General features: G+C 52.5%; 14 protein-coding genes and 7 long non-coding RNA genes across 42 annotated transcripts; 13 read left to right on the top strand and 8 right to left on the bottom strand.

The window, feature by feature from the left end:
• Positions 5,385-14,397, top strand: SNU13 (small nuclear ribonucleoprotein 13). Of its 2 annotated transcripts, none has more exon segments than NM_001190226.1 (3): positions 5,385-5,506; positions 12,403-12,523; positions 13,185-14,397. In NM_001190226.1, coding segments are annotated over 3 exon segments (387 nt in total). In that variant the 5' UTR covers positions 5,385-5,503; the 3' UTR covers positions 13,448-14,397.
• XRCC6 (X-ray repair cross complementing 6) lies at positions 17,867-43,533 on the bottom strand. 4 transcript variants are annotated; one of them, XM_021090942.1, is made up of 13 exons: positions 43,430-43,533; positions 42,719-42,806; positions 40,467-40,576; positions 37,622-37,760; positions 37,122-37,376; positions 36,278-36,461; positions 33,117-33,303; positions 31,144-31,312; positions 29,101-29,262; positions 27,413-27,542; positions 25,950-26,050; positions 20,206-20,319; positions 17,867-18,276 (listed from the first exon to the last, which is right to left on the bottom strand). In XM_021090942.1, the coding sequence occupies exons 2-13, from the start codon at positions 42,789-42,791 to the stop codon at positions 18,083-18,085; spliced, it is 1,818 nt and encodes a 605-aa protein (XP_020946601.1). In that variant the 5' UTR covers positions 42,792-42,806; positions 43,430-43,533; the 3' UTR covers positions 17,867-18,082.
• On the top strand, positions 43,673-68,411 carry DESI1 (desumoylating isopeptidase 1). 2 transcript variants are annotated; one of them, XM_005652508.3, is made up of 6 exons: positions 43,673-44,018; positions 57,489-57,510; positions 59,511-59,580; positions 62,043-62,152; positions 63,812-63,934; positions 64,091-68,411. In XM_005652508.3, the coding sequence occupies exons 1-6, from the start codon at positions 43,931-43,933 to the stop codon at positions 64,233-64,235; spliced, it is 558 nt and encodes a 185-aa protein (XP_005652565.1). In that variant the 5' UTR covers positions 43,673-43,930; the 3' UTR covers positions 64,236-68,411.
• Positions 66,196-73,986, bottom strand: LOC110260626. Its single transcript, XR_002343874.1, has 2 exons — positions 72,816-73,986; positions 66,196-71,331 (listed from the first exon to the last, which is right to left on the bottom strand). It is a non-coding gene; the product is annotated as an uncharacterized LOC110260626 (long non-coding RNA).
• On the top strand, positions 79,370-90,275 carry PMM1 (phosphomannomutase 1). Of its 2 annotated transcripts, none has more exon segments than NM_001184895.1 (8): positions 79,370-79,788; positions 82,150-82,267; positions 84,336-84,412; positions 84,535-84,626; positions 84,797-84,896; positions 88,553-88,628; positions 89,246-89,361; positions 89,742-90,275. In NM_001184895.1, coding segments are annotated over 8 exon segments (789 nt in total). In that variant the 5' UTR covers positions 79,370-79,701; the 3' UTR covers positions 89,865-90,275.
• Positions 90,492-102,975, bottom strand: CSDC2 (cold shock domain containing C2). Of its 3 annotated transcripts, none has more exons than XM_021090925.1 (4): positions 102,601-102,975; positions 94,222-94,520; positions 92,858-92,980; positions 90,492-92,305 (listed from the first exon to the last, which is right to left on the bottom strand). In XM_021090925.1, the coding sequence occupies exons 2-4, from the start codon at positions 94,395-94,397 to the stop codon at positions 92,143-92,145; spliced, it is 462 nt and encodes a 153-aa protein (XP_020946584.1). In that variant the 5' UTR covers positions 94,398-94,520; positions 102,601-102,975; the 3' UTR covers positions 90,492-92,142.
• LOC110260630 lies at positions 98,141-107,461 on the top strand. The gene is made up of 3 exons (XR_002343882.1): positions 98,141-98,642; positions 106,543-106,690; positions 107,143-107,461. It is a non-coding gene; the product is annotated as an uncharacterized LOC110260630 (long non-coding RNA).
• Positions 114,061-128,842, top strand: POLR3H (RNA polymerase III subunit H). 2 transcript variants are annotated; one of them, XM_001929133.5, is made up of 6 exons: positions 114,061-115,261; positions 118,365-118,461; positions 124,650-124,736; positions 125,141-125,204; positions 126,534-126,735; positions 127,493-128,842. In XM_001929133.5, exons 1-6 carry the CDS (start codon positions 115,151-115,153, stop codon positions 127,544-127,546), a joined length of 615 nt encoding a protein of 204 aa, XP_001929168.1. In that variant the 5' UTR covers positions 114,061-115,150; the 3' UTR covers positions 127,547-128,842. The 2 variants fall into 2 exon arrangements, with proteins under 2 accessions (XP_001929168.1, XP_013837476.1); XM_013982022.2 differs by lacking the exon at positions 114,061-115,261 and adding an exon at positions 116,467-116,916.
• Positions 128,754-185,394, bottom strand: ACO2 (aconitase 2). Its single transcript, NM_213954.1, is given in 19 exon segments — positions 128,754-129,183; positions 129,631-129,752; positions 130,216-130,348; positions 130,754-130,945; positions 132,041-132,157; positions 132,160-132,195; positions 132,328-132,450; positions 132,956-133,067; positions 133,717-133,790; positions 133,970-134,127; positions 135,658-135,763; positions 137,167-137,258; positions 138,064-138,168; positions 139,639-139,789; positions 140,016-140,174; positions 144,278-144,370; positions 148,746-149,004; positions 155,018-155,154; positions 185,330-185,394. Coding segments are annotated over 19 exon segments (2,343 nt in total). The 5' UTR covers positions 185,366-185,394; the 3' UTR covers positions 128,754-129,045.
• On the top strand, positions 185,516-194,417 carry PHF5A (PHD finger protein 5A). Of its 2 annotated transcripts, none has more exons than XM_021091456.1 (4): positions 185,516-185,933; positions 186,351-186,374; positions 186,870-187,036; positions 193,759-194,417. In XM_021091456.1, exons 1-4 carry the CDS (start codon positions 185,882-185,884, stop codon positions 193,846-193,848), a joined length of 333 nt encoding a protein of 110 aa, XP_020947115.1. In that variant the 5' UTR covers positions 185,516-185,881; the 3' UTR covers positions 193,849-194,417. The 2 variants fall into 2 exon arrangements, with proteins under 2 accessions (XP_020947115.1, XP_020947116.1); XM_021091457.1 differs by lacking the exon at positions 193,759-194,417 and adding an exon at positions 188,244-188,441 and having other exon boundaries at positions 185,647-185,933.
• On the bottom strand, positions 199,072-224,049 carry LOC110260629. Of its 7 annotated transcripts, none has more exons than XR_002343880.1 (7): positions 223,916-224,049; positions 214,770-214,873; positions 213,938-214,066; positions 208,067-208,162; positions 205,091-205,228; positions 203,913-204,198; positions 199,072-200,300 (listed from the first exon to the last, which is right to left on the bottom strand). It is a non-coding gene; the product is annotated as an uncharacterized LOC110260629 (long non-coding RNA). The 7 variants fall into 7 exon arrangements; XR_002343879.1 differs by lacking the exon at positions 223,916-224,049 and adding an exon at positions 223,600-223,909; XR_002343878.1 differs by lacking the exon at positions 223,916-224,049 and adding an exon at positions 222,947-223,563 and having other exon boundaries at positions 205,107-205,228.
• On the top strand, positions 200,768-213,014 carry TOB2 (transducer of ERBB2, 2). Of its 2 annotated transcripts, none has more exons than XM_021091455.1 (2): positions 200,768-202,099; positions 209,139-213,014. In XM_021091455.1, exon 2 carries the CDS (start codon positions 209,235-209,237, stop codon positions 210,294-210,296), a length of 1,062 nt encoding a protein of 353 aa, XP_020947114.1. In that variant the 5' UTR covers positions 200,768-202,099; positions 209,139-209,234; the 3' UTR covers positions 210,297-213,014. The 2 variants fall into 2 exon arrangements, with proteins under 2 accessions (XP_020947114.1, XP_020947113.1); XM_021091454.1 differs by having other exon boundaries at positions 200,769-202,095.
• On the top strand, positions 224,191-232,216 carry LOC110260631. The gene is made up of 3 exons (XR_002343883.1): positions 224,191-225,015; positions 226,139-226,212; positions 231,429-232,216. It is a non-coding gene; the product is annotated as an uncharacterized LOC110260631 (long non-coding RNA).
• On the bottom strand, positions 233,725-249,542 carry TEF (TEF, PAR bZIP transcription factor). The gene is given in 5 exon segments (XM_021091460.1): positions 233,725-237,195; positions 238,603-238,823; positions 244,025-244,084; positions 244,087-244,341; positions 248,785-249,542. Coding segments are annotated over 5 exon segments (909 nt in total). The 5' UTR covers positions 248,942-249,542; the 3' UTR covers positions 233,725-236,979.
• LOC110260634 lies at positions 251,550-263,967 on the top strand. Its single transcript, XR_002343884.1, has 2 exons — positions 251,550-257,632; positions 261,984-263,967. It is a non-coding gene; the product is annotated as an uncharacterized LOC110260634 (long non-coding RNA).
• On the bottom strand, positions 262,995-315,800 carry ZC3H7B (zinc finger CCCH-type containing 7B). 2 transcript variants are annotated; one of them, XM_021091458.1, is made up of 23 exons: positions 315,208-315,800; positions 292,857-292,915; positions 289,275-289,308; positions 288,976-289,173; positions 287,738-287,896; positions 284,723-284,803; positions 283,824-283,880; positions 281,440-281,482; positions 280,639-280,832; positions 279,985-280,306; positions 279,087-279,145; positions 278,196-278,295; positions 276,602-276,763; positions 274,296-274,501; positions 273,295-273,395; positions 272,195-272,376; positions 271,212-271,297; positions 267,259-267,392; positions 267,013-267,118; positions 266,767-266,875; positions 266,480-266,613; positions 266,183-266,346; positions 262,995-265,853 (listed from the first exon to the last, which is right to left on the bottom strand). In XM_021091458.1, exons 2-23 carry the CDS (start codon positions 292,907-292,909, stop codon positions 265,607-265,609), a joined length of 2,931 nt encoding a protein of 976 aa, XP_020947117.1. In that variant the 5' UTR covers positions 292,910-292,915; positions 315,208-315,800; the 3' UTR covers positions 262,995-265,606. The 2 variants fall into 2 exon arrangements, with proteins under 2 accessions (XP_020947117.1, XP_020947118.1); XM_021091459.1 differs by lacking the exon at positions 315,208-315,800 and having other exon boundaries at positions 292,857-292,920.
• Positions 315,934-323,407, top strand: LOC110260635. Its single transcript, XR_002343885.1, has 2 exons — positions 315,934-316,058; positions 322,359-323,407. It is a non-coding gene; the product is annotated as an uncharacterized LOC110260635 (long non-coding RNA).
• Positions 325,345-355,336, top strand: RANGAP1 (Ran GTPase activating protein 1). Its single transcript, XM_021091461.1, is given in 17 exon segments — positions 325,345-325,593; positions 328,105-328,254; positions 332,804-332,931; positions 335,146-335,205; positions 338,004-338,183; positions 340,330-340,464; positions 343,660-343,759; positions 343,762-343,817; positions 344,816-344,929; positions 345,271-345,370; positions 345,455-345,539; positions 346,798-346,981; positions 348,480-348,599; positions 350,999-351,101; positions 352,056-352,144; positions 352,420-352,541; positions 354,329-355,336. Coding segments are annotated over 16 exon segments (1,758 nt in total). The 5' UTR covers positions 325,345-325,593; positions 328,105-328,142; the 3' UTR covers positions 354,399-355,336.
• Positions 361,263-373,333, top strand: CHADL (chondroadherin like). The gene is given in 9 exon segments (XM_005653107.3): positions 361,263-361,374; positions 362,829-362,997; positions 363,744-364,473; positions 364,476-364,625; positions 364,628-364,678; positions 364,681-365,444; positions 365,946-366,112; positions 367,076-367,274; positions 373,121-373,333. Coding segments are annotated over 9 exon segments (2,265 nt in total). The 5' UTR covers positions 361,263-361,366; the 3' UTR covers positions 373,148-373,333.
• L3MBTL2 (L3MBTL2 polycomb repressive complex 1 subunit) lies at positions 372,177-392,004 on the bottom strand. Of its 3 annotated transcripts, none has more exons than XM_021091462.1 (17): positions 391,859-392,004; positions 388,263-388,503; positions 386,408-386,541; positions 384,098-384,221; positions 383,237-383,316; positions 381,767-381,884; positions 380,796-380,930; positions 380,418-380,506; positions 377,483-377,681; positions 377,040-377,116; positions 376,757-376,861; positions 375,961-376,108; positions 375,519-375,601; positions 375,069-375,303; positions 374,527-374,595; positions 373,193-373,309; positions 372,177-372,866 (listed from the first exon to the last, which is right to left on the bottom strand). In XM_021091462.1, exons 1-17 carry the CDS (start codon positions 391,880-391,882, stop codon positions 372,754-372,756), a joined length of 2,091 nt encoding a protein of 696 aa, XP_020947121.1. In that variant the 5' UTR covers positions 391,883-392,004; the 3' UTR covers positions 372,177-372,753. The 3 variants fall into 3 exon arrangements, with proteins under 3 accessions (XP_020947121.1, XP_001929220.1, XP_005653167.1); XM_001929185.4 differs by having other exon boundaries at positions 374,527-374,592; positions 377,483-377,714; XM_005653110.3 differs by having other exon boundaries at positions 377,483-377,714.
• Positions 393,925-397,978, top strand: LOC110260636. 2 transcript variants are annotated; one of them, XR_002343887.1, is made up of 3 exons: positions 393,925-394,138; positions 396,564-396,660; positions 397,257-397,978. It is a non-coding gene; the product is annotated as an uncharacterized LOC110260636 (long non-coding RNA). The 2 variants fall into 2 exon arrangements; XR_002343886.1 differs by lacking the exon at positions 393,925-394,138 and adding an exon at positions 395,854-395,984.

Below are 423,931 nucleotides of genomic sequence, written 5' to 3' on the forward strand. Positions count from 1 at the left end.
TCCCCTCATGTATGACAGAGGGATGTAACCTGCAGTCTGCTTGATTTCTTTCTTCCTATTAGATACTTTCATCCATTTGTCCATCAGGCTCTCCAACAGCAGCCAAACATTCCACAAACACTGTATTGAACATGAGTATTCTTTTTTTTTTTTAGGGCCACACCCACAGCATATGGAAGTTCCCAGGCTAAGGGACGAATCAGAGCAGTAGCTGCCGGCCTACGCCACAGCCACAGCAACACAGGATCCTTAACCCAGTGAGTGAGGCCAGGGATCAAACCTGCGTGTTCATGGATGCTAATCAGATTCGGTAACCACTGAGCCATGACGGGAACTCCGAACATGTGTGTTCTTGTTTAAGCACCCAGCATATGCTGATTTTTGTTGTTGTTGAAGGATTACTTTCCCATCTCAGGATCAGTGTTGGCAGGATTGTAAGTCATACCCTGAAGACGATCACCCACAGGTTAGATTCAAAACACTGAATAACACAGCAGGCGGAGTCATCAGCCCATGAAAATGATCTAGGACTTAACCCTTCAATAGCTGGGTTAAGTGGTCCCTGATGTCCCTGTAGAAGGGCATCACCTATTTATCAACCAGCTAGAAACTGTTTCTTTCTTTTAAGAGCTCAATACACCACACGATGTATCTTGGCTAAATGTTGCCCCAGCTTATACCAGATACTCTTTCACAGACTCGGGACAGCCAAGGAATAGTGTGTGACCTAAGTTTAGCCAGTTGGGATCTCTCTAGCAAGAATAGAGATCCACAGTAGGAACAGGAAGGTGGTAAGAAAAAGAAAACCAGGAGTTCTCGTCGTGGCTCAGTGGTTAACGAATCCAACTAGGAACCGTGAGGTTGCGGGTTCGATCCCTGGCCTTGCTCAGTGGGTTAAGGATCCGGCATTGCCGTGAGCTGTGGTGAAAGTTGCAGATGTGGCTCAGATCCTGCGTTGCTGTGGCTCTGGCATAGGCCAGTGGTTACAGCTCCGATTCGACCCCTGGCCTGGGAACCTCCATATGCCACAGGAGTGGCCCAAGCAGTGGCAAAAAGACAAAATAAAAAGAAAAAGAAAGAAAGAAAGAAAAAGAAAATCAGTACATGACAGCCTGAAACTGGCCCAGGTCTATCAGTTAAGGCCTTGATGTTGCCAGGAGCTGGCCTGACACTCATAGCTGAGCCATGGTGTTCTGTTGAACGTAAAAACTTCATAGAACATCAGCATCAGACAAAGCCACTCTGACTGATAATGGAGACAAAAGAAAGACCATTCTTTAATCATATCTGAACAGAGACAAACACATGAACACTGTCAACCCAAATGTCCATGACAGATGACTGGATTAGGAAAATGTGGTGTATATATACACAATGGAATACTACTCAGCCATAAAAAAGAATAAAATAATGCCATTTGCAGCAACATGGATGGAACTAGAGGCTCTCATACCAAGTGAAGTAAGTCAGAAAGAGAAAGACAAATGCCATATGATATCAGTTATTCTGGTATCTAATACATAGCACAAATGAACCTTTCCACAGAAAAGAAAATCATGAACTTGGAGATTAGACTTGTGGTTGCCTGGGGGGAGGGGGAGGGAGGGGGATGGAGCGGGAGCTTGGGGTTACCAGATGCAAACTATTGCTTTTGAAATGGATTAACAATGAGATCCTGCTGTGTAGCACCAAGAACTATGTCTAGATACTTATGACAGAGCATGATAATGGGAAAAAAAATATGTATACATGTATGTGTAACTGGGTCCCCATGCTGTACAGTGGGGAAAAAAAATTGTGTTGGGGTAGCAAATAAATACAAATCAATACCAAAAAAAAAAAAGTGAACATTGTTGAAACCACAAAAAAGTCCAATTATGTCCTTATCTTGGCTAATATGAGTGACTGCTATTTTGTTACTTACTATTTAAAGCTTTCGCCTCACTTCATTCCTTCCACCTTTAGATGAAATTTATTCAGAAGTCCAATCATAGAATTACTTAGACTTTCCAAGAGCTGTCTAATCCATTTCCTTGAACCCTCACCAAATCACTTACAAAGCCCAAATCCTATAGTAAATCCAAACATCCTCTTATTTGAAAGCCCCGAAGTTCCCCGTGGTGTGTGTTATCCCTTGTTGCAATGAGTAATAATAACACTAGATGTGTGTTCCTTGTGGTCTTTGGCTAAAGGACAGTGAAGTAAGAGTTCATGGCTGGCCCTGCTCTCACAACCAGCTCCCCTTAACCCACTGGGCTCCACTACTCTTTTCCCAAATTCCTTTTTGCTTGCTTTCTATCAAAGACCTTTAAGTGAAAGAAGAACTTCCTTTGGATCAGGCACAGTGCCAAAAGAGAGGTATCCAAAGTGTCCAAGGCAGCTACAAGCCCCGAACTCATAAAGCTCTCGGTGTGTTTAGAAAGGCAACCATTGAATAAAGTCAAGGCTGACAAGTGCTGCAAAGGGCAAGTACAGAGGGCTTGTGGGTCCATCCAGCAGGGGCAATTACCTGGTCTGGTGACCAGGGAGGCTTCGCTGAAGAGGTGATGAACAGGAGTCAGCTAAGCGTAAGAATGGAGCACATCACTCCCGACAGAGGGTGATGGATGGGGTTGGGGAGATTGGGGTGTGTTTGGGGTAGAAAAAGGAGGTGAGCGGGGCTGTAACATGGGGATGAGGAGGGGAATACTGGTGGAGAGGGGCCTAGTAAGCCATGGCAAGGATTTAGGATTTTAAACACAGAACTGTGGTAAAACACATTTCTAAGACAAATTGATTCTGAGCATATGTTGACATTGATTAATTTACTAGCAAGGGACAGAGCAAGATACAAAAGGGTGGCTGGTTCTGTGAGAACATGGAAACTGAGTTATTATATAGTTGGGGAAAAGAATTATGGAGTTCCCATGGTGGTTCAGCAGTAATGAACCCGACTAATATCTATGAGGACATGGATTTGATCCCTGGCCTCAAACAGTGGGTTAAGGATCCGGCCTTGCTGTGAGCTGTGGTGTAGGTTGCAGACGAGCCTCAGATCCCATGTGGCTGTGGCTGTGGTGTAGGCCGGCAGCTGTAGCACTGATTGGACCCCTAGCCTGGAAACTTCCATATGCCATAGGTGTAGCCCTAAAAAGCCAAAAAAAAAAAAAATCAAAAAATCATATGATGACAACACATCTATGACTGTAAATTGGAATAAGGTTCATTCTCCAACAGCGATAGGTCCAATTAACACGTAAATGGATCCAAGCAAGCTGAGGAACAGGGACAGGGTCTGAATCCCAGGTTCTGCTCTTAAACAGGAGCTGTCAGTGAGAATCTCTTAATTGAAGACAAATTTAATTCTTTGACAAGTCATAGATTTGCATGGATAAAGTGTGCAGGGGAGATTTTTTTGTGTAATAAATGTTCAGTCCTGGAGCTGATTTTTTTATTTTTTATTTTTTGTGTGTCTTTTGTCTTTTTAGGGCCACACCCATGGCACATGAAGGTCCCCAGGCTAGGGGTCAAATCGGAGCTACAGCTGCTGGCCTACACCACAGCCACAGTAATGTCAGCTCCTAGCCGCATCTGCAACCTATACCACAGCTCACGGCAATGCCAGATCCTTAATCCTCTGAGCGAGGCCAGGGATCGAACCTGCAACCTCATGGTTCCTAATTAGATTCGTTTCCGCTGCGCCACTATGGGAACTCCCTGGAGCTGATTTAAACCTATCCTGGTGGGTTTTCAAGCAGAGCAACCAGATGTGGTGGAAGTAACCCAACCCAATAGCCAACAATTCCAGGGTTCAGTTCTGGCTCTGCCCCTTCTTCATCCTGTGACTGTGGACAAGCAGTTTCCCCTCTCTGAGCCTTAGTATCTGTAAAATGAAGGGGTTGATCTGCAAGATTCCTAAGGGTCCTGACAGGTCCCTACCTCTAGGTTTCCAAAGGAATAAGCTGGAACTGGTCCATTATAATGCTCTAGTTTTGGCTGGATCCAAATGGTCCCAAGATATGCCTGGCATCAGGTGAAGAGAGAGGAGTAAGGGCCATAAGTATGGGGAAGGACCTCTTGGAGGTGGTGAGGCATGAGCCTAGCCTTTAAAACATGGAGATCTGGAGCAGCATAACGAAAAGAGCAGCGTGCTAGGCCAGAAGAAAATGGGCGTCCGAGACATTATCAAATTCAACCCGACAGAAATGCAAGCCCATCCTCAAATCTGCTTTTCTTCCTGAATTCCCTACTCAATAGACTCCATTTCTGATGGACTCCACTCTTCATCTGCGGCATGTGGAAGTTTCCAGGCTAGGGGTTGAATCAGAGTTGGAGCTGTGGGCCTTGGCCACAGCCATGCCAGATCCAAGATGCTTATGCGACCTGCACCACAGCTCACCACACTGCCAGATCCTTAATCCACTGAGCAAGGCCAGGGATCAAACCCGAGTCCTCATGGATATTATTCGGGTTCATTACCACTGACCCACAAGGGGAACTCTTTTTTTTTTTTTGGCTGCACCCAGGGCATGTGGGAATTCCTGGGCCAGAGATGGAACCTGTGCCACAGCATTGAACCAAGCCGCAGCAGGGACAATGCCAGATCCTAATTAACTCGCTGAGCCATCAAGGAAGTCCCCAACCAGAAATTTCAACAAGGACATCTGAATATGAAGAAAAACATTTAGGGGAGTTCCCTTGTGGCTCAGCAGGCTAAGAGGCAGCATTAACACTGCAAAGGCTCAGGCCACTGCTGTGGTACATGTTCCATCCCCGGCCCAGGAACTTGTACGTGCTGCAGTGCGGCCAAAAAGAAAGAAAGATAAAAAGAAAAACATTTAGGATTATCCATCATTATCTCCATAAATTTCCTTTACCGGTATAGGGTCAAAAATATGATTTTAAAAGCACAAGAGGAATTCCCGTAGTGGCACAGTGGAAAGGAATCCGAGGTTGCCAGTTCAGTCCCTGGCCTCGCTCAGTTGGTTAAGGATCCCCACGTTGCCTTGAGCTGTGGTGTAGGTCACAGACGCGGCTCGGGTCTGATGTGGCTATGACTGTGGCGTAGTCCAGCAGCTATAGCTCCCATTGGACCCCTAGCCCCGGAACCTCCATATGCCGCGGGTGCGGCCCTAAAAAGCAAAAAAAAACAAAAAACAAAAAACAAAAGAATGTGCTCAAAAATAAACTAGCAATGGAACGACGACTCCATTGAAACTCTTTGATTTTTTTTAGAAATGTTCAATTCACTGTTTCTGCCAAGTATGTATAGTAGAATGACAACTTTTTCTTTTTTAGAACATGATTTTTTAAAAGCAAAATGTGATCCCTCGGCCAGAACTCAACTCTTTCCCCGCCGGGGCCCCTTAAGGAGCGTGACCCCGCCTCTTGGTGACGTCACTTCCGCTTCCTGCCGCGCGCGAGGCCATTTCCACTCCTCTACAATTTTCCGCGGTGGTGAACGTTCGCGCTCTGACGTCTCCTGTGCTCCTAGAGGAGTGACGGACACATCGGCACCGCAGCCATGGTAAGAGCGTGCGCTTGGCCTAAGGGCCGGGAAGTGGGAGACTCGGGTTCGGTTCTTTCACTAGTTGTCCGGGGCTGAGAACGTGCGCGGTCTCGCCCAACCCGCCCCGGCTTAGAGCTCCGGCGGCCGCGCAGTCCCAAGCTCTGCCTTTTCTTCTGGTCCGAGGTTAGAACTCTGGAAGCCTCAGGTTCCCAACTGCTGTGAAAGGGGTGCTTTGTAGCAGTCTGTGCTCCCGGCCAGAGGCGTGCGGTGAGCTCAGGGGCAGAACCCGACCTGGGAGAAAGACCAAGAGCAACCCACGTGGGAAAGAGTAGAAAGTTAGGTGAGAAAACTTGGCTCCATGTGCTTTATTTTCCTTTTGTGGGGGTCGCTAGTGGAACGCTGGATTTGGATCATCCTCCCCTACCCCACTTCCCTACTGATGATGTTCAGGAGAAGGAGGTCTCCAGGCGTCCATGCCTGGTACCCGCCGCGAGTTACATGTGCCACAGATTAAAGGACCTTTTGGTGTTTGGAGGCTGTGGGAAATGCGGAATGACCCTGAACCCAGACTGGAATGCAGGAAAGACTCCTGCGAGGCGCTAGCCTCAGAATCAGAAGTCCTAGTAGCACCACGTGCGGTTTCCCCAGAACTCTCGTTGTTCAACTTTTTAATCGGATTGTGTGGCCTGGTAGCTAGTTTGGGTTGGCACTTAGTAAGGAGAGAAGAGTTGGTAAAGCACTTTCACTTCTATAATGAGGTTTAATCCTTTCAACGGATCTTGGATCCCAGCAGGTATCTTCCCAAAAGGCTTCCCCCCACCCACCTCATCCCCATTTTGAAGCTAAGTGTCTGAGCCTAGAACTTGAAGCTTCTGAACCACTACTCATCTTCCGCCGTTCCGTGGACAGTTTTGTAAAGTTTTGGAATTGAGTGACCTCGGGTCGAAGTTAAGAATAATTTACTTCAACTGTAAAATGGGATAACAATGTAAGGGGATTAAATTATGTGATGTAATGCATGTTACACACCTAGTCCTAATGCTTGGTATGGAGAGAATGAGCACTTGCTATTTGTTGCTAAATCAAAACCTTTCAGATTTCATATTTTTTTATTTTTTGGCTGCACTATTTTTTGGCATGCAGAAGTTCCTGGGCTAGGAATTGAACCTGCACTACAGCCCAAGCCAGATCCTTAACCCACTGTGCCCCAAGCAGACTCCAAAACCTTGCAAATTTTGGCTGTCTGGTGTACAGGAAGATAAAAGCTATCAAGTTAGGGATTAAAGCTGCAGTAGGATTTTATTCATTCACTCATTTAATTAAAATTTGAGAAAGTTAAAAGGTGAGGGAGTTCCCATTGTGGCACAGCAGAAGCGAATCTGACTAGTATCCATGAGGATGCGGTTTCATCCCTGGCCTTGCTCAGTGGGTTAAGGATCTGGTGTTGCCATGAATTGTGGTGTAGGTTGCAGACCTGGCTCAGAGCTGGCGTTGCTGTGGCTATGGTGTATGCCAGCAGCTGTAGCTCCGACTGGAACCCTAGCCTGGGAACTTCCATATGCCATGGTGTTTGGCCCTAAAAAGCAAAAAAAAAAAAAAAAAAAGGTTGAAAGGTGAATGAATACACAGTAAGCAAATTTCAGTTGCTATTTATAAGCTGGATAGTTTGGCTTTATAGTTGAGCAAACTTTTTATTGTTGTTGACTGGCTTCTCTTTGATCATTGTTGGGGGTCCAGAAGCCTCTCTCCCTTTCTTGTGTGTTTGATGTTTATAGAGAGTTGAGAATGCTAATTTCCAGATATGGGGTATTAGAAAACAGCAGTAAACATACCCGACATTTATAAAAGTACATTTATGAGGAGTGGCTGGAGTTAAAGTTTTGCTGGATTTCCCTTGTGGCACAGCTGGGTGAGGATTGGTGTTGTCACTGCAGCAGCTCAGGTCCCTGCTGTGGCTCGGGTTTGATCCCTAGCCAGAGAACTTTCACATGCCACAGGTACAGCCTGTGTTTAAGAAGGTGGCAGGGAGTTCCCGTCGTGGCACAGTGGTTAACGAATCCGACTAGGAACTATGAGGTTGCCGGTTCGGTCTCTGCCCTTGCTCAGTGGGTTAAAGATCCAGCGTTGCCGTGAGCTGTGGTGTAGGTCGCAGACGAGGCTCGGATCCCGCGTTGCTGTGGCTCTGGCGTAGGCTGGTGGCTACAGCTCCAATTAGACCCCTAGCCTGGGAACCTCCATATGCCGCAGCAGTGGCCCAAGAAATAGCAAAAAGACAAAAAAAGAAGAAGAAGGTGGCAGTATTGACAAGCATTAAATTTTGAAAAGTTAGGTATACAAGTTGTCTCATAGGTAGCCACCAAAAGAATAAAGATGATTAACTCCAAACTATTAGAGGGGAAAATGGGAGGAAAAAAACTTAAAGGGAGGAAAGAGAAAAAAAGAAACAGGTAGGACAAATAGAAGGCACAAAAAAGGGGAGATCTGGACAATGCTGCAGTTAAGAGACAGGTTAGGGTTCTCTTGTGGTGCAATGGGTTAAGGAGCCGATGTTGTCTCTGCGGCAGCTCGGGTTGATGCTGAGGCAGGGGTTTGATCCCCAGCCCAGAGCAGTGGGTTAAGGATCTGATGTTGTTGCAGCTGTTGCTCATACTCATTCCTGGCCAACGAGCTTCCATATGCCAAGGGTGTGGCCCCAAAAGCGTGGGGGTGGGGGTGGGGGGGGTTGCAGGTTAAGGTGAAAAAAAATAAAGACATGAGTAAAGATAGTAGCTAAAAAATAAGGCACAAGTAAAATGAAAATGATGCAATTACAAGAAGAAATAGATATATATGCAGTTCCGTAGCATTTGATTGATAGATTGTGAAGCTGAAACATCAGCGTGGAAATAGAAGGTTTGAACACTATGAATAAACTTGACCTAGTGGTAATAGTGAAACCAATAAATACTGCACCCATCAATTATATAGAATACACTTAAAGCAAGAAAACATTTGTGAAATTGGCCACCTACTGTGTCATAAAGCAAGTTAAACAAATTTTAAAAGACTGATAAAAATATGGACCATGTTCTCCCAACCAAAATGCAGGTGACTTAGTAATCAGAAACAAAGTGTTTGGAAAGAAGATATAAAGAGCTCTTGGGTCAAATTGGAAAATATATGAGGAAAATTGAAAACAGAGCTAAAGGAATTCCCATTGTGACTCAGCAGGTTAAGAACCTGATGTAGTGTCTGTGAGGACCTGGGTTCAGTCCCTGGCCTTATTCACTGGGTTAAGGATCTGGTGTTGCTGCAAGCTGCAGGCACAGATGCATGGCTCTAGTGTGGCTGTGGCTGTGGCATAGGCCTGGCAGCTGCAGCTCCAATTCTGAGGGCCTGGGAACTTCCATATGCCGCTGGTGCAGCCTAAAAAGAAAGAACAAAACAAAACTGAATAATAATGAAAACACCAGATACCAGATCATGTAGAGTACAACTAAAGTATTGGAAGCTAAACGCTGGGGCGGGGAGGGGGGGGGAGGTAGACACTAAAAAGCTAGGGAAAGAACAAAAGGACAGAATAACATGAAAGAAAGGAGAGAAAAGGGAGAACAAATAAAAGCAGAAATTACTGAACTGGAAAATAGATCCTGTTATTGGGTGGACAAAATCAGAAGAATCTTTTGAAAAGCCTTTTCCACTGAGATTAATCAAAAGAAATAAATAAGGAGTGATAAACCTGAGACATAATCTGCAGATATTACAAAGAAAAGCTATATGAATAACATGATACCTATAAATATGGAAACTTATATGAAATGAACAAATACCTGAAAAAATACTCAAAAGCAGTTCAAGTAGAAATAGGAAAGCTGGATAATAGTAAAGAAACTAATATTGTGTGTTAATTATAACTTAGTAAGAAACAAATTTTTTTGACATAAAAAACTTCACACCTACTTTTGTTTTTATTTATTTTACACCTACTTTAAAAAATGTATTGAGATAATTTTGCACACCATAAAGTTCTGCTATTTAAATTGATAATGTATCAAATAATAGTGTGCTTTGGAAACTAACTTAATGTTGTAAGTCAATCCTATGTCAGTTTTTGTGTGTGTTTATTTGTGTCAGTTTAAAAAAAAAAAGATGAGTTCCCGTCGTCGTGGCGCAGTGGTTAACGAATCTGACTAGGAACCATGAGGTTGCGGGTTCAATCTCTGGCCTTGCTCAGTGGGTTAATGATCCGGTGTTGCCGTGAGCAGTGGTGTAGTTTGCAGACGCCGCTCGGATCCCGCGTTGCTGTGGCTCTGCCGTAGGCGGGTGGCTACAGCTCCAATTAGACCCCTAGCCTGGGAACCTCCATATGCCGCGGAAGCGGCCCAAGAAATTGCCAAAAAAAAAAAAAAAAAGGTGGTAATAGGAAAAAGTAAAGTGTTTAACAGCGGGGTTTTTGTATATTTACAGAATTGTGCAACCATCATTTATTAAATTTTAGGGTATTTTATCTCAAAAAGAAAACATGTCCATTATAGAATAAAAACAGAAAAATCTTAAAGTTGGCTTTATCTCTAGAGTGCAGAAATGGTGTAACATCAGAAAAAATTTAAAAGTCTTGTTCATCCAACTCTACAAAAAATCTGGTCGAGTTCAACACCAATTCATATATAAAAGAAATTCTTAGTACACCAGGGAATAAAATAAAATAAATTTTCTTAATCCAAAATATCTAGAAGTAAGCCTAAAAGATATTAAAATTTTTCTAGAAATAACACTTTAGTTAAGAGCACTAAAGGGTTAAGTAAATATGTTTAAATGCATTGACGGATTCTGTATCCTAAAGAGGTTTTTACCTAAATTGGGATTATTTCAATCTACAAATCAGACTTCCCAGCAGGTGTTTTTTGTGGACCTTGAAAAACGGATTCTAGAAAATATGAAGAACAGATAATAAGAGGTCTCCCCCCTCTTCTTCATGAAACTCCTCCAGTCCTCACCAGGCTGAGACCGTGACAGTCACTCTGTTGGTGTTAGGGACTGGGTGCCTTGGTGCCGCAGGTTCCTGGCGTCACTTCCGCTGACGTCACTCTGACGTCACTTCCCGCTGCTCTGCGGGTGGTAGTTTTTCTGTTCTTGAGGTATCGGGTATCGGGCATCGGGCCGGAGACCAGCCAGAGACCAGGCAGGCGACACCGAGGCAGACCAAATGGTAAATATTCCTACCCGGCCATCACCCGCGGGTTACCGCCTGGAACCGCGGAGCCGCGTGCCGCGTGCCGCGGTTACCTCCTCCAAACCCGTCGTTAGACCGCATCACTGCGGGCGAACTGATCGGTGCTCAGGGGTAGTAACCGGGGCTGCAGTTGGAAATAGAAATAAATATTTGTAAAAGGAATTACAGGGAAAGCAAATGAGAAATTAATAAAAATGGTTGAAGTCGGAGGTGAAAATGTAGTTGGGAAGGAATGGAAAAGGCTGGGCGCCACTCTTTTTTTACCATACGCATATTATTTTGAAAGAGATCCAATGAGGTAGCATTTTATCCATAGGTATTACAGTATATGTCTACAAAATAAGGATTTTTGTTCCCATGCAATAGCCCCAAATTTAATAATTCCCTAATATCAAATATCTAGTGTTAGAATCAAAGGCTAGATCAGATTTTTTTTCTTAGCTACTGCCCCCACCCCACTGCTTGATCATGGATGTTTTGTTCTTTAGGAGGGGCCGTGGTCACATGGTATCTTTTGTGACGTTGGTAGTAATATCAATGTCTGAATCTATTTATCTGGTTTAATTAACTAGTTAGTGTGGGTTGCAAGATGATGATGTTTAATTGAATCATTCTTTTAAGCACTGTTAGCTTGATTTTAGAACCACGTAGACTTTTTAATTTTTAAGAATTTTTTAAAGCAATCTGAATACAAAGGAACCCTAATTGTATATCACATTGATAACCACAAGGAAAAAATTATTTGAATAACTTTTGAATATAATACTCTGACTGGATGGCTTTAGTCAGATATATTCTAAAAATAAAGAGAAATTTTCACCCTGGTGGGTTGGTAGTTGGTGGAGGTAGTATTGGTATAGCAATTTCTGAAATCATTTTATATGTATTATAGTGTAAAATAAATGAGAAAATTTTTGATGTTTTGGAAACCAGGATTCTTTTTTTTTTTTTCTCTCTTTCTCTTTTAGGGCTGCACCCATGGCATATGGAGAGTCCCAGGTTAGGAGTCAAATCCAAGCTAAAGCTGCCAGCCTATACCAGAGCCACACCACCAGATCTGAGCCATGTCTGTAACCTACACCACAGCCACAGCAAGGCTGGATCCTTAACCCACTGAGCAAGGCTAGGGATCAAACCTGCATCCTCATGGATACTAGTTAGATTCGTATCTGCTGAGCTACAACGGGAACTCCAGAAATCAGGATTCTTAATGAATACAGAAGATTCAAATATGGAAGGAAGTAGAATTTTGTGCTAGGTTTCTATAAATGATACATTAATTTAGGTTTAGTAAATTCGGGGTGAAACATGCAAACCCAAATTTCAAGATTGGCCCCGCGTGACTGAAAGGGGTTCTGAGCCATGGAAGCATGTTATAATCCATTTGCTATAATATTACCTCGCATTAGGCTAAAGAGGCAAAGGTACATAAGCTTCAGAATATATTATTAGACTATGTAAATGCTAAAAAAATTAGCATAATATTTTAGTTTTTCTCAGTTGAGAATGTGTCAGTTATTAAATGTGTTTGGGAATGAGGGAACAGGGAAGATGACCATTATCTCAATTTGTCAAAAATTACTATTAAAGTATAGTTGATTTACAGTGTCGTGCCATCTCAATTGTTGATTAAAGTATTTGTGACTTGTCTAGAACAACTTCTGGTTCAGTTTGACTCATGCTTTGATTCCCCTCCCCATAGACTGAGGCTGATGTAAATCCGAAGGCCTACCCTCTTGCAGATGCCCACCTCACCAAGAAACTATTGGACCTTGTTCAGCAGTCATGTAACTACAAGCAGCTTCGAAAAGGAGCCAATGAGGGTAAGGCAAGCAGAGGGTGCTCCAGGAAGCGTGTTAAGCGCACCCACTGTTCCTGTCGGGGGTCTCTGGACTAGATTTCCAACATGGAAAGAAGGCTGGATGGTCTTCATGGGGACCAGTGCGAGAACTTAAGAGCAGCAAGTGGTAATCCTTGGGCTGGCACTGGGTCACAGAGATAAGCAATCAGGCGTAAGCAGGTGAACAGTGCTGTAGGGTGTTGAATTTGCTTGGTGAGTTGCATGTGGTATAAGCTTTCCAGATTTATTGATCTTGGCAGATGGGGCTGGTAAAGCCCCTGATCTTTAAGAGTTTCAGATGTGCTCTATCACACTGCTTCATGCTGGCGGGGCTTGTGTGAACGCTGTTCCCGTCAACCAGGCAAGAGACGGTGGTGACTTGGATACGTGTGGTAGCAGAGGATGGGAAAGGGGTCTGATTCAGGATGTGTTTTGACAGAATTGATGGGTTTGGTGTTGGGTTTGAGAAAGGCGTTGGGGATGACTAAATTGGTGCTTGAATCCCTGTCACTTCCCAAGGCCACACAGGACACAGAGAAGTGCTTAGTCCTGGAAATTTTGCCCCGTTTTCTTATTTCTTTTCCTCGGAAATTCCCTGCCCCAACCCCACATCACCTGTGAGCCTAATGTCCTTCTCTCCACAGCCACCAAAACCCTCAACAGAGGCATCTCTGAGTTCATTGTGATGGCTGCAGACGCGGAGCCCCTGGAGATTATCCTGCACCTCCCACTGCTGTGTGAGGACAAGAACGTGCCCTATGTGTTCGTGCGCTCCAAGCAGGCCCTGGGGCGAGCCTGTGGGGTCTCCAGGCCTGTCATCGCCTGTTCTGTCACCATCAAAGAAGGCTCACAGCTGAAGCAGCAGATCCAGTCCATCCAGCAGTCCATCGAACGGCTCTTAGTCTAAACAGGTGGCCTCTGCCACACTCCCTCCTGGCTCCTCCCCCAGGGCTTGTGTATCATATTGTCTGTTAGCATGTAGTATTTCCAGCTGCCTTCTGTTGTTATAAAATATTGTAGTGCTAAATCTAGTTTTTGATTTGTTTTTGTCTTGTTTTATAGGTTGTCATCCCTTCCCCACCCCTTTTCCTTATCTCCCCTCCCCTCTCTGTCATCTCATCCTCCCTTTTGGATGGTGAGCTAATGCCCAGAACAGCTGGAAGCAGGGTGGTGACACCATTCAAAGGCAGGGAAGAGCCCAGATAAGAGGTTTGGTTCCAGCTTTCAGGCACCAACTTCCTACTGTGCAGAGTTGATCCCACTTTGTATCCTTTGTGCCTGGTATACAGAATCACTGCAGACATGTTTGAACGATTGAGGGGTTTCCTCTGCTCTCTAGGGCATTATGTATCATTTGGGGAGGAAGCATGTATTCTGTGTGATTGTTGGGTATATGTCCTAAGTGTTATTTGCTAATGTACCCCTACTGTTTGCTTTTGGTAACGTGATGTTATATTTCACCCCACCTCCCACCTGTGCCCCTGAGGGTGGCAGGGCAGCAGCATACCAAAGAGATGCGCTGCAGAATTCCAGAGGCAGCCTGGGTGGGTGGGACCTGGGATAATTGACCTTGGTCTTGAAGGCATGGCAAGAGATTCTGGAATGAAGGATTCTGGGCCAGTCAGGGAGAACTGAATGGAAGCTACAGCAGAGATGATAAAATCCGAGAAAACATCCTTTCTTTGGTGAAGAGATTTCTTCAGTGGACACTAGGTACCAGGTCTGAGGGCCCTTATGCCGATTTCCCGCCACAATGTGGGTCAGATGTATGTATTTTCTATCACATCAGAAGAACCGTGCTAATGTGTCATTCCTGTGAGCATCCTAATAAATACATATATAGATACCCAAGTGAAAGAAAGAGTGTGATTCTTCCTAGGTACCCAGCTAATACTTGAATGAAGCATCATTAGAGTGGTTAATAGTTTTTCGAACTTTTCACAAGGAAGCCGTGGAAAAGCCATCACCTCCACTAGGTGATTTCTGGTAGTTCAGAATGTCTTGTGCAGACCAAATCATTGAGGTGTTACTAGAACAGGATTTCTCAACCTCAGCACTCTTGACATTGTGGGCTGGATAATTCTTTGCTGTGGGGGCTGCTCTGTATATTGTAGAATGTTTGGCAGCATCCCTGGCCCTTGCCCACTAGATGTCACTAGTAATCTTCCACTCCCACAGACATTGCCACGTATTCCCTGGTGACAGTCACCCGTGCTTGAGAATGTGTAGCCCTCTGCACATTCTAGAGAGTGGGAGCAACTGGTATTAAAAGCCACTGCCATCTCACCTACCTTTTTATCTCAGGCCATAAGAGTTTAATACCTCCTCTGCCAGAGTACACATAGCTAGGTACCGAAAGGTCAAGCTAATGAGAACAGATGATGTGTAGCTTCCTCTTGGCCAGCTTGGGCCAATGTGACTACTCTACAAGGAGGTTCCTAGGGCATCTAAAGGCCTGTTCTGTACCCACTGGGCTAGTCATCTCCCTCCACTCACGCCAGTGTTTATATACCCTCCACCCCACCTCCCACCCAAGCAGTTTTATACTGTCGATGGTGGAAAAAAGACTGAAATAATTTCGGGGTGGAAGGAGATGAAAAAATCCAACCTCAGAGTTCCCTGGTGGCTCCCTGGGTTAAGGGTCCAGCATTGTGACTGCCATGTGGGTTCAATCCCTGACCCTGGAACTTAGGCATACCGTGGGTGTAGCCAAAAATAAGTCCAGCCATGTCTGCAGTGGGCATGTGCAGGCCATCTCTCCTGCTCAGGGGCAGCAGGTCACCACCACCTGGTGGACTGAAACATGTCTGCAGCCAGAGCATTTAAAAGGCCAAGAGCTAGTGCCTACTGAGCTGGGTGTCCATCTACGTTTTCTCATTGAATTTCCCCTATTCTGCGTCATTATTGTTATAAGGAAACTGAGGCTTGAAAATGCCAGGTAAACTGTCTATAGTCATTTGTTATTTATGTGATGGAATCATGTGTGTTGTGTATGTTTGCAGCATGGGAAGTTCCCAGGCTAGGGGTCGAATCGGAGCTGTAGCCACTGGCCTACACCACAGCCACAGCAACGCGGGATCCGAGCCGCATCTGCAACCTACACCACAGCTCATGGCAACGCCGGATCGTTAACCCACTGAACAAGGGCAGGGACCGAACCCGCAACCTCATGGTTCCTAGTCGGATTCGTTAACCACTGCGCCATGACGGGAACTCTGGCAATGCCGGATTCTTAAAGCACTGAGCAAGGCTAAGGATCAAACCCACATCCTCACAGACACTATGTCGGATTCTTAACCCACCGAACCACAACAGGAACTCCCAGAAGTTTGCATCGTAATGTGGCATGAAGAAGTTCCGTGGCCAGGGATGGAACCTGCACCACAGCAGTGGCCAGAGCCACTGCAGTGACTGCCAGATCCTGAAGTCACTGCACCACAAGGAAACTCCACAACCGAATTATGTTTGAAGATGATGTTTCTCTCCTGGGGAATTCAAGCAGAGAAGGCAAGCATTATTTATTAATTTACAGAGAAACTGAGATCACACAATTGCCGTTTATCACAGACCTCGGTGGTTGTCTTTCTAACTCATTCACACTGAAAGGTGTTTTGTTTGACCCCTGAGCTCTTTCATTCTCTCCATTTTGTAAATAGAACACAGGAAAAGGAGCCTAGACTTGGGTAAGGTCCATGCATAGGTTTCCTCCTCAACAGCTAAGAAATCCAGGGTTAAAAACAAAGGCCCAGTGTGGTACTTATTCTTACCCTCCTGCTTGTGGAGATTAGCCTGATTCTAATCCCCCTTTGTGGTATTAGTACCCACCTCTGGAACCCAGAATTTCCAAGCACTTAAGGGGGATGGTCTAATTTCTCAACAACTGAAATGAACTTACTATATCAAATGGTTTTGCATTATTCTGCTGTATCCTCAAAGGCATCCCTTCTAATTGGAGAATTATCTTCCCTCTCCTCCAGGTAAGGAAAGAAATCTAAACAGGAATAGAACATCTCAGAGTTCTTGGCACAGTGGGTTAATGATCCAGCTTGACCCTGGAGGCACTGGTTCTATTTCTGGCCTGGCACAGTGGCTTAAGGATCTGGCATGCTGCAGCTGTGGCGTAGGTTGCAATTCCAGCTTGGATTCATTCCCCAGCCCTGGGAAATTCCATATGCTGTGATTGCAGCCAAAAAGAAAGAAATATATATATATATATATATATATCCTGGGAGTTCCTGTTGTGGTGCAGTAGAAACGAATCTGACTAGCATCCACAAGGATGCAAGTTCGATCCTGGGCCTTGCTTAGTGGACCAGTGATCTGGTGTTGCCGTGAGCTATGGTGCAGGTTGCAGACACATGCTCAGATCCCAAGTTGCTGTGACTGTGGCATAAGCCAGCAGCTGCAGCTCTGACTGGACCCTTAGCCTGGGAACTTCCATATGCTACAGGTGAGGCCCTAAAAAAGCAAAACAAAAAAACAAAATGTACCTTTTCCACACAAAAACAAGTTTAAAAAAAAAACTTACATGCCCAGAATAAAGAATCCAAAACTGATAATCTCTTATAAAAATCATCTGACCCCTCCTACACTCACCTCATGAGGTGTCCATTCTAGTCCTGGACACGGGATCTACAAGCTATCCTCAGGATAAAAACCCTTCCAGGGAGCTCCAGCTGGGGTGCAGTGGTGTCACTTCAGCACCAGGATGCAGGTTCCATCCCCCGCCTCGAACAGTGAGTTAAAGGAGACAGAGGGTTAAAGGATCTGGCGTTGTGGCAGCTGTGGCCTAGGTCACAATTGTGGCTCAGATCCCATCCCTGACCCAGGAACTCCAGATGCTTCGAAACAGCCAAAAAAAAAAAAAAAATGCAACCCAAACCAAACCCAAAAAACCCCTTCCCAATGCTTCCTCCCCTCCTTGTCTCAGGCTAATTCTTCAAAAGTAATAGCTGCAGAAAGAGCAGGAAAGGGACAGAGAAGTTAGAGGAAGGATGGGGGTGGGGGAGGCACAAAGAGAAAGACATTCCCCTGTCTCCTCTCCCTTCTCCTAGAGCCTCTCCTTATCTTGAGCTTCCACTTGCCGTGGGCTCGGCATAAACAAACGGGGAGAAGATAATCTTACTAGGGCGTATCATTCCCAAAGTGTGTTCTCCTGTCCCTAATTGTCACACTTCCCTGCCCTCACTGATATTTACTTTGTTTTCATTGTAATGACGTGCGCTCCCAGCAGGAGAGAAAATTAGGCTAACAGTCCACAGAAAGTGATCTCTGGATGCAAGGCAGACACACCTGCCTCTTTTACTCTAAGGAACACTAGACAGCACAAAGTTAGGATTCTTTATTCAGACAGCAGAGTAAGGCACAGCAAAGGGGGAGGGCTACGCTGTCTCCATGGCAACAGGAAGTCTCATAAAGTAACAGTCCTTGGCTTCTGCCAGGTACTCTTCCTGGCTCAGGAGAAACATGATTTAACTTGAGAAAAACGAAAGCGGGCAGGCTGGCTACAGCGTGGACGGGTGACTGGCTGTAGGGTCTCCGGTCAGTCCTGGAAGTGCTTGGTGAGAGCATCCAGCAGCTCCTGCTTCTTCATCCCGCCCTTCACCCCATGTACCCTGCAGGCTTCCTTCAGGGTGGGCACAGTGAGCTTCCCTAGAGTGCCCTCGCTGATGTGGGCCTTCAGCTCCTCTTCAGATAACTCCACCTTGGGCCTTTTGCTTCCACAGCTTTCATTGTCTGGGGAAACAGGTGAGGTGGGAGTGACTGGAAATGCTACCAGTGGGATTCCCAGCTATACTGCCTGGGGGCCCTCATATAATAATAAGGGCTGCAGTTAACTGTTTTCCATAAAGCTGATTTGCCTACCTAGGACACCACAGGGAAGATAAGCGCCTTGGTAAGGCAGCTTCATTTAAGCACGAAGTTAAAAATATATCACATCTGCAGGGAATTAAAAGTAGTGAGTACTGGGAGCGCCTGTCATGGCTCAGTGGTTAACGAATCCGACTAGGAACCAGGAGGTTTCGGGTTCAATCCCTGGTCTTGCTTAGTGGGTTAAGGATCCAGCATTACCATGAGCTGTGGTGTAGGTCACAGACGTGGCTCGGATCCCACATTGCTGTGGCCCTGGCTTAGGCTGGTGGCTACAGATCCGACTGAACCCCCTAGCCTGGGAACTTCCATATGCCGCAAGTGCGGTCCTAAAAAGACAGAAAAACAAAAAACGAAAAAAAAGAAAAAAAAAAAAAAAAAGTACAGTCCAGTAGGAAAAATGGTTAAGGCCCCAAACTGGAAGTTCACAGAAAAAAAGTCCAATAAAATACATTGCACTTATAACTAGAGAACTACAAGTCAAAACAGGATATATTTTCCCTTTTTTTTTTTTTTCTTTTTTTCTTTTTAGGACTGAACCTGCGGCATAGTTAGTTCCCAGGCTAGGGGCCGAATCGGAGCTGCAGCTGCCGGCCTGCACCACAGCCTCTGCAATGCCAGATCCCAGCCAATTATGAGACCTACACCACGGCTCACGGCAACGCCGGATCCTTAACCTACTGAGCAAGGCCAGTGATCAAACCTGCTTCCTCACTGATACTAGTCGGGTTCATTACTGCTGAGCCATAAAGGGAGCTCCTGCATTTTTTTAAGTATACAAAGTCCAGGGTTGGTGAAAGTGTAGGGAAACACACCCATCCCTTCTTAGATAGAATATAAATTGCGTTACTTTTTCAGAGGCAAACCGGCAAATTCTTTTTTTGGCTGCATGTGGAACTTCCTGGGCCAGGGATCAAACCCGCACCATATCAATGACCAAAGCCACTGCAGTGACGACGCCGGATCCTTAACCTGCTGCACCACAAGAGAACTCCCACGCTGGCAATTCTTATCAGAATTTTAAATGCCTACACCTTGACCCAGCAATTGCACTGCTAAGAATTTACCCTTTGTATCTGCTCACACAAGTATGCGATGGTGGTTCACGTTCACTGCAGCATATCCACCAACAAAGGTCTGGCTGAGTCACTGTGGACATCTACCCAATGAAGCTTTACTTTTAAAACAAGGTAGATACATGCGTGTGGCTATAAAAGCCCATCCATGAGGTCCTTTCGTGGAGCAGCGGAAACAAATTGGACTAGTATTCATGAGGATGCAGGTTCGATCCCCGGCCTTGCTCAGTGGATCAGCAATTTGGTGTTGCCGTGAGCAGTGGTGTAGGTCGGAGATGAGCCTCAGATCCTGCGTAGCTGTGGCTGTGGTGAAGGATGGCAGCAGTAGCTCCGATTCAACCCCTAGCCTGGGAACTTCCAGATGCCACAGGAGCAGCCCTAAAAGGCAAAAAATAAATAAATAAATGCCCACCCAATATGTATAGCTGAGAAACAAAATAAACTAGAAACAATGTGAATACTATTCCATCTGTACTGAACTATGTTAGGTTCGTATATATAAATATGTAGGGATAGAAATTTCAGAAGGGACATTATCAGATCTCTAGGACATTCTATAGGACACAACAGTCCTCTGTGAGAGGACCACAAAGGCAACTTTTAAGAACAACCCACTGGATAAAACATAAAATAAAATAAAATAAAAATAACACGCTGGGGGAGGGGAAAAAAAAAAAAAAAAACCCAACCCGCTGAATGTCCACCCCCAGCTCCTTACCTTGTTTTCGCTTAGGAGCCTTTCCCTCGGGATTGTAATCTGGTGGGTAGACCAGTTCCTTAAACTCATCCACCAGGGAGCCCAGCCTTTTAGCCATTGCCTCAGCCTTGGGCACTAGAAAAGAGAAACACAGCGATGGTCTGGCGCCTCACGAGCCCTGGCTTCCTGTCTGGTTCCAGCTCTACAGCGGCTGGACGAGGAAACACCTGCTTGCGGAGACAGGACAGGTTGGTGACGGGTCCACGAGGCAGCGGACCTGGCCACGGAAACAGTCAATACCGTCTAACCAGGGCGCCCCAAACAGCTGCACGGAGCGAGCACATACTACAACCAGGCGTGCTTCGAAATGCTCTCAACTTACTGTTATTTTTATTTAATTCTCCTGTATACCTCTGGGGTAGGCAAATTTGTCTCCCCATTTTACAGAGGTGGTAATCAGAGAGGTTAATGACTTTCCTGAGGTCACACAACTGGGAAGTGGCCGAGCCGAGAACTGGGCTGGATTCAGGGGAGCCACCCAAGAGGCCGTGCCCTCAGTGCTTGCCGTCCATAGGGGCAGGGAGGTGGGAGAGACATGAGTGTGATACAGCCGGGAAGTGCCATTAAGGGAGGGCCCGTGCAGGGCACGCCCGAACACGGAGGGGTCGGCAAGAGTGTGCGGCGGGGTCTGGGGAGCCGAGGCTTCTCTTTGGGCAGACACTGGGCGAAGCAGGAGGCACGGGGCGAGAGGAGGCGGGTACCAGACAGCTAGCGAGTAGGGTGTGCCGAGGGCAGGACCCGCAAGGGTGTTGGACAGGCTGGCGCAGCGAACGCCTGCCCAGGAATTGGGCCTCATCCTGAGGGCCATAAGCGGGGAGCAACGTGGTCAGATTTAGATTTTAGAAGATCAGCCTGCCTGCTGCGTGGAGTATGAACGGAAGGAGAGGGAGAAGGAAGGCTGAAGATGCGGGCTGGCGATGCAACTAGGAGAAATGACAGAACTGGGCAGGACTTACTGACAGACCAAGAGGCGGGGGTGGGTTGGGGGGAGGAGATGAGTGGCTGGGATGGCAGGGACATTTCCCCAAGACAAACACAATAGTGAAAGGAAGTTCTGGGGAAAAGATAATCTTTTTCTTTCTTTTCTTGCTACATTACAACTATACAGCTTGTAGAGCTTTTGCTGAGAGCTGTGTCACATCAGGGGCAAGAGTGCTGAGATGACTGTCTCATCATCTCCTCATGTGACCACTTCTGCAAAGCACCCAGGGGACCTCCAGCCCTGTGCTGTACCTACAGGTGGCACAACCTCACAGTCATACTGTGCTCCTATGTCTCTGAAGCCGCATGTTCCAGGTTACAGGAACCTCTGCTAGAGCTTTCCTTCTCAACCTGGGGAGTTCTGTTTTTGCTTTTTTTTTTTTTTCCTTTTGGCCATTCCTGGGGCATATGGAAGGTCTCAGGCCAGGGACTGAACTCCTGCCACAAAAGTGACCTGAGCCACAGAAATGACAACACTGCATTTTTAACCCACCGAGCCACCAGGGAATTCCAACCTGGGGACTTTTAAAAAGTGCTGAAGTTCCAGTCATGGCTCAGTGGTAACAAACCCAACCATAGAATCCATGAGGATGCAGGTTCGATCCCTGGCCTCGCTTAGTGGGTTAAAGGATCTGGCATTGCCGCGAGCAGTTGTGTAGGTTGCAGATGTGGCTTGGATCTGGCGTTGTTGTGGCCATGGCTGTGGGCAGCAGCTGCAGCTCTGATTCAACCCCTAGCCTGGGAACTTCCATATTCCACAAGTGCGGCCATAAAAAGCAAAAAAAACAAAAAACAAAAGTGCTGATGCCCATGGAGTTCTACAACCCTGACTGATACCCATGAGGACGTGAGTTCTATCCCTGGCCCCACTCAGTGGGTGCAGTGTAGGCCTGAGGCAGCTCAGATCTGGAGTTGCTGTGGTGTAGGCCAGCAGCTACAGCTCCGATTTGACCCATAGCCTAGGAACTTCCATATGCTGCAGGCGTGGCCCTAAAAAACAAACAAAAAAAAGCAAAAAGTGCTAAGGTCCAAATCATATCCCGGTGACTGATCTAACTGGTCTGGAGTGAGGCCTAAAGAGCCAGATTTTTTAAAGTCCCCCAGATGAATCTGCTGTGTAGCCAAAGTTGAGAACCCATATGCTAGTGGTAGTGGCATGTCTCAGAGTCCCCTGGAAGGCTTGTGCTTTTTGTTTTTGTCTTTTTGCCTTTTCTAGGGCCGCTCCCGCGGCATATGGAGGTTCCCAGGGTAGGGGTCTAATCGGAGCTGTAGCCATCGGCCTATGCCAGAGCCACAGCAACACCAGATCCAAGCCACATCTGCGACCTACACCACAGCTCATGGCAACGCTGTATCCTTAACCCACTGAGCAAGGCCAGGGATCGAAGCCGAAACTTCCTGGTTCCTAGTTGGATTCGTTAACCACTGAGCCACAATGGGAACTCCTGGAAGGCTTGTTAAAACAGAGGTTGCTGGGCCCCCATCTGAGTTTCAGACTCAGTCGGCTGGGGGTCACGCTCCAAATGTGCATTTCTGACAAGGTCCCAGGAGACGCCAGTGCTGCTGGTCAAGGGACCACACTTAGAACCAGTGATGTAGCCTGATGGGGCCACCCAGGGAGAAGTGGGGGGACAAAGAAAGATGGGGCCCAACATTGCCTAGTGCACTCCCCTGGGGAGAAGGGAAGAAGGGGAAGCAGGTCCAACAAAGAAGTGTTAGGAGCTCCATAAGCACTGGAGACAAACCAAGACAGTATGGGGTCACAAAGCCACAAGAAGACAGTGAGAAAACCATCTTGAATCTTCAATAAAGCAACTTATGAAAAGAAAGTCTTATCACTGTGTCAGAGAGAAGAAGACACATTTGATTAGAAGGGAACAAGGGGGAGTTCCTGTGGTGGCTCCATGAGTTATGAACCCAACTAGTAACCATGAGGATGTGGGTTCCACCCCTGGCCTCGCTCATGAGTTAAGGATCTGGCATTGCCATGAGCTGTGGTGTGGGCCATTGATGTGGCTTGGATCCCGAGTTGCTGTGGCTGTGGTATAGGCCGGCAGCTGCAGCTCCGATTCAACCCCTAGCCCAGGAACTTCCATAACTTCCATATGCTGCACGTTCAGCCCTAAAAAGCCAAAAAAAAAAAAAAAAAAAAAAAAGGTGAGCGAGTGAGGGACGTGAAAGAACAAAGAGCCGAAGGGTCAGCTGTCTGAGCAGTAGGACATCCAGGGCCTTCAGCAGATGTCCCCCGGGCTGCTGGAAGCTCCAGCAGAGCCTGGAGGAAATGCTGGGGCCTGAGATGACGGAGGTCTGGGAGTTGAGCACCAGGTGATAGTTGAGGCCGTAGGAGTGGCGAACACAACGGAGGGAACGAACCTGAGTCCCATCGGTTATAGGAAACACCAGCACAACAAAAATTGTTTTGAAAATAGAAACAGAAAAAGAAAACAAGCCTCCCCCTGAAAAAGCCTCGGGCTGGAAGAGAATGTGAGGCTGCGGCCCTGGCAGGAACTAAGAGCTCGAAGCTGTGCAATAAAGCAGAACAATTGTGTTCTGAGCCCCTCCCAGGTGTATCAGGGCCTACACTTTGCCAGCCTTGGCAGAACGGTGTCATCAACCCCATTCTCCCAATAAGGAAGCCGAGCTTGGGAGAGATGATTATTCCAAGGTCACTCCATTTAGCAAGTGACAGAGCTGGGATTCGAATCTACCTACCCTATTGTTTCCAGAGTCTGTGTCCTTCACCACTGTGCTAGAAACTAGACACTTCTCTTCCTGATTTGCCCAAAGGCCGTAAAGGGAGAGGCAGGCTGCCTCATTCAAGGGGTCCTCTGCCAGGCTCAGCTGACAGTCACCACGGCAACACAGTTCCCCCGACTCTTATGCTTTTAATGCCAGGGCTTTTGGTCTAGTGTGAAAGAGATCATTCATAACTGGGAAGCTTGGAGTTCCCACCGTGGCACAGCGGAAATGAATCTGACTGACTAGGAACCATGAAGTTGTGAGTTTGATCCCTGGCCTCGCTCAACGGGTTAAGGATCTGGTGTTGCCGTGAGCTGTGGAGTAGGTCACAGACGAGGCTCGGATCTAGGGTTGCTGCGGCTGTGGCGTACGCCAGCAGCTGTAGCTCCGATTAGACCCCTAGCCTGGGAACCTCCATATGCCACAAGTACGGCCCTAAAAATCAAAAAAACAAAAAAACAAAAAAGCCAAAAAAAAAAAAAAAAAAAAACCTGGGAAGCTTGGAGTTCCCACTGTGGAAACTGGCTGCAGTGGCTAAAAACCTGACTGCAGCAGCTCAGGTCACTGTGGAGGTGGGGGTTCCATCCCCAGCCCAGCACGGTGGGTTAAGGTGTTGTCACAGCTGCGGCTCAAATTTAATCCCTGGCCTAGGAACTTCCATGTGCCACAGGTATGGCCATAAAATTAGAAAATCAACAACAAGGAGTTCCCATTGTGGCTCAGTGGGTTATGAACCCGACGTTGTCTCTGTGAGTATATGGGTTCGATACCTGGCCTCACTCAGTGGATTAAGGATCCGGTGTTGCCGCAATGTGCAGCGTAGGTCGAGGATGCAACATTTGGATCTGGTGTTGCCATGGCTGTGGCATAGGCTGGCAGCTGTAGCTCCAATTCGACTCCCAGCCCAGGAACTTCCATATGCCATGTGTGCAGCTATGAAAAGAAAAACACACACACAACAACAACAAAAACTGGGAAGCTAAGCAGATCAAATCAACCGATCTTTTCAGCCCATCATGAGTCTTCATTAACTCCCAACTGTGCTCCAGTGGGTGTCCACTTACATGACTAAGGGACACGCATCCTCTTAGCAAAGACCTGAGAGAATTATAATCAGTAAAGGGGCCAGCAGGGGGCGCAGAGCACCTCAACCTCCAGGCCGGGCAAATTTCCTGGATGCTGAGTAACGAGGCGCATTTTCTCAGGACAGAAGCGCGCCTTTTTGGTGGAGCAGCAGTAAGCACAATGGTTCAGAGCAAGGACTCTGGATTCTGAACTTGGATCCATCGCTTACTGCACAGCACCCTGCACGAAGCTCTCCCTTCTCAGTAAGATAAAGGCAGTGACAGCACCTAGCTCAGAGTCAGGAGGAATAAATGAGTCAACGCATGGGGCAACAGTGCCGGGCACACAGCAGGCACTCAATCAATATTACAGACCATTGTTTTTTCGTTTCTTTTTTTGTCTTTTTGCCATTTCTTGGGCTGCTCCCACGGCATATGGAGGGTCCCAGGCTAGGGGTCTAATCAGAGCTGTAGCCGCCAGCCTACAACGCAGGATCTGAGCTGCATCTGCAACCTACACCACAGCTCATGGCAACACTGGATCCTTAACCCACTGAGCAAGGTCAGGGATTGAACCCGCAACCTCATGGTTCCTAGTCGGATTCATTAACCACTGCGCCACGACGGGAACTCCTGCAGACCATTGTTTTTAACTTTTATCAAGACGTGGTCATGTGGGGCCCACTTCAGAGGCAGGTCTCAGAAGCAGACACGTTCTCCCCCTCTCACTGCAGAACCGGCCAAATCCATCCCCAGGTAATCTAAGCTGGTCTAGACAATCTCTCAAGCAGAGATGACCTGGACAACAGACTTAACTGTTTAGACGGTGCTAGGAAATGACTCCATACCACTGGTTCAGAGTAAAAGTGCTAAGAAAGACTCCCATGAAAGAACTTCTCAACTCCGTCACAGCCTCCTTACATGTCAGATCCACTGCTTGTTCAGGCTCCATCAAATCCAAAGCCAAGGCCTCCATGTTCCTGAAGTGTTGCTGCAGCACTGGGTTCTCAAAGCTGTCACTTCTGTTAAAACAATAACAGTAAAAAATGAAAATTTAAACTTTTTTTGGGGGGATGTGCCTACAGCATGTGGCCAGGGATTGAACCTGCGCCACAGCAGCGACCCAGTTCCCAGGCCAGGGATGGAAGCCAAGTCAGAGTTGCAACCTATGCCATAGCTACAGCAATGCCAGATCCTTAATCCACTGCGTAGGCCCGGGGAAGGAACCAGCAACACCACAGAGACAGCTGGCTCATTAACCCACTGTGCCATAGGAACAGGAACCCCCAAATTTACTTTTTTTTCTGCTTTTTTTTTTTGCTTTTTAGGGCTGCACCTGCATCATATGGAGGTTCCCAGGCTACGAGTGGAATTGGAGTTGTAGCCGCCGGCCTAAGCCATGGCCACAGCAACGCCAGATCAAGCTGTGTCTGCAACCTACACCACAGCTAATGGCCACAATGGATCCTTAACCCACTAAGTGAGGCCAGGGATCGAACCTGTATCCTCATAGATACTAGTCAGGTTTTTTAACCACTGAGCCACAATAGGAACTCCTTAAATTTCCTTCCTTTTACTCACTATGTGACAACAATCAAAGAGAAGCCCAGCTAAGAATCTTCTCCCTGAAGTTCCCCCTGTGGCACAGTGGGTTAAGGAACTGGTGTTATCTCTATGGTGCTGCAAGTTCGATTCTCCAGCCGAGCACAGTAAGTAAAGATCGGGCATTGCCCCAACTGTGGCATAGGTCACAGCTGAGGTTCAAATTCCATCCCTAGCCCAGGAACTTCCATGTGTTCTGGGTGCAGAAAAAAAAAAAAAAAAAAAAGAATCTTCTCCTTACTGCTGCTCTTTGAGCTTGCTCATCTAACGAACCTGGCTTTCTAGGCGCAAGAAACAGGTCAAGCAGCTGTAAACACTTAGCACAATTCCCAAGTCTTCACTATTAGACTTTTTTTTTTTTGTCTTTTTGCCTTTTCTAGGGCTGATCTCTAGGCATATGGAGGTTCCCAGGCTAGGGGCCCAATTGGAGCTATAGCTGCTGGCCTACACCAGAGCCACAGCAACACGGGATCCGAGCCTCGTCTGCGACCTACACCACAGCTCACAACAACGCTGGATCCTTAATTCCAGGGATTGAGCAAGGCCAGGGATTGAACCCGCAACCTCACGGTTCCTGGTCGGATTCGTTAACCACTGAGCCACAACAGTAATTCCTCAATATTAGACTTTTCATCCTCTGTATAGCTTGTAAAAACTAATAATCAGTTAATGGAAAAGAGTAAAATCACATTCTCTTGGTCTATGTTTAACTTGAATTTCCAATAAAGCTTTCAATTCAGGGGCAGTTCCAGAAGCAAGCCTGTGAGTGACCCATCACTCACCTGTACTTAAAGCGGAGCTTCTGAACAATGGCCTTCATCTTGTCCACCTGCTCTGGGTTTGCCATGATTTTTTCAGTAAAGGGCACCTTCCGTTTGTCATCAGCATAGGGCAAGAAGACGAGCTGGAAGCCTGAAGGAGGAGGACACATTTTCGGAGATGTGACTTAACAAAAGCTTTCAGTCACTGAGTTGTCATTTGTCCCTCAGCTCCAATTCACCCTTCTGTATCCTGTGATGCTGGGGCTGGGGTCCTGCAAACCCCACTTCTCCTTTATCAGCTAAGTCCTGTTAGCATCTGCCTAGCAGATTCCCTTTAGAGTCTGCAGAGGGAAGCTTCAAAGTAGCAGTGTTCCTTCTCAGATACCTCCTGTTCCAGTCGGTATTGCCGGAGCCGGCTTGCAGCCTCCAGCTTTTTTAATACACCCAGAACTAAGTGGACCGTGTGGCTCCCTGGAGGACTCTGCCCCAGCTCTCTTGGACACTCCTCTGGGCTTCAACCTCTCCCCTTCATGCCCTCACCCCCCACCACATGCTAAAAGTAAGGGTTATCAGGCTGAGCTTATTCCAGTTACTGACTGGTTCTAGAAAGACTGTAAAATCGAGAGATTGGAACTCATGGCTGCTGCCAGGTGAAGAACCCTTGCTGTCAATGCCAAGAGCACTGAGCCAAAGGAACTTAAGAACTGACATACAAAGCTGTTACTGAGCAGTCTGATGAACAGAAACAGAAATATTATCTACACTCAGAGTTCCCATTCGTGGCTCTTACTAGCACCCATGAGGACGCAGGTTTGATCCCTGGCCTCGCTCAGTGAGTTAAGGATCTGGGGTTGCCATGAGCTGTGGTGTAGGTCAGACATAGCTTGGATCTGGTATTGTTGTGGCTGTGGCATAGGCCAGGGGCTACAGCTCAATTTCACCCCTAGCCTTGGAACCTCCATATGCTGTGGGCACGGCCCTAAAAAGACAAAAAAAAAAAGAAGAAGAAGAAGAAATATAATACACTCAAAGACTTACTCTATAATTTTTATTAGCATGGCTAAAGAAGAAAGCAGACTACCTACTTTGTGCTAGGCACTTATACATTTATTAACTTATTTCAAATGTGATGCAACCTTGAGAGAAAGGTATTCTAGAGTTCTCTTCTTTGCAGATAAGGAATATAAACAAAAAGGTTAAATTATCTGCCCAAGTTGGTCTGCAAACAAGTGGCAGAGAAAGGCCTGAAACAAAAGAAAGGGAGCCTTCAGACACATAAGCATAAGATAAAATCAAGTCTGACTTCAAAAACATGGTCATTCCACTCCGCCTCACTGCTGTGGTGTGTACAGGAGATAAACCAAACACTAAATGTTACAAGAGTGTCAAATAATGGCGTTTAGTAAAGAATGGGTAAGCAGGAAGACCCCAGGAATTTAGGTCAGTAACCTGCAGACAGCCCCTATGCAGTCTATTCTCAACCCTGGCTACAGAGGTGCCTTGTACAGCTGTATGTGCTATGCACTGTACAATCATATTTGCCAGCCTTACCTACCTGTTCATCACATTTGCCTGTGAAACCTTAAAAATACACATTTTCCAGCCCTGTTCCTGGAGACTCTGGTTCAGTAGGTCTGAGCTGGAATCCCATGAGTGGTTCCAAAACCTGAGCGCAAATTAGAAGCACTGAAAATATCTCTTCCACATACCTGGGGGAGTCACCTGAACTTTCTGGTCATCCAGCTCCTCTTCCTGTGGCATCAGGGCCACAAAATACGGGGGGAGGTTCTTGCGGGGCGTATATCTGCACACTGCCATGACCTCCTTCTCCAGACACTTGGTGAGCAGAGCAGTGAACAGGGTTGAGCTCCCTGGAAAAGAAACATCCTTTCTTCCCTCCTGGCCCATGTTATAAATCAAACATGAGGCTGGAAATAAATTCCTCTTCCATTGTCTTAAAAAGATTTATGATAATAGTAGGTAAGGGGTGATGGACCCAGAGCTGAGGGAAAAATAGGAGCAGCAGAGGCACAGAAAAGAGGAGAAAGGAAAGGAATAAGAAACTGGGCACAGCAGGCTAAGGATCTGACATCATCACTGCAGCAGCTTGGGTTGCTGCTGTGGCATAGGTTCAATCCCTGGCCTGGGAATTTCCACATGCCACAGACGTAGCCAAAAAAAAAAAAAAAAAAATTAATTAATTGAAAAGAAAAGAAATTGAACACTCCAAATCCTTCATTTAGGAGTGTGAATTATTGGGAGTTCCCGTTGTGGAGCAGCAGAAACGAATATGACTAGGATCCATGAGAATGCAGGCTTGATCCTTGGCCTGTCAGTGGGTCAGGGATCCAGCATTGCCATTTGCTGTGGTGTAGGTCACAGACGCAGCCTGATCCTGCGTTGCTGTGGCTGTGGGATAGGCCAGCAGCTACAGCTCTGATTTAACCCCTAGCCTGGGAATTTCCATATGCCTTGGGTTCAGCCCTAAATGGCAAAAAAAAAAAAAAAAAACTATTGGTGTCAGTTCACTTTTACAATCATTAGGCTAATGACATAAGCTCCAGTTGCTAATAAAAACCAATCAGGTCATATCTAGGGGGTTACAGCGCAGAGGAATCCAGGTCTGGGCAGCACGAATAAACACAATGGCCAAGTTCATATCATCTTTACTTGCCAAAACTAGGGAAGAAGCTGGGGGTTATTTTGGTTTGTTTTCTGTTTTTCCGGCCACACCCTTATCATAAGGAAGTTCCCAGGCCAGGGACTGAATCCATGCCACAGATGCAGCCTATGCTGCAGCTGCAGCAACACCGATCCTTAACCCAATGTGCCAGGCCAGGGATCGAACTGGCACCACAGCAGAGAGAAGCCTGATTATTAACCCACTGTGCCACAGTGGGAACACCCTGGGTTTGTTTTTTGTTTTTCCCAAACTCTCTACCTGATGCCTCAAAGAATTCCCTAAGTTTTAAAAATGTTAATTCCAGAGTTCCCACTGTGGCTCAGCAGAAATGAACCTGACTAGTATCCATAAGGATGTGGGTTCAATCCCTGACCTCGCTCAGTGGGTTAAGGATCCGGTGCTGCCACAAGCTGTGGTGTAGGTCATGGACATGGATGGGATCCCGAATTGTGGCTGTGGCGTAGGCTGGCAGCTGCAGCTCAGATTCGACCCCTTGCCTGGAAACTTCCATGGGCCGCAGGTGCAGCCCTTTAAAAAAAAAAAAGGAGTTCCCATCGTGGCTCAGTGGTTAACGAATCTGACTAGGAACCATGAGGTTGCAGGTTCGACCCCTGGCCTTGCTTAGTGGGCTAAGGATCCGGCGTTGCCGTGAGCTCTGGTGTAGGTCACAGATGTGGCTCAGATCACGCATTGCTGTGGCTGTGGCGTAGGCCGGTGGCTACAGCTCCAATTAGACCCCTAGCCTGGGAACCTCCATATGCCTTGGGAGCGGCCCAAAAAATGGCAAAAAGACAAAAATATATATATATATAAATAAATAATAAAATAAAAAATTAATTCCATATTCCCTCCTCGATATTCACAATGTCTATTAGTGTATCAGATGTTTCTCAAGAAACGTCTTTAACTTTGCTTAGTGCCACATTTCCAAAATTTCTTTGAGCACGAAACACTTTCAAAATATCCCATTAACACAACCTATAGTTCCAAGCAGCAGCCATCAGGAAATGCTGCTCAATAAAGTGCCTTCTGCGTTACTCATCCACTCAGCCTCGCCCGCGCCACTCACCATTCACCAGGGACTCCTCGGGGTACACGAACAGCGAGGGCCTCACGTAATGATGCCTCTTCAGCATTCCCAAGGGCTTGAAACCGATGAGAATCAAACCCGGTTCATCGAACCGTTTCAGCATTTCTGTTTCTTCTTTCTCTAATACAATCTGACGATTCCCATAGGTCTGCAGAAGGGGAACAATAAGGGCCACAGATCGAGGGCTACATGGAGCAGCAGGATGGTTGACACATGACACTCGTAAGCTACAATCAGCTTTCTTCCAGGGGCATCTTCCTCCTATCGCCAGCAATGAACTGAGCGGTGTCCGGGCACTTTACATCTGTCACCCGATTTATCAATATAACAATCCTAGGTGGTAGATGTTAAAAGCTCTGTTTTGCAGACGAATGAGCTGAGACTCAATAGTCAGTCATTTGCTCCAGGTCACACGAGTGAACTGAGATTTGAACTAAACCACACCTGTCTGGTTCTAAAGGCGAAGCTCCCCCAGCATTTATTCCTTCTCTCATTGAACATGTACTGACACCTCAGCATCATCCGCCACACATAAGGATGCTCAGTCTTTACCTATTTACTGAGATGACCTGTATCAGATACTGGGGTGGGTCACAGTGTGGGAGGCAGATAAACACACACACCTTACTTCTAAACTTTAACATTTGCTTTTGTTCCTAAATACACGATTAGTAACAGAACTTAGTAACAGTGAAATAGGAGTTTTATCAACAAAAAAACAGAGCCCTTAAGACTTTTTGGAGGCACAATGATGAAGAAAGAAACTTAGTAACCAAAAGAGCTACTGCCTACAAATAAAGCAACATGAAAAACCAGTTACTTCTTCGAAAATGGAAGGGGAAATTTCTTGTCCTCTTCTCCTTCCTGAAATTTGTGCTCCCAAAAAACATTGCACAGGTTGAATCAAAATGACATACAATTTGGAGTTGCTCCTGTGGTGCAATGGAATCACCGGCATCTTGGGAGCAGTGGGGTGCAGGTTCGATCCCCAGCCCAGCACAGTGGGTTAAGGATCTGGCATTGCCAAGGCTGCAACTTAGGTCGCAATTGTGGCTCAGATCTGATCCCTAGCCTGGGATCTTCATATGTTTCGGGGCAGCCAAAAGAAAACAAACAAACATATAATTTTAGTCACTTAGCTCCTTTTTGTGTAAGGTCTTGAACTTAAAATCTCAGACTCTCATAATTAAACAGGAAGGATGATTCATTTGATTTTAATTTTGGATATCAAGTTCTTCTATAGACTGAACAAAGGTGAGATGATATGGAAGGATAATGATCTGCCTTTTTTTTTTTTTTTTTTTTTTTTTTTTGCTTTTTAGGGCTGCACCCGAGGCCTACGGAAGTTTCCAGGCTAGGGGATGAATCAGAGCTACAGCTGCCGACCTACATCATAGCTCACAGCAACGCCAGATCCTTAACCCACTGATCAAGACCAGGGATTGAACCCGCAACCTCATGGTTCCTAGTCTCCCCGTGTTTTGTTTTTTATGTTCTGCATTCTTAGTCATTCAGATTAAGAAAGGCATTTTGCATCATTTTGAAGAACAGGAAAAATTCTGGTTAGTTGGCAAAAAAAAACTGTCCCTGAAAAGAAAAAAAAAAAAAAAAAAAAAGAGTGCACTTCATACCTAACACACTTACCCCGGCTCCCCTCCCTAGTTAACTGGAAAACATTTTGTGCTATTGTACTGAGCAAAGAATTAAGACTGATGAGACTCAGAGCGGCATGTGCTGAGTGATGAAGGGCTGAACTTTCCACTGACAAGTCTCTCTCAAATCCTGACTCTAACTTTCCACTCTCAAGATGTTACCAATCTAGATGTCATATTCCAAAGAGTGATGACAATAGCTTGGCTAGACACGCAAGTTATTTAACGGCTTAGGCTGACATGTCTCACCTCCCTGTTACCTCGTCAATAGGACGAAATTCAGTACGAAGGGAGACCCACCTGAGACCTCTTGGTGTCGCTAGGCAAAAGCAAACTGCCTGTGTTTACATTAAACGTCCGGGTCTTGGTTTTCACCGGTTCATTTGTTTCCCGACAAAGCCTCACCGGGAAAGGTTTGTAAGCCTTCTGGACCAAATTGTAAATGCCGACAGTGAGCGCTACATCTTTGCTGAGCTTAAGTTTCAACCTGAAGGAGAGAAAAAATTTTAAATTTGGATTGCAAGATTATACTTTGCTTTCTGAAATTTCTTCCTGGCTCTCAAGCCCTAATTTGTTTTATTCTCTTCAATAATCCAAGTGCTTCAAATACAAATATAAAGCCTTTTAATAATGCAGTGGAGTTTGCTACAATGCATCTCAGGGTCTACCCCACAAAAATTAGTTTCAGAACTAGTATTGCTGGAGTTCTTGCTGTGGCACAACGGGATCGGTGGCGTCTCTGCAGTGCCAGCACACAGGTTCAATCCCTGGTCGAGCACAGTGGGTTCAAGAATCAGGCATTGCTGTAGCTACAGCGTAAGTCGCAACTGTGGCTTGGATCTGATTCCTGGCCTGGGAACTCGGTATGCCGTGGGGCGGCCAAAAAAACCAAAAACTGAAAAAAAAACAACCAAATAAGCATTAATATTGTTAATTACTTAATGATACTGAATATTATTATAATAAAAATGATGTTTTTATTGAGCCTAGCAATATAGCAAATTCCTTTATAGCTATTCTCATTTAATTGTCATAATAACCCTGTTAAGTACAATAGTATTGTCTTCTGTTTAGCTTGTCTAGTATGCCTTCCCTCTTCTTTTAACAATGAAACCCCCATTTTCCTTTGGAAACCACCCTTCTCCCACTGCAGTTTTGGGGAAATATGTATCAAAGTGCTGTACCCTCCCTTGGCCAGGAGGTGGCCACATCTGGCCCTGGCTCAAGCCATCAGACTTATTCTCTTAAGAATCTGGGTCTCAAAGAGTGACCAAGGGAGGACATGGTTGGAGAGGATGCCTGTTGATAGTGGTATCCCAAAGACACTGCCAATAGTTCTTGGCATCTAGATTCCTGGTGCCACCCTGGTTCCTACACTACTCAAAGTATTCAGGATTTTGTTTAAATATGCTAAAATTAGTCAAGCAGTTCCCATTGTGGTGTGGCAGAAACAAATCTGATTAGTAACCATGAGGTTTCAGGTTCAATCCCCGGCCTTGCTCGGTGGGTCAGGGATCCGGTGTTGCTGTGCACTGTGGTGTAGGTGGCAGACGAGGCTTGGATCTGTTATTGCTGTGGCTGTGGTGTAGGCCAGCAGCGGCAGCTCTGATTCGACCCCTAGCCTGGGAACCTCCATATGCCGCAGGTGTGGTCCTAAAAAGCAAAATAAATAAATAATAAAATAAAATAAAATTAGTCAAGAGTTGGTTTCTATTACTTGCCACCCAATAACCTTATTATTGTCATTTTTATAGATGAAAGCACTGAGGCTCAGAGTTTACAATTCATGAAAAATGGATGCAAATTCAGGCATGTGTGATTCAAACCTCATATACTTTTCCATTATAACACATTGCTCCAGACTGTTGATTCAACATCTTGAACAGCAACAGGACCTCTTGAATATATGTTCCACAGTAATGACAATGAGCAAAAATATTTACAATATGATACTGTGACAAAAAGCAGGAAAAAAAAAAACAAAAAAAAAAAACCACCCATGGAGTTCCTGTCGTGGCTCAGCAGAAACCAACCTGACTAGCACCCATGAGGAAGCAGGTTCAATCCCTGGCCTCGCACAGTGGGTTGGGATCTGGTGTTGCCGTGAGCTGTGATGTAGGTTGCAGACACAGCTCAGATCCCGATTTGCTATATCTGTGGTGTAGGCTGGCGGCTACAGCTCCGATTCAACTCCCAGCCGGGAACCTCCATATGTGCTACGGGAGAGGTCCCACAAAGACAAAAAACAAAACAAAACAAAAAAAAAAAAAACTGTGCTACATGTTCTTCTCAAGCACATGTGGAATAATCTCCAGGATAAGACCATATGCTAGACCATGAAGCAAGTCTAAGCACATCTAAAAAGACTGAAATCACACCAAGTACATTCCTTAATTTTAACTGAAATGGAACTAAGTTGCAGATCCACAACAAAGAAATCCAGGAAAACTCTTTTTTTTTTGTCTCTTTAGGGTCCCACCTGCAGCATTTGGAGATTCCCAGGCTAGGGGTCGAATCGGAGCTGTAGCTGCCAGCCACAGCCGCAGCCACAGCAACTTAGGATCAGAGCTGTGTCTGCAACCTATACCACAGCTCATGATCACGCTGGATCCCGACCCACTGAGTGAGGCCAGGGATTGAACCTGCTTCCTCATGGGTACCCAGTCAGATTTGTTTCTGCTGTGCCACAAAAGGAACTTCACAATATACTTTCTAAATTAGCCAGGAGTTCAAAGAAGAAATCAAAAGGGGAATTTAAAATGACTCTGGGAATTCCCATTGTGGCTCAGTGGTAACAAACCCAACTAGTATCCATGAGGATGTGGGTTCGATCCCTGGCTTCACTCAAGGGGTTAAGGATCCAGCATTGCTCTGACCCTGCGTCATTGCTGTGGCGGTGGCGTAGGCTGGCAGTTGCCACTGCGATTTGACCCCTAGCCTGGGAACGTCCATATGCCAAACCTGCAGCCCTAAAAAGCAAAAAAATTAAAAAAACAAAGTGACTTTGAACTGAATGAAAGTGAAAACCACAAAATATCAAAAAAGTATTCGTATAGGATGCAGCAGAATCAATGCTCGGAGGGAAATTTATAGCTTTATTTGTTTATTTATTTATTTACGTTATGGACGCAGTTGCAGCATATGGAAGTTCCTGGGCCAGAGATGGAATCCGAGCCACAGCTGCACCTTACACGGCAGCTGTGGCAATGCCACATCCTTTAACCCACTGTGTCAGGCTGGGGATTGAACCCACACCCCCACACACAGTGGCCTGAGCCACTGCACATGGATACTTAACCCACTGCACCACAGCAGGAATCCCATCTTGTCCTAAGTCTTTTAGAGGAACTCACCGAGGGAGTGGTACAGCCCAGATTTAAGCTGCCAGGGGGGGTCAAAGCCAGCCATGGCTTTGCTCAGTCGGGGGCCCTGCGGGCCGCTGACCCAGGCTCAGCGCCTACCTGTGGAGCACACGCTTCCTGGTCTCCTTGGCACGGACCTTCCTCAACAGGTCCTCGAGCTTGTGCGACTCCTCAAAGTGAACCCCTATGTCCTCATCCTCTGCCACACTGATGATATCTCTGTAGAACAAGGATATGTCAAAGCCCCCAGGCTTCTTCAGGTGCATCAAGTCCAGGAAGATACCTGGGACAAGGACAGACAAAAGTGAGAGGAAAAACACAATTTTCAGCCTGGGAGAATTTCTTCAGTTAAGTTCACAGACGCTTTTAAACGTTCCCAAAGAACTAGATGGATTAGTAACATGTTCAGGACTTAGAGGAAATAGTTAAGGGGGTTGGCTGCTCTAATGACTTCCGAAAACTTATTCAAACAACCTCCATTCGTGGAGGCATTCGAGTCAAGCAAAGCTCGCTCTGGTACCGTCCTTTAGAGGGCGAATGGCTGGGGCCTTCTCAGTGGGAATGTTACACAGGGGTCTCCCCCGGCTTCACCCTCTTCTTTCCTTTAACTCTGAAGAGTGAAAAGCACACATCTGACATCAGCTACAAAGAAGCCATAAAATGAAGCGCCAATTTTTTTTTTTTTTTGTCTTTTTTTTGCTATTTCTTGGGCCACTCCCACGGCATATGGAGGTTCCCAGGCTAGGGGTCTAATCGGAGCTGTAGCCACCGGCCTACGCCAGAGCCACAGCAACGCGGGATCCGAGCCGCGTGTGCAACCTACACCACAGCTCACGGCAACGCCGGATCGTTAACCCACTGAGCAAGGGCAGGGACCAAACCCGCAACCTCATGGTTCCTAGTCGTGAAGCGCCAATTTTAAAAGCACAAGGGAAAATGCCACCTGTGTCACGGAGGTCCCCAGCTTTGGTCCTGGCCCGGCTGGCTTTGGCACTGTCGTTGCCATGGGGGTCGTCGTCATTGGTGAAAAGCATGATCCTCTTATGGCTCATCTTGACCTGAACGTCACTGAAGAGGTTGGCGCAGACCCACAGCACCTCACTTAGTGAGTAGTCAGATCCATGGCCAAGCAGGTCTTGGAAATACTTCGTCCCCTCCTGCCCCTTAAACCGATCCAGCTCTTGCACTCGTTTAGCACCTGACCAGAGACAGAGAGTCAAATGGGCAGAAACGTCAGAACGCCGTCAGTGGCCACTTTTATAAGACCCACAGGAGGGCCAAGGGTCTACGTTTCACCCAGAGCTGTTTAATCCATGTGACAAAATCCGCACGCCTTGGGCCGAAAAGCAAACTCCCAGCCAAGAAGGCGTCCACTGCCTTCTCCACATCCCCGCTTTTTCCTTTCTCATGCACGGGAACAGCTGATCTCAGACAACGACTGACCTGGACTATCCAATTCCTGTAGGACGTAGATATTTTTGAAATTCACTGAGTTTTTGTCCTTCTTGGTACCATAGAACACCACTGCCAAGAGATCGCGATCACTGCTTATGATCTTATTGGTGTACACGCTCTGGATACACTGAAAAAACAAAACGAAAATTCGATTAATATTTAACTACTTACCATAAGCACCGGACACATTGTAGGTGCTCAATATATATTTGCTGAATTTGTACATGGCCTTAGAGTAAGGCATGACCCCTACTTTCAGGAAACCCACAAACCACTAAGCGTGATGGTCATTTACAACAAAAAGCAGAGTGTGGCAAGTATACAACAGAAGCATAAGCAGTCCCTACTGTATGAAATCAAAGAATTAAATAGATTTTTGGGCCATGCATGTGGAAGTTCCTGGGACTGGGGATCAAATCCAAGCCATAGCAGCAACCCAAGCCACAGCAGTGACAACACTGGATCCTTAAGCTGCTAAACTGTAAGAGAACTCCAGAAATAGTCATTTTTTTTAATTGAGGTGAAATTCACATAACAAAGGTAACCATTTTAAAGGGAACAATTCAGCAGCATTTAGTATATTCATGATGTTGGGCAACCACCTCCTCTATCTAGTTCCCATTTTCATCATCCCCAAAGCAAACCCTATTTCATCAAGCAGCCACTCACTCTTCCTCCCCCTGCCCCACCTGCCGTGGCCCCTGGGAACCACCAACCTGCATTCTCCATGGATTATCTATTCTACATTTCATATAAGTGTAATCATACAAACATGCAAATTTTTGCCTGGCTTCTTTCACTTAATGTGATGTCTTCAAGGTTCATTCACTTTGTCGCATGTATCAGTACTTCATTCTTTTCTATGGCTGAGTAATATTCCTCTGTATATATAAACATTTTGTTTATCCATTCAAAATGTTTGGGAATGAGGAATTCCCATTGTGGCTCAGCAGGTTGAGAATCTGACTAGTATCCATGAGCATGTAGGTTCCATCCTGGCCTTGCTCAGTGGGTTAAGGAACCAGTGTTGCCATGAGCTGTGGTGTAGCTCACAGATGGGGCTCAGATTCAGTGTTGCTGTGGCTGTGGTGTAGGCCAGCTGCAGCTCCGATTAGACCCCTAGCCTTGGAACTTCTATACGCCATGGGTGTGGCCCTAAAAAGAAAAAAAAGTTTTGGAATGAAATAGAGGTGGGAGTTACAAAACATTGTGAATGACTAAACACCTTTAAACTATACACCTTAAAATGATTAATTTTATGCTTTGTGAATTACAGCTCAATTTAAAAAATAAAAATACTGGAGTTCCTGTCATGGCTCAGTGGAAATGAATCTGAGTATCCATGAGGACACAGATTCGATCCCTGGCCTTGCTCAGCATTGCCGTGAGCTGTGGTGTAGGCTGCAGACATGGCTCGGATCTGGCGTTGCTGTGGCTGTGGCTTAGGCCAACAGCTACAGCTCCAATTCAACCCCTAGCCTGGGAACCTCCATATGCCACCAGTGTGGCCCTAAAAAAACCAAAAAAAAAACAAGAAAAAGAAAAATATTTAGTCCTCACAGCTTGATGAAGTAGGTACTATTAGTTTTCCATTTTACAGATAAGAAAACATACCAAAAGCTTCAGTAACTTTTCCAATATCAGTTTTTAAGTGGAAGAATCTGGATTTGAGTAGCTGGGTTTTTTTTTTTTTTTAATTCAATTGGATATATTCCCAGAAGGGGTGCTGGGTCATATAATAATTCTGCTTACCTCTCTGAGGAACTGCCAAACTGTTTTCCATAGCAGCCTGTCCCTTCCCCATTCCCACCAGCGGTGTATAAGGGTTCGGATTTCTCCACATCTTTGTCAATACCTCCTTTTTTTAAAAAAAATTATAGCCTTCCTAGTGGGTGTGACACCTCATTGTGGTTCTGATTTGCACTTTGCTAATAACTGAAGATGATGAGCAGCTTTTCATGTGCTTTTTGGCCATGTGTGCATCTTTAAAGAAAGGTATATTCAAGTCCTGTGCCTGTTTTTTTGTGTGTATCTTTTTATAGCCACTCCCACGGTGCATATGGAGGTTCCCAGCCTAGGGGTCAAATCAAATTCGTTTATGCTGAGCCACAACAGGAACTCTGTGTGCCCATTTTAAAACTAGGTTGTTCTTCAGGGCTCCCATCAGGGCTCAGTGGTTAATGAACCTGACTAGTATCCATGAGAACAAGGGTTCGATCCCTGGCCTCATTCAGTGGGTTAAGGATCCAGTGTTGCCATGAGCTGTGGTGTAAGTCACAGACATGGCTGGGATCTGGCGGGGCTGTGGCTGTGGCGTAGGCCAGCGGCTACAGCTCTAATTTGACCCCTAGCCTGGGAACCTCCATATGTTGTAAGTGCAACCTTCAAAAGTTTGGCCTTCAAAAGACCAAAAAAAAAAACCAAACCCAACCTAGGTTGTTGGTCTTTTTGTTGTAATAATCTTTTTCAATGTCTAAATGTATCACTTACAAAAGGACTCATTTCCACAACATAATTGCTGGAATTTCCTTTCTTCCTTTACAGTCCCATCTCTACAGAGAGAGGAGCCTACTTCTACTCCAGAGACTAATGCAGAAGAAGGTGGGAGCAATAAATTCCTTGGGTCACAAGTTTGAACCCACAATAAAATGGAGCTGTTTCCCAATACTGCTCCTCTTTTTTCAACTACAAGTATAGGTAGCCATCCTGGAAAGCTAACCAAAATTTGTCATTCCAAACAAGCTTTTCCAAGGCTGCGTATCTTTTTAAGCAGTGTTAATATTTTTTGGGGGGGTGGGGGGGGAATTTTAACTAAATGAAAAAGTAGTCTTACCTGGATGCTCATGTCAAAAGGAGTCAATTCATCTTCATCCTGAGATTCAAACATGGCTCTAGAAGCATCAACCAAAAAAATCAAACTGTCTCTTCCTGAACATCTATAATCTTCTATGGGGAAGAAAATGGAAGAAAATGGTGACCTTGTGTTCCTATTTATCATGTTTACTATTCACATAAAACAAAGAAAAGTCCATTAGACAAAACTACAACCTGATGAATTATTTCAAGGTGGACACTCTTAAAACCACCACCTGCATCAGGAAATTGATTCATGCCAGTCACCCCAGGAACTCTCTCCATGTTCCCTCCCAATTATAACACCCACCCTCATCCTAAGAGTAACCACTACCCTGACTTTTGATAGTCACTTCCTTACTCTTCTCCGAACTTGAATCATCCAAGCAAACATTCCAAACACTGGTTTCAACTTTAAAAAAGAAAGTTTTTAAAGCCTATGAATCTATTGATACCTTCTCCATCTTTTTTCTCATAACTTATTTGTTGAAAAAGTGGGATATTGTGTCAGGTAGTTTTCCACCTTCTAGATTTTGCTGATTGCACTCTTTTGGTGTAAATTAACATACCCCTGTGTCTTTTCTACTAAGGATCTAGAAAGGCTTCATTGGATTTGGGTTTTCTTTTTTCTGGCATGATTACATCATAGGTGATGCTGAGTTTTTCATAAAAAGTCAAACAACATCTGGTTGTCTCTTTTCTTGACAGTGCTGCTTCTTAATGTAATAATTACCCACATTTTCATATATATACATATATACATATACATATATATATACACACACATATACATATACATATATACATATACATACATATATATATACATATACATGTGGATATATATATATATATATATAGTTTGTTTTTGTTTTTGAGGTCCTCAACCATAACATATGGAAGTTCCTAGGCTAAAGGGTTGAATCGGAGCCTACGCCACAGCCACAGCCACAGCCATGCCAGAGGAACGCAAGTCCTCATGTATACTAGTTGGGTTCGTTACCGCTGAGCCACAACAGGAACTCCCTACCCATCTTTTCTAAAGCAATATAACAATATGTGTCAAGAGCCTTAAACAAAAATTTTAACTTGAGTCAGTGAATTCTTCTTAGGAATCTATCTTAGGAAAATATGATATGGAAAATATATTTTTTTCTTTTTCTTTTTACAGCCTCACCTGCAGCATATGGAAGTTCCCGAGCTATGTGCTGAATAGGAGCTACAGCTGCTGACCTATGCCACAGCCACAGCCACAATGGATCTGAACCTCATCTGTGACCTACACCTCAGCTTGCAGCAAGGCCTGATCCTTAACCCACTGAGTGAGGCCAGGGATCAAACCTGCATCCTCAAAGCCTCTATATCGGGTTCTTAACCTGCTGAGCCACAATAGGCACTCCTCAGATATGGAAAAATTCTTATGCAAAAACTTCCAGGGAGTTCTCTTTGAGGCTCAGCAGGTTACAAACCCAACTAGTATCCATGAGGATGTGGGTTTGATCCGTGGCCTCATTCAGTGGGTTAAAGGATCCAGTTTTTGCCGTGAAATGTGGTGTACATCACAGACACAGTTCGGATCCCACATTGCTGTGGTGTAGGCTGGCAGCTGTAGCTCCGATTGGACCCCGAGCCTGGGAACCTCCATATGCCTCAGGTGCAGCCCTAAAAAAAAAACAAGAAAGATACAATAAGAAAGGAAATGTGTATATATTTGTGTATATATATGTGACTGGGTCACTTTGCTGTATGGCAGAAACTGTCACAACATTGTACATCAACTATATTTTAATTTAAAAAGAAAGTCTGGAGCTCCCATCGTGGCGCAGTGGTTAACGAATCTGACTAGGAACTGTGAGGTTTCAGGTTCGATCCCTGGCCTCGCTCAGTGGTTTAAGGACCCGGCGTTGCCATGAGCTATGGTGTAGGTCGCAGATGCAGCTTGGATCTGCGTTGCTGTGGCGTAGGCCAGCAGCTGTAGCTCCAATTGGACCCCTAGCCTGGGAACCTCCATATGGCACGGGTGCGGCCCTAAAAATCAAAAATAAAAATAAAGTTTAAGGTTATAATGTCGTGAAGACTAAGAGTAGCTCTGCAAAGTTCAAAGAGAGAAAAGTATTTGAGATTCTCTTGGGAGAAAAGGGTGGGCCATGAGACAGCAAAGGTCACCCAACAGAGAGAGGCAGGGAAAGTCTTTCACACACGGATCCGTACATGTTAGTGAAAGTCACTCACCACCCGTTTCACGGCCCTCCTCCTCTTCTTCTTCATCGCCCTGGTTTTTGTAATAAGACTCCCACCCTGACATGTTGGTTACTGCTCACTAGGTGAAGGAAAGTTAAGGTCAGTAACAAGCAAATTTAAACCTAAAAGCTATCAACTCCTAGGCTCCTCTGAGATCTGTCCTAAAGGCTGGAGGTTACTCGAGAGGTATGCGGATGCTGGATCCTGCTACCTGAAGAGCTTGGTAATTGAGGTGCAGAGATAAATGGGCATGGGGATCATTCCAGAAGCAGCTTCACCTTAGCTATTCCTTAAGGACACTTCAGGGCCAGCGGCCTGGGCTGACCACTCTGAAGGTTGTGCCAGGGCAGTCTGACCTGGAGGTCCAGTCATCTGGACTTCAGAGATCCCTAGTTCAGGGTACTCGGTCCTTAAGCAGATCCACCTGTCTTCATCCCGCCCCCACATCTGCCCCAATTCTTCAGCTTTGCCTAGTGAGGTTTCTCAAACGCAAGTGGACCTCCAACACCGGGTGCTGTCTCCCCCCGGGAGGAAGGAAAGGGAATCAGAGAAGCTGTCTCCACGCCTCGAGTCCCCACACTTCTGGCTGACACTGTCCCGCGGAGAGGCTACTGGGATGCGCAAGGCTGAGTGGGCAAAGCAGGACGAAGCCAGCCCCAACCAGCGAGCAACAAACACAGAACACAACTCCCTCCCGCCTACCTTGGGCGCAAAGAAAAGATCAATTACCGGGAGAAGGCGGGGCGCCACACACGTCCAGTTCTCGCTCCCAATCAAAGCCCCTTACGTCACCACGCAGAGTGCGTCCTTTCCCCGTCCCGCTGACACGCCCACTCCCACAAGGCCCTTTCCACAGGAGTCCCGCTCTAACCCCACCCCGTCCGCAGAGCCCCGCCCTCCGTCGAAACCCCGCCCCCCGCCGGCCGTCAGGGCTGCGCGCACATGCGCGAGAATGCGTCCCCGCCCCCGCCCGGTCTTCCGCGAGGACCCTGCCCGTCCGCGCTCTGTCACCTCATAGTAGTCGTTGCCGGTGGCGGGTGCGGGGGCGCGAGCAGCGCTGGGCGGCCTCTCCCCCGCCCCTCAGGCCGGGCCCGGGCTCGGTCTCCCCCCTCCCTCCGCTCCCCGCCCCCGTCGGGTACGGGAAGGTCCTAGCCGCTGCCGGGTGCCTGAGGGACTTCGTGGCCCCAGCCGCCACGGGTCCCGATGGAGCCGCCGAATCTCTATCCGGTGAAGCTCTACGTGTACGACCTGTCCAAGGGCCTGGCCCGGCGGCTCAGCCCCATCATGCTGGGTGAGGGGAATGGGGCGGGCGGCAGGGGGGGCGGGAGCCGGGCGCGAGGGTGCCGGGACGGCGGGCCGAGGTGGGGAGGCCTGGGCCACGGCTGAGGGGGAGGCGCGGGGCCCACGGGATGGAGAACAGCCCGAGTGGAGAAGGAGTGAGTCTGAGGTTGGGCCCCTTCAGCCCCACTGGCCCATCTTCACGTTTGAATTCAGGGAGAAAGGATGGCGGAGTCACACCCTCCCGTAGCCCTTCAGAGCCCCTTCAGCCGGGAGGTGGGGGAAGCCGGCTCTGGGTCCCGGTGGGCGCCTTGACTCGTCGCCTGAGGAGCCGTCTACGCTCCTTCTTCCTCGGCGCTGTGTGGAGATGGTGCAGATGCCTGGCGCGCGGTTCCCCTCGCGGTGAAAGGGACACTGCGGAGGAGAGCCCTCCCTCCGTGCCAAAAGGGAACTCCTGCAGTCCCTGGGGTAGGTGGGAAGGGAGAGCTAGAGCTGCACAGGCGCCCAGCTAAGTCGGGTCGGCTGGAGCCCGAACTCAAGAAATCAACAAGTTCGGTCTGACCCTGACGTCTTCTCAGCAGTTTCTGAGTTCACCGTTTCTGCCCAGATGGTAAGAAAGCAATTCTGGGGGAGAATAGGATGCTGTTGTGCGCGTAAGGATTAGTAAGGGAAGGGTTTCCGTAGTGCTCCATTAAACTACTTACCCCCAGGAGAGGAAGTCAGCCCTAGTTCAGTGTAGATCAAACCTCTCTATAACCCAAATACCAAAATGTCTTGTGTAATGCAGGAGTTGTCAGGTGTGTGATTTCAGATGGTACTAGGCAGGAAAGGATTCTGGGAATTGAAAACTGAACAGCTTTGGCAACATCCATTTGAATGGCTAGTTTTTCCTGGCTTCTGGGGAGACATTAGAGAATGTTTATGTTCCTGAGACAAGATGGCAGAGGTCAAGTAAGCCAGGCTACTTTGGAGTTTTAATGTCCTTGAGTTTCTAATGTGTCTCAGGGGGTTGACCCTGGGCCAGTGAATGAGTCCTGTATTCGGCTTCACATCAGAATCACCTAGGATGCTTGTTAAAAATATAGAAATATACGTTCATTTCCAACATACCCTGTTAAGTGGGAATAGGGAAAATGAAGTTGGAACAGTTCTTTAGATACGCAAGTATGTTTAAAGCAACAGTTATGGAGTTCCCGTCGTGGCGCAGTGGTTAACGAATCCGACTGGGAACCATGAGGTTGCGGGTTCGGTCCCTGCCCTTGCTCAGTGGGTTAAGGATCTGGCGTTGCCTTGAGCTGTGGTGTAGGTTGCAGACGCAGCTCGGATCCCGCGTTGCTGTGGCTCTGGCGTAGGCCGGTGGCTACAGCTCCGATTGGACCCCTAGCCTGGGAACCTCCATATGCTGCGGGAGCGGCCCAAAGAAATAGCAAAAAGACCAAAAAATTAAAAAAATAAAGCAACAGTTATGTACATGCTTTCTTAGGCAAATAATTATACATAAGAAAATTGCTAACAGTAGTAGCTTATGGAAAGAGGAACTTAACCCTGGGGGACAGAAGTGGAAGACCTTGCTGTAGACTTTTTTATATCTTTTGACTTGTGTCCTACATACATGTATTCTCTGTTCAAAGTAAGCAAAGTTTTAAATATATGGATTCTAGAGCCTTATTACACAAGTACTAAATAAGAACCATCTGAAGTTTTGATCCATAAATGTGTGTTTTTGATAAACTCCTCAGATAATTCTTATGTGATCCATTATTAGAAGTTTGGGCCTAGATTACCAGTTGTTAAAATGAGTAAGGCAAATTTGAAAGCAAAATTTACAAAGTCACTGTTTGAGGAAGATGCTAGTCACTAATAGATTACATCAGTCAATTTCGAACTCAGCTTCTTGGAACGGAGCCATTTTGTTAGTTTGGTCATGGTGAGGTGTTAGATATTTCCTAGAACCATACATAAAGCTTCTCCCTTTACACTGGATGTTTTTGGTTCTTTTATTGCATAGTTATTGATTTTAGCAGAAAAGGCCTCAGAGTCATTGGTTCATGATTCATGTAACAGATATTTATTGAGTGCCTACTATGTGCTAGTGCCAGTGTTAAGCTTAACTGATGATGTGATAAACAAAGATGTTCTATGTCAAGATGTTCTATGTTTAGTGGAGGGGACATTTAAAAAAATTATCAAATAAAATAATTACAAATTTTGATAAGTACGAGGCTGTATAGGAAGCCAGCTAGATGCTGAGACAGAAAACAAGAGAGGAGTTCCCTGGTGGCCTAGTGGTTAAGGACCTGGCATTGTCACTGCTGTGGCTCAGGTCACTGTTGTGACAGGTTCAATTCCTGGTCTCGGAACTTTCGCATGCTGTGAGTGTAGCCAAAAAAATAAAGAAAGAAAGAAAAGAAAAAATAACAAGAGAGACCTCCGATTGGACCCCTAGCCTGGGAACCTCCATATGCCACAGGAGCAGCCCTAGAAAAGGCAAAAAGACAAAAGAAAAAAGAAATCTATTTGTTTCCTGATTTTTGTGATGAATTTTAGAAGGATATTAATAGAATTTATTGAGAGCTTACTCCATGCTAGACCCCTTTTTTCTGAGTACTTTAGTGGGTTATATTCCTCACCACAATTTGGTAAGATAGGTCCTATTATTACCTCCATTTTTCAGTTGAGGAACCTGAGATATATAGCATTAAGAAATGTGACCCCGAGTCCCACAGCTGGTATGTAGCAGAGGTGGGTTATGAACACGGGCCGTCTAACTTCCAGGGTTCATGTTCTCAGTTATTTTGCCATACTACCTCTCCTGCATAATGCGTTCCCTTGTCATTGATGTAAAGTAGGCACTTAGTTCAAGTTTATAAATGCCCCTTTGGCCAAGTGTTTCAAATTTGGATGAGAAAAAAATCTGGCTTCAATGTGTATGTGCCTTTCATAATCATATATTGATTGATTGATTTTATTTTTGCTTTTTAGGCCACACCTGTGGCATATGGAAGTTCCCAGGCTAGGTTTCAAATCAGAGCTGCAGCTGGTGGCCTACGCCACAGCCACAGCAATACAGGATCTGAGCCATGTCTGACCTATGGCAATGACTGAGTGGGGCCAGGGATCCAACCACCATCCTCGTGGATACTAGTCAGTTTGGTAACCCGCTGAGCCACCACAGAAACTCCATATAATCACAGATTTATGATCATCCCTCCTAACCTTCATTGTCTCAGACTGATTAGTGTGACCTCATCAGCATTGCCCATTTAGTCTTTTTTTTTTTTTGAGGAGGAACTTCATGGTAGGATAGCCTGGGTTCTCTATCTAGTTGTAGTACCCTCTTATTATGACAGTTTCTCGTTATAGGGCCCCATCTAGTCTATTATAGTAATGATGGAACTAGATAAAGCCCAATGTAATTCCATTCTCCCCTCAAACAATGTAGACTCCACAGTTTTACCTTGTCCAGTTTTCAGTCTTCTGGAATTGCTTCCCATGAAGGTATTCCTGCTCCACAGTCCTTCACTCTTCATGAAAACAGTCCAAGAATTGTCCTTTTCATTCTAATCTAGCAGACAGCCTGATTGTACTTTTTTTTTCATAGTCTCTATTTGCCTAAGATAATTAGCTATTATAATAATCCTTCAGTTCCTCCTCTTAATAATTTTGGCTGCTGTTTAAATTTCTTGACCTCTTTCTGTGCTAAAGTACATAGAGATAAATGTAGAGGTTTGTTTATTTTTTAATTGTGGTAAGAGGTATTTTCTATTTGCTGATTGTTTTCTGATCTGAAGTTTTGTGTGCATGTACATATTCCAAGACCACATTTATTTTTCTTTACAAGCCTGTCTCAGATTTAAAGACTTAGGCATATACAGAGTTCCCTGGTGGCTCAGCAGGTTACAGATCCGGCATTGTCACTACAGCAACTCGAGTTGCTGATGTGGCACAGGTTGGATCTTTGGCCTAGGAACTTCCAAATGCCATGGATGCAGCCCAAAAAATAAATAAAAATCTGTGGTACAAATGGTGATGAAGTAACAGACATGAACTCTGTCCTCAAGGAGTTTATTTAGTTAAAAATATATAATGTTGTGCCTGGGCAACATTAAATAACAGCACAAAAGAGATTATGATTAGATGCCAAAAAATGAGTGAGTGGTGGAACAATTATTTTAGGCCTTGAAAGAAAGGACAGGCCATGGTGGGCTGGATGTGTCAGAAAGATTTCAGTAAGTTGAGCTCCTAGAGGACAGGGACTGTCTGCCCTGTGTCCCCAGTAGCCAGTCGGAGGTAATGGTCAATATATATTGATTACAGTAATGATTGAGATTTGTACTCAAGCTTAATGATTAAGTAAAATTTATTTGAGTCTGAAGGGATTTTTTTAATGTTTTAATGCCACCTATTGTGCTTTGTTTTATTCATTGTGTGTACTGTTGTATATCAGTCTAATGAATTAATTTAGTAATCATGCACTTTCTTTATGACAAAATGACAACTACTGTGGCTTTACCAGGCCCTCAATGATCCTTCTGCTTTTCTCTCCACTCTCACCTGTCTCCGCATGCTGAATGTACTCTACGTGAGCCTTTCTCAGCCCCGTTCCACAAGAGAATTAAGCCCTAGGGAAAATGATCTGAGTGACTCTTTTCTCATTTTCCCAATAGATACCTCAGGGCATTCAAATTAATTAGGGCATTCTCTTGCAGAACCCCAGTGGAGAAGGGCTGTTATACACCCTCTCAGGACCAAACCCTTTCAGTTCTTTTTTACCTCCAGGCCTTTTAAAGGCTGTGCCCTCTGCTAGGGATGCTTTCTCTCCTCATCTCTTAGCTTGGACCACTTCTGCTCACCCTTGAGGTCTAATCTTTCCTGGGAAACTTTCCCTGACCCCCACCCCGCAAATCTTGGTCATGTGTCTCTATCATATGCTGATAACACCCTACAAACTCTCTTTTTTTTGTAATCTCTTTTAATAACACTTATCGTTCTATTTTAGAATTGCATGTTTTCTCACCTAGGTCCATTTCCACAGCCCCAGCTGAAACTGGAAGCTCCACTGGGGCAAGAACTCTTGATTGTACCCCCTGAGTTTAGCATAGTTCTTGGCATTCGGTCAGTAGAAGCTGAGAAAGTGGAAGGATATTACAGACCTACCTCAAAGCATTGCTCTAAGGCCTGATTAATAACAGCAAGCAGTGATTAAGAGGGAATCCTCTCAGTACTGAGAAAAACAACTCACAAGTCACTTATTTTTATGCTGAGCAAGAATCTTGTACTGGGAGTTACCGCTATAGCACGGTGGGTTAAGGATCAGCATTGTCTCTGCCAGGACACAGGTTCAGTCCCTGGCCCAGCACAGTGGGTTAAGGATCCAGTGTTGCTGCAGCTGCAGTTGTTGCTCAGATTCTATCTCTGGCCCAGGAACTTCCATATGCCACAGGTGTGGCCAAAATTAAAAAAAAAAAAAGAATCCTATACTGTCTCCAGGGAATCCTAATGCTAGAGTATTATGTAGTTTTAAACCTGCCCATTTTGAGAGTTAAATTACCCTCTTAGTTTTTATCAAAATGTATTGCATTTTGATTTTGTGATAACTTTGTCTACCTTAAAGGAAGGGCAGGCCCCCTTGCCAATAGGCTTTTTTTTTTTTTTTTTTTTTTTTTTAGCAATATAGGCACGGAGGCCCACTTACATTATTCATATGTTTGCTTTTACCTTTTCCCACATAGATTCAGCATTTATCCAGTGGTTCCAGAGAAGAATAAGCTTATTTTTTGAGCTAACCTCTTCACATTGCTGATAGTCTGGCAAACCAGATTAAAACACTGCCAATTAAGAACACTTTGGGAGTTCCCATTGTAGCACAGCAGAAACGAATCCTACTAGTATCCCTGAGGATTCGGGTTTCAATCCCTGGCCTCATTCTGTGGGTTAAGAATCCAGAATTGCCGTGAGCTGTGGTGTAGGCCGGGATCCCGGCTTGGATCCCGGGTTGCTGTGGCTGCGGTACAGGCCTGCAGCTGTAGCTCTAATTTGATCCCTAGCCTGTGAACTTCCATATGCCACAGGTGTGGCCCTAGGGAAAAAAAAAAACACTGTCATTGTGGGAAGGAATCTAGGAGGTGACCTGGGGCTACTTTTGCTGAGCTAATGCTGTCTGCCCCTGCAGTTCCATCATCATCATCCACTTTATGCTTATTTTTTAATTTTTTTTCACTTTATGCTTATTAATAGACATTTATTTAGCACCAGTCATCTGCCTGCCAGTGCTGATCTTGAGCATGTTGTCTCAAGATTGTCTGTCCATAATCAGCTTGTTGACTCTATGCACACGTTCCATTATTGTAGTTGATGAGGAGGTAGATGGAATATTTTCTCCTTGGCTTTTATATTACTGACTTTACTCTTAAAATCAGTGGGAGGCTGACTAGTGTGGTCCTCACTCTACATTCTTTGTCATTTGAAATGAAAAACAGGGCTAATAACCATGACTTCCGTTGTTTTCATGTGCCTACCTCATAGGCTTCAAGATCAGTGTATCATATGTGCCAGCAAGCTAAGAGACCTTGAGTGCAGCCTTCTGACCCAGCTCCAACTTGCCGAGGACCTAGTGGGAAAACAGTCTGCTTCTACACTGTGCTAATAGCCACTGAGCCCAATTCACATGCCAAAATGGCCTTGTGCCCTAATTCAGTCTCAAGCCCCTGCCACCTACTCAACTACTGCTGCCTCAGTCTGACCAAAAAAAATTTTTTAAATCAGGCATTCTCTTATGGCACTACGGGTTAAGGATCTGGTGTTGTCACTGCAGCGGCTCAGGTCACTGCTGTGGTGCAGGTTCAATCCCTGGCCCAGGAACTCCACATGCAAGGGCCCAGCCAAAAAAAATTTTTTTTAATTAATTCAGTCCCACTTAACAATGCCTGTCACCCTGTGGAGGAGGCCATGGCCCTCGTGCTTATCTTCATGAGAGCAGGCCACTGAGCTCATGACATTTCTACCTGAGCTGCTCTAACGAGTACTTTGTCATACCCTATTTTTTCTTGTTTTTGCACTGGACAAACTGTGCATATGTTTATTTACCTGTTTATAAATGTTGCTAATATTTGCCCCAACTCTACTAAAGGATAACTATGAGGCACTTTCAATTTAAGGATTATAAATCAACTATAATAATTTTTTTTTAAATAAAGGATGTAAATCCACTCAGTCCATTTTAAGTGTTGTTGGCCCCAAGTGTTTGGCAGATGGATTAATAAATAAAAGAATGAATAAAAGGATCTTTTTTCTATAGTTTCTGTATCATTCTATGGATGGATGAGACCTTAAATGTGCCTTGATGTTGTTGAATAAGGAGGAAATATAATATCCAGCTTACAGACAAATTTAGTGATCAATACAGAGAATATCAAGGAGAATAAAGTAGGGTTTGTATCTCACAACTTTTTTTGTCTTTTTTGTCTTTAGAGCTGTACCCACAGCATGTGAAGGTTCCCAGGCTAGTAGTCTAATTGGAGCTACAGCTGCCAGCCATAGCCACAGCCACAGCCACAGCCATAGCCACTGCCACTGCCACTCCAGATCCGAGCCACATCTGTGACCTACACCACAGCTCACGGCATCGCCGGATCCTTAACCCCACTAAGCGAGGCCAGGAATGGTCTCTGAGGCCTCTCTCCAAAAATTCATTATTTTAGTAGGGCTGGGTTTGAACTGATGCATCTACACCTGGCAGCTGTCTCCTGAGTTATAAAACATGGGCATCAGAGAGGGCAGTAGCAGATTTAGAGTGCGGTGTGCCAGGGTGGCAAAGTCATTTGAATAAGAAGCCAGAGCAGCCAAGACTGGAGTTAAGAACATTGGTCTCATTAGCACTGTGTGTCAGCCAGCAGAGGTAATGAAACGGAATGTGCGTGTAGCATCTCTGTCCTCTGTTCCAGAATCTCTGCTTGGTGCTGGAATTACAAAGATGCATGAGAAACTACCTTTGTCTTTGTGACAATTGTAGTCTAGTAGGGGGAAGGACATGTAAATAGGTCGTTTCTATACGAAGGTACCATGAGAACAGCCATTAAACTTTCAAATTATAAAGCCTAAAAGAAATAAGAGTCTTTTGGGGGGTACTTATTATGTGCTAGGCGCTGTGCTGGGCTTGTTTCATATGTCATCTTTTTTAATCTTGGAAATGTTAAGAAGTAGACACTATTATTCTTTTTTTTTTCCCTAAGGAAGCTAAGGTTTAAATAGTGCCATCCCAGGGAGTTCCCGTCGTGGCGCAGTGGTTAACGAATCCAACTAGGAACCATGAGGTTGCAGGTTGGGTCCCTGGCCTTGCTCAGTGGGTTAAGGATCCGGCGTTGCCGTGAGCTGTGGTGTAGGTTGCAGACGCGGCTCCGATCCTGCGTTGCTGTGGCTCTGGCGTAGGCCAGTGGCTACAGCTCCAATTCGACCCCTAGCCTGGGAACCTCCATATGCCGCGGGAGCAGCCCAAGAAATGGCAAAAAAAAACAAAAAAAATAAATAAATAAATAAATAGTGCCATCCCGTAGAACTTCCTGCAGTAATGGAAGTGCTGCAGATCTGCACTGTCCCATCCCTTACTACAGCCACATGTGACTGTTGGGTACTTGAAACACAGTCGTCAACTGAGGAACTGAACTTGTTCTTTTAATAGCCACATGTGGTCACTACCATACTGGACAGCTCAGGCCTAGGAAAGTTCTCAACTTCTATAAGCTGATCTCTGTGATCTGGTCCTCCGTTACATCTGCATATGTCCTACTTTTCTCATCATCATTTGCCTGCTCTAGCCACACTGGCCTCCTTCAGATCCCTTAGATACACCTGGCATGCCCTTCTTGGGATGGCTCCCTCCCTTGCCTCCTTTCAGGCCTTTGTTTACATGTTACCTTCTCAAAGAGGCCTACCTGCCATCCCTGAAATGACCAATAACCCTTACCCTGCTCTTATTTTGTTAATTTACCACTCATTACTGCTAACCTACTATGATTTATTGTATTTATTATTATTATTATTTATTGATTGACATATCCCCCCACCCTTTAAGTACCATAAAGGAGATTGGGGGGGGGGGGTCTCTGTTGTTTACCAATATATCCCTAGTGCCAAGAATAGCACCTGGGAGTTCCTGTTGCAGCTCAGCGGAAACAAACCCAACTAGTATCCATGAGGATGCAAGTTCCATCCCTGGCTTTGCACAATGGGCTAAAGATCTGGCATTGCCGCAAGCGTGGTGTAGATTGCAGGCATGGCTTGGGTCCTGCATTGCTATGGCTGTGGCGTAAGCCAGCAGCTGCAACTCTGATTTAACCCCTAGCCTGGGCACTTCCATATGCCTCAGTGGGGCCCCAAAAAGAAAATAACAACAACAACAACAACAAAAAATTAATTCACTGACTGAACTGATAGGATATGGATCTGGCCTGTCTACACCAGAACCTATATTCTTTTTTTTTTTTTGGTCTTTTCTAGGGCCACACCTGAGGCATATGGAGGTTCCCAGGCTAGGGGTCTAATCAGAGTTGTAGCCACCAGCCTACACCAGAGCCACAGCAACAGCAACGCGGGATCCGAGCCTGGACCTACACCACAGCTCACGGCAACGCCGGATCCTTAACCCACTGAGCGAGGCCAGGGATCCAACCCACAACCTCATGGTTCCTAGTCAGGTTTGTTAACCACTGCACCACGATGGGAACTCCGAGAACCTATATTCTTATTCACAATACTGTACTTCCTCTCTTTCGAATGTGATGTTCTTCCCAGAGTAAATGAGCAGGAGCAGGAACACACATGAGAGAGTAATACCCCTTACCTGTTCAGTTCCCTGCATCATTGCATATCTCCAAGGAAGTAACAAATCCCTGCCATTTATACAATGTGCTCTTTTAGAAGTGGCAGTCCAGAAGAGCATATCAGCTCTATTTAGAATGCAGTGTTAGTCTCCCCATCTTATACATAGTAAAAGGAGGGGTATGGCCTTTTAGAGTCTTCTGGAGTCAACTGGAAGGTGAGAATCCAACCCAGTTTATCTTTTTTTTGGCTGGGCCTATGGCCTGTGGAAGTTCCTGGGCCAGGGACTGAATCAGCACTGCAGTGACCCAAGCTGCCAGTGCCAGATCCTTAACCCGCTGCACCACAAGGGAACCCAAAACCCAGTTTATCTTAGAGCCCAGTGAACCCAACATTGCAAATGCTTGTCCTAAATGGGTTACCACTCCCCTTTGGTCCATTCTGTTTCTGATCCACCTGTGTGGAATTTCAGCTCAGTTTGGATAAAGGCAGAGCCTGCCACATAGTCTCTAGGACACTACTGCAGAAATCCCAGGCCAGAGTCCTCTGTGCACTTGTGATCTTGTAGGCCAGAGCAGCAGGTCTTGTAGTGAAAAACAGACTGGTCTCTGGAACTGGAAGAGAGGCAGAAGAACTGTGCTACATTTTATTTTCCTTTCTTATTTCATTTAGCTTTGCAGCACTAACAGCAAAGGATGAAATGTTTACAAGTAAAATAGATTCAGCATTTCATACCAATTTGCTGGATACTAAAATCTGTTCTTAGATCTTACCTATCGACTCTGAGGTGGAATTTCTTTGATCATTTTAAGGTCTTTACCCTTTTCCCCAAGGAGGCCATTATATGTAACATTACCACTTAACAAACTTCTGTGTACCACACACCATGTTGTTATTATATTATTACAGCTTACAACTTTGTATTGAAGAAACTGTGGCTCAGGTTGAGTAAACTTGCCCAAGATCCACTGCTAGCAAAGGGAAATGCTTGGATCTGAACCCATGCCATGTTCTTAACTGCCTCTGATGACACTATGCTGAGCCATCAATGAGTTGTCATGGAGGAGCCATGGTTACTTTTATCTCTTTGAAAAAAAGAAAATTAGGCTAATGTTATCTCATGTTAAAGAGGCAAAGTATTACCACTTTAAGAAATAGTGTAACAAAGGGAGAAGCAGGAGTTCCCGTCGTGGCGCAGTGGTTAACGAATCCGACTAGGAACCATGAGGTTGCGGGTTCACTCCCTGCCCTTGCTCAGTGGGTTAATGATCCGGCGTTGCCGTGAGCTGTGGTGTAGATTGCAGACGTGGCTCGGACCCTGCATTGCTGTGGCTCAGTGGGTTAAGGATCCGGCGTTGCCGTGAGCTGTGGTGTAGGTCACAGATGCGGCTCGGATCCCACGTTGCTGTGGCTCTGGTGTAGGCCGGTGGCTACAGCTCCGATTGGACCCCTAGCCTGGGAACCTCCATATGCCGCTGGAGCAGCCCAAGAAATAGCAAAAAGACAAAAAAAAAAAAAGAAAAGAAACAAAGGGAGAAGCATAAGCTTATCACCCTTAAGCTTAGTGCTTAGAGTTTTATCCTTTAGAAAGTCACAGGGCAAACACGGAAGCATGGAAAGTAATTTAGCAAATCAATAAATGGTTACCATGAAATCACAACCAAAGGTGAGTGAGTGATGTTTGATTATGTTCTGGTGTCTTTTGCTGCCCTTCCTCTTCAACCTGTTGTGTCTCCCATAGACCAAAGCCCTCACTCCCCTCTCTTCCCTCCAGTTTATCTTCTGTTCTTATGTTATCTTTTAGAACCATTTAAAAACATGGATCTGGAGTTCCCGTCGTGGTGCAGTGGTTAACGAATCTGACTAGAAACCATGAGGTTGCAGGTTGGATCCCTGGCCTTGCTCAGTGGGTTAAGGATTCGGCGTTGCCGTGAGCTGTGGTGTAGGTCACAGACTCGGCTCGGACCCTGCATTGCTGTGGCTCTGGCGTAGGCCAGTGGCTACAGCTCCTATTAGACCCCTAGCCTGGGAATCGCCATATGCCGCGGAAGCAGCCCTAGAAAAAGCAAAAAGACTAAATAAATAAATAAATAAAATAAAAACATGGATCTGATCAAGGCACTCTACTGCCTAACAACCTTCAACACCCCACATTACAGGACAGCCTCCAGTCCAGGTTTCCTTTGCTTTGCTCATACCCTGCCTGCCACTTGCCCTCTTATTGTTACTGCACCCTTTGCTTTACCCTGCAAGACCTTAGACTTTTTCACAACTGGGCTTTTGTACATACTATTCCCTCTGGCAGAAATGTCCATCCATGCTTCTGTTTTTTTGTTCACTGGTTGAATTACAGCTCCTGAAGATAGTTCTCTCCCTCCACCCCTGTGGAAGTTCCCAGGCCAGGGATCAAACCCATGCCACAGCAGTGACCTGGCCCACTGCAGTGACAACACCAGATCCCTATCGCTGAGCCACAAGAGAATTCCATGAAGGTAGTTCTGTATTATTTTTACCATTATTGTAGAGCCTATCAACATTGTGTTTTAGTTAGTTATGTGTGTGTGTTTCTTTTTCCACTTGACTTTGGATTCCTTAAAAGCAAGGCAGTAATCTGTTCGTATCTGCATTTCCATACCTCACGTCATTTCCAACATGTCGAGGTATAGTATACATATGCATTGACTATTCAGATGGATGGCTTTTGCAAAGTTTGCTCTCTTATTTCTAAAGAATTTCATTTCACGTATGCTTAATGAAGAAGTGGATAATTGGAATTCCCGCTATGAGTCAACGGATTAAGAACCCAACTAGTATCCGTAAAGATTCGGGTTTATTCCCTGGCCCTGCTCAGTGGGCTAAGGATCTGGTGTTGCCATGAGCTGCCGCATAGGTTGCAGATGTGACTCGGATCTGGTGTTGCTGTGGAAGTGGCATAAGCCAGCAGCTGCAGCTCTGATTCAACCCCTAGCCCGGGAATGTCCATGTGCCTCAGGTGCAGCCCTAAAAACAAACAAAAAGAAGTGGATAATAGCTTTTCCGTAGTGTTGTTTTACTTGGTCTCTATAGATGAGACAAAGAAATTAAAAAGGCAAAGTTGAATTGACCCTAAAGGGGAAAGAAAAGCAGACATAAATTGGTTACATCTATATTAGTGTTTCCATCTTGCATTCTGCCTAAGGATTCTGATTTTTTTGTTTGTGTTGTTGTTTTTTTTTTTTTTTTTTTGTCTTTTTGCTATTTCTTGGGCCGCTCCCGCGGCATATGGAGGTTCCCAGGCTAGGGGTCTAATCGGAGCTGCAGCCACCGGCCTACACCAGAGCCACAGCAACACGGGATCCGAGCCGCGTCTGCAACCTACACCACAGCTCTCGGCAACGCCGGATCGTTAACCCACTGAGCAAGGGCAGGGAGTGAACCCGCAACCTCATGGTTCCTAGTCGGATTCGTTAACCACTGCGCCATGACGGGAACTCCCAGGATTCTGATTATTTTTAAACTTACTTAATACAACACAACCTAAGGATCTTATTGGAGAATTGCATTCCTAGAAAGAACCCCAGGAGGTTTATAGTGTGTTACCATGAATTTGATTGGGGTTCTAAATTACTCTGGCTGGGAAGCCATTTAGTCTAGTCCCAAGTGACTAAATCTCTTTTTTTCTCCACAGGGAAACAACTGGAAGGCATCTGGTAAGTTGGGTGGGGCTCCCTACATTGACTGGTTTATAAAACCAAACAACATGCATTTCAGGTTCCAATCTGTGGCTTCCGGTTTGAAGCCACAAATCTTCAAGTTCTAAAGCAGTGGCTCTTAACCAGGAGTTATGAGTGTCTAGAGTCATTTGGGCTGGATGGGTGGAGGTCATGGATGCTGCTATAAACATCCTACAATAGACAGGACATCCCTTCACAACAAAGAGTTACCCAGCCAAAAATGTTAGTGGTGCTGAGGCTGAGAAACCCTGTCCTAAAGAAAAGCAGAATGGTGTCCTGCCCCCTCCTGATCAAGCTTTCTAACTGCAAGTCCTGAGGACCTCACCTGTGTCTCCAAACATGCCTGCTCTGGTCTCCAGACCCATCCCTGTCAAACACGTGACGGTGGCTGGGCTCTCAGCTCCATTTTGGAGGGAACTGTAGGTCAGTGTTCTGTCTGGACTCCCAGAGCCTGCGACGTTTTGGTTTACCAGAATGACCCTTTGCTTTGTTTGACTTGAAGCAAGAAGTACCATGAGCACCTTCACCTGAAATAGGTCCACACTTAACATCATCTGGTTCTTCTCTCAACATGGTCCAGGTTAACTGCTCCTGTTAGTTTAAAAAGCCTGCAAAAAAAAAAAAAAAAAAAATGGAGTTCCCGTCGTGGTGCAGTGGTTAACGAATCCAACTAGGAACCATGAGGTTGCGGGTTCGGGCCCTGCCCTTGCTCAGTGGGTTAACGATCCGGCGTTGCCGTGAGCTGTGGTGTAGATTGCAGACGCGGCTCGGATCCCGCGTTGCTGTGGCTCTGGCGTAGGCTGGTGGCTACAGCTCCGATTCAACCCCTGGCCTGGGAACCTCCATATGCCGCGGGAGCAGCCCAAGAAATAGCAACAACAACAACAAAAAAGACAAAAAGACAAAAAAAAAAAAAAAAAAAAGCCTGCAGAATTTTATTTCGGTAATTGATAATTAGTATTGGTGTGAATGTCTAAGGACTTCCTTCTGCTCACGTGATCTGCCCCAGTGGTTCTCCACAGGGGACAATTCTGCCCACAGAAGACCTTTGTCTAGCCACGTGTTTGGTTGTCACAGCTGGCAGGGAGGAAGGGGACGGGGATATGGTAGTGCCATCTAGTGGCTAAAGGCCACGTTGCTGCTGAACACCCTAGAAGGCACAGGACGGCCCCCACAACAAGGATTATCCAGCCCCAAATGTCAGTGGTGCCAAAGTTACTCTTAGGGTTTTTTTCCTTTTTACAGCTGTGCCTGGGGCTTATGGAGGTTCTGAGGTTGGGGGTAGAATTAGAGCTGTGGCTGAGGCCTACGGCACAGCAACAGCAACACTGGATCCAAGCCACGTTGCAGAAACACCAGATACTTAACCCACTGAGCAAGGCCAGGGACTGAACCTGCATCCTCATGGAGACTATGTTAGTCCCACTGAGCCACAATGGGAACTCCTACACTCAGTATTTCTTAATAACCTATAAGGGGAAAGAACCTGAAAAAGAATATGTAGATGGATAATGTAACTAACAAGTGCCAAAGTTGAGAAACCCCGATCTATGGTATTTATCTTACCTTTGTTTGGTTAGTTTTACTTTTTTTTTTTTTTTGTCTTTTTTTAGGGCTGCACCTGAGGCACATGGAGGTTCCCAAGGCTAGGGGTCAAATCAGAGCTGTATGTGCCAGCCTGCAGCACAGCCACAGCAGCATGGGGTCCGAGCCTCATCTGTGACCTACACCACAGCTCATGGCAACACTGGATCCTTAATCCACTGAGCAAGGCCAGGGATCGAACCCGTGTCCTCGTGGATACTAGTTGGGTTCGTTAATCACTGAGCCAGGATGGGAACTCCAGTTGGGTTAGTGTTACGAAGCTGTTGACTTTGTAAGTTGTATCCCTTAAGCAGAGATTACTCTCATTGCAGTGTCCTGTTTGCTGTCTCTCAGACCGGTTTTCATCTCTCCGCCTCTTCTCTGCGTTTTAGGCACACCTCCATAGTTGTACACAAGGATGAGTTCTTCTTCGGCAGTGGTGGTATCTCCAGCTGTCCACCGGTGAGTGCCTTCCCCACCCTGTCCCGCAGTCTCTGGGTCCCGGGGGTTCCCACAGACCAGGAACTTTGCTGCTGCTCTGTAGCTCTGGCTTCTAGCACAGTGTATATAGTTCCTCATGATGACCATAAGCTCAGTAGCCTTCCCAGATCTCCTAGCCAGTTGCCCTCCTCTCTGCTTCCACAGCACTGTGGTCCCTCTGTGTCACACTGACCATGTTACTGGTGAAATGAGCTGTCACTGAGTCCCCACAGGGAGCCATGTATAAGCTCCTTCTAAGCTGAGACTGTCCCACTCCCCTCCACCGTCATCAGCTCAGTGCCCCATTCGTAGTACAAACTCAGTGTGAAGCTGAACGATGAGGGCTGAGAGGTAAAGTGAGTTGCCCAGGGCTGTGCAGCCAGTTACAGCACCAGTTCTAAACCCAGGTCTCCCTGACTCTAAAGCCCGTGCCCTTTTCCGGAAAATTTCTGTCCGAGCTGTCTAAGGGGTGTCACAGGAGGTACTCAAGCAAAAGCGAGGCAGCCATTCACTCTTACACTCATAAATGGGAAGCCACTTTGTATGTCTTCCTCCCACTGGCACCCACCTCTTACGAGAAGGCCTTCAGTACACCCAGTCGGTTCTTCCTTGTAAGTGTATCTTAAACCAGTCTGTCTCTCTTCATCTCTTCCCATTTCTCCAGAGCTTTCACCTTAATCCAGGCCACCCTCATTTCTAGCCTGGACTACAGCAGTGCAGCCTTTCTTCTTCCTTCTTAGCCCGTTCTCCATACGGAAGGCAAAATGACCTTTTCAAGATAAACATCTGATCATGGTATTCCCCTGCCTAAGTCGCAACTCTCCCCATTGCTCTTGGAGTAAAACCCAGAAAGCTCAGCATAGCCGTCAAGGCCCCATCTGATCAGGGCTCAGTCTCTGGATGGCCTCTGTGCAGGTTGCACCTTTCCCCACCCCCTCTCTTCTCTTTCCTTGAACACACTTTGGACATTTAAACCTGTCCTCTGACTTCAGCCTCCCTGATCCTTCACCTGGTTATGCCACTCCATCCTTCAGATGAGCTCACTGTCCCTTTCTCAGGCAAGTCTTCTCTGACCTTCGCACTGGGAAGGTCCCCTGACTTATGTACTCTTCTTTTTCCAGCAAGACTCTTATTGCAGGTCATGGTTGTACATTGGTTGATGGGATTGTTTGTTTGTTTGTTTGCCTTCCCTGCTAGACTATAAGCTCTATGAGGGCAAGAATCTTGTCTTTTTGTCCACATCAAACCCCCAGTGCCTAGCATAAGGCCTGGCACAAAGCAAGTTATCAATACGTGTTTGCTATATGAGTGAATAATAGAGTGTCAGATTGTAACCCTTTAGTCGCTTTTAGCCCTGAGATTATTGTTCTCTGACTACAATCGTCATCCTGCTCACCATGCCTCTCCCAGTGCCTAGAACAATGGCAGGCACTGGGCAGGTGCTCAGTAGCTATTGGTGAATGTATGATCTTTTGGGGGAGCTCTGTTCTGCAGTGCTGTCCTTTACTCCCCAGCCCATCCCAGCTCTCCTCCCCAGTGATCCTGTTGCTTTCCCCTTGGCCAGTTTCCCCCACGGCCTGTCTCTCCTCTAGTCTGCTGTGGCAGCTGTTAACCCATGGCTGAGGGTATTCTGTATTGAGGGGCCATTAACTCCCTATCACCACATTAGATTAGCCTCACAGATCCAAAGGGAACTGAACGGTGGAAATATTTGCCGATCTGCCAGCTTTCTCACAGTTCTTCACATTTTCCCAGTGTTACAGGGATGTCAGGTGTGCCACAAGAAAAATTGGCTGCATATACTGTGACCATAGGCATGGAAAGACAGCCTGTCAGATGTGAGCCACTTTTGGTTGTCCTATTCTGAGCAGGCATGCTGGGGACAAAGGGAGACTTCAGATTCTAGGTTTCATTCTTTTTATCAACTGAATGAGTCCCTGACAACAATAGTGTCAGGGGTCTTACCTGCAAGAGACTCAGGACCCACCTGAAACAAGAAGCCTGATTTCTTAGCACGTCGCCAACACATAGCAGTGGAGAATTGTCAGGAAGCTCTAAGCCAGTGTAGCCTTGACACAAATGGGAAATAACTCTTCATCTGCCCTGGATGTTCTGAGTGTTGAAAGTCGTTGAAATAGAACATTTGTGGTCTTCCATGGGAAGCCACATTAAAAATTCAGTGGAGGGAGTTGCCATTATGGTTCAGCAGTAACAAACCCAACTAGTATCCATGAGGACACGGGTTTGATCCCTGACCTCGCTCAGTAGGTTAAGGATCAGGAGTTTGCTGTGAGCTGTGGCGTAGGCCAGTGGCTACAGCTCCGACTCGACCCCTAGCCTGGGAGCTTCCATATGCCACAGGTGCAGCCCTAAAAAGACAAAAAATAAATAAAAATTCAGTGGAGTGAGTGATTTAATGACTTTCTTTGGGTTGGCTTTTTTAGGGAGGGACATTGCTTGGGCCCCCAGACTCTGTGGTTGATGTGGGGAGCACAGAAGTCACAGAAGAAATCTTTCTGGAGTACCTATCCTCCCTGGGGGAGTCTCTGTTCCGGTGAGTGGAGACGGGTGGTGGTCAGCTGGGTCCCCCACGAGATAATCAGCCCCTGAGGGCAGCCACCAGGTCCTTTCCCCCAGAGCATGCAGCACAAGGAATAGCCCAGTATTTGCTGAATACAGATGAAGGGAGAGCACTTACCATGCCACAAAAAAAAGCTCAGCATTGTCCAAGGCTGCCGTTCCATCCCAGTGTACCTACCGCTGAAACTTTGAGGACAGGAAGAGCTCTTTATTCCTTCCAATTAAAATCCAGCTGCTGCTGGAGTTCCCGTCGTGGCTCAGTGGTTAGCGAATCCAACTAGGAACCATGAGGTTGCGGGTTCACTCCCTGCCCTTGCTCACTGGGTTAAGGATCCAGCGTTGCCGTGAGCTGTGGTGTAGTTTGCAGACGAGGCTTGGATCCTGCGTTGCTGTGGTTCTGTTGTAGACTGGCAGCTACAGCTCTGATTCGACCCCTAGCCTGGAAACCTCCATATGCCACGGGAGCAACCCTAGAAATGGCAAAAAGACAAAAAATAATAATAATGATAAAATAAAAATTAAAAAAATAAAATCACCTGCTGCTGTTTCAGGGCAGGCTGCTCTCAACCAGGTATTTTGTCCTGAAAATCAAAAACAGGGTTTGTAGAGAGGTTGGGATGAAATATACACTTGAGCAGGTTTTCTCTTAAATGACGAAACTTTATCCTGCAGTATAGCACTGGGAACTACATCTAGTCACTTACAGTGGAGCGTGATAATTGAGAAAAAGAATGTGTATATGTATGTGTGACTGGGTCACTTTGCTGTACAGTAGAAAATTGACAGAAAACTGTAAACCAGCTATAATCGAAGAAATAAAAATCCTTAATTTTTTTTTTTTTTTTTTTTTTTTTTGTCTTTTTGTCATTTCTTGGGCCGCTCCACGGTATATGGAGGTTCCCAGGCTAGAGGCCTAATAGGAGTCGAAGCCACTGGCCTACCCCACAGCCACAGTGACGCAGGATCCAAGCCACGTCTGCGACCTACATCACAGCTCATGGCCACGCTGGATCCTTAACCCACTGAGCAAGGCCAGGGATCGAACCCGCAACCTCATGGTTCCTAGTCAGATTCATTAACCACTGAGCCACGACGGGAACTCCCAAAAATCCTTTAAAATTTTTTTAAAAATTTTTAAATAAATAAAAATAAGGAAGGTTTAGTCAATTTCAAATGTAAAACTCTAACCCTGGGGCTCTGCTTTTGTAAATGTAGAGATTCTCCTGAAACTTGTAGGATCCATATGTTTTTATTTCATCCTTCCCTTAAAAATTGGTTTTTAGGAAGTTCCCCTTGTAGCTCAGTGGTAACGAGCCCGACTAATATCCATGAGGCTTTGGTTCGATCCCTGGCCTCGCTCAGTGGGTGAAGGATCTAGCATTGCTGTGAGCTGTAGTGCAGGTCCCACATGGCTGTGCTGTGGCTGTGGCTGTAGAGTAGGCCGGCAGCTGTAGCTCTGGTTCGACCCAGAGTGGCAAACCAAGCCGTCCTTTTGGAGTGTTGAGAGAGAAGGGAAACCACAGTCCTCGGGCTCCCCTATGCTCACCGCGCCCTCTGTACCTGGTTTGACTTGCTTCACGTACATGCTTGCTGACCCTCATATGTACTTCCCACACCCTCTCACCATGTACAGAGGTGAGGCCTACAACCTCTTCGAACACAATTGTAACACCTTCAGCAATGAAGTGGCACAGTTCCTGACCGGGCGGAAGATCCCTTCGTACATCACTGACCTTCCCTCTGAAGTTCTCTCCACGTAAGTGGCCTCTGCCTCGAAAGCGCTATTCCCAGCCAGGGACTCTCCTCAGGCCCACATCTGCCCCCCTGACCTCAGCAGAATCCTCCCAGGCCAGGTGGGACCCTGTCCTGATGCAGCTCTAACATGGAAAGCCACCTTGCTTTCTACTCGCAGGTGCTCACCTGTGTTACCCTCACCCTCCCTGGAGCTGGACCAACTCTACCCTGGCCTGAGTACAACTGCAGAACAAAGAAACCACTCGATGCTGGCCCCAGCGTTTGTACAGAATCCTGGCATGTGCCTTTCCCATTGCACATGAAGCATGCCGCTCCCCAAAGTGCCCACTTACAAGGAGTCTTTGAGAGACAGCAGAGAGAAGGCTGAATCAGTAGGGTGGCTTGTTTTAAAACTGTTGTTAATCTTTCTTCCCTGCACCTTGACTCTTTGACCCCTTAAAGACAACTTCCTACTCGCTTCATACCTTGTGGCACACAGTCAGCCCTCAGTAGATGTCCTCTTCAAAAACAGAGGTAGCCCCTCCCTCTGATATGGCCCAAGCTTTGTGTGCCGTCATGCAGGCAGTGTCCCCTGAAAGAACACCCACCCGTGCCATCACACTCCTCCTTCCTTTTGCTGTTGATTGCATTCAGGCAACTTCCACCCACTCTAGGACCAGGTCCATTTACTAACTGACTCAGTTTCTCCTGAACTAGGGCCCTGTCCAACAGGGATCCTGGCAGGTTCAGCAGGCTCAGCAAGGTGAGCTGTTCTTCACACCTGGTAGGAACCCCTCAGGAAAAGAAGGCTGTTGTCATTGTCAGGCCACATCTCCCAATCCTGGCCCTTCCTTCTTATTCCCTGGTGGGTGTGTTAAACCTCACAGCATTACTGAAAGATCTAGACGGGGCCTTGAGCAAGCACAAGTATCTGGAATAGGATGGGTGGGGTTCCTGGACTTGTCTGAATATGGGTTAATAGTTCTTGGTTTCCTCTGTTTATGCTTTTAGAATATTTCATTTCCTTTGTTTGAACTTGGGGATGGGTCTCAAAAATGGCAGCATCCACCCAAAAGAAAAGCCAGTAACTGTGAGATGTGTTCTAGGCAACCAATTTAGGTTGAAGTGATCTTGGAGAGTCTCTATGACTGCCATATTTGCAGTCTTCTTTCCAGCTAAGCCACTCTGACAGCAAACTGGGAGTCCTTTATAAAGTGGCATTAACACCTTCTGACAACCTGCACTTGTCATTTGTTGGTTTGTTTTGCTTTTTAGGGTGGCGCCTGCAGCATATGGAAGTTCCCAGGCTAGGGGTTGAATCAGAGCTACAGCTGCCACAGCAACAAGGGCTTCAAGCCGTATCTGTGCCTTATATCACAGCTCGTGGCAATGCCAGATCCTTCGAAACCAGGGATCAAACCCGCATCCTCATGGATCCTATTCAGGTTTGTAACCCACTGAGCCATGACGGGAACTACTGCACCTGAATATTCCCTGTGCCCCCGAGAAGACCTCAGTTCCCTGAGGAGTCCAATCGTGTGCTGTCTTCACTGCTGACTTCTTTTTCATATCCTTTTTCTTCTTACCTCGGCTTCCTAATTTAAACTTTATCTTCTTGTACCATGAGAATTAAAGATACAAGCATGGAAAGTACAGAAAGCTCTGGTTCCCGGTATGTACCCAACCTGTTCAAACCACAGCTAACCGGGACCTAGAGGGGAAGGTAGCAGGACGGTAGCGTTTACTGAGGAGAGAGCGCTAGGAGTGAACACAGAGCAGACTAACGCAGAGATGCCTCTGAGAAAAAGGCTGTGTGAGTCAGGTGAGAGAATTAAATGAGGTGAGAGAACTTTCTCCTGGTGTGGCCGTGCTGCTGAGCGTGTGGGCAGAGCTGGGCATGCTGGCCAGCCACCCATCCCAGCCCCCCGTCTGCTCTCTCTGCAGGCCCTTCGGACAGGCCCTGCGGCCCCTCCTGGACTCCATCCAGATCCAGCCTCCCGGAGGGAGCACGGTGGGCCGACCCAACGGCCAGAGCTAACAGGACTCCATGGGACCGCCCTGCCTCACCGGGGCTTTTCCTTTTTAAACAAAACAAACCCTACCAGATTTCTATTTTATAATTTTACATCAGAGCTAACAACCAGGGGACGGCTTTTTAAATTTCCCAGGGAAGGAGATCATCAGGCTGCACATAGGACATTGCTGCTAAGAAACAGAACAAAATGCCATCCCTTCTAATAGTATTATACTAATTTATTAAGGCTGTCTTGTTTGTGAGTTCACTTTTGACGCTGCTTCCTGAGCGTCCTCCACACTGGAGAAAGGGAGGGGGTTTGTTTAAGCAGAAAGCAAGCGGCACAGTGTGGGGAACCCCAACCTAGGACCTCTTTCCGGAGAATGCCCACGCTCTACCCAGGTTGCCACCACCTGTGGGAGCCAGGTGGGTTTTACGTTTTCCATGACCTGGAAGTGGTTACTCTCTAGCATTAAATGAACCAAAGGATATGGTGCACGTGGGACCACTTTCAAGATGACTCAGCCAACCTAAAGGAACTCTTTTAGCCACAGTCTCTCCCACCTTTCCTCTCCTCCCTCAGTCAAGGCCACGGGGCCCGGGCTGGAGCAACCCAAAGCCTCAGGATCGAGGGAGAGCAACAGCAAGTGTCAGGCCAGAAGAAACAGGATAAAGCCATTCTTCCTTCCACCCAGACTGTCTGCCAATCCTCTGACGTGGATTTTGGAGGACCTGCCTAGCTGTCTGCTGACTGTTCTTCCTCAGCATAGCTGCCCTGTCACAGCTAGTGAAGGTCGGGAGCAGCAGAAACCCAGCCCTGTTGTCTGCGAGTGATAACGTAGGTTATTGTAGTCACTGTACCCACCCCACCCAGGCCAGTGTGCAGTGTTCAGCTGGGGACCAAGGGGCAATGTCCCCGATGTAGAAAGAATAGTAAGGCCAAATCAAGGTGGCAAGGAAATTTAGGGTTGTTTCTGGTAGGGATTTTTACGTGATCCTAAGTGTGTTTCAAAGGCACGTGTTATTTCCGGTGTCATTCTGACTGTAAGGAAGCGAGGTTGAGGGTGTAAGTGGGCATTTTCCTAAAGAGCTGCTGCTAGGAGCTTATAGGCAGGAAACAATCTGGAAGCTTCTCACCTGGAGAGGCTCTCCGATTCTTTCTTCAAGTGAGCCTCCTTTAAGTTGAGAAAGTGAATGTGGAGGAGGGCTCAGATCTTCTCGGTACCTGAGCCCAGCCTTGGCACTTGGGCCCTCCTGCCACGGCTCCTGCCACTTCTCAGACTTGAATTATGTTCTCTTTCCTGGGGTCTGGCCTGCAGCAGGTGCCTTTCCTCTCCAAAAAGCTGTTGCTCACGTCCGGCCTCATCTCCTCCCATCTCTGCTGTTAGCCATGGCAGTTGGCATCACCAGGGTCTTAGCTAGAGATGTTATTCTGCGTTAGTGTTTGCCTGTCACCTGACTGGGCACATCTGCGATGACTAGCTGTGATGTCAAGGGACACTTTGGAACTTTCAAGGTTGGAAGACAAACCATTAAGCACTTTAATTTTTCCGAAGACCCACTGACTTGCCAGTGTGCATGGTAATGAGACATTAGAGTAGAAACTAGCACCGGCTCTTATTTAATGTTGACCCTCTGGCAGAATTGGGCCACAGCGAGTGGGTTTCGGGCGGGCTTCCTCCTGGGAGGGCAGCGCATTGGTTGAGGACGTTGCTCTGCTTCCCAGCTGGGTTTCTGCCCTTTTCCAGCTTGCCTCGCCAGCCCTCGCTCTTTCCAGGCCCCTGCTCCAGACCTCTCTGCCCAGGGCACTCAGCTCTAGCCAGAGGGTGATGGGCATCAAGGCTCCTTCTTTCCCCTCCCCCATATCCAGGCTCAGCTGATTTCTTTCCCTCCCCCAGTGCTCACCTCCAGACCCAGGGCTGTACCAAGAAGTTAGCCCACGTGGCTCCCCTGAGAGACTTTGAGTCACTTGCTCATTGAAAGCCACCCTTCATGCCCAACAGCTATTTGTGCCAATGCCTGTGCCTTAGGGTTTGTGGGGAGAGAAGGAGGGGTCAGTCAGCCGTCTTCTCAGAGCTTTGCAGGAAGGCGAGCTCTCCCTCCCCCACCTAAGGCCCACGGTCACTAACTGGAACCCCGGGCCCGGCGAGGACCCCCCCACCCCATCCTCACATTTCTCTGTCTACCCCAGAACCTCAGGAGCCTGCTCATCGTACGAGCTGGCTCCGCACGGGTGTGCGCAGGCGAGCAGGGTGAGAGCAAGCCGTGTGTGTGATTGTATCACCTCCATCGAGGCCCATTGGTTTAAAGGGACAGGGAAGGAGGAGGAGGGATGAGACCGTCACCCCTCTCAGAAATGAAGTTTGTACCTTTGCGATCCCTTTTCACCCTTGAAATCAAACTAATAATTGTATCTAGTATGGAGGTGTTTGCTGTTTTCCTTTGGTATTTTTTCTAATGCAATAAATTCACTTCTGCCTGCTTGCATTTGTGTCATGCATGAAGCAACCGCAGGCTGTGCTTCGTCTGTCTCCTCTGAGCTGAACTGCGCTGAGCCTGGATAGGCCGCCTTTGCTTGGTTGTACGCCTTGTGGATGAGAAGTGGCAAGAGCAGTAAAGAACAGATGACTCTCACCACTGGATTATAAAGATGGTCAGAGGGTTCCGAGAGAATTCAGCTAGCCCATGGTCACCTCGTGGCCAGTGGCGGAGTCAGGCTCCTAAGCCTGGTCTGCTGGCCCCAACTTCTAAGATCTTGGAGGACATCTGACTGCACCCAGCAGTGTTCACTTCTGGGTTCATTGTGGCATAGCCTGTGTCTGCAGCCCCGGGGCTCTCTCCCCACCTTGTTCCCATGATCTCACAAGTGCTGGGATGGGTGGTCAGCTCTCTGAACACCCCCAGTACTGCAAGACACACCGGCGTGGCTGCAGGTGTCTGCAGGTTCAGTTGGGCCACTTTGAGCACCTTCCGCTCAGCTTTCGCACGCAGTGGATGTGAGGTGTAACCATTGGTCCCGTTTTACAGGTGGGGAAACAGGTACAGTAAGTTATCCAGGTGCAAGTGGCTGAGCCCTTGAAATCACCACATAGCTAAGACCTCATCATTGAGGCATTTTTCCAGTGTAAATAAGAGGACGTTCCTGCAGCGTTTTGGGAGAACTGGGAAGCAAGTTTGATCCCTGTCCCAGCACAGCAGGTTAAGGATCCAGCATTGCCACAGCTGCAGCTTAGGTTGCAGCTGTGGCTGGGATCTGATCCCTGGCCCGGGAACTCCGTATGCCAAGGGCAACCAAAGAAATAAAGCAAGAAGTTCTGACTTTCCAGAGGACACAGAAGGCAGGTGGCCTTGGCTGACATATTTGCTTGCCAAGAGCTGGCAGTTTCAGAGGCAGGAGTCCTCTAAGAGCACCTAGTCTAAGATCACACAGCCTGTGCTTAAGTCCTAACTTTGCCACTTGTGAGCCAGTCTTTGTCTCTTTTTTTCCTTTTTTTGGGGCCACTGCAGCATATGGAGTTCCCGAACCAGAGATCAGTCTGAGCCACAGTTTCAGCCTACACTGCAGCTGCGACAATGCCAGATCCTTTAACCCGTGCCAGGCCAGGGATTGCGTCCTGGCACTGAAAATGCCACCAATCCCATTGCCCACACCAGGAACGCCCTCTTCTCTTTATCTGTAAAATAGGGGAAACGATACCTACCTCACAGGGTGGTTTTGAAGAGAGTAAATGGAAAACTCTTTGCCCAGCACTTGGTGCAGATTAGATGATCAATGAATGTTGTCGGGCTGAGAGCAGCACCCATTCAACAGCCACGGACGGAGGACTCCTGCATCCTGCAGGCCAGCCCTGTGCAGAGGCCCCAGCTCCTTCTCGCTCCTGAAGACAGTTGACAAGATAAGGTACTTCAGCCACACATTGTTGCCTTCTGGGGAGAATGGTAGAAGAACAGGTATTTTACCCTTAGACATTGTGACTTAACGACAAGTCGATCTGGAGTGAGTTCATTCAACCCCACAAACTTCCCTGGAGCCTGCCATGTGTCAAGCGGCACTGGGCCTCTGTGCTAGGGGTACAGCGGTGAGCAGGACTGGCAAGGCCCCTGCCTGGGTGGGGATTAAATTCTGGGGAGGCAGAGTAGACAAAGTTGTAGTCTCAGGTGACAGTTGTGCTAGGGAAGAAATAAAACCAGGAGTTCCCGCGTGGCTTAGGGGGTGAAGAACCCAACTAGCATCCATGAGGACGTGGGTTCGATCCCTGGCCTCGCTCAGTGTGAAGGATCTAGCGTTGCTGTGAGCTGTGGTGTGGGTCACAGATGTGGCTCAGATCTGGCGTTGCTGTGGCTGTGGTGCAGGCTGGTGACTACAGTTCCAGGATTCAATCCCTAGTCCGGGAACTTCCATACGCCGTGGATGCGGCCCTAAAAAGGAAAATAAAATAAAATGAAACCAGGTGGCAGCATATTTGTGCGTATGTGGGGGGAAGGGAAGAAGGAGGTTGGGGAAATCTTGTGTGACAAGATGTTTAATCTGAGACCTAAGTGACAAAGCACAAATCTGAGGGGAGAGCATTTGGGCAGAAGGAGCAGCAAGTCAAAGGACTGGAGGGGCCACACTGTGCTTCAGCTGAGCACAGATAAGGTGGTGAAAGGCGGTCTACACTGGAGGGGCCAGTGTGCCAGACAGCGCAGGGCCTGTGGGTCAAAGAGGGATGTAGTTGATTTGCACTGTTGAGAACAGACGGGGGGCCAGGGTAGGGGGTGGCGATGGGGTGGGTGGGTGGCAAGAGAAAACCAGGGAGGAGGACAATGCAGTTGTTTGGCGAGAGGTGAGGTGTACTGTGCACCTGCCATGTGCCCAGAGCTGTGAAGAAGCCCCAGAAGTCGGGGTGGTCCCAGCCTCCCAAGGAGCCTAGAGCACCAGGAGGAACGGAACAGTCCCTGTGACACATGCAGAGGCAAGAAATAGGGGACTGCAGAGCCACCGTCAGCCACTTGCCCTGCTTCTAAGAACTTCACACCAGCTTTATCCGTGCTGTGCTTAGATTTCTTCGTTTTTTCCGAAATGAAACATTTTAGGTTATAGGAATGCAAAGATAATATATGTTTAGAAAAGTAAGTAACCGATAAAATACAAAGATGAGAGAAAAAAAAGTCACCTAAAAGTCCATCATCCGAAGAAACGTTAAGATTTAGTGAACATCCTTGCAGAGGCTTCTGTGGGTTCACACATGCTAGACACGCTGTGTTGTCCCTGGCTTTGTTCTCTTGATGAGGCGTGAAGACTTTGGGGTCCCAGCAGGGTGGAAGGAGAACCATGGAGGAGGCTGTGTGGTGGTGGTGGTGGGAGGGACAGAGGAAATTCCAAGGAAGAGCATTCCAGCAAAGTTCCCCAGAGCCTGAAGGAGCTGTTAGGTAAGAGTAAGATGCTTATCACAGATGTGTGTCTGGAGGTGGGGCCTGCTCTGGAGTGGAACGATGGCATGGAAGGATTCCTGCCCGGGCTGGCAGGTTGGACCAGGAGACCCAAGTCTCCTCACTCTCAGGTAGGGACCCTGGCCTGAGGGCAGGCAAAGAACCGAGTAGGCGTCTGGCACATCACTGAATGTGAGCTCTTGACCACGAAGCCTGGCTGCTTTGGAAGGGACAGAGCTTCTGGGACTGGCCCTGGTCCACGGGTTTGCCCAGGAGCCCAGAGTCCCCTGCAGAGATCTCTCGGTTCCACCTTTTCCCCAGCTAGAGAAAGCCCAGTGAGGTCAAGCTGCAGGGAGAGAGGTGGACACCAGATGGCGCTGTGGACTCACACAGCCAAACTGAGCATGTCTTGGGTACCCCTGGTCACTTGAGCTGTGTCCTGGTCCCGACACATCTCAACTTCTCCGTGACCCCCTGGAGCCTGCAAGGCAGCAGCCAAGCTCCTTGCGCCCACTGATCAAGGCTCTTCTCAAACTTGTCCCAGGACCTCTCCAGCCTCACCTCCATCCTCCCCACCCTGAACCCATGTGCCTGTATGTGCGGGTCCCTATCACTCCAATTCCCACTTCCAGCCTTGGTTTACCATTTGCTGGACCTGGACCCTTCTCACCCATCCTCAGAGCAACCCTTACTCAGTGCTAAAGGCCCGGTACCAGCATTTCTCCTACAGAGCCTTCCTGACCTCTCCCTAACCAGGCAGAACCCTCCCACCAGCTAGGGCTCTCCAAGGGCAGGGCCTGGCTCTGATTACCTGAGTACCCAGCACAGGGCCTGGCACAGAGCCGGCATCTCTGAGTGAATCAATCTCTGAACCATTTCAGTCCTGGTAGGGCTGACATTTCAGGGGAGGGCAGGTGATAAAAATCCTGAACTTGGACATAGACCAACCTCTATGCCTCAGAGACCTTGATCAAGGCCTTCCCCTCTCTGGGCCTCAGTTTCTGCATCTGAAAGTTTCTAGATCAGATAGCCTCCTCCCAGGGGACAACCCCCCCCGCCCCCACCTCATCCCCCGAGTGAAGTTCAAAAGGTGAGGAGTAACTTGCCCAAGTTCTTACAATCCTGAGGCTGAGTTCTGATCTGCCGAGAACATCACTAACACCACGGGCAGAGGTGCTGCTGACCCTGCCCCCCAGCCCCAGGGCGGCAGTGCCATCCCTGTCCCCACTGGCTTTGGCTAAGGGAGCCCCAAGGGGGTGTATGAAAACCCAGCAACAGCCTCCACCCCCTCCACGAACACCATCTCAGCATGCGCCCTTCAGCCACTTTAAACTCAATGGACTTATTGTGAAAACAACATAATAAGCACTGCAGGCATTTTGGAAAATGGAGAAAAGCACAGCCAACATCCGCATTCTCTCCAGGCTTCCCCTGCCCCTGAACTGAAATGGCATGCAACCCAGCAACCAGCCCTGACCTGTTCTTCGCAGATCCTCTTTAATCACCTCTCCTTCCCTGCACCCCTCATCCTCCCGACAGCCCAGAGAAGCTGGCAGCTGTGGCCCTGGTTATAGCAGTGGAAGAGGCTCAGAGTGGGAGGGGCCTGTCCAAGGTCACCTGGCTGGGGAAGGGCAGCCCTGGGAACTTTCAGTCCTGACTGCACACTGTCTACACTGAGGCGGCCCCCGGGGCTAGGACTGTCCACCCTCAGAAGGTAACACTCCAGGTAGGAAAAAGAGTGTCAACATCCCCTAGAGTCACTCAACAACATGTGGACACCTGGCCTTCTAACAACAGCTAGGGGTCAGGGGAAAGTGTGGGGGACAGAACTGAATGAGAATCCCGACTGCTGTGACTCTGGGAGAACCTTAACATCTCTGGTGTAGGTACCTACTCCGGAAATTGAGCATGTAAGGTACTCGCCTCACGTTGTTCTTACAAAGCAAGTGAACACACAAGGTAAGAGCTATGCTGCCCAAAGCAAACAATCCCTAACCTCCAAACCTCAGCCGCTGTCCAGCCCAGAAGCGCTGAGGGTCTTCCTTTCTGAGCAGGATCCTGCCAGGCTGGGTCTCAGGCCCCCCGCTTTCGGGCCTGGCTTTCTTTGGTGCTCTGGGAACCTCCTCCTGGCCAGACCTCCCAGTCCTGCTCCTCACTCCCCTGGGGCCTCCCCTGGGCCCCATCTGAGCACCAGTTGCCAGGGATGAGCCTCCTTCTTAAAGGGACACCTTGATGGCCATAGGGCTACTCCATCGGTCCTCTTGCATCTGTGTCTCAGGGCAGTTCACTCTCCCTCTCTGAGTTTCAGTCAAATGGGTTGTGGTGAAAATACAAGGAGAGACTGTGAGAGGTACTTATTAGGAAACTGGTTCACTACAGATCCAAGGCACTGGTGCGCTTTTGTCAGGAGGCTTATGTTTGTCTTTGGAAAGGTGGATCCAAACCCAGGAGAAAAACACCTGCCCTGTGGACCCTACCCTACAGCCTCCAGATCCTGGAATGAGGGTGGAGCCCAAGTAACTGCATTTAACCAGTTCCCTAGGAATCCTTTTTGTTGTTGTTGTTGTTGTTGTTGTTGCTATTTCTTGGGCCGCTCCCACGGCGTATGGAGATTCCCAGGCTAGGGGTTGAATTGGAGCTATAGCCACCGGCCTACGCCAGAGCCACAGCAATGCGGGATCCGAGCCGCGTCTGCAACCTACACCACAGCTCACGGCAACGCCGGATCGTTTAACCCACTGAGCAAGGGCAGGGATCGAACCCGCAACCTCATGGTTCCTAGTCGGATTCGTTAACCACTGCGCCACAACGGGAACTCCGGAATCCTTTTAATTTAATTTAATTTTGTCTTTTTAGCGCTGCACCCAAGGCATATGGAAGTTCCCAGACTAGGGGTCGAATTGGAGCTACAGCTGCTGGCTTACACCACAGCCACATCAATGCCAGGTACTGAGCCTCGTCTGTGACCTACACCACAGCTCATGGCAACACCGGATCCTTGACCCACTGAGCAAGGCCAGGGATTGAACCCGCTTCCTCATGGATACCGACTGGGTTTGTTACTGCTGAGCCACAATGGGAACCCCAGATTAGGGATCTAATCAGAGCTGTAGCCACCAGCCCATGCCACAGCCACAGCAACAGCAACTTGGGATCCGAGCCGCGTCTGCGACCTACACCACAGCTCATGGCAACACCGGATCCTTAACCCACTGATCGAGGCCAGGGATCAAACCCACAACCTCATCGTTCCTAGTCGGATTTGTTAACTACTGAGCCATGACAGGAACTCCAGCCCTGTCCAGTTTTTAACCTGCTGAGCCACAATGGGAACTCCCTAAAATTTTTTTGGATACTTTGTCCATAGATTTTTTTTTCACTAATTTTGATCTTTAAAAAATATATTTTGGAGGAGTTTCCATTGGGACCCAGCGGAAATGAATCTGACTCTCATCCATGACATTCAGGTTTGATCCCTGGCCTCGCTCATTGGTTAAGGATCTGGCGTTGCCTTGAGCTGCGGTGTAGGTTACAGACACTGCTTGGATCCCATGTTGCTGTGACTGTGGTGCAGGTCAGCAGCTGCAGCTCCGATTGGACCCCTAGACAGGGAACTTCCATATGCCGTGGGTATGGCCCTAAAATAAAATATATATATATATATTTTATTGGATTTCCCTGGCAATTGAGTGGGTTAAGGATCCTGTGTTGTCACTGCAGTGGCTCAGGTCGCTGCTATGGCTCAGGTTAGATCCCAGGCCAGGGAACTTCCACATGCTATGGAAAACACTAAAATTCTATTTGTTGTTACCGAGGTTTTAGGGGCCCTCTTAAAATTTGTGCCTACAGCAAGTAACTGAGTCCCCCTGATCTCAGCCCTGCTGGCCTGTCAGGTGCTCCGTGCAGCCTTAAGCACATCTCTTTCCTTTTTCTTCACCGTGAAGAGACAAGAACACCTCCTAGAGATGCTGCCAGAGTGGATGAAGGTATGTGGTCAGGTGTCCAGTGTGGTGGCCGGCACGTGGTAAGGGATCAACAAATACCAGGTATGACAATGTCAAGTGAAAAAAAAATGCCCAACCTAAAAACGGAAAGTTCAGTTTTATTTGAGGATCTTTCTGAGGACTCTAGCTGGGTAAACAATATCTCAAATAGCTCTGAGAAACTGCTCTGAAGAGGTGAGGGAGAAACCAGCATATGAAAGGTTTTTTGCTGGAAAAAAACAGCAAAAGATTATTGTTGATGAAACCAAGAAGAACCCCATGGGGCTCCTGGACACAGATCCACATAACAATATTTCTTTCTTTTTTTTTTTTTTTTTTTGTCTTTTTGCTATTTCTTGGGCCGCTCCCGCGGCATATGGAGGTTCCCAGGCTAGGGGTTGAATCGGAGCTGTAGCTGCCAGCCTGCGCCAGAGCCACAACAACGTGGGATCCGAGCCGAGTCTGCAACCTACACCACAGCTCAGGGCAACGCCGGATCCTTAACCCACTGAGCAAGGGCAGGGATCAAACCCCCAACCTCATAGGTCCCAGTCAGATTCGTTAACCTCTGTGCCACGACGGGAACTCCCACATAACAATATTTCTAAGCTCTTCTGCAGAGCTAAAACCCCCAACAAATCAGAAGACTTTAACTACTTGATGAAGCATTCTTCCTTCCAGAGAGACGGTTTACAGTTTGATAACTTTTAGGCCAGATTAAAGGATACCTGATCCTTATCAGCAATGCTGCCCTTGACCCCTTGCTATAAAACTCCTCACAAATCCTCTCAGGTTGGGACACACCGATTTTGAAGGCATGAACCTGCTGTGCCTGCTTTGCCTGGCAAAGCAATAAAGCTCTTCTTTCCTACTTCACCCAAAAGCCTGTCTCCAAGATCCAGTTTTGCATCAGTGCATGAAGGCTGGGTTTCAACAACATGAGTCACACAAAAACAGATATCTCGAGTTAATTATTTTAGTGCTTTTCTGTATATGGGAAGATGCAAGAGTCTGGGCTCATTGAAATTGTTCCTTAAAAATGCATCTTAGGAGTTCCTGTTGTGGCGCTGCAAAACGAATCCGTCTAGGAACCCTGAGGTTGCAGGTTCAATCCCTGGCCTTGCTCGTGGGCTATGGATCCCATATTGTTGTAAGCTGTGGTGTAGGTCACAGACGCAGCTTGGATCCTGCGTTGCTGTGGCTGTGGTACAGGTTGGCAGCTGTAGCTCTGATTCAACCCCTAGCCTGGGAACCTCCATATGCCGCCAATGCGGCCCTGAAAAGCAAAAAACAAACAAACAAACAAAAACTCTGCCAATCTCCAATGCATAGAATATTTCCTGTTTTTCTCTATCCTGAATTTCCCTCAGGGCCCACCATGGGGGTGGGCTGCAGGGGTAGATGGTGCCATTCTTCTAGAACTGGAATGCCAGGCAACATTCACGTTCCACAATGATCTCATAGTCTTACTAGATAGGGATTCAATCTTTTATATAAATGAAGATGCAAAGGAAGGCAACCTGTCCAAGTCCGTAGTTATCAGGGACATAACTGTCCTCCATTCTGCCTCCAGTGATCTCCCAGGGTACCATGGCAACTGAGATGGAAAAACAAACAAGCCAACCAAAAAGCATGATGCACAACATTGCCACTCACTCATAGGTACGTGGATGTATGTGTCTCTGTAGGATCAGAACGGCCAGAGTTGATCAGAGGCATCAGGGTAAGGATGGTGGATGTGGCAAAAATGCCTGCTTACCCAGGCACACTGGCAAACTGGAGGGCAACCCCTGGGAGTAGAGAGGGAAGTAGAGGTGGGCCTTTGTCTCTGGCTTCTGGTAGAAGAAACAGACAATCTTTGAGGGGAGAAAGCTATAGCAAATGCAGCATAATACCAACATCCAGGGAGAGCCTGCTATTTTTTCCATTAGAAAAGTAGGATTGGAGTTCCCATCATGGCGCAGTGGTTAATGAATCCAACTAGGAACCATGAGGTTGCGGGTTCAATTCCTGGCCTTGCTCAGTGGGTCGAGGATCCGGTGTTGCCATGAGCTGTGGTGTAGGTCGCAGACGCGGCTCGGATCCTGCGTTGCTGTGGCTGTGGTGCAGGTTGGCAGCTGTAGTTCCGATTCAACCCCTAGCCTGGGAACCTCCTTATGCCGTGGGAGCAGCCCTAGAAGAGGCAAAAAAAAAAAAAAAAAGAAAGAAAGAAAGAAAAGAAAAAAAAAGAAAAGTAGGATTATGATCTTTTTTTTTTTAAGTAAAAAAATTTTTTTGTTGTTGTTGCTTTTTAGGGACACTCCAGGATTATGCTTTTTCCATGTTAAATATTCTACAACATAGGTGTTTTTTTTTTTGCTTTCCTTTTTTCTGCTTTTTAGAGCCGCACCTGTGGCATATGGAAATTCCCAGGTCAGGGGTCAAATTGGAGCTGTAGCCGCTGGCCTATGCCACAGCCACAGCAATGCCAGATCCTAGCCAAATCTGTGAACTACACCAAAGTTCGTGGCAATGCTGGATCCTTAACCCACTGAACAAGGCCAGGAATTGAACCTGTGTCTTCATGGATACTAGTTGGGTTTGTTACCTATGAGCCGCAACGGGAACTCCTAACAACACAGATTTCCAAGTCCTCACAGCAATTCATCTTACTGATGGATCATAATTTAACTGATCCCCAATTTTTTTTCTTTTTTTCTTTTTCTTTTTTTTTTTGGCCTTGCATGCTGAAGCTCCCAGGCCAGTGACCAGAGCCACAGCAGTGACAACACCGAATCCTTAACCTACTGAGCCACCAGGGGACTCCATCCTTTTCTTATTTTCTAAAAGCTGAATTGCTGGCTCAAAGGGTCTGCACATTTTTTGTTTGTTTGTTTGTTTTTTAGGGCCGCACCCACTGGCATATGGAGGTTCCCAGGCTAGGGGTCAAATCAGAGCTACAGCTGCTGACCTAGACCACAGCCACAGCTCCGCGGGATATGAGCTGCATCTGCGACCTATGCCACAGCTCAAGGCAATGCCGGATCCTTAACCCAGTGAGCGAGGTCAGCGGTCAAACCTGAGTCCTCACGGATACTAGTCGGGTTTGTTAACCTCTGAACCACGACAGGAACTCCAGGGTCTGCACATTTTTAAGAGTGGACATGCAATAGCTGTTTAATCAGTAACAGTATCAAGCACATTTATACACATTCTTTGGAGAGGGCCTGCTCTGTGGGATCTTTTCTTTCTTTTCTTTTTCTTTTTTTTCTTTTTAGCACCACATCTGTGGCAAATGGAAGTTCCTAGACTGGGGATTGAATAGGAGCTGCAACTGCCGGACTAGGCCACAGCCACAGCAACTTGGGATCCAAGTCGCCTCTGCGACCTACACCACAGCTCATGGCAACCGCCAGATCCTTAATCCATGGAGCGAGGCCAAGGGTGGAACCCGCCTGCTTTTGGATACTGGTCTCTTTGAAACCAGCTGAGCCACAATGGGAACTTCTATTACTTCTTTTGAAGTGCAAAGCAACCCTACAAAGTAGGTGGTGTTTTTCCCATTTTACAGAGGGAAACAGGTAAAGAAGTCTTAGAGAGGTGAAGGGACTTGTCCAAACTCACGTGGTTGGTGAAGCTGGGAAGACTATTTAGAACTGACTCCAAAGTCAAGGTGATGGTTAAATAGTTGTGAATAGAGAGGAGTCCAGGTAAACCATTAGCTGTGCTTTATGGAGTGGACAGAATGACAGCAGGAGTAAGGGTCGGAGAAGGTCATCTGGCAAACCCCAGAGGCTGAGCAAAGGCCATCAGCGGATTTCTTTAAGCTCATGATTTGTAGGTCAAAGGCATTAGTGACCGGGCGAGTCCTAGATTGACTGGCAGCGGGGAGAGTTGTGGGAGGGTGGCCCCCCCCTACACACACACACTCCCCCGGATCTCCCCACTCCCACCCCGGACTCTGCACTGCCGCTCGAGGCTCCGCCCTAGTCCAGCCCCTCCTCGGCCAGTTGCAATCAGAATCACCCCGCCAAGGGCCAGCCCTGGCCCCGCCCCTCCCTTCCGGGTTCTTTCCCTCACTTCCCGCCGGACCCAAGTCAGACCCGGGCCCAGGCCCAGCCTCCATCTGGTTTGCAAAAATCCGAAGGACCCTGCCGGGCTTTGCTCCGCCCTATGCTACGCCCCTTCTCCGCCTGGTACCATCAGAATTAACCTCCCGAGTGAGCTCAGGCCCCACCCCTGCCCGGTACCCCGGGAGAACGTGCCCTGGCCCCTCCCCCTCTTCTCTGGGCGCCGTCCGGATGGCCCCGCCCCTCCCAGGCCCCGCCCTGTCTAGCGTCTTCCCCACGCGGCTCCGGCGGCCGCATCCTTCGACTCAGCTCCGTGAGCTGAGCTGCAACCATGGCGGTCACCGCTGAGGGCGCCCGTAGGAAGGAGCGCGTCCTCTGCCTGTTTGACGTGGACGGTACCCTCACGCCGGCTCGCCAGGTAGGGCCTCGACGTTCAGAAGCTCCTGTTGGGAGTGTCACGCGGACACCTGGAGGCCGAATGTGTGGCCTCCAGCAGCGTGACCCCAGATCCCCCGGGACTGTGTGTGAGATGCCGGAACACACCCGGCCCCTGACACCCCAGGGCCGCCCTCTGGGAGTGATGGGAACCCGGTTCCCCACGTCACAGGCCCCGAGCGTCCGTGCCCTCGTTCTGCCTGAGAGCGAGGGGGGGTGGGTCGGATTCTGGAGGGAGGAAGTGAGCGGGGACCTGGTCCCTCCGCCGCCAGGCCTGGCTCCACGCTCCCACCTCCCCAGCAGTGACTCCCACCCCAGTTCCAGCCCAAAGAGGCACCAGTAGCCCGATGCTGGCTTCTGAACCTAGGGTTCCATACAGGGGCTCAGTGCTCCCAAGCGTTGGAGTCCCAATCGGGCGGGGGCCGGGGGTGGGGGAGTGTCTCCGAGCCAGCCCACCGACCTTTGCAGACTTGGGCCGCGTCTGGTTTCTCAAGCCCCTCCTCTACTTTCCCTCCCTCCCAGGCCCATCCCCCTCCTCTTGGAGGGAAGGAGGGCTTCTGTACCATTTAGGCAGAGTTTTGGGGCTTCGCCCACTTGGAGGGAGGGGCTCGTCTGGTCACCATGGGAATCTTGTGGTACCGGGTGGGCGGGAGTGCAGTTTCCCTTCTAAAAGCATCTCACCAGGTTGATGCTCCAACCTCTGCTCCACACTCAGTTTTTCTCCCTTCGGGTCTCACCCAGGATGAGCCCCCAGACCCGCCCTCACCAGGTGGGTTCATGGATGAGCAGGCTCTTTCTTGCCCTCCAATCTGGGTCCATCAGGACCTCCTGAGGAGTCTCCTAGAGCAGGGAGCCAGTAGAGGTGGGTTGCCTGGCAGAGGCTGATGGGCAGCCAGGTCTTAGTCTCCCCTCCCCTTTGTGAGGGCCCTGGGCCAGCAAGAGGAATCAGGCCACCTCACCTTCCAGCAGCTCCCTGAGTCCTCAGGGATGCAAGGAAGAAGACAGTGGAGCGAGGGTAGCAGGGCTGAGGAACAGTGTCCACCCCTCCCTCTGACCCTTAGCTCCACTAACCTGACAGCCTGAACAAGAACAGTGGCACTGCTGGATCTGGCCTTAGCACTTTTTAAAAGTTAATTTTTAATTGTACACGTACTCGTGAACACGTTCTCTTGTAAAGAATGAAAACAGAACAGAGAAGGCTGAAGTCCCCTGATTAGTCAGGATCCCAAGCCCAGCCTCATCCCCAAAGTTGTGAGGTTTTCAAAGTGCGTTTGATTGTTTTTAATAAGTGGTATCATACTGTGTGTGTCTTTCTGCAGCTTGCTTTTGACAATAAACAGCGTGTCTTGGGGCTCTTCCGTGTTGGAAGCACAGTCCTGCCTTATTCTGTTGTGGCTGCAGTATAGAATTTCAGTGCAAGTGTGTGCCATTCTCTAACTGACTAGCTTATTTGTCTGCAGTTTTCTTCCTGTTATAAACCCTACCCAGTGAACATCCATAATGCACCTGCACAATTCCATAGACGGGGTACTTGCATTTTAAGTTTTAATAGATCCTGCCAAATTACCCTCCAAAGTAGCTGTACCAGTTTACCATCTCACCAGCAACTTGAGAGTGTTTGTGCTCTGTCCGCTCTAGATGTTGTCAGCTTTGAATAACTGAATGTTTGGAAACACGGCTTACAACTCATTAGTTTACACATTTCCTTGACAGGGAATCTTTTCAAGTGATGAGTCACTAGTCAATTGCTTATTCATTTCCAAACACCACCTCATTTAAGCCTTCACAGTGACCACCTCCAGGCAGTTGCTACTATGATCCCCATTTTAGAGGTGGGACAACTAAGGCAAAAAAAAGGCAAAGCCGGAGTTTCCATCGTGGCTCAGCGGAAACGAATCTGACTGGTATCCATGAGGATGTAGGTTCGATCCCTGGCCTCACTCAGTGGGTTAAGGATCCGGTGTTGCCGAGAGCTGTGGTGTAGGTCACAGAGGCAACTTGGATCTGGTGTTGCTGTGGCTGCGGTGTAGTCTGGCAGCTGCAGCTCCCCAGTTAGACCCCTAGCCTGGGAACTGCCATATGCTATGGGTGCAGCCCTAAAAAGACAGACAGACAGACAGGAAGAAAGGCAAAGCCATTTGCTTAAGACATCCTGCTCCTAAAGGACTTGAGCCTGCTTTTGAACCCAAGTGCATCTAGTTTTGAGATCTGGGTTCTAAACCTTGAACTGCCTCAGATGTAGGTGGAATGTGGGCTCCCAGGATTCTGAACCCTGAGTGAGATCTAAGTGGAGGGCCCAGACAGGCTGACAGTCAGAATCTCGTGCTTTCCTGTCCCCCTGCAGAAAATTGACCCTGAGGTGGCTGCCTTCCTGCAGAAGCTGCGCAGTAGGGTGCAGATCGGCGTGGTGGGCGGCTCCGACTACTCTAAGATTGCCGAGCAGCTGGGAGAGGGGGATGAAGGTAGGAGGGGTGGGCCAGAGCCAGCTTCAGGTGGAGGGAGTGGGACTTTGGGAGATTCCCTGGAGCTGTGTGCCTTCAGGGACCCCACCCTGCTTCAGGGAAAAGGAAGTAGAGTAGCAGCCAGATAGTTCCCTCGGTGAGTCAGCTATTATGTGGTGAGCACCTACTGTGTGCCAGGCACCCTGAGGGGCTTTGGAGAAACAAGGAACAAAGCGGACAGAATCCTGCCCTTCCATTGTTTATGCTCTCAGTTCTCCCTGAGCCTTGATTTCCTCATCTTTAAAATGGGCTTGGAGTTCATGTCCTCGATCAGCGGTAACAGACACAACTGGGATCCGTGAGAACGCAGGTTTGATCCCTGGCCTTGCTGAGTGGGGTAAAGGATCCAGTGTTGCTGTGAGCTGTAGTGTAGGTTGCAGACATGGCTCAGATGTGGCGTTGCTATGACTGCGGTGTAGGCCAGCAGCTACAGTTCTGATTTGACCCCTTGCCTGGGAGCCTCCATGTGCCGAGGGTGCAGCCTTAAAAAGCAATCAATGAAATAATTAATAACTAATTAATTAAATAACATGGGCCTAATCAGGGAGTTTCTGTTGTGGCTCAGTGAGTGAAGAACTTGACATAGTGTCTATGAGGATGCAGGTTCGATCCCCAGCCTTCCTCAGTGGTTAAGGCATTGTCCTAAGTTGTGGCATAGGCCAGCAGCTGCAGCTCTGATTCAACCCCTAGCCTGGGAACCTCCATATGCCACAGGCATGGCCCTAAAAAGACCAAAAAAAAAAAAGAAGCACATAATTAATAATGGCTACCATTTGTTGAGAATGACCATGTGTTAACTTCTTTCATTTAATATTCATAATTTAGGGTTGATATGATTATCCCTTTTATTTTCTTTTTTTAAAATCCTATTTAACAGAGGAGAAATCTTTTTTTTTTTTTTTTTCCCCTAGGGCTGCACCCGCGGCATATGCAGGTTCCCAGGCTAGGGGTCTAATTGGAGCTGTAGCTGCGGCCTACTCCAGGGCCACAGCAAATGGGGATCCAAGCTGCATCTGTGACCTACACCACAGCTCACGGCAATGCTGGATCCTTAACCCACTGAGTGAGGCCAGGGATCGAACCTGCAACCTCATGGTTCCTAGTCAAATTCCTTAACCACTACGCCATGAGGGAACTCTAACAGAGGAGAATTCTGAAGACAGCCAGGACCCAGAGCCCCTTTTCTCAGCTGAGTTCCCAGGTTCAGCTCATTTAGGCAAAGGCCTCCAGGTCCTCAAACCAGAGACTACCTTGACTTTTCCCTCCCCTCTTCTTTGTTTTGTTTTCTTTTTTTTCATTTTTGGCCACCCCACGGCATACAGAGCATCCCTGGCCTGAGCCGCAGTCTCCACGCAAGCCGACGCTATGGCAATGCCAGATCTTTAACCCACTGTGCTGGGCTGGGGGGATCAAACCCGCGTCCCAGCGTTCCCAAGACGCTGCTGATCCCGTTGTACCACAGCGGGAGCTCCCACCCCTTGTTTATTCTTCAGCAAGTCCAAAACTTTCTCCCTGTGTCTCCATCTCCACTGCCCCATCATAGTCCAGGCGGGCACCTGACTCTGCATCAGCCTCCTGGCTGAGTTCCCGGCACCTCCCCGCCCCGCCCCCTCCAGCCACTTCTTGTGTTGGTCAGAGCTGGTTGGTCCCATGCAGCCAGTCTTGAGAACACAGTGATGGAAGTTGTAAAAGAAAAGGGAAGCCCCTGTGCAGAGGGGCTGCAGGAACGCAGAGCAGACGTGGCATCCTCTCCCAGGAGGCCCGGGGGGGCTTCCAGAGGAGGCGCTGGATCCTAGGGAAGGAGTGGAGGAGGACGTCCCAGCTGGGGGAGCTGCGTGAGCAGGGCCCAGAGGTGTGTCTGGCTTGAGTGCTCGTTTGGAAAAAACCAAGCTGCAGAAGGCAAGGAGGCTGGAAAGCAGGCTGGGGATGGAATGGCAGCCCAGGGAATGGGGCTTCTTCCCTCTCCTTGGCGCTGGGCACCTGGTCTCACACTCTTTCTTTCTCCCCTGGCCTCTGCGTGGCCCTGAAGTCGTCGAGAAGTTTGATTATGTGTTTGCTGAGAACGGAACCGTGCAGTATAAGCACGGACGACTACTGTCCAAGCAGGTCAGTGTCCCCCAGGGCCTTAGGACACTTTTCCACAGTGGGATTGTCCTGGGGGCTTCTGACCGGGGCGGGCGGCGGGGTTCCGTGCCCACCTCCCTCAGAGCCCTGTGTTCCTTGCCCAGACCATCCAGAACCACCTGGGCGAGGAACTCCTGCAGGACTTGATCAATTTCTGCCTCCACTACATGGCCCTGCTCAGGCTGCCCAAGAAGCGGTGAGACCCCCGCCCCGCCCTGTGTCCCACCCCTCCTGGGCCTGGGCGGGGAAGGGTGGGACTCAGAGGGGCCCTGATTGCCGGTGGGTGAATTCCTGTCTCCTGGATTCCAAGTCAGGCCCGTCTCCTCCCTCCGGCTCCCTGCCCTCCCCCCTCCCCGCCCCCACCAGGGGAACCTTCATCGAGTTCCGGAACGGCATGCTGAACATCTCGCCCATCGGCCGCAGCTGCACCCTGGAGGAGCGCATCGAGTTCTCCGAGCTGGACAAGGTGCCACCCGCTGTGCAGAGCTTGGGCGATAGGCCCTCAGTCACGCAACCCTCTAAGCCTTTACTTTCTCATCCGTGGAGAGGATGGGGGCGGGGAATGCGGGTTCTGATTCGACCGGTGCCCTGATGCACGCCTGCCCTGCGCTGTGGTGCCAGGCACTTCTGCGTCTTCCCCGCACCACTGGTTCCTTCCCTTGGTGACGAGCATCACCAGCCACCTACCAACCTAAGCCAAGACCTTGGGCAGCATTTCCTCCTGCCAGCCCATCAGGTCCAACAGTGATTCCTGGCGTTTCAGCCTCCAGAGTTGGTCTTAGATCCCTTCGTGTGTGTGTGTGTGTGTGTGTGTGTGTGTGTCCCCGACATGAATGAAACCCTGCCAGTCTGTGCTCCAGCAGTGCCACGGAGAACCTTCTGAAGCACATCTCTCTGGCCCTGTCCCCTCCCGGCTTACAATCCTTCCATGGGGCCACTTACCAACTGGACAAGGTCCCGGTCCCCTCCCGTGGGTCCCTGAGCCCTGAGGGGTCTGCCTGGCCCAAGCCCACCTCTTGAGCTTTCTCCCATGCATCTCTTGGTCCCTGGGACACACCAAGGTCCCTGTCACCTTTGTGCTGCCCCCACTAAACCTTGACTTGCCTTTTTTTTTTTTTTTTTGCTTTTGATTTTTAGGGCTGCACCCGTGGCATAGAGAGGTTCTCAGGCTAGGAGTCTAACTGGAGCTGTAGCCGCTGGCCTATGCCACAGCCACAGCAACATGGGATCCAAGCCGCATCTGCGACCTACACCGCAGCTTACAGCAATGCCGGATCCTTAACCCACTGAGCAACGCCAGGGATCAAACCCACAACCTCATGGTTCCCAGTCGGGTTCGTTTCCCCTGCGCCATGACGGGAACTCCCCTTGACTTGCCTCTTGCTTGTCCCCACCGCACACTGCTCCCTTTCGGGGATGGAGCCAGTCCGGCAGGCCTTGGCATACCCGCCCCTGTCTGTCCAGCTCACCGGCCCACCCCAACAATCTGCTCTTCTCCTGATTCCAGAGATAGCAGCCATTTCCTACTTCAGGGCCGTGCCTTCTGCCCTGACACCCTGTGCTCAGATATGGCTCATTCTCTCACCTCCTCACCTCTGCTCAGACGTCACCTTCTCAGTGTCACCTTCCTTAAGTGTTGCACGTAACTTTGCACCTGCATGTACCTCCTGCTCTTCTATTTTATTTCTTCCCAAGCAGCCATCACCATCCTATGATACACTGTGTCACCTACTTTTCAAATCTTGGTTTTTGTCTGTCCCCCCAATGAAGTCGAGAGCTCCCTAAAGGCTGGGGTTTCTGTGTCTGTTCCCTGCTGGATCCACTGGGTCCAGCACAGGCCTGACACAAGTGCTTGAGAAATACCTTTTGAATGAGTGAAATAGCTGATTTTATTTCCATTTCATGACTGAGGAAACTGAGGCTCAGAGAGGGCAGTGACTTGCCCAAAGTCACAGGGAGTTCATTTCAGCCCAAAGATTTATGGGGTTTTTGTTGTTTTTTTTTGTGGGGTGTGTGTGTGTCTTTTTGGGGCTGTACCTGTGGCATAGGGAGGTTCCCAGGCTAGGGGTCAAATTGGAGCTACAGCTGCCAGCCTACACCATAGCCACAGCCACACCGGATCCCTAACTCACTGAGCACGCCAGGGATTGAACCCACATCTTCATCAATACTAGTCACGTTCGCTAACTGCTGAGCCACAACAGGAACTCCAGCCCAAAGATTTGAATTTGGGCCTCTATCTGCTGCCCTCCGGTGTTTCCCTGAGGGTGGGGCAGTCGGACGGCGGGTGGGGGTGTTGTAATGATGTCGCCCAGCTCATTCCCCTGCCCACCCTGTGCCCCAAGGCTCAGGGCGTGCACGCAGGGAGAATAGTTAGGATTGACCTTGGCCAAGAACTTCCTCCCACACACGTCGAGAGGTGGCCCTTTCTCAGGCCACCAGGTTTCCAATCCCAGCTCTACCTCCTTTTGCCCAGTAGCCTGGGAAGGTGGCTTCAGTACTGTGTGCCTCTGTTTTCTCATCTGTAAAGTGGGGATAATCAGTCCCCCTCTCATGGGCTCTTATGAGAGCTGGACAAGGTGAAGTCTGGCACATGCAACCCCCAGCGTCTTCTCTTGTCTTCTTGGCTCTCGTTTGCCCCCTCTGGAAAGGAGCACGAACCTCTGGCTGCCTGTGTGCCCTCCACCAGCACAGCTCTAATATACGTGCTTTACTGTCCTCCTGCAGCCCCTCAGATGCTGAGGACGGGAGGTTCCCTTCCTTAGATGAGGACCCTGAGTAAGGGGACCCACTTGAGGTTCCACTACTGGTCTCCGCTAAGGCTGGACTTGGCACATGCTGTCCAGTGACTAGCCTGGCTCCTGGAGACAGGAGGTGCAGCCATCCTGAGCCGTGAAGGAACATTTATTCAGAGCATAGGGTACCCTTAGCTCTAACCCTGGGCCCTCAGAGTGGCCTCTGATAGGGACTCTGGCCTCCCTGGGGGCCCACCTGCCTGCAGGGAAGACAAGGCCAAGGCTGGCAGGGAGGGCCCCATCTCTCATCTCTGTTTTCTGTGAGAGAGGCAGGCAGGGTTCCTTCATTACCTTTCCATCCTTTAGCCCAGGACACAGGCTTGGAGAAGGCAGGCGAATTACCCTGGTCACAGCCAGGAAGCATGGCAGTCTGCCTTCATCCGCCTCTCATGTGCTCCCTGGACCACTTCTCCAGGCTCCAGACTGCTGGCCACCTCCTGCCTCTCCCCCCCTTCTAGCCCTACCCAGCCCAGACTGACTGAAGCACTGGGCGAGGCACTTCCCTCCCACGCTCCAATCCCCAGGGGCTCTTGGTCCCCCAGGATGTTTGCAAGCTCCCCAGCCTGGCCTCCAGGCCCTCCGGGAACTGATCTTCCTGCTGAGCTCTCACTGCTGTTTCAGCCAAATGGGGACTTCCCTCCTCAGCACCCTGGCACCCACCGGCCCAGCAGCCAGGACAGCTGCACCTCCAGGCCCAGCAGGGCTGCTCCCTCTGTGTCCCCAGAGCCAGGCTGGGGATCCTTGGGCTACTGAGTGCTTTGCAGACAGGCTGCAGACTTCCAAGAGGGGTGGAGGCGGGGGACTCGTGTCCCCCAGCCCTGAGCACAGGGAGGAGCTGGTGCGTGCACATTGTTGCCTGGTTGGTGCTCTGCCGGGCGTCTGCTGCCCTCTGCCCACTGCCACTTGGTCACAGGTCTTTGCCTGCTCCTGGCTACTCACCCTGTTTCTGGTATCTGAGCAATGGTTTGCTTCACTGGGCTGGGTGGAGCTGATAGGGCTGTTCTCTGCCCTGAGGCGGGGGACCTGGGACCTGGGACTCAGACTGTCCCATCCATTCAGCCTTCTTCTGGAGCCTCTTCTCCAAGGCCACCTCCCAAATACCCCGTCCACCCCCACTGGTAGGACCTGGCACTGAGCATAGTTACAGGCCCTCTGGATTCAGGCCCAGGCTCTGTCCCTGAGGCTGGGTGGCCTTGAACAAAGCACAGCCCCTCTCTGAGCCTCAGTGTCCTCCTCTGTAAATTGGGGGCGGGGGTCTTAATATCCAGCCCAGGGCCTGGCACACAGCAGCCCTCTTAACCTCAGTCTGCTCCCTCCTTGTCTGCAGAAGGAGAAGATCCGGGAGAAGTTTGTGGAAGCCCTGAAAACAGAGTTTGCCGGCAAAGGGCTGAGGTTCTCCCGAGGTACGTCTCCTCCACGGAGGGCCTGTGGTCTGGAGTGGGGGCCCCGCCCGGGCCTCACTCCCCGGGCTGGACTGTACTCCCCAGGTCTTCAGAAACCCCTCTCAACCCTGAGAGCACAGCCAGGACAGCTGAGCCAAATAGGCAGGGGACTCCAGTCCCCGAGGCTTCCCCACCTTCCCACCCAGGTGCTGAGGTCAAAAGCCAGAGCGTCTCCCAATGTCACTCACCCTGCCGTCCATCCCCTACGGTGACCAGCGGGATCCTTACAGAATAACCGACCTGGTCACCCCTCTGCCTAGAGCCTTCAGAGGCTCCTTCTCAGGCCTAATGAAAGCCAGGCCCCTCCCTGCACCCCAGGGCCCGTGTGCCCTTGCACCTGCCCTTCCCCAGCCTTCTCTGTCGCTGGGACACTCCACGCCCTCCCCAGCCACTCTGGCTCAGGTCGCAGCTCAGTGTCACTCTCTTGGAGAGATCTCCTGAGTCGTTCCATGCCCAGCGCCTGGTGCGCAGTAGGCACTGGGGATGTTGAATGAATGCCTGAACGGAGGGCCTTGCCCAGGGCCCCTGGGAGCCACCCCTCTGCTGGTCTCGTCTGCCACCCCACTCTACCCCCGCAGGAGGCATGATCAGCTTTGACGTCTTCCCTGAGGGCTGGGACAAGCGCTACTGCCTGGACTGCCTGGACCAGGACTGCTTCGACACCATCCACTTCTTTGGGAATGAGACCAGCCCTGTAAGTGTGGCTCAGACTCAGCCCAGGTCCCCCCACCTCAGGTCGCCCCCAGATCAAGGTCAGGACACAGTTGGGACAGAACAGACCTCCTGAGCAACTCCCAGAGAACAGCCACTGCTCGCCAGCCCCAGTACCCAGATTGGAAGGCGGGGGCCCAGAGCTGGCTGGACACTTGCCCCACGTCCCAGAGCAAGTCAGGGCAGATCTGATGAAGAAGGTGAGCTTCCTGGTGGTTTGGAGGGGGTGGGAGGAGGGGCAGCTCTGTAGGAGCCAATGTGGGGAGGGGCCCCATGCCAGGGGGCTTGTTGGGCCCCCACCCTGGGGACTCCCTCCAGGCACCACAGGCAGTTAGGCCTTCACGGCCCCTCCTCTGTGTGCAGGGCGGGAACGACTTTGAAATCTACACCGACCCCCGGACCGTTGGCCACAGCGTGGTGTCCCCGCAGGACACCGTGCAGCGATGCCGTGAGATCTTTTTCCCAGAGACGGCTCACGAGGCGTGACCAGGGGCCCTCGGGACTTCCAGAAAGCTCTGCCTAGGCCTGAAGAGAGCCCCTGGCCCTGGTGTGTCGGGGAAAGGCAGGGGGCACCGGAACCCCTCCTGTTACCTGCTGAAGGCCCACCTCCGTGGGCCCAGGGTCTAGGGGGACAGCCACCCCCAGCCCGTCTGCCCCTGTGGGACTGGCCCCCGTCCTCCACCCCAGGGCCCTGGCTACAGCTGCTGCCCGCACTTCTGAACAGAGCAGGTTTCTGTCTACGCGGGAAGCGTGTGCGGGTGTTGGTACGCGGCAGAGCCCGCCCTGCCTGCCTGCCTGCCCTGGGTGGTGTGGGCAGCGAGGAAGGTACATACTTGCGAGAACTTTATCTCATGGATATTAAATGTCAGGAACCAGACATGGAATCCGTTCTGTCTGAATGGCTGTTGGTCCCAGTCGCGAAGCTGTTACAGGCCCCTCTTTGCAGAGAAGGCAACGGAAGCCGGATGGCAGGGACTTGCCCCAGGTCGTGCGGAATCTCTGATGGAGTTGAGGAGGGTGGGCCATTAAAGCCCCAAACAAGCCAGCCATATGAGGTGTCTGCTCCCGGCCCTTCCCCTGGGACCCAGACAGACAGGCAGCTCTGGGCCAGGCTGAGTCACAGTTGAGGGTTTATTGCCAGTGTTAGGAAGGATGGGGGAGTCCAGGTGGCCGGGGGTCCCAGGAGGTCTGACACTATGGGGCCATGCGTGGGGTGGCCCTGGGGGCTGATGTTACGAAAGCCTGCTTCCTGGTTGGTGCCTCAAAGGAGGAGGCACCTGGAATTAACCTGCACTGATAAACCTTCCACCAAGGAAGCCAGGGGGCCTTGTTCCTCAGGGGAGAGGCCTCGGGCCTTGCTGGAGTAGCCTGGCTCTAAGTGGGGTGGCAGACAGGCTGGGCCATTCTGAGTGTTAGGGGCTGGCCAGCCCAGCTAAGCAGCTCTGGCCTTCCTGCCTCTGGTGGGGACAGGGGTGGGGTTACATACCTCAGCTGCTCCCCACCCTGGGCCTCTGGGGCACCCACAGGGCCGGGGATCCTCCCGGACGGTCACTGACCTCCCCATCTGGTGCCTTTGCACCCCTGTTTTCCTCAGACTGGGTCTCATAAGGGTCACTCCCTGGCAGGACCTCCCTTGAGGCTCATTTCTCCCCCATCAGGATGGAAGGTGAGGCATGGAGGCAGGGCCCCCCCTCCTGGCCCCCCAGGCCAGGCCAGGCCAGCCCTCTGGCCAAGAGTGAATGCACGCGTCACATCCTGGCCCAAAGGGAGGACACCACGCAGCTTAAGGGATGGACAAGACAGGGACCACACCTCAGCCACTGGCCCATTAGGGGCCAGCAGGAGCCTCTGTCCTGTGGCTTTGGGAAGAGGGACCTGGTCTCCCAGGCTGGGGGCCCCTGCCCGGGGGGATGTGTGTCCACCCATCGCTGGTCCTCAGCCGTCATGGCTGGGCACAGGCAGAACGTCAGTGGAGGCTGTGAGTCAGGGCAAAGGGGAGGGCTCCAGCCAAGCTGGGGGAGACGGCCCCCCCCATCCCACAGAGCCTGGCCTCCTTGGGAGAATGGAGGCAGCAAGGCCCAGCTCAGCCCAGGGTAGTGGACACAGCATCAGTTTGGGGGTCACAGAGCCATTGCCAGGCTGAGGAGGGGCCGGCCTGCCAAACAGGAGCCCCCCAGCTGCCTTCTGCTCTCAGGCCCTTCCCTCCTGCACCTCCAGGGCGCTGCTGAGGAAGAGCAGGAAGGAAGGCTGGGCCTTGGCAGCGGGGCCAGGGGGCCCCGAAAGAGGCTGGGGGGCTCCCCCAAAGCACTCACTGGCTTGGCTTCTGAGGGGAAGGATCCAGGTCGCAGGAGACCCCAGCCCGGGGTGGAGGTGTGAGTAGCACAAGCAGAGTCTGGCCCCCGAGCCAGGCCTGGGGCAGGGGCAGCGGGAGCGGCTTGTCTGGGCAATCCCAGCCCCTGGCCTGGCACAGCCCCTCAGGCTCCGTGGACACGTGGACAGGCGTTGGGGGGGGACAGGGGAGGGGAGACAGTGGATAAGCAGAGAAGGCAGGTCTGGTGGCCTCCCCCTCGGTCCAGCTCACACGACAGTCACAGGGTGCGGGGGGAGGCACACATGTCCACAAGCACAGATGGACAGACAGACACCGAGGCCGCCCGGGGACTGGTCAGCCAGGGCGGTGGGGCATGGCGCTGGCCGCTGCCTGGCTACCCTGTGTGGCTCCCCCGACCCCCACCCGCACCGGCCGCCCCGTGAGCCACCCGGCCTAGGAGCCCACGACCTGGCCGGACCACGTCTCGTGGGGAGTGTGTGGGGCCAGCTGGGTGAGCACCACCTCCACGGCTTGGAACTTCTGGTTCTTGGGCGGGATGGGGCACATCTTGTAGGTCACCTCATCGCCTTCCACTGGCACGTACTCCCCCTCGATGCTGGCGGATGGAGGAGGATGGGAGAGCGGTGTCAGCCCTGGGCTGTGGTCTGGCCCGGGGCTGCCCAGCCCTGCACCGAGTCAGGCCAGGGAGCCTGAGCCAGCTTCCCTTCTCAGAGCCTCGGTTCTCTAATCCACACAATGGGAATCACATGCAGCCCCCTCTATGCTATAAAGCGAGCAAGAGAAGGCGGTCCCGGGGCTTAGAGCTCAGACTTCACGGGTCAGGCCTAGCCCTGGGGCTGGGGCCCGGGCCGAGACCCCTCCTCCCACCTCCTAGCCTGCCCCCCCCCCGGGCCCAAAGGCCCAGCCCCGTGATGCTGGAACAGGACCCCAGGACTCAGGCTGCGGTTCCCAGGGCTTCTAGGGCCCGAGTGTCCCCTCTCCACCTGGCCCCAGCCCTCCCCCACCGCAGCACCCGGAGGCCCTGTGAGAGGAGGAAGATGCCAGGAGCACAGGCTGCAGCGGTGGGGGGAGAGGTCTGGGGGGCGTGCTTGAGGCAATGCCAGAGTGCCAGCAGGGGCCGGCCCGGAGAGGGAGCGGGGGGACTCACTCAGAAACGTGCACGAAGATGTCCTCCGACCCGTTCTCGGGCGTGATGAAGCCATGGCCCTGTGAGCGTGAGAACTGCTTACAGACGCCCTTGAACACGGGGCCAGCCGAGGCTCGGGCTGTCCTGAAGATACGGGAGGGGGCTTGGAGCCGCGGCCTGGGGACCCCACTCCCACCGCCCTCCTGGGCCCTGCCTGCGGAGCCTTCCTCCGGGTTATGGAAAATGCTCCCTGGGCCAGAGACCACCCATAGTTAGACTAGTTCAGTCCTCTCATCATCCCTTTGGGCAGTAAGGAGACGGAGGCCCAGAGAGGGGAACTGGCTGTCCCGGGGTGCCTGGCAAAACGATCTCCTGACTCCCAGCCAGTGCCTCTCTCTCCATCCCTCCCCTCCTGAGGTGGTTCTGGCTTACATGGATTTCTGCTGTGAGAGTTCAGGGTGAAGAATGTGCAGCCTAGGCTTTAATACCTCCCAGGACGGGGAACTCACTATCTCCTGAAGCAGCAGTACCCATCCTGTTCACGGCTTTTTTCTTTTTTTCTTTTTCTTTTTTTGCTTTTTAGAGCCGCTCCCGCAGCGTTGGAGGTTCCCGGGCTAGGGGTCGAATTGGAGCTACAGCTGCTGGCCTACACCACAGCCACAGCAACATAGGATCTGAGCCACACCTGCGACCCACGCCACAGCTCATGGTGACGCTGGATCCTTAACCCACTGAGCGAGGCCAGGGCTCAAACCTGCATCCTTATGGATCCTAGTATCCTCATGGATACTAATCGGGTTTGTTTCCGCTGAGCCATGACGGGAACTCCCTTCCCTTATTTTTCATTCATCCATTCATTCCTCATTTGTTGAGCCTCTGTGCTTGGCCTTGGGTTGGTCAGCACTTGCCATCAAAAACTCCTCCTTTGGCCAAGCCAAGTCGTCTCTCCCTGTGGCTCCCACAAACCCCCTCCCCAGTTTGACCCCACCTGGTGACCTACCCCACTGGCCCAGGGCTGGTCCCCGTGAGCCTGTCCAACTCACCCACCCAAAGCACCCAGCTTCCTTCTCCACCTGACACACCTTCCAGACCCAGCGAGGACGTCTTCCCTGATGCCCGACACTGGGTCCTCCCCCCGAACCCTGCCCAGTGTGGTGACTAGTGGGCAAATTCCCTCTGGACCGTAAGCAGCCTATGGGCTGAGACTGTCTGATTCATCACCGGGTCCCTCAGGCAGGACTCAGTAAATCTTGGTGGAGTGAGTGAATGCTAGCAGTCACTGGAAGGTCCATACACAGCTCCCCTGTCCTTGGGTGGAGGAGGATGGGGCTGGGCCCCGACCTGGGGAGAGGTCACTGGAGGCTGGGCGAGGGGCAGGTACTCACGCTGAGTATGTCCTGGTCCGTTTGGTGGGCAGGGGACTGGGCAGGTCGCGAGATGAGACACCGCCTCGCTCCCAGACCCTGCTGCCCTCCCGGTGGAAGGGGAAGGTGGGCCAGACAGGGGACTTGGGAGAGTGGAGTGGGGGCACGACCGGGGGCGGCGTGGGCTCCGAAGTCATGGTGGGGCCGGCCGGAGAGCCTGGTGGGCTCCCGGGCGCAGGGGCCGGCGAAGGGCTTGGGCGTCCTTGCGGGCAGGGCCCGGCCTGGCCCTGCTCGGCAGCCTCACCAGCCACAGGCTCCGTCTGGAAGGGGCAGAGAGAGAGGTACAGGTGAGTGTGGTCCAGGGTGGGCCACTTCTGGACGCAAGTCTGGAGGGCTGGGCCTGCCTGCTGCTCCTTACAGGGGGAGTTCCGGCCACTGGCAGCCGCTCCTGACTCTGTGTCCTCACCAGAAAGGCAGAATAGTCACGTGGCCTTGCTGCAGGCTGAACTGTGTGCCCGAAAATTCACATGTTGGACCCTAACCCCCAATGTGACAGTATTTGGAGATGGGGCCTCTGAGAGGTAACTAGGTTCAGATGTGGTTCGGAGGGCGGGGCCTGCGTGATGGGATTAGCATCCTTAGAAGGAGAAGCACCTGGAGAGCCTGGCTCCTCTCTCCCTGCCCCGTGAGGACCCAGCCAAAAGGGGGGCTGTCTACGAGTTAGGAAGAGAGCTCTCGCCACAACCAGACCGTGCAGGCGCACGGAACTTGGGCTTCGAGTCTCCAGAACGGTAAGAAGTACGTCTCGCTTAAGTCCCCACGTAACTGTGGTATTTGGTTACGGTGGTCCAGGCTCACCGATTCTCACCGCAGACTCCTTCCAGCTTAAAGTTCACTTGGTTAACTTGGGGGCCAGGAGGAGGATGGGCAAAGCAGCCAATGATTTGGAACACAGTTTGGCACAACTGCTAGCACTTTCAAATCCGCCGACCTGGGTTCGTGTCTCAGCCTTGTGGCCTGTAATGTGGTGACCTCAAGCAAGCCACTCAACTCTTCCAACCACTATGGCAGGTGGCAGTGAGGTCTCCGGACCCCAGTGGCCTGGGTTTGAATCCGGGTTTGCAGCCTTGGTCAACACTCATAGCTTTTGACTCAGTTTCCTACTCTGTAACATGGGGACAGTGTTGGTCTTATTTCACGGAGAGGTTGCTGTGAGGATTGAATGCCTTTCTGAAGGCTTAGAACAGGACCCGGCACGGTAAGCTCTTGGGAACGTTGGCGATTTTTCCTCAGCCCCCATTTCCTCCTCTCTAAAACGAGGTTGAGGATACTTACCACGCAGTGCTGCTGAGTGTTCAATGATTTTGTGTGTGTGACAGCACCTGGCACCTTGGAGCGACCCAATAAGTTGCTATTGTCAATGCTAATCAATAGGAATTCTGGAGCCAAGAGCTCAGTGCTTGGAAAAATTCATCCTGTGTTTTCCTCTGCAGAGGAGGAGAATGTAGTTCCCCCCACCTGTGCTCTCAACACCCCCCTCCCCGGGGTTGGGAAGTCTTGGATGTGAAAAGACACTCAGCTGTTGTCTGAGCCTGGGGCAGGCGGCTGCGTGGTAGCTGCTGACTCCCACTGACCTCTGCTTCCTCATCTGTGTGACGGAGCTGATAAGCCCTGCCTCACTTGCTCCCAGGCTCTGGCGAGGCCTGGCTAAGAGGGGACGTAAAGAAGCTCCGGTTGTCCACGGTCAAATAGGAGGGGGGTTGATGGGCTCGCCACTTCCTCACCCCCCACTCCTTCCCTCCCTGACCCCCTCACCCAAAGGCCCTGGGGCCAGAGGTGAATCGCTGAGCTGAGTCTATTTCTGGCTTCCACTCCCCTCCCTCAAGCCTACAGTTTCCAGGGAAGAATGTAAGACTCCTTAGGACTCCTGAGCCCTGCGTGGACCCCGTTCAACCCCATCCCTGGAGCAGGACTGCTGTTACTGTTTGAGATCCCAGCAAGTGGGACTTTTCTGGGTCAAGGTGATGAGCTGGCTCTGCCCCCTCTGGGGATGGAGATGCAGGCTCCCTCCTCCCCAGCAGGCCCCCAGCACATCCCCTCCAGGGGGAGGGCTCTGAGGGGTGAGAATGGCCCCTCCTGGTGGTCCCTTCTGCAGATGTGAAGTTTTTCTCTCTGGGCCACTTGAGAAGGCGGGGAAGGGCCAGGTTTGGCGTTTTTATCCCCATTTTATTTTATTTTTTGGCTGTGCCGTACAGTGGCTTGATGTGGAATCTCAGTTCCCAGACCTGGGACTGAACCCAGGCCCTAGCAGTGTAAGCACTGGATCCTAACCATTAGACCACCAGGGAACTCCCTACCCCCTTTTTTTTTGTTTTGTTTTTGGCCACACCCATGGCATGAGGAAGTTTTCAGGCCAGGGATCAAAGGCCAGCCAGAGCAGTGACAACCCTGGACCCTTAACTGCTAGGCCACAAGGGAACTCCCCTACTCCCAGTTTAGAAAAGAAAACTCGAAGCTTAGAACTTGCCCCGGAATGTCCACCGCCACACAAATAATAGCTCCAAAGTGGAAACAACTCCAAGATCCATCAACTGACAAATGGAAGAACAAAATATGCTGAACCACAAAATAGAATATCATTCAGCCATAAAAAGGAGTGAAGTACTGACACATGCTGCAATTCAGCTGGACCTTGAAATCATGATGCTAAGCAGCAGAGGCCAGCCACAAAAGACCACGTACAGCATGGTTCCACGTGTGTGAAATGTCCAGAACAGGCAAACCCATAGAGACCGAAAGGAAATGAATAGTTCCAGGGGCTGGGGAGGGAGAAAGAAAATGAAGAGTGACTGCTCATGGGTACAGGGTTTCTTTTGCGGGTAATGAACATGTCCTAAAATTGACGGCAGTGATGTGGCACGACTCTGAATAGACTAAAAAATCACTGACTTGTCCATCTTGAGCAGGTGCATGACATGGTGTGGGAATATCCCAGGAAAGCTGTTACTGAAAAGGAAGACAGGCAGCAAAACTCCCCAAGATGACAGAGCCAGGAAAGCAGGAGACGCGGGCCCTGCAGCTCCCTCCTGGGTGCCCCCTACCCAACCTGGGCCAGGGTGGCAGGGGGTGAGGATGGAAGCTCCGCCTCCTTTCCCCAGGGAGCAGGGCGGTCCCGCCTGCCCACTGCAGTTTTCCCAGGCCTGGTATTGTGCTTGGCGGTGACAGCTGGTGCTGGGAGGTCGCGGGGAGGGGGAGGGGCAGCGGCCACGGTGGTTACCAAGGAGATGCAGCGGAGCTGGGCCTCGCTCTGGCCAGCCAGACCTCCAGGCCTGAGCTTGGCTCCCAGGCCTTGCAAAGCGGGCGGCGGGGAAGGGGAAAGCGGCCCTGAGTACCAGGGTTGAGGGCAGACCCCTTCTGTCCCCTCCCCAAGTGGGCCAGGCAGCAGAGGGGAGGGGACAAATAACAGCCGTAGGCTCCAGCTCCCGGCCACCACCTGCCACCCTGGGGGAGGAGGCGGGGAGCTGGCTTTCAGGCAGGAACTGGGGCTGGAGGGGCAGAGGTAGTGGCCCTCGCGGTGCCACGAGTGCTGCTCCGGGATCTCCCGCTCTCACTCCTCTTCTGAAGATGGGGATTACAGGAACCCCTCCTCCACGGCTCCAGTGAGGATGAAGGAGGATGAAGGAGGGTGGAACGGCCAGTGCTGAGCAGGTGCCGGGTGAAGGGGGCAGGACTGCTGAGTTGGGCCTGGGGGGACGAGGGAGTGGGCAGGAGGAGAGGCCCGAGGGGCAAATGCACACTTTACTCTCATCTTCCCTGTTTCCCCCAGGACTCACCTTCCCACTAGGTCCCCGCCCTGCCCCTCACAGCTTCTCTGCTCATTTAATTCCTGCAACAGCCCTTTAAGGCCGGTGCTATTATGACCCCATTGTGCAGATGTGGAAACTGAGGTTCAGGGAGGCTGTCACTGGCTCAAGGCCACACAGCAATTCACGTCTGAGCCAGGACTTGAACCAGGGCAATCTGACTCTGGAGCCCTGGAGTGGGAAGTCTGGAGTCCTAGGGTCAGGCCTTGCATTGCTGCTGACTTGCTGTGTGACCTTGGAAAGAGTATCCCCCTCTCTGGTCCCTGCCAGAACCTTGGACTTGAGGGAGCTGCGCAGTGCAGGGCAGCCTGGGAGACCAGGGAGAGGGAACAGGGGATCCAGGTCCAACCCTAGCTCCAGAACATTGCTGCAGAAGCGGGCAAGAGCAGACAGCTTTTGTCGCCTGAATCCCATACACGGTCTTTACAAAAAGTCTTCATGGAAATTATCTTCCATTTTTATTTCCCAGTTGCCCTGAAAGGTTGAAATTACAGTCGTTTCCATTTTACAAATGAGGAAGCTGAAGCTCAGAGAGGTTAAGTGACTTGCTCAAGGTCACAGAGCCGAGCAGTGACAGAGGTGAGATTTGCCTGCAGCAAACAGTGCTTTTCTTGTGAGGATAAATCCTGTTCTGTGTTCAGCCACGGTGAGGCTAAAGTTTTCCCAAAATAATTTTTCTTGAGAAAGTAAAGGGGAAATAAATTCCAAGAGCAGAGAAATAGAAGTGTTTGTAGAACATTTGTTTCAGCGCAAACAGAGCTAAAGCCCAGCCCCCAAGGGATCCCACGTGCCTGTCTGGGGGCCTCGCTGGCCTGGAATAAAGTCCTTCAAAACTAGTAGTTGGAGGATAAGAGGACAGCTCAGGACACAGATGGCCCAGGTTTGAGTCCTGGCTCTACAGTGTCCTAGCTGAGTGACCCTCTCTTTTTGAGCCTCAGTTTCCCCCAGTCAAATAGGGTGAATCTAGGAGTTCCTGTTGTGGCCCATGGTTAACGAATCTGACTAGGAACCATGAGGTTTCAGGTTCGATCCCTGGCCTCGCTCAGTGGGTTAAGGATCCGGCGTTGCCATGAGCTGTGGTGTAGGTCAAAGATGTGGCTCGGATCCCGTGTTGCTGTGGCTGTGGCTACAGCTCCTATTAGACCCCTAGCCTGGGAACCTCCGTATGCCACGGGAGTGGCCCTAGAAAAGGCAAAAAGACAAAAAAAAAAAAAAAAAAAAAATAGGGTGAATCTAGCACCCTGTCCAGGTCATGGGAGCAGCCAGGGAGCTCTGTCAGTGGTCTAACTGGGAGTGTTTTGGTTCTGACCTTCCCAGCCAAGTTCATCTTCATTTCCCTACATGAAGACCAGACCCCGGCAATTCCACAGACAAAAGGACAAGGCAGCTGAAAACAAAACATCAGGGCTGTTCGGAGAGAACCCTAGGCAAGGTCGTGATACAGAGTCCCAGGGCTGTGAATGGTGATTCAGCCCCATCAGCAGGGGGCCTGGTGTTGGGACCCCGCCACTTATCAGCTCCCCAGAAAAGAACTGGGCAGAAGACGGGCATCCGAGTCCTCTGGTGCCCGTGCAAATCCCTCACCTTCCGGGCAGGTCAGAGAAAGCAAACAGTTTCCACCACCCGGTGCTGTGTGACTGGGGCAAGCACCTGTCCCTCTCTGGGCCTCATTTTTCTCCTCAGCCACAGGAATCATCACTGGTTCAGATGACTCATGAGGGTCACTCTGGCTGTCTCCAGACGGATGAGCAGAGCACGGAATGGTCAGGCCTGAGGCGACAAGATCACGGCCACCATCTATTGATTATTAACCACGTGCCAAGGCCTTTGCCCCACTTCCACCTTGGTTGCTCACAACAACAGGGCATGGTCGTGACCATGTGTAACGTCATGCTCCTGAAAAGCAAACTGAGGCCCAGAGAGGCGAAGGGTCTTGCTGGGGTCACGAGGCCAGTCAGGGGCAGCTTCTCTGCGCCCTGGGGATGTCTTGGGGGGCGGTGCAGAAAGGCCTCGGGCAGAGGTGGGAGGAGGACCAGCAGGCCCAGAAAGCTCCTGCCTCCCCCTGGAGAAGGAAGAGGAGGGCTTGGGGCGCTATTTCTGGCTTTGTGCTGACTCAGACCATGACCTTGGGTGAGTCACTTGCCAACTATGGCAAACTTGACAACAACTCCCACAATAAAAACATCCCAGCCCAAGGCCCCACTGTGGGGGAGCCGAGAGGCAGAGGAAGGGGTACGGTGGCTTAGAAGGGGGAAGGACAGGGACCACAGGATGATGGTGGAAGGGCTTTCTGAACTTTGGGGTCTTGTCCATGATGGGCTCAAGGAGGTTGGGGAACAGCCTCGGGACCACCAGACAGAAGCTGGCACGTCCCCGGCCCCTCCCTCTCCCCGAGCCTCCCAGACGCTCCTTAAAATACATCAGTGCCAAAGTTGCTCTAGCAGCTGGAGGTGACCTAATTAAACCTGATTCTTTCCCCCTCCCACTGTGTGTGTGTGTGTGTGTGTGTGTGTGTGTGTGTACGCATGGGGGGCCTGCTCCAGCCAGTACTTGAGCTTAATTGAGATGCTTTAACTCTTCTCTTTGTCATGTGCCCAGCTCTCCTGGTGGGGCTGCTATGATTAAGGCCTTTGGGCATTACGGGAGTGGGGATGCCAGGATGGGCACCGCCAGAGCCATGCTCACACCCCAGCTCTGCTGGCTGTGACCCTGGGCAAAGCGCTTACCCACTCTGAGTCTCCCTAGAAAGAGGAATGGACGAGTCAAAGTCACATTTAGAGTAGCTGAGCTTGGACTTAAAGCAGCGTGACCCCAAAGCCCCTGAGCTTCCCAGCATGCCACTCATGGCACTCATGCCATTCCACTGCCCTTTGGGGCAGGGGCAGAGACCCCACTGCTGTTTGCCTCCCATTTTAATACTCTGCATGGACAAAGGTCTGAATGGCCCCAAGCCCTCTTCCCACCAGGTGCTGGGGCCTGGCCATGCCAGTAGTGCCCCGTGGACGTGACCAGCTCAGCCAAGCCCTGAGCGCCCTCTGCTGGTGCCACTGTCAGGGACTTGCCTCCAGACCAGCTTGCAAGTGTCCCCTCCCTACCAGCCAGCTATGTGGGGACCCACCCCGGTGCCCCCTAGGGAGCCCCCTCCAGAGCCAGTGGACTCCGTGAACAGTGCCCATTTCTGCAGAGCTGGGAGAAACTGTGGCCAAGACGGTCCTCCGGCCTCTCCCAGGGCTCTGAGCTGCTTCCTGCTTACACCTGCCTTGTCTGTTTGTGGATTTTTTAGAGGAGGGTCAGACAGATCCAGAGGGGTGGGGAGATATGGGAGATAGATGTTTTTTGGAAAAGACTTCAGAGAATAGGAGGGGAGGATGGGAGAAGGAAACATCCAGAATTTGGAGGACCCAGAGGCCTCTGGGATGGAGTCAGCTTTGGGGAACTGGCTCCCCATCTCCCAGGGGGCTGGAGACAGCCCCTTCCCAGGGAGAGGCCTCCCCTGGAGCACGTCCAGACAGGCACAGTGCCAAGCTCTCAGAGAGGTTGCCCACCCCCCACCCGGGCGCACGTCCTCCTCCCCTCCCCCAGCCCCAGCGGATGCAGCGGTTCACACTCTGTATTTATTATTGTTCTTGCTCTGCACCCCCTCCCCTCTCCCTGGGAAGAGTCTGCGGGCACCCGCTGTCTCCCTTGTGGCTTCCAGCATCGCCCCTTATCTTCTCCGCCTGGACTCCCTGTGCCAGGGTCAGGCCACTCAGGGACTTGGCACTAGCCAAGGCTGTCCCGAGTCCTGGCATCCCACAGCGGGGCACCCAGCAGCCCCCGGCCCAACTCCCCTGCCCTCTGGGGGCTGCGCCCTGGCAAAGGTGGAGGTCAGAGCAAGACCAGCAGGCAGGGGAGAGGAGTGGCCTTGGGAGAGGCAAGAGCTCCTGTGGGGGTGGCTCCAGGCAAAGGGGAAAATAATAACATGGAGCCACCTCTCCAAGCCAATTGGCACAATTACCCCCATCACATCGGGGAAGAAACAGAGTCAGGATGAGACAGCTGCTCCAGGTCCCACTGCCCGCCTGCCCCAGACAGTCCCTCCCCGGCCCCAGCCCAGTTTCCAGGGCAAAGACCCATTTGGCTCCCCGCTGCTCCGTCCTTTCAGCATCTGGTAGGAGCACAATTATTTCTCCAGTCATTTCTCTCCCCCTGGTTCCCAGACAGGAGGCTGCGGCTTGGCAGGTGTCTGCTGTTCTCCGCTTCTTGAGCCAGACACAAGTCCCAGACACACACACACACACACACACACACACACACACACACACGCTCTCAACCACACAACCTCAGCTTCCCTTGGGGGCCAGGGAGAGGGCGGGAGGGCTGGCGGGCTCACCCACAAGCTCCTACCTCTCCTCTGTAGACTGAACTGGGCTGGGCCAGCCCCAGGGGAGGTGCCCACCTTCCTGGTGCCCCCGCCTTGCCCCTCCCTCCTTTGCCCCCACCAAAGCCCATTTCCAGAGCCGCTGTGCCCTCCTCGGCCACCAGCATCAGCCCTTACCTCTCCCTGGCAGCAGAAGTCCTGGCACTGCCTCCTGCAGCCGCGTCAGCCCTCTGCCTCTTTGGTGCTTGGAGCTGATGAGCAGGGGATGGGTCTGAGAGATGCGCTGTGTGTGTGTGTGTGTGTGTGTGTGTGTGAGTGAGAGAGAGAGAGACAGAGAGAGAGCATGCGGCACCTCAGGCCCCTCACTCACACACGCCTTCCTCCTGACGTCAGGACAAGCAGGAGGGAGGGACGGGGATGGGCATTTGTACTCCCTGCTTAAAGGGACGCGGGCCCCGGCTCCTCTGCCCCCCTCCCCCCAGCACCTCCTGAGTCAGGCACGGGCGGAGCGAGAGTTAGCTGCGTCTCTCAGGGCCCTAAAGCTTCTTTTTCTGGAAAGTGGCTTTTATTGCCAGGCCAGGGTATAATTTGCCCTGCCAGGTGGGAGCAGCTGCTGAGGAATGCAGGGGAGGACGAGCGGGGACCGCCTGCATTCCAGGCAGGCAGAGAGCAAGTGGGGCGGCGGGGTGAGTGTGTGTGTTGGGGGTGGGGGTGTGGGGGGGGCTTGGAGGCCACAGCAGGGTCCCAGGGACTCTCAGAGTGTCCCCTGGCCTCCGCTGGCCTGTCCCTCCCTCAGCTGAGATCCTTGTGAATGGACCGGGGGGGCCAAGACACAGGAACTGTCTGTCTGGCTCACAGCAGGCCTGGAGCTATGTCTATTGAACTGAACTGAACTGAAGGGGATCCTGAGAGGGCAGGTTGCTTCACGTGCACACACACACACACACACACACATGCACACATGCACGCACACGCATGCACCCACATGCATGTCCATGGCCCAGGAGACTCTGCAGGCTGAACAGCCGCCCCTCCTGGAGGGAGCCCCGCCTTCCACACCAGAGACGCCCTGGGTGAGAATCTCAGCCCCAGCGCTTCCGAGCTGTGAGCTTGGCCAAGTCTGGTCCCCCACAGCCTCTCAAAGTGGGGAAGGAAGCCCTTTCCGGGGCTGAGGAGGTTCCCGTGGACCACCCCCACCTGGCTGGAGGAGGCCCCCCACACACCCCATCTTCTTCCCTCTTCCCGCCCCTTCTCCTCAGCCTCAGCTTGGAGAGAAGGAAGTCTGGCCGTCACTTATCTGTCGAACTGCTGACTGGCGCGGCCTGGCGTTGTCCAAAGAAGTCTTATTACAATAAAAAGGAGGGAGGAGTTTTAAGGGAAACGATCAAGCACAAATGCAAATACCTAATAAAAATAGCTGGTAAGTGGCATTGACGCGTCCACCTGTCAGGTAACCTGCTTCGCCTTCATTCAAAGTTGAGACAGGAGTTCCCTTGTGGCTCAGCTGGTTAAGGATCCCGTGCTGGGGCTCGGGTTGCTGCTGGGGCACAGGTTTGATCCCTGGCCCGGGGAACTTCCAAATGCTGTGGGTGTGGCCAAAACCCAAAAACCAACCCACCAAAAAAGAGAGAGGGTCACACCTGTTAGCTGCGGTCATCAGAGGCCCAGGGTTCTGATTATATTCCACCAGGTCTGAAGACCCTGCCTAGAGGACTCTATCCCCTTTTTTATTTTTTTTTTTTTTCTTTTGTCTTTGTTGTTGTTGTTATTGTTGCTATTTCTTGGCGCTCCCGGCATATGGAGGTTCCAGGCTAGGGTGATCGGAGCTGTAGCCACCGCCTACGCCAGAGCCACAGCAACGCGGGATCCGAGCCGCGTCTGCAACCTATACCACAGCTCACAGCATGCGATCGTTAACCACTGAGCAAGGCAGGACGAACCCGCACCTCATGGTCCTAGTCGGATTCGCTAACCACTGCGCCACGACGGAACTCCTTTTTTTTTTTTTTTTTTTTTTTGTCTTTGTCTTTGTTGTTTTGTTGTTATTGTTGCTATTTCTTGTCTATCCCCCCTTTAAATCCTCCTCTTCCTTCTCTTCCATAGACAATAACCATTTTCTAGGTATCCACACAGGCATCAGTTTACCTGTTTCTCGTAACTCCGTGAGGTTTACCTGGGTGAGGAAACAGGCTGGAGAGAGGGTGGGGCTTGGCTCAGAGCTGGCAGAGTGATGGGTCAGGGGTCTGAGTCACCCACCTGCTCCTCTGGAGAAGGGCTGGGGCCAGGATGGACACCTGCGATTCTCCCTGCCCACCACCCACCATCTGGGGGGAATCCCCCTCCCCTGCCTTTTTAGGGCTGCACCCGCGGCTTATGAAAGTTCCCAGGCTAGGGACTGAATTGGAGCTACAGCTGCCAGCCTACACCACAGCTCACGGCAACACCGGATCCTTAACCCACTGAGCAAGACCAGGGATCGAACCCGCAACCTCATGGATACTGGTCGGGTTCATTACCACTGAGCCACAACAGGAACTCCCCTCGGCCTTTTTATTTATTTATTTTTTTTGGCTGTGCCTGTGGCATGTGGAAGTTCCTGGGCCAGGGATTGAACCGGAGCCACAATAGCCGCTGCAGTGACAACACCGGATTGAGGTGATGATGTTTAGGCTGAGCCCCAAGTGCCAAAAGTCGGCTTTGCCACCGTCTAGAGAGAATTGCAGAATTGAAGATGGTGGACAGTCAGAAGGCCCCCCAGAGGGCACAAGCTAGGGCTACAGGGAGGAGGCAGGGAGGCCGGAGGTGGGGAGGGAGGGAGAGCTAGGATAGGGGTCTGGAGGCCGGGAGGCAGGGCCAGGTCTGAGGAGGCTGAGGCTTGGGCTTCTGTGGACAAGGTCAAGACCATGGCCAAGGGCCTGACCCCTCCCTTCAGGTCCAGCCTCCATCTCTGAGGCCCCCCCATCCCGCCGCCTGGCGAACATGTGCCAGGGCTGCCAGGCAGCAGAGAGCCAAGCTGTGAATGAAGGAGGCTGGGCTGAGGTTGAAGGAGTGTTATGATCATTCTCGACAAAGACGAGAGGGCACAGCTGTTCATTCAGGAAATGAGCAGCGTGGCACCACCCACCCACCCACCAGCAGCTGAGTAGCAAGGATTGTCAGCTTGGAACCAGGGGCTCCGCCAGGGAGGCTATTTCTGTGAAAACGAGGAATTCAAAACCTCATCTCCCAAGCCTCCCCTGCCTTCCAGAAGCTGAAGAGGTGGGTCCGAGCAAAGGAGCCCCTTTGTCCTAGTGATTCCGACCAAAGGATGATTCCTGCTTTGCTGTTGGTTATCAGCTCCCCCAGTGGGGGCCGGTCCTCGGCTTATGTGGCCTTGAACCCACATAACGCTTTAAGCTGCTCACCTCCCTAAGGTGCTGATGCCACTTCACGGACACTGAAACTTAAGCACAGAGAGGTTAAGAAACGTACCCAGCACCAAACAGCTGGTAATGGAGCTGGGATTAAAATGCAGGACTTCTGGCTTCATTACACGCTTATTCTTTCTGTGATACCACACTGCTGCCTTTGAAATGTCTTCCATTCCCGCAGTTCCCGTCGTGGCGCAGTGGTTAACGAATCCGACTAGGAACCATGAAGTTGGGGGTTCAATCCCTGGCCTTGCTCAGTGGGTTAGGGATCCGGCACTGCCGTGAGCTGTGGTGTAGGTCACAGACTCGGCTCGGATCCAGCGTTGCTGTGGCTCTGGCGTAAGCTGGCAGCTACAGCTCTGATTAGACCCCTAGCCTGGGAACCTCCATATGCCGCAGGAGCAGCCCTAGAAAAGGCAAAAAGACAAAAACAAAAAAAAACAAAAAATAAAAAATAAATGAAATGTCTTCCATTCCTTGGATGCCTGCCTCCTCCACTATGGGACTCATTTCCAGCCCCACTGATGATGTTGCCTAGTAAATCCGAGTTGTCCTTCCCTCCTCTCTGGCTATGCCCCAGTCATTTTTCAAATTCAGCTACTGCCCTTCTGCCAGAGAAGATATTTTTCTGCAGCTCCGGCCACATCATTTGTTCATTCATTCATTCATACCGTCGACAAATATTTACTGACGACTTACTCTGTGCCAGGTGGTCCAGGCTGGAAGACGGCAATGACGGAGACAGATACCTGCCTGGAGTTTAAGCAGCTCACGTCTCATCTAGGAAGAGGCATAATACAGAGCACACCATCGAATAAATACATCGTCGCACAAAATGAAAACAACGCACAAGCAGGGTGAGACGAAGGCGAATAATAGGGCCAAGTCCACCAGTGGAGACAGAGGGCTGAGAGGGAAGCGCGCCGAGAAGGGGCCCTGTAAGCTGAGTCCAAGGCGTGAGAAGGAGCCAGCCTTGCAAAAAGCAGGGAAGAGTGTGTCCCAAAGAGAGAGCAGCGTAGTTGAACTCCCAGAGGCAGGAAAGAGTGCTGCCTGTTCAAGGAACTGAAGGTCTCCCCTGTGGCTGGAGCAGAGAATAGAATGGCAGAGGCCACATGACAGAGGGTGTGGGGGGCCTGGCAAGAGGCCTGCTCCTCATCTGGAATGAGATAGTGTCGCTGGCATCCGTGAGGCCTCTCCAGGCTAATGGTCAGGCAGGCAGGGGGATGCGGGGTGGGGGTGTGGCGGGGGGAGGTTCTCCTGGGCTTCCCTGGGCCTGGAGCCTACCCTTTGGATCCTCTCAACTCACTAGGAGGCGCTCTCTGTCGGGACGAGGGGTCCCTGGCCTGCAGTGGGTCTCCCCTTCCCTGAGGACCTGGGGCTGGCGTGGCCAGGCTGACCCCTCGGCTGAACTAGGGCTGAGCGGGGCCTCATCAGCTGTCTGTCCACAGACGCCCCATTCTGAACACCCTGAGCTGAGGGCCCCCCACCTCTTCAACCCTTCATGCTCACTTCCACCCTCACCTCCTGAGCCAAGTCCTCCCTGACCGCCTTGGCCAGAGGCCCATCCTCACTCTCTCACCATCACTGTGTATGACCTTTCTCAGCAGCGGTGGAAGAAAGGGTCTCCTGTCTGTCTGTTTCCCCGTTTCCTGCTGGTCCCTGTCCCTGGAGCACAGACCCCAGGGCCGGGCCTCACGCACAGCAGCCCAACAAATACCCTTGGACTTGTTATACTTTGCTTTTGGCTCAAACCAGAGCAGAGAGCAATGTCCTTGGATGCCTTGTTTAGGTCCCCTCCAGAATCGCTGTTCCAGGAGCTGCTGTTGTCGCTCAGAGGGTTACAAACTCGACTAGTGTCCATGTCGATGCAGGGTCCATCCCTGGCCTCGCTCAGTGGGTTAAGGATCTGGTGTTACTGTGAGCTGTGGTGTAGAATCACCGTTTCCAGTGTATTTCAGCTGTGCATTTGCCTCCACGGGGTGTGTTTTAAAAGTGCCCAAATGAGAATCCTTTGGAGGCCTGTCCAGATACTGTCAAAGGCGTCATTCTGCCCCTCAGAGCTTCTGTCATTTCTTTCTTTTTTTGGGGGGGGGCTGCACCCGCAGCACATGGAGTTCCCAGGCTAGGTAATCAGACCTGCAGCCTCTGGCCTATGCCACAGCCACAGCAACACCAGATCCAAGCTATGTCTGCAACCTACACCACAGCTCACGGCAACGCCGGATCCTTAACCCCCTGAGCAAGGCCAGGGATCAAACCTGCAACCTTATGGTTCCTAGTCGGATTTGTTTCCGCTGCACCACAACGGGAACTCCTGATTCCCAATTTAAAATAGGGGAGTGGTGGGTGTTCCCCTGGTGGTGCAGTGGAAACAAATCAGACTGGTATCCATGAGGATTCGGGTTCAATCTCTGGCCTCACTCTGTGGGTTGGGGATCAGGCATTGCTGTGAGCTGTGGTGTAGGTTTGGATCCCGCATTGCTGTGGCTGTGGTGTAGGCTGGCAGCTGTAGCTCTGATTCAACCCCTAGCCTGGGAACTTCCACATACCATGAGTGTGGTCCTAAAAAGCAAAAAAAAAAAAGAGGTGTCCCTTTGGCTTCTATGTTGAGTAGTGAGGGCAGGAATGGGGCACCCAGCCTGCAGCCAGTGGAGGCAATGGGGAGGGGCTGGATTTTGGATGCATTTTGGGGGTAGAAATAAGAGTGTTTGTTCAAGCGTTCACACAGGGTGTCAGAGACAAGGAGGAGTCAAGGCTGATTCCCAGGCTCCGGTCTGAGCGATCAGAAGGAAGAAGTCCTTTTCAAGGCGTCCTGTGGTGGTGCCACAGGTTAAGGATCCGGCATTGTCCCTGCTGTGGCTTAGGTCGCAGCTGTGTTGCTGTTTCCATCCCTGGCCTGGAAACGTCCTAACGCCTCAAGTGCAGCAAAAAAAAAAAAAAAAAAAAAAAGAAAGAAATCCTTTTGGAGAAACCTGTGATAGGAGCAGGTTTGCAGAGGAGTGGCGACCAGGAGTTCCATTTTGGCCCAGGTTGGAGTTCCCGTCTTGGCTCAGCAGAGACAAATCCGACTAAGTAACCATGGGGTTGCGGGTTTGATCCCTGGCAGGGCTCAGTGGGTTAAAGATCCGGTGTTGCTGTGAGCTGTGATGTAGGTCGCAGATGTGGCTCAGATCTGGCTCTGCTGTGGCTGTGGTGTAGGCCAGCAGCTGTAGCTCCGATTCCACTCCTAGCCTGAGAACCTCCATGTTTAGGGTGCGGCCCTAGAAAGACAAAAGAAAAAAGAAGAAAAAATTTGGGCCCAGGTTACGGTTGAGTTGCCAAATGCAGAAGTGGAGCAGACAGGTGGACAGAGGATGCAGGCGCCTCCAGCCGAGGATGCTCTACGTGCCCTGAAGCCACAGGCAGGACTGTGGACCCAGCGGCCACCGGGAGGCCCACCCACATGCAGAGGTGGGGGCGGAGCCTCGGAGGAAGGCGGGCCGACTGAGCCTGGGCTCCCGGAAGCCCTGTAGAAAGTGTGTGAAGAAGGAGGGGGTGATCAGCTAAGATCAACGCTGCCCTTGAGGACGGAGGAGAATTGTCACCGGTTTGGCAACGTGAAGATGGGCGACCTTGAGAAAGCAGCGTGGGTTGAGAGGTGGGGCCAAAAACCTGACCAGAGCAGGTGGAAGACAAAAAGAAAGGATTTGGAGATAGCAATCATGGATGACTCCTTCAAGCAGTTTTGGTGGTAAAGGGAGCAGAAAATGGGGCAGTAGCTGGAAGGAAAAGGGGGTTGAGAGGGTTTTTGGTTTTTTTTTTAAGATGTGAAAAAAATGTTAATTGCTTTTTTTTTTTTTTTTTGCCACACTTGCAGCATGTGGACCCAGATCTTTAATCCAGGCCACAGCTGTGACCTATGTGGCAGCTGCAGCAATGCCAGATCCTTAACCCATTGTTCCCGGCCAGTGATTGAACCCGAATTGCAGCACTGCAGAGACACCTCTGATCCCGTTGGGCCACAGTGGGAACACCCCTTAATTGCTTTTTTAATTTAAATTTTATTCAGTTTTGAATTTGAATGTAATATGTAACCATAATCCCAAACATCAAAGATTCTTTTCTTTTTCTTTTTGTCTTTTTTTTAGGGCTGCACCCGCGGCATATGCAGGTTCCCAGCCTAGGAGTCTAATCACAGCGGCAGCTGCCAGCCTGTGCCACAGCCACAGCAACACCAGATCCAAGCCGTGTCTGAGAACTGCACTGCAGCTCATGGTAACGTTGAATCCTAAACCCACTGAGCAAGGCTGGGGATTGAACCCTCGTCTGCATGGATACTAGTTGATTTCGTTTCTGCTCCAGCACCACAATGGGAAGTCTGCGCTTTGCTTTTTTTTTTTTTTGTCTTTTTTTTGCCATTTCTTGGGCCGTTCCCTCGGCATATGGAGGTTCCCAGGCTAGGGGTCCAATCGGAGCTACAGCTGCTGGCCTACACCACAGCCACAGCAACTCTGGATCTGAGCCACATCTGTAACTTACACCACAGCTTACAGCAACGCCGGATCCTTAACCCACTGAGCAAGGCCAGGGATCGAACCTGCAACCCCATGGTTCCTAGTCGGATTCGCTAAACGCTGAGCCACGATGGGAACGTCACGCGCCTTGCATTTTTATGCTTAGCAATGTATCCTGAATCTCATTCTATGTCATTACGCAGTGAGCATTCTCATCCTTTTTGATGTCTTCATACTGTTTCACTTCATGATACACCATGTATATTTTTCATCCAGTCCTCCACTGATGGACAGTCATTTGAGATGGGTTCCAATATTATCTCCACTTTACAGAGAGGCTCTGGTGTGCCAAGGGGTTCTCGGGCTCGGCCGTGGTTGCTCAGCTAGGGCGCTGTGGCCTGGGAATTCCATGGCCTCAACCACCCACTGGGCTCTCCTCCTCCTGGATTAGTTTCCAGCCCTATTTCTCCCTCCCTCCTACACTCCTAGCAATTATTTTGCCATCCTTTTGTTCATTCAAATAACGCATATTTAGCAGCCCTGATCTTGTGCCAGGCACCGGCCTAGGCCCTGAGGACGTGGGGGAACAGGATGGAAACGTCCTCTGCCGTTGAGGAGCTTGCAGACCAAGTCTTTGTGCGGTTTTGTGAGCCACCTCAAAGCGTCCGTGGAATGGCACAGAGAATTAATAAGGACGCCTGGTCCCTGTTTTTCCTAATGAGGAAACCAGCCGTGCCAACAAATGACTGTTGCGATCCTGTGAGCTGAATACCATAAAAGAAGCCTGGGAACCCAAAACATTGAGCTCAGCAATGCTGGCCTCGCCCCCCAGCCTGGCCCTCCTCCAGTTTCCCATCTCAGTGAAAGGCCTCAGGCGCTGGCTCCTCCCACTTCCGTTCCCAGGTCCTGCACCCTGATGCTGACACCATCCCCTGACAACCTCTGGACGGGGCCCAGCTTTGCTTTCTGTGGGCTCTCAGCGGCCCAGCCTTGCTCCCGCCTTCTCTTACCAGGGCTACTCAGGAATTTCCTTCCTGGCATTCCTGTCTCCACATCAGCCCCTTCCCATCCACTGTTCCCTCCAGCCCATGTGTCACTGTGTCATTTCCTAATTCTAACCTGTTTTGTGTTGTCTTTTTAGGGCCGCATTGCAGCATATGGAGGTTCCCAGGCTTGGGATCAAATCAGAGCTGTAGCTGCCGGCCTACCCCACAGCCACAGCAACACGGGATCCTGGTGTTTGCATCCTTGGGGCTGGAAGCTACCAGTGCCTAGAGGACAGAAGGGAGGTGAGGCTGGAGAGGAAGCCTGGGTTTAATCCAGAACTCTCTGTGTGGGCACAAGAGATTCCTGAAGGGAAGGCTTTTGTGACAGTGTGGAGGTCGCTTGCAGGAAAGATCCAGTCCAGGAGCTGGGATGTGTGGTGTCTAAACGCCACGGTGGCAGGGAAAAGAATTTCAGGGCGGTAGCAGTGGGAATGGAATGAAAAAGGGGAATTTGAGATTTGAGAGAAAGAATTAATATAATCTCCTAAACACACTGGTACTGAGTGCATCTTAGGAATGATGTTAGCGGATTGTGGGAATACAGAGCTGAAGTAGCATTTCCCCCTGTCTTCAAGTAGCTCAAATCCTAGGAGAGGCAAACAGGCCTATAAATAAAAATATAGATGCTGGGAAGGCCAAATTCGGTCCCTGCAGCCAAACTCATGGAAAGATCCCTATTGGTGTGAAATCAGCAAGGTGAAGCACCATGCATTTCTTTTTTCGCTGTTGTTCTTTTTTTTTCATTTATAACGATTTTTATTTTTTCCATTACAGCTGGTTTACAGTGACCATGCATTTCTGAGTGCCTCTATCATATACTCCAAGTCTCTTTTTATTTGTTTAAATTTTTATTTGACTAAAACATGGCAGTGAGGAGCTCCCGCTGTGGTGCAGTGGGTTAATGATGGGACTTGTCTCTGTGGTGTTGCTGATTTGATCCTCGGGCCACCACAATGGGTTAAAGATCTGGCGCCTGTGGTGTAAGGCTGTGGCATGGATCCAATCCCTGGCCCAGGAACATCCATATGCCATGAATGTAGCCTAAAAAGGAAAACAAAAAACCAAAAAACCACAATGCGGTGTATGCAACTAGAGATTATCATATGATGTGAAGTCAGAAAGAGAAAGACAAATACCGTATGATATCACTTATATGCAAAATCGAAAATATGACAAATGGGAGTTCCCTTGTGGCTCATTAGGTTAAGGATCTGGTGTTTTCACTGCAGTGGCCTGGGTTGCTGCTGTGGCTCGGGTTCAATCCCTGGCCCAGGAACTTCCACATGCCACGGTGGGCATGGCCAAAGATAAAATAAACTAAACTATGGCGAATGAATGAAACTATCTGCAAAACAGAAAGAGGCTCACAGACACAGAGAACAGACTTGAGGTCGCCAAGGGGAAGGGGGCTGGGAAAGAGACGGAGCAGGAGGTTGGGGTTAGCAAATGTAAGCTATTATACATAGAATGGATAAACAACAGGGAGCTATATTCAATATCCTATGATAAACCATAGGAAAAGTATATTTTAAAAAGAATGTGTGTTTATAACTGAATCACTTTGCTGTGCAGCAGAAATTAACACAATATGGAAAATCAACTACACTGCAATGGGAGTTCCTGTTGTGGCACAGCGGAAACAAATCTAACTGGTAACCATGAGGTTGCCGGTTCGATCCCTGACCTCACTCAGTGGTTAAGGATCTGGCGTTGCCGTGAGCTGTGGTGTAGGCTGCAGACACGGCTCAGATTCTGCATTGTTGTGGTTGTGGCATAGGCCGGCAACTGTAGCTCCAATTAGATGCCTAGAATGGGTACTTCTATATGCCAGGGTTGTGGCCGTAAAAAGCAAACAAACAAACAAAAACTATACTGCAGTAAGAAATGACAAAACAGGAGTTCCCGTCGTGGTGCAGTGGTTAACGAATCCGACTAGGAACCATGAGGTTGCGGGTTCGGTCCCTGCCCTTGCTCAGTGGGTTAAGGGTCTGGCGTTGCCGTGAGCTGTGGTGTAGGTCGAAGACGTGGCTCGGATCCCGCGTTGCTGTGGCTCTGGTGTAGGCCGGTGGCTACAGCTCCGATTCAACCCCTAGCCTGGGAACCTCCATATGCCGCGGGCGCGGCCCAAGAAATAGCAAAAAGACAAAAAAAAAAAAAAAAAAGAAAGAAAAGAAATGACAAAACAAGACACTGCAGTGTAGAGTTCACTTGTAGGGCAGTGGGTTAAGGATCTGGCATTGTCACTGCAGTGGCTGGGATAGCTGCTGTGGCTTGGGTTCCATCTCTGACCCAGGGAACTTTCACATGCCACAGGCATGGCCAAAACCAAACAGACAAGGAACACCCCCCCCCCGCAGTGTATTTCCACGAAGGCTGTGTACTGTACAGATTTGTATGGGGCCCACTTCTACCACTTAGCAGCCCATGGCCTTAGACAAGGTATGGAATTCTTTTTTTTTTTTTTTTGTCTTTTTGCCATTTCTTGGGCCGCTCTCGCAGCATATGGAGGTTCCCAGGCTAGGGGTCTAATTGGAGCTGTAGCCGCCATCCTACACCACAGCCACAGCAACGCTGGATCCGAGCCGCATCTGCAACCTACACCACAGCTCACGGCAACGCCAGATCCTAAACCCACTGAGCAAGGCCAAGGATCGAACCCGCAATCTCATGGTTCCTAGTCGGATTCGTTAACCACTGCGCCACAACGGGAACTCCAAGGTATGAAATTCTTTTAGTCCAAGCCCATGTTAGCTATCACATGAAGATGAGTGAGACTGGAATGTGGTGAGACAGAACAAACCAGGGCTGGAGGAGTGGACAATGACAAGACCACGCAGGGCCTTGTGAGCTATGATAAAGATTTTGGACCTTATTGCTAATTCAAAAGTAAATCAGTAAGGGTTTTTTGGTTTTTGGTTGTTTTTTTTTTGTCCCAATTTATTATCCCTTTTCAATTGAGATGTAATCTGAATTACAAGTAAATGCAAAGATCTTAAGTCTTGAGGTCGACGAGTTTTGACAACTGTCTACACCTGTGTAACCACCGGCAAAAAGAAGATACAGAACATTTCTATCATCCTATAAAGGTCTCGCCTGCTCCTTTCCAGCCCAGTGTCCCCGATTCCAGAGTATTGAAGGGTCTAGGCATACTGTGTTTGCATTTGGAAGGGCCGGCTGCAGCGTCGAGGTAGGCCTGAGCCAGGAGAGTACTGCACAGGTCAAGCAGAGATGGCCCGGTGGCACAGAGGTCGCCTAGCAACCTGAAAGCGTTGCCTGGGATTGACGATTCCACGCAGGCGGAAGGGGTGGCCCCGTCCCGAGCAGACCGGTACGTAGCCCCGCCTCGCGACGGGGCGGACCGAAGCTTCTTATTGGTCGGTCTCCCGGAAGCTACCGGATTTGGACTATCGTCCGTAGTAGTGCTGCTGGCGTGGGTCCGCGGTGCGTGGCGGAGGCACGTGGTGCGTAGTGCGTGGTGTGTGTGGCTTGACTGGGCTGCGCGCCCCTCCCGCGCGACCAGGAGGTCCTCCCCGTGGAGCCTCAGCTTCCTCTGCTTGCAGTAGAGGAGCACGCCCCTTACGGAGATACCCTAGGCCCCGGCTTCCAGCTCCGTTGCCGACCTGGGGGGCTCCGGGACTGGGACCGACAGAGCGGGCTCCGGCATCCCCGCCGCCCCGTCAGCGACTGGGACCGACAGAGCGGGCCCCGGCATCCCCGCCGCCCCAGGTGTCTGTGCGTGACTGACACTCGCGTTCCCAGAGTCCCCCGCGCAGGCGGGATGTTTGTCCTGGTGGAGATGGTTGACACCGTGCGGATACCCCCGTGGCAGTTTGAGAGGAAGCTCAACGACTCTATTGCCGAGGAGCTGAACAAGAAATTGGCCAACAAGGTACTGACTGGGTCCATGGGGTCGCTGGCCGGCCTTGGCCGGAGAGGGCCCAGCGCTGCTTACTTGCCCGCTTTCGGCCTGTCGGTGCCAAGCCTCGGCCTTGGGCAAGTAGCCTAACGTCTCAGAGCTCGGTTTCTTCACCTGTGCATGGGATAGGGGTAATCCTTACCCCACAAGAATGTTGGAGGGAATCAAAAGAAAAACTGGGCTTGAAAAAAAGGCCGTCGTGGAGTTGCCGTCATGGCTTAGCGGAAACGAACCTGACTAGTATCCTTGAGGACACAAGTTCGATCCCTGGCCGCAGTGGGTTAAGGATCCAGCGTTGCTGTGAGCTGTGGTGTAGGTCGGAGACGCGGCTTGAATCTGACGTTGCTGTGGCTGTGGTGTAGGCTCCGATTTGACCCCTAGCCTGGGAACTTCCATATGCCGCGGGTGCAAAATAACCAAAAAGGGGGGGGGGGAAGGGGGAAGGCCGCTGCAAGTGGGACCCTTCCGAATTATTTTGCTTTTTTTTTTTTTGCTTTTTTAGGGCCTCATTCGCGGCATATGGAGGTTCCCAGCCTAGGCGTTGAATCAGCTACAGCTGCCGGATCTACGCCACAACCACAGCAACCAGATCCCAGCCGCCGTCTGCAACCTACACCACAACTGCAACGGTGTATTCTTAACCTGCTGAGCAAGGCCAGGGATCACACCTGCAACCTCATGGTTCCTAGTTGGATTCATTTCCGCTGCGCCACGATGGGAACTCCTTACTTTGCAGTTTGGGGCAGGTCATTTACCCCATTTGGGCTTCAGTTTCCATATGTAAAGTGGAAATAATAATTGCTGTCCAACCATCCATTGTTTCTGGGAAGGTGGATGGTAGTTTAAAGTTGGCTGTCACGTTTATTTCTGCAAAAGAACGCTTGTGCACCTTTTATGTGCCAGGCCTGCATGCCTTAGTGCCAAGTCGTCAGAGGCCTTCCCACTGCCTTTTCTTTTCTTTTTTTGCATTTTAGGGCCACACCCATGGCATATGGAAGTTCCCAGGCTAGGGGTTGAATCAGAGCTGCAGCTGCCAGCCTACACAGCCACAGCAACAAGGGATCCGAGCCATGTCTGGGACCTACACCACAGCTCACAGCAACACCGGATCCTTAACCCTCTGAGTGAGGCCAGGGATCAAACCCAAGTCCTCATGGTTACTAGTCGGGTTCGTCAGCACTGAGCCGCAGCAGTAACTCCCTCTCATTTTTTTTTTTGCTGGCCCGGCCCTCGGCGTGCTGAAGTTGGCAGGCCAGGGATTGAACCTGTGCCACAGTAGTGACAATTCCAGGTCCTTAGCCCCTGAGGTAGTAGGGAATTCCTGTTTAGTTGATTTCTGTTTTTCTCTTTCCCTCTCCATGAGAGCATGAACTCTTGTCTTCTTCCCCTCTGTCCCCCATATTTACGTAAGTGTTTATTGAACGAATAAAAGACAAGCTTTTGCTCTGTAGTCTCGTGGGAAAAGCAGATGTGAGCAAGCGATTCCCACAGTTGAGTGTCTTTAGACAAATTGAGCTAAATGCTATGAAAACAGGTGTTCGCGAACCCATGGAATGACAGAATTTCACCTGCAGTGAGGGAGACAAGAGGCTTTATTAGGAAGGTGATGCTTGAGCTGGGATCTGATGGTGAGAAAGAACTAATTTAGCAGATTTGTCTTGGAGGACACTTCAGGGCAAAGCGTAGAGCTGGGCAAAGACACTTCTGGAAGCAGAAACAGCGTGTGCAAAGGCCCTGTGGCAGGAGGGAGTCTCGCACCTAACATGGCATGGAGGAGGCTGGTGTGGCCTGAGCAGAGGAGGGGGAGCCAGGCTGGAACTGGGCCCGTGGGCCTTGATCAAGTAATGACCTTCATCTGTAGAACAGCAGGAGGTAATAGGCTGAGGAGGAGCCAGCGGGAGGAAGATTGGCTGGTTTGAAACAGGAGGCAAGTCTCTTCCATAGAGGCTTAAGTCGCAGAAGATGGGGGGTACAGACCTGGGGGGAGTTGTTGGTGGAGAGAACACAGGGAGTCCTTAGTGGATGGTGTCTGGTTACTTTGTGAGGTAGGAGAGGGGGCCGCTAAGGGGACAAAGAAAAGATGTGAAATGACCAAGAAGGGAGTGTAGTCCCTTTGTGCCACACGTCCTTCAGTGACCTGTTGGGACAAGTATTTCCGTATTTAATCATTTGAGAGGAGGCTGTCCAGCCAAGGTCCCGTTGTGCTTCCAAAACCAGCCATTCTCTGTGCCTCATGGTGGTGAGGTCTGGCCAGGACTTTGAGTCCTCTGAGCTTCTTGCTGAGCCTTGAACAGTCTGGCGTGGTCTCTAATTCGGGGATGGTGACGCTGGTGTCAGATAGGCAGACACCAGTGGCCCGTCCTTTGGAGTAGCACGAGGTGGACATGGGGCATGGGACGTCCTCTGCCTGTTTTCTGCACCGTCTCAGGGCCTCCCGTGTGTCACTCTGCCGGCCCCAGTCCCTGTTTTTTTTTTTTTTTTTTTTTTTTGATAGGCAAGAAATAGATTTATTAGGATAGGACACTTGTGAGAGATGCAAGCGGGCAGGCACGGAAGCTCTGCTCCCCAGCCCCAGTCCCTGTTGCCACATTTCTGTGTCTGAGACTTTGTGAGCTGAGCGGCGATAGCTGTGGCTCTGACACTGAACCGTCTGCTCTAGAATGGACTCGGGACCTTAGAAAGTGTAGGTGGAACTGATTCTTCTTGGTAATGATCCTGAGCCTTGATTGAGGGTGGTTCTTTCTAGCAGGTGAGCTGGGTGCAGGCGAGGGCGTCACATCTGTTCTCTCTTGATTTAACAAGCCCACCGCCTGGTGTGTCCATTTTTGCAGATAGGGAAACTGAAGCCCAGCAAGTGACCTTGGCGGTCACACAGGGAGTCGTGGAGCTGCCATCGCAACCTGCGTCTCCCTTGTCACCCAGGCCCTGTGCATTGCAGAGCTCAGCATCCTACTGGGGTTGGGTTAACCAGCTGTAACACAGGGATGCCCTGGGCTGGGGGGAGGCCCCGAGTCAGGAGGGACTGTCCGGGGAGCTGGGCCCGAGCGTCACTGGGTGGGAACTTGGACACACACAGGTTGTATACAACGTGGGACTCTGCATCTGTCTGTTTGACATCACCAAGCTGGAGGATGCCTACGTGTTCCCTGGGGACGGCGCGTCACACACCAAAGGTAAGTACCCGCTCCTCCCGGGCGTTGGGTTTCTCGGGGCTGTTTTCAGTCGGGGGAGGGGGTCCTGGTCTGGGGGTTGGGAGACCTGGGGCCTAGTCCTGACTCTGCCAGGAACTTCCTGGGTGATCCTAGGCGGAATCTTCCCCTCTCTGGGCCTCGGTTTCCCACCTGTAAGAAAGGGGACGTAGACCAGGTGGTTCTCAAGGCCTCTGCAGCTCTGAGACTGTGGTTCTGTGTCCCCTGTGGTCTCATGTGTGATTGAGCCCTGCTCTGTCTGGCTCTTAGGCTGCTCAGGTAGGGGTGTGTGGCCAGACAACGGGAGACACTTGGAGTTGTCACTGCCAGGTTAAAAGTGGGGAGAGCAGAGTTCCCGTGGTGGCTCAGTGGTAATGAACTGACTAGTATCCATGAGGACGTGGGTTCAGTCCCTGGCCTCCATCAGTGGGTTAAGGATCCGGCGTTGCTGTGAGCTGTGGTGTAGGTCACAAGTGCGGTTTGGATCCCACGTTGCTGTGGCTGTGGTGTAGGCTGGAGGGTACAGCTCTGATGGGACCCCTAGCCTGGGAACCTCCATATGCTGCACCTGTGGCCCTAAAGAGCAAAAAAAAATTAAATTTAAAAATTAAACACAAATCGGGAGAGCAGAGGGGAGCCCAGTTACCCCTCTTGGAGGGGGTGGGAGACTTTGAGGGGCCCCAGGACATAATGGTTAAAAGTATGCCCTCCAGGGAGTGACCATTGTGGCTCAGCAGGTTAAGAACCCAACTGGTTTCCACGAGGATGTGAGTTTGACCCCCGTTCACTGGGTTAGGGATCCAGTGTTGCTGTGAGCTGTGGTGTAGGTCGCAGGCAAGGCTTGGTTCCCCAGTTGCTGTGGCTGTGGTGTAGGCTGACAGTTGCAGCTCTGAGTCAAACCCTAGCCTGGGGACTTCCATTTGCTGCAGATGCAGCCCTGAAAAACCAAAACAACACAAAAAAGTATGGCCTTTGGGTTTAAATCCCAGCTCTGCTACTTACTTGCTGTGTGTCCTGAGCAGAACATGTAACCTCTCTGTGCCTCTTTTTGTCTTTGGTAAAATGCAGTTAACAGTAGGCCTTCTCTTATAGGACTGTGGTGAAGATTACTACGGAAATACATGCAAAGCTCTTAGGCCAGGACCCTGGCACTGTGCGCGTGCTCAATGGCTCATGTACTTGAATCGTTGCTCCCGATTCTGTGGTTCTCTGGGCCGGCTTGGCTTGTGCTGGAGGGTGTGGGGTGTCTGGTGGTTGGCAGACTGGTTGGGTGGGGGGCCGGGGCTGGACTGCCCATCTCTGCTGCTGAGTATCTCTGGTCTCATCCTTCAGGAGGCCTACTCGCACCAAAGCACAGCCGGAGCCCCAGGGCACAAAGGCTGTTCAGGCCTCTGCTTATGTCCCATTGGCCAAAGCGGGTCATGTGGCCGAGGCCAGCGCCCAGGGATGGAGGAGCAGGCTCCCTCTGGATGGGAGGCTGCAGTCACACGGCCAAGGGGTGTGCACCCTGGGTCGAGGGGTGGTCACGAGACCTGGAGGGAGGGAGGGGTGGAGGGAGGGTCACCTCGAGGCGAGCGCTGGGGAGGAAGTGGGGCCTTCTCTCTCCTGCCTGCACCAAACCAAATCAGAGCAGAGGGCAGGGGCGCCTTCGGGGTGGTTCGGGGCCTCAGGGTGGAGGCCCGCTCTCGCCGTCAGCTCACCCGCCTGTCCTGCACCCGCTGAGTCAGAGGCTCTGGCCTGGGGAGCCCGGTGGTGGGCACGCGAGGCCACGTCCAGGGAGCCCTGCCCTCGCCTGTCCTGGGGGGTCAGCCTCGGCACAGAGCTGTCCGAGCTTTCCAGAACGTGCCGCGCGGCTGCCTGGTGTGCGGCTGCAGGGGCGCAGTCCACGCGGGCGGCTGCGCGGGGCGAGGGCGGCTCCGTCAGCCGCAGAGGGAGACTCGAGAGCCTCGTTTGCGGAGAAGGACGCCTTCGAGCTGAGCCGGCTCTGGCGTTGGACGGGCCCGGCTGTCCAGGAGGCAAGTGGTGAGGGGCTCAGAACGTGAAGAAAAACCCAGAAAAAAGTTCCGTCTCAGGAAGTGGCGTCCACTCATTTGGTGGTTTCTGCTCCTGGCAGGACTTCTGGCAGGTGCTCTCCCCCCTCACGCCCCTTGGCCCTGGTCCCCCGTGTTCTTGGGGACGAGGTACCGAGTAAGTGGAGCGCTGGGTTAGGCCTGGCACACGGATCCGGATTTGAATTCTGGCTCTCCCCCCTCCCCGGCTCCATGGGGACCTTGGGCAGGTAACTGCCTTCCTCAGCCTCAGTGTCTTCATCTGTAAAATGGGATTAACACGCGCGCCTCTAAGGCTCCTCATGGTCCCTCAAGTGTGGAGCAGGGTGAGGTGTGTTGTGTGGTAGGGATCAGTTGTCAGGCTTCGGGGCCCACCCCGAGCCCAGGCCCCGCTCCCACCACTGCCCACCAGGCCTGTGGCCGAGGGGGAGTGGGGTGGGTGGGTGGGTGTGTGCGTGTGCACGCGCGCATGTGCTTCACCCGGCCTCTGCCTTCGCTTAGAGGGTTGTTCATTTACCAGTCGACCTCTAGTTCGTTCTAGGACTGCTTGTACCTGGGGCACATGCCCTCTCTCGGGTCTGGAGAAATGGTACAGCAGTAGGAGTCCCTGCCTCACACAGCGATTGCGAGTGAACCAGAACAACCGTGGGAAGCCTTTGGTTGCTGCCTGGCACACGGCAAGTGTCATGAGATGCCAGCCTCTGATCTGTGCCCCTGGCCCTGATCGGCCAGCCTTACCCCACTTAGGGCACCTTGACATGGCACCAGCCCCATGTTCTCTGTGCCCTCAGGTCAGCTAGACCCGGTGCCCGCCTGCTGCCCTCGCCTGTGGCCAGCTTAGGGCCGCCCTGGACTCTGGAGCGGCCTGTCTGTGCTCACCGTTTGCTTTGTTCTTTTTCCTTTTTTCAGAAGTTATGATAAAACATAGGTAACGTAGAATTTGTCACTTTAACGACTTTTAGTGTCTAGTTCAGTGGCATTCAGGACATTTCCTTCATTGTGCGCCATCACCACCATCCACCTCCAGAACTTTCTTCTCTTCTAAGACTGAATCTCTCTCACACTAAAGAGCAGCCCCCCGCCCAGCCCTGGCCACCGGCGATCTGCTTTCCGTCGGTGAATTCGGCTGCTCCAGGCACCTCATGTGGGGGATCGTGCTGTTGGTCCTTTGAAGAAACTCTCTACGTCCTAAAGCAACTTGCTATCCTGGGACAAAGGTTGTTCGAGCCCACACCTAAGGACGGGTCTTTGTCTTCTTACTGGTCCTTCAGACCCATCCTTTTTGACTTTCCAGGCTTCCTACCTGCAGGTGAAACATCCCTAGAGCATCAGGTGGGGCCCTCGGGAGGTGGCCCCCAGCACAGCACTATCCACCTGGCCCTCCAGCTGGTCTCTGGCCTCCTTTATAATTTTTAATTAAGATATAATTCATATACCATAAAATTCACCCCCCCCTTTTGTTGGCCGTGCTCAGGTCAGATTGATCCCCAGCCACAGCAGTGACAACACCTGATCCTTAACCTGCTGACCACCAGGGAACTCCAGAATTGACCCTTTTAAAGCATAGAACGCAGTGGCTGGTATAGTCACAGAATTGTACGGCTGTCACCGTTGTCTCATTCCAGAACAGTTTTTCGTTCGTTCGTTCGTTCTTTCGGTCTTTTTAGGGCTACCCCCACGGCTCATGGAGGTTCCCAGGCTAGGGGTCAAATTGGAGCTGCAGCTGCCAGCCTACACCACAGCCACAGCAATGCCAGGTCTGAGCTGCGTCTGCAACCTACACCACAGCTCATGGCAATGCCGGATCCTTAACCTACTGAGCGAGGCCAGGGATTGAACCTACATCCTCATGGACACTAGTTGGGTTCGCTTCCACTGAGCCGTGGTGGGAACTGCCTCAGAACAGCTTCATCACCCCAAAAAGAAACCCCGGGGAGAGAGACGGACCGGGTGTTTGGGATTGGCACCTGCGTGGTGTACTTCTTTACGGAACGATGGTCTGCTGGATGGCGCAGCTGGTTTTGCTCAGTGCTTGTGACAACCTTTATGGGAGAAGAATCTGAAAAGAATGGAAACGTGCATGTATAACTGAATCACTTGGTTGCACAGCAGAAATTAACATTGTAGATCAACTGTACTTCAGCAAAACATTGCAAAATGAAAAAAAACTGTAGTAAACCATTAAAAAAAAAAATGGAGTTCCCTGATAGTCTAGTTGGTTAAGGATCTGGCCTGGTATTTGTCAGTGTTGTGGCTCAGGTCACTGCTACGGGGTGGGCTCGATCCCTGGCCCGGAAACTTCGCATGCCACGAGTGTGGGCAAGAAAAGAACTAAAAAAATATATATGTGTGTATGTGTGTGTATATGTGTGTGTACATATGTATATGTGTATATATATGTGTGTGTGTATATGTGTGTGTGTGTGTATAAAGAAACCCCATATCCATCAGCAGTTATCCCCCTCCCCGCTTGGCTGGTCCCTGGCAGCCATCAGTATATGCTTTCTGTGTCTGGATTTGCCTATTCTGGACGTTTCATATGAACAGAATCCTATAAGATGTGACCTTTTTAAAAAATTTTTATTATAGTTGGTTTACATTGTTCTGTCAATTTCTGCTGTCCAGCAAAGTGCCCCAGACACGCACACACACACGTATACATTCTTTCTCTCATGTTAAGATGCGGCCTTTTGTGACTGGCTGATTTTGTGCAGCACAGTGTCTGCAAGGTTCATCCATGTTGTTGCCTGTGTCGGTACTTTATTCCTTTTTGAGGCCATCGTATGGACGTGTCACATTTTGCTTATCCTGTCACCTGTCGAATGGGCATGTGGGTTGCTCGCCGTTTGCTTTTGGATGTGCTTGTTCCCGACTCGAGTCCCTGAGCACAGGATCATGTAGTGTCCTGCACCCGTAAGCCCAGTGCCCAAACTAGGCCTGGCACAGATCTGGCAGAAGCTCTGTGGGGCCTTTCTTAAGCTGAATGGATGTTGGGATGGACAGGGGACAGAGTTTTTCTATACTGTGTGTGGTGACATCTGCCCTCGGCTGCTCCATCGGGGTCAGCCTGAGCCTCTCCCCTCTGGGTGATGCCCAGGCTTGCGTGTGTCTCCCCACAGGGACGGAGGGGGCACCAGCTGCCCCTCTCCTTTCCCGCCTGGTGGAGCCCTGTGGAAGCAGCCTGGCAGGGATCTAGGGTCAGGTGGTCCCTGCTGTCCCCAGGGTGAGGCTGGCAGACCAGGCAACTGAGGGTGCTGGTAGCAGAAGCTGTCTGAGGAAGGTAGGTTCAACTCCGAGGCCCTGTCTGGTGGTTTAGAGACCTGAAGTCCTCTGCTGGCGGAACAGCTGAGTGGCTGGGAGCAGGTTCTCAGCCTCTCTGAGCCACTTCCTCACGCACAGAGGTGGGTTGTGATGGGCACTGGGCGACTGACAGGGGGAGCCTCATGGTCGTTCTCTAGCCCTGGCCGTGTTCAGGCCCCAGACGCTGCCTCCGGGGCTCTCGGCCGGGGCGGGAGTGATGCAGAGATGGCCTTGGCCAGGCCACGGAGTCGGTGTGTGATGTGGGCATAGACCTCACCTGTGTTTTCCTTGGAGTCAGGTGAGTGGGGACAGCAGGACCTGAGAACCCGCAGAGGCATTTTTGCTGCATTATTGGCCCCAGTTTCAGGGCATTTTTAGCATTTTGTGCCAGGTCAGAGTTGCGCCTGGGGCAGACTTGGCCAATCAGCAGGACGGGGAGCTTGTTTCCAAACCTGGTTCTCTTTGCCGTTGCTTCTGCCCTCGTTAGAATTTAAAGGAGAGCCTGGAGGACGGTTGGGATTGACTTTGGAGTCATCGCTGGCCCAGAATCTGGGCTCAGGCGTGACTCATCTCATGGATTTGGCAGCCAGGCCTCAGTTCCAAGGCCAGTGCTGCTGGCCTCTTATGAGGGTCAGGCTGTGGCCTTGCAGGAGGTGGGGGTGAGCCGACAGGTCCAGGCCCACAGGGGCGCCTGGCCTGGGCTCTGGGGGGACACTGGGCCGCGTACTGTGAGTAAACGTGGCCACCAGAAAGTGCGGGCTGCCAGAGGCAAAGCCGCTGATCCTGGTGGCCCGCATGTCACCAACCCGCTGTCTTGGCTTCCAGTTCACTTTCGCTACGTGGTGTTTCACCCGTTCCTGGACGAGATCCTGATTGGGAAGATCAAGGGCTGCAGCCCGGAGGGCGTGCACGGTAACGCGGGCCCCGAGTCCTCAGAGGGGCCCTGGGAGCACAGCGGGGACAGGTGGCCTGGCCAGCCCGCCTCCCGTTAGCTTCTGTGCTGGGCTGCGTGGTCCGGGGAGGGGTCAGACACTGAAGCGGAACCTTCCCAAGTGGTCTGAGTAGCTGTGAGCGAGGGGGACACGCAGTCCCCTCGTGTGACAGGGAGGACCTCGGCCAGCTGGGGGCCCTCACCAGGTGGCACAAGTCAGGACCCCGGGGCGGGCGTTGGAGCTGGCAGAGGCGACTCAGTCCTCGGGTCTGCTGCTCCCCGCGCCCGGCAGGGGAGGGGCTAGAGCTCCTTGGGCAGCACACGTGACAGGGACTTGCCTGTCGCCGCGAGCCCTGTCCCAGGCTGTCCCCTGTGTGTCTTCCAGTCTCTCTAGGGTTCTTTGATGACATTCTCATCCCTCCGGAGTCGCTGCAGCAGCCGGCCAAGTTGTATCCTCCCAAGGTTAGAGTGGGTCACAGAGGAGCCCTGGGTGGCCCTCAAGCTGGCCCTGGGTCTGGTGGCCTGATGCCGCTGGCCTCTGCCTCCTCCTCCGGGCTGCATTTTGCTCTGGGGGCGCCGGCCGGCCTGTGCGTCCCCCACGGACCGTGGTGTTTCCACACCTGCGCCTCCGTCTGGGCCGTCAGGCCTGGTTCCAGCTCCTTCGCTTAGGTCGTCGCCTCAGGAATCCTCTCCAAGGTCACCTCCCTCTAGAGGTCCGCCCGGCTGGCCCACCTCCCCTCCTCTGCTCGAGGGCTTGGCTCTGCGGGTCCTGGGCTGGTTTAAGATCCCCTTGCTGGCTTCTCCCGTTGTCCCTGTCCCAGCACCCTGTGCACGGGGTTGCTGTTTCTGTGGGTGTCACTGAGCCTGCCCACTGGGAGGGACCCCACCTGTCCCGCTGCACCCACAGTGCCCACATGGGACTGAGGAGAGGCAGGACCCACCTGCGGGGCTGCTGCTGGAGGGCAGCCTGGCCCTTCAGTGTGGACTCTGTGGATGCGGGCACCCGGGCTGTGTAGGGATCCCGGTGTGCCTGTGTGTGTGCAGGTGTGTGCTCACGCGTGTCTAGCTGGTTGGGCCGGGGCAGAGTTTCCAGGGTTTTTGACTCTGGAACTTGTCAGGAAACCTGGCCCAGGCTGGCTGGTCCCTTGGGCTGGTGACCTCCCCTCCCGTGTGTCCTCCGGAAGCTGGCAAAGCCCTGCACTGCCTGCTGGTCAGAGCGCGCAAGGCCCGGAGATGGGCCTGGCGCTGGGCACAAGGTGTGGCCAGCTCAGCTGTGCTCGGGCCACCACGGGTCCCTGGAAAGCACTTTCCTCGTGTGCTGTTTGACTGCCTCCCCGCTGAGCCCTGGAGGGTAGGCCGTGCTGCAGGTGCTGCTTTCGCCAAGGGGACCCGAGGCCTCGGGAGCTTGGGCCTGGGCCCTGGTGGGTGGCGGAGCTGAGAGGCCTCGCGGGCCCCAAGGGGCTGGGGTCATTCCACATTGAGAGGCCAGCTGGGCTCTGCTCTGGCGCCTCCTTCCTGCTGTGTTGCGTGGTGCCAGCCGCACGTGGGCCCAGCCTGGGTCCCTGCGCTGCGGACCTCTGGCTGCTCCCTGTGGGCCCGGGGCTGGCCCGACCCGGCCTGGCCTCCTGCACCTGGGCCGGGCCTGTTTCTGTGACTTTGCAGACACAGCAAGCTCGGCCTGGGATTGGGTTTCCTGGGGGTGGGCGCCTTGGGAGGAACCCCCAGCCGCAGGGCTCCCCTGCGCCCTGGTTGTTGCCTTGACCCTGCGCCCTGCCCAGCGACGAAGCAGAGCAGGTGTGGGTGTGGGAGTACGAGACGGAGGAGGGGGCGCACGACCTGTACATGGACACTGGCGAGGAGCTCCGCTTCCGGGTGGTGGACGAGAGCTTCGTGGACACGTCCCCCACGGGGCCCAGCTCGGCCGAGGCCGCCTCGTCCAGCGAGGAGCTGCCAAGGAAGGAGGCTCCATACACGCTTGTGGTGAGCTGTGCGACGCCCCCGTTCGAACCGCGGGAGGACCCGCCAGACCCCATCCCCCCATGGCGGTCACCTCTCCCTGGGTGACCTGCGGGCCCGGCAGGGACCCACGCAGCAGGGTCAGGGCTGCCGTGGCTCTTGGGAAGGGGGGTGAGTCTGACCCCTGCCCACGAGAGAGGGACGAGGCTGCTGATCAAGGGGCTGAGGCAGAAACCAAGAGAAAGACTTCAGGGTGGGGTGACCCTCGGAGCTGGTGGCAGGGACAGCCATTTCTGACCGGGTCCCTTTTGTCTTTTACCCTCATGGAGCCAGTGACACATGACAAAAGGGGGACCTCAGGGGCCTGCTGGTAGGGTTTTCTGGTATTCATATGGGTGGCCCCGGGCATGCCCCCTCCATGTGTTTGGAGGCAGGGGCTCGGGGTCACACGGCCTCTCTGGCAGGACTAGACCCCAGGTGGCTTGGAAGGGCAGGCCAAGGACTGGTCTGCTGGTGCCTGTGTGTGTCACCAGGTCTGGGGGCCGTGGCCCCAGTAAACCAGCATTTTCTGGACAGGCCTCAGGAGAGGCTGGAGGACAGGTGTCTGGACCAGTGGGGGTGCTGGTGTGGCTCCCAGATGTCCCCAGAGCCTCCTGATTGATTGGCACCAGCCCCACCCTCGCTTTAGCCTGTGCTGGGCTTGCTGGGTCCCTGGAGGGAGGGGCCCCTCTGCTGGAGGTGGCTCCAGCCCTGAAGGTGCCTGTTCCTCTACCCCCGGCAGGGATCCATTTGTGAGCCGGGCCTCGGCCTTCTCTCCTGGTGGACTAGCAGCTAGCCCTGCGCCTGGACAGTGGCCTGCGGCCGGCCCTGGAGACCACAGCGCTTCTGCGGATGCCGAGGAGTGGAGACCGTCCCTCACCAGGTTGTGGCCGCCCCCGACCTCCCAGAGCCGACGTCTCAGCCCGGTGGACCGCTGCCTCTCCGCAACAGCAAAGACATGTAATAAATGATGGACGAGCCACCCTGTCTCAATGATGTGAGGTCACCGGGTTGCCACAGCTGGCACAGCATGTCCTGCCTCACCCCAAATCACTTCTGGAGATGCTCCAGCCCCCGCAAGCAGGACTTGGGGGTTGAGAGGTCCAGGCGCCCTCAGGCCAGGCTCTGGACTGGCAGAGCTTGGCATAGCTGCCAGGTGCTGAGCCGGGTCTGACCTTGTAGGGCCAACCACCTTCCTTCCCACCAGCATGTGGACTCAGGAAAATGGAGGCGGTGGGCTTGGCTGGCCTAAGGGGGCGAGGGCTGGTGACCTGCTCTTGTGCCCCCACCAGCAGTACAGCAGGAAGCCTTGGGCCAGCTGTCACTCTCGGACTTCGGCCACACCAGGAACACCCTGTGGGTCTGTCTGCTGGTGATGCGGGATCCTGGCACCAGCAGGCGCCTCCTCGTTTATTCAGCAGAGTGGCTTTGCCAGACTCACTCCTGGCAGGACTGGGACATGGTCGGTCTGGTAGCACCACCAGATGTCTGTCAGGCCAGCCTTGTCCTGATGAAGGGGTCTCCCGGCTCAGGTTCAGGCGGACACGGGCCTGGAGGTGCTCCAGCGAGAGGAGCAGTTGCAGAACGGTGCCTGCTGCCACTTTGTGCTGGGGGGGGACAGTGCACAGAGGAATGGACGAGTTGTGACCTTGGACGTGGTGGCCTGTCTGTAAAATAGACACTCTGGGGCAACTCAATGCCCAGGGGAAGGGGGAGGCTCTATCTTGGGCCCACTCCCCAGCGCAGCTGGGAAGCTACTGTAATATTCGGGGGTAGGGAGGCGGCCTGGTAGGGCTGAAAGAAAAGTCCCAAGTGTGGTGACGGGTCCAGCTGTGGCGGGGCTGCCGGGCAGCCGTGGTAATGGAGTTGGTAATAGCACAGAGAAACCACCACTCACAGAGCAAGAGTCACTGGATTTAGATTCTTATTTTCTTTGCAAGAGCAAAAGGTTTCTTTAAAAATCCTTCAGCTACCAGTGAAATGATCAGGCAGGAGAAAAATTTAGATGGAAGTCTTATCATCAAAAATAAATACAGTTGCATGAAGCTGCTTAAGATCTGAATCAAACTAAAAACAGGAAGGCAAGGAGTTGAAACATTACGAACCTCGCCCCTGTCCCCAACTGGCGGCCACTCCGTGGGCCAAGGGAAGAGAGGGCCTGGCCGCACCCTCTCGGAGTGAAGCCGTGGCGGGATCAGCTCAGGTCCGGCTCTGATGACATGGACTGCACTTGGGACAGCGGAGCTGGGTCTGAAGAGCAGGACGGACGGTGGGCAGTGGTGGCAGAGCAGGGCCTTATTTCTGCTGCAGCTCCTTCATTCTGTTGAGGGCACTGCCGGCGCGGAACCACTCGATCTGGGTCTCGTTGAAAGTGTGGTTCAGCAGGATGGTCTCCTGGGTCCCGTTGGGGTGCTTGATGATGCACTTCAGGGGCTGTGAGGGAGGGGCAGGTGTGGGTGGGCTGCGGCTTGGGAACGTGGCCCCAGGTCGGCCAGGCCGTGGGAGGGCTGGGCCAGCAAGGCGGCCAAGTCCCAGGCTCGCTCTGGGCCTGGGGGGACCAAGGTTAAGACCTGGGCGGTTTAATGCCCAGAGTCCTGCTGGGCACGAGCTGGCGGCCTCTTAAGTGCTGAGCCTGGGCCAGCGAGCGGCCTGTAGGCGGGCCTGAGCTGGCTGCGCCCGCATCGCCAGGAAGGCGCAGCTCTCTGAACGGTGACTTGAACTGAAGGCCCCTTCTAGCGGGAACAAAGGCTCGTGGGAGGAGGTGCAGGTGGGGCCGGGTATAGAAGGAAGGGAACCAAAGTGGCTGCCGCCCCTCCCCCTTATCAGCAGGGCCCTGGGGAAAGGGGCTGCCTGACCCTCCCGCCTTCCCTGGCCCCTGACCTTGCCAGGGGCAAAGTCCTTCAGGCCCTGGATGGTCAGCTTGTCCACGGGGTGGATCTTGTTGTAGTCCGCTGGGTCGGCGAAGGTCAGGGGCAGCAGGCCCTGCTTCTTCAGGTTGGTTTCTAGAAGGCAGAAGACACTTAGTCCACAGGGACAGGTCCCGCACCGCCCAGATCTGCAAGGAGCCTCGCCATCCAAGCCAGATAGGGCTCTGGGAGAGACAGCCCTGGTCCTGCCGTGGTGGGACACACTGGGGCAGTGACCGTGAGAACCAGGGTGGCTGCCCTCCCAGTGACGTGGGGCCCCGTGTTGGGTCCCCGTCATGTGTACTCTGTGCCGTGTTTCACAATCGGAACATCCTTTGACCACGTGCCCCAGACTTCACTTGCTTTGGTCGGCAGGTTTGGAAGGAGACCAGCACATGCTGCAGATGGAGGCTGAGGCGGCCACACAGCCTGTGCGCGGCGGTGGACAATGGGAGCTGTGTGGACGCAGCCTGGAAACCAGACACCGGGCTCTAGGCCCGCTGGGGCCTTGGGCTGCCAGTGAGGGAGTGGATGGGGCTGGGCCCCGGCCCCAGCTCACCGTGGATCCTGGCGAAGCTCTTGGTGATGATGGCCCGGCCCCCGAGGTGGCGCGGCTCCAGGGCCGCATGCTCCCGGCTCGAGCCCTCGCCGTAGTTCTCATCTCCGATCACCACCCACCGGATGCCGTGTTGCTGTCAGAAAGGGGAGGAGTGAGTCTGAGGGAAGGGGGCTCACCTCCTGCTTAGCTCTGGGGCTCTCAAGGCTCACAGGTCAAGAACAAGTGAAGCTGGAGGTGGCTCAGGCCCAAACCAGGCACTGGGAAGATGGTGACAGACAGGGGCCCTGACTGCAGGGGGCCTGGGAAGGTGTTCAGACGGGAGGCAGGTGGGGGGTGGAGGGCACAGCGTGGGAGCAGAGCCAGGCAGAGGGAATGCAGCGGGGGTGACAGACGTGGGACTGCCTCCACGGCACTGGGACACAGTTCAACTGCTGAGCTGCCGGTGTGGACTCGGGGGTGGAGAGCACCCACCCTGCCCCACCAGCCACCAGGAGGTGCCAGAGGACCCCCACCCCTGTCCCCACCACCTCTGATCCACCTTGTAGTAGCGGGCAGTGTCAGGGACAGGACCAAACTCCTGGGTGACAGCATTGCGCACGGAGTTGGCCTTGCCGTTTTCAATGTTGATGGCACCGATGAGCAAGTTATTGGAGATGTTGTCCAGGTGCCCACGGAACTTGAGCCAGGGGCCAGCAGCCGAGATGTGGTCAGTGGTACACTTGCCTTTGACCTTGAGTGGGTGAGCAGAGAAAACAGGTCAGGGCATGGCGTCTGAGTGGTGGGTGAAGGGTGAGGCCTCTAGAAACAGGCAGTGGACCCCAGTGGCTGCAACCCAGGAATGGTGACAAGAAAAGCATGTCAGTGGGAGTTCCCGTCGTGGCTCCGTGGTATTGAACCTGACTAGGATCTATGACGATGTGGGTTCGAGCCCTGGCCTCACTCAGCAGGTTAAGGATCTGGCGTTGCCGTGAGCTGTGGTGTAGGTCGCAGACACGGCTCGGATCCCGCATGGCTGTGGTGTAGGCCAGCAGTTATAGCTCTGATTCGACCCCTAGCCTGGGAACCTCCATATGCCACGAGTAAGGCCCTAAAAGGGACAAAAAATAAAAAAAAAAGAGAAGCACGTCAGGCTTTCACATATGGTCTGCAGTCTTGGCATCACCACACTCAGGCCAAGAGGGCTCAGGCCAGACTGTCGCCCACCCCCCAACAAAGGGGCAGAGACCGGACATGGAGGACAGGTATGAGATGCCCAGGCCAGAAGACCAGCTACAGACCTTGTGTCAGACACACAGAGGAGCCAAGGGATGTGTCTGGGTTTTGGCTGGTGACTGATCAGTTTCATCTACCTCGTGGGCTTAACAGCGGCTGTGTCACCGCCTGGAGACCCCTTAGTAAAGAGGGTAAGTGCATGCCTGACACGCGCCTGAGGCCTCTGGCCACACCACAAAGGCCAGTCTGCTCCACTCCCAAACACAGGCCGTACCCACTGACACCAGTGGTGGGAACAAAGGAATCAGTGGCTTTGGAGACCTGCTATGCAGGGTCACACCTAGCCCCGGCCCTCCCTGTGCCGCATTCACACCACCAGAGGTGGCCCTCACTAGCTGCAGCTGGACTGCTGAGCCAGACAGCAGCTGGCCAGACCCGCTCTGCTCGGTCCTGGGCAGTGGGAAAGGGGACCGTGGGTGACAGATGGCCTCGGCGCCCTGCCGCCAGGCCTCCCTTCCTGCCCCACCCTGATCTGGCCTGTCTCCTCCACCAGGGCCCGGAGGCGGGCGAGCTGGCGGGCAGGGCTGCGCTCCCCAGCCCCTACGCCACCGACCTTGATGAGAATCTGCAGGTCCTCCAGGTCTTTGCCGTCCCACTTGTCGAAAGGCTCCAGGAGCTGCAGGCGCTGGCTGGTGGGGCTCACGTCCACCCGCTGCCCGCTGCTGTCCTTGGGGGGTGCTGGTACGTGTCCTGTCCAGGGTCGAACTCCTGCAGCAGGGGACAGGGCGTGATGGCACCACACGCTCAGTCCCCACATGGACAGGCTCTGGCCCCTCCCTCCTAGCGACAGTGGCTGCCTGGGGTCCCCGGGTCGAGGCGGCAGTGGCAGCGCCTGCTCACCGCTCGGGGAAGCTCGTCTGCGTCCGGAGCCTCCAGCTTGAACTTCTTGCCATCCTTGCCTGTCAGGAAGTCAGTCTCTGGGTTGAACTTGAGGGTGCCAGCGATGGCCAGGGCGGTGACAATCTGAAATGGAGGTGGCCCGCCTGTTGGTGAGCACCCAACACGAATCCCGTCCTCCCACCTCAGCAGAAGCCCAGACCAAAACCGAGACGGAGCCCAGGAAGTTTCCAGATCCTGCACAGCCCACTCTTCCCGAGAGGGGACCTGCACAATCTCTGGGACCAGGGCCCTTGGGCCTGCGGGTGCCTCGCGAACCCTCCTCTGGGGCCTGGACCTCAGAGCCCCTCAGAGGCAGGGCCATCTGTCCTGGGTGGCGACTCTGAAGCTCCTGTTCACGATGACAACTGTACTAAACAAGACAGACGCCTGGCACCGAGGGAGCCCGCCAGGGGCGCCAGGGAGCCCACCGCCTGGGGCTGGCCAGGCTGTAGCGCTTGGCTTCTGCTCCAACGAGCCCTCGTCCTGGGTGCCGACCCTGCCTCAGCTGCCCTGCTGGGTCAGACGGCCTGGCCCGGTGTCCCCACCTCCCCGAGGCCACCCCAGGACGGGCCGGGCCCGGCAGGCTCACCTCCGGGGACGTGACGAAGGCATGGGTCTCGGGGTTGGCGTCGTTGCGGCCTGTGAAGTTGCGGTTGTAGGAGGTGACAATTGTGTTCTTCTCCCCCTTCTTGATGTCCTTTCTGCCAGGCCAGAGGGGACAGACTTAGGGAGGTCTGGCCTTGTCAGCTGGCCCGCCTGCCTAGCTCATGGCAGAGGAGGGGGGTGGAAAGACCCCGAGACGGTCACCTCCTCCGGGCACGCTCGGCACAGGGGACCCTCGGGCACCCGCAGTCTGCTTGAGGCCACCCGGGGGAGAGGCCAGACCGAGGTCAGGGCTGCCTCCTGTTGAGAGGCTCCGGCAGAGCCGCCCACTGTGCACTGTGTGCCTTAGGATGAGGCCTCCCTGGCTCCTTCTCGCCAGGCCAGTGCTGCTGGGGGCTCTTCTCTACCCCTGTGCCCAGCTTTCCAGTTCCACCTGGGAAAGTCTTTTTTTGCTTTTTAGGGCCACAGCTACGGCACATGGAAGTTCCTGGGCTAGGGGTCGAATTGGAGCTGCACTTGCCATAACCAAGGCAACGCCAGATCCCTGACTCACTAAGCAAGGCCAGGGGTCGAACCCGCATCCTCCCGGACACTAGCTGGGTTCATAACCTGCTGAGCCACAACACGAACTCCCTGGAAAAGTGCAACAGCCCCTGAAGCTGGGTTGAGTGTCTTCTCTCCACCTCAGTAACATCTCCCCTCAACCTCCCGGGCTCTGTACCCAGGACGCAAATCTCCACTTCTCACCTGTCCCACTGGCCAATGCAGGGGCCGCAGGCATTGGCCAGGACGATGCCGCCCACATCCCTCAGGACCTGTGCCTGCAACGGGAGAGGGAAGGGAATCACAGGGCAGGCCGGTGGCAGCTTGAGGGGTCAGGAGCTGCGTGGGGACCCGGGGCTGCTCCTGGGACCTGTACCAGCCCCTGCCTCCAAGGCTGTGGCCCATCCTGCCCTGAGGCCACACTGCTGAGCAGCGGGGTGGGGGTGGGGGCACTCACGTAACCATCCCGCTCAATGGTGGCTCGGATCTGCTCAGAGCCCGGTGTGATGGTAAACTGGGACTTGCACTTGAGTCCGTGAGCCAGTGCCTGCTTGGCCACGGCTGCTGAGCGCCCCATGTCCTCATAGCTGGAGTTGGTACAGCTGCCGATCAGACCTGGCGCATCATGGTGGGGGCGGAGGGGGGGCAGGAGTCAGGAGGAGAGTGACCAGAGCTCTCCGCCCGACCTCCCCCTACCAGACCTGATCGAGAGTTCACCAGCTGTGCTGGGCCAGGGCTGTTCTTACTGGACGCAGCCTACCTCCCTGTCTAAGAGTAAAGGACCGGCTCCTCTTGACCCTGCCGCTGAAGGGAAGACGAGGGGCCGGGGAACAGGACACGGACCACCTGGGACAGCCACTCCTGCAGGAGTGCAACCCGCATGTGTGTGCACAGCCACGCACCCACACGAGAACCCACAGGGACCACCGCTGGGTGAGGGCTTACGGGAGGTGCCGGTGTCCCTCGTTTGTACTGTCGCATTCTCTGGCTTTCTAATCAGAGGAAGGAGAGGGGTTTTTTGTTTTCTTTTTTGCTTTTTAGGGCCGTACCTGAGGCCCATGGAAGTTCCCAGGCTAGGTGTCAAATTGGAGCCGCAGCTGCCCGGCCTACTGCTCATGGCAATGCCAGATCCTTAACCCACTGAGCAAGGCCAGGGATCAAACCCACATCCTCATGGATCCTAGTTGGGTTCGTTTCTGCTGCGCCGCAACGGAAACTCCCAGGAGTTCTTTTTAAAACATCACCGTCATTCAAAAGTCAGTAAAGACTGTCTGTCACTGCAGACAGTCTCTCTCACCAATGCAACAATTTCTTTTTTTTTCCTTCGCTGGCTGCACTCGAGACAGGTGGAAGTTCCCAGGCCAGGGCAGAACCTGAGCTACAGTTGCAGCCTGCACCACAGCTGCGCAACACCAGATCCTTAATCTGCTATGCTATCCGGGGACTTAACAGCCATTTATTTTCTAGTTACTAAGATACCAAAGATTTCTTTTTGGTTCTTTCAACTAACAGGGCGGAACACATGCTACGCACTCCCTGTCAGCACCAGGGAATGTGAGAACTTGCCCCTCTTCCCGGCAATTTTTAATGGGTAGGTACAGTGTCACTGCCACTTTACAGATGGGGAGGGAACTGGGGCACAGGAGGTGAAGGACTCTGCTCACGGTCGCCCAGCTATGAAGTGGCAGAGTCAGATTCAAATCTAGGCCACCTGGGTCCACGTGCTTCAAAGCCACACTAGACGGTGACAACGGCAGGCGCTAGTGACACAAACATGCCAGCGTGTCCATGTATGTAAATCATGTGAAGTAAAATCAGGCATCGTGGTTGGTATAAGGAGATGCTTGTAAAACAGAAAAATACCCCCAGTGTGCCGAGTACACAGAAACATGGGCAAAGAGCTCCGAGAGCTGGTTCTGCCTGAGGGTTGAAATCCAGGGTATTTTAAAATTCTTCTTTGTCAATATTTCTCTACACGGGTATACATATGTTTTATACCAAGAAAAACAGTTTCTTCAAAAAGCCTTAAAGAAAAAAAAACCAACTATTTCTGAAAGTGCCCGGCACATTCAGGAAGGACCCTGTGGTCAGCACAGGCGACTGGGCGCTGCCCTGGGTTGGCCCTGGGCAGGGGGAGGTGCTCACCTACTCGGATGTCCAGCGGCCACCCCTCCTTCTCTGCCACGCTGCCCACTTCCGCCACGGGGTGAGCCAGGTCAGGGGTGAAGGGCCCGTTGATGTGTGGCTTCAGCTAAAGGACAAAAGGCAAGAGGAGAGAGCAGGTCTTGGTGTGTGGACCGCCTCTCTCTTCAGGGCTCACCAAGTCATGCGGGGCCTGGGAGGCAGGCCAACCCCTGCTCGCCTGGCTCAGACCTCAACCCAGGAAACGCCTGAGCAACAGGCACCATCCATGCACCAGCCCCTGGGATTCCTCCAACCCCACAGGCTGTTATCCCCAGTCTGCAGGTGACAGAGCTGCCATGCTTTGCTCAAGGTCACACAGCTGGGAGATAGCAGAGGATGGAATGAATCAAGGCTGCCAGCTTCCTAAGCCCATTTTCTCCCATACTGTGGTGCTTCTGGAATCTTAGGAAAACACAGACTTAAGGGCCAGATACTTCTTAGGGCCACGCCCACAGTATATGGAAGTTCCCAGGCTAGCAGTTAAATTCACCAGTTTAGCTGCCCACCTACACCACAGCCATAGCTATGCAGGATCTGAGCCAGGTCTGTGACCTACACCACAGCTCACGGCAAACGCTGGATTCTTCACCCACTGAACGAGGCCAGGGATCAAACCTGCAACCTCATAGATGCTAGTCAGATGCGTTTCTGCTGAGCTATGACGGGAACTCCCCAGATACTTTATATGTGATACCTTTTTTTTTTTTTTTTTCTTTTTAGGGCCACAGCTGCAGTGTATGGAAGTTCTCAGGCTAAGGGTCAAATTGGAGCTGCAGCTGCTGGCCTACACCACAGCCATAGCAAGAGCCAAGCTGCATCTGGGACCTATGCTGCACTTTGTGGCAATGCAAGATACTTAACCCAAAGAGCAAGGACAGGGATCGAACTCATATCCTCAGGGACACTATGTCAGGTTTTTAACCCGTTAAGCCACAATGGGAATTCCTATATTTGATAATACTTATTAATCAATGTGAAGCATTTAGCAAAGCACCTGATACACAGTCAGCGTTCAATAAACGTTAGCAATTATTACCCTTGGCCACTCCGCTGCTTCTGCTCCTCTGACCCACCCTTCCTCTGGCCTTCCAAAGCCGCCCTGTCTACAGGTCTCAGGGTGCCAGGCTCAGGCCTGGGAATTTGGGGCCTTGTCCTCTGAACTCTAACAAAGCAAGCTCAAGTGAAATCTTGGCTTCTGCTAAAGCTGAAGAGGGGGCAAATGTTTCTGAATCACTAGCCACCGCCACCCCTACTCTCCCCTAGGCTACCTAGCCTTCCTGCTGCCCTACCACTCCACTGTGCCTGACTCAGGCAGCGGTTTGCAGACACACTAGGGAACCAAAAGCTTAGGAGCTGTGCTGGGTGTACAGGCAGGGACCTGCCCTGGCTCTCCCCAGCGCCCACCAGAAGTCCCCAGACGGGGTCTGATCGCCCATCCTCAAGCTCCTTGGAACCAATTCCCTTCCTCACCTCGCTGAGGTTAATTTCAATCACTTGGTCATAATGGCAGCCAGGGTCAGGTACCAAGTGGTCCTTGAATTCGTCAGCGAGGTTGGCAATATCTGAAATTAACAAGGGGGAGAAAGAGGCATGTAAAGCAAACTGGTCATAAGCCTCCATCCGTCCATCCACATGAGCCACAGGTACCTGGCACCTGCCCAACCCTGAGCCCTGGGCACTGGCTGGGAAAACAAAGAACAAAGCAAACACCACAGGACACTGTTCCTGGCCTTGAGGGGATCGCAATCTAGAAAGGAAGCTATCGGCCAGAAGTTTCAACATAGTATGACAGAGGCACCCAGGAACAGAGGGACACGGAGAAGCACTGAGTTTTAAAGGAAAAGAAGTCACATGATATAAACACAAGGGAAGGGCCTTCTAGGTAGGACTCCATGTGCCAGAGCTTAGAAACAGACACACTCTCCCCAGGGCCCCCTGGCCTCGGGCTCCCCCAATTCCCCCTCATCTCTCTTCAGAGGCTCCAGCAATCTCTCCTGCAGGCCTTATTTCCAACTCTGGGCTTCAAAGAAGCCAAGCTAGAGCCTCAGGGAAGTTGGGGAAGGCTGAGAAAGTGTTCTTGTTCCTAACGTTTCCGCTAGGGCAGGAATTACAAACAGAAGCAAATCCATGTCATTTCCAGAGCTTCCTGTAGAGGGCACTGGGGACCAGGCCAAGGAGAACCGGTGTTCAGACACCTTTCAGGTGAAACTTCAATTCCAATCCTGAGGCACGGCCGCCTCACACCCTGAGAAGCTGAGAGCTACAGACATCCCGCTCAGGAGCAGTAGGGCACACATGCCTCAGCGACCGCGAGGGACGTCTCGGAGCCAGTCTGGGGGCCCCTGGTTTAGACCCCCACTGGCTCACCTGCCCGGCCTGTCTTGCTCAGGTACTTCTTCATCCTGTGGTTGTAAGGAAACACGGAGGTGGTGGCCCCGATCTCTGCGCCCATGTTGCAGATTGTCGCCATGCCTGCGGAGAAGCAGAGCCCACGGGCAGGGCTGGCTGAGCAGCTGGTGAGGGTCCCACACCCTGGTTAGGTCTGCACACATGCCTTCACACCAGGGAGCTGGCATCATTCTTTCCCTCGCTCGCACTGTCCTTGTGGCCCATGGTTAACACAAGAGCCAGTAAAGAGAGGCCACGGGCCAGAGCTCAGTGTCCCAGCTCCGAGTGGCCACTGGGTGGGTGGAGTGAGGAGGACACAAGATTCAGCCCCTACAAGCCGCGCTCCAGTTCTGGGTCTGGCTGACCTGTCGCCATGTAATGAAAGCTGACCTGGCCAGACTGCCCAGTCGTTACTGTGTCTATCTGCAGGTGAGCGAACCGGCTCAGGTCCAAGGCCGGGCCATACAGCAAATGCAAGCGTGGCGTGCAGGCCTAGGTCTCTGCGTGGTGTGCAGGCCTGCACTCTTTCCAGCAATACTACCGGAATGATGTGCACTGCCTGGACAACGAGCCGCCCACAGAGCTGAAGGGTTACAGATGTCCTGACTGCTCTCAGGACTCCAGCCTCACGGGTTGTGGGGACATGGGTCTTGGCTTCTTACCAACTTCCTTTTTTTGGCTTCTTAGGACCACACCCACAGAATATGGAGGTTCCCAGGCTAGAGGTCTAATCTGAGCTACGGCTGCCTAGCCTATACCACAGCAATGCCGGACCTGACCTGCATCTGTGACCTACACCACAGCTCACGGCAACACCAGATCCTTATCCTACTCAGTGTGGCCAGGGATCAAACCCACAACCTCATGGTTCCTAGTCGATTCGTTTCCGCTGCGCCATGACGGGAACTCCACCAACTTTCTAACTGAGCTGTCCAGTGGCAGTAAGGACCACCTAAAGAGTGACCCCATTTCACTGGAGGGAACAAGGGCCAGCTGAGCTGAGGCAGGTGCCTGGGGAAGTCTGGACCAAATCCTCTCTCAGGCTCGTGCCCGGTCTACCTGGATTTCCAAGGGCCCAGGCACTGAGACCAGGGCACCCGGAGTGGTGAGTAGGAAGGGGCTGGCTTCTCCCGGGTCTGGACACTAACAAGTGATGGCCTCTCCTTCAAAGGAAGAGAGCGGGCTCCACCTTCAGCCAAGACAAGATGTAAGAATGGAGCGACTTCGTGACCCAAGCCCTGGCGCTGATTCCCTGTTCCCACCACCACCCTCTGTGGATTTTTCTCCTGGATCACCCAAGGCAGCCCAGGGCCATGGCCAAGCTGGTTCAGGGCCTAACTCCGTGCGGCCACAGCTACCCGCCATCCTTGAAGGGCCCCGACTCAGACAGTCTTGGACTAGACCGTCTCCCCTCTACCTCAAAGTGTCCACCCGAAGTCTCTAAACTGCCTGGGCGGCTTCTCAGGAGGCCATCCACTGCTTCTATGGCTCGACTGCAGGCCCCATGAGGCCCAGTGCAGCCTGAGAGCCATGTCCCGTGGCCGCCTTCCTCACCAGTGCAGGAGATGGAGTCCACGCCAGGCCCATGGTACTCCACGATGGCACCCGTGCCACCTTTCACGGTGAGGATGCCCGCCACCTTCAGGATCACATCTTTGGGTGAGGTCCAGCCAGAGAGCGAGCCCGTCAGCTTCACACCAATCACCTGAACAGTAGGGCAAGAAAGCAGTCACAGGCCCTGCCTGCCACGCGCCACGTCCCAACCAGGAATCCGCCTGCTGGCATGCCCATTTCAGCGTATTCAGCCCTGCCTCCTCCCCAGAGGTCTGAGCCTGAGCTTTCCTCCCACCCCCTTTGGGCCCCACACCTCCCACTCCTCCCCACCAGCCACCCCTCTGCTGCCGCCTCAACAGCCTTTGCCCACCCCTCACCTTGGGGCACTTCAGCTCCCAGGGGATCCCGGCCATGACATCCACGGCATCAGCACCCCCGACTCCAATGCAGATGCCCCCCAGGCCACCGCCATTGGGGGTGTGGGAATCAGTGCCGATCAGAAGAACCCCAGGGTACGCGTAGTTTTCCAGAATGATCTGAAAAAGAATCCAAGACCTTGGAGTTCCCATTGTGGCTCAGCCGAAATGAACTCAACTAGTATCCATGAGGATGCAGATTTGATCCCTAGCCCTGCTTCATGGGTCAAGGATCCAGCGTTGCTGTGAGCTGTGGAGTAGGTCGCAGATGCGGCTTGGGTCTCGCGTTGCTGTGGCTGTGGTGTAGGCTGGCAACTGCAGCTCTGATTTGACCCCTAGCCTGGGAACTTCCATGTGCTGCAGGTGCGGTTCTAAAAAGGGGAAAAAAAAAAAAGAAGAATCCAAGATCTTAAGCTTAAAAGCCCTCAGCAGAGAATGGAAGTAGGGCTCCCGAGGGTTCTGCAAATTCCCAGGCATTCCTCCAGGATGGAGCCTCTCCAGTGAGGCCTGGACCTGGGAGAGCTGGGTGGCGTGGCTCACGGACAGCTTGGACAGTTCCTGACTGTGAGACCTGGGCTTTGTAAGTGCCTCCCCGAATCTCCATTTCCTCATCTGTTAGCACGGTTATAAAGGCCGCCCCATCTTGACCCCGGATTGTGATGAGAACCAGATGACCTGGGATGCAAGAATATGTCCTGTGACAAGCCCGGGGACATGTGCTGACCACACTTCCTGCCTCACATGGTGGACACGTGGAGTGTGCTTATCTAGCTTCTCAACAGGGCAGACCGTCTTTCATGGCCTGACTCCAGCACCCGCAAGGGAGCACTGGGGACCCGGTGGAGCTCAGGCCAGGAGTTCTTCCACTGCTGAACTGAAACAAAGTACAGACAACGCCTCTCCGGCCTCGGCAGCCTGGAAGCGGCTCGGAGCCCAGAGCAACTTGCTTAAGGAAGATGATGACTTGGCTCATGACCTTTCCTGGTTCAGGGTCCCTGCTTCCTCGAGGCCCCTCTCCTAGCTGGGAAGGAGCTGGCCAGGGGCACAGTCCCCAAATACCTGACGAAGCTACAGGGGCAGCTTCCCAGTAAGATCTGCCCGCCACCCAGACACCTGAGATGCTGGCCACTGGGGGCTACACGACTGCTCTAGGAAAGCCGTGGCCAAAACGAACCACGCCTGGGTCTGGGTTCTGGCCCCACCACCTTCTAGTAGTCACTTCCTCTCCAAGCCTAGGCTTCCCATCTAAAAAAGTTGCTGGAATTCCCGTCGTGGCTCAGTGGCAATGAACCCGACTAGCATCCTTGAGGACGCAGATTCCATCCCTGGCCTCGCTCAGTGGGTTAAGGATCCAGCGTTGCCATGAGCTGTGGAGTAGCCTGGTGGCTACAGCTCTGATTTGACCCCTAGCCTGGGAACTTCCGTATGCCACGGGTGCAGCCCTAAAAAGACACACACCCCCCAAAAAGAAAAATGTTGCTAACGACAGTGTTCGCCTCATCGGGTCACAGCAATCACTCAATGGAACAGGCACATCAAGCTGTAGCAGTGCCTGGGAGAGGCATTGTTTGTATTTATTATTTTGCAGCAGGCTTCTTCATCTGAGGCTCTGCTGACCTGTCAGATGGAATTACACCCCGACACACACCTAAGGATGTTGGGGAGGACATACGAGATCGAGGACGTGAAAGGCTCTGTGAACTGTCAGAACCGACTGAATGGGGGCAGGCTCCCCGGAATATCACAGAACCCCAGGACCTCTGCCTCGGGCGAGGCATCTTGCCCAGTAGACTCAGCAAGGTTCGAGGGGGCTCGGCTCCTTGGAAACGCATCGAGTTAGAAGACCCGGTTTCTTCCCCAGGAACGAGGCAGCCGGCTGGGAGAACAGGCCAGCACAGAAGAAATCCCTGACAGAGAACAGCTGTTGGAGAGGACACCGTTTAACTGTTTCAGTTCTCTGGCCCACCTTGCCTCGGCCATGTGCAAAGATTTAAAACTAGTTAACCTCTCAAGTTCCTCAAGGTTGGAAAAGGCTGATCCGTGAAGACCAGACACAGAGAATTCAGTTTGGTCGCACAGCAGAGACCGACTGTGGTCCATGTCAGAGGGGAGTGATCAGTGCAGACCCGAGGACCGCAGGAAGCAACACAAAGCACTGGCTGTGGCGGTGACCTCAGCGGTCGGATGGGGGTGTGGCGGGGAGAAGGGTATTTAGTCCAGAAGGCTGGACTACCATCCAGAAGGTAAAACTGGAAAGTGAGCCATCCGTCTGCACGACACACGTACACTGAGGACCTATTCTCTACTGACTGGCACCGGCCCGAGCTAGCGAAGAGAGTGAGCCCCCATTCCTGTGCCTGCAGCGCACGAAAGGCCGAAGGCAAGGCACCTGGCACACACCGTGCTCGTGATGAGACGGGCCCCCCAGAGGATCACACACGGAGCCGAGCGCTGGGCCCAGAGGGCCTGGGACTTCACGGCGGGAAGGGGAGAGCGTGCAGAGGAGGAAGGCTCACCAGGGCCTGCGAGGCGGAGGGAGAGGGACGAAGGCTTGACTTGGACACGGTGGATTAAAGCCGCCTGACACCAAGGGCAAAGAAGGGTAGAGCTGCACAGAGATCACGGGATCCCCGGCAAGTTCCCTTTTAAAGGAGCAAATGCATCAGGCTGTTCGCCTCGTTGGTGGCCAGTGGCAGGTGTGAGCTGCCAGCACTCACAGCTCCAAACTTTGACCCCGAAGCTGCCAAAAAGGCCTGGGCGTTTGTACTGAGGTGGAACGGGGACACTTGGATCGAGGTCAACCTGACAACAAAAGGCCAAGCCTGGGTCCCTGACTCCCAAGCCCTGCTGCTGAGAGGCTCTCTGGTGCCTGCAGACCATGTGACCTGCCCTTCCCAGGGCGCCCCTTCCTGGCCAGGGCCATGGTCTGAAAGGGCAGAGTGGGGATCTGCGGGCTCTGGTTTCAGAGTGCGGCAGTGCTGAGAGCCCTCAGGGTCGGATTACAGCCTGACTCAGCTTGTCCTGAAGGAAGGCCGGGAAGTGAGGCCGGGAAGTGAGGCCTGGGGAGGGTCACCTTGGGAAGGTACGATGGAGGCAGGTTTCACAATCAGGATGGATGCAAACGGACTCTAACCAGTACACACCCCACAAGCCAGTCAGCGAGCCTGAGCAGGCATGAAAGCTAAGCACCCATCTCCCCAGAAACACACACAAACACACACACTTGAACTTACAGACAGAACTGCCTAGCAAGACATAACCCATCTTTGGGGAGACCCCAGGAGAACGCCTGCCCTAGGCAGCCACGCGGCCTGTGGTCCCTCCATCCTCTGGAACACCAGCAAGGGGCTGAGGTCACCAAGCAGCACAGGGGGGTGGAACTCTGACGCCAGGGCCAGGCTGCCTGGATGCGAAGCCTGGCTCCACGATCGGCCAGCTGGGTGGCCCTGGGCGAGGAGATGAACTGCATTGCGCCCCAGTGTCCCCATCTGTGAGGTGTGGACGATAAAACCACCAGCCTCATAGCATCAAGGCGAGGCCAGGGTTACCATCTGCAGATAGTGGTGGCTGGCACACAGTGTGCACTCATCAAATTAGCTAACCACTCAACAAGGCAGAACACTCGTGGAAGAAAGCAAAACAGAAGACAAATGGTACCACAATGCTTGGAAGAAGATGTGGCAGGAAACATGTCACCTTAAAATGATGGTTACCAAGCGGGTCAGAGGGGACTATTTTATTTATTTAATTTTTTCCCCCTTTTATTATTATTTTTAATTAACATAGTTGATTTACAATGTACCAATTTCTGCTGTACAGCAAAGTGACCCAGCCATATACATATACATATATGAAACATACATATACATATATATATATATGAAACATACATATACATATAAGATACATATATAAGAAAGTTACATATATATATCACCGGGTCACTCGGTTGTGTGTGTGTGTGTGGTATAGAAGGGACTCTTCTCTTTCTTATGTTGGAAGGGACTACTTCAATTTCTCACACAGAGAGTGAGAATGTATAACCTGACATACAAAAATTAATTTTAAAATGAAAGAAGAGGAGCCTAAGGGCTCGGAGAGGTCATCCAATTCCTCCTCGGCCCCGTGAACCCCCTGCTCCCGCAGGCCCGCAGGTGCTCTCTGTTCCTGAAGGGCAGCCTGTTCCCCTGCCCACACCCAAAGGCGGCCAGGCCCTGCTTTACCTGGTGAATGATTCCGGAGCCAGGCCTCCAGAAGCCCACGCCGTACTTGGCACCTGCAGTTGCCAGGAAGTTATACACTTCCTGGTTTATGTCCTGTTGAGACAAATCAATAACCAGGGCATCAGCAACAGTGTGCTCGTGCCTCCTCCCTTCACCCCACCCCGACTCCGAAATGCTGGCACCGTGAAGACAGGCCCTCTGCCGGAGACTTCGACAAACAGTTTCCAAAAGGCTTGGACGGTGGCCCACAGTCCGCCGGCAGGCCCAGGAGAACGGCAAAGGTACAGAGACACAGCTCCTTCGGTGACACCTGGCCAGGGAGTGGGTCCACATAAACCCTTCCCCGCACCGGGTCTCAGGTTCCTTACTTGCGGAAGGAACTGGGCTACATCGTCTCCAAGGGTCCCTCTGGCACTTGAGTCCTCTGTGAATGGGGGAGGGGGGTGGAGCCACCACAGGATCAACTGGGACCCTGTCGGGAAGGGGAGCTGTCAATGGGAAGCGGTGGATGGAGTGGACAGCCGGTCCCACTGCACCTCACGGTGGGTGGTTCTCTCTCCGTGGGCGCCCCATGGGTAAACCTGGCTGACGCATACGGAATGCCCACAACGGAAACAGCACCGCGCTCAACGTCCTCACTGCCCATCCACAAGCAGGGAAGGAACCGCCACCCGTCCCATTTTATAGATGCAAAAACAGAAATGTGGGAGTTCCCGTCCTGGCGCAGTGGTTAACGAATCTGACTAGGAACCATGAGGTCACAGGTTCGATCCCTGGCCTTGCTCAGTGGGTTAAGGATCCAGCATTGCCATGAGCTGTGGTGTAGGTTGCAGACGCGGCTCGGATCCTGCGTTGCTGTGGCTCTGGCGTAGGCCGGCGGCTACAGCTCCAATTAGACCCCTAGCCTGGGAATCTCCACGTGCCGCAGAAGCAGCCATAGAAAAGGCAAAAAAGGCAAAAAAAAAAAAACCCAGAAATGCGGAGGTGAAATAACCTGCTGGAGATCCCAGGGTTAAACAGAGAAGCCAGTGTTTGAACCTAGGCCTATCCAGCTACAAAGTGCTCCATTATAATAAAAATAAAGCCACCTCCCTTAAAGGAGACTGCATCTCAGAACACCGAGGCCGCTGTCTGGCATGTCATAGGTGCTCAACACTTGGTATATGGTTGACGGGCCCCAAATACTGTCAAATGGATCACGTCCTGAAACTTGAGTTTCAACAAAACAAACAACAGGATGGGTCCCATCCTGCCTGTAATTCGAAGGCTATTTCCTCACGGGGAGGAGAAGGCTTCCCAGCACACGGATGTGAGGCCAGGGTCTATGTGGAAGACAAGGCACTTCCCTGGATGGGGGAACCCCGGGGACAAAGGGCTAGAAGCACAGCAGATAGCACAGAGATGCAAAGAACTCAGAAATGAGAGCTGCTAGCCTCTGGGCATGGGTGGTGCTCCAAGGCAGAGGAGGCCTCACGGTGGGCTCTGCTGGACCCTCCATAAAACACCCTCCAGGAAGTTCCTACTGTGGCTCAGCAGGTTAAGAATCTGACTAGTATCAATGAGGATGCGGGTTTGGTCCCTGGCCTTGCTCAGTGGGTTAAGGATCCGGAGCTGCTACAACCTGTAGTGTAGGTCACAGATGCAGCTCATATCTGGCGTTGCTGTGCCAGCTCTGATTCGACCCCTGGCCTGGGAACTTTCATATGCTGCAGGTGCAGCCCTTTAAAAAGATAAAAAAAAAAAAGTCTCCAGGAGTTCCCGTCATGGCGCAGTGGTTAACGAATCCGACTAGGAACCATGAGGTTGCGGGTTCGGTCCCTGCCCTTGCTCAGTGGGTTAACGATCCGGCGTTGCCGTGAGCTGTGGTGTAGGTTGCAGACGCGGCTCGGATCCCGCGTTGCTGTGGCTCTGGCGTAGGCCGGTGGCTACAGCTCCGATTCAACCCCTAGCCTGGGAACCTCCATATGCCGCGGGAGCGGCCCAAGAGATAGCAACAACAACAACAACAACAACAAGACAAAAGACAAAAAAAAAAAAAAAAAAGTCTCCAAACCATGCAACCCTTTACTTAAATCCCAGACCAACCACTCGCTCTCTTCGGAGGGCCCCCGTGTGGCTCCCCCAGGTCAAAGAATGGCAGACAAAGAATTTGGGTCCCCACAGCAATCTCTTTCTGATTCATAATAAATACATTGTTTTTTCATTCACAAATCAGTCATTTATAAAATTGGTCCCGAGGGTAGGAGGCAGCTGGTTGTGTAGATGGATTTGCTCGTGTGTCTTCAAGGGGGCGGCCTGAGGCAGAGGGGTGGCCAGAGTGGTGTAGCAGAGTCTCCACCTGACCTCAGCCTCCATACCTCTCTGGCTGTCTGTGTGACCCTGGACAGGTCACCGTGTTTCTGTGAGCTCCAAACAGAGGAACCCTTTATAAATACATGTAAATGTGACCATATCCCACTCCTCCTTAACCTTTCCACGACTCCCAGGATGGTGCCCACAGCCCTCAAGGCCCTGCCTGCACCTGTGCCCACCCACATCACAGCTCCAATCCCACAGGCCCCCTTCCAACTCCACCAACACACCAGGCTGCTTCCTGCCTCTAGGTCCTTGTATACTCTGTTCCATCCAGAATGTTCTTCCTTATCTGCTCAGGTGTCAGCTTACATGTTACACCCTAAAAAGTCTATCCTGGGAGTTCCCATCATAGCTCAGTGGTTAACGAATCTGACTAGGAACCATGAGGTCGCAGGTTCGATCCCTGGCCTTGCTCAGTGGGTTAAGGATCCGGCATTGCCACGAGCTGTGGTGTAGATTGCAGATGTGGCTCGGATCCCGTGTTGCTGTGCTTCTGGCGTAGACCGGCGGCTACAGATCCGATTAGACCCCTAGCCTGGGAACCTCCATATGCCGCAGGAGCGGCCCAAGAAATGGGGAAAAAAAAAAAAAAAAAAAAAAAGGCTATCCTTTCCCCCTCCAAGTCTAAATCAGACACCTTTCTTACACTTTCACAGAATCCTACACTCTCCCTTCATATCACACATGCAAACTGGCAGTTACCAATCTGCGTGAATGCTTAGCTTTTCTCCCTGCTAGACGCTAAAGCCAGAAGGCAGAGGGCAGAGCCCTTGTGTGTCAGGCTCACACTGAGTCCCAATACCTAGCAGTGCCTGGCACATAATAAATGTTCAGTAAGCATTTGTTAAATAAATGAGGGAAGGAGTTCTGAAATCCTGTGATTCTGTGACTCTCATCTCCAGAAGGTAGATTAAATCCCTAGAGCAAGGTGAGGGCCGAGCCCTGGAGGTGGGGGACCTGCTGTGGGGTCTCCATCCCTGGGGCTGAAGAGGGAGAACCCAGCACCCAGCACTGCAGGGTCCTCTGTACTCTTACCAGTTACCACCTCCACTGCTGCTAACATGAAAACCACCAGCCAGAAGGCTGGGCTCTTTAGCTGAGCGGAGCTGCTGTGCCACCAGGACAGAAACGAGTGGGCCTGGGAAGGGGCTTGAATGAGAAAGCTGCCCCAAGCGTTTCCCATGGGCCTGAGAGGCAATCTGAGCTGTGCTGACCCTGGGAGCCAAAGCACTTTCAATTGCATGCCCTGCTCTGTGCCCAGCGGGCTGCAGCCCTGCCAGCATTCAGCTCCTGCCAATACCCCTCAAGAGCAGTGCTCGTTCCCACTCAGGGGGTTGCGGAGGGTGTTGGCCCAGAGCTGGGAGAGACCTGCTGTTGCCAAGAGTAGACACACTCAGGGGTACCCCAACCTGAGCTTGCAGGGAGGAGCTAGACTGTGGTTCATGGAAGGGTGAGGGGAATCCAAAGAAAAAACTCTTTGGCATGGCACCCACCCCCCTCCACCCTGTCACGCACAACTCCCCGGGGAAGAAAGGCTGCAAAAGGGGCAAATCAGAAGAGAGGACACTGAGTGGGGGCTGGGATAAGGGGCTGGCCCTAACCTCGCACCCAAGCAGTTGTGGGACTTGGCCGCACAATGCCTCCGCCACCTCTAATTTGCCAACAGTGACGATATGTGCCTACCTCCCTGCCATGGTCCTGAGCGGTCAGGTGACAGCACGAGTGACCACATGTGATGATGGCAGCAAGGTGACTTTATGAAGTCCCCTCTCCAGAGCAACTGGCAATATGTGTCAGAACCTGCTACTTCCATCATTTTTCTTACAAAATATTCTGTTATATTACAGCAAAGGGACCAGAAAAGAATACCTTTAGTGTAGTGAGAATGAGAATGATTTTTGTTTTCTTTAGGCTTTACCAGTATTTTCTAACATCTTCATTGCAGCAAATGGTATTTTTAGAATTAGAGAAAAGCAAAAACAATTCAAAAACAAAAGACTACACCAAAGAGCCCATTAGAATTTGGGGGTGATGCCCTAGTTCAAGGGCTCTGCCTCTTATCCCATGTCACACCCACTGCCCCCTCCACCCTCCCATGCCATCTGCAGCTCACCTTGGCCCGACGCAGGTCTTTCTCGCCCCCGAGCTGGGCCTCGATCAGATGGTCACAGTGGATGGTGGAGGGCACGGCCACCTTGGGCAGTCCACTGCTGATGAACTGCAGCATGGCCATCTGGGCCGTGGCATCCTGCATGGCCACGCGGTCGGGCCGCAGACGGAGGTATGTCTTGCCCCGCTCGATCTCCTGGTTGGCCGGGTCATCCAGGTGTCCATACACAATCTTCTCTGAGAGGGTCAGAGGCCGGTTCAGTCTGGAGGGAGAGGGGAGGGGCTGTCTGGTACTGGCAGCACAACCCCCGTCCGCCCACAGCCTTTCCCTCTCCGTGCCCACAGCCATCCTGACGGTGGGCAAGGAGGGGGCCCTGTGCTCTGTGGGGGTGGGGCCAAATTGGTCCTGCTTGCTGTGGTACCTCCAGCACACCGTGCAGCGCCTGGCACGCCCTAGGTCAAAATCACTTGATGAACGACCTCACAAGAGGTGGCAGGGTTTTCTTCTCAAGGATATTTGCTTCTCTGGCATATTAATCACTATTATCTGATGAGCACTTATTACATGTATATCTCATCATTTAATCCTTATTGTATCCCTGTCATTTAATAAGATGACCAAGTAGAAACAGCGAGTCAGCAGAGTTCAAAGCTCATGTTCACGGCCAGTCTCACTGGGGATCCTCTACTTCTCTGGCCACGGCCATCTCCCCTCTGTACAGTCAGCCCCGCCAAGACACAGAGAACCCGCACCTGCACCCCCAACCCATCCTCCACCCACAACCCGCCCCTTCACAGCAGGAGGCCTCCCTACCCTATTACGATTTCCCATCAGCCCCAGTGGCTCTCACCCCATTAAGACAAGGGTGGCTAGCAGCTCTCAAGAAGAGACAGTGCTTCCGGCCTCTCATGAGACCCTCTTCCTAGACCTGTTTCACTGTGGAACACACCCCTCCCTTCCTTGTCAGGGCCAAGACGCCAGTACAAGCCCAGGCCCTGGGGAGGCACAGTACCTGCCAGGACTCAACCGCCTCCTGGACACACAGACGGAGCTGGGTGAAGCCAACTCTCACCCGCTCACCTAGGGGCTCCCTGCTGACTCCCTGCTGCCACCCACTCGGCACAGCCACCACCCCTCCCTCTGCCTTCCAGCATCCTCAAAGCTTAGGCCAAACCTGAGGCCTCCTGGGAAGGAGCAGAGTTCCACTCACACCCAATAATCGGACGAAGAGCCAGCGGCTCTGGGTTTAGATCTGACCCTATTATTAAACCCACTGATAACCAGATAAGCCACTGCCCTTCTCTGGAGCTCACCTGTCCACCACTAAAGTCCAGAGCTTGGACTGGAATGTGATAACAAACAGCACTTGTATGGCACATACCTGTTTTTAAATAGCTTTACTGAGGTACAATTGGCATGTAATAAACCACACATAGTTAAAGCATTCGATCTGTTAAGTTCTGACACATGAATATATCTGTGAAATCACGGCCACAGTGAAGTTAATGAACCTAAAAATTTCCATGCTCCGCCCTTTAATCCCTCCTCCTGCCCTCATTCCCGAGCAACCACTGATGCACTTTCTGTCTCCACCGTCTGATCACACTGTCTACCTTCAGCCCAGCACTGCCCTAAGCACTATGCTGTACAGAACTCATTTCACCTCGCAACACACATGAGCAAACTGAAGCACAGTGAGGTCAAGTACTTTGACCCTGGTCATGAGCTAGCAAGGGACAGAGCTAGAATGCAAGAAACCAAGCGGTGTGACCCACGGGCCAGGCTCTTTACGAGGCCTTACATGGTCTCTCAATAAGATCTGGAAACTCAGAGCACAGCCTGCAGTGTTCAATTATTATTATTACTGTTTTTTTTGGGAGGGGGTGCACCTGTGGCATATGGAGGTCCCCAGGCTAGGGGTTGAATCAGAGCTACAGCTGCTGGCCTACCCCACTGCCACAGAAACACAAGGATCCTTGAGCCACTGAGCGAGGCCAGGGATCGAACCCACAACCTCATGGTTACTAGTCGGATTCGTTTCCGCTGCACCACGACGGGAACTCCTATTATCATTATTGTTATTGCTATTACCAATGTGACCCGGCAGGGAAACTTCCTTCTGCTAGCCTGCCTTTCGGCCCCCGACCCTTGGAAGCAAGAGTTCCCTGGAGTGCTGGCTCTGTGGGCAGCAGCAGCAGAGCCACTGGAAATTCTGATCATCTCTACAGTTCTGCTGTCATGAGAACCTTGAATAAAAATAGCACTGGCCCAAAGTAGAGCCTGCCCCTTTTGTGGCAGCATCGCCAAGGCTGGTGTACAGCAATGACTCACTGCTCAGAGCACAGCCCCTCTTCCTGGATCCCAGGGGAGGTGAAAAATAGCACATGGGCTTTAAAACCAAAGACCTTGACAGCAAATGCCTGAAGCTGGATAAAAAAGCCTGACAATGACAAAAGCCCAAGGATGAGTTAGTTCATCACCTTATTTCCTTGGGGATTAACTGAGGATGGCAAAATGGGTCCTCTATGTCCATCTGTCCTGGCCCCCCACCGGATGACAGAGACCCAGTTCTCAGGAACAGAGTCAGGCCCCTCTGTCATGGTTAGGGGCTAGTTTCCCTGCAAGTCCCCTGGCCGCCTAAAATACTCATATCTATTTTAATGCAATGGCATCTTCTAATTTTATTTTTTATTTTTTGCCACATTTTCAGCATGTGGAAGTTCCTGGGCCAGGGATCAAACCTGTGCCACAACAGTGACCCAAGCCACTGCAGTGACAGTGCTGGAGCCCTAACCCACCCTGCCACAGTGGGAGCTCCCTCACTAGCATCTTCTTATTTATGTATTTATTTTTCTCTTTTCAGGGCCGCTCCCGCGGCCTATGGAGGTTCCCAGGACAGGGGTCCAATCAGAGCTGTAACCACCGGCCTACGCCAGAGCCACAGCAACCCGGGATCTGAGCCACATCTGCAACCCACACCACAGCCCACGGCAACACTGGATCCTTAACCCACTGAGTGAGGCCAGGGATCGAACCCGAAACCTCACAGTTCCAGTTGGATTCGTCGACCACCGAGCCACGAAGGAAACTCCACCAGCATCTTTTTAGAACAGCCTCACTCCCCTCTTCTTTCTCTTTGGAAGGGTTTCTCAACTATGGCACCACCAACGGTTTGGGCCAAATGACTCTGCATTGTGGGGGCTGTCTTCTGCATTGCAGGATGTCTGACAGTATTCTTGGCCTCTACCCAGGTAGAAAACAGTAAAACACCACCCCAACCTGGGTTATGACCACCATCAGTCTCCAGACATCGCTAAATTCCCCTGAGGGCAAAATTAACCCTTCGCCCTTACCCCTAGTGAGACCCACTCCTCAATGAAAATGGAACATCCTTTGTCTGTGCTAATCTGGAAAATGCTGAAAGGTGCTGCTAGAGCTTTTCTGGTTAACACAGGGTTGGAACAAAAAGGCAAAGAAAAAATTTTAGGGGGAGGGTGAATTTTGTTGATAAAAAAATTAACCCCCCCCCCAAACAGGAGTTCTCGTCACGTCTTAATGGTCAACGAATCTGACTAGCATTCATGAGGATGCAGGTTTTTTTTTTTTTTTTTTTGTCTTTTGTCTTTTGGTTGTTGTTGTTTGTTGTTGTTGTTGCTATTTCTTGGGCCGCTCCCGCGGCATATGGAGGTTCCCAGGCTAGGAGTCGAATCGGAGCTGTAGCCACCGGCCTACGCCAGAGCCACAGCAACGCGGGATCCGAGCCTCGGCTGCAACCTACACCACAGCTCACGGCAACGCCGGATCGTTAACCCACTGAGCAAGGGCAGGGACCGAACCCGCAACCTCATGGTTCCTAGTCGGATTCGTTAACCACTGCGCCACGACGGGAACTCCGAGGATGCAGGTTTGATCCGTGGCCTCTCTCAGTGGGTTAAGGATCCAGCGTTGCCATGAGCCGTGGTGTAGGTTGCAGACGTGGCTTGGATCCCTCGTTGCTGTGACTGTGGTGTAAGCCAGCAGCTGTAGCTCCAATTAGATCCCTAACTGGGAACCTCCATATGCCGTGGGTGCGGCCCTAAAAAGACAAAAAGATGAAAAAATTAAAAAAAAAATAATAAAAACCCCCAAAACAATTCCCAGTACCTTAAAGGGCAGCTTTTTAATTAAATTTTTGGCCACACCTGTGGCACATGGAAGTTCCCAGGCCAGGGATCAAATCCAAGCCGCAGCTTTGACCTATGCCACAGCTATGACAACACTGGATCCTTAACCCAATGCACCAGGCAGGGGATTGAACCTGCACAGCAGCAGGAACAATACCAGACCCTTATCCCACTGAGCCACAGTGGGAACTCCTGGTTAATTTTTTAAAGCAAAGACAAAATGGTGAATAATGCTCTTTTGTCAAGTTATCTCAAAGCAAGCGTCTATGTTAACTCTCCTTCTAAGCATGACGAAGAGCAAGGGGGAAGTGTTTCTGCACACTACAAGAAAATCCATTATTTTTCCACTTAGCTGTGACCCGAAAGCCCTAAGAATAAATAAAACAGTGTTTTCTGGGGGGAAAGTGCAAAAGGTCTCACAGTGATGGGGACAGGGGTTTCAAGGCTGACTGCACGTTAGAACCGGCTGGCAAACTGGCCAGGGCTTCTAACACTTTGATAGGCACTCCAGCCACCTGGGGCTCCTGATAAAACTGCAGATTCTGACTCAGTGGGTCTGCAGTGGGGCCTAAGGTTCTGCATTTCTTTTTTTAGGGCTGTACCTGTGGCACATGGAAGTTCCCAGACTAGGGATCAAATCGGAGCTGTAGCTGCCGGCCTATACCAGTCTCAGCAACTCGGGATCTGAACTATGCATGCGACCTACACCACAGCTGACGGCAACACTGGATCCTTTAACCCACTGAGCGAAGCCAAGGACTGAAACCATATCCTCGTGGATACTAGTCAGATTCTTAACCGGCTGTGCCAGGTTCTGCATTTCTCATAAGCTTCTGATGCTGCTTGTTGATGCTGATGCCACTGATACATGGACCACATTTTTAGCAGTAAGGCCCGCAGCACCTGAGCCACATTAGGAGGTCCTTGCTATAATTAGGGATGCCCCGCTGGAGGTCCTTGGAGATGAAGACTCAGATAATCCCTTAACCCTTAAAACTGAACTGGGGGTATCAGTAAACAGGAAGCAAAGTGGCAAAAGACAGCAAGGGTTGGATGGTGGCGCGGGCGCTGGACAAGCGCCTGGAGACAAGGTCCCCTCACTCGATCGCTGTGCGGCCTTGGGCAAGCTGCTTGTCCACCTGAGCCCCGTCCTCAGCTGTAAATGGGTGTACGGTGTACTCGCATGTGATCTCTCCTCTGCCCAGGGTCAGGTCGCCACACAGGGAAGCGCGCAGCGCTGTCTGTAGCAAGTCGAGTCCCGGGCACAGTGCTGGCTGCTATGCACTACCAGTCCCCGCTCCCCACCCCCCTGTGCCAGCTTCTAGCCCAGGACCTGGCACACAGGGGAGGAGTGCTAAGATGGCTGCCATTTCACCAAATGAGCTAAGACAGGCCCAGAAAAAAGGTATGCTCAAGATTCCACCTGTGCTGCCTTCTAAGTCTCAAGCCTGGGCTCTCCCCTGGGCTCATGCACCAAAGAGGAAATACATGCGTTTTTTTTTGCTTTTTAGGGCCACACCTGCAGCATATGTAAGATCCCAGACTAGGGGTCAAATTGGAGCTACACCTGCGGGCCTACGCCACGGCCATAGCAACGTGGGCTCCAAGCCGTGTCTGCAATCTGCACCACAGCTCACAGCAATGCCAGACCCTTAACTCACTGAGTGAAGCCAGGGATCAAAGCAGCATCCTCATGGATCCCAGTCTGGTTCGTTCACCTCTGAGCCATGAAGGGAACTCCATGCATGTATTTCTGAACCCACCAGGCCTGCCAGATCCCCAGAGAACTTGCTGAGGCTTAGTCATCTGTCCTGGAAAGGGTGGCTGGGAGGTTCAGGCCACAGCACCAAAGAAGGCCTGGGACCTTCCCTATGGGCCACATCTCCAGGCTTCTTGAGAACACCTGCCCTTTGCAGAGAGGGCAGAATGTCCACCACTGACCTGGAGCACCCTTCCTCGGCAGGGACCTGTGTACCCTAAATGACTCGATCCTGCCACTGTCATCCACCATCCTTCGTCGTCAAACATCTCCTACGCGGCCCCGGAGGGGCGGGCAGCACCAGAAGCCCCCACACCCTTTGGTGCTCTCCGCTGCCCCCGCCGTAGCCTTACCGCTTGCGAACGATGTCGATGTTCTTCTCGAGCAGGTCATAGCGGATGTACTCATGGGGCTCGAAGTGGCTCATGGCCACCTTGGCCCGCTGGCACAGGACTGAGGCCACATGGTACTGCCGCACACCCAGGGCTTTCTGAAAGAGGAAAGACATCAGCAGCTGTCAGGGGAGTGTTTAGAGCGGGCCACCCCCTACGGGCGCAGTGTGGGGAAAACAGCCAGGCATTAGAGTGTCAAGAGCTCTCAGCGCCAGTCAGTTCCCTCACCTGAGGCACAGGAATGACACAGCAGCCACTAAGGACACAGCATGTGGAAGAAGAAAGCACAAGGGACTTGGATAGTCAGAATTTCTGGGACCAAAGTCGAGTTCTATATCCATTTAAGAAAATCCTGGAGTTCCTGTTGTGGCTCAGTGATTAGCGAACCTGACTACCATCCATGAAGACATGGGTTCGATCCCTGGCCTCGCTCAGTGGGTTAAGGATCTGGCATTGCCATGAGCTGTGGTGTAGGTTGCAGATGCAGCTCGGATCCTGCGTTGCTGTGGCTGTGGCGTAGGCTGGTGGCTACAGCTCCGATTGGACCCCTAGCCTGGGAACTTCCATATGCCGTGGGTGCGGCCCTAAAAAGGAAAAAAAAAAAGAAAGAAAGAAAGAAAGAAAAGAAAATGCTCCATCATCTGAGAGCCAAAAAGGATAGGCAATGAGGATACAAGCTGCAGCGACCATACAGTCTGTGGGGAGGTCAAATGAGAACATCTGTGGACGTCCTCAGGCTGGTCAGTCGAAAGCACTGCCCACACGGTACCTGCTATTCTGCCGCACTGCAGCATCCTTGAGGCTTGGGATTAAGCTTAATTTGTCTTATTTATCTGTATCTGGACTACCTGGCACATATTAGAGATTTACTTCTAGTGGATAAGCTGTGGCAGAGTGAAGCTATGGGACCTCTGAGACTAGGTCATAAAAATGACCGCTTCTGCCTGGTTTTCTCCTTCTTTGAATGCTGGGGCGGGCGGTGGGGGGTGGGGGAGACAGTCTCTCCTGCTGTGAAAACATTTAAGCAGTCCTGAGCGAGGCCCACCTAGAGACAAAGTGAAGCCTCCTGCCAAAAACCAGCACCACCTTGCTAGGCATGTAAGCTCGCCCTCTCACAAGCAAGTGCTCCTGCCACAGCTCAAGCCTTCGGGTCACCACAGCCCTGGCCAACAACCTGGGCTGCAATTTCTCTGAGCCAGAAACACAGTCAGGCCGCCCCCAAATTCCTGGCCCACCGGAACTGTGTGCAAGAAATAAATGATTGTTACAATGGGGTCTGTAGTCATTAACTTTAAACTACGGCTGACAACCTTCACAAGATATGCAGTGACCAAGGAAGACTATGGGAACCCAAAGATGCGACAAAGATAAGAACAGTGACATTCCCTGTCTAGGAGGTCATACCCTTGGGCAAGGAAGGAGGCAAAGCTTAAGCCACTGTCCCAGGCTCCCTTCCATATGTCAACTGGACGTTTAAATCCAAGCCCTGCCAACTTTAGCGTCTGGACCAATACAAATACTCCCTGTTTAGGTCATCACCCAGCAATGAGTACAGAACGCCTCAAGCAGCACCCACCTACCCACCACTGCAGTAGTGACCTCCCAATGCCGACTTCATTTTATTTTTTTTTGTCTTTTTGTCTTTTTTTGTTGTTGTTGTTGTTGCTATTTCTTGGGCCGCTCCCACGGCATATGGAGGTTCCCAGGCTAGGGTCCAATCGGAGCTGTAGCCACCGGCCTACGCCAGAGCCACAGCAACACGGGATCCAAGCTGCGTCTGCAACCTACACTACAGCTCACGGCAACGCCGGATCGTTAACCCACTGAGCAAGGGCAGGGACCTAACCTGCAACCTCATGGTTCCTAGTTGGATTCGTTAACCACTGCGCCATGACGGGAACTCCCCAATGCCGACTTCAGATCCACTTGTCCTCCAGCTCAAAATCCACCAAGGGACCCTCTCTATCTGCCTTACTGGGTAGGGGTGAAGAACCCACCAAAAGACTTTCAACAGCTTGTGCAGAGGAGGAGCGTGGGGCACGTGCAGCTGCAGGCACGTCTGCTGCTGCTGCTGCTTCCAGGTGGGGGCGGGGGGCACTGACAGCGGGAGAGTGGGGAGACCTGGGCTTAAATCCCAGGTGCCATTTACCACCTGAGTCACCTAGAACAATCAACCCTCTCCAAGTACTCATTTCCGCACAGAGCTGTTGTGAAAGTTAGGAGATAACGAAGTACTTGGCAGTTTCTATCACTACCGCTGTGCATTTATAAGCATACGCTCAGCCTCCTCTGTGTTTTTCACACAAATGAGAAGCTATACAAGCTGTTCTGCAACTTGCTTTTTTTCATTTATCAACTTCTGACATCTTTCCAATGTTTATGCATAAGTCTATTGCCTTAACTACCCAAACTTCAGTTTTCCTTAGAAATAAAAATGAGTACCTAGTGTCTGGCCCAATAGGCAAAACGAGTAACTGTCATAATTACACTGTAGAGAAAGCTAAAGGACCAAATTCCTAACAATCAGAACAACTAAGAAATCTATGGACACATATCGATACTTTAAAATGGATTTAAGTAATAATGCTGATATGTGAAGTTCCTGTCGTGACAAAGCAGTAACGAACCGAATTTGACTAGTATCCATGAGGACCTGGGTTTGATTCTTGGCCTTGCTCAGTGGGTTAAGGATCCAGTGCTGCCGTGAGCTATGGTGTAGGTCACAGACGTGGCTCAGATCCCATAGCATTGCTGTGGCTGTGCTGTGGCCAGCAGCTGCAGCTCCGACTGCACCCCTACTCTTGGAACTTCCATATGCCATGGGTGTGGCCCTAAAAAGAAAGAAAAAAAAAAAAAGTAATAATGCTGATTGGAGAAAAAAGGGACAAAACAATATGTTCATACAGAGTACAACTTTTGGATTAAAAAAAGAGACTATTTATTAGTGCCTGGTATGAGACAAGCACCATGCTAAATAAATAAGCACTTTGTGTACGTCACACCCATGGAATCCTCACGGCCACCCAGTGAAGTGGCTTCTTTGATTAGCATATTTTCCAAGGGGGGAAACAGAGGAGTCTCCAGGACCACAGAATAGCAAGTAAAACCCAAATCCAGCCTGACTGGCCCACCTTCTGCTGGTGCCCCAGGCTCTACCTGCTAAGCTTTGCCCCCCAAATGAAGATAAACTCCATACGTTAATAACAAATGAACCATCGAACAAATCATCATCCTTAATCCTGGTCCTTCTCTGCTTACCAACTATGTGAAGATATCTGTTCATGGTACAACTACTATGGAAAACAGTATGGAGGTTCCTCAGAAAAATAAATATAGAACTGCCACATGACCCAGCAATCTCACTCCTGGGCATATACCGGGACAAAACTTTCATTGAAAAGATACAGGTACCCCTGTGTTCACTGAAGCGCTATTCACAACAGCCAAGACACGGAAACAACCTAAATGTCCATCGACAGATGACTGGATTAAGAAGATGTGGTACATATACACAATGGAATACTACTCAGCCACAAAAAAGAACAAAATGATGCCATTTGCAGAAACATGGATGGAACTAGAGGTTCTCATTCTCTAAGTAAGTCAGAAAGACAAATACCATATCATATCACTTAATCTAATATACGGCACAAATGAACCTTCTACAGAAAAGAAACAAACTCATGGACTTGGAGGACAGACTTGTGGTTGAGTTTGGAGTTAGGAGATGCAAATTATTGCATTTGAAGTAGATAAGCAATGAGATCGTGCTGTATAGCACAGGGAACTATATACAGTCACTTGTGATGGAACATGATAAGAGGTAATGTGAGAAAAAAATATTTATGTATGACTAGGGTCACTCGGCTGTACAGCAGAAACTGACAGAACATTATAAATCAACTATAGTGGAAAAAATAAAAATCCTATTTAACAAAGAAAGACACCTGTTCACAATAGCCAGACTATCCAAGAGAACCTCCTGCCATAACGGACACGCTCTAGATCCTTGCCATCCACATGTGGCCATGGGGCACTTGAAGTCTGCTGAGTGTGACTAGGGAGTGGAATGTTTAACGTTATTCAGGTTTTTTACTTGGCTGCACCCAGGCCAGGGATCAAACCTGTGACCCGAGCCATTGCAGTAACACTACCAGATCTTTTTTTTTTTTTTTTTGTCTTTTTAGGGCCATACCCATGGCATATGGAGGTTCCCAGGCTAGGGGTCGAATAGGAGCTGTAGCTGCCAGCCAACGCCACAGCCGCAGCAATGCTAGATCCGAGGTGTGTCTGTGACCTACACCACAGCTCACGGCAACGTTGAATCCTTAACCCACTGAGTGAGGCCAGGGATTGAACCTGCAACCTTCCGGTTCCTAGTCAGATTCGTTTTTCATTGCGCCACTATGGGAACTCCAACACCACCAGATCTTTAACTTGCTGAGCCACATGGGAAGTCCTCAATTTTAATTAAAGTTGCCACATGTGACAGTTCAGGTTTATATATTACTAAGAATGGAAAGAGTTTTTAGGAAGGCTAGAACAAGCTGAAATGTTCAGTAATTCATTTTTTTCTAAAAAACATTTTAAAATTCAGATCCCCTCCTCATCCCACATGACTACCAATCCATTTCTGAAAAATTTTAAAATATTCTCCCACATTCAGCCAAACTGTGTTTCCTTGCAGTCTGCTTTTTAGTCTGGGGTCTGCCCTCTGGACCATATGAAATAAACCCAAGCTCTTCCTCAGGACATTGGTTCCTAGACCTCGGATGCAACAGAATCTTCTGAGTTTGTTAAGAATACATAGTCCTGGAGTTCCCACTGTGGCGCAATGGAAACGAATCCGACTAGTAGTCATGACGTTGTGGGTTCGATCCCTGGCCTTGCTCACGGATGGAGTGAGTTGGACCCCTAGCCTGGGAACCTCCATGTGCCACGGGTATGGCCCTAAAAAAAGGAAAAAAAAACAAAAAAGAGTACATGATCCTAAACGCTACACAGGTCAGCGGCTCAGTGGCGGATGAGGGTCCCTCAACCATGTGGAGACAGCTATACCATGTCGTCCTCTTGAAATCTCCTCTTCTCTAGGCCAAGGGCAGTGCCGAGTTTTCCAGCACTCCCTTTACATGGCACATTTCTAACTTCTGTAACAGGCTGACCACGCCCTGAGCTGGAGGCTCAGGGGTGGCCATCTCCTCTGTGAAGCCCGCGACAGCCCACCTCATTGCAGACAGGCACGTTACTTCCAGGTCTCCCGACACCCCAGCAGCCGTCTTCCTCTCCGACTGCTCAAACCCCACTGTACCTGCGCACTTGGCTTTCAGTGCAGAGGAGCCCTACCTTAATCTCGATTTAGTTCCAGCATCAGTGTCTGTCCACCTCCAGCCCCTTGTGGTCTGCAAGAGTCCTGGTCAGTCACCTCAGGTCCTGACAGGGTGGCTCTTCCAGGGTGTGCGAGCAGCAGGTGCAACAAGCACAAGCCCAGGTTCTTCAGCCAAGTCTCGGTACAAAGTGAAACATCCCAGGCCAGGCTCCGCAAGGTGGACGTGTGCTCAGGCCAACAGTGATCTATTTAGTGACACTTCCCAGGACCAGGTCTTCAGCCCACAACATAACCACCTGACTGAGGTGTCACTAAGCCATGGCGTCTGTCTCGTGGTTAGGGATACCTGACCTGTCAAATGCCCTACAGAATTCAATACTCACTCTCACTGATCTCACTCTACTAATCCCAACAAAAAAGTAAAAAGATGTTCGCTTGGCTCTGAGACCTTAAGCAATTCATTTTGTTCCTCCAGGCCTCAGTTTGCAAACTTGTAAAGGGTGAAATCTCAGCCTTGCTCCCTGCTTCACTGCAGGGCTGTGACAAGTGTATGAAATGTCACCTGTAGCTCTGAAGAGGTGGACCATGCTAATATGCTTGCTCCAGGACTGACTTCAAGGGCAAGGACACCACATATCATTCCCTCACGGACCACACATACGTAAAATGAAGACTGGACTCTGGGTGTCTCCCCCCACCCTCAGGATAAAAACAAAAACAGCCATTACCTATTAACTACCTGCTCTATGCCAAGCATTTCCTATGCCTATTTTTTCTTTCTTTTTATAGCTGCATCCACGGCGTATGGAAGTTCCCAGGCGAGGGATCAAATCACAGCTGTAGCTTGCCAGCCTACACCACAGCCACAGCCATGCAGGATCCCAGCTGTGTCTGAGACCTACACCACAGCTCATGACAGAAATAGATCCATAACCCACTGAGCGAGGCCAGGGATCGAACCTGAATCCTCATGGATACTAGTCAGATTTGTTTCTGCTGCGCCACAAAGGGAACTCCACTGTGCCTAATTTTGAACTCCAGCAACAGTGCAAGGTAATTGTTATTCCCATATTACAGATGTGGAAACTGAAGATCAGAGAGGTTAAGTCAGAGGTCTTACGTGTAATAAGCAGTGAATCCAAGACGCAAGCACAGGCCTCTTTCTAAGATGAGCAAATCCCCCTGGATTCTAGTACCCTCTTACCCCACACAGCCTATTTTTTCCTATTTGAAGGTACCATGGTGTGATGGGTCAGATTAAAGACCTGTAGTCAGACAGTCCAACTCGGTGAAATTTTATCCTGCTGTGGCCCTAGATAAGTTAATTGGCCCACCACAAGCTTTAGCTTCCCCATAGAGGAAAATGGAGATAAATGCCAGTGCTCATATTAAATGCAGTAATCTACTTCAAGTGCTTGGCACAAAGCCTGTTCAGATAATATACGTTAAATATGTCCGCCTGGGTTTTTTGGCCATACTGTGGCACGCAGAAGTTTCCAGGCCAGGGACCGATGCTACGCCATAGCAGTGACAATACTGAATCATTAACTGCTAGGTCACCAGGGATTCCCAACATATGTTAGACTGTATTATTTTCCTTCATGGAGGAGACAGACATAGAATTCAATGTTTTCTGGAGTCTGGCAGAAGGGGCATGTCTCTTCCTATCTTGCTTACTGCAAACCCAGCTTTTGGTTGATCAGCATTTTTCAGAAGCCTTGGTTCATCTGGGCCTGTGACATTCCTAACCCCTTCCTGATGTAGTCCAGCTGCCAGGGTATTTCTCCTTAGTTACTTGCCCTCCTTCCAGCTTTGGCCAAGACATTCTAAAAATCTAAGCTGTATGTGCACCTCTTCTGCCTCTCCTTCAGTCAACTTGCAGTTTGTGAGAATTTGCCTTGGAAAGCCTTCTATCCCTCTGAAAGCCCTTCTGCTTATGGGGTCCTGGCAGTGGGACCTCATCTATTTGGTCTCTTCTGAATAATTCAGAATTTGCTTTCCTCCAGGGCACCAAACATGTTGAATTTCCTTAGCCAGTACAAATCTTTTTTTTTTTTTTTTTTTTTTTTTGGCCATGCCTGAGGCATGTGGAAGTTCCCAGGCCATGGATCAAACCTGAGCCACAGCAGCGACCCAACACCAGATCCTTAACCTGCTGTGCTACAAGAGAACTCCTTAGCCAGTACAAATACCAAAAAGTTCTGCCACTGGGCCTTTGCACATGCTGTTTCTTTTGCTTACAATGTTCTCCACCCACTCCCTTCCCAATCCACCCTTTCTCCAGGTAATTCCCATCGATCCTTCAAGTTACAAATTTCACTTTCTTTGAGAATCCTTCTTGACCTCCTAGCCCAAGCAAAGCCTCCTGTTACATATGCCCACTTACTACTTCCTGACATTCATTTATGAGATGGTATCTGTCTCCACTAGCTTGTAAGATCTACGCAGGGAGGGATTGTGTGTTTATCCATAATAAAACTGCACCTGCCTGAACACCAGGTCTGACACACAGAAGGTACTACATAAATATCAGTTAATTAAACCAACGAATGTTGCTTTTACTTTACTAATTCTTTCTCATTGAGCAAGATTAAATACAGAACAAGTTCAGTAAACCTTGTGGGAACCAACAGTAAGACAAAGCAAGCTCAGATGCTTTTGGTTAGAATGTAAACAGGTTGAAACATTTTGAAACAATTAGGCAAAACCTATTAAAATGTAAAATGTTTGTACCTTCTGCCTAGCTTCCCCTCTTCCAGTAAACTATCTTATAAAAATACTCACTTAAGGGAGTTCCTATAGTTGATTAGCAGAAATGAGTCCAACTAGTATCCATGTGGTTTCAGATTTGATCCCTGGCCCCACTGAGTGAGTTAAGGATCCAGCATCACTCAGAGTTGTGGTGGAGGTCAAAAACACAGCTCGGATCTGGCAATGCTGTGGCGTAGGCGTAGGCAGCAGCTATAGCTCCAATTTGACTCCCAGCCTGGAACTTCCATACACTGCAGGTGCAGCCCTAAAAAGCAACAACAACCAAAAAAACCCCAAAGCCCCAAAACACAAAAGTAACTCGCTTAAACGAGCACTGCAGGTGGAAGGGATGTTCTCTGCAGCACTGGTTTTAAAAGAACAACCCAAGTGTCCAGAAACATGACACTGATTTTAATAAATTCTGGTTCACCCACAAAGGAATGCCATTCTACAGCTGTTTTAAAAGAATAAGAAAATGGTGGCGGGCATTCCTGCTGTGACACAGTGGGTTAATGACCTGGTGGTGTCTCTCTGGCAGCGTGGGTTCAATTCCCAGCCTGGCACAGTGGGTTACGGATCCGGTATTGGTGTAGGTCACAGTTCTGGCTTGGATTCAATCCCTGGCCCAGGAACTTTCCTATGCCATGGGTGCAACCGAAAAAGAAAAAAAAAAAAAAAAAAAAAAAAAAAGATAATGGTGGTGATCTCACAACAATGTGAATGTAATTAATGCCACTGCAGTGAAGAGTTAAACACGGTTAAAACGTCAAATTTTAGGTTGCAACAAGACAAATCAGTGCAGAAAAGCATGCTGACCATCGTGTAGCATACGCAGTATGGTAGGATCAGCTAGTAGCATGTGAGCCACCAAAAGTGTTCTGGTTTTCAGAAACATGCAAAACCTTTGTTCCATCAAGTTAACTTACAAAAGTGTATCGCTACTAAGGAAAAGGAAAAAAAAAAAAAAAGTACCTTCACACTACAGGGGTCTGGTTCAAACCAGCTCAACCTAGAGCTCAAACTTAGCATCAGCAACAGCTTGACTATCCTACATTCGTGCCTTCTGATGAGACAGCATCACCTATGAGGACTTCTTGACAAAAAAAAAAAAAAAATTTAACCTGAATTTAAGAAAGCTCTGGGACCTTACTTTCAGTTTAAGGGAAATGCAGGGAATAAAAGAATAATCAATTACTTCCAGAAAGCGAACAGTCTATAAGACACTGGACTAGTCGCTTTGAAAGGTCAATGTAGGAGTTCCCATCATGGCTCAGTGATTAACGAACCCAACTAGCCTCCATGAGGATGCAGGTTCGATCCCTGGCCTCGCTCAGTGGGTTAAGGATCCGGCGTTGCCGTGAGCTGTACTATAGATCGCAGACACAGCTCGGATTCTGCATTGCTATGGCTGTGGTGTAGGCTGGCAACCACAGCTCTGACTAGACCCCTAGCCTGGGAACCCCTACATGCCCCAGGTGCGGCCCCAAAAAGACAAAAAAAAAAAGGTCAATGCATGGGGAGAAAAGTGTATGTGGGGAAGGTAGGAATGGTGAGGTATTGCTCTAGAGACTAAAAAAGTAAAATCAATGCAGTGTGCGAATCTTTTATCAGATCTTGATTTGGAAAGAGATAGCTACTAAAGACATTTTTGGGAGAAGTGAGGAAATTAAGACTGTGGTCAGAGACGTAAGCAAAGTGCTATTAGTCTTCTAAGGTCAGGTAATGATACTGTAGTTATATGACTAATTCACTTATTTTTAAGAGATGAGGAGTTCCCGTCGTGGTGCAGTGGTTAACGAATCCGACTAGGAACCATGAGGTTGTGGGTTCGGTCCCTGCCCTTGCTCAGTGGGTTAACGATCCGGCGTTGCCGTGAGCTGTGGTGTAGGTTGCAGACGCGGCTCGGATCCCACGTTGCTGTGGCTCTGGCGTAGGCCGGTGGCTACAGCTCCGATTCAACCCCTAGCCTGGGAACCTCCATATGCCGCGGGAGCGGCCCAAGAAACAGCAACAACAAAAGACAAAAAAAAAAAAAAAAAAAAAAAAAGAGATGAATGTTTTTAGGAATGAGGTATCACAATACCTTTAATTTCTTCTGAAATGGTCCAGAAAAAAATAATTTAAAATAGACAGATGAAGCAGATACAGCAAAACGTTAACTGATGACCCTATATGGTTAAGTACATGGGTGTTCTTTGCACTGCTGCCAATTTTCCCTTATGTGTAAAAATGCATAACACTTTAGGGCATCAAGTGTGGTTAAAACTATGTGTGGGAGCTCCCGTCATGGCACAGCGGAAACGAACCCAACTAGGAACCATGAGGTTAAGGGTTCGATCCCTGGCCTCACTCAGTGGGTTAAGGATCTGGCGTTGCCGTGAGCTGTGGTGTAGGTTGCAGACTCGGCTCCGATCTGGCGTTCCTGTGTCTGTGGCGTAGGCCGGCGGCTACAGCTCCAATTAGACCCCTAGCCTGGGAACCTCCCTATGCTGCAGGAGCAGCCCTAGAAAAGGCAAAAAAAAAAGAAAATGAAAATGAAATAGTTGTTTTCCAAAAAACAACAACAAAAAACCCCCAAAAAACAAAACAAAAACCAAACCAAAAAAAAAAAAAAAAAAAAAGAACCCCAGAAAATGTGCTAATGTGTAAGAGGGACTACTGAATGCTTTAGGTACAGAGGTCAGTGAAGGAAGAAATATATATGAGTGGTCAGATTTTTCAGGCTAAGATCTTCTCAGGGCTCAAATAAAATCATGTTTGAGTTCAAAGCCACAGATGCAAAAGCCAAAGAGACAAAATGAGCTGACTTACTCAAAATCACATGGCATCTGTGGAGCGTCATCAGGGAAGGAGGAAGTCGTTCAAAGTCCATTGTATCCCAGTGAAGCCATATCGGAGAAAGAGCCCTAGCAACATCCAAGTACTGACCAAAGTTGTTCCGAGCTAAAAGGAGTCTTAGAGAGAGGACTTTCAAATTTTGACTGAAAACACACACATACAAAATCCATTTTAGGTTGTGACCCAGCAGCAGGTAGAGAATAATGTAAGAAACAGAAGTTTCACTAAACCATACTCGACCCCTGCAATGCACACCGATACTTTTCATTCTCTCTTATTACTTCCATTGTGGTAAAATATGCAGACACAGAACTCCCCATGGTAACTATTAAGTGCACAATTCAGTACACTCACACTGTTGTGCAATCATCACCACTTTTCCATCACCAGAAGCCAGCCCTAAACAGTTGTTTCTTTTTCTCTTCACTTCCCTGTCCTAGCCACTGGCAATCACGAACGTGCTTTCTGTTTCTATGGATTTGTCTATTCTAGGGATTTCACATAAAAAAGTCTAGGTGACTTTTGTGTCTGGTTTTTTTCTTTTTCTTTTCTTCATGCACCTGCAGCACATGGAAGTTCCCAGGTTAGGGGCTGAATCAGAGCTGCAGTTGCTAGCCTATGCCACAGCCATAGCAGTGCTGGATCTGAGCTGCATCTGCGACCTACATGCAGCTTGTGATGACACCATATCCGTTACCCACTTAGCGAGGCCAGGGATCAAGCCTGCATCTTCACAGAGACAACACTGGGTCTTTAGCCTGCTGAGAAACAGGGAACAACGGGAATTCCCTACTTGTTTCATTTAGCATTCTATACTATCTTTTTTCAAAGGCAACTTGCACCCCATTAATTTCATGATCCCAAAACAGGCCAACAGGAGTTCCCGTTATGGCTCAGTGGTAACAAATCCAACTAGTATCCAAGAGAACACAGGTTCCACCCACGGCCCCGATCAGTGGGTTAAGAATCCAGCATTGCCATAAGCTGTGGTGTAGGTCACAGATGTGGCTCAGACCCCGAGTTGCTGTGGCTGTGGTGTAGACCGGCAGCTGCAACTCTGACTGACACTTAGCCTGGGAACTTCCATGTGCCATGGGTGCCCTAAAGAAAAAAATTAAAAAAACAGGTCAACATAGACAGTTTGAAAACACTACCTAAGAGAACTTCCAATTAAAAAAATTAGTGACAGACTTCCCACTGTGGCTCAGCAGGCTAAGACCCAAAATAGTGTCCATGAACATGCAGGTTTGATACCTGGCCTCATTCAGTGGGTCAGGTATCCGGCATTGCCACAAGCTGCAGCATAGGTCGCAGATGCAGCTCAGAGCCAGCATTGCTGTGGATGTGGCATAGGCCTGCAGCTGCAGCTCCAACTGGACCCCTAGCCTGGGAACTTCCATACGCTGCATGTGTGTCTGTTTAAAAAAAAAAAAAAAAGAATGATGGTGATGGTGGAGGTGGTGAGAGGGGGTTAGAATCTGGATACAGTCTGAAAGGACTAACAATAAAGTCTGCTGACAAACTGGCCAAGGAGTAAGAGAAAAGTCAAGAATATCACTGGGAAAAAAAAAAAAAAAAAAGAGTATCACTGAGGTTTGGGCCTAAGTAGCTGGAAGAATGGAGCTGCTATACACTGAAACAGGGAAAGCAACAGGAAAGCAGTTTTGGGGGTGAGATCGGGAGTCTACTTGTCTGACACCCAAGTGGAGATGTCAAGCAGATAGCTGGATTCTCATCCTAAGTCCCATCCCTCCAGAACGCTGCTAATTTTTTTGTCTTTTTAGGGCCACACCCGCAATATATGGAAGTTTCCAGGCTAGGAGTCAAATCAGAGCTGCAGCTGCCGGCTTACACCAGAGCCACAGCAACATAGGATATGAGCCGCATCTGTGACCTAACACCAATAGCTCATGGCAGTGCTGGATCCTTAACCTGCTAAGCGAGGCCAGGGATTGAACCCACATCCTCATGGATACTATTTGGGTTCGTTACCACTGAGCCACGACGGGAACTCCCAAGAACTCTGCTAATTTTTCTCTCTCTCTCTTTTTTTTTTTGGCCAAACCCATGGCATATGGAAGTTCTTGAGCCAGGGATCTAATCCAAGCCACAGCTTTGGCAACGCCAAATCCTTAACCCACTGTGCTGGGCTGGGAATCAAATCCATGCTGTCAGAGAGGCAATGCCAGATCCCTTACCTGCTGTACCACAGCAGGAATTCCTAGAACTCTTGCTAATTACATGGTTCATCTAGAATCTTAGATTATCAGAACCCAAAGCGACCCCAGATCATCAAATTTCCTTTCTTTTTTTTTTGTCTTTTGTCTTTTTTTTTGTCTTTTTAGGGCTGTACCACAGCATATGGAGGTTCCCAGGCTAGGGGTCAAATTGGAGCCACAGCTGCCAGCCTACTCCACAGCCACAGCCACACATACCCAAGCCGGGTGTTCGACCTACACCACAGCTCACGGCAACATCAGATCCTTAACCCACTGAGCGAGGCCAGGGATCAAACCTGCAACTTCATAGATGCTAACTGGGTTCAACAACCGCTGAGCCATGACAGGAACACCCAAATTTCTTTTCTTGACAGATGAGGAGTATCCTAGGTCCCACGTACCTCGTTAATAGCAGTTTGGAGCAGAATCCAAGTCACTCAATGCTCAAGTCATTGCTTTTTTGACCACACCACCTCCCTAATTAAAACTGAAGTATTAAAAGGAATTCTCATTGTGGCTCGGCAGTAATGAACCTGACTGGTATCCATGGGAATGAGGGTTCGATCCCTGGCCTCACTCAGTGGGTTGGGGATCCAGCGTTGCCGTGAGCTGTGAGGCAGGTCGTAGATGCAGCTTGGATCCTGCATTGCTGTGGCTATGGTGTAGGATGGCAGCTGCGGCTCCAATTAAACCCCTAGCCTGGGAACCTCCAGATGCTGCGGGTGTGACCCCAAAAACAAAAAACCAAAAACCCCACAAGACTAAAGGATTACTGATTCATTAAATAGATGTTTATCTAGCCCCCAACTTTGTGCTGTGGTGCCTGACTTAGTGAGATAAACAAGACCGACACAGTTCTTGCCCTTGCTGAGCTTACAAGTTGGTGAAGACAAATACCAAGTAATCACCCCAGAAACTACGGAAGCAACTATGTAAGTGCTACGAAAGAGTGGCTAAGCAGCTGTAATGCTCTAACTATATAAAGCTGGAGAAACGAATCTAGACTATCCAAGAAAGTGATTATTTGAGAACCAAAACATGATGAGGAGTTAGCCAGGAAAATAAAATGGGGTTTAGGGGAAAGAAACCAGGGAGCCTGGCAGGTAGAGTGAACATGTGCAAATGCCCCATAGCAGGAAAGCATTTTTAACTGCAATAAGAAAGAGAAAACTAGCTTGGCTGGAGCAAAGCATGTAGAGGGCAGTGGAAGTGGCAGAAAATAAGCCTAGGGGTAAAACGCAGCCAGGTATTGCGAGGGACCTTGCAGGTGTATGAGAAAAGCACCCGAGCAGCCTTGAACTGCAGCTTATCTGAGTCTTGGCCCAGTATCTAGGAACACCAGATGATAGGAGGCCTCTAAAGGAGCTATGAGGCCATCTCTCCTTTGCCTCCTTACCTCCCTGGGAGGCCGTTATGGGAAAGTTTCTCCCAGACTCCCAGTATCTGATAAGGTATGACGCTTTCAGTCCCGGACTCTTCAGACTAGAGCTGCAAAATATAAACCCACTTGGTGACACTGGCGCTGCCACAACTTGAGTGCAGTCATCAGCTCCTTTTGTCCTGGTACCACCCTTTTCAGTGTGTGGGACTAGAACCCAGGAAGCTGGCACCTTCAGCTTTTGTTTCTTCTCATTCTGTATCTGAGCAAAGAACTGCCTGAATATGAAGTGGTTCACTATACCTTTAAGAGTCAGTCCGGCCTTGACCTTTCTCTAAGTGTGTGAGCTTTACAGCAGGACATGTTAAATGTTTAACTCGATGCTAAGAGCAATGAGAAGCCACTGAAGTTAAGCAGCATCCTATCTGCATTAAAAAAAAAAACAAAAAAAAAACCCAGAACATTGTAAATCAACTGTAATAAAAAAAAAACTTTAAAAAATCACAGTGGCTGCCTTGTAGACAATACATTCAAGAGGAGCAAAAGTGCAACAGGTTGACGGTGGCTTATCATGTAACCCCTTTCCTACACTTACACCACTTCAGTCTGTCCACGATCAGCACGTAAACACAAACCACTGTCACCTACACCAAGAAGGAAACACACAAGGGGCAGGAATAGAGCAGAGGGAATAATTAACTCAGCCTGGAATGCCCAGGCAAGACTTCACTGAGCAGGACTGTGGAGCAGAGACAGGGGTCTGCCAGGCGCTCAGAGGACAGAGAGTAACACAGAAAGTAGACAATCGGGTGACGTGTGCAGGAGCTAGAAATCACGAACGTACGAAGTGGTGGAAGGTAAACGGCAAAGCAAGACAGGGCGGAAGGTCAGGCGAAAAGCCCAGCAGGGCCGAGAAGGCTGAATTATAATCTGCAGTTTACAAGGGGCAGTGTGGCCCAGAGAAGAGAACTTGGATACAGCTCTTCGAACTTGGATACAGCTCTTCGGCTAGCCCTGTCATTTACTAGCAGTGTGGTGCCAGCAGATTTCACCTTTGGACCCAGTTTCTTCTTTTGGAAAAAGGGAATAAATACGACAGTATTGTGTGAGGTCTAAAATGACACGAATGGACCCCCAAATAACAGCACCTATGATGCAAAATGCTACAAGCAGGTTTTTGTTTGTTTTTAAGACAGCATTTACTATTTTCTTTTTTCTTTTTGGCCACCATGCAGGGTTGGTGGCCAAACCAACTGGAGTTTCCGGGCCAAGGATCAGAACTGAGCCAGGAGCGACCTACACCGCACTGCGGCAGTGCTGGATCCTTTAACCTACTGTGCCTGGCTGGGGACTGAACCTACGTCCCAGCACTCCAGAGACACTGCAGGTCCCATTACGCCACAGCGGGAACTCCAATTTACTATTTTAAAAAGCAGCACAGGAGTTTCCGTCGTGGCTCATCGGAAACAAATCTGACTAGGAACCATGAGGTTGCGAGTTCGATTCCTGGTCTTGCTCAGTGGGTTAAGGATCCCGCATTGTCGTGAGCTGTGGTGTCGCAGATGTGGCTCGGATCCCGAGTTGCTGTGGCTGGCATAGGCTGGCAGCTATAGCTCCAATTAGACCCTAGCCTGGGACCCTCCATATGCCGCTGCTGGGGCCCTAGAAAGACAAAAGACCAAAACAAAAAAACAAAAAAACAAAAAAACCAGCATATATGTCATGGAAAAAATTTAGAAAACACATGAAACATACAATTTTACAACCCCCTGAACTTATCCAGGAATACCTACCACCACCGCCCCTCCACCAGACTCCCTGGCCTAATGCCAGGTACCGTGTGGTATTTAATGCTCAGTGACTCCAAGAGAGGCTCCAAACATCAGTCCCCGCTGAAACTACCCCTCCCCACAGTCCCTGGCACCAGGGTACCCACTGTACCCAAATGCCAGGTGTTAGGGCTGAGGTTTCTGAGCAAAGACAGTAACAGTAATCACTGGTAGCAGTAGCGATGGTAGTATGTAGTACTTTCTACTGAGTGTCACATTGTAAATACTTCACGTGGACGAAATGCCCTTCTGCACATGAGGAAACTGAGGGCTGCAGAAGAGCAGTAGCTCACCCAAGGTCACAGATACATCAGGATTCAAAGACAGCCTGACTCTAAGCCCAAACACTGAGCCCTCCAAGTGTCTCCTGGCAATTCTTTTTCTTTTAAAATCTTTTAGGGCCGCACCTGTGGCAAATGGAAGTTCTCAGGCTAGGGGCTGAATTGGAGCTGCAGCTGCTGGCCTACACCACAGCCACGTAGGATCCCAGCCATATCTGCAGCCGACACCACAGCTCACGGCAACACCAGATCCTTAATCCAATAAGCAAGGCCAGGGATCAAACCCATGTCCTCGTGGACACTAGTCGGGATCTTTACTGCTGAGCCACGACCAGAACTCCTCTCCAGCAATTCTAAGTACTGATTTGGACATGAACGAATTAAAGGAATCAAACAAAGTCAAAATGGAACAGATGTTAACAGTAGCTATCCCTGGAGGGTAAAATTAAAGAACTTAAAAAATTTTTATATTTACGTTAATCTGAACCTTTAATACTATAAATACATTAATTTTAGAATCAGAAAAAAATTTAAAGACATATAAATGATAAATTCATATATTATTAAACATTTTAAATTTGGATTATAAAATTTTAAAACATTAGAAAGAAATATAGGAATTCCCATCATGGCTCAGTGGTTAATGAATCTGACTAGGAACCATGAGGATGCGGGTTCGATCCCTGGCCTTGCTCAGTGGGTTAAGGATCCGGCGTTGCCGAGAGCTGTGGTGTGGGTTGCAGACACGGCTCAGATCCTGCATTACTGTGGCTCTGGCGTAGGTCAGTGGCTACCGCTCCAATTCGACCCCTAGCCTGGAAACCTCCATATGCCAAAGGAGCGGCCTAAGAAATGGCAAAAAGACAAAACAAACAAACAAACAAGGAAATATACCAAAATGTTAATTGCAGTTATCTCCAGGTTAGGATGGGTTACCTCTGGGTATTACAAATAATTACAGGTAATTTTTTTGGGCCATGCCTGTGGCATGAGGGAGTTCCCAGGCCAGGGATCAAACCTGCACCACAGCAGTGATGCCAGATCCTCAACCCACTGAACCATCAGGGAACTCCTATAGGTAATTTTTTGGTATTCTTTATACTTCTGTATTTTTCCAAGTTTCCTACAGTGGGTATCTTTATAAATAAGAAAAAAAGGTAAGAAATTAATTTTATCTTAAAAATAGATATTACTGGAGTTTCCATTGTGGCGCAGCAGTAACAAACCAGACTAGTATGCATGAGGACTCAGGTTTGATCCCCGGCCTCGCTCAGTGGGTTAAGGATCCAGCCTTGCCGTGAGCTGTGGTGTAGGTCACAGATGTGATTCAGATCTGGTGTTGCTGTGGCTGCAGTGTAGGCCGCCAGCTGCTGCTCTGATTCAATTTTTAGCTGGAACCTCCATATGCCACGAGTGTGGGCCTAAAAAGATTTAAAAAAAAAAAAAGAAGAAGACATTACTGAGCCTTATATCTGACCAATGTGGCTGAAGTATGAATGGCCAGAATACTATTTTAAAAAGGGTGGAGTTCCCGTCGTGGTGCAGTGGTTAACGAATCCGACTAGGAACCATGAGGTTGCGGGTTCGATCCCTGCCCTTGCTCAGTGGGTTAAGGATCCAGCGTTGCCGTGAGCTGTGGTGTAGGTTGCAGACGTGGCTCGGATCCCGAGTTGCTGTGGCTCTGGTGTAGGCTGGCAGCTACAGCTCCGATTGGACCCCTAGCCTGGGAACCTCCATATGCCACAGCAGCGGCCCAAGAAATGGCAAAAAGACAAAAAAAAAAAAAAAAAAAAAACCATCTTAGAAAAAAATAAATAAATAAAAAAAATAAAAAGGGTGATGACTGCAGTTTATTTTTAAAAAAATAACTTACTGGGGTTTTGTTTTTATTTCCTAAGTCCAAAAGTAAAAAATACTCAAAGGTTGGTTCAACCCAGCCTCAGGGCCCAAAGACATTCCAGAGATTACCCAAAGGCCATCCACCAGATGTCACAATTAATCCCCCCATACTTGGAGCTCAAGTCTCAGGCCTTGTAAAATACTCATGAGTAAATACCAGGCCCTTATCTAAAACAGGTACTTCCACTAAGCCCTCACCCTCCAAGTTCTCAGGAAGTGGGGAGCTGAAGGCAGCCTTAAGGCAGGAAACCTCTCTAAGTCTCTGATTCAATATGATTAGTCCGAGAAGCTCATTTCTTCCAGGAAGCCTGTTCTACTAGACAGTTCTAACACTTTACAACAACAACCTGCTGAACTGAAACATGCCTCCATTCCATCAGGCAGATTCTAGCCATGGAAACTTGGGCTCAAATCCCAGCTCTGCCCCCACGAACTGTGCAATTAACCTGTGTGGTTTTATTTAACCCCTCTACACATGGCCTTTTTTCGTCTGTGAGTGGGGATAACACCTTCGCAGGCTGCAGTGAGGATGAAAGGAGAGTACCTGTGAGAAAGTACCCAGCCTAGCAGCTGACACACTTCCTAGCCCTGTCCTTTGGAACCAGATCAGATGAGCTCAGTCACTCCTCCACATTTCAGGCCTTCAAATCAATGAAAACCCTAATTACGTCTTCTCCATTCTCAGCACTCCTCAAGCACTTCCTTGCTCCAAAACTCCCTCCACTTGGGTAGGAGTCTCTCAACAGGGGGGCCAGCGGCTAGATGCTCTCAGATGTTTTGGAGTCAACAGCAGCAGCTGATACACTGCTCCATGCCAGCTACCCTTATAAACTTGCTGGACAAATCTCAGCCTCCGTAACTGCCCTGAAGATGATGACCCTCGGAGACAGGAAGTGGCCTGGCCAAGGTCACACAGCTGGGAACCTGCTGAGCCCTTGCCCTTCTCACTAAGCTACAGTGTCCCTAACCTCCGCTCAGTCCTCCACTGGGGCTCAGAACCTCTGGTGGAATGTGGCTCCTTGATCCGATTGTGTTCCCACACCCCCTCCCTTGCTGCATGGGATACAAATCTCCAGGGCTCCCAAGGACTAAGGGAGGCTCTGCTGATGCTGCATTTAGTGACACAGAACACACTCTGAAGGAGCCAGGTAAGAAATGAAATGAAACAAAAAAAACTGTGCCAAGCAAGATCACAAAGGTTATCTTATGTCATCTTTCCAACAAATGTGCCAAGTGGGATTGCTATAGGTCATTCTGTCTTCTGTTTTAATGAGAAATGGAGACTGAGACAGATAAGAAGCTGAATTCCACTAAAATATAAGCTCTATGAGGGCAGAAAACTCATCTGTTCTGGTCACCACTATATACTCAGAACCTAGGATGATGTCTGCCACACAGAACCAGTTCAACACTTGGTGATGAAATGGATGAAGACAGAGCCATGATCTGCGCACAAGTCTCTCCATCAAGCTTTCATATTCAAGTTGTGAGTGCCTCTGGCAGAGGCTGTGCTGAGCCATCGGTGCCTAGTCACAAAGTCAAGCATATGGGAGCCTGGCTGGGGCCAGTCTGACCTTCTGTCCATCCTGTAAAGCATGGCATATGCCAGCGCTGCCTTAGGGAACCATGTGTTGGTGGGTTCTGGTGCTCAGAGCGAACAGAGGAGGTGGCTGAGCTGTCCAAATAGGCTGGGCTCCTGGAGGAGGCATGGTCTCTTGAGGCAAGAGACACAGCAGTCACCAGCCCCATTCTGACCTGTTGAGCGCCACTGCAGAAACACTTCAACCCCAGGGCCAAGTCACAGGAAGGGCCTCCACTCTAGAGCCGGATGGATCTGGCTTAGAATCTCAGCTCCCCTAACTATAGGACATCAGACAAGATTCTTCACTCTCTGAGCCTCATTTCCTCTTCTGTAAAATGGGGATAAAAGAGCAGAGGTTTTATGAGGGTTAGAAACAACGTACTGCTTGTAAATGCAGAGGAAAAAAGCATGGAATGAAAAATACAAAACCCCTATAGGTGGTTGCCTCTGGGAACTGGAACAGAGAGAAGGAAAGAGAGCTTTCATGAATACACTGCATTCTTTAAGGGAAAAAAAAAAAATCTGAAAATCACCGACCTTGGTAGCCAGGCTCCCAGCAGGCATTTAATATATATGTCAGTTCTCCTGGGAGAAGGAGATGCTGCCACTAACGTGCTACCTGCCCAAGTTTTGGAGAAAGAACCACGGGCTACTGTTTCCCATTGCGCCCTTTCTCCCTTCCCAGCCGTCAAACAAAACAAAGACCAGGTCCCAAGTACCAGGATAGATTATCTCAGAATTGAAAAGGTCGCATCTACCCACTCATTCTGCCTGCAGATGCTTAACAGACCGTGTCCAGCAGTGGGGAATGAACTACCATATGGGGCCACCCATTTGCAGCAAGATCACTCAAGGTCTCGGGAAGGTTAAGATTCCTGGGTCCTGACTATTATCCTCAACTGCCTGCAGTCTCCCAGGTCTTAGCAACTGGCTGCCTAGTCCTTCCCAGCACAGAAGCCTCAGGTGAGGCTCTTTCTGGGTGAGCAACACAGGAAAGCATGTCAGTCAACACCCTCCTTAAGAAGCATCATCTTCCCACACCTCCACTGCTTCTAACAACTTCTCCCTCTCCTGGAAGGCGAATGACTGGCACCTCTCCTAAGACTCCAAAGCTAAACAATTTCCTCCTGCCAGGAGGCGATCAGCTAGCTTGGTTGCTATGCAACTGGAAGGCAAAGAAATGATTGCAGTCCTTTTCAGAGGCTTGGAAAGGGGGCAGGGAGCCGAGTCTGTCCAAGACAAAGCCTCTAAGCAGGCTCCAAGGTGGTGGGGGGGAGGGGTCCTTTAAGGAATGGGTTAACAGATTCGCTCATCTGCCTAATTCTTTGCTGCTGCTGCCTGGAGCAGAAACTCCAGGCATATGGTGAACTAGATACAAATCCCAAGCCCTGCTCCACCCACACCAGGGCAGCACTCTACACTAACACGCTTCTAAAGGGCATTCTCTGCAAGCTCAACAGGCAGCCTGGGAGGCTGACCCACAGCTCTAGCCTCTCCTTCTCAAGCTTTGCTGGTATTTGGGGCTGGATGCAATCATGGTCCCAAATAGAAACATATCCAAACAGGGCATGGAGCCACCTGAACTGTGTCTGCTCTCTCTAGCCTACGCTACAGGGATCTAGTTTCTACTTTCTATGCCCAGGGGAGTTCTCTGGGCAGACAGCTTGATTGGATGGTAAAAAACCTGAGTTCTGCAGTCAAACAAACCCTGCATTCAAAATCTGGCTCAGCTGCATGCTGGTTGTGACCCTGGACAAGCCATTTCACCTATCGGGATCTGTTTCATCATCTTGAAAACAGGCTAATGACACCTACATCTTAGGGTTGTTGTGAAGGTCAAGTGAGGCAGTATTTGCCCATCAAGACCTAGTTCAATGACTGGCACGGCAGGGGTGACTGCTCAATCTCAGTATCTCTAATACCAGTGGTGCCATGGAGCAGACCAAACATGCCACCACACATCCAAGTTCCAAGATGGTCTGGTCTGGATTTAGTGCCACCCAGCACACCTCCTCCCCTCTTTGCTTCAGCCCCAGTATACATAGTTACCAAGACATGACTTCTTCTCACCAGTACAGAAGCTCCTTTACAGGCTGGGCCCTTGTCCTAAATCGGCTCTGTAGTGTTTCAGTGACAACAATAACACAATGTCCAGCAGAAGGAGTCTACCTACACAACACTCAAGTGTGGGGCAATAAAGAAACTCCTGAGACCTCTTTGGTACCACCCACGACTAGCCACAGAATTAAAGCTCCCACTCAGAAACTGTCTCAACCTCTGCAGGGTAAAAAAGCAGAAACACTCCTAACTGGGCCTAAATGCCCCAAGGAACGTCACGTGTAATGTTGAAAACACTGCAAATGTAATTCTCAAGCTCATCTTCTCAATGTTGCCCTTCAACTTAGAGAATTAAAAAACAGGGGGTTCTTGCTGTGGCACAGTGGCTTAAAGGTCACAGCTGCAGCTGGGGTTCAATCCCTGGACCAGGAACTTCCGTATGCTGTGAGAGAGGCTGAAAAAGAACAAAACAAACACCTACCAAAACAGGAAGCCAGTGGATTCCTTTCTACCTCTTCTCTCAAATCGCTCAAATCAGTACCCAAAAGGTTCTCCTGCACAACTGCTATAGGATACCCAATATCCATGGAGAGCATGAGGCGCAAGCAACTTCCCAAGGGCTGGTCTCTTTTAAAGATAGGGGCTGGAGTTCCCGTCGTGGCACAGTGGTTAACGAATCCGACTAGGAACCATGAGCTTGCGGGTTCGATCCCTGCCCTTGCTCAGTGGGTTAACGATCCGGCATTGTCGTGAACTGTGGTGTAGGTTGCAGATGCGGCTCGGATCCCGCGTTGCTGTGGCTCTGGTTTAGGCCAGTGGCAACAGCTCTGATTGGACCCCTAGCCTGGAAACCTCCATATGCTGCGGGAGCGGCGCTAGAAAAGGCAAAAAAAAAAAAAAAAAAAAAAAAAGATATGAGCTGAGAATAAACGCTGGGGCAAATGGAGGCTGTACCGATCTCCAGGGCTGGAGACACAGACTAACTTCCACTACGTGTTTATACGCTGCTGCCAGATTTGCCCCATGTACTTTATACACAAGATACTGTGTCCATTTTACAGAGAAAACTGCGGCTCTGGAACATAACAATTTTGCCCAGGGCCACACAGCAAAGTTGGTGCCCTTTCCTATGGCCCAAGTTTTACAGAATGAACCCATCACTTTCCACACCATTTCACGTCCCCCAAATAAAGAGCTCCTACAGCTCCGAGGAAACAATCTAAGGAAAAGTCTGTCCCTTGTCTCCAAGTTAGAAAGGGCCTATCCCTAAAATCTTAGAAGCCAGGCACAAATTTTCATAGTGCATTAGTTCACAGCCACAAGAACACAGGATCCAAGCCATGTCTGTGTCCTCACAGCTCACGGCAACGCCGGATCCTTAGCCCACTGAGCAAGGGCAGGGATCAAACCTGTGTCCTGGAGTTCCCGTCGTGGCGCAGTGGTTAATGAATCCGACTAGGAACCATAAGGTTGCGGGTTCGGTCCCTGCCCTTGCTCAGTGGGTTAACGATCCAGTGTTGCCGTGAGCTGTGGTGTAGGTTGCAGACACGGCTCGGATCCCGTGTTGCTGTGGCTCTGGTGTAGGCCGGTGGCTACAGCTCCGACTGGACCCCTAGCCTGGGAATCTCCATATGCCGCAGGAGTGGCCCAAGAAATAGCAAAAAAAGACAAAAAAAAAAAAACAAAAAAAACCTGTGTCCTCATGGATACTAGTCAGGTTCATTACCGCTGAGCCACAATGTGAATTCCTCCTGATATTCTACATGGTGGTTTTTTCCTTTTGGTTTATTTTTATTTTAAAAAATGTTTTTAATGGATGTGTGTACATGTATAACTGAATCACTCTGCTGTACAGCAAAAATTATCACAACATTGTAGATCAACTATACTTCAATAAAACTTTTAAAAATTTAATTAAAAATTGTTTTCAGTTTTATTGCAATATAACTGACATGTAGCTGCTTAAGTTTTAAGGTACACAGCATAATGGTTTTACTTACACCATGAAATAATTACCACAGTAAGTTTAGTGAACACCCATCATCTCATAAAGATACGAAATTAAATAAACAGAAAAATATTTTTTTCCTTGTGATGAAACCCTTAGGATTTACTCTAACAACTTTCATATATAACACACAGCAGCATTAGCACTTATCATGCTATACATTCCATACCTATAACTGGAAGTCTGTACCTTTTGACAGACTTCATCCAATTCTTGCCCCCACCCCTCAACCTCTGCACGCAGCCGCCCTGCAGTCCGTCCCCCCCTTTACGCTGAGAAGCCCAGAGCCCACTCACCACTGCTTCCAAACCAGGAGCTGGGAAAACAAGGTGTGTCCAAGAACACTGGAGCCAATGAAGACAGACCGCTCAGGCACCAACACTCATTTTATTCTTTCTTCTTTTTTTGACCACCCCTTGGCATATGGAGTTCCTGGGCCAGGGTTCAGATTCAAGCAGCAGCTGCAACCTACACCATAGCTGTGGCAATGCCAGTCCCTTTAAACCACTGCGCCAGGCTGGGGATCAAATCTGTGTTCTGGCACTGCAGAGATGGCACCAATCCCACTGCACCACAGAGAGAACGCCCAAATATTCATTTTATTTATTTATTTATTTTTTTGTCTTTTGTCTTTTTTTGTTGTTGTTGTTGTTGCTATTTCTTGGGCCGCTCCCACGGCATATGGAGGTTCCCAGGCTAGGGGTTGAATCGGAGCTGTAGCCACTGGCCTACGCCAGAGCCACAGCAACGCGGGATCCGAGCCGTGTCTGCAACCTACACCACAGCTCACGGCAACACTGGATCGTTAACCCACTGAGCAAGGGCAGGGACTGAACCCGCAACCTCATGGTTCCTAGTCGGATTCGTTAACCACTGCGCCACGACGGGAACTCCCCCAAATATTCATTTTAAATACTTCCCAGAGAACCCTCTTAGAGATACCAGGTACCAGAATAAAGCCTAAGATGAATAGGGCTCACTTCAGACACGATGCTTGGGGCAAGACACTTGACCCAATCCAGCCTCCTCACCTATGAAATATAGATACTTGTAGAAAGCTGATGAAAGGGTCAAGAATTTATAAAGAAACTTTGATCCAGAAGTTCCTGTTGTGGTTCAGTGGTAATGAGCCCAACTAGTATCATGAGGATGCAGGTTCGATCCCTGGCCTCACTCAGTGAGTTAGGGATCTGGCGTTGCCATGAGCTGTGGTGTAGGTTGAGACACAGCTTGGATCTGGTGTTGCTGTGGCTGTGTAGGCCTGCAGCTGCAGCTCTGATTCAACCCCTGGGAACTTCCATACACCTTGGGTGCAGCCTTGAAAGCAAAAAAAGACCCTCTGACCCTTGACCAAATTTTACAAGTATCATGCAAACACATGACTACTGAACTCAAGTTCAACAATTGTTTAATTGCTCAGGCCCCAAACCTAAAAGTCATCCTTAATTCCCTGCTCCTCACACTCCACATCCAACCCATCTACCTCCAAAATATCTCCACTGCCAACCCTAGCCACAGAAACCTTCACCACTCCTTGGATAATTCCAACAGCCCCCCTGCTGGGCTCCCCGCCGCTTTTGTTCCCCCGTGGTTCATCATCCACACAGCTGACTGAATGATTCTTCTCAATCATAAATCAGATCCTGTCACTTCATGGCTTAAAACCTTCCCATGGATTTTCGCTACCCCTGGAGTAAAACCCAATTTCCTACAAGCCCACCGGACTCTGGCTCCTACCTCTTGCTCAGACCTTCCTCTCATCACCTCAGCCACACCGGCCTTATTTCTTATCCTCAGATCTGTTTCAGGTGCTTTGCACACACTGCCCCTTCTACTGGAAGTCTCCTCTCCCAAAATGCAGAACAGCTGCCTTCTTAACATTTAAGTATCAGCTCCAGTGTCACATCTTCCGAGAGGCTTTTCTCGACCACTCCAGCTCAAGCCAGGCCACCTCCTCACCCCTGCTCTCTACAGCACTACCACGTTTTACCTTCCTTGCAGCACTTTAGAGCTACGACTTTCTTATTTGTCTCCTTGTTTATCTCCCCAGAACTACAACACAAGCATCACTATTCTCGTTCATTAGTACACTCTCAGGGTTAAGAACAGTGCTAGGCACATAGCGAGCTTTCAAAAAACATTTCAGGAACAGCTGGTTCAAAAGGCAACGGTATGCTTCCCAGGTCCTCAGGACGGTGATTCTACGTCCTCTGCCCAAATTTGAGATTGGACGTTTATTTACTCGTCCATTCACTCACTCACTTATTCACTCAGTTCAACTCAGCAGCTAACTATACAGGACACCTGAGAAGGTACCAGTGAACATGCAACCAGAATGAATCTGTTTTGCAATTTAAAGCAATACTTTTTTTGAACATGGAACTTTACAGAGGCACTTTTAACTTCTGCCAAATGTCACTTCTTTGTAGTCAACTGCCATTTGATTTGCATGCAGGAGGTTATGCGACTCCCCCAAGGTCACATGATGTGAACTCAGCATCCTAGTACCTCAAGGTAAAACCAAAGACCTAAGAAATGTGTCTGGAAGTGACCAACTCCTTTCATTTACCATCCAGAGCCATTTACACAAAAATTAATTTGAAAAAACAGTTCCCACTGTGGCACAGTGAGTTAAGAATCCAAATGCACTCTCAGGGCACTGCATAGGCTCGGTTTGATCCCTGGCCTGGTGCAGTGAGTTAAAGGATTCAGCAATGCTACAGTGCTTACAGCTGTGGCTCCAATTCAATCCCAGGCCTGGGAACTTCCATATGCCATGAGTGTGGCCATAAAAATAAAAATATAACAAGAGTAAAAAACTAGAGAATAAAGGTGACTTTTTAAAAACTTCACCTCCATCTTCTTTACTTTGTTTCTAATCTTCCTACCTGGTAGCAGGTACTGTCAAACAACAGAGTATTTTCAACTTAAAGAGCCCTGTTCTCTGGTCACGGACCAGTAACGGTATCCTGGTTGACGGGCTGAGTCCTGATGCCAAAAGGAAGCAGTACTATTGTGTAGCTGCTAGGACCTCAGGCTTGGGGGTCAGAAACGTGCAAATTCAAATCACATCTACTACTAACTAGTAATAAAGCCCTAGACAAGTTTACTTTATTTTAATTAACAATCACATAGCACTTACTAGGTTCCAGCCAGGTTCTGAATACTTTGTCACTAAGATTATTAGGTAAGTCAGATGTACTACTGCCTTACAGGTGAGGTAACACACAGAGAGGTGAAGTAATTTGCCCAAAGTCACAGAGAATGAGTATCAGAGTCAGCATTCAAATAAAGAAGTGGGATGCCAGAACCCATGCTCTTAGCCATTACACTATGCCTCTGCTCTAATTCTGTTTAAGACAAAGCCAATAAACCTGCCATGTCTCACAGGTCACACGAGACTACTGACACACAAGTAAATGTGAGCGACTCTTGGTGGTAGTAGTAATCACCACCATTCTATTATCCACCTTATCTGTCCAGCCAAGGTCCAACTAAGAAGACCTTTGGTCTTCTCCAAGGGCGGAAGAAAAATACTTTAGCTGAGAAAGATGTCCAAGGTTCTCTGCAGCAGAATACCTGAGGACATAGCGGAAGCTCCATGAGAACAGGCGTTGTCTGCTTTTTTTTTGCTTCTCACTGTATCCTGAGCAAGCAGTGGGAACTCAGTAAACATGTGGTGAATGAAGTAGTAACATTAAATGCACAGACAGGGTTCTGACAGCGAAGGCATTACCTTCTATTACTCTGTAGCTAAATATAAAAGAGGTAAATTTATGAGGTTTTCAGAGGACAGTTGCAGCTGTAGCTGGTCATCATTTAAGACAAACTGGCTATCAGGAGGCAGTGTGGTATAACGCCCTTTATTCATCTTCGCTACATGAACAAAGAGACACACACGCAAGGTCTTTGGATTGTCTACCCCTAAAAGAGCAGGGTGGACAACAAGATGGTCATAAACAAGCACATTCTACTTTTTCACCGCTTTGTAACAATCATCCCAGCAATCTGAATGGGAGTTCCCATTGTGGTTCAGTGGTAACGAATCCAGCCAGTATCCATGAGGATGCAGGTTCGATCCCTGGCCTCACTCAGTGGGTTGTGGATCTGGTGTTATGAGCTGTGATGTGGGTCACAGACAAGGCTTGTTGCATGTACTGCTGTGGCCAACAGCTGCAGCTCCGATTTGACCCCTAGCCTGGGAACTTCCATATGCCACACATGTGGCCCATAAAGCAAAAAAGAAACCTGAATGGAAACCAATCACCAAGTACTTCACATAAATGTTTGTCAAAGGAGAAAATCCCCAACTGACAGAAGGGGAAACTGAGATTCAGTTCCCAAGTTCAAGATCACTTGGTCAGGGTAGAATATGAACTATGGGAGTTCTCCTGTGGAGCAGCTGGTTAAAGATCCAGTGTTGCTATTGCAGTGGCGTGGGTTGCTGCTGCGGCATGGGTTCAATCCCTGGCCCAGGAAATTCTGCAGGTGTGGCCAAAAAAAAGAATACAACCTGTGGTACTGGTATGGTCCAGATCTCTTTCTGTAGGGGTCTAATGGTCATGCTTTCCAAAATCCTGTGTCAGTTCAAAAATACTGTGATATCAGTCCTCTCTTCCAGGCTCAACAGATCTGTAATAATTTATCTTTTCAAACAATCTTGCCCAGATTCACTACAGATGGGACAGCAAGATCAGCAAGAAACAACTACTTCCACATTGTTAACTTGGAGAAACAAAAAAATCTAAGAGAAAATTTGGACAAATCCTTGTCTTTGCCCAGAATTGAGAGACCCTAAGTATTTTAAGATAAATGATTTCCCTTTAAACCATATGGTTTAAATTTTAGCAATGTAACTTTAAAAAAAAAAAAAAAAACTTCTGACAACACAATACTTTCTGAGAGTACAGTACACTACTTCTTTTTAAATTCTGCAATAATAGTTGTGCTACTTGATCCAATGTAGATTCACAAATTTAAATGTAAAAGGTTGTCGGAGAATGCTTGCTTGATTTTTTATTAACGAAATACGTTCTTGACATTGAACCTTTGAGTGTAACATCTTCCTAGGGTTGTCAAGTCAGGAGTGAAAAAAAAAGAAATGGCAGTCAGTCAATCTTCTAGATGGTTCAAAAGAGGACAGTCAAGGTCAAACTGTTGAGTCTCTTTTACCCTCCCCATCTAGTAACTGAAAAGCAACTGATTGTGAGCTCAAAATACGCCATTCTGGAACTCCCACAAATACAAATGTCAGCTCCAGGACCACACTCTGGCTCAAAAAGTTCTGTGAGGGCAGGCTGAAAGGGACAAGGAGAATGGGGAGTAGTAGGGCAGATGCTCAGGCCACAGCACTTTGGTAAGACTCAGAGAGCAGAACTTTTACCTGTTTTCTAACAGCGTCATCACCTATCAAATAAAAATAATCATCTCCAGAAATGATGATATGAATCAAACGATGTGGTGAGGAATTAAGTCTTGCAATCTTGTGCAAAGCTGAGAGACTACTGTCATCATTACTATTTGCTACATCTGGGCACGGAACCCACCCCCTCGAATTCTTGGGTACATGTTCCGCAGGATCCCCACAAGATGGAATAGGTCATAGTTTTTTTTTTTTCCCCCCCTACAGACTCCATGTTTGGCAACCGTAGATGCACCTGGCTAGCAACTCTGTGCTACTGAGATGAAAAGTGAGGCCTTCAGGCTCTGGGCCTAGCGCGCTTACCAACCACCGCGCCCCCCAGTCACCTTGTCCTCACCTTGAGGAACGGGGGAGGAAAAAAAAAAAAAAAAAAAAAAGCCTTACGGGGGAAGAAACTGCGGTCCTCAAAAATGAGAAAGACGTGCCTCCACTCTTCACCCGGCCGCCGCTTCTTAGGCCCTTGCTTCCAGCGGGGCGGGGACAGGGCTGAGAGCTGACTGAGCCGGGGACGCCCTGACCTCGGGCGCCAGAGGAGCGGGTATTTGCGCTGGGCCCGCGCAAGGGACAGGTACGCGAAAAGTCGGCCGGAGGTCAGGCCCGCCTCGCCTTGCCTTGCCCATAGCCGCAAGCGCAAAAGAGGTACCCCGCCCCCGTAAACCTAGAGGGCTCTCGGTTCGCTCACCTGCAGCCGGGTCACCAGTAGGCTGTAAGGCGCCATTTTGTGCACTGACAAAGATGAGGTCGCTTGAAAGTGACGTGACACGCGGCTTATTTAAGGCCTTCGGTGAGGGGCGTGACCTGAGGAGAAACGCGTCACGCTGAAGGCGTTCCCGCGAGCGACGTGGGCGGAGCTCCAGAGTCAACCTGGGAATTGGGAGAGAGCTGCCTAAAAAGTTGGGGTAGTAAATACCCGGCACAAAGATATCAAAGTGCAAATTTCGTCTTTGCGCTCTGCAACTTGTCCCTCCCATTCAAATCTGGGAAAGTTTTTTTTTTTTTTTTTCCCTAAATGACCCGCACACCCCTACCAAGACCTGACTCCCCCACTGCCAACGGGAATTCGTCTTCGGAATTTAAGTGCTTTGATCACGCGAGAATGAGCGGGGCTTGGTGCAAAGATTGCAAACGCTGATGGACGCCTAGAGAACCAATCAGGGCGACGAGGAGGCAGGAACAATCAGGGTTAAAGGTCTGGCGGAAGCTCCCTAAGCTTCCGGTGGTTTGAGCGCGAGCGATGGCTAAGCATCACCCGGACTTGATTTTTTGCCGCAAGCAGGCTGGTGTTGGTGAGACGGTCTTCTGCCCCCGGCTGTTTGGGTGGGGATGGTATTAGGACCTTAAGAGTCCGGGGTTCCCATTACTCCTTTAGGGTGTTGCTTCGGAGGCGCCCCGTTTCCCGCCTCGCCGCCGGTAGTGTAGGAGCGCGTGGGTTTGTGGGCTCAGATGAAAGGGGGGCGGGGGCGCGCGTGCTGAGAGCTGGAGAGGGGCTGCGGAGATAGAGAAATTCTCAGTTTTCCCAGGACCTGGGAGGTCTTACGAGGGTGCGGATTTGGTTCGGATTGAAGTTTATGAGAATACGATGGTTAAGACCTCTCAGGGCTCACTGCAGACCCTGTACCTGTCCCCAACTCAAGCTCGAGGCTTTTGTCCCCTCTTCTAAACCTTAATCCTAATTGTACTCTTTATCACCTTTGATCTTGCAGCCATTGGAAGACTGTGTGAAAAATGTGAGTGGAACACGCTTCTCCAAACAGCCCACCCCTCCCACTCAGCTTCTATAGTGGCAGCAACGGACATTTTCAGCGGTGCCACGAAGAGGGCTTTGGATAGACATGATTGGAAGCATGTTAATACAAAGCCAGACTGCAACTAAAGGCCACCTTCCCGCTCCAACTTGTACATTTTAGGCACTGTATTTAGGTTTTGACAAAACCTCTAGCTTTGGACCAGAAGTAGCATGACCCTGCCCCCAACACACACAGCATTCTGCCAGTCAATTATATAGACTTATCTACCGACTGCTATTCTAAGCCCTTTATATTAATTGATTAGCTTTCCTATGTGTTGGGGAGATTGAGAAATGGACGCTAGGTAAACCAATTTTATAATGCCAAAATAGAGGGCTAAAGTCACTGTCAGAAGGACATAGTGTTTTTACCCATAGCAGGAAGAGGACCTGAGGTACTTGCAAGTGGGCGTAATTCAACCTCTTTTCCTTACAGGTGATGGCAAGTGTGTGATCTGTGACTCCTACGTGCGTCCCTGCACCCTGGTGCGCATATGTGACGAGTGTAACTATGGCTCTTACCAGGGGCGCTGTGTGATCTGCGGAGGCCCGGGAGTTTCAGATGCCTATTATTGTAAGGAGTGCACCATCCAGGAGAAGGATGTGAGTGTATACTAAGCTTTTCCTCTGATCTTTCCTTTCGTTTAGGAACACTTGGCCATCCACAGCAGACTCCTATGGTCAGGAGATGGCTGTTCAGCCAGTCACCTAGGTTATAATTTTCAAGTTCTGTAAACCAAACTGGGTGTACTCCAACAAAAGGTAGTTATTTTGCATCAAGTACACAAAGGCGAGAAAAGCAAATTTTTGTCAACACTGGCAATTTGATGTCTTTCTCTCTCTCTTTTTTTTTTTTTTTGGCTGTGTCCACATGTGGACGCTCCCAGGCCAGGGATGAACCATGCTGCTGTTGTGGCCTGTGCCACAGCTACGGCAATGCCAGATCCTTAACCTACTGCACCACAAAGGAACTTTCTCTCTCTTTTTTTTTTTCCCCCCAGAAACTATGCTGCATTTTTAAATCATACCACAGTGCATGATGTGCAGAAGTCACTAATTTGTGCTACCATTAAGGAACGTTAGGGTGGATGTGATGACTTTTGAATTTGGGACAGTTCAAGTTCATTTCAGCTCTGAGTGGCTAGAGAGTGCCTTTGGTTGATTTTGCAGAATTGATTGTAATTCTTGCTCATGGCATTTTTGCCCCTTGACATTTTTTTGGTGCCAGTGGCTTTTTTTTTTTTTTTTTTTTGCTATTTCTTTGTGCCGCTCCCGTGGCATATGGAAGTTCCCAGGCTAGGGGTCAAATCGGAGCTGTAGCCACTGGCCTACGCCAGAGCCACAGCAACGCAGGATCCGAGCCGCCTCTGCAACCTACACCACAGCTCGTGGCAACGCCGGATCCTTAACCCACTGAGCAAGGGCAGGGATCGAACCCGCATCCTCATGGTTCCTAGTCAGATTCGTTAACCACTGCACCACGACGGGAACTCCGGTGCCAGTGGCTATTTATTCAACTCTTTGAGCCAGGATAGAGGGCTTGTAGATCTATTCCAAAAGCAGGCTTGGGGTAGGGGAGGTTAATCAGCTTTTATTCATATGACACAATAAATAAAAGGAAATGTGATATAGTACCAGTAGACTATTTATTATAAGGTATCTGGTTACCTAATCTAGGATAAGGCATGAGATAAAATATTTCTTAATTTTTCCTTGTGCAAAGAATAGGTAGTTTCTATGTGGGTATTATCTTCCATATTCTTCACAGTAACTTTGTTAAATAGGGATTATTACTATCCCCCTTTTACAGTCTGTCCTGCAGCTAATAAGGGGCAAGCCCCGGCTGTCTGTCTAAACCTGGTGATAGCTGCAATACACCTTATGGTCCTTTTGGTGGGATGTGCCTGGTTGACGAGAAGCAACTCAGCAATCTTTACATTTGGATCCTGTCTACCTTTAATAAGTGGGACATGTCACACCAAATAAAACTTTTTTTTTACACCATTAAGTCTTCTCTTATTTAGGGAGATGAGAAAGATCATAAAGTACCAAAGACAAATTTTCCCTTGGTGATGTGAACATTCTCCTGTCCTAAACTCTGATTTGTGTTTACTTTTGATTGTCATATCATACCTGTTTGATCTGATCCACCAGGTAGATTACACTCCCTTTACAGAAAGAAGCTTGGTTTTTGTGTTTGTCTCCCCTTTTCCTCAGTTCAAAGTATAATCCCTGCGTGTATTGTAGTATGGTCCACATTTTTGTCGCTACCCCTGTAAGTCATCCGTAAGCGTTCCCCCTACAGGGTGTCTGGTACATAGTAGGTGTTTGGTACTTATTTAAAGTCTCTATATATTCTATGGTGAGACAAGAGCACTGGAGAGAAAATAAAAACTGTCCTTAAACTAGCTAAAACTAGTGGAAGAGTCCATTAAGGACAACATTCTCTGGAACTTCTGCATGGTTGTAGCTAGAGTGTTTTGTTGTTATAGGTGTTTGTTTGTTTAGGGCCACACCCACAGCACATGGAAGTTCTCAGGCTAGGGGTCAAATCGGAGCTGCATCTGCGACCTGCGCCACAACTCATTGGCAACACTGGCTCCTTAACCCACTGAGCGAGGCCAGGGATCAAACCCACGTCTTCATGGATACTAATTGGGTTCATTAACCAACGAGCCACGATGGGAACTCTGTTTTGTTAGGGTTTTTTGGTCCACATCCCCGGCATTTCGAAGTTCCTGGGCCAGGGATCAAACCTGCACTATAGCAGTGACAACATTGGATCTTTAACCCACTGAGCCACCAAGGAACTCTTGTGACTAGAGTTCTCATCAGGCATGTGCTTGCAACCAGAAAGTGCTTAATAAATGTTAATTGCTGTCTGACTCGTCCGCAAGTAGTGTGTGACCTGATATCTTTAGTTCCTTATGCCTCATTCTGTCGCTGAGAATTATTCTAGATTCACCACTTTTCCTACTTCACATTATACAGGAATGTTCTGAGGACATTTGATATGGCATCTACCTCACATTTACTCAGCAGTAGTTTCCAAAGAACACAAAACAGTCCAGGGACATGCTCCAGCCTCTCAGCCTTACAGATCTTCATGTAGATTAAGTGCCTAACACTTTGCTGTGCAGAAATCTTCCTACGGCCAAAGCACCCCCCATGATTGTTCTCTTCCTGCAGTTTCCATAATTTACAGGGGAATTAGACCAGTAAACTAAGCTGGGTGTTCTCTGTAGCTTCTCAAAGCCTCAAGAATACTCAGGAGTCAGGGACAATATGTGTGGGCATTGCTGCCAGAGAACCAATTTGTAGCTTAGATTGTGGCATCGTAGTGATCTCCTTTCACGCCTGACTCTTTTACCTAACCATTTTCCTCAACTCTCCCAGCCAGAAAACACATATTTTTAGAGCTCTTGCTATGGCTCCAGGTACTGTGCTGGACATTCTTTTTTGTTTGTTTTTTGTTTTTAGGGCCAGCCTGCAGCTTGTGGAAGCTCCCTGGCTAGGTGTCAAATTACAGCTACAACTCCAGGCCTACACCACAGCCACAGCAACATAGGATCTGAGCCACATCTGTGAACTATACCACACCTCACAGCAATGCCAAATACTTAACCCACTGAGCAAGGCCAGGGATCGAACCTCAGTCCTGATGGATCCTAGTTGGGTTGTCACCACTGAGCCATGACAGGAACTCCTGTGCTGGACATTCTTCCCCAGAAGTTCTGTATCATACAGATGAAGAAATGAATGGCTTAGAGATATTAAGCAGCTTAGTCCAAGGTCACGTGATTAGTAAGTGGCAGATAAAGGATTAGAATCCTGATCTAACTCACTGATTCTCAACTTTTTTCCACTATCCCGCCCTCCTAAGGAGAAAAGTTAAAATCTAATTTAAATTAAAATTTCTCCCGGGAGTTCCCGTCAGGAGTTCCCGTCGTGGTGCAGTGGTTAACGAATCCAACTAGGAACCATGAGGTCGCGGGTTCGATCCCTGCCCTTGCTCAGTGGGTTAACGATCCGGCGTTGCCGTGAGCTGTGGTGAAGGTTGCAGACTCGGCTCGGATCCCTCGTTGCTGTGGCTCTGGCGTAGGCCGGTGGCTACAGCTCCGATTCAACCCCTAGCCTGGGAACCTCCATATGCCGCGGGATCGGCCCAAGAAATAGCAACAACAACAACAAGAGACAAAAAGACAAAAGACAAAAAAAAAAAAAATTTCTCCCTAACAAGGGGAATTAAACACTAAGGATTAAGATTTTGCCGGGTAGGGCTGAGCTTTAGATCACAAACCACTATAATGTCAGAGATGTTGTCATCCACATGGAAGTTAAATGGTTAACTCAGTGCTTACTCTAACCCCTCCCTCACTGTAGTGCTCTTCTCAGGGTGGGTGGTTAAGGAGTCCTTCTCCCCATTTAAGTGAACAGCAAAGCCTTTAGACAGATGCAAAAAATATTTGATACTTTTCAAAATTAATTCACACGTTTACTCTTCAACTTCCTAAACCATAGGGAAGTTTTGGTTCTTGCCCATGGGATGCCCTTTTTTTTTTTTTTTTTTTTTTTGTCTTTTTGCTATTTTTTGGGCTGCTCCTGCGGCATATGGAGGTTCCCAGGCTAGGGGTCCAGTCGGAGCTGTAACCACCGGCCTACGCCAGAGCCACAGCAACGCGGGATCCAAGCCGTGTCTGCAACCTACACCACAGCTCACGGCAACACTGGATCATTAACCCACTGAGCAAGGCCAGGGATCGAACCCGAAACTTCCTGGTTCCTAGTTGGATTCGTTAACCACTGCGCCACGACGGGAACTCCTCTGGGGCTTTATAAACACTGACCTGACACTCTACAGTTGGGGGATACAAATCCAGACTGAATGGCTCGCCCACAGTCACGCAAGTTACTAAGGCATAGTAAGCCTACAGAGGCTGTCATCATACCATAGGACTTCATAGCAACCCTAAAGGGCTCAGAGCATTGTCATGTTTAATAGCCAGCACCTTGGGCTGAGAGAGGCAGCTGTTCCTGCGTCTGTACCTGACTCTCAGTACAGATTACATCACCTAGCAAGCAATTGATGGGGCTGGCCCATAGCCTGGCTCCCTCAGCTTACTGAGCTCTGCAGATAGTAGTTCTCAACACAATACATGATACTTGTTTTCTAGAAAATAATGAAATTTAGTGTTGGCTTTGTGTGTTTTCAGAGAATTTTGTAAGGTGTTGATATCAGTCCCCAAAAAGAGAAATCAACTGAATTAGAAATGAGATGTCTAAGGACTTGATTCATTGGTTCTTTCTATAGCCCAGTGTCACAGGAAGCAACCACCTTTCACTTTGTTTTTTTAAGATTTTTATTTTTTCCATTGTAGTTGATTACAATCTTCTGTCAATTTCTACTGTACAGCAAAGTGACCCAGTTGTACATATATATTCTTTTTCTCACATTATCTTCCATCATGTTCCATCACAAGTAACCAGATAAAGTTGCCTGTACTAAACAGCAGGATAACATTGTTTATCCACTCCAAATGCAGTAGTTTGCATCTATTAACCCAGACTCCCAGGCCATCCCACTCCCACTCCCTCCCCCTCCCCCTTGGCAACCACAAGTCTTTTCTCCATGTCCATGAGTTTCTTTTCTGTGGAAAGATTCATTTGTGGTGTATATTAGATTCCAGATATAAGTGATATCATATGGTATTTGTCTTTCTCTTTCTGACATACTTCACTTAGTATGAGAGTCTCTAATTCCATCCATGTTGCTGCTACAAATGGCATTAATTTGTTCTTTATGGCTGAGTAGTATTCCATTGTGTATATGTACCACATCTTCTTAATCCAATCGTCTGTCGATGGACATTTGGGTTGTTTCCCTATCTTGGCTATTGTGAATAGTGCTGCAGTTAACATAGGGGTTCATGTATCTTTTTCAATGAAAGTTTTGTCCAGATATATGCCCAAGAGTGGGATTGCTGAGTCATATGGTAGTTCTATATTCAGTTTTTTGTGGTACCTCCATACTTTTTTCCATAGTGGTTGTACTAGTTTACATTCCCGCCAACAGTGAAGGAGGGTTCCCTTTTCTTCACATCCTTTCCAGCATTTGTTGTTTGTTGACTTGTTAATGATGGCTACTCTTGACTGGTGTGAGGTGGTACCTCATTGTTTTGATTTGCATTTCTCTGATAATTAGGTGATGTTGAGCATTTTTTCATGTACTTATTGGCCATCTGTATATCCTCTTCGGAGAAATGTCTATTCAGGTCTTTTGCCCATTTTTCATTTGGATTGTTGGGGTTTTTTTTTTTTTTTTTTTTTTTTTTTGCTGTTGTTTGTATATTTTAGAGGTTAAGCCCTTGTCAGTTGCGTCATTTGAAACTTTTCTTCCATTCCTTAGATTGTCTTTTTGGTTTTTTTATGGTTTCCTTTGCTGTACAAAACCACCTCACTTTCGATGTTTAATAAAAGTCATCAGATCTAGGAAGATTTCTTCCAGTAGCAACTCTCCCAGTTTTCCTCCCTCATCCAAAATCAACTAAAGCAGTCATCATTTCCTGCAGAACACAGCTTCCCAGGTGCTTCACTGAAACTTACACCTGCGAAGTGGCCAGGGGAGCATGTCATTACAGGTCAGGATGTGGACTCTCAACAGCCATGTCTAGCACAGGAGCACTTTTCCCCCAAGACCATGTGTCAAATTAAGTGAATTAATAAGGACACATCAAACTCAGTATTCTGTGATATGTAAAATGCAAGGTACTCTTTCCTTAAGTCTAGTTTTCTCTCCTTGGTGTTCTGTCCTTTCTTAGGACAGTGAAAGGGAGCTAGAGAGCTTGGTCTTTTTTTTTTTCTCTTTTTCTTTTTCTTTTTTGGCTTCCCCATGGCACATGGAGTTTCTGGGCCAGGGATCAGATCCAAGCCACAGTTGTGGCCTACACTGTGGCCGTGGCAACCCCAGATCATTTAACCCACTGTGCCCGGCTGGGGATCAAACCTGCATCCTGGCACTGCAGAGATGCCTCTGATCCTGTTGAGTCACAGCAGGAACTCCTTGATCTTTAGATGGTCATGACCATATTGTCCCTCTCACTTGGAGAAAATCCTTTGGACACCTTACAGATTTTTAGCTTCTACTTCAACTGTATCAAATTAGCAACAAAAGAGTCAACATTCTAGGTGCTTGGTAAATACTTGATCGAATAGGATAACTGAACTAGTAAGATCAATGGCTAAACTGTTAATCCAAAAGTTTTTTATCTTAAATTCCTTCAAATTCAAGCTCAGAGACTTAACGTCTTCTCTCTTCTGTTTTCCAGCGAGATGGCTGCCCAAAGATTGTCAATTTGGGGAGCTCTAAGACAGATCTCTTCTATGAACGCAAAAAATACGGCTTCAAGAAAAGGTGATTGGTGGGTTGCCTCTTTCTCCCCCCCCCCCCAAGCTGCTGCAGCTGCCAGAAGAAATACCTACTACTGCCAGCAGAAAGGGAGTGGCGCCCAGCGCATCACCTGAATTGCCTGTGAAGACCTTGGCACCTTTCCACCTCTTCCTCTTCTCACCCAGACGTGGCAGGAATGGAAAACAGATTCTTCACAGGACACTCTGGCAGACTGTACCCGAAAAATTGGATAGATTAGTTCATGGTGTCCCTTGAATTCATGAAGCAAGGCTGTGTTACCCATATCGAAAAGTCCTCTGCACCAAAAGCTCTAACACGGAGTGGTATTTCCGTCTTCTGTTGGAGGCCTTGACCATAGTGCCCTCTGCAGTGAGAAGCCTGTCTCTGCAGCAGCTCTGACAGTGGTCGTCCTCGGTGAACAAGAGCAGCGCACGGGGAGTCTCAGAACAGCACATGTGGGCATTTCACCTTGTAACATTTACCATGCGCTTCCGGCTCATGTTATTTTTCTTCTAAGAAATTGGAAACCCTTTCTTTTGCTATTGTATCAATAAAGTAGCTGTTTATTTTCTGGAAGTCATTCCCTTCCCAATTTTAACTCTAGGAATTAATTTTAGTCACCCAGGAATCTGTGATTCAAAATAGAGGGACCCGGATTCATTAAGCAGCTTGTTCTCTTAGTACCACTGGCAGCAATGCAAAACTACCCATGCCTTTTATCATAAGGTAAACTAAAGTTGTTTTTAGAAACTTGCTATTTTTACTTGTCAAACTTTAATTGATGAAATGGATTCCACTAATGGTCAAGGGAATGAGACAAATATATTCAAATCAGTGAGTTAGGGGAACTAAACTTGATTTGCTTTATAAAGTACATACATACTCACATTAAGGATATGGGGGGTTAGGGGAATTTTTTTTTTGGTCATGGTTTTAAGAAAATTCAAATTGAGGTGTACCTGCATGTCTACAAGGGGCAATAAGCACATTATTCTGAGGAAGCACATTCATAATTTGAGACTTCCAGCCAATTAAGTCTTTGACACTTTGGATTTGGAAAAGGTTGAGTCCTGCAGATTGCAGGGGCCTGGCCCAAGGTTACACTGCAACTTAGTGGCAGAGCCAGGGAACGAGATGAGAATCTTCTTGGGGTTTTGTCTTGAATCAACAAAACTTATTTATGATGTACTGAGTATCCAGAATAGAATTAAGATAATCTCTGCCTTCAAGGAATTTAGTAAGCTTGCCAGAAACAACTCAGTGTAACCCAGGGGACGCATAAGGAAGGGTTCTGGGCGGTGCCCGGTGCACCTCAGGAAGGCTAGGGAAAGTCCATAGCCAGAGGGTGCCCCGTGGGCTCCTTTCAGTTCCTCAAACTGCCTTTTGCCTTCCTGCCTCGGTGCTTTTTACCTTTTACATCTAAAGCTCTGCTTCCCTTCTGCTCAGCTAACTCCTACTCTTGCTTCAGACTGCAGCTAAGTAGCTCCTTAAAGATGCCTCTCCTGACCCCCAATCTGTGTTCCCCCTGTTACACTCCCACGTAGCACCGTGAGCATTTTGCTTATAGCATTTGGTAATTATTGACTCGCATCCACTAGACTGTTCCATGACAGTAGGAAGCAAGTCTCTTCTGCCCAGCAGGTAGCAGGTGTTCAGTATTGAGTGAATAATTGAAATCATAGAAACCAGGTAATAAAGTGGGTTTTGAAGGCTGTGTTAGGACCTACAGGCAAAGGTGGTGGGGAAGACAGGGCCATTGTATGAGAGAAAAACAATTCGAACAGGGTGATGTGTCTGGAGAGTCTGAGCAGTTCTAAAGCTTCAGGTGAATTATGGCAGATCAAGAGCTGCTAGATTGTTTTCAGAATATAACTAGAATCTGTCACTGATTCTGCAGTAACTTTAATGTGTAATATAAGTTAAAATGTTTTGCTTTGCTAAACGAGTCAATTTAAAATTTTTGTTTTATACATTGCTGGGGCTGTGGTGTAGGCCAGCAGCTGCAGCTCTGATTAGACCCCTAGCCTGGGAACCTCTATATGCTACAGTACGGCCCTAAAAAATGGGGGGGGGGAGTTTTTTTGTTTATTAACCAGTTGGTCCACAACTTGCATCTACAAATGTTTGAAAAGCTACTACTTAGTTTCAGCAAAGCACCACCTTAATTGTGCCCCATGGACCTCCGTGTGTACACCTCTAGAGGGTCTTGTAAAGGAGCTTAAAATTAATACCCGATAGGATTTCCACACTGATCAGCCACAGGGCAAGTTCATCCTCAGCCCAGCGAATTCCACTCAACTCTGTCCCTCTATCACCTAACTTTATAATCCCATTCTCAATTCCTTCACTTTCAGAGGCCAAGAGAATGATACAATGAATAAGAATAACTTAGATAAAATACATGGCAAGTTCAAATCCTTAGTGTCTGGTCTAGACTTTAGAATAAACTCTTTTCATTTTAAAAACTAGAATAATGGGAAGTTCCTATTGTGGCTTAGTAGTTAACAAACCCAACTAGTATCCACGAAGATGCGTGTTCAATCCCTGGCTTCACTCAGTAGGTTAAGGATCCTGCATTGCTGTGGCCTTGGTGCAGGTCACACCAGCTGTAGCTCCGACCTGATCCTTAGCCTGGAAACTTCCATATGCCATGGGTGCAACCCTAAAAAGACAAAAAAAAAAAAAAAATTGGAATAATGATAGTACCAGAGTTCCTTGGTGACTCAGTAGGTTACGGATCCAGTGATATAACTGCTGTGGCTCAGAACACTGCTGTGGCGGGGTTCAGTCCTTGACCTGGGAACTTCTGCATGCTGAAAGCACAGCCAGAAAACCCCAGTAATGACAGTACCAAATTCTCTGTTGGGGAAAATATCACTTTGAGTCCCCATTGTGGCTCATCTATAACAAACCTAACTAGTATCCATGAGGATGCAGGTTCTGTACCTGGCCTCACTCAGTGGGTTAAGGATCTGGCGTTGCCCAAAGCTGTAGTATAGGTCTCATACTCAGCTCAGATCCCATGTTGCTGTGGTTGGGTGTAGGCCAGCAACTGCAGCTCCCATTCAACCCCTAGCCAGGGAACTTCCTTAGGTGCCACCCTAAGAAAAAAAAAAAAAAATTATTGAGTCCTTTTACCTCTCCCTCCACTGCAGCCACTCAAAACACTTACTATAGGAGTTCCCGTGTGGCTTCGTGAGTTAAGGATCTGGTGCTATCACTGCACTGGCCCAGGTCGCTGCTATGGTATGGGTTCAATCCCTAACCCAGGAACTTCTGCCTGGCACAAGCATGGCCAAAAACAAACACACCCACACTACACTGAAGAGAAAAGGGGGCTGCAAATTCAAGAGTCTGGGTAATTAATGTAAGTGATTAAAAGGGAGAGGTGTAAGAATAGCCCAAACATGATGATAATTCGTATGTGGCCCTCGACCTCAGCGTCTGGGGGACCATACAGAGTGGTAGGGACCAGGGAAACAGAATGCAAAGGTAACCAGCTGCTATTCAACTCCAGATAATTGCCAGCTTGAATGCCCAGTGTTAGCAGATTTTTTTGAGGGGGGAGGGTCTTTTTAGGGCCATACCTGCAGCATATGGAAGTTCCCTGGCCAAGGGAGGGGTCCAAAAAGAGCTGTAGCCACTGGCTCTACACCACAGCCCCATGAATACCAGATTCCAGATCCAAGCCTTGTCTGCAACCTACACCACAGCTCACCACAACACCTGATCCTTAACCCACTGAGCAGGGCCAGGGATTGAACCCACATCCTCATGGATAGTAGTCAGGTTCATTACCGCAGAGCCATAGTGGAATTCCACCAGATCTTTTAAATTTAGGACAAGTGGCAAATTAAGATATTTTTGCACAATCTTCCAATTTTTATTTTTTATCTTTTTGTCTTTTTAGGGCCACACCTGCCTTAAAAATGGAGATTCCTAGGCCAGGGGTCTAATTGGAGCTATAGCTGCCAGCCTACACCAGAGCCACAGCAACGCCAGATCCAAGCCACATCTACAACCTACACCACAGCTCACCGAAATGAATCACCAGATCCCTAACCCACTGAGCGAGGCCAGGGATCAAACCCCGCAACCTCATGATTCCTAGTTGGATTCGTTTCCACTGCGCCATGATGGGAACTCCACACAATCTCCCAATTTTTAAATGTCAATTCCTTCTTTAAATTTTAATGTGTTGGTGTTCCCTCGTGGTTCACTAGGTTAAGGATCCAGCATTGTCACGGTGTGGCCCTGGTTACAGCTATGGTGTCGGTTTGATCCCTGCATGCCTTGAGTGTGGCCAAAAAAAATTTTTTGACAGTGTCAGTATATGCCACCAGATATGGACCTTGGCCTGCCATTCAGCAGCTTCTAAATTAGGAAAATTAACTTCCCAGGAAGTCAAGTTGAAATGAGTAAATTTCCAAGAGATTCTATGTCACTATATTCTGACCTGTAACTTTTTAACAGTTTGAACAAAGGACATAAAGGTGAAAGATTCTTTGCCTTGGTTGGAATTTTCCTGCCTAAAAAAAAAAGAAAAAGACTCCAGTTCCCATCTTTTCCCAGTTAATCAATTCCTTATCAACAAGTGGCCTGTCTGCCACCATCAAGGCTAAACCAATGCTTTCTTTGCACACTGTAGTTTCAGTGCTTTAGCTAAAGACAGGTTTGTTCACTTGTCTCTTTTATAAGAGTTCACCCATATCAGGTCAATAAATAGCAAATTATTTGCCCTCAGCATCCCTCCAATCACTTTTCTCCAAAGCCAATTTCTGTTGTGGCTGTCTTTGCTCCTGCCCAGTTGGAGCAGTGGATCTGAAGAATCAAACTGAGTATTTTCTCGGATAACTGAAAAGAAACTACAAAATCTCTCACACTATGTGTGTATGAAGGAGTGACTCACCCCCCTGAGAGTTAATTGGGGCTAATTATGACCAGCCTGACTTGTCACAACAAAACATCTGGCATAACTTGCTTACTCTCAGACAGGGGAGTTGCCTCCACCCTCTCCATGCACATGCTTCCTTTTGAAGCTCACCGTTTTGAAAACAAGGTGTGTGCTTTTCAACGTATGATTATTCAAAGTGGGAGAGGACCCGGGAATGCCTGAGTAGGAATTCAGCTCACAATTAAGCCCTGGCAAGATGAACTCATACGACGGGGGAGAGAAAAATGTCCTTCTTACCACATGGTAAATGGAGACAGCAGCAATTAAGAATGGTGATTGTCTTCTTCCCCTCTACTTTATTTTTTTCCTACTTATATACTAACCCTTTACCCAGAGCTCTTCTTTGCCAAAAAGGCTGGATTTCTCAGTTTGGGTTTCTTTGCTCAACGTTGGTGTGTTTCCAGCACTGCAGGGGAGATAAATGCAGGAACGGGCAAAAATTCAACGCCTTCCTTCCAGGGATTCAGTCTGCCTTCCCTCAGCCTGCACTTGATGGAAGGAGACTCTACACTTTTATCTGCTTATATGGACTCCATCCCTCCTTCCCGTGTGATACACCCTCAACTTTCTCATGCTGTCTTGTAAGGTTTCCTTTTGGGGTATACACACTGAAGAGCACAGTACGGGAAGGATGCAAGCTGGCCAGAACGGTGACCTTTAAATTAAGAACAGCAACTATTTGAGCCAAGCTTTACATACAGTATCATATCTAATCCCCACAGGATCTCGATCTCCATTTTAAGGACGAGAGGACAGGTCTGACGGTATAAAGAGAATTTGTGCCTTTCAATCAAGATAACCCGGTTGGTGGCAGAATTGGGATTCAAACCCACCTACTTCTAAGGCTGCCTCTAGTAAATAACTACAAATACCAGTATCCCTTGCAGCGCCCCAATGCGCAAACGCACTCCCCCCCAAGACCTCCATGGCTCCACGCCCCCGCCTCCCAGTCCTAAAAGGTTGGATCGAACATCCAATCAGATGTCGCCGCTCCCTGTTTCCGACCAATGGGAAGGCTGTTGCTAACATACTGGTTATATTTTTAGCGCTTCAGCACCAGGGAGCGGCGAGCCAGATCTCGCTGGGTTGCGACTCGCGAGGAGAGGAGAGGGGAAGGGAGGAGAGGGAGGTGGGGGAGGAGGAAAAAAAGGGGAGGGATGGAGTCGGGCAAGGCGGTGGGGGCGTGTAAGTGACGCTCTGCCACTTGCTGACGCACAAGCAAGTAGTCCCTGGAGGTGCCCCAGGGGATAAAGCGCTCGGGGTGTGGGGGATGGGGACGCTCCGGCCCAGGCTCCCTCCCCCTTCTTGTCCCCTTGGAGTTTGCCCTCCAGTCCAGCGTTTCTCCGCTGCAGTCAGGAGAAGCGCATTAAACCCCTACGCTACCATTGCCGCCTGTCCTTGCCAAAAAAAGTGATCAAGGAAAAAAAAACTGCAAACCGTGTCTGGAAACTTTTGGATCTCGCCACCCCACGTGGGTTCGGCGACTGCCGTTGGGCCGGAACCATCTAGAATGAGAATAAAGTGTGAGAGAGAGTTAGGGAATGGGCGATTAAAGAAGGGATGGGAATAAGACTTAAGGCGAAAGCTCCCAGTGGCCCTGGGCTTCACCTGGCAGTCTACCGTGCCTGTGACCTCACTCGGCACAGGCCTCCCCACCCCCAACTCCGCGCCCCTCACAGTGACAAAGTAGCCGAGTGACCCCCTTGGCCATAGCAGGGGCAAGGGATGTAAGTGCGAGTCTGAATCAAGGGACCGTCTGGTGCGCAAGCCTGGGGCATCTGGCATAAACAGGCGCCCTAGGATGCCGGCGAAGGCTGTTGCTGAAGGATGAGGCTCCAGTAACCCCTTTTTTGGGGGGGGTTCGACGACTGGGAAGAACCAAAAGGGGCGTCCTCTGACGCCGGAGCTCCGCCTGCAGCAGGCGGAGGACGCGCTCGCGCGTCTGCGCAGAGAGCGCTGGCCGGGTCCCTGCGGTGAGGTTAACCCGCGCCAGAGGCCGCGAGTGGAAGGTTAATGTATCGCTTGGCTCTTTTTCCTGCGCCCCCATCCTCCTCGCCCCTTCTTACTCCCGTTTTGCGTGCCCAAGCCCCGGTTTCTCCCTCGCACTCCCCTCGACGTTAGGCGTCGTCCCCAAATGAGGCACGAGGCTCTTGGAAGATTCGGGACAACTGGAGTTGATAAAGGTCCAAAATCTGTCCAGAACTCCAGTAGTCCCCTGAGCTCCCCACCCGCGAAGAGATTTTACTGGTGTGGTGCGAGTGCTGCGGGAAAAGTCGGACTGTCAGATGCGCCGAGCTGAAGGGATTCGCCGAGGTGGCCTGCGCGATGGTTCGGGAAAGCATACGAACCCTCGGCGCCAGGGCAGGTGCAGGGCTGAAGACACAGCGGGGACGTCCCCTTCTTTTGGACACCCATTCATCCAGCACACCTAAAGTGAGCAGCTGGGTCCCAAACCGGGACCCTACCCTCGCAAGCTTGCTGTCTGCATAGGGAAACACTTTACACGATGAGGACAATTTGAGCAGTTTGGGCATGAAGAAAATAACTACGATGCCGGCGTCGTGATGGGAAGGGGAGGCGGCCCGCGTTACACAGGGCGGTCAGAGGCAGCCTTGCTGATATTTGAGCCAGGATCTGAGTGAGGAGGGTGACCGGCCACCCACGCGTAGGACTAGGGCGGTGGCCAAGGGCCCCCGGGTTCCACGCGGAGCAGGGAGCCGCGCGCCTCCAGGGGTTAAGCTGCCTGCTGGCTGGGAAGTAGTCCCGGCCCAGCGCCCGGCCCCGCCCCTGCAGGGCGGAGGGACGCATCACGCAGGGGTGGGGAAGGCGGATCCGTGCGCAGGGTTGCTAAGGGTGAAACTTTTCATTGACTTTGCTCACTTCGGGCCGGGGCGCGGGAAGGAGCGGGTTCTTGGTGGGGGGGAGCGAGTGGCTTGGGAAACGCGAGGCCAGAAGGGCAAGACCAATTCGCCGGCCACAGCCCAGACCGTACTCCGCCCCGCGACACGAACCACCCTCGAGTCCGCCATCCGCGGTTCGTCGCCGCCGGCCGGCCCGCCCGCCCTCCGTCCCTAGCCGCCGAGCCCGACCTCCAAAAAGCAGAAAGAATTATTGAGAATCATAACCCATAAGCCCCCTCAATCGTCCCCCAACCCTCAACGAAGAAAAAGACACCTTGGCCCCCGGCCGGGCGGCGCCCGGGAGAGAAGGGAGAGTGACCTCCGCCCCGCGCTCAGGACCACCCTGGAGGGAGAAGCCGCCCCGCGGCCGGCACACCGCCCCGCCACCGCGGAGACCCGAGTGAGTGAGTAGGAACCTTGCGGGCGGGGGGGGCCCCAGACCCAATAGGCCGGATGCCTTTCCCCACCCTCGCCCCACTCCAGCTCTTTTTGCTGGACACTCCACGTTGCGGTCGCACCCCCCCTTACACCTGATCAACATTTTCCTTTCTCTTCCCACCTCCCTCTGGAACCCCCCCTTGCCCTGTGCTACTCTTTCCTTTCACGTCGCTCTCATCCTGGGGTATCCCAGAGTCCCTGTCTCCCCCTGTTCCAAGTGCGGCCACCTCCTGGGTGGGGTGCATTCCCTCCCTCCTCCGCCTCCCTCCGTTCTTCATAGCCTAGGGAGTCGCTAGATTTTCCTTGTTCCCCCTGAAAAATAACTCCCACCACTATTAAATAAATCAGAGGAAGGAAGAGGATCCAGGCCTTGTTTTTCTCCTTCTTTTCTCCGGTGCGAGGAATGGGGTGGTAATAATTAATAGGGTTTATTTTTGGCCCTGTGGAGCCTGAGGAATGGAGGGTGAACACCCCCCTTTTGAACCGGTCAGGACTGTCCTCTGGCTGCCCAGCCTGAATTGACCATTTCGTCTTGAGCTTTTTATCCTCGTTAATGTTTTCAAGGAAAACTGGGCAGAAAAAAAAGTACCCTTAAGCAGTATCAACGAGTGGATTCTGGTTGATCCTGGTGAGGTGCCTAGGAGAAAGCTCCCTATTCCTACGCTCCTTCCCCTCTTGTCCAGAAGATGGACTGTGCCCTTGACCAGAAAGGGAGAGGAAGGAGGGAGCACAGAGAGGAGGGGCAGCTGGCAGACCTTTCCCACCCCCTAGAGGAACCAGAACCCCACACAGCGGGCGTCAACTCAGGGGCTAGCCCAACGGGGTTCCAGGCGGCGTCTGCTCAGTATCTTAACCATTTTTTATCTTTCCTACCCACACTACGCTGGGAGTGGGTCCCTCATCTTTGATTTAACAGCAGGAAAACACCCCTATTGCTTTCTTGGGTGCCTGCCCCCATCCCCCTCTTGAGCAGAGGTGGAAAGAAGCTAGTGTGGGAGGAAGGATTAGGGAGGTTTAACACCCAGCAGGGGAGCTTTGCGAGGATCTGGTAAGTCTGGTCATAGAGAAGGCCTTGCAATAGGAGTCTGACAAACAATTTTAAGTATTAGAAGATGTAGTTCAGGTATCAGATGTACAATTTTTCCTTCCCTGCCCGGGAACCTTTTCCCATTACCTTGCCAGGTCTGGTTACTCGGACTTGGATTAGAAGGGGGGTAAGACTTCGGCCCTGCTGGCATCAGGGCCTGATTTTCGGCCCAGTGCCTCCCCGTAGCTTAAAACTGGGAGTTTCTTCGGCTGAGAGGATGGGAGAACTGGGTTTAATTCCTGCCTTTCCTGGCTGTGAGGGTGCAGCAGCCGAGCCTGCTGGGCAGTGAATGAAAAGGCTCTTTTTTCTTTGAATACACCGTCCCTGCAGCAACTCCAAAAGGAGACCACTCAGCCCAAAGAATACAGATGAAGCGGCGGGGTTTGGGGCTGGGGAGGGGGAGGAATGTGAGGCTATCTATCCCAGTTTACCGCCTTCACCCAGGAAAAACTCACTAGAAGCAGATCTTAAATCAGCAGCCATGAAGAAAGAGGAGGAAAGGAAAGTTGAGTTTCTCAAGAAGCCGAGACAGGGATATTGGTGGGGCGATACCGTAAGGGGAGTAGGCCTGATGAGTAGAATTTATATAAAATGTATTAGGAGGTGGGTGGGGGAGGGGCGCCCTCTGCCACAGCGCGCATGTGCATCGGAAACTTTTCCTGGTTCTCCGACCCTCCGCCAGCTCCCCTTACCGGGCATGCGTAGCTCCCGGCTGAGTCTTCGCAAAGTACGCTGGGAAGTGTAGTGTGCCCACAAAGTAGGTCATATGCTTCAACCTGAGTGTTAAGTGTCTGAAGACTGCAATTCCCAGAGCGCAGAGCGCGCCTTTGCCGCCGCCCTCTCCTACGTTGGGGCTCAGTCTGGTCTTCCTGGCTTTAGAGGAACCGAAGTGCCTTGGAGAGGGCCCTTTTTGTAGCAAGAAGCCTTGTAGCCATACTTGGGCTTTCGCAGTCCATGTTTCAGGGAGATGGTGTGAGACTGTGGGCGGGGTGGTGTAGTCAGCACAAATCCTGGAAGCCTTTCAACTTTACCCCGCCCGTCTGAGCCTCCGCCTCCAACGGGCCACCGCCTTGCCTTTGGGACCCGTGTGGTGGGATGAGGCCATTCCCGGTCTCTTGCTCCCCAGAACCGGTCTTGTCAAAATTGAGGACCTTAACTCCTCCCCCCGCTTTTTAGGCCTCACCCTCAGCATTTGGAAGTTGCCAGGCTAGGGGTCAAATCGGCCGGCTTACGCCACGGCGTAATCCTTAACCCACTAATTGAGGCCAGGGATCAAACCTGCAACCTTATGGTTACTAGTTGGATTCGTTTCCGCTGCTCCACATCGGAAACCCCTTGACTCCTTTTTTCCACACTCACTGGTGGTAGTGCTTGATTGTAGGGTAATCGGGTGTTAAAACTTGAGGTGCTTGATTATTTTACAGGTACTCAGACTCTGGGAGCCCAGAGGACTCCCTCACCATTATCCCTCCTTTCTCTATTTTTGTTTCTGTTTTTGTCTTTTTAGGGCCGAACTCCCAGCATAGGGAAGATCCCAGGCTAGGGGTGAATGGGAGCTACAGCTGCCGGCCCAGGCCCCACCTCACAGCAACACCAGATCCTTAACTCACTGAGCGAGGCCAGGGAACGAACCGCATCCTCATGGATACTAGTCCGGTTGGTTACCACTGAGCCATACTGGGAACTCCTCCATTTTTGTTTTTGGCTGCTCTCCCAGTGTGCAGAAGTTCCTGGGCCAGAGGTCAGACCTGTGCCACAGCAGCACAACCAGGTCCTTAACCTGCTGAGAAACACGGGAACTCCTTTTCCCCCTTTAAAACATAACATTCTCATGTTAAAGACTTTCCTTCCTATTTTTCTCAGAAGTTACCTGGAATCTCCATTACCATGTCATTGACATGCAGCACCTTCCAGCTTCTTTCTTCCTCTCTTTTTGACAGTCTCTTAAGCACTTACTCTCCAACACACAGGTCAACACAAGAATCTGAATCCAGGATTAACTTTGTTGCTGGAAATAAAACAAGTAAAGGAGGATAAGATTCTAAATAAAAGCAGATAAAGGAGTTTCCATTGTGGCTCTGCAGAAACAAACCTAAGTAATATCCATGAGCATGCAGGTTTGATCCCTGGCTTCGCTCAGTGGGTTAAGGATCCTGTGTTGCTGTGAACTATGGTGTAGGTCACAGACGCAGCTCAGCTGTGGCTGTGGCTGCAGGTCTGATTTGACCCCTAGCCTGGGAACTTCCATATGTCGCAGGTGCAGCAGCCCTGAGAAGCCCCTCCCCGCCCCCAAAAAAAGGTAGATATAATTTTATTCTCATTTGCAACTTTTTAATATGTTTACATATATTTAACATAATAATACCTTGACAACATTCTGCTGTTGTTGAGCACTTAGCCTTTTGTTCTGTTTTATTTTTTCCTTTTTCTTTTTGCCAACTTCCTGGCCTTTTGTGCCTGGGTCGGGGCTGGAAAAGGTCTTAGAATCCTCTCCTGTGTCCTAACTCAAATCTGCTTGTTCCTTGGAGTTCCCATCGTGGTTCAGTGGAAACAAATACGACTAGTATCCATGAGGACACAGGTTTGATACCTGGCCTCGCTCAGTGGGTTAAGGACCCAGCGTTGCCATGACCTGTGGTGTCGGTCCCAGACTCGGCTTGGATCTGGTGTTGCTGTAGCTGGTGGCTACAGCTCCAATTCAACCCCTTGCCTGGGAACCTTCATATGCCACAGGTGCAGCCCTAAAAAGACAAAAAAAAAAACCCTACTTTTTCTTTTTATTGAAGCTTTCTGTTTCACCACGTTCCATGAATATTTAATATATAAGCTCTAGAATTTGTCCATAGCCTTAAAAAAAGTGAAGAAACTGATCTGAATGGTCATTCCCACCTTTAGTTAAAGACAAGCCAGCACCAGTGCTTTAATCCTCTGTTCCATAAGCTTCTTGAAGTCAAAATTAGAGCCTGAGCTGACAGAGCAGAAAATCTCATTCTAGTTGTCCGGCCTTTTTGTAAGGTTCCACCCCACAGCCATCTGGCCTGGCCTGTTCCCCAGTTAAAGAAGCGAAGGTGGCATTCATTATATACTTCCTCATTTGTGCAGCAGCATCACTGAGGTATAAACTGGTGTGCAGCTTTAGTTGCTTAGGCTGCAGAAAATGGTTAGCTGGGCAGGGCTGATGACAGTGATTCTATTGTATTTTGTGCTGGGAGGCTTATTTCCTAATGACTTTGTCCTGCGTTTAACATGCTTCCATTTTGAGGCTGAACTCTTCAGGGGAGGTGAACTTGGAAGGCAGTTATGCAGCAAAGTTTGAGAAGGCACAGCAAGGCCTAGGAGCCCTTTGGACTGCGTGGAACGACCAAGAGGCCATGAGGTGCCTTGAGACGTTTCATGTTGTGTTCAAGTGTCACTTGAAGTCCAGGCCCATTCTTGGGAACCAGTGCCAACTTTCTTCACAACTTTTTGGTCTCCTCTGTGTAGGACACCTGTAGTGGGCCACTGTGGCCCCTACAGACCTCCATTCTGAGAGGAGGCTCATAGTCCTGCTGGCTGATTTGCATCTGTCCATGAACCCAGCACTCATGAACAGAAAGCCCCTGGGAGTTCCCCGATGGCCTAGCAGTTAAAGGAGCAGTATTATCATTGCCTTGGCTTGAGTTCAGTCCCTAGCCTGGGAACTTTCACGTGCCGTGAGTGCTGCCAAAAAAAAACCCTAGAAAGCTCCTTACCTTTACCATTCTGCTTCTCTTCGAACCTAGAAGGACCCTGGAATTGCTCTGTGGAGTCCATGACTAGACATTTGTATACATGTGGAGATTAAGTCTCTGTTGGAGGCTGAGATGGAGGGAGACAAAGGTCTCCAGAATCCTGAGCCTCCCTGTAGAGAGGCTTTTGAGAGGCCATGCTCATGGCACTTCTTTTGACACCCCATGTGACCCTCTGTCTACTCAGACCTGAGATGAGGGTGGGACTGGACCTAGCCAGTATCAGATTCCCCAGACTGACCCAGTGCGTTTTCTCTGATACTCATTCTACAGAGCTTTGCCTGAAGATTCAGCCCTAAAAATGCCCCTGGCAGCCCTGGCGCATGGCCTGAGAATTACAGCACAGTGAGTTGGGGCAGGTATTCAGAAAGCTCAAAATCTGCAAGCCTAGGTGTTCCCGCTGTGGTGCAACGGAATCAGTGGCATCTCTGGAACACTGGGATGTATGATTGATCCCTGGCCCAGCACAGTGGGTTAAGGATCTGGTGTTGCTGTAGCGTAGGTTGTAACTGCAGCTTGGATCTGACCCCTGGCCTGGAAACTCCATATGCTGCAGCATAGCCAAAAAAAAAAAAAAAAAAAAAAAATCTTCAAGCCTAGATTAGCACCTGGATATGGATACTCTGTGCTGGACCCAGAGGGGTGGTGTTTTTTTGGTTTTGGTTTTGGTTTTGGTTTTGGTTTTTTTTTTTTTTTTTGCTTTTTTAGGGCTGCTCCCGCAGCATATGGAGGTTCCCAGGCTAGGGGGTTAATCGGAGCTACAGCTGCTGTCCCACATACGACACAGCCACAGCAACACTGGATCCGAGCCGTGTCTGCGACCCACACCACAACTCACAGCAACGCCGGATCCTTAACCCACTGAGCGAGGCCAGGGATTGAACCTGCAACCTCATGGTTTGTATTTGGATTCGTTTCTGCTGTGCCACGACGGGAACTTTTTTTTTTTTTCCTTTTTTGTGGACCCAGAGAGGATTTTAATCAAAATCCAGTTCCAGGTCTATCACAAGACAGAAGATGCCTGTGACAGATCCGGGGTCAGTCTCCTCCCTGTGCTGAGTGCGGCAGCGTAGACTCACCCAGAGTTCCGGTTAGAAACATGTTCCGGTTCCCTTGGTCCTTGAAGGTGGCCCTTTTCAGTTTAGTTCTCCCACAGCATGAGCCTGGATCCTGCCCTTTTGGAGAAAGTAGGATTAGGATCACTGGCTCTCAGGACCTCACAGATCATCTTCCTGAGACATGAGGCTGGCCCAGACCTTGGGAATAAACCTTTTTGACCTCTGTGGGATCTGGCTGTGCGAGAATCCCAAAATAACAATCTGACTGTTTATCTTGGGCTGCCTTCTCTCCAGGGATCTCCAAACACTTGATAAATCTGGTCCGCAGCCAAGGACAGGTGGTCAGACAGTCCCTGGGAGCCTGAGTGATGATGGGTCCGGAGCTGGAGGCTCTAGGGTGATGGAAAATTTCTTCTCTCTGCCCCCCGCATCACCCACACCAGCCAGAAACCACAGAGATTCCCTCAGGCCATGCCAGGGCTCCTCTTACCGCCCTGTTGGCCGACAGGGACCACGTCCCTCTCTTTTCCTCTGCTCTCCCCTGAAGCAGCCCCTCCACCCCACCCCTGTCAGCAGTCCCATCCCTCTGGTTGTGACACGTCTTGACTTTTTCCTGGGGATCATGCTCCAGTCTCCATTCTTGGAGGCTGGCTGGCTGGCTGGCAATGCATGCCTGGTCACTGTTCTGCATACACGCCCTGTGAGCCCAGGATAACAAATTGGATGTGACCAGAGTCCCAGCCTCCGTGCAAGGTGCAAGGTTGGCACTGCTACTTCCTGTTCAGTGACCTGTATCCCTTTTCTCAAGTGCCTACTGAAATTCCAGGTACAGCGTGAGGTGGTTCACATCCCTGAACTAACTTCATCTTCCTCACGGTCTCCTGACATTGATGAAACCAAGGCTCAGAGAAAAAAGTGACTTGCCCACAGTCACACACATGAGCCTGGCACTGGTGGAGCAGAAATGAGCCGCTGGGTCTCTGTGACCCAGCGCTGGTCCTTTTCTGTCTGTCCTGGGCCACCGATTCTGCACCCCCCACCCCCAGCTATCTCGCTCTTTCTACTCACGAAGCCTTTCTTTCTCATTTCTCAGAGGCGTCTGAACCCCGAGGCTGCCCGCCTGACATTCTCCGCCATCGCCCTTGGCTTGTGCACGTGCCTGCGCTGATTCTCTGCCGAAGACAGGACCATGCAGCTGGAGATCAAAGTGGCCCTGAATTTCATCATCTCCTACCTGTACAACAAGCTGCCCCGGCGCCGGGCAGACCTGTTTGGTGAGGAGCTAGAGCGGCTCTTGAAAAAGAAATATGAAGGCCACTGGTACCCTGACAAGCCACTGAAGGGCTCTGGCTTCCGCTGTGTCCACATTGGGGAGATAGTGGACCCCGTGGTGGAGCTGGCCGCCAAGCGGAGTGGCCTGGCGGTGGAGGACGTGCGGGCCAACGTGCCCGAGGAGCTGAGCGTCTGGATCGACCCTTTCGAGGTGTCCTACCAGATTGGTGAGAAAGGGGCTGTGAAAGTGCTGTACCTGGATGACAGCGAGGGCTGTGTGGCCCCAGAGCTGGACAAGGAGATCAAGAGCAGCTTCAACCCTGACGCCCAGGTGTTCGTGCCCATCGGCAGCCAGGACAGCTCCCTGTCCAACTCGCCGTCCCCATCCTTTGGCCAGTCCCCCAGCCCCACCTTCATCCCCCGCTCCGCCCAGCCCATCACTTTCACCACTGCCTCCTTCGCCGCCACCAAGTTTGGCTCCACGAAAATGAAGAAGGGGGGCGGGGCGGCAGGGGGCGGGGGGGTGGCCAGTGGGGGGGCAGGCGGCCCGCAGCCCCCGCAGCCCCCACAGCAGCAGCAGCAGCAGCAGCAGCAGCAGCCTCGCCTGGCCCGCTCCCCCACCCACAACCTGCTGAAGCAGAAGAGCCTCTCTCTGTCTCTCCAGTCCCTGAGCTTCCTTGCTACCAAGCCAGCCCCTCAGTCCCAGCTCTCGCCCAATGCCAAGGAGTTCGTGTACAACGGCTCTCCTGGCCTCTTCTTTGATGGGGCAGAGGGCCAGGGCAGTGGCACCGCAGCCCCGTTTGGGGGCAGTGGGGCTGGCCCCTGCAACAGCAGCAGCTTCGACATGGCCCAGGTCTTTGGAGGTGGTGCCAACAGCCTCTTCCTGGAGAAGACGCCCTTCGTGGAAGGCCTCAGCTACAACCTTAACACCATGCAGTATCCCAGCCAGCCATTCCAGCCCGTCGTGCTGGCCAACTGACCGCCCGCCTGCGCTCAGGGCCAGGAGCACCCAAGACCACAGAAAAGAGAAAGGAAAGGAAAGGCCAAAAAAAGAGGAAAAGAAAAATTTTCAAAAAGATTTCCACTCTTACTCTAACTTCTAGAAACAAGATCCAGCCCAGGCATGGAGTGGGCGGGGGCTCCTGAAGCACCGACCACCGTGTCTAACCCAGCCCCCTGCTGTTTTCCTGCCTGCCTTTGATTTATTTGGTTGGTTTGGGTTTTTTTGTTTGTTGGTTTTGTTTTCTTTTTTACATGTAGTTTTCTATATAACATCTTTAATTAGTGGCTTCCTGTGCTAAGAATGGTCCAGATGTGAATTGCTGCTCCCTCCCTCCCTCCCTCCTTCCCACGCCTGCTGTACGGTTGGTGTGTCCAAGCTCACAGGGAAGGAAGACCTGCAGCTGGGGCCTGGCCCTCCTCAGAACAGGGAGAGGCCGCCCGTGTCACTGCCTCCACGACCCCGCCATCCTCTCTGCGCCATCCAACCTCAGCAGGCCTCCTCCGGCCCTGCCACCCAAATGGGCCTGACTCCAGCCCCCGCTTCCTCTCAGGCCTGGGCCCTAGGGATCTGTCAGCTGGCCACCTGACACCCTCCCCTAGAGCTGATTCTGTGCTCTGGCTGGTGTAATCCCTTGCATCTCTGTCCCCTGGCCCCACGCCACCATCCCCACCTGGCCCAGAGCATCACCGGGGCCCCGGAGTCCCAGCCGTTTGCACACACAGCTTCTCTGTGCAGCCCCTTCTTTCCTGGGCCTGAGTAGGGAGGGAGAGTAAGTGCGGGCGTGGCTTGCTGTCGTGTGTTAAAGGATTCCAAGCCATGTGGATCCTCTCTGGATGTGATTCCGCGTTGCAGCAGGTGCTGTTTATGTATGAGGTTGGGGGATGGGCTGGGGGTGGGTTGTCCCTCCTTTTGTAGGGTCCTTCACACGGTAGGGGGAGCCTGGCTGAGCCTAAGACACTCCCAGGGGAAGGCACTGCAGAAGGAACTGGTTTCCACACTGCCAAGGGATCTGCACTTTTGTTTGTATTTGACCAAAAAAAAAAAAAGTTGTCGTGCGGGGCTGCGGGATACCCAGCCTCTGATACCTAAGAGAAGCCCCTGGACCTGGACCCTCCCATTGTGGGAGCTTAGCCCAGGGCAGGGGGTGGGAACTTTGGGTCAGTGCCTGTGGTTGGCAGTTCTAAGCCTTGACTTGAGACTTTGGTCTTTCAGCTGTAGATGTTCTTTTAGTACATTTCTTCCCCTGCCTGCTTAAGAACCTTCTGGTACCTCTTGCCACCCCATCACTGCCCAGCCCAGCCCCACTAGGCCCTGATGCTGTAAGGAGTGGTCTCCTGAGCAGGCTGGGCTGGACGGGTGCTTGGCCGGCACAGGTGGTGTGTTTGGATTGTTGAAGAGCCTCGCTCCTCATCTCTGCTGGAGAGAAGCTGTTTCTCCGACCCGACCCTAGTGGGCCAGCTTCAATGCTATGATGCTTTGGCAGGTGGGGCCCAGTGCATCAGGGCCCCCATAACCAGGAAGTACCAAAGCACTTGGCACCCCACTTTCTCCTCCCCAGTGACCCCAAGTGGGCAACTGCTATGGCAGTGGGTCCAGCCCAGACAGACACTGCCAGCCTCTTCTCCTTGCAGTGGGCACCAGCTCTACCTCCCTGAGCAGGGCAATAACCCGGCTCCCCGGCCCAGCACCATCTGTCCCCCTAGACTTCTCAGGGGCCAGCCCAGCCTGGGCCACCCTCTCCCTAGCCCTCAGCCCGCGCACAGGTGACAGGCCCAGGCTGCTCTCTGGGAAGGTTGGATGTTGCCTTATGCCCCCTTCCAGCCCCTCCTCCCACACTCAAACACACAGGCACCCGCCACGCCCTGGTCGGCTTGTTTCTCACCACATACAGGGAGGGGGAGACCGACCCCTTAGTGTCTTTTGAAATACAAAGAAAAATGTGTGTTCAGGAGCATGACTCCTGTGCTGGGACCTTGGGCCCACTTCAGTCTGTCTCAAACTTAGGTGTTTTTGCTTCAATTTTATTTTTTTTAAGAAAAACAAAAATCTGCACTAATTTACCTGGTTTCGTAGGAAAACTTTTTTTTTATTTTTTACATTTTTTGGTGTCCGTTTGTATTGAATAATTTGCTACATTTGTAAAATGTAAGAGGTATATATAATATATGTATATTTCTAACGTAAAAAACGTAATTTTTTTCTTTTCAAGATTTTTTCTTAAAAAGAGGAGAGAAACAAAGATATTTTTTCAGGAAAAACAAACTTTAAAATAAAAAAAGCGGAGAATAAAGCCTACGTCTCCCCTTTCCCCATCCTTTCTGTCTACCCTTCTTTCCCAGGAACAAACCACAAGGTGGATCGTCTTGTAAAGAATGTAAACTTTTAGTCCAGAATGATGCATTTTTCTCAATGCGGTGAGCTGTGGATTCTCTGTCTAGTTTGACCCCTAGGGATGGGCAGGGGGGCATTGAGGCAACGTGACGAGGAGCTTGGGGGAGCAGGGTAATGAACTCGTTTTCTTTAGTGAAGGAGGAATACAATCAAGCATTTTGTATTCAGAATGTTGTGCAATATTTTGGAATGAAGCATTGGTGTGTTTAGAGATTTAGTTTAAAAACAAAAAGATCAAATCTGTACAGTTTATATTGTTCCAGATTTTTTTAAGTTTGTATTAAAAGCATGATATATAATAACCTTCTGTGCTCGATGCTTGTTCTCTTCCTGGGACCCCATGGGGGAGGGAGAGGGAGTGACCCAGCCCCTTGGGCTTCAGGCGGCAATTGGTCACCCTCAGCTGACCCATGCATGGGCAGAGCAGCACGGGCCCCTTTTTACATCTCAGGGTGCCTGCTCCGTCAGGTCCTTCTCCACCTTGGGAACAGGTTCCACAAGACTGGGAACTGCCCCAGCTCCCTTCAGGCCAAGGGAGGGGTTGGCCTCCATCCAGCCTGCTCTCCAGCTGGGATGTGGCCACCATAAACCACCAAACCCTTATGAGTGGGCAGCGATGAGAGGAGCTGGCCTAGGTTCTGTCCAAAACCCTAGCGCTTAGATTCTCAGCCCTTCTCTTGCCCGGGCAGTTGCTCGGAGCTGCTTTGGGGGCGAGGGGCCCTGCCCGAGTGGGCAGGGGAGGAGCTGGTCCCTGCGTGGCCATCTGCTGCTTCCTCCTTCTTCCCCGGACCCAGCCCCTCGGCCCCATTACTGCATATCAGGCCCATAAGACCCATGGCTAAAGAGGGCGATCAAGCATTTGTTGATCCCTAGTCGACGCTCATGACACCCTGGTGACACTGGTATTATCTCCACAGTACAACTGAGAAATGGGCTTCAGGTTAGATTACCTGCTACATTCATAAAACTAGGAAGTGGGAAGCTGAGATTTTGACCCATGCGTGAATTTTTGTGTACTTAACTCTGGTAACTGGTATGGGAGAGTGACACTGGGGGTGGTGGGGAGGACTGGTCTTGCCACCTCCATCCAGGCTGGGGCAGGGGGCAGGCAACCCTTCTGGGCCATCAGTGGGGTGGGTTTCCTCAGGCCCCTCACCCTCCACACAGGCCAACACCATCCCTCTCCACCCAAGTGTGTGAATTGGGCCTCAGGCCAGATATCTCACCTCTGCACAAGGTCCCAGAAGCCCTTGATGTTGTGTGAATTGGGCCTCAGGCCAGATATCTCACCTCTGCACAAGGTCCCAGAAGCCCTTGATGTTGTGCCCTCCATGGACCACCTCCCACCACAGAGCCTGTTGGGGAGAGAGAGGCCCCAGTCATGGATGCCCAAGCCATAATGCCACTCCCAGAGGTCTCCCTTTCTTCTGCCCTCAGGAGAAGCCCAGCCTGTCTCAGTGTCCCTGTGCAGAGGCTGCCCAGTGGCCTGTGGACCCCAGGGCCCCTCACACACTCATTCCTATTTATGTTAGGGAGTTCCCCAATGGCTCGGGGGTTAAGGCCTGGCACTGTCAGTGCCGTGGAGCGAGTTCGATCCCTGGCCTGGGAACTACCACATGCCATGCATGAGACCAAAATAAAAATAATAATGCAGGAGTTCCCGCTGTGACTCAATGGAATTGGCGGCATCTCTGCAGCAACAGGACATAGGTTAGATCTCTGGCGTAGCAGAGGGTTAAAGGATCTGGCAGTGCCACCGCTACAGCGTAGGTCACAACTGCAACTCAGATCTGATCCCTGGCTTGGGAACTCCACATCCTGGGGGCAGCCAAAAAAAGAAAAACAACAGCAAAAATAATGCAGCCCATATTTATGTTAATATAAATAAAACACTTAGCACAGGTCTTGCCACAGTAGGGGCTCCAGTCACTCATTCCCACTCCCTGTGCACGTGGCAGGGAGCTGACGGGCCTGGGGGAGGCCCAGCTCAGGTGCCAAGATGGCTTTCCCTGCCAGCCCCTCCGGCTGAAAGAATGGAGACTCCAGATTTGAACAAACCTCCAAATCTTCATGGCTCCGGCATAGAAATGATTCGTTCCTATGTTCGTGCCTCCATTTATTCACCAAAAACTCGCTGGCTCTGAAGCGGTGCAGTGGGGGACCTGGAAAGAGCATTCTAGTAAACTCAGAGTTCTTTGGATAACAGGTTCATTTATTCACAAACCCTCCATGAGCACCCACTGCCTGCCCTGGGAGCACAGGTGGGACAGAGTCACAGGAAAGGTGCACACAGGCGGCCTGGGAGCCAGGTCTGGGGGCGAAGAAGAGCCAGGGATAGAGAAAAGCAAGGCCAGACTCCTCCTGGGGACACATCAGGAGGGTGCCCGTCAGGGAAGTCTGGACTCTGCTCCTTGAGAAAACAAGGAGTCCAGTCCCACCCCCGCCACTCCCGAGCTGGGTGACCTCAAGCAGGCACCCCGCCTACTCAGGCACCTCAATTCCCTCACTCTAAAATGGGAATGATAATTACACCTGCTCGTGAAAATTAAATGAAATAGTGAGTGGAAAGTGCTGAGCACGGTGGCTGGCCCAGATATCATTTCAAGTATCATTTCATCATCAGGGCCATTATCATCCATCCTCAGACACCACCAGCCAACCCAGTCCAGCACGCTTCTCTGCATCAGCAAACAGGCCGAAACCCAACCCTGCCGCCAAGAGCGGGGCCGGGCTGGGGCGGAAAAGGAAGCTCCATTCTTGAGCAGACACTCTGCTGGCCCCGGGTCTGCCCTCTGCCAGGGCGGGAGGCAGCGTGCTGTGAAATACACGGATCCCCCTCGATGTGTCTGGAAACCTCCTGGGCGTTGCTCCCTGGAGAGCAGATGCACGGGGGTGGCGCGGGGGTGAGTCATGGCAGCGGGAGAGCCCTGCTCTGCTCCTCCCTGTCGGCCCGAGTCAGCGCCCAGCCTTGGGCCAAAGGGATGCCAGGGTCTGATCCCTTCTCCGCCACTCCCCCAGAGTGAGTCACGGGGCGGAGGGGCATGCGCTTCCCCTCCCCCTCCTTTCCTGGGTCTGGCCGGTTTGGCCAAGTCCTGACTGGGCAGGGCCTAAGGAGAAGGACGTCTTCAGGCCCCTGGGCAGCAGGAATCCGCTGATTTGCTGGGTTTTAATTTGGGGGATTTCACTGCCAGCGATGGAATTGGGGCCTCACTGCTGCAGACTCTGTGTAACCTCAAATGTCTTTCACCCATCTTGTTTTTAAAATGTTTTAATTATAGTTGATTCACAATGTTATCAGGAGTTCCCATCATGGTGCAGTGGAAACGAAACCGGCTGGTATCCATGAGGATGCAGGTTCCATCCCCGGACTTGCTCAGTGGGTTAAGGTGTTGCTGTTGCTGTGGCTGTGGTGTAGGCCAGCAGCTGTAGCTCTGATTCAACCCCTAGCCTGGGAACTTCCATATGCCATTCGCGCAGCCCTGAAAAGAAAAAAAAAAAAAAAATTAAAACTGGGAACTATATTTAGTCACTTATGACAGAGCATGATAATGTAAGAAAAAAGAATGTATATATGTATGTGTGACCGGGTCACCTTGCTGTATAGTAGAAAATTGACAGAACACTGTAAACCAGCCATAATGAAAAAAAATTAAAATCATTATAAAATTTTTTTTAAATTACAATGTTCTGTCAAGTTCTGCTGTACTTGTTACACATATATACATGCTTTTTCTCATATTATCTTCTATCATGTTCTATCACAAGTAATTGGATAGAGTTCCCAGTGCTATGCAGCAGGATCTCATTGCTTATCCATTTTTTTTTTTTTTTTTTTGGGCTGTTTAGGGTCGCACCCGCAGTATATGGAGGTTCCCAGGCTGGGGGTCAAATTGGTGCTGTAGCCGCTGGCCTACACCACAGCCACAGCAATGCTGGATCCTTAACCCACTGAGTGAGGCCAGGGATCGAATCTGCATCCTCATGGATACTAGTCAGATTCGTTTCCACTGAGCCAGGACAGGAACTCCTGCTTATCCATTCTAAATGTATCTACGTCACAGCCACAGCAACACGGGATCCAAGCTGCGTCTGCAACCTACACTGCAGCTCAGAGCAACGCCAGATCCTTAAACCACTGAGCGAGGCCAGGGATCGAACTTGCATCCTATGGATACTAGTGGGGTTGGTTATCGCTGAGCCACGACAGGAACTCCCACCAAGTGGCCCCTTTAGATTTCGTGGTTGGTGGGGAGGGGAAGCTTCCCAAGGAGCAGGCTTTCAACCTGGGATCTGAATTACAACAGAATTAGCGGAGAGAGCAGCAGAGGGGTCAGCCACTCCAGGGCAAGACAGGAACAAGCACGGTGGGCTCAGGGAATGGAAAGGCCAGCAGTAAACAAGAGGCCAGTGGCACAAGATGAGGTGGGCGAGGCCCTCTGTTGCCAGGAGCAGCGAGCAAGCGATCTCTCATACCTCAATTGACAGACCTTCCCAGGGCCCCTCCTCTGTGCCAGGTCCTGAGCCTGCTGGAGGACTGGGGGTACTTCTAGTGGTAGAAGAGTGGAGGGGCAGACAGAGCCAGGTCGTTACTTCAACAGCCGGATCAGATCCACGGCAGAAGGAGGCTCAGGGAGAAAAGGCTCCTTCCCAACCCGGAAAGGCTCCTCGGGAGGGCCAACAGAGCCAGTGGGTGAGGAGTTAAGGCCCAGCACACATATCAAGTACCCCTGGGTGGGCTGGTGCAAGGACACCTGGACTCAGCATAGAGGGGCTCCCTGAGGGCGGTGGGGAGGTGGGACGGAGTGAGGGGGTAAAGCCATGGGCACAGCAAGTGCACATGACCCCTTCAAAAAGCCACAGAGCTATCCAGAGGGCAGCAATGTAAAATGAAACCTATAACATATTTAAAAGAGGAGGATGTCTTTGTGATCTTAAGTTATGCAAAGATTTCTTTCCTTTTTTTCTTTTTGGACTAGCCTGTGGCATGTTGAAGTTGCCAGGCCTGGAGTCAAATCCATGCCACAGCAGTGACTCAAGCCACAGCAGTGACAAGTCCAGATCCTTAACCCATGGAGCCACCAGAAAACGCCAAGATTTCTTAGATCTAACTCCAAAAGAATGATCCATAAAAGACAAGACTGACTGGAGTCGCCTGGTGGCTCCATGGATTAAGGACCTGGCATTGTCACCACTGGGTTGGGTCACTGCTGTGGCACAGTTTCAATCCTTGGCCCAGGAACCTCTACATGCTGTGGACATAGCCAAAAAAAAAAAAAAAAAAAAAGACTGATAAATTGGACTTTATAAAAATAAAAAACTCCCCTTAGACACTGTTAAGAGAATAAGAAGCAAGCTACAAACTGGGAGAAAATGTTAGCAAAATACAGTTTTTGTAAAAAGAGATTTTATACAGAATCTATGAAGAACTTTAAAACTCTGGAGTTCTCTTGTGGTGCAGTGGGTTAAGGATCCAGCATTGTCACTGCAGCGGCTTGAGTCACTGCTATAGCTCAGGTTTGATCCCTCGCCTGGGAATTTCTATATGCCAGGGGTGCAGCCAAAAAAACCCCACCCTCCATTGTACCATTTCATAGTATATACAAATATCAAATCATTATGTTTTATACCCGAAACTAATGCAATGTTAAAAGTCAGTTAGGGAGTTCCCACTGCAGCACAGTAATAAATGATCTGGCTTATTTCTATGGTGTGGCAGGTTCAGTCCTTGGCCCAGGAACTTCCACATGCAGTGGGCATGTCAAAAAAAGGAAAGAAAAAAAAAGTCAGTTATATCTCAATTTTAAAAACCCTTAGGAGAGTTCCTGTCATGGCGCAGTGGTTAACGAATCCAACTAGGAACCATGAGGTTGCAGGTTCGATCCCTGGCCTTGCTCAGTGGGTTAAGGATCTGGCGAGCTGTGGTGTAGGTTGCAGACTCAGCTTGGATCCTGCATTGCTGTGGCTGTGGCGTAGGCCGGTGGCTACAGCTCCGATTAGACCCCTAGCCTGGGAACCTCCATATGCCAAAGGAGCGGCTCAAGAAAGGCAAAAAAAAAAAAAAAAAAAAAAAAAAAAAGACAAAAAGCAAACAAACAAAAAAAACCTTAGGAATTCTCATGTGGTGCAGCGTATAAGGATCCAGCATTGTCACTGCAGCAGCTTGGGTTGCTGCTGTGGTACAAGTTCAGTCCCCGGCCTGGGAACTTCCACATACTGCAGGTACAGCCAAAAAGAAAAAAGGGAAAAAAACACCCTCAATTATAAGAAAGCAATCCAGTACAAAACTGGGCAAAAGATCTGAATAGACACTTCTCAAAGAAGATATACTGATGGTAAATAAGCACATTAAAAAAAAAAAAAAAAGCAGGAGTTCCCATAGCGGCTCAGTGGAAACCAATCTGACTAGTGTCCATGAGGATGCAGGTTCAATCCCTGGCCTTGCTCAGTGGGTTAAGGATCCAGCACTACTGTGAGCTGTGATGTAGGTCACAGATGCGGCTGGGATCTGGTGGTGCTGTGGCTATGGTGGAGGCTGACAGCTGTAGCTTCGATTCAACCCCTAGCCTGGAAACTTCCATATGCCACAGGCTTAGCCAAAAAAAAAAAGACTGACAATACCAAGTGTTACTGAAGATGTGGAAGAATGAGTAACTTTTATACGCTGCTAGTGGGATCTAAAATAGTACAACCACTTTGGAGGAACTTCCACGTGCCACGGGTGTAGCCATTAAAAAAAAAAAAAAAAAGAAAGGGAGTTTCCACTGTGGCTCAGTGGAAATCATTCCAACCAGTATCCATGAGGATGTGGGCTCCATCCCTGGCCTCACTTAGAACCTCGAGCTTCAGGGTAGGTTACAGACGCAGCCTGGATCCAGTGTTACTGTGGCTGGGGTGTAGGCTGACAGCAGTAGCTCCAATTCGATCCCTAGCCTGGGAATTTCCATATGCCACAGGCACAACCCTAAAAAGAAAAAAAAAATTGTACACAACTGGTCATAGCAGCTTTACTAATTAGTCCTAAACTGTAAACAAATGAAATGTCCTTCAAGGGGTGAATGGTTAAAAAAATTCGAGTACATCCACACTATGGAATACTACTCAGCAATAAAAAATGAACTACTGATATATGAATGAATCTCTCTCTATATATATATTTACTTATTTTATTTTGGCCATACCGAGGCATGTGGAAGTTCCATCGAACCCAAGTCACAGCAGCAACCAGAATTACAGCAGTGACAATGCTGGATCCTTGTAACCCATCAAGCCACCAGGGAACTCCTGAATCTCAAAATATTAATGCTGAGTGGAAGACAGAGAAAAATAAAAAACAAAAACACACCACACTGTTTGAATCCATTTAAAGAAAATTCTAGAAAATGCCAACTAATCGTGTAGCAACAGAAAGCAGATTAGTGGTTGCTTGGGGACAGGAGAGGGGGAGGGGAAGAGACAGGAGGGAAGGATTAGAGAGAGGAGCAAGGAAATTTTAGGGGGTGATGGTTTCATATAAAACATCAAAACATATCAAATTATAATCTTTAAGTATGTGCAGCTTATCAACTATCAATTATTCCTCAGTAAAGCTATTGGACAAGACAAAGTCCCTGCCCTCACCAGGCTCAAATCCTAGTGGTCAGGATAAACAGTAAGCCTGATAAACACTGAGAAAAATACCCCCTGGGGAAACAAAACAGGGCAACACAGTGAGCACAGGACAGAAGGTGGGTGAAGGGGGACACTTCTCAGCAGGTGGCAGCTCCTCCGGTCTCTGAGCACCCCCAGCCCCCAGGCAGCCCCCTTCCTTCTCTGAAGGATCTCAGAGGCTGAGTGGCTTTGCACAAATCCCAGCCTCTCTGTAGCTCAGCTTTCTCAGCCATATGGTAGGGAGACAGAGCTGTGCCCAGCTCATTCCATAAGGGGTCCCACGTGGTCAGTTCTCTGCCCAAGGGGGCCTCTCACCTTGGCCTGGCTGGATTTGGGGACAAGCAGAGGACCTGGGGTTGTCTTCTGGGGAGGGGGCGTGGTTTGGAGCAGCGGGCACCCCTTTGCAGCACAGCTTGCAGAGGCAGGATGAGCTGAGGTGTGCCAGGGCAGGGGACAGGCCAGGTTGGCCTGAGGCCCAGAGAGGCGGGGCAGGAGGTCATTGGCCATGGGCAAGGAGCCCATTTGGCCCTCTCTCTGGACACAATGTCCTGGACTGCTTCACAGCTTGGCTGGCCGACAGGGAACAGTGGCTGGCAGAGGATTCAGGCAGCCGGCCAACTGAGGGGGAGCAGCCCAGCTTGAGCAAAGGGCTGGTTCTTACACCCAGACCTGCCACCTTGGGCAAGAAGAGGACCAGCTTGTCCAGAAGGCAGGTAGAGGGCGGACCTCAGCAATCCCTTCCTACCCTGTGCCTTAGTTGCCTCATACCACCTGTGGCTGCCATCCCTTGAGCTAAGCCCTCCAAGAATTAGAACCCTGCCCCTAGTCCTGGATTCTAAACTCTGGTCCGGCCCCTCGCTGCTGTGGCCTTAGGCAGTTCACAGCCTTCCTGAGACACAGAACTCCACCTGAAAAATGGTATCTACTTCTTTGGGTTTCAATCCTTGGAAAGCATTTAGGATAGTTACCCTCATAGAGGAAGCCCTTGATGGAACAGTCTGCTATAATTACTCCATTAGAGCAACAATAATAATGTTTATACACTGAGGGCCTCCTGGGTGCCAGGAGCTTTACCTACACTGCCCTGAAGCCCCAGCAGCTACCCAAAGACAGGTTTTATCACCCTCATTTTGTAGGTAAGGAAACTGAGCTCCAAAGCAAAGTGGCCAGCTGATATCAGGGCGCAGTGGCTCTCCCCGTGGGAACCTACCGTGGGCAAAAGGATAAGCGCCTATTGGGCAGACACCCCCGGCAGAGCGGAACCAGGGAGGGGCTGAGGGGGTACTAGACACTCAGCAGTGGAACCCAGAGACCTTGCTTGCTTCCCACAGAACTCTACTGGTGGAGAACAGACAAGACCCTGATACACGAGCCAGGGTGCTCAGCAAGGGTTAGGGGCAGCTGGGGGAGCGAAGCATTCATTTATTCATTCAGCAAACACCGATGGAGGGAAATAGAGTCGGTGCTACTGTGCATGGTCTCTGGAACCCAACTGCTAAATTCTGGACTCAAGGCATTGTCACTTGGGAGGTGAGCAGCCTAGGGACTCCCAGTTCCCCCATTGAAAGTGCCTTTGTCCCCGAGCAAACCAGGACAGTCCATCACCCTTCCTGGAGGAGATACTCCACCTCTTAGTTTTCTTAACTGTAAAAGGACACCAAATCTACCTCAAATTGCTGTTTTAAAGGCAAAATGAACATAAAGCCCTGGGCTAACACTCCAGGCCCGATAAAGGGGAGCAGGGATAGAGGTATTTCATTTCATCCCTGCAGAGGGAGCCAAGTGTGATCACCCTCACTTTGCAGATGAAGAGACTGAGGCGCCCATCATGTCTCAGCAGCACAGGGGTCTGGGCAGCTACTGCTCTCATCCCAAAGCCTGCTCTTTAAGTTGCTCTTAAACAGGTGTTAGTGAGGCACCCCCAGGGGCTCCCAGGGGGTCTTGTGTGAGGCCAGCTGGGCAGGGCCTGCTGTGCTGCAGCAGCAGGCCCCCGGCAGCTGTGGGCTGGTCCACAGGGCTGACCTGGACCACGTGTTCCCTGGGCAAAGCCAAAGGTCCACTGGAGCTGACTGGCCCAGTAGGGCACCACCTATCAGCCCAGGGCCAGGCCCAGGTTCTGAACTGTGCCAGGTCCTAGGAGGGGTGAGCGGAGTTTAAGGATATTTCAGTTACCTTGCTAAGTACTCAGCATGCGCTGACATGTGGGGTTCTTCCCTAGACATTAGGAGGGTCCATGATCAGTCCCATTTTATAGGTGGGGACAAAGAGGCTCAGAGAGGAAGTTTACCCAAGGTCATCCAGGGGGTAGAGGGCGGAACCAGTCACCACTGGGCTTCACTGTCAGACTTAAGAACTCACAATACTGGGGGCCCTGACGCACTGGGATGGGAGAGGCAGCTGTGGAAGTCACCTTAGCCAGACGTCAGGGCCAGGCAGGGAACCTTTGTTCGGGGGAAGAAGCCATGGCCCCAGGCAGAGCCTGGGCTCTCGCTGCAGTCTGGGCTCCCCTGGCGGCCCAAGGATCCCAGAAAGGCGGTCACCCCCGCCCCGGCGGACACCCGCCTCCCTGTGCCCCGTCGGACAGCTACCTCAGTTTCCTCTGGGGCGCCAAGCATCAGAGAAGGATGCTGGGCCACACAAAGCCGCCCAGACGGACGACGCCCGGGCCGCGCCAGTCCCAGGCGCCCGACGCCGGCGGAGCGCTAGGGGGAGGGAGGGGTTACGTAACGGGCGGCGCGGGCGTCAACGTCAGCGGGGCGCCGGGGGGGGGGCGCTGGCCGCGTCCTCTCCCGGGAAGAGCCAGGCTCTTCCGTCCTCCTGACGCCAGGGCAGCCCCCTCCGCGCCCGCCCGGCCCGCGAGTGCTGTGGGCCCCCGCCAGCCGGCATCTGGGAGCGCCGCGGCCGGGAGCCGGCGTGACGATCTGCCGAGGCCGGAGCGGGCGGGCGGAGGAGGGGCTGAGGCCTCTCACCGCGGGGACTCTCCCGCTCCGCGCCCCTCCCTGGCTCCCCAGCTCCCGGTCTAGGCGCCCCGCAGCCTCCTCTGCAGCCCGTTGTCGCACCTCCCGCTTCGGGCCCGGAAGCGCCCCCGCTTCCCCTGCCAAGGTCACCGGGACCCGAGGGAGCTCCCCGGCCCGCCTGCGTCCGCCGCTTGCCGCCCGGTGCCCGCCGGGCGCCTCTGCCCACCCCTCCCCACCCCCACCCCCCGTCCCCGGCGGCGGTTCCTGCCTCTGCTGGCACTTACTTCCTCCCGCCCGGCCTCGCTGTTATTTATATCCGCGTCTGTCTCCCCGGCACAGAGGGGAGGCGGCAGCAGGGCCGGCCATGCGGCCCGCACGCGCACCCGGTGCAGCGAGTGCCGCTCGCTCCTGGGCCCGCCTTTGCGGGGTAGTCTGAGGAGGCTCCGTGTCTAGGCCTGGCTTGCCTGATCCTTAGGAAAGGGGAAGGATTCGGGCAACTGTCACCTGAGGTCATCCCCAGCCCTAGATCCCACCTTGATGGCAAAGACGCTCCCTCCCTGCCCCTCGTCATGGCGTTTTGAGCTTCCATGCAGTACCCACCAAGCTCCTAAAGTAGATCATCAGGGCGTAGGGAGACTGCTTAACAATGCTGATTCCCGGAGTTACCGTTGTGGCTTAGCGGAAACGAATCCGACTAGTATCCAAGAGGATGTGGGTTGGATCCCTGGCCTTGCTCAGTGGGTTAAGGATGGGGCGCTGCTGCAAGCTGTGGTGTAGGTGGTAGAGGTGGCTCATATCGTGAATTGTTGTGGCTGTGGTGTAGGCCTGCAACTGCAGCTTTGGTTCCATCCCAGCGTGATGCAAGTGCAGCCCTAAAAAAACAAACAAACAAACAAACAAAAAAAACTGCTTCCAGGGTTCCCCACCAGTTCCATCTGAGTAGTTTCCTGGGAGTGAGGCCTGGGACTCTGCATTTGAAATAGGCTCCCTGGGAAAATCCTGAGCTTTCTAAGGTTTGGGAGTTCTCTGTCCTGTGCTTGCTTTGGGGCAAGGGAGAAAGACGCCGGAGGGTGACATGTTGAAACAGCCCTTGCTTTGATTGGATGGAGCGGGATGGAAAGACAGGGAGAGGGGAGAAGTTAGGGAAGAGCGGCTGAGGGCCTGGGTGCAGGGAGGGTAGGCTGGGAGACTTGGCCTGAGAATGAATTGTGGCTTCAGAGCAACACCTCCACCCACCGACCAGTAAAGCCAACAAAGGTGTACAGGAGGTGCCACCATTCTCCTGCAAAGTGGGCTTGGCCCCACATTACAAGGCTCCATTTAATTCCTTCATCCAAGCACTAGCTAGACATTGAGCTAAGAGAGCAGAGTATAATACAATTGCTGCCCTGAAAGACTTGCCCGTCCAGAAAGAGAGACAGGTAGCAAACATAGCAATTACAGTCAAAATCGCGGCTGGAATCCAATGGAGCAGTGATGGCTCAGAGCTGAATTGTGAAGGGTGAATAGGAGCCCCCAGCAAGATACAAGAGGGGGCATTCCAGGCGGCAGGAACATCTTGTTCAACCGCTTAGAGGCCTGAAATAGCAATCTCTGGAGGAATCTATGAGCAGTTTGGTGAGACTGAGACTTAGAGTGCGTCAGGAACGTGGTGAGAGAGGAGGCTGGATGAGCAGGCAGCGTCTTGGCTAGCCGAGGAGGTCAGTCTTGGTCCTGAGTGCATGGGGGCTTGGGCCAGTGGAGAGGGACGGGAAGGAGGCCAAACCCAGGACACCCCAACAGCACAGGTGGTAGGGCTTCCGTCCCACCCTTTCCTGTGTCCCGTGGCCTCCTGTCTCCCCCACCCCGTGTACCCAGCCTGGCTCCAGAAGCTCAAGCTGGGGACTGCCAGGGGAGGCTAGATCCCATGTGCCTTGAGGCCCGGAGTAGGTGATTTTGTCCCTCTGTTTCTCAGTTTCCTCATCTGTAAAATGGGGGTAGCAAAATAAAACAAAAAAGGAGTCCTCTGGCAGTGCCTTGGGTTAAGGATCTTGCATTGTCACTGCTGTGGTGTGGATTTGATCCCTGGCCCCAGAAACTCCACATGCCACGGGTGTGTCCACCCCCGCGCCCAAAAAACCAACCAAAATGGGGGCAGTGCTAATCCCTGCCTGTCCCTTCTCGGGATCAGAGCGAGGAGCAGAGGAAATTCGTGGGCAGGAGGAGCTTGCTAGTTCTGAGCAGTGTTGTGCCCAGTCCTAGGTATTTGCTCATCTGGTGCCCCAGCCCCATGTCCACGTGAGCCTTCCCTAAAGGGCCCCCCACCCACCCCATGCCCACCAGGCTTCAAGAATCACGGCTTGAGAAGCCAGCACTCCTGGCTTCCAGGTCTGGAGCTGTCAAATCTTTCAAAGTAGGGGTCTCGGGAAAGTCCCCATCGCCCTGGCCTCAGTTTCCTCACACGCAGAAGGAAATGCTCCCAGATACTGGGGGCAGGGGACTCCTGGCAGCCCCTCCAGCCCGCGAGAACCCAAGCCGGCTCCCCCAAACCCCAGCGGCTCCCAGGCGCAGAAAGGGCAGATGAGCACCCCCTCCCTCCTGCCATGTCCCCTCTGCCACCTCCAGCCCCTGCCAGGGACATCTTGTGCCCTGATGATGTCACCAGGCCCTGGACGCTGTGGCTGGCTGTAGCTGACAGCACTCAGACAGGGTTTATTTTTAAACTCTCGGGGCTTAGTCAGCTCCGTGCCCCTTCCCCATCTCGCCCCGCCTCAACCTGCCTGTCTTGTCTCCTGCAGCCCAGCTGAGCCCCCAGGTTCCTCCTTGAACATTCTCTCCCCACAGGCTCTGCTGCTGAGGCCATGGGCAGCCAGGCCATTGGCCACATGCGTCTGATCACCAAATCCAGACCTGCCCAGGTAAACCGATGGGTCCCTGGAGGTGGACCCCAGCCTCCTCTGCCTCCTGAAGCCCAGAGAGGATAAAGGGACCTGCTAGGGCCCCACAGCCAGGGCTGGCAGTCATCAGATGGGCTCTGGCTGGGCCTTGGGGCTGTCACCAAGACTTGATTTGAATTCATTCTCAAACAACAGCTTTTTGCCTGCAGGCTTCGAGCTTTTCTTGATGCCATGAAGCTCAGACAAGCAGAAATAGACTGGGTGCTGGGGCAGCTTCCAGAGGCACCATGGCCTCACTGACACCCTGGGTAGGGTGTGTGTCCATCACAGTTGTCACACGCTTACCCTCTCAAGTGACTTTAGACTAAGGACCTGCTGGCACCCTGAGCTTAGAAATGATGCTGATGAAACACCCCTTTTTATCAGTTTCATGTATTGGCCTCCTGGACATGTGGCTGAAAATAAGGTTCTATTTGAAAATGGCAGCCTTGGAGTTCCCCTTGTGGCTCAGCACGTTAAGGACCTGACAACATCGTCTCTGTGAGGATGCAGGTTTGATCCCTGGCCTCACGCAGTGGGTTAAGGATCTGGCATTGCCCCAACCTGTGGCTCAGATCTAGTGTTGCCCTGGCTGTGGCCCAGGCTGCTCCTGCAGCTCTGATTCGACCCCTAGCCTGGGAACTTCCATATGCCCCAGGTAGGGCTATAAAAGGAAAAAAGAAAGAAAATAGCAGCCTTGACTCTTCCTGGGAGGCTGGGCAAGAGCTGACCGCCTCTTCTGGGCTTGTCCAAGGCAGAGACAGCACAGGAGGAGGAGGGAGGCAGACCCGGGCTCCACTGACAGACTCCAAGTCCAGGCCTCCCCAGAACTCTTCATCCAGGATACTCTGCTCTGGCTGCTCTCCCACCAAACCCTCTCCCTCCTCAGAGGGAGCCTAGATGCGCAGGCCCTGGGAGGCAGCCAGCCCTCCCTTCCTTTCAGGCTCCTTGGAAACCCCTAGATCGTGTTCTCCAGTAGCCACGGGAGGGCAGGCGGGGCCAAGGCAGTCTGTGCCCCAAAGCACCGCCTGGCACCGGAGGCCATGTGAGGCTCTGCTGAGAGGACAAATCTGGAGGCTGGACCGAGGTCGCCGCCAGGGATGTGTCTGCAGTGCCACCCGGTGGTGACATAGCACCCCTGCCACACTGGCCCTGGTCTCATCATCGCAATCCTGTGGATGCTGCCGACATTTAGGGAGCAGCTACCGTGCGCCAAGCACCGGGGCAGCCAGGCACTGAGGATGGAGCTGGGCCGAGAAGATCTGGGGGCAGCACTGCAGGCAGAGGGAACAGCAAGTGCAAAGGCTCTGAGATGGGAAGGGATTGGGTGTGACCCGGGACGAGCAAAACAGTCAAAGAGTCAGGGAGGGAACAGGAGGGGAAGTGGACGGGTTAGGCGGCCACATCTCCAAGGGCTTTTTAGGCTGTAGGGAGAAGCTTGGATTTGTTTCTGAGTGTGTTGGCAGGACATATGGTATCTCAGACACCACGGCTGGCCTTGGGGGGTGGGAAGAAGTGGCTGGATTCTAGAACCGACAGGAATTGTGGACAGATTGGATGGGGCTGTGAGATAAACCAGGGGATCAAGGGTGACCCCAAGGCTTTGTTCTGAGCACTTTTGCTTTGAAGGGAACACTGGGAGGAACAGGTTTGGGGAGACCAGGAGACTTTGGCAGGTCCGGGCAGAGCTGGCTGGGGAGCAGGGGCAGGTGAAGAATCTGGAGCCCAGGGAAGAAGGTGGGGCTGGAGACACATGTGAAAGTTGCTGAGGTACAGATGGCACCTGGGGCCTTGAGCTGAATGAATGACCTGGGAGCAGGGCACCGGGACCGAGCCTGGGGCCTCTGGTGTTTTGAGTCTGGGGAGAGGGAGAAGCCACAGGGGAGACCCAGCTGGAGCCCGGGGAAGAGGGTTTCAAGAAAGCAGGCATGATGGGAGTTATGGATCCAGCGTTGCCTCTGAAGCAGTGTGGGTTCAATCTCCCACCTGGCGCGGTGGGTTAAGGATCTGGCATTGCCACAGCTGTGGCGTAGGTCACAGCTGCAGTTCGGATTCAATCCGTGGCCCAGGAACTCTATATGCTGCAGGTGTGGCGGGGGAAAAAAAAAAAGCAGGAGTGAGCCACTGGGCCAAACATTGCTCAGAAGTGGAGAAAAATGAGCTTGAGATGGAGCCGAATGATGGGTTAACTCCACGATGGTGGGCAGGAAGGCTGAGGGGAGATGCAGAGGCAGGCCTCCCTCCTGAGGCGCCTCACCGTAAAGGGAGCAGAAGCATGGTGTCGCCTGAGGGCCGTGGGGGCTCAGGTTGTTTCATTTTCAGGACGGAAAAGTTCAGAGCATGCATTGGGCTGACAGGATGATCTCGTGGGGAAGGAGGGACTGATGACACGGGAGAGAGAGAATCCCAGGGGCAGAGTCCCGGCCCAGTGGAGAGAGGATGGGTGCCCGCGGGAAGGGACCGGGTCCCTGGGGGCAGGGATGCATCATCTCTAGTCATGGGAGGGAGGGAAGGCTGAGAGGCAGGGCCCCGGAGCTGGGCTGCCTGGTCCACATCCTGGTTCTCCCACAGAGAAGCTGCGGGGTTAGAAAAGTCATTCCTGGAGTTCCCGTCGTGGCAGCAGAAACGAATCCGACTAGGAACCATGAGGTTGTGGGTTCAATCCCTGGCCTCGCTCAGTGGGTTAAGGATCTGGTGTTGCCATGAGCAGATGTGGCTTGGATGCTGCGTTGCTGTGGCTGTGGCATAGGCTGGCAGCTGTAGCTCAGATTCGACCCCTAACCTGGGAACCTCCATATGCCAGGGGTACAGCCTTAAAAAGCAACAAAAGCATAAAAAGAAAAGAAAAGACAACTCATTCCTCCTTTCAGAGCCTCAGCTTCCTCACCTGTAAGATACAGGGGGTAAGGAAAGTAATGGCCAGCGCCCACGGCTGCTGGGCCATTCTAAGCATTTTACAAGTTTCAACTCATTGTGTCTTCACCTCAAGTGTGAGGGAGGGGGTGGAACTGGCTGGGGGGCCTGCAGAAGAAGGTGTGGGACCTTGCCGGAGGAGCAGCTTGTCCCCAGGAGTGTTGATGGAACCTTCCTCGCAGAGGGGACAGCTGACTGAGGCCTGGAGGGATGACTAGGAGTTTGGGAGGCAGAGAAAGAGGGAAGGGAAGGCGGGGCTTGACTGGACAGTAGTGGAGCCTGGGGGTGGTCCTGAGTCTGAATGTCAGTACTGAGACCCCAAGGGGAAGCCAAGGCCCAGAGCAAGGAGGAGCCTAGCAAGTCCTGGGGGGCTGAACACTGGCTCCTGGCTCAGGACTCTGGCCCCAGCTTTGGGCACTTGCTCTGGCCACAGCCCTGAGGTCTCAGCAAGGCTCTAGGATAGGATTTCTGGGTAATTGAAGCATCATCTAGCATCTTCTTAGAGTCCTGGGGTCAGGGACGTTGCCCAGCCTTGCCACAGACCTAGATCAAAGCAGTTCTGTACTCAGACCTCAGAAAAGAGCCATGCACTTCAGCCCTGAGTGACCTGGCCCTGCTGACTTGGAGACACCTGCAGCCCAGGAGCCAAAGGAGGCTGAGTATGTAGCCCCTGCTCCTGCTGACGACGGAGAAGCAGCTCACAAAAAGGGCTCTCGCTCTCCTGGGTCCAGGCGTCGGCCTGCACGGTTGGGAATGTTTGCTGAACTGAGAACATGTTGAGGGCTGGTGAGGGCTGGTGAGGGGCTGGGGGCACCCATCTTCAACCCAGTCTCTGATTTCCTCTGCTGCTCAGCCCTGTCTCTGGCTGGCAGCTTTCCCAGCTTAGGTGCTGGAGTCGGGAGTGCCAGCCAGGCTGGCGTAGCACAGTGCAGAGGCATGTGAGGGCTGTCTGGCAGTTTGGTACAGTCAGGGGAGGGGGCATGTGTCCAGCTGTGGAGGTTTGTCCTCCAGGCAGGTGGGTGGCAGAAGTGCAGCATGTCAGGCACCTGTATGTTATCTGTGTGGCACAGCCTGATGGTACAGAGAGAGAAACAGCTTAGGGAGGTAGAGCCACTTGCTGGGGCCACAGAGCTGCTCTCTGGCTGCCTCCCATACCCTCTGATGGGCCCCCTCCCCATGGCTGTCAGTTGCCAGGCCCTGAGGGGCTCACCTCCAAGTAGGCACCTCAGTGGCAGCTGCCAGGTGTCTGTGAGGCTGGTGTCCCATTCTATGGATAAAATTCAGAGGCCCAGACAGGGAAGTGACTTGCCCAAGATCACATCCCAAATTGGTGATGGAGGCAGATTTGAACCCAGGACTAACTCCAAACCTGTGTTTTTTGCTTTTGGCTGCACCCATGGCAGGCGGAAGTTCCAAGCCAGGGATAAGACCCATGCCACAGCTGTAACTATAGCCACAGCAGTGACAACACCAGATCTTTAAGCTGCTGAGCCACCAGGGAGCTCCCTCTTAGTCTGTATTCTTATCTGCCACATGCTGGCCAGAGATCTCCCAGCTTTGACATATTCCAAGCCCACAGTTCCTGTGGCAGCACAAATCTGTGTTTGTAAGAGTATTTGTATACAAAGTAGAAAACACAGTGGGTTACAACAGGTCGTCTCCAGAAACAGATCTCAGGTTCACAAATTTCAGGGAAGGTCTTCATAGACCCAGTTGGGGCACGTGTTCCATCATTGACCAATCAACTGTGCCTACAACGGATTGGGTCACATGTTCACTCCTTGACCAATCACCTGTGCCCAGGGCTGACCCTGTAGCAGCCCCTGGACACCACAAGGTAGCTCGGGGGGTGGGGCAGCTTTGACCCTGGAAACTAGATTCTGTTTGAGTTACATTTGCCTCCCTGGGCTTCTTCTTTTTTTTTTTTTTTTTGTATTTTTAGGGCTGCGCCTGCAGCATATGGAGGTTCCCAGGCTAGGGGTCTAATTGGAGCTGTAGTCGCCGGCCTACGCCAGAGCCACAGCAACAAGGGATCCGAGCTACGTCTGCCACCTACACCACAGCTCACAGCAACGCTGGATCCTTAACCCACTGAGTGAGGCCAGGGATTGAACCCAAGTCCTCATGGATGCTAGTCAGGTTCGTTTCCACCGAGCCATGACGGGAACTTCTCCCGGGCTTTCTTGACCTCTTATTCCCAACCTCAGGGACAGGAGACTAGGGTGACAGGGTTCTAAGCACCTAAGGTCCTCTTGTAACTGCTTTCCTTGTGCCTTACCCCTTAGACCAGCTAGTCAGGCTGCATCTGCCTGCGAACTGAGGTGTATGGATGGGGGTCAGAAGCTGCCCGAAGGACTCGGTTCTGTGCCCAATTCGTATGGGAGCCGTGGGGGTAAGTCACCTCCACTCACCCTTCTGGTCTTGGCTTAAATGTCACCCACACAGAGGTCGTCCCTGTCCTCTCCCAGATCCCCTATCTTCTCAGCCACACCACTTACCACAACCCATCATTCTATTATTTTTTGTCCTTGTAATGTTTGTCTTTCCAAGCAGACTGTGAAGGCTGGCAGCAAGGTTGACACCAAATAGACATTTAGTAAATATTTGCTGAATGAGGTTTCTCTAAACTTTGATTTCCCTGTCTGTACAAAGGAGTGACAACACCCCCCACTGTGAAATAAGATAGAGCCTCAGAGCACCCAGCCCAGGCCTAGGACGCAGCAGGTGTTCAGGATCCTGGGAGCTGGGACGAGGGGAGGCTGGGCTGGAAGGCTCTGGAAGCTCTCAGGAGCAGCAAGCTCCAAGAGCACAAGTGGTGAAAAGCTGGAACCCGAGGATAAGGAGAGTCTGGGAATTTGAATTTGAAACCCACTCTGGGTTTGAATTTTAGCCTTGCTGTTTAGTTTGGGGGCATATCACTTTGCTTTTCTGAGCTTCAATGTTTATTGGTAAAATAGCCACTTAAAGCCCACCGTGGGGAGTTCCCATGAACTGGTGAAGTAGTGAACCTGACTAGTATCCCTGAGATCAGAGGTTCAATCCCTGGCCTTGCTCAGTAGGTTGAGAATTTGGTGGTGCCATGGGCTGTGGAGTAGGCTGTAGAAATGGCTCAGATCCCGCTTTGCTGTGGCTGTGGCCAGCAGCTGCAGCTCCGATTCGAACCCTAGCCTGGGAAATTTCATATGCTGTGGGTGCGGCCCTAAAAGGAAAAAAAAAAGTCCACCTTGAGGTTCCTGCTGTGGCACGGTGGGTTAGGAATCTGACTGCAGTGGCTTGGGTTGCTGTGGAGGCGTGGGTTTGATCTCTGGCCCAGCGCAGTGGGTTAAAGGATGTAGCATGGCTGCAGCTGCAGCACAGGTCTCAGCTGCAGCTCGGATTCAATCCCTGGCCTGGGAACTTCCATATGCCAAGGGTGTGGCCATAAAAAAAAAAGTCCACCTTGCCAGTCCATCTCCAAACTCCAAATGCATGTTTTTCTCTAGAAACAAAACAGTTCCTGGTTCCTTCCAACCTCAGGAGCCCTGAATGTTAACAACATGAAGCATGGGAATGGGAAGCAGGGGAGAACGGCCTCGTTGTGTAAAGTCAGCTCCAGGGCTCACTGAGGAGGCGGCAGCGCCAGCTCTGCACACGGAGGGAGCAGAAGCAGCGTGACGAGGGCCTGGAACTGCAGGGAGGGGGGTGAATTTGCAGTGGGCACTGCCAAGGATGAGGCCACCAATTCTGTGCCCACCCCACGAGTCTGGGCCCATCCTGAGCAGGGGACCTGGGGACATCAATGCTGAGCAAATCAGCATGACAGTTCTGGTGCTCAGCAAATGGCTTTACCCTTGGGTATAAAATTGTCTTTTAATTGTGACTGTCTCATGGCAGTAGACAGAAAATGTGGCAGAAGCAGAAAAGGAAAACCTCTAGAATCCCACCACCAGCCCCCAACTCTTCCAGACTTTTTTTTTTTTTTTTTTTTTGGCTGCCCCCATGGCGTGCAGAAGCTTCCAGGCCAGGGATCAAACCCATGCCACAGCAGTGACAACATGGGATCCTTTTTTTTTTTTTTTTTTTGCTTTTTAGGGCTGCACCTGTGATGTACGGAAGTTCCCAGGCTAGGGGTCCACCACAGCCACAGCAACGCCAGATCCAAGCCACGTCTGCGACCTACACCACAGCTCACAGCAATGCTGGGTCCTTAACCCCCTGAGCGAGGCCAGGGATCAAACTCGCATCCTCGTGGAGACTAGTCAGATTCGTTTCCACTGAGCCATGACGGGAACTCCAACACCGGATCCTTAACCCACTGAGCCACAAGGGAACTCCAAGTCTTTTTACTTTTTTTACACTTTGCCATTGAGTGTTCTCTGTTTGGGGCCACTTTTCAAGAGCAGTTCCCTGTCCTTCTACCAGTGGTAGAGCACTTTTCTTTGTTTCAACTGTCCTGGGCCTGATATGTGTCCTTTCTCAATAAATCATGAAGGAAGCAGGCAGAAATGACTTCCATCTGGACAGATGAGGAAACGGAGGCCCAGAGTGGTTAGGTGACTTGGCCTTGAAGTGGGGAGGGGGACAGAAAAGACAGCCCCACAATTCTCATCTCAAAATATTTAATTTTGTTTGAAAAGGATACATTCCCAGCTTCCCTCCCGCCACGTCACTCCGGCCCACCAATGGTGGCCCACGCACGCACACAAGCACATAAGGCCCATGGGCTATGGCCTCTTCCGCCCTCTCCGGCTGGGAAGAAGGGGTTTGCTCCTTGCCTTCTTCCCCAGGGAAGGTAAAGGGGAGAGGGGCCCACTGGAATGCCAGCTCCCAGGGGAGGAGGCGGAGCCCCGCACACTCTATCACGTCACATGCACTTAGAAAAATAAAACCAAGTGGTGTTCTGGCGACCCCGACGCTGTAAGATGCAAGAGCCACCTGGAAGTCATCTTCGCCGTTTCTAGAAAAATTTATTGCACTTAATTAACAGATGTGAAAGGAGCTCTGGGGTGGGGCTCTGCCAAAAAACCAGGGGCTCACAGCCCTTTGCTCCCAGGGCCCCGGATGGAGAGCAGACCAGCACGAAGGGGCACTTTCCTGCTGGCTCCCTCGCCTGCCACCCCACCTCAGGCTGGAGGACCGCAGGAGCTGCCTGCCAGGGCCCCGCAGCAGGTCCCCACACCAGGGTGATGCCGACCCAGAGTAAAGGTTCACTGCCAAGTGCCTTTCCCAACCTCAGGACTCGGACAGGCAAACCCTTTCCTTTGGCCACGGGTAAGAGTTACCCAAGTCGTCCCCACGGCTGCTGGCCATGGTGAAAGCTCTCTCTCTAAATATATATATTTCTATATTTAGATATACATTTATTATGTGCATATTCTTGCAGCATTCTAGCTCATTCATGATTTGTCTGTTCTGAGATTGCAGTGAGGCTGGAGACAGAGCGTTCAGGAAGGAATGGTGCTTTTCCCAGCCCGCTGCAAGCCACTTATGCTGGCAGTTCTGGCTTCCAGTGCTTTTAGGAGGATGCCAAACATCTGAGCACAGGAGCCCCAGTCTTTGGCTGTCAGCCCCAAGATGGAGGGGGTCCAGCAAGGAGTTCAACTCCACGATGGAAACTGAGCAGAAGACACCCCCCACCCCCACCACCCGCCCCAAGGCCTTGATCCTTAGGCCTAGGAAGAAGACACGCTTCCCTGAGCCCCCCTTTCCCCCAAATGTCAACCTCCCCGGACATCTCCCTTCTGTCCCTGCCAGGCTCCTGGCTCAAAGGGGCTCTTCTAAAAGAGGCCGAGAGCCGTGCTCTTTCCAAGTAAGCACTTGGGGGAGGAACTGGACACCCACTGCCTGGGGGCAGAAGCGGAGGGCACTGGGCAGGCAGAAGGGGGGACAAAGAGGAGAGACGTCAGGCCATCATCCCACCCGCCGGGGTCGGAAAGTGAACGCCATCCAGAGATTAAATGTCCATCCCTTTAAAAAAAAACCCAACTGAGAAAACAAACCATACACTCCCTGGCCAAAGAAAATGAAGAGCTTTTAAGCTGGCAGCTCTTCTACCAATAATAAAATGAGAAGTGCCCTTTTGGTGGGTGGCCAGACCAGAGGGAGAGTGCCCGGGCGGGCAAGCTGCCCAGGGCAGGACACAGACATGCCGGATGCAACGGCCCTGTTGTGGTTACAATAGAGTGAAAAGTGTGACCATGGTTTTCATAGAACCACAAAGTCAAAGTCAGGGGCCCGCAGGGAAGGGACTGACCTCTCTTGGCCTCAGGAACCCTTGTCGAGTCCCCGGAGAGGCGGGGGTGTAGGTCCCTGGAACGCCATGGTGTCCCCCTGGGGTGTGGTCCACGGCCAGCGGATGGCTTCCCCTGCTCTAAACATCTGTTATGAAAAGTCTTTAGGGGTCGAGGCCCAGGACTCAGAGCCACCACTATAAATAAAGCCAGTGGTGAACATGACAAAGAGCCCCTGTCGCCCCTGACCCCTCTTTACCACAGGCTGCCCCTGCTGAGCAAATAAATACCTCCAACTCCAGCTGACCACAGGGAGCAGAGGGTTCCACGGAGTTCCTTAATTACTCTTCCCGGCAGAGCCAAAGGATGAGTCCGGCCGGACACAAGACAAAGGAGCAGCTGCGAGGTGTCCCCCTCCACACCATACCACGGCCGGGCTCGCGTGGCCCACGTCTCCAGGGACCCAGATGGAGGGGACTCTAGCCCGTGGACATGTCCCAAGAGTCTGCTATTCCATAAGAGTGGTGCTGCGACCAGGTGACCAGGTGTCCTGCTGGGTGACACCCTTCAGGCCGCAGGCACGGGGCTGGATCCTGAAGCAAGACCTGGAAAGCCCTCTTCTGCTTTTTGGGGAGAGCGGCCCGGGCCAGGCCTGCACGGGAGAGCAGAGCAAGAAAGAACGGGCGCTTCTGGAGAAACATGCCCCGGCTCTCCACCGGCGCGTGAGAGGCTGCGGAGGCCGGTTTTCTGAACGCCGTGTGGAAGGTGGATCCCGGCTCCGGGAAGTTAGGCTTCTGAGACGAGGGACTCTTCCTTTAAAACCCAAGCGAGCCTGGGCACTGCGTGAAAAGAAAGAGCAGCCCCAGAGGCCCAGTCTGGTGGGACAAAGGAGACTCAGACGGCCTCCACAAGTGACCTGGAGAAGAGCAGATGTGTACAGGGCCCAGGGCTCAGAGACCACCGCCCTGGGATGGAGCCCCTCTCCCTCCAGGCCTCAGAGCCACAGAGGAAAGGGGTGAAGGAGCCAAGGACGGCAGGTGCGCTTCTACTGCCGGCCCAGAGCCAGAGCCCGTCCCCGGCTAGCTGCGCAGAGACCCCGCTGCTGTGGCCTGGCACCCCCACGGACACAACAGGGGACCTGGCCGGTCTGTCTGCCTCTGAGGCAGATGGGAGCGGATGTTTCTAAGACTTTCCGGGGAGGGTGAGGCGGGCGACAGACACGCCCTGCCTGGAAACGCGCGCTGCTTCCTGAGCCGATGTGAGGGCGACAGCGTCACGACTCATTCTGCAGAGAGAGGCCTGGACGGCCCAGGCCGGAGATGGAGGGCCAGGCAGGGAAGCCCGGGCTTCCTGGCAAACAAGAGCCTGTGCTCCCGCGGTCCCCTTCCGGGGCCGCCGAGAACAGAGACTAAGGCTGACTCCCGGCTCCGCAGGTTCTCTCGCGTCCCGCCAGGGAGGAGGCGGGTCCCCAGGGAAGTCGCCGTGCTGGCCGTGGGTGATGAAGCGTGAACGTGAAGGCTCCCAGGGCAGGTGCACCGCCACGCGCCCATGACGCGTCCTAAGTCTCCACGCGCAGGTGGGATCCGGGGCCCCGGGCAGAGGTCTGAGGTGCGGGCGGAGGCGCGGATTACAAGGGTCCGTACTTGGTCTCGTACTTGGACACGATGGTCTTGCACTTGCCCACCTCCTTGCGCAGCTCGGCCACCTCCGTCCGCAGGGCCGTGTTCTCCTTCTCCAGGAAGGCCGCCCGGATGGTGATCTGGTTCTCCTTCAGGCGCCGCGCGTCCCGGGACCGCTTGGCTGCCACGTTGTTCTTCTTGCGTCTCGTCCAGTACTTTTCGTCCTGTGGGGAGGGGTCAGTCCTCCGTGGGTCTGTCCTCTTCCCCGCGAGGGAGCCCACCCTCCCCTCCTCTCAGCATGCCACCCCCAGGTCCCTCTTGGAACCCATGTGGTGCAGCTGGCACGAAGGCCGGGCCTCCAGGGAAAGGGGCCGCGAGCGCGGGGGGCCGGTTGCCCTGCCTGCTCCCGTTCCCGGGGAGGCAGGAAGAGACACCAAATCTGCGGGGGCACCTGCGGTGGCAGGAAGGCAGCCCCACTCGCGGGTGGCCTGCTCGGCACTGCTCCAGCGTAAAGCACTGTCTGTCTTCCTGTCTACGCTCCGGCTGTGGCTAAGGGCCTGCACCCTGGGTCCCATCCTGAGTTCAGCCCCGGTCCTGTTAACCTCTCAATGTCCCCGGCCCCTCATCTTTACAATGGGGATGAGAGCTGGAACTGGCTCCCGGGTGGCATGAGATTAAATGAGTTAGGATGTACAAGGTGCTTATACCAGCACTGGCCTGACTTACAGCAAGGACCACGTAAAGTTCACCATTTTCACTGTGGTTTATTTATTTATTTATTTTGCTTTTTTTTTGTCTTTTTAGGGCTGCATCTGTGGCATGTGGAGGTTCCCAGGCTAGGGGTTCAATCAGAGCTGCAGCTGCTGGCCCACGCCACAGCCACAGCAATGCCAGATCTGGGCCACGTCTGTGACCTAAACCACAGCTCATGGCAATGCCAGATCCTTCACCCAGAGAGCAAGACGTGGGATCAAACCCGAATCCTCATGGATACCAGTCGGGTTTGTTACCACTGAGCCACAATGGGAACTCCCATTGTTACTATTTTAAAGCCTCAGAAACCTTTCAAGAGGCAGGTATGGTTATTGCCACCTTACAGACGAGGAACCTGAGGCCCAGCTAGGTCTGGTGGCAAAGTGGATCTGAACCCAGGTCTCCCTGATTCTAAAGCTTAGGCGAAAAGTCCTTCTGAAGAGCGTTTCATAGGATGGAATGGAAAAACTGCCAAATCCTCCTCTCCTTCCTCCCTCCCAGTTCCTACAAAACCATCTGCTTGCAGGCTGCTTGCCCGTCCCTGGGGATGGCAATACACAGCTCTCTCTGTCCCTCAGAGCAAGGGCTTCTTCACCCCAGTTGCCGTGGCCCAGGAAGCAGGAGCATCGACACAGCCGGCTGCCGGGAAGAAAAGAGAAGCTGCGGGGAGTCACGCTGGGGCCAGACAGCACCTGGCTCCCTTTCTGTCTGTCAACTGCTGCAGGACAGGGCTCTAAGCTCTAAGCTCTGAGCTCATGACTTTCTAAACATGTCCACAAGGAGGGTGGGTCCTTGAGATGAAGTCAAACATGAGGAAGCACAGCCCGTGGCTCCTGAACCAACACTGTACCTTGGCGACAGCAGATATACCAGCTTACCTTCTGCTCATCGGGGACAAAGACCTTCTTGGCCTTCTTGATCATGGGCTGGGGCTTCAGGTCCTCCTCTGCAAACTTGTGCTTCCGAGGGTTGAACAGCTCCCCGCCTGGCACACTGGACAGAACCAGGTCGGCGGGGTCGGGGTTGAAGTTCACATCCACCTCCACGCAGTTGGGGTCGATGGGACTGGGTGTCTCCCTCTCCTTTTCCAGGGAGGATTCTGAAAGACACAGAGGCAGGTGGTCCTGAAACAGTCTAGGCTCAGTGGATAGTAAAAACTCACATCCCACGCCCAGGCACCTGCTTGAATCTTAAGGTTGCGCGAACCACTGCCGTTCGGAGGGAAGAAAAACCACAACAGCATCAGCCCCTGGCCAGACTGGCGTGTGTGATTCCACTCAACAATGCACGTGTGGAAAGAATTTTTCCCTTTAGGAACAAAATGCTCAAAAGGAAACAGAGGCCCTCGAAAAAGACCGGATTTTCCAATTGTTTTTTTCCTCCCGGAAATGTTAGGCAAAATATTCAATCATTATGCCCCCATAGCTTCCCGTGGGTTCAAGTTTTCAAATAATGAGGAACAGCTGATTACGGTGAACTACAGACTGAATAATGAAATGGTTTCCAAGTCCAAATCCCTTGAGGCAAGTCAATCCTTTGTGCTCATTTAGTCTAACGATGACTCTGAAAGGGAGATGGGTGTTAATCTCATCTTACAGGTGAGGAAACTCAGGTTCAAAGAAATGACATGGTTTCCCCCTGCTCCCAGGGATGGCACCCTGGGTCTGGTTGCCTCTGAATCCTTGCTCTTCTCTGCCCTGTCGGGCTGTGGCTTTACGGTGGACACTGGGTTAAAGAATTCAAAGGTTATGTGTTACTAGACATTATTACAAAACAATATCTTTAGCCTGCTCGTTCAGTGCTACTGCCAGGAGTACAGAAAATAATTATTCAGTTAACAGATACTTACTGGACACCTGGTACATACCAGGGACCGTCCTGGCAAAGACAAAGCAGTGAACAAAACCAGCAAAAGTCCTTCCCTGCATGGAATGTTATTCTAGCAAAGAAGGCTGACGTTACAGAAGCTAAACTACAAATAACTATGTAAAAGCAGTAGATGCCTTGTGGATATCTGGGAAAAGAACATTTCAGAAAGAGTGAACACCAAGCGCATGGTCTATTCCGACAAGCACGGGGATCCTCAAGGAAGAATAAAGGAGGCTGATGCGGCTGGAGTGAATGACTGAGCGGGGAGATAACAGGACAGGCCCAGAGCAGAAAACATAGGGCCTCTGGAGTTCCCTGGTGGCTCAGTAAGCTAAGGACCTGGCATTATCACTGCTGTGGCTCAGGTTGCTGTTTGGCACAGGTTCAGTCTCTGGACCAGGAACTTCGGTTTATGGTGGGTACCCCCGCACCACCAAACCAAACACAGGGCCTTTAATCACAATAAAGCAGTGATTCTCATAAGGGGACAGTTTGGTTCTGCAGCAAATAGGTGACCACGTTAGGCTGGAGCGGTGTGTTCTATTGGCATCTAGTGAGTGGAAGCCAAGGATGCTGCTACACATCCCATGATGCCCAGCACAGTCCTGCCCCCCCCCAACCAAAAAATTATCTGGTCTGAATGCCAACAGTGCCAAATGTCAACAGCTGACCTTCACCCTGAGATGCAAGAAGTTACTGGAGAGTTCTCAGCAGAGGCTGACATGGTCAGACTTAGGTTTTAACTGGATCAAGCACATAAACTAATCATATCCGATTAGAAGGGGTTAATTACAAACAGGGATGCGCGTCAGAGTGCTGAAGGGCCAGGAACCAAGGCAGTAACTGTGGGAATAAACCACAAACAGCCACGGTTCCACAGGCCGACAACGAGAACGCCCCTGCCCTGCTGGAGGGAGTCTAAATGGCTACTGCCACTCTGCACAACATTTGGCAGCGTCTACAAAAGCTGCCTGTGTGCAGGGCTGATGACCCAGCCACTCTAGTCCTCAGGAAACACCCAACAGAAATGCGTACAGGTGTTCGCCAAAGACACGGACACAAACATTTGCGGCAGTGCTACACGTAAGCCCAAACTAGAAACACTTTGTGTGTCCTTAGCTGTAGGGAGCACAACTGCGGTGTGGTCGTACAGCACACGGCCTGCCGTCCAGCAACGAAATGAACAGGGTCCGGCTACAGGCAACACCACGGATGATTTTTATAAACAGCTGAGGAAAGACGCGAGACCCAAAAGAATACATACGACTTCTGTCTTTTCTACAGAAAATTTTTCTACTGAAAAATTCAGAGGGGGAGCTCTCCTTTCACGTCTACCATGTGTGCAGTTCTTCCATACAGATCTTCCTGCATCTGTATGGTGATTTTGTCTGTGTCCCGGGAGTATTCTGTAAGTTATGTTGGTAGTTACTGACACCCATATAATGTGTACGTTACTATAAAGCTAGCTACAGGAAGCCATAAACGTGAACGTATAAACGTAATGAGCTTATAATTGTGAAAAACAAAAAAAAAGAGTAGAGTTCCCACTGTGGCACAGCAGGTTGGGGATCTGGCATTGTCTCTGTGGGGGCACAGGTTTGATCCCTGGGCTGGAGCAGGGGCATTGCCACAGCTGTGGTGTGGGTCAGAGCCACCGCTCAGATTTGATCCCTGGCCTGGGAACGGCCAAAAAAAATAAAATAAAATAAATAACACATAATATACAGTTCCATTTAAAGGACATGGTGACGAACGAATCTCTGGTAGTGGAAATAAGGAGCGTGATGACCCCTGGGGAGTAATGACTGACTCCCCAGGGGAGAGAACGGGATTGGAAGGTACCTCTGGAACACCAAGAGCATCCTCTAGCCTGATGTGGGTGATAGTTACACGGGTGGGTTTGCTCTGTGATGATTCAGCAAGTGGTATACCTGTGACATGGGCACTTCTGGGTTCCCTACTTCATCAAGAACGTGTACTTAAAATCAAAGGCGAATGTCACCCAGGTGGTCTAAGATATAAGAGGAGGCAAGAAAAAAAAAAAAAAAAAAACACAGGAAAAAATGGATGTTTCCTTGTGGTGAAGTGGGTTAAGGATCTGGTGTTGCCACAGCTCTGGCCCAGGTCACAACTGTGGCATGGTTCAATCCCTGGCCCAGGAACTTCCACATGCCCTGGGTATGGCCCCTCCACCCCCCAAAATAGGGCTCATTTCTAGCTCTGTCTCCTACCCACACATGGAACCAGCTTTGCAGGACAACCTGACCAACACAAAAGTGAAATGGCTTCGGGAGTTCCTGCTGTGGTGCAAGCGGAAATGAATCCAACTAGTATCCATGAGGATGCAGGTTCAGTCCCTGGCCTCACCCAATGGGTTAAGGATCCAGTGTTGCCATGAGCTGTGGTGTAGGTCACAAACTCAGCTTGGATCCAGCGTTGCTGTAGCTTCAGTGTAGGCCAGCAGCTGCAGCTCCAATTAGACCCCTAGCCTGGGAACTTCCATATGCTGCACCTGAGGCCCTAAAAAGAAAAAAAGAAAAAAAAAAAAAAGGCAGGGGGGGAAACTGGCTTCAAAGAAGAATTTGGCTGGGATTAGCTAAAGCCTCTAAATCTGAGCAGTTTACAGGAAAGAAACGAGGGGCACAGGAACATGCTAAAAAGCCGTATATGGATAGAGTCAGAAAAAATCCAGCACGTGCAAAACACTACAGGATGAAAAAATTCAGCTTATTCAACAAATAAATCACAGAGAAATAAAAAGGAGAAGGGACCCCATAGATTATAAGCGATTTAAGAGACATAACTGGACTTCTTGTCGCGGCTCAGTGGGTTAAGAACATGAATAGTATCCATGAGGATGTGGGTTCGATTCCTGGCCCCCCTCAGTGGGTTAAAGATCCGGCATTGCCCTAAGCTGTGGTGTAGGTCACAGATGCAACTCAGATCTGGCGTTGCTGTGGCCCTGGCGTAGGCTGGCGGCTGTAGTTCTGATTAGACCCCTAGGCTGGGAACTTCCATATGCGATGCATATGGCCCTAAAAAGAAAAGAAAAAGAAAAAAAAAAAAAAGAAAAGAGACATTACTAACTGAAATGGGTGGGTCTTGCTTGGCTCCCAATTCAAGTGAACTGTAAAACAGTAACATTTATGAGAAGACTTTTTGGAAATTTGAATGCTGATGAGTTTATTATCAATTTCAGATATAAAATTGGTGTTTTTATTGCTTTTTTTAACATATATATATTGAAATATTTAGGGATGAAATGATATAATACCTAGGATTTGACTGAAAATAATCAGGAGAGGATAACTGAGTTGGTTAGAGAAAACAAGATTGGTTATGAGTTAAAACTTATGGAAGCTGAGGAGTTCCCCTGTGGTGCAGTGGGTTCAGGACCCAGAGCTGTCACTGCTGCGACTTGGGTCGCTGCTGTGGTGTGGGTTTGATCCCTGCTGGCCCTCATGCTGCAGGTACAGCCAAAAGGAAAAGGAAAAGATTATGGAAGCTGCAGGATGGCTACTGGAGGTTCATTACAGCCGCCCTTTATTTCTGCATTTGAACATTTTTCCATAATAAAAAGAAAAAACACAGAGCATTAGGATTCCCTGGGTGCAGGTTCCCTGAGTTTCACACCAGCTCCTGGGGTCTTTCCCGGGAGACACCAGCCGATACGCCTCTAAGCGAGCCTGCAGAGAGCTTACGGAGCCCCTGGAACAGGGCTGTGCCTGCTCTGGCAAGTTCGCGCCCCGGGAGCATGGAAACCAACCTACCGACCTCCAGAGCTAAAACAGAAGAAGGACAAGAGGATGAAGGAGGAATCCCAGGGACAGCGGAAATCAGCCTCCTTCGTGCCAGGGCCTGGGTGGTTTCTGCCAGTCAGACATCCTGGGTCCAAGGGCAGCCTCCACTACCTGCCAGCTGTGTGACCTCGCAAGTTACCGATACTATGATTCAGTCTCCTCAATCATAGTATTCCTCAGATAACAGGATCAATCTCACACGGTTCTTGTGAGCATGGTGTGTTAATGCCTGGCAGAGAGTAAATGCTCAATAAATGTTAGCTGGTATTATTATTATTATCATTGCTTGAGCTTCCCAATAACCTGTGGCAGAGTGCACACAGGGGTGAAGAGCAGCGCTGAGGAAATGCAGAACGGATTTCTACCCCGCAAAGCCTCCGCCTGGGCGGGCTCACTCCACCACGCTGAGCACCGGCAGCAACCAGCAGAAAGGCTCCGACTGCCGAGGATGTGACTGCTATTTTTACCCCAGCCTTGGGGGGGCTGTGCTGAAGGGCGGGGAGCAGGGGGCTTCTCCACTCCGCAGGCCCACTGGGACCGCCCCTGGGGTGGGTGGACACAAGCAGCCCTGCGCGGGAAGTGGATTTCCCTGGACGGGGAGGGTGGCCCTCCCCAAAGGCCCGTCACCCACCTGTGCTGGACACGGTTTCCGAGGGCGGAAAGACGGCGGTGGAAGAGGATGGTGGGGAGCCGTGGACGAGCTGGCCGACTCCTTGCCTTCCAGCTCGGCCACGGGCAGCAGCAGGTTCTGGGCCAGGTGGGTGGGGCTGGCCGGGATACCGTTCTCCAGCAGGAACTCGTCCAGGTCCATGTACTCCAGGTGGAAGGACTCGCCGTCGTAGGGGATGGTCTTGTCCCAGATGGGCGGCATGAGGGAGGCCGAGACGGCCATGGTGCTGGCTGCTGCGGCCTCGTCTTCCTCCAGCTTCTCCTTCCCCTTTTCCTTATCTGCAGACACAAAAGCTGTGATGAGACACCTCTCAAGAGGGTAACTCAAGCCCAGGAGGCGAGCGGTAAGCCTCACAAGGCAGACCCACCCTCCGGAGTTCTGATCCATCCACGCACTTTAAGAGCTCATGCTACTCTCTGGTTACAACCTGGTGCTTGAACCAGGACCACTGGTCTCCTTTAGCAACGGCAGCACGTCCTCACCCTTGCCTGGGCTTCCCAGGCTGCGCACCCCGGCTCTGAGGGCTGCCGTGGCCCCAGGGTTAGTGCAGAATGGGCTGTGGGATCAGCATCTGCCGGAGAGAGGCTGCAGGGAGGAAACGAAGTTTCCAACCCTTCCTCTTATCTTAGGCAAGGGCTGATTCCTCAGACCAAGAGCGTGCGTGTTCTCCCGTTCATGTTGCTTCTCCACAGCAACCCAGCCTGGGGCTTGAACTCCAGGCAGGGCTCTGCCTCCCACGGCAGTGATGTGTGCCTTTAGCAATGTTCCTCAGCCTCTGCCAGCCTCAGTGTCCTCAAGGTAACTCAGGATACAGCTGGCTCTTGGGGAAGACTAGAGGTAACAGTTGACAGTGTCTTGTAGACCTCCGGGCACACAGCAGGCACTCGTTGCTACTTTACTGTGCCTGATTCATTCCTCGATCCTGGGGACCAACACAGGAGCAGGCAGATGTGTATACTGAAGGCAGAAGGCTGGGTTTTGTTTTGTTTTGTCTTCCTAGGGCTGCACCCTAGGGAGGCATAGGGAGGTTCCCATGCTAGGAGTTGGATTGGAGCTGTAGCTGCCGGCCTATGCCACAGCCACGCAGGATCCGATCCGTGTCTGAGACCTACACCACAGTTCATGGCAACACCAGATCCTTAACCCACTGAGCAAGGCCAGGGATTAAAACTTCGTCCTCATGGATGCTAGTCTATGGATGCTAGATTCACTTCCGCTGAGCCACGACAGGGCTCCCAAAAGCTGGGTTTGTAAATGGATTCCCTTCAGGTTTATTCAACAGAGAGGGCCTGGAGCTGTCTTTTCAGGACCTTTTTCAGACCAACCATTTCAAAAGACTTCTATCTCTGAATAAGCAGAGAAGACTTAAGGTAAGTTTTCTGGGAAGGAGAACAGGGAGCTGTAGAAGAAAGCCTGCTCCCAGTCAAAACAAAACTAATCAATCAGTGGGGACTGGATCCCACCTAATTGTCCCCGTCAAAAAGTTATGCACGTGGAGGAGTCCCCATTGTGGCTCAGTGGTAATGAACTCGACTAGGATCCATGAGGGCGTGGGTTTGATCCCTGGCCCTGCTCTGTGAGTTAAGGATCCGGCATTGCCATGAGCTGCAGTGTAGGTTGTAGACGCATCTCAGATCCGGCACTGCTGTGGCTGTGGTGTAGGCCGGCAGCTGCAGCTCTGATTTGACCCCTAGCCTGGGAACTTCCATAGGCTGTTGGTGCAGTCCCCCTACCCCCAAGAAAAAGAGAAAAAAAGAAGAAGAAAGTTATGCCCGCAGATATCCAAGAAAGGGCAAATTAAGAAAAAAACACAAGAGAAAAATGTGACAAGGTTAGAAGGAACTCAAAGTGACGGAGAAGCTAATCAGGGAAGTGGGAGAGAAAATCATGACAAGCTCATAATGGGTTTTCAAATTGAGGGAGACAACTTTGAACTCTGGATTCTGAAATGAAAAAGAGAAATCAAATAGGATTATGTTGGAAATAAACCAGTCATGCATGGACTCCTACATCACATACAGCCAGGAAGCAGCCCATCGGTCCAATAAAAATGGACACACCCAGTGAATTAAGAAGGCAGAGGTTTTGACTAACAGAATTTGGTCATGGCTTTTAATACCAATTATCTTGAATTCCTGCAACTGCCTTCTGTACCAGGCTTTGGTTTAAAACCAAATGGGAAGTTAGAAAGCAAAGCTTTGGTGGGCTGGGAGGGCCAGATGGCCTCCCTATTCTTCCCTGAGATCTTGACTCTACATGCTGTTCAGCAAGGACTGTGATCCATGTTGGGCGGGTCATGGGGTTCAAAGGAGGTGTTTGTTTTTTGTTTGTTATTTTTTTTTAAGGCTGCACCCGAGGCATATAGAAGTTCCCAGGCTAGGGCTCGAATCAGAGCTGCAGAAAAACAGCCAGACTGAAGGAAGAGTAACAGTACATTCCAGGTTTTGTCTGGCCTAAGCCATTAAGGATAGTGTTTTTATTTTTAATTAATTAATTATTTATTTTTATTTTTTTAAGGCCACACCCAAGGCATATGGAGATTCCCAGGCTAGGGGTCAAATCAGAGCTGCAGCCGCTGGCCTACACTACAGCTGAAACAACGCCACATACAGTCCGGGTCTGCGACCGACACCACAGCTCACGGCAACACCCAGTCCTTAACCCACTGAGCGAGAAGGACAGTGCTTTAATTTTTTTTTTTTTTTTTTTTTGGATTGCACTTGCAGCATGTAAAAGTTCCCGGGCCAGAGAGCAAACCTGCACCACAGCAGTGACAATGCTGGATCATCAACACACTGTGCCACAAGAGAATTTCCAAATCAGTGTTTTTATAAGATGAGTAGTTTTTTGTGTTTGTTTTTTGTTTGTTATTTTTTTTTAAGGCTGCACCCGAGGCATATAGAAGTTCCCAGGCTAGGGGTCGAATCAGAGCTGCAGCTGCTGGCCTACACCACGGCCACAGCAATGCCAGATCCGGGCCTCATCTGTGACCTACACCACAGCTCACAGCAACGCCCGATCCTTACTCCACTGAGCAGGGCCAGGGATCAAACCCGAGTGATTCCAGTCAGGTTCACTACCACTGAGCCACAACAAGAACTCCCCATAAGATGGAGTTTTCATCGTAAAGGATGATAAAGGACTAGGCCCATCACTCGGGTCACAAGGACAGTGGCTGCCAGTGACAGAGTAAAGAGCACATAAGGCCTAGCTATGTGACCTTAAGGAAATAGCCTCACCTCTTTGAGCCTCAGCTTTCCTCATCTGAGAAGTGGGGTAATACCCTATAAGATGGCTGTGGAAGACTAAATAAGACTATATCAAAGTGCTCTGTGAGTATTCTGCAAATGTGAGGTAGAATTATTGTTATAGATGGTTATTATTTGGTAATCTCAAACAAGAACCCCGACGGATGTGTACACCTGTCCTGGTAGCTTGTCTCAGCCTCAGATCCTGGAACAAAATTTTGCCTTAAAAACAAACAAAAGGGTCTGTGCATATGAGGTCTGAAGCAGGAGGAGAGAGCCTGGCCTCACCTGATGTGCTGAAGCTATATATAACCCAACAGTGACAGCCATAGGGATGGGAGCCTCAGAACACAGCCAGGAAAGGAAGAGAAATGGCATGTTTAAAAAGACAATTAATTCCCCAAGGCTGGTATTCACAGAAGGCCCATTCCTTCCCACATCCATGAACTACACCAATGGTTCTCGGAAATTCAAATCTTTGAGACTGAAAGCATCCCTCAGTGCATCTAAAACTCCACTATAGGTGGCACTCCTGCCACTCCCTGAACCTCATGTTCCCAGGCCAAAAAACAAGGCCAAACCTGCTTTCCAGGTAGGCCCCAGGGACCTCTGTGGCCTAGGAACCAAGACAAAGCCCAGCCCTGCCACTGTGGCCCCAAAGGCTAGGGTCAGCCCCAAACAACCAGGTGAAGGGCCTCAGTAGCTTCAGTCTGACCCTCATCCCTCTACCTGACTCATGTCAATCCCCCCTCAGAAGGCCCTCCCATCCCTTCTCCTGACACTCCTCCCCCACCTCAGCAGCAGCCCTGAAATTCATTTCCAGAAAACCTCCAGCGAGTACCTACCTAGTAACTGGGAATACTCACTGGAGGGGAAGAAGACAGGTCCTCATCCCCAGAGAGAAAGCCCATATATAAAGACAATTCGCTACTGTCTATCAGGGTATCTCAAACTTCAGTGGACTTTGGAATCACAGAGGTGGGGTGGGGTGTTCCTAAAAATGCAGATTCCTGTCCCAGGAGCCGCAGATTCAGTGGGTGAAAGGTGAGGCCCAGGAATCGGCATTCTAAACAAGCATCCCAAGTGATCCTGATTCAGGCGTTCCAGAGAAGGCGCCCTCGAGCGTCATTTAAGTGGCTGCTGCGACCCCCATCAGCCTCCTCAGTAACCCCTACGCGTTGCATACACTCGAGGCCGCCCAAAGGAACCTCCTCACCCCGACTCCCACCCTACCCTCTCCCTCCTGACCCCTCCCCGCCAACCCCTATCTGACCCAGCCTCGCTCAACTCGCCCCTGACCTTCTCTTCCCAATCCCTCTGTCTCGCCCTCCAGGGCCCTTGTCATCCCTGGTCCCATCCCCCTCTGCTGGACCACTTCACCCTGACCTCCGACCTCCCCGGCCCCGCCCTCACATAGCCCCGCCCTTGCAGAAACCCCGCCCCCAGGCGCGCGCGGACCCTCCCCCCCCTCACCGAGGCGCGCCCCGCGCGGGGGGTTCTCCATCAGCTTCTTCAGGACCAGCGGGAAGGAGCCTGGCAGGCCCCTTTCCCCAGCTGCGCGCCCCGGCCCCGGGCCCGGCCCCGCCTGCGGCTCTACAGGCGGCTTCTTTCCGCCGCCCGCGTCGGACATCGTGCCCCGCGCTCTGCTCGCGCGCCTCGCCTCCCCCGCCCGCCCCCCGAGATGGGACGGAGCCGTGCGACCCGCCGCAGCTGCCGACACGGGCGGCTACTGCGCAGGCTCCCGGGGGCACCCCCGCCTCCCTCCATCCCTACCCCGCCTGCGGACTGGCTCTGGCATATTAATTATTTATGAGTCCAGGCCAGCTTCCCCGGATGGCGGCCTTGGATTGGTCCGCCTTGAGAGGGGGGCAGGCACAGCCGTCCCGGCCGTGATTGGTTAGGCCGCCCGGATAAACGAGACACGTGCGGGGCCAGGTGAGGAGAAGGGCCGAAGGCCCCGCCCCATCTGCCTCTGTGTCACCTGATTGGCGCCTGGTAGAGTCAGGGTCTTAGGCCCTTTTCGGCTACAGCCCCTTCCCCTCTACCCAAGGTTTCACCTTCGCCTCCCTGCTCATAATACCCCTCCTCCTCTCGGACCACCGTTACCGCTCTCCCCTCGCACCCCAACCTCTCCACTTTCCGGACGCGCCACTGAAGGGAGGCGGAGCTGGGAGCGGCCATGCCGGCGGGGGGAGCCTATCAGAGAGCCCCCCGGGGCCACGCGGCCGTCCCCAACTCCGCGGGTCACGTGGAGCCACAGCCGAGTCCAGTTGCAGGGGGAGGGGAAAGAGGTGGAGGGCGCGAAACAGCCAATGGAGGGCGGGGGCGGGACCCGGGGCGGTGCACGAGGCACAGCACGTGCGGGGTTGCGGCGGGGAGGGGAGGGCCGGTTCTTTTGGTTGCGGGGACTCTGTCCAGGGTCGTGGGACCTGGACGCAGAGCCCAGCCCTTACCCCGCCGACCCGGAGGTTGGCTGAGGGCAGGGCCGGGGACGGCGGCCTGCCCATCGTAGGGACAGCCGGAACAGGCTTGGCTGCCGCTGAAGCGGGTGTCAGGTTCCCCGCGGATCCCGGGTTTCTGGCGCGGGCGTGGCGGCCAAATAAACACGAGCGTGGAGGAGCATTCTTGAGGTCGGGGCGGGGTGGTGGAGAGGAAGGGCGCGGCCCTGAGCCGGAGCCGGAGTGCACGCTTCTGTCCTCCCAACTTACTAGCTTGTGACCTTGGGAAAGTCCAGTTGCTTCCCGGAGCCTCTTTTCTCGCCCATAAAATTTCGGGGTTGGGCTAGATAATCTCTAAAGTCCTAAACGGCTCTGAAAGCCTGTTTCTCTTGAGGACCTTGGCTTTTTCTACAGGGAAAAAAATAAAACTCCTTCACTCAATCTACAGAGTACACACCTCGTGGGAGAACCACCGCCTCTCAAAATATAAATACTTCCTGGGAGTTCCTCAGGAAACCGGGAAAATGGAGAACGTGAGCGGGGTCCACAGATGTGGGGACCTTTCAGGAAGCTGCTCCTAGCGGCACCAGGACTTTGTACCTCTTGATAGCACAATTCATACTCTGCCTTGAACTCAGTGTAGACTCTCCGTGCCTGACAGGGCAGGGACTTTGGCTTGTTTATCCTGTATCCTGCCTGTGACTCGCGCCTTCCAGTAGCCGGGCTGGGGAATGGCAGAGCCCAGTCCTTGGTTCACGGGGTAGGTGCTGACAGCAACACCCAGCTAGCTGAAAGTGGTCAGGCTGGTATAATGAGAACTTTGCTGGGCACTGAGGAGGAAAAAAGCGCTTGGGCCCCTGAGCAGGCCTGGAAAGCAAGAGGTTTGAAGAAACTCTGGGTGATGGTCAAGCCAGGGTGGTGGCATCTGACTCCAGAAATCAAGGTCTCCCGGCCATGCTCATTAGATGTCAGTTATTTTCTGAATCTGATACCTCCCACCAATTGCTTCATCTCTCCAGGCCTCCTTGGTTTATGTCAGATGGAGATAGGGCAGGATTTACCTTCCCAGGCTTCCGTTAGCCAGTTAGTGTAAATGCAACAAATGGTAATGACCATAGCTTTACTAACACCCATGGGTACAAGTTCATGGCTTGGTGTATCCGTTATCCTACAGGCAGGTTGGTGCCCATGTCACTCCCTGTTGAGCGAAAGTACTAAATTGTGCACAGAACTCAGTTGTTGTTAGCGGGAATTCTGTATGTGGCTAAACTAAGACATCTCTAGAATAAACTGACCTAGAGGTTTTTAGAAATAAATTTCAGAGGGCAGTCCAAGGAAACTGATTAAAACAATGTTGGAAGCTTTAAAAATAACTAGTTTGGTTGTGGAGAGACTTGCTGGATTAGGGCTAAACGTACATTTTCATGGCTAATGTGACATTATTTTATTATTTTTTGCCTTTTAGGGCCGCACCCGTGGCTTATGGAGGTTCCCAAGCTAGGGTCGAATCAGAGCTACAGCAGCAACATCAGATTCGAACCGCAGCTGCGACCTACACCACAGCTCACGGCAACACTGGATCCTTAACACACTGAGCGAGGCCAAGGATTGAACAGGCAACCTTATGGTTCCTAGTTGGATTCTTTCCCCTGAGCCACCATGGGAATTCCCAATGTGACATTGAAGGGAAAAAATTTCTCAAGGTATGAGAAGAGGATTTATAGCAACATAACAGTGGAAAGTTACATTTGTTTGTGACAGGTGGTATGTAATGAGATGTAGTAAAAGTTTAGATTTTTTTTTTTTTTTTTTAAGCTGCAGTTATCCAGTGCTACCCGACTTAAAACCTAGCCTGGAGCAACTAATCTAAGAGGCAAGTAGCACAGGGGAGGAGCTCGGTGAGCTGGTTAGGGCTTTAAAAATTAGTTTCGATTCGGTTCTCTGTTCATGTACTACATTCCCGAAAGAGGTTTTTTTTTTTTTTCCCCTTGGATAACCACGGTAAAAGGCGTGTCACAAACACCGCGGGAACTTTATAAACATGTTCTCTCTCGTGCTTACTTGCAAGCTGGGAGGCGCGCTACCCTGCCGCCTGGCAGCTTTCAACAGCACCATCCTGGGGGCGGGAGCCATTATGTTTTTTTCTCATTCTCCAGCCGCAGCATCCTCTCCCTGGCTCTCCCTGGCTCTGCCGCCTCTCCGTAAAAGTGGGACTAACAGCGTGGCCTTGCCCCTTCTCTTAGTGGAGGAATGCATGTTGTGAGAATTAGCTAAGGTCTGTAGTGTTTGTGAGCCCAACAAAGAATTAAAGTCTATAGGAAGAACATGTTATTACATGGTGAAGACTAGAGCTGTGAAATGGCACCTTGGAATTCTGTAGAAATAGGGTTTCAATCAGTGCAGCAGCTTCTTGAGGGAGGCGTGGTCCTGGGGCAGCGGCGCCTGGGTGGGCATGGGTAGAGTCTCCCCTCGGCGGCTGACCAGCCACCTGGCCTTGGGCAAGTGACTTCTGCTGCCTACACCTCAGTTGTTTTTCTCTTGGAAACAGAAATGGATATGCTTCCCTCACAGAGTGGTGATGAGCTGATGTGTGGGGAGCAGTGTCAAGTGCCAGCCTGAACAGTCTATGGAGTGGAGAGGGTGGACCTCCACCTTTCTTATTTATTTTTATTTTTTGGTCTTTTTAGGGCCGCACCTGTGGCATATGGAGGGGTCACATCGGAGCTACAGCTGCCAGCCTACAACACAGCCATAGCAACACCAGATCCAAGCTGCGACTGCGACCTACACCACAGCTCAAGCTCAGAGCAACACCAGATCCTTAACCCACTGAGCGAGGCCAGTGATCGAACCTGCGTCCTCGTGGATCCTAGTCAGATTCGTTTCCACTGAGCCACGGCGGGACCTCCAGACCTCCACCTTTCCTCTGCTCTTAGGTTGTGCCAGGTCAGGAGGAGAATTATTTGGGGATAGGGAACAAGGCTGGGAGTGGGTTCCAGAGTCTAAGCTACAGAGAGAAGGGATGTGAAATGTCCATTTTCCAGAGCTGGACCTGCTTTTTTTTTTTTAATTTCATTTTATTTTTTGCTATTTTAGGGCCACACCTGCAGCATATGGAGATTCCCAGGCTAGGGGTTGGATCGGAGCTACTGTTGCTGGCCTACACCACAGCCACAGCAACACAGGATCCGAGCCATATCTGCGACCTACACCACAGCTCACAGCAATGCTGGATACTTAACCCACTGAGCGAGGCCAGGGATCGAACCCACATCCTCGTGGATCCTAGTCGGGTTCATGAACTGCTGAGCCATGACGGGAACTCCTGGACCTGCTTTAAATTCTACTCTTGTGTTTCAGAAAGTTGCTAACCAACCCAAATAAATAATTTAATTTGACTGAGCATATGCAAAACAAGGGCCTTTCATTAAACCATTATACCAACTTGGATTATTTAAGCTTGAAGTTCAGAGGTGCTAAAACTCCAGCTTTTTTTTTTTTTTTTTTAAATGGCCATATCCACAGCATATGGAAGTTCCCAAGCCAGGGACCTACCAGTGCTGTAGCTGCAGCAACACCAGATCCTTTAGCCCACTGTGCTGGGCCAGGGATTCAACCCACGCCTCTACAGTGACCTGAGCTGCTACAGCCTGATTCTTAACCCACTGTGCTGCAGTGGGAACTCCTAAAGTTCCAGTTTTTGACCCAATGCCCCATGATGATCTCTTTGGCCACATAGCATCTAGCAGGACAGCACCACTCCGTCTTCTGACTCACTGCAGAATGTGACATGAACCTGGGGTCTGTAAGAGCAGGCCGATGGGAAGCCTTCCCTTGAACCCTAGCAAAGCCCAGTTATTTGTATGCTTTGCCACACCAAATGCAGGAGAGCACAAAGCTTTGTCAAGAGTAGTAACTCAGTAAATACTTGTCGGCTCACTTTGTTGGTGTTGCTGGTAGGAGGGTTCACAAAACCATTCAAAGCCGAGTTGTATATATTTGGAACAGTATCAACATTAAATCACAGTCATTGTGTCTGATTCACGATCAAACCTGGAATAACAAACATCAGCCATCCTTATGGCAAATCTTCCACCACGGGCCTTGCCAACAACTGCCGCCTTCTGAGCCCACATACCGGTGGCTGCATAGCTCTGGGCTGTGGTTTGTACCTCGGTCTCAGTGTGTTCTAGGGGAGAAGTGGTGGGTGGAGGCTCTAGACCAACTCTTGCCCGTCTCCCCATGAGTACTCATTTCCTATTTGGCTTGCATTTTGTCCACTGCCCAGGTTCAGATCATAGAAGGAGAGCTGCCCCAGCAGTGCCATTTCCAGAGAGAACCCTCACCTCCAGACTCGGCCACATCTCAACAGCTACTTCCTGACAGCCACAGGTTCTCCAGTGGAAGTCGTGTTGGTGCAGTGGTAAGGTGTGGGCTCTGGGGCTGGACCATCGACATCTGATTCCTGCTTTGACTACTTCCTGTGTGACCTTGGGCAAGTTACTTAACCTCTCTGAGCCTGAGAAGCAGAGTCAATGCAGGCACACGGCTGAGGACACACAGTACTTGGAGCATAGCAAGAGCTCGCCTGAAGTTCTCTCTTACTACAATTCTATGTTGGGTTGTTCTGGAAACACCCCATTCCCCCCGACCAGCCACATGTCCAGGAATAGTCAGGGTGGGGGGAAGCTTGCAGGCAGGGAGTCGACAGCCTCACTCTTCTTTATGACCTTCAAGGCCTTGCAGGCTCCCCCCCCCCAGGGTGGGTCTCTCCATCCTCACCTCTTCCTTCTCTCCCCCTTATTCACCTCCTACATCCACATCGGCCTTTTATTCCTCAGACACATGTGTCTCTTGTGCCCCAGGACAGGGCTTTTGCAGGTGCCATTCCCTCAGCCCGGAAGTTCTGGTGTAGCTGGCCCCTCCTCACCCCGCAGGCCTTGGCTCAAACGTCACCCCCTCAGAGAGACTGGCGCCGACCCTCTGGACTGTGGATTGTCTGTCGAGCCCCGGGGGACGCACACAGCAGGCAAGCTGGGGCGGTTTTTCTCCCTCGCCCCTGTGCCACGAGGGCAGCCAGCACTCAACATGATGCATGTGTGCCCGACTGGAGAAGTACGGCCCCGGGACGTGGTTCCAGAGGCCCCAGGGAATCCCGTGGGCAGGGAGGAGCCTGGAAGCGGACTGAGCCGGGTGGGAGCCCCAGACCCTTCCCATCTCTGAGCGCCAGCCTCCTCATCTGTAGACCGGCTCATCACGCCTCCCTTGCAAAGCCCTTTCACGGAGGGTGATGTGCGAGCACTTAGCACGGTTCCTGGCACACACCCGGGCGACAGGGGCCTTTAGGACCAGGATCCATTCCTTTAGCAGCCTGGCCTTGGGACAGACCCCTTAAGATGCAAAAGCCATCTGGAAGGGGCCCTGCTGCACGTGGCTGTCAGTGTTGGGTACTCGGTGACAATGAGTTTCTCACGTTTCTCTGACTGGTGTTGGTGGGGGGAGGTGACAGAGGAGGAGGCTGAGTCCCTGAGGCAGGCGTGAAGAAGAGGCTGGCCCTGAGGAGGTGGGGGTGAGGGTTTGAGCTAAGGCATCCTTCCCCCGAGACGCACTTCATGACATCTCAGGCGGGCTCTGGTTCCCCCAGGCCGGGGGGTGGAGGGGACCACATGGACCTTTCCTGAGGCCAAGCCCAGGACAGCCCAGGGTGCAGTGGGTCCACCCTCTCCCCTGCTCACCTCAGTCCCCCAAGAGCAGGCTACCTGGACCCCTGCCTCTGCCCCAGCAAGTCTCAGTGGGATCTGGCCGCTTATCATTCCGCCCTTCCTCTGGCCAGCTCCTCTGGGCCGATGGCACCGTGCCCCTGGGAGCCCGGCGTGCATTTCCAAGGAGACAGCCCTGTGTATGCGCCCGCAAACATGCACCATTCGCTTTTCCCGCAGGAGGAGGTGGGAAGGAGGACGCGGGGGCAGATTGCAAATGCGATGCCCTTCACAGTTTGCAGACCCTCTGGCATGGGCCAGCTCATTCCATCCTGGCCACAAGCCTGTGAGGCAGGTATTCGTTTTCCCTTTTCACAGACGGGGGATGGAGAGAATGTCAAGGACCCCCTGCCAGGTGGCCCACTTTGATTCTAGTTAGGCGCCCCTGCCTGCCCAGCTTAAAGTGAAAGCCTTGTTCAACCCCTGGTGTCCCTTCCTGCTAGACGGTGCCTTGAAAAGCAGGCCTGAGTGACCACTGTTGGCAGAAAGATGGGGAGGCAGCCCCTGAGCACAGCCAAGGAGTAAGGGAAGGGCAGGTGTGACGAGGGAACAGCTCGCTTTAGGGAAGCGGGGGCAGAGAGTGAGAGCGCGGGCAGGATGGCCTCTTGGGAGAGGATCCCCGGGACAAACAGGAAGAACAGTCCTTAGGGATCAGGGTTTGGAGACAGAGGGGACCCTGGGTCAGAGCTTGGGGCACAGACCCACTCTCTTGCTGGGCATAGATTTCTTCGCCCGCAAGAAAGTTGATGGAACGGGTGGCCCAGAACGAGGGGCAGCCCGGTGGCTGTTGTAGCCGAGGCCAAGGAGTCTCAAGCCTGGTTGGCACTGTTAGAGAAAATCTGCTGGGGACCGGAGAGGTGGGGGGGTCTACGCGGGCCACGGGGAGAGGCCCCGGGGCAGCGCGAGCCCTCCCGGGTCGGATCTCAGGGAGCAGCTTTGAACTAGCAAACGGAGAGGCTGCAGGGAGAGCGGAGTCTGGGGACAGCAGCGTGCCCTCTGCACGGCTCCCCTTCCTCGGTCTCATGCAGGGCTGTGCTCGCCAAAGCCAAGAGTGAGCAGTCTGGAGGGGCAACCAGCCCCCCTGGTGTTCTCCTCCTGGGAGGTGCGAAGCCAGAGTGGGGGATGCACACGGGGACAGGAGCTGCTTCATCAAGGACTTTTAAAGCACAGTTGACCCTTGAACGACGTGAGTTTGAACTGCACAGGGCCACTTACATACGTGTGGATTTTTCACCAAATTAAAACAGTGCTACCCCTTCTGCGGTTGGTTGAATCTGAGGATGTGGAACCATGGATGCAAAGGCAGCAGCTGTAAAGTTATAGGCAGATTTTCACGGGGGTCAGCGCCTCTAAGCCCAGTTTTGTTCAAGGGTCAACGGACTTGCCATGCACCTGCTGAAATCCTAGTTCTGATGGTGTGTACCCTCTTCAGCAGGGTATAATGCTTTTCAGGTGGCTGCTTTTATTTTTATGAAAGGTTTGGAGAGGCTGGGAGCTTTGAAAGGGGTGATTGCAGTGTGGGGGCAGTGATGACAGCAAAGTCTTTGTGGGGCGCACCGGCCCCCTTGGCTCTTCAACCTTTGTCCCCTCATTTTATCCACCCACTGGCATCTGTCAGTCTCTCCGGTCTCGTGCTTCTGCCCCTCAATGGGACACCACATAGAGAAGCAGTAGGGGTGGGCTGAGACTCTGGTCCCGCCCCCAGACCAACCCAGCCATCTGGGACCACTGTTGTCATTCAGTGTGCCAGCTCTTGCCAGCGCTGTGCCTGAGACCCTGGGCGAGTCCCCTCTGTGCTGGGCCCTGACTTCATTATCCACTGTGAGCAATGGGGACTTTCCAGCTGTCACAGGGCTCTGGGGACCAGCTGGGAGCCAGCGACCAGCAGCTGCTACCACATTTTGTAGGCCTTGTTGTCCTGGTCTGAGGAGCGCCGCCCTGAGTTTTCTGCCCAGCTGGGAGCTCTCCCTGCAGAGCCACCCACAGCCCAGTGGCTCCCTACGTGGCACTGGGCCCCTAGGACTCCCGCCCTTCCATGGGTGCCTGGACCAAGAAGGGAACCCCCTGCTTCCAGCTTTTGGAAGGACCACCAGCCTTGCTCACCCACACAGGATGTTCAGAGAGGTAAGAAAAAGCCAGCTGTGGCTCGTTGGCCAGGCTGAGCTGCGAGCTTCCTGAGGAGGTGGGCTTCTCCTGCTGAGCAGCTGGGGTCCTGAGTGCCACCTTCTTCCCTTGGGCAGCATCTCCTGCCCCTCCTTCCCTGAGCCTGGCTCCCCGAGGGGCGTGTTAGGGCAGGGGCTGCTGTGTCTGGGCTTCTGAGTGTGGGGGCGGGCTAAGGGTCCGGCGGAAGGGAGTCCTGAGGGGACAGCCGGTGCTACCTGGTGCCAGCACAGCAGGGTGCGGGAGGGGCCTGAGAAAGGTCCCTTGAGGGGACACCTGGGCCGGCTAAGTCAGATTCTGGCAGCAGAGGACAGCTGAGCTTCTCTAAAGGCGCCTGTGGAGTCTGAGCCATGAAGACCTGGGCGTGAGTCCCTGACATCTTAGAACAGAAAAGAGCTGGAGGAATATTTGGCAGGAGGGAGGGCCCTGGGCCGGCTGGTCCCCCGAGGCTGCCGTGGCCGTGGGTTTCTCAGGCAGGACTTGGGAGACACCTGGTGCTGGCTGCCGGCGCTGCCCTTCGGTCCACACCCTCCGCCGCCGGCTCCCTGGGCCCGTGTTTGCTGTGGTATCCTAGGAACCAGGGCTTCGAGCCTGTGGTCCTGTTACATAACAGCCTCCGTCCCATCCATGGGTTCAGCCCTCCAGCGAGCGGGAGCTGAAGCCGGCGCACAGGGGAGAGCCTGGTCTCCAGACACAGGCGGCTGCCCAAGTCCACAGTCTCTGCCAGCCCCCTGCCCCCCAACACGCAGAGGGAGGGAACCTAATAAGCAGTCAGCATCCAGTGCATCCTCTCAGCAGGGCCCTCTGGTCCTGTCCTTGTCCCACGTGAGCACAGCACCTGTCAGTGCCACACTCAGGCCAGGCTTCCCAAAGCTTGCAAGCTGGGGGACAGTGTCTGAGTTGCAATGGCACTCCCCACCGTGTCCCTCTCTGCACCCCAGCCCTTCCTCCTGCTCAGGAAGAAGCCAAGGGCAGACCCCTGCTGGGGAACCTCTCTGGCCCGGAGATGCCTGTCCTGCCACCGAGCCTGTGGCCGCCCCCACCCCTTGGGCACCTGGGCAGCTGGCCCATGCAGGCCACCTCCGCTCCTACCTGTCCTCTTCTCTGGCCAAGGCAAAGAGTGCTCCAGCAGGGACTTGAGGACCTCAGGCATGTCCATGGCAGGGGCCACTCCGATCCGGTCGCAGCTCGACATGGCCCGGCAGGAGGTGCTTGCTGGGGGAGTTTAGAAGCAGCTGGAGAGGCAAGAGCTGGCCCGGGAGCCGCAGGCTCTGGAGGCAGGCGGGGCGGGAGCCCGAGGCAGCCAATGGGCAGCACGGGCCCCGGCCCGCCCGTCCACCCCCGGCTCGGCCACCTGCCAGCTCCGACTGCAGCCAGGCCTTCCCTTCCCGCTGCCTGGCAGGGCGGGCCTGGCCCTCCGCCAGCTGCAGCACGTGGCGCCACCGCGCCAATCCTCTAACAGAGAGCCCGGTGTTATCTAACTTTGCAAAGGGAAGTTCTCCCCCAGGCTGGGAGCCATAACCGGGCCTGCCAGGTGAGAACAGTGAGCTGGCTCCACGCCCACAGCCAGCGTGCACCGCGCACTCAGGCCCACTCGGCAGAGGAGCCCTGGGGGCCAGGCGCCGTGGAAACCAGCCTGGGCTAAGGGCTGGGACCCGAAACCCAGCACCAGGCAGCTCTGCACAGTGTACTGTGTGGCACAGGCAGGCAGCTCTGCATAGTGTACCGTGTGGCACAGGCAGGCACACAAGTGGGCGTCACACACTCTCCTGCGAGCTTGTAAGTCTCCAGCGGTGGTGACATGCTTTGATGCTGAGGTCTATGTGCTGTGCACACGTGCCCGGCAAGGCGCGTGGTGTGCATGTGGCATGCACGCTTAGGGCTTTACACCCTCTGCAGAGCCTGAAGCCTGCTTTTCTAAGGGAAGGGACAAGCCTGCAGCCTGGGGTTCCTGTGGTCTTCTGGGAAGGGGACGAGAGGCAGGTGCCCAGCAGATGGGTGCTGGAGAGCAGGCACCCCTGAAAGGGGGCAGCTCTGCAAACCCAGCTCAGGCTTGTCCTGGACAACGTCCTGCTTCCCAGCCAGTGCCCCAGCTGAGGGACCTTGGCAGCAATTGGCTGTTTGCTGTCGTCCCCGCCCTGGCTCTCTCACCAGGACACTGGCTTCTGTGGCCCTCAGGCCACTTACTTGAAGCCAAGGTTCTCTATGTTGCCCTCCACAAAGACCACACCAGACTTGGTGGTGGTGTGTGTGTGTGTGGCTCTGCCTCTCCATACGTGATGTAGCATGCTGAGCAAGGTGCGCTGCCCTTCTGGGTCTCACTTCCAAAACTGTGGTGTGTTGTCACCTCTAAGATTCCTTGCGGTTCTGGTTCTGTCTCTGATGCTCCAGGCTGGATGCAGTAAGCCTTTGGTCCTTGCATCATCCTCCCCCCTGCTGCCTCCCGAAATGCCGCTTTGCACAAACGCCAAATACTTCCGGATGCCTTCTGGCCTCTCCTCTTCCCAACAGCCCTCAGCTCATCCTCCACTTACCCCCCTCTTCCTCCCTAATAGCCCTCCCCAAACCATGTTCTTTTTCCAAGTTAATTAAAAGTTATTTTCAATTTTTGAATACAAAAAACAGTATATGGACCAAAGTTCAAACATTTGATAAAGGTGTATTTTAGAAATATCATCTTCATCCATGTCCCTCCTCCCACTCCCCTTCCCACACCAAATCGAATTCCCTATTTATCCTTCCAGCGCCTTTTGCTTCTGTGACCCCGCTGGAGAAGGATGCAGAGGACCTGGTGTGCAGGCTGCCTGGGTTGACCCAGGACTCGCAGGCTGGGGCTGACTGAGGCTGGGCTGGTGCATTAACCATTCCTTGGGCCAAGAAGACTTGTGTGTGAGATCGGCTCACCACAAAGGGGGTGTGGGGAGGTGCCCACAGAGCAACAGGAAGCCCCCATGTCTCAAATATACCCACCTGCAGCATGACACTTCATTCTCGGGAATTCGTCCCTGTCCGACCCTTCCCGTGTGCCAAGCCTCTTAGACTGGGAATGAGTGCCTGCTGGATCCCTGGCACCAGCCTAGACCACTCCTAGGGTGAGGAATTCAAAGCTAAATAACACACCCAGGCAGGCAAGCCCCTACCCTGAGGGAATTCTCATGCCATGGAAAGTCAGTCCACGTGGCACCCCCACTCTGTAGCCATGGTGTCCCACCGGCGCCTCACTGTGGTTCCCACAGGGGTTACATCAGCAGGATGCTGGGTTAGGCGGCTGGGGAGGGCAGAGGTCGGGAGAGGGCCACGTACGAGCCTCGCGCCATCTGGAGGGGCCTGGTGTGGCAGGCATGCTGGAACTGTCTGTCCCCCCTGGGTTTCTGGGCTCAGGGGTCTGAGGCCTGCTGTAGATGGCTCCCCTAGTGGGGGCCGTTTGTGGCTGCCGGTTCTGACAGAGCCCTCTGGAGCCCTCTCTAGAGATGCACAGCTGCCCCCACCTCCACCTCTGCCTGCAGGTCCCTGAGTCAATCCACCTGCCCAGGCAGCCTCTCAGAAGCAGCTTCCCCAGAGGTGGGCAGGAGGAGCTGGGGCACCACGGTGGCGGTGGCGGTGCTCACAGTAGCCCCTACTCACAGGTGCAAAGAAGCGGGCCTATGTTCAGTAACTGGGGGCGGCTCTGGCCCTTGGATGAATCAAGTGTCAGCCACTGACTGTAAATAGGAAAGTTGCATGGGGGCGTGGAGAGGCACGTGTGAAATACAATTGAGAGAAAAGGCAAGATGCAAAACAGTGAGTGCACATTGATGGCAACGATGCCACAATCTTTTTAAGCCTCAAATCCGGTTTCACCTCCTCCAGGAAGCCCTCCTTGGCTCCCCAGCCTGGATGAAGTATCTTCTGGGCACTTGGTGTCTCCTCCCACCATGCCTTTCCCATCATCCTACCCTCCTCCGTGGGGACTGTCTCCCCTGGCAGACTGTGGATCAAGGAAAGCAGGGGATGGGGTAGGCGCTCAGTTCGTGCTTATCCACCTGAGCTGAGAAGGGGCTAGAAGAGAATGTGGGGGAATTTAGGAGACCTTAAGAAGGTAGTCCACTAGGTTCATGGAAGTCCTGCTTATTTATTCTTGGATCTTCTGAGTTCAAGGGAGGTGCTGATGCAGGCTCATGACCTCTTCAGACCGAGGATGGGGCTGCCTTTTCTGTTGGGAGCTGGACCTTGCCATTGCCCGTTTTGCCAAGAACCCTGGAACGTCAGCGCTGAAGGGACCTTGCCGACTGCCCAGTGCCCAGGGATTCTCCATCTTTTCTGTCTCCTTTCTCAGGGTCTTTGGAAGCTTCCCAGTACCTCTCTTCGTCCTAAGATGAGGACACCAAAGGTGCGGGTTGCTGTGGAGACAGGCGTTCAATCAAGTCGGCTGCCCATGTTATGCATCCGGCCATTTATCAAGCATGTTGAGCGCCTACTGCATCCCTGGCCCTCATGATTCCCTGTGCTCAGAGAATTCACAGGCCTTGGAGCCCTGCCTCCTGTGGTGCGTAGCTGCCTGGTGAGAGCTGCTCCTGAACACGGGCAGCCCCTCCCACCAGGACCCCCTTCATCACCTGTGACCACACACAACCCAAGAGATTTGAAAAAGCACCTCCAGCAGACACGGGTGTGCTGGACTGAGGCTCCCTAATCTAGTTTACTCTCTTCTCTTGTTTTGGCCGTGCCCACGGCATGTGGAAGTGCCCAGGCCAGGGACAGAACTCGCACCACAGCAGTGACAACACCAGGCCCTTAACCCATGTCCCCACCTGGGAACTCCTAATACACTCTTTTCTTTTAAAGGTGGGGATACTGGGCCCACGTGACTGGGATCTCCCTCAGGCCCAAAGGAATCCACACTGCAGTTGGGGTCACATTCCAGAGCATGTCAGAGCCCCTCACCTTTCTGGAAAAGCTGCACCCAGAAAGGGCACAGAGACAGCCCCCGGGACCCTAGAGGGGGCACCCAGTAAAAGCAGGGAGATGTGGCTTATGCCGGAGAGCCCCACATGGAGGGCTGCGAGCAGACAGGCCGCCCAGAGCCCGCGCAGAGTGCCCACTGGGGCCACTCTGCCTGAGCCAGGGTCAGCTGGGCTGCCCTATTTACACAAGGACACAGACCTTCTGCCCCTTGCCCCTCAGAATGCCTGCCCTGAGGCGGTCCCCATGCCAGCCAGCTCTGCCCCACAGGTAAAGAGCAGCCAGGCCCCCAGGCACGAGGGCTGAGCAGGGAGAAAGCGGAGCAACACCTCGGGGACAGAGGTCAAGTGCACACATTTATTTTCTAGAACAGAGGCTAAACGAAGCAAGTTTCTTTACGTTTTATTTTAAGAAGGACAAAAATTGTTATTAAAACATCTACATTATTATCAAGATACTAGACCTTATGAATATTTAATATTAAAGTGTGGTATTCTTAAATTTTTAATACACAGACATTTTTAAAGGACCATTAAATTGATTACTGCCCATCTGAGAAATGCAGCATCCCTCTCCACACCAGCCCAAAGGGACAATCACATCAGGGGCGCTGTCCCCCGATCCCCCACAGTCGCCATGTTGTCTTGTCCCTGCCTGCTGGGTCCGATTCACCTCCCTGAGCCTCTCGGTCAGGGTCACAACCGAAATCATCCCACGTCATTCCAAGTGTCCTCCTGGTTCCCACCCTACTCCCATTGGCTGCCTGCCTCTGGCTCTCTTCCAGCCCTGTGGGGGACCAGCTCTGGCCAGGCCAGGGGGCCCCCAGATCCCAAGGGCCCCCTGCATGGAAGACAGGCTGGAGAACACCAGTCTGGATTCTAATCCTGTTCCTTTGGTTGGGAGACAAACCCCAGTGCTGTTCTTTCCCTGAGCCCTCGTGCTCCCTCCCTGTAGGCTGGGGCTGCCTAGAAGCTCTCAGGCAGAGCTGGGCCCCTGGCAGGGGCCGCTTCTCCCCTGCTGCCCGAATCACCTCTGAGCCCTGGCTCCAGTCCCTCAGTCCTTGCAAGTGGCCTGATGACCCCGAAAATCTGCCCTTCCATTATGCCAGGATGGCTGCATTTTCTGGCCAAATTCTCTATCTTTAAACCCTCATCAGAAGTGACTCCTTGGATACCACACACATATATAATATTATATAGAGCGATATATTTAATACCTGTGTATATATGCATCACGGGGGCGACATATATACACACTAAAAACAAGGCTGGTGACGACAGACTGCAACAGCACAGACCAGGGAAAACAAGTGTCATCAACATTCACGGCCACGGCCCCCCCTTGGGTCTCTCCTCCCCTCCGGCCACGCCACCAGCACCTGAGCTCCCGCAGTGCTGGCCTGCTGGGGGGAGGGGGGAGGAAAGGATGCATGCCACGATTATCAGGAAAGGGGTGGGCAGTGGCGGCGAGAGGAACAGGGGTCTCTTGGCCCCGGGCGCCCGTCCTCATGGCCTCAAACACTCGAAATTCTTGCTTGAGAAGAAGTAAAGCATATTCCGTTCTCTCTGTCTCACCCCCTCCTCCCCACTGACTCCAGCCTTGGTCCTTGGCTCCTTCTGGGGGGCCCCACCCCTTGTGCCAATGGTGTGGGGTGTTCTGGAATGTCTAGGGAACCAGGGGAGGCTGGGTCTGCCCACGGGGGTGGGATGGAGAGGAGGGGGTGCACGCAGACACGGCAGACGAGAGGGATGGGAGAGGGCTTGGTGGGTGGGGTGGGGGCTGGTGGTCGGCTGGGGTCCCAAGCAGCTGGCAGGGCCAGGGATCAGGGCGGGGCTGGAGCAGACGGTCATAATTGCATTCTGGTTCTGGCGAGAAGGGAAGAGGACTGCCGAGTCCCCCTTGACAGACAGAAGGGGGCGATGTCCCGTCCTGGAGTGGCCCATGGTGTCCAGAAGCGAGTCTCCCTTCTCTCCACGTGCCCCTCCCCCGGACCTCTCGCAGAACCTGAGCCCATGGGTGCCCCGCCCATTATGCCCCCTCCCTGAGCAGCCCTGGGGAAGCCACCTTTGCTACCACATCCCTTATGACCATCCTTAGAGGGGACTGTCCCCCTACAGGGTGCTGACATGACCAAGCCCTGGGCGGTGCTGCTTGGGACCCCAGCTGCACGCTGATTCAGGGACTGTCACTGCCCAGAGCCTGGAGGCTCCAGCCGATAACTGGCCCTGAGTCTTCAGACCACAGTTTGCATCCCAGCTCAAGCGTGCTGTGGGCTGGAGACACTGGGAAGATCACTCCTCCTTTCTAGGCCTCAGTATTTCTATCTGCAAGGTGGGGCTTTGGGCTGGGTTGTCTCTGAAGGCTCTGACGACCTTCTGTCTACTACATTCAGTGCCCATCGGAGAGCCTGGCTCCTCCATCGGGCTGCCCCACGCCCCCCACTCCTCCAACCAGCGGGGAAACTGAGGCCCAGAGGGTAAGTGACCTGAACAGTGTCCCCAGTCCTATTCTGGGGCTGCATTTTAAAGCTAGTTGGGGCCTTCTGCCCTCTGTTGTGTCCTGATCTGCCCCCAGGGAGGTGGGGGTGGGATGCGGGTGGGGCAGGGAGAAGGACCCTCCTGCTGCAGATTCACATGGGGACCCCCAGGCTCCCCAGTCCTGAGCATTGGGCCCCCTTAGGAGCAGACAGAAGTTAAAGCTGTAGGCTGAAGCTGGAGGGGTCAGCCAGGCCCCTCCCTCCGCAACCAGGAGAGCCGCTGGGGGATGGGGGTGGGGGAGGGGAGGACCTGCCCAGGGTTTCAGGGATGAGGCCCCTGGGACCAAGTGGGGCTGCAGCTCGTGCACCTGGGGATGCACTGGGGTGGGGGGGGCGCAGAGAGGGAGCCTGATGAGGGAGCCCCCCACCCCCAGCCCTGGCCTGCCCTGGCCCTTCTATCAGGCCCTCTGTCCCCACCCCTGCCCCTGATCCTAGGAGTTCACCCACGGCCAAGGCCTGGCCTACTCCCCGGGGATGGTGGCAGCAGCAGGGGCTTCTGGGGTGGCACCAGCGGTGTTCCCATCCTCTTGCAGCAGGAAGTTGTATTTGCCGAAGTCGTCGTCCCGGGGACACAGAAGCATGTCCTTGCGGGCCTTGGCCAGCTTCTGCTTCAGCACCTCGCGCCGGTCCAGCCACTCGTTGAGCTCCTCCTGCCCGTGAGCGCAGCGGCACTTGTCCCCGTCCGGGCAGGCCTTGCCCTTCTGGAGCCTGCGGGCAGCAGGAGGCTCACTGCCCAAGCCCTGCACGCTTTCCACCAGGGGCTGCGGGACCCTGGGCTGGCTGCTCCACCTCCCCTGGGCCAAGCTTCCCTCGTGCAGCTTGTCCTCGTGACAGCGGGCGTGGCCGGGCCTCCGGGAGGATCTGACCCGGGGCTGGAGAGCAGGGCTCACCACTTCCGATCCAATCCCACCCCCACATCCAGGAGCAGCTGATTCTGGCCATCCCACCCCTTGTGCGACACGCCAGGCCCAGCGGAGCCAGAGCAAGCCGGCCTCCAGCTTCGCAGCCCCGCCCATGGCCCTGTCCTCCCCCAGCACCTGTCGCAGAGCCGGAACTCGCCCATGGGGAAGCGGTAGGCCCAGCCGCTGGCGTCGCTGTCCGACGTGAAGACCTTCTCCTTGTGCTTCTCGGACTGGATGTGCTGCTGCCACTGCTTCTTGCTGTTGCTGTTCTTGCCGCAGAGCCAGCAGTGGTAGCCCATCTGGGGAACACAGCCACCATGGGTGCTCGCCCTCACGCCTCTGCCCAGAGAGGCTGAGGGCCCCCCCCACGGCCTCTGGATCAGGCTGGAACCAGGGCCCGGGAGGCGGTGGGGGGTGGGGGTGGGGCGTCACCATGATGTCGGCGTAGTCCGTGGGCATCTGGATCTGCTTCTCCCCTTCCCGAGAGCCGATGGGCGTCCCTTCCCCCGGCTTCCCTGGGTTGTGTTTCTTCAGCCACATGTCATAGGTCTGCTGCATGTCCAGGACTGGAGGGCAAAGGGGCACGGAGCCCAGGTGAGAGGGGATCCTCCATCCGCTGGGTCCCAGGACGCCGGCCACGCCCCTGAGGCAGGGGGGCGGGGGATGGGGAGCCGGCGGCCCCGCCCCCGCCACGCCCCAGCCCCGTCACGCGCACTCACTCTTGTTCTCTTTCATGAACGTCCACATGTCCCGCTCCTCCGGGCTGTGCGCGAACGAGCAGTTCCCCACATACTGGCACTTGCGGCCGTTCTGCGCGTGGATGCAGAGCTGTGGGCCGGGCGTGAAGGGAGCCTGCTGAGTCCCGCTGGACGGTGTCGCTGCCCCAGCCAGCGATCAAGCCCTCCTGGGGCCCCACGCCCCCAATCCGAGGTCCCGCTGCCCCCCGGCACCCACCCGGCACTCACATCGTATTGCTGTGGGAAGTTGCGAATGGACGGCAGGGGCCTCACCGACACCCACTTCCTCTTGGCCTTGGACATCACCAGGAGGACCCGCCGCTCCTTGGTCCAGCTGCAGGACAGAGCGGAGGCTGGTTGGGGAGGGCTCAGGGCAGAGCAGGGGCTGCGTCCTTCGTGGGGAGCCCCGCTCCCTCCTCCGTGGCGCTGGGCGGGGGGCGGGAGGCTCATGCCGCCGCCTGGCGCCAGGCTTACCAGTGCCGGGCCTTGGCGCTGCAGTACTTGAGGTCCTTGTCAGGCTCCACCACCTGCCCGTTCCTCCAGCACTGGCCACACACAAACTTCATCTGCAGGTCAAAGGTGCCAGGCCCGTGGGTCCTCGGGGCGCCCTGCAGGGAAGAGGGGCTGGTGAAGCCACAGGCCCAGGCTGTCTGTCGCACAGGCAGCTGCTGGGACCATTAGGGCCACCCAGAGCCTTGGGATGGGCAGCCCATTACCACCTACTGGTGGCAAGTGACCCCCTAATGCCAGGCCTCATGGTCTCTCAGTGTGGGAGCCAGGCCTTGGAAGGGGCTCCGACTCCTGATGGCATGCTCTCTGCTTTATCTGGCTACTGGCATGTCCCTAGGCACAGCATGCAACCTCATGCCTCCCTGCTTTTGCATGTGCTGTTCCCTCTGCCTGGAACACCCTTTTTTTCTTTTTGCATTTTAGGGCTGCACCTGCAGGATATGGAGGTTCCCAGGCTGGGGGTCAAATCAGACCTACAGCCGCCGGCCTACACCACAGCCACAGCAACATGGGATCCAAGCCACGTCTACGACCTACACCACAGCTCACAGCAATGCCAGATCCCCGACCCACTGAACGAGGCCAGGGATTGAACCCGCGTACACATGAATCCTAGTTGGGTTCATTACCACTGAGCCACAATGGGAACGCCCCCTACTTCATTCTTCCTCAGGCTTGTCATAGAAACTTTTAAAACTCAGCTCAAGCATCACCTCCTCCAGGAAGCCTCCCTGAAGCTCTCCTAAGTGGCAACTATGAGCCCCAGAGTACCTGATCTACCTCTTGTTGACCGACTCATCTCGTTATGAGGGCCTGGAAGGTGGGAATGGAGGAGCCCGCCTCAGGGGGTGGACACACTTCTGGACAGCCCTGGACTCTGGAAGGGCCCATCGTGTTCATTCCGTCCCCTGCCTCAGCCTTTCCTTTGCAGGCAGGAGGGCCTCCTCTTCCGCACCCCTGCCTGGGACAGGGTGGGAGGTGAGAAGTGGAAAAAGTGCCCCCAGCCATGGCTCCTGCCGCCTGCAGCCCCTCACCCAGCCTGCTGACCAACCTCTGTCCCTCCCATCAGCTGGAGCCTCCAATGTGGGCTCACCCTGCCCCTCGTCCTCCCCTGCGTCCCTGGCACTATCTTGCCAGGGCCTGTCCGGAGCAGGAAGGGCTCCCTGGCGTGGCCCTGGTAGACTCACAGGCTGGCTCGGCCCCAGGATAACACATGTCCCAACAGCAAGGAAAAATCATGCCTTCGTAACTGGGACACGGTCCCTGCTAGAGCAGGCAGGAGGTTCATCTGCATCACTATCGATTTCTAGAAGTTCCACTGGATTCTCACGGAAGCGTGACAGGGCACATGTCACGGGTGAGGTAAGTGGGGTCTGGAGGGGAGCCGTGGCTTAGCCACTGCCCTGAGGGACAGCCACACCAGTCACTGAGCTTCCTGTGCACAACCGCACAGTGTCAACAGCGTCCTGCCGCAGCCTCGGCGGGAGGGGGTCGTACCCATCTGACAGAAGCAGAGGCTCAGAGGGGTTAGCAGCCCACCCACGGGCATGTGGCCTGAGGACAGGGACCCATCGGGAGGCAGGTGCTCATGCTTCTCTGTAGGATGGCACTGCTGCGCCACGGGCACCAGCCCCAAGCAGCTTCTACCCTGGCAGCCCGTCCGCAGCCTCACACTGCCACTGCCCCACCCTCTGATGGAAAACAAGCAAGATGCCTCATGCCCGGGCCACAGCCAGGCCTGGCACTGAAGCCCCGTGGCTGAGCCAGGCCCGAGAGTGGCATCTTGAGTTGGCGAGGTGGGGCCCCGAGCAGTGAGAGGCTTCAGCCCATGAGGGCACCCGGGGCAGCTAGGCCTGCACTGTCCCTGGGGACCCTGGCCACAGCCCAGGGCAGGGTACGAGGGGACAGGGGGGTAGGAGATGGCGAAGGCTCAGTGTCTCTCTTAGAAGATGACGCTGCAGGTCCAGCCTGAGCCCCACTGTTTCCCAGCTGGGCTCCACATGGCGGGTGGGGAAGAGGACCCAATAGGACGAACAGAGGGCGGGAGCAGCTAGGCAGAGGGGAGAGAAAGAGAAAGGACAAGGGCCGCGGAGATGGAGGGAAGCCCAAGGGGGCTGGGCAGCCTTGTCAGACCGCCTGGCCCAGAGCCACCCCACCAGCCAGCCCGCCCTGCTCCCTGGCTCCCTGCCACACCCAGGCTGGCTGCGAGAGGGGCCAGGGGCCCAGGCATCCCCCCGGGTGATCAGTGGGTGCGCCTGGCATGTCATGAGGACGTCATCCCTCGTGTGTCATCCCTTGGGGATGGAGGCCCAGGCCTCCCCTCACCCGCGCCGTCTCCCGGGCCCTGAGCCCACCCCTCCGTCCCCCCTGTCATCTGCCTTTACGATGATCCCTAACCCTGGGGAGGCTGTGAGGACCAGGAGGGAAGGGGGCCCAGTGTGCGCGGCAGCTTAGCCAGCTTCTGGGAGCCCCTCACCTGCCCAGGAGAAGGCAGGCAGGCCTAGGGTCCCCTTTTTAAGGATAAGGAACCCACAGGGGGACAGGGATGGTGCATACAAGTCGTCGTCAGAAAACCCAGGACCTACTGGGCTCCGTGCACCCCATGCAAGCCTCTAGCATCTGCTGAGCCTCAGTCTCCCCACCTCCAAGCACCCCGGCACCCCAGCTTTGTGTCCTCAGGACCAGGGTGTGGGTCAAGAGGGCTGTGAGGGGACAGGGCAGTGGGTGAAGAGGCTGGGGGGTACCGGGACGTTCACATGCTCTCAAAGGACCTCGCCTTCCAAAGGGGGAAAATCGCACTTCCCTGCAGGGGAAGCTTTACAGCTGAGGCACCTTTGCTCGCCACCACGTTATCACCGGTAAAGGGATGATGTGCCACCTGATCAGACAACCCCAGAAGGATGGACCTTTAACCAAACAACTGGCTCTAGAGTTCCCATCGTGGCGCAGAGGAAGTAGACCCAACTGGGAACCATGAGGTTGGAGGTTCGATCCCTGGCCTCGCTGAGTGGGTTAAGGACCCAGCGTTGCCATGAGCCGTGGTGTAGGTCACAGACGGGCTCGGATCTAGCCTTGCCGTGGCTGTGGTGTAGGCCGGCAGCTGTAGATTAGACCCCTGGCCTGGGAACCTCCATATGCTGCGGGAGTGCCCTAAAAAGCAAAAAAACAACTGGCTCTTCAAAAACGTCAGTGTCATCAAAGACAAAGACAGGCTGAGGGCCTGCTCTGGATTGGCTGAAAGAAAGTAAAGACACAAAGAATGCAGTGTGTGCCTGGGATCTGGGGAGCAGTCACCAAATGTGAATAATGTACCCCTCCCTGCAATCTGGACACCAACAAGAATCTCCTGATGTTGACCGTGCTGTGGTTACCACGGAAGAGCACCCACGGCATATGGAGGTTCTCAGGCTGGGGGTTGAATCGGAGCTGTAGCCGCCGGCCTCCGCCAGAGCCACAGCAACTCGGGATCCGAGCTGCGTCTGCAACCTACACCACAGCTCACAGCAACGCCAGATCCTTAACCCACTGAGCGAGGCCACGGATCGAACCTGCATCCTCATGGATACTAGTCAGATTCATTAACCGCTGAGCCACAACAGGAACTCCTAAGTGTGTCCTTATTTATGGGAAATCACACGACATATTTAGGGGTAAAGGGGCATCCTGTTTACCACTTACACTGTAATGGTTCAGAAAAGTGTGTATTTCTGTAAATAAATGTACACACACACACAGGACAAAGTGAGTGTGGCAAGTAGTAAAATAGTAACATGGGGGAATCCAGAAAAGGGTGTCCACAAATCCTTTGTCCTATTCTCCCGATCTTCTGATAAGTGAATTGTGTCCAAGTGAAGCAATGGGGGTGCTCACGTGGGCTGACTCCACCCCAGCGGCCGCCCCCCGCCCCTGGCCCTTACCAGGCTGCTGCTGGCCTTCCCTGCGTGGGCCTCCATCTGCTGCCAGTACTTCTTGGATTCCTGGACGATGTCTTCGTGGGTCATGCCTGGGGAGCAGGGAGCAGTTATGGGCATCTCTGGAACTCAGCGAGGAGGAAGGCAGGGGACCCGCGAGGGACTGGTGCCACCCTGGGCCCAGGCCGAGGAGCCCCACTCCCCTGTTAGGCCACAGAGAGATGGGGGCAGCAGGGAAACCACTGGGTCCCCTGGCTGTTCACCAGGGGACGGAGCCCTGCTCCAGGCTCGCACAGGGAGCCTCAAGCCTAACCCTGCTTGGCAGCCCCGCTGGCTCACTGAGGGGCCAGGGGTCTTCACTGCCCTTTAGAAAAGGGCAAATACCTGAGCCTGGTGGCCCCGACCCTCCCAGCCTGACTGCTGACCCTGGACCCTCCTTCCCGTGCAGGTCACAGCCTCTTCCAGGAGGTCTGTCCTGCTCCCAGCCCACTCTGGGCTTCTAATTCCTTTTTTGGAACTGATTTCACGTCCACCCTGGTCCTCTGGCTACTGCTCCACCTCGGCCACATCGGCGCTGGACATCCTTTTTCTTACGGACGATTCCCAAATACACCTCTCTAGCCCAAACCTCTCCCGAAAACTTCCAGACCCACCTGGCCACCAGCTCGACATCCCACACAAGTCTGATGGGCAGCTCAGACTCCCCATGTCCCACACAAGCCCCAAGGGGATCCCCAAACCTGCCCCTCCTGCAGCCTCCCCTTCTCAGAACACGCCGACCCCACGGGAGTGGACGTGTCACTGTCCTGGGTCTCGTTTCCTGTCTGGTCCATCAGCAGCTCCTGTTGGCTCCACCATCAGCACACACCCAGAATCCAATCACTTCCACCACCTCCACCGCCGCCACCCTGGCCTGAGCCACATCCTCCCGGGGCTCTCTCCATCGGCCCTGGGCGTCCTCTGAACCCCGCCCTCGGCAGCCCCCTCACCTGAGTACTGCTGCAGCAGCCAGACTTTGAGCTCGATGAAGCTGTGGGCGAAGTGGCAGCTGTCCTCCCGCAGGCAGCCGTAGCGCACCTCGTGGCGGCACACGTCGAACTGGAAGTGCTCCTGGAACTGGCGGACCTTGCAGTACTTGAGGGACGTGGAGCGGACAATGTGCACCAGGCACCTGGCGGGGCACGGGCACGATGCAGTCCGCAGCCCCCATTCCGGGCGGGCCCTCATTCTGGCATCAGGGACACGTGCAGCCAAGGGAGGGGCTCCTCCCTGGGGGGCTCCCATCATCTTAACCATTAGCAACAAGGAAGAGAGGGGGTCCCAGCTGCGTGCCCCTCCCCTGGCTTCAACCTGGGGACAGCTCAAAGATGGAGCTGCCAGCAGCAGGAGGGCACTGGACCCCCGCTGCCATGAGGCTGGGAGAGGGGGCGTCTCCCTCAGCTCCCCGGCTTGAGGCTCCAGAGCGGGTCCTACACCCGGAGGAGAAGTAGTGGAGCGCCTCCTCTGGGCTGGGAGCTTTCGTTACCTTCGCAGCACCCCTGGGACACTGGGTTCATCATCACCTTTACAGATGAGGAAACCCGAGGGTCACAGCGGCCAGAGGACACGACAGACCATGGGTCAGGCTGGGATTTGGACCCAACGCTGTCTGACGCCAGGGCCTGGGCTCTGTCACCAAGAGGAGTCAGAGGGAGCCCGGGGGTGGGGTTGGGGGGGGATGCCAGACCCAGCCAGCCCGCCCACTCACTGCCCGTGCCCTTGTCCGGACAGTGAGGGGCACTAGATGGCGGTCAGGGATGTGGCTCCTTCCAACCTCAGCTTTCCCAGCTGTGCATCAGAACAGTAACCCCTCCCTTCCAGACCGCAGGGATCATTAAAACACCCAAGGGGGGATAGAGCAGACGCTCAGGAAGTGTGGTTTTGTCCTTTCCAAGCGCATGCTGGATGTGAGTCCGGAACCCTGCCCCTTGCCTCACCGGCTGAGGCGCGCCTTCTGGCCGTAGCTGCTCCCCAGGCATCTACGCTGCCCTGGGGGGACTCCTCACCCACCCGCACCCTGGCTGTGCGTTTGGCTGTGAGTCCCACTCACTTGTTGTTGTAGAAGCTGTGCTTGGCAGCCAGGTTGGAGCAGACAGCTGGAGAGTCCTTGGTGCCTTTGCTGATGATCCTGGGTTTACTGTCAAAGCAGATCTGCCGGGGGAAGGCGGTGGGCTGGGACCTGGCATGGCCACCCAGGAGGGACAGACTGGGTCCCTGCAAGCCCTGCCCTGAGTCAGGGGAGTGAAGACGGGAACCCCGGGCCTGTGGCCTCTGCCGCTGACCCACTACTTCAAATGCCCGGGGCAGGGCTTGTTCCATTTCACGGAGACTCAGTTTCCTCAACTGTAACCCGGGAAAACCACACCTGCTCTGTCCCAAGGGTTCCCTGTGAAGCTCAGAAAGGATATCATAGAACTGCAGGTGCTCAGTCTATGCAGCCACCAGGCTGTGAGCTGTGAGTCCCCACAGGGAGCAGGCAGTCCACCTGCTCTAAGAGTCGGGGTAGCGGGAGGGCTGGCACGCAATGGATGCACCAAACCCCGCCAGCCACACCCTGCATGCTCACTTCGTGGAGACAGACCTGACACTGTCCCTGCTTTTGTCACGCTATGCCTGGGGAGGTGTTGGGGCGGGGGGGGGGCAGCAGAGTCTTCGGTGACAGCTCTGGGGAGAGAACGAACAGTTTCGTGGAGCTGCTGAGATCCAAGTGGAGCCTCAGAGGGGCCAAGACGCAGAAGCACGGGGAGGGCACCGGGGGACTGGATGAGAACCTCAAGCACCTGAGCCTGGCCTAGGATGGCCAGAAGCACAGGGCAGGTGCGGCTACTTCTCTTTCTGGCCTCGGTTTCCACCTCCGCAAAATGAGGGGGCTGGATGGGATCCAGGCTGCGGTGGGGTGGGATCCCGTGGGCCTATCTTTCTGACAGCGCAGGGACTTACCGATTCTAAAGCTGGGCCCCCAAACCCTGGGGCCCAGGGCTGACACACAGGGGGGTGCCGGGAGCCCCTCCCCAGCCCTGTCTGTGCAGCGATGGCGGGGGGGGGCGGTACCTCACAGAGGAAAGTGAAGATGCCCTGGTGCTCCTTGAGGAGCTTGGCGATGGTGAGGCTGCCCCGCTTGACACCCCCCAGCGGGTCAAAGAGCAGGTCTCGGTTGAGGGTGCCCTTCCGCTCCTCCGTCCACACGTCGATCTCCTCCTGATGGTAGGCGAAGGTGCAGTTATCCCCGTACTTACAGTCCTGCTTGTTAATCATGTCTGCAAAGAGGCAACAGGACACACGTTCCGCCAGGCGGGATGGCAGTCGGCCGCGCCCCCAGAACCACCGCCGTGGCTGGTGGCGCCGGGGTGGAGTGTGTGGTGGGCCTTGCTGACCACCAGGACTCAGGGCTGGGGTGGAGCAGCAAATCTCCAGGAAGGCCCTTCCCGGGCCAGGCCCTTCTCTGCTCTATGCCCGTGTGTGTGTTGGGGGGACCCACATGTTCATGGGCAGAGCGAGGCGTGATCCCGGCTCCACAACCCCACAAGGCTGCCTTGTATGGGTCAGGCAAGATGACAGGTATCAGAGGGGCTTTGCTGGAGGTCCCGTCATGGCGCAGCAGAAACGCATCGACTAGGAACCGTGAGGTTGCAGGTTGGATCCCTGGCCTCGCTCAGTGGGCTAAGGATCTGGCGTCGCCACAAGCTATGGTGTAGGTCGCAGAAATGGCTCAGATCTGGGGTTGCTGTGGCTCTGGTGTAGGCCGGTGGCTCTAGCTCTGATTGGACCCCTAGCCTGGGAACCTCCATATGCCGGGGGTACAGCCTAAAAAGCCAAAACAAAAAAAAGAGGGGCTTTGTAGATGTATATAAGCCTCTAAATAAACACGAAGGATTTTATTATTACTATTATTATTATTCATCAAGAAAACGCCACAGGTTAAGGGAGGCATGGGCCTTGGAGTGTGGCAGACTTGGGCTGGGATTCCCTGCTGCTCCCGAACTTCAGCTCTCTGTCCACAAATGGGGCATGTTGGTTGTTACGAGGATGAAGTGAAATAATAAAACTTCTGGGGGCCAGGGAACTAGGAAGGCAGCAGATTTGTAGCTCAGGGACCTGCTGTTTTCTGGGGTGGGAACTGTTTCTGTTCCCCTCTCGTTCGCTTGCCCTCTAAGTCAGCCCCATCCCACCCCTGCCAGGCTCGCAGGCACACAGTGGCCGGGCGATCCCACAGCCTGCTCTGCCCTGTAACCAGCTCTGCACCCGAGGGGTGTGGGGGGCCTGCAAGGAAGGGCTTCCAAGGGTCCAGGTGCTGTTTGTGGGAGGAGCAGAGGACGACCAAGGTCAGACGGCACAGTGGGTGCCAAGGAATCAGGGGTCAGTGTGTCTGGGGAATGGTTTGGGCAGATGGGGGACTTGGAGGCCTCATCCACACTGGCAGAGGCCCCAGAGCTCAGAAATGACAAGTTGCTACGATCCAGCTGGGAAGATAATGAGCTGGTCCAGAAAGCTGGGCCTGGGGACAAAGGCAGAGCCTGGGGTGGGCCCCCACAGCCTCCGTTTCCTCCCCCAGAGTTGTGTGCATGTGTGACGGTGGGTATGAAATGGTGACCCTATAAAGCCCTTAACAACACCGAGACTGTTCTCGCCACGCAGGCTGCACCAAGATGCTTGGCTGGGGAAACAGGAGCAAGCAAATGAGGCACCTGACAAAGGTCCATCACATGCCAACCGAATGACATGAGCCAGAAGCGAGGACATGACAGCATTACATGAATTTTTTTGTTGTCTTTCTAGGCCCGCACCTGCAGCATATGGGGGTTCCCAGGCTAGGGGTCCAGTCAGAGCTACAGCTGCTGGCCTCCTCCACAGCCACAGCAAGGCGGGATCCGAGCCGTGTCTGTGACCTGCACCACAGCTCACAGCAATGCCGGATCCTTAACCCACTGAGCGAGGCCAGGGATCGAACCCTCCTCCTCATGGATATTAGTAGCATTCATTAATCGCTGAGCCATGACAGGAACTCCTAACATATTAATTTTGAAAGCTAATATTTATCCAGCACTTACTGCCTGCCAGCCCCTTGCCTTACAAGGATTCTCTCCACATCCTTCCAACAGCCTAAGAGAAGCCAGCCCTCTGTAAACTGTCTACCCTCCCAGCTGGGGCACAGACCGCCAATGGGGCGTCAGGGCCATCGGAGTGACAGCTCCTGCCTGTCTCTGGAGCGGATGCGGGCCGGAGGTGGCTCTGATGTGAGCGCCATCCTCCACGGACTACACCTGCTGTCTCCCTGCCTGTGATGAGGAGCAGAGCAGCAGCTGGTCACAACGAGCTGGGCCCTGGCCGTGCCGCCACCCCTGCCGCAGCCAACCCACCTTTGCACAGGTAGTAGGAGCCCACGAAGCTGGTCTTGGTGGGCCGGGGCCGGATCCGCTTCCAGGTCTGGTCCTCGGAGCTGCGGAGGCGGCCGAGCAGGATGTCCCGCTTGCACTTGTGCTCCAGGCCCTCGCGGTAGGTGTAGTCCCCGGCCCTGGGGCCTGTGAGGGAGGGGAGCACAGGGACTGTGGTTCCAGAAGCAGAACTGAAGGGTGATGGAACTGGCCCCCCTGCTGCCTAAAAACCCACCTTCTTCCCCTGGGCCTCCCGCCAGATCCTGCCACCCCTTCCCTGCCATATGCTCCTTGGAGACGGGGGGCCTGGGCCGAGGGGCCACCCCTCCAGGGAGTCCCTTCTCAGCCCCCAGCCCCTCTCCACCACCACCCTGACTCCAGGGACCCTGAGTGCTTCAGCGTTTTCTTAGAAAGCATCAGGAAGACAGGGCCTGGCGGGCAGCAGGCCCCGACAGGCCGTCCCTCTCTCTTCCTGCTCCGGCCCAGCCAGAGTCGTCCTCCCTCCTCTGCTCGCTTCCTCTCCCTGGTCCTCTCAACTCTGACCAAGGGCCTCCTCTCCAGCAGTGGGGCCGGGGGTCTCCTCAAAGAGACCAAATGGCCCCAGGGCCCTTGTGGGGACCCCACCTGATCTAGCCTGCCAGCATCAGGTGTGCACCAGCTCGAGGGGTGTCAGGCTGCTTCCCCAGCCCAGGGGGTGGCGAGCAGTGGGCGAGCAGATGGGGGAGGCCAGCTGAGGTCTGTGCCAGGGAGACCCTCCTCGCGGGCACAGCCGTCCAGCAAAACGGGCTCTGCTCCCCAGCCCCGCGGCACCACGGGCTTTGGCAGGAAGACTCTGTCGGGGGTGACAGGCATGCGGGGGGGTGGCAACCGTAACTAGATGACTCTGAGGTCCTGTCAACTCCAGCGCCTCTGGAGAATTCCAGACTGGTAAGATTTTTAACCCTGAGATACCAAGAGAATGTTCTCCTAAAATGTCAGGCCTGTGGGACTCGGCAATGAGTCTTAGGCCTAGAACTCCGAAATTCTACGTGTGCTGAAACTTGTCTCCCAACACTGAGCATCTATTGTGAATCGCTTCACAGTTTCCCTTGGATTGGAGGCTGGGACGCTAGGAACTACACTTCCCAGACCCCTGTGCCCCTGGGTCCTAGGCAGGGTTTGCATTCACCCAGGGAGAGGTGACAGAGGGATGGAGTGTGGACAGAGGTGGAGGCCACATTTCCTCCAGCAGGTGTGGTTTTTGCGGCAACCAACAGACTCCTCATTCCACAGCCAGGCACCCACCTCGGGCAGTGGGGCGGCTGCAATCCTGGTCGGCCTCTCCGCAGCCCCTGACCATGTGGGAGCTGCACAGCCCGACTCCTGGCCTCGCTTGTGGAGAAGGAGCCTAATGGCCCATGGGACCCCGGGGCTTCCGCTCCTCCAGCCTTCTCAGCAGTTCTGAAAGTCCCCGCCCCCCCACATCACACCCTTGTCTGTTGGAATAGCCCAGGGGCTCTGTGTATCCCGACTTGATCTATGCTCCTGAGAGTCCTGGCATCTCTGGGCAGAGGCATGGAGTACAAAGCCGTGACCGTACCTGTTTTGGGGTAGCAGAGCTGGCAGGCCTGCTTGAACTCGTGGGTGGCAGCCAAGGGGTTCTTGATGAGCAAGGCGGTATTGGGCATGGAAGGCTCTGGCTGTGACAGAAGGAGGTTGGCCATTTGGGGCACTGGATGATGGCTGGAGCCACTGGGGCCAGCCTGGCACCAGCCTTGGGGGGCATTGTGACACCCTCCCCAATCCCACCCAAGAGCGGAACTGCAGGTCAGGACCCTCCCTCTTCCTCTAGCCTCCCAGCCGGGGGGCCCCTTATAATGTGACCCAAGATTTCAGCAGGCCTGGACCAGTCTCGTGGGGATGCACAGGTGACAGTGGTCTTGGCCTGGCACACTGCCTTGAGTGAAAGCCACCATGAAAGCAGAGAGGCAGGAGTGGGCCTGACTAGGGCTGAAACACAGGCCCTCCCCAACCCCTAGCCTCTCTCCCACACCCCCAAGCCATCAGCAGATGGAGAAGAAGCAAAAACTCAGAGAGGTTGGGTGACTTCCCCAGAGCCACACAGCTTGTGTTTAGGCTGAGGCCAGAGTGCAGGCCACCCACGTCCTGGTGAAAGGCTCTCCTAAACTCAGGCCTGGCTGCGTCCTGAGACCTGGGGTGTCACTGAGCCTGGAGAATGGTTTAACCCCTCGGAGTCTCGATGGCCTCGGGTGAGACAAGGGTGATGGTGCCCTCTGCTCACCCTCGCAGCACACGGCTGGGCTGGGAGGGGTTTGGAGGGGCTTGGGGGAGGCCCTCCCAGCCTGTCCACTCCTGGCGTCCTTATCCCACGCTGAGGGCTCACTCCTCACACTGCGGGACGGCCCACAACCAACCCCCATCCCGGGACGGCATGAGGTACCTGGGCACCAGTCCTCGCCAAGTCACTCACCGAGGACGCTGGTTTCTGAGAGCTGTTTGGGGGACGATGGTCCTGGGAATTGGTTTCCTCTGGGCAAGAAGACACAGAGGTCACCTGCCCTGCTCTCAAGGTGGCCCTCCATGGGCGGCTTCTTACCTATTTCTAACTTGGAGAAGCCACCCACCCTCTCCTATTTGAGCCACTGCCCAGGGCAGAGAAGGATCCGAGCCAGAGCGGGTCTGCCCTGTGCTTGCCCCTCCCGCACCCCCATGGCCCCGGGACAGAGCCTGAGCGCCTCAGCTTGGCTCACGGGTCCTCCGAGCCTGCACTCAGGCCTTCAGGGCCCCCAGCCTGCCCTCCCCGCTGGCCAACTACTCTGCTTATCTGCCAGACCCTCCATCACCAGTCCTGAGTCTCACTGCTCCCGCTGCCAGCGGTGACCCTGCTCAGTGGCCACCTCTTCCAGGAAGTCTCTGTGAAGCCGGGGGAACCCCCTGAAGCCCCGTGAAGCCCTTGGCAGTGAGCGCCCTGCGCTAGGCCTGACTGTTGGAAAGCCAGTCCTGCAAAGGCCCAGATGGTCTGTTTCCTAACTGGGGACCAAGCTCAGAGTGGGGCCCAAGGAACCCGGGGCCTTGCTCCCTTTCCCTGGGATCCCACCAGTCTGGCCACCCCAGGGCCCCGGGAGGCTGGGCAGAGAGCATCAGATTGCAAGTCTGGAGTCCTGGACTAGCCCAGCTCTGCTGTTGGAGCTTGAACAGGACACCCAGCCCCTCAGGCCTCAGCCCTGCACTCTGCTGAGCGCTGCAGGAGACACAAACGCAGAAAACATGGCCCTAGACCATGAAGCAAAACGGAGCTGGAATCCCAACTCCACTCTCCAAAGACTCGCAACCTGTTAACTGTCCGTGGGTGCCCACCCAGGCCTCACCCATGAAGGAGCTGGGCTTGTCTAGGGAGCCACGGGTTGACCCAAAGCTGTCGAGGGCATCCAGTCGGGTCTCCGAGTACGGCAGCAGGTCCAGGGAGTCCAGCGCCGAGCCCGGGGGGTCGAGGGCATCCAGCACAGAGGCAGCCAGCTTCTTGGAGGGGTCCATGACGAGGCCAAAGGAGGCAGGGGGCAGCGGGCTGGAGACGGGGATGGAGCCACCCACCACAGGTGGCAGCAGTGGGGTCCCGCCGGGGAACACGGGGATGAGCTGGGGCAACTCGCTGGGCACACCGCTGCCAGGCAGGCCACCCTGCACCAGAGACTGTGAGGCGGGGACAGAGGGAGGGGTCGAAGGAGAATGTGACACCCAGACTTGGGCAGAGTGGGCCCGGGCAAGCCGACGCCTCTGTGCCTCAGCCCAGACCTGTCCCACCGGGTGGAGCCGGAGTCTTTCTGTCCAGTCCCCTCTGGGCACACGGTCTCACCTCCGTGTTTCTACCCACAGCAAATCCCTGCCGGGGCCTCAGTTTCCCTACCTGTGACATGGAGACGGGGCCTTCCCTCCACCCCACGTGGGCCCTGAGGATGAGGGTGACCATGGGGTCCCACGGGGAAGCAGGGCTCAGGGGGACAGGAAGGGGCAGCACGGCTCACCAGTGAGTCTAGGAGGGTGTCCAGCTCCGGACCAAAGAGGTCCCCGTCGGAGAAGTCGTCCAGGCTCTCGGTGCTGGGGACGGCCCTGCTGCTGCTGTCCAGGGGGGCCAGCAGGTCCAGAACGTGAGGGAAGAAGGACATCGTGGGGGTAGAGGGGAGGGGGGCCGGGGAGCCTCGCAGGTCCACGTAGCAGTCTGCGGATGGGGGTGGGCTCAGTAGCGGCAGGGGTCCTGCCTGGTGGGAGTGGGAGAGCTGTCCCCAGGCCTGGGATTCTCCTCCGACAACCCCCCCCACCCCCACTCCTGCCAGAAGCCCTGCTGGCCCTGCCGGCCAGAGCCCCCGGGAGGCTCAGCCACAGGGAAGGAGGTGGGCACAGAGCCGGAGCGGGCCCTTCAGTCCCATGGCGTCTCCCTGGCGGGCCTGGCTCGGTGCCTGGACATCCTAGCTCCGGGGCCAGCAATGTCCTCTCTGAAGGACACTTAAAATGTGACCCTTCCTGGAGGACTTTGAAAAAGCTGGACTCCCAGGTGGGGAGAGGCCGGGGCCACCCCTGTAGGGACCCCCCACCCTCCCAGGCTGGAGGGGTGCTCCCTGCAGGGGTAGGGGGGGCTTGTCCTGAAGCCACTATTTTAGGCTTCAGGCAGTGCCTGGGGCAGGGCGGGGGGGGGGGCCCGCAGGACCCCCGACCACAGGCAGGGGGATGGGAGGGGCTTGACCCATCTGACCTCTGGAGCCTGGGGGAGGGGCTGAGCTCTCCCCAGGGCCCATCTCCACCCTGTCCCCTCACATCAGGGACATTACCTGTTTCGATGTCATCTATGGACCCCAATCCATTGGAAATTCCCTGTGGAGAGGCAGGACAGGGGGGTCAGACAGACAAGGGCCGGGAAGGCCGTGGTGGCTGGGGCCTCCCTGAGCGACTGCTGCTGATGGTTATCGAGGGGCTGCGGGGCTGGGGACAGATGCAGAGCAGGGGCAGACAAGCCCCAATCTGCCCCTCGCCAGGGAGCCCTGGAGGAAGGGAGGTGACCCCTGAGCCCCATTTGCTCAGCCGCCGTGGCACAGGGTCCACACCTTGGGAGGTATTTTACTGGGGCCTCCACACACGTGCCAGGCGTGAATAGTGTGCAGCTCAAAGACAAAGGGGCCAGCCCTGAATCACCATGTCATCCCCCCCCGCCACGCCGCTAATCACAGCCCTAGGCCGACTCAGCCCAGGTGGGACCCACTACCACCTGCAGACCTGTTAGAGGGAAAGCCGGACCCGAGCCCGCCCTGCGGCCCGTCCAAGTCCCTCACCCTCTCTGGACCCGTCTCCTTATCTGAAAAGTGAGCTGACAGTCACCCAGCTCCTCCGACTGTTAAAAGGATGAAATCGTTTGATCTTGGACAGAGCTCAGAACAGTGCCTGACACACAGGAAGTGCTGTGTGTGTCTGTTAAATGCCGTTTAACACCGGATTTTAAGTCCAAACCATCAGCAGGTTGGCCTGGGTGAACTGGTGTCCTCGGTCACCAGCCCCCACGCGCACGTCCAGCTCCCACTGTGCTGCAGGTTTCCCCACAGGCCTCTAGGCCTTCACTCCAGCTGCTCCCCTGGCCTTGAGAGCTGCGCCCTCCTCCCCACCTGCCTGAATCCTGCCACCCTGGCTCTGGGAAGTCCTCTCCAGCCAAGGCGGCCTCGGGCTCTGACTGTTCCTAGAACTCACAGCCCTCCTTGCCTCTTGCTCCCCATGCTGCCCAGAGGCTGCTCTGGCACAGACGCTGTGTCTGCTGGGCCGCGCCATCCTGCCTGGATCACTCCCTGCCTCCCCATCACTGCTGGCAGGAGAGAAGAGGAGCCCTGCAGAGTCCTCTCCAGGCTCCCTGGCTGTTCTTCACATACACCTGCCTCAGGGCCTTTGCACACACTCTGCCACCCCCGCCACCCCCAGTCTGGCATTGTCTTTTTTTTTTCTAGGGCTGCACCTGTAGCATATGGAGGTTCCCAGGCTAGGGGTTGAAACAGCTAAAGCCGCCAGCCTACACCACAGCCACAGCAAAGCCAGATCCAAGCCACAGCTGCAACCTACACCACAGCTCACGGCAACACCGGATCTTTAACCCACCGAGCAAGGCTAGGCATCAAACCCATCTCCTCCTGGATACTAGTTGGATTCATTACCACTGAGCCACATGGGAACTCCTGTCTGGCATTGTCTTAGCCGCACGCCCTACCCCCGCCTACTCTTCAGCCTTTGGGTCTCATCTTACAGGTTGCTGATGCTCAGTCTAAACCAGGCCTCCCAGGCCCCATGGTCCACGGCTCCCCACACTCTGCCTTTACGGCTCCCTCAGAAACGGTCAGGTTAGTGTCCATCTGCCCTGGATGTGAGCCTTTTGAGGGCAGGGTCCATGTTTGTTTCATTCACACATACGTACCCAGACCCCGGCTCAGTGTCCCGCACATCCCAGATGTACCCAGACAAGTCACCTAACTTCTCTGTGCCTTGTTTTCTCTTTGGCACTAGGGGGTAAATAGGACCGCCCCCCAGGCATGTGATCCTACTTGGATTACGCATTCATTCACTCACAGCTACCGTCTGAATGTTTGTCTCCCCCAAATTCAGAAGTCTTAACCATGAAGATTATGGTATCATGGAGTTCCTATTGTGGCTCAGTGGTTAGCGAACCTGTCTAGCATCCATGAGGACGCAGGTTTGATCCCTGGCCTCACTCAGCAGGTTAAGGATCCAGTGTTGCTGTGAGCTGTGGTGTGGGTCGCAGACGCGGCTTAGATTGTGTGTTGCTGTGGCTCTGGTGTAGGTCGGCAGCTACAGCTCCGATTCAACCCCTAGCCTGGGAACCTCCATATGCTGTGGGTGCAGCCCTAAAGAGACTAAAAAGACAAAAAAAAAAAAAAAAAAAAGATTGTAGTATTAGGAGGTGTGGCCTTGGGAGTGATTAGCCCAAGCTGTTAGTCAACCCTCTTCCCCAGGCAGGTGCCTGGCCTCAGCAGTGGGGATAAGGATAGACTGAGCCCAGCCCTTCAGTGTGATGCCTCTGGCCCCGCTGATCGAGGTCATTTAGATCCCAGAGAATGAATCCAAACCTCTCATGATGGATGAACCAAGATAGGTTGGTCCTGGGACAGGGGGCAGGGAGGAGGGCTTGGGAGGGAGGCTCAGGGTCCGGGTCCCCTCCTACCTGATCTGCCACACCCGCCGCAGTGCCGTTACTGAGCAGAGAAAAGGTTTCCAATTCCTGCCAGACATTGGAGAGAGAGGCAGAAAGAGATGACGATGCTGCAAAGATGCTCAGAGTCCCACCATCCAGGGCCGCAGAGGAGCCCCCCACCCCCAGGCGAGTGGGATCTGTGGTGCCCTCCGAGGTGCCTGGCCTCAGGCCTGCAGGGAGTCAGCTGCCCTATCTCTCTGGGTCAGGTTCGGGGGGTTGCTTCCTGCAGCCATGACTGGGGCAGGGGACTTCCAGGTACACGCTCCTGGAGTGTGCCAGACACTGTGCCAGGCACTGGCCCAAACACTCTCTCATTTTGATGGTCCCTTGAACCCTCCGAGGCGGGCACAACCGTCTCCGCATCCCAGATGCGGAAAAGAAGGGGAAGGAAGAGAAGGCCCGATTTGCTCAAGGTCACAGCGGAGTCTAGAGCACGCCCTTTCCCGTGAGCGGCTCCATGGCCCACAGTAGCAGCCAACTGCATATCCGTGGATCTGAACGAGCCAAGCAGACACCAACATTTCACCTATGCGCCACACGGGGTTATTTGAGAACATGAGGCTGAATGACACCCGTGTCACCTGAGGTCATCTCCAAGGTGTTGAAGTTGGCGAGGGCCGGGGAACGGAGCAGGCTTTAACAGCTGGTGCCTAAGGTGAGCTGCAAGCATTGGCTGTTCTTTCCTTTCCCAAAATGTTCTGGAAGTCGTTCCAGGGCTTTCAGCCAACAGACAGGGAAGATCACCTGCCATCAGTGCCGTCTGTCCTGGCCTGGCCCCGGCCACCTCATGCACTTCTCCCAAAGGCGCCTGGTCCCCCTTGCCGGGTCTCCCATCCCTACCCCGGCCCCAGCACCCAGAGCCCACCTACCTGGGGCCTCTTATATGCCTTCCGAACTCGCAGCCCGAGCTTCTGAGCCAGCTCCTGGCCAAGCTGAGTGACACTCTCATCCTGGGAAGGCAAGACACAGGGGAGAGGGGGGCAGACTGCTCTGCCTCACGAAGCCGTGCTCGCGACCCCTGTGCAGCCCTGCAAGGGGGTCCCTGTTACCCCACCACCCAGCTAGTGTACCCAGGCACCCACGCTTGTTTTTCCTTTTATTGTGGGGAGTAGAAAGGAATAATCTTTGGTTTTAATTGCAATATTATCTTTTCTTTTTTTCTGGTTGCACCCATGGCATGCGGAAGTTCTAGGTCCAGGGATGCAACCTGCGCCACAGCAGTGACCCAAGCCACAGCAGTGACAACGCTGGCTCCTTAACCTGCTGAGCCACAGTAGCAAGTGACAGCATCACTGCAAAGGCTGAAATGTTGCATCAGCCCACCTCACCCTAGACAGAGCACGGCTGACAAGGCTGCTGTTTTCCAACAGGGCTCATCTAGGAATTTACACGCATGCAGATTAGTTTCTCTTTGCGGGGATCACATTATACCGTTTGTTTGTTTATAACTTGCTTCCTTCTAGAACGAGGCTGGCCCACGGCTGGTGCTCAGTAACAGCGCCCCGCTTTCCTTCCTCCCTCCAGGTCTGTACCACTGTCTGTGTACCCGTGTGCCAGGCACCAGCTAGGGGCCGGGACACGACAGTCACAGGGCAGATGGGGCCCGGGCTTCACGGACGCTGCACCAGCAGGGAGACCAATCAAGAAACAGAATCGGTGACTGCAGGCCGGGCTGCAACAGGGCAACAGGGGTGCTGAGACAGCCCGTGTTCTTGTCCACCTCTCCACCTCACTGATGACTCCTGGAGCCCAGGGTCTGAGTCACCTCTGGTCACCGTGCTGGGCCCAGTCAGTGTTTGCCCACAAAGACTGGAAAACAGGGGAATTTGACTCAAAGGCAGAAGTCCTTGTCTGGGTACTTTCCTCAGGGGAGTTACCAGCCCTCACTGGGCCTGTACAGGGGGCTGAAAGCCATCTCGCCCTCCCATGAGTGGTGGCCATGAGTCCTGGATGGGCACCTGCTGTGGATGCTGAGGATGTGGTACAGGTCAGAGACCACTGTCACGAGACAGGCTCTTAATTGTCAAGTGACCTGAATTGGAGAAGCAAGACTAAGAAACACAAAGTATAATATCAGTGAATGTTCGAACACTTACTGGGTCCAGCCATTGTGCCACCTGCCCTGTATGATTTTCTGATTCCATCCTCAGCACAGCCCTATCATGCCTGGTATGTTGTCACCCTGGCTTTACAGTGCTGCCAATCAGGACGCAGAGGGGCTCAACCGTGCGTCCAAGGTCGCAGAGCTAGCAGGTGGCAGATACAAGATTAGAACCCAAACCCAGGCCAGTACTTTGGCACTGGCATCCTGGGTCACTGTGGATACAGCCTCCTCTCTGCAAAGCCCACCAAATCCTTGCTTCTTCCAGCCGCACTCAAGCCCTGCCTCCTCCAGGGAGCCCTCCAGGATCCTGACCTCCTGAGCTCTCTCAGCCCTTCCTGGGCAGCATTTACCCCTCTCCAAGCCCTTTTACACCCATCATTTCAGAGAAAAAGTAGGAAGGGCACTTTTTTTTTTTTTTTGTCTTTTTAGGACCACACCAGCAGCACATGGAGGTTCCCAGGTTAGGGGTCCAAGCAGAGCTGTAGCTGCCAGCCTACACCAGAGCCACAGCAACGTGGGATCCAAGCCACATCTGTGATCTACACTACAGCTCATGGCAACGCCGGATCCTTAACCCACTGAGCAAGGCCAGGGATTGAACCCTCATCTTCATGGATATTAGTCAGGTTCGTTAACCGCTGAGCCACAAAGGGAACTCCAGGAAGGGCACTTTAAAGATGTGGAACTGATGCACAGAGAGGGGAGGTGCTTTGTCCATGATGGTGCCAGGGGGCTCAGTGGTGGAGTCAGGCCTGGGCCCCAGGGCTGGTTCCATTTGTCTCCTAGTAGACTGCGGGTCCCTGACAGGCACCGATCTGGGCACTCGGTAAACATTTGTTAAGCTGATGAACAAACAGGGAGGGGACACGTGCCCAGCCGTGCAAGGGCTGGGACAAGCAAGATCCTCCACTGGTTATTTCCCATTGCCTCTTCCCCACCTCGTGGCAGCCTGCACATCAGGATCCCACACATATGGCACCCCGTTTGGCCTTCCCACGTTCTCTTAGAGTGTGGAGATTAACACCACCTGGGTTCAAGTCTTAGCTCTGCCACCACCCCTGGCTAGGATTTGGGGTTAGGTGCCTTTCTCTATGCCTCTGTCTCCTCATCTTTATTTTTTGATTTAAAAAAAAAACTTTTTGGCCATGCCTGTGGCATGTGGGAGTTCCTAGGCCAGGGATCAAACCCTTGCCACAGCAGCAACCTGGGCCACAGCAGTGACAATGCCAGGTCCTTAACACACTGAGCCACCAGGGAACTCCTGTCTCCTTATCTTCAAAATGGGGATAATAACAGTATCTACCTCAAAGGATGTCACAAGGGTTAAATAAGTTATTACAGGAGTTACCGTCATGGCTCAGGGGTTAATGAACCCACTAGCATCCACAAGGATATGCATTCGATCCCTGGCCTGCTCAGTGGGTTAAGGATCTGGCGTTGCCATGAGCTGTGGTGCAGGTCACAGACACGGCTCGGATCCCGCGTTGCTGTGGCCGTGGTGTAGGCCAGCGGCTATAGCTCCGATGGGACCCGAAGCCTGAGAACCTCCATAGGCCGCGGGTACGGCCCTAAAAAGACAAAAAGAACAAAAAATTTTTAAAAAATAAGTCACAGCGCAAATGTACTTTGAGCAATGCATGGTGTTCACACCAGCACCTGCAGCTATGTTTCAGAGACGGAAAGTAAGGCTCAGGGAGGGGTGGTGCTTGGCCCAAGCGAGGGCCGGGGCAGAGGGCTGGGGGCCTGGACGCCGCCGGCGTGGCCGTGGGGACGCACTCACGTGGGGCAGGGCCAGGGAGCAGCGGCTGCTGCACGCGTAGGCCTCCTTGTGGCGTCCCAGCTCGGTGAGGGCCCGCGCCTTGCGGAACAGCGCCCGGATGTTCTCGCCGTCCAGGCCCAGCGCCTTCTCGCTGTCCTCCAGCGCTTTCTCGTACAGGCCCTGCCAGGGAGGAGCGGGGGCGCCAGTCAGCACGTGGTCCCCCGCGCCCCCGCCCCAGGCCTCCTGCCCCCAGCTGGACTGAGGACCAGCCTCCCTTCCCCCGCAGAGGAGGATGCTGGAGGCCTGGAGGCAGGGAGGGAGCGCAAAAGCTCCAGGAAGCAGCTCCAGTGTTCGGACTCGGTCAAGAGCATCTGTGTGTCCAGCGGAAGGGGTGGCCAATGGGCACTGACAGGACATGGCGGGGAGGGGGCTTCCAATTCGACCGTGAGGAGCCCGGAGAGTAACACAGGCACCTCCAGAGGAAGTGAAATCACGAAGGCAGAACACAACGTGGAGGCACCCGTTTGTCCAGAACGGTCCAGTCTGGATGGAGAGGTGTCACTGCCTCCTCTGCAGAGCCTCCCACAGGATCTGGGGAATGACTGAGTCAGTGAGTGGGGACAGGGACGAGGAGGAGCCTGGAGCTTCACAGAGAAGAGAGGAGAGCAGAAGGGAACCAGGAGGGAGGTGCAGGAGTGCCCGAGGTTTGCAGAAAGGGCAGCGGGCCATGAGGGAGGCGGCTCCCTGCCCTGACTGCCCACAGACTCCCGCCAGCGCCCAGGCCCCCCTGAGATTCTGACTTCATTCACCTGGGGTATGGGGCACCAGCGTCATTTCTAAAAATATTTCATTCTGTATCAGTCCTTTAAAAGCTGTCCAGTGAGTCTGCTGGGCACTGGGGTTGAGAGCCGGGGAGCAGAAGGCGAGAGACTGGGGAGTTCCTGTCGTGGTGCAGCAGAAATGAATCCGACTGGGAATGATGAGGTTGCAGGTTCGATCCCTGGCCCGCTCAGTGGGTTAAGGATCGGCGTTGCCATGAGGTGTGGTGTGGGTGGCAGACGTGGCTCAGATCTGGTGTGGCTGTGGCTATGGTACAGGCTGACTGCAAGAGCTCAGATTCAACCCCTAGCCTGGGAGCTTCCATATGCCGTGGGTGTGGCCCTAAAAAGCAAAAAAATAAGGGGAGAGTCTGCCGGGAGGAGGTGTGGGCCTGGCTGGAGGGGCGTGGGGGGGGCAGTGGAGGGAGGGCGCCGGCTCACCATGGTGAAGTAGCAGGCGGCCCTGTTGACATGCAGCTTGCACAGCAGCTCCCGGGGCAGGGCCACCTGGTCGGATGCGGCGTAGTCAGCCACGTTCAGCCCCTCCATGTACTGCACCAGGGCCTGCTTGTAGTCCTTCTCCCGGAACAGGTCGTTGCCCTCAGCAAACAGGTTCTGCACCAGCTTGAGCAGAAAGGCCTGCCGGGAGCGGGGTGCAGGGAAGCTCAGGGGCCTTCAACAGCCCCGCCCCCACGGCCACCCTGCCCTTCACCTGCCCCAGCCCCGCCCCTGACGCTCACCTCATATTCTTCTTGCTTTAGGGGTAGTGTCGACCTATGGGAAAAGGAGAAGGATACAGGTCTGCTGGGCCCAGGGTCCCCAGGCTCACGGAGGCCCAGGAGCCAGAGCCACAGGTGAGAGACCAGGCCGGAACGGGCTCCTCCAGCTCAAACCCCAGATGACGCCTTGTGGACTGGGGTGAGGGGACAGCAGCTTTCTTCTCCCTAAATCAGCACCATGCTGGCCAGCCCTTGGCTGCAGGCAGAGGGCTGGAGGAAGGTCTTGCATTTGCCCCAGGCCCAGCAGCCGGGCTTTCCCAGGTGCAGATGCGAGAAAAGCAGACCAGCTCCAGCTCCAGCCGGCTGTCCTCTGCCCCAGTCCCCTGGGGATGACCACGTCCCCAAACAAACCTGCAAGTACAGGCCCACCAGCGGCACCCCCAGCCCACCTCGGGGCCCCTTAGCTTGGGAGTCTCTGCCTTCCTCCTAGCCCTGCATGCAACACACACCCCCCAGCTGAGACCGGTACTCAGAACCGAACCTCTCACGCCAGACCTAACAAATAGATGGGGCTTGGGCACCCTTCTGCCTCTGGCCAAAAAATGCCAGCTCAGCACAAAGGGTCAGCGCAGGAGCACTGGGGTATGTCTGTGAGGCCACGTGGCAGAGCTGGAAGGGAAGCTGGCATTTGTCTCCTGGTCTCTCATGCTACAGAGGGGGACATGGACACTCAGAGACGTGCTGTGACCTAGGTCACACAGCAGGTCGGAGCCAGGGCGGAGTGCGTGGCTGGGGCTCTTTCTGTTGCCCAGAGCCACCGTGAACACCTGGGCAAAAAAGAGCAGCCGAAGCTAGTGACAAGTAGTGAGAGAGGAGACACCGGAGGTCCCCTGTGTTGGGGAGGGTGTATCCCTGATTGTGACAGCGGGGCCTGCCACCCACTTTCTCACTTGCCTCTGCACCGTCAGAGACCAGGACCCGTCCCTCCTTCTGCAGCCCAGCCCCCACTGCTCTCCTCCCAACTGGTCTTCCACCTCGAGCCTCGCCCTTCCAGCATCACCTTCATCTTCATCAGGTCACGCCCTGTCCTCAGGGTCACCTCATCCTGGTGTTTAAGGCACAAACCAGCCCCCCACCTGTCCAGATCACTTTCTGGATCCTACGATGCTCTGTGCCCAGAGGTCCCTAATAAATGTTTGCTAAGCACACGACACGAAGTCTGTATGGGAGGAAACGGTCATTTTAAAAGGAGCAGGTCCCACCGTGGATCCTGCAAAGCAGCCCCTTAGGAGACCTGCACATGAGCTCCCAGGAGGCCGTCCTGTCGCTAAACTTTTGAGAAGGGGAAGGAGGACACAGAGCTAACATGTACCCCAAGCACAATGACCCTGGGGGGGGGAAAGTGGCATTACCTCCATTTCACAGGCACTGAGACCACCGGGAAGCAGGGACAACCGGATGTGGATCTAGGGCTCAGAGGTCCAGCTCCACAGAAATCAGTGACTTTTTTTTTTTTTTTTTTAATGCTTTTTAGGGCCACACCCAAAGCACATGGAAGTTCCCAGGCTAGGGGTCGAATCAGAGCTACAGCTGATAGCCTACGCTACAGCCACAGCAACACGCAATCCCAGCCATGTCTGTGACCTGCACCACAGCTCATGGCAACACCGGATCCTTAACCCACTGGGAGAGGCCAGGGATCAAACCTGCATCCTAATGGATGCTAGTCAGATTCGTTTCCACTGAGCCAACACAGGAACTCCAGAAATCAGTGACTTAAAGACAGAATTCTTATGAAAGAGAGCAGCTTGCCTTGTTGACCAAACTAAAACTGGGGCACTTCCCCCAAATGGAAGACAAGCCCCCAGGGAAGGGGTGGGTCACAGCTCCTGGAGCCAGGAAAAGTGACCACATTGAAAGTTGGGGAAGGAGAGTGTGTTGTGTGAACATACACCAGAGCAGATTGTGTGTGTGTGTGCGCGCGCGTGCGCGCGTGTGTGGGTGTGTGTGTGTGAAAAAGGACCCAGCTTGTGTGAAAAGGCAGGTCTGTGTGAGAGAACAAAACCGGGCCGCGTGTGAGGGAGTGCAGATGCAACTCGCAGTTTTGTGGGGAGTTGTGTTTAAGAAAAAGAATACAGCACTAGAAACAAAGAATTCCTGGGAATCCATTCAGGGCTTCGAAAGGACCCAAAGCGAGGGGCTGGGAGCTTACGGTTCATTAGCATCATGATAAACTTGCCTCGGAGGATCCATTTAAGAGAGAGAAAAGAGCTAGTAAAAATATTTCGTGTGTAAAGAAAAGGATGAAAGAACATGGCATATGGGTGGAGGGGGCAAATAATAGAAAAAAATGTAGGCTTTAGAGTCAGAGAGACTCAAATTCCATCACTTAATAGCTGTGTGACTGTAAACAAATTCCTTTTTCTTTCTTTCTTTCCTTCCTTCTTTCTTTCTTTCTTCCTTCCTTCCTTCCTCCTTCCTCTCTTTCTTCCTTTCTTTCTTGTCTTTTTAGGCCCACACTCCTATTGCATAAGGATGTTCCCAGGCTAGGGGTCAAATCAGAGCTATGGCTGCCAGACACAGACACAGCCACAGCCACAGCCACCCCGGATCCAAGCCATGTGTGCAACCTACACCACAGCTGATGGCAACGCCGGATCCCTATCCCACTGAGTGGATCCTTAGCCCACTGAGCAAGGCCAGGGATCGAACACACATCCTCATGGATAACAGGTTCGTTACTGCTGAGCCACAACTGGAACTCTTTTTTTTTTTTCCCCTGTCTTTTTAGGGCCATATCCTAGAGTGTGGAAGTTCCCAGGCTAGGAGTTGAATCGGAGCTGCAGCTGCTGGCCTACACCACAGCCACAGCAATGCTGGATCTTTAACCCACTGAGTGAGGCCAGGGTTTGAACCAGAGTCCTGAAGGATATCAGCCGGGTTCCTTATAGTTACCACTGAGGCCCACGGGAACTCCTGTAAACAAGTTTCTTAACCTCTCTGAGCCTCAGCTGTCTCATCTGCAAAATGGAGATAATACCACCTGCTTTACTGGGCTGTTGTGAAGATTAGAGAGATGACGGCTGGAGTTCCCCGGTAGCCTGGTAGTTAAAGGATTCAGCATTGTCACTGCTGTGGTGTGGGTTTGATCTCTAGCTGGGGAACTACCCCATGCTGCAAGTTCCGCCGAAAGAAAGATAAACAGCAGAGAAGTGATGGATGCGAGAGGCCCAGCACAGAGCCTGAGAGACGCGCTCAGTGATCAGGGGCTCTCGATTTATTGTAACATGTGCACAGACAAGCAGGAGAATTAACAGGGAGTGTAGGAGCCAACGTAGAGGGTGAGAGCAAAATGACATATGGGACAAGACCAAAGGGAAACCAGGAGCTGGGAGTCCCTGGGCGTGTGGGTTCATGGCTCAGGGTTAGCGGCACCGCTGGCTCTGCCACTCCAACCCCCTTCTAGCGTGTCCCACCTGGTCGCTCCCCAACACTCCCGGGAGCCTGGAGAGCAGGAGAGCGCATGCGCGGGGCGGGGCGGGGTGGGGAGTGGAGTTTGCCCGCCTCAGAGGACCCGCCCGGCCCGCCCCACCGCACACTCACTGAATGAACTGCAGCCCCTTCTCGATGTCCGCCTTCCGTCTCTGCCTCTCCATCAGTCTCTGGGGAGAGAACACAGTCCATCAGGCAGTCGCGGGTGGGTCGCCGTGCGCTCCGCCTCCCCCCACTCCCGGCTCACCCCCTCTCACAGGTGCGGGGTGTCCCTGAGGGGCCACATTGACCGCCCCAACCAGCCACACAGCGCTGCCCTCCACACCCTTGACCCATGGGCTCTGGGTTTGCACGGCGCCTTGGAGGCCACCTGCCCTTTGCCACACGTGGCTTGGGCTGCAGCTGCACAGGATACCGGTGAGTTCAAGGGGCAAACCTTGTTTTACTGAGCAGCTTGGGGAGAAGAGACGCAGAAAATGCACCCTGATGCCATGATTATGGCTACAATGTAGCACCACCATGGGCCAGCCGCTCTGTATGAGGATCCCGCTGAATCTGCATGAGGGGGACAGAAATCCGCATTTTGTCCCCTGAAACTTAGGGAGCCCTTGTCACGAGCTGGCGAGCAGCTGAGGCAGGGTTTGAACCCAGGCCACGTTCCTTTCATGCCCCCAGCCGCTGCTCCGTGCAGCCCAGGCACACACCCAGAGCTGGCCTCCTCTGTACGAGGCGGGGGTGACCCAAGCTCTCATCATCCTCACACCTACGCCCCATGCCAGGCTTCCAGCCGATAGGCTCCGGTGCCTCTGAAATTCCTTCAGCCTAGGCGGTCCTGCTCCCTCCACCCTGTGAATGGAGTCTATCCATCCCTCAAAGCCAGCTCCGCCATGGAGTTGCCCTGCTCCTTTCTTTTCTTCTTCTTCTTCTTTTTTTTTTTTTTGTCTTTTTAGGGCCACACCCATGGCATTTGGAGGTTCCCAGGCTAGGGGTCAAATTGGAGCTGCCGCTGCAGGTCTACGCCACAGCCACACCAGATCCGAGCCACATCTGTGACCTACACCACAGCTCACGGCAACACCAGATCCTTAACCCACTGAGTGAGGCCGGGGATCGAACCTGTGTCCTCATGGATACTAGTCAGATTTGTTTCCACTGAGCCACAACTCGAATTCCGCCCTGATCCTTTCAACAGGACCATCACACACTCATTCATCCTATGTCCTGGGAGCCTGGGGTCAGACCCCATCCTTGCCCTGGAAGAGACGCTCTTCTTGGGAAAGAACACCCCGCGTGGCCCAGCACTGGCAGGGGAGCTGGCGGAGGGGAAAGGGCCCACAGGCCTGGACAACGAGCAGGACAGGGCCCAGCCACGTCTGCCACGCCTGCCACACCTGGCCTGCCACTTTGACCATCCAGGCCCTCCCTCCCTACCCCCTGGGGTGTTGCCTCATCAGACAGGGGACCACCCTCCTCACTGCCCCCACCTCCTCAAGGCCATCACGGGGGTCCTTCAAACCCCAGACCCTGTCCTCCGGGGCCCAGAGCTTCTGTCCACCTTCACTGGTCCCCACGCTAGCCTATGCCTTGTAGGTGCACCTATTGCCCTCCTGGGACCGTTCAGCCCGCAGTCCTCTCAGAAAACCTCCACAGTCAGAGACGAGGCTCCAAGTCAGTTTCTCAGCCCTGAGGTCCGAGCAGACTTAACTGGAACAAGAGCTGCTGGTACTGGGTCCCAGTGGTAGTTCCTAATAAGTCTGAGTCCCACGCCAGGGAATAAACCTTCTCGGCCCCTGGCGGTATAAAGAAGGCACCTCACCCGCCGGGCATGCGTCCACGTCTCTGACCACAAAATCTTGAAGCAGCAGCGTGGCCGTGCACATGGGCTCTGGAGAGAGGTTCAGATACCCTCTGAGCAGCAGCTTCCTGCTGCAGAAAATGGAGATTACAAACAGCCCCCAGCCACAGCATCACTACAGAGAAGGCACTCATATCAGCCTGGCACGTAGTAAACACTTAGGTGGCTATTAGATCAGAATTCCTATGCTAGGAGTTCCCACCGTGGCTCAGTGGTTAATGAATCCGACTAGGAACCATGAGGTTATGGGTCTGACCCCTGGCCTTGCTCAGTGGGTTAAGGATCCGGTGTTACCGTGAGCTGTGGTGTAGGTCACAGATGCGGCTCGGATCTGGCGTTGCTGTGGCTCTGGCAAAGGCTGGCAGCTACAGCTCTGATTAGACCCCTAGCCTGGGAACCTCCATATGCCATGGGTGCGGCCCTAGAAAATACAAAAAGACCAAAAAAAAAAAAGAATTCCTGTGCTAGACATTCAAGTCAATATTTTCTATATGCCCATGATATGCAAATGAGAAGGCCAGGCGCCTTCCCTACCCAGGCCTTACACCCTAGTCAGAGACATGCAGAGATACCCCAGTAGCTCCACCCTAATCCAGACTTTTGTGGTAAACAGGCTGGGATGAGACACAAAGAAAATGGAAGTTTCTCAAAGGGGGAGCCAATGTTTGAATTGGGCTTTGGCGGTTGAGTAGGAGTTGGCTCAATGGTGTCAGGGAGGGGAGATCTTCTGGCAGGATGCATGAGATGGTTTAATGAAACCAGTGTCATCTCCTTCATTTTATCTGATCCCAATGGATGACCCTGGAGGCTGGACTGTGCCCAGGACCCACATTTGAGAGATGGGGAGAGTGAGGCTCAGAGGGTTCACAAGGCCTACAACTACTGCCTGCAGGTTGGGAATGACACTGCTGCTCTTCCCCCTCAAAAGCTCTATAGGAGTTCCCGTTGTGGTTCAGCGGTTAACGAACCCGACTAGCATCCATGAGGATGCGGGTTCAATCCCTGGCCTCACTCAGTGGGTTAAGGATCCGGTGTTGCTGTGAGCTGTGGTGTAGGCCAGCGGCTACAGCTCCGATTGGACCCCTAACCTGGGAACCTCCATAGGCTGCGGATGCGGCCCTAATAATACAAAAAGCAAAGCAAAGAAAAAAGGCACCATAGAGGCGGCAACCTGCCCAGGCCCCTAAGCCTGTGCTTGGTGGCTGCGGCTGCTTGTGTCCTGGAGAAGGCAGATGTATCCATGGAGTGATTTGGAGGCTCCTGTGCAAAATACCTTTCTCCTAGGATCTATACATCGACCACTATAGATTCCTTTCATCAAGCATAAAGGTCCCAGGCCAGGGCCGGCAAATAGATTTCATCCCATTAGCAACACGGCCAGGCTAGTAGGGGCTGCCCAAGGGGGCGGCGCCCTCGTGGTGCTTGAAGGAAGTGCCACCATGTGCAAGGCTGGCCGTGAACAGGGGTGCCCAGTGGAGGCGTGTATGCCTTGGGCCTTCAGATACCCCTTTCCCCATGAGAGTAAATTATTGCTAAAACTCATATTTGTATCAAGTGATACCAAGTGGGAAGCCCAGGTCTTACTGGGGCCCAGGAATGCAGAAGGAGGGAAACACTGGCCTTCTCCTTTAGGAAGATTTTCCGACTCCTCCCATCACGAGTGAATTAGTCTCCTCTACACCAAGGGCAAGGACAGACCTCAAAAGGAAGGATTTAATTCAATCCAACCAACATTTATGACCTTCCTCCTTAGCCGGAGCTCTGGTGCTGGAAGTGGGGGTGGGGGAGGTACAGAATGCATCAAGTCACTCGGGCCCAACCCTGACCTCCAAGAACCCCTGGCCCAGTGGGAGGGAAAGACAGGTGAGCCAGCAGCTGCAGTGCAGGCCAGCCGTGGGTGCACTGGCTCTGTGGGCAGAGGTCAGAGAAGGATCTGCAGGAGATGGTCCTTGGGCTGGGTGTGAAGGAGAATGACAAGTTTCTGGGGTAGCTTGGGAGAGGACCCCCCGCAGCATGCACACTAGGCCTGGCTGGGATGTCCCAGTTCCCTGGAGGACCCCCCCATCTGCACAGCCGTGATGATGGGGAAGCCCAGCGACATCCCACGGGGTTGTAAACAGGTCAGCACTCAGCCCTTGCCAGGGACTCGGAGAAAGCTGGGGGGTCGCGGGCAGCAAAGGAAGAAAACCCACATTTCCTGGACGCCTGTCCTACAGCAGGTAATGCGCTTACCTGCTCCCAGTTAAAGGGCCCTCTGCCCACAACTCCAGTGGTCCCTGGGAGGATGGGCATGGCACAGACCACCCCAAGAGCCTCATGGTCTAGGCTCTACATCTGGCCTTGCCCGACCTTGGACGTCACGGAAGGCAGGCTACTAAGCACCTGCTAAGTGCCAGACCCCCAGATGCAGGGGCTGGTAAAATATAAAGCACACCACCCAGAAGGAACAAACCCACAGAGGCCACCAGAACAGTGGCCCTGGGGAGGTGGGGGAACCACACATACTTTCTCCACTCACTCATTAAACAGGAGTGGCCACTTCCACTGTGCCAAGTCCTGCTCTGGTGCAAGGGACATGGCTGCAACTAAAAACCCCTGCCCTCAGAGGGCTCACAGTCTAGTGGGGAAACCAGCCTGCAGGGTCCAGTTACAGTACAAGGAAATGGGAGCGTCAATAGAGCCATTCATCCTGCCGCTGCCAGCCATGCCGCAGTGAGCACAAGGAGCCTTCCATGTCCCAGGCCTGTTGAGGATCTACCAGTTAACATAGGCAACAAGGGTGTTCCTGCTGTGGCGTAGCAAGCTAAGACTATGACTGCAGCAACTTGAGTAGCTGCAGAGGTGAGGGTTCAATCCCTGGCCCAGTTCAGTGGGTTAAAGGATCTGGTGTTGCTAAAGCTGCAGTACATGTGACAGCTGCAGCTTGGATTTTTCTTCTCCTTCTTCGTTTTTTGTCTTTTCTAGGGCCACACCCGCGGCATATGGAGGTTCCCAGACTAGGGGTCTAATCAGAGCTGTAGCTGCCGGCCTACGACGCCACAGCCACAGCAATGCCAGATCCGAGCCATGTCTGCAACCTACACCACAGCTCACACAACGCCAGATCCTTAACCCACTGAGTGAGGCCAGGGATCGAACCCACAACCTCATGGTTCCTAGTCGGATTTGTTAATCACTGAGACACAATGGGAACGCCTCTTCTTTTTTTTTTACTGGCCACACCTGTGGCACTTGGAAGTTTCTGGTGCAAGGGGTTGAATCAGAGCTGTAGCTGCAGGCGTATGCCACAGCCACAGCAACAGCAGATCTGAGCTGCATCTGCAATCTATACCACAGCTCACAGCAACACCAGATCCTTAATCTGCTGATCAAGGCCAGGGATGGAACCGGCATCCCCATGGATACTAGTCAGATTCTTAACCCACTGAGCCACAATAGGAACTCCTGCAGCGCAGATTCAATCCCTGGCCTGGGAACTTCCATACACCGCAAGTGCAGCCATAAAAAAAAAAAAAAAAAAAAAAAAAAAAAAAAGTGACAAAGTAGCCCTTCTTCTAGAGCATAGGTTCTAGTGGAGGAGGGATACAACAAATATAAAATGTAACAATGAAGGAGAAAATGAGGAAAGAGAGTGACAGGGTGCTTTAATTACATAGGGGACTCTGGGAAGGCCTCTGACACTTGAACAGAGCTCTAAATGCCAGAAGGGAACAAGCCATGTAAACGTTTGGGGAAAAACATTTAGGCAGAAGAAACAGTGAGTGCAAAGGTCCTGAGGTAGAGACTAACTGGTATATCTGAGAAAGAGCCAGGAGGCCAGCGTGGGAGCCAGTGGGGAGCACGGTGAGTGGGAAGGTCAGAGACATTAGCAATGACCGTACATGAGGTCTCAGAAGTGGGACAAGGACTGTGGCTTCCACCCTAAGTGCGATGAGAAATAGCAGGAGGGCAGCTGAATGACTGGCTCTGCCCTACATGAAAACATCTTGTCATTAAATAAATGAGATTTATTTAAATTTCACCCCATCAGGCAGGAAAACAGTGCTACTAAGAGGTTAGGAAAGTCATCCAAGGCCACATAGTGATCCTGGAACCTGGGTCAAAGGGCCTGGGGAGAAGGGCCTGAGACAGGCTCATTAACAACATGCCAGAGTTTCCTGGTGGCCCAGTGGTTAGGATTCAGTGCTTTCACCGCTGTGGCCCAGGTTCAGTCTCGGATCTGGGAACTGAGATCCCACACCAAGCTGGTGCACGCTGCAGCCAAAAAAAAACAAAAACAGAAAAACCCCTGAAATAACGTGCTAGGCGAGCAAAGACTCCCCCCCACTCCTTAAGCTCCTTCCTCTGGGAAGAACACTTTTATAGGTGGTTGTTATGAGTTGAATAACCCGCCCAAATTAATATGTTGACGCCCTAACCCCCAGTTCGCCTGTACTTAGAGACAGGGCCTGAAGGAAGTAATTCAGGTTCAATGTGATCACGAGGGTAGGGCTCTGACCCAGTATTCTGCCCTGGCAGCCTGGCTAGACTAGCAGAGCTTCTGGCACCGAGAAGGGGGGTGCTGCTATAATATGGAAAGTGGCTTTGGAGCTGGATGATGAGTAGAGGCTAATGGAGTTTTGAGGTACATGCTAGAAACACCCTAGGTTGCCATAAAAGACCATTGGTAAAAATATGGACACTAAAGATCTCAGATGAAAATAAAGGACGGGTTTTGGGAAACTGGAGGAAAAGGTGATCCTTATTATAAAATGGCAAAGAAGTTGGCTAAATTGTGTTTCGTGTTTGTCGGTAGGGGGACCTCACAAATGATGAAGTGGGCTATTTAGCAAAGGAACTTTCTAAGCCAAGTATGGAAGCTGCAGCATATGGGTCCCCCTTACCGCTGACTGTAAAATGTGAGAGAAGAGAGATGAGGAAGGAATCACTTAACAAGAGGAACCAGAACGTGAAGAATTAGAAAATTCTCAGCTTATGCCTAAGCCAAAAAATGAGAATGTTCTGAAGAGAACACCAAGGGTGTGGCTGAACAACTGTTGGGTAAGATTACTGTGGATCTAATCGGCCATCAGCAGAGGTCAGCAGTAGAGATGGGGAGTTCCCGTCGTGGCTCAGCAGTAATGAACCTGGCTAGTATCCATGAAAATGTGGGTTTGATCCCAGCCTCTCAGGGGGTTAAGGATCTGGCGTTGCTGTGAGCCGTGGGGTAGGTTGCAGATGCGGCTCCAATCTGGCGTTGCTGTGGCTGTGGTGTAGGCTGGCAGCTGTAGCTCCGATTTGACCCCTAGCCTGGGAACTTCCACATGCAGTGGGTGCAGCCCTAAAAAGAAAGAAGAGAAATAGAGATGGGATTATACGAGCAGAAACAATGCCAGTTTGAATTAAGGGGGACAGAGAAAGCTGGATGACGGAATGAAGGCAGGCTACAGGACTTCTGGAATTCTACAGGGCAGGACTGTAGATCTATTTGCCTGCAAACATGCTCTGTCCTTTAAGAAAAGGGAAGCATAACCCAGCAGGTGATTCAGAGATCATCAGGGCTCCCTCCTCATTTCAATGAGCGGGGCCACCGCCTCCTTTTCAAACAGGCCCAGAGCCTTAGGGGGCAAACTGTGGGCAGAGCTGTGTGGGTGATGCTATGCCCCAGGGGGCTGGCAAGGAGGAACATCGAGCCAAAGACAATGATTCCCAAGCCTTAAAATTGAATGGAATTTGCATTTTTGGACTTGCCTGGAACCCATCACCTGTTTCTTCTTTCCAATGAATCCCTTTGGGGATGGGAACTTCTACCCTGCGTCTGTCCCACCATTGAACTTTGGAAGCTCATAACTTCTCTGGTTTCATAGGTTCATAGCTGGAGAGGATGAATCCTACTTCCAGTCTCTGACTTAAAAGAGACTTTGGATTTGAGAGTGATGCTGGAATAATTTAAGGATTTGGGGGCTATTGGGATGGAATAAATGCATTGTGCATGTGATGAGAACATGAATTGGGGGAGGTGCAGGGGCAGAATTTAAAGACTGAATGTTTGTGTGCCCCCCCCCAGATCATATGTTGGAAGTTCTGACCCCCCAAAGTAACTGGAAATATGGCCTCTAAGGAAGCAGCTAAGGATAAATGGGGTCATAAGGGTAGGGCCTTGATCTAATAGGATTAGTGTCTTTATTAGAAGAGACTGGAGAGTTCTCCCTCCCTCTCCCCGCAGGCAGGCATCACCAAGGAAAGGCCAGATGAGGCCGTGGGGAGAAGGCAGGCAGCTGTCTGCAAGCAGGAAGAGCACGCTCACTAGAAACCAGATGCACCAGCACTGCGGTCTGGGTCTTCCATGCTCCAGAACGGTGAGAAAATTAATTTCTGTTGTTTAAGCCACCCAGTCTATGATACTTTGTTACAGCAGCCAGAGCAGACCAAGACAGTGGTTAAAAGATCTTTTGTTCTCAGCCAACGAGGGTGGTGAGTTCCCCAGCTGCGGGTCAGGCACAACTCAGATGGGGCACTTGCTGGAAGAACAAGGAGCACGTGAGCCAAACAAATCTTATTTCTCCCTAAAGAAAAAAGTCCAAGGAGAAAACTGAGGCTCCCATCTCCCCAGAATCCTGCTGCCACGCTACGCAGTCCCTTTTATCCAACTTTGGGTCCTGGTTCTTATAATTTAGGAATTTCAAGCTGGACCAGCCTCCAACAGGCTCTTCTCAGAAATACAGCTGAGAACTAAAGAACTAACAGGAAGAGCTCCCTTTGTGGCTCAGAAGTTAACAAACCTGACTAGGATCCATGAGGATGTGGGTTCAATCCCTGGCCTCGCTCAGTGGGTTAAGGATCCGGTGTTGCCATCAGCTGTGGTGTACGTTGAAGACGTGGCTCAGATCTGGTGTTGCTGTGGATGTGGCACTGGCCAACAGCTACAGCTCCGATTGCACCCCTAGCCTGGGAACCTCCATAGGCTGGGTGTGGCCCTAAAAAGAAAAAGAGAACTCCTGGGAAATGATCCCCTCAATGTGTCAGCACAATATGTGACCTCACTCCCAAGTGTATACCTGGGTTCAAATCCAAGATCTGTTCCCTATTAACTGTACAAGCTGCATAATTTCCTCGTGTCTCACTTCCCTTTCCTGTAGAACAGGAATACTAATATCTACTGTACAGGATGATTTGAAGGTTCAATGAGATGTCTGACACATGATAAGCATTTAATATCAACTATTTTTATTTTATAATCATTATGATTAGGTTAAAAGATGGGCAAAGAACATAAACCAGAAATTCACAGGAAACATAAACCATTAAGAAAAGACGCAAACTCACTGATAAGAGAACTACATGTTAAAACAACAAGATACCTTTCACCTATGAGGCTTAGGAGAGGAGAGAGGAGAGAGAGCCTGGCTGACCATGGTGGAAGGACAGGCACTCTCCAATGCTGCCAGTAGACTGAGTGTGGGAACTGCTAGTGTCTCTGGGACGCCACATCTACCAAAATGAGCAAGCTGCTGCCCGGGCAGCCAGCTTCCCTTCTTCCTCCCTGGCACAGCCCAACGCTGTTCCTTTCCCATGTACTCAGGTGCACCTGTGCTGGGCTAAACCAATCATAATGGTCCTTCCTTGCCAGTGATTGGCTTGGGCAAGGGCATGTGACATCATCCTGGCCAATAGAAAGAGGGGAATTCAGCCCAGAGGCTTCTGGGAAAGATCTCCTTCATACTTAAAATGGGACAGAGGAGGCACTCCTGCTATGCGGCAGTGGGTTAATTATCTGACTGCAGTGGTTCAGGTAGCTGCAGGTTTGATCCCCCACACCACCTGGCAAAGCGGGTTAAAGGATCCAGCATTGCCATAGCTGCAGTGTAGGTCACAGCTGCAGCTGAGATTTAATCCCTGGTCCACGCCTCAGGTGCAGCCATAAAAAAAAGGGCAGAAGAGGGAGTTCCCACTTGGCACAATGGGATTGGCAGCATCTCTGGAAGTATGGGACGCCGGGTTTAATCCCTTGCCCAGCACGGTAGGTTAAAGGATCGGCCTTGCTGCAGCTAAGGTACAGATTGCAACTGCAGCTCAGATCTGATCCCTGGCCCAGGAACTCCATGTGCCTCAGGGCAGCCAAAAAAATTGACAGAAGAAATAATCCCCTTTTCTGCTGCTGCATGCCAGAGTGTAGGAAGAAGATGGCAGAGCAGAAAGATGGACCAAAGGTGTCTGACCCAATAAATTAACTGACCCTGGCACGGCTCCACTTCATTTAGCATGTGAGATTATAATAAATTCCCATTTTTGAGGAAGGAATTCTAGATACTTGCAGCCAAAAGCCTTCCAAATGATAAAACATCCTTTCCCTTTGACAGAAATTTCTCTTCTAAGAATTCAATCTACCAAAATCCTTGTACAAGCCCTTGACTATATTTTTACAAGGTTTTCTTTTTTTTTTCTTTTTTGTCTTTTTAGGGCTGCACTTGTGGCACATGGAAGCTCCCAGGCTAGGGGTCGAATTGGAGCTGTAGCTCCGGCCACAGCCACAGCAATTCGGGATCCGAGCCACATTTACAATCTACACCACAGCTCACAGCAACGGTGGATCCTTAACCCACTGAGCGAAGCCAGGGATCAAACCTGCATCTTCATGGATACTAGTCGGGTTTGATAACCCCTGAGCCATGATGGTAACTCCAGGATTTCTTTTTTCTTTCTTTTTTTTTTTTTTTTGGTCTTTTTGCCTTTTCTTGAGTGGCTCCCTCGCCATATGGAGGTTCCCAGGCTAGGGGTCTAATCGGAGCTATAGCCACCGGCCTACACCAGAGCCACAGCAACATGGGATCCAAGCCACGTCTTCGACCCATACCACAGCTCACGGCAACACTGGATCCTTAACCCACTGAGCAAGGCCAGGGATCGAACCCGCAACATCATGATTCCTAGTTGGATTTGTTAACTACTGCGCCACGAGGGGAACTCCAGGATTTTTTTTTAGAGAGTGAAAAAACTAGGAGTGACCTTAATGTCTACCAGTAAAGAATTAACTTAATCAGCTGAGCTGTGGTATTCCCATACCGTGGACTACAAGACAGCTATGAATCTATACGTATATTGCCATGGAGATGCCTCTGCACATGGTTGAGAAAGGGAAAAAAGCAGCAGATTTCAGAACAGTTTGTGTTGCACGATTACATCTGTGTGCAACGCATGCTGATACAAAGAAGGCGTTTGAGAGAATGTTCTCCACGTTAACTGGTTCTCTCTGGGGACTGCCATCCGCCAAGAGGCGATAGGACGCAGACCACGTTCCTTCCTGCTTTATATACCTCAGCGTGGTTTAGACTTTTTGGCAGAGAGCACGTCTTAGCTTTGTCATCTGAAATACAAAAGGAGATGACGGACTTGAGGCCAACAGTCGGACAGGCGCCAAATGGGAACCAGCAGCCTACGTTTCAACCCAGCGCTCAGGGCCTGCCGGAATGTCCATGCATGGTTCTTCCCAAGGAAAAGACCAAACCAGTGAGCTGAGAACCATCAAGGAAACACGTGGGGTGTTTTTCCCACTTTGGAGAAGGGTTGAAAGACAACAGAACTTTAGAGACTCAGACCTTCATCAGACCAGGCAGGGCCTGTGCCAGCCTCTTCCACACCCCAACCTCTGGTCCTGCGTTTGACATACAGCAGAGCCTCAGGAAATGGCAGTTTGGATGGCGAAGAAACGGATGAATGGGCATCAACTCATCCAACCCAGGCATTACACAGATGAGGAGGAACGAGTGTTGAATAAATGAGAAGAACCGATACCAAGATAAATTAAGAATTGAGTAATAATATTAACAATTCCTGAGTGGCTGCCATGGGCCAGGGGCTGTCCTGAGCCCTGTACACGGAATACCTTCCTTAAGGCTCAGCCAATCCTATGCGGTAGGAACGGCCATCACTCCCATTTTGCAGAGGAGAAGTTAAACGACCAGCCCAAGGACACACAGCTGGTACATGGGGGAGCTGGGATTCAGACTCTAGCAGCCTGGCCCCAGAGCCCACACGCATCACCGTTACCCTGACTGTCGCCCAGGAGGCACTCAGCCCTGGCCCCGGGACCCTGAGTCTGTCATCGCACTCAAGTCTCCCCCACCCCCAAATAATTCCCTCCTCGAATCCTGAACCCCCTTCTGGCTAACCTTCCTTCCCTTTCTTGGTCACATGTTACGGAAGAGTTGTCTCCGCTGTCTCCACAGCCTCACGTGCTACTCCACCCCCCAACGCAGAGCAGCCCACACCTGCTCCACTGAAGAGACGTGCCAAGGGTCCTCCCCAACCCGGGGACCCCCTAGCTGCGGAGTCCAGGAGGGGACAGTTTTTACTGGCCTTGCCTCGGACTCTCGGCTGCAAGTGCCAGGCCCTCCTCCTCCTCTGCCCAGGTCTTCCGTTTAAGGGACAGTGTCCTGCTCGCCTCACTCCCCATGCTCTCCCCACACGAGCTCTTGCATTTCATGATCTCGTGAGTCATGTCGATGACTCACAATCTGTTCCTCCCACCAGGCTCACCCCCTTCCCAATATTTCAGATTCACGTCTCTTACCTTCTGGACAGTGCTACCCTGATGGCCGATACCCAGGCTGCCTGTGACCGAGGTACCTTTCCTAATCCTGGGCCCTTTCCTGCCTGGAAGGCTCTCCTCCCCACCTCACCCTCCACCCTCCCCCCGCCTCCGCCAGCCAACTCCTACTCATCCTTTAAGACCCAGCTTGGATGCCTCCAGGTCCAGAAAGTCCTCCCATTCCAGCTGGGCGCATCCCCAGCTTAACTCTGCAGCCTGTCTCCTCGTCTTGCTCCTCACCCATTATTCCCCAATTCCAGTCACAGATCCAACCCTCCTCCAGCTCTCGGTCAATCTCCAAGTCCTCCCCCCTTTACCTAAGCCACTTCTCTATCCTTCTCCATCACATCCACAGGCAGGGCTCTCCTCACCTCTGGCCAACAGCCACCAACGAGCCCCCGCCTGCACTGGTGGCCAGGGCTATCGGTCTAACAGATACAGGGCCGTGTCACGCCCCTGCTCAAACCCTTCCACGTGTGCGTGCACAGAAATGAACGCAGCTTTAAGGAAAGGTGAAAAGTGACTATCTCCGTAGTCCAGTAACGCGCCAATGCCAGTTTTCTGGGTTTGATAATGTCGACTAGTTGTGTAAGACATCGCCACCAAGGGAAGCTGGAAGGGAACTTGGTACTATTTTTGCAACTTCCTGTGCATAAAAAGGTAAAAAACAAACAAAACCTTCCGCAACACCCACTGTCAGGAGGACAAAGGCCAAGGTGCTCCTCCGGGGCACGCAGCACCCGTGGCCTGGCCTGGAACGTGACACCCCAGCAACTTTGGACCAGCCGGCTTCCTGTTCAAGCTGCCCGCTCTTTCTGGAACAACACGAACTAACGCCCCAGGCTTCTTTGAAGCTCAGCTGAGGTGGCTCCTTTACCAGGAAGGTCTCCTTCCCCAAACCCACTGAGCACAGTACCCCAGCTCACCACAGGCGCTGCACTGATCCTTGTCAGTAAAAAGCATGTGCTCGTGTCCCCGTTCTCTCCCTAAACTAGGAGCCCCCTGAAGCTAGAAGCTGCATCTGAGTCATCTCTGAGCAGCACAGAGAAACAGCGCCCAGGAATATATTCTGAGGAGGTGGAGTCTCATGAGTCCTGGAATAACAGTGACGATGCCGATTTCAATCATCACTTATTAAGCACTTTCTCCTCCCAGATGTTCTTCTAAGAGCTTTAAGTTTGACACTTAATCCTGGAGTTCCTGTCATGGCTCAGTGGAAACGAATCTGACTAGTATCCATGAGGACATAGGTTCGATCCCTGGCCTTGCTCAGTGGGTTAAGGATCCAGCGTTGCTGTGGCTGTGGTGTAGGGTGCAGATGCAGCTCGGATCTGGCGGGGCTGTGGCTGTGGCGTAGGCCGGCGGCTACAGCTCCAATTTGACCCCTAGCCTGGGAACCTCCATATGCCACGGATGCAGCCCAAAAAAGACAAAAAAAAAAAAAAACCAAACAAAAACAAAACAAAAAACCCACCCACTTAATTAACCTCCCTTAAGAAAGTACTATTATCATCCCCATTTTACAGATGAGGAAACCAAGGCGCAAGGAGGGGTCGTGACCTGCCGGGGTTACCATTAGTAAGAGGCAGAGCTGGGCTTCGGACTCTGGCAGTTGGCCTTGGGAGCACACACAGCATCACCTCCCAGCTTAAGAGTGCTCCCCCCATCCGCTCAGGCTGCCTTCAGCCTAGACCCACACTCCAGCCCCCGGCCCACCCCTGCACCTGCGGCCTGCAGACGGGAACAGCACCTGAGGTTAGATCATCTTCCTGCCTGGCACGTACTGACAGCCAGGAAGGCTTTCATTTCGCAGCCCTGACCCCCTAGCCCGCTTTCCAGGGCTGCACTCATGCCTTCCCCGTCGTTCTTCCGCGCCCCGTCTGTCCACCCACGCACCCTCTGCTCCGAGGAGGTCAGGGAGCGGTCCAAGCTCACTTCTGGAGACTACCTACTGGCCGTCGGGTACCTTCTATGGCAGGGGTTTTGAACCTGGGGCCCAGGGAGAGAATTCAGGGGTCTGGGACCTTTCTTCTGGGGTCTGGGGAACATTTATAATTTTTCCACTAACTTCTACCTGAGAGTGAACACCCCCCTCGACTACGAACGGAGGCAATGCACCACCAGAGTGTCAGACAAGACATCACAGCTTTTCTCCCTGTCACATGTCAGCGACTGCAGACGTAAGGTGTTCGTGCTTGCCACAACTTCGAAATCACGGCACTTAGGTTAGACTCGCTGCTAAATCTTATTTGTTAGTGCTTCGTCAAAAAAGCCCAGCTGTAGTTCAAGAGAACAGGTTTCCTTTGCAACCTTGTGTGTTTCGCTTTATTTAAAAAGAGTGTTCTGAGAAGGCATTCATGGGCTTCCCCAGGCTGCCCGGCAGGTCTGCGGTGCAGAGGGGATTTAGAAGCCCTGCTCTCAGGAATCCTGTTATTTATCCCTACAATAATCTCACCGTCGGTGCTATTATCCCGTTTCGCTGAAAAACGAGGCTTGCAAAACAAAACGTTTTTTTAAATGAGGCTTGGAGGGATCCATGACCTGCCCAAGGCCACACTGCTACCCAGGAAGAAGGCTGCAGACACTGGCACGCCCCAGGCTCCGCCAGGATCGTGTCCAGGAATGGACCTGCTGTGGACGCCCACAGGCCTCAGCAGGCCGCGCTCTGTTTCTTTAAACTGGCCACCTTGAATAGAAACGAAAGTTCAAGAAACTTCCGCCAGGCCTCCCCCACTGCCCCACCACAAGCCAAACTGACAGCTGCAAAGCATGAATCCTCTTGTGCCTGCAGCATTCCGGTTACAGAGGGCTTTTCCTTTCTTCATCTTGTCCTTCTCTTTCCCAACAACCTGAGGACCCATCTACATAGAAGGGTTCAAACCCACATCTCTCCCCAGGGGCATAGCCTCTACGCCAGCTTCCCCATCAAGACCAGCCCACTATACTGCTAAAGGGAGACACTGAAACAATGACTTTTTTTTTTTTTTTTAAATAGAAAAGTAACAGAAGCTCATTGTAAAAACCCTTGGGAACCATGGGAGCGTATACTTAAAAAAAACCACCCAGAATTTGCCCAGAGTCCCCAGAGCTCAGGGTGACTGCTTACTTTTTGGTTTTTTTTAGCAACTGAGAAGTCACTGCTCCTGTTCATGGCAGCAGAAATCCTGGGTCCTACCACCTGGGCACCAAGACAGTTTCATGGGCTGCTCTGCCTACGTCACTGCCTGAAGACAGACTGGGGCAGTGCAAAGAGCCCGGAGCCGGGTTCCAATCCCAGCCCTGTCCCACGCTAGCTTTCAGGATATCAATCTGAACCTCCGTTCTGACATTTACAAGATGGAGCTAATGATATCCACTATTTTGCAGATTTACATGGTCCCCCACACACACACACACGAGGTCAGAAATTTGTGTTTTGGCTGAACTGGGTACTGTCAGAGAATACTTGGCAACTTTCGAAATTATCCTGTAAAGGAGTTCCTGCTGTGGTGCAACATGACGGGCAGCTTCTTCTGCAGCCCCGGTGGCTGGTTCAATCCCAGCCGGCACAGTGGGTTAAAGGATCCGGCGCTGTCACAGCTGCAGCGTGGGTTGCAACTGCAGCTCGGATCTGATCCCTGGCCTGGGAACTCCATATGGCATGGGGCAGCCAAAAAGGGAAAAAAAAAAAAAAAAAAAGATCATGTAAGTATTTTTCAAACAGTCAACACCAATTTCTTTGCAGTTTCTATCTAGGCCGCTCTTTTTTGGCAAGGGCTGCCCTGGACCACACCGCTACTATTATTCATTTACTCAACAAATAACCACAGGACAGGTTTATATGCTCTGGGCTCCGCCAGATACCGAGGGAACAAGGTTAATGAAGTCGCTGGCCTTGGGGAGCTTGTGGTCCATGTGTGGAAAGATAAATAAAAAGGCCAGTGTTAAATGCACGAGATAAGTGAAGACAGAGATAAGAGCCGCAAAGAAACTCAAACAGGAAAAGCGCCAGGACGTGATGGGGGTGGGCTGGGCCGGGAGCCTGGGGAAGGCCCTCCTGACCAGGTGGCATATAAGAGAGATAAGGAGCCAGCTGTGGGAACATGGGAGAAGGGAAGGGCACACCTGGCACAGGGTATGGCTAAGGCAATGGCCCTGAGCTGGGAACAAGCACGTGAAGGCCATGTAGGGAGCAAGGTGCAAGGGACGGGCTGAGGCCGGTCACAGAGCTACACGCAGGCCACGCTGGGCAGTCAGCACTGCTCTGCGTGTGCCAGGAAACCACTGGCAGGTTTTCAGCAGCGGAGGGACAGGGTCTCGTTCCCGCCTTGAGAAGATCCTCTGGGTCGCTGCATTGAGGATGGATGACAAGAGGGGAAGGTGGCAGATTAGTTAGGAGGCTACGGCAGGGGTCCAGGCCAAGGTGGACAGTGGAGAAGATCCAGGAACATTCTGGAGGTTTTAAAATGTTTTGGGTGAGGAGTTCCCGTCGTGGCTCAGTGGTTAATGAATCCGACTAGGAACCAGGAGGTTGTGGGTTCAATCCCTGGCCTCGTGAAGGGGGTTAAGGATCTGGCATTGCCATGAGCTGTGGTGTGGGTCGCAGACGTGGCTCGGATCCCACGTTACTGTGGCTGTGGTATAGGCTGGCGGCTACAGCTCCGATTAGACCCCTAGCCTGGGAACCTCCATATGCCACAGGAGTGGCCCTAGAAAAGGCAAAAAGACCAAAAAAAAAAAAAAAAAAAGAGTTTCAGGTGACCCCACCCATGACCTCACACTGGGTGGTCTTTATAGCTTTCAAAGTCCCTTCATTTGAGTCTAGAGGAAACCTGGGGCGGAGGGGATGGAATCAGCAAGGCCCTTTCAGAGACGAGGGGACTGCGACAAGGCGATGAGATGGTGGTGCCCCGGCTCACGGCGAGGGGGTGCTGGAGCTGGGAATGAAAGCCAGGACTTTGGACTCCCTGCCCTGCGGTCCTCTGCCTGCACAGGAACAGGATATGACATGGAATGTTCCAGAAACCAAGAGCTTAGCTGAGCTTCCGAAAAGCCCATGAGGGTCACAGCCTCGACCTGCCTGCAGCCGTCAAGGAAGGACTCCGCAGACGCTCACCCACGGAGCCCAGCACTTCAGAAGACTGTTCTTGGCCCAGGAAATGTGACACCCTGCTCCCTCTCTGAGTCACAGTGCAGACAGGGCAGGCAGAAGCCAAGAGTGGGTGGCCCATCGGTTTTCTTCTGAAAAGCGGGGACTTCTCTCACCTTGAAGGATTATCATGAGGATTAATGAGAGACCTTGGGCAAAGCACGATACAAATGTTAGAAAATTAGGGTTTCCAGACAGGTGAGAAAAGAGTTCCATGGCGACTGAGATGGCTTGAAGGCATCTCTCCTGCGGGCCTGGCTCCCTCTGACCCCATGCTCTACCTCAGCCATGACTGAAACCTCAGTCTTTTCATCTACAAAATGGGGCTGCTAATAATCGGTCCTGCCTTGAAGAGTCCTTAAGCGGAGTCAATAAAAGAAAGCACCAAAAGTGCAAGCACAGTGTCGGTACGCAGCCACATTCCAGACCTGGTGGCTGCTGTCGCGACTGCCACTGTCACCATCAAGCACAGCCTCTGATTCTCGGCTCAGAAATTGCTGCTGAACTGAAGTCAACTACGGATGGGTCCTAAAGGCAGAAACGCAGCTGCCCCTTCCCTCTGGGCCTCCCCAGCCTGATGGGGAGACAGCGCTAGTACACCTGCAGAAGCCATCAGGGCGCCTGCAAAGAAACGGACTCACCGGGAGACATAAACAAGGTGGGAAGGAGCCCCATGGCTGGTGATGACAGAGCAAGGAAAACGAGCCCGTTTTCTATGGGCCATTAAATGTGATGAAAGGAGCTGGCTTCTGTGGAGGCTCCTGGGAACTGACATGCAGCAGTCACTTCATCAACCCAGGCTGAGCCTCCAGCTTTGGCTGCAGCCAGACCTCCTCAGAGGACACCTTCCGCCGTCTGAACTCCAGCACCGCCGCCCGCCTCACCAGTCTCCTGTCTCCCTCCCTCCCTCCCGGCCTTCCCTACCCACCCCCCACTGGGCCACCTCAAGAGCCAGACTGCCCGCCTTTGCCCTTCAGTTCTGTCGCTCATGCAAGGCCAGTTAACCTCTCTGTGCCACCCTTTCTTCATCTGTAAAATGGGGGTAATTGCAATGTCCACCGAGAGGGCCACGAGGAGATTAAAGAAGCTCATCCAGGAAACGGTGCTCACAACAGCTGGCCACTAGCTCATCGCTAGGCTGGTGCCTGTCAAGTTACTTAAAAATTAGAAACCCCCTGGAGTTCCCGTCATGGCGCAGTGGTTAACGAATCCGACTAGGAACCATGAGGTTGCGGGTTCGGTCCCTGCCCTTGCTCAGTGGGTTAAGGATCTGGCGTTGCCGTGAGCTGTGGTGTAGGTTGCAGACGCGGCTCGGATCCCGCGTTGCTGTGGCTCTGGCGTAGGCCAGTGGCTACAGCTCCGATTCAACCCCTAGCCTGGGAACCTCCATATGCCGTGGCAGCGGCCCAAAGAAATAGCAAAAAGACAAAAAAAAAAAAAAAAAAGGAAACCCCTCTAGCTCCTCTCATCTGAGTCTCCTTTCCGATTCCCGGGCACTGGGCTTCTCCCAGAGGTGACCACCGAACATCACCAAGCTCAGGGCTCCTTTTCAGAAAAGGAGACTTGGGCCTGGGGAAGCCAAGGGACCACAGGGGCAGAGCCTGACGTGCACCTGACCTCACACCTGCCAGCCCCACTGTGCTGTCCCAGGGGATCCACCAGTCCCTATTTACACTGCCCTGCCTTTGTCAAGCTCAGGGCCTGCCCTCAGAACGCCCTTTCGCTGGCCTCCTCAACCCATCTTTCAAATGTTTAAATGGCAGTCCTCTCAGAAGACCTGCCACCCCCGCACCCGGTGGGGGGGGGAGGCAAAGTAAATTTTCTTCCTCTACACGGAGGCATCATTCGACCCGACAACGCCATGGCTGAACGTGTTCTCCCGGCACCTCCGCTGGGGCCTGGGACGCTGAGGGTGAATCAGACCCTGTCCCTGTCCTTGGGAAGCTCGGGTGAAGCATCCTTATCTGTCTCCTCTCCAAGCTACTAGTTCCTCCGAGGCACTGAGCCAGGGGTCGGCAGGCACGAAGGAACTGAACTTCCATCTCCATGCTTGGGCCCAGTCTTCCTTCCACCACCATCCTGGCTTCGTCAGTCATGCTTCCAGAAATCTAGAGTTCTTGCCCTGGGCCAGCCCCATGAGGCCAGGGGCCAAGGGCTAGTTCAGTAAAACTCCCTGGCCTGGGGGGGCCTGCTGACCTTTCCGCTTAAGCCTTCACCCCCGAGCACTGGCCAGTTCAGACCTCCTTGCTCTCTGCTCTTGTTTACATATGTGGGTTGGAGGTGGCCCAGCCCTGACACCGTGAAGCACACTCCACAGGCACGCAGGACTGGCTGCAAATCCAGTGGGGAGACCTTGAGCCAGCCACATAAACGGCGTGTCCCTCTGTTTCTTCATCTGTGAAGTGGAGATAACCATGCCTACCCCTTACGGAGCCACTGTTGGAACAGGAGAGCATGTACATGAACCACCCCCCCCAGCACAGAAGCAACTGTGGGGAGCCCAGAATCCCCTACCTCTTCGTCGCCCCGGCCAAGCCTCCCCATTCCTTCAAGCTCAAGATCCACTGCCTGGAGGAAGCCTCCCTAACTTTTCCAATTCACCCTGAGAGCTCTCTCTTCTCTCCCCTCCCACCATATTCCCCAGGGCTGACCATTTCCTCGTTCTCTCCTTGGTTCACGAGAGTGAACGTTCTCTCTGCAGCCAGCCTCTAAGTGGCAAACTCAATCCAAGCCTGCCCCACGGCATCACACTATGCTCACAAGAGGTGCTGGAAAAGCATCTTGCTAAGGCAGCCAGGACTTTGGGAGAGGGTGAAGGTTTGGGGGCCGAACACCAGGCGGGATTCCTAGCTCTGCGATGTGACTTTCCAGGGAGACCTTCAACCCTCTAAGCCTCAGGTTTCTCATCTGGAAAACGAGGATCGAAAAATGTCGAGCTGACATGGTTGCTATGGAGGACAGATGAACCAGCATATGTGAAAGCCCTTTTGTTATAAACGAAAAAAGTGCTATTTAAGGGATTATTATTTTCAGATTCTCAAATCCAAAGCTACTGATGCTTCAATTTGCCGATACCTAAGACTCAAGAGACTAGCTCATCCCACAGAGCTTCTTAGCCCCAAATAATCCCCCCAAACCCACATTCCCTTTTTTTTTTTTTTTTTTAGCCACACTCTGGGCATGCGGAAGTTCCTGGGCCAGCGATTGAACCTGTGCCATGGCAGTAACCTGAGCCGCTGCACTGACAATGCCAGTTCCTTAACCCATTGAGCCACACGGGAGCTCCGCAAACCCACATTCTTCACTGTCCATCCTAAACAAGAAGCCAACAACCTCGAATTCACAGCATCCATGGGACACGAACTTCGTCCCAGCTCAGGGATCACAAAATCTCTCTCCCATCCTCAGATCTCAGCCCTCACAGCACAGGTTTCTCCCTCCCAGCTTCAGGAAGCCCACCCCTCAAACCTGCTCCAACTGCGAGAGGCCAGGCGTCATTTCTAGCGTGCAGTCCCCCTGTCTACGGGAAGTGAAAACGGGGAAAGACCGCCAAGGTAGATACGGATGCATGTGAGGAGAGGGGAGAGGAAGTCTTGGTAGTAGAATTACAGATGCTGCTGGAATTCTGTGTCCAACAGTTGCTAAAGGTACGATAATGACCGCATTTGTGTGAACATTCAAGGACCTGCATTCTGCTACGTTCATGGAGCTGGATGAACTGCAAGCACTGAGGAAAACTGTAAGAAGTTGGGGTTCAAAGACTTGTACCCAGGAACCAAAGTCCCAGGAAGCATCCCCAAAGGAATGGAAATCCCTGATCAAGTCGCTATGGGCCCCCAGTCCCCACCCGGCCCAGCCCCCTTCTCCAGCCCCTCATTCCTATTCCAACCCCTACTCTTCCCAATTAATGCCAAGTTGGCACCACTGACATCCAAGTCGTTTCTACAAGCTTTTTTCCCCTGGGAATCCTGCTTTGTCTCTGTGAAAGACCCCCAAACCGGACACCTTCTAAATCTCTGAGCCAGACGGTTTTGAAGGGGGAAGCAAGGAAAGGAAGGAGCGGGCCGGGAGGGGTCCCTGCCGCCCGCGGAGGGCGGGAGGGGGATCTGAGGCCGGGGTGGGTGGCTCCCGCGCACCCATCTCCGGGGGCGCCCCCCAGGCACTGGAGCTGTCCCTCGCAGCTCGTTCCTGACCGCACGACGGACCCCTCGCTAGCCTCCCAGCCCAGGGACCGCTCCTGCGACCGGAAATGCCCCCCTACTCAGACCGCGCCCCCCTTTCCTGCTGCCCCCTCCCTGGGGCCCGGCCACAGGCCCCGGATCCCCGGGCTCGAGTGGCCGCTGCAGCCGGCAGGGGCAGCCCGTCGGCGGCCGCGGTCCTCGGCCCGCGCTGCGGTCCCTCCAACTCCCCGCGCTGCCGGGCCAAGGCGCACACAAAAGGAAGGAGCGCGCGGCCAGCGACCCCCCCCCAGCCAACGCCCTCGACCCCCATAGCGGGGACCCTCAAAGTATCCGCGCACCCCAAAGCTCCGGACGCGAAGGAGAGAACCCCCCACCGCGCTCAAGAACATTCCAAGCCCCCCCGCGCGGGGGGGGGTTGCCGAGGCGGCCAAACCACCCAGCGGCAGGTGCCCCCGGCCGCACGATAACTTTGAAACTTCGGGGCAGGGCACGGGGGCAGGGAGGGGGAGCCCCAAAAAGGAGGAAAGCGGGATTGGGGAGCTGTTTCTTTATTTTCGCAAAATCCACTTTCCGGGTGGCCCCGCGCAGCTCCGGCCTGGCCAAGGTTTTCCCGCGCCTCCTCCCGGCCCCGCGCGGTCCCCGGGCGCCCCGAGCCCTCCCGCGCCCGCCGCCAGTTCGCAGTCGGGCCCCGGCCTCTGCCCCGCGGGGCTCGGGCCGCACACAGCACTCACCTCGGCCGGGCTGCGCTCCCCGCGGGCCTGCGCCGAGCCCGATAAATGGTATGCTATGACTAGAGGTATGATTACGTTATTATTATTAGTAATAATAAGAGTAAATGCTATTTAATTACGGGCGGCCGCATCCTGCTCCCGGCGCCGCCGCCCCGGCAGCTCCGTCCATGTGGCTCCGGAGCGCTTTACTTTCATTTCCAGCCCCCTCGGCCGGCCGCTCGCGGCAGCACCCGCTGGAGGCACCGTCTCCCTGCAGTTCTTCCTCCTCGGGTCCTAGAGCGCGGCTCCCCTCGCCTGGCGCCGGGGGTGGGCGGCGCGGGCTGCGCACCTGGGGGCGGAGGGGGCGGGGAAGTCCCCCTTCCCCGTGGCAAGCTCATGCCTGGCATGCACCTTTATTTTCTTTGAAAGTGGCCTTCCCTCTTAGGGCTTTTCTTTTGGCAATTCTGCATTTCGGGGCGGATGCTGGTCTAAGGCAGCGCCTCCGCCCTGCCTCCTGTGGGTAAAAAGCCCCCGGGTCTCCAGATGCTTTCATTGACGGCATCCCCAAAGCCTAGTTGCCTTCGGTCCAAAGACGAGGACCGAAGGCTCAGAGAGGCATCGGGACCGCCTTCGGCTGTTGTACAGGCTTTCCCGAAAAGATTTGAGACTGCTTAGAAGACCCAGAAGGTAAGGGGAGATCAAGGAAAGAGAAACCAGCTCCAAGCATCCCCTGGCACTGCCGCAGAGCTGGCCAGGTCCAGGTTGGATTCGAATACAGAGCTTCAGATTCCAAATACGGTGTCATCCCACCCTCCCACCGCTGGTCCATTGATTCCTGAGAGAGTTCTGGCTCCTCTTCATTTTACACTCATGTATGTATATGTGCATGTATGTACATATATGTATGTGTGTGTGTACATTAATGTATTAAAGATCTGCTGTGAGCCTAGCAGATTTATTTTTACAAATGTTCTCTTTTCTACGTTTGTGCCAGACAAAACCCTAGGAACTGGAGATACATGCTGAGACAAATTTTAAACACACTGTGATCAATGCTGGGAAGAACAGGAAACTAGCTCAGTTTACTTATTTAATTCTCACCATAATCCTGGAAGATGGTTTGGGGGTTGTTTTGATTTTTTTTTTTTTTTCAGGGCCGCACCCAGGGCATATGGAAGTTCCCAGGCTAGGGGTCGAATCAGAGCTTCAGCTGCCGGCCTACACCACAGCCACAGCAACGCCAGATCCCTGACCCACTGAGTGAGGCCAGGGATAAAACCCACATCCGCGTGGATGCTAGTCAGATTCGTTCCCGCTGTGCCACGATGGAAACTCCCTGGAAGGTGGGTTTTAGCATGCCTGTGTGCAGATGAAGAGCTGAGGCTTGGAGATTAGGTGACTTGTCCAAGGTGGCAGTTCTAACTCCAGAGTATCCTTCCCATGGCGTCCTCTACTTTTCATCATCTACTTTAAGGGAGCCTTGGAAAGGGGGAAAAAAATGCACCTGCACTGTCAGAATTTCTCAAACTCCTCCTCCCTTCACTACACTAAGATTTTTTTTTCAATTTTTTTTTTATTGTTTATTTTAGGGCTGCACCTGTGGCATATGGAGGTTCCCAGGCTAGGGGTCAGATCGGAGCTGTTTGCCGCTGGCCTACACCACAGCCATAGCAACACCAGATCCGAGCTGTGTCTGTGACCTACACCACAGCTCATGGCAGCACCAGATCCTTAACCCGCTGAAAGGCCAGGGATCGAACCTACAACCTCATGGTTCCTAGTTGGATTTGTTTCCACTGCGCCACAATGGGAACTCCCTAGACTACCGCACCTTGCCTCAAGTGAACTAGCTGGTAAACATTGTGGTGATTCCTCCATCCTGGGTTGCCAGCGGAATAACACACATCCTTAAAAGAGGATGGGGAGTTCTAGTCGAGGCTCAGTGGAAATGAATCTGACTAGCATCCATGAGGACACAGGTTCAATCTTTGGCCTCGCTCAGTGGGTTAAGGATCCGGTGTTGCCATGAGCTGTGGCGCAAGCTCGGATCTGGTGTTGCTGTGGTGTAGGTCAGTAGATACAGCTACGATTCAACCCCCTGAGCCTGGGAACCTCCATATGCCACAGGTGCAGCCCTAAAAAAAGAAAAAAGGACTGTCCTTTCTTTAAGGTAAATTCACCTGCACACCAGCCCTCCCCTCTGCTGCCCTGTCTCTTGAATTTGGCATCCACTACTTAAACTATCTGAGCTGCCTGAGATGGTAAATAAGTCCTCAGCAGACTCCACCCAGAGGGGACGGTGCTTTGAAGAGAAAGGCCCCGAAGCTGGTACCAGCAAGGTGCCCTATGTCCACACATTAAAGCTGAAATAACAGTCACAGCCACCACTTTTCATTTACTATGAGCCAAGAAATTTGTGCATGTTGGTTCTCTTACCCTCCCTCAAAGCTTGGAAGGTAGGGATTGTTTTTACCTATTTTGTGGTAAAGGGTCAGACGCAAAGCAGTTACATGACTTGGTTGAGGTCACACGGCTAAGAGAGAGAGCGAGACAATTCAGTTCCAGGCCTGTCCTGCTATAAGAGCACAGCATCGAGACGAGGCTATCTGAAATCTGGGTGCATCACTGGTTAATCCAGAACCCTATCATAGGATTGGGTTGCTGGAGAAGGGGAATCAGATATCCATGCTCTGACCTTTGAGGAACTGGCAAGTACATCATTCAGTTATCCCTTCTCTAGTAAGCACCGCCTGCTCCAGGTTTAAATCTGCCATAGCCTGGACCCAGGAAATGTCTCTTTTTTTTTTTTTTTTTTTTTTTTCCCACTGTACAGCAAGGGGGTCAGGTTATCCTTACATGTATACATTACAATTACATTTTTTCCCCCACCCTTTCTTCTGTTGCAACATGAGTATCTAGACAAAGTTCTCAATGCTATTCAGCAGGATCTCCTTGTAAATCTATTCTAAGTTGTGTCTGAGGAAATGTCTTATTATCACCTGGGGAGAGCTGAGCGCATGGCAGTCTTAGTTGCAGCTGTGTACAGTGTTCACTCATATCATTCCTCGAGGGAGCTCCTGTTGTGGCTTAGTGGGTTACACACCTGACTAGTATCCATGAGGATGCAGGTCCAATCCCTAGCCTCGCTCAGCGGGTTAAGGATCTAGCATTGCCCTGAGCTGTGGTGTAGGTCACAGACTTGACTACATTGCCAAGATCCTACATTGCTATGGCTGTGGTGTAGGCCAGCACCTGCAACTCTGATTTGACCCCTAGCCTGGGAACTTCCATGTGCCACAGATGCAGGCTTCAAAAGCAAAACAAAAACAAAACACCATTCATTGCCAGGCCTCATGCCAGCTCCTGCAACTGCATATAACCCCCTGCCCTCACAGCTCCAGCACAGTCCCAGGTCCCAGCCCTCCAACAAGCGGTCTCAACTTGGGGTTTAGGGCAAGACCCTGAAGAGGAATGCACAATTTTAGGCTTAGTTTGGGAATGATAAGAATAGTCTCTGGAGAGTTCCGGTTGTGGCACAGTGGAAACAAGTCCGACTAGTAACCATGAGGTTGCAGGTTGGATCCCTGGCCTTGCTGAGTGGGTTAAGGATCCGGCATTGCCATAAGCTGTGGTGTAGGTTGCAGATGCGGCTCAGATATGGCGTTGTCGTGGCTGTGGTGTAGGCTGGTGGCTACAGCTCTGATTCAACCCCAAGCCTGGGAACCTCCATATGCTGTGGGTGTGGCCCTAAAAAGACAAAATAAATAAATAAATTTTTAAACGAGAGAGAGGTAGGAATTCCCTTCTGGTTCAGTGGTTAGGATTCAGCACTTTCACCACTGTGGCCCAGGTTCAATCCCCGGTCTGGGACCTGAGATCCCACATCAAGCTGCTGCATGCCATGGCCAAAAAATGATAATAATAATGATAATAATAGAATAAAAATAACTTAAAAATTAAAATTAAAAAAGGAAAAAGTTCCCACTGTGCCTCAGCGAATTAGGAACCTGACTAGTATCCAGGAGGCTGCAGGTCCAATCCCTGGCCTCGCTCAGTGGCTTAAGGATCCAGTGTTGCTACAGGATAGGTCAAAGATGCAGCTTGGATCCTGTGTTGCTGCAGCAGCTGTGGTCTAGCCTACAGCTGCAGCTCCTAGTCAACCGCTATCCTGGGAACTAACATAGCCCGAAGTTGTGGCCCTAAAAATAAAAAATAAATAAAAGAATAAAATGAAAAAAAAATTTTAAGGAGTTCCCACTGTGGCTCAGTGGATTAAGAACCCAACATAGTATCCATGAGGATGTAGGTTTGATCCCTGGCCTTGCTCAGTGGGTTAAGGATCCAGTGTTACTATATGCTGCAGTGTAAGTCACAGATCTGGAGTTGCTGAGCCTGTGGTGTAGGATGGCAGCTGCAGCTCTGATTCACCCCTAGCCTGTGAACTTCCATATACCACAGGTGCAGCCATAAAAAATTTTTTAAAGAAAAATAAAAGATGAGAGAGGTGGACCCGTGAGCCTAAAAGCTGAGATAAATTATAATACAGGGACCCAAGGTCAGCACACAGTTGGATCTTAGATTTATACTAATTTTTAAAAATGGCTGTCAGTTTTCATTTAAGAAACGAACAGGGCCTTGTGCATAGTCGAGGCTCCATACCTGTCTGTGGAGTGAATGAATTCATTTAATCATGGTTGTTTATCACGTTTTCTAAAAAAGCAGCTAAAGGAGTCCTGGGCTTGAATCCAGGGGGAATGTGGTTTGAGTTATCTTTTATTTTTTCCTCTTTTTAGGGCCACACGCACAGCGTATGGAGGTTCCTGGGCTTGGGATCCAGTCTGTAGCCACCGCTGGCCCACACCACAGCCACAACAACACCAAATCCGAGCAGCTCCACAGCCATCGGCGTCTCATCTGCGACCTACACCACAACTCCCTGCAAGGCCAGATCCTTAACCCACTGATGGAGGCCAAGGATCGAACCCATGTCCTCATGGATGCTAGTTGGGTTCGTTAACTGCTGAGCCACTGCCGGAACTCCTGGTTTGAGTTATCTTTAACAGATGATATAGAACCCCTTCCCCTGGGGGCGGGGGCGAGGGAAGGGCGAGGGGCAGGGGGCGGCTCTCTAGCCACGCGGGGGAGGCTAGGCCCACCCCCTCGCTCCAGGGGCCCAAGGTCAGCACCCAGTTGGATCTTGGGACTGTCTCTCCACATTCCTCTCGCGTCTGACATAGCTCAGGCATTTGTTTTTGATCCGACTGAATGGCAAGTCTGTAGCCTTGGTAGCTCTTCAGGAAACCAGAATAAATATTGTTATTTGTGACATTTACAACTGGCAATTAAGTTTGCTTTCAGGCACCCGAATGGAATTTAAAACACTCAGTAAAGTAAACCAAACTAATCAGAGGCAGTCTGCTTTGCTCCTCAAAACATTTTTTTTTTTTTTTTAAAAGAAAACCACAAAGCAATAAAAACCACTGCATAGGAATTCTCTTGTGGCGCAGTGGGTTAAGGATCAAGTGTTGTCAATGCAGCATCTCAGGTCGCTGCTGGGGTTCAATCCCTGGCCTGGGAACTGCCACATACTGCAGGTGCAGGCAAACAACAAAAACCCCAAACAAACAAAAACCCTGCTGCACAACAGAAAGAGGTCTCGGAACAGCCACTTTTCCCCTATTCCACCTCACACTCACAAAGTTGCTTGTTTTGTGTGTATGTTGAAAAGAACACTTCCACTATCTCTTGTCTAAATTACTGCGTAATTTGGGCAGGTTGTTTGATATCTCTGGGCCTCATTTCTCTATCTGTTGAAAGGAGGAGAGAGATGGCCTAAGATGGTTCTATCTTTCTATCAAAGGTTTGTGGGGTTTTGTTTTTGTTTTTATTTTTATTTTTATTTTTTGCTTTTTAGGGCTGCACCTGTGGCATATGGAAGTTCCCAGACTAGGGGTTGAATTGGAGCTACAGCTGCCGGCCTACAGCACAGACACAGCAATGCCAGATCCTTGACCCACTGAGCAAGGCCAGGGATCCAACCTGTGTCCTCATGGATCCTGGTCGGGTTCATTACCGCTGAACAGGAACTCCAGGCCCACTTCTTGATGCCTTTATCTTGGGGGTCTCTGAACAAGCCTTCCCCCTGGATGCCCAGATACTCGATGTCCTTGTAGGCTGGGAGGGGGTGGGGGAGGCTCAAACTTGTGGATGGGGCAGATGGTGCAGGTCACACACACTCCCAGCCCAGCTCCAACCTGACACCTGCGGAGGGAGGGGGAGGGAGTCCAGGCAGGCGGGGAGGCCAGGCCACCCACCCAGTCTGGGCCCAGGATAGGTCCCCAGGGGCTGGCACACTAGGGTGGAGAGGGACTTCAGGGGGGCAGGGACCGGGAGGAGGGGGGCTGACTTAGGTCAAGGCAGCGGTGACCCATAATCAACAAGAAGCTTCTGTGGAGAAAACCCATTGGTTTAGGGTATGAGCTGCCTATCGAAATTTTTAAATTTTTTGATAAATAAATATACTACTCATACTTTATTTTTTTAATTGTTTTGTCTTTTTGCCTTTTCTGGGGCCACTCCCGAGGCATATGGAGGTTCCCAGGCTAGGGGTCGAATCAGAGCTATAGCTGCCTGACTAGGCCAGAGCCACAGCAGCTCGGAATCTGAGCCATGCCTGCGACCCACACCACAGCTCATGGCAATGCCGGGTCCTTAACCCACTGAGCAAGGGCAGGGATGGAACCCACAACCTCATGGTTCCTAGTTGGATTCGTTAACCACTGAGCCACGATGGGAACTCCTACTTGTACTTTAAATAAACATGTTCATCCTGGAGTTCTCTCTGTGGCTCAGTGGAAATGAATCTGACTAGGAACCATGAGGTTGCGGGTTCCATCCCTGGCCTTGCTCAGTGGGTTAAAGATCCGGCGTTGCCGTGAGCTGTGGTGTGGGTCGCAGACTCGGCTTGGATCTGCGTTGCTGTGGCTGTAGTGGAGGCTGGTGGCTACAGCTCCGATTGGACCCCTAGCCTGGGAACCTCCATATGCCGCAGGTGCGGCCCTAAAAAGACAAAGAACATTTTTTTTTTTTAATTTTTAAAAAATGTTCATCATAAAAAAAAAGTAAGTAATACTGGAAAAGGGAGTCGAGGGAGTTCTCTTCTGGCCTTTCAGATTAGGGATCTGGCGTTGTCCCTGCAGCCACTTGGGTCCCTGCTATGGTGGAGGTTCTGTCCCTGGCCTCGGAACTTCTGCATGCCGTGGGCAAGGCCACACACACACACACAAAAGGGAGCCCGAAGACCACCCCAAAGAAAAATCGGACTGATTCAATCAATCGGTCCTAGCTGGCATCGGCACAGGAATAGCATCAGGTCTGATTGGGAGCATCTCAGCCTTTTCAGATGATGATTCATCATAAGGACACATCAGTGACCCTGACTGGAGTCCAGTTCCAAGGAGGAAACCCGAAGCATCCGCGACAGGCCAGGCCCCAAGAGGATGCTGCCCAGAGAGAAACAGGACCTGCCCAGAGGCTCTCCCAGGCTGAGGAGGAAGCTGCCAAGAACAGTTTTACCTCTGACTGTGAAAAACCTCACAGACCAACTGCTATGGGGATTTGTAGCTTGCTGTGGGGCCCAGAGGAAGGGGACTCATTCTGGCTGGAGTGGCATAGGAAAGCTTCCTGGAGGAGGTGGCATTTGACAGGGGTCTGGTAAGCAGAGAAGGAGAGGTAGCGTGAAGAGGATCCACATCTCATAGTTGTGTGAACGGGGTCTGGAGCTTGAGTTTTCTAAGCTCTATGTGGGGAAGGGTGGCAGTGATGGTTGTAAAGATGAAATCAGCTGCATATGGAAGAATCTGGCACAAAATGCATTTAACCTTGAATGGCAGCGAATGCAGAAGCATGTACGTGAGCTGAGTTATGAGTGGTGTCTTTGGAAACGAGGGCGGCATATGTTGACAGTGATTATTTCTGGGCACTAGGAGTTTCACAGGTAATGTTTACTTTTCTCTTTATCCTGTTCTGTGTTGGTTGGAATGTTTACAAAGAACACATGCTATTTGCAAAATGGTTAAAAAGTTCTTTGTGAAAAGAAAAAAACTATTTGTGTTCTAATACTTAAAAAATAATTTGAACCTGCAGAAAAGTAGCGAAAATGTAACTCCTATCAACTTTCACCCAGATTCGCTTATTAACATTTTGCCACACTTGTACTCTCTCTCCCTTTCTCTCTTTCTGTAGATGTACAGTTTTTGAGCCACTTGAGGGTCAACGGCAGACCTCATGCTCCTAATTATTTCAGAATATAAGTCCCAAGAATAAGGGTGGTCTTTACATAACTCAGTACAAAAATAAAAATCAGAAGGTTGGAAGTTCCTGCTGTGGTTTCCTGGGTAAAAAGCCTGACTAGTATCCATGAGGACATGGGTGCAATCTCTGGCCTCACTTAGTGGGTTAAGGATCTGACACTGTCCTGACCTGTGGTGTAGGTTGCAAACACTGCTCGATCTGGTGTGGCTGTGGCTGTAGCATAGACTTGCAGCTGCAGTTCTATTCCACCTTAGCCTGGGAACTTCCATATGCTGTGGGTGAGGCCCTAGAAAGGAAAAAAAAAAAAAAATCAGAAAGTTTAACATTGATGCAATAGTGGTATCCAACATACAAATTGTGCTGTCTCAATATTGCTCTTTGTAGTAATTCCTCCCCCACTCCACCAGCAGGATCCAATCCAGGACCATGTATTGAATTTAATTATCCTCTCCTTTTATGTTTGTTATTTATTTTTTAATCCATCCCTCCAGCCCCCACACATGTGGAAGTTCCAGGGCCAGGGATCTAACCTGCTGTCAGGGCCCTGGGATCTTTCACGCTGAGATAGGAGGGAACTCCAATTGTGTCTTTATTTTTATTTTTCACTCTTTTAGGGCCACACTCTAGGTATATGGACGTGCCCAGGCTGGGGGTGGAATCTGAGCTGCAGCTGCAGGCCTAAGCATCAGCCACAGCAACACTGGATCCAAGCCGCATCTGTGACTCTACATCATGGATCGCAGCAACAGCTGGATCCTTAACACACAGAGCAAGGCCAGGGATCGAACCCGCATCCTCAGGGATACCAGTAGGGTTTGTAACCCCCTGAGATACAACAGGAACTCCCCCAATCGTGTCTTTAATCTGCAATAATTCCTTAGCTTTTCTTTTTTATTTTATTTATTTATTTTCATTTTTGGTTGCCTCGCGGATATGGAGCTCCTGGGCCAGGATCAGATTCGAGCCTCAGTTGCAACCTAAGCTGAAGGGGCAACTCCGGATCCTTTAACCCACTGTGCCTGAATGGGGATCAGACGGGCGTCCTAGCGCTTCCAAGGCGTGGATCCAGTTCGGCCACAGCGGGAGCTCCTCCTCAGCTGTTCTTTGTCTTTCATGACACAGACATATTTGGAAGAGCACGACCTCGTTATTCTGTAGCATGTCCCTCGGTTTAGGAATGCCTCATGTTTCCCCATGATTAATTTTATGCGGATGGTGATGCTGTGTCCTTCTCAGTACATCTCTGCGGGAAGTGTGCGACGAATGTCAGTTTGTCTGGTTACTGACGTTAAGTGGATCAGTTAAAGTGGTGTGGAAGTTTCTCTGCTATCGGGTTACCATTCCCCCCTTTTCCTCCCCTTTTTAATTTGTGGCTATTTATGTCAGAGGCTTCGAATGTCCTTCCAATTTCATGGGACAAAAAAAAGCCGAGGCTTTCCCTTTAGGAAATGGATACCTATTTCTTGCTGAATAGATCCAGCAGCCAGCCTTCGGCAGTGGCAGCCTTTGTCAATAAAGTTACGTGAACCGGGACCTTTCCGGAAGGGATCAGATGGTCCGGCCGCAAGGCATGTAGGGAATTGTGGTCGCTCTGGGCTCTCACCGCTAAACGCCGCCCAGTGGCCTCCCGGAGAAAAAGCCAGAAGCCGAAAAGGGTGGGCAAAGAGGGACTCGCGAAGGGCCCTGGACATGGTGCCTCACGGGAATTGTAGTCCGCGGGCGCTGTCCTGCGGCGCCCCGCTGAGTCCCGCGCAGGAGAACTGGACTACCGTACCCGACAGGCCACGCGCGTAGGGGGAAGGGGGAGCCGGACCGGGCCTCCAACAAATCAAATCGAAGGAAAGAAACTGCCGGCTTTCAAAATCCTCCTCCTCCGCCATCATCCGCCGCGGTGCGCGGAGCAGGTGGTGTTGAAGGTGCGAGCGGCGAGAACCGCTGGGATTGCTGACGGACAGGTGGGCTGGGCATCGGGCCTCTGGACTGGAGGCAGCGACCCCGACCTGATCTGACCCGGACCCTAAATCAGTCCTCGCCCACCTGGGCGAACGCGCGCGCTCCGGTCTCCCCACGCGGCGGCGGCGCCGCCTGTTTACGGTAGGAGCCGGGTCCCTTGCCTTTATCTGTCACCTGCCTGGGATTGGGGCGGGGGCGGCGCGGTCCTGGAACTGGGCAAGGAAGGTATGATTCCCCGGGGCGCTTTCTGCGTGCCCTCTCGGCCGAGCTCTTCGTGCCCTCGATGGCCGAGCGCGCGAGGGGGGTGAGAGTGGGGCGCTGGCCATTTACGCAAGTAAGGAAACTGAAGTTTGGAGAAGGTGTCAGGCCCACCCCGGCCGCCTAGCCCGCAGCTGCCAGCAGTGGCGTCGTCCTGTTAGCGTCGGTGTCATCTGGGGGCGGTGCGCGTCCGCCTGGGATCCCGGATGGGGCTCCCATGCTTCCCGCTTGTCATTTGTGGCTTGAACACGCGCGTCGCTTCTCCGCGGCCACCACCCGATGGGCCCACAGCCGCGCGGAGGGCCTGGACTGGCGCCGCAGACCCCGGGGCCAGTGTGAGTCACTGCTAGCACTTGACGGGAGCGGTGCCTGTGTACCTGTGGCAATCTGCGACACTCCTGTCCAGAGTGTGTGTAATGACAGTCTTTGCTTTGCTGGCCCTTTGCAGACCTTGGACCAATCAGTTCACCTCTCTGTGTGCCAGTCCCTTAGTCTTTATAGTGGATGGTGTGAGTGTACTGGACTGAGAAATGGACCCTTCTCCAGCTGAAGTTCTGTGTTCCTATTCCATCTGGTGGCCTCCCCTTCATTTTTCTAGCCTCAAATTGTCTCATACCAGAACTACAAGAGGTGGGGGTGGGGTTCGGGCTAGTTTTTATTCTTTTTTTTTTTTTTTGTCTTTTTCTAGGGCCGCACCTGCAGCACATGGAGGTTCCTGGGCTAGGGGTCTAATTGGAGCTGTAGCCTCCAGCCTACGCCAGAGCCACAGCAATGGGGGATCTGAGCCGCGTCTGTGACCTACACCACGGCTCACAGCAACGCCGGATCCTTAACCCACTGAGCAAGGCCAGGGATCAAACCCGCAACCTCATGGTTCCTAGTCAGATTCGTTAACCACTGAGCCACGACGGGAACTCCTAATTTTTATTCCATTTCATCCCTTCATTCTTGGAGCAGCGGATGAGGTGGTCCTGTCAACACACCTGTCAGACCACCGTCTCTCTATCATTGGTTCAATTTGTCACTCACAGTAAAAGCCAGAGTTCTTAAAATGCCATTTGCGACGGAGGCCCTTCTTCATTTCTCTTTTCCTCATCGCTCACCTCTTTTCCCCCTTCCCCTCTGTGCTCGCTCTAGCCCCCCTGCCCTCCTTGCAGTTCCTCTAACCACCCTTCCCCTACGGGAGCCTTTGCATTTGCTGTTTCTTTTGCAGGAATGTTCTTCCCCCAGATACTTGAATGGCTCAATCCCCGATATCCTTCAAGCCTTTGTTTCTTTCTTAATGATACCTTCTCTAACCATTCTGCTTTAAATTGCAGTAAACCCCCCCAAAACAACACACCTCTTTGTCCCTTCCCCTCTTAATTTTTTTTTCTTATCAACATCTGGGACACTAAATATCATTATTCTTCCCCGATTACCTGTCATTTCTCTTCGGGGAAGTGAAGTGACCCTTTCTACCGATCTGTTGAACCCTAGGCTGGAAGCTCTTTTTTTTCAACAGCTCTGTCCTTTTGCTCTATTGTGATGGTGGCTGTTGTGATGTAGAGATTTCTGGTCTCCTAGGAACCCCCGAGGTCTGGCTACCCTGGGCTGATAAGGCTTCTGGCCAAGATTGAAACCAGACGTGCAGTGGGCTGACCCCTGTGCCCCACCCCCAGAGTCATGCCAGCGGGGGTGGCGGGGGATTCCTTGGGATGGATGACCTGGATCCCTTAGCCATCTATGTCCTGTTTGAGGACTGGGACCCTCCAAGAGAGAGCAGCCAAGATGATCTGGCAGGTGTGTGCTCTGGGTAGACTCTTTGTAGCCTTTGTCTGGGACTCCATTGCCATTCACTGGTCAGTTCACAGGGCTTTGCTTGGGTCTCAGCTGAGACGTTGGGCAGAAGTAGTGAGATGGTCATTCTTCAGAGGCTGAAAAGTGATTCTTCTCCTTTCTTGCTGCCTTCTCCAGCTTTTTAGAACTGTGCCTTCCTTAATGCTGTTTTTATTTCTCCCAGTGGCTTAGCCCTTGGGGTTTCCTTAGCAGGTCTCCCCTGCTAAGCTGCCCAGGTGGGGTCGGGCAGCTGAAATGGCTGATGTCCTGCCCTCCCCTCTCCAACCTCGAGGCCCAGGAGACTCCTCTCTCTCCCTCTCTCTCTCTCTCTCTTTTTTTTTTTTTTTTTTTTTCTTTTTTGGCCATCCCGTGGCATTTGGAGCTCCCAGGCCAGGGATCAGATCCCAGCTGCAATCACCACCTCGGCCACAGCTGCAGCAATGCCATATCCTTTACCCACTGTGCTGGGCCAGGCATTGAACCTGGGTCCCAGCCCTCCCAAGATGCTGGTGATTCCCTGGCACCGCAGCGGGAACTCCAAGAGACTCATCTCTCCTAATGGACCTTTGACCTCAGTTTGCAGATTTCCAGGGGAGCCCACCAACGTGACCAACATGGCCTCTGAAGACATTGCCAAGCTGGCAGAGACACTTGCCAAAACCCAGGTGGCCGGGGGACAGCTGAGTTTCAAGGGCAAGAGCCTCAAACTCAATACTGCGGAAGATGGTGAGTTTCCTTGCAGCCGCCCAGGGAGGCACAGGAGTGAACACGCGAGCACTTACTCTTCCTGCTTGCCGGGCCCGCCTAGCTTCACTGTCACGTTATTTGTCCCAGCAGTTCTGTGAGCTCTGGTTGGGTCTGTCCCAGTGAGGCTTAAAGATGCCTTGCCTCTGAGCCCGCGGGAGGCATCCCTGCTGGTGACCGCCTGGGCCGGCAGCTGGGCAAGGCCCCTTTGTCTCTTGGAGAGGATGGTGAGCAACAAGGGACCACAGTTGGTGGCCGTCCCAAGATACAGGCCTGACTTCCTGCTTCAGATCCACCCCCACCTTCACCTTGGTGATCTGGAGCTGGTCTGGGAATAGTTGCCGTCTCTTCCCTAGAGCCGAGGCCCTCGTGGAGCTGCGTTCAACCGACAGTCCAGGCCTCTCGGGAGCTCTAGTCCGTGCAGCTGAATGGCCCTGGGGGAGGGATGGATGCCCCGTCTCTGAACAGAAATCAGGACTGGAGAGAACTAGTAACCGAATGCAGACCCTGTCTTTCCATTCCTGGCCGAGGCACGGCTGGCACTGATCAACCCTGGATCCCCTGGCACCTGAAAGTAAAGGCACCTACGTCAGAACTTGTGAGGCCGCTTGAGGTTCCGGCCCAACCAGAGAAACTGGTCTGGACTTGCCTGGTTGCCGTGGTGTGCAGGCAGGCGCGCCCCCCTCTGCTGGCTCAGAGGCTGCTGGAGTCCTTGGGTTGCTGGCAGTGTGGGGATGCCCGGTCCTGACGTCTCTGAAAGGCCGTAGAACTTAGAGTTCCTTCTCGCGCTTGGCCCTTGCATCATCCCTGAGGGAGGGAGAATGTTGCCCTTTGTGTAAATCGGGACACAAGGGCTTGGGAGACTTGAGTAACCTGCCTGAGGCCCTACAGCGGTAAATGGCAGAGCCGGGATTTTACCAGCGGTCCCGCTTCATCCCGGTTCCACGGCGCTTCTCAGCAGACGTTCAGCTCAGCCCAGTGAACGTGAATTTGCTCTTGAGCGCTGGTCGTTAGTGCTGTGTCAGGCGGTCCCGAGTGCCACACAGAGTATCTCAATTTAACCCCCAAAAGGTTTCATCCCATTTTGCAGGTTGGAAAATTGAGGCTCAGGGAGGCGGTGTGACTTTCCTAAGGGCACATCTAGAAGTGGGGAGCTGGGATTAAAATTCAGGTCTGGTCCTGAAATCCGTGCACATAACCACTTCACGAGCTGGGGCTGGACGTGCTGCCTCCCGTTTTGTGGTGGGTGACTGGGCCTGGCCAGTCTATAGACCTAGCCTCTGAGGAGCTGGTAACCTCAGGAAGAGGTGTGAGGAACCCAGGTAACTCCCAGGAGGGAGAAGGTGAAACATACCGAGAGGCAGGAACAGAAAGCTCTGGGAAGTGAGGCCGGGGGAAGGGATTGCTGTTAGCTCAGGAGGTGCAGGATGTCTCCCTGGGTGAGTGGGTACGTGGCGTGTCCTTGCAAGAGAGGGCACTGCAGGCGGGGAGAACCACGTGGGTTAGGCGGCCAAGACACACAGGGTGAGCTTGAGAGAGAAGTCAGAACCTCACTGGGAGCCTGGGCAGAGGCCCTGGAATGCTGTATGGAGGGGTCTGGTGGGTCCAGAAGGGGCCCCTCTCTTGGCTGGGAATGAGCCGGGGAGGGCAGGGGAGGGCAGGGGCCTGTGCACGAGGCCGTGAAGTTGATTAGAACAAGGCCTTGGAGTTCCCGTCATGGCTCAGCGGTTGACGAATCTGACTTACATCCGTGAGGACTCAGGTTTGATCCCTGGCCTTGCTCAGTGGCTTGAGGATCTGATGTTGCCGTGAGCTGTGGTGTAGGTCACAGACATGGATCGGATCCTATTTCGCTGTGGTTGTGGCATAGACCTGCAGCTGTAGCTCTGATTCCACCCCAGCCTGGGAAGGAACCTCCATATGCCGCGGGTGCGGCCCTAAAAAGCAAAAAAAGAGAAAACAAGAAGGCCCTTCTCTTCCCAGTAAGTCAATTAAGGACCAAAGAAAAGCCTTGCTGCCTTAATAGCAGAGTAAGGAACACCTGGAGCTTGTTACTTTGCGAGACAGTAGAGGCTGCAGAAGAAATCCCATCCTCGCAGCTCGTGACAGCTGGTTAGTCACCTGCCGTAGCTTATGTATGACTCCAACTTATGTGTGACTCCGTTTGCATTGACCGAGGAAGCAGGCCACCCAGCTTTACCCCCCGAGCTCTCTCTGTGCTCGGGACTGTCCCCATGCTAAACCTGTGGCAAGCACTGTACCTTTGGGTTTCTGTGTTCCTGTCACTTGTGCGGCCTGAGTTAAACCTTCCCTTGGGGCCTTGGCGTCTCTGCCGCCTGCTTCGAAGGCCTGTAGAGACATTCCGCTGAGCAGCTGTCCTTTCTCGTGGTGACCTAGCCATTCCTTGGATGTTTAGGGCTGCCTTTTGGATCAGGTCTTCCAAAGGGCAGAGAGGCCATGCCAGGCCTTCCCCTAAGTGCCAGCTCCAGGGTGGGCAGAGGGGCTAAGTGGCTTCTCTGCCAGGATGAGGCTTAAGGGCCATGACTGTGCACAGACGCCAGGGTTCAGAAAGCAGCACATAGGTTCAATTTTGGAAAACCAGTCTGGAGCTCAGCTCTGCCATTTTTCCTGAACTCCTGGGCAGAGTGGCTTCATTCCTAGAAATTTCAGCTTCCCTTTCTAGAAAATGGGAGGCTTATACTTGTCCAGCCTTTCTTGTCATGAAATGAATGCCAGTCACTACTGTCTAGCCATGCGATCTTAGTGGGCATTCATTTCCCCTGTCTGTGTCTCAGTTCACTCTGCTGTCAGGCAGACCTGGCAATAACTACCCAGTGAGATGTGGTGGAGAATGGTCAGTGCCCGTCGCTGGGGACGTAGCCGTGAGCAGAGGCAAAGCCAGTCCCTTTCTTCACAGAACTCACCAGGCACCCAGTAAGGAAGCTGGCATCAATGAGTCTCTGTGTCACGATGCAGTTACCGTTCAGATGAGTGTAAAACTGTCACAGGCTGCACATGGGAGGTCGGGGGCTTCGAAGCCTGGGCAGTGGATGCTTGACCTGGGGGGAGGGCTTCTGAGGAGGTGCTGTGGTGGCAGCCAGGGAGGGGGAGGCGGGTGCCCCAGCCTGGACAGGGAGCCCCTTACAGGTTGCAAGTTGCAAACTTTCAGACAACCCTTCTGTGGCTCTCGTAACCTGGAAGCTCACGCTCACCTTTCCTCCCATACTCATCTCCGGCTCCTCCCTCCCATGTCCCCGGCTCCGTCCAGTGCTGGCCAGACTAGATTTCTTTTTCAGGTAACCTGTGTGTTTTTTTCAGATTGCAAACTTAATACATGCTCATTATAGAATACAGAAGCAGTGAGAGAAAGAAAAACAACTTGATCTTCATTATAACATAGCTCCAGGATGTACCTACTGTTAATTTTGATGCATTTTTTTCTAGGGTTTTTTTTTTTTTTTTTTCCCCATGAGCATTAGCTGAATTCCTCTCTTTTTTCTTTCTTTCTCTCTCTCTCTTTTTTTTTTTTTTTTTTGTCTTTTTGGCTTTTCTAGGGCCGCTCCTGTGGCATATGGAGGTTCCCAGGCTAGGAGTTGAATCGGAGCTATAGGCACGGCCTATGTCAGAGCCACAGCAACGCGGGATCCGAGCCACGTCTGCAACCTACACCATAGCTCACGGCAATGCTGGATCCTTAACCCATTGAGCAAGGGCAGGGATCAAACCTGCAACCTCATGGTTCCTAGTCGGATTCATTAACCACTGAGCCACGATGGGAACTCCCTTTCTTTTTTCTTAAAGCAGTTGGGATCATAATTACAGATACTTCAGAAGCTACTTTTCTAACCTGATAACATTGAGAACATATTGAGCAGGTGATGGAAAGACAGCTTCACCCAGAATCCCACCACCTAGAGACAGTTGCTTTAACATTTGGCTTCTAGACCTTAGTGTGTGTGTGAGAGAGAGAGTGCAGACAACGTTCTAAAAGCGTGCTGAGACCAGGCACCATTGGATAACCTCATTTTTCACTGATCCCCAGAACGTGGTTATTTTCTAAGTCAAGTAAACTCCTGCGTTGCCCTCATTGCTAATGACATGAGTCGGACTGTGTATGCTCTTCCCCGGTGCATTAACCTGTCCTCTGTCGATGGACGTTTAGGTGGTTTAGAATTTTTTGTCATAATAAAATAGTACAGTAATGAATACCCCACACCCCGGTCATTTAGCCCTGGAAGCTTTCGTGCCTGAAGTCATGCCTGCTGGCCTCTGACGTGGTGCCTGGTGGGCTCTCTTGGCAGTGTCCCCCCACAGCCCACAGGGTGACCCCAGCACTTTCTTCGCCCAGAGCAGCCACTTCCTCTTCTCCCTTGGCTCCCAGGCCTCTCATACGTGCCTTGTTTTAATACTCATTACAGAGGAATTATTTGTGCAGCCATGTCCCTATCTAGACCTGGGCCTAAGCTCCCGCCTCAGCTGTTTGTGACTCCAGAAGCCTAAGTAAGGTTCTGTTTTGTTTGCTCCTGTGCAGCCAAAGACGTGATCAAGGAGATTGAAGATTTTGACGGCTTAGAGGCCTTGCGCCTGGAGGGCAACACGGTGGGCGTGGAAGCAGCCAGGGTCATCGCCAAGGCCTTGGAGAAGAAGTCAGAGTTGAAGGTGAGGCCTGCAGGGCCAGCAGGCCCGGCTGCCTGGGGACAAGCCTCCGCTCACAGCCCCCCAGCTGACACCTGTGTCCACAGCCTCCTGGGCCCCTGTTGGTAGTCACCTCACCTTGAACAGCTCCTCTTTTTAAACAAGGTTTTTATTTTATTGAAGTGTAGTTGATTTACAGTGTTGGGTTAACTCCTGCTGTGGAGCCTAGCGACTCAGTTATACGTATGTAAACATGCTTCTTCATATCCTTGTCCGTGTGGTTTATCACAGGACATTACATGTAGGTCCCTGTGCGCTGCAGCACGACCGGGTTGTTGATATAACAGAGTCCCAACCCACCCTCCCCCTCGGCAGCCACAAGTCCTCCAGCAGCTTCTCTCGCTCTGGCCTCCCCAGAACTCAGCCTGGCCGGGCCCCTCTCCCTGTGTGGCATGTCTGGGTGCTCCAGTAACAGGCCCTGAGGTGGTGGCTGGAGGTAAGAGGTTCATGGGGTAACACGAGAGAAATGTGGAGAGGAAGGAGCAGAACCAGACAGGCAGCGCTGCCAGCTCACTGTGCAGATCTGGGACCTGTGACGGGCGAGGGCCTCCCACAGGGAAGCCGTTCCGAGAGATGCCTAGGCCCCAGCGGGGAAGGGAGCTCCAGAGCAGAGATGCCCCATGGAGGAGTCTCGTGCTGAGCAGAAATAGCCAGACCTCAGCCCCGAGGCTGTGGTGGTTGGAAAGCGCCTGGCTGACTGCCCTTCTCACAGCTGAACAGCAAGCACTCTTCAAGGTTAGACCCAAGTGGTGCCCCTTTTTGGCCCACACAAAGGTTCTCCTCTTCTGGGGTGTCCCAGGTGGGTTCCTCTGAATGCTAGTCCTTTAAGATGCTCCATGAGGAGTTCTCTTGTGGTGCAGAAGGCTAAGGATCTGTCGTCACCGCTGTGGCTCTGGTTACAGCAGTGGCGTGGGTTCGATCCCTGGCCTGGGAACTAGCGTGTGCTGTGAGTGGGGCCAAAAAAAAGAGATACTGGGGTCAGAGATAGGGAGTGGCGGGCCTGGGGTCAGCTTGGTCAGGACTAGAGCCCAGCCCTGAAGCCACGTGCCGATCCCCAGGCCATCAGAGTTGGGTTTGGGATGCTTTGGGATGCGACCTTGGGAGGGGCTCTGGCGCTTTGGCTGTGGCTCCCTGGTCTGGCCCGAGCGTCCTTGTGCAGGTGTAACTCGCTGAGCAGACCCTTAGAACGTCTCCAGGTGGAAGTGATTGGCTTTTTTGGAGGATGTGAGAATTCTGCACAAACCAACTTCTCTAGTACTTAAGGTTGGATTCAGTTCGTACATTTTAAAGACTGGATTTCAGGGGAAGTTGCCTTTCCTGCGTCCCTTTGCTCCCAGGTTTGGCCCAGGAGAGGCCAGAGCTGTCAGAGCTGGTATGTGGGGTGGACACAGCAACCAGACTTAGAGGGAGGGCTTTGAGCTTGGAGACTAAACCCCGCTGGCCAGCGCGAGCCCTGACCCAGTCACGTGGCCACTACCTTTGCGACATTTACCTAGTGTCTCCTTTAAATCGGCTCACTGTGGAGTGAAAGCAAAAAAGATCCTTTCTGTAACTGGAAAATGGCATCCCTGACCATAAAGGGAATAAAATAGTGCAAATAAATTCTGGTTTGATGCCATTGCCCTCTGAAGGTTCTGAGCCTGAAGCCCGCTCTCCCTTTACAAAAAGGCAGATGAGCGAGAACTGGGGAGGTGGGTGAGACCCGCCAACTCCAAACTGAGGTCACTGCTGGAGGCAGTCGGGGGCTTGAAAGAGTCACTGCCCCGATGCTGGATCCCGTATCGTTCACTTTCCTCTTCCTCCGCCACCCAAATCACGTCACACGTCGCTGGGGCCCACAGACTAGGTCTGGGCCAGGAGCCTGGTGTCTTGGTCCTCGTCCTGCCACTTGCTGCCGTGGGGCCAGGGCCAGTCCCCTCCCTCTCAGCCTGGTCTCCCTCCCGGAGACCCAGAGGGCTGGACAGGCAGGAGCTTTCCTGACGCTTCGGCTCATCCCCCGCCGTCCCCAGGGCCTCCAGCTCCTGTCAGCTCGGTCAGGCTGGTCCCACTCTTGGCTGACAAAGTCCAGATGAAGCAGACTTGTAGAGCTTAGTGGCCAGAGTCCATGGGCGTGGGGCTGGGGGCTACCTGAAGGCCGGGGCAGGGCTCTCAGCTAACTCCTTCTTCCTTCTTCCAAAGCGATGCCACTGGAGCGACATGTTCACGGGGAGGCTGCGGTCGGAGATCCCACCCGCCCTGGTGAGTGAGCGAAGCCTCTGCTCCTCCCCGGCTGAGGGACCCCTTAGGCCTTCCCAGGGCTTTTTCTCTCGGCCTCTTTCTGGAGACCAGGAGTGCCCTGTGGATGCCTGAGATGCCGAAACGGACAGCAGGCCAGCACAGCCCCTACCTGTGTCCTGCTGAGCAGGTGGTGATGGGGAGCCAGAGAGGGAGGACTCAGGGTCTCAGTGACACTGGGAGGCACAGTGACAGGAGCCATAGCAGAGTCTGACCGGGGTTCGCTCTTGAGCGTAGTGCTTTGGCGCCAGGCAGGGTGGCCCTCGCCCCCTGCACCGTTTCCCTCTCGCCCGGGCCCCTCCCTCCCCTGCACGTTGAGGGTCTGCCCCTCAGCCCTCCGCACGCAGCCTGCTGGCCGCCCCGTCGCCCTCCCGCCCCTCCGGGGCTGCTTTGCTTCTCACCATTGCTGGCTTCCTCCTGCCTGCGTTCCACTTCCCCGTTCCTGGGGCTCCGCTGGCCTTGGGTCGGTCCCCAGCCTGGGTGCGTGCGCGCCCGTGGGCAGGACGGATCCGAGGGGGTCTCCCAACAGAACATGGCTTCCTGGGGCTCCTGGGGGGCAGGGCTGGTGGCCTGCGGCCTCTCTGAATCCGCTCAGCACAGGTGCCCTCGGGGAGGTTCTTGGCCCATTCCTGGCCTGACCGTCCGTGTGACCGTCCCCCTAGGGGTGCGAGGGCTGCCTTGTCAGGTCGCTGTTTGAGATGCCTGCACCCACCCGGCTTCTGAAGGACGTCTGTCAGACAGTTCACGGTCATCCGGGGTGTGGCACATGTCCTCATGGGGGCCCTGGAGGGAGGGCTCCCTGGGCGGGGGATGAGCAAGCCCTTGGAGAGCGGCTCGAGTCAGGAACCAGCCTCAGGTGTGGACAGGAGCCAGACGGGGCTGCGATTAGGCTGCAGGGGACGTAAACCGGTCTGGTGACCGTTAAGTAAAGGCTCTTCGGTCAGAGATGCTGAGGGGACTCGATAGCTACTAGCCGTGGGCTTCTGGGCCCTTGTTTTACCTACGTTTTAGCATTTAATTGCCTCAAGCACTGAAGGAGGTGTTTTTACCTCCACATTACTTAGGACCATGGCAGGACAAAACAGGAATAAGAGAATAAGAGAATGTGGGCTCAGGGCATGGCGTGAAAGGCAGGGAGGGTGGAGCGGGCATTTGAGCAGCTCTCGCTGCTGCTTTGGGGCTGGAGGTTGGTTGGGGCCAGGTCCCCAGGGGCTGGGCTTTCTTCAGCTGGCGGAGGGGCAGCCAGACCGTGGCCCTTGGCTGTGGCTTCAGTGGTGGGGTAGACGTGGAAACGGCTTCAGCTGCCCTGACCACGGCCCCCGCCCCACTCCTCCCACCCCGAACCACCTGCCCTGCCCATGCCCAGCCCTGTTTCTGCCCCAGTCTTTGGCAGCGCCTCCCCTCCAGGCCATTTCTCTTGGGGGGGACTGCAGGCATCCCCAGGACGTTCCCAGTGGAGCAGTGCCTCCTGCACGTCTCCTCCTGGGCTGAGGTTCGAAGTTGGGCACCTCATCTGCCCAGTCCCCACCAGAACCCCTGCAGGCATCCAGCCTGCCTCCCTCCTTCCACGTACAACGAACCCCCAGCTTTGCAGGTCTCCCTCCCTCTTGAGAACCCACCTGCAGCTCGGTCTCCCCTCCTCCATCTCCCATCACACTGGCCACTCGCACCCTCTTCTGTTGCCTGGATCACTGTCTCACACCCTGGGTGGGTCCTCAGCCTCCAGCCTCCCTCGGATTTGCTGGCTAGGAAGTCCCCATTGTGGCGCAGCTGAAACGAATATCCATTCAACTAGTATCCATGAGGATGCCAGTTCGATCCCTGGCTTAGCTCAGCGGGGTGGGGATCTGGCATTGCCATGAGCTGTGGTGTAGGTCACAGACATGGCTCAGATTCCCTGTTGCTGTGGGTGTGGTATACTAGGCTGGCAGCTGTAGCTCTGATTTGACCCCTAGCTTGGGAACTTCCATATCCTCAGGTGCGTCCCTAAAAAGCAAAAAAAAAAAAAAAAAAAAAAAAGATTTGCTGGCTATATGTATATATATATTTTTTACTTAATTTTTTTTTTTTTTTTTTTTGTCTTTTTAGGGCTACACCTGCAGCATATAGAGGTTTCCAGGCTAGGGGTCAAATTGGAGCTGCAGGCGCCAGCCTACACCACAGCCCCGTCAACGCCAGAGCCAAGCTGCACCTGCGACCTACACCTCAACTCACGGCAATGCGGATCCTTAACCCACTGAGTGAGGCCAGGGATCGGACCTGCGTCCTCATGGATGCTGGTTAGATTTGTTTCTGATGAGCCACAACAGGAACTGCTGGCTGTGTATTCTACATCCCTCACCCAGCTCAAAGTGCTTTGCTTTCAGACTCAAGGTCATGGTTCTTGGCCTGGCTTTCAAGGTTCTTGCTGAGTTAACTCCTGCCTCTTCTGGTTAACTTGCTGTTTCATGCTTATGTTTCTCTGCTCATGTTTTCACTGCCGGCAAGAATCTTCTTGTGTTTGATGTTTGGCTGCTGCTCATCCAGACCGAGCTCAGGTGCCGCCTCCTCAGGAAGCCTTCCCTGACAGACCCACGTATGCTAAGCCCCTCACCTCAGCTGAGTTCAGTCCAGAATAGTATGGTCGGCTCTGTACTGAGGTGGTCTGTGTCTCTGCCAGTTCCGTAGCAGCCTGGGTGCCCCCTGAGGGCCAGGAGGGCCTGGCATAGAAGCAGCACCTGGTGCCTGTGTGTAGAACTGACCTGAGCTCCCTCTGTGCCCAGATCTCACTCGGGGAGGGCCTCATCACCGCCGGAGCCCAGCTGGTAGAGCTGGACCTGAGTGACAATGCGTTCGGGCCCGACGGCGTGCGCGGCTTCGAGGCCCTGCTCAGGAGCTCCACCTGCTTCACCCTGCATGAACTCAAGCTCAACAACTGCGGCATGGGCGCCGGTGGCGGCAAGGTGGGTGTGATGGCCCCTTCGCTATGTCCCCACTGCCCCCCGACTCCCTCCCTGCCCAGTCCCCTGCTGCATTTACAGACATCAGAAGGATGTGCCCTTGGCCACCCACCTTCTGGGATGTTTGGCCTGTTGTTTTTCTCTTTGAAGGAGAACGGCCTCAAAGACAGCAGTCTCTGGCCAGTGGGGAGAAGAGATGGAGTCTGTGAGGGTGGGGTTGCTAAGCAACCATCCTCCGTTCTCGTGTTGCCTTGGCAACACCGAGGCAGTATTGCATACGTGCTCTGACCTGCTGGCTCTGCACAGCGCAGAGCTCGGGCGTCGTCAGACCTGCTGTGCCCTCAGAACAGCAGGCAGAGCCACGTGAGGCCTGGCGTGTGCACGCGGGGGAGGGAGCCCAGAAAGAGAAACCATGCAGGGGGGCCCCGGCACAGCTCACTGTTGTTCCTGCTCAGGGCTTTGCCCGAGGTGCCTCCCCTGTCCTGCCAGCAAGTCAGGCTGGTCAGGGTAGAAAGAAAGGCACCGAGGGAGGCGAGCCCTGTTTATTCTCTTCTTGGTCCACTCTGGCTGCTTTAGGCTCAGATTCTAGAAAGGCTGAGCACCAGCCAGCGTTCCCATTCTCCTTCCCCCACGTTCTGACCAAAAGGAGTAAAAGCCAGGGCGTGGGAACCGCCAGCAAATGGGGCCTCTTGTCTTTGAAGAAGTGGAGAGGTCGATGGCCTGTCCCCTTTTCTTCGCATAACTGCACTTGAGCATAGACATCTCGGGTCAAGTGCCCCAGATGGCATAGCTAGCATGGAATGGATGTGGGATTTGAACCTGCATCCACATGGCTCTGTCAGAGCAGAGAGAGGAGCCTAAGTGACGCTCACAGAGGCCCAGGCGGAGGAAATAGAGTGGCCTCCGCAGCAGACGGCCTGTCACCACCAGCCCTGTGGGAGGGAGAGCAGGGACGCTCCTGTGCCCGCCAGCCAGCCCTCCTCTGGTCTGAGTGGGCTCGAAGCTGGGTGTGTTCAGACGTAAAAACGTTTGCATCAGCTCCGGGGGCAGGCCCAGCGCAACCTGGAGGGGATGTGCTGTGAGAGCCCCCCTGCCGAGGTTCCTCGAGGCTGGTCTGCAGCAGCAGCCCGCGGCCTCTGCCCTGCGTGCACACACAGCCCGCCGCCATCAGAGTCAGGCTGGAGGTGTCCCGTGTCCCTGCGTCCCCCAGGACCAGAGAGCCCCGTGCAGTGAATGTGACCCAGCTGCCAGTCACGGCTCTGCCACGTCTCTGCTCTGGGACCTTGGCCCATTCCCGTCCCTCGCTGAGCCTTGGCCTCCTTGCGTGTAGAGGAAGGCCAGTACCACCTGCCTCACAAGCTCATTTCGAGGTTGAAGCCAGGAGTGAAGTGCCTTTGCTGAGAGACCTCAGGACGTAGCGGGTGCTCTGAAAAACCTCTGCTGCTGCACCTGCCTGACTCCCATCCTGCTCACATGGTCTCTCCGGTTCCAGCCCACCAGCCAGCCCGTGGTTTTGAACTCTTGCACTTGTCCGTGTTGCTGGGGTAGAGGCCATGTCCTGGCGCCACCCCAAGGTCAGGGCACACGAAGTTTTACCTTTTTACCCCCGGCTGCTGAGCCCCTGCTGTGTGGCTGGTCTGAGCACAGGCGTGTGTCAGGTGGGCGCGGCGGGGCCGTGGTCTCCTCAGCCCCTCCCCTTAGGCACTGGGGGGCGTGGAAGAGCTGCTGGAAACGTGGGGTTCTGTCCAGAGTCGCCACACCCTTAGCCACTGTAGGGAGGTTTCTGTGGTTCCCCGAGCCTGGGTTTCTTCAGCTGGAGACCGGGAAGCGACAGAGGACCTGGGGTGGTGACGTGAGCGACTCTGAAGCCCCGCCCCCGGGACCTGTCCTCACGTTGGCCGCTCAGCCAGCGGTGGTGTCTCCCTGCTCCGGGTTGGGGCTCCCCATTTCTAACATGGGGCTAAACCCCACAGGTGATGGGACACACAGGCACGTGCCAGATGTTGAAATTCTTGTACCTTCAAGGTTCTGGGTACATGGGAGGTGTGACCACTGTTGCTTTTGAGCAGTTCTTTGTCCCCGTGTCCCCGCCAGTGGTGGCGGGGCGTGTTGAGGACCAGGGCCTCCTGCCTTTCTCCCCCCGCCCCAGATCCTGGCAGCTGCTCTGACTGAGTGTCACCGCAAATCCAGTGCCCAGGGCAAGCCTCTGGCCCTGAAGGTCTTCGTGGCTGGCAGAAACCGTCTGGAGAACGACGGAGCCACTGCCTTGGCAGAAGCTTTTGGGGTGAGTGGTTTCTACGCATCCTGCCCTACCACACCCTCAGGCGGGCTGGGCTCGGCAGGCCCTTGGTCCGGAGTGTGCCTCCCTGCTGGGAAACTTGGATGAGAGACCCCAGGCTGGTCGCCTCCCCTCTCTGAGCCCTCTAGCTCATGGGGCCAAATTCCCATCCTGCGTACCCGCCAGGTCGCCTGCTCTATTGCCTCGGCAGCACCGTTTGAGTGACATCTGCCACTCAAACATCACATCTGCAGTGGTGCCAGAGCAGAGTGAGTGCTGACCACAGCCTGGCACAGCGTCACCCTGGCTCACGTGGTCGCCGTCTCTGGCTCTGGTGGGCAGGACACAGAGATGGAGCCCATCCCTTGCCCTGGAGACGGATGGCTTTCAAGTGTCCTTGTCCCCTGTTCTTTCTCTGCTCCCTTCTCCTGGCTCCCCTCCTTCCCTTCCCCAGGACATGGCCGCACCTGCCCCATGGACCTTTGGAGTTTGTCTCCTTCTTTCCTCTCCCGCTTTTCTTTTTTTTTTTTTTTTTTTCGCTTTTTAGGATTGCACAGGAGGCATGTGGAAGTTCCCAGGCTGGGGATTGAATTGGAGCTATAGCTGCCGGCCTATGCCACGGCCACAGCAACAGCAACACAGTATCTGAGCCATGTCTGTGACCTACTCCAGAGCTCATGGCAGCGCCTGATCCTTAACCCTCCGAGCAGGGGCAGGGCTTGAACCCATGGTTACTAGTTGAACTCATGGTTACTAGTTCCATTAGTTAACCGCTGAGCCATAACGGTACCTCCCTCCCTCTTCTCTGAGTTTGAACGTTTTACTTGGCAAACAACATTCTAGCAGCATTAAGCGTACTCAGGCCAGAGCAGCGTCCCTCAGGGCCCTGCCACTTCAGACGGTCTGCCTACCTCTAGAGAGTGGAATCGCAGGGGAGAAGGGCCTTTTGTCTTCCTGGACCCCTGGCTGCAGGGGGAGCTCCTGCCTCTGCCTCTGGACCTGGCAGTGCCCAGTTAGTGCGGAGACATGGTGCAGTTAAGGACTGAGCCCTCTCGGCACCCCTTCCCCCGGCTGCTGTCCTCGTGCCTGTCGTGGTTGTCCCAGGCCTTCGGCAGGCGTCCTCAGTGCTCTTCGAAGAGGAGGTGCTTACCTTGGGTCTGTGGGATCCCACTGGTCTGTGGAGAGAATTCAGGGAGGCTTTGAACATGGCTGGAGAATTGCACGACTGCCATCCCTGCCGGGGCTCAAGTTCACTGTACCTTCTCTTGTGAAATCCCGCGGCTTAGCCACCCCGAGAAAGCAGAGGTATTTTCACATCAAATAGTAACTGTTAAGGGGATGGAAATCCTCTGTTCCGTGTATGTTAGGATCCCAGTCTCATTGTTCTTTGCCTTAGGAGGTACGTACGTTACTACAGCACACGTTTGGGCAGTTTTTCTGAATGTTTTGATAATTACATTTGAATTGATTTATTTTGTCACCTCGTATAATTTAACTTAAAATGTAAAAACATTCTGAGGTGGGAGCCCAGAGTCTTGACCAGATTGCACGATGGGTCCCCAGCCCAGGACATGTGAAGAGGTCCTGACTGCAGGTGCCACGGCTGCCTGCCTTATTCATTGTGAACCCCTCGTGCTGTGCTGGGCACCCAGAGGCAACAGAAAGTGCCAGGGTGTAGAGTTAGGCTAGGCCTGTCCTCCGTCCCAGGTAGCAGTGGAGGCTGGGGACGTGGGCCTGTCCTTGAAATCTCAGGGGCTATTGGAGTGCAGACAAGAAGGTGGCTTTGATATGAACACCATGATAGGGGAAGGATAGGGCATCTGCAGGGGCAACGAGGAAGAGGGCAACAAGGCAGAGCGTTGGATTGTGCCTGGGGTCAGGGTGGGGAGATCCAGGAAGCCTTCCTAGGGGAGGAGGCATTAAAAATGAAAGCTTAGAATGCTTTTGGAGTCAGCCTATCGAGAAAATACCAGAGTTCCTGACGTGGCTCAGCAGTAATGAACCCGGCTAGTACCCATGAGGATGCAGGTTTGATCCCTGGTCTTGCTCAGTGGGTTAAGGATCCGGCATTGCTGTGAGCAGTGGTATAGGTCACAGGTATGGCCCAGATCCCACGTTGTAGGCCGGCAGCTACAACTCTGATTCGACTCCTGGCCTTGAAACTTCCATATGCTGCAAATGTGGCCCTAAAAAGAAAAAAAAAAAAAAAAAAATGAGGATACAGAATGTTCCAGACAGAAGGAGGGTCAATAGAGTAGGGTGAGGGAGTTCCCTGGTGGTCTAGTGGTCAGCACCCCACAGTTGGATCACCGTAGTGCAGTCCAGGTTCAGCCCCTGGTCTGGGACCTGAGATCCCACATCAAGCTGCTGCATGCCGCGGCCAGAATAAATAAATAAGTAAAACTTTGAATGTAAAATGGAAGTGTGCAAGTTCTTGAAGAAATGGAATTCCTCTATATCTTGAGGGTGGGGGAAAGTATTTCTAACTTAAGATCTAGTGCAGGAGTTCCCTGTGGTGCAACGGGATCTGCAGCATCTCGGGAGCTCTGGGATGCGGGTTTGATCCCTGGCCCGGCACAGTGGGTTAAGGATCCACCGTTGCTGCAGCTGCGGCTTGGATCTGATTCCTGGCTGGGGAACTCCACATGCTGCAGGGCAGCCAAAAAAAGAGAAAAAACAACAACAACAAGAAGTAGATGCAATAGAAGAAAAGATTGATAATTGTGATTATTAAAAAAGAAACAGACTAGGGTGAGAAAGGGTTAGGGAAGACCCTCCTTACCCCTGAAAAAGGATGTGGCATGTAAGATGCCAGTCACGTTGTGCAAATGAGGCAGGAAGGGCCCAAGGAAGGAAGGCCGAGCAGAGCTGTGTTGTGTGGAGCAGAGGGAGGGCTGTCATCAGAGCCCAGGGTCCCCCTAGTGCAGAGGGTACCAGATGCAGACCCCCAGGTTCAGAGCTGTGTGACCCTGGGCAAGTTACTTAGCCCCTCTGGTCCCTGGTCGTCTCTATCTCGTGTGGCCCTAATCCCAGTTCGGTCTCCCTCATGAGCTTGTGAACAGGCTCAGGTGCAGTCGTGCCCCAGACGTTCACGGACGAGCCCCTCCTGGTGTCTGGTGTGTCGTGCTGCCCTGCTGCCCGCGGGACGTCCCTGGCACTGGGCCTGCCCCTGGCCCACTTCTCTCCCTCCTGCCCCTGCAGATCATCGGGACACTGGAGGAGGTCCACATGCCACAGAACGGGATTAATCACCCTGGTGTCACTGCCCTGGCCCAGGCTTTTGCCATCAACCCCCTGCTGCGGTCATCAACCTGAACGACAACACCTTCACTGAGAAGGGCGCCGTGGCCATGGCCAAGGTGAGGGGCTGCGGCAGGGCCAGGTCGGCCCCAGAGATGGGGTCTGGCTGCAGCCTTTGCAGTGATCACGTTGGCAGGTGGCTGTGCTGCCTGCCTCCCTGCCCATCTGATGTACGTCCTGTGGGTTCAGCCACGGGACTGTGTCCAGAGCAGGGCGTCTGTCACAAGCTAGCCCGTGCCCTTGGGCAGCTGTGTGTGTCCAAACTGCCCCCATCCTGTGCCGCCTCCATGCAGCCCCAGCCATCAGTGCTGATTCAGTCAGTGCAGGGCTGCGTGGAGGCTGCTTCAGTCTGTTTTCCTCCTTGATTCTTTTATCCGCTGTTTCTGGAACCCAGCCCTCTCCGAGTGCAGGCCACGCAGCTGAGTCAAAGACTCTGCCTTCAAGGAGCTCTTAGTTCAAGGAGAGGAGGAAGTAGCTCTAGCCGGGGCCTTGGGGTGGGAGGCCCCACAGCTCCCATCCGTCAGGGCTCCACGACCCCACAGAAGGCGGGGCGGCGGCTGCTATGCCATGTTGGCAGGGGTGTGTGAGTTTGGGGAGCAGACGGGAAGTTCACATCAGACCCAGGGCAGGCTTCCTGGAAGAGGTCATATGTTGGCCAAGTTTTCAGGACAAGGGAACCTCCTCTGGACCGGGCGGGTGGGAGGGCCGTTTCGGGCAGCGGGGCCAGCCGCTCCTGGGAAGGCCCAGAAACGGGAGGGAGCCCTGCTCCACTGGTCCTGGTGTGAAATGGCCAGGGTTCAAGGTTTCAAGATGTGTTTGATGGCGGGGGGAGATGCAGGGGGGAGGAGGCCTGCGGCCTGGCTGACGCCTTGAGACATTCCGGTGAGTCTCGGTGAGCCACGAAGGGAGCTTCGCCAGAGGCCCAGGGGCCAAACGGGAGACAAGAAGAAGAGCTGATGCGGTGCCACCCACGGAAGAGGACAGGCTGTGTGACTGATATGGGGCTGACGCTGGCTGGGGGGGCCCTCACCCTGGTCACCCCGCTTCCTCCTCGCAGACGCTGAAGACCCTGCGGCAGGTGGAGGCCATCAACTTCGGGGACTGCCTGGTGCGCTCCAAGGGCGCCGTCGCCATCGCCGACGCCGTGCGCGGGGGCCTGCCCAAGCTGAAGGTGTGGCTGGCCGCCCGCGGGCTTCCTCCCGGGCCGGGCTCCCCACAACGGGGGTACAGCTGTCCGGGGAGGGCTCTGGTCTTTGAGGGCAGGTGGACCTGGGCTCGTAGCCCGGTCCTTCCACACCCTCGGGGCCCTGCGCTCCCCTCCACCTGTCTTCACGTGTCAGAGGAGGAGGGGCTGCCGGGGGTCATTGTGGTGAAAGGGACCTGGCATTGGGGGGCGGGGGGGGGGCCCTGCTGCTCGGAGGTCAGGGCCCGCCTCATCCCCTCACGTCAGAGTAGTCCCTGGCCTCCTGCCGCATGTTCCTGCTGCCTCTCTGTCTTCCTGCTACTTTTTAGGAGCTGAACTTGTCTTTCTGTGAGATCAAGAGAGATGCTGCCCTGTCTGTGGCCGAGGCTGTGGCAGACAAGGCCAAGCTGGAGAAACTGGACCTCAATGGTAACGGGGGTGGCGGCCTAGCCCAGGTGTGCCAGGCTGGCCCTGGCCCCCGTCCTGACCCCCTATTCCCGCCCCCGCGAGCAGGCAACACCCTGGGAGAAGAAGGCTGTGAGCAGCTCCAGGAAGTGCTGGATGGCTTCAACATGGCCAAGGTGCTGGCGTCCCTCAGGTAGGGAGCTCGGGGTCAGCGGCTCATTGGTTTGTACTTTTTCATTCAGAAAACCTTCATGAGCCCCTGTCCGGGGCCAGGCACCGTGTCAGCACTGGGGTATGAGAGTAAGACGGTCACGGCTTCTGACTCATGGGACCCCATGGTAGTCGGGGCGGGATCAAGGAACGAGATGATAATTAAATTATTAGGTGTTATGCAGAGGGGCTGACGAAGGGCTGAGAACAGTCCCCCTTTAGAGCAAGTAAGTTGGGGGCCTCTGAAGGGATGACTTTGATCAGATGTGACAGATGAGATGGGCAGCGGTGAGGCCAGAGTAATGATGGGGGTGGGCTTAAGATTATTCTTTTTTTTTTTTGTCTTGTCTCTGGCCACACTCGCGGCATATGGAGGTTCCCAGGCTAGAGGTTGAATCGAAGCTGTAGTCGCCGGCCTACTCCACAGCCACAGCAACACCAGATCTGAGCCATGTCTGCGACCTACACCACAGCTCCCTGCAACATCACGTCCTTAACCCGCTGAGCAAGGCCAGGGCTCGAACCTGCAACCTCATGGTTCCTAGTTGGATTTGTTAACCACTGAGCCACAATAGGAACTCCTTAAGATTGTTCTGGAAACCAGTCTTAGAGGTTGACTGTGGAAGGAAGAGATTGACGCCAGAGAGCAGGGCCTCCTGGGTCTGTGGAGGCAGGGGGTGTGGTGGCAAGGGGCCACCTCCTCCTCAGGCCATCAGCACCCACCTCTGTCTGCCCTCTGGCCTCTAGGGCGGCTTCATTCACTTGTCAGATCCTCACTCGTGTCCCGTCAGGGCACTTGGCATAGGCCCTGTGCTGCCACCAGGCCCCGACAGATGGGTTAAGGGGCTCCCATGGGGGGAAATGCAACAGCCTTCCTCAGAGACCGGGGGGGGGCCCTCCCCTTAACTGTAGCTATGTATGGTCAGCACAGTGTGGGTGGCACATCCTGGGCATCTCAGCCCAGCCTGAATTCCTGCCAGGCCCTGGGCTCCAACTGTGGCAGACAGTTTTCTTCCTTTTCTCGTTCCCCCAGTGAAATTACGGGCTCCTTTGTCCAGGGCCAAGGTCTAGTGTTTCCTCGTCCACAGCATGGGCCCCCTGGTGACTCCATGTGTCCCCTCCCTGGGAGCAGCTGCTCCCCTCGCCCTCCGCAGGTGCCTGCCGCCTGGGGTCGGTGGGTCCTCAGAGCCAGTGCGGGCCCCCGGGCAGGGAGGGTCTGCTTAGCCAGTTCCCCTCTGCAGTGATGATGAGGGCGAGGATGACGAAGACGAGGAGGAGGAAGGAGAGGAGGAGGAGGAAGAGGAGGAGGAGGAGGAAGAGGAGGAGGAGGAGGAGGAAGAGGAGGAGGAAGAAGAGCCACAGCAGGGAGAGCAAGGGGAGGAGCCGGCCACACCGCCCAGGAAGATCCTGGACCCTACCAGTGGGGTGAGTTTCGTGTTTGCCAGATCAGAGCGCTGGTCCCTCGATGGTGAAGTCCTGAGACATCTTCACGGGGATTCTGGGTGTGGGAGCCTCTTAGGCACCGTGGCAGCAGGTCACCTTTGACTGCACACTCCTCTGTGGAAAGGCAAGATCAGGGACTTCTCCTTGTGGCCAGTGGAAACAATCCGACTAGGAACCATGAGGTTGCAGGTTCGATCCCTGGCCTCGCTCAGTGGGTTAAGGATCCAGCATTGCCGTGACCTGTGGCGCAGGTCGCAGACGCAGCTCAGACCCTGCGTTGCTGTGGATGTGGCCCTAGAAAGCAAAAAGAAAGAAAGATCATCCATCCTAGTGTAGCTGTGTTTATATTTACCTTAACAGTGTAGGTGTCATTATTCATCTGTAGTTTACCGCGTGTATGATGCTGCTGCAGTAGGTACTGTCGACACTTGAACAACATGGGTTTGGACTGTGTGGGTCCACAACATGGGTTTGGACTGTGTGGGGTTTTTTTCCCCAGTGAATCCACACTGCAGTAGTAATGTGATCTGCAGTTGACTGCGGGTGCTGAACTGCGGAAACAGAGGGTCGACTATAAAGTTACCTGTGGATTTTCAACTTTGCTGGGTGTATAAGTGTTTCTAAAAGAACAGAGTAAAAAAAAAATGAGCATAGGGGAGTTCCTGTCATAGCGCAGTGGTTAACAAATCCGACTAGGAACCGTGAGGTTGCAGGTTCGATCCCTGGCCTTGCTCAGTGGGCTAATGATCCGATGTTGCCATGAGCTGTGGTGTAGGTCGCAGGCGTGGCGCGGATCCCACGTTGCTGTGGCTCTGGCGTAGGCCAGTGACTATAGCTCCGATTCAACCCCTAACCTGGGAACCTCCATAGGCTGCAGGAGTGGCCCTAGAAAAGGCAAAAAGACCAAAAAAAAAAAAAAAGAGTATAAATAGGAATTCTTTGTCCTACCCTCCTTGGTGACCTGTAGGGATGGCCCCTCTGCCAGAGACTGTGGCTGGGTCGGTGGCCCAGCTTAGACACTTGGTGTTCCCTTCATGGCGGGAGGCTGGTGGAGTCAGGGCTGCCACGTCTGTCCCCTCAAAGATCCCCGAGTAAATCCTCTGGAGAATGTGGGGCTGGACACGGCGCCACACTGTTGTATTTGGCTCCTTGTCCAGTTTTATGGACGCCCTCGCCGGCAGTGCTTGTCTGGGCTGAGACTTTAGTTCCCCGTGGGGTCCGCTTTAGCCCTGGAGTCTTTTCTGCTGTGTCACGTGTCACGGCGAGGATCCCCTTGGCCATACCAGGCTCTTGGAGTCTGAGGGAAGGTGGCTTCCTCGCACCCCAGGCTCCTTCCACATGGGGAGCCAGGCAGGGCCAGCACCCCCACCCCAGGGGATTCTGGACTCTGCGCCTGGCCTGGCCAGAGTGGGGTGTATGTTCTGGGTGAGGAGTCTGGATTTGGATCTCTCCAGAGCCACCTGTGCCACCCGTCCCCCAGGAACCAGCTCCTGTCCTGTCCTCCCCGCCTCCTGCAGACGTCTCCACCTTCCTGGCCTTTCCATCCCCGGAGAAGCTGCTGCGCCTCGGGCCCAAGAGTTCGGTGCTGATAGCGCAACAGGTAACAGCGCCCCCGACGCCAGCCTGGCCGGGCCTTGGCTTCTGGAGCCGCCAGAGGAGAGGTTCGGAGCAGGGTACGGGAAGGGAGGGGACACTGCCAGCAGGGGTCTTTCAATGCACAGAAGTGTAAACGAGCGTGACCAGCATAGTCAGCTCCCAGGGGCTGCGGATGTCCGTGCGCTGCCCCCATGAGGCCATGAGGACCGGGAGGCCTGCCGCAGCTCAGTGACAGCTGGAGCTGGGGAACCTTCCCTAGGCTTCCCGCTGTGTGTCCTCCAGGACCTGCTGCTTCAGGCCGCTGTCCTGCCCAGGCCCCCTGGGCGGGTCCCATGCTGCTTGTGGTCCTGCTCCGGCCTCGCTTGTTAGTTGTGGGTCGTCCATTGATTCATTCATTCTGGGGCATTATCGGGGCCCCCCCGTCTGCCAGCCACTGCGCTGAGTACCCAGGCATGGTCATATTTAACCTTCTTGGCAACTCAGAATGTAGGCCTTTTCACGTTACGTTACAGGAAGGAAAACAGGCTCAACAAAGTTCAATCACAAAGACAGGCGCCCCTTGTCTGATTGCACCGCGGCTGCTGGGTTTATTTACAGATTCAAAGTCTGTGGCAACCCTGTGTCGAGCACGTCCATTGGTGTCCACGTTGCAGCAGCACTTGCTTGCTTTGTGTCTCTGTGTCACGTTTTGGCAATTCTCACAGTATGTCACACCCTCCACCACCAAAAAGATCATGACTTACCGAAGGCTCAGGTGACAGCATTTTTTATAAGAAAGTGTTTTTGTTATCATTATTACTATTTTTGTGTTTCAGGGCTGGAGCATGGAGGTTTCCAGGCTAGGGGTTGAATCATAGCTGCAGCACATGGAGGTTTCCAGGCTAGGGGTTGAATCATAGCTGCAACTGTCCGCCGACACCACAGCCACAGCAACACAGGTTTCAAGCCTCACCTGCAACCAACACCACAGCTCACCAGATCCTTAACCTACTGAGTGAGGCCAGGGATCGAACCTGTATCCTCATGGATACCAGTCGGGTTCATAAGCTTCTGAGACACAACAGGAACTCCAAGAAAGTATTTTTAAATTAAGATACATACATATTTTTATTTTTTTATTATTTATTTATTTATTTATTTATTTATTTTTTGGCTTTTTGCTATTTCTTGGGCCGCTCCCGAGGCATATGGAGGTTCCCAGGCTAGGGGTCGAATCGGAGCTGTAGCCACTGGCCTACACCAGAGCCACAGCAATGCAGGATCCGAGCCGCGTCTGCAACCTACACCACAGCTCACGGCAACGCCGGATCGTTAACCCACTGAGCAAGGCCAGGGATCGAACCCGCAACCTCATGGTTCCTAGTCGGATTCGTTAACCACTGCGCCACGACGGGAACTCCCAAGGTACATACATATTTTTAGACATGATGCTTTGCACACTAATAGACTGAAGTATGGTGTGAACCTAACTTTACACGCTCTGGGAAACCACAGGCTTCGTGTGACTTTACCACTGTATTTGCTTTGTCGCTGTGGCTGGAACCAGACACAGAGTGTCTCCAGGCTGTGTGGATACAGAGAAGTGAACGGGGCCACTTGCTGAACTGGCGTGGGTTTTTTTTGTTTGTTTGTTTGTTTTCTTTTTCTTTAAGGCCACACCTGGAGGTTCCCAGGCTCAGGGTCGAGTTGGAGCTGCAGCCACCGGCCTACACCACAGCAACGCCAGATCCGAGCCACATCTGCAACCTACACTGCAGCTCATGGCAATGCTGGACCCTTACTTGACCCACGGAATGGGGCCAGGGATCAAACCGCGTCCTCATGGATACTAGTCGGGCTCGTTACCACTGAGCCACAACGGGAACTCCCTGGCTTGATACTTGGGCTTCCTGTTTCCCTTTTATATTTATCTATACCTTTTTTTACCCCCCATGGTAAATGAGATTGTGATGCAAACCTTTCCGTGGCCTTTTCCCTCAGTACCATTCATCGTCCTGTGTCACTAAAACTCTTCTCAGGCCCTCAGGGAGGGGTTGGCACACTTAAGCAGTCCACGGTTTCTGTGGATTCGCATAATTTCCACTTTCTCTGTTGTCTGTGAAGTTGAGGTAAGTTTCCTTGCATGTGAATATCGTTTGCTTTCTGGATTCTTTCGTCAGGTTAGGTTGCAAGAAGGGAGTGGCTGGGCCCTGGGGTAGTGATTTTTAACACGCATTCCCTCTGCGTGTGCTGCACGCCTGCTGCGGCCAGGCCCGTGCCAGGCTCTGAGGGGACAGCATGGGGGCAGCAGGACCCACCCTGTCTTGCCATGGCCTCCTCTAGCCAGCAGGCACATTGCCACTGTGTGCCAAGGCCCCGAGGCTCTGGCCCCTGGGGACCAGGCCTTGTCTCCTGTGTCCTCAGACTGACACGTCCGACCCGGAGAAGGTGGTCTCCGCCTTCCTGAAGGTGTCCTCTGTGTTCAAGGACGAAGCCGCAGTGAGAACAGCAGTGCAGGATGCAGTAGGTACGTGGGCCAGGTGCACACCTCGCTGCTGCGGGGCTCAGGTGGCAGTTGCTGCCACCCTCTGCTCTCCCCCGCCTGTCTTCTGGTGGGTGGGGTCTCGCCGTCCAGTAGGCCGGGTGCTCCTCTCCCTGTTTCTTGCAGATGAGGAAGCTGAGGCCTTTCCCAAAGCCATACAGTTTTATACGGTGAGAACTCGGGCAGGTGGCGTCCACCGCAGGCAGGTCAGAGAGTCGTGGCTCCGAGGCCCCCATGGGGGTGGGCCTCACAGAGGAGGGGTGGTGAGAGCGAGCCCTTGTCCCCGCCTCGGAGCCTCTGCACACACAGGCCCCTCCACCTGGAGGTCCCCCGCCACCTCCAGGTCGTTCCCAAGGCTCCCCAGGATCTCTGGTCCTGTGCGGACCCTCTCTGGCCATCCATTCTCTCAGTCTCTTCCATCACAGCACCTGTCGCCTTCCACTTTGTCCATGGTCGAGCCTCCAGGTGGGGCCAGGCAGAGGGGAGGGAAGGGGTCGGAAGGACTAGGGACGCGTGAGGGGCTTTCTCCAGGACTGGCGCACTGTGGGTGACATGTGGGGCAGGTGGGAGTCTTATGTCTGCTCCCTCCCTGGCCATTTGCGGGAATGGGTTACCCGAGTTCAGTTTCCTAGAACAGCCTGGCACAGAAGCGAGTGCCCGTGTGGTCCCTGAGGGCCCCTGGCTGCACACGCCCCTCCCTTCCCTGTTGGCCGCCCCTCACCTCCACTCCCCCGGGGCTGGTCCGCCCCACTTTATCTCTGCCCAGGCCCATTTACACGTGAGGCCAGGACCCAGAAGGGCCGAGGTGTCCCAGCCGGCAGGCCGAGGCCTCGGCCTGGTGCTCGCCGTCTCCCCGTGCCTGTGTCCGCGCAGGAGGCAGGGCCCGGCCCGGTGCCCCGGGGCTGCAGCCTTAGGCCCCCGGCCGCTTGTGCCTTGCAGATGCCTTGATGAAGAAGGCCTTCGGCTCGTCGGCCTTCAACTCCAACGCCTTCCTCACCCGGCTCCTCATCCACATGGGTCTGCTCAAGGTGCGCTGCAAGGCGGGCAGGCGGGAGCGGGGAGGGGCCCCAGGGGCCGCTCGGGCCTCACCCCACCCCTCCCACACCTCGAGTCCTGCTGCGGCCAGTCACCCACCCGGTCCCCAGGCCTGGGTCTGCTTCCGCAGCCTTGGCCTTCCTGGCGGGATTTGGGATTCACCTTGATCTTGGCCGTGGGACTCTCAGCTGGGGTGGGTGATGGAGACCTGGGACCCCCAAGGTGGCCTGAATCCTAGCTTGCTTTTTGCTGTCTGTTCTCCACACAGAGTGAAGACAAGATCAAGGCCATTGCCAACCTGTACGGCCCCCTGATGGCGCTGAATCACATGGTGCAGCAGGACTACTTCCCCAAGGCCCTCGCACCCCTGCTGCTGGCGTTCATGACCAAGTGAGTGTGCCCAGGCATGCTGGCCTCTGGTCGGCTGAGGCTTCCTTGGCTGTCCCTGGGCTGTGGCACAGGCCTTCAGGCCTCCCGTGCTCTTGCCATCCATGTTTGAGTCTCACCACCCCTGTGCCCAGCTGAGGACGTGGGGCTCGGGGCCAGTGTCTTTCCCTAAGAGAAGCGGGAGGTGCAGTGGCCCCTGTTTTGCAGATGTGGACACGAGCACGGCCTGGTGAGGAGTGTGCCCTGGTCACGCGGCTGATCCAGCTCTGCCCGTGCCCTCAGCAGCCTAGGCCAGAGGGGCTGTGCTCACCGGCCTTCCACAGCCACAGGCCCCTCTTCCGGACGCCAGGTGTCCAGAGACGTGGAACCTTCGCCTTGTCCTGCAGGGTCTTGGGCCAGCAGGGATGGGTTGGGAAGCTTATCCCCCTCCTCCCGGAGGCCGCGTGTGCCCCCGGCCAACCTCTCACCTTTCCCAGGCCTCAGTCTCCCCACTGGCCCAACCAAGTGGCAGGGGCAGTGGTCCCCAAGGGCTCTGACCAGCCGCACTTGCCGTGAATCCAGTGCCGAGGGGGAGGGGTGGGCAGAGGAGAAAGGAAGCGCCCCTGCCTTGGGGGACAGGTAACCCAGTGGGGTCCGGGCTGGCCATCAGTCAGGGTACGTAGAGCAAGTGAGCAGGTGTCGTGGGGCAGCCAGGATGGGGAGGGGGGAGGACCTGGCCGCTCCTCGGCCTCTGCCACTTCGCCGCTCTTCGTTCTGGGTGCCCAGCACCGCCGCCTCAGCTTGCCCACCTCCCTGCCGCCACGCTCTCCTCCCAGGCCGCCCCTTCTGTGCCTGGACGGGCCTGGGTGCAAAGCTGAGCCGACTTGCTGTGCTCCTCTCCCAGACCCTGGTCCTGGGTCTCACAGTGGCCACAGCCTCACCACTCCCCCAGCACAGTGCGCTCCCCGCACCTGTTCCCGCAGCAGGAGATGCTGCCCCAGCCTCAGCTTGTGTCTGGCGTGGCCCTGGCCCCTGCCTGCCACCCGCTGACAAAGCCCGACCCCCTTCGTCTCCTTCCAACCCCTGGTGGGACTGTTTGCCTCGTGTCCTTTGTCCCCTGATTGCCTTTGGGCTGAGCGTGGATCCCCCCAAAAGGCCCTGCCCTGGTCGGTCAGTGACGGGCTGTCTCCTGGCCTGTTGCCTGCCTTCAGTGCGGGCCCCAGTCTGTGCCACTTAAAAGAGGGGGCTTCCCTTCCCTCAAGTGGTCCGGGATCCCACGCCTGGTCTGGACCAGGGGAAGTGTTGGTGGCCTTTGGTGCTGGCTGCACCCCAGGCTTACCCATCCTGGTGGGCACCTCTCCCCAGGTTTCCTTCTCTGCAGTGAAGCTAATGGCCTTGATGGTAGCAACAGCCATCCTGTTCCCTGTAGGGGCCCACGTGGGGCACACGTGGCCCAGCCTTCCATGTCCATCGTGGCTGCCGAGGGCGCCCTGGCCCGGCGCCCGCTGGGGAGGCCATGGAGAGCAGAGGCCTGGGTGCCCACTGGGGAGGCCTGCGTTCCGGCCCGCTCTAGGCCTTGTGGCCCGGGGTGCATCACCCATCTCTCTGAGCCCACCCACCCGCCACCTGCACAAGGTGGGAACTTCCTCTCCTGCGCAGAGTCATCATGAAAGTTAGAGAAACTGAGTCCTGTGTATTCTTGCCTAGAAACGGCCCCTACTCCATCTTCACAGGGAAGCTGGCTCTGCTACACCTGAGCGTCCCCCACCCCGGGGCGCCCGCCCCGCCTGCTGACCCTTCTTTCCTCGCAGGCCCAACGGCGCCCTGGAGTCCTGCTCCTTTGCCCGCCACAACCTGCTGCAGACGCTGTACAAGGTTTAGACGCAAAGCTGGCCTCATCCGCCCTCAGCCTGGACCAGTGACTTGGGAAGGGACTCAGCCGAAGGACTCTGGCCGGAAGCAGGGAGGGTCTTTGTTGTGTGTGTGGTGTCTCCCGAGCGTGTGTCAGTGTGGTGTGTGTGTACTTGTGTGCTTCTTGTCGGGGTTTGGGTTTTTACATCTCCTTTGCTGGACTGGCCCTGGGCCCGCTAGAGGGGAGCTGGCCCCCAGGCAGAGGGGCTGCAAGCTGCTCTGCCATTAAACTCGCCACCATCTGAGCGCGCTCTGCTCATCTGTGCCACAGGCTCCAGGCCCTGGTGGCTGTCCCCACCACCTTCCTCACCCTCTGGGGCTGCACCAAAGCCTGAGGAGTGGCTGTCCCCTCCCTGTTGTGGTTTCCTGCCCTGCCCGGGGCTGCTCACAACGGCTGCCTCTGCTATTTATCACCACTGTCACCTGGTCCCATAGCCACCACTCTTCCTACCACCCATCCCTGCTGTGCTGACCTCTCAGCCCGAGGGGCAGAGACTCTGGTGGGGGGGGTCTGCTGGGTGACCAGCAGAGGGCACGACCCTGACACCCACATCCTGTGGACAGGAAGAGAAGCCAGTGGGCAGACACTGGGCTTGCCCAGATGGGGCTGGCTCCAAACCAGCCGCAACCCTCCTCCAGCTACAGAGATGCCTGTGACCGGCCTGGTGGCCTTGCTGGAGGGGCATCTGGGCAGCCCCAACCCTGTTCTCCAGCCTGGAGGCAGGCACAGGGCCCACTGATGCCTGAGCTGCGTCTCGGGCACCCTTAAGGACCTGGGGCAGGGGTGGCGGCTGGGCTGGGCTGGAGGTTCCCCATGACACCCTGTGCTTTCCCTTGTGCTCTTCATGTGTCTGGGCTGCGCCCGGGGCTTCACAAAATAAAGTCGTGCAGCAGCAGTGCAGACGGGGAACCTTTTCCCCCAGTGGATTGTTCTCAAGGCCTCGGTACCCAGAGTGTCCCCTCAGTCTGACCGCCGTGACCCCACCTTGGTCTGTAAGGGACAGTCTGTCTTGCAGAAGAGTTGCTGTGCCAGCTCTGTCCCATCACTTGGGGCAGGCCTGGACACTTCCTCTGTTGGGGGCACCAGCTCTCTTCTGATAGCAGCTGGGTGGCTGGTGCCCAGGAGAGGGCAACGACTCCGGGGGTAGGGGCGGTGGAGGGGATCTCCTGATCCGGGCAGAGGAGGGTCGGAGCTGGCGCCCGTTTTACTTGCCTGCCCCACCTCACCTTTGGACCATGGCTCCACCGGCCCCTTCGTTATTCCGCTTATGGACCCGGCTCTGCTGGACACTGTCCCCATTTTGCCATATGAGCTAGTGGCTACACAGGCAGGAGCCCTTGGGTTTGCCTGAGAAGCCACCATGGGACCTGGGGTGGAGGACCCTCCCCTGGGCCCTTCTGTCCTGCTGCCACCGTGGTGTGAGAACAGCCCCGCAGACCCTCCTAACTGCCTGCCCTAGACAGCAGGCCCGGGGATGAGGGAGTCCCCCTCGGAGGGTTTTAGGGGGCGGCATGCCCTTACTGGCTCTGGACCACTCAGACAACTTTTTTTTTTTTGGCCACACTGGAGACATGTGAAATTCCCAGGCCAGGAATCGAACCCACACCACAGCAGCAACCTATGCCACTTCAGTGACGACACCAGACCCTTCACCTACTGCACCACAAGGGGACTCTAAGGCAACATCTTCCTTGGCCTGGTGGCAGAAGCGATCCCCCCCATACCAGGTGATAGTGGCAGGTGGAGGTCCTGCCAACCCCCCTCCCACCTCCTTGCCAGGCCCTGTATTAAGGTCAGGGCTACAGGTGCAGCCTCTGGGAACCTCCCAATCTGGTGCAGGAGACCAATTGTGGTTCATTGGTGGGGGGGGTGTCAGAGAAGCCTTCAAGAGTTAGGGGTGCAGGAGTTCCTGCTGTGGCACAGTGGATTGGTGATGTCTCTAGTGCCAGGACACAGGTTCAATCCCTGGCCCTGGCACAGTGGGTTAGAGGATCTGCTGTTGCCATAGCTGTGGTGTAAGTTGCAACAGTGGCTTGGATCTGATCCCTGGCCCAGGAACTCCATGTGCCATGAGGTGGCCAAAAAAAAAAAAAAAAAGTTTGGGGTGCAAGAGCTGAGTCTTGAGGTTTAAACAGGACTTTCACAGGTGATACTAGAGAGATGGAGAAACCGCGGCCCACAGCCAAGTAGGGCCTCTGCAGAGTTCTCCGGCCTGGGTGTTCCTTCCCTCTGTGCCTTCTGACCCTGTTCCTGCCTGGCTAACACAGGGCCAAGCTTGAGCTCAGACTGAGAGGAGGAACACGGGTTCATTTCATTAGCCTCCCAGCAGGCTGGCAGCGCCTGGTTCCTCGAAGCCACCCACTAGGAGGATGCCCGTCCCTGCTCAGTCCTTCAGACCAGCTCCAGGTGCAGGCAGGGCCCGGGGCTCTACTGGCTGCCTGCTGAGGGCGGCCTTTGGAATCTCCCCCCGACTCGGGCGTCCCCGAGGACCACAGGCAACGGTAAGATTACACAGTCCCTGAGCACTGTGTTTTGGGGTCTACAAGTTGATGGATGCCTCTGCCTGGGCAGCCCTGACCCCCACATACCAAGAGCCTGCTCAGCACCAGACTGTTCCCACTAAAGGGAGCTCAGCTGTGGCCCAGGAACCCACAAGCTAATGCCGCTCTGAAGCTCAGATTAGAAAACCCTCAGGAAGTGCAGCCAAGGGCGTATGCCCCGTCATCCCGCTCTGACAGCAGAAACAGAAGCGAAACTCACAGGCCACATCAGCCACAGTGTGACAGTCACAACAGTGAAAACGCATCAGCTGCAGCTGGGGACACACCACATACCATGAATGGATCAGCAGTGACACCGAGTGGAGAAAATCTCAGTCCGACACGCTTAGTTCAAAAGCAAGTAAACTGAACGTGTGGGCTTCCTTACACATGTGACAAACAGCTTTTCAGGAGTTGCGGAGGGCAGGGGACAGCGCAGTCACACCACCGTCATGCACCAAGATTCAGAGTGATCCACATCCATCCACCGCAGAGCCATTTTTTTTTTGTTGGTTTTTTTGGCTGCACCCATGGCATGTGGAAATTCTGGGCCAGGGATTGAATCCACGCCGCAGTTGCAGCAATGCTGGATCCTTAACCCTCTGTGCCACCCAGGAACTTCCAGACGAGCCGTATTTTTTAAAGGAAAAAAAAAAAAAAAAGAAAAGAAAAAAAAAAGCCTCTGCGCAGGTAACGAATCCGATAGAACATGAGGTGGGTTCGTCCCTGCCCTGCTCAGTGGTTAACGATCCGGCGTTGCATGAGCTTGTGTAGGTTGCAGACGCGGCTCGGATCCGATTGCTGTGCTCTGCGTAGCGTGGCTACAGCTCCGATTCGACTAGCCGGGAGCGCCAAAAATAGCAACAACAACAACAGACCAAAAGACAAAAAAAAAAAAAAAAAAAAAAGAAAAGAAAACACAGGAAAGCATTTTTTGACACACAAAAAACACAAGCCCTAAGAAAACTTGCCTACATCAAAAAGTGAAAGGAGGAGTTCCCTCTGTGGCACAGGGGGAATCGATGGCAGCTTGGCAGCGCCAGGTCACAGGTTCAAACCCCAGCCTGGCACAGTGGGTTAAGGATCTGGCATCACTGCACCTGCAGTTTAGGTCAAGAACTGCAGCTCATATCTGATCCCTGGCCCAGGAACTCCATGTGCTATGGGTCGGCCAAAAAAAAAAACTAGGAAAAAAAAAATTCCCAGTGACTTACCTGGGTAAGGACCTGGTATTTTCACTGCTGTGGCTCAGGTACAGTCCCTGGTTCAGGAATATGCTGAGGGTGCAGCCAAGGAAAATTATGTTCCGCTTTACTGGAAATCAAGGAAATGCAAAATAAAACCACAAGTAATGCCATTTCAGACTAGACAGGCAAGTAAGATTAAGAGATGAAACCAGAAAAGCAGTGAATCTGGTTTGCATCTTACACGTTGCTGGAGGGACGGCAAGTTGATAAAAGCCACGTTAGAGAGCAATTTGGCAGATGTTGAGAAAATTGAAAATGCGTATATATAGCCTGTGACTCCCAAATTCCATTTCTAAGGATCTGCCTTAGAGAAACTTATGCATGTGCACAAGGAGAGAGTTACAATGGCAGCTTGATAACAGAAAATTAAGAAAAAACCCAAGGTCCATCAGTAGAAAATAAATTATGGCACATGCATGCAGTGAGATCATATGTAGCAGTTAAAAATTAATGGAGTTCCCAGCAGAAATGAATCTGACTAGGAACCATGAGGTTGCAGGTTCGATCCCTGCCTCAATCAGTGCCATGAGCTGTGGTGTATGTCGCAGACGTGGCTCAGATCTGGCATTGCTGTGGCTCTGGCATAAGCTGGCAGCTATAGCTCCAATTCCACCCCTAGCCTGAGAACCTCCATATGCCATGGGTGCGGCCCTCAAAAGACAAAAAAAAAAAAAAAAAAATTAATAAACCAGATGCAAAAGCTGCTGTATCCATTAAGTTCTTCAAAATTTTGCTGAGTGAAAGAAGCAAGTTGCAAAATAATATGCACTGTTTGATACACTGTTTAAAAAAGTTAATGCCGGAGTTTCCATCATGGTGCAGTGGTTAAAGAATCCAACTAGGAACCATGAGCTTGTGGGTTTGATCCCTGGCCTTGTTCGGTGGGTTAAGGATCCGGCGTTGCCTTGAGTTGTGGTGTAGGTTTCAGATGAGGCTCGGATCCCGAGTTGCTGTGGCTGTGGTGTAGGCTGGTGGCTACAGCTCCACTTAGACCCCTAGTCTGGGAACCTCCATATGCTGTGGGAGTGGCCCGAGAAATTGCAAAAAGACAAAAAAATAATAATAATAAAAAATAAAATTAATGCCCTGCATTGTAAAAGTATACTATTTCATGAAAGTGGTTTCCTCTCGGCGGAGAGGGAGGAGAGAATGTGACAGTGTGTGCCTCTTATTACCTGCATCTGGGGCAGGTCACTCTCCTGCCTGTGTCCCATTCTGCTGTTGTGGAGTATTTATAGAATGGGATGCTATGTAAAAATGAAAAAATGAACAAATTTTTTCTTGGTCTTTTTAGGGCCACACTCACGGCATATGAAGGTTCCCAGGCTAGAGGTCGAATCGGAGCTACAGCTGCCAGCCTACGCCACAGCCACAGCAACACCAGATCCCAACTGAGTCTGCGACCTACACCACAGCTCACAGCAATGCTGGATCCCTAACCCACTGAGCGAGGCCAGGGATCAAACCTGCAATCTCATGGTTCCTAGTCAGATTTGTTTCCGCTGCACCACAACAGGAACTCCGAAAATGAACAAATTTAAAAAAATATGTATCACTTGGAGTTCCTGTTGTGGCTCAGTGGGTTAAGAACCCAACTAGCAACCATGAGGATGTGGGTTCGCCTCACTCAGTGGGTTAAGGTCCAGCTGCAGCTTCAATTTGACCCCTAGCCTGGGAACTTCCATGTGCTATAGGTTCAGCCCTAAAGAGAAAAAGGAAAATGCATCACAGGCAAATCTCACAACATTGATTATGAAAAAAAAAAACGACAGAACAGAATACACACTGTGTAATTGTCGATAGAATCTGCTGAGTGAAATAAAGCACATGCAGAAGATTGTGTGGTGTGCTGTAACACCTTCTTGTTTAAAAAAATAATAAAAAGGAGTTCCCGTCGTGGCGCAGTGGTTAACGAATCGACTAGGACCATGAGGTTGCGGGTTGCTCCTGCCTGCTCAGTGGGTTAAGGATCCGGTTGCGTGAGCTGTGGTGTAGGTGCAGACCGGCTATATCCTGCACTGCTGTGCTCTGGCGTAGGCCGGTGGCTACAGCTCCGATTCAACCCTGCCTGGAACTCCATATGCACGGAGCCCAAAATAGCAACAACAACAACAACAACAAAAGACCAAAGACAAAAAAAAAAATAATAATAATAATAATAAAAAAAACTGAGTAATGAATGCTGCGTTTCCATCCCAAGTATCTGAAATATCACAAGATCTGAAAAATCATAGGGAACATAAATGTTTGCTATGGTCTAGATGAACTATTTAATTTTTTAAAAAGTGCACATGCCCCCAGGAAGATAAGTAGTTAGTATTCTTTGCAACACTGTAATAACAAAAGATCGAGAGTTCCTGCTGTGGCACAGTGGGTTAAAAACAGGACTTTAGCGACTCCAGTTGCTGCAGAGGTGTGTGTTTGATCCCCAGCCTGGCACAGTGGGTTAAAGGATCTGGCATTGCTGCAGCTGTGGCATAGGTTGCAGCTGCAGCTCAGAGTCAATCCCTGGCCCCAGGAACTTTCATATGCTGCAAGTGCGGCCATGGGAGAAAAAAAAAAGATAAATTTATACAATGGAATACAAGTTAAAATGAATAACTGAGAAGAATCAACTTGCATAGTTCCCAATAATCTGATGGTGAGTGAAAAAAAAAAAAACTAGTTTGCATAACAATGTACGTATAGTGTTTCAACAACATATGGAAATGTCTCGTAAGCACTAGACAAAGTTAACCGGCTTAACTTTTCCTCAACCCCGCAGCATCCCTAAGAGCTAGTTACTGATATGTTTTTTTCAGAGAGTAGAAACTGAGGTTCGGTGAGGTGCAGCCCTGCCCAGGGGCCCCCAGCCTGGAGGAAGCCCAGGTCTCAGACCCACTGGCCGGCCTGGGGCTCCTCCCTGCTGGGCTGGCCCCAGACTTGGGTCTCAGGCCTGGGCCAGGACTCTGAGCAGGAGGCCCTGTAACTCCAGCCGCCGCTCCCGCTGTGCCCGCCCCTCCCTCACCTCACAATGCCTCCCATTCAGCCCTGTCCCTGCTGGCAGGTCTGCGGGCCGGGAGGGGGGCTCCTGCCGGCGTCCAGGCGGGGACCGTCGCCGGCCTTTCCCTGTGCCGGGTGCCTCCAGGCTGGACCGGCCGGGCAGTCAGCATGGCGGGGTGAGTCTTTGGGCCCTGGGGTTGGAAGGAGGGGTTAGAGAAGCAGAGTGGCTGCAGGCAAGCCCCTGCCCCCTTTTGGGGCCTGTCGGGGGCTCTGGGAACCGCCTGGGCAGAGGCTGTCCAAGGGGCATCCAAAGTGGATTCTAAGGAAGGCGGTGAGCATGGCTGCTGCTCCCGGGAGCTCCCCTGAGCTAGTCCTCCAGGATCCTGAGAGCTCGGCAGCCATCGGAGGCCTGGGCACTTGTCCTTCATGGCGCTGTCCCCACGGGCCACCCCCTCTCGGGCCTGCCCTGGGCCTCAGTCTCACCACAGACTCTAGAAGGTGCCACTAGCTCCAAGGCTGGGCCAGACCCTGGGAAGTCAAGGTGACTGAAAAACGTGGTGACAACCCCATGAGCAGAAATGGGGGACACTCAAGGTGGGAGCCAGCCCAGGGGTCAAGGAAGGGCCACCCAGAGAGCTGAGGATGAGGGAAGAGCTGGGATGGGGGTGTCACAGGCAGAGAGGAGGGAGCCCCGTTCTTCGTGCTTCTGGTGAGGCTGACACTGAGGGATCTGAGCAGATGCCAGATGGGGGATGAGGAGTCAGGACTTTCCAGCAAAGGCAGTGAGGAGACGCTAGAGGGTGTTCAGCTGAGGGTGTCAGGGCCCGTCTGTAGTCTGGAAAGTTCCCTCTGGTTGGTGGTGGTGAGTGGCGCACTGGGGAAGCCAGGAGCGCCAGCGTGGCGGCAGGGTCCCTGTGAAGAGGCTGGCAGGGCTGAGAGGTGAGAGGGTCCAACTGGAAAAATGGCTCGTTGGGGAGTGGGTGGACAGACCCTGTCCTAAGCACAGCCCCAAGGCCCTGGCCTCAGTTCCCCATCCCAGTCCGGCCTGGCACTAAGATGGGAAAGGACAACAGAGGAATAAACAGGAGGGAAGTCGGAGCCACCCACTTGCCTGTCAGCACAGCTCTGACCAGCCATTAAAGTGCCTCAAAGCTCTCAGATCCCCAAGTCTTGCCTCCCAGCTCGAGCCAGGCCTGAGTCCACCCCTCCAACTGCTGGGCTGTCCTCCGAGGTGGGTGCCATCGTGCCCCGCCACCGTGTGCTGATGCCACATCTGTCTGAGCAATGGCTGATTCTCCTTCCACCACCAGCCTTGCCCTGGGAGGTCAGGGCTCCCTCCGACCTGGAGCCTCTCCGCAGCCTGGGCATACTGCCTTTGACAAAGCTTCACTGGGCAGACAACCAGAGACACTCGCCAGGGGGCCTGTCTGAGTCTGTTTCCTCAAGCGTAAAACAGGAGTAACGATGGAACCTCTGCTTGGGAAGGGCTGGAGGCTCAGGGTGACGACAGCTTCCCTGGGGCCCAAGGAGGAAGACATCTGAGCGGCTCTAGGAACAAGAGCTGGGGCTCAGTGAGTGCAGTGTGGACCCCTTGCTCCTGTGGATGACTGACCCTTCCTCTCTCTCCCAGGCCCCAGAGCGTCTCCTTGGTGCTGCTGCTTCCTCTGCTGCTGCCACTGGGGCCAATCTGGCATGCAGCTGCCCAGCGCTGCCCACAGACCTGCATCTGTGACAATTCCAGGCGTCACGTGGCCTGCCGGCACCAGAACCTCACTGAGGTGCCAAATGCCATTCCTGAGGTCAGCGGGGCAAGTGGGGTGGGGGTGGTAGCAGGAGGAGCCTGCACTGGCACCAGTAGATATGCCACTGCCTGGCTGGGAGGCCTTGCAAGTCACTTTTCCTCTCTAAGCCTCAATCGTCACATCTGTAAAACAAGAATGATAATAACCAACAACAGGGAGACAACCTATTTAAAACCTTGGAGTTCTCATTGTGGTGCAGTGGAAACGAATCCGACTGGTATACACCCCTGGCCTCCATCAGTGGGTCGGGGATCCAGCGTTGCTGTGAGCTGCCGTGTGGGTGGCAGCTGTGGCCCTGATTCGACCCCTAGCCTGGGAACTTCCATATGCCGTGGGTGTGGCCCAAAAAAGCAAAAAAAACCAAAAATAATAATAATAAATAATCCTATGACTGAAACAAGTTAGGAGACCTATATGGATACTGAAGTAAGTACAGGCCGTACGGCAGAGAACTGGGATACACTGGGATAAGAGACGGTCTCTGCCCTATGGAGTCAAGTGCTAGAGAGGAAGAGAGAAGCAGGCCGTGACCATTCAATGCACAAGGTGCCAGAGTGGGGGATACCCAGGTGGCTGGGGAGGAAGGCTTCCCAGAGGTGGTGTCAGGATGACTCGAATAAGGGAAACGTGAGGGGAGGAGAGTGTTCCAGGTCAGGGCACAGCACGTGCAAAGGCTGGGGTCAGCAAGGGGCACAGGCCGTGGTCCTTGTGCTGCTCAGCCTCCCCTACCTCTCCCTGCTCAGCTGACGCAGCGGCTGGACCTCCGGGGCAACGTGCTGAGGGTGATCCCTCCAGCTGCCTTCCAGGACCTGCCTTACCTGACACACCTGGACCTGCGGCACTGCCAGGTGGAGCTGGTGGCCGAGGGCGCCTTCCGCGGCCTGGGCCGCCTGCTCCTCCTCAACCTGGCCTCCAACCGCCTGAGCGCACTGCCCCAGGAGGCGCTGGACGGGCTGGGCTCGCTGCGGCGGCTGGAGCTGGAGGGGAACCTGCTGGAGGAGCTGAGGCCGGGGACGTTCGGGGCGCTGGGCGCGCTGGCCACGCTGAACCTGGCCCACAACGCCCTGGTCTACCTGCCGCCCATGGCCTTCCAGGGGCTGGTGCGTGCCCGCTGGCTGCAGCTGTCCCACAACGCGCTCAGCGTGCTGGCCCCCGAGGCCCTGGCCGGCCTGCCCGCCCTGCGCCGGCTCAGCCTGCACCACAACGAGCTGCAGTCCCTGCCGGGGCTGGCCCTGTCCCAGGCCCGCGGCCTGGCCCGCCTCGAGCTGGGCCACAACCCCTTCACCTACGCGGGCGAGGAGGACGGGCTGGCGCTGCCCGGCCTGCGGGAGCTGAGGCTGGAGCACGGGGCCCTGCAGGCCCTGGACCCCAGGGCCTTCGCCCACTGCCCCCGCCTGCACACCCTGGACCTCCGTGGGAACCAGCTGGACGCCCTGCTGCCGCCGCAGGGCCCGGGGCAGCTGCGCCGGCTGCGCTGCAGGGGAACCCGCTGTGGTGCGGCTGCCGCGCGCGGCCGCTGCTCGAGTGGCTGGCGCGGGCGCGCGTGCGCTCGGACGGCGCGTGCTGGGGGCCGCGGCGCCTGCGCGGCGAGGCCCTGGAGGCCCTGCGGCCCTGGGACCTGCGCTGCCGGGAGCCGGGGCGCTGGAGGACGAGGAGGAGGAGGAGGAGCTGGGGCCGCGCGGCCCCGCGCCCCTGCCGGCGCCCCCAAAGAGGAGGCCGGGGCGGCCCGGCCCTGCCCGCGCGCCTGCGTGTGCGTCCCCGAGTCCCGGCACAGCGGCTGTGAGGCCCGGGGCCTGCGCGCCGTGCCCCGCGGCTTCCCCAACGACACCCAGCTCCTGGACCTGAGGCGGAACCACTTCCCCCTGGTGCCGCGAGCGGCCTTCCAGGGCCTGGGCCGGCTGGTGTCGCTGCACCTGCAGCACTGCGGCATCACAGAGCTGGAGGCGGGCGCCCTGGCGGGCCTGGGCAGCCTGATCTACCTCTACCTCTCTGACAACGGGCTCTCAGGCCTCAGCGCTACCGCCCTCGAAGGGGCGCCCCGCCTTGGCTACCTGTACCTGGAGCGCAACCGCTTCCTGCAGGTGCCAGGGGCCGCCTTGGGCGCCTTGCCCAGCCTCTTCTCCCTGCACCTCCAGGACAACGCCGTGGACCGCCTGGCACCCGGGGACCTGGCAGCCGGGCGGGCCCTGCGTTGGCTCTACCTGAGTGGGAACCGTCTCACCCAAGTGTCCCCTGGGGCGCTGGGCCCAGCTCAGGAACTGGAGAAGCTGCACCTGGACAGGAACCAGCTGCCAGAGGTGCCCACGGAGGCCCTGGAGGGGCTGCCTGCCCTCCTGGAGCTGCAGCTCTCGGGGAACCCGCTCAGGGCCCTGCAAGAGGGGGCCTTCCGGCCCGTGGGCCGCTCACTGCAACACCTCTTCCTGAACAGCAGTGGCCTGGAGCAGGTGGGCACAGAGGTATGGGGGTGGGCGGAGACAGCACAAAGCCCTATATGGCTTGTGTTCCTTCAGCAAACACTGCCGCCCTGCAGCAGCAGGCCCAAGGCTGGGCGTAGGGTCCCTGCCCCAGGGAGCTCAGGTGTGGGCCACAGACCAGGCAGGATCCTGGGCCACACGAAGGGGCTTGCCAGGGAGGGCACTGCCAAGCCCTGGAGAAGGGAGGAACCTGGGTGCATAGGGTTTCCTACTTTGTGGACAGGGCTTTGCCATTATGAGGGGAATCTGAGGGTAGCTGAATGAGCTATGAAGTGGGGGTCCGAGTGACTTGCAAAGGGCAAGTGCTTTGGCTCTGAGCCAACCTGGCTCCACCCCAGCACTGCCCTTCCTGCCCACCTCAGGCTTTCTATGCCTCTCCTGTTGGGGGAGCATGGGTGGGGCTCCCTTCCAGGCCTGGGGGTGGGACGGACCTGGCAGGAGCTCACACCAGGGCCTGACACCTTCTTGCAGATTTCTCCTGGGGCCTTCTCGGGCCTGGGACCCCAGCTCCAGAGCCTGTACCTGCAGAAGAACCAGCTGCAGGCTTTGCCCCCGCTGCCCGGTCTCCGCCAGCTGGAGCTTATTGACCTTAGTGGCAATCCCTTCCATTGTGACTGCCAGCTGCTCCCGCTTCACAGGTGAGCACCCCCACTCACCCCCCACCCCCGCCCCAGCCAGGGTCCCCCAGCTGCAGTCAAGCCTCCACCATCTCCGCAGGGCACCACGTCGGCACCAACTGAGCACCTTTGGCAGGGGAGGGTCCTGCCAGGGCCAGCTACCCTTCTTGGGGGAGCCAGACATCTGCAGGGCTTGGGGTGGCCTTCTCTGAGCCTCTCTTCCCTCATCCATAAAGTGGGCATGAAATCCACTCAGCCTAGTGGGGCGGGACCTCGTAATTGTGTGGAGACACTCTACGTAATTGCATAAGAGAGCAGTAAGAACCCCGGAGTCTGTGACCCGGGCTCAAGTCCAGCTCTTTCCTTGACTGTCTGACTTGGAGCCATGACACCTTTCTGCCATTTCCTCACCCGTCAAGGGATGATAGTGATTACGTCTGCCTGGTGGTGGTTGGTTCTACGAATCACATTATTATTATTAATATTATTATTAGCATTGCTTTTTAGGGCCGCACCCATGGCTTATGGAAGTACCCAGGCTAGGGGTCCAATCAGAGCTACAGCTGCTAGCCTATGCCACAGCCACAGCCACACCAGATCCAAGCCACGTCTAACCTACACCACAGCTCATGGCAACATTGGATCCTTAACCCACTGAGCCAGGCCAGGGATTGAACCCCTGTCCTCATGAATATTAGCTGCTGAGCCACAATGGGAACTCCAAGAATCACATTAAATTAGCTCCTCTAAATCGGTTTGAAAGGTGCCTGGGTCAGCAGCCCTCTGTTTATTACTATCCCCGTTTTACAGGGAGGGGTTGAGATTTGAAGTGACTTGCTGGGGGTCGCGTTAATTGGTGCGAGGCTGAGCCAGGATTCCGAGTCTGCTCTCACTCGGCCCCACTGCCCCCACATTCCTGAGGACCTCCTCACGCCACGCTGGAAAGCTCAGCACAGCAGCTTCTCTGAACCTCTTTCTCCCCAGGTGGCTCACTGGGCTGAACCTGCGTGTGGGAGCCACCTGTGCCACCCCTCCCAGTGCCCGAGGCCAGAGGGTGAAGGCTGCAGCTGCTGTCTTTGACGCCTGCCCCGGTGGGGCCACCAGGAAGGCCAAGCGGACGCCAGCCCCCAGGCGTGGTGCCCAGAGAACTCCCAGGAAGAGAAGACAGCACGGAGCAGACAAGGTTAGCCAGAGAGCAGCTGCGGGGTGGCCTTGACGGATGGGTCAGGTTCCAGAGTCCCCGGAGGTAGCAGGGATCTGACTCATCTTGGTTGCAGTTTCATGTGGTTCTAGAGCTGGGCCGTGACCTTTTGCTTCCGATCAGTAATGTCCATCCCCTCCTAACCTCCTTCACCTCTGAGCTAAGCCCAGGGTGGGTGTGTAAGGAAATAACTTTATGCTATTTCATCCTGTGGGACAGTGGCCTGATTAAACCACAGCATCCCTGGCCCCTGTGTGTCCGTGAGAGTGACTTATTGCTGGACGGCTATTGATTCAGCACCCCCTACCCCCACTCAACCCCCGCTGCCGCCCCTGATCTCAGGGGCCTCGCTCGCCCTGTGCGGGTGTGTTGGTGCCACAGGTCACCCTCCATCACCCCCTTGGCCTTACGTTTGCCATCCTGACAAATCCCCTCACAACGCAGTGCTCAGTTGTAGCAAAATCTCGCAGCTCATCAGAGAAGATGGAGCAGGAGGACATGGGCGCCCCATCCACGTGGGGGACCCTGCGGTGTGCTGCGGGTACACAGGGGAGGCAGGCCTTAAAGGGAAACCCTGGGCAGAACAGGGGGGCTCTGGGAAGGTGGGGAGAGGGCTCTGCCTGCCTCTGGAGTTTAATGATTTGGGGGCGCCTGAGGACTGTCAGATGGTGTTTGTATTAGCTTCCTAGGGCTGCTGTTGGCAAGGACAACAAACCGCGTGGGTAGAACACCAGGCATTTATTGTCTCACAGTTGTGAGGATAGAGGTCTGAGGTCAAGGTGTCAGCAGGGCTGTGCTCCCTCTGAAGGCTCCAGGGGGACCTTCCGTGCCCCTTCCAGCTTCTGGTGGCCTCAGATGTCCCCTGGCTGCAGCAGCACAACTCCAGTCTCTGCCCGTGCCGTCACATGGCGTCTCCATCTCTTCATGTCATTTTCCTGCGTCTCTGTGTCCACATTCCCCCCTTTTATAAGGACACGAGTCATCAGAGGAGGGCCCACCCCAGTGACCTCATTTTAACATATCACCTCTGTGGAGACCGTTTTTGTTTTGTTTTGCTTTTTTAGGGCTGCAGATGTGGCGTTATGGAAGTTCCCAGGCTAGGGTTTGAATCAGAGCTGCAGCTCCTGGGCTCTGCCACAGCCATGGCAACACCAGATCCGAGCTGCCTCTGTGACCTACACCGCAGCTCGCGGCAAGGCTGGATCCTTAGTCCACTGAGCAAGGCCAGGGATTGAACCTGCGTCCTCATGGATTATTAGTCGGGTTTGTAACCCACTGAGCCACGATGGGAACTCCCTGGAGACCCTGTTTCTGAGTAAGGTCTCATTCAGAGGTATAGCTTCTTTGTGGGGACGCAATCAACCCGAAACAGTGTTCCCTGTGGGGATGGGCTGGGAGCGGGAAAGGAACCCCTAAAAAGAGCCCAGGCTGAAGGTGAGCGTTTCGGGCTTGGAAACGAGACTGGGAACCTGAACGACTGACTGCAGCCGTCCTCATCTCAGCAACACGTGCGCGGCGCTTTCTGCAGAAACGGCGCTCACACGCAGCGTCGGTGCCCTCTCCCTGCGGGAGCTCGTGTGAGCGCTGAGCTCCGCTCAGGAGCAGCGGCCTTGGTGGGTCCACTCAGAGTATGGTGGCTGCGACGGTGTTTGGGACTTCTCAGCCGCTGCCGGCCACCCACCGTTTCTGTTATGGAGATGCTGTGCCACCAGTGCCAGCCCCGATCTAGGTTTTTTGTTTTCACTTTGTTGAAAGTGGCCGTTCCTCCCAGGAATACAAAGGCAGTGGAGAAGGGTAAGAGCCCTGAGCCCTGGCATTGTGTGCTGGGCTGGGGGTGCTCGCCTGGCTCAAGGCACTCAGCTGGGGGTCATGTGGCAGATGAACCTGGCTGTCACCCACTGCTGTCACTTGTCAGTTTAAGCCACCAAGTTACTAAAGTTTAATGAGCCTTTTTCTTATCTGCAAAATGAAGTCAGCATGTCCTCACAGGATTACCGTGAAGATGAAATAAGCCGTGTGGGTTAAGGATCCGGTGCTGCCACAAGCTGCAGCATAGGCCCCAGCTGTGGCTCAGATCTGGGGTTTCCGTGGGTGTGGTGTCGGCCACAGCTGCAGCTCTGGTTTGAACCTGGGTGGGGAACTTCCATGTCACAGATGTGGCCATAAAAAGAAAAAGACAACAAATAAGCTGTGTGAACTAGTGCCCGGCACAGTTACCAAGAGCAGCTCCCTTGGCTACACTGGAGGGTCGGGTGGCCGTAAAGGAAAGGGCAGGAGGCCTCGTCCGGTGTTTGCATTTGGGCTGACCCACACCAGGGAGCCACACAAGACTCGGGCTTGGCCTTTGGGGAACTTGGGGTTTGGGGAGAGGGCACTGGTGGACTGTAAGAGTACAGCGTGCTGTTGCTATGGAGACGGGGCACTCAGGAGATGACAGGTGCACTCGTTTATTGCTCTGCACCTTCCGGCTCATCTTCGGAGCGGGCGCCATGGGCTGGCACATTAGAAGGCACTTTTTTTTGTCTTTTTGCCTTTTCGAGGGCCGCTTCCTCCAGCATATGTAGGTTCCCAGGCTAGAGGTTCAATCGGAGCTATAGTCACCGGCCTACGCCAGGGCCACAGCAACGTGGGATCCGAGCCGCATCTGCAACCTATACCACAGATCACGGCAATGCCGGATCCTTAACCCACTGAGCGAGGCCAGGGATCGAACTCACAACCTCATGGTTCCTAGTTGGAGTCCTTAACCACTGCACCAGGACGGGAACTTCTAGAAGGCACTCTTGCTAAGGACATACCGACAAAATGGACTTCAGGAAAGGGATTGAATTATCTCATACAGGTTAAGTATGGGGAGGCCAGACTGGGGCTTTAATGGCAGCTAAACTTGTCCTCCAGCTCTGCATCCTTATCCTGGGGCTTCCGTTGTCCAGAGCATCTGTAAGCATCACTTCTTCATTCAGGAAGAAGCAACTAAAGGCAGAAATGCCAGACAGGTCCCAGAAGCATTTCAGCCAGAACTGGATCCTTTAACTGCAAGAGCATCAGGGATAATGAATTCCTCTCAGCTGGGCAGGTCATGGCCCAGCAAGACGCCTGAGCAGACCAAGGCGGGGTGGGAGGGAGGGAGGAAAGGGGGTGCCAGCCCACTGGAGGACCGTCACCGTCACCACTTAAGTCTGTGTGAGGTGGGGGTGGGGAAGGCATGGCCCCCGTCCTGGGACCTGCCCCATTCTTGGTTGTCGCTGTGTTCCATGCCTCGTCATGCTCTGGGGGAATTCAGGCTGTGAGTGCTTTCTAGGCCTGGTTCCTGTACCACATGGGCCTGCATAGTGCATTTGTTTAATTGTTTTCTTTACTGCCACACCCACGGCATATGGAGGTTTCTGGGTTAGGGATTGAATCAGAGCTTCAGCTGCCGGCTACAACACAGGTGTAGCCACAGATCCAAGCCACATGCTGCAGATGGCAGCAACGCTGGGTCCCCAGTCCATTGAGCGAGGCCAAGGATTGAACCCTCATCCCCATGGATACTATGTTGGGTTCTTAACCTGATAAGCCACAACTAGAACTCTGCATAGTGCATTTAGAAAAAGAAACGGGGAGTCCCCTTCGTGGCTCAGTGGTTAATGAACCTGACTAGGAATCATGAGGATATGGGTTCGATCCCTGGCCTCACTCAGTCGGTTAAAAATCTGGCGTTGCCGTGAGCTGTGGTGTGGGTCACAGACGTGGCTCAGATCCCATGTTGCTGTGGCTGTGGTGTAGGCCAGCAGCTGTAGCTCCAATTCGACCCCTAGCCTGGGAACTTCCGTATGCGGGGGTGTGGCCCTAAAAGCAAAAAAAGAAAGAAAAGGAAAAAGGTAAGCTCTCTGAACTGACAGGAAATCAGCTCCCCTTGGGCTGGTCGCCCGTCTTTGGGGTGACACCAATAACTGGGTCCTGAGCACACCTACGGTCAGCGCCCTACTGGGCAAGCATGGCCAGTGGCAGCTGGACACCCACCCGCCACGCTGTCTCCACAGGCTGAGGAGAGGCCTGGCACACCTCAGGTTTCAGGAAGAGAAGAGACAGTGGGTCACAGGAAGGAGTTTCAAAGGAGATTAACAGGGAAAAATAAAAGCAGCTGCAACTTGGGCGGACGCTAGGTGAACTTAGAGAATTTCAGAGGGAATTGGATTATGGAGTTAAGAGGGGCACAGGCAGTAAGGAACAGGAACCAGGGAGTGTGTCCCTTGCCCTCCCCCAGGAGCTCCTGTAGGGCCACCTCAGCCAGCAGGGCTGCCCACTCCCCGCTGTTGAGGCCCAATGACTTCTGGCAGGGCCAGACCTGACTCTGGTTAATAGGGAGAAGGGGAGGGGTTCCCACTGCAGTGTAATGGGATGAGCGGGGGTCTCTGGAGCAGGTTTGATCCTCGGCCTGGCACAGTGGGTTAAGAACCCGACGATGCGGCAGCGGCTTGTAGGTTGCAACTGCGGCTCAGACCTATCCCTGGCCCGGGAACTCCATATGCTGCGGGGGCGGCCAAAAAACCAAAGCAAAACAAAACAAATAGGGGGAAGGGGAATGAAAAGGTCATGTCATCGCCAGGCTGGGCTCCAGCGCAGATAAAGGTTAATGCCGGAGGCAGGCTCCCTCTCAGGCCACAGACGCTCGTGTGCACATGCTGAGCTCACCTTCCTGCCCACCTCTCCAGTAGCACAGGGCTGGTGCAGTCTTTCCCACCAAGGCCCCTGCAAACCCCCAGTACCAGAGAACAGACCCTGCCTTTGAGCCACTGTACTTTTTCGAAATGGATGTGGTATGGAGCTCCCTGGTAGCTCAGTGGGTTAAGGACCCAGTGTTGTCCCTAGCCTAGGAACTTCCAAATGCCGAGGGTGCAGGGGTGGGGGAGTCAGTCAGTCCTCATGCCGAAAAAGAAAACAGGTCAAGGCCACCTCACAAGTCACCAAAACCTGTGTAGCCTGGTCACTGCTGTTCAGCTGCCGGCCGGAGCTGGGGCCTGGGGCTTCTGGGAGCGCAGAGCAGAGGGCCAACCCCGGAGGCCGGGAAGGCTCTTCCGCTTGCTGAAGAGGCTGCACCACTTGCATCAGTCAGGGGACTGTCTCCCCTGAGCGCTGCTCCAGACCTTTATTTATGACTTGCTCGGGCAGGAGTGTGTGCACGTGTGCCATACCCCCCCCACCACCCAGTGTGTCCCCCACCCCTGCAGTTGAGGGACACGGTGGGTGTGGAGGGGCGGTAGTAAGGAGCTCTGGCTGGAGAGGGAGCCGCTCGCGGCGCATCTGCGCGTCTCGGGCAGCCCCGGCCGCGCAGGCCCGGCCGGAGGAGACCCTGGCTGTTCCCTTGGTGCCTGGCCTCGCGGCACCAGGCCGATTTTACACAAAAAGGCTCAGTCTCCAAAGGAAGGGGGTGGAGGGTGGTGGCAGCGGCGGCGGCCAGGCTGGCAGCGAGGCGGGCTCAGTCGTCTGTCTCCTGCTTGATGTTCTCGATGGGAACAGGCAGCTGGGGACTCGGGGCCTTGTCGGGCGAGGCCATGTCCAGGTGCTCTTCCTTCACGCGCACGGTGATGACTGAGGAGGGAGAGGAGCGCGCCTGACCCCGGGCAGGGCTCAGGGCCTGGCTTCCCACAGACAGGCCCTCGGCACCGGGCGAGGAGAGGCCCTGGCCAGGTGGGCAGGCAGCAGGGGAGGCCCCACCCTGCGGGCCCAGAGGAAAGGCTCCTTTCAGCGTTGGCTGGGTGTTTGGGAAGCCTGGGCCCAGGGGGCTAAGGGCGGCTTTGTGCCCAGCAAACCCCCTTCAGCCTGAGTCTGCTCTCCCGCGCCAGGTGGGGAAGGAGCAGGCCCGCCTCTGAGCCCCAGAGCCGCCGGCCGCCTGGACCCGCGCAGGAGGCTCTTACTCTCATCAGGAACGGGCTCCGACGAGATCTTCTCTGCGGCCTGCGGGTCATCCTCCAGCAGGGGCTTCTTGGACCCCTGTCTGAGGGGCCGGGTCTTGGTTGGTGGTATTCTTTTTCCTTTGAATAAAAACAGAATGTGGAGTTCCTGTCATGGCTCAGTGGTTAACGAATCCAACTAGGAACCATGACGTTGCGGGTTCGATCCCTGGCCTTGCTCAGTGGGTTAAGGATCCGGCGTTGCCGTGAGCTGTGGTGTAGGTCACAGATGCGGCTCGGATCCCACGTTGCTGTGGCTCTGGCGGAGGCCGGCGGCTACAGCTCCAATTCAGCCCCTAGCCTGGGAACCTCCATATGCCGCAGGAGCAGCCCTAGAAGAGGCAAAAATAAATAAATAAATAAAAACAGAATGAAATCCAGGTTGGGGCTGTATCCATGTGAAGTGCAAGGGTGGGTCTCCCCCCAGCGGGCAGGCAGTGCGGAAGGCCCCCACTGGGGAGGGAGAAGGCCCGACCTCTGACCTCACCTCTAGGACTGCCCGGGGCTCAGAGGTTTTCTCCAAGAAAAGATTAATTTCACGCACCCCACCTGTGGTTATTAAGCTGCCCTTTTCTTTTTCTTCTTTTGGCTGCTCTGAGGCATGTGGAAGTTTCTGAGCCAGGGTGGAACCTGTGCTACAGCAGCAACCGGGTCACGGTTGACAATGCCAGATCCTTAGCTTGCTGTGCCACAAGGAAACTCCAAGCTTCCCTTTTCTGATCCTTTTCCCACCTCTGAAGTGTGACTTTGCCAGCCCTTGGTTTTGAAGGGCACAGGGTCCTGCCACTTGATCAACTCCACACCCTCGCAGGGTCTTAATTCTGCCTGGGGACCAGAACTGCTTCCTCTCTGCATGGTGCCACGGCAGGGGCCACCTCTCCAGCCGAGAACAGCCCTGCCTGTGGAGATGTCCCCGGAGCTTGGAGGCTGCCCTTGCTCCCACCCGCTGGGGGTCACCAGGGAACACAACAGCCTTGGGGAGCAGCTTCCAGTCCTCTGGTACCTTTTAATTTCAAACCCAGCGGCACACATCGCCTCAGAGGCCACGGCTCCCCTTCTCTCTCAAATACAACCTCTTGTCCCTTTTCCTGGCCATCCTGACCACTGCCAAAGACCAAAGACCCCCTACTTATGATCTGGGTCCCTGAACACCCGGGGTGACTGACGGGCCCATTGGGCAAAAGGCGGGAGCATGAACCAGGCTACCTAAGAGGCGACCCGCCACCTCAGCTCCCCAGGACACAGGCTCAGCTGCTGCCAGGCCCCCGCCAGCCAGGCAGCTTTAGAGCCTCACTTACTTTTCTTCCCGAACTGTTTCTTTCTCTTCTTTGTGGCCTCTTTGGCCTTCAGAGGTGTGGTGGGCTCTGCTGTTGACAGGCAGGGACAAGAGGTGAGGCTCAGACACAGGCTGCAAGCACATCCCGAGACCCCTGCCCGCCCCTCGCTGGCCCCCCTTACGCAGGGACACCCCCAGAAGGAAAGCCAGAGCTGGGCAGTGAGAACAGGGAGGGGGCTGCGGGGAGGGACCGGAGCACAGCCGTCCCTTCTTCCCACCCCATGGGCAGGGCTCCCGGAGGGACCTGGGGGTTTACCTGGGTGCACAGGGGCACGAGCATATGACAGAGTGGGCAAGGTCAAGGAAGGAGCTCTGCAGGCCAGAGGGAGAGGGAGACAGAGAAGTCAGGGGGAGGGAGGCAGGGGCCACTCTTCTCGGAAGTGGTCCAGGAGCGTCTCCATCTCATGCCAGAGAACGAGGGGGACACAGGGCAGGGGGAGTGATTGGCAGGAAGGAAAAGGAAGAGCAAAGTCAAGAGCCGCTTAGGGCCGTGAGAGCCCAGACCTGTGGCCACGGGCGGCTGGAGCTGGTAGCCGGTGAGCTCACACCAGCCGACGGGGTAGATGTCCGGGGACTCGCAGTCCACCCACTGGTCGTACTCGCTGTCCCAGCCGTCGAAGTGGATGCTGAGGAGCCGATGCACCACCCGCTTCACGGTGGCCACACAGATGAGCCGGGGCTCCATCAGGTCCACGGCCTCCAGCTTCATGCCCACCTTGAAGCCGTGGTTGGGGCAGTCCTGGGGGAGGGAGCAGGGCAGGTTCCTCTGACCAGCGATCCCACCGCACTCTGTGCCCACACCACCCCCTGGGAAAGGGACCGGCTGAACTGCTCGGCTCGGGGCTGGCGTCGGAGTTTGCGGCCGGTCTCAGCAGCACAGACTCAAGGAAAGGAGTGGGAACAGGTAGGGCCGTCCCAAGGCCACCCCGGGCCCCTGCCTCCTGGTCCCCTCACCATGTTGAAGAGTCTCGATGGCGCCGCTTTCGCCTTGGTCGTCTCCAAGTAGGTCTCCCAGCTGAAAGTGTGAGCCTCGTACCCTGGAGCAGTGGAAAGTCCGGCTGAGGGCCGAAGGGGAGCCGGAGAGAGTTCCGCCAAGCCCCCCATGGCCAAGGGCGCCCACAGCTCGGTCAGGATCCAGCCCGGAGTCTCTGCAGGAGCCTTCTCCCTCCTCCCCTGGCTGGTACCTGCTAGGACCTGGTTCTGTCCTACAGGTGGTTGACTGCTCACCGAGCCACGTACCAGCCATGGGGCGAGCCAGCCCAGACCAAGGGCTGGTGGTGACCTCGGGTAGCTCTGTCACCTCTCCAGTCCTCAGGCAGCTCAAGCTCCAAGGTCTAGCAGGGTCTAGCAAGGCCAGGAATCAGGGCCTCCCCCTGCCCCTTCCGGCTCGTCTTACCTTTCGGGGGTGTAAGCTCGATGTCGTTCTTCTGGCAGAAGGTGGCTGGGAAGATGGCGTGGGAAGAGGCGTGGTAGCAGAACCAGTCCGAGCCGTCTGTGGAGGGCCCCCCGTCCACACAGATCATCAGGTAGCCGTCCAGGAGCACCTAGTGGGCGGTGGGGAGGGGGCGGGGCAGACAGAACACGGCCTCCTGAGCTGCACCCCCGGCCCAGGGCAATGGGGCCACGAGGCGGGTGGATCCACCTGGAGCCAGTTCTCAGCCGTCCCTGAGCCACTTCAGAGCACTGAGCACTCGTGCAGCCCGTAATCGTGGGATCTCTGGGCTTCCTCACTAGACAGCAAATGCTGTGCCAGCAGGAACGCCATCTGCCCTTTGGTCACTGGGTTCTCGGGGTGAGCACATGGGCCCAGCCTGGAGACGTGCTGGATGGACAATCGGCATGTCCCCCAGTTTGCTCCCCAGGCAGCGGTGGCAAGGTCTGCAGCAAAGCCAGCCAGCTGCGGCTTTTGGCCAGGCCAGCACTCAAAAGAGATGGCAGGTCTTGGCAGGAAGGCCCCCAGCGAGGGGACAGAGCCAGGCTCAGGCCAGGGCTTCAATCAGCACCTGTCCAGCCTGGCTCTGACCGCAACTTGAGAGCAGATGCTGAGTGAGGAGCTAAGGCTCCACTCAGAAAAAGCAGGTGCCAAAGAGCAGCCAGTACCAGGAAGACGGGATGGACACTGCGTGCCGAGTTCTGCCACCCCCGTGCCCGCAGGAAGCCAGGCGGGAGGCGGGGGCCTGCCCCAAGCTCACCTTGCAGATGGTTGCCACACAGATGTTGCCCAAATTCAGGGGGTCAATGGCCTCTAGCTTCATCCCCTCCTCAAACCAACCGCCTTCCGTGTAGACGGCTCGAACCTAAAAGGAACGGGGCAGCTGGGGAAACTCCGGGCTGGCCCAGGCGATGGGGGGAAGCAGGCCATGGTGTGCCATCGGCCTGGAAGGAAGCGAGGGGGCAGGAACATGCCAGGGAGGAGGCTGCAGGCCCGGGGTGGACGTGCAGCCAAGGGGAACGCGCCTGAGGGCTGGGCCTCACCTTCTTGAACAGGTAAGGAACAGCGTCACAGTAGATCTTCCGGAAGGTGGGGTGGTGGGCCATGTCGCTGCGCCTCTCTTTTAGGGAGACGACAGATGGGGAAGAGAGAAGTGAAGCTGCTACCAGGGCCACCTCCACGCCTCCCCCAGAAGTGTGGGGCCGCCTTGCCCAGGCTCTAATCCGTATCTTCGCGCCACCCCAGCACTAGGAGGCGGAAGGCCCAGGGCCTCTCTCTGGAGGGGGATTCAGCCCTTAAGACCCGGACTCTTCTCTTCCCACTTGACGTGGGAGAGGATGGGGCCTGTAGCCTCTGGTTTCAATCAGTTTTTATGCTTCAAGCCAAGTGGCCTTGGTCAAGTCCCTCGACCTCTTGGGACCCCTGGTCAAGCACGGCCACCCGCAAGGCACACAGTCACCCCACCGCTCAGCCAGACCCACGTTACCTGACAGCTTGATGCCGTGCCCGACACGCCGTGACCAACCCACAGGGTGGATCAGGGGGCTCCACATGTGGCACCAGAAGTCATCGTCGCTGTCGCCATCCTCGTAGAGGAGCCGTAGGCGACCCCCGATGACCGTGTCCACCACAGCCATGCGGGTCCGCGACACCTGGGACTTGTCCACCACCTCGAGCCGCATGCCCTGCCGGAAGGGGTACTTCATGCTCTCCACCATCTGCAACGACAGCACCAGCCTGCCGTGGCCACGCGGCCTCTCCCTGCTCCGTCTCTTCAAAGAAGCCAGAGGACGGGGCGGGTGCGGCGGAGGCGCCCCAAAGCCCAGGTCAGGAGGCAGGCAGGTGAGCCCTCCTGTCCCCAGGTTCAGCCCTGGCTCCAAGTCCCTAGGGTGACACTGATGACGTGATGGTCACGACGTGTGCGGGTAAGTCACGGTGACGGGACTTACAGTCACTTTCCAGACAAAGGAAACAGGGACCCAGGGAGGCGGGACTTCCTCAGAGTCGCACAGGCTCGCGGGTAGCAGAGCTGGGCTCCAAGGGCTCCAGCCTCGTGCTCTTTCGGGGACCTGCGCTCTGGTCACACGGGTACCCCACGTCCCCTCTACCTTCCGGCCCCCAGCTGATGGCGCACAGGCCTCGGGGTTAGAGAACCGAGCGCCCTTTGCCTCCGTACATCTAATTTCAGCTCCGGCCCGCTGAGCAGTGGCTCTGAACAGCTTCCACAGTGCCTCAGTCAGGATGCCACGTCTCTGACACTGCAAAAGACAGATGCCCACGAGCTGCTGCCCTGGGGGGACCCCTGGGGAGGAGCTGGAGATTCTGGAGGCTTTGGTGCTGTCCTGCCGGGGGTAGGGGATGGGTGACTAAGCTTTGTGGGGCTTTTCCAGCACCAGGGCGCTGCAGGCTCAGGTGTGGGGACTGAGCCGTGCTTTTCCAAATCCCCCCAGAAGGTCACAAAGCAGCCACCAGGACAGGGATCCTTCAGCCCTCAGCTCAAGGGCGGGAATACACCTGACCCATTTAGCAGATGGAGACGCAGGGTGAGGCCCGGGCTGGGGTCCCGGGTCCACCCCCACCTGGCCTTTTCTGACACGCTCCTTCCCTCTGTGCCTTCTCAGGGTGACCCTGACCCGACCCGACAACACCCTGGTTTAAGGCCACACGCTACGCTAGAACTCGAGGTCTGCAAAGGCAAAGGATAGGGTTAGTGTTTTAGCTCTGAGCGCAGAACGAGGCACAGAGGGCGTGCTCAGCTGACTTTTTTCTTGGCTGTGCCTACAGCATATGGACGTTCCTGGGGCAGAGATCGAACCCACACCACAGCAGTGGGCCGAGCCACCGCAGTACCACCACCAGATCCTTCACCTGCCGCACCACAAGAGAACACAAGAGAACACCCTGATGTTTTTTTTCTGACTGAACATACAAACACATGGATGATGGGCCTTCATTCAAACACTTGACGAAGTCCTTACCTACTGCAGGCATCATAGGGACCCCGCCCTTCTAATCTTTCCATCCCCACTTCTTCAAAGGCAGCTGCTTCTGCAGCCTCCAGCGTGCACTGCAGGGTCTGGGTACGTGACCCTGGGTACGTGCATGCTTGCTGACCGACTCAGAGCCCTGCTCTGCCACCCAGAATCAAGCTCCTTTTAATTTAAGCTGAGGTGAGGCCACCTGGATACTCCTAGCGGCCTGTGTCACCCACAGTCACCTGCCTCATCCTCAAACAAGGGCCAGCTGAGGATAGGAGACGTGCATCCTCAGCTGCCAAACTTGTCACCTGTGCAAAGAACTACAGGAAACAGAGGAGAAAAAGCTTACAGTTCTGTTGGAAAGAATATGAAAAGAATATTAAAACATAGAGGTAAATGACAAGTGAGTACTACCCACTAGGTTCAAATAAGAGAAAAACAGGTTTTTTTGGTTTTGTTGCTGTGGGCTGCCCTCGCAGCATACAGAAGTTCCTGGGCCACAGCGGTGCCCTGAGCCATGGCAGTGACAACACTGCATCCTTAACCACTAGGCCACCAGGGAAGTCCTAAAGTCATTCTTTGAGGTGCTTGGAACCGTTCCTCACTGAAGGCCAGTGAAGGCCCACAGTTCTCACCAGCGTCCGGGGCCTTGGGTGTGATGGCCCCCCACCAGCTTCTAGGCCGCCCACAAAGCAGAATTCAAAGCTATATTCTCCACGGAGCCCTCGGCACCTGCTCCTCCTCAGGCCACAAGACCAGTTCAATCACATGTCACAGTGGCGCCTGCCCTGCATTCCCCTGCTTGCTGCTGTGACACTTACCCAGGGTGACATGGGAACAACACATGTGAGCATCGGGGTCAGATGTGGCCCAGGCACCTACGTGAGCGAGCCGCACAACAGCAGGCCTGGCACACTGGCGGGGGGACCCTGCCTTCACTGTGTGGCCTTGGGAGCCCTCTGAATTTTCACCATGTGTGATTTTTTTTGTTAAGGAACTAAATAATTTTTAAAAATTGGAAATGCCACACAGATGAGTGAAGCACATCCCTGGTTCAGAATCAAGGCTATTTTGTAATTAGTCATGGGCATGACTTCATCTCTGCCAGACTGGAGAGTCCTCAAGGCAGGACTCTGTAGCTCTTGTACTGTGTCCAAGACCAGTGATCAGATCTATTGAATGAATGCTCCTGAAAATGCTCGGAGCAAAGGTAAGCATCTAGAAGAACAAACGGCAGACCACACAACATGACTGAGTGGCTGCCCTGGAGTCTGAACCAGGAGGAGGCTGATGGGAGGCTGGGAAGGCGGACGGCAGCCACTGTCCATCCTTTGGAAACCTGGAGCCGCTGAGACTGAGAGGCACAGGAGCAGCGCGAAGCCCAGATAAAACGGGAGGGCAGGAAGGAGATGAGTCGGGGACCCAAAGGGCTCCGGGCCAGACCTTGATGTGGAAATCCACGGGAAGCGTCCTGGAGCCCACCAACCGCTTCATGAGGTAGCCCTTCCAATCGGTGAACTTGGCGTGGATGGCTGTGGAGACAGAGCAGGATCCTGACTAGACGGGCGGCGCTCCCACAGACGGAGCTGCCCTGGGAGCAGCAGAGGGGACTGATCACTTGTTCCTGCCTTTCAGGCCACCGATCACCTCATCTTATAAAATCAGGCTCCCCAGCCTGGATCTACCAAGGGGCCTCTGGGACAAGGGGGGACAGGGCACAAGGAGGCAAGTGGGTTCTGATCTGGTCTCAACTAAGTCAGGACACCCCTTCTCCCAAGGGCCCTGCAGGAACCGGCAAGGGGAAGGCGCTCAGCAACTCACTCCGCGGGGGCACCAGGATCTTGCTGTTGATGGCACACCAGCCAATGGGGTGGACGTCCACAGTGCCCAGGTTGCACCAGAAGTCATGGCTGGCATCATTTTCAAAGCCTTCGTACCGGAGCAGCACCCGGTACCCTGAGAAGGAAGAGGGAAAGGTACACTCTTAGGCCATCGGTCGCTCTTCTCCAGCCTCAGCTGAACATTCGCTGCCTGTTCCAATAACTCCTTCCACAACAGTCAGAGCCCAGAAACACCCACGCCGCTTCCTCAGAAAGCAGCACGGCAGAGTGGTGAGAATCCATCTCCAGCAGGACCAGCTCTGGAATAAACTTAAAAAGCTCTGCGGCCCCTCTAAGGCAGGCAAGAGAATTGCAAGTCCAGTGATCGGGCTTTCTGATTTTGGTTTCCAGGGCTGCAATGGAGGCATAGGGAGGTTCCCAGGCTAAGGGTCGAATTGGAGCTACAGCTGCCGGCCTACACCACAGTCACCACAACGTGGGATCTGAGCCTTGTGTGTGACCTACACCACAGCTCCTGGCAACAGCAGCTACTTAACCCACCCAGTGAGGCCAGGGATTGAACCTGCATCCTCACAGCTACTATTCAGGTTCATTACCAATGAGCCACAACAGTAACTCCTCTGTTTGCCTTTTTTTTTTTTTTTTTTTTTTTTGGTCTTTTCTAGGGCCACACCTGTGGCATGTGGAGGTTCCCAGGCTAGGAGTAGAATCGGGGCTGTAGCTGCTGGCCTATGCCAGAGCCACAGCAACACGGGATCTGAGCCAGATCCCCAACCCACTGAGCAAGGCCAGGAATCAAACCTGCAACCTCATGGTTCCTAGTCGGATTCGTTAACCACTGAGCCACGATGGGAACTCCTCCTCTGTTTGCTTTTGAAGCTAATTTTCCTGCCTATCCACCTGGATATGTTTTTCTGCAGCCGCGACCCTGCCTGGGCCCGGAGCACCCACCTGCCGCCTGGATGACAGAGGCGATCCAGTACACCCGGCTGGGGAGGACGGCGTCGCTGTTGAGCACCTCCACCTTCATCCCCTTCATCACGTCCTCCCACTGGTCGTACAGCGGCACCTGTGTGCAGGTGAGACAGCACGCTGCTCACAGCACCCGCCATGTGTGCGGGGCTGGGCAGGGGCGTGCGCTGTCCGTGAAGAGCCGAGTCAGGGAATGGGGGGCAGAGGCCCAGAGTCAGACAGCCCTGGGTGCTCGTCTTTCGGGACCAGCTCCTCGGGCACATCACACCTGTGCCAGCCTGTGCGACAGTAATGACATCTAGCAGCTTCTCACCCTCGCCACACCCCACCTGCACCTTCCTTAGCAACCAGAGAGGAGAGGGGTAGGAGTTAAACTGCGCTCAGCAGCAGTTCAGCAAGGAGGCCAGGAAGTGGGTTTACTCTGGTCAGAGGACTCAGACTAAAGAGGCCTCCTCCTGGATTTCCTGGGGTTTAGGAAACGGCCTTGAGAAACAAGAGAACCCCCTTGGTTTTTCTCCACGCCTGAGAGGCAACCCCACTCAGACCTGTGTGCTAAGTTCTTCCACGGCAAGCCTGGCCCTGCAGGGTCTCAGGGATGGGGGTGTAGGTGGGGGCATTTGTGTGTGTCGGGGAGCCTGCAGCAGAAGGGGGCTCCAGGAGGTATCCACACCTGCCTCCTGGGAACCAGTGGCCCAGGGCAGTTCACAAGCACCAAGCCTTCAATGGGAAAATGCTAAATATGGGGAAAAGGAAAGGGATTTTCAGAGGGGTTTTATTTTTTATTTTTTGTCTTTTTTTTTTTTGCTATTTCTTGGGCCGCTCCCGCGGCATATGGAGGTTCCCAGGCTAGGGGTTGAATCGTTAACCCCCTGAGCAAGGGCAGGGACTGAACCTGCAACCTCATGGTTCCTAGTCGGATTTGTTAACCACTGCGCCAAGACAGGAACTCCTCAGAGGGGTTTTAGTTAACAAAGCACAAAGTGTCATTATGTAAATAAGCACGGAGGGAACCTCAAAGGGAGAGTGCTAGAAGCTCTCAGTGCGGGTTTGTGTGAGGACTTTCTGGGAAAAAATGGTGGGGAGTTCCCATTGTGGCTCAGTGGGTTAAGAACCTGACCTAGTCTCCATGAGGATGCAGGTTCAATCCCTGGCCTCGCTCAGTGGATTAAGGATCCAACGCTGCCGCAAGCAATGGTGTAGGTCACAGATGTGGGCTTGGATCTGGTATTGCTGCAGCTGTGATCAGACCCCTAGCCTGGGAACGTCCATATGCTGCAGGTGTGGCCATAAAAAGAAGGAAAAAATGGGGACAGAAGGGTAAATTGGAGCGAGTGGCAAAGCTGGGCTCCTGGTGCCAATGGCCAGCTTGGAACAGCACTTGTGCAGGTGGGTGAGCCAGGGCGGCACCCAGCATCCCTGCTCCCCCGAGCCCATCCCCAAGGCACTCACGTGTTTAAAGCAGCTGACAGGAGCAGCCTTGTAACTGTGATCCTTCAGAAACTTCCCCCAGTCGAAACCTAAGACCAGTGCTGGGCAGCAAAGAGGAAGAGAGTTCGTCAAAGCTGGGAGCTCCAGCAGCAGCCAGTGCAAGAGGAGTCGGAGAGGCAGGTCCCTCTTCCACCGTGGCAGCCCTGGACCCACCCCATACCTGCCCCACCAGTGGCCATGAGGACCAGGAGGACCTCAGCCAAAGGCTGCCAGACTGCGGTGTGAAGACGGACACTCCGAACACTCCCAGGGAAATGCCTGACCTTCCTCCCGGAGAAAGAAGGAAATTCACAGACCCTTAGGCTTAAATTCCTCAGACCTCCCCCAACCTCCCATTGGCCACAGCCAATCCATGCAGGTGGGAGGTGCACACACCTAGGCCCCTTCAACCCTGGGCCGGGGGTGGGGGGTAACTCAGACCAGATCCTTGACAGCAGAGTTGTTTCAGGCCTACGTGTGCAGAGAAATTGCTACACACGCTCAGAGAGACAGAAAGGTTCCTTTCCTTCCCCTCACCCTTCTTCAAACCAGATATGGGTCTCCGCTGCCCCAGGGCAACAGAAGCTGGAGGGCTAAAAGCACTGCAGAACAAAAGCAGCTAATTCTTGGCCTTTGAATTAACAAGGGTAGGTCCTGGCAACGTAAGCGTGGTTGAGGGATTTCCTGGGATGGTTTCGAGGTACTTACCCACCAGGTGGGGAAGATGCAGTCCAAGGCAAGCCTGAGCCCGGCACCCTTTCTAATCCCCACTCCTAGGGAGGCCACCCCAGTCCGGGCACCGCACCCCACCTACTTCCTGAGCACCAGTCCCTGCCAGCTTACCATCCTGCCCTGTTGGTGTCCCATCTGCGAGCTGTCCGGTCCCTTGGGAGTGGAGGAAGGCTCCAATTTTGGCAGACCAGGCAGCTTTGTGCAGAACTTTGGCTTTCTTGGTAGGTGGTTTTCCCTGGAGGGAGGAGAGAAAGAATAGCCCAAAGGCTAAGAAGGAGGCTCTGGATCCAGAGGGCCTAGGTTTCCGGCCGGGCAGTGGTCCAGGTAACCTCTTGGGGACTTCATGTGTAAATCGAGATGATAACAATAAGAATGCTCTGCTCAGAGGGGAGCTGCAAGGGTAAGAGGTCGGTATTGTGCCTGCGCTCAGCAAGCTCAGGGCTGGTGTTCAGCTGGGGAGGGGCTGCGGGTTGGCAGAGCTCCAGGGCAGGGAGGGACACGATTTCTGTCTTTTCAGCCCCTCTTCTGCCCCAGGAACCTCAGCAGAAGGTTCCTACTTGCTGGCGTCAACTCTCAGCCATCTCCTTCCTCTGGTGCTCCCACAGATTTATGGCGGAGAAAGGGCTTCGGATGGCAGGGATGCCAAGGGCAGCACGGCAGGGGGCTGAACACTCTGTACATACATGAATGTTCCAGAGTCCATGGCTTATCAGGGGCTCAAAGGGGTTCTCCCGCAAAGGGAAAGGCCACTGATCTGGTCTGGAATTTGTAACTTAAGCATAGATCACAAAGGCCCCAAGGAGTTCCCTGGTGGCCTGGTAGTTAAGGACCCAGTGTTGTCACTGCTATGGCACTTCAATCTCTGGCCTGGGAACTTTGGCATGCCTTGGGTGTGGCCAAAACAAAAAACAACAACAAAAAAACCCAGAAAAGTCCAGAGAATTTACGAGAGATCAGTGAAAGAGAAATGTGGGTTTATTTATTTATTTGTGTGTGTGTGTGGTTTTTTTAAGGGCTGTACCCGTGGCATATGGAAGTTCTCAAGCTAGCGGTTGAATCTGAGCTCCAGCTGCTGGCCTGCACCACAGCCACAACAATGTCAGACCCGAGCTGCATCTGTGACCTACACCATGGCTTGCGACAACATCAGATCCTTTAACCCACTGAGCGAGGCCGGGGATCAAACCTGCATCCTCATGGATACTAGTCGGATTTGTTACCACTGAGTCACAATAGGAACTCCCCCAAACTGTAGCTGTTAGCCATTTTATTATTAGCTCACCAAGGAGGACTTTTCTATGCCTTGACTAAAATCTGCAAAATGAGAGAAATAACAGTTACTGCCTCACAAAATGAGAGGTAAAGTGACAGGCACCAAGAAGAAGAGCTGGCATGCTATGGCTTCAAACACCTTGGGGGTCATTTAAAGCCCCTGGCTGCAGGCTATACTCCAGCCCAATCAAATCTGAACCTTTGGGAGTTAAGACCCGAGCACCAATATTTTTTAACCTTTCCAGGTGACCCCAACATGCAGTCACGTTTGAGAACCAGCGTTGGGAAAAGACAAGGCCAGGCACCGAGATGGAGCTCAGGTTTCGGCTCTGCTCTTCCCTTCCCCCAGAGCCTGCGGGTAAGTCATTCTTGCTCCCTGGACCTCGGCACACTTATCAATTAACGCGTGGGGAGACGACACAGCTCCATGACTCCTTCCACTTCTAAAATCCTACAAATGTCAATAATGAACTAGAGGTTGGTTAAGACTTTCTAAGTGGCTGCCTATATAACCTGGAGTCAGAGCTGAGGCTGGTAAAGCGTGTGCCGTTCCCCAGCTTCCTTTCAGAGCATCTGTCTTGTTTAAAACTTACTGAGGGCACATCAGACTCTGAGGGGTGAGGATGGAGGGGCAAGGATGGAGGGGAAGGGTAACTCCAGGAATTTGCAATTTCAGGAGTTCCCGTCGTGGCGCAGTGGTTAACGAATCCGACTAGGAACCATGCGGTTGCGGGTTCGGTCCCTGCCCTTGCTCAGTGGGTTAAGGATCCGGCGTTGCCGTGAGCTGTGGTGTAGGTCATAGATGCGGCTCGGATCCTGCGTTGCTGTGGCTCTGGCGTAGGCTGGCAGCTACAGTTCCGATTCGACCCCTAGCCTGGGAACCTCCATATGCTGCGGGAGCGGCCCAAGAAATGGCAAAAAGACAAAAAAAAAAAAAAAAAGGAATTTGCAATTTCACACGCCCCATAAATGCAACCCTCTGCCCTCTCAAGTTTGAGAGCATAATAAGCACTAGGAAGTTTACAACCTCAGAGAGTAACAAGCAAGGTCCTTCTCCAGCCCTCTTGGCCTCTGGCCATCAGCCAGCTGGCTGCACCTGTCTCAGCACCCAGGGCCCCAGGAAGGGTCTTCCAAGTAACTGCCTCTCACCTGTAATCTCGCCAGGATACTGGCTTTCTTGGAGTTGGAGGAGTAGCTCCTGGAACAGGAGACACTGCAGAATCTCTTGGTCTTGGAGAAGAAGGCTTCCCTTGTACCCACGATACCACACATCTCACAGACAGCTGGGGAGAGAACTTGGCACGTGACTCCCTTCATAGTCACCCCGAATCAAACAAAAGGATGGGCCCTTCAAAACCTGGGGCACTGCATTAATCAGGTGAGTCCCACACCCCCTAAGGCTGACAGAACTGGACTAGAAGAAGGTTCTGGTATGTCCATCTGAAGCTGCTGGGCATCCCTGGCCATGTGTGTCGGTGGTGGGGCTGAGGAAAACCCATGAGCATGAATGGGAAACAGATGAGTGTTGGAGAGTTTGCAAAGAAAATGAGAAGAAAAAAATGTACCCACATCATTTAACTTCTATGGATCTATTTTCTTCTCATCTATAGAGTAGAGAGACTGAAAGAGATCAATGTTTCAACACTGGTATCACATTAGAATCACTTGGGGGAACTTTAAAAATGCCCCAGCCTAGAGTTCCCTTGTGTGGCTCAGTGGGTTAAGGATCTGGCATTGGAACCACAGCAGCTTAGGTCGCTGCTGTGGTGTGGGTTTGATCCCTGGCCCTGGAACTTCTGTATACCCAGGTGCAGCCAGAAGAAAAAAAGAAAAAAGCCCAAGCCTGATTCTAATGAACTGGTCCGTGCTGGGTTACAGGCAGCTCCCGAGGTGGTTGTAGTGTGCAGCCAGGCACAAGCACTCCTGGACTGGATGGTCTGTAATGGTTCTTTCTACTTCTAAAGTTCTAAGACTCTAAGAGAATGGCTGAAAGAAGGCAGAAGGAGAAACATAAAAGAAAGGGGAGAGAGGAGAAGACAGGATGAATGGAAAGGAATTAAGAGTCCACAGGTAGGGGAGTTCCCATCGGGGCTCAGCAGAAACAACTCTGACTAGTATCCATGAAGACGCAGGTTCAATCCCTGGCCTTGCTCAGTGGGTTAAGGATCTAGCATTGCCAGGAGCTGTGGTGTAGACATGGCTAGGATCTGGCATTGATGTGGCTGAGGTGTAGGCCAGCAGCTGCAGCTGCGTTTTGACCCCTAGATTGGGAAACTCCATATGCTGTGGGTGTGGCCCTAAAAAGACCAAAAAAAAAAAAAAAAAAAAAAAAAAAAAAAGACTCCAGGAGTATAAGATTAGTCTTCTAAAGAATAAGGGGCCTAGGGAACAGGTGTGTCATCACAGACCATGTAGCCTGCCTCTTTTCAGTCTACACTCTAGAGGCCCTGACTCAAGGGCCCAGCAGCTGTGCAAGCATAACATCTCTGAAGCCAAGTGGCTTCCAGATGATTCACGGGGATCCTCATTGTCGCACCTCCACCCTAAACCTCCTACCAGAGGTCACTTTATTCGGAACCCTCACTGCCCCCCCATCACCTCCCCCTCGCCCCTGTAGCCCCAACTCCCAGTCGACGAGCTATTTCTTGTTCCTTCCCAGATGGAAGCCAGACCACTTTAGGTGTCCTACATTCTCAACACCCAGGCTTAGAAAACCACCAACTATTTACACAAACACAGCAGCAGCACCATGTTAATGACATCTCATACGTGGATAAGCATTAATTGGAGGACAGAATGAAATCACAGTTTGAAATCAGACTGCGGCAGAGGAAATGATTCTTGGGGTACCTCTGTCTCTCACAGGTCCTTAGGCATCGATCCCTTCAACCTGAGATCAAAGAGCCCTTTACACCTGGACAGCTCTGCCCACCTGGCCTACATCCCCCTCTTCCGCCACAGCCCCATAAAACCTCCCCATCTTCAGGGGACACTTTGAAGGCACCTGGCTCAGAACCACTGCCGTCCAAGGAGCGGGGAGTCCCAGGGCTGAGCAAATGCAGCGGGGAGGTGGGCAGCTCCCCAGCTTCGCGGTCTTCATTTTCTGCTTCACTTGACTCCTCTAGGTAGGAGCTGCTCTCACTGCCGGCACTGCTGTTATAACTCCGGAAACTGTCATAGCCACCGAAGAGCTCCAAATCCTCCTCCTCCTCTTCCTCCTCCATGGGTTCCGAAGACGGAGTCTCCTAGGGGAAGAGTGACAGAAACCAGGCAGGAGGAACCATGAGTGGCTTAGTGCAGGTAGGGCGGCTGCAGATCTGCTGTCAACTCCCTTCCCAGTCCTTGGTCAAGTCAGCACTTTGGGGCCAAGTGGCAGGTGGAAACAAATACTCCTTTAGCAAACACCCGGATCATTACTCTTATTTATACATTTCTCAGGTGAAATCAACAAAAATACCTCAGCAAGACAGAAAGCATGAGGAATTCACCAAGCTCCTTCTGTGGATTTATATATATATATATATATTTTTTGTCTTTTGTCTTTTTAGGGCTGCAGCCACAGCATATGGAGGTTCCCAGGCTAGGGGTCTAATTGGAGCTGTAGCCACTGGCCTACACCACAGCCCCAGCAACGAGGGATCTGAGCCACATCTGTGACCTACACCGCAGCTCACAGCAACACTGGATCCTTAACCGGCTGAGCAAGGCAAAGGATCAAACCCGAAACCTCAGGGTTCCTAGTCGGATTCATTTCCACTGAGCCATGATGGGAACTCCCTTCATTTTATTTTGTCTTTTTGTCCTTCTGTGGACTTATAAATGATGACATTTTAACACAATTCAAACAGAACAAATCGATATGAAAATATTATCCTCAGCAACACGTCTTATGAAGACTTTCTGGGAAAGATGTATTTTAGAAACTCATCCTTCCCCCTTCAGCAAAATAATTTCAACTCAAAAACAGTTTAAGTCAGGATTTCCCTTGTGGTACAGCAGTTTACGGATCGGTGCTGTCACTGCAGCAGCTGTGTCACTGCTATAGCACAAGGTTCCAATCGCTAGCCTGGGAACGGCTGTAAGCCGTGGGCACGGCCCCAAAAAACAAACAATTTAAGTCAGAGAAAAGTTAATTTGGGATCCAGACTGCCCTAAAGAGGATTTGGGAGGCAAATGACAGACTAGCTATAATATAGTGGTATATACCACAGCTTTGGACTCAACTCTGATCCTAACTATTCTCAGGCAAGTCATTTCACCTCTCTGGGTCTCTCAATTTTTTTTTTTTTTTTTTTTTTTTTTAGGGCCGCTCCTGGGGCATATGGAGGTTCCCAGCCTAGGGGTTGAATTGGAGCTGTAGCTACTGGCCCACACCACAGCCACAGCAACGCAGGATCTGAGCCACATCTTCGACCTACAGCTCATGGCAATGCCAGATCCTTAACCCACTGAGTGAGGACAGGGATCAAACCTGCGTCCTCATGGTTCATTGGCACTGAGCCCCGACGGCAACTCCTTTTTTTTTTTTAATGGCCATACCTGTGGCATATGGAAGTTTCCAGGATCAAGAATTGAATCTGAGCCGCAGCTGTGACTTAATGCTGCAAGCTGTGGCAACACCAGACCCTTTAACCCACTGCGCTGGGCCAGGCGTTAAACCCGAGCCTCTGCAACAACCTGAGCTGCTGCAGTCAGATTCTTTTTTTTTTTTTTTTTTTTTGTCTTTTCTAGGGCCGCTCCTGCGGCATATGGAGGTTCCAGGCTGGGGGTCTAATCAGAGCTGTAGCTGCCAGCCTAGACCAGAGCCACAGCAACTCGGGATCCGAGACGTGTCTGCAACCTACACCACAGCTCAGGGCAACGCCAGATCCTTAACCCACAAGCAAGGCCAGGGATGGAACCCGCAACCTCATGGTTCCTAGTCGGATTCATTAACCACTGAGCCACGACGGGAACTCCCTGCAGTCAGATTCTTAATCCACTTTGCCACAGTGGGGACACCTCAATTTTCTCATCTATAAAATAAGAAAAATATTTGGCTCACAGGAATGTAAATGAGATAATGTATATATAAATCTACCTGCCATGTAGTCGAAAAGGTGTGAGGAGTTTGGGCTCTAGGCCAGGGATCCAATACCATCCTTACTGCTTTCTAGCTGTATGGCCTGAAGCAGATCCAACTCAGTGCCTCGACTTCCTCATCTGTAAATGAGGGCAGTTCCACCTATTTCACAGACTTTGGGGGAGAAGTAAGGGTTAATATAGGTAAGACACTCAGAAAATTGACTTGCCCACAGCAAGTGCTCAATAAATGTTGGCAGTCATTACTGGTTAAAAGCATGGGTTCTCAAACCAGATTTGCCTGAGTTTGAATCCAAGTTCTCCCACTTATTATCACCTGTGGGATTCTGTGTTAAGATATTTAACCTACTGCTCTTAGTTTCTCCATCAGTACCAAGGATATAATAACAACACCTTCTATAGAGGACTGCTGTGAACACTGCTAAGATGCCTCAAGTCTAGCTGTTTCCAGCAGTTACTGAAAGTTCAAAACTGAGTTATAACTTTTATTCTCCACTTTATGGTTATTCTCCTTGACCCTTGTATTGTTTTTGAGCTCTTCCACTTTATATTTAAAACTACAGGAGTTCCCCTCCTGGCGCAGCGGAAACCAATCCGACCAGGAACCATGAGGTTGTGGGTTCGATCCCTGGCCTCCCTCAGAGGGTTAAGGATCTGGCGTTGTGGTGAGTTGTGGTGTAGGCCCCAGATTCAGCTCGGATTTGGCGTTGCTGTGGCTGTGGCTGTGGCATAGGCTGGCGGCTGTAGCTCCGATTCAACCCCTAGCCTGGAAACGGCCATATGTCGTGGGTTCAGCCCTCAAAAGCAACAAACAAACAAAAACAAAACAAAAACAAACCTACATATGCAAATATGCTAGAAAGGTCACCAAATTCAAATGTAAGGTGACCAGGAGCCAAATGATTACTGGATGAGTGGGTTACAGGTTGTGGTACAGTGGAAAAGATAAGACAGGTCGAGTTTTGGAACTTGGCAGACTTAGTGACTATCTACACTTTACAGCCCTGTGACTCTCCTGGGAAGGCTCATCACCTCTCTAAGCCTCAGCCACTCGAACCATGCAAACCAGACAATAACATAGGACTGCTGAGTATCGGAGAGATAATGCACGTGAACGCTCCAGGCACGGACTGTTTATTAAACTTTAATAAACGGACTGTTCATGAAACTTTAATCTTCCTTTACTTCCCATCGGAATGTGACAGGCCTCCCTCACGATCACGAAAGACCACCGCCACGAGACAAGGAGGAGGAAGACGATGCTGGAGCGCTCAGATCCTGAACCCCACTCCCCTTCCCCTAGGCCAGAGGGGCTGCTCCTCCCTCAACTCCTCGGCTCCAGCGGCGCGCGAGCAAAAAGCACGGCCAATCGCCTCCGGCCCGCTCAGCCTCACTACCTGTGTATCCATCCTCCCGCCCTCCACCCTCCAGGCGTCGCTCAAAGGCCTGAGGAAGGGTCCACCGAGTGAGGCTCCCGGGGTTCCCTTCCCCAGGCACGAGACGTCCGCTCCCTCTCACCTCGACGCCCCGGGGCTTCTCCATGAGACCTAACACCCTTTCTTCGACCGTCACCAGGTGCAGGAAGCCATATTGGCCTGGCCGCTCTTCCCGAGCGCACTCATTGGCCGCCTCTCAGAGCCTCGGGCCAATCAGGCTGCGGGAAAGAGGAAAAGCCGGTTCCGCGCTAGCCCCCGGCCCGCCTCTCTTGGAGGTGGGGAAGCAGCGGGCGCTTGTGGGACTTGTAGTTCCCTAGTGGGTGCGTGCTGAAGCGGGCGTTGCCACAACGAAGGGGAAAGCCCCCCGCCTTAGCCCTGCTGCGGCTTGCGGGGACTGTTACCCTTTATCCACGTAGAGCTGTTTACATCATTCTGACCCCATTCTTCATTAAACATCATTGACTACCTAAGATACGCACTGTTCAGGAGCTGGGAATAATTTCGCACTCTCCCTGATTAGAAATTTAGGGTGCTTAGAGTTCCTGTTGTAGCTCAGCTGGTTAGGAACCCAACTAGCATCAGTGACGATGCAGGTTCTATCCCTGGCCTGGCTCAGTGGTTTAAGGATCCTGCGTCGCTGTGAGCTGTGGTGTAGGTCACAGACGTGGCTTGGATCTGGGATGGCTTGGCCCAGCAGCTATAGCTCCGATTTGACCCCTAGCCTGGGAACTTCCATATGCCCCACCTGGGGCCCTGAAAAGAAAAAAGAAAAGAAGGAAGGAAAGAAAAAGAAAGAGAGAAAGAGAAAGAAAGGAGTTAAGTATACAGCAGTTATTTCTGCTGGGCTCTGGTTGCTGCTGTAGTGCTTGTCTGATCTCTGGCCCAGGAACTTCTTCATGCCACCGGTGAGGCCAAAAACAGAGAGAGAGAGAGAGAGAAGCAGCAAGGAGACAAGTTAGAAGGCACTTGTACTGATCCAGGGGAAGGATGATGGTGGCTTGAATCAGGCCAGACTTAGAAGGCTGGCAAAAAAGTAGAAGAATTTGAGAAATATATTGGAGGCAGTAATTAATTGTTTGGAGTAGGTTTGGAAGAGGGAGGAATCCAGAGTGACTCTGGGTAAAGGTGCCTGTCTACTCTGGATAGGTAGACAGTGGGACCATATTCTGTAGTGGTTAGAAACTGTACAAGGAATGAATGAGTTTGGAGTTAAGAATTCTTGGAGTTCCCTTTGTGCCTCAGTGGTTAACGAATCTGACTAGGAACCTTGAGGCTGTGGGTTCGATCCGTGGCCTCACTCAGTGGGTTAAGGATCTGGTGTTGCCGTGAGCTGTGGTGTAGGTCAAAGACACAGCTCAGATCTGGCATTGCTGTGGCTGTGGCGTAGGCCTGCGGCTACAGTTCTGATGAGACCCCTAGCCTGGGAACCTCCATAGGCTGTGGGTGTGGCCCTAAAAAGACAAAAAACCAAAAAAAAAAAAGAAAAGAAAAGAATTCTGCTTGACTTAGCTCCCTAGCAAGCTAAGGATCTGGTGTTGTCACAGCTGTGGCTCAGGTCACTGCTGTGGCGTGGCTTTGATCCCTAGCTCAGGAACTTTCACATGCCATGAGCATGATGCAGCCCAAAATAAAATAAAAGAATAAAATTCTGTTTGGTCTGAGATGTCCCCAAGAGGGCAAGAAGGCAGTTGGAGCTCATCAGAGAGCCCTGAACTAGAGATATAAATTCCACAATTTTGGACAACCTCTCCTTAAAATAGAATGAGAGTCTCTAAATCCAGCTCTTTCTGATACACTATTTTTCATCACAATGCACATATGATCAACAGCAGAAGAAAGTTGAAACCTAAGCTTTCCAGCTTCCTGCCTTTGCAACAAAAGAAACAGAAATACCAGGCTTGGAGTTCCTGTTGTGGTGCAGTGGAAATGAATCCGATTAGGAACCATGAGGTTTCAGGTTCAATCCCTGGGTTAAGGATCGGGCGGGGCCATGAGTTGTGGTGTAGATCACAGACTCGGCTTGGATCCTTTGTTGCTGTGGCTGTGGCGTAGACCAGCAGCTGTATCTCGGGTTAGACCCCTAGCCTAGGAACCTCCACATGCTGAGGGTGTGGCCCTAAAAAGAAAAGAAAAAAAAAAAAAAAAAAAAAGAAGAAGTAACAGGCTTTAGGGGAGTGACAAAGCAGAGGCAGGACCTCAGTGACAGGAACTATTAGCACAAGTTGAAATGGACATTAATTAGGAATTCAGCTGAAACATCTTGTGAAACACAAGTTTCTAAGCAACAGTGGCCACCTTGGAACAGTGTGGACGTTTTCTCTGCCATGGAGCTCCTGGGCCTGGGTGTGATGCTGTAGCAACGGTAAGCTTTTTGGCTGGTCTGAGCCATGCATCTACACACAACCTCACATACTTCCCCCTTTTTTGGGGGCCTTCCCTCAGTAAGTCACTGTCCCCCTCTCTGGGATCACTCATCTCTCTGTTGGATCATTCCCAATAGCAGCACAACTCGCTCATGTGTCATCAACCATTCTATTCAAATAAATCCCTTGAACCCACCTCCTCTGTCCCCTGCCATTGTGCTGTTCCCCCACCCCCCCATAATGTCTCGAAAGAATTGTCTGCACACGCTACCTCCATTTCTTTCCCTTCTCCATCTGTCCCCAACGCCACCAAAATTGCTCTGCCAAGTTCAAGTACACCTTCTCTGATGTACAGCCATATCTCTCTTCTCTTAGTGGCATATGACATAACTGATGATTCTGTGCTTCCCGAAATACTGTCCTTTCTGGTGTCCCTCTTGATTTTTCTCCTGCCTCTCCGGCCAATCTTCTTTCTGTCCTGGGCCGCCTTCTTTTCTCAGTGTAAGTGCTATCTTTCAGTCTTCAGCCCATATGTTTGTCCTCTGAGTTCCAGACCCATATATCCATCACAGACATAATATATTACATCATGAACTACAAAATGAATATTTCATTCCCTTACCCCAAACTTATTTCTCTTCTAGTTTTTCCCATTTCAATATCCAGCACTATCAGCCACTCAGGAACTTCCTCTTGATTCCTCCTTCTCTATCCCTTCCTTTCAATCCATCAGCAAATCCCTTTAATTCTCCAAAACCTATTTCAAATATTTCCTCTTCTTTCGATCCCTGTTGCCTCCCTTAAATCCAGATCGCCATCATCTGTCCCTCCTTTGGGTTTCTTTTTTTGTCTTTTTTTTTTTTTTTTTTGGCCTTTTTAGGGACACACCCTCAGCATATGGAGGTTCCCAGACCAGGGGTCTAATCGGAGCTGTAGCTGCCAGCCTACGCCACAGCCACAGCAACCCTGGATCCTTAACCCACTGAATGAGGCCAGGGATGGAACCTCATGGTTCCTAGTAGGATTCATTATCCACTGAGCTATGATGGAAACTCTCCTTTGGATTTCATTGAAGCCTCCTGGCTGGTCTCTCTTACCCTACAGGTAAATTGGATTGATTAACTCCTCTATGCGGTGATATGCAGACAGGCTGCTTTTTTCCATATCTCACTACCCTTGTCTGGCCTTCCCCCTATCATTTCATAAAATCTTTTGGGAGAGGACAGGATGACTCGAGTTGAAGTTAAGAGTTAGGGAAGCGCCAGAATAAGAGTTATTCATTCAAATGATTTACTGCATGCGCACTGTGCTTTGGACACAGCACTGAATGGGACCACAGCACAGTCCCTGCCCTTTTGGAGCAGGAACAAAATCCAAAGGAAAGGAGACCAAGGCTTTCCCGCCCCGATCATGGGCCAGCACGGTGCGAACCGCTTTAACTTCGGCCTGCCACCTGTGACTCTGGGGAAGTCTCAGCTCGCCTCATCTGCAAAATGGGATGATAACGACTGGGTCCCTACCCTGGCGCTAGGGTAGTGGAAGCAGGTGGAGATGCCTGCACGGGAGAGGGAGAGGTGGTCGCAATACTCGTCCCACCCCCCACCCCCGGAGGGGCGGGGCGGGCCAGTGGGTCACGTGGTCGGGCGGCCGCGCGCGGCTTCCCGGGGCCAACCGCCGGCCGCCCCGCCTCTCCCCGCCTCGTCCCGCCCCGCGGCGCGCGCCCCCTCCTAGACCCCCGCCCTCCCGGGCAGCCCGCTGGAAGTCTGCCTGGGCGACCCCGACCGGAGCTGGGGGCAGGGGTGCCGGCTCCCTAGGACTGCTCTTAAGCGGGGTCCAGCCTCCGGGGTCCGTGACACCCCCCCCCGGGGGAAGCGGGCGCCGGGGGCTTCTTGGGCAGCTAAACAGAGGACTACTGAGCTGGGGGCTGCAGAGCTGGGATGCCCGTCCCAGGGCTGCTCCCGACGTAGGGGGAGAGGGGCCGCGGGAACCCCCCACCCCCACCCTCAGCTCTTTGTTTTGGGCTGAGAAGAGGGGCTGTGCTTGGCCAGAGTCATTGGCACAGTGCCTGGCACGCCGCGAGCCCTCGAAGTGTCCCGGTCTTGATTGCAACCCCAGCGCGCGGAGAAAACGCGAAAGGGCGCGATTACTGGGCTGACAAGAGGCTAACTGCCATTATTAAGCCCCCGGGCTGGTCAGGCGCGGTCACCACCCCTTTCTTCCCTCGGCAACAGCCGAGGCACACGGAGCACACAGCCTGTGTCCCAGGATTGTGAAAGAGGCGGAGCTGGGGTGCGAACCTGGGCCATTCGGCTCTCGCCCACTGCGCCAGGCTGAGGAAAGCCTCTCCTTGAGCCAGCCTTTGAAGATTGGGGAAGGGTGTGATGGGTGGAGATAACTGATCAAGTTCCGCCCTCCCTGCCCCAGTTCGCTGTTAGACCCTGGGAAGATGGTTGACCTTTTTAAAGACCACACTTTCCTCCACGTTAACACGGCTGAACTTGGGAAAACCAGTAAAGAATGTGTAAGTACTGCTTTGTAAAGTGTAGAGCACTTTCAAAGACGTTGTCAGAGATGATGTCTTACAATTAACCTACTAAGGAAGTGTTTCTTATTAGCTTCCTCTTCGAGATGGAGAGATTGTGTCATGGAGAAGTTTATAAGATCAGAGAGCAGGGGCAGAGAATTAATGCTGAATATGTCAAAAGTTTTTAGGATAATTGCTTTGGATGAACATAAAGCTCTGAAACGCAAACATCCAGTGACCGCATCTGAGCTCCTAGCTACTAGTTTAAAACAATACTTTTGCTGGATCTGCTTGCCCCTCTCAACTCCCAACAACTGTGTCCTAGCAACCCAGATCACCAGGACACAGCAGTTTGAACTCTTTATTATTTTTTAAATGTTTATTGGTTTGGGCTGGACCAACTGTGAGGAGATCTTTAGGCAAAGTCAAAATGGGAAGGTAATTGGAGAGGGAGTTGATTGGATTCAGAAAATTCCAACTGAGTCTTTGGGTTTTCGAAGTAAAACAATTCTTGTTACTGTTATTTGAAGTAACAATTATTTGGGGGGGGGCGCTTGGTGATAAATAATTATTTTTGTCCTTCCTATTGACAGGTTCACCTCCTAGCAAATTACTGGAAGGAACATGAGAAATGTAAGTAGGAATCTGGACGTGGCAGAGGAACCCAAATTGCTCGCTTATAGAATGATGGCAGTTAATTTGGTGATATTATTTCTAGAGGTACCGTTTATTGGCTGGTGCTTATCAAGTGCGGATTTTTGAGGAATGCATTTACTAATACATGCAGCCAGGTCTCCACAGTTGCTGAGAGGTACCCTGAGAGATGCTGTTCTTTTTGGTTCCCAGAGGCCTGGGAAAGGGAAGAGGGGCCAGGTGTTCTCTTTTTTTTTTTTTTCTTTTTATGGCCGCACCTGTGGCACAGGGATTTTCCCGGCCAGAGGCCAAATCCGAGCTGCAGCTGAGGCCCACGCCACAGCCACACCGATCTGAGCCACATGTTCCACCTACACTGCAGCTTGTGGCTGCCACTGAGGGAGGCCAGGGATCAAATCTGTAACCCCAGGGAGACTATACCAGGTCCCTAACCCCCTGAGCCACAATGGGAACTCTGGGCCAGGTGTTTTTTAATGTCTGTGATGTGTGCCAGGTATTTTCTGGGCTAAGTGTTATTACCTGTCTTGTAACCTTGTTTTACCTCACAACAAACTTAAAAGGCAGGAGGGGTTTTTATCCTTTTATTTATTTATTCATTTTTTAGGGCCACACTCAAGCCATGTGGACGTTCCCAGGCCAGGGGCAGAATTGGAGCGGTAGCCACTGGCCTACACCCCAGCCACAGCAATGGTTATCCGAGCCTTGTCTGTGACCTACACCACAGTTCACAGCAATGCGGGATCCTTAACCCACTGAGTGAGGCCAGGGATCGAACCCACATCCTCATGTATGCTAGTTGGATTCGTTTCCCCTGCACCACAATGGGAACTCCAGGTTTTTATCCTTTTAGAAATGAAGAGAATGAAGCTTAGGAGAGTTAAGTAAACCAGCCCCATTGGTGCTGAAAAAATTTTCCTAAACCACGCTTTTCCCGCTTTTCCCGTTGTTGATACATCCAGGTTCAGAGTCTATTAATATTTAATGAATAGCTACTTATGCCAGGTGACTTTGAGTATTTTTTTTAATCCTCAAGACAGCAGCCCCTTATGCTTTTTGCTCTTTTCAGCTGATTACTTGAAATCAACTAGCAAACCTTAAAAAAAAAAAAAAAAAAAAACCCAATTCCTCCAACAGGATAAGCATTTATAAACCCATGGTGATGGTGTAACCCCTCTTTGTAAACATAATGTGGTGCTGTGGGGACACCAACAGCAATAACTCCTTTAATACAATCCTGATTATCTCAGAAAGGCTGCTGCGAAACAGAAATGCGGGCCTTGGAGTTCCTGCCTTGGTGCAGTGGGTTAAGAACCCAGCTGCAGCAGCTCAGGTCGCTTTGGAGGTATAGGTTTGATGGCTGGCCTGGCCCAGTGGGTCAAAGGATTTGGCCTTGCTGCAGCTGTAGCATAAGTCAGCAGCTGCAGCTCGGATTCAATCCCTGGCCCGGGAACTTCCATATGCTGTGGGTGTGGCCATAAAATTAAAAAGAAAAAAAAAAAAGAAAGAAATGTGGGTCTTGTGTAACAAATTGATTTTTTTGGGGGGGGGAACCCTATACACTCAGCATGCAGAAGTGAGGAAGTTCCCTGACCAGGGATTGAACATGCACCACAGCAGTGACAGCCCTGGATCCTTAACCTGCTTCACCGCAAGAGAACTCCTTCTGTGTAATAAACTGAATGGCGAGAGCACATTCTTCCACTGATGACAATTGAATCTGAAAATGTCAGGAGTTCCCGTCGTGGCTCAGTGGTTAACGAATCCAACTAGGAACCATGAGGTTGCGGGTTCGATCCCTGGCTTCACTCAGTGGGTTAAGGATCCGGCCTTGCTGTGAGCTGTGATGTAGGCCAGAGGCTATAGCTCCGATTGGACCCCTGGTCTGGGAACCTCCATATGCTGCGGGTGCGGCCCTCAAAAAGACAAAAAGACAAGACATAAAAAAAAAAAAAGCCTGAAAATGTTACTGCCTCCTGTAATAAATGCACTCATTATTGATTGATGGGATTAACCGCTGATCTGACACTTGGACCAATTAGGTGTTACTTATGAAAAAACATCTGGTGGAAATTCCAGCATGGCCAGTAAGAAGGGTGATTGGTAGTTTGTTCAAAGGCCTTTGTCTTCAGGTGCTTAAACCTGAGCACTGGGGGAAATAGTGATAGAGACAGCCTTCAGTCCTACTTCCCCTCCAACCAACCTCCACAACTCAGTGATTAAAAAAAAAAAGTCTGGGAGTTCCCGTCGTGGCGCAGTGGTTAACGAATCCGACTAGGAACCATGAGGTTGCGGGTTCGGTCCCTGCCCTTGCTCAGTGGGTTAAGGATCGGCGTTGCCGTGAGCTGTGGTGTAGGTCACAGATGCGGCTCGGTTCTGGCGTAGGCCGGAAACTATAGCTCTGATTAGAATCCTAGCCTGGGACCCTCCATATGCCGCCGGAGTGGCCCAAAGAAATAGCAAAAAAAAAAAAAAAAAAAAAAAAAATAGTCTGGAGTTCCCTGGTTGCTCAGTGGGCTAAGGTTCTGGCATTGCCATTGCCAGTTGCTATGGTTGTAGTGTAGGCTGGCAGCTGCAGCTCCAATTCAACCCCTAGCCTGGGAACTTCGATGTGCCACAGGTGCAGCCTTTAAACAAAACAAAACAAATTATACCTCAGTAGAACTTAAAAACGTAAAAGCCCCTTTGGTTCCCATCTCTCACCCAGTCAAGACCCTGCATGCTCAGAAGCTCCACCCTCCAGCTTCTCCCAGTGTGCCCACCATGTTCCTTGCGTGGGAGCCATTCAGAGCTAATTATAGGTCTTCCCCCCACCACCCTTTAGGGCCGCACCTGTGGCACATGGAGGTTCCCAGGCTAGGGGTCCAGTTGGAGCTGCTGCTGCTGGCCTACACCACAGCCACAGCAATGCCAGATCTGAGCCGCTTCTGCAACCCATGCCAAAACTTGCGGCAAGGCCGGATCCTTAACCCACTGAGTGAGGCCAGGGATTGAACCCGCATCCTCACGGACACTGTCTTGGGTTCTTAACCCAATGAGCCACAACGGGAACTCCAGCTAATTACAGGTCTCTGAATAGAGATTTGGTCATCGTGGGGGCCTTTGCACATGTTGCCTCTCAGCTGGGCTCTCGCCTCTCAGCTGGGCTCTCCTTCCTGTCTTTGTTATCTTTGGAACACTATTCTCTTCCTTCAAGACTCAGCTTGAGGAGTTCCCATTGTGGCTCAGTGGGTTAAGAACATGACAGTATCCATGAGGATGAGGGTTCGATCCTCGGCCTCGCTCAGTGGGTGAAAGCATCCGGCAGGCTGTGGCTTGTGGCATAGGCTGGCAGCTGCAGCTCCAATTCGACCCCTAGCATGGGAATCTCCCTGTGCCGTTGGTGTGGCCCTAAAAAAGAAAAGAAAAAGGAGCTCCCTTTGGGGCTCAGCAGAAATGAACCCAACTAGTATCCCCAAGGATGCCGGTTCGATCCCTGGCCTCAGTGGGTTAAAGAACTTGTGTTGCTGTGAGCTGTGGTATAGGTAGAGGCAGCTCAGACCCCGCGTGGCTGTGGCGAAGGTTGGCAGCTGTAGCTCCAATTCGGCCCCTAGCCAGGTGCGGCCCTAAGAAGCAAAAAAAAAAAAAAAAAAAAAAGCAAAGTACTGATTCCTGTGGGTTTAGAAGTGATTTTTTATTTTATTTATTTATTTATTTAGCTGTACCTGTGGCCTATGGAAGCTCCCAGGCCAGGGGCTGAATCAGAGCTGCACCAGGGATCAAACCTGCATCCTCATGGATACTAGTTGGGTTCATTACGACTGAACCACAAGGGAATTCCCAGAAGTGATTAAGATAAGACACTAGTCCTCAAGGAGCCCTCATCCAAGTCCTGACCCTGCTCAGCCTAAAGGGTGTGGTCTTGGCCAGGTTACTTAATCTTGTAAGATGGGCGAGGTTGTAGCACCTGCTTCCCAGGGCTGTCGAGGAGATTAGTGAGTTTTTATGTAAAGATATAAAGGCAGGGCCTGGCACAGGGGGTGCTCAGGTATCACCCAAGCTGGGTTGTGGAGAATAAGTAGAAATTTCTTTTTTCTCTTTACCCTGAAGCATGTTGAATGTAGTTTCAGATACATTGCAAGAGAGGCTTGTCAGCTCTACTGTAGTCTAGGAAAGCTGTGTGGACAGTATGCAGACAGACAGGCTTAAGTCGTTTATACACAGGCTAAGATGAAGGACTCTGACCTTGTTGGAGGCAGCCAGTGTATGGTTTGCCCCAACCCCAGTTCCCGAAGAAATTCTTTTGAAAAATGTGTTGCACACTGGAGGTTTAAGTGCTGAATTCAACCTGTGTAAGCGTTTTGTTTGGCCTGTTATAAATTTTTTTTTTTTTTGTCTTTTGTCTTTTCAGGGCAGTATACCTGCGGCATATGGAGGTTCTCAGGCTAGGGGTCCAATCAGAGCCTAGCCGCTGGCCTACACCATAGCTCACGGCAATGCCGGATCCTTAACCCACTGAGCGAGGCCAGGGATCGAACCTGCAACCTCATGCTTCCTAGTCAGATTCGTTAACCACTGAGCCACGATGGGAACTCCAAAATTCTTTGAAGTAATATTTATGTTAATTTAATTTTATAATTGGAATATAGTTGGCTTTAAAATACTGATTTTAGGAGTCCCCACTGTGGTGCAGTGGGTTAAGGATCCAGCTTGCAAGTCTGTGACGGCTGGCTTGGAAGAAGCTCTTGTTATATACTTAGTGTTCATCACTGGACAGAGATATTGTTCTGGGTGCCTGTCTCCTTACTCTGTGATTAGAATGGACAATCTAGGGCAAAGGATTCCTAAAAGCCATTTTCTTTTCCCAGTATAAGCCCCCTGCTGACCAAGGCCATACTTATCCTTTCTTTTTTTAGGGCCACAGCTGCAGCATATGAACGTCCTTAGGGTGGGGGTTGAATCAGCTGCAGCTGCCGGCCTACACCACAGCCTTAACAATGTGGAATCCAGGCCATGTCTGTGACCAACACTGCAGCTCATGCAACACCAGAGCCTTAACCCATTGAGTGAGGCCAGGGATCGAACTCTTGTCCTCATGGGTACTAGTCGGATCCTTAATCCACTGAGTCACAATGAGAACTCCTGTCTTTCTCTTTCTGACTTTCTTCACTTAGTGTGATAATCTCTAGGTCCATCCATGTTGCTGCAAATGGCAGTATTTCATTCTTTTTAATGGCTGAGTAATAATCCATTTATATATGGACCACAACTTTTGTCTTTTTTTTTTTTTTTTTAGGACCACACCCATGGCATATGGAGGTTCCCAGGCTAGGGGTCAAATCGGAGCTGTAGCTGCCATCCTAAGCCACAGCCACAGCAATGTCAGATCTGAGCCTTGTCTTCAAACTATACCACAGCTCACGGCAATGCCGGAGGATCCTTAACCCAGTGAGCGAGGCCAGGGATTGAACCCGCCTCCTCGTAGATACTAGTCAGATTTGCTTCCACTGAGCCATGATGGGGAACTCCTGTACCCCATCTTCCTTATCCATTCATCTGTCAATGGCCATTGAGGTTGTTTGCATGTCTTGGCTGTTGGGAATCGTGCTACCGTGAACATTGGGTTGATTATATCTCTTCAGCCTAAGAGCTTTGTCTGGGTATATTCCCAGGAGTGTGACAGCTGGCTCATATGGCAGCTCTATTTTTTGTTTGAGGAACTTCCTTACTGTTTTCCATGGTGGTTGTACCAGTTTACATTCCCACCAGCAGTGTAGGAATCCCCTTTTTGCCACCCCCCTTCAGCATTTATTATTATTATTATTAATTTATTTTGTCTTTTGCCATTTCTAGGGCTGCTCCCGTGGCACATGGAGGTTCCCAGGCTAGGGTCTAATTGGAGCTACAGCTGCCGGCCTACACCACAGACACAGCCACGCAGGATCGGAGCTGTGTCTGGGACCTACAGCACAGCTCACGGCAATGCCGGATCCTTAACCCACTGAGCAAGGCCAGGGATTGAACCCGCAGCCTCATGGTTCCTAGTCGGATTCGTTAACCACTGCGCCACGACGGGAACTCCAGCATTTATTATTTCCAGACTTTTTTTTTTTTTCTGGCTGCATCCATGGCATGCAGAAGTTAGGCCAGAGATCACACCCATGCCATGGCAGTGACCAAACCTCTGTGGTGACATTGTTGATTCCTTAACCTGCTGAGCCACAAGGGAAATCCCAATTTTTTGGCTTTTTGTGTGTGCCTATTGACCACCTGTATGTTTTCTTTGGAGAAATGTCTACTTAAGTCCTCTGCCCATTTTTTTCATTGGGTTGTTTGGTTTTTTTGGTTATTGAATTGCATAAGGTGTATTTTTTTTTAATGATTTTAATTTTTTTCCATTATAGCTGGTTTACAGTGTTCTGTCAGTATTCTACTGAACAGCAAGGTGACCCAGTCACACATACATATATACATTCTTTTTTCTTACATTATCATGCTCCATCATAAGTGACTAGATGTATGTTTATATATTTTGGAGACTAAGCCCTTGTTGGTTACGTCATTTGCAAATATTTTCTGCCAGTCTGTAATTTGTCTTTTCATTTTGTTTGCTGTTTCCTTTGCTGTGCAAAAGCTTTTAAGTTTGATTAGGTCCAATTTGTTTATTTTTGCTTTTATTTCTACAGCCTTGGGGGACTGACCTAAGAAAACATTGGTGTGATTTATGTCAGAGAATATTTTGCCTCTGTTCTCTTCTGGGAGTTTTATGGTGTCATGCCTTATACTTAAGTCTTTAAGTCATTATGAGTTTATTTGTGTGTGTGGTGTGAGGGTGTGTTCTAACTTCACTGATTTACACGTGACTGTGCAGCTTTCCCAGCACCACTTGCAGAAGAGGCTGTCTTTTCCCCATTGTGTGTTCTTGTTCCTCTGTCAAAGATTAATTGTCCATTGGTTTGGGGCTTTATTTCTGGGCTCTCCATTCTGTTCCAGTGATCTGTTTGTCTGTTTTTGTACCAATACCATGCTGTTTTTGTTTGTTTTTTAAGGACTGCACCTATGGCATATGGACGTTCCCAGGCTAGGGGTCTAAGCAGAGCTGCAGCTGCCAGCCACAGCCACAGCCACAGCCAGCTGATTCAGCCACATCTGTGACCTACACCACAGCTCGTGGCAACACCAGATCCTTAACCCGCTGAACAAGGCCCGGGGTCAAACCCACATCCTTATGGATAATAGTCGGATTTGTTACTGCTGAGCCACAATAGGAACTCCCTGATTCAAAGGGTTTTTTTTGTTAGTTTTTTTTTCTTGCTTTTCAGGGTGCAGGTATGGCATATGGAGGTTCCCAGGCCAGGGGTCTAATCGGAGCTGTAGCCACTGGCCTACGCCAGAGCCACAGCAACACTGGATCTGAGCCATGTCTGCAACCTACACCACATCTCACAGTAACGCCACATCTTTTACCCACTGAGCAAGGCCAGGGATCGAACCTGCAACCTCATTGTTCCTGGTCAGATTCGTTAACCACTGAGCCACGACGGGACGCTGAGAACTCCCAAAGGTCTTTAATGAAATGCTCTACAACAGGCGTTCCCGTTGTGGCCCAGTGGAAATGGACTTGACTGGTATCCATGAAGATGCAGGTTTAATCCCTGGCCCCATTCAGTGGGTTAAGGAGCTGGTGTTACTCTGAGCTGTGGTGTAGGTCACAGAGGCAGCTCAAATCCCACACTGCTGTGGCTGTGGTGAAGGCTGGCAGCTGTAGCTCTGAATCGACCTTAGCCTGGGAGCTTCCATGTGCAGCTGCTGCAGCCCTAAAAAGCAAAAAAACAAAAACAAAAACAAAAAAACTCAGCTTTACAACAATGTCATTGTATTTATAGCTCTACTGTTCTTCATACTGTTGTCATTTATTTTACTTCCATAAATGACATGGGTATAAACTCATGATCCAGCGATATTTTAATTTATTTATTTATTTATTTATTTATTTTTCTTTTGTTGTTGTTGTTGTTGTTGTTGTTGTTGCTATTTCTTGGGCCGCTCCGCAGCATATGGAGGTTCCCAGGCTAGGGGTCCAATCGGAGCTGTAGCCACCGGCCTACACCAGAGCCACAGCAACGCGGGATCTGAGCGTGTCTACAACCTACACCACAGCTCACGGCAACGCCGGATCGTTAACCCACTGAGCAAGGGCAGGGATCGAACCCACAACCTCATGGTTCCTAGTCGGATTCGTTAACCACTGCGCCACGACGGGAACTCCGCTATTTTTATTTTTATTTTAACTTGGTCTTTTTGTCTTTTAGGGCTGCACTGGCAGCATATGGAGGTTCCCAGGGGTCAAATCAGAACTGTAGCCCCTGGCCTACACCACAGCCACAGAAATGTGGAATCCGAGGCACGTCTGCAACCTACACCACAGCTCATGGCAACGCCAGATCCTTAACCCACTGAGCAAGGCCAGGGATCGAACTCGCATCCTTATGGATACTACTCAGGTTTGTTGCCACTGAGCCACAATGGGAACTTCTGTTTTTACTTTAAAAAGCCAATTTATTTAAAAAAATTTAAGACAAGAAAGAACATTGGTACTGTACCCACATATTTGCCTTTTTTATTTTTATTTTTTTTATTATTTTTTTTTTTTAGTTTTAGCTTTTTTTTTTTTTTTTTTTTTTTTGGTCTTTTTTTTTTGCTATTTCTTGGGCCGCTCCCGCGGCATATGGAGTTTCCCAGGCTAGGGGTCTAATCGGAGCTGTAGCTGCCAGTCTATGCCAGAGCCACAGCAACGCGGGATCCGAGCCGCGTCTGCAACCTACACCACAGCTCACGGCAACGCCGGATCGTTAACCCACTGAGCAAGGGCAGGGATCGAACCCGCAACCTCATGGTTCCTAGTCGGATTCGTAAACCACTGCGCCACGACGGGAATTCCATATTTGCCTTTTTTAGTGTGCTTCTTTCCTTTCTATAGATCTGAATTTTCATCTCTCCCTCCAGCTTGAAGACTTCAGCATTTCTTGGGATAAGTGTCTGTTAGCTACAACTTATTCCTGCCTTTGCTTATCTGAAAATGTCATTATTTAATTAAGTTTAAAAATTGGGGTAAAAACACACCTAAAATTTACCATTTTAAAGTATACAGTTCTGGGAGTTCTTGTCATGGCTCAGCGGAAAGGATTCTGACTAGTATCCATGAGGATGCAGGTTTGATCCCTGGCCTTGTTCAGTGGGTTAAGGATCCAGCATTGCTGTGAGCTACATGTAGGTAGCAGATGCAGCTGGGATCCTGAGTTGCTATGGCTGTGGTATAGGCCAGCAGCTGCAGCTCTGACTTGACCCCTAGCCGGCAACTTCCATACGCCTCGGGTGCAGCTCTAAAAAGCCAAAAAAATAATAAACTATACAGTTCTGTGCCATTAAGTACATTTACTTTTTTTTTTTTTTTTGTCTTTTCGCCTTTTCTAGGGCCGCTCCCGCTGGAGGTTCCCAGGCTAGGGGTCTAATTGGGGCTGTAGCCGCTGTCCTGCACCAGAGCTACAGCAATGAGGGATCCAAGCCGCGTCTGCAACCTACACCACAGCTCACGGCAACACCGGATCGTTAACCCACTGAGCAAGGCCAGGGATCGAACCCGCAACCTCATGGTTCCTAGTCAGATTCGTTAATCACTGCGCCACGACGGGAACTCTCAAGTACATTTACATTTTTATGCAAACATCACCATCATCCATCTCCAGAGATTTTTCATCTTTCTAAACTAAAACTCTGTACCCATTAGGCACTAACCCCCAATAGAATAGAGAGGCCAGACATAAGCCCTGGCATGTATGATTAAAATTACTTTTAACAAGGATGCTAAGACCATTTAATGGGGAAACGAGTCTTTTCAACAGTGCTAGGAGGAGTTCCCGTCGTGGCGCAGTGGAAATGAATCCAACTAGGAGCCATGAGGTCGCAGGTTCAATCCCTAGCCTTGCTCAGTGGGTTAAGAATCCAGTGTTTCCGAGAGCTGTGGTATAGATAGCAGATGCAACTTGGATCTGGCGTGGCTGTGGGCGTGGGCCAGCAGCTACAGCTCCGATTAGACCCCTAGCCTGGGAACCTCCATATGCCTCTGGTGCAGCCCTAAAAAAAAAGGCGAAAAACCAAAACAAAAACAAAAACGCAGTGCTGGGAAAACTGGATGGCTACATCCAAAGAGATGAAGTTGGACCCTCTTCCTTTACGTCATATACAAAACTTTCTCTAAAATTTTTCAGGATCAAAGACCTGAAAGACCTCAGAGATCTAAGTATAAATACGTAAGTGATGTAATTATAAAGGCCTAACAACTAAAACTATAAACCTCTTAGAAGGAAACATAGGAGAAACCCTTCATGATGGTGGGTTTGGGAATGATTTCTTGGATATGACAGCAGAAGGACAGGCAACAAAAGTAAAAATCCATCCATTTGGACTCCATCAAAATTGAAAACTTCAGTGTTCCCGTTTTGGCTCAGCAGTAACGAACCCAGCCAGTATCCATCAGGATGCGGGTTTGATCCCTGCCCCTGCTTAGTGGGTTAAGGATCTGGTGTGGCTGTGGCTGTGGTGTAGGCCAGCAGCTAGAGCTCCAGTTCAACCCCTAGCCTGGGGACCTTCATATACCTCGAGTGTGGACCTAAAAAAAAAAAAAAAATTGAAAAACTTCTGTTCATCAAAGAACACAGTTGACAGGGTAAAAAGGCCACCTACAGGATGGGAGAAAGTATTTTCAAATCACATATGCGGTAAGGGATTAATATTCAGAATATATAAAGAATAACAACACACCACAAAACTCCCCAAATAACCGAGTTATAAGACAGGCAAGGACTTGAACAGATATTTTTCCAAAGAAGCTACACAAAGGGCCACGAACACAGGGAAGAATGTTCGATACCTCTTAGCATTAGGGGAAAAGCGAATCAGAACCAGGACAGAAATTAACAAGTGCCGGTGAGGATGCGGAGAAACCGGAACCCTTTGGGGCTGCTGCTCGGCCTGTGAAGTGGCGGAACAGCCACTGTGGAAAACAGCGTGGCAGTTCCTCAAAGTTGCAGGAGGTGCCTGGTGGCCTAATGGTTAGGACTTGGTGGTTTCACTGCTGCACCCTGAGTTCAGTCCTTGGTCTGGAAACGGAGATCCTATAGCAAGCCATTGCCTGCTGTGGCCAAAAAACAAACGAACAAAAAACCCCCTGAAGATGTTCAGCTTTGCAAGACGAAATGTGTTCTGAAGGCTGCCTGCACAGCAGTGTGAGCAAATCTACCATGGCTGAGTCATACACATAAAAATGGAGAAGATGTTGAATGTTAGGTTAACAAATTTTGATTTTGTGCATATTTTACATTAAAAACTATTTGAGAAAAAAGTACACTCCTTCCAATTTCCAGTTTGGGGTGCTTATGCGTACTGGTACAAACACTTGTGCAGGATTTTGTTGTGGACGTGTTTTCCTTTCTCTAGGGTAACTCATAGAAGTAGGAGTGCCGAGTCGTAAGGTAAGTATGAGTTTATAAGAAATTTGCCAAGCTGTTTTTCACGGTGGTTGTATTTTGTCACGCTAATGTGTGAAAGCTACGGTGGTTCCACCGGCTGGCCAGCAGTTAGTGTTGCTATTTTTCCCCTTCCATTCTTATAGGTGTGTAATGATTATCTCATTGTGGTTTTTTTGGGGTGGGGGCTGCACCCTTGGCATCAAGAAGTTCCTGGGCGGGGATCGAACCTGCACCATAATAGTAGCAATGCCAGATTCTTTTTTTTTTTTAATGACTTTTTTTTAAATTAATTTTTAAAATTAATTTTATTTATTTTTGCCTTTTTTTTTTTTTTTTTAGGGCCGCTCCTGCAGCTTATGGAGGTTCCCAGGCTAGGGGTGAATTGGAGCTACAGCTGCTGACCTACACTACAGCGCACAGCACACCGGATCCTTAACCCACTGAGCAAGGCCAGGGATTGAATCTACAACCTCATGGTTACTAGTTGGATTCGTTTCCACTGAGCCACAATGGAATCTCCAAAGCTAAGTTCTTAACACACTAGGCCACCAGGGAACTCTGGTGTGGTTTTAATTTGAATTTCCTAATGTATAGTGATGTTTAGTCTCTTTTTCTGTGCTTTATTTGCCATTTTTAGATCTTTTTTTTGATGGAGGGTCCAGATCTTTACTCATTTGAAAAAACTGGGTTGTTTGTTTTGTTGAGTTTGAGATACAGGTACTTTCTATATTCTGGATACCAGATTTTATTTTTATTGATATAACTGACATATAGCATTATATTAGTTTTAGGTACATAAGGATTCAATATAATGTATACATTGTGAAATGAACACCACAGTCATTCTTGCTACCATCCATCACCACAGTTATACATTTTTTGTGATGAGAACTTTTAAGATCTGCTCTTTTGGAGTTCCCATTGTGGCTCATCAGGTTAAGGACCTGATGTCTCCGTGAGGATGCAGGTTTGATCCCTGGCCTCGGTCATTGCCATAGTTGGGATATAGGTCACAGCTGAGGCTCTGATTCAACCTCTGGCCTGGGAACTTCCATATGCCACAGGTGTGGCCATAAAACAAACAAACCCCAAAATGAAAAAACGATCTACTCTCTCAGCAGTTTTCAAATACACAATTGTGGACTTTTTAGTGTTGTCACCGTGCTATACGTTACATCCCCAGGTCTTCTTTCTTTATTTTTATTTTATTTTATTTTTTTATGGCTGCACCTGTGGCATATGGAAGTTTTCAGGCTAGGGGTTGAATCAGAGCTGCAGCTGCCTGCCTACGCCACAAGGCCAGACCCAAGCCAAATCTGTGATCTATGCCACAGCTTGCAACAATGCCAGATCCTTAACTCCCTGAGTGGGGCCAGGGATCAAACCTGCATCCTCATGGATACTTAACCTGCTGAGCCCCAGTGGGAACTCCAGTTTCTCTTATAGCAGGAAGTTTGTACCCTTTGACCGCTTTCACCTGTTTCACAAATTGCCGTGCCCCCTCTTCTGGCAACCACCAGTCTGTTTTCTGTATCTATGAATGTTTTGCTTGTTTGCTTTAGATTCCTCCTATAAGTAAGATTATAATGTAATTATCTGCTCCTTTGACTTACTTAGCATGATGCCCTCAAGGTCCACCCATGTCAATGGCAGGATTTTCTTTTGTATGGCTAGATAGTATTGATGGATTGATTACTTGCTTTTTTGTGGAATTTGCTAATATATTTTTATATTATTCAATGAATTTTATTACATTTATAGTTTTACAACCATCATCGCAACCCAGTTTTATAGCATTTGCATCCCAAACCCCCAGCACATCCCCCCACCCCCCAACCTGTCTCATTTAGAAAACGTAAGTTTTTCAAAGTCCGGGAGTCAGCATCTGTTGTGCAAAGAAGTTCATTGTGTCCTTTTTTTATCTTTTTTTTTTTTTTTTTTTTTTTGTATTTCTTGGGCAGCTCCCACGGCATATGGAGATTCCCAGGCAAGGGGTCCAATCGGAGCTGTAGCCACCGGCCTACGCCAGAGCCACAGCAACGCGGGATCCGAGCCGAGTCTGCAACCTATACCACAGCTCACGGCAACGCCGGATCCTTAACCCACTGAGCAAGGGCAGGGACCGAACCCGCAACCTCATGGTTCCTAGTCGGATTCGTTAACCACTGCGCCACGTCGGGAATTCCGTGTCCTTTTTTTAGATTCCACATGTCAGTGATCGCATATAATGTTGGTGTCTCACCGACTGACTTCACTTAGCATGATATTTCTAGGTCCATGTATGCTGCTGCAAATGCCATTACTTCTTTCCTTTAAGTGGCTGAATAATATTAATTGTGTATATGCACCACGTCTTCTTCTTTTGTATACATAGAACACATTTGCGTTCTGTTCTTTTTTTTTTTCAGGGCCCCTGTGGCACACGGAAGTTCCTAGGGTAGGGGTCAAATCGGAGCTGTAACCGCCGGCCTACAACACAGCGAGAAGCAATGCCAGGGCCGAGCCACCTCTGCGACCTGTACTGCAGCTGGCAGCAACCCCGGATTCTTAACCCACTGAGTGAGGCCAGGGATCAAACCCCTCATGGATACTAGTCAGGTTCGTTACTGCTGATCCACAATGGGAACTCCTATTTTCAATTTTTTGAGGAAACTCCGTACTGTTTTCCATAGTGGCTGCACCAAATTTATCAAATTACCTTTCCTTCAGTGGTGCACAGGAGTTCCCTTTTCTCCACATCCTCACCAGTACTTACTGTTTCTGGTCTTTTTGGTAACAGCCATTCTAACAGGTGTGAGGTGATACCTCGTGTGGTTGTGATGTGTATTTCCATGACAGCGACGCTAAACACCGTTTCATGTGCCTGTTGACCATCTGTGTGTCTTCTTTGGAGAAATGTTTCTCCAGGCCCTCTGCCCACCTTTTAATTGGATTGTTAGGGTTTTTGTTGGTTTGTTTTTGCTGTTGAGTTGTATGAGTGTTTTTTGTTTGCTTTTTAGGGCCGAACCCACAGCATATGGAGGTTCCCAGGCTCGGGGTCTAATTGGAGCTGTAGCTGCCAGCCTACGCCAGAGCCACAGCTACGCGGGATCTGAGCCACATCTGCGACCTACACCACAGCTCACGGCTACGCTGGATCCTTAACCCACTGATCAAAGCCACGGATCAAACCCGCAACCTCATGGTTCCTAGTTGGATTCGTTTCTGCTGTGCCATAACGGGAACTCTGAGTTGCAGGAGTTTTTTATATATTTTGGATATTAACCTCTTATCAGATATGATTTGCAAATATTTTCTCCCATTTGGTAGGCTACCTTTTCATTTTGTTGATGGTTTCCTTTGTTGTGCAGAAGAAGCGTTTTAGTTTGATGTAGCCCCACTTATTTATTTTTGCTTGTGTTTGCTTGATTTTTTGAATACCAGGTTTTTTTCAATATGTAACCTACAGATATTTTCTCAAAGTTTATGGCTTATTATTATTTTTGATTTTTATTATTATTTTTGAAAAGCAAGTTTTATTTATTTTTTTGTCTTTTTAGGGCCACACCCACAGCATATGGAGGTTCCCAGGCTAGGGGTCTAATCAGAGCTGTTGCTGCCGGCCTATGCCAGAACCACAACAATGCCAGATCCGAGCCACGTCTGCAGTCTACACCACAGCTCACAGCAATGCCAGATCCTTAACCCACTGAGCGAGGCCAGGGATCGAACCCACATCCTCATGGTTCCTAGTTGGATTTGTTTCCTCTGCACCACGACGGGAACTCTGCAAAGCAAGTTTTAAATCTTAATAAAGTCCAATTTATCATTTTTATTTTTATTAAATTTTTTAGGGTGCACCTGTGGCATATGGAGGTTCCCAGGCTAGCGGTTAAATTGGAGCTGCAGCCCCTGGCCCACGCCACAGCGACAGCAACACTGGATCTGAGCTGCATCTGTGACCTACACCACAGCTTATGGCAATGCCAAATCCTTAACCCAGTGAGCAAGGCCAGGGATTGAACCAACATGCTCATGGATACTAGTGGGTTCGTTACCACTGTGCCACCATGGGACCGCCCCAATATTTCATTTTTAAGTCCTGCTTATAGAGCTGTATCTAAGAATTCTTTGCCTAACCTGAAGTCATGAAGATTTTCACCTATATTTTCTTCTATGAGTCTTATAGTTTTATGTTTTGCAGTTAAGTCTGTGACCCATTTTGTGTTTTATATTTGATGTGAGGTATAAGTTGTTGTTTCAGCATGTGAGTATTCACGTATTTCAGCACAATAGCACAATTTTTTTTTTTCTTTTTAGACCCATACCCACGGCATATGGAAGTTCCCGGGCTAGGGGTAGAATCCAAGCTCTAGCCACTAGCCTACACCACAGCCACAGTAATGCCAGATCTGAGCTCCATCTGCAACCTACACCACAGCTCACAGCAACAACAGATCCTTAACCCACTGAGTGAGGCCAGGGATCGAACCTGTGTCCTCATGGATACCAGTCAGATTTGTTTTCACTGAGCCATGACAGGAACTTCTTGGGTATTTAATTTCATCCTTTAGTGTTCGGTTCTTGGCAGCACAAAGATACTGAATATGTTTTATTAGATGTATACCTGGCTCTCTCACCTCTAACTCCTTCTCTTCCTCTTCCTAGTCCTCCTCCTTTTTGAGATATTGTTGCTACTGTAAAAAAGTCACTTTTTTTTTTTTTTTTTTTTTTTAAGTTTGGCTGCTGGAGTTCCCATCGTGGCTCAGTGGTTAACGAACCCGACTAGTAACCACGAGGTTGCGGGTTCGATCCCTGGCCTTGCTCAGTGAGTTAAGGATCTGGCGTACCTGTGAGCTGTGGTGTAGGTCGCAGACACGGGCTCAGATCCTGCGTTGCTGTGGCTGTGGCCCTAGGCCGGCACCTGTAGCTCCGATTAGACCCCTAGCCTGGGAACCTCCATATGCCCTGGGTGCAGCCCTAAAAAGCCAAAAAAAAAAAAAAGTTTGGCTGCTAATTTCAACATTGGAGTGGTCTGTGTGCCTATTTTCTTTCTTTCTTTTTTTTTTTTTGGCTTTTATTTTTTTAAATCTTTTTAGGGCTGCAGCCATGTCATGTGGAGGTTTCCACGCTAGGGGTCCAATCAGAGCTACAGCCACCAGCCTACACCACAGCCTCAGCAACGCCAGATCTGAGCCTCATCTGCGACCTATGCTGCAGCTGTTGGCAATGCCAGATCTTTAACTCACTGAGGAATGCCATGGATCAAACCCGCATCCTCATGGACACTATGCGGGCCCTTAATCTCCTGAACCACCACAGGAACGCCTCTTTTTTCTTTTTAATTGAATTATAATTGTTTTACAATGTTGTGTTAATTTCTGCTGTACAGCAAAGTGAATGTGTTTTATATATATAATTCTGTTTTGTATTCTTTTCCATTATGGTTTATCACAGGATATTGAAAGAGTTCCCTGTGCTCTGCAGTAGGACCTTATTATCCATCCTATATATATATATTAGCGTGGTCTGCTAATCCCAGACTCCCCATCGCCCCCTCCCCTCCCCCCATATTTTAGATTCCACGTGTAAGTGATAGCGTACAGTGTCTGTCTTTCTGACCTTATTTAGTATGATAAGCTCCAGGTCTGTCCATGTTGCTGCAGACCTGTGTGCCTCTTTCTACTGCCTGGTAATCTTTGGGAACTGGGTCACATTTTCCTGGTTTTTTTTTTTTTTTTTTTTTTTTTGGTCTTTTTGCCATTTCTTTGGGCCGCTCCCGCGGCATATGGAGGTTCCCAGGCTAGGGGTCCAATCGGAGCTGTAGCCACCGGCCTACGCCAGAGCCACAGCAACACTGGATCTGAGCTGCATCTGTGACCTACACCACAGCTTATGGCAATGCCAAATCCTTAACCCAGTGAGCAAGGCCAGGGATTGAACCAACATGCTCATGGATACTAGGTGGGTTCGTTACCACTGTGCCACCATGGGACCGCCCCAATATTTCATTTTTAAGTCCTGCTTATAGAGCTGTATCTAAGAATTCTTTGCCTAACCTGAAGTCATGAAGATTTTCACCTATATTTTCTTCTATGAGTCTTATAGTTTTATGTTTTGCAGTTAAGTCTGTGACCCATTTTGTGTTTTATATTTGATGTGAGGTATAAGTTGTTGTTTCAGCATGTGAGTATTCACGTATTTCAGCACAATAGCACAATTTTTTTTTTTTCTTTTTAGACCCATACCCACGGCATATGGAGGTTCCCAGGCTAGGGGTCCAATCGGAGCTGTAGCCACCGGCCTACGCCAGAGCCACAGCAACGCGGGATCCGAGCCGCGTCTGTAACCTACACCACAGCTCATGGCAACGCCGGATCGTTAACCCACTGAGCAAGGGCAGGGACCGAACCCACAACCTCATGGTTCCTAGTCGGATTCGTTAACCACTGCGCCACGACGGGAACTCCACATTTTCCTGGTTTTTGTTTTTGTTTCTTTATTTATTTACTTTGTCTTGCTGTCATTTCTAGGGACGCTCCTGTGGCATATGGAGGTTCCCAGGCTAGGGGTCCAATCGGAGCTGTAGCCGCCAGCCTACACCAGAGCCACAGCAACGGGGGATCTGAGCCGCCTCTGCAACCCAGACCACAGCTCACGGCAACATTGGATCCTTAACCCACTGAGCAAGTCCAGGGATCGAACCTGCAACCTCATGGTTCCTAGTCAGATTTGTTAACCACTGTGCCACGATGGGAACTCCTGTTTTTTTGTTTTTGTCTTTTTGCCTTTTCGAGGGCTGCACCTGCGGCATATGGAGGTTCCCAGGCTAGGCATCTCATTGGAGCTGTAGCCACTGGCCTATGCCAGAGCCACAGCAACGCAGGATATGAGCCGCGTCTGCGACCTACACCACAGCTCACGACCACGCTGGATCCTTAACCCACTGAGCGAGGCCAGGGATCGAACCCACAACGTCATGGTTCCTAGTTGGATTCGTTAACCACCGAGCCATGACAGGAACTCCTGTTTGTTTTTGTATGTCTAATAATATTTAATTACACATGGGATGTTACGAGGGGTTGGAGTGACTCTGGCTGGGTTGAGTTACATTTGAGTGGGCAGTTAAGTTCCTGGCAGGCCATTTGTTCTCGGGGAGAAGTGGTTTTAGGCTTCACTGGGCGATCTAGCTTTAACCTTAGGAAGCATCCCTTAGTGCTGAGATGTCACTTTTATTGCAGGTGTTCTCTCCTTGGGTGCGAGTAGGAAGCCACCACATTCCCTGAGCCGCTCTTACCCTGGCAGATGCAGACCCCACTGTGTGGTCTGCCTGCAGAGGCTGCTAGAAACCGTCCTGCTCTCCCAGCCTCCCCGGGGCCTGTGGAGTCTTGCACACTGAGTATGCAGCACGGGAATCAGCCAGTGGCTGGAAGGGCCTGTTGACAGACTCTGGTTCCCTCCTTTCCAGAAGCCTCCAGCTGCTCTGTGACCTCAGCCTCTGACCCCTGCTGCTCAGGTCTTTAAGCCTCTTTTCCGGAGCGCCTGCCCTTCCTGCTCTAAGCGTTGGGAGCGCTTGGGTGGAGCTAGGGGACCTCACAAGGTGGATCTCACCCAGCCCTGGTCTCTTTTTAAAGGGTATAGTCCTCTCTATTTTGTCTGCTTTCTGTTCATCTTCAAAAAGTTTTTTCTTTTTCTTTTTCGTCTTCTTTAGGGCTGCATCTGAGGCATATGGAGCTTCCCAGGCTAGGGGTTGAATTGGAGCTGTAGCCGACGGCCTATGCCAGAGCCACAGCAATGCCAGATCCGAGCCATGTCTGTAACCTACACCGCAGCTCACAGCATCAGCGGATCCTTAACCCACCGAGTGAGACCAGGGATTGAACCTGTGTCCTCATGGATACTAGTCAGATTTGTTTCCGCTGAGCCACGATGGAAACTCTGAGGTTTTTTTTTTTCTTTTTTAGGGCCGTACCTGGGGCATATAGAGGTTCCCAGGCTAGGGTCGAATCGGAGCTGTAGCCGCCAGCCTACACCACAGCCACAGCGACTCGAGATACGAGCTGTGTCTACGACCTACACCACAGCTTATGGCAACTCCAGATCCTTAACCCACTGAGTAAGGCCAGGGGTCAAACCTGAATCCTCATGGATGCTAGTCAGGTTCATTAACCGCTGAGCCAAGACGGGAACTCCCTTTTTTTTTTTTTTTCTTAATTTGCTCATTTAGTATAGGATTTTCCTTTATTAGGAAGAGAGCTACTCTAATACAAGGTACATTGCTGGAAACTTCACTTATTTTTATTTTATTATTATTTAAAAATTTTTTTTGGCCACAGCATGCAACAGCTTGATGTGGGATCTCAGTTCCCAGACTAGGGATTGAACCTGGCCCATAGTCGTGAAAGGACCAAGTCCTAACCACCAGACCACCAGGGAACTCCCTTTGTTTATTTACTTAATTTATTAAAGTATAGTTGATTTACTGCGTTGAACCAATTTATGCTGTGCAGCAGAGCGACCCAGTCATACATAAAAAGAATGTATATTCTTTTTCTCTTATCATCCCCTGTCATGTTCTGTCCCAAATGATTGGCCAGTTCCCTGTGCTGTACAGCAGGACCTCATTCTAAGTGTAATAGTTTACATTTAGGATGTAACATTTAGAGTAGTTACAATTAGAATGTAACTTTTTCTTTTTTTTTTTAGGGCGAATCAGAGCTGTAGCTACTGGCCTACGCCACAGCCACAGCAACGCCAGATCTGAGCTGCACGTGTGAGCTACACCACAGCTCATGGCAACGCTGGACCCTTAACTCACTGAGTGAGGCCAGGGATTGAACCCGCAACCTCATGGTTCCTAGTCGGATTCCTTTCTGCTTCGCTAAGTTGGGAACTCCTAGAATGCAACATTTTAAATCAGGAACTCCTAGAATGTAACATTTTATATGTAACAGCCCATATATTCTAAGTGTAATAGTTTGCATCTACTAACCCCGAACTCCCCCTGCATCCTACTTTCTCCTCCACTCTCTTGGCAACCACAAGTCTGTTCTCCATGTCTGTGAGCCTATTTCTGTTCTGTAGATAGGTTCATCTTTGCCATTTTTTTTTTTTTTTGGTCTTTTTGCCTTTTCTAGGGCCCCTCCCGCAGCATATGGAGGTTCCCAGGCTAGGGGTCTAAGCAGAGATGCAGCCGCCGGCCTACGCCAGAGCTACAGCAACACGGGATCCGAGCCACGTCTGCAACCTGCACCACAGCTCACAGCAACGCTGGATCCTTAACCCACTGAGCAAGGGCAGGGACCGAACCCGCAACCTCATGGTTCCTAGTCGGATTTGTTAACCACTGAGCTATGATGGGAACTCCTCACTTTTTTTTTTTTTTTTTTGGTCTTTTTGCCATTTCTTGGGCTGCTCCTGTGGCATATGGAGGTTCCCAGGCTAGGGGTCGAATCAGAGCTGTAGCTGCCAGCCTACACCAGAGCCACAGCAATGTGGGATCTGAGCTGTGTCTGTGACCTACACCACAGCTCACAGCAATGCCGGATCCTTAACCCACTGAGCAAGGCCAGGGGTGGAACCCGCAACCTCATGGTTCCTAGTCAGATTCGTTAACCACTGAGACACAACGGGAACTCCTTTTTTTTTTTTTTTTAAGTAACTAAGTAAGCTTTATTCTTGGTATGACAATAATCATCAGAAAACCTGTTAATGTAACACATTATGTTATCAGGTAAAAAGAGAACCATTTGGTCTGTTCTATAGGTACAAAATTATTCAGTTTATTCAATACTTATTTATGATTAGAATTCTAAGAAAATTAGGAAAATAGGGGATCTTACTTCACCTCATAGATGCTGTCTTTAAAAACTCACAGTGAACTTAATATCTAATGGTAAATCTTTAGAAATGTCTCCATCAATGTTAGGAACAAGGCAATGATGTCCACTTTCTGGATTCTGTTAACATTGTGCTGGAGTTATAACCAATGCAATAAAATAAGAAAAAGAAAATAGGAAATGAGAACTGAAAAGAGGAAATAAAGCTATGTTATTTCTAGGCGGTGCTATTGCTGTGCCACATTTTTGATTGCACATATAAGTGATAGCATATCATATTTGTCTTTCTCCTTCTGACTTCCTTCATTTACTTTTAATCTTTAATTGTGAATCTTTTATTTTTTAGTTTTAATTTTCTGGCTGCACCCTAAGCATATGGAAGTTCCTGGGCCAGGGATTGAATCCAGGCCATAGCTGCAGCAACACTGGATCCTTTAACTCACTGAGCTGTGCTGGGTATCAAACCCATGCCTCTACAGACACCTGAGCTGCTGCAGTCTGATGCTTAACCCACTGTGCCCTGGTGGGAACTCTAATTGTGAATTTTTATAAAGCTTCTCAGGAGTTCCTGTCATGGCTCAGAGGTAAAGAACCTGACTAGTATCCCTGAGGACACAGGTTCTATCCCTGGTTTCACTCAGTGGGTTAAAGGATCCAGTGTTGCCATGAGCTGCGGTGTAGGCTGGCAGCTGCAGCTCTGATTTGACCCCAGCCTGGGAACCTCCATATGCTGTGGATATGGCCCTGAAAAGCAAAAAAAAAAAAAAAAAAAAAAAAAGCTTATATTTCTTTGGGGATGAGATAGGGATACAATTTTTTTATGCCTTTTTTTAGGTCTGCATGTGCGGCCTATGGAAGTTTCCAGGCTAGGGATTGAATTGGAGCTACAGCTGCTGGCCTATGCCACAGACACAGCAATGCAGTATCCAAGCCAAGTCTGCAACTTACACCATAGCTCTCACAGCAACACCAGATCCTTAAACCACTGAGTGACGCCAGGGATTGAACCTGAAACAACATGGATATTAGTTGGATTCGTTTCCACTGCACCACAATGGGAACTCCCAGGTACAAATTTTATTTTATTTTATTTATTTTTGTTATCTTTTCTAGGGCCACCCCCGAGGCATATGAAGTTCCCAGGCTAAGGGTCTAACTGGAGCTGTAGCTGCTGGCCTACACCAGAGCCACAGCAATGCGGGATCCAAGCCGCATCCTCGACCTGCACCACAGCTCATGGCAATGCTGGATCCTTGGTCCACTGAGCAAGGCCAGGAATTGAACCTGCAACCTCATGGTTCCTAGTTGGATTCGTTAACCACTGTGCCATGCCGGGAACTCCCCTGGTACAAATTTTAAAATAAACATACGACATGGCATTTGCCCTCCTGCTGATAGGATGTCATTATAGATGCTCTGGTGACATCCTCTAATGGGGCTGTTGCCTCTGTGTTCATCTTGCACATGGCTTTGACTCCAGCCCCCTTCCTCAGTTCCATTTGCATTGTGTCCTTGTCCCATCCATTCTGATTTCTCTGCCCTGTGTGTGTCCACCAGCCTGGGAATGGTGTGTAAGCCCCAGTTCAGGTTCACTTTGCATTAAAATGGCTTTGGCAAGGGAGTTCCCACTATAGTTCAGCAGTAACGAACCCAAGTAGTATCCATGAGGATGTGGCTTGGATCTGGCGTTGCTGTGGCTCTGGTGCAGGCCGATGGCTGCAGCTCCGATTCAGCTACTAGCCTGGGAACCTCCATGTGCCGCAGGTGCAGCCCTAAAACCGAAAACGGAAAAAACACGGCTTTGGCTTTGACATCCTCACAGTGCGCTTAGCTCGCTCGCTCTCTCCACCCCCTGCTCAGCCCCTCTTTCTGGTGCTTGGACTTCTTTCCCTCCTCTCGGCAGGGCATCCCCGGAGCATGGTTCCTTCCTGTCCCTTCCACAGTGTTCTTATCCCTTGCGAACTGCTATACTGGACTCCAAAGATAGCTAAGCTGTAATTTGTAAGCAGGTGCATTGTGGGCACAGCCTTCTGTCCTGCCCCACGTGCTGCGCCCTCCGCTTCTGCTCCCGCCGCGGGACACGTCTGTACCAAGTCAGGCTGTTCTTCCCGCTGCCTGAACTCTGTTCTAGTTCCTGTTCCTCTTCTCCCTCGTGGTCTTCCCTCTTCATTCCGCGTCTCTTGGAGCAGAGCGAATTCACACTCCTGACCTGAGTTTTCCCCAAAGGGAACTCTAGTGGATCTGTGTATTCATTTGCTAACTTTGCCCACAGAGACACAGATCAAAACATTATCCACGCTCAATCCAGGCAATGTGTGTGTCTTAGAGTCCCTTGTCACATGCGTTATGCAGTCTGGGCGTCTGCCAAACTGTCGATGCCAGTGGAGCCAGGCCCTGCCCAGCGAGGACCCTCCCGAGGCAGCTGGACACGCCCACCAGCTACCACCAGCTCCGCGGCTTCCAACAGCCCTGCTGTCCTGGACCTCGCGCCAAAGGAGAAGCCAGCGGGCCTCTTATTAGACACTGTGTCCTCTACTCTGAGAGGTAAGCGGCCTGCTCCAGATGAGGGCACTGTGGCACAGATGGATTTGTGTAATTCTTTTATGGAACTCTCTTTTTGTCTTTTTATCGTTTTGGGGCCACTCCCGCGGCATAGGAGGTTCCCAGGCTAGGGGTCGAATTGGAGCTCCAGCTGCCGGCCTCCGCCACAGCTCATGGCAACACTGGATCCTTAACCCACTGAGCGAGGCTGGGGAGTGAACCCGGAAGCTCAGTGTTCCTAGTCAGATTCGTTTCCACTGTGCCATGACGGGAACTCCTGGGCACCTTCTTGAATCTTCTTGCATCTCAGTTTTCTCATGTGTGAAACTGAATTCACCGTAGCACGCACTTTGCTGGGGTTTTGTGAGCATTAGACGAGGTGCTGACATTTAGAGCTCAGCCGTGCCTGGCCAGTAGCAAGTTCTCAAGAACTTTTGGCTTTAATTGTCACTGACCAAAATCACACAGCCAGTGGGCAGTGGAACCAGGACTTAAACCAGGGAGGAAGTTCCCTTGTGGTGCAGTGGGTTAAGGATCCACCATTGCTGCAACTGAGGTGCAGGTTTAATCTCTGGCCCACATGCTGTGGGTACAGCCAAAAAACCAAACAAAAACAAAAACCCAAAACCTAAACACCAGTCCACAGGGTTGAAACAATAAACAGGAAAATCGGAGTTCCCATCGTGGCTCAGTGCGGTTAATGAAGCCAACTAGGAACCATGAGGTTGCGGGTTCGATCCCTGGCCTTGCTCAGTGGGTTAAGGATCCGGCATTGCCGTGAGCTGTGGTGTAGGTTGCAGACGCGGCTCGGATCCTGAGTTGCTGTGGCTCTGGCGTAGGCTGGTGGCTACAGATCCGATTCGACCCCTAACCTGGCAACCTCCATATGCCGTGGGAGCGGCCCAAGAAATGGCAGAAAAACAAAACAAAACAAAACAAAACAAAACAAAACAAACCAGGAAAATCTATCAGAGTAAAGGGTTCTAGGAAGCATTAAATGGCAGCGTCTAGACGGCAGTGGTGTGGCTTCTTCAGCTAGAGGTGGAGGACTTCTTTGAGGAGGTGACACTGTGGCTGAGAGCTGCAGGATCAGAAGGAGCTCATCAGATTGGTTAGGGCCAGGGCAGGGCCAGCAGAGCACGTGGGCCTTGAGGTGAAATGAGTGCTGGGCTCGGGCCCAGGATGCAGGGGACCTGTGTGACCAGAGCCCAAGCATGGAGTGAGCTAAAAGATAATTGCCATAGTAACATCAAAGATCACAGGTCACGGAAGCAAATATAATGAGTTCCCTGGTGGCTCAGCTGGTTAGGGATCCAGCATTGTCATTGCTTTGGCTCTGGTTACTGTTGTGGTGTGGATTCGATCCCTGGCCTGGGAACTTCTGCCTGCCTACCATGTGTAGCCCAAAAATAATCACAACGAAAAACCTTGAAGTATTGGGAGAATGACCAAAATGTGACACACAGACATTAAGGGGCCAAAGGCTGTTGGATAAATGGTGCTAGTAGACTTGCTTGATGCAGGGCAGGGGTGCTGCCGACCTTCGGTTTGTAAAAAATGCAGTATCTGCAAAGTCATGAGAAGCGTGGGTGCTTTCTTCAGTGTTGGGTGCTCCCAGTCTTCTGATTCAGGAACAAGGATGTCTTTTTACTTATTTAGTTGTTTAATTTCTTTCAATGATGTCCTGTAGTTTTCAGTGTACAAGTCTTGCACGTTCATTAAATGTATTTCTCAACATTTTTTTTTTTTTTTGTCTTTTTTTGTTGTTGTTGTTGCTGTTGTTGCTATTTCTTGGGCCGCTCCTGCGGCATATGGAGGTTCCCAGGCTAGGGGTTGAATCGGAGCTGTAGCCACCGGCCTGCGCCAGAGCCACAGCAACGCGGGATCCGAGCCGCGTCTGCAACCTACACCACAGCTCACGGCAACTCCGGATCGTTAACCCACTGAGCAAGGGCAGGGACCGAACCCACAACCTCATGGTTCCTAGTTGGATTCGTTAACCACTGCGCCACGACGGGAACTCCCCTAGTCTGTATCTTGAGTTTGTTTGTGTCCTTAGCTATCGTGCCGCCATCGCAAGTGCTTCTCTACAGGGAGAGAAAGGGCGAGGGGAGGGCGGGCTTTGGAATCCGGCAGACCCTCCGCTTCCTCTGGCTGTGTGGCCTGGCGCACACATCTGAGCTGCAGTTTTGGGGGCTGTTTTTGAGGACTGAGTTAAGCGAAGTAATTAATGAGAAAGCACCTGGATGCTGCTCGCCTCTCTGGGGCTCATTTCCTAGACTGATGTCTTAGAAACAGCCCAGGTGGAGGTTTGTGGCTCCTTCTGGCTCTCCCCAACTTTTCATTGTGGCAATTTTCAAATACATACAAACCTTGAAATCACCTTCTTGTATTCCTGACTGTAGATTAACTCACCTCCCCTCCTCCCTAGCACTGCCTCTGGCCTGGGCAAGGACAGCTTTTTTTCCCCCTCCCCATTTAATTATTTCTTTTCTTTTCTTTCTTTCTTTTTTTTTTTTTTGCTTTTTAGGGCCTCGCTCATGGCATATGGAGGTCCCCAGGCTAGGGGTCGAATCGGAACTGTAGCCACCGGCCTACACACCACAGCCACAGCAATGCAGGATTCAAGCCTTGTCTGCGACCTACACCACACCTCACGGCAATGCCGGATCCCCAACCCACTGAGCAAGGCCAGGGATGGAACCCGCAACCTCATGGTTCCTAGTTGGACTGTTTCTGCTGCGCTATGAC

The sequence above is a fragment of the Sus scrofa genome, chromosome 5, assembly GCF_000003025.6.
Source record: "Sus scrofa isolate TJ Tabasco breed Duroc chromosome 5, Sscrofa11.1, whole genome shotgun sequence".
Taxonomy (NCBI): Eukaryota; Metazoa; Chordata; class Mammalia; order Artiodactyla; family Suidae; genus Sus; species Sus scrofa.

Bases quoted from the DNA above. Each gene is read 5' to 3' on its own strand.
- XRCC6 (XM_021090940.1), bottom strand. From the start codon at position 42,791: ATGTCAGGGTGGGAGTCTTATTACAAAAACCAGGGCGATGAAGAAGAA. The intron at 37,377-37,621 runs GTCAGTCGTTGT...GTCTCTGGTCAG, and splicing joins ACAGGAATTGGATAGTCCAG to GTGCTAAACGAGTGCAAGAG. The intron at 20,320-25,949 runs GTAAGGAGGCTG...TCTCTTTTCTAG, and splicing joins ACAAGCAGTGGATCTGACAT to TGCCCAAGGCTGAGGCAATG.
- DESI1 (XM_005652508.3), top strand. From the start codon at position 43,931: ATGGAGCCGCCGAATCTCTATCCGGTGAAGCTCTACGTGTACGACCTG. The intron at 57,511-59,510 runs GTAAGTTGGGTG...TCTGCGTTTTAG, and splicing joins AAACAACTGGAAGGCATCTG to GCACACCTCCATAGTTGTAC. The intron at 62,153-63,811 runs GTGAGTGGAGAC...CACCATGTACAG, and splicing joins CTGGGGGAGTCTCTGTTCCG to AGGTGAGGCCTACAACCTCT.
- CSDC2 (XM_021090925.1), bottom strand. From the start codon at position 94,397: ATGACTTCGGAGCCCACGCCGCCCCCGGTCGTGCCCCCACTCCACTCT. The intron at 92,981-94,221 runs GTGAGTACCTGC...CCGTATCTTCAG, and splicing joins CGGACCAGGACATACTCAGC to GACAGCCCGAGCCTCGGCTG. The intron at 92,306-92,857 runs GTGAGTCCCCCC...TCCATCCGCCAG, and splicing joins ATCTTCGTGCACGTTTCTGA to CATCGAGGGGGAGTACGTGC.
- POLR3H (XM_001929133.5), top strand. From the start codon at position 115,151: ATGTTTGTCCTGGTGGAGATGGTTGACACCGTGCGGATACCCCCGTGG. The intron at 115,262-118,364 runs GTACTGACTGGG...GGACACACACAG, and splicing joins ACAAGAAATTGGCCAACAAG to GTTGTATACAACGTGGGACT. The intron at 126,736-127,492 runs GTGAGCTGTGCG...TACCCCCGGCAG, and splicing joins AGGCTCCATACACGCTTGTG to GGATCCATTTGTGAGCCGGG.
- PHF5A (XM_021091456.1), top strand. From the start codon at position 185,882: ATGGCTAAGCATCACCCGGACTTGATTTTTTGCCGCAAGCAGGCTGGT. The intron at 186,375-186,869 runs GTGAGTGGAACA...TTTTCCTTACAG, and splicing joins TGGAAGACTGTGTGAAAAAT to GTGATGGCAAGTGTGTGATC. The intron at 187,037-193,758 runs GTGAGTGTATAC...TCTGTTTTCCAG, and splicing joins GCACCATCCAGGAGAAGGAT to CGAGATGGCTGCCCAAAGAT.
- TOB2 (XM_021091455.1), top strand. From the start codon at position 209,235: ATGCAGCTGGAGATCAAAGTGGCCCTGAATTTCATCATCTCCTACCTG.
- ZC3H7B (XM_021091458.1), bottom strand. From the start codon at position 292,909: ATGGAGAGGCAGAGACGGAAGGCGGACATCGAGAAGGGGCTGCAGTTC. The intron at 281,483-283,823 runs GTAGGAGGGGAC...GCCTCTCCACAG, and splicing joins CGGCGGGTGTGGCAGATCAG to GGAATTTCCAATGGATTGGG. The intron at 280,307-280,638 runs GTGAGCCGTGCT...CCCGCCTCACAG, and splicing joins ACACCCTCCTAGACTCACTG to TCTCTGGTGCAGGGTGGCCT.
- L3MBTL2 (XM_005653110.3), bottom strand. From the start codon at position 391,882: ATGGAGAAGCCCCGGGGCGTCGAG. The intron at 384,222-386,407 runs GTGAGAGGCAGT...TCCTCCCTCCAG, and splicing joins GTATCCTGGCGAGATTACAG to GGAAAACCACCTACCAAGAA. The intron at 372,867-373,192 runs GTAAGAGCCTCC...CTCCCTCCTCAG, and splicing joins GGAGCCCGTTCCTGATGAGA to TCATCACCGTGCGCGTGAAG.